Source organism: Geotrypetes seraphini, chromosome 1, assembly GCF_902459505.1.
Source record: "Geotrypetes seraphini chromosome 1, aGeoSer1.1, whole genome shotgun sequence".
Lineage (NCBI taxonomy): Eukaryota > Metazoa > Chordata > Amphibia > Gymnophiona > Dermophiidae > Geotrypetes > Geotrypetes seraphini.
Window position 1 is genome coordinate 159,923,130 of NC_047084.1, and position 576,716 is coordinate 160,499,845.

Consider the following 576,716-nt stretch of genomic DNA (forward strand, 5'->3'; position numbering starts at 1 on the left):
TAATGTGTGTGGAATGGGGGGGGGTAACTAATTTCTTCAGCTAAATAATTCAATCCACTTCAAACAGACATAGGAGAACTCACGCACCATTCACACACCCTCCAACCAAAAACGTCAAAAGAAAAAAACTGTTCGACAACCTCCTAGCCATTCGAGCTGCAACACTTGACCCCCAACTCTACAACCTATTGACCTCGACCACAAACTACAAAACCTTAAAAAAAGAAATAAAAACCCTTCTATTAAAAAAACACATAAAACCAAACTAACATAATCAGAACTGTCCCAAGCATCACCTGCAACTACTCCATATGTACTTCTGATGTCATGACAATTCAGACATAATTTATGTTATGTTATGTTTGGAATAATGGTTACATAAATGAGGTTCAATAAAAGAAAATTTTCTGTGGGAGCATTTGTTGGAACTTCTGTTATCCTGATTTCTTCTATCTGTGGGCTTTCTTTAGCTAACCTACTTATCTGGGGCTTTCCACTTCTGCAGCTGCCCTTTTCACGGTCCACTTTGCGCTTGCACTCTCTGGGGAGGGGGGGTTGGGTCTGGGCTTGGTGGGGTAGGTGTGTCTGGTAGTTTTGTCTGGGTGGTGGCTGGGTGTTTCTTGGGTGCTTGTTGTGCGGATTGGTGTGTCTGGTGAGCGGTCTGGGTGTTGTTGCTTGTGGGGGTTTTTTTCATTATAAAATATGGCTGAGGGTCTAGTCCGGCTTATTATTCTTGTGGGTTCTGGGGTGGGATTTGTTTGCTTGCCCCAAGTTTTGGCCTTTTGTTGTGTATTGCTATGCCTCTCATTGGCAATTTTCTCTTGGGAGAGGCTTGTTCATGCTTGTTGTTGCTGTTACTCTCATTCTGTGTTCTTTTTGATAATGTATAAGTTTCTGTACAGACCATGGTTGCTTGTCTGGACCTTTTGCCATTCTCAATAAAAATACTTTGGAAAAAAAAAAAAAAAAAAAAAGAAAAATTTCACTGCCTGTTTCTATTCTGACCATTTATTCCATTTCATGGTTATTGAAAAAAAAAAAAAAATAATAATTTTACATGAGGGGGGGGGGGGTGTCAAAAAATGATGGGCCCCGGGTGCCACATACCCTAGGTACGCCACTGGTAAAGGAGGGAGAGAATTCCTATGAGCCTTGGAGCTGTTACCACTGTGGTCAGCGCTAAAAATCGAGATGTAGTTTTGTAAAAGGGGGAAGAGAAAGAAAGATGATATAATAAGGAAATATACAGTCGACTCCACCTATGCGCACGGCAGTTAAGTGCACGCTTCGATTATCTGCAGCCTCCCATCATGGTCACGTGTTTTTTTTTTTGCATTAAAGTCAATGGACGTAAACTCTGGATATTTTTTTTTAGGCCGATCCTGTTTTTCCTTTATATGATGATGATTCCTCCACCCCCCCCCTCCCCTCCCCTCCCCCATCAGGTGCACCGAACTTACAAATGCTGGATCTCTCTGGTTTCCCTAGCTTTGGGGAGGAAGAAGCGCTTAAGGAAACGCCCCAAGCGAGGAAGACCATCTGAAAAGCAACTGGGAGGGCGCTAGCCTTTCAGAGAGCAGCCTGAGATGTGTCCCGGGGGGGGGGGGGGGGGGAAGGAAGCACCTGTCTCAGCCCGGGCTCCTCCCCGGCACTGGGGACCGCCGCCGAGCCGTGTCTGCGGGTTGGGCGCGACGAAGGTGCGGTTCGCCGGCTCCCGTGCGGGGTCAAGGTGTACAAGCGGTGGGGAGGGAGGCCCGCCTCGGGTTCCTGTTGCTCCGGTCAGCGTCGCAGCATCTGCCATCTGGTAAAGTGGAGGGCCAGCAGGAGGGACGACACAGGTGCGGGTAGATCTGACTAGGGTGACTCTTTTTTTTTTTTTTTTTGTAATGAATAGTAATGCTAAATAATGAATCGTGCGTTTGCTTTTTGTTGAAGTGACAGATTCTTGCAGCTGTGAGGGGTCTGGGTAAAACCAGGATGTGCAGGATCTCCAGGAAAATGAGCAATCTTTTCTTAAGGCGGTCTGCCCTACATCCTGGAGATCCTGAGAATCCTGCAAATCCTGGTTTTTTACCGGGTTCCAGCTGTGAGAGCTTAGTTGAAGTCAAGACGTTATATAGTGCTATTCACTTTATTTGTAGCTAACCAGAGCTTTCCCCCCTCTATTTTATACCTCTCTCCCCTCCCGCTCAGTCTTTGTAGTAACACCTCAGCAGGTCATATAGCAAGACTCTACAATCGCGGGGATTTTAATCTGTCCACTAGATGTCGCTCTTGCACAATGACGTAAACTCCTCCCCCTCCGAGGGGCCATGAATGCTGCCTTCACAGCATGCTCTCACCCAGGACACCAAAAGATCTGACATAGGTGTTAAAGCCCAGGGCCTCTGCCTAGCAGTGTGCAGCTTTGTTACTAGGCATTTTCTATAAAATATTGACTAAGAATGTCATGCTAATGTTGGCAGATTTCTAGATATATATATATATATATATATATATATATTTTGGGGGGAGGCAAGGAGTTAGAGGTGTGTAGAATGGGTCAATAAGTCAGACAGGATTTGGAGAGTTCTTAACCAAGTGTCCCAAGAATCAACCCTAAGGTAAAAGTGGACAGAGTAACATAAAGACATGATGGCAGATAAAAGCCAAATGGTGCATTTAGTTTGCCCATCTCCAGTAAGAGTTAATCTTTTTCTCTCTCTGAGCATCCCACATGCCTATCCCAGGCCCTCTAGAACCTGAGTCATCCAGTTCCTAATTTTCTGCTTGCAGTTCTGTAAAGGTGGAATTTATACGATGCAGGACTCTTCCTTGTTAATATTTTAATTTAACTGCAAGAAAAGTGATACTGTGAGGCCATCCTTCAGGTGCAGTTCATCCTGATCCCTTTTGGAGGGGAAGTTTTCTCAACTACCTTAAAAACAAATCCAATACCTGACATAGGCAATATATGGATAGAGTCTGCCTTACTTAAAACCAACTCTTGAATTAATCCTTTGTTCCTAATTGAAGAAGAGTGGTTGAGTTTATAGGGATTATTAAATTTGACCATTTGTGCACTGGGCTCAAGTTTTAAAACATATTAATTCAATTATTTCTTCCATATGTGTACTTTGCATAGGGTTACCATATGGCTCCCCAAAAAGGAGGACAGATTGAGATATTCAAATTTTACTACCATTGTGTTCAGTAGAAGTAAAACTTGTATGTCTCTTTCTGTTCTTTTTTTTTTTTTTTTCTGGAGCCATATGGAAACCCTAACTTTGCAAGGACTAAAAATCCTTCCAAAAAGCATGAATGGGAAGGAGGTCTACTCTAGAGTTAAACTGGGAGAGTTTTTCAACTTGCTTGTTCTCTGCACTAAATACAGCTTCTTAGTTAAAATCCCAAATTCTCCTTATAATAACACCCTTTTTTCAGTAATAACTAAAGTTACCAGATTTTTGGCTTGCTGAAGATTGGGGGTTGGGCAGTAGGATAACCATATGATTCCAGAATAAGGAAGATGGACTGAGACATCCGGGTTTTACTTCTATTGAAAGCAATGGGAGTGATTTGGTTGGTTATCAAATTTTTAATAAACTTGTAAACTTGTATTTTTGTTTATCTTTCCATGAAAAATGTTATGTGCAGTCTTATGTCCTGCTGAATCCTCCATAGAGTTCTAGGCGGGTTACATATTAATACAGTACTTCCCCGATATTCGCGGGGGTTCCATTCTAGGAACCCCTGTGAATTAAAAAAAACCACGAATACAGTTTTTTGCCTGTCAAGAGGCAGGAGAGGGGCAGCTGGAGTGCTGGCGAGTGAAGAAAATCACTCGCGGTCTGCTCCAAACGCCTCTTTCTGTTACTAAAGTCAGGCTATACCAATCAGGAGCTGCTTTGATGCGCAGCTCCTGATTGGCGGAGCCCGACTTTAGTACAGGAAGAGGCAGTCAGAGAATACCGCAAATTAGTGAGACTATAACACATACACTTGGTGGCGTAGTGAGAGGTGCGGGGGGTGGTGGTACCCCTCCCCACCCTCATCTCTGCTCCCCCTGCTCCTTCCCTGATCCTGCCTGCCATGTGCGCCCCCTTCCCCTCCCCCCATTCTTCTAGTTGAAATTGTTTTGCGACAGCCAAAAATGTGCTCCTTGCAACCCCATTTGCTCTCCCTTTGATGTCGCTTCCTATACGTGGCACCCGGAAGTGATGTCAGCGGGAGAGCCGATGGGGTCGCGAAGAGCACGTTGACTGCCCTGAACAACTTCAAATAGAGGTACAGGGAAGGATGCGCACACGTGGAACGGGAAGAGGCAGGGGCAGAGAGGAGGAGGGATGTCATCGCCCTCACCAACATGGCGCTCGGGGCGGATCCCCTTTGCCCACCCCTTTACTACGCCACTGTTTATATGGGCTTTTACAAAGCCGCGGTAGAGGTTTCTACCATGGGCTGGTGAGGTAAATGCTCCAATGCTCAGAATTCCTATGAGCATCAGAGCCTTTACCTCATCAGCCCGCAATACAAACCTCTACCGTGGTTTTGTAAAAGGTGGTCTTACAGAACGTAGGGACTGCTAATACCATAGTAGATGACGGCCAATAAAGACACAAATGGTCCATCCAGTCTACCCAACCTGATTCAATTTAAATTTTTTAAATTTTTTCTTCTTAGCTATTTCTGGGCAAAAATCCAAAGCTCTACCTGGTACTGTGTTTGGGTTCCAAATGTCAAAATCTCCATCAAAATCTACTCTAGCCCATCCTCCCAGCCATTGAAGCCCTCTCCAGCCCATCCTCCCCCAAACGGCCATATACAGACTGTGCAAGTCTGCTCAGTACTGGCCTTAGTTCAATATTTACTATTATTTTCTGATTCTAGATCCTCTGTGTTCATCCCACGCTTCTTTGAACTCAGTCACCGTTTTCCTCTCCCACCTCTCTCGAGAGCGCATTCCAGGCATCCACCACCCTCTCATAAAGAAGAATTTCCTTACATTGCTCTTGAATCTACCACCGCTGGCCTCAACCTCAAATTATGTCCTCTGGTTTTACCATTTTCCTTTCTCTGGAAAAGATTTTGTTCTATGTTAATACTCTGCGTAGGGTACTAAATGAGTGCTCGGCAGAACTCGTAGTAAGTACATGGTTGGAGCAAAGAAATGTGAAGAGCGTGTTTTTTGTTTGTTGGGAAAAAAAAGGTCATCGCTTCTTTCACCAGTTCTTCCATCGTCTTCTCTTTCATATTATCATTCTTTGCTTTCTTCTCTCTCCAAAACTTGTACCAGAGTTCTACTTCACTATCAAAATTTTCTATTATAAAAATCACAGAAACACTGCATTTTTTTTTTGCTAAATTCTTTGATTGACATTAGAGAATGACACGGTGACAAAATTCATCACCATTCCCGTCCCTGCGGATAACCGTGGGAAACCATCTTCATGTCATTCTTTAAAGAGAGAGGGAAGAATCAGGGTGTCAGGTCAAAAGCATGCCGGGACAAAGGCGTGCCCAGACAATTGAGCGCAGCGCGGAGGTGCGCACCGCTCTAAATTACTGTTTTTAGGGCTCCGACGGGGGGGCGTGGGGGGAACCCCCCCACTTTACTTAATAGACATCGCGCTGCGTTGTGGGGGGTTGTAACCCCCCACAATTTACTGAAAACTGAACTTTTTCCCTGTTTTTAGGGAAAAAGTTCTGTTTACAGTAAAATGTGGAGGGTTACAACCCCCCATAACGCCAGCGCAATGTCTATTAAGTAAACTGGGGGGGTTCCCCAACAAAACCCCCCATTGGAGCCCCTAAAAACTGTAATTTTGTGCGGCACGCACCTCCGCGCCGTTGTCTATGAACCAAGAATCAGAGTATAATTGGGCACAACCACTGACCCGCAAGCTTTGCTTTGAAGAATGCTGGTGTAGAAGGACCGAGGTTGAAACAGACACTACAGAATGACAGTCTCTGGTATCTAGAGCAGATATTGTGATGTCATAATGCGTCATTCCACCAGTGCGTAAGAGCCAGTCACATCAGTGATGTTACAATGGCTTCATTATCCTTGGCTCACATAAGAATCAGAGTATGAATGGCCACAACCACTGATCCATAAGCTTTGCTTTGAAGAATGCTGGTGTAGAAGGACCGAGGTTGAAACAGACACTACAGAATGACAGTCTCTGGTATCCAGAGCAGATATTGTGATGTCATAATGCCTCATTCCACCAGTGCCTAAGAGCCAATCTCATCAGTGATGTCACAATGGCTTCATTATCCTTGGCTCACATAAGAATCAGAGTATGAATGGCCACAACCACTGACCCTCAAGCTTTGCTTTGAAGAATGCTGAGATTGAGCAGCAACATTCCAGAGCAGATATTGTGATGTCATAATGCCTCATTTCACCAGTGCCTAAGAGCCAATCACATCAGTGATGTCAAAATGGCTTCATTATCCTTGGCTCACATAAGAATCAGAGTATGAATGGCCACAACCACTGACCCGCAAGCTTTGCTTTGAAGAATGCTGGTGTAGAAGGACTGAGGTTGAAATAGACACTAGAAAATGACATGGGATTATTTCCCGCGGTTATCCGCAGGGACGGTGATGAATTTTGTCACCGTGTCGTTCTCTAATTGACATCTTCAACATAACAGCAGGGTGCAAAGAAAATGTGGGTAAATTGCCATTGGGAAATCTTTCCTCCGGTGACGATAACAAAATTATCCATCCATTTGCATCCAGTCAACTGATAGAAACTTGCTTCGTTAGTTTCAGTTAGGTCTAAACAAAATTTAGTATGTTTCAAAACTTTCTAAAAATGATGTTACAGTAGTGTTACCAGACATCTGGATTTCCCGCGACGTGTCCTCTTTGTGGGACGTGTCTGGGGGTCCAGACGGCTTTTCAACACCTGGCACGTTGTCTGGGTTTTGAAAAGCTTCCATCAAATCGCCATCGGGCAGGAGGGCATGCGTGGAATCCACGCGATGGACGTCATGTGTCGCATCCGTGCATGCGCAGAGCAGGCATTGGGGGGGGTAGGGCTGGAGCAGGACTAGGGCAGGATTGGGGGCGGGGATGGGTGGAACTGGGATGGCCTGAGGGCGGGTCTAGAGGGTCCAAATTATCCATTTGGAAAATCTGGTAGCCCTATGTTAGTCACAATTAAAATTCACCTCCAAAATATTTCCTTATATCCATCATTTCACTTGCAACACCAAAAACTAAGTAATTACACTAAATAACTATAAGTCACTTCACAAAGTTGGTTTTAGATTGACTGACTGAAGACTGAAATTGAATAACAAGCAGAGAGCACTAATTTTAAATATGTTTCCAGAGTGTAGAGGCATCCATATCCCCTCACCCCACCCCTACCCCCTCTTACCCCCCTCTCCCTTCTTACCCTTCTTTCTGGTCTGGGTCACTCTCTTCCTCTACCACTTACGGGTACAGCACCCATCTCCATCCCCTCTCCTCCACCCTGTGGATCCACCATCCTTTGTTCCCTCCCTCTCCCCTCCTTTTGCAGGTCTGCCCTCGCTCACTCTACGACCATCCCCCCCCCCCCATGGCAACTTCCTATCGTCTTGCTCCCCCTTCCTCCAATTGATTGCCCTCTCTATGTGGTGCTGGTTTATCTAAACCATGGGCCCTCCCAAAGCAGCAGCAGTGGCTGGCCAGCAGAGGAAATGCTGTAAGCTGGCCGCAAGCATTTAAAATTGTTTTCACTTTTGATTGGTTGGGGGGGGGGTGCAACTACACTGCCCTGCACACCACTGGCTATGCCCATGGGTATAAGTGTAGGTGCAGTTTGCATTTTTACTTTGGGAGCGAAGGGCAAAGTGTAAACGACATGGGGAAAGGAGAACCAATTCAACATTAGCATCCACATTTGATGGGCGGAAGCATGCTGCCTCCCATCCTCACCCCAAATTGTATAACATAGTAACCTAGTAAATGACGGCAGATAAAGACCCGAATGGCCCATCCAGTGTGCCTAAACATACACTCTCTATAATTTAATGCTTTAATTTAAATTGTTCTTTTTCTTAGATATTTTTGGGCCAGAAACCCAGAGCTCTGTCCGGTACTGTGCATTTACTGGAGTCTCCGTCAAAGCTCACTCCAGCTCATCTAAACCATCCCAGCCCATCCTCAATTAAATTGCCATATACAGGACACAGACCGTGCAAGTCTGCCCAGTACTGGTCTTAGTTCTTCATTATAAGAACATAAGAAGTCGCCTCCAGCAGGTCCTGGCACCCACTAAACTGGACTGGACTTTAAAGCTTAGGTTTATCAGTAATATGGAACTGTCTATTGCAAAGCGCCATGGTTACTATGATACTTATACCCGGACTTGGACATTGCTACTTGACAAAGTAGATTCTTTATTTTGAGCTTACTTCTGTGGGGTGGGAGGGAGGGGGGTTGTGGACCGGGGGGGCTCTCCTGCAGAAACAACAGGAGGTCCCTCTTTGCTGGAGGTGGAGCTTGGGGGTGGGGGGAGGTATGTGGAGTTCTGGTTATTGATGGGTATCGGGGGCTTGATTGTTTTGCTGGGTTTTTCTCTGTGCTCTGTAGATTTATTGCTGGGATCCTTTGTATGTTTGTTTGTTTTCACTTGAGCTGTCCCTGATATTCATACTTTGGTTTGTATATTTCAAAATTTTCAATAAACATTTATTAATAAAAAAAAAAAAAAAGTCGCCTCCACTGGGTCAGACCAGAAGTCCATCGTGCCCAGTGGTCCGCTTCCGCGACGGCCCATCAGGCCCATGACCTGTGAAGTGGTTTCTGACTATTTCTATAACCTACCTCTACTTCTATCTGTACCCCTCAATCCCCTTATCCTTTAGGAACCTATCTAGACCCTCCTTGAACCCCTGTAGCATGCTCTGGCCTATCACAACCTCTGGGAGCGCGTTCCATGTGTCCACCACCTTCTGAGTAAAAAAGAACTTCCTGGCATTTGTTCTAAACCTGTCCTTTTTCAATTTCTCCGAGTGCCCCCTTGTACTTGTGGTTCCCCACAGTCTGAAGAATCTGTCCCTGTCTACCTTCTCTATGCCCTTCAGGATTTTGAAGGTTTCTATCATGTCTCCTCTAAGTCTCCGCTTTTCCAGGGAGAATAGCCCCAGCATTTCCAACCTGTCAGCGTATGAGAAGTTTTCCATACCTTTTATCAGTTTTGTCACTCTTCTCTGGACTCCCTCAAGTACTGCCATGTCGTTCTTGAGGTATGGTGACCAGTACTGGACACAGTACTCCAGAAGTGGGCGCACCATTGCCCGATACAGCAGCAAGATGACTTCCTTCGTCCTGGTTGTGATACCCTTTTTAATGATGCCCAACATTCTGTTCGCTTTCTTGGCGGCTGTCGCACACTGTGCTGATGCTTTCAATGTTGTGTCCACCAAGACTCCCAGGTCTCTTTCAAGGTTGCTCACCCCTAGCAATGATCCCCCCATTTTATAGTTGAACATCGGGTCCTTTTTCCCTACATGCATGACCTTGCATTTCTCAATGTTAAAACTGATTTGCCACTTTCTTGCCCACTCTTCCAATCTCGTTAGGTCCCTTTGCAGGTCTTCACAGTCTTCCGTGGTTCTAACTCTGCTGCAGAGTTTGGTGTCGTTCGCAAATTTAATAACCTCATAGTTCATCCCCGTCTCCAAGTCGTTAATAAATACATTGAACAGGAGCGGTCCCAGCACCGACCCCTGTGGAACTCCGCTTGTTACCCATATACCCATATACCATTACATTACATTAATGACTTCTATTCCACCCATACCTTGCAGTTCTGGGCGGATTACAAAAGAAACTAGCTGGACATTTCCAGGAAAATTACAATTTAGGGTTTTGGATTACAAAAAGATGACTGGACAGTTCTAGGAAATTTACGGTTTGGGAAGCTGTTTACATGGTTGAGACTTTGAGGAGAAAGAATTACGGAGAGGGAGAGACTTTGAGGGGGAATTTGTAAGGAAGGAGGAGAACAGGGGATAGAGTTAAGACATATGGATAAAGTTTTTGAATAGCAGAGTTTTAATTTCTTTTTGAAATGATTTGAAGTCGCTCGTTTTTAATAGCAAGTTGGAGATGGTGTGGTCAAGTTTCGCTGCTTGCGTCGCTAGTAGGTTGTCAAACATCTTCTTGCGCTGAGTGCCTTTGAAAGGGGGGGAAGGTAAATGGGGTCTGGGTTCTCCTTTGTCTAGTAGTGAGGTTTTGATTTAGGCGGTTGTTTAGGTATCTATAGAGAAGATTGTTGTATAAAAATTAAAAGGTTTTACAGCGTACTTTTGAAAGATTTGCTTACATGTTGAAGGCAAATAAGGCTTATAAGATTGCTATGTGCATGCATCATATCTTATTCAGTTTTCTTGTTTGGTGCGTGTTTCCACACCAAGTTGGAGATAGTTCTGTGTATGCTCAAATAGGTGTCAGGACAAAGGCGCGCGCAGACAATTGAGCGCAGCGCGGAGGTGCGCGCCGCAGAAAATTACAGTTTTTATGGCTCCGACGGGGGGGGGGGGCATGGGGGGAACCCCCCCACTTTACTTAATAGAGATAGCGCCACGTTGTGGGGGCGGTGTGGGGGGTTGTAACCCCCCACATTTTACTGAAAGCTTCACTTTTTCCCTGTTTTTAGGGAAAAAGTTAAGTTTACAGTCAAATGTGGAGGGTTACAACCCCCCCAAACCTCCCACAACGCCGGCGCGATCTCTATTAAGTAAACTGGGGGGGTTACCCCCGCCCCCCCCCCGTCGGAGCCATAAAAACTGTAATTTTCTCCGCGCTGCGCTCAATTGTCTGCGCGCGCCTTTGTCCTGACACCTATTTGAGCATACACAGAACTATCTCCAACTTGGTGTGGAAACAAAAACCCCCGTCGGAGCCTCTAATAACTGTAATTTTCTTTGGCGCGCGCCTCTGTCTTGCGCTCAGTTGTCGGCGCGCGCCTTTGTCTTTCGCGGGGTTGTCTATGAACCGCTCAAATATGTTTAAATATGTTTATTAAGTTTGCAGAAAAACCAAAGTTCACAAGTACAACCACAGTATAAATTGCAATACAACCAAACCACACCCCACCCTCCCCCCCTCCCTCCCTATGCTCAAATATAAACCTAGAACTTTGGGCCACAAAATGGCCCAAAAGTGGGGGTCTCAGTTTATATTCAAGTCCTCCCCTTCTCAGACCCATCGCAGGCCTCTCCCCTGGAATGGAAGAGCAGCCTAATGGTTAGAGCGGCTGCCTCTGCACCCTGAGGTTCTGAGTTAAATTCCCACCAGAGCTCCTTGTGACTCTGGGTAAATCACTTTAACACAGGGATCTCAAAGTCCCTCCTCGAGGGCCGCAATCCAGTCGGGTTTTCAGGATTTCCCCAATGAATATGCATTGAAAGCTGTGCATGCACATAGATCTCATGCATATTCATTGGGGAAATCCTGAAAACCCGACTGGATTGCGGCCCTCAAGGAGGGACTTTGAGATCCCTGCTTTAACACTTCATTGCCCCAGGTACAAAATAAGTACTGGTCTAAAATACATAAACTGCTTTGATTGTAACCACACACAGAAAACGTAGTATATCAAGTCCCACCCCCTTTACCCTACTTTAAGCCCTGCTGGTCCAGTGGTGAGCCAGGGCAAGAGCGATCCTCCTATGCTCCTGCCCCATGCAATCTCGCCACTCAAAATAGTTAACGCAAGTTCCCATAGTAACCCATCGCCTCAATACTTCCCTATGTCAAACTAACAGAAGGGCTAGTAGCCAAGCTCCTCACCAACTATCTGGAAGACCACAATATACTCCACCCCATGCAATCTGGCTTCAGAACAGCACAGAGACACTATTAGGCTCCCTTGTTGATACAGCTAGACAACACCTCAGCACAGGCAAAAAAATGCTGCTCATACAACTGTATCTGACCACAGCATTTGACCTGGTAGACCATAATATCCTACTGCAAATTTTGGACAATAGGTATCACTGATAAGGTATACTCATGGTTTGAAGGATTCCTAAAATCCAGAACCTACAGAGTAAAGTCGGACAAAGAAAAATCAGAACCCTAGTCCAACCCCTGCGGCGTACCCCAAGGATCCCCACTATCCCCCACTCTCTTCATTCTCTATACTGCCTCCCTTGGCACCTGCCTTGACAAACTAGGCTTAACCTCATATAGCTATGCAGACGACATCACCATTCTCATACCTTTTGATCAATCCAAGCCCTCTATTACAGACATATTACACCGAACACTAGAAACAGTAGTAACATGGATGAAAGATAATAACCTGAAGCTGAACCCAGACAAAACAAAATTCATCCTCCTCGAAAATAATAAAGTCCCAACCATAACCAATTTAGAAATTAACTCAATCAATTACCTCATTCAACCCACCCTAAAACTACTAGGAATGATGATAGATAGATGCTGCACCATGCAACCAGAAATCAATAAAACAATAAGAACATAAGAAATCGTTTGCAATTATGAGAAACCTAAGACAAGTTCGAAAATTCTTCGATAGAACATAATTCCGGCTCTTAGTACAATCCCTAGTCCTAGGTCTTTTAGACTATTGCAACATTCTATACCTCCCCTGCCCAGCAACAATGATAAAACAACTACAAACAATCCAAAACATTGCACTGAGACTTATCTATTCATTGAGAAAACACAACCACATCACAGAGGCATACCTCAACTTACACTGGCTTCCAATTCCGGCAAGAATACTATTCAAATTCTACTGTTTACTATTTAAAACTATAAACGGCGACAGCCCAACCTACCTGAACAACCGCCTCATCCAAACTACATCTACTAGACATAGGAAACCCCCCACTCCATTCACGCACCCTTCAATCAAAGAAGTCAAACGAAAAAAACTATATGATGGCCTCCTAGCCACACAAGTAGCAAAACTCAACAACCAAATTTCCAATCTACTAATTATGACCCCAGACTACAAAACATTCAGAAAAGAAACAGACTACTTTTCAAGAAATTCATGCAAATGACTTACGGTAATACCACTTGCTCCTTCCCACTTCCCAATACCTTCCCAATTCCCCAAAGCAACCTCATCTACTCTTTATCTCCTCTAGAAATTACCACATATCTTCTTGTAAAACGTTTTTTGTAATTCTTTGGTAATCCGCCTTGAACCGCAAGGCAATGGCAGAATAGAAATCTCTAATGTAATGTAATCTAACCTCACAAAACTTCCATGAGTTCAGTTTATATTCAAGTCAACATTTTCCCCCCTTTTTTTGGGGAGGTGAAAAGGGAAGGGTACATCGGTTTATATTTGGATGGGTTATTATTCGAGCACTTGGGTAATTTCCAGATCTGTACAGCTGCTAGAGTGCACGCACATCTCCAGAAAGCAGGCTTCTGAAAGGAAGTTCTTATTAAAGATTTGCAAAGACGTTGACCTTGAAAGTTGGAAGCTTGCTTTGTTGTAAACTGGATTACAAGAAATGGGCAACAGAATGGGGCCCCTGGACGGTCCTGGCATGGAGCTGGCTTCTACCAGAAATTCCTCTTCTGTACTTGGTAACTGAATAATCTCAAATATGTGCTAAAAGCCAAAGTCTATGTGCTATATTCTTATTACTGTCTTATTACTGGTGTTTGTCTCTGGTTCTGTGTGCTTTATGGGAAGAAATCAATTCAAGCTACTCTGTTGATATAACCCATACTGTTTATATGCTGCTTAAACTGTATTAACATGTGTACTTTTCCTCTTTATACTGACTTTGTAAGAAGTGTTCAAATGAAAAGAAACTCTGGAGGCAGGGGAGATTTGGAATTGATACATAGATATAGGATTACCAGATTTCCTCTTTGAAAAAAGGAGGATGCCTGATCTCCCACCCTGTTCTGCCCCAGTCCTGCCCCGATCCACCTCTGGCTCCATCCCATTCCTCCCCCAGCCCCCGCCCCCACATGAACCTCCCCAAGTTCGAAGCCCTTCATGAATAACATGAAGAAAGATTTAGTGACGCTTGAAGAATGGTCTGAAATTTGGTAGCTAAAATGTAATGCTAAGAAATGCAAGGTCATTCATTTGGGCTGCAAAAACCCGAGGGAATGGTACAGTTTAGGGGATGAAGAACTTATGTGCATGACAGAAGAGCAGAACTTGGGTGTGATTGTTTGTGACGATCTTAAGGTGACCAAACAGGTTGAAAAGGTGACGGCAAAAGCTAGAAGGATGCTAGGTTGCAAAGGGAGAGGTATGGCTAGTAGGAAAAAGGAGGTATTGATGCCCCTGTATAAGACTTTGGTGAGACTTCATTTAGAATATTGTGTACAATTCTGGAGGCCACACCTTCAAAAAGATATAAAAAGGATGGTGTTGGTCCAGAGGAAGGCTACTAAAATGGTATGTGGTCTTCATCATAAGGTGTATGGGGAGAGACTTAAAGATCTCAATCTGTATACTTTGGAGGAAGGGCGGGAGAGGGGAGATATGATAGAGACGTTTAAATATCTACATGATGTACATGCTCATGAGTCGAGTCTCTTTCATTTGAAAGGAAACTCTGCAATGAGAGGGCATAGGATGAGGTTAAGAGGTGATAGGCTCCGGAGTAATCTAAGGAAATACTTTTTTTTACAGAAAGGGTAGCAGATGCGTGGAACAGTCTCCCGGAAGAGGTGGTGGAAACAGAAACTGTGTCTGAATTCAAAAAAGCCTAGGATAGGCACGTGGGATGTCATAGAGAGAGGAAGAGATAATGGTTACTGCGGATGGGCATTTGGCCTTTATCTGCTGTCATGTTTCTATGATAACCCTTTGGGTGCTCTTTGGTTGGACTATTTCATACTGTGGGTGGTGGGAGATGGTAGCTGGTGATATTAGTGAACTGAGATAAACGAGGGAGAATCCTTTATTTAAGGAGAAACGTAGACTCTGAGCAAATGCACTTATTCATGAAGGGTCATCCAGTCGCAGTGGCCAGATTTAATAAATGGCGCCTAAAGTTAGACATTTGTTACGATTTGCACTAGGCTAGTATTCCATAAAGGGTGCCCTTTACAGAATAGTAGCTTGGCACGTTTCTTGTGCCTCGTACGCTTGCCAAAAGCTGGTGTAAATGCTTGCAGACAAATGTAGGTAATCCATAACATTGCGCCTAATTTCTGGGCATGCTCCTGACCCATCCATGCCCCTCCCTCGCCCCCTTTTGAATTGTGCCCAATGGAATTTAGGCATCTTATCATGTAGAACAGGGTGTAGGCCAGATCTTCTAATTAGTGCCAGTTAACAGTAATTATTGATAACGCCTAATTGATTAGTTTGTGTGTAGATCTGAGATCCACGTCCAAATTTGAGAGACCTATTCAAGTCTGGGGGACTGTGTACAAATGGTTAAAAAAAAATAAAAATCAACAAACTATTATTAAGGTGGACTTGGGGAAATCCACTGCTTATTCCTAGGATAAGCAGCATAAAATCTGTCTTACTCTTTGGGATCTTGGCAGGTACTTGCGACCAGGGTTGGCTACTGTTGGAAACAGGATACTGGGCCTGATGGACCAGTATGGCAACTTATGCTCTTAAATTCCCTGTGCTCTGTGAGGCACACCACTGATGAAGTGGATCAGTAAATCCCCTTACAGATATGTTAGCCAGCATTTTCAGCATTACTACCTGGACAACCAGCTCCATGGGAAATATGCATAAAGGTAAACAGATAAATTATTTGCTTTGTTTCCTAGCGGAGAGGAGAGACCAGGGTGATATGAAGCAAACATTAAATACTTGAACAATATTAATAAGCAAACAAAATCTCTTTCAAAGACTGGGAGGCTGTAGAATTAAAGGATATGAAATGAAGCAACGTCGAGAAATACTCTTTCACAGAAAGAGTGGGGGGACGCCTGGAACACATTCCCGGTGGAGGTGGTTGAGTCAAAATAGGTGACAGAATTAAAAAAGCTGTGGAATAAACACAAGAGGATCTCCGTCTAGCAAAAGGATAGGATCAAAAGAAAACAAAATCACATAGAGCAGTGGTTCCCAACCCTGTCCTGGAGGACCACCAGCTTTTCAGGCTAGCCCTAATGAATATGCATGAGAGAGATCTGCATATAATGGAGGTGCCAGGTATGCAAATCTGCTCCACGCATATTTATAAGAGCTATCCTGAAAACCCAACTGGTGGTCCTCCAGGACAGGGTTGGGAACCACTGACAAAGAGGAGTATAATCTGCACGGAAAGGTAGGCACAACAGCAGAGAGGAGCAGTGGCTTAGTAAGTGGAGGGGGGCGGAGGGAACAGACCACCCCAAGCGCCGTCTTGGTGGGGGCACCAGCACCTCTCCTCCTCTCTGTTTCTCAGTCCTTTCCCGCCATGTGTGCCTTGCCTTCCCCTCCCCCCCATGCCTCTAAGTCTTCGCCAGCGCAATCTGCTGCTTGCGCTAGCCTTGGCTCTCCCTCTCAAGTCACTTCCTGGTTGTGGGACCAGGAAGTGACATCAGAGAGAGAGCTGAGGTTGGCATGGGTAGTAGGTTGGAGATGCTGGTTGCGCTGGCAAAGAAGCACAACCACTGTGCGCCTGCACAGTGGGGTTTTGGGGAAAGAGCAGGGGGGTGGGGGGTAGAGAAGAGGGCAGGGGGGCACCTCCCATCCTCGCTATGCTACTGCAGAAGAGATCACCTACACTTCCTGCACAGAGTGGCAGGCTTGACTCCAGCCACCTTGCTGGGCTGCATGGATGGATTATGCTGGTCTTTATCAAGCTTCAAGTTTATTCATTATTTATATACTGCCTATCGATGGAGGTTGTTTAAGCAGTTTTACATTCAGGTACTCGAGCATTTGTCCCTCTCTGTCACACCGGGCTCACAATCCACCTAGATTGCTATGGTGGTTATTTTAGAAGCTCTATTCAATCATATCTCCCCTCAGCCGTCTCTTTTCCAAGCTGAAGAGCTCTAATCGTATGAGGAAAGACTAAAATGGTTAGGGCTCTTCAGCTTGGAAAAGAGACTGCTGAGGGGAGGTATAATTGAAGTCTACAAAATACTTAGTGGAGTAGAACGGATACAAGTGGATCGATTTTTTTTCATTCAGTCGGTCAAAAATTACAAAGAATAGGGGATACTCAATGAAGTTATAGGGAAATACTTTTAAAACCAATTGGAGGACATTTTTTTTCACTCAGAGAATAGTTAAGCTCTGGAACGCGTTGCCAGAGGATGTGGTAAGAGCGGATAGTGTAGCTGATTTTAAGAAAGGTTTGGACAAGTTCCTTGAGGAAAAGTCCATAGTCTCTTATTGAGAAAGACACAGGGGAAGTCACTGCTTGCCCTGTATCGGTAGCATGGAATGTTGCTACTCCTTGGGTTTTGGCCAGGTACTAGTGACCTGGATTGGCCACTGTGAGAATGGGCTTCTGGGCCTGATGGACCATTGGTCTGACCATTGGCTATTCTTATGTTCTTATGAGAAATGGACGTCCATGTCTGGCATGCAGACTTGGATGTCTATATTCTGAATTGGATATCCTTTTTAAAATTCCACCACATGTGTTCCGTGGCCAGCTGAACAGTGAACTCCTTGTAGTTTGTGTGATTTGGTTCTTCAGCACTGGGTAGACATTTTGACTCTCAATAAGTACAGCATCCCCTCCCCCCACTTATGAAGCCGCGTTAGCGTATTATATTGCTGGCTATGGCAGTAAAAATTCTGGCGCATAAAGGAATTCTTTGAGCTTCGGAACTTTTACTGCCATGGTCGGTGCTAAAAAAACACTAATGCAGCTTCATAAAAGGGGGGGGTGAGGTTGTTCATTGGTGTTAGAAGCTCCTAGCGATGGAGCAGGAGACACCTTTTTTCAGATGCATTCCTTCCTCAGGCAGTTTTTGCTTTGCTTGATATATAGTATTGACTGGAGATGTAAATTATACTAATGTCTCAAATTAAAAGCTGTTAAGAGGCCAATATTGGATTAAGTGGTTATTGTATGCTGGAATCCTCTTCTTGTGGTCATTAATGCTAGTGCTAAAGTATTTCAAGTGCTTAAGTAGTCTGTTAAGACAGATGACTTGAGACCACAACAAATGCATAAATTGGAGTGATCACCCTACATGGTGCATGGTGGCATTAATAGCAGTTTAGTATCAGAGTGATAAACTAGGCTTCCTGACTAAGGGCTAGATTCACAAAGCAAACCGATCGGGTACTGATCGGTTTGCGACCCCTTTACGACTAAATTTCCCTCTGGCCTGATTCACTTACCTCTCCTGCGATCCGCTTCCAATCCGTGCATGCAAATGAGGGGAAACGCATGCAAAGGTTACAGGATCCGAGGCAACATGGCTTTAAATCGTGCCAAACGAACCTGATTGAATTTTTTGATTGGGTGACCAGAGAGCTGGATCGAGGAACAGAGATTTCGGCAGTTGGAACCCAAGCACAGTACCGGGTAAAGTTTTGGATTCTCGCCCAGAAATAGCTAAGAAGAAAAAAAAAAAAAAATTTAAATTGAATCAGGTTGGGCAGACTGGATGGACCATTCGGGTCTTTATCTGCCGTCATCTACTATACTACAATTTTTTTTTTTTTTTTTTGGGATGCGATTTACCAAAGAAATTTTGTGCTGACCAGTCAAAAACATCTTTCCAACTTTCCTGCTCTCTGCATGCCCTGCTCTGCCCCATCTATCTCCTGACTGCTCGCCCCGAATGCCGCCCTTCTCTGTCCTGCACTACGAGCCCGTGGTTTTAACCTACGGGTTTAAAGCAGGTTAAAACCACAGGCTTGCTGGACTACAATTTAAAAAAAAACTCGCGGCTCACAGGGGTCTTGACTCTTGCGCAGACCATCTACATATGGTCCTCCGAACGCCCTCATTTGAATGTTGTGAATTCGTCAGATCTGCCCGGATCGGGCCCAGTCGGGCAACTTCGTGAATCTAGGCCTAAGAGTCTTTGAATTTATTTTTACTTCTTATATTCATTTTTTTAAACTTTTTTGTTTTTCCACTAATTTTTTTACTTGAAATTGTATGACTCTATATTTTCACATCACTTTAAATTGTTGGTTTTGTGTTTCTTTTGTCCTTTTTAAAAAATTTTTGTGTTTAGTTCTCAAAGTACAAACATGCATTCTCTCTTTTTAGTGGGATTTAGCCATGACCATTAAAAAAAATATCATTTTAGTCCTTGAGTAGTCTTTAATCTTTCTTTCTAATCCCCTGTGAATCCTGCTCTTTTCATCATATGCCATCCCTGGCTGTCACCTTGACTTCCCCTTTGTGCCGATTGCACCGCGGTTTAAAAGTCCAATATGAGTCTACAAATGAATGAAATTTTAACTGCACTGATTTTGTCAAGGCAAGGCATAAAACTGGCAGCTTTGGTTGTAAAGCAAGGATGGTTTAGCTGACCGAATGGAACATTGAAATAAGGCAATGGGCAACCACAGAACAAATCCCCCCGTTTTCTTTATCTTATGTCAAGTTAAGACAAACTTTGCATTCTATAATAGTTGTTGGTTTTTTTTTTTCAGATTTCTATTTTTTTTAAGCATCTTATTTAAAAGAAATTATTGCTGGCTTTTATAAAGTTGTGGTAGAGATTTCTACTGCAGGCCGGCGAGGTAAATGCTCTGACGCTCATGGAATTATTACCAACACTGTGGAACCTTATGCGACTTACTCGCCATAGTCTGCGTATGATCATTTAGCATTTGCAACAATTTGTTGGTGTAGTGGTTAAAGCTACAGCCTTGACAGCCTGGGGTTGTGGGTTCAGGCCCACGCTGCTCCTTGTGACCCTGGGCAAGTCACTTAATCCCCCCATTGCCCCAGGTACATTAGATTGTGAGCCCACCGGGATAGACGGGGAACTAAAACTTGGCCGCCAACTGAACTGCAATCACACACTCAAAGTCGTCCTCTTCCCCATCTTGTTATGAACAATTTAGCTCTTTTGGCTATCAGTTCTTTTGATGCTAGATAAATCTGGTTGGGACCTACCCTAGCACTACAAGGCCAGGGTTTCCTTGTGTTTGAAACTACGTAATTAATATTTTATATTATGTCCGATTTAATATTTAACTTTATAGTTTACATTCTTTTAAATATCATTATGTGTCTCCTGGTACAGTACAGTTAACAAGGATGCACTAATGAAGCCTCCACACTTTAGCCGGCACAAATCCTATTCCCCTGATTCCAGGCAACAGAGGGCTCAGCCCAAGATCAAATCCAGAACACCAAAGGTTTAAGGAGCCCCTCTCTGGGGCTAGGAAAATGCCTACCTTGCCTTGAGATTCTACCATTAACTTCTACAGCCTCAGGACCTGCAGTGCAATTCACAGGCTCCAGGACCTTTTCTACCTGCTCATCTATCCTTTCCTATAATTAATGGATTTCTCTGCACTTGGATTCTTCCTTTATCTCCTGTTATCGCTCAAGAAATTATTACTACCTTACTCTGTTATTAGAACATATTGTAGACCGCTTAGACGGCTTGCACCCCGCCTGGTATATCAAATTCCATTAAAATCTTGAAACTGAACAAAGCTTGAGCAAAATCCAAAGTCTCTTCACTTTCTACAGTACATATGTAGCTACAGGGCAGATAGGTGGAGCCTCAGGTTACCGGAGCTGCGCTGTTTGTCTTGAAGAAGAAGAGGAAATTAGGGCCTAGTCCCTGTACCTAGCTGTGATTAGACAGGGTAAAGCAGCTCATTCCAAAAATTAGATTGCAGAGACATTCTGCAAGAAACAGGCTTGTGTATAGGCCTGCAGTTTTTATGACAAACTCCCTCAAAACTCTACTCCTAGAGGATGGAATGCTTCATATTAGGGTTACTAGATTTCCTCTGAAAAAACAGAAGATACCTGGCCCTGCCCCATTGTGCCTCAGGCCCTACCCTATTCCTCTCCAGCCCCGCCACCCACATAAACCTCCCCAAGCTTGAAGGCCGCCTTTGGAAACCTTCGTAGACGCGCGGACATTAATGCAATGATGTCGCATGCATGGGTGTGTATGACATCATCATGGTGACAGCCGCGCATGCGCAAAGGCTTCAGGATTTCCAAAACCCAGACAAACTGCCGGATTTTGGGAATTCCCCCAGGCGCCTGGACAGTCCACTAAAAAGAGGACATGCCTGGCTTTTCCCAGCCATACGGTAACCCTACTTCATGTAGGGTTTTTAGAGGCTATAATTTAGAGGACTGTCCGGGTGCCCAGATGGATTTCCAAAACCCGGCAGTTTGTCTGGGTTTTGGAAGTCCCTGACCTCAGGGCCGCGTCTGGAGAGCATCTGTGCACGTGCGAACATCACTGCGATGACATCATAGCGTCTACATCTGCACAGACACCCTCCATACGCAGTCCCGATCTCAGAGATGTTTGTGTGGGGGCGGACCTGGAGGCGTGGCTGGGGGGGGCGGGCCAGTTGTCTTTTTTTTTTTTTTAATAGAGGAAATCTGGCAACCTTAGTTTCATACAGTGTAGGATTGGTTTTAAAGGATGGAGAGGCAAACAGGACAGTTGACAGAGGGTTCACTCTCACATGGTCCCCTTAGCAAAGTGAGCTTCAGGGAGCTTGCCGCTAGCTCAGCCACTCCTTGGTTTCTGCCCCAGGTCCTGTTTGTGTAACACTGAGCCTGGCGTAAAGGTATGACTTTAGGACAGTGATAGATTCATAATAGTTAGCAATGTGGACAGTGTTTGTGATTTAATTTCAAATTTGGATACAAACCATAAACTCTCAGAACATTTTTACAGAGTTTGGATGTAGCTCCTTGGCAATGAATTGCAACTGCTCTTATTAATTTTTTGCTCTGACACACTATAATTTTGTTGCGAAACATAGGGACTACTATGATGACATTCCCTTCTCCAAATATTTACTGTCCTTCATTACCAATGCAGAATGGATATCTGCTGTTTGATACTGAAACCAGGCCCAGATTTATGATTTCAGTGGCCATGATAGGCAAGTTTTTGGGGGTCTGGAAAGCAGTAGCTGGGGAGTTGGGCCTCGATGCTGTGGTGGTTACTGTTTGAAGTGGCGCCAGTGGCCTGGTAAAGTAAGTGGGAGAAAGCTCCCTTTTATGACCTGGATACTTGGCACCTTCAACATTTAGCTCCCAAGACAGTTGTTTACGTTGTTTGACCGAAAACTCTTTGAGCTGACATGTTGGGACTGGCTTGGAATTAGGTGAGAATGAAGCTTAAGTGTCATGAAAAACACAGCCTTTTACTTGCCACTTTTAACTCCCAGGTCTAAATAACATTGCCTAACTAGGCCATGTTTCAGCAAACGGCTACTTCAGGGGTGAATGACTACCAGCTGGTTTGAAATCTCAAAAGCCTCACCAAACCGATAAAAACAGTGTTTCACCAGAAAGGTTGTTTGACTTGCCACAAGCTAATCCAGGTTGGAGACACTGCTTTTATTAGTTTGAGGCTTGAGTTTTCACACTAGCTGATAATCATTTTCTCCTGAGGTCATGTTTGGGGAAACATGACCATGTTGGGAGACCTTGTTTGACCTGGGAGTCAAAAAGGGCACATAAAGACTACGAAAGGCTGCTCCTTTTTTTCCATATCGGATTTCATGGACTGTTTGTCCTGTTATTTTCTCGTGAATCATCATGAAAATACTAGTAAGAAAGCCACGAAATGATGGGAAATATCGATGGAAGGATGCAATCCCAGTTTCTCTTGCACTCTCCAATCCTTGCTGTCCTCTCTTTCTAGCCCCTTATTTCCCTGTCCCTGCTCCATAACCCCCAGACAGGCCCACTGGAAGCTCCTACACGTCGCCACCATTTGCTCTGCTCACTTTCCCTCCCTGCATAACTGCTTCTTCAGCTGCTGAGGTCTGAGCTCCCTGTCAGCCACACTGCTCGACTGTTGTGGCACCGTCAAACGCTGATCCTTCCAATGATCCTCCCTAGATACTGGAACCTGTGTTACCTGACAACTGTATCACTTGGGGCCCTGTTTCTAAAATGCCTTAGGCTGTTATATGCATGCTTTGGTGAGTGTTAACAGCTAAAGTGGTATAATTATAGTTAACAGACAGTAAATCATGCTTTAAGGCCATTTTTTTGTAGAACTTGCATTTAAGGTATTCCTGATTTTGGATAATGCACCAGTACACTGTTGGCAAGAACTGGAAAATGCAAAGTGATGCATGTGGGAAAGAGGAACCTGAACTATAGCTATGTGATGCTGGGTTCTGTGTTAGGAGCCACTGCCCAAGAAAAGGATTTAGGTGTCATTGTTGAGGATATAATGAAACCCTCAGCTCAATGTGCGGCAGCTGCTAAGAAAGCAAATAGAATGTTAGGAATTATCAGGAAACGAATGGAAAACAAAGATGTAACGGACTTTGTCAGCTTTGAAAGTATTACAGAAACACAAATAGAAATATGAAAACCATAATACGCTGTGCTCGAAAAATCGGTGAAAGCTTCAAGGACATCACATGTGAAGACATGGAAGAAATTTTAAAAGACAGCGCCATAACCGATTCATATGTAATGCACTTGTTACTACTTGAAAATCAATAAAGATTTATAGAAAAAAAAAAAAAAAGAGAGCGCTCTAGAACCCAGCACAACAAGGCGTTAAAGACAGTGATGATGGAGAAGTGTCAAACATTCCAAAAATCGTGCCTCTTATGTCAGCAAAAATAGCAGGATGGACATCAACACTGGAAAAACTGTTCAGTGACATGGAAGCATGTGATCCCATTCTGGAATGCAGTCTAAAATTAAAATATCTGACAAGCTGTATGTTTGCACCTTCCGCTGAGATACATAAGGACTTGAGAAGGAAAGCCAATCAGATAGTTGTGGGGTTTTTTTTTTTCTTCTTTTTTTCCTAGTAAACAATTCACAAGACTCATGCACCAAAGGTTGATTGATTTATTTATTCCATTTTCTATAACAGAGGTAGGTAATTCCGGTCCTTGAGAGCCACAGGCAGGTCAGGTTTTCAGGATATTCACAATAAATATGCATGAGATAGATTTGCATCTCAAAGAGGCAGTGGAAGCAAATCCATCTCATACATATTTATTGTGGATATCCTGAGAACCTGACCTGCCTGTGGCTTTCAAGGACCGGAATTACCTACCCCTGTTCTATACCATTCTCCCAGGGGAGCTCAGAATGGTTTACATGAATTTGTTCAGGTACTCAAGCATTTTCCCTCTCTGTCCTGGCAGGCTCACAATCTATCTCATGTACCTGGGGCAATGGGGGGATTAAGTGACTTGCCCGGGGTTACAAGGAGCAGCATGGGTTTGAACCCACAACCTCAGGGTGCTGAAGCTGTAGCTTTAACCACTGCGCCACACTGAAGTTGACTTGCCAGCCTCGACTCATGTGCCAGAAGTTGATCAGGCTGAAGTCGACTTAGCCGTATTGACATCTCCATCGTCTACAGATACTGCCATTCTTGAACTGCACACTTGTCCATCTCCAGAGGTTGATGTGTCAGAAGTCGACCTATTAGCCTCAACTCATGCACCAGGTTGATCAGGCTGAGGTTGACCTACTAGCATTGATGTCGTCGTCTTCTAATGCCGTTCTGGAGCTTCAAGCCTCTCCCTCTCCAGAAGTTCACCTTGAGCGATACAGTACAGTATCCTGTACATATGTACTGTGTTTCTGTATAGCTGTTTTTTGTCAAGCAATATAGTGTACCATCTCTTTATATATGTCCATTTTCCAATCTGAGCTGTACCATCTATCAGTACCTCTGAACCATTCTGTTCTAATGGTGAGCATACTAAGGGACCCTTTTAGAAAGCCCAATAGCGTGTCCCAAAGACCATTCAATTCCTATGGGCTTTGGTGCATTTGTCACAGGAGAATCACTACACTGGCTTTGTAAAAGGGGTCCTAATTGTTTATTGCCATGCAATACTGTACATAGATTACTGTATTTATTTTTCAGCACTGTTGTGTGCAATAAGAACACAAGAATTGCCCTACTGGGACAGACTGAAAGTCCATCAAGCTCAGCATCTTGTTTCAAACAGTAGCCAACTCAGGTCTCAAGAACCTAGCTAGATCCCAAGTAGTAAAAACAGATTTTATGTTGCTTATCCTAGGAATAAGCAGTGGATTTCCCCAAGCCATCTCAATAATGGCCTATGGACTTTTTGGGAAATTATCCAAGCCTTTTTAAAACCCCGCCAAGCTAACTGATTTCACCACACTCTCCGGCAATGAATTCCAGAGTTTAATTACATGTTGTGTGAAGAATTATTTTCTCCAGTTTGTTTTAAATCTACTACTTAGTAGCTTCATTGCATGCCCCCTAGTCCTAGTATTTTTGGAAAGAGGAAACAAGTGATTCACATTTACTTTTGTTAACAGAATTGCTGTACTTTTTTTAAAAAATTTTTTAATCAAAGAAGGAAAATGAGAATTAACAACTTACAAATATAATCTAATCACAAATTAACTCTTTTCTAGCCCACATTAATGGTGGAGATATCTAGAAGCAGCAAGTATATACAAGCAACTTAAAAGAAAAAAACAATTAAACACTTTTACCACTAGCAAAAGCTTCTTAAATTCCAATTAACCTTTCATCCTACAAGAAAATTATTTACTCTAAAGCAGGAGCTTTATCAACAAGAAAATTTTCCACATGTATTGGATCCAGAAAAACAGGAATTTTCTTTATATGAAACAAAACTTTTGCAAGGAAATTTAAGGAAGAAAGATCCACCAATCGCCAAAACTTTAGGTTTAAGCGAAAGGAAGCTCTTTCTATGTAATTGGGTTGATCTAGCAACATTGGCAGATATTTAAATTATTTGTCCATAGAATGATATACAGTAAAATCTCAGATTGCAAGTAACTTGGTATGCAAGTGTTTGCAAAACATTTTATTAAATTTTAACTTGATATACAAGCAATGCCTTGCAATACAAGTACATACAGTATGCACACATCACAACTGAGCCGATGGTTCTTCTCTCTCTGACACTGCAAGAGTATAGTGACTGACTGTTCTGTACAAGCAAAGTCTTGCAATACGAGTACATATAGTATACACGCGTCACATCATCACAACTGAGCCGATGGTTCTTCTTTCTCTGACGCTGCGGGAGTGAAGTGACTGTTCTAAATGAGTGAGGTCTTACAATACAAGTACGTATAGTATTTTGTATTAAAGTTTTTGGATTGTGGAATGAATAGTTTGAGTTTCCATTATTTCCTATGGGGGAAATTCGCTTTGATACATGAGTGCTTTGGATTACAAGCATGCTGCTGGAACAAATTATGCTCATAAACCAAGGTTTTACTGTATTTGCCTTTTGATAAAATGTTCTTAACGCCATAATATTTTGTTCTGTTCCTCTATGTTGAATCAATTTTTATTATCAAAATATACAAAATCACAAACCAACAAGCACGAATCACAATTACAAAGAATAATCAGATACAAGAGATCGGATTCAACACCCCTCCCACCCCCCCCCCCACCCCAAACCCCCTGATCTGACAAATAGCAGAACCCTAGTGCAGTAGGCTTGGATGTTCTGTTCCTCTAAAGCACAGGTGTCAAACTCAAGGCCCGTGGGCCAATTCTGGCCCGCCTGGTCATTTTATGCAGCCCATGGTCCAATGCCCCCAGTGCTACCTTGTGGCCGGCTCCCTCCTCCTCACATCCGTAGTGTGCACGGAGCCGAGTGCAGCGGCTCCTCGCGCATCCCACACCTCACCCAGAAGCATTCCCTCTGACGTTGTGACGTCAGAGAGAAGACTTCCGGTTCAGATGCAGGACGCACGATTTGCCGCTGTACGCGGCTCCATGCACACTACGGCTGTGAGGAGGAGGGAGCTGGCCACAAGGTAACACTGGGGGCATCAGACCGTGGGCTGCATAAAACGGCCAGGTTGGAGCCGGCCAGAAGGTTAGACACCTGCCGGAGGGAGGCACAACATGGAGGGACGGATACAACAAAGGTAGGAGGAATGGATTTATTTTCAAGTTAATATTTGAATTGGGTCAATTTTGAGCATTTTAATCTGCTGTCTATCTTTTGCACTGCTCAGGAAGAAATACATTTGTTTCTTTTTCTCTTGGGGTTGTACTGCATGCAGAATCTTGAATCTTAGGGTGGTTTAAAAAAAAAAAAAATATTAGTACTTTTAGTTTTTGTTCCCATATTTGCGTTGGATCTGTGTTCTGGTAGGAATGAATGTTGAGAAGCATACAGTGTGCTTTGTGTAGTTTAATTTTGTGGTTAACCATTACCATTATGTGTTAATAAGATTATATTGGGTGTGTATATATGAAAAATGAATGGAAAAAATGGTGTTATAATTAGTATTATTATGGGGGTGGAGATTGGGCGGGGTCTGGCCTGCGACAGCCTGTGTTTTGGATTTCGGCCCCTTAGCCCTTTCAGGACCAAGGGACATATTTGTCCCATAACTTTAAAATCCTATAAATTTTGATTGGGATAGTCTACAGTTCTAAATTTGATATGTACGGATTCCATATATTACTGCCTTTATGTAAACAAACTGGTTCCGACATTCATTCATTAGCGTCGTTGCCAGATTGACGAGAAGATTCACTTGCCACACTGCCCATAAGCCAGAAGTGTGATTTTTTTTTAAAAAATAATGATATTTCACAAAAAAAAATCAATTTTTTGGCATCTGCAAGCCCTTTTTACCATAAAAATGTCGTCAAAACCACAAAAATTGGCCTACGATCCTTATGGTCCTGAAAGGGTTAATGTGATTGAGTTTGACACCTCTGCTCTAAAGGAAGCTAACCAAGTAGCCCTTTAAAGAATAGTCTCCTGAGCATTGCTGCACTTCTAATGGTGAGAAAACCATAGTGCATTGCATTGGCCAATGAGCAGACTAATTGCTTTCTGTGGTTGTGCAATCCTGCACAGTATAATAATGCATTTATTTTTCAGCACTGTTGTGTACCTTTTTTTGTTTTGTTTTGTTAACAGCATTACTGTACTTTTAATGGTGGGAAAACTTTGGTGCATTGTATTGGTTAATGAGCACACAATTGCTTACTACGGTTGTGCAATACCATAAATTTATTTTCTGGCCCTGCTCCGTGCAAATATTTTATTTTAAGAATGTTACTTTTGTGAGCAATACCACAAATAAAAACTGTGTTCCTACTACAGTTTTTGTCAAACGCTGTCCCATGCAGGAACCTAACCCTATTTTTCCTGTAGGATTCGTTATTCACTTTACGTGGATTTGAGGTGCAAAATGTACTGCTGGAACTTAACCTCTATTTTCCCATAGACGTAAAGTTTCGTTATCCACGAGTTCACGGTTCGCGGACTTTTTTGGGAACCAAACTACCGCGAATAACATGAACGAACTGTGTGATATACTGGGCAGTAGTTTCTATAAATAGAGGGGGGGGTTTAACCAGTGGCGTAGGAAAGGTTAGTGGCGCCTGGGGTTGTGGCTCCTTTCCCCTGCCTCCTTCCCTTTCCCCGGACCGTTTTAACTTCTCCAGCGTGAGCAGCGTGCCCTTGTCGGTGTTGGCTCACACGCTGACGTCACTTCCTAGGTGCGGGTCCTGGAAGTGATGTCGGAGAGCGCTGATGCGGGCAGCAACCTTGCGCTGGGGGAGTAAAAAAGGTACAGGGAAGGCAAAAGGGGGCGCATGTGCAGCAAGTAGAGGATCAGGGTGGGCTGTACAGGGTGAGTGACGCCCAGGGCGGTGGCACCCTGCCCTTTCTCCGTACCATTTTAACTTCTCCGGTGGGAGCAGCGTGTCCACGTCGGTGTTGGCTCAGCCCCTGACGTCACTGCCGAGGCGCGGGTCCCGGAAGGGGATGTCTGAGAGAGTGTCGATGCTGACGAGGGCAGCAACCTCGCCCCGGGGTAGTAAAAATGATACAGAGAAGGCAAGGGGGGGCACACGCATGGCAAGGAGAAGAGCGGGGTGGGCGGGGTGGAGAGGAGGAGGAAGGCACGCCCTTAGCATGACAGCGCCTATAGCGTACTGCCTCGTCCCCTTTCTACGCCACTGGGCTTAGCATCCCTTGACTGTATATGGAGTTAAATTTTTTTTTTTTGTATTGAATGCTGACTTAGTAGTATGTTTATTAAGATTTACTCTACCACTCAAGCTTACAACAGTTCCAAGCGGTTTACAGCATTACAATAAAAACCCTAAGAAAGAGCTCGATAAACTATTAGAAAGACCTCAAACCATTCTTACTAGACATGCACACTAGAAGGAGAGAGAGGAAAAAAACAATTAATCTCAGATAAACTGTGTCTCAAGGAATAACCTGCACCATGCCTCTTACCAAAGAAGGCTACGAAATGTGGTTGATTTGGGGGGACACCTTCTCCAAAAGCCTGTTAGAAGAGAGAAGTCTTGAACAGGGTCTTGAAAGCTTTGAAATGGGGCTCCAACCAAAGCCAATTGGGAAGTGAATTATCGTATGAACAAGGGGCCAGATAGTCTTGGATTTTGTAGGCTCCAATTTTGTTCTCTTAGTTTGAAATCTGTTTTATTGAGAGACAAAGACGTGCATCGCAAATATTCAAGAAACAAACACAACATCTTGTCTCCATTTTCCATAGTAAAGCACTCAAGCAGGACCCCTCTCCCCCCAAACACTCTGAAAGACAAACATTAGATCCAGTCTAGAACCGGATCGTAAAAAGTAGAACAAAGTACTGCTGCTATTGACAATATCTGAAAACTAGAGAGCTAGACCGTACAAAAAAAAAGTAGAAACCTAAAGGAACACTGCGGGCCTTACTCTTATGGCTCCAATTTTGTTCTCTTAACTGATGGTATATAATCGATCTATCTTGTAAAGATCTCAGTGTATGAGAGGGCGTATAGGGGATGGTTGGCGCATGTAACTAACTCGGCATTTGAGAGTAGAATGATTTGTGTGTGACAGAATTTTAAACTGAATCCTATAAGAGATGGGTAACCAATGAAATGGTAAGAAAAAAGGTGTAACGTGGTCATAATTTTTTCTTATGTCCCAGTAATTTCAATGCTGCTGCTACTATTTATTTCTATTGTCCAGCGCTGGACATTAAACATGAAGAGACGGTCCCTGCTCGAAAGAGCTTACAGTCTAATTATGAAAAACAAACAGGACAAAAGGCTGAATCTAGAGATGCTGCTCAGGTAGTGAATTACAAAGGGAACGATGAGGTAGATAGAATAGGGGGCTTTGGAGGGAATTACAAACGGATATGGGTGCTTTTCAAGTGGGTTGGGGCTAGGACTTAAACGCAGCTTCAAAAAGTGGGCTTTCAGCATGAGTTTGAATACTGCTAGTGATGGGGCCTGACGTACCGAGTCAGGCAGTTTGTTCCAGGCATACGATGCAGCAAGGTAGAAGGGACGGAGTTGGCAGAAGAGGAGAAGGGTATAGACAAGAGAGACTTACATGATGAGGCTCTAACCAAAGACAATTGGGAAGTTAATTCTATAGACAAGGGGCCAGATAAGTCTTGGATTTTGTAGGCTCCAATTTTGTTCTCTTAGGGCTCCTTTTACGTGCACTGTCCAAAAATCTACCACCTGCTTAAAAGAAGGCAGTAGCGGCTAGTACAGTGCAGCATTTTAGCTCACGCTAAAAGGCCCTAGCACGCCTTTGTAAAAGGAGCCCTTGGTTTGAGATCTGTTTTATTGGGAGACCAAGAAAATACATAGCAAATAAGATATGGAAACCGCATAGTTGTATGCGGTATATAAATTTTTTTATAAATAAATAAATGATGTATTTTACTCTTGCCTCCTCCTTGATCTGCTTGTTTGTTTGTCCATGTCTTACCTATTGAACCTGCATAGATAGATAGATAGATAGATAGATAGATATAGATATAGATAAGGGATCTCAAAGTCCAGTTGGGTTTTCAGGATTTCCCCAATGAATATGCATTGAAAGCAGTGCATGCACCTAGATCTCATGCATATTCATTGGGGAAATCCTAAAAACCCGACTGGATTGCGGCCCTCAAGGAGGGACTTTGTGACTCCTGATATATATAGATATAATTTTTTAAAATCTTGTTTTAATATTTTTTTAGCATCTAGTTGATAGATGGTATATCAAGTGTTGAAGAAACTAGAGAGGAGAGGTATTGAGGAGCTGCAGAGTGAATACACTTTGAAGGTCAATAACAGGGGTTTGAACTATACACGGAAACAAACAGGGAGCCAGTGAAGTGATTTGAGGAGCGGGGTAATGTGAGCAAAACGACGCTGGCAGGATATGAGGCGTGCACAGGGCCAGATTAATGAATAGGCCCAGTAGGCATGTGCCTAGGGCCCAAAACTGTGGAGGATGACTCGCCTTGCCATTTTTGTTTTTAACAGCAACGGCCCCCTCCCGGCATCAACGGTAACGACCTCCCCCCGCATCAACAGCAAACGGCCCCCCTCTGCATCAACGGCAACATGCCCCCCTCCTGCATCAATGGCAATGGGCCCCCCTCGCATCAACGGCAACGCGGCCAGCTCTGTTACAGGAAGGTCCCGCGATGACTGTGTCTGCCGGTCCATCCCCCTCTGATGTCACTTACTTGCTCCGGAAGAAGTGACGTCGGAGGGGGATGGACCTTCCTGCATTGCTGTTGATGCAGGAGGGGGGGGGGGCATTGCCGTTGATGTGGGGGGGACGTTGCCATTGATGTGGGGGGGGGGGGGTTGCTGTCAGCTTTTTTAATTCTGCTTTCGGGCTGCCTTTTGCAAAGGAGCTCAGAGGGCAGAGCCGGCAGCTGCAATGTTTGGAGGGGAAGAGAGAAAGGAGCATGGAAGGGTGGTGGAGGGAGAGAAAAGGGGAGGGGATACTGTAACAGCAGTATAGTTTATTGATCTGAAGAAAAGAGGTTTTAACCTCTGAAAGCTAAGTGAGAAATGTATTAGTCCAATAAAATGACGGGCACTAAATTTTCTTCCCGCCATGCCCCATGCCTCCTACCCAAATGCAAATTATAAATGGATGGGTTTCCCAAAGCCCTGCCAGCTGAAGATCTCGTACTCTAGGAAGGAAGGGGGAATTTGTCCAGAGATGTTTGGAGGAAGCATAGAAGAAAAACTGTCCACTGGCACTGGTGTGGTAATCTTTTTGTTTTGAATTTATGGAAATAAAGAAGTAAATAAGAAAATGGGTAAATACATGGGGTGGGGCAGGGGGGCCCAGTGTACTTGTGTGCCTAGGGGCCCTCGACAAATTAATCCTGCCCTGAACGTGCAGCAGCTTTCTGAACAGATTGAAGGAGAGAGATGGCTTAGTGGTGTTTTGCAAAGCTTGTGTAGTCTGAGATTATCCTTTGAGATGCCTGCCTATGCTGCATTAGTATCCTGGGAGTCAGAAAATGGGTGAGAGTCTAGAACTTGAAATGGTAACCGGTTCTCTTGTTTTATATTGGTCAGCCCTTGCCAGACAGTAATGTCTGATAAGACATTTTCAGTTATTAAAGGAGATGAACAGAATATTAATGTAAGGTACAGAGCCTGGCCAGAGAGACACTCTCTCTGCTAAGTGTGACGCTTCCAGCACATCCATCCATTTCTGGTTAAACCCAGTCTAATAAGGGCTTATTACTTCCCTGGCCTGTTGTAACATGAAACATATTTTATGGTCAGAGTATATTTTATTACACAATTAAAGATGTTCTTTCCCTTTCATTAAAATCCTTGGCATGCCGAGCAGTGTATTTAGGTGATGGGGGTCAGACTGAGGCATGAGCAGAATTGCAATGATATTGAATAAAGTGATGGGATTATTAGAAAATTAGGATTCACGGTTAACCTTTATTGCACTGCTAATAAAAATGATTTTATCAAATTGGAAGGCTTGGAGCTACTCTCTTTCTCCCAGGAAACAACTTTTCTTTTTCGCCTCATCATAAATATTGAAAGGCCAACAGCTGGCAAATAGCGCTGATTCTTCATCTCGCTGGATATAACCAATAATCAAATGGAGTGCATTACAGTGTAGTGGAGCCTGTTTAATCTTCCTGACCACGTACGAGTATGCTATTGACCTGTTTTCACTTTCTTTGTTACCCCCACTACCGACCCAGGGTTGAAGGGATATTCCTCTTCTGAGTCTAAAGGCCTCGGTACTGCTTTTCAGTCAGAATAGATTGTGGCTTTTCATCTCTTAGGTGCCGCTTATATAATCTCGCCTAGCAGCACCTAAGTAGACGTAGGTGCTGTCAGGCACCAGTACATTAGGGTGTCAGGTCAAAAGCGCACCGGGACAAAGGCGCGCCCAGACAATTGAGCGCAGCACGCGCTGCTCTAAATTACTGTTTTTAGTGCTCCGACGGGGGGGGGGGCGTGGGGGGAACCCCCCCACTTTGCTTCATAGACATCACGCCTCATTGTGGGGGGTGTGGGGGGTTGTTTTTTTTAGGGAAAAAATTCAGTTTACAGTAAAATGTGGAGGGTTACAACCCCCCAAACCCCCCATAACGCCGGCGCGATGTCTATTAAGTAAACTGGGGGGGTTCCCCAACAAAACCCCCCGTCGGAGCACCTAAAAACTGTAATTTAGAGCGGCGCGCGCTTTTGTCTTTCGTGCTGTTGTCTATAAACCGTACATTAGGCCAGATTATATCTGGCCTAATTTACTGGTGCCTATCTTGCAAGCCTAGCGGTACCTGAGTTTACCATACCTATTCTCCGACTCTCATCGTGCCTGCTTTTCAGGTAGTCAACACTAGTCGCCCTAAGAGTTCCACGTGGGACTATTTATTTATTTATTTATTTTGATTTATATCGGGTCCTCCCAGAAAGCTCAGGACATATTACGTAACTGGAAAAACTTTCAAACGCTCAGCTTCCAATTTTGGTGGCAATCGGTTTGTACCATTTATAAATATGAAGCCAGTATCATTCAAAGTATGTTATGTAATTCTGTCTTTGGTAAAATTTGGGAACCCATCAAACACTATGTAACTGCCTGATCATTTGTTTTACTGTATGTTGTAATTCTCTTTTATACCTATGTGAGAGTATGGGGTGGGTGGGAGGGGTTTAGGAAATATCACTGTTGTAGATTACATTTATATACAGTTTTGTATTCTCCTATGTTTAGAGGGTTGATTATGTAATATTTTGTATTCTTAAAATTCAATAAAAATGTTGAACTTAAAGAAAGCTCAGAATAGATTACATGAGAACATACATAATTTCATCAAACAGAGGGAGGAACAATCTACAAACATTCTGGGATGCACTGGGAGTGGCCTAAGATTCCGATTGGCCAGATCTCTTAGGCCACTCCCATGGGGGGGACAGGTTGTTGCTAAACTTATCGTAACAGGGAGATCCCTTGCCACAATAAGCTCAGCGGCAACCTGATTCTCTAACTGGCGCCTGTGACATGTACGCCTGTTAGAGAATCGGGTTATTATGCGGGCTTAGATGTCTGTCCTTGAGGACAGATGCGATTCTCTATAGGACGCCTATGTGCGATGCTCAAAAGCCGCTTAGCCGGCTTCTGAGACTGGGCGTCCTATACAGAATCCCTAGGTGCCTACTTTTTATAGATATAACAACACTAAAGAATTGGCTAACAAACCTTGTCCTTGGAACAAAAAAGTCTAAAGAAGTGAAACAGATCTATGAATTTCTAAATGATGGACATCAGTATGAGCCCTTGATAGATCAACGAAAACCTCTGGCTCAGGCAATATCTCAAAAGGTGACCAGCACCAGACCATAGTCTAAATGAGAATAGCCTCATACATCATATAGTCCATACAAAATTAATAAATGTGTAAATCAAGTAACACTCCCAAAACAAACACAATAGACTTTTGCACCAAGGAAAAGGGGTTGTAAAGGCTAAATATATACATACATACCCAGAGACTACAACTTATACAAAATGCAGCAGTCAGGTTGATCTTCGGGTTGAAGAAGTCCGATCACATAACCCCTTCCTACCGACTCCTGCACTGGCTGCCAATGGAGGCTCGCACGAAGTTCAAGCTAGGATGTCTCTGCTTTAAGGTATTATCAGGTCTAGCCCCTAAATATATAATAGACCTCTTCTCATTCCCAACTAACAGACATGAGAGAAGCACACACCTGAAATTTGTTTCCCCACCGGCTAGAGGATGCAGATATAAGAGACATCATCAACAACTTTTATCGTACCAAGCAGCCTTATGGGGCAAAGACCTAGGAAAACTAATCACACACTCAAACAACTATAGCGAATTTAGGAGACACCTAAAAACATACCTGTTCTTGAATTACATAGGTAACGAACAAGGACAATAGCCCCCTTCGTAATTCCACCCATATCTGATCTTGCAAACTGTTAACCTCTAATCTCTAAACTATGAATGTCCCAATCAATTAATGAAACTTTTCTAACTCATTGTAAATAGCACGGAACTTCCCGGTCCGGCAGTATATAAACTGTTGTTATTATTAATGTTGTTAATATCAGATGGTCACTGTTATACTCTGTAATTCACTGACTGTACAGTTTCACCTCACTGTAAACCGCCTAGAAGTCGCAAGATTGTTGGCGGTATATAATAATAAAGCTATTATTATTATTATTATTATTAAAGAACCACCCAATGAACAAAAACCCACTTAATAAATATAGAAATAAATAAATGACAGAATAAATAGATTGTACTATAAAAATAGTAAACCGTGCAGTAGACAAAAACAGTACCTATGTATAAAGTGCAGGTGGTGAAAGGTAAATACTTAATAAATAGTAAAAGAAATGCAAAGTGCGCAGTGCTTACTAGTAATTCATAAAATACAAATATATATATATATATGTGAATGAAATATGACAAAACAAAAAAAATAAATATAAAGTGCTAATGCAAGTCCCTATTAACAGTCCAAAACATATGCCATTTTTTGTATGTAAAGTGCAAATGCAAATCCTCAATAAATGTTCGTAAGGGAAAAAGAGAATTATCAGAAATCTCTAGCACCAAATATAAAAGAGATTTTTGTTACTAACATTCCTAAGACTTTAAAGTGCCACAGTCACACCAATCACACAAACACGCCAAACAATAAATAATGACTATATGATATATGAGGCTATTCTCATTTAGACTATGGTCTGGTGCTGGTCACCTTTTGAGATATTGCCTGAGCCAGAGGTTTTCGTTGATCTATCAAGGGTTCATACTGATGTCCATCATTTAGAAATTCATAGATCTGTTTCACTTCTTTAGACTTTTTTGTTCCAAGGACAAGGTGTGTTAGCCAATTCTTTAGTGTTGTTATATCTTGGTTATTATTGGCTATTATTTAATTAGGGTTATATTATTGTACTTTTTATAGAATCATGTTTTTGGAGTTAGCCACCTAACTTTCAATTAAGTCCAGTTAAAGCCAATTATGATGTAAATGCCACTTCTCAGTACCAATTAAGCCTATTAATCAAGTTAGGCACCTACATTGGCTAGGCTTGCTGATGTAGGTGTCTAATTTTAGGTGGACTATACAGAATCTGCCAGTATATGCTCATGCAATAACTGCGTTATTCAATTAGCACACACTAAACATAATGCACTAGCTGGAGAAAAACAGGAATGCCCGCTCTTTGCCCATCAAGGTTAACAAAACCCGAGTTTATATAGAACAGTAAAACCAATAATAAATGAGTTCTATAAAGGAAGTATTCACGAACTATTAGTGATAGGAAGACCTCTGTGTAGGATTATGTAGTCAAGTAAACGAATGAACATTCAATACTATAATCCGTGTGTCGCCTAGACCACACATCTCACCATCATAGAATCTTCCATGTGTGTACAAATTGGTGCCACACTAATACAATGAAAGAAACACCAAAGCTGTGTAAACCATCATAGTGTTACACTAGCATAGTTTGTGAAACTAAAGTATAACCGCACAGTCCAAAACTGATATGAGAAAGACAAACATCTCAACGGGAGATCTGAAGATCCATGCAGCTCCCAAGCAGTATCGGCACTAAATTCCAAAGGCGTGGTGATAACTTGCTGCTTGAAAATGAAATCGCCATGACATGCAGCCTCCCAAAAATGTTTAAAAAAAAAAAATTGGTAATGTGTAGGTTACTGTACATAAACGGGAAGCTGTCATAAAAGGCTTATGCGTAGATTTGGTAAATGGCGCCCAGTTTTGAACACAAGACATTTTTTTACAAGGTTGTGAAATATATTCTGGAGGTTTCTCTTTTTTTTTTTTTTTTTTTTTACTGGTGATTTAATTACTGTACTTGCTATGAGTTTTTATAACAATGTGAGTGAGATACTGTACTGTGGTTTTTCTCCACATGTTTTTTTACTTTGATTCTTTATTGGCTGCTCAAATTTTCCAGGTTTCAGAAATGGCGGGATTGAGGATTTTCTATTTATCTTCAGGTAATTTAGGGGCTCCTTGTACTAAGCTGTGATAGTGGTTTTAGCGTGCGCGTAGCGCGCGCTGAATTGCCATGCGCGCTAGACGTTAATGCCAGCATTGAGCTGGCGTTAGTTCTAGCTGCGTAGCACGGGTTTAGCGCGCACTAAAATCCTGCGTGCTCTAAAAACGCTGTTGCAGCTTAGTAAAAGGAGCCCTAGATGCTACTTGGAATGACTCAGTGGGGATATTTTGCATAAATGATGACTCACCTTCATGAATTTTTGAATATCGGCACTACAAGGGCCTGATTCTATAACCAGCACTGCTCCGTGTGGTTGTCAGTCAACCGATAATCAACCAACCACTAGGTGTCCTTTATAAAATCACTAGGCACCCCAGAGGTAGGTGTCGGTATGTTTAGTTGCGCATGGATTTTAGTTTTGCATTGGTAGGCGTCTGCGATTAGTAACATAACATAGTAACATAGTAGATGACGGCAGATAAAGACCCGAATGGTCCATCCAGTCTGCCCAACCTGATTCAATTTAAATTTTTTTAAATTTTTTTTCTTCTTAGCTATTTCTGGGCAAGAATACAAAGCTCTACCCGGTACTGTGCTTGGGTCCCCACTGCTGAAATCTCTGTCAAAACTGACTCCAGCCCATCTACACCCTCCCAGCCATTGAAGCCCTCCCCAGCCCATCCTCCCCCAAACGGCCATATACAGACCGTGCAAGTCTGCCTAGTTCTGGCTTTAGTTCAATATTTAATATTATTTTCTGATTCTAGATCCTTTGTGTTCATCCCACACTTCTTTGAACTCAGTCACCGTTTTCCTCTCCACCACCTCTCTCGGGATCGCATTGCAGGCATCCAACTACCCTCTCCGTAAAGTAGAATTTCCTAACATTGCCCCTGAATCTACCACCCCTCAACCTCAAATTATGTCCTCTGGTTTTACCATTTTCCTTTCTCTGGAAAAGATTATGTTCTACGTTAATACCCTTCAAGTATTTGAACGTCTGAATAAAATCTTTTAGGATGCCAAGCAGCACTTAGCTTAGGCGGCATTTATAGAATCAGACCCTAAGTGAATTCTAATGTGTAGAAAACCCAGAACCTTTGATTTTCTATAAATAATGAGTACTGCTTTTAGAAATGAGGCAGAATGCAAAATGAAGAATTAATGTTCTAAGCCTATGGATGGCTTTGGAGATTGATGAAAAGCCTTGTTCTATGTTTGTTACGAGGGGTGTGCTGAAAAGTTCTCAGCCCAACCAATTCCCTAAATTGAGCATTATTTTGCCACTGTAGCTGAAAAAGAGTGTTATTTTATTTTGCAAAGTGCCAGTTTGCAGAATTGTAATGTTATGTTTTGACGTTGTTTCAGATCATTGATTGAACTGTCGATGAAAAGTGTGAAATTTTTCAAGTGTGGAACTCCAAGCCATCGTGAAGTTCCTATTCCTGCAGAAGAAAACTCCAAATGAAATCCATGAATGTGTGCTGCGAACACTGAGTGACAAATGCCCACATACTCCACAGTGAAGAAGTTGTATGCAAACTTTCAGCATGGAGACTGAAGATGCAGCAAGGTCTGGGAGGCCTCAAACGGTGCCAACTGATGAAATTTTGACCATATCCATGATTTTGGCAGATTGCCGAATATTGGCTAAATACAATTGCTGATACACTACAGATGTTATTAACATAAGTTATTATTATTAACATAAGAATTGCCATCTCCGGATCAGACTCTTGGTCCATCAAGTCCGGTGATCCGCACACGCGGAGGCCCCGCCAGGTATATCCTGGCATAATTTTAGTCCCCATATCACTGTATACTTCTCAAGGGAGATGTGCATCTAATTTACCCTTACTCGTATCACTCTATGCCACTCTTAAGGAGATGTGCATCTAGTTTACCCTTAAATCCTAGAACGGTGGATTCTGCAATTACTTCCTCTGGGAGAGCATTCCAGGTGTCCACCACTCGCTGCGTGAAACAGAACTTCATGATATGTTCATGGAACGTGTTGGACAGCTAGATATGCAGAAACTGTCAGTCAAATGGGTGCCCAAATGTTTGAATGCTGACATGAAACGACATTGAGTGGCCAAGTTGATTTTGCAGCATTTTCAGTGAGCTGGTGCCAACTGTTTGGAACAACTAGTTACTATTGATGAAATATGGTTACAGCGCTATGATCCTGACACGACAGTCCATGCAATGGCGCCACTCAGGTTCTCCAAGGCCAAGGAAATTCAAGACCCAAAAGTCAGCAGGAAAGGTCATGGCCACAGTGTTTTGGAGTCAGAAAGATGTTGTAATGACTGACTGTCTTCCAAGGGACCAAACAGTTAATGCAGAATACTACTGTAACTTGCTGTGCCGATTAAAGGAAGCATTGCAAGATAAAAGGAAAGGGAAGCTGCCAAAAGGAGTTCTGCTTTTTGCAAGCCAATTCACCTGCTCACAAGGCTGGCAAATTGATGAATGTTTTGACGCAATTGGGGTTTCAGTGGGTTTTACTGTGGCTACAGATTTTGTTGTGCGAGTGTGTCTGTTTGTGTTATTATTGCTTTATTATATATGTGTTTTTTTTGTAATCTGCCTTGGATAATGGCAGACTAGAAATAATTGAAATTGACTATCCACCCTACTCACCAGATCGGTTCATAGACAACGGCATGAAAGACAAAAGCGCGCACCAACAATTGAGCACAGCGCGGAGGTGTGCGCCGCACAAAATTACAGTTTATAGGGACTCCGACGGGGGGTTTTGTTGGGGAACCCCCCCAGTTTACTTAATAGACATCGCGCCGGCGTTATGGGAGGTTTGGGGGGTTGTAACCCTCCACATTTTACTGTAAACTGAACTTTTTCCCTAAAAACAGGGAAAAAGTTAAGTTTTCAGTAAAATGTGGGGGGGGTTACAACCCCCCACACCCCCACAACACGGCGCGATGTCTATTAAGTAAAGTGGGGGGGTTCCCCCCCACACTCCCCCGTCGGAGCCCTAAAAACAGTAATTTAGAGCAGCGCGCGCCTCCGCGCTGCGCTCAATTGTCTGGGCGCGCCTTTGTCCCAGCGCGCTTTTGACCTGACATCTTGCTCCATCTTACTATTTACTGCTTCCAAACCTTAAAAAGAGTTTGAAAGGGCGACAATGTGCAAGTGATTCGGAGGTGATTGCAGCAGCGGAGCAGTATTTCAGCGACGAGACAAGAGTATTTTATGGAAGGGTTACGGAAACTTCAGACATGATGGGCCAAGTGTGTTGAACTTTTGGGCGAATATGCAGAATAATTTGTAAGTTTCATGGCTCCGTGTCATTCCTTTCTTGGTTGGGCCGAGAACTTTTCAGTACCCCCTCATATGAGGGTCCCTTAAGTAACATTTATTTTGGATTTATTTGTAAGCCTCACATTGCATTCCATCTTTAAACTCAATTACCGGTAGATACACTTGGCTTTGCAATGCTTGTGTTGGTAGATCTTAGTTGTTCTGGTGTGACTAAAGCTGAAATGACTAAAACTATAATACAAAGGGGGAAGCCTTAAGATATTCCCTACCAGTTTGTCACATTATTAATGTCTGAATTGTGGGTTGCTCATATTACCAGTTTTCCCTCTGCAGATCTTAAACATTGGCTCTTCCACCAACATGCATGTCAATATCCTTGATGGCCATTCTCGTGTGTCTGGAGCTTAAGGGCTTTCCTTTCCATATTTTAATATCTCTCTTGCATGTAACATAGTAAATGATGGCAGATAGAGACCTGAATGGTCCATTCAGTGCGGCCAACAGTCACATGCATTATTAATTCACAAATAAATTGTCTGTCTTTGACATTTCTGGGTTCTAGAAGTCTACCCAGTATTGTCCTTAGGTTCCATCTGCTGGAGTTAACCATTGAAGCCAACGCCAGTGTGTCCTAACCATGTTATCCTTTGCAGGCCACAGACTATAAAAGTCTGCCCGGTACGGTCCTCATGTTCCAGATTTACTAAAGTTTATCAAAGCCCCCTCGATCCCTTCCACCGAATTGCCATATAAGAATTGCCGCTGCTGGGTCAGACCAGTGGTCCATCCTGACCAGCAGTTCACTCACGCAGCGGCCCCTAGGTCAAGACCAGTGCTCCAAATGAGTCCACTCTCACCAGTTTAGCATGAATTTGTCCAACTTTGTCTTGAACCCGGGAGGGTGTTTTCCCCTATAACAGACTCCGGAAAAGCATTCCAGTTTTCTACCACTCTCTGGGTGAAGAAGAATTTCCTTACGTTTGTACGGAATCTATACAAGACAACAGACCATGCAAGACTGCCCAGTACTGGTCTTAGTTTTTCACAGCCGGAATCGCTATCTAAGCGCCATTTGACACATCAAACACACATACAGCCATTTAGGTATTTTGTTTTTTAATACCATTTGTTTTCTAATTAGAGATCCTCTGTGTTCATCCCCAGGGTTTTTTTTTAATTTTGTCATCCAATTTTGCCTCTACCACATCTCTTGGGTGGTATTCCAGACATCAACCACCCTCTTCATTTTCAGTTAGGTGTCGCTAAACGCGATTCTGTAATGAGCACCTAAGTGTGATCAGCATTAAATATGCCCAATACAGAATCTGACCTTTAGCCTCCTCAAGCAGGGCATTTTAGCTTTTGCTTTAAGCTTTGGACCCATCTGAGCTCTTTACCTGCAGAAGTGTAACTGAAAGTTTTCTAGCCATTCATATGCGACTCATTAAGCTCCTGATAAAAAGCCGGTGTGGTTCAGATTGTTCCCTGGTGCACACTTGTATCTTGCTTATCTAACAGAGATTTATATGCACAGCTTGAATAGGTAGAAAGTCAAGAATGTTTTTATTTGCAAATATGACCTTTTAAAGTAATCATAAAAGCCACAATTCAGTGCCACTCGTGAATTTCATGCTAATGACCAGGATGTTCTCAAAGGCTGATGAATACATTACGGCAGAGGAGCAAAGTGAAAGAAATGCCTCAAACGGCTTTGGCCTTTCTCTCCGTTTGTCTCCCACTAGTAACTCATGTTCTGAAACAATCCCCCTTCAACAGGACAGATTAGCTGCTGTAGGTGCCCCAAGGCTTCTCGTGCTCCCTCTCTCCTTCAAGCCTTCATCATTGCTCACAAGACCAGCATTGCTCGTATCTTCGCAGCACGGGGAAACATAAGAAAACAATGAAGTGCCAACTGTTGACCTCTTGTTGCCCATCAAATCAGCAAGGTTCTATGTTTGCTAATTTTTTTGGGGGGGTAGAGGTTAAGGCAGGGGTGGGAAACTCCGTTCCTCGAGGGCCAGAATCCAGTCGGCCAATGAATATGCATGATCTATTTGCATGCACTGCTTTCAATGCATATTCATTGGGGAAATCCTGAATCCCCCACTGGATTCTGTCCCTCGAGGACCGGAGTTGCCCATCCCTGGGTTAGGGTAGGACATGACAATATCCAAGAAGACTGAGAGAACATGATGGAAATTGAAAAGAGTATGAAGGGGGAAGTGGAAAGGTGAAATAGAAGGTGGGGAATGAGGTAATGGAATAGAAGGGTAGAATTAGGGGGGAGGGGAAGGTGATGGGATGCTAAAAGAGGAAGATGGTGGGGTAGATTGAGAATGGAAATAGGACTCTGTGACGGGCCTTGTTTCTCTAACTTGTAGAAAGGCCCTTAAAATCCCCCACATTCTGACTGCCAAAGAAGTACAGGGACCTGCATAAGGCCAAGATTTTCCAGCAAGATCCTAAAACTTTGGCCTGTGTTTCTTTTATTTCAATTTTAGTTTTAAAAGCCCTGTTTGAATAGTAAATTTAAAACAAATGGGCGAAAATATTTCTACCTTGGCTTGATAAACTGTTGGCGATTCTGGTGACTTAAAATGGCATCCGATACATTTTTGAAATGTCATATTTGAACGATGATGCTTTTGCTGTTTTGAAAAACATGTTAAGCAAAGAGATGCCTAATAATGGTTGCAATGATGAGCCTATGTACTTTTGAGCAATGAAAAAAAACCTGTCATTTACATTTTTGTGGGTTGGGTACACCCAAGTGATGAAACAGATCACGATTCCTTCATTTGGACCTATGTTTATTAACGTTGACTGCTGCCAAGTGAATAACGAACCAAATGCTTTTACAAAAAACAAACGTAAAAACACTTCAACATAAACCATTTGGCACAGGCTACATTTCTTTCCTTGTGACACCCAAAATACCAAGCAGAAATAACAGAAATTGGGTTTCAGATTATTCTCTGCACACCTTCCTAGGATTGCCTCACTTTCTTCCTGGACTTTAAGTTTCTTTTGGATTGGTGGTAGGTTTCTGACTCCCTAAGGACACCCTGTTTAACCTTTTCACCAATGCTTGATCTCTGTGCTCTTTTTTTTTTCTCTCTTTTTGAACTCCTCAGGTAGAGCATCAGATGGGTCACTGCCTCCTTGAACTTCTAAGATGACTAAAATGCCAGATGGGTAGCTTTTAGCCTAGTTTCTCCTTGGTTTCTGCTGTACCTGTGATTCCTGTTCCACACCTGTTCCAGTGCAATAGGTGAGACATTCTAGACCAGGGATCTCAAAGTCCCTCCTTGAGGGCCACAATCCAGTCGGGTTTTCAGGATTTTCCCAATGAATATGCATGAGATCTATGTGCATGCACTGCTTTCAATGCATATTCATTGGGGAAATCCTGAAAACCCGACTGGATTGCAGCCCTCAAGGAGGGACTTTGAGATCCCTGTTCTAGACCATCTGTCGCCCACACAGTCGCTGGATTTCCAGGGAGTGCTGTTCAATATGGCGGCAGACCATGTATACCTGCCCGAGGCTCGGAGACAGAAGCTGTGTTTGCAGGTTTCAGAGTTCTTAAAAAAACAAAACAAAAATCCAAAAGTCGGCACTTTCGGCTAATGACTACCTACAGGTTCTGGGCTCCACGGTGGCCCGCCGGAGGTGGTTCCTTGAGCGAGGGCGCCTCAGGCGCTTCAGGTGATTGTGAGGTGCTGAGATCAGCCCCGCATCGACTTCATGACCAAGGCCAGGATAAAAAAAAAGAGCACCATGCTTCTTCAGCTGCAGGTTTGAGCCCTGAAGCGAGGGGCTTGAGTACAGCCATGGCCTCCAGGCGTTCTTTGTTACATATTTCCGCCTGGCCTGAGGTCCTTCGGTGGCTTGAGAGTCATCCAGATCACGTCCTTCTAGTGGCTCCAGACTGGCCTCGAGCACTGTGGTGTACGACTTTCATGTGTTTGCGGGTTCGGTGCAGTTTGTACTTGAGTATCTACCCGGTCCTTCTCGCTCGGGCCCGGTTGTCATGGAAGTTCTGGGTTGCTTTGCTCTTCCGGCTTGGCTCTTGAGTGCACGGCCTTAGATCATACAGGCTATTAGTAGCTTGTGTTTGATCCACTGCTCAAATCTAAGAAGTCGTCCTAGGTGGCTGCCTAAGCTAAGACATGGGATCCTTTTCTCCTTTGAGGTGACCAGGCCCTTGTTCGGCTCCAGGATCATGGGTCCTTCCCTTTCTCAGAGGTGGTCTGGATAAAGTCCTCACGATGGCATCTCTGTGTGCCCTGGGGACTGGTCTGTCCTATTTTCCATCTCGGGATAGTCGATTCTAGTTAACTTCACATCCGGTTCTTGCTCATTTTTTTGAAGGGGGCTCTTCGGTCCGGCTGCCCGTTCAGCATATGTTCCCAGTCTTGTCTTGGCAGGATCCCTTTTTTCGCATTTTGGAGACACGAGTTTCTCTACGGACAGTTCCTTCCTTTTTGCAGATGGTGGTTTCAGCTTTCCATGTCAATCAGGAAGTGTGTTTGCCTGTTTTTCAGGCGATGAGTTTCAAACATCAGGATTGTCTTCTGAGGAAGCTAGGCATGCGCAGGATGCTTCTGCGTTCTCTGGAGGGCTTTAACAAGTTTCGTCTTTTTGGCCCTCTGTTTGTTCTGCCTCGTTCTTTGAAGCGAGGTATTTCTGCTTTTAAGGCCACGATCTCCAGGTGGCTCTGTAGATCCATTTCATACACCTTCATTCTTGCAGGGAAAGAGTCCCCTGTTTCTATTCGGGCGCCTTCTACCAGGCTTCTTCGTGATCCGAAGCTAGAACTTGTCCTCCTGAGGAGTTTTGCAGGGCGGCGACGTGGCTGTCTCTTCACACTTTTGCCAGATTCTATGGAGTGGATGGTGCTGCCTGTCAGAACTCGGCTTTTGGGTTCTTGGTCTTAAAGGCCAGCGCATCAAGCCCACCTTGACTAGTTGGAGGACTGCTTTTGTACGTCCCTATGGTCTAGAATGTCTCATCTATTGCACTGAAAAATGAGATTTCCGTATTTCCCCATATATAGGCTGCGGCCTATATACAAACCCATGTATGGGGTGCAGCCTAGTTATATGGGGAGGCCTATGTACGGACTTTACATCATCCCCCCACCCCCAGTACCTTTATCAGAGCACCCTGGACAGCAGACGGCGAATCTCCAGCAGTGCAGGGCAGCCACGATCTCTTCGACATCTGGCCTGCTCCTGCACCGCTTGCTGAGTGACTGATGATGTTAAAAGGCAGGGGAGGTACCAGAAGATAAGCCACGGCTAATACCATAGGGTGGCTTATCTTCCAGTTTTTAAACATTGGCCACTATTTTCTGCAGCTTATGCAGAGGGGTGGCCTATATGTGGGGAAATACGGTATGTACTTACCCTGGTAAGCACTTTTCCAATGAGACATTCTAGACACCCGCCCTGTCCTTGCTGTGCCTGCTTGCAGATTTCAGAGTTCAGGTCAGATGTCTGTCTCCTTAAGCTTCTCCTATCTGTTTTGTGGAGACCGGACAGCCCTTTGGGGCTAGGGAGAGTTTTGTGAATATGTTCTAATCTAATCTAATCTTTGATTTATATACCGGGTCATCTCCCAGTTGAACTCGACTCGGTTCACATATAATTAAGACTAGAGTACATAGCAGAAAACATAGGAGAAGGAAGAACTAATTAAAAACTAAAGTACATAAGAAAAGCATTAGAAAAATAACTATAATATTATCATTTCATTGAGGCTGTAGTTAAACCATTTAAAAATTGTGAGAACAACAAAGTTTTCAGGAATTTACGAAATAATTGCAGCTGGTCTAAAAGCCTAATGGAGTCAGGAAGTTCATTCCAAATATCTACAAACTTGAAAACAAAAGATCGACTGAGCTTCCCAGCAGATTTAATTCCCATAAAGGAAGGGAAGGCTAACTTAATATATCTTTGTGTGTTTCTCAAATGGCAAAGTCTAAGGGTATTCCAACAAAAGAGGACAACAGGATCAAATATTCCATAGAGAAGCTTGAAGATTATGCAAGCGCGTTTGAACTGGACCCTAAAGCGAACTGGGAGCCAGTGAAGCTTTATCAACAAAGGGGAAACATGATCATACTTTCGTTTCCCAAAAATGAGCTTAGCTGCAGTATTCTGTATTAAGTAAAGTCGTTTTAGACTGCTCTGCTTAATGCCCAGGTAAACTGAGTTACAATAATCTAGCTGAGAAAGCACAGTGGATTGTACCAATACTGAGAAATGTTCTTGATGAAATAGTGGTGATCTGACCTTCCTCCGAAACATGTGCATGTCGGGTCGTTGAGTCATTGGGTATACATATGAGACTTTGAATGAATAAAGGCATTTGTATCAGATGAGTTGAAGGACACTTTTTTTGGTGCTCACCATTCTGATTGGGACAATTCCACTCTGTTTTTGTGATCTGACCTTCCTCAATATGTGCAGACTAAAAAAATCACTTTTTTGTCAAGGAATTTATCTGTTCATGAAATGTAAGTGATGAGTCCAAGATGACACCCAGGACTCTAGATGAAAAATCTATATGTAATGCGATACCTGTTTTTAAAGTAACAGAGGAAAGGAGGTTTTCTAATTTTGGCCCAATCCAAAGCATGTTATGGGAGTAGTTCCCGAGCTCCTTTGAAGCCTATGTTGACATTTAATAGTACTGTTTGTTTTAAGCAGAACACTTGTGTAGCCTGTTGTTGTGGTCTTCGTGATAAGGCATATGGGGACAGACTTAAAGATCTCAATTTGTATACTTTGGAGGAAAGGCGGGAGAGGGGAGATATGATAAGAGATGTTTAAATATCTACGTAATGTAAATGCACATGAATAGAGTCTCTTTCATTTGAAAGGAAACTCTGTAATGAGAGGGCATAGGATGAAGTTAAGAGGTGATAGGCTCCAGAGTAATCATTCAGGGGGCTTCCCTCCCCCCCTCATAGTAAGTCTGCTTGGGTACAAACTGCTTGTTTGGGATGGTAAGGAAATTGAAATTCAATCATACCTCATCATTTCCTTTCCTGTATTTGGTCTGTACCATCCTAAGACTCTCCCTCGGAAGATTGCAGTTGCAAGAAATCTTGGGGATCTCTTTATCTTAAGTTGTGGTCTTTAATAACAAGACTCGTTATAGCTGCTGTTTGGGACATGGGTATGTGTTATATGACTTACCACTGCTTTGGCAAAAGCATCATACAGTAAAACCTTGGATTGCAAGTAACTTGGTATGTGAGCATTTTGCAAGACGAATAAAATGTTTTTATTAAATTTTAGCTTGATAAACGAGCAAGGTCTTGTAATAAGAGTACGTTCAGTATACGCGCATGACAACTGAGACGATGGTTCTTCTTTCTCTGATGCTGCGGGAGTGTAGTGACTGTTCTAAACGTGCGAGGTCATAGTGAAAGTCGTCCTACACAATAAACCTCATCCTCCCATCTCTCTCGTCTCCTTCACACCAGCCACGACTCTTTTCAAAAGTACAGTGCAGGTTAAGATATTTTTACTTTATATAGTACAGTATTTTGTATTAAGTTTTTGGATTGTGGAATGAATCGTTTGAGTTTCCATTATTTCTTATAGGGAAATTTGCTTTGATGTACGAGTGTTTTGGATTACAAGCATGTTTCCGGAATGAATTATGCTCGCAAACCAAGGTTTTACTGTATTATAATTGTACTAGTTGTTTAGCCCGTTACATTAACGAGTGCTAGCAGCCCTTCTCCCTTATTTTTACCTCTTCCCTGTCCAGCAACACCTCCCCCCCTTTCCCTGCTCCCCCCCATATAGCAGTAGCCCTTCTCCTTTTATCTCCCCCTGTCCAGCAGTACCCCTCCCATTCCCTCCTCCCCCTGTCCAGCAGTACCCCTCCCATTCCCTCCTCCCCCTGTCCAGCAGTAGCTCTTCTCCTTTATGTCCTGCTCCCCCCCCCTGTCCAGCAGTAGCCCCAGGGAAAGAGTGAGGATCACAGGACCAAAGCTTTTACTCCAATCCTCTTGATGCCTGACATCCAAGTAGGGGAAATCCACTCTCCCCACCTCCTTGCTCCTGTTGCACTTCCTCCTTGGCTATACACACGCGCGCACACACACTTACATACAGCTCTCCGGCTCCTCGCGCCCCTCCTCCACCTTCCACTTCTTCGGCGGGGGCCAACATTTTCTTTATTTTGTTTTTTTTTTCGCGTGTTCCTCCATCACGGAAAAACAGCACTACCAGCCAACTTAGCCCCTTGCCGCCCCCTTCCCACGGTCCCAACAAACGTCCTTACTCCAGCAGGGGCCGCAGCACTCTAAACACGCTGCTTCGCGGCCTGCTACTGCCCTGATTTGCTCTGCCCGTGTCGGGCAGAGCAAATCAGGGCAGTAGCAGGGTGCCAAGCAGCGTGTTTAGAGCGCTGCGGACCCTGCTGGAGTAAGGACGTTTGTTGGACCCTGCTGGAGTAAGGACGTTTGCTGGGACCGCAGGGCGGGAAGAGAAGAGGTGCGGCGGCAAGGAACTAAGGGAGCCGAAGGTAGGGTTGGATGGGAGGCTGAACAGGGGTTCGGGTGTGCCGGGGAGAGGAATGAAGACGACGCCGACGACCGGAGAGAGAGAGAGCCGCTGCAGCGTCTCTGAAATTGAAAAAAACTTTGGTCTTGACTTTTTTTTTTTTTTTTTATTATTATTTATTTATAAATTTCAAATTTCAAATTCAAGATTAATCTTGTACAGAAAGTGATTATATCAAATGAGCAAAGAAATAAACCTCATAATTTACATGGAGAAAAAAAAAAAAAATTTTTTTTGTATAATCTCTCAAGTCCACAATTATGATCCATGATGTATATTAAACAGAACTAAAAGAAACCTATTCATTAAAGATAAGCTGTACATGGTATACTGATATTCAGGCGTCTAATTTATTGAAGCCCTCATTCTTACCCCTTCTCCAGGCGGGACAAGGTGAGGAAGGCCGTTAGCTGGTTTGGCTCAAAGAAAACATATTTCTGAGAATTGTAATGAACTATACACTTGCAGGGATGACGAAGATAAAAAGTTCCCCCTAGAGCCAAAACACCAGGTTTTAATAATAGAAACTCCTTTCTACGTCTTTGTGTATCTCTTGCCAAGTCTGGGAACATCTGTATTTTTAGATCAAGAAACTTTTTCTCTTTATTTTTAAAGAATAGTCTCAGAAGCCAATTCTTATCCATCGTAATAGCCAAGGTCACAATCAATGTAGCAGGTGTTGCAACTTCTTTATCAGATAATTCAAGCAAAGCTGATACATCAATTGGTCCCTTCATTTTTTCTTCTTGAAGATCTTGAATTTTATTAGGTAGATAATAGACCTGGGTGAAAACTTTTTTTTTATTTTTTTATTTTTTTTTAGTTGAAAGACATGGCGGTGGCTCCTCCCATGATCCCCACCTGCGTTGGAAGTCCGACGCAGGCGGGGATCTTGAGAGTCGCCACCGCCGCATCTTTCAAAGAACCGTAAGCTGCACATGCGCACTTCCTATGTGTTGCTACAGCTCACGGAAAACTGGCGCACACTTAGGAAGTGCGCATGCGCGGTTTACCATTTTATTATATTAGATTATTTGGGAATGTTCTTCAATGCCGTCTTAGAATCTATTACAAACGAAGAAGAAAAAATTCTATATAAGCTACTCTTCTCTTTTTACCAACCCCATGGTAATGAAGAATTTTATAACCTGAAGGACAAAGTTCTAATAAAAAGGGAGGAATCAAAATCTAGAAGCCAAGTCTCTGCAATGTAAGCATAGCCAACTTGGGTATCCCTAACTCAGATCATTAAATATGGATCTAACATTAAATTAAAAATGGGGAACAGGTAGATAAGCTTCATTGTGGAAGGGTTCACTACTAATCGTTTGTATTAGACATCCACACCTTTATCCATACCCTCATCACCTCGCGCTTAGACTACTGCAACTCGCTACTCTCAGGCCTTCGGCTTTGCCATCTTACTCCCCTCCATCCAGAATTCATCTGCACGACTAATATTCCATGAGAACCACTAAACTCACGTTGCCCCTCTCTTACAGTCATTTCATTGGCTTCCCATCTGCTTCCAAATAAAATAAAACTCCTCTGACTTACCTACAAATGTACTCACTCAGCTGTCCCTTACTATCTCTCTTCACTTATCTCCCCCTAAGTTCCCCCCGTGAGCTCTACTTAGCTGGTAAGTTCCTCCTATCTGTGCCCTTCTCTCCCTCTGTCAATTCCAAACTCTGTCCCTTCTACCTTGCTGTGCCGTATGCTTGGAGCAGCTGCCTGAATCCCTATGGCCGTCTCCGTCTTTGGCCCAGATGCCTAAGACCCCAGTGGCACGATACCATGACATGGCATGTACCATGACTGGAGGTGGGTGCTAGATAAGGTTACCATATTTTGAGGTGCAAAAACCCAGACTCATGGCCCTGCCCAGGTCTGCCCCCAGCCCTGTCCCCAGAAAGCCTCGTTTCTTCTTCCTTGACCTCCGGGCCACGTCTGGAGGGCATCAAGCATGCGTAGATGCATGTGACATCATCCACATAGGTTCAGAGGCCCTACAGATGTAGCTGGAGCTTGTCGGGCTTTCCAAAACCCGACAAACTGACAGGTCTGGGTTTTCCGGACATCTGGTAACCTTAGTGCTAGAGCACCTCCAATATTCTTTCCATCACTGCCTAGACGTCGGAGCTGGAATCTACAGGGAAAATAGGAAATAAGGCTATGTCTCCCTATCCGCCTTCGCATATAGTTCGGTCTCTTATTGCTGACCTACAGGTGTGTTCATTCTGCTGCCCCTCAATATCTCTCCTCTCTTCACTCTCTTTTTACATCTCCCAGAGAACTCCATTCTTCAGATAAGCCACTCTTAGTTGTACCCTTCTCCTCCACTGCCAGTTCCTTTCATCTAGCTGCCCCTTATGCCTTGAATAAATTACCCGAGTTTGTCCGCCAAACCCCTTCCCTTCCCTTGTTTAAAAGCAGACTTAAAACCCACCTTTTTAATATAGCCTTCAATTCATAACCCTACTCCCCACTGCCCACCAGCCCAGCCAGCAGATTAACCATTCCCCTGTTTGTCTGTCTCGTCTGTTTAGATTGTAAACTCTTTCAAGCAGGGACTTTGTTTAGCGCTGCATAGGTCTGGTAGCGCTCTAGAAATAATTAATAGTAGAGTTAAATCTACAAACATTAGCGAGTCTTATCTGTAGCGAAGAGTGAGACGTGTGAATCAGTAAAGAGATGGGTGAGCCAAACGTGCATCAAACAGCTGGCTAGGGAAAAGTACATTGAAACTTGCTGGAGATTGGAGGGTAATAGAATGCTGGGTCAAGGTAAAATGAAAAAGAAGCCAACTACTCCCAGCCTCCAAATATTAAACATCAAAGTATATCTATGGGGAGGGGGGGACCAGGAGGAGTGAAGGAGAAGAAATTAGGGGAAACAAAAAAATTGGGGGAATAGGCTGAAGAAACATAAGACTAGTCTTACTGGGTCAGACCAATGGTCCATCAAGCCTAGTAGCCCGTTCTCACGGTGGCCAATCCAGGTCACTAGTACCTGGCCAAAACCCAAGGAGTGGCAACATTCCAGCATCTCAAAGAATAGCAAGATTGCGGAACCCCAATGAGAGCAACATTCCAGAGCTGAGATTGTGATGTCATAATGCCTCAGTCCACAGTGCCTCAGAGCCAACCTCATCAGTGATGTTACAATGGCTTAATTGTCCTATACTTAGCTCATGTAAGAACATCAGACTAGCCATATTGAGTCAGACCAATGGTCCATCAAGCCCAGTAGCCCATTGTCACAATGGCCAATCCAGGTCACTAGTACCTGGCCAAAACCCAAAGAGTAGCAACATTCCATTCAGAATCGTAAAGAATAGCAAGATTCCAGAATCCCAAACAGTAGCAATATTCCATGCTACCGATCCAGGGCAAGCAGTGGCTTCCCCCCATGTCTTTCTCAATAACAGACTATGGACTTTTCCTCCAGGAGCTTGTCCAAACCTTTCTTAAAGCCAGCTATGCTATCTGCTCTTACCACAGCCTCTGGCAACGTGTTCCAGAACTTAACTATTCTCTGAGTGAAAAGAGAGGGACTGGTTGGAGAAAAGTGCTATGAATGACGAGAGAGTGAGAAAAAAAAAAGTATGATGCTGAGAAGGGGGAGGACCTTTGATATGCCCACTTTACCTACCCTGCTCTTGACATTTAAATACAGGTTGGTCACTAGTTACCAGATGTATTTTTGCTTTTTCTTTGCTGGATAAGGGAAAATTGATGGAGTTATGAGCTGAACACACCAATCATTTTCAAAAGTGGGCTCCTATGTTTCCAGTTATAATAATAATAGTAATAATCAGTTTATATACCGCAAGGTTGTAAAGTTTTATGCGGTTTACAATAGTTAAAAAACAACAACAATAAAAGAAGTTAAAGAGAACTAAAAAAGTTAAAAGCCAATAATTATAGACACTAAGGGCTCCTTTTACTAAGCTGCGTTAGGGCTTTAACGTGCAGAATAGCGCACGCTACAATGCCTCGCGCACTAGACGCTAATGCCAGCATTGAGCTGGCGTTAGTTCTAGCTCCGTAGCGTGCGCTAATCTGCTGCATGCGCTAAAAACGCTAGTGCACCTTAGTAAAAGGAGCCCCAAAATGATCAAAATAGTGCATGATAAGATTTTTACAAATCAGATATGTTTTTAGATGTCTCCTAAATTCCCCATAAGTGTCAGTAAGCAAAAGCAATTGTCCTAAATCCTTACCCCATAACGCTGCTTGATATGAAAAAAGATTTTGATGATGTTTTTTTTAAGTTTACATCCTCTAACAGGCGGAAAAACAAAATTCAGATGCAAAACACGGCAATCCGACTGATCTTCGGACTAAAAAAATGGGAACTCTTAACTCCCTACTACCACAAACTTCACTGGCTACCCCTGGAAGCAAGAGTGCAATTCAAGTTCGCCTGTTTCTGTTTCAAATCCATCCTTGGCTCGGCCCCCCTTTACTTGATACCCCATTTTATCCTAGACCGCCCATCCAAACTCACGCGTAGAACCCACCTGTTTAGCTATCCTACCCTAAAGGCCTGCCGTTACAAAAGATATCTAAATAGAACTCTTGCCTTCCAAGTAGGTCAGCTCAATAACTGGCTGGCCCACATCATCTCACGCACTTCATCCTACTTAAACTTCAGGAAACTACTAAAAACTAATCTTTTCACCTGATTCACACCCTAAGACCCCTATGCCCTACCCTGGCCCCTTCTATCTCACCATGTCCCGTTCCCCATTAAACTGTGCTGTCTGCACCCCCTGTTTTTTTACCTACATGCCCACTTCCACTGTTATACCTACATTCTTGGATTGATCCTTTACGCAGATTGTCTTGACCTTCTTCCCTGTACCATTTTTTGCCCTGATTGTACCTATTTTCGCTGATTGTACCATTTTTCGCCGATTGTTCCTATTTTCTCTGTTTGTACCATTTTTTCTCTGCCACCTATTTTCTCTGATTGTACCTTTGTACCATTTTCGCTGATTGTCCAGTCCTTCTTCGTTGTAAACCGCCTCGAACTACTATGGCTTTGGCGGTATATAAGAAATAAAATTATTATTATTATTATTATGTCTGTTGGTTGCAAAAGAGAAAAGCTTAATTATAGATTTGGGAGCTAAACCAAACAAAGCCTTAAAACAGAAGCAACCAAACTTAAACTTCACCCGCGCCTATTTCAAATTTGCCTGTCCTCTTCCTGCAGATATGCCCTGTTGGTTCTTTGAGTTTGTCTGGCTGTCAGGACTTATTGCTTAACTCTGACTGTAACTGCTTTTTGCTGCCCTAGACTGCTTCCTAGTTTTGCCTATTAGCCCTGGTCTTGCCTAATGATTAGGCCACCGAGACCCTAAAATAATATGCTTAATCTAGCCAGCAGGTGTCAACATTATTCATTGGCTAGGACGTCCTACCCTAGGGTTACCCGACGTCTGGATCTACCCGGACACATCTGGGCGTTCAGATGGCTTTTCAAAACCCGACACTTTGCCCGGTTTTTGAAGAGCTTCCAGCTCGGGACCGCGTCGGGGGAGGGGCATCGGCGCATGCTCGGATGTCACGTGCATTCGTGTGATGTCATCGTGTCCCACCTGCGTGTGCGCAGATGCCCTCCCGACGCGGCTCCGAGCAGGAGAACAGGTTGAGGGGGGCGAGGCTGGGGCATGACTTGGGCAGAACAGGGCGGGGCTGGGTGGACCTGGGGGAGGGGGCCATGGATCTGGATTTTACAGTGGTAAAAATCTGGTAACCCTACCCCCCTCTGCAGCGTCCCGTCCCTGGCCAACCCAGGGGACAGAGAGAAATCTGATCTGGGCATTGAAGCCAGAATCGCCGCGTGGTCACTGAGCCACTAGGCCAGCCTCCGTTTTACATTATTAACCGGATCCCTTCAGCTGCTTGTTTTTACTTCCTATTCATTATACTACCTCTGCACTCTTTACCCAGTAATAAATAGAAATTCCCGAGTGGTTTGACAAGTGCTGTCATGAGGGATTCATATGACTTGTGTTTTTGTTGGTCACACCTTCCTGGCAGCGGCAGTGGAAGGTGAAACCTGAGACCAGGTGTGCTGGAGAATCTTCCAAACTCAGTCCACCTGAATAATTAAACAAATATTCTTCACTGTTTTCGTCAGAAGCACCTCCCTTACCCATAGTAATCACACAGGTTCTGCGTAGTGCTGTTATGCAGGTTTTGAATTGTCTACTCTGGGTTTGACTTCAGCAATGGCTCTCGTACGAGCCGTAGCCTTGCGAACATGACTCTGTAAACCAAGGATTGACTACTAAAGCATTACAGATTTCTGTTGCTGAAGACAGATGGAAATTCCTGGGGAGAGCTAATCCTTACAAGACAAAACAGATTAAAGACAGCAGTACTGTTCTACGGGTTTTTCTTCTTTGGAGGACTTCGCGGCCCAGGTATTCACCGAGTCACACATGTAATAGCATGGTAAATGTTTTCCCAGTATTGTATGAAGCTGGTGCGGTGTCGGTGAACCTGTGCACCCAAGCGTGTCTGCTGGCCCTGGAGAGGCACCAGCTCCCTCCCTCTCGCGTGCCTGGCAGTGCCAACATTTTCCTACTGCTTTCGAATATTGTGGCCGTTTTCACTGAGAAAATCTGAGAAGTTTTTTTTTTTTTTAAAAGTCAAAGTCTCTGGAAATATCAGATTTAAGTTTGATTGCACATGCTGCGGATCATTTGTTAGTCATTAATTCACAACGTCCCAAGACGTACTGTAATTCTAATTTGTTTGCTTTTCCATCCTAAAGGGTTGTTTATACAAGAGCTATTTTCAACGACTCCTGTCTTTTCAGGCAGCTTCTGGTGATAAAGAGTTTGCAAATCTGTTAAGTTAGCTCTGTCTCTTAGCAGCAGTTCAGGAAATTATTGAAAACCTACTTAAGAAAGTTTTGTAATTTCTAGGTCGTTTGTTTTTATTGTCACTGTTTGAATTTTCTTTTGTAAACTGCATAGAACTCCGAAGGTACGTCGGTATATAAATACATTTTTGTTATGCTATGTACTTGGGAACTGGGTTGGCCACAGCTGGAGACAGGATACTGGGCTTGATGGACCTTTGGTCTGTCCCAGTATTTATTTAATTTATTTATTTATTCAATTTTCTATACCGTTCTCCCAGGGGAGCTCAGAAAGGTTTACATTAATTTATCCAGGTACTCAAGCATTTTTTTCCCTGTCTGTCCTGGTGGGCTCCCTATCTAATGTACCTGGGGCAATGGGGGGATTAAGTGACTTGCCCAGGGTCACAAGGAGCAGTGTGGATTTGAACCCACAACCTCAGGGTGCTGAGGCTGTAACTTTAACCACTGTGCCACACTCTCCCCTGGCAATTCTTATGTTCATACATTTTTTTTTTTTTTGGGGGGGGTTTCTCTATACATCCATGCCTAAATAAACTTTGGTGTACTGTACTTATGTATGAAATTAGGATTTTGGGTAATGTAGCCACACAAAGGGCAAGAGTAATGGGGATACAAATAGCAACCCTGTTCATTGTCTTCTCTGGTGGCCATAGCACAGTGAGATGGGTGGGGACACTAGGGAGCATGTCATATAGGAAGCGATTCCAGCTCGGGACAACCCTGACTTGATTTATCAGTTAAGACTAGTTACATTCAGGTACAGTAGACATTTTAGCAAACTACTTTGAAAGTCTAGTTCTGCAACATTCCTGTTTTAGGCTTGTTTGGATGTATAATGGGTTAGCCTGTAAAGAGGGGGTCCTTTTGCAACATCTCAAGAAGCCTGGAGCTTTCATTTATTCTGTGGGCAGAGGAAATGAACGGGGATTGTTTTTCGTGTACGGAAATTGTATTTCATGTGTAGTGACTTGTGCATAGTTGGGTCAACAGTTCATTTTGAGGTCTAATATATTCCGAGTAGCTTACTAAGGTTTAATTAATTAATCGGCTCGATAATAAGATGCAGACAGTAGTCTAGCAGCGAGATGGGTGCTATCCATTCTTTTGCACCGAGTGTCACATGTAGGATTTTCTCCCGGTTGGCGAGAAGTTATATATGTGTGTGTTCGCTGTAAAGAGCTTCTAGCTCTCAGAGAACGAATACGTTCCCTTTAGGTTAGAGTAGCAGACTTGGAGGAGCTGAGGGTTTTTGCATCTCAAAATATGGTAACCCTATCTAGCACCCGCCTCCAGTCATGGTACATGGTCTTATTGTGCCACTCGGCCTTAAGCGTCTGGGCCAATCAGTTGGTCAGCTCATGTTTTAGAGCACTGTACCAAAGCAGATGATGGCAGAGAAAAAGCAACATGGCTCTCCGAGTCTGCCTAGGAAGGTTGTTGAGGTTGTACTTGTCACACCGTGCAGACTACTTTTCCCCTGCTTCTGCTGTTGGCATTGTGTCTGCCGCACAGGACAATCGGAACAGAACCTAACTACACCTCATTTCAGAAGAAACTAAAAACCCTTTTCTTTGATACCTGAACTAGAGGTCTGCACGGGAACGGGGACGCGGGAATCCCGTGAGACCTGCGGGGGTCCCGCGGGAATCCCCTCTGGCCCATGGACTCCCACGGGGTCCACCCTCTGGCCCACAGGACTCCCACGGGGATGGAAGGCTTTGGAAGCAGGGTTCGTCCATATAATATAATGGACACGTCAGCCTTAGTAAAAGAGGGGGTTTGTAAGTTAATTACCTGAACAGAAAACCAAAAAAGGGTTCCACCAAAGAGATTCCACAAGGAAAACAGCAGCGCAAACACAAAAGAAACTGTGGAATTGATGATCCTGTCAGAAGTAATTGCTGCTTTTTATGGGGACGGGCGTGGATGGAGTTAATTCCTTGCGGGGATGGGTGAGGACGGAGAGGATCCTGACAGGGACAGGTGGGGACGGAGAGGATCCTGGCGGGGACGGGCGGGGACGGGTGGGATTTCTGTCCCCGTGCAACTCTCTAACCTGAACTCTGCATGAAACTAAGTCCACTTCTCTTGCTACAATCCCTCCATCTCTCTGCTTTCAGAATATTCACTCTGTTATGACTAGGTCTTTCCTAATCTCAATATCCCACTAAAATTCCTCCTACCACCCTCCCTGACCCTCCCATGTTCTAATGTTCTTTCTTTTTCCTCTCTGTAAGTTGCCTTGAGCCTATATAGGTAGTGTGTGATGCACAAATAACAGATTAGATTAGATTAGATTTACTTTCCTCATGTTTGCGTTGTCGGGGTTGTGCTTGCCACACAGCGCAGGTTGCACTGTTGGTGTTTTAACTTAATACATTCAGTTTACTTGGCTATTGCGTAAAATAGTTTTTTTTTGTGTGTGTGTTTGTGTTAAAGAGATTCAGACACTGATACACAGATACTGGCAGTTGCTACCTAGATCTGCTATAAGTATCCTATCTGTGGATATTTGGTGGCACTATCTGGATAGTGCTGTTGAAAACCTTGAAAGGCAAGAAAAACAGCAAAGGCGACCCGAGGTGCTCAATCGCTTTATTATCGATCAGGACTCGACACGTACGTGTTTCGGCCACAATGGCCTGCTTCAGGAGCCCTAAATCTTGACATTACAAAATAAATAATGTCACCTATATTAGTGGTTTCTGTTTCTTATGGCATCAGCGGCAGATGCACTCTTGTGGCACAGAGACATACTTCATTATTATTATCTTATCCGACACGATAGATCATAAGCTTCTTCTGTCTCGTCTGAGTGAAATCGGTATTAAAAGCCAGGTCTTGGACTGGTTTTTATCTTTTTTTTTTTACAGATCGTTCTTCCAAGGTAATGTTTAATTCTATATCGTCTGACTCATTTACAACTGAATATGGGATTCCTCAGGGTTCTATTTTATCTCCCTTTTCAATATTTTTCTGGCCCCTTTTAATATTAGGGAAATCTATCGGGTTGACAATGTTTGCTTTGCTTTGTAAAAGGAGTCCTAAATGTTAAATTTGATGGATATTGATTATTTCTATAATTTGTTTCAATTGTAATTCTATTTCTTTGTCAAGATATATGCTTGTAAAAATTGAAAATTTTGAATTAAAAAAAAAGAAAAAGAAAATTCTTAATGAAAAACATGCCATTATCTACCCATCCCTCCCTTCCTCCCAAACCCCCACTCACTCACCCTCCCTCCCTCTCATATGTCTGCCAGGTCAATCATTCCATCACACACATTGTTTTATGAAACCCTCTAAAGGGCTCCAAACAACCTTAAATGATGCCATATTCCCTGATCTTTCAGCTAAATCAGCTTCATATTTATAGAAAAGGCACACCCCCCCCTTGTCTATGAAACCGTGTGGGCCATTCAGCGCAGCTCTCTGCGCTAAAAACCGCTAGCGCGGTTTCGAAGAAGGAGGGGGACAGTTTCCCACCCAAAATGATGAAAATTCAACAATGTGAAATCCTTCCAGTTCTTAACTATTGACCGTAGTGCCACTCCAGAGAGTATCGTGAACAATTTATTTTGATTTACTATATCCAATAGGTTGTTGAAGTAGCAGGTGCTCCACAAGTCGCCATGCCATACAAGCTTCCAAAATATTTTGGATTTCATTCCATACCTCCTGCCAGAATGTTTGAACCAGTGGGCAGTAAAACAAAAGATGATCAAGTGTGCCCACTTCTTTCTTGTAGCTCCAACATGCATTGGACCTCTCTGGACCTTGAAAATTATACTCTATCTTATATGTATTTACAGACTATAAAGCACTAAAGTGGAGTTCATTCAGGCATCCTGGAGTAGTTCCAGGACTGGTATGCGCTTCCCACTTGCTAAAAAATTAGATTGTATATTTTAGTGCCGGGGGTTGTGTGTGTGTGTTTGGAGGCAAAGAGTAGGTGTGCCCTGTGCCAATTGGTTAGCTACATAATGGGTAGAGGTAAGGGCTCACATGGTAATGGCCATGTGCTAATGGGGAAATTAGCGTGTGGCCATTAATAGAAAAAATAGGAAATGTGGCCATTTTATGGCAGCTCAAAAAGTGGCCTCAGCCTTTGGGAAACCCCTGCACTAGCTAAAGATAGGGTTACCAGATTTCCTCATTAAAAATAGGACATGTGACCCTGCCTCGTCTTGCCCCCCAGTCCTGCCTCCATTCTGCTCCCCAGGAGAGGTGGTGACTGTGTCTGAGTTCAAGAGGGCCTGGGATAGGCACGTGGGATCTCTCAGAGAGAGAAAAATAATGGTTACTGTGGATGGGCAGCCTCACAATACAGGTGCAAAGAGCCTTAGGCTATAGGAAGAGGAAATGCAAAAATAGAGAATGACACAGTGCCAAAATTCATCACCGTCCCCGCGGATAACCGCGGGAAACCATCTTCATGTCATTCTTTAAGGAGAGAGGGAAGAATCAGACTATGAATGGCCACAACCACTGACCCGCAAGCTTTGCTTTGAAGAATGCTAGTGTAGAAGGACTGAGGTTGAAATAGACACTAGAAAATGACATGGGATTATTTCCCGCGGTTATCCGCGGGGACGGGGACGGTGATGAATTTTGTCACCGTGTCATTCTCTAATGCAAATGTTAAGAACTTTAGGCAATAGGGAGAGGAGGAGATAATGGTTACTGCAGATGGGCAGACTAGATGGGCCATTTGGCCTTTATCTGCCAACATGTTTCTATGTACTATGATCTCAGGGCTGCATCTGGTAGGCCTTCAAGCATGCATGGATGCGATGTGATGACACCGTATACATGTGATGTCATCACATCACATCTGGAAATGCTCAGAGGCCATTGTAGAGAATGACATGGGGACAGAATTTGTCCCCGTCCCTGTGGTTAACCATGGGTACCCATCCCTGGCATTCTTTATTAAGGAGATAGAGGGAAGAATCAGAGCATGAATGGGCACAGCCACTGACCCTCAAGCCTTGCATTGATAACTGCTAGTGTAGAAGGACTGAAATTGAGATAGACACTAAAGAATGACATGGGGAGGTTACCCGCGGTTAACGATGGGGACAGGGACAGATTCTGTCCCCGTGTCATTCTCTACAACATGGCCCCGAGTTTGGGGCCTTCCAAAACTCGGACAAACTGCTGGGTTTTGGAAATCTGTCTGGACACCCGAACAGTCCTCTAAAAAGAGGACATGACCGAGTTTTCCTGGACATCTGGTAACCCTAGCTAAAGGGTGTCCCTTAATTTTACTTCTGAACTGCTCTTGCCTCTTCTCCAATAGCAACCAGCGTTTCACAGACTATACTGTCGCTGCTGCTTCAGGAAGATATCAAGACTTTCTACTGATGTATTGCCTTCTAGACCCTGAAAAGTTCGCATTTTTCTTTCCTTATTTTTTTGAATAGGTGATGCATATACAATAGAGCAGTGATGGTGAACCTTTTAGAGACCGACTGCCCAAATTGCGACCCAAAACCCACTTATTTATTGCAAAGTGCCAACACAGCAATTTAACCTGAATACTGAGGTTTTAGTTTAGAAAAAACAACTCGTACAGAGTTGCAAAAACTAAGATACTGGGAATGATATTTCCTCAATTTCCCTTCAAGAAACTCTTTTCCAATGAACCGACACCCAAGCCTCTTCCAGAGCTCAAAAGGAGACCCAGAAAGGCCTGCTGGGAAAGCTGGATTGCCCGCCAGTTCTGCAAAGGGGGAGGGCCCTTTCTGTACTAGTTGCTGTTTTCTCGCACTGGTTGTTATACGCCAGTGGTCTCAAACTTGCGGCCCAGGGGCAACATGCGGCCCGCCAGGTACTATTTTAAGGCCCTCGGTATGTTTATCATAATCACAAAAGTAAAATAAAAGTTTCTTGATCATATGTCTCTTTAGATATAAATGACAATATTATTATTAAGACTTAACCAAAAGGAAAGATTTATAAACTATAAAGAGTTTTACCTCATGCAAAATTGTCATTTCTTTAATAAGATATTAACTATTTTTTCTGAGGCCCTCCAAGTACCGACAAATCCAAAATGTGGCCCTGCAAAGGGTTTGAGTTTGAGACCACTGTTGTACGCTGCATTGTCTTGCTCCAAGTTGACTTAAAGTTATAAAAAAAAGAATCTCTTTTCTTTCAGTTTCACCAAGTTTGGCAACACTATTGTGGTTGGTGTCAAAGTGTCATCTGACACTTGATGTGTGACACACAACACTTTCATTACACAGAATATATAACACTTTCCCATTCAATCACTCCAAATGATTCTTCTGTCCAGGCCTTTTGGAATGATCTTCCACTACCTGTTCTTGCTTCTTTTTTTTTTTTGCTGTATTCATTTTGGGTTATTCAAGACTTGGAGTCTACAAAAACACAAAATTTTTAAAAAATGAAGCACCCAATACAAATCTCTCTCTCTATCAAAAATAGCTAACACTATTAGTTAACACTAAAGAAATGGATATTCCCTGAATCAATAATCTGCTCCCCTCTCTTATGCCACGCTGTGAGCTATGCTCCCCTCTGACCTAGCTCCTCTCCAACCCCACCATGGGAATCACTTTTGCCACAGACTCAACAGGCTGCTGTGTGCGCCGCACCCTCACGCCACATGTGAGCCGCCCGCCTTACCCCTGTCGAGAGGGAGAAAGCACTCCCACTGGGCTGCTGGGCAGAGGGGCGGGTGATGTGAGAAATGTCCTCGGGCACATTTGGAGAGGGGCAGGGGAGCAGCCCAGCCCCACATCCCTCTGGCTTTCTAGTAATGAACTCTGGCGAACTCTGTGCTGGGGCGATGAGTGCGCCCTCTGGCACGTGTGCCATAGGTTCACCATCAATGCAATAGAGTACAGTGGTGCCTCGCATAACGGCCGCCTCGCACAGCGAACGCTGCGCACAACGAACTTTATGTCTTGATTCGTACAACGGACTTCGTTTCACACAACGAAGTCGCCCGAGCTGCATACTTCCGGGGTTCCTGCGGGGTTGGATCGCAGCGGGGTTGGTCGAGCCGCGAGGGTAGTCTCCTTCTCCTTACCTGCCCTGTCGCAGCCGCACACAGCCGAACGGAAATCTTCCCGATGTCAGCGCTGACGTCGGAGGGAGGGCTTAAGCAAAGCCCTCCCTTCCTCCGACGTCAGCGCTGACATCAGGAAGACTTCCGGTCGGCTGTGTGCGGCTGCGGCAGGGCAGGTAGGAAGAAGGCAATGGCGAACGAAAGAGGGGGGAGGGGGCGGTCCGCCCCGAAGAATGTGCACAGCTGGTCAGGTCCCCCGATCGACCGACAACAGGCCCGGCCGACAAACCTCCCTGCCCTGTAGCCGCGAATCTAAATTACCTCTTACAGCAGCTTCAATAATCCAGCTGCTGTAAGAAGGTAATTTAGATTCGCGGCTACAGGACAGGGAGATTTGTCCGACCGGGCCTGTTCTGTTGTCGGTCGGGTGCAAAAGCGCCACAAAGGTGGAGGCAGGGAGGGAGGAAAGGTGGAGTGGAGAAGAAAAGACGCTTAAGGGGGGAGTAGGCCGCTGAAAGCACATGTTGGAGCAGGGGATGAGAGGGAGGGAGAGAAGGGGAAATATTGGACAAGGGCAGAAGGGATGCTAAATCATAGGGTGACAGGCAGAGAGAACAACAGGAAAAAGAGTGGAAGCAATCTTGAACCCTGAGGGTGAGGGCAGAGAGAGGTGGTGAGATGATTGATCATGGGGAGAGGGACAAAAGGGAATAGAGATGGGATAGGAAGATAGTGGAAGTAAAAGGACAGGGAGATGTATGTTTTTAGATGTATCTAAATAAAAATAATAACAAAAAATTTATCTTTTTTTATGTCATCTTAGCATATTTTATGCTACAGAACGAATTATTTTTTTTAACATGTATTGTTATGGGAAAACGCGTTTCACATAACGAACTTTTCGCATAACAAACTTGCTCCTGGAACCAATTAAGTTTGTTGTGTGAGGCACCACTGTATAATTTTCAAGGGGTTTGGTTGTATCCAGGACTCTCGTCCTGAGTGGAATTACATATTGAGCAATATATACGGCGCTAGGGGAATTTGAAAACTGCTGAAACGTTATCTGTTCTACAAAATGAAATATGGGTAAAGAATGAGGGACTATGTTTGTGGCTATGTGAAGATGTGCCTCAAATATTGAGGCCTAATCACCGTTTTATGCTTTTTTAGATTGTACTTCTGTATGGTTTTATGTTTGTAATGACATTTATTATGTTTGTTCATTTGTACTTATTGCTGGACTATAAAGCTGGCTTAGGAAAAATGTCATGACATATAATTTTTTAAAAAAATTTTGAAATAGGGTGATTTTCTAAATGGTGCATGCTATTATTGAAAAACAAAAACTGAGATGATATTAAAATGCATATGCTCAGAATTTGGTTAATTCAGTCCTCTGTTGCCAGTGGAGCGGTCTGCATTTTGCTCGAGAACTGTAGGAATTATGGGGTGTATCCACTAAAGGGATCTTTTCCCTTTTTGCATTGGACTATATGTACATTAAGACAGTACTCTGTAAATCGAGAAAGTGCAGGGAAAACGGTAGCTAATTTAGGTGATTGCTGAGATGGGAGGAAATCCATTATAAATGATAAATATCAATACACTTCTCCCTCCGTATTCGCGGTGGATGCGTCTGGCAATAGGCATGAATATAAAAAACACTGCAAATAACTTTTTTATATGTTATTCGCGGTTTTTGGAAAGTGACATCGATTTTACTATTGAAACCGTGAATAACGATTTCAGGCAAGCAAGCAGCGATTTCATGCATGCTGGGAAGAAGCCTTTCTCTCTAGGGATGCTGGGAAGCAGCGTTTTTCTCAGTACACATTGGGAAACATGGAAGCAGCGAATTTGTGTGAGAAAGCATGGCAGCAGCGATTTTCAAAGTTACAGTACAGTAATGGTAAGTGATTAAACTTTTTTATCGGTACTGTCCAGTAAAGTAAAAGGAAAAAACTTTAGTGATGATGTTTTTTTAGGGGGTGGAGTCAGCGGCCGAAAAATCACAAATAAGTGAAACCGCGAATACGGAGGGAGAAGTGTAAATACTGCAGGGGCATTGGTTTCCAAGCACAGTCATTGTTGTTGAGAGAGTTTCTGGAGAAGGTTCTAGCCCCATAACATAGGCTGGTGCCTGCTGGCATTATAGGCCATCCAGCTGCCTTTTATACATCCACAGCGCACTTTTGAACTTATGCAGTTTCTTTTATCATCCAGCTGCTGTCGTGGCTGTTTGTTTTGAGATTATTCTGAAATGTTCCTGTTTTCCGCAAGTGTTTTGACTTTGATTCAGACTTTCGTTTATAATGTGCACTTTTTGTATGAGCGAGAGAACTTCTTAAGGAATGTAAATTGGTTATATGCACGTTAATTTGTAGGCATACGCATGTAACAATTAAGTTTGCATGCACTAAAATTTTTAAGGCTCCCCCAATGAGCCAAATGCATACGGAATCAATGTACATTGCCATCCGCTAGTGCAAACCGGCTTGTTTAATTTTTTTTTTTTTTTTTTTAAACCAGCAAAACAAATGCTCTGCCGTTTTAAATCTGAGAACTGGTGTCAGCTGGGAATCTGCATCCATGCATAAACATGCACACAAACCATTGGGAAATTTGATTTTCCATTCTGCATTAATATTAGCTGACAATTGTTTCTTTCCATTTTAACATACTTTATTGTAGAAACACAAAGAAAAGTTCCACCTGAAATTCCTTTCCATTTTTACTGATAATTGAGCTATTTTTTTTTTCAGTATTGTGTGCCCCATGTGAGGTTGCCATCACTGAAGAGACAGTTCCTTCTTCTTATTTATATTATTTATTGCAAATGTTGCCTTTTCACCCTTTATTTTCTATCCTTTGCTGATGGGTATTTCCCTAAAGGGGCTTTCTTCTATTAAGAATATGGATATCGCTGAAGGAGAGAGAGAAGAGAAATGACATTTATCTGCACCTATCTGTACTTTGGTCTGCCACTTGCAAACCTTCTTTTCCCCCTTAACACCACGAAATAGCAGAACACAGCTACTAAGTGTCAGTAAAGGACCCCGAGCTCTACCTGGTCTGCCTGCAGTGCATTCCTGTTTTCATGCACTAGCTAGATAGCCGAGTTCTATAGGAAATCACAAGACGTTCTTTTTTTAATCTATGTGGAGCTTGACTTTTATTGCTTGTACGATTTACGCTGGATTTGTGGCTCTTGAGGGTACGCATAAAGCACCACTGTAAAACCTTCCAGAGGGGCGACCGTGTTAATCTTAATAGCAGAAATGACACAGAGGCTTGTGGAGTCTTATAGCTAGCAAATTTATCGAGGCATAAGTTTTCCAGAATAAGAGATGCCTTTGACGAAGCGGACTCCTGTCTTCAAAAGCCTGTATCTCAATAATTATACTAGGCTCTAAGGTCTCTTTGTCATGCTATTTTGGAAAAGGTACAGAAGGCTGTTAAAGCAGTGGGAAGTGGGGTTTTTTGTTGTTTTTTTTTTGGCCGACTCCTTGGGCTTCCAGTTAAGGTATATATAGCCTCGTCGTTTATAAGCCCTTCCGAAGGCCGCAATCTTGCCAGGTTTTCAGGATTTCCCCAATGAATATGCATGAGATCTATTTGCATACACTGCTTTCATTGTATGCTAATAGATCTTATGCATTTTCATTGGGGAAATCCTGAAAACCCGACTGGATTGTGGCCCTCGAGGACTGATTTTGACACCTGTGCCTCAGGAGATTCCCTCATTCTATTATTACAGGGGTAGGCAATTCGGGTCTTCGTGAGCCACAGGCAGATCAGGTTTTCAGGATATCCACAATAAATATGCATCTCATGGAGGCAATGAATGCAAATTCATCTCATACATATGCATTGTGGATATCCTGAAAACCTGACCTGCCTGTGGCTCTCGAGGACCAGAATTGCCTACCCCTGTATTATCTTCTTGTCCCAGTAGCTCAGTTATAGAAACAGTCCTTAGTGAGGGTGCCACAAACTGCAGCTCTCGTACTGTGTACCCTGAATCAGGCCTCCAGATGCTGTGGTTCAGTAATGATCTACTGCGGGGTTAGCTGTTTTTACAAATTATTTTAATCAACAAGACTCATTTTCCATGCCAGAGGCTGCCTCCGTAGCATTCCTGCCCTCAAGACCTGACAGAGCAACACTGCCACTGGACTTGGGATTTTAGGATCGACAGAAGCTAGTGCGATGCGGCCTTCTGCTGAGGCATCTCGCCCATGGCAAAGGCTGTGCTAACTCTAGTTTATATGGAAACCAAGTGCTGTGAGATTTCCCGAGAGGCTTGGCTTGGTGATGCCTCTCTAGGCTCAGTGGGGCACATTAGTTTGTTGCTGAGTCAGGGCAGTTGCCTGTGAGAACCAGCTGGGGCTCCTCCTTAGCCGAAGGCTTTTGAGGCCTAGTTACACCGACAGGGTTTGGCAGAGTTGTTTCACACAGGCGTTGGCTTCTTTGCTATTTTTGGTCTTTTTCCACCCATGCAAGAGAGAACACCTGCAGAAAGCAGCAAAAATCTGAGAGTACGGAGAATTTGTTGTTGGTTGTTTGTTTTTTTTAAAAACAGATTTGCAGTGAGAGAACTTGTCTCCAGCAGTGCACTGTTCTGTTTAAGCTCGTTTTAACACTGATGCCGATTATTTCGCCCCCTTCTGCTTTCACATTTAGACAGTTTTGTGCTGAGCTTGCCTCATGCTGCCTCCTGCACGTCATGACTTTATTCTGAACAAAGACCAGCCACTGGGTTTCTAAAGTTTCTGGTATGTACTGATTCCATGGCAGCAGAACAGCATAACAGGTCTGTCCTTTTATTTTTCAAAATAATTTCCTCCCTCCTCTGTTTTGTTTATTGTTAAACCGTTCAAGTGAAGTATGAGAGCAACATGTTTTGGCCCTTAATGTACTCGCTGTACGTTCAAAAGACATTATTACACGGTGCATTTGGAAAATGGAATCCTGTGTTCCTGATTAATGTTAATGTTAACCTGCTACTAGAAATATTTTTGTTTTAATCCTATAGAAAAACTCGATTTCAGATCCAGATGTACTAGCCAATGGCAATTTTATTTATTTTTTTTTTTTGGGGGGAGGGGCATAGAAAGAGCTTTTAAAAGTGGCAGTAACCTAGGGAGTTGAGATTAGAGTTGCACGGGGACAGAAATCCCACCCATCCCCGCCAGGATCCTCTCCGTCCCCACCTGTCCCCGTCAGGACCTTCTCCGTCCCCACCCATCCCCGCAAGGAATTACCTCCATCCCCGCCCGTCCCCATAAAAAGCAGCAATTACTTCTGACAGGATCATCAATTCCACAGTTTCTTTTGTGTTTGCGCTGCTGTTTTCCTTGTGGAATCTCTTTGGTGGAACCCTTTTTTGGTTTTCTGTTCAGGTAATTAACTTATAAACCCCCTCTTTTACTAAGGCTGACGTGTCCATTATATTATATGGACGAACCCTGCTTCCAAAGCCTTCCATCCCTATGGGAGTCCCGTTGGCTAGAGGGGGGTCCCAGTGGGAGTCCCGTGGGTTAGGGGGGGATTCCTGCGGGACTTCTGCGGGACCCGCGGGATTCCCGCGATCCCCGTTCTGTGCAAACCTCTAGTCGAGATTCCTCACTCTCTCGCTTTCATGTCTTCTCAAGCCACAAACATACGTAGAACTCATCATGCAGTTAAATAGGCCACAGCTGCAGTCTCACATTGGGCTCCTTTTACTAAGGTGCGCTAGCGTTTTTAGCGTGCGCTGAAGATTAGCGCCTGCAAACCCTGCGCTAAACGAAAAATACTAACGCTCTATGGAGGCATTAGCGTCTAGCGCATGCGGCATTGTAGTTGTAATTTGAGGTTGAGGGGTGGTAGATTCAGGGGCAATGTTAGGAAATTCTACTTTACGGAGAGGGTGGTGGATGCCTGGAAGGCGCTCCCGAGAGAGGTGGAGGAGAGGAAAACGGTGACTGAGTTCAAAGACGCGTGGGATGAACACAGAGGATCTTGAATCAAAAAAATAATAGTAAATATTGAAGAACTAAGGCCAGTACTGGGCAGACTTGCACGGAATGTGTCTGTATATGGCCGTTTGGGGGAGGATGGGCTGGGGAGGGCTTCAATGGCTGGGAGGGTGTAGATGGACTGGAGTAGGTTTTGACGGAGATTTTGGCAGTTGGAACCCAAGCACAGTACCGGGCAGAGCTTTGGATTCTTACCCAGAAATAGCTAAGAAGAAAAAAAAAATTTAAAAATTTAAATTGAATCAGGTTGGGCAGACTGGATGGACCATTCGGGTCTTTATCTGCCGTCATCTACTATGTTGCTAGCGCACCTTAGTAAAAGGAGCCCATTGTGTCAATATTGCTATTACTTAAGATCCTAAACATGGTCATACTGGGTCAATCTGAAGGTTGATCAAGCCCAGCATCCTGTTTCCAATAGTTGTCAACCCAGGTCACAAATAACTAACAAAATCCTAACAGTGTAAAGACAGATTTTTTTGCTGTTTAGCCTAGGAATAAGCAGTGGATTTTCTGAAGTCCATTTTAATTATGGCTTATTTTGACTTTTCTTGTAGGAACTTGTCCAAATCTGTTTTTAAGCCTTCTAAACTAAACTGCTTTAACACGTTCTCTGGCAATGAATTCTAGAGTTTAAATATATACCACGGGAAGAAATATTTTCTCCAATTTGTTCTTATGTTCTCTTAAATTTACTACTTAGTAACTTCATTATGTGTCCCCTAGTTCAGGGGTGTCAAAGTCCCTCCTCGAGGGCCGCAATCCAGTCGGGTTTTCAGGATTTCCCCAATGAATATGCATGAGATCTATTTGCATGCACTGCTTTCATTGTATGCTAATAGATCTCATGCATATTTATTGGGGAAATCCTGAAAACCCAACTGGATTGCGGCCCTTAAGGAGGGACTTTGACACCCCTGCCCTAGTTCGTGTATTTTTTTTATTTTATTTTATTTTATATTTATAATTTTTGTACAACCAATAAAAATGGTACAGAGAAATCCTGAAATACATATATTAAGTCAATACAGACTGAAAACAATATACAAAGCAATATACTCATTATTATAGTCCTCAAATGGGGAGGAAGGCAGGACATAAAAGGAAACCCCCTGGGGAGAAGGGATACACTTAACAAAAACATAAAGAAAAGAGCAGTACTTAGATATTAACCTACTATTAAACTAAATTCCGCACTAAATCACTTGATTCATTCTGGCTGCAATGGAATCCCTTTACTCTCTAGGAAAAAACCTAATTGGGCAGGCTCAAAAAATATATATTTATTCCCTTGATAGGTAATAAAGCATTTACAAGGAAATCTTAACTGAAAAGTTGCCCCCATTGAAATAACTTTAGGACGATATTGCAAAAATTCTTTCCTCCTGGATTGTGTCCATTTCGAGACTCTCGGCGAGAGGGAGAATTAGAAGGGCTTGAGCATGCGCAGATGCATGCTCAAAGCCGGCAGAGACTGGGAAGAAGAAGATCTTCAAGCGGCACCGGCACTTGTGGGCTGCGTGCCGGTGCCAAAGGGGGGGTGAGTTAAAGTTGGTCGGGCAGGGGGTTCCTGTTCTCGCGGGGGGGGTGGGGGGTGGCGCCGATTCGAACCGGGGGGGGGGGGGCCTTTGCGAGCGGGGGGGAGCGGTTCTCGTGCCGGTGTCAGACGGGGGGGGGGGTGAGTTAAAGTTGGTCGGGCGAGGGGTGCCTGTTCTCACGGGGGGTGCCGGATCACGCGGGGGGGACGACTTTGCGAGCGGGGGGGGAGGGGGGGAACGTATCAAAGCGAGTTTCCTTTATTTCCTATGGGGAAAGTCGCTTTGATAAACGAGCATTTTGGATTATGAGCATGCTCCTGGAACGGATTATGCTCGTAATCCAAGGTACCACTGTACTATGTTTCCATAATCTAATTTACATACAAACAAACCATGTAACAAACATGTGCATTAACAGTTTCCTCAAAATATGGATGCAATGAGTGAAGCAACTGCAGCAAATAAAAACCCGACTGCATCGCTGCAGCAACCTGAGCATCAAACCTTGGTACAGAATGTATCACCACACCCAAATACCTAAAAGATTCCACAGGGATAAAACATCTATTCAATGGAGTGGTGGCAAGAGAAGGACAAGGAAGATGCCCTTGAAGCGGTCCAGAGGAGGGCGACGAAAATGATAGGAGGTTTGCGCCAGAAGACTTATGAGGAGAGACTGGAAGCCCTGAATATGTATACCCTATGATTCAGATGTTCAAATACTGAACTTGAAAGGTATTAACGTAGAAGAAAATCTTTTCCAGAGAAAGGGAAAATGGTAAAACCAGAGGACATAATTTGAGGTTGAGGGGTGGGAGACTCAAGAGCAATGTAAGGAAATTCTTCTTTACGGAGAGGGTGGTGGATGCCTGGAATGCGCTCCCGAAAGAGGTAGTGGAGAGGAAAATGGTGACAGAATTCAAAGAAGCGTGGAATTCCTCAAACCCTAATACCACCAGATCCTCCCACAAATTAAAACTATCCTTCCCCTCGCTAAAAGGCATTTCCCACACAGGAAAGCTAGGGACCTCCCTCCACTTCAAAATCACTGAGCTCTGGAACAACCTTACCTCCCCTCTTCGGAACTTGAGCTCTCTCCAAGTTTTCCGCAAACATCTGAAAACCTGGCTTTTCTCAAAAAATGTAAGTCTCCCTCCAACTTAGGAATCAAGGAAACTCTTCTATCTTGGCATCCCAAGTCCTCTAAATTTTCTTCACACTTCTACCTCTAACCCTCTGTTGTAGTTCCTTCCTATTTCTCCTACTGTAAACCACGTCGAGCTCTACGGACGTGGAGATGATGCGGTATACAAACCTAAGGATTAGATTAGATTAGATTAGAAGATCTAGACACTGCACAACAAAGTTTTTGCTTCCTGAACACTGCTGGGTGTTTCTTATAGAATTTTGGGTGCTGATCATGAATATTACATCAAAAATTACCCATCACGTACCATTTCAGAGAAATCTTCAATTTTGTCGTGATTTTTTCTTATATTTGGATGCAAACAATTTTTTCTCCCATAAGTGCCTTATCAACAACGGTTTGTGCCGCCTGGGTATGTCCATGCATAAAATCTAGCCAGGTTGGAAGCTGTTTTATGGAAGATGACATCCTGGGCATGTCTGGGCAGGTCTGAACGAGCTTGCGCTGTCTCACCATGCTATAATGGTGGCTTCCATACACCGATCCTGCTCATTTGGTTAATATAGATAGTCCGTGTGTGTATATAGTATCAGTATAGTAAAGTATAGTAGTATAGTAGCTGTAGCAATATAACAGTAAGTAAGCTTGATGCTATAGACGTTTTGGTGTCGGGCAATATGTCTCGTCGGTGTCGTAACAGCCGCGACACATTCTGCTATATCTGTGGGGAATATACACTTACGCCTCAGAGACGTTCGATGACTGCCCTTGTAAAGAAAGCCTATCATCTGTATTTTGGCTGCAAAATAGGTGATCAAGACAAGCAATGGGCGCCTCACATTTGCTGTGCGACATGTGCTGTTAGTCTGAGAGCCTGGCTCAGAGGTACTCGAAAGACGATGCCATTTGCTGTTCCGATGATATGGCGAGAACAGAAAGACCATGTGACGGACTGTTATTTCTGTTTGACTAATGTGTCTGGTTTCTCTGCCAAAAACAAGAAGTCAATTGAATATCCTAATCTGCCTTCAGCAATGAGACCCATGCCACATGATGACAGTCTTCCAGTTCCGAAACCACCAGAGGATTGGACCTTAGACGAACCAGATGAAGAAACTGCAGTGCAGGGTTCTAACAGTGACATTGACCCGGATTTTGAACCATCCTCATCAGGCGATCCACATCTGATAACACAGTCCGAATTGAACGATTTGGTCAGAGATTTGGGTCTGTCAAAAGCAAAAGCTGAGCTGCTAGGTTCGAGACTGCAGGAATGGTGTTTGCTATCACCAGGTACGAAAATTTCTGTGTTTCGAGACCGGCATCATGATATAACCAAATTTTTTGCACAAGTCGACAGTCTCTGTTTCTGTTGTGACATTGAAGGATTGTTCTCGGTCTTTGGTTGTGATCACAACCCGGAAGAGTGGCGTCTTTTCATTGATTCGTCAATGTTAAGCCTGAAAGCTGTTCTGTTGCACAATGGCAACGTTTATCCTTCAGTACCTGTTGGCTATGCAGCACATATGAAAGAAACATATGAGAATATGGAAATGTTACTAAAGTATGTCCAGTATACCAGGTATAACTGGAATATCTGTGGAGACCTCAAAGTCGTTGCTCTGTTACTAGGACTGCAGCTTGGCTATACAAAGTACTGCTGTTTCATCTGCGAATGGGACAGCCGAGACAGAGAGTCGCACTATTCTAGAAAGAACTGGCCACTCCGTAAAAAGTTAGTTCCAGGACAGAAAAATGTAGCACATGAATCGCTTGTTGACCCGACAAAGATATTTTTGCCTCCTCTTCACATTAAACTGGGACTCATGAAGAATTTTGTGAAAGCAATGAACAAGGAAGGGGAAGGTTTTCGTTATTTAAGACAGATGTTCCCAAGAATAACTGATGCCAAGATCAAAGAGGGTATTTTTGTTGGCCCCCAGATCAGACATGTTATGAGTGACAAGCGATTTGAAGATCTGTTAGTTGGGCCGGAAAAAATTGGCTGGAAAGCCTTGAAAGACGTTGTTGACAATTTTCTGGGCAATTACAGAGCCCCAAACTACATTCAGCTGGTAGACAAACTTCTCAAAGCATACAAGAGAATGAAGTGCAATATGTCACTCAAGATTCATTTCCTCCATTCACACTTGGACTTCTTCCCCGCAAATCTCGGTGCTGTGAGTGACGAGCACGGTGAAAGGTTTCATCAAGACATAGCTACGATGGAGAAACGATACCAGGGCAATTGGAATCCGTCAATGCTTGCCGACTATTGTTGGATGCTACAACGTGATGCACCAGACACTGAATATAAAAGAAACTCGGGAGCAAAACACTTTTAATTCTGTTTCATTTAGTCGCTTGTGCGAAACGTAAACTTGACTATATATTTTATTGTCAGTAAACATAAAAATGTCTATTTCTCATAGTTCTTACGTGATGCAGTAAAACCAAAACCATATTTGAGCATACCAAGTTGGTACCTGTCATAATCACCAAAAACTTTTCAGGAATCAAGACTTAACCAAAAAATTGTTGTGCAGTGGAATCGGAAAATAATAGTAAATATTGATCTAAGGCCAATACTGGGCAGACTTGCATGGAATGTGTCTGTATATGGCTGATTGGGGGAGGGCTTCAATGGCTGGGAGGGTGTAGATGGACTGGAGTGAGATTTGACGGAGACTTCGACAGTTGGAACCCAAGCACAGTACTGGGTAGACCTTTGGATTCTTGTCCAGAAATAGGTAAGAAGAAAAAAATTTAAATCGAATCAGGTTGGGCAGACTGGATAGACCATTCGGGTCTTTATCTGCCATCATCTACTATGTTACTATATGTTACTATTTGCCCTATTAACCAGCAGACTGAAGTCTTCTACCGTGGTTCATTGTGTATGGCGGTGAAGCTATTTTTGTTACGCTGACAAAGATGGACATAAGCAATCTTCCTGTACCAGTGGAGTTTTTTGTACAGGAGTTTCCTCGGACCATGTTGGGTCCTATTTTGAACTAATAAAAATTATTTTGGAAAATTCCATCTATTTGTGTAAAGTTTGTGTTCAGTGTAATCTTGGTTGGCTATTTTGTTCCGCTCTTTCGTCTTGGTTACTTACTCATTAACATTTCCATTATTACTTTCACGCCAGGGATAATAATTGGACACTTGCCATTCTGGGCATCTATGGTAGCAGAGGCCTGTACTGGCTTCATCATGTTCCCACTGGTGTGGGGTATATGGTCCCACTGCTTCGTTTCTCACTCTGATCCTCCTTTGTGCGCTGCATATGAACTGGTTCTCTCCATTGCTTGCTTGTTTGCTTGCTGTACTGGGTGACCCTGCTGAACTCTCGGGGTGCCACTTGATAGGTATTTCATGGGAGCCGAGATTATCTGGTGGTTGGGACGAGGCATATCCAGTTCAAAGATTGGAACCTGATGTGGACATCTCCCGACTCAGCCGCTTAGGGCTCCTTTTACGAAGGTGCGTTTGGGGACTTAACGCGCGGAATAACTTGCGCGCTAGCCGCTACCGCCTCCTCTTGAGCAGGCAGTAAAAAACGCTAGCGTACCTTCGTAAAAGGAGCCCTTAGCGTCTTGTTGAAAATTTCTGCTGTTTCCAGTAACCTTGCATTTCCTGTGGGTCTCCTTTCTTTTTCTGCCTTGTTGGGACCTCATGAAGTGTCTAGAGCAGGAGCACTGCCTGACTAAGAAATGTCTGTTCATGGCTCACTTTTGGTCTTCTGCAACGATGGCACTTACGTTACTGCTCTGACAACTTCGCAGTAATACAGTTTTATTTTTAGTTCAATATTTTTTATTAAGCTTTATGAAAAGATACAGTCCAAATATACATTCAGATATATGTACGACACCGGGATCTCGAAACTAATAACACTTAGTGTAACACAGCAGTAACTACAATCAACTGTAATTAGGTTTGAAATCTTCTAAGAGATCCAAAGTACTTGGACTGCTTATAAGAAAACAGTAAAGAAAGAAAGAAGGAGAGAAAAGAGAAAGGAAAGAGAAGAAGAGAAAGAGAAAGAGAAAGAGAGAAAGACAGGAGTGTCTATGAAACAGAACTAACATAGGAGTCTAAGAATTTCCAAGGCGAGTTGCATAGTGTCATGTTCATGGATAGTTGAGCAATATTTTTCTTCTCATAAGCATATGATTCAAATTTATGATACATGCACAAAGATTTCCACCAAAAAGTATAATCCAATGATGAAGAGGATTTCCAATTCTTTAATATATGCATAAGGGCAGTCACAAACATAGTGTCAATAAGTTTAGGAGGACAATTCGAAATACAGTTTTTGAATACTAATTTGTGACCAGGATGATTGGTGTGCCATGGAATTACTTCCCCTTGCTTTCGCTGCTGTTGCTGATCCTTGCTCTTTTGCAGCTGGGTACCCCATAAGCTGTGGATCAGACCACAGCTGCCAAAAAAGCAAATTGAAAGTTAGAGATTGTTTGAGAAGGAAGAGAGAGCAAACCTGCAAATACATACCATGATTGTGTTCAATTCTGGAGACCACACTACCGGAAAGATGTGTTGAGAATTGAGTCGGTTCAGCGAATGGCTACCAGGATGGTCTTGGGGCTCAGGGATCTCACGTATGAAGAAAGGTTAAAAAAACTGCAGATGTACTCACTGGAGGAGCGAAGAGAGAGGGGGGACATGATTGAGACCTTTAAGTATATCACGGGGCGTATAGAGGTGAAAGATGATATCTTCAGTCTTACAGGGCCCTCGGTAACCAGAGGACACTCGCTGAAAATCAGGGGAGGGAAATTTCAAGGTGATACTAGGAAGTACTTCTTCACCGAAAGGGTGGTCGATCATTGGAACGAGCTGCCTCAGCAGGTGATTGAGGCCAAGAGCGTGTCAGATTTTAAGAGAAAATGGGATATTCATGTGGGATCTATAGGGGAGTAAGAATCAGAGAGTGGGTCATTGGTATGGGCAGACTCGATGGGCTATGGCCCTTTTCTGCCGTCAATTTCTATGTTTCTATGATGTCTCTTAACAGAATTAGAAAATGTAAAGAGAAACTCAGCAGAAATGATAAAGGAGCCCTTGCCCCTAGTATAGGATTGGATTGGATGGATCCACCTCCTTCGGGAAGAAGGCTAAACTGATTTTTGTTTAACCTTTTAAACATTAAAACAAGAGGATGCTACTTGAAACTTTAGCAACCCGTAGATGGAGAACAAATTGTTTTTTGTGTTTTTTAAAAAAAATTATTTATTTATCATTTTATAATTATTTATCAAGTATAAACTTGTACAGAAAGTAAAATTTAAGTTGAGGATATATAACCATATACATCATATATATCATTTTTAAATCAAGAATATAAAAAAATAATACATATCCATATTTTCCAATTAGAATCAAGAACTACATTAAATTACTTAAATTTTAAACTCAAGTCGATGGAGAACAAATTGTTAAACATTTTTTTTCCCATGCAGTATATGTGGATGTGATCAAGGCAACTAGCATAGCAGGGTTCAAAAAACAAGTTAACATACTTGGACAGGTTCTTGGAGCAAAAGCCCATAAAATATGACTAACCAGGTAGACTTTAGAGAGCCATTGTTTATCCCTGGAAATGAACTATGAGAAATAGATATACCTTATGGGATGTTAAGAACATAAGAACTGCCATACTGGGACAGACTGAATGTTCATCAAGCCCTGTTTCCAACAGTGGCCAATCCAGGTCCTAAGTACCTGGTAAGATCCCAAGGAGTAAAACATTTTATGCTGCTTATCCTAGGAATAAGCAGCGGATTTTTCCAAGCCATCTCAATAATGGCTTATGGCCTTTTCTTTTAGGAAATTATCCAAGCCTTTTTTAAACCCTGCTAAGATAACTGATTTCACAACATTCTCCAGCAATGAATTTCAAAGTTTAATTACACATTGTGTGAAGAAATATTTTCTCCGGTTTGTTTTAAATCTATTACTTAGTAGTTTCAACACATGTCTCCTAGTCCTAGTCCACTCGGTATTTTATAGGCCTCTATCATATCTCCTCTGAGCCATCTCTTCTCCAAGCTGAAGAGCCCTAGCCACTTTAACCTTTCCTCATAGGGAAGTTTATCATTTTCGTTGCCCTTCTCTGTACCTTTTCTAATTCCGCTATATCTTTTTTGAGATACGGCGACCAGAATTGCACACGGCACAAAGAATTGCGCACAGTATTTGAGGTGTGGCCGTACCATGGATCGATACAAGGGCATTATAACATTTTCATCTTTGTTTCCATTCCTTTCCTGATAATTCCTAACATTCTATTTGCTTTCTTAGCCACCGCCGCACATTGAGCCGAGATCCTTTTCCTGGGCGGAGACTCTTAATGTGGAACCCAGCATCATGTAGCTATAGTTCGGGTTCCTCTTTCCCACATGCATTACTTTTCACTTGCTCACATTAAACAGCCACTGTCAGACAGGATGCTGGGCTCAGTGGAGGTTGGTCTGAGTCAGCATAATTTTTATTATGTGTATGTATCGCCAGATCCAGGGATATATTGGAATTGAAAAGTCAGTATGTAAAGTAGCCAGTCCCTCCACCTTCTCTTCATTTTTTTTTTTTTTTGTGCTTGTTCAAACAGATAGAAAAGGCAAAAGAAAGCAATTTTCTCTGAATCAAAATTTCAGTGGTCACAATGCCATGCTTGCGATGTGAAGCCTCGTAGCTGCAGCTGATAAACTCATACCATGTCCAGTACTGAAATTTCACGGTCATAATGGTTCCACTTTCACCATTAAATGATGGTGGTCGTGAACACTGTCACCTGCTTCTTGATGTCCTGATCTCAGACTGTTTGTGGTACTGCTGTACATAGAATACATTTTTCCTGTTGAAGGAAAAATATTCCCTGCGGTATACAATTTTCGACATGGGCACAAAAATATGTGCTTGTTTTTGTCAATCCTTCTTCCACCCTTGCTGGCAGCGTTAAGAGTCCAGATGGGCCTTGTTGTTTTATTTTGGAGCAATTCCTTGTCAGGGGTCTGAAATATGCTTGGCTAACGAATAAGGGCAGAGCCAACGCACGTCAAAAAATGCAGTAGGCTGTGGCAGGTAGGTGCTGTGGCCACACTCTGTATTTAAGCTGTAGTCATCTGTAAACTTTTAAGGCAAATTAATAGTACAAAATACATATTGCTTTCACACTTTTACCAAATCAACCTTCTGAAATATTCAGGGAAGATATTAAAACAACAACAGATTAAGGAATAGAGATCAAGAAGATGGTAATTACATATGGTATGCTTTTCACTTTGAGTTTCATCCTAGTTGAGGTGTGACCTATTAGAAATTAGCAGCATGTTTTATATATTTTTGGTTTAATTGTTTGTGATCTTATTACGTTTCTACTTTCTTTGGTCATTGTTTTAATGTGTCTGTCTTGTTGTACCTCACTGAGGGGCCCTTTTTCTAAGCTGCAGTAAAAAGTGGTCTTAGCATGCCAGTATCTGGACCTTTCCAGCACCCTAAGGCCATTTTTACCATGGTTGTAAAAATGGCTTTTTTCCCCTCTAATTTTTGCATTAATGGCTATGCACTAATGATGCCAATAGCACTCAGCCAGTTTTTCAAATTACCACATGACCATGTAGGGCCAGATTCTGTAAACTGCACCTAGTGGAGCGTTTGTCAATCAAACAATAGGCACTATTTATAGAATCTCTCCTAGCCATCCCTAGGCGTACTTAGGCGTCATTAGGCATCCTGGAGGCAGGCGCTGGTATAGTAGGCCAGGTTTTAGCAGGCCTAATTTACTGGCGCCTAATTCAGACACCTAGCAATGCCTTAGGATTAGGAGAGAGTGGCACAGTGGTTGGAGCTACAACGTCAGCACCCTGAGGTTGTGGGTTCAAATCCAACACTGCTCCTTGTGACCCTGGGCAATTCACTTTAATCTTCTACTGCCCCAGGTACAATAGATAGACTGTGAGCCCACTGAAACAGATAGGGAAAATGACGTGCATCCCGTTCTGAGCTCCTTTGGGAGGAGGGGCTAAAAAAAAATTGAATAAATAACCATGTCTATTCTCTACCCTAACCATACCTACTTTTCAGTTAGGCATTGTTAGGTGGCTCCACTTAGCCATCGCCAGGTGCCACATGGAATTCCTCATTGAACTTTACATTTTTTCTAAATTAATTATTCAATTAACTTCAGTGGCACGGTCAATTACCAGGCCATTTAAGCTAATTGATGTAATTTAGGTTAGGCATGGATTTTAGTTAGGCGTTGCTGTCATGTTACACCTCTTTTGATCAACGCTCACTGGCTGCCTATAGATCATCGAATTTCCTATAAAATAATGTTACTGACATACAAAACCATAACTTCAAGCCAACCAGGCTACTTATCCCCCATACTCCCCATCGTACATTACGCTCTTCTAATCAAAACTTGCTATCCATCCCCTCTTTAAGATACATTAACGCTATGCGTACTAGCATTTTTTCTGTCATGGCCCCTACTATGTGGAATTCAGCACCAAGTTATATAAGAGAAATTACATCCCTTGATAAATTTAAAAGTAACTTGAAGGCCTTTCTTTTCAAAGACGGCAACGGAAATCTGTTCCTTACCATATTTTAATCATTTTAGCATATTTTACAAAATTTTAGACTACTTATTTTATTGTTCCCCTTCCTTTTGTTTTGATCCTCCCCCCTCTTTCTTTTATACAAATTGTATTTCTGCCCTTTTCCATCCTGTATCGGTAAGTTAATATTTGTCAGTGCGTTCAGTGTTTGTAGCATTATTTGTAATTTGTTTTTAACATACGCTCTTTTTATACTTTGTTTTTGTATTATGTAAAACCGCTTTGAATTTTGTTAAGGCGGTACATCAAATTTTAAAATAAACCTGAATAAGCCTTAATAAACCTGAAACCTGAATAAACCTAACTAGGACATTGTTTACAGAATCTGGCCCTGATTCTATAAATGGCGCCTAACTGCTAGATGCTGTTAAGTGGCATCGTCCATCGTCCGCCAGGTGCCATTTATAGAATCAGGCCTAGTGGCACCTGAGCACTTCGAATCCTTAGACACACTGGCATTTAGGCCAGGGTTTTCTTGGCCTAATTGAGTGTGCCTAAGTCTACATTGAATCCACCCACAATCATCCCCTAACCACACCTACTTGCTGGTAGGTGATTCGATGTAGACGCCTACCTCAAAATGGTAGGCACCCACCACTAATTGAATCTTTTTAATTGGGTTTTTTTTTTGTTTGTTTGTTTTTTTCAACGGCGCATTTAATTAACAGTGCCAATTAAGCCAATTAAGTTAGGTGCCTAGATTGGCTAAGCATGCCGATCTAGGGCCTAGCTTCATGCGCTGTTTATAGAAACCGGGCCTTACTGCCACCCGCTTCGTAGGCAGTATGGACTCGCGCAGTATCCCTGTGCTAACTAGTTAGTGCATAGTAATGTAGATAATGCAGGAAGGCCCACTCTCTGCCCCCTCAAAAAAAGGGGTAGTTTGCTGTTAATGCATGCACATTTCAAAATTAATGCAGGATACTTGAGTATGTCCCATGGAACTCCATTTTTGGCTGTGTTAGGCATGCTAGTGCCTAATTCAGCTTAGTAAAAGGACTCCTTAGTTAGTTGGGCTTAATAGTAAAAGCCAAGTATAAAGTGGATCATTTGTTACCATTTGCTGTACATAACTTTTTTTTTCTTTGTAGATAGTCTCTCTATATCCCAGTTAATATGGGCTTGACGTGTTTTCCTTTTTGGTTCATTATTGTACATGTAAGATATTAAAAAGGAAATGAGAAAAATTCTTATATAAATGTTGTTTCCCCCCACCTTCAGAGTACAAACAGATAGGGACTTGCTTGTTTGCAAAGTGTTTGCCGTGCATAGTCACTTGAAATTTGGGGGTATGGATTGACTTTGGTGGTATTAATTCAACTGCAGTGGATTTATACTGCTGATATGACCGATTGATAAAGTTATGGTCTTTTGATACACAGATTAACTTATTCTTTATACCTGCTTGAAAATGAAGAAAAAACTTGGGAAAACACAATTGTTTCTTTTTGGGGTGTGGAGAGTATGATGGACAAAATTAAACAAGTGGTTTATCAGATTTCTTTGTTAGACCGACTAGGCCTTCATCACACAGCAGAATGTGGAAACTTCAAGCTCCAGGAGTGTCCCTGGGAGTAGAGTGTATTGTGAATGATGCACTTAGCCCATCCCTACAGGGAGCTATTTTTCTGAAGACATTTATATATTGTGGCTCTGTGAGTGGGAAAGAAGGTAGCCTCCTCTCCCCCCCCCCCAACCAAAACCTAAAACCTACATAGTCCATCCTTATATATCTCCCTCAACCCATTCACTTGCACTCACCTGCCACCCACAACACAACATACTTGTACACAAATCCACAGTTAACACACTCCAATATCTACACACTCATCACATATCCGCACACACCTCTTCACCATATTTCTTTCCAATAAAGAGCTACACATATGCTCTTCATATTCACACCTGCCACTACACACAACAACCACCCCCGCAGTTATTTGCACTCACTATGTATTTCTTTACCCACACATGTCCAATCCCACACACTCCCACATACGTCCTATCCACACAAATGTCACACACATACATGCATACCTCCTACAAACATTCCTACTGTGTTTCCCCGAAAAATAAGACTGGAAGCTGGGCAAAGAGTTCTGTTGCATGAGGGATGGAAGGAAGGGAAGGATGGAAGCTGGGCAAAGGGTTCTGCACAGGGGGATGGGAGGGAGGGAAGGATGGAAGCTGGGCAAAGGGTTGTGCTGCACAGGGGGATGGGAGGGATGGAGAGATAGAAAGATGCTGCAGAGGGAAGGCACAAGGGGATGGGTGAGAGGGGAGGAAAGATGTTGCACATGTGGGGGAAAGCAAAGAGGAAGAATTGGGGTGAAGGAGAGGAAGGGAGAGATGATCGTGTACATGAAAAATATAAGCCCTACCAGAAAATAAGACCTAGTGCCTTTTTTAGGCTCCAATGAATATAAGACACTGTCTTATTTTCAGGGAAACACGGTACATAATCACCTCCCCCCCACACATCCACAGCCTACACCCCCACATCCCTCCACTCACTTTTAAAGGCTCATTTCTTAATTTGTGCTTTCCCTGGAATGTTGCACTGAGATTAGAGGAATTCAAATTTCATTAGGAAGTGTTTGCTTGGGTTCATAGTGCGAGAGTTTTGATGAATGTGTTCTGTGTTTAATATTGTCTATGTTTGGATTTCCCTTCCTTATATATGAGAGGATTTTCTTTCCTACTTATAAATTTGCTTTAATGAAAACTTCTCAGACCTAAGCTGCAGATTGGGTGGTATAGCAATTTTTATAAACCATAACCTGTTCCTCTACTTGCCATACTAATATGTGGTTGTTTAAATGTCATGATAGAATAGTTTTATGAATTTTTATTCATTGTGAATTTGCTGTTTGCAGCTTTACTGAAAAAGGTTGTATGTAAGATTGTTAAATTTATCTACCTCTGCACACATCATACCTCACAATTTACACACATCTAGTTATAGGCCCATATACATCCCCTAGTGCCCAAGAAAAGGATCTGCGTGTCATCGTAGACAATACGATGAAATCTTCCGCCCAATGTGTGGCAGTGGCCAAGAAAGCAAATAGGATGCTAGGAATTACCGTATTTTCACGTAGATAACGCGCACCCGTGTAAAACGCGCACACGGGTATAGCGCGCGGGAAACCGAAAATATGTAAAAAAAAATTTGTATACTGCGCACACCCGTATACCACGCATGCTGCCCCGACTCTCCCGTCGCCGCCCGACTCTCCTTACGCCCGCCCCGACTCTCCTCTGACCACCCCGACTCTCCTTTCGCCCGCCCCAACTCTCCTCTCCCCCTTAAAGTCCTGTCCCCACCTTGAAAGCCTGATGCCCCCCCCCGACGTCCGATTCACCTCCCCGCAGGACTGCTCGCACCCCCACCCCGAAGGACCGCTCGCATGCACCCGCACCCCCACCCCGAAGGACCGCTCGCACGCACTCCCACCCGCACCCGCACCCCGAAGGACCGCTCGCACCCCCACAGCCTCCCGACCCCCCCACCATCATGTAGAAGCTCCTACCATTGTCCTGCTGCTTCCTCTTGGTGGTCCCGGCCCTTCTGTGAGCCCTGCATCTGCGCTGCTTCCTCTTCCGGCGGTCCCGTCCTTTCTCTGACGTCAGAGAAAGGGCAGGACCGCCGGAAGAGGAAGCAGCGCAGATGCAGGGCTCACAGAAGGGCCGGGACCGCCAAGAGGAAGCAGCAGGACAACGGTAGGAGCTTCTACATGATGGGGGGGTCGGGAGGCTGTGGGGGTGCGAGCGGTCCTTCGGGGTGGGGGTGCGAGCGGTCCTGCGGGGGGGGAACTATGTAAAAAAAATTTGTACAACGCGCAAGGTTATGCACGGTTTGTAAAATCGTGTATAACGCGCGCGTTATATGCGTGAAAATACGGTATTTAAAAAATTTATGGTTAACAAGACTAAGAATGTCATAATGCCCCTGTATTGTTCCATGGTGTGACCTCATCTGGAGCATTGTGTTCATTTTTGGTCTCCTTATCTCAAGAAAGATATAGTGGCACTAGAAAAGGTTCAAAGAAGAGCGACCAAAATGGTAAAGGGGATGGAACTCCTCTCATATGAGGAAAGACTAAAACGGTTAGGGCTCTTCAACTTGGAAAAGAGAAGGCTGAGGGTGAGATATGACTGAAGTCTACAAAATCCTGACTGGAGTAGAACGGGTACAAGTGGATCGATTTTTCATTCTTTCAAAAATTACAAAGACTAGGGGACACTCGATGACGTTACAGGGAAATACTTTTAAAACCAATAGGAGGACGGCTGGGGAGGACTTCGATGGTTGGGATGGTTAAGATGGGCTAGAGTGAGCTTTGACGGAGACTCCAGTAGATAACCTAAGCACACTATCTGGGAGGACTCTGGGTTTCTGGCCCAGAAATATCTAAGAAAAAGGACCATTTAAATTAAATTTATAGCGCATGTTCGGTTGGGCAGACTGCATGGACCATTTGGGTCTTTATCTACCGTCATTTGCTATGTTACTATCTTCATTTCCTCCCAGGGTCTGAGCATTCTGCCTCTTCAGTGCATGAAGGACTGACTCTGATACTATGTGTTACAGGTCACCATTGGGCAGTCACTAGTAGCCAGTGATTTCATATGCTACTAGTCTTTAAGCCCGTTAAATTAACGGGTGCTAGAATAGATGTCTGTCTGTCTTTCTTTCTGTCTGTCTCTCTGGCCCCCTGTCTGTCATTTTTTTCTTTCTCTCTCTCTCCTTGTGTTTGTCGTGGGGAGGGGGGAGGTTTCTTTCTCTCTCTCTCTCCTTAGATACTGGCTGGCTGTTTGTCTTTCTGTCTGTCTCCTTGGCCCCCTGTTTGTTTGTCATTCTTTCTTTCTCTCTCTCTCCTTGGCCGCTGGCTGTCTGACTTTTTTTCTTTGTGTCTCTCTCCTTGCATGCTGTCTGTCTGTGTTTATTCTATCTGTCTCCCTAGCCCCCTGTCTTTCTTTCTGTGTCTCTCTGTCTTTCTCCCTGGCCCCCCTATTGTCTCTCTGGCCCCCTGTCTGTTTGTCTTTCTTTATGTCTGTCTCTCTCCCTGGCCCCCTGTCTTTCTTTCTGTATGTCTCTCTGTCTTTCTCTCTGGCCCCCTGCCTACCTATATTTATCTGTTGTTCCATGCCTGACTGTCTCTTCGTGGCCCCCTTCTGTCTCCCTACCTCCTCCCAAAAGCAAGCCTGTTACATTAACGGGTGCTAGAATATGTCTGTGTCTTTCTTTCTTTCTGTCTCTCTCCCTCCCGCTATCTGTCTTTCTATCTGTCTCTCTCCCTGCCCCCTATGCAGCAGCATTTCTCTCCCCCCCACTTCCTTGTGCACAGCATTCCTTCCCCCTCCATGTGCAGCAGCGTTTCCCTCTGCAACTTAAGTGCAAAAGTCTTCCCCTATAATCAGGGCTGCCATTAATCTACAGGGTTTTGGCCGGGAGAGGGAAGAAACGCATGCACGTGTACCTGTTGCCAGCTCCACAGCTTTATCATCCTGCAACCCAGACACAAACACTTCCACCAAGCCCCACACTCCATTGTCTTCCGCAGCCTGAAGGAGAGGGAGGAGTCACGTCTTGGAGGCATACTGGAAAGCGCAGCAGCAATGGGTTGACAGTCAAACTTTATTGAAGAACCCTATAGCTAATTTTATTGCTCTTTTTCCATCTCTTCCCTTCTTTCTTTTCCTTATACCAGTCAGACAATTGCCTTTGGACCTTCCTCAGTTCCTGCCTTGGTTTCCCTCCCAGCATGTACCACTTACCGCTCCCCTTTCTGCTGTCTCCCTCCACATAGCTTCTGAATCGGCTCCCTATTTATTCTTGGCACCTAATTAATCCTTAAGAAACAGAAGGCCTGGTGGGATAAAACAGCAAGACAGGCTTGTTGCTCAAGCACCACCTGCATGGCTGTTTTGCTACCTCGAGTATTAAAAAGCGCACGGGAAAGGATAAATACAAAGGTACAGACCCGTAGGGCACTGGGGGCTAGGGAGAAAGCAAAAGAGATGGCAAGGGCACAGCCGAAAATGGAAAAACGGCACTACCATTTGAAGTTTATTTTTAAAGTTTAAAGTTGCTGCTGCGGCGGCTCCTCTCACGATCGGAAGCCTTCTCCGACGCAGGTGCGGCTCATGAGAGGAGCCGCAGCGACTATAAACTTTTAAAATAAACTTCAAATGGTAGTGCCGTTTTTCATCGATGGAGGTCTGCGCGAGCAGGGAGGCGGTGTGGGGCTGTTTATTTTTAATTTTGAAGGTGGCGCGAGCTGGAGCAAGTCCGTCCTGGGCCCGCGTCTGCCCTCCGCCGACAGCCAGCTCCATCGAAGCCCTCCTGCTGCTGGCGGGGACCGCCGGGGCCTGGGTGCGTCGGGGTAGGATCTGTAGCGTGGTTTAAAAATTCAGTTTTTATCCCAGGACAAGCAGGCAGCATATTCTTAACGTATGGGTGACGTCACCGACGGAGCCCCGGTACGGACCTTTTTAACTAGAAAGTTCTAGTTGGCCGCACCGCGCATGCGCTGGTGCCTTCCCGCCTGACGGAGGAGTGCGTGGTCTCCAGTTTCTTCGTTTCCGCGGAGCGAAGAAGACGCATGTGCTTTCAACGGCCGTTGAAAACTCTATTTTTGCCTTCCCGCTCGCGATTTTTTGATCCCTTTTTGTTATATATTTTATCTTTTGACTTTGCCTTCCTTTTCAAAAAAAAAAAAAAAAAAACTCGTGTCTTTTCTTTGCTTTTTTGCAGCCGGCCCCGGCGGGGCCTGTTGTAATCATACAAGCCTCCGGGTTTGATTTCGCGGAGGCCGTGTTTCCCTTCATGCCCCCGCAACCGGGCTTCAAGAAGTGCCAGCGGTGTGCACGCCCGATCTCTCTGACTGACCCACACAATTGGTGCCTTCAGTGTTTGGGTCCAGAGCATCGGGCTGACACCTGCACCCGCTGTGCAACTCTCAAGAAACGCACACTTAAGAACCGGCAAATACAGCAAAATATTCTTTTCGGTACCGGTTCTACCATGGAGCAGGCCCCGACGTCGACGGCACCGCCTAAATCGGCACCGGCCACATCGACACCGCCTGATCCTCCTTCGGGGTCGATAGCGCCAGGTAAGCCGGCTAAGAAGCCTTCCACTTCCCTTGAGCGACCTCCTGTTACAGCGGTGACACCGGTTCTTCCGACGTCCCGCCGATCCCGTAAACGCTCCGCTCCGATCACGGTGAGTGCCTCGTCATCGGCCTCCTCATCGCCGGAGCGTCGAGCAGCACCTATGGTACCGAAGAAATCTAAAGCGGTACCGGTGCCCCCATTGGAGGACCGGATCTCGGCCATCCTCCAGGACAAACTTCAGGAGCAGCTACAGAAGCAACTCCAACAGCTCCTTCCAACCATACTGGCACCGCTCCTTCCGGTACCAGTCCAGACCGAGCCCGGTACCGCCCCACCGGTATCCACCCCTTCGGTACCGCTGAACACATCCATGCCGGTCTTATCTGCTCAACCTGTACTTCAGACTTACTCGGCAGAGGACCCCACCCAGGCCCCAGATCGACGCCGGTCATCTCGGGACCGGGATGGGCACCATTCCTCCAAGGACAGGGATCGACGCCGGTCTTCATCCCCCGGCACCGTATCCATGCGATCTGGCAAGTCCCTTTCTAAAACACGCCATACTGAGCCGGCTGTCAGGGACCCAGACCTGTGGGAGCAATCCCCCCTCGGTACCGAAGAGGATGCCTCTTCTACCGATGAGGAACCCTCTATGGCTGAAACCACTTCCAAGCCCGAGCAATCCTCCTTCACGAAATTCCTTCGGGAGATGTCTGCGGCTCTCTCCATCCCACTTGAGTCCGACTCCAAGAAGTCACAGGCATTTTTAGAAGCCTTGGACTTCGACCAACCTCCCAAGGAATTTCTTAAACTCCCCGTACATGATATCCTACGGGAAACATTTTATAAAAATTTGGAAACCCCACTGACTGTCCCAGGTGCCCCTAAAAAACTGGACAGTTTATACCGGGTCATCCCGATCCCGGGATTTGATAAAACCCAATTGCCCCATGAGAGCCTCCTCGTAGAGTCCACTCTAAAGAAATCTCAGGGATCTAGTGTGTATGCCTCCACCCCTCCTGGCAGAGAGGGAAAAACTATGGACAAATTTGGAAAGCGCCTGTACCAGAATGCCATGCTGGCTAACAGGGCCAACAATTACTCGTTTCATTTTTCATTTTATATGAAACACCTGGTCCAACAACTTTCTGCTTTGGAAAAGTATGTACCCGAGCGTAAAATCCCACTTTTTCAACAGCAGATTTCCAGCCTCCTTCAGCTCAGAAAATTTATGGTGCGCTCGATTTACGACTCCTTCGAGCTTACTTCACGAGCCTCTGCACTAGCTGTAGCCATGCGGCGCCTAGCCTGGTTGAGGGTGTCTGACCTTGATGTGAACCACCAGGACCGTCTCGCCAACGCGCCCTGCCTTGGTGATGAACTTTTTGGGGAATCTCTGGATACCACAACACAAAAACTTTCAGCTCATGAGACCAGATGGGACACCCTCATTAAGCCGAAAAAGAAGACTCCACCGGCACGACCATACAGGCCTCAGTCCTCTTATCAACGTCGATTCTCTGCCAGGCCGCTGAATCCTCCTCAGCAACAATCCCGCCGGCCTCGCCAACAACAACAACACACTCAGGCTCGTTCTCAGTCCCACCAGGCGACCAAGCCTCTCCCTTCGACTAAAAACCCTCAGCCCTTTTGACTCCTTTCTCCAGGGAATAGCCAGTCTCCAACCTTCCATGCCTCTTCCTCAGCCTATCGGAGGCCGCCTCACCATCTTCCTCCACCGCTGGGAGGCCATCACGTCAGACCTGTGGGTTCTCAACATCATCCGTCACGGATACTCACTAAGGTTCCAAACTCTACCCATAGATCATCCTCCCGTAGAGTCTGCTTCTCACTCCTCCCAAATTCCTCTCCTCCTTCGGGAGGTCCAATCCCTTCTCCTCCTCAATGCCATCGAAGAAGTTCCACAAGACCAGAGGGGTCAGGGTTTCTACTCCCGCTACTTCCTGGTTCCCAAGAAAACGGGAGATCTTCGTCCTATCCTCGACCTCAGGAACCTCAACAAGTGTTTGGTCAAGGAGAAGTTCAGAATGCTCTCCCTTGCCACACTTTATCCTCTTCTCTCTCAACACGACTGGCTATGCTCCCTGGACCTCAAGGAGGCCTACACCCACATTCCAATCCATCAGGCTTCACGTCGCTACCTCCGATTCCAGGTTCAGAATCACCACTATCAATACAAGGTGCTGCCCTTTGGTCTCGCATCATCGCCCAGGGTGTTCACCAAGTGCCTGATTGTGGTAGCGGCCTTTCTCAGGTCCCACAACCTACAAGTGTTCCCCTACTTGGACGATTGGTTGGTGAAAGCAACAACCGCTCCACTTGTGCTGCAATCCACTCACCACACCATCTCTTTCCTCCATCTCCTGGGGTTCGAGATCAATTATCCCAAGTCGCATCTGCTTCCCACGCAGCGCCTTCAGTTCATCGGAGCTCTTCTCGATACCAACTCCATGAGAGCGTTCCTGCCTGCCGACCGGCACCGGACACTACTTCACCTCTGTCGACAGGTACTCCTCCAACCATCCATCCCTGCTCGCAAGATGATGATTCTTCTGGGTCACATGGCCTCGACGGTCCATGTGGTTCCTCTGGCGCGACTCCATCTGAGAATACCACAATGGACCCTCGCCAACCAATGGTCACAGACCAGGGATCCTCTTTCTCATCCCATCTCTGTAACATCATCTCTTCAGCAATCTCTTCAATGGTGGTTGAACTCCTCAAATCTTTCCAGGGGCCTCCTTCTTCATCCGCCCCCTCATTCCATGATCATCACAACAGATGCCTCCCCCTATGCATGGGGAGCTCACATGGGGGATCTACGCACCCAGGGACTCTGGACCCCTCAGGAGCGTCAACATCACATCAATTTCCTGGAACTCAGAGCCATGTTTTATGCTCTCAAGGCCTTCCAGCACCTTCTCTATCCTCAGGTTCTTCTCCTATGCACGGACAACCAAGTCGCCATGTACTACATCAACAAGCAAGGAGGCACCGGATCTCGTCCCCTTTGTCAGGAGGCCCTCAGAATTTGGACCTGGGCCACAGCCCACAATCTGTATCTCAAAGCCGTCTATATCCAGGGCGAACAGAACTCCCTGGCCGACCGGCTCAGCCGCATCCTTCAACCTCACGAGTGGACCCTGGATCCTCCCACTCTCCACTCCATCTTTGCTCGATGGGGCACTCCACAGGTGGACCTCTTTGCAGCTCCTCACAACCATCAGCTGCCCCAGTTCTGCTCCAGACTCTTCTCTCCACATCGTCTGGCCCCGGATGCTTTCCTACTCGACTGGACGGATCGGTTCCTCTATGCCTTCCCTCCACTTCCTCTGATGTTGCGGACCCTGTTCAAGCTCCGCAAGGACAGGGCCACCATGATTCTCATCGCTCCTCGGTGGCCCAGACAACACTGGTTCCCCCTCCTGCTTCAACTCAGCTCCAGGGAGCCCATTCCTCTTCCTGTATTTCCTTCTCTGCTTACGCAGCAACATCAGTCTCTGCTACATCCCAATCTGTCTTCCCTCCACCTGACAGCTTGGTTTCTCTCGGGCTGACCTCTCCAGCAAACCTGTCTCAGCCGGTCCGTCGCATTTTGGATGCCTCCAGGAAACCCTCCACACTCCAATGTTACCACCAGAAGTGGACCCGGTTCTCCGCTTGGTGTCTCCTTCATCATCACAATCCCACCTCCCTAGCGGTGGAAACTATACTGGACTATTTGCTCTCTCTCTCCGACGCTGGCCTCAAGTCGACCTCAATCAGAGTGCACCTCTGTGCCATCACTGCGTTTCATGAGCCTATTCTTGGAAAACCCCTCACAGCTCATCCTCTGGTTTCCCGGTTCATGAGAGGCCTTTTCAATATCAAACCACCTCTTCAGCCTCCCCCCGTCGTCTGGGACCTCAATGTGGTTTTGTCAGCCCTCATGAAACCTCCTTTTGAGCCTCTTGCTACTACCTCGCTCAAACTTCTCACATGGAAGGTGCTTTTCCTCATTGCCGTCACCTCTGCCAGGAGGGTTAGTGAGCTACACGCACTGGTCGCTGATCCACCGTTCACTGTTTTTCACCATGACAAGGTGGTTCTGCGTACCCATCCTAAATTCCTTCCTAAGGTGGTTTCAGCCTTTCACCTCAACCAGTCCATCGTACTGCCTGTCTTCTTCCCTAAACCACATTCTCATCCTGGGGAACAGGCTCTTCACACGCTGGATTGTAAGCGTGCCCTGGCGTACTACCTTGACCGTACCAGGGCTCACCGCTCCTCTCCTCAACTCTTTCTGACCTTCGATCCTAACCGTCTGGGTCACCCTGTATCTAAACGGACGCTGTCCAATTGGCTTGCTGCCTGTATTGCGTTCTGTTATGCTCGGGCTGGCCTGTCGCTGGAAGGAGCTGTCACGGCCCACGGGGTCCGAGCTATGGCTGCTTCTGTGGCTTTCCTCCGCTCTACGCCTATTGAGGAAATCTGCAAGGCGGCCACTTGGTCTTCAGTTCACACATTCACTACTCACTACTGCCTAGATGCCTTCTCCAGGCGGGATGGACACTTCGGCCAATCTGTGTTACAAAATTTATTTTCCTAATGGCCAACCATCCCCCCTCCCTCTCTGTTAGCTTGGAGGTCACCCATACGTTAAGAATATGCTGCCTGCTTGTCCTGGGATAAAGCACAGTTACTTACCGTAACAGGTGTTATCCAGGGACAGCAGGCAGATATTCTTACGACCCACCCACCTCCCCGGGTTGGCTTCTTAGCTGGCTTATCTTAACTGGAGACCACGCACTCCTCCGTCGGGCGGGAAGGCACCAGCGCATGCGCGGTGCGGCCAACTAGAACTTTCTAGTTAAAAAGGTCCGTACCGGGGCTCCGTCGGTGACGTCACCCATACGTTAAGAATATCTGCCTGCTGTCCCTGGATAACACCTGTTACGGTAAGTAACTGTGCTTTCAGGTAATTGCAAGTGTTCCCGATCCCCTTCTAACAATTTCATTTTTTATTTCAAAGCCGATGCCGCAACTCCTTTCTCAATCCCCGCCTGGTGCGGTTCGAGAGAGGAGCCGTGGCGGCGGCTTAAGCATAAGCCCGATCTGACTTGAGTATATCTTGAGGACTGAGTCAGAACCCTGCACCATGTAGCTTCATCCTGGGCCGCGACGAAGAGGACAGGGGGTGCTAGTGGCTGGCAGCTGCCGCTCCGCACCGCCTTTCGCCTCAAGCCGCCGCGGCCTCCTCCTTGCAGCCGCCGCTCCGCACTGCCTTTGCACCGCCTTGCCGCGGCAGCGTGTAAAGAAACTTTGGCCGGTAGGGCCGTATTGTGAGGTGGAGAGCAGGGAAGCTTGTCTGGCGCGCATGCGCACTCGTGCCGCCACGACAGATCAGGGAACACGTGGCGCGAGTGCGCATGCGTGCTTAGCGTTTTATTATATATGATGTAAACTGGCATTGGTCCTCTATTTATTCACAGTGCAACAATACACCCATGAAATACCACAGTATAACTGCCTCTCTTTTCCCGTCCTATATGTCTTTTAGCCGTTTTTTTATAGGTGTTAGGTACCACACTGGAACACATTGGTGAGGAAAAACCATATGCACACACAGATTGCAATTTGTGTAATCTGTCTCTGGCCATGTTGCGTTTGGGAATTCATAGGGATTGCTGCCAGGTTCCAGGAAGGCTCTGTTGCTTCTCTGCTTCTCGGCCTGTTCGCTGTCATTTATTCTTTGTCACTGGTGTACCCCAGTTATTGGTTACCTGTGGAAACTCAGATTAGATTTAAAGTGTGTATACTGGTGTTTAAGATCTATTGTGGATTAGCACCTCAGTCTTTGATAAATTTTCTTTTGCCGTCTGTTACAATATCAAACTACAATTTTAGAAACCATATGAAACTAAACTATTCACTGGTTAAAGACATTAAATGCACAAAGATGTTTACAGCATCTTTTTCATATCAACCGGCTGTTCTGTGGAATAGAAGTGAGGCAGGTCTCTAATAATCTTTAGAAAGATGATTAAATGCATTTTTTAAAAGATTTCCTAGGTGTCAGGTCAAAAGCGCACCTGGACAAAGGCGCGCGCAGACAATTGAGCGCAGTGCGGAGGTGCGCGACGAAGAAAATGACTGTTTATAGGGGCTCCGACGGGGGGGGCGTGGGGGGGAACCCCCCACTTTACTTAATATAGATCGCGCCGTGTTGTGGGGGCGTTGTGGAGGGCTTGGGGGGTTGTAACCCCCCACATTTTACTGAAAACTTCACTTTTTCCCTGTTTTTAGAAGTTTCCAGTAAAATGTGGGGGGTTACAACCCCCCCAAACCCCCCACAACGCCGCCGCGATCTGTATTAAGTAAAGTGGGGGGGCTCCCCAACAAAACCCCCCGTCGTAGCCCCTAAAAACAGTAATTTTCTTTGGCGCGCACCTCCGTCTTGCGCTCAGTTGTCGGCGCATGCCTTTGTCTTCCACGATTATGTCTATGAACCGATTTCCTATTGTAGGGATTTCTTGAAGGGTTTGCTTGCCTTCTAAATTCTGCTGTAACCACATAATAACTTGTGGCTGTCCTGGTTATTAACAGTTTCTTATACTTGTTATCCACATTGAGCTGTATAGGTACCAAGCGGAAAATAAGAACTGAATTGATATTGTATTGTATTGTGTTCATTGTAGTTGCTGAAGCTTATGTGCTTCCCAGATATTTTAAATTAATCCAGAAAAGAGGTGTCACATACAGCTGGTTTGTTAATCTTTACAATTACCTACTTCTGGGTCATTGTTGTTTTTTTTTTTTTAAACACTGGACATGGTTTTAAAATACAGACAGTCTCTGAGTTATAGACATCCGACTTAAGTATGACTCGTACTTAAGAACGCGGTTGCGGCTTCATGTGATTTCACTAAGCAGTATTTCCAGTGGCTTAGACTCCTACACTTCTCCTGTAGCAAATTTAGGAATGATGCATGACCCACATTAAGAAAAGTGTATGGTTGTGTATGCTGTACCATAGATAGAACACTGGTAGGAACAGTTGGCCCTTTTTTTTCCCCCACTCAGAGAATAGTTAAGCTCTGGAACGCATTGCCAGAGTTTGTGGTAAATGCGGATAGTGTAGCTGGTTTTAAGAAAGGTTTGAGCAAGTTCCTGGAGGAAAAGTCCATAGTCTGTTATTGAGAGAGACATGGGGAAGCCACTGCTTGCGCTGGATCACTAGGAGGGAATGTTGCTACTCTGGGTTTTGGCCAGGTACTAGTGACGTTGATTGGCCACCGTGAGAATGGGCTACTGGGCTTTATGGATCATTGGTCTGACCCAGTAAGACTATTCTTATGTTTTGTCGGCTGGGAGCAGAGGTAAGCAGCAAGAATCTTAAAATCTACAAGTTCTAAGTTGCATACAATCCAAATTAAGAACAGCTTTAAAACGTAACTTGTTCTTAACCCAGGAACTGCCTGTATACTGCATATGTTGTGTTCCTATCTGTGTAGCAAGCAACATGAATAAACGTAGGACTTCTGACCCCCAGTGGCTGTGTGGACTGTAGCAATGTTCAGCCACTATTCATATAGCTATGTTTGTGTGTGTGGGGGGAGGGATGGAGGGGGGTATTTAGACACCTTTTTTGATGACCTAGGTTAAACTGAATTACTAAAAATGCTTCTGAGTTCCTCTGGGAGAATGGTATAAAAAATTGAATGAATGACTAAATAAATATAGGTAGCAGCTGACCATCACCAGCTATCTTTAGAGTTAGGTGGAATACACACATTCTGTCTGTATGAATTTTCAGTAGCACTACCCAGAGTGGAAGAATAGCTTAGTGGTTAGAGTAGCAGATTGTGAAACAGTGAGAGTAGGGTTCAACCCCTCATGGTCCCAGGGCAAGCCACTTAGCCCTCCATTGCCTTAGGTATAGATTTAGACGATAAGCCCTCCAGGTTTAAGGAGTAATTCTTGATTACAAACTTTCCTTCCATGACCACATTAGTAGCGTCATTAAGTCTTCATTTTTTAGACTTAGACAAATACGCTCTATCTCACAATTATTCAATACTGACTCTTTGAAATTCTCATTCATTCATTCATTATTCATTCATTATTCATTCATTCTCTCGTTATATCGAAATTAGATTATTGCAATGCATTGTTTAAGGGTATTGCACAAAAGGAAATCAAACGTTTACAGATCATACAAAATACAGCTATCAGACTTATCACAAAAGCTAAAAATTTGATCATATAACTCCTCTTCTTAAGGAAGCCCATTGGCTCCCAGTGGCCCACAGAATAATTTACAAACTTTGCTTACTCACATTTAAATCCCTTCTATTTAAAACTCCGGCTTTTATTCATAAATTATTAATCCCTTATTCCTCTAACAGAACTTTAAGATCAGATGAACAGCACTTATTAACAATTCCCTCGCTAAAAATAATCAATACGCGTCGACAGTATATCTTTTCAGTCACAGCGCCCCAAACCTGGAATTCTCTCCCCAATTATCTACGTGAAGAACTTAACTTGGAAAAATTTAAAAGTAAACTAAAAACTTTTTTATTTAATGACGCCTTTATTATTTAATACTATTTGGTCTCATTTAAAATATTTTTACAAGTCTTGGAACCAATTCTTTTCTCTTTTCTATAACATTTTTTCAATTATCCCCCCACTTATCTCACCCATATGTGTTTTCCTTTATTTGTTTCCCACTCTGCTCAAATATATTGTAATTTCTCCCCCTACTTATCCTAATGTTTCCAGTTTATCTCGTAACTGTCCATGTCTTGTTTGTTTTTAATTATTTTTAAAACCTCTTTTATATTGTAATTTTAATCATGTGTTAATCACTTTGAAACTGATAAAGCGATCAATCAAATATATATTAAACTTGAAACTTGAAACACCTAAGTTACGTGAATGTAACTCACCTTGAGCTAACATAGGAAAGACACGAGGTAAATACCAAGAGGCCATATTACTAAACATTTAGGCCCGGATTCTGTTAACAGTGCCTACATCGGCCAGTGCCTCCATAAACAGCGCTGGATGTGTGTCGATCACGTGTAGGCGATGTTAAGAGAATTGCAGCTTATGTCTAACATAGGCGCTGGTGAGGAACCCCAGGGTTTTGCAGGCCTACATTATCGGCGCCTGTGTTTGATGAGAATTACATGTACAGAGGCTCCTAGTGGCATCTTAAGGTAATTTCTGGTGTAAACCATGCCTACTTTGAGCTTAGGCACCTCTGTAGACGTGATTATGGCATCCTTTTTGTAGACGCCTACATATTTTTAATGACTTTCTAATTGGTTTTAAATGGTATGGCCAATTACTGCACTGATTTATCAGTTAAAACGATTAAATTAGGCAATGGTAGGGTAGGCGCTGTGTGCCCTTAGGGCCAAATTCTATAAATGGCGTTCTGATTGTAGGCGGCCAACTATAGCCTAACTAGCCAATCGGGACACACGTAAAAAAAAAAAAACCAACATCCCGAGGCAGGCCGCCTATATTGTAGGCACCTCCAGGAGCCTAGGGAGGCATGTAGGCCTGCCTAAGCTCCCCTAAGGCTAGGCGTGGGTGTGCCTTCATCCAGAAGCAGCCTTAGGTGGGCTTAGGCAGCCAGCCCTACATGCCTCCCTAGGCCCGCAGTAGGTGCCTACATTTCAAGCAGATATGGCCGCTGAACTTATCGCAGCAAGGGATCTCCCTGCTGTGATAAGTTTAGTGGCCGTGGCAACCCATTCCCCCCCACTGCGAAGACTATAGGCAAGAGGGATGCCCAGTCCCTCTTACCGGAACCCCTCAAACAAATTAGCTTTAAACATTAATAAGACCAAAACTATGCTATTTAATTGGAAAAAAGACATTACGCTTTCTAAACCGATTATTCTCAACAACATCCCACTCAACTTAGTATCCACGGTCAAAATCCTCGGGGTCCTTCTAGATAATTTGACTTATCACGAACATATCTCTCTCATCGTTAAAAATTGTTTCTTTAAATTACGACAGATTAGATCAATCGCCAAATTTCTAAGTTTATCCTCATTAAAGATTCTAATTCACTCCTTTGTAATATCAAAAATCGACTATTGTAATGCCCTATTTATTAACATTACACAAAAAGAAAAAAGGAGATTACAGATAATACAGAATACGGCTATCAAATTAATTTACAATTCAAAAAAATTTGACCACGTCTCCCCATTACCTATTGACACTCACTGGTTACCAATTGGTCACAGGATTTTGTTTAAAATAATGCTTCTCATTTTCAAGACCTTAGCATCCAGGGAACCACAATTTATTTCTAGATCACTAATCCCATATAAAACTCAACGCTCATTACGATCATCTGATCAAAACTTACTTACAGTACCGTCTCTGAAAGTCATAGGGACACGAAGATCCGACATGTTCACAGTAATGGGACCACAATGGTGGAACGCCCTCCCTTAGTATATTAGAATCGAACATGATATTGCAACATTTAAAAAAACTTTTAAAAACGTACTTATTTAAAGATGCTTTTTATTCTTGAAATTTTTATCTGCTTTAGGAATGCCCTTTTAAACTGTGCTTTGTTAACTCTAAACCTTACCTCCTGTTTTTTCCCTTTTTACTACATTGTAACATTTAAAATCTTTTAATAACTTATTCATTCATAGATGCTTTTACTCCTGAAATTGTTATCTGCTTTAGGGATACCCCTTAAATTGTGCATTGGCAATTTTAAACCTTACCTCTTGTTCTTCCCTTTTTATTAAACCCAACATTGTAATCTTTTAATTTTTTCCTTACCCCTTATGTATGTTTTTAATGTAAGTTATATTGTTATAAGTTAGATATTTGTTATATAATAGTTTCTCTGTTTTCTTTAATTAGACTATGTACATTGCCTAGCAATTTTAATAGGCGATTCATCAAATGTATAAATAAACTTGAAACTTGAAACTCCCGAAAATCACCGGTTGGAGGGATGCCCAATCCCTCCTGCCAGAACCCCCCGAACATTGCTGGCAGAAGGGATGCCCAGTTCCTTCTGACGGAACCTCCCCTGAACATTGCCAGCATCCTCCCTAGCCCTCCTGAAACACTCTCTACCTTTATAATGATTGCCATCCAGAGGCATCCTTCTTGTCTCCAGCTGGCTAGCTCACCTTTGCACAAATGGCGGGCCTGCCCCTTTCTGGTGCATCATGGGAAGCACTGGGGAGGAGCCTTAGACCCTGATTGGCCCAGGCGCTTTCGGCCCCTCCCATAGGAGGGGGCCTTAGGCACCTGGGTCAACTGGAATCTTAGGCTCCTCTCGCAGTTCATTGTGAGATGCACTGGGATTCCTATTGGCTAGATCCCTCAGGCCACTCCCGATCCCGATGCCTAGGATTCCGATTGGCTAGATCCCTCAGGCCACTCCCGATTGGCTTGTTAAACAAAACATGGCCAAATTTACATGCACTAGTTTAATCGTCATATAGAGAATCTGAGGCAAATTTGTTAGCCCATGCACTAATGGGCTAACAGAGTTACTATGGGAGCACTTAGGGCCTGATTCTATAAATGACATCTAACTCCTAGGCGCTATTCAGTGTGGTTGTCAATCACCCACTAGGCGCCATTTATAGAATTGCACCTAAGCATTCTTAGCATGAGTAAATGTAAAATCCCTAGGCGTATTCCATTTAGGCCAGGATTTTCTAGACCTAAATGAGTGTGCCTAAGGTGATAGCCTACTTGCGCCTAACTCATTCCATGCTCAAACTCTGCCCTGAAACTGCCCCTAACTATACCTACTTGCCGGTAGGCACCTTGGTGTAGACCCCTACATCAAAGTGGTAGGCACCCATCGGCAAATTATTTTTTTAAAATAATTTCTGAATTTGTTTTTAATAATGCTTTCAATTATCAGTGCTGATTAAGTGTGTGTAGATCCCCTCTTTTTGTGGATGTGTGGCGATGAGACTGCATGCAGATAACGGTTGGTATGGGTGGGTTTCCTGTATACCATGTGTCCCAAACAGAAGGCACAGCAATGGCCTCCCCCCTCTCCCTGGTATAAAGACACACTGAAGACCTCGGCATACCCTGAAGAAAGCCACAGCATGATGGCTGAAACGTTGGTTCTTTCTACACAGACGCGGCAAGCCAGGAAACCTGCTACTAACTGTCTAGTGTTCTCTTAGGCTTCCGTGGCTGGCATGATTGTTGCTGTTTTTCAGGTCTAACCTTGTCTGGTAGGTAGAACCAACGTTTCAGCCATCATGCAAGTCATCAGCCACAGGCTTTTAACAGGTTGAGAACCAAGGGAGCCAGGTTCAAACTTCAAATCCTTCCAAAGTTGGTCTAAGAAAAGGTTTAGTGAGATTTTCAGGATTTTTTCCCACTACTGGTTTTTAGGATTTGTGTTAAAGGCTGAACTATTAATCTTAGCACATAAAAACCATTTTATTGATGGAAATGGAGTTGATATGCTTTGTGTCCCTACTGGAGCCTAAATACATTTCAGTGGGTGGGCTAGGCCACCCTAGTAGAGCGAGAGAGGTCTCCAAAGAGTGCTCATTTACTTAGTTTAATTATTTATCAATTTAATAACATTTGATATTCAGCTTTTTGTACGTGTATGAAAGTGATAACATTAGTACCGTATATCACAAACATTACATTAGTATATCACAAATATATTAAAACATTAAAAAAAGAAATACCCAATAGAAATTATTCTAATCTAATCTAATTCTTAGTCTTATATACTGAATCATCTCCTAAAAATAGGAGCTCGATTCGGTTTACATAATTAGATCACAAAGAAAGATCCATTAAAATTCATTGGAGCTATTGCCTAAAAGGCGATGAAATAGTGGTTTTTAAGGTTTCGCGAAAGATCTGAAGAGATAAACACAATATAATTATTCTGCAGTCGCACAGCACTTACATGGCCATGCCCCATCAGGCCATCTTTTTTCCATCTACACCAAATCATCTTATTCCTACCTTGCTCTTGAAAGGCGTCTTCAACCTTAGTAGATAAGGACTTACTAGATAAGGACAGGTTGTTCACCCTCTCCAAGGTAGGGAAAACGAGAGGGCACTCTCTAAAGTTTTAAGGGGATAGATTCCGTACAAAAATAAGGAAGTTCTTCTTCACCCAGAGAGTGGTGGAAAACTGGAACGCTCTTCCGGAGTCTGTCATAAGGGGAAAACATCCTCCAGGGATTCAAGACAAAGTTAGACAAGTTCCTGCTGAACAAGAACGTACGCTGATAGGGCTAGCCTCAGTTAGGGCACTGGTCTTTGACCGGAGGGCCGCCGCGTGAGTGGACTGCTGGGCATGCTGGACCACTGGTCTGACCCAGCAACAGCAATTCTTATGTTCTTAATTCTGTCCAGTCTGCATTTTCAAGCTCTACAGCTCTCTGTCCCATTGTCCTACTATACCTCAAAGACTTGCCTAGCTCAGTATTTGGTGCAGTGATTAAAGCTACAGCCTCAACACCCTGAGGTTGTGGGTTCAAACCCACGCTGCTCCTTGTGACCCTGGGCAAGTCACTTAATTCCCCCATTGCCCCAAGTACATTAGATAGATTGTGAGCCCACCGGGACAGGCAGGGAAAAATGCTTGAGTACCTGAATAAATTAATGTAAACCGTTCTGAGCTTCCTTGGGAGAACGGTATAGAAAATTGAATGAATAAATAATTTTGCAGGTTCAAGTCAAGGACAAGGTGTGGGTGTGTGAAAGGAAAACCGGTGAGATGTTGATGATGAGGGTTTTATATGTTCATCTTCTTGCAGTGGAAGCATTCCAACTAGGAATAGTCCAATGTGGTCCTTTTCTGCTATGCTTTACTATATTACTATGGGCTAGATTCACTAAAGGCACAGATCGGATCCGATCCGTGTCTGGGGGGGGGGGGGGTTGATTCACAAATTGCCCTCATGCAAATGAGGGAAATCGGATTCATGGCCCCTACTGCCTGCCTGGATCACTCTGGAGCGATCCCAACGCATCCGCAGACCATTTGTAGATGGTCTGCGCATGAGTTGGCCCTCCGAGCCCAGAAGATAATTTTTATTTTTAACTGTTTAACTTTTTTGCAAGCCTGTGGTTTTAACCTGTTTTAAGCCCGCGGATTAAAACCACGGGCTTGCACCGCAGGGAAGGGTAGTAGAGTCGGGGCTACGGGAGTTCGGGGCAGGCGGGAGAGTCGGGGCTGCAGGAGTTCGGGGCAGGCGGGAGAGTCGGGGCTGCAGGAGTTAGGAGCAGGCGGGAGAGTTGGGGCTGCAGGAGTTAGGGGCAGGCAGGAGATGGGGCTGAAAGCAGGAGTTCAGGGCAGAGAGCAGAAAAACAGGGCCGAGAGCAGGGCGGCAGAAGGCAGGGCAGTCGGAAAGGACCTGAGCAACTGGTCCTCAGCGGTCGCTTGTTTGCGATTGGGCAGCCCAGTCGGTGTTGCAGGGTTTTTGTTTGTAAGTCGCTGCCTGCCATCATTTGAATGTCATTCCCCCTCATTTGTATGCGCAGATTGGAGGATGATTGGGACACAGGTTAGTGAATCAGGTCGGAGGGAAATCGGGTGGCAAACTGATCGGTGGCAAATCATTAAAGAAGTTTAGCAAATGGCTCAGTGAAAGCAGAAAGGTTACTCTGCCTTGTCCCAGTATCCCCAAGTCACTTGATTGTCTAGTCCCCCTGCCTTGTGCAGTGCTGAGACAGTTTGCAAATTCATATTTTAGCAGAATTTATACTGAATTAAATATTTCCTGTTAACTGTTGTTCAGTCTCTCACATCAGCCTTTAAGAATTTTGGCCCATTTTTCCAAACAGAACTGTTTTCGTGCTGCGGAATTCGAGGGCTTCCTTTACACGAACAACTTGCTTCAAGTCTTGCCCCAACATTTCGATTAGAATTTGTCAGGCTGGTCCAAAACACAGAATCTCCTTCTTCCATCATTCAGGAGTGCAATTGCTTGAATATTTAGGGTTGTTATCTTGCTGCCTGACCCCCTTTTTGGCTCAGAATCAGCTCATGGACAGATGGCCCCGACATTCTCCCTTACAATGTTATGACATTAAGCAGAATTCATGGTTCCGTTAATGAAGGCAAGCTGTTCAGATCCTAATGTAACAAAGCAGCTCCATACCATGATACTTCTACCAACATGCCTGACAGTTGGGATGAAATTCTTAGTTTAGTTTAGTGTTTGGTTTTCGCCAAACAAAATGTTTGTTGTTGTGACTGAAAAGTCATTTTGTAACTCGTCTATCCAGAGAAAGTTATTCCCGAGAGGGGAGACATGATTGAGACATTTAAGTATATCACTGGCCGTATCGAGGTAGAAGATGATATTTTCTTTCTCAAAGGCCCCTCGGCCACAAGAGGGCATCCGCTGAAAATCAGGGGCGGGAAATTTCATGGTGACACCAGGAAGTACTTCTTCACAGAAAGAGTGGTTGACCACTGGAACGGGCTCCCAGTGCAGGTGATCGTGGCCAGCAGTGTGCAGGATTTTAAGAAAAAGTGGGATGCCCACGTCGGATCTCTACGAGAGTAGGGTAGAGGTGATGCCATCAGAGCATGACCCCTAGGAGGGTAGTTAGGGGAGGGTTAATGGAGTGGGCCCTTTTCTGCTGTCATTTTCTATGTTTCTATGAGCTGTGGATCATCCAGCTAATTACTGTCAAAGTTGAGGTGGGCAACAATGTTCTTCTTAGAGAGTAGTGATTTTCTTCCTAGCTTTCTCCCAGCTGCAGCAGGAAAGGCCCACATAACTTACCTTGATACTCACCTAGTCCCGATTGAGCCCATCAATTGCATATTTGGAGTAAGCTGTTCCTTTGCAACAGCTGGCTTTCCTTGTGGAATCTGTTTCTGATCCCAGCTAGTTAAATGCCCCTGAAGCAGCCTTGTTTGGAAAAACACATTGGGCACTGTTGCTGGGAGCATCTTGAACAAATCTGATATTATCTCCAGATTGTCTGCCGATTGTTTTGTTCCACATTGGATTCTTTGGTGGATCCAAGTTTCTAAGTTTATTAAAATTTTGATAAAACACTAATTGTAAATTCTAAGCGTTTTACAACAAAAAAGGGGGAAACATTTATCAGAGTAATTAAAAAATAAGGTGTCATCACCCAGTTTATAACCTATGCTTCCTTGGAAGCTCTTGTATTTGTCTTGGTGTTATTCTGTTTTCTAAAAACCATTAAAATTTTATTGAACTGAAAAAAAAAAAATATAACAGGACAAAACTTGATAAACGTAAATAACAAGAGGAAAGTGGAGAGAACTACAATTTTAAAAGAAAAAGAGACACAGAGGGTCAAAAACAGAAGGGGAGGTAAGAGATCAGATTACTAATCGACCAAGGCAAATACTGTGCCAGATCAGCATTCGTATGCATCTTTGAAAAGGAAACATTTTAAACTTCCCTTAAATTTATCTAGGTTTTATTCAGCCCTAATATGAGATGGTAAAGAATTCCAGATTGTGGGAGCTGTAATTGCGAATGAAGAGGCCCGAAAAATACTAATGATTTTTAGAGAAGGTATGTGAAGAAGATGTTGAGTAGAGGATCTTGCCTTGTGGCTTTCTCACCCCAAATATTTGTAATCCTGTTCAGACGGCTGAGTATCACCTACTCATAAGAACATAAGAAGAGCCTTACTGGGTCGGACCAATGGTCCATCAAGCCCAGTAGCCCGTTCTCACGGTGGCCCATCCAGGTCACTAGTACCTGGCCAAAGCCCAAGGTGTAGCAATATTCCATGCTACCGATACAGGGCAAGCAGTGACTTCCCCCATGTCTTTCTCAATAACAGACTATGGACTTTTCCTCCAGGAACTTGTTGAAACCTTTCTTAAAACTAGCTACACTATCCACTCTTACCACATCCTCTGGCAACGTGTTCTAGAGCTTAACTATTCTTCGAGTGAAAAAAAAAAAATTCCTCCAGTTGGTTTTAAAAGTATTTCCCTGTAACTTCGAGTGTCCCCTAGTCTTTGCAATTTTTGACGGAGTGAAAAATCGATCCACTTGTACCCGTTCTACTCCACTCAGAGAACAGTTAAGTTCTGGAATGCATTGCCAGAGGTTATGGATGAGGTCGCATCATGGAGCGATAAAGGGGCATTATAACATTCTTAGTCTTGTTAACCATCCCTTTTTAAATAATTCCTAGCATCCTATTTTCTTTTTTGGCCACTGCTGTACATTGGGCGGAAGATTTCATTGTATTGTCTACGATGACACCCAGATCTTTTTCTTGGGCGCTAATCCCCAAGATGGACCCTAGCATCCGGTATCTTTGATTCAGGTTATTCTTCCCAATTCTTTGCATCTGTCCGCATTAAATTTCATCTCCCATTTGGAAGCCCAGTCTTCCAGTTTCCTAAGGTCCACCTGCAATTATTCACAATCTGCTTGCGTTTTAACAACTTTGAACAGTTTAGTGTCATCTGCAAATTTAATCACCTCACTCGTCGTTTCAATTTCCAGATCATTTATAAATAAGTTAAATAGCACTGGTCCCAGTATAGATCCCTAGGGCACACTACATCAACTGGCTCACCTTTATCCACATGTTTATTCATAGCTTAAAAGAAGTCAAGCAAATTGGTGAGACAAGATCTCCCTTAGTTAAACCCAAGCTGACTCTGTCCCATTAAATTATGTTTGTCTACATGTTCTAGAATTTTATTTTTTATAATTGTTTCCACCATTTTGCCCAGCACTGAAGTCAGGCTTACTGGTCTGTAATTTCCCAGACAGTCCAGGTGATTTATTACTTTTTAACATGTCAATTTGGCTGCGTCAGGTGTCTCACTTTTGTTACCTGATGCTGCTTATTCTGGGGAAATAGGGATTTCCCTGTTGGGTAACAGCTGCATAAATTCCGGAGTAATAATAAGCAGGTGGAAGGGGCTTGAAGGGCTTTGGAAGTTGGTTGAGAGAATACTGTAGCCCAGATGATCCGGCAGTGCAGCCAAGTCTTTTCGCTTTGCTTTTTTTGCTTAGTCTTTTGACGCAATATCATTGCTATGTTTAAATTTTGATGAGTGAGAGTGGAAACTGTAGCCCCAAGTGAAACTATTTTGAGATTGAAGGCATATGAAGACTATTTATATACTGATATTATGTGGAGAAATTTGATAACAATTGAAAAAATAAAATCTGGCATTTAAACTTGAGAGTGAAAAAGAATAAGTAATAATTCAAGTAGACTCCGCCTTCTAGTTTAGAACACTTCAATTTACACAATGCTATGTGAGGTTGTTTGTTTTGCCAGAGGAATGACGAGAAAAGGTGTTCAATTCTTGAGTATATAGAATGGGGGAAGAGGCAAGGGAGCATGCTTAGTATGTAATTGATCTTGGGCGTGATCATCATTTTTATGGTAGAAAGTCTGCCCCATCAGGATAAATTCAAAGGGGACCATCTGGAAGTGCAAGAACGAATAATAGAAAAGATAAAGATAAAGTATTCTAAACTAGAAGGCGGAGTCAACTTTCCCAGTTTTCGGGAATATCACTATGCTTTCTTGTTATCTCAAGGTTCCATTTGGCTGACTCATTGCTCCTCAAACACAATACCCGTATGGCTGTCATTAGAACACTCGACTGTAGACCCCTACATCCTCCAGCATGCTCCTGCCATTCCTCTTCTTCCACTAGTCAAACAAAATCCAATTTTGCTTAACACATGGCAGGCGCTTCATCGCATAGACTCCCTTTCAGAGAAAAAACTGGGTGAATCGATACTAGCATCGATTTGGCACAATCCCAAACTAAAGATTGATAATGCAGTTGTGGCCTGGAAAACCTGGCATCGTCAGGGAATTTGGAATTTATCACATCTTATTATAAACGACAATTGGATTACCTTCTCCGATATTATGGCAAAATTTAATATCCCCACTTCTTAATACTTTAGATGGGTACAATTACACCATTGTCTTGCTGCGAAAGTTTCTTCTCCTTCTTCTCTTCATACTAACTCTGACTTACACTCCAAGATTTTTGCCTTTTCAGCCTCCAGGGGGTCAATCTTCCAATTGGTATAAACTTATTCAATCTAAATGTTTTCCTGCACTCCCAATTTCCAAAACCAAATGGAATCAGATGTTGAAGTCTCCTATCACTGATGGAGTCTGGACTACTATGTGGACCAAACTCTTTAAATCCCTTCATTCTGCCTCTCATAGACAAACAGCAATCTTCCTTTACCATCGAGCCTTCTGGACTCCCACTAAAACAGCTAAAGTCATGAGATCCTCGGACAATCTATGCTGGACCTGCAAGTCCTTTGAAGGATCCTTACGTCATATGCTATATGATTGCCCCCATTTGCAGATCTTCTGGACATCTATCTGGCAGATGATTACCAAAATTTTTGCTCTTAATGACCCCTTATCTTTTGATATCATAATTCAGGGATCCCTAGCTCTTTCCACACCTCTCTCTATGTATCATGACCGCCTTCTAACCCTTTTGTTTCTTGCTTTTCAAATAATAATACAAAATTGGAAAGACTTCACAAAAATTGACTTCAACCAATGGTGGAATTCTGTATGTCTCCATAATAAATACAAACGCCACATGGCGGATCGTTGTAACGCTTCGCTTTCCTATACTAATGCTAGACTTTTGTGGTATGGACCTTTGACTGTACACTTACTTAATCTTTTTGTCTTACTCATATTTTGTCTTACTTTATTATGAGCACTAATTTGGTTGCTGTATTTACCGATTTGATAACTATATGATTGATTTCGTATGACTATAATCAGACATGTTTATTTCTGACATTGTACGCACATGTCACACGTCATTTCATATTTCTTATCTCTTTTATATTCACGCTCATTATTGATAGCTGATGTATTCCTATATACCTGTTGTATCGTATTATTGATTATTTTTTGTAACCCACTCTCCATTGTTATGCAATGTGATATACTTGCTGGTGTCCTTCTCTTTCGATTTCTTCCGTAGTTTTTCGGAAGCTTATCTTACTTTTCTGTAACTCTATTGTTTATAAAACCAATAAAAATTACTGGAACTAAAAAAAAAAAAAAAAAAAATTCAAGTAGAGTTTTTTTAGACCCATGAAGACAAACTGAAGTCTCTTTCTCCACTTTGTATTTTTGTCTTATGCTTTTTCTCTTGGTATTGAACCTCCTAATTTACTAATCAGTTTTGGAAGTCTTGGGCCCCTTTCTAGTAAGGATTGAGGGCTCCAGAGTCCTTATCACATAGCCTGAGAACATATAGATTTATTGAATTTAAGGTAATTGAAATCACCCATTATTATACTGTTGCCCATTTTGCCAGCTTTCCTAATCTCTGAAAACCCTACCTTTTATATTCCTTCCCTTCACACATGGAATTTCTATCCATATGAATTCCACACTGCTATCTAAGTCATGCAGAATGTTTACTTTATTTGATTCAATTCCCTCTTTAACATATAGCACAACTCCCCTCCAATTTGATCTACTCTATCCTTGCGATATAATTTGTCCTCCTTCCTTTGTGGAGATTTCTTTTATTAATGCTTCTTGCTGGGTTCATGTAGCTTAGTTACCTGGTTTTAATCACATGAGGTTATATATTAATGTTATTATACAACAGGATGATGAAAGCATAAATCCTATTGCTTAAGATATGCTTAAGAAATTTATACATTCCATAATGTAGTTTTGTGCAGGATACAGTATATTTGAATACGGACTTATCTTTTAGTCAGGACCAGTGCTAGGAGGGTAAAAACACGGTAAGTACCCTGAGCACACATGCTGTAGACTAGAGCAGTATTTCTCAACTCAGTCCTGGAGTACCCCCTTGCCAGTAAAGTTTTCAGGATATCCACATTGAATTCGCATAAACTTGATTTGCATACATTGCCTCCATTATATGCAAATGTCTTTCATGCACATTCATTGTGGATATCCTGAAAACCTGACTGGCAATGGGGTACTCCAGGACTGAGTTGAGAAACACTGCTTTAGAGGGCCCCAAATCTAAGCAGAGGTGAAGGTGGCATATATCCTACTGGCAGACTTTGGGGCTTAGTTTCACATTTCTGCCCTGGGTCCAATGTTCCCTCTAGAAACTGTGGGCTAGATTCTCAAAGCTTTAACACCGTCGCGAAACTATTTTCCGGCAGTTTAGCCTTTAAGCAGTTTAACGATGGATTATCAAAAGGGATTATCTCCCTCTTTAGCGAGGATTCTAGCAGTCTCCAACATTGACATGCAAATGGGCTCTTCAACATTGAAATGAGCCGTCCGGTAGATTCTTAAAAAATGCCGAGCCATTTTAAAAAAGTGGCATTGGCTTTTGGTGGCTAAAAAAGCGACTGGTCCAGGGATGTCAGTCAGTGTCAAGACTGCTAGAAACAAACTTGTCACCACTTATCTGACCCCCCCCTGAAGTGGGAGAGATGCCCACACTCTCCTGCTGCACTAACAGTCTTGCCGTGACTAACCCGACCCGACTCCCCCTGCAGCGTGAGAGATGCCCACTCTGTCCATCTGGCCAGTAACCCTCCCCCCGCCGCTGCCTGCACCCCCCTTACCTCCAAGTTGAAGAATGAGAGGGACACGGACCCACTCCTGCCAGCTGCCTGTGTTGTCTAAGGGAATTCCCCTCCCCGGTGCATCTTGGGATGCACCAGGGAGGGGCTGAGGCTCTGATTGACCCAGGTTGCAGAAGTCCACTGACATCCCATCACTCATCGGATAACATACAAAATACTACTTCTTACTTTTAAGGCAAGATCTGAACATACACTGGTATTCATCAATTGACTGCTACTACCATATTCCTCCTCAAGATCACTTCATTCAGCCCAACCAATAAAATCTTCTTTCAGTCCCCTCTATTTGTCATATATTTTAGGACACCACCTGGAAAACAGAAAGAAAGACTAGGTTTTCACCTTTGATAATCTTCTTTCTGTTAGTCCTTGTTCCTCCCTCTCTGTGTAAGCTCAGTTCTGAATCACGTATTTTTTTGGCCTCGGTTATTCTCCTTACAGGTTTTAGGATCTTCCAGGCAATAGACAGATCCTGTGAGGAATTTGCTCTTCTGTGAGCATGCATATTATCGATGGCTAAGCTACTTCATGTGGGTGCTTGTTGCACACAGCATTGTTTCTCAGTGTTTTTCTGTCTTGTCTTTTGTCTGTATATTACTTGTTTTCACATTTTGCAGAGCAGCCAAGAACAGGAATTGTTTTTTATCGGGGAGGTTCCCTCGTGCCCTCTTATTTTGTCATGGATTTGTTCTGATATGTTGCTTGGCTTTGGGCCTGAATTGTGGGAGCTCTAAGTCTCTCACTAAGGTAGGAGGAGCACATGCTCAGAAAAGTGTTTGGATTTCTGCAACTCCCGGATTGCGGGAAGGGATTGAACACCTAGAGTATGGAATCCTCCAGGGACTAACAGAAAGAATGTTATCAAAGGTGAAAACCTAATCTTTCATCCTATCCAGGTTGTGCCCTGTGTTCCATCCAATGTGTTTCTTCTTTCCTTCCCCCTCCTTCTGTCCAACCACTGCCCTCCTTCTCCCTCCCCCCTTCCATCCAGCATCCGTCTTGTATCTATCCTCCTATTTCTCCACTGCCACTACGGCAGCAGCAGCAGTGGCAAAATAATCTACAACCACCACGGAGCCAAATTCTCCATTTGTATGGCTGCTGACTCTACGCTGGAACAGGAAATGATGTCAGAGAGGGTGGAACCATCAGCCACACACAAGGAGAGTCCAGCCCCATGGTGGTTGTAGCTAGAGAGTTGCGCGGGGACAGAAAACCCACCTGTCCCTGCCAGAATCTCACCCGTCCCCGCCTGTCCCCATCAGAATCCCCTCCATCCCCGCCCGTCCCCTGTAAAACTTATCTGTCCCATAAAAAGCAGCAAACTCTGTCTGTAACTCAAGGACTGCCTGTATACACAGTCACCCCCCCCCCACACACACAACATACTAGGCTGCACTTGGTACAAAAACCTGCACCACCCTCCTTAAAGGAACATTTAGTTATTGGGAGGTGGATAATGTGAAGGGATACAAGGACAGCTGTACCAATGTACTGTGAAGAAGAATGAGAGCATCAGTTTATAATCCAATATTAATCTGGGCAGGAAACACAAGGCTATGTGTGTTCTGTTAGTGGACTTGTTCCACATGCTCGAGAACAAGATACAGAGGTAATCTGAAACGGGACTTTCCATCTTGAGATATGGAGTGAGTATCGTCTCCTCCGTGAAGGATTAGTAATTGCAGTGACTAAATAGAAAGCACCTGACAATACGGAGAGCAAGCGGTAAGAAAAAAAAGCATTTTCCTTGGTCCCCCCACATTCTTTATCGAATGGTCTATAATTATGTTGGTGCAATTATTATTTCACAAAATATTCAAATGATGCAACCTTGCCAAAAGGGTGTAAACAAAAACAAATGACAACAGATGCCAAAGGCAAAAAAAAAAAAAAAAAAAAAGCTTTTGCAGGCTTCTTAGTCAACTTCTTTAAGAGTTTTAACAATATGGCCAAATAGTGTCAAGACAGATGAAAGAGTAGCCTAATAGTGCAGAGGCCTGAGATCCAGGGGAACTAGGTTTGATTCCCACTACATCTCCTTGTGACTCTGGGAAAGTCACTTAACTCTCCACTGTCCCAGATACAAATAAGTACTAACTGCTTTGATTGTAACCACAAAAATGTGGTATAAATCCCATTCCCATACAAGTAGCAAAAATTGCAAATAAGGAAGCACTCCACAGATTCATACATAGCATTACTGAATGGAGGGTAATGGATGCCTGGAATGCGCTCCCGAGAGAGGTGGTGGAGAGTAAAACTGTGACTGAGTTCAAAGAAGCGTGGGATGAACACAGAAGATTTAGAATCAGAAAATAATATTAAATATTGAACTAGGCCAGTTACTGGGCAGACTTGCACGGTCTGTGTCTGTGTATGGCCGTTTGGTGGAGGATGGGCTGGGGAGGGCTTCAATGGCTGGGAGGGTTTAGATGGGCTGGAGTAAGTTTTAACAGAGATTTCGGCAGTTGGAACCCAAGCACAGTACCGGGTAAAGCTTTGGATTCTTGCCTTGAAATAGCTATGAAGAAAAAAAAAAAAATTTAAATTGAATCAGGTTGGGCAGACTGGATGGACCATTCAGGTCTTTATCTGCCATCATCTACTATGTTACCATGTTACTATGATCAACCAGTCATTGCCATCATTAAAATAATAATAATAACATCCTAACGGTGACTGTTAGCCTAATAACTGCCCACTTTTCCATGCTAAGTGAAAATAATAGATCATACAAGGCACCACATGACAGCAGGTGGGGGCCCCCAAGCGTCCCTCAAACCTCAGTCAAACTCCAGGATCGCCCCTCATCTCTATCCCTTCCTCGCCCTACTCACCTTGCCCTTTAGGCCCAATACGTAAATGACGCTAGAAGACATGATGCTGGCTCCAGCCGCTGACACAACACGTCCTACACTTCCTTCTCTTACCACCACGTCCGTTACTTCACCATAGTGATCTGTACAATCCGGAAGACGGGCGAACTTCTGTGAGGGCTGCGTCAGTGTTCGGACTGTGGGCATGCTGAAACTTGCTAGTACCTTTATGGCTTTCCACTTTTGAGTAGCTTCTCAGCAGTTTATGGGCTTCGGGAAGTTTTGTTTGCACCTTCAGAGCGCGTGCAGAGATAGTGGACTCCCTCTGAACCTTCCTAGCACGTCACACCGCCCGACCCATCAGCAGCAACACGGTGAGCTCAGCACGTAGGCACACTGAGCTCACTGCTCAGTATGGCTGTTCGCGCCGGACCCAGACCGTTTTTATCTTGAAAATTTCAACTGGATCGACAGGTAGGCCTCAGAATGGGAACCCCGGTTCCATCCCTGTGGGAGTCCCATGGGCCTGGGAGGGGTCCCCGTGGGAGTCCTGAGGGCCTGGGAGGGGTCCCCACGGGATTCCCGCGATCCCCGTTCCCGTGCAGACTTCTAGTTGTAGCTTGATTTGCCGCTTCTGCTGCCGGTTCTAGAGAAGCAGCAGCAGTGCAGAAATGGCAGCGGGAGGGAGGTGGAGAAGAGCCCGGTGTCCCTGGCTGTGCAGTCGCGCAACTTAAAGGAAGCATTGCTAGGGTCTCAGCATGTCTAATCCCGGCCCTGCTTTTAACGAGCCTTTCTTACCCAGCTTAGGGAGTCAAGGTCTATGGCTAGGAGTTTGTGATACTGTCTTCCCAGTACTCCTCTTCCTCAACAAACTGATATACATTAATGCTCAAATGTACATGAATGCACCCCCCCCTACCTACCCACACACAAATGCACACTCTCTTTCCGTTAACTGACAATGAGCTTCTCGCATTGGCTTGTACACATTTAGGTTTGGATTTAATTGCTTGCCTTTCCACATCTATGTTCAAACAATACAATTCAGCTTGAATAGGTGGGCTGCTTGTAATCTGAGGCCCCGGATGGCAAAGTGATTTGCCCAAGGTCACCTAGGGAGAAGCAAGATTTAAATCCTGGCCTCCTGCTTTAACCACTGTGTTACTGAATTCATTCAGATGTGGCAGGATTTGAATCAATGGTGAGCTGTGGTTGGCATACTGAAACTATTCTGTAGAAGGCAGGTGTAGGATTTTATACTTGGGACCACGTGAGAGAGCCACAGCTGCTCATGCCAACGGCCCACCTGGCTGCCCCTGTTTGTACTGTAGTTGTATTTATGCCCTTAGAATCTGTAGAAAAAGTGGTAATTGATTTAAAAAAAACCCCAATAGATCGGGGAGTAGAGAACTGGTTTCAACCTATTATGATGCTTTTATTGTTTTGGCTGTTACTGCTCTTATACATTTCTGTGGGATCTAACTTTAAGATGGATAATGGAGATTAATTTCTCATATCTGTGTGCCCAAGAGGAGCATTCTCTTTCTCAGAAGTGACTGTATTTGGACATGTACTGCATTAACACTGCCAAGTGGTTCTGATTCTTCCTAGTTAGTATTCTTAGCTTTGTTTTGTTTTGTTTTTTTAAATATTCTCTTCTAGCAAATATCTTGTTATTATAAAAGTGCTTCATTTAAAATGAAGATTGTCCTTTTATTCAGGAGAGTTGCACAGGAGACAGAAATTTCACCCATACCCATCCCTATCTGCTGAGATCCATTCCATCCCCACAATTAATCCCCCATCCTCGCCCATACCCAGAAAAGCCTCTTGAGGTTTTTTTCGTGTGGTATTCACTATTCAATCATTTAGTGTTCCAAGGCTCAGTCTGGTGTTCTGGCAGCCTCTCTGGGTGTTCCAAGCCTCAGTCTGGTGTTCTGGCAGCCTCTCTGGGTGTTCCAAGCCTCAGTCTGGTGTTCTGGCAGCCTCTCTGGGTGTTCCAAGGCTCAGTCTGGTGTTCTGGCAGCCTCTCTGGGTGTTCCAAGCCTCAGTCTGGTGTTCTGGCAGCCTCTCTGGGTGTTCCAAGGCTCAGTCTGGTGTTCTGGCAGCCTCTCTGGGTGTTCCAAGGCTCAGTCTGGTGTTCTGGCAGCCTCTCCGGGTGTTCCAAGCTTCATTCTGGTTCTCTAATTGCCTCTATCAGTATATTTCAAGCCTTATTCTAGTGTCGCCAGAGATTTTGCCTGCACTCTCAACGGAATCCCCTGGAAACTTCTTCCATCCTTGAGGGAATCCTGCAGCAACTTCTTCCATTCCTGCACGAATCCTGCAATCCCCATTCCTGTGCAGCTCTCTACTTCGTTCGCAGGACACATACAGCCAGGGCAGTGATATTCCAAGCCAGGCTGCTCTTTCATAGTGACTCCTCTTAGTTCAGGAGGATCTGCTCTGAGGCATGAGATGTTAATTCAGTTTCCTTGCCAATTTTTATTTTATCTTCTGAGAGGGCCTACCCGATATGGTTGAAAATCTTGAACCGAGTTGGAGAAAGCATGCTTTTGCATAGCTGAACCTGTAATAGAAAAACTGAAATTATTTAACAGGCTTCAGTACAGCAGAAAGATAATTTCCGCTACATTATGCAGAAAAAAGAAAAAATTCAAGGGCAAAGGGTTGTGACTTTGGTGCCAGCTCTGTGGGTGTGTGAGCAGCCCCCAAAATAAGCAAACCTTCACTCTGGTTCAGATAATGATAATTTGTGTGGACAAGTTGTTTTTTTCTGGATGTTGATATGAAGTTGGAGAGAGAGGGAAGCTCGGAGGCTGAGATAGTTGTAGATGCCAGGAATAGCCTACAGCAGAGGTAGTAGCAACCAGGATCCAACCTAGGTAGGGACAAATACAGAACACACTGTGCCAGGCTTGTTGCAAGAGAAAGGCAAGCAGAGAGATCTCTTGTGCCACCAAGCCAGAGTTGGGGATTTTGTCTGTGAACATGCATGCCTAAATATTAATGGAATTCTAAAAGGTATGGGATGAACACAGGAGATTCCTAATTAGAAAGAGGATGGTATAAAAACAGAACTTAAATAACTGCATGCCTGCTGCTGAGTAGTGCTGAGCATGACAGGGTGACAAAATTCATCACCGTTTCAGTCCCTGTGGATAACCGTGGGAAACCATCCCAATGTCATTCTTTAAGGAGAGAGGGAAGAATCAGTGTATGAATGGGTACAGCTTATGACCCTCAAGCCTTGCATTGAAGAATGCTGGTATAGAAGGACTGAGGTTGAGATAGACACTAGAGAATGATAGTCTCTGGTATCCAGAGCAGATATTGTGATGTCATAATGTCTCATTTCACCAAAGAGCCAAGCTTATCAGTGATGTCACAATGGCTTCATTATCCTATACTTGGCTCACATAAGAATCAGAGTATGAATGGGCTCAGCCACTGACCCTCAAGCCTTACATTGAAGAATGCTGGTGTAGAAGGACCAAGGTTGAGATACACTAAAGAATGACACGGGATTGTTTCACACGGTTATTCGCAGGGACAGTAATGAATTTTGTCACTGTCATTCTCTAATGGTGAATTTAGCTGTGCCAGGCAATCTTCTATGGTCTGTGAGCTGTATTTGGCAAGATAGATTAGAATATGCGGAGAAGGTTTTGAAAGCAACTCCAGTAGTTGGAACATGATGACAGTGTCAGACAGACATCTGTAGCCTATCCTGATTCATCTTGCAATATATGGGACAGATTTTTATGGCAACTCCAATAGCTGGTACACAATAAAAGTGGAATGAAACAAAAATTAGCTTTGTCAATTCAGTTGCACTGATAGATCATAAATGGATGAAGGCAAAACCTCAGACCGTATTGCTATGTCTCATAACAGCCTAAATCCCCTAGTGCGTAACTCAAAAGGGAGTCGAGCTTCCTTTGGTTGATGACCCGGTATATAAAGCTAAGTTTTAGTTTAGTTTAGTCTATAAATGAGGGAATATGACTAGATTGAACTTTGAAAGCAAAAAGAAGAGTTTTGAAAGTAATCCTATGGGAAATAGGTAACCAGTGAGCTTTTTTTTTTGTCTGTCTATTTCAGTGTGTAGGGTAGGTAAACGTGCAAATTAATGAATTAATGAGCTGTCACAGTCAATTAGTGATGTTAATTGCCACCAATTTGGATTTGTGTCCTCATCTGCCTACTGTTCCATAACACTGCATAACGAAATTGTCTCAGGTGTGACCCCAAAGGGGGCGTGGCCATGGGAGGAGCATGGAAAGATCAGGAGCATACACAGGCGCAGTGTTTAAACGGAATGCTGGGGTTACACGTCCATGGGTTCACAGTGCGGGGAAGGGCAAGAGAGTCAGGGGCAGGAGAGATTTGGGGCAGAGCAGAGTGACGATTTGGGGCAGCAGGCAGGAAAGATTTGGAGTAGAGCAGGGCGGCGATTCGGAGCGGCAGGCAGGAGAGATTCGGGGCAGGGAGATAAATATTTGGGGCAGCAGAGAGCAGGGCGGCAATGGAGCTGGAGAGTCGGAAAGGACGTTTGCGACTGGTCCCCAGCAGTCACTTCTTGTGTTGATCGGCCAGCCCAGTCGGTTTGCTAGATTTCTTCAGTGAATCGGGTCCCTGCCTATTTTGCATGCCGTTCCCCTCATTTGCATGTGTGGATCAGAATCGGATCGGCAGAGAGGTAAATGAATCGGGCCGGAGTAAAATCGGGTCATAAAGAGGTCGCAAACTGATCAGTACATGATGGGTTTGCTTAGTGAATCTAGCCCTATCTCAAGAAGACATCTTGAGTGTTTGGAAAGCCATTGACAGATGACACCAAAGTGTATGTGTTTAGCTATTAGCGAAGTATGTTAAATTCCTGTTATTTCCACAGTATAGTGCTGATATTGAAGGCTCATTTAATAAAATAGTGCTAGATTTTTTTCATAAAATGCCTTTTTATCAATGCATCATTGCTGATTGTGAAAACATAAGTTATAGCTATAATACCAAGAAATTTGCTCCATTAAGCAAAAATAATAGCTTTATGGAATCAGTGGCTTTGAGGGACCCCAGGTGGGCTTTAAAAATTATTTTCTCATCAAGCACAATCAAATTCATGGGAAAAACTTCAATTCACACAATTTTTCCAAAAGTTAATTTTTGTTGAACAACCCTAGCCAGGCAAGACTCAGATTAGGCCAGACATTGAACATTGGTCCACAGCAGTAGCATAGCCACAGTTGGGCCTGAACCTACCCACTTTAGGCTCGGACTCACCCAAAATTCTTAAACCCGTGTTCGAGCTGGTGGGGATCTTCAAGCCCCACCAGTTGCTAGGGTCCTCTGGCAGCAAGAACTCCTCCTTCTCCCCCTTGTTCCAGCCCACGGCTCTGTCCAAGCACTGACATTATGCTGCCCGCCCCCCCCTGCTGTAAACGCTAAGTTTCGTGCATGCACAAAAACTGGGGCAGGGAGACCGGGGCAGCGGCAGTGCATGGACAGAGCCGCAGGCTAGAACAAGTGGAAGAGGGAGGAGTTCTTGCTGCCAGAGGATTCTTGAAGCTGGTGGGGCTTGGGGATCCCTACCAGCTCAGATATTTTTTAACGCTTTGAGTTGGGTCTGGGGGGAGGGGAGTTGGAGACTAGAGAATGACACTGTGACAAAATTTATCACCGTCCCCGTCCCCGCGGATAACCGTGGGAAACCATCTTCATGTCATTCTTTAAAGAGAGAGGGAAGAATCAGAGTATGAATGGCCACAACCACTGACCCGCAAGCTTTGCTTTGAAGAATGCTGGTGTAGAAGGACTGAGGTTGAAATAGACACTAGAAAATGACATGGGATTATTTCCCGTGGTTATCCACGGGGACGGGAACGGTGATGAATTTTGTCACCGTGTCATTCTCTAGTGGAGACCGCATGGGCCCACCCAGTATGCCTAGTGGCCCACCCAAAATTTGAGGTCTGGCTATGCCTCAGGTCCACCATTCAACTTGTAACGCTCAGTGTTTATAGAAACACTGACTGCCGGAGATTGAATATTGTCCCCCTATGCTGTAGATAGAGCTTTTCTGCCTTTATCTGATGAAAACATGCTGAAGTGATTAAACATGAGAGAGTGTGTACTCTGGTTCCCTGTGTTAGCCTCGAGAGCAGGAGAAAGTAGGAAGAGGTCCGATGATGCAGCTGAACTGAAAGCTTGGCAACCTTAACTTCCTCACAATAAAGGGACCATAGTTAGAATTAATGTGCATTTTGCTTACATAGGGCAGAAAAGCGCAACCACCCCATCTGCACAAGTATTTTCTGTACGTTTTCCACTCTTACTAAAAGCTCTAGCCGACAGTATGTGTTGGACAAAGCATTTTATAAACAGCCACACTAGAATGGTTAATGATGAGAGGAAATTTAACTGATTATTTTATCATGAACGTGAAGCTTTTTTTTTTTTTTTGTGCTTTACATAGAGAGTCACAAGGAGCTGTAGTGGAAAACGAACTCATACCCTCGGGGTGCTGAGGCAGCTGCTGTAACCTTTAGGCCACTCCTCCACTCAGTTCATTAAATGGTTGGTTATCACTTACAATTGGTGACTCTTTCATTGGGATCCAATTAGCTGTATTGGGATCCCAGGGCCTTGAGATGTTCCTGAACCAGAGGAGTTGTGGCCAGAGCACTTTGTTAGTATTCACAATGATAATCTAGTTCAACCTTTACCCACTTGTGACTAGAAGAAATACAGAGGGTTTTCAATCCTCACATATCCAGCACAGGTCAACAACTTTCTAGGTTCTAGGTTCTGCAACTTGAAACTCATTCTCTATACCTGCTGGTTTGGGAGACATAGTAAAAAGTGTGTTACTTTTGGGACCTGTATTGATAAGGCTGACCCTAGCTAATAAAGGTGCAAGGCTAGGAGGTACAAAACCTATGACATGGGTTCAAGGGGTAGTCTCTGCTTTATAGTTAGAGGAGAATTTTGCTGTCAGCAGAGCTTTCAACTGATTATATTGGACACTCATTTTGTCACCAGTTTCTTTCAGTTTGCGCCCTCTCTAGAAAGTGTCAGAATGTTCACCTGTAGAACACCAGTCTGCCTGCCTACAAATAAAGCCAGCCAGAGGGATCTATGAATATGATCAAACATTACAAAAATCAGATTCTCAAGGGTCCTACACATGAATACTTGAAGTACTGAATCAGGTACTCATAGGATGTGTGGAAGATTATTGAAGGATCCATGTGGAAAACCCATCATCAATCGGTTATGAAGTTTGATCTAAATTTTTGACTATTTGCAATTCTTCCTATGTAGTTTACATTACTTTTTGTCCATGCCCTTGTTTGTATGTTGGGAGGGCCAAACAATTGATAACTATAGATTAAATGAAGATGAGTCAGCTGTGCCATTGGTTGGTCAGCAGATTGATGCTAAACATGAGATACCTTGGATACACAGGGAAATACTTTTAAAACCAATAGGAGGAAATATTTTTTCACTCAGAGAATAGTTAAACTCTGAAACACGTTGCCAGAGGATGTGGTAAGAGCGGTAAGGTTTGGACAAGTTCCTGGAGAAAAAGTCCATAGTCTGTTATTGAGAAAGACATGGGGAAAGCCACTGCTTGCCCTGGATCAGTAGCATGGAATATTGCTACATCCTGGGTTTTGGCCAGGTACTAGTGACCTGGATTGGCCACCGTGAGAATGGGCTACTGGGCTTGATGGACCATTGGTCTGACCCCGTAAGGCTATTCTTATGTTCTTACCTGCAACCTGTGGGGTTCTTTTAATAAGCCACAGTAAACAGTGGCGTAGTAAAGGGGAGGGGGAGGCGGTCTGCCCTGTGCGCTATGTTGATGAGGACGCCAGCACCCCTCCTCCTATGTCCTACCTCTTCCCATTCCTCCCCTCCACGGGCACGCCCCCTTCCCCCAGCTCTACTTGAAGTTGTTGTTCACAGTGGTCAACAACGTGCTCTTTGCGACCCTGTCGGCTCTCCCGCTGATGTCCCTTCTGGGCGCCACGCTTAGGAAGCGACATCAGAGGGAGAGCCGATGGGGTCGCAAGGAGCACGTTGAGCGCCTTGAGCAACAACTTCAAACCAATGATAGAAGGGAATGGGGGAATGCCACTGCCCCTGGCGCCTCTTGCCCTCGCTCCGCCACTGGCGATAAGCAATAATACATCCTTATCACAGGTTAAAAAGGCACTACTGCAGAATGCAATCAGGTGTCCCATGGTCGTTTTGGGATTAATGTGTGCGTGGGGGTGTATTTGAGGGGGAGGGGGTAGAGAATAGGCGTTCCCCCTGCACTAATCAGCTCAGCTACATCGCCATGTGCTAACTGATTAGCATCTGGTTAGTGCAGGAGCCTTTATTGCTTAGAGAATAGGTGGCGGGAAGGGCTCATATGCTAATTTGGAAATTAGCACATGGCCAATAGTTCATAAAATTGAAAAATGTGGCCTTTTGACAGCTGCACTAAAAATGGTCTCTGTGCACGGGAAACCCACCTGCTAATAATAGCTTAGACTGTTTATTTATTTTTAAAATATCTATACCGTTTTTTTACAAAATGTTACATACATAAAATATTATAAAAGATAGAACAAAATAAGAACAAAAACAGACAGATTCAATCCTTACATAAGGTCAGTTGCTCAAAGAAATGCATCTATAAATAGTTGTACTTTTTAAACATTTTCCTGAATCAATTCCTGTCTCTACATTTTTGAATTTGACCAACGAGGCTATTCCACAACATAAGAACATAAGAAGTGCCATCTCCGGAACAGACCCTAGGTCCATCAAGTCCGGCGATCCGCACACGCGGAGGCTCCGCCAGGTGAACCCTGGCATAGTTATTAGTCCCCATACTCTAAGCTTCTCATAAGAGATGCACATCTAGCTTGACCTTACCTATGTTCTATGTTATCTTAAGCCACTCATAAGGAGATGTACATCTAACTTACCTTTAAATCCTGAAACGGTGGATTCCGCAATTATCTCCTCTGGGAGAGCATTCCAGGTGTCCACCACTCGTTGCGCGTCCACCACAACTTAGCTCATGCCCATGTGAAAGTCATTTCAAAAGGAAAAGATCCAAAAAGATGAATGCCACATGGCATGGCATTCGTTTCCACATATTTAGGATTAGCCTTCGTTTTCAGCAATGCCAGATTAGTTTTTAGCGTAGCTTATTAAAAAAAAAAAAAAAAAAAAAAGCCCTTTGTGTATGCCTCGTTTTGTGAGGTCCTGCAGCCAGCTGATAATCCACACTACCACATACTGGTTAGCCCTGAACAAGTGATGTGACCTCCTAGATTTTTCTCTTAAATGATGAAAATATAATGATCTTCTGTTTTATTTGTTAGGTTTGTGGTCTTCTTATTTATTTGTGGTCCTCTTTTTGTCACTTTGATTATTTTTATGTTTCCTACCTGCATATTGATGGTTTCCCTTATATACCCCTTTAAGTATGCTAATGGTGAGTGGTTAATAAATGGAAATAAATAGAAATTAACATCAACAAGGTTGTGGACAATGCCTTTTTCCTGGACTAATTTACTCTTCCTTTTATCAAGCTGCTAGGCGTTTCTAGCGCGGGCGGGCGAGGTAAGTGCTCCGATGCTCATAAGAATTCTATGAGCATTGGAGCATTTACCACGCCGGCTTGTGCTGAAAACCTCTAGCGCAGCGTGATAAAATGGGCTTTTAATATTCATCAAAATTTGTTGTTAACCCACTGATCCTTTTTTGGTTGACCTTTACTTTTTATGTATTTTCCACTAGAGCTAATTCTAAAGCAAATGCTAAAAGAAAATTTATTATGCTGCTTATTCACTGGATGATTTTTATTTTTTTTTTTTTCAAGCTTTAAATCTTTTTTTCTAAAATCAATTTTACAGGATTCTACAAGTGGCAGAACGTGAAGAGACCTTCCAGTGTCTTTTAGAGTGAACCATGAATCCAGATGACTGGATATTCAGTATATAAAGTAAACTGAACATGACTTAATGGGACAGACCCCTGAGAGAATTATGACATCACTGGTTGGCAGGACCCAGCAAACTATGAGCCTCCAGGGAGTTGATCCAGAGACATGCACAATCGTGTTCAAAAACCACTGGGCTCAGGTAATGGATCTAACCTTTCATTAATATAGTTGATCAGCTTTGTTGCTGTAATCTAAATGACCACAAAAGGTTTTGATTTCACCAAATGGCTTTGTCCTTTAGTTGAGTTTAAACAAAATGTATTAAATGAGCTGTTTCGTCTTGCAAAAAAAAAAAAAAAGGATAGCCCTAACATCTGGCCAGGTGCTAGTGTTGTGGAAAAGCAGACTACCTACAATTGCTGTCACCCGCCATCAAGAACAATGAGGCTGTTTCTAGGGAATGTCTGCAGAGCACAAGCTGCATGTGCCTAGCAGCTGAATTGTAGAGTTTCCAAGTCACTTGCTGGTAGCATCACCCAAGAATACATTGAATGCTCGTACTGCTCCTTAGAACATAAGAATAGCCCATACTGGGTTAGACCAACGGTGCATCTAATCCCGTATGCTATTTCCACAGTTATCAATCCAGGTCACAGGTAACTGACATAAACCCAAACAGCAGCAACATCCTAGGACAAGCAGTGACTTCCCCCATGTCTGTCTCAATAGCAGACTATGGCCATTTCCTCCAGGAACTTTTCCCCCAAACCTTTTTTTTTTAAACCCAGCTGTGCTAACCACTGTTAACCCCATCCTCAAGCAATGAGTTCCAGAGCTCAACTATCCTTTGAGTGGAAAAATCGTTCCTACTAGTTGTTTTAAAGATATTTCCATACAACTTCATTGAGAGTCCCTTAGCCTTTGTAAGAATAAAAAAATCGATTCACTTTTTCTACACCACTCCAGGATTTTGTAGATCTCCCCAATGCCATTTCTTTTCCAAGCTGAAGAGCCTTAACCTCTTTAGCCTTTCCTCATTTGGGAGGAGCTCCATCCCTTTTTATCATTTTGGTCACTGTTCTTTGAACTTTTTCTAATTCCACTATATCGTTTTTTTGAGATATGGTGGCCAGAATTGAATGCAATACTCAAGGTGAGGTTGCACCATGGAGTGATACAGAGCCATTATAATATTCTTGGTCTTATTTACCATCCCTTTCCTAATAATTCCTAGCATCCTGTTTGTTTGGTTTTTTTTGGCCATCACTGCACATTGGATGGAAGATATCAGCCTATTGTCTACAATGATACTTACCAGGGTGGTTTGAAAAGTTTGGTAAAAAGAAAAAAAATTTTTTTTTTTTTTAAAAACAGTTATATTTGAAGCGGAACTTAACCAAGATGGCGGCTGGTAGCTTGCTCTGAGACTCCTGAGCCTATCACCCCTTAACTTCATCCTATGCCCTCTCATTTCAGAGCTTCCTTGAAAGAGACTCGATTCATGCGCATTTATGTCACATAGGTATTTAAACTTCTCCATCATATCTCCCTTCTCCCGCATTTCCTCCAAAGTATACATATTGAGATCTTTAAGTCTGTCCCCATACGCCTTATGATGAAGACCACGCACATTTTAGCAGCCTTCCTCTGGACCGACTCCATCCTTTTTATATTTTTTTGAAGGTGCGGTCTCCAGAATTGTACACAATATTCTAAATGAGGTCTCACCAGAGTCGTAGGGGCATCAATACCTCCTTTTTCCTACTGGCCATACCTCTCCCTATGCACCCTAGCATCCATCTAGCTTTCACCATCACCTATTCAACCTGTTTGGCCATCTTAAGATCATCACATACAGTCACACCCGAGTCCCGCTCTTCTGTTGTGCACATAAATTCTTCACCCCCTAAACTGTACCCTTCCTTTGGGTTTTTACAGCCCAAATTCATGACCTTGTGTTTCTTAGCGTTACATTTTAGCTGCCAAATTTCAGACCATTCTTCAAGCTTTGCTAGGTCGTTCTTCATGTTATTCACACCATCCGGGGTGTGTACTCTATTGTAGATTTTGGTATTATCCACAAAGAGGAGAATCTTACCTGACAGTCTTTCAGCGATATTGCTGGTAAAAAGAATAAAAAGAACAGGCCCAAGAACAGAACTTTGAGGCACACCACCTCTTCAGAGCGATCTCCATTGACTACTACCCTCTGTCACCTTCCACTCAACCAGTTCCTGACCCAGCCCATCACTGTCTTAATATTAAACCACACCATGCAGTGATCACTGGTTGGTAAATGACCACTCACTATAACATCAGAAACGTTTTCCCTGTTTTGTAAGCACTAAGGGCCTGATTCTCCAAAGTGCATCCCGATTTTAGGCAGCTGTAGGCGTCCTACAGCTGTCTAATCAGCCAATCGGGATGCACGTTTTTTAAAAAAAATGCTCCCCAGGCAGGCCGCCTATATTGAAGGCGCCTCCGGGAGCCTAGGGAGACCCGCAAGACGCCTAAGCTCGCCTAAGGGCCTTAGGCGAACCTAGGCAGCCCTACGCGTCTCCCTAGTAGAGGAAGAGACGCTTAAAATGTAGGCCAGCAAAATGCTGGTCTACATTGTAAGTAGACGCGGCCGCTATACTTATGGCAGCAAGGGATCTCCCTGCTGCAATAAGTATAGCGGTCACGGCCGCCTGTCCCATCGCCGACAGGAGGATGCCCAGTCCTCCTGCCGGAACCCCCCTGGAACCCCTCTCCCCCCAAACTGGTAATCGCGGGCAGGAGGATGCCCAATCCTCCTGCTGGAAAGCCCGACGACCCCCCCCCCAAAACTAACCTCCCTCCCCCAACTAACCTTTACATGTTGATCGGCTGGATGGGTCTTGCTGCCATCCAGCCGACGGGCCCGCCTCGTGGAAATGAGATGGGCCCTCCCATTCCTGGCCCATCCCTGCTAAATCTAAGGCCTGATTGGCCCAGGCTAGGCACCAGGGCCAATCAGGCCTTAGGATTAGTGGGGATGGGCGGACCCGCTATGCCTAAGGCCTGATTGGTCCAGGCTTCTAGAGCCTGGGCCAATCAGGTCTTAGATTTAGCGGGGATGGGCCGGGAAGGGGCGGGCCCATCTCATTTCCACGAGGCGGGCCCGTCGGCTGGACGGCAGCAAGACCCGTCCAGCCGACCAACATGTAACGGTTAGTTGGGGGAGGGAGGTTAGTTTTGGAGGAGGGGGTCGTCGGGCTTTCCGGCAGGAGGATTGGGCATCCTCCTGCCGGCGATTACCAGTTTGGGGGGAGGGGGGTTCCAGGGGGGTTCTGGCAGGAGGATTGGGCATCCTCCTGTCGGCGATGGGACAGGCGGCTGCAACCGCGGCCACTATACATATTGCAGCAGGGAGATCCCTTGCTGCCATAAGTATAGCGGCTGCATCTAATTTAACCCGATTCTCTAACCGGCGTCTGTACCATGGACGCCGGTTACAGAATCGGGGTTTAGTGTAGGACCGATTCTGTATAGGACACCTCTCCTGGGCGTCCTATACAGAATCGGGGCCTAAGTCTAGAATATTTATTTTGTGCCCAGGGCAATGGAGGGGTAAGTGACTTGCCCAGACTCAAAAAGAACTGTGGTGGGAATTGCCTGGTTCTCATGAATTTCATCCCACTGTGGTAACCACTAGACTAGTCCTCCACTCCTTAAAAGAATTCTAAAATTGTATTGAGAGTCTCTTCTCCCTCGGGCCAGCTCATAAAAATGACATCGCTATACCAGTAGTATTTAAAGGGTATAGTATGATATGTATTTAAAAATGTCTCTTCCAATTCTACCATGAAAAGGTTGGCATATTGTAGTGGAGAATTCAGGAAGGGTAATCTCTTTCTATTTTCCATGTCGGGAGATAATATGGGAACACATGGATGGCGCCAATTGTCATAAAATCAAGCACAACTGAAATTACTTGCAGAGAGTCTGTCGCAAGGTTCCTGCCGCCTGACACAATATGGATAAACAAAATGCAATCATAGAAAGATGCTGCGATAAAAAATGCAATCGCTGCTCGGTGGAGCCATGTTTCAAAAGTGAAAGTGAATGTGGGCTCAAACGCGTTTTGTTTATCCATATTGTGTCAGGCGGCAGGAACTTTGCAAGACTCTCTGCAAGTAATTTCAGGTTTGTTTGATTTTATGACAATTGGCGTCATCTACTGGGCTACTTTTTAGAACCCCTGAGGAAGGCCTCTGTGGCCGAAACACGGACCGTGTTGGGGTCCAGCACATGTTTTATTACAAGAGACTTTTACCTGCATGCCACACTTTGTTTTATTCATGTGTATATTTGTTTTAACCAAAATTTAAAATAAACATTTGTCCACACAATGGTTTGACCTGTGTCCCTTCCCCACTTCCTTCTTTTTTCTCAAAGGGGTTGTGTTTTTTCCTTTGTATTGTATGGGAGATAATATGGAACAGCAGGAACCCAGTGGCTGCAGGAACTGGGAAGAAGTACTTGAAACATAGGAAGTGGAGAAGCAACAGTTGCTCAGTAGTAGGGGTATGTGTGCTACTTGAAATGCAGTAGCCGATAGCAGTGGTGTAGCGAGGGTGAGTGGTGCCCCTCCCCTTTTCTCTGCCCCCACCACCTCCACGTGCTCCCTCTTGTTGTGCGTGCCGCTTCCCTTTCCCCATACCTCTGTAACATTCCAAGCGCGAGCAGCAACCCCCAAGCTGCTGTTGTGCCAGCGTCAGCTCTTCCTCTGATGTCACTTCCTGGATCCACACCCAGGAAGTGACATCAGAGGAAGAGTTGATGCTGGTGTTACAGCAGCTCCCTCTGGGGCCCTACTGGGATTGTTACTCACACTAGAAACATTACAGAGATACGGGGGAAGGGAAGAGGTACGCTCGTGCGGCAGCGTGGGGCGGTGAAGGAGCGGAGCGCAGAAAAGGAGGATGGGTGCCTACGACCTCACCAAGACAGTGCCTAGAGCAGACTGCCCCCCCTTACTACGCCTCTAGCTGATAGAGACATTTAAATGCCTCTGTGGCATGAAGGTAGAGGATGCAAGTCTCTTTCAATTGAAAAGAAGCTTTGGAATGAGGTGAAAGGGGATGGATTTGGGAGTAATCATTTTGGAAAGGGCGGTAGATGCATGGAATGGACTTTGGTGGGGGCAGGGGGGGTTAAAGAAGATGAGGACTGTATCTGACTTCAAGAAAGTGTGGGACCAGCACAGAGGATCTCTAAGCGAGACGAAGGGATAGTAGATGGTATGGATGGGCAGGCTGGTTAGGCCATGTGGTCCTTATCTGCCTTCATTTTCTCTGTTTCTGTGTAACCTGGAGGTCTCGCACTCCTTACAGAGATCCCACCCTGAAGGAAGACCGAGGCATCCACTTCTGAGACTGAGTACGTAAAGGGTAATTCTCTATAGACCATCTAAAATTAGGCACTGCAACGATGTGCTAAGTGCAAATTGCTGTATAGAATATTAGCAAACATTCATAGTTGTGAGTCTAGTTGTAGGCATGAGTGTTCGTGCTAACTCAATGGCTGATGTAAATCAGCAGTGGCTGCCTTTCTCCCCTCTCTCCCACACCTGGATCTGGCATCTGCTCCTACTCACCGGCCCACAGCCCGGCAACTCCTTCCTCTTTCTAAACCTCCCCCTTCCCCAACCTTATCACCTTTCCAGGCAGAAGCTGCAACACACATTCGCTTCCTGTGCTGACCCCGCAGACCTCCCTCTGCCACACCCTGCCTCACTGATGTCATGTCCTGTTTTTTCTCTAGCGGGGCCTGCGGGGTCAGCACAAGTATCAAATGCCTAGAGCAGGGGTAGGCTATTCCAGTCCTCGAGAGCCGGAGCCAGGTCAGGTTTTCAGGATATCCACAATAAATATGCATGAGATAGATTTGCATCTCAAGGAGGCAGTGCATGCAAATCCATCTCATACATATTCATTGTGGATATCCTGAAAACCTGACCTGGCTCCGGCTCTCGAGGACCGGAATTGCCTACCCCTGGCCTAGAGGAACTGAGGTACACTGCCTAGGAACTGAGGTATACTGAGAGGGCAGTTGCTAGACCGCGGAGGAGGGTGGTAGCAAATGTCAGATCAAGGGGCAAAAGGAGAGGGAGCGAGATGCAGGATAAACTGCTAGTATTTCTATAACCTGTGCGTACAAGTACTGGGCATATCCTTGACCAACTACACTAGCCCCCACTGCAGCCTAAAGATGACTCTGTGTAGAGGTGAGAGACTCTAGTTATACCTGTCTCCATGAGTTATCCAAAGAGAAGCTTTCTCAGTGATCACCAGTGACGTCATGTTCCAAAAGCCAGTGTAATGTACACCTTTTACTCCACCATTCTTCCAGTGCTGAGCCACTGTTAATGTCTCGTTGCCATTTCTTTGTTAGCTTTCCAACTTAGTAATCGAGTAAGAAAGAAAAATATTTGTTTCTTAAGCCAGATGCTTTCTTTGGCCCACTTTCAAAATTTTTTGCCAAGTTAAACTCGGCAGAACGCTGTAATATATATTTTTTTTAACCGTCACTGTCTGTACTGGATAAGCAACGCTCTGATTTAAATCCAGTTTAAGTCGGACAGAGGCACTGCAAGTGAAGTGAAACCTTAGCATGAGATGCCCTCTCCCCAAGTTTGTTTTCCTTTGCAGTACTTCCTTGGTATTCAAACGTGCTAGTATGGGAGAAAGGGAATTCCTAGCCCTCTTTGATCCTTCTGTAAACATTTTGCAGTGAAGACAGAGGCAGTGGTACCAACATATTCTTTGTAAAATTCAGATTTGCATCCAAGCCCAGGGAGTTTCTGGAAAGTAGCCCTTCTTGATTTCCCATCATGCCCCAGAAAAGGCAAGCAGTAGAAGAAAAGGCCTTCTAAACTTTCAGCTTTGCTGAGTTGTCTTTCGATGGTTGTAAAGTACTGTTCAGTATACACCTCTTTAAAAAGAAGGCTACAAAGGTATTTCCCTATTTTGACTTTTCTTCATACCTGGCTGCTTTGGATTGGCTCAAATTCAGGAAGTAAGAGGTCAGAGGGTCTCAGGGAAGAATAGGATAACAGTTTATTACTATTACTACTAATTACTTCTAGAGCACTGCCAGACGTACGCAGTGTTGTACAGAGCCACAAAGGAGACAGTCCTTGCTTGCAAGAGCTTGCAATCTAAACAGACAAGACACAAACAGGGCAATGGTGTTTTTTTATAATCTTTATTAATTTTTCAAAAATAATACAAAGTGCCAGAAATTATACAGACATTAATAATCAAATCAAGCACTTATATTCAATCAATAACAAAGCAGAAGAAAAATATCCCCCCTCCCATCCAATACATTTAATCAAAGAATAAACCATTGACCAAATTTGTAAAATTATAATAATGTATATTTATCTTATCTTTCCTTTTGTTCATTTACCTTTACATATCCATGGGAGGTGGGGGTTTGCAGGAAGGGGAATAAATGTTGATGGGGACATTTGGGTAACTTTGTTCTTTATTTATGCTATATATTATGCTATATTATGTTATTATTATATTATATGTAGGATAACTGAAAATCTTGAATGATAAATATGTTACCTGTACAGATATTAGTGTAATGTATGTAATACCTACTGTTTGTTCATTTGTATGACACTGTTTTAGATTAAAAATCAATAAAGAATTAAAAAAAAAAAAATAAACCAACAAGATAGCCCCCCCACCCTGACCTGAATGGAAATAAACAAATATTAAAAACAAAATATACCTATAATGAAGTTAAAGGATGTCAATGGACCCCAAACCAGTTTGAATAAATTGCTATGCCCCAACATATCAGCATTCATCTTCTCATATCTGTAGCATAAACATAAACTTGCCCACCAAAAGGAAAATTAAGGCGATCACAATTTTTCCAATTGCGAGTTACCATTTGCATGGCTATCCCTGTCATAATTAGGAAAAGCCTGCATTCATAGCGGTCCATGGGGGGGCTTAATATGCAGTAATGTTCCACATATGACTACCTCATATGTCAATGGAAATGTCAATTGTCAAAGGCAATGGTTGATCTGCTGGCTAGGTTGGTGAGCAGAGGGCTGGGTAGGATTATGGATTGAAGGCTAAATCAAGGTGGGTTTTCAGTCTGCTATTAAACAAGGTAAGGAAGGGGTGTGATGGATGAACTCAAGTAGTTTATTCCAGGCATACTGAGCAGCTAGATCACAGGTGTCAAACTCAAGGCCTGCGGGCCAAATCCAGCCTGCCTGGTCGTTTTATGCAGCCCGTGGTCTGATGCCCTCAGTTTTACCTTGTGGCCGGCTCCCTCCTCCTCACAGCCGTAATGTGCACGGAGCCGCGTGCAGCGGCTCCTCACGCGTCCCACTCCTCATCCAGAAGCATTCCCTCTGAAGTTGTGACATCGGAGAGAAGGCTTCCGGTTCAGGTGCAGGACGCACAAGGAGCCGCTGCATGTGGCTCCATGCACACTACGGCTTTGAGGAGGAGGGAGCCAGCCACAAGATGACACCAGGGGGCATCGGACCACGGGTCGCATTTAAAATGGCCAGGTTGGAGCCAGCCAGAAGGTTAGACACCCGCCAGAGGGAGGCACAGCATGGAGGGAGGGAGACAACAAAGGTAGGGGGAATGGTTTTATTTTCAAGTTTGAATTGTCAGTTTTGAGCAAATACATTTGTTTCTTTTTCTCTGGGGGTTGTACTGCATGCAGAATCTTGAATCTTAGGGTGTTTTTTTAAATATACTGTTTTAGTGCTTTTAGTTTTTGGTCCCATATTTGTATAGGAGTTATCTGTGTTCTGGTAGGAATGAATGCTGAGAAGCATACAGTGTGTTTGGTGTAGTTTAATTTTGTGGTTAACCATTACCATTATGTGTTAATAAGATTATATTGTGTGTGTATATATGAAAAATGAATGGAAAAAATGGTGTTATAATTAGTATTATTATGGGGGTGGGGTCTGGGGTGGAGATTGGGCGGGGTCTGGCCCGCGACTTAGCCTGTGTTTTGGATTTCGGTCCCTTAATGTGATTGAGTTTGACACCCCTGAGCTAGATGAAAGGAATGAAGCCTGGAATTGGCAGAACAAGTAGAATAAGGTATAATGAACTTTTCTGCAAACATGACTTACAGTAGTGTGTGTGTGTGTTTTTTTATTTTTTTATTTTTTTTATTTATAAGTTTTCACATTAATTAACAAGCATATCATCTTGTACAGAAAGTGTAATTAAGATAACATAGTATTGAAATTACCATCCAAAAAATAATTCAAATTATAATAGGAAATTATTTCTCTACTTAATCACACACTAGTCCTCAATTTATTAGGATCCATGATTAGGAAATAGGAGTGATTGAACCATCTAATAATTAACAAGAAAGCTCACTATCTGATGCTGAAACAGAGCTAAATTATTACTCGGACTTAGATATTATTCCATTAAATACTTGTACATATGTAAGAACTTAAATTTGTACATGTGTAAGAACTTAAATTTAATTCATTTATTTATTTTAGTATTTATACACCGCTTATAGCCTAAGCAGGTTACATTTGGGTACTCAGTGTAATGCTTTCTAATTTTACCTTATTTTTTGTAACTTTGCTGTTGCTTCTTGGCGTGTTACAAAATTTACATGTATCTCATGGGCCTTAGAAGTACCTTAGAAATGCTCCTCAATCGGCAAACCTTTTGTAAAATACTCATGCCGATTTCAATCACAAAATGTGTGTCACAATCTCCTGTGGCAGTGGCGGACTGAGAAGGTTCTGTGTCCCTGAGCAGTGAAGCTGTTGGGCCCTAAGGCTCCTGGGCTGCCCCTGCCCCCTCACCTCTACACCCCCCAGTCCATTATTTTACTCTTTTCCCTCTCTCTGATCTCTCCCAATACTTCACCCGGGAACTCCATTCATTGGGTAAGTCTCTCTTATCTGTACCCTTTTCTTCTACTGCCAACTCCCGACTCCATACCTTCTACTTTGCTGTGCCATATGCCTGAATGCCAGGCTTTGTCTCTGGCGGTATTCAAATCTGTACTAAAAACCCATGATTTCTTAAATTTAAACACAGTCTTTCTCTCCACCACCTCTACCGGGAGACTATTCCACGAATCTCCCACCCTTTCTGTAAAAAAGTATTTCCTTAGATTACTCCTGAGACTACTCTACCGGGAGGCTATTCCACGAATCTCCCACCCTTTCTGTAAAAAAATATTTCCTTAGATTACTCCTGAGACTACTCTACCGGGAGGCTATTCCACGAATCTCCCGCCCTTTCTGTAAAAAAGTATTTCCTTAGATTACTCCTGAGACTACTCTACCGGGAGGCTATTCCACGAATCTCCCGCCCTTTCTGTAAAAAAGTATTTCCTTAGATTACTCCTGAGACTACTCTACCGGGAGGCTATTCCACGAATCTCCCACCCTTTCTGTAAAAAAATATTTCCTTAGATTACTCCTGAGACTACTCTACCGGGAGGCTATTCCACGAATCTCCCGCCCTTTCTGTAAAAAAGTATTTCCTTAGATTACTCCTGAGACTACTCTACCGGGAGGCTATTCCACGAATCTCCCACCCTTTCTGTAAAAAAGTATTTCCTTAGATTACTCCTGAGATTACTCTACCGGGAGGCTATGCCACGAATCTCCCGTCCTTTCTGTAAAAAAGTATTTCCTTAGATTACTCCTGAGACTACTCTACCAGGAGGCTATGCCATGAATCACCCGCCCTTTCTTTAAAAAAGTATTTCCTTAGATTACTCCTGAGACTATCACCTCTTTACTTCAACCCATGTCCTCTCACTCTGGAGTTTCCTTTCAACTGAAAGAAACTCGCCTCATACCTCTTTATACCACATAGACATTTAAATACCTATCATATCTCTTCTCTCCCGCCTTTCCTCCAAAGTATACATATTGAGATCTTTAAGTCTGCCCCCACACGCCTTATGACAAAGCCGTTTATAGCAGGGGTGCCCAATGCGTCGATCGCGATCGACCGGTAGCTCAGGAAGGCAACGTGAGTCGATCACAGAGCCCATCCCGGGCTCTGTGATAGACTCGTGTTGCCGTCCCGATCTACCGGGCCTATCAGCCTTCCTCTTCCCGACGTCAAAGACGCCGACACCGGGCATTAGGCTGTTTTTGTCATTTCGGGGGGGGGGGGGGGGGGGGGCGTGGCGGCGGCGGCAGCAACAGCCTGAAAAAGAAATCATCCTGGCCCGGGTCGGTGTCATACTCCGGAACTTCTACCTCTTCCAGCAGCCCTCTCCCTTCTACCTGCTTCCGGCCAGACCCCCCTGCTCCGCGGCTCTCTTCGGCAACTCAGCAGCAGCGATCGACACAAGCTTCAGACGTCGGGGCCTACCCTCTGCGAGTCCCGCTTGTTTCAACTTCCTTTTTCTACAAAGGCGGGACTCATAGAGGGAAGGTCTCGATGTCGGCAGCTTGTCTTGATCACCGCTGATGACGAGTTGCTTAAGAGAGCCGCGGAGCAGGGTTTTTTTGCCAGGTGCAGGTAGAAGGAAGAGGGCCAGATGCAGGACTCGTGGGTGAGGAAGCAAAAGAGAGAGAGAAAGAGAGAGGGGAGGGAAACAAAAAGAAATATTTCATGCTGGGCCGGAGTGGAGGGAGGGTGGAAAGATTCTGGCTACAGGGTGCATTAACAAAGGGAAAGCTGAAAATGGAGATAGTGACACAAAGAAGAGAAAGAGTAAGCAGGACCTACTGAATAAGGATAGAGATACAGAGGGGACATGAAGAGGAGGTGAAATAGAGACATAGAAGTAATGCTGAAAAAGTGTGTGGGGGGGGGAGATAAAGACATTGAAAGGGCAAATGGTGAACATGGGGTAAAGACAAGGACAGAGACAAATGAAGATTCTGAAAAAGTGGTGCGATAGGGATATAGGTGAGATGGATACAAAGAAGGGTGATGCTGGAAAATAGGTGGAATGGTAATTCTGACAGACACAGAAGGGAAATGCTGGATCAAGGAGAGATGGGGCTCAGGCTGGATGGAATGAGGAAAAATGCCTTGTTGGCCCGGAACTTCCTCTCCTATGTCAGAATTGACATCAGGGAGCGGAATGCTGGTCAGCGCAACGCTTCTGCAGGGAAAGCTTGGGACAGCGGTGGCTTGGGGGCTGTTCCCCGATGGCGGTGGCAGCAAACCGAGTGGCTTGGGGGAGGGCACGGAGAAAGAAAGAAAGGGGGCAGACAGGGAGACAGAAAGAAGGGGGAACAGGGAGACAGAAAGAAAAAGTTGGGGGAGAGAATGAGGTCTGGAGGAGAGGAAACATACAGGAGGCTGAAAGAAAGGAAGAAAGATTGGATGCACAGTCAGAAGAAGAAAGTGCAACCAGAGACTCATGAAATCACCAAACAGCAAAGGTAGGAAAAATGATTTTATTTTCAATTTAGTGATCAAAATGTGTCGGTTTTGAGAATTTATATCTGCTGTCTATATTTTGCACTATGGCTCCCTTTTACTAAACCGCAATAGCGTTTTTTTAGCGCAAGGAGCCTATGAGCATTGAGAGCAGCACGAGGCATTCAGCGTAACTCCCTGTGCTAAAACCTACTATTGTGGTTTAGTAAAAAGGGAGGGGGTGTATTTGTCTATTTTTGTATTTTGTTACTGAGGTGACATTGCATAGAGTCATCTGCCGTGACCTCTTTGAAAAAACCCGGAATATGAATAATTAACATTTTCTCTGCCTTTCAGTGTGCTTTGTGGTTTTTTTTTAATTTTATTGTTGGTAGATCATTTTGACTTAGTCATTATAAAAGTAGCTCGCAAGCCCATAAAGTGTGGGCACCCCTGGTTTATAGAATCACAGCTTCAGGAAAGGTAGGCGCCAGAAATGTAGCTCAAAGTTTTCAAGGCCTACATTTCCGGTGCCTACTTTCACATGAATCTTGCCTACAGATGCACTTTTCTAACGCTACTTCCAGCATTAACCATACCTATAGTGGGCTCAGACATTGTAAAGCGCCTCCACAGTCGCGATGCAGGCTCCATTTTTTAAGGCGCTGGTAGGCGCCTACATTTTTTGTCTAAACTGTCTTTTAAATTTTTTAACAGCATTTTCAACTTAAAGTTTGTCTTTTGCAGTCCCACTTGGGGGTGGGTGGCCCGCCCAGGTGGACACGCATTCTTCCAGGTTGGGGGGCGGGATTTCTATGTGTGTGTGTGTGTTTTTGGGGGGTGAGCTTTGGTTTCAGCTGAATTCGAGCATTGATTTTCAGCCACAGATTAGGCTTTGGCTGAATCCAAAAACTCTGGATTCAGTCGTCCTCTAAGTTCAGGTTTCTGGCATTTTCTCTGTTCTACTTTTTGGTCACTTAAAACATGGCATTCTTTAACTAGACAATGCATTCACTTCTAGGAGCATTATTGCAATAGGAATAAATCTAACAGCGCTGTCTTCAAGCACTTCAAATTAATGAAGTCTAGCTGGATCACTCCTAGGCATTGAAGGAATCAGGCTGAAAGACTTGGAGCCCTGAGTGCTGGTGTTTGATATTACTTTTATTTCAAAAGCTTTCACTTCTCAGCGTGCACAAAACAAGTAAGAACAAATTCGCTTAAACATGTTCCAGAACACCTGGGGGGGGGCTTCATTTTGCAAGCATTCCTCTTGTCACGTATGAAGAAAATCCTCTGGTCTTTATTATATTATTGGAATTTATTAATGGCCTTTATGAAGAGATTTAACCGAGGTATTGTGTGGCTTGGCATAAAAGTTACAAGTCTGTTAACAGCTTAATAATAAAATGATCAAATATAAGCACAAATACAATGAGGTAAGCTTGGAGATAATCAGATTGAATCCAAATAATAGGAATAACATGATAACAGTGACAGAAATCTATACATTAAAACAGCACAGAATATTCACATAACAGAGGTGCGCTAGCAGTTTTAGCGTGCGCTTAGCGTGCACTAGATGCTAACGCCTCCATAGAGCTGTCGTTAGTATTTTCCATGTGCACGGGGGTTAGCGCGCGACATTGTTGCGTGCACTAAAAACACTAACGCACCTTCGTAAAAGGAGCCCCAAGACTTTGCACGGTATATTAATTTAAAAATCTGTATGACTTGTACTATAACCAAACTAATCTGGAATAGCAGAAAACGAGAAATGTTTCATCTTTTTCGAAAGATTTGATAAGGTAGTGCATTACCGCAGACTGATGGGTAATTCATTCCATAGAGTGGTAAATAGAAAAGAGCAAGAACGGAGGACTTGACTCCTTGACTGAACACCCTTAAATGGTGGAAAAGACGGCCTATAAGCAGTAGATCTGCGGCCTTTGTTGTGGCAGACCTAAAGACAGTGGTACAACTGAGTCACCTAATTGTCCATGAACGGGAACATTTGAACTTGACTCTTGACTGAATAGGAAGACAATTTCAATTTATTATTTCTAGTCTGCCTTTGTCCAAGGCGGATTACAAAAATGCATACATAATTTATTTATTTATTTAGATTTTTATCCCGTCCTCCCAGTAGCTCAGAACGGTCTACAAGTAAACATACACAATGGAAGTAATTAGACAAATAAGATGTACAATAGGTTTAAATGTTTGGACATACAAGACTGTGCAGTAGTTAAATACAGGGGGTATACAGCAAATTAAGAGTAGAGTTTAAGTATAAGCAGTTTAGTTTAGATAAGTCGTTTAGTTTAGTATAAGTAGATTAGTTTAGTACAAGTTATTTGAGTTTAGATACAATTTATCAGAGTACAGACTAAGAGAGGACTATACTGAAATTTAGGGAGAAGTTAGACAGGGGAGAGAAGAAAGAGGTGGGGTTTAAGGGGGGGTGTAGAACATAAGAATAGCCATACTGGGTCAGACTAATGGTCCATCAAGCCCAGTAGCCCGTTCTCACGGTGGCCAATCCAGCATCTCAAAGAAAAGCAAGATTCCGGAACCCCAATGAGAGCAACATTCCAGAGCTGAGATTGTGATGTCATAATGCCTCAGTCCACAGTGCATCAGAGCCAAATTCATCAGTGATGTTACAATGGCTTAATTGTCCTATACTTAGCTCACGTAAGAACATAAGAATAGCCTTACTTGGTCAGACTAATGGTCCATCAAGCTCAATAGCCTGTTCTCACGGTGGCCAATCCAGGTCCCTAGTACCTGGCCAAAACCCAAGGAGTAGCAAAATTCCTTGCTATCGATCCAGGGCAAGCAGTGACTTCCCCCATGTCTTTCTCAATAACATGGAAATTGTCCAAACCTTTCTTAAAACCAACTTTCTCACTGTGCTTGTTGCAAGACAAGTGTAGCACAAGAAGCACTTTTTTTTCAGTTCATAAAACTTTTATTTACTTTTTGTAAATGTTAACAAAAAGTAGAAAAAGAACATGGTAATCAGGAACATCAGGAGGCGGCAATCATAAACCATCCTCAAGTAATACAAACATGAAACCTGTGGAGAGATACAAAAAAGGGAGGTAAAAAATAATAATAATAGCTGGCCAAGTATATCTGCAAAACAAGGTCCTTGTAAGTTATTATGACCAATGGAGGTAGGAATCCTATATAGTGGCATAGAGAAAAATGAGATAGTTTGTGATCAGTATATAGAAAGATAACAAATAATTGTATTGTCATCGCCTGGAAATGACCAGCCATCTTCTAATGTAATCCGCTTAGAACCGCAAGGCACAAGCGGAATAGAAATCACTAATGTAATGTAATGTAATGTAAGTAAAGCCTTGGATTGCAAGTAACTTGGTTTGCAAGTGTTTTGCAAGACAAGCAAAACATTTTATTAAATTTTAACTTGATATACAAGCAATGTCTTGCAATACAAGTACATACAGTATACAGGCATCAAAGCTGAGCTGATGGTTCTTCTCTCTTTGACGCTGCAAGAGTGTAGTGACTGTTCTAAATGAGCGAAGTCTTGTAATATGAGTACATACAGTATACACGTGTCACATCATCACAACTGAGCCGATGGTTCTTCTCTTTCTGACGCTGTGGGAGTGTAGTGACTGTTCTAAATGAGCGAGGTCTTGCAATACAAGTACGTATAGTATTTTGTATTAAAGCTTTTGGGTGGGGTAACGAATCGTCTGAGTTTCCATTATTTTTTACAGGGAATTTGCTTTGATATAAGAGTGTTTTGGATTACAAGCATGCTTTCGGAACAAATTATACCAAGGTTTTACTGTATATGATATTAAAAGCTTTGGAATGTCAATCTTGCAAAATCGAGGCCCAAATCTTAGTGACTATGTTGTGTCTATTGGAAAAAATAGCAGCCTAGGATTCGTCCTGGACCTGTTGGGCCGCCGCGTGAGCGGACTGCTGGGCATGATGGACCTCAGGTCTTACCCAGCAGAGGCATTGCTTATGTTCTTATGTTCTTATGTACAAGTGCATTAGAAGAACAGTTCTCCACCAAAATGTGATATTTAACAGGTCTGCCGATTTCCAGTTGTGTAATATTTGGAGTATACGAGCTATTAAGATATTAAAGAGAGATTTATGCCAGTTATCCAGTACATTAGGTAATTCGAATGATCAAAATATGATAAAATTAGGAGAAATTTCTTGAGTATCAGGACTGTTTCTCCTTACACAGATACTTGGATTAATTACGGACAGCACAGACTGTTGATCACATGCTGAACTGATCTTTCTGCATACATAATAAAACATTAATAATATAAACAGACACACTCACAAAACAGAATTTGCGGTCATGCTAAAACCCATATTTCGTATTACAGAAAAGATTTTTTTTAACATTCGCTTAAATTCGGACAAGTTTGTTAGACGCCTTAAATACACTGGCAGCTTATTCCACTCTGATGGTCCTGCACATAAGAACACATTGTCCCTTATGGACTCATAATGCAAACTTTTCTGAGACGGAACAACCAAGCCTGACTGTGTAGAAGATCTCAAATCTCTGGTAGGTACATAAAGTGTCAAGCAGTCCTGTAAATACTTTGGCTTAGGTAAATTAGCAATAGTAATTTGTACTTCACTCGGAACTCTACAGTTAACCAATACATCGATATAAAAAAATGTCTAGTATCATATTTAAACTTGCCAATTCCACACAAAAGATGTTTGATGGAATTCTTCTCCACCTGCAAGGTGCGCCTACATGTTGATGGTATCCCCAATACAGTATTACAATAATCCAATCCTGCATGCACTACAGTCTGGACAACTTTCTTTAAATCACATCTGGACAAATATCCCCAAAGCTTACTCAACAAACAATTTAAAGCAAGTCTTTCTGATTACATTCTGTACATGGGAACAAAAACTGAGCTGAGAATCCAACAAGACACCCAGATAGGATATTCACCCGACTATTCGACAATATTCACCCAACTATTAAACATATTGTCAAAGGAACAGCATTAACCTGCTCCCTTGACATCAACATAATTCTAGTCTTAGCAACATTCAACATTAATTTGTCATCAGTCATCTAATGTAGTGATCTCAAGAGGGGCGGGACATGTTCAACTACTATTACTATTTAAACACTTCTATAGCGCTGAAGGGAATACGCAACACTGTACATTTTGACATTAAATAGACAGCCCCTGCTCAGAAGAGCTTACAATCTAACTTGGATAGACAGACATGACATAGAGGGTTGAGGATGCAGAACCCAAAGTGAGAAGAGTTAGGAGTTGAAAGCGTCTAAATATTTCCTTTTTCAACAGCATAGCAGTTTATTAAATGAACCGCTTTTAAGAAGCGATCCCCTTTCCTGGTGTTCTATTCCGCCCCCCCTACACTTAATTAATTTGTTTTTAACGATGTAATTATTAACTTTCCTCCCTCTTTACCCTCCAACTCATGTTTGTATTCGTAATCTGTCTATTTAATGTTCACATTCTCCTCCCACCCCCCTTCTAAAATTTTATTTTGACATTTCTTAGCTTTGTAAACCGGCCAGGTGCACGTCGATGGTCGGTATATTAAAATTTAATTAAACTTGAAACTTAGGGGTCCTTTTATCAAGGCGCGGTAGGGGGGTTTAACACGCGGAATACCGCGCGTTAAACCACCTGCCGTGCTAGTTACTAACGCCGCCTTTGCTGCGTTAGTTTTTTGGCTTTCCGCGGGGGTTAGCGCGTGCTGAAATGTCTAACCCCCGTAACGCGCCTTGATAAAAGGAGCCCTTAGACTTGAACATTGCCAGAGATGGAACCCATCGTAGGGATTCAGGCAGTTTGTTAAAAAAAAAAAAAATAAAATCAGCCTAGCTGCAGTATTCCGTAGCAGTTGTAGACATTTTAAATTACCTTTACTAATACCACAATAAACTGAATTACAATAGTCCAACTGAGTTAATACAGTTGACTGAACAATCGTGGCAAAATGATGTTGAGAAAATATACCTTAATAGGCAGCATGGAAGAACACTCATACAACGCAATACAAGTGAGACCTCTTAATAGCACTCATTAAAACATTCAAATAAGATAGATGTGGTGTTCATAATCTCAGTATGATATAATGAAAGATCTTAATAGACACTTGAGGGGGCAAGTACAGTTGAGACATATCAAAACATAGAAAGATGGTTAGAACAAAGTTGTAGGGATTAATACATGAGGGAGCTAAACTGAAAGCAAATTATATATACAGTTTAATAAGGTATGTGGAACCGGTGTGTGGCAAGCTAGTCTAGATGCTGAGTGAAAAATAACAAGAGCCATGTTTTTCTGAAGAGACAGAAATGTTTAAAATATTCTTACATAGAAACAGAAACATGATGGCAGATAAAGGCCAAATGGCCCATCTAGTCCGCCCATCCGCAGTAACCATTATTTTTCAGGCAGCAGGCATGTATCACACAGGGCTGGCATGGGGTGAGGGGGGGAGCAAATAGGGCAATTAGCAACTGCCCTGGGCCCCACAGCTCCAGAGGACCTCCAAGGGCCGGGATATACGTCCTTTCTTACCTTTATATTTATTGTGGATATCCTGAAAACCTTACCTGCCTGTGGCTTTCAAGGACCGGAATTGCCTACCCCTGGCATAGGGTGACATCCTACACACATTGTGACTTAGATCAGTTCCTTATCTCTTGTTTAACTGTACATAGAACTTGCCTTGAGTTTAGCCACCCATCTGTTCATCCCAATGGACTCTGTACCACCCATTTTTATTTAATTTAATTATTATTCAATTTTCTATTTTGTCCCCATTTATATATCTGCACTTGACCCTTCAACTATATGATAAGCTGCATTGTAGAAAAGCATTTGCGTCATTTATAGGTTATTTGAATGTTCTAACGCAGGGGTAGGGAATTCCAGTCCTCAAGAGCCATATTCCAGTCAGGTTTTCCCCAATGAATATGCATGAGATCTATTTGCATGCACGGCTTTCAATGCATATTCATTGGGGAAATCCTGAAAACCCGACTGGAATACGGCTCTCGAGGACCGGAGTTCCCTACCCCTGTTCTAAGGTGTTTCATAAGCATTATGCTGACCTTGTATTAAGTATGTATATTTTTGATACTATTTCATGGTAGTCCTATTATTAGGATTCAGTTTGCTGATTTTGAGTTTACCTCCATTCATTGAATTTACTATTGTTATTGTTAACAAAATTGTAAGTTTTATGTTGAACTTTGCCAAATAACAGAACGCCCAAGGTTTCCACAGAAATAGAGGTTGCTCCCAAAAAGGCGAAGGCTGTGGAATGCAAAGTTTTTGAGATGATCTCAGTCAGGGGTAGGCAATTCCGGTCCTCGAGAGCCGGAGCCAGGTCAGGTTTTCAGGATCTCCACCTTGAATATGTATGAGATGGATTTGCATGCACTGCCTCCTTGAGATGCAAATCTATCTCATGCATATTCATTGTGGAGATCCTGAAAACCTGACCTGGCCCTGGCTCTCAAGGTCCGGAATTGCCTACCCCTGCTATAGTGGAATATCAAGTATTTTAATAAACATAGATTATTCAAGTACCCATGTGGATTAAGGCCTCCTCTATTGTAATGCGGTGAACCGCGCTGAATGGTCCGCGCTGCTCCCGACGCTTCAAGAATTCCTATGAGCGTCAGGAGCAGCTCGGGCCAATCATCGTGGCTCTCTCTGCTAAAAACTACTAGCGCATTTTGATAGACGAGGCCCTTAATGTATTCACCCAAACTCTAGCCTTATTTACATTTACTGGCAAAGGGTGGAATTAGAAAAGGTACAGAGAAGGTGGCAAAAAATGATAAAGGGGCTGGAAAAACTTCTCGGTGAGGAAAGGATAAAGCGGCCCAATTTTTTCAGCTAGAGAAGAGGTGGCTAAGGGGAGGTAAACATCTGAAAACCTGGTTATTCTCAAAAATCTAACTCCTCCTCCCTCTCTGGTTATTCTAGTCCTCTAAATTTTCTCTTCATTTTGCCTCTTCCCTCCACTGGAGTTCCTTTCTACCCTAACTCGTGTTAACCGTGTCGAGCTTTACGAATGTAGAGATGATGCGGTATACAAACCTAAGGTTTAGATTAGATTAGATTAGATAATGATAGAGGCCTATAAAATACTGAGTGGGGTGGAAATAATAGCTGTAAATTGCTTGTTTAGTGTTTCCAACAATATGAAGGGGCATACAGTGAAGCTAGTAGTAAATTTCAAACAAATCAAAGAAAGTATTTCTTCCCTTAGAGCAGGGGGTGTCAAAGTCCCTCCTCGAGGGCCGCAATCCAGTCGGGTTTTCAGGATTTCCCCAATGAATATGCATGAGATCTATTAGCATACAATGAAAGCAGTGCATGCAAATAGATCTCATGCATATTCATTGGGGATATCCTGAAAACCTGACTGGATTGCGGCCCTCGAGGAGGGACTTTGACACCCCTGACTTAGAGCCTGATTCTTTTTTTGGATGCTGACATCAGCGGCTGCCTAAGAAGCAGTCGCTGATTGCATGTCAATCACGTGTTGGCATCCAAAAAGTGAATAATGCTTACAGTACCAGTCAGACACCCGAAATGTAGGCCAGCATTTTGCAAGCCTACATGTAAGGCATCTGTCTCGGGTCGACGTAGATGCATAGTGACGCTTAAGCCCACGCTTAAGTGACGCTTAAGCCCACGTAGACACACTCCAGAGGCCTACAATGTGAGTGTCCTGCCTCTGAGGTTTTTTTTTTTTTTAATTGGCTGCCAAACAGCAGTAGGACACATGTTTTAGAACAGTGATCTTCAACCGCCGGACTGTAGAAATTTCCTGCCAGTCCACTGGGCCGGCATTTGCATTGGGCCCCAGACAGTGCTCTTTAACTGCCGGTCCACGGTGCAGTTGATGCGGCGTTGTCTTCGGGCCGGCTCCCTCTTCCTCAGTGCTGCAGTGCACAGAGGCCCCTATGTGCGTCCTGCGCCTGAACCAGAAGCCTTCTGTTTGACGTCGCAACGTCAGAGGGAAGGCTTCCAGATGAGGCGCGGGACGCACGAGGAGCCACTTCCCACGGCTTTGTGTGCTGCAGTACTGAGGAAGAGGGAGCCGGCCCAAAGATAACACATAAGAACATAAGAACATAAGAAGTTGCCTCCGCTGAGGCAGGTCAGAGGTCCATCTCGCCCAGCGGTCCGCTCCCGCGGCGGCCCATCAGGCCCATTGCCTGATCAGTGGTCCCTGGCTATTCCTATAACTTGCCTCTCACTCCTATCCCTGTACCTACCTCTACTCTTATCTGTACCCCTCAATCCCTTTGTCTCCTAGGAACCTATCCAAACCTTCTTTGAAGCCCTGCAACGTGCTCCTGCCTATCACAGCCTCCGGAAGCGCGTTCTATGTATCCACCACTCTCTGAGTGAAAAAGAACTTCCTAGCGTTTGTTCTAAACCTGTCCCTTTCAATTTCTCCGAGTGCCCCCTTGTACTTGTGGTTCCCCATAATTTGAAAAATCTGTCCCTGTCTACTTTTTCTATGCCCTTCATGATCTTGAAGGTTTCTATCATGTCTCCTCTAAGTCTCCTCTTCTCCAGGGAGAAGAGCCCCAGCTCTTTCAGCTTGTCAATATATGAGAGGTTTTCCATACCCTTTATTAGCTTTGTTGCTCTTCTCTGGACTCCCTCAAGTACTGCCATGTCCTTCTTGAGGTTCGGCGACCAGTACTGGACACAGTACTCCAGATGCAGGCGCACCATTGCACGATACAGTGGCAGGATGACTTCCTTCGTCCTGGTCGTGATACCTTTCTTAATGATGCCCAACATTTTGTTTGCTGCCGGGGGGCAGGCCAGAAGGCAAGACACAGCGTGGAGGGAGGAAGACAACAACGGTAGAGGGAATTATTTTATTTTTTAATTTAGTGATTGATTTACATCTGCTGTATGTTCAGGAAGAAATGCATTTGTTTCTTTTCCTCATAAGAGCTGCCATCTCTGGATTAGACCTTCGGTCCATCAAGTCCGGTGATCCGCACACGCGGAGGCCCAGCCAGGTATATACCTGGCGTAATTTTAGTCACCCATATCCCTCTATGCCTCTCGTAAGGAGATGTGCATCTATTTTGCTTTTAAATCTTAGATCGGTGGATTCCGCAATAACCTCCTCTGGGAGAGCATTCCAGGTGTCCCCCACTCGTTGCGTGAAGCAGAACTTCCTGATATTTGTCCTGGACTTGTCCCCCCCCTTAGCTTCAGTCCATGTCCTCTTGTCCGTGTCACATTGGACATTGTAAATAATGTTTTTTCCTGCTCTATTTTGTCGATTCCTTTCAGTATTTTGAAAGTCTCGATCATATCCCCTCGCAGTCTCCTTTTCTCAAGGGAGAACAATCCCAGTCTCTTAAGTGGTTCCTCGTATTCCAAGTTCTCCATACCTTTTATTAGCTTTGTTGCTCGTCTCTGCACACTCTCCAGCAGTTTTATATCCTTATTTAGGTTGGGAGACCAATGTTGGACACAGTATTCCAAGTGTGGCCTGCATACAGAGTCTTGCATCTTAGGGTTTGTTTGTATATATTAGTATTTGGTCCCGTATTTGCATGGGACCATCTGTGTTCTTTGTGTAGTTTAATTTTGTGGTTAACCATTATGTGTTGTTAATACGATTCTATTGTGTGTGTGTGTGTGTGTGTGTATATATATATATATATATATATATATGAAAAGTGAATGGGAAAAATGGTGTTACAATTAATATTATTATGGGGGCGGGGTCTGGGGCAGAGATTGGGTAGAGATGGGCGGGGTCTGGCCCATGACTTATCCCAGTGTTCTTAAACTATCGGTCCGCGGGCCGGTGCCGGTCCACAAAATAATTATTTTATTTACGCTTGTCCATAGGTGTCAAAAGGTTGAAGAACACTGTTTTAGAGAATCAGGCTCGTAATGTGTAATTGAACTCTCTAACTTGTTGCCAGAGAATGTGGTAACAGCAGTCAGTAGGGTTTAAAAAAAGGTTTGGATAATTTCTGAAAAGTCCATAAACTTATTAAGATAGACTTAATAAAATAAATCTAGTTTTAGATTCAAAGGTTCCATTATCGTATGAGGCTATAATTTGTGGAACAATTTTACATGTGAAAAATAAATATAAGAATCACCTATTTATGATTCTAACAGGTATAGCCATTCAATTGATTACAAGTAATTGGAAGAACCATGATAGAATAAATTATACCTTTTGGTGGGTGAATGTATGCACTATATATAGATATGAACGAATTAAACGCAGAGTGTAGGGGTTTTAGTGAGGTATTTAATAAAATTTGGAGCCCATTGACTAAATTTGTTAAAATATAATAATGTATTTTCATCATATTTCCTTTGGTTTATTTATCTTTACACACATCCATTGGGGGTGGGGGTTTGAAGGGAGGGGAGTAAATATTGATAGTGATATTTGGGTAACTTTATTTTTTATTTGTATTGTATATTAGGTTATACTGTGCTATTATTATATACAAAAAAAAAAGAAATTAATTTATTGAATGATATTTATGTTACCTGTACAGATATTAGTGTAATGTGTGTAATACCTACTATTCTTTCTTTTGTATGACACTTTTTTTTTTTTTAATTAAAAATCAATAAAGAATTACAAAACAACAACAAAAAAATATAGACGGGAAATCCACTGCTTTTTTTTGTAGGATAAGCAGCATAAAATTAGTTATATTCTCTTTGGCAGGCTTTCAAGTTTCAAGTTTATTAGGATTTTATATACCGCCTATCAAGGTTATCTAAGCGGTTTTTACACTCAGGTACTCAAGCATTTTTCCCTCTCTGTCCCGGTGGGCTCACAAACTATCTAACGTACCTGGGGCTATGGAGGATTAAGTGACTTGCCCAGGGTCACAAGGAGCAGTGCGGGGTTTGAACCCACAACCCCAGGGTGCTGAGGCTGTAGATCCAACCACTGCGCCACACACTCACAAAACTACGCTGCTGAATAGTGCGCACTAAATTCTGAGCCACTCATAGGAATAGAATAGGCAGCTTGGCGTTTTAACGTGCGCTGCAGTACAGCTTTGTCAGAGGACCCAGTGGTATATTACCAGGTACTTGTTGGTTTGGTTTATTTATATCCCACCCTTACCCAGGGCGGGTTACAAAATTACATAAAATGAACAGACAATACAAAAAAAATAAAAAATACAAACAATAAAATAAATAGGCAATCGGCACCATAATATCATCATCTCTTCCTTATTATCACCACCAGTCTCATACCCTGCATTTCATCTGGCAAAAAAAGATGCCGTTTAAGCAATCTTTTAAAATTCTGTATAGCCTATTGCCGACGAATGTACTCATGGAGATTGTTCCGTTCAATAGGCCCTATACAACGGAATATACTATCCCTAGACATTGTTAGCCTCAGCTCTTTTACAGATGGAATTTGCGCTCCAGTTGCTCTTCAGATCGAAGTGGACGAGACGGAACACGTGGCAGAATGCTCTCAACAAGATGTTTAGAAGGCAAGTTGTGCAAGCACATATAGACTGTTAGTAGTATCTTAAAGCGAATCCAGTCCATCGACTTCAACCGATACAAGCTCGCATAAGATTCTGTCACGTGTTCTCGTCTCTCCAACCTAAACAAAGTTCTGATCACTGAATTTTGGTCCTCACTAGCACGGAAACAGAATGGACCTTCGGTCTGTCCCAGTATGACAATGCTTATGTTCTTATGGCATTTACTTTTAGTTGGTATTTTATAGAGGCCATTCATGCACAAATAAAGTTATTAATGGCTCCTTTTACAAAGCCTTGTTAGACATTTTTATGGCCGGCTGTGGCGATATTAACTCAGATGCTCATGGAGTTCCTTTGAGCACAGGAGCTAATACCATCGCGGCCAGCGATAAAAACCCTAAAGTGGCTTTGTAAAAGGGGAGGGGGGGCGGGGGCGGAATTAACCCAAAAACGAAAAGGAGAAATCTGTTCCAAGTAGATCGCAGACAAACAGCAGAAAAAAGTAGGACATGTAGATAACTAGAATTCTATGTTATCTTTAGGCGTTTATAAAATTAACTCCAGAATGGAGGGAAAAAAAAAACCCTCAGTAGATTAACCTTTTCAGGACCAAGGGACATATTTGTCCCATAACTTTAAAATCCTATAAATTTTGATTGGGATAGTCTACAGTTCTAAATTTGATATGTACGGATTCCATATGATACTGCCTTTATGTAAACAAACTGGTTCCGACATTCATTCATTAGCGTCGTTACCAGATTGACGAGAAGATTCACTTGCCACACTGTCCATAAGCCAGAAGTTTGATTTTTTTAAAATAAAAATAATGATATTTCACAAAAAAAATCAATTTTTTGGCATCTGCAAGCCCTTTTTACCATAAAAATGTCATCAAAACCACAAAAATTGGCCTACGATCCTTATGGTCCTGAAAGGGTTAAGTCCTTAATCTTCCTCTGTTCCCATTTGCCAGTTTGAAGCATGTCGTTTTCAGGACTTCTACCTCAAAAGATTGCACCGGACTCGCAGTGCAAAAATGTTCAGGTTCTAAAAACTGTATAACGCATTAGGATCTCGTTTGAATGAAAGACACTATGTGAATTCAGATTAATGTTAAAATACAAAGACATCACAGCTACCCTAGAATTTATAAGCCTTTCCCTGAGCGATGCCCTGATATAAATCTGTCTTATCTTACAACATAAACAGAGGCGACAGAAATTTCATTAAAGTTCCATAACCTTATGCGTGTGTGAGAGAGATTTATAATAGTCTTGTGAATTATTACACCGCAGTTATCATTATAAATAACACACATTATCGCTTTTAATGTACTAAAGTTTATAGAAATCATTTGATATATACTGTGTATTTTAACCATTCTGCTTATTTCATTTTATCATGGAAGGACTCCTTTATAAGGCTTAAAAGCATTTTTTTTAAAATGGAATACATTTAATGACATTGATGGTCTGCATGTGCTCTTTGCCTAGGTTATAAAAATTTTGGAGAAGCATGATCCTTTTAAGAACACCCAAGCAAAGCATGGTGTGATCCCTCCAGATGAGGCCAGCACGGTTCAGAATTATGTGGAGCACATGCTTTTCCTTTTAATTGAAGAGGAGGCCAAAGATGCCGCGATGGGGCCGATCTTGGAATTTGTTGTATCGGAGAACGTCATGGAAAAACTTTTCCTCTGGAGCCTGAGGCGAGAGTTCACCGATGAGACAAAAATGGAGCAGCTGAAGATGTACGAGATGCTGGTTACTCAGTCCCATCAGCATCTGCTACACCACAAACCCATCCTGAAACCACTGATGATGCTGCTGAGTTCCTGTTCGGGCACCACTACTCCCTCTGTAGAAACATGCTTGGTAGTTCTGCTGAATCAGCTGTGTTCCATCCTTGCCACAGATTCCTCCATCTTAGAACTCTTCTTTCATGCTAGTGAGGACCAAGGAGCTGCCAACTTCCTCATTTTCTCTCTCTTGATTCCTTTCATCCATCGAGAGGGGACTGTAGGCCAACAAGCCAGAGATGCTCTGCTCTTTATTATGTCATTGTCTGCTGAGAACAATGTTGTTGCAAATCACATAGTAGAAAGCACCTATTTTTGTCCGGTAAGTATTTTTATGTGATGTGTGTGATGTTTCCAATTTCCTAATTTTTTAGATCACAATATTCAGCTCATGTTGGTGAGTGGCTTCTAAATTGGGGATGAACTAAGCCTAGACATTCAGGGCACACAGGATATTACCGCATGCTACACAGCTAGATCTAACGCCAGCTCAATGCTGGCGTTAGTGGCTAGCGTGCGGGGCAATGTAGCGCGCGCTATTCTGCATGTTAATGCCTTAACGCAGCTTCGTAAAAGGAGCCCTCAATGCTGAGGCATTTGCACATTGAAGTAGTAAAAGGGGGGGGGGACAGAGTGCCTTTGGTGCCGATTTGGTGGGGGTGCTGCCTTCTTTTCTCTTCCCTGGTGATGGGAGGGGCCTCTGAAGTGCACTCTCCTCCCTCCCTCTTCAAACTTTCACCAGCAGCGAGCAGGTTGCCCTACCTGCTGCTTGCGCAAGCCCCTTCCTTCCCTCTGACTTAATTTTCTGTTCGTGGGACCAGGAAGTAACATCAGAAGGAAAGCTCAGCCAGCGTGAGCAGTGGGTAGAAGAGCCTGCTGGCTGCCAGGGAAGATTTGAGAAGGAGGGGTGCGATGATGCCAGGACAGCAGGGAAGAGCACATGGGAGGGGATGTATGGTACAGTGATGCTGGGTACCAAATTACCTCATTATACCACTGCATTTGCAGCTCCTGACTCTGAATATACAGATATATATTCCAGTGCCTCTAATGTTATCTGTTCACTGGCCGAGATTCAGACTAGTGCCTGACTAACTTGATGCATAAAGTTAGGATAAGCTTCCTACTGTCCTAACTATATCAGCATACTTAGCCAGTTAGGACACAGAATAGGGTCCCTAATTGGCTAAGTTGTGGCTCTGCCCAAACTCCATCCCTAACCCAGCCGATTCTGGGATGGCCGGTTAGCGGAGATATTCAGCGGCAATAGCTGATTAAGTGCCAAAGAATATAATTGGCCAGCCAGCTCAGCTGGGCCCCGTTGAATTTCCAGCTTCACCACTGACCACAGGAGGTAGCCAGGCTGCCTCCCGTGGTCAGAATATCTGACCCATGGAGAGTATTGCGCATCCCTAGAACTCCCTTTGAACCGCAGTTTTATTGCCGAAGAGCGGTGCAGATTCATACTTACGTTACAGTCCGATAGAGAATATAGTTTTACAAAATTTGTGGAGCAAATGGTTTCTCATGTCTGAAATATTAATTTTCTGTAGTTCCATAAAATACTTTGTTTCTTTACCGTCGTCTTCTCCCCAGAAAGGGACCCAAAGTAGTTTATATCTTTGATTATAAAGCAATAGAGTAATACTTTCCATGTTCCCAACCCTCATTAGTCCATGGGGCATACCCAGCCAGGTTTTCAGAATTCCCATTTATTTATTTTAAAAAATTTCTTCCCCGCTTACCACCTAAGCAGGTCACAATAGAAAACACACATATTCATGGCATTTTCAAAGATCTCAAGCCAAAAAATTGACCCTGGTTGCTCCACAAATAAAAATCCAGCATAAACAAAAGACTCTATGGAGAGTTGATGTTCAAGAGGTTGGCTTTATTTAGAAGTAGTACTTGATAATCCATATAAAAATATCAAGGACCTGATACACTAGGAACTCCAGACCCAACAATGTATCAGGTCCTTGATATTTTTATATGGATTATCAAGTACTACTTCTAAATAAAGCCTACCTACATCAACTCTCCATAGAGTCTTTTGTTTATACTCAAAACATCCTACAACATATACATCTTATCCTATATTTTCATGAAATACATCTGCATACAGTGGAGGTAATGCATGCCCTTTGGGGGTGCCCTTTTACTAAAGTTTAGCATGCACTAGTGGCCATTGGATGGATGGATCATGCCACTGACTCATGTGAGGAATCCACCCTGTGATGCTTCATGGCAGAGTACAGAAGTGGTTTGCCATTGCCTTCTCCTACAGAGTATAGGGCTCTACTATGTTGCTGCTGCCCAACATGAGGCCCCTTAGTCTACAGCACCTGTTATTCCCAGGTGGTCTCTCATCCAGGCCTGAGCCTGCTTAGCTTCTGATAGCAAGAGCGGGCCTATTCAGGGCTGTAGGCCTAGTGGATGCCACGTGGCCCGTAGGTGTACGAGTGCCGTTTTTAACGCATTCTAATGTCTGTTAACGCACCTAAACTCTAGTAAAAGGGACCCCCCCTAAGGTTCTTGGTTCCAGGACACTAGCACTTACGCCAACAGAGCTGGAGGCTCAAATGATTGAGAGAGAAAAAAAGAAAAAGCTAATGCTTGCTATCACATTCATGAAAAAACAACAACATGTCAAATGGTATTCTTTCCCTATGTGAAAGATGGATCACCTGCTTCCATGCCCATTACAAGAAATAATGCTCACAAAATACACATAAAGAACACTGATTTGCACAGTGTGCTACAAAAATACTAATTAAAATATATCTTTTTATTCTCATGGTACCCATAATGGGGAAAAAAATTATATTTTGCAATAATTTCTTTCCACAGCTCTTAAAATATGGCCAGGAGAGAGCACTTTACAAAGTAATAAAACACATTAGCTCTCTGTTCTTGAGGGTTGTTTTTTTTTTTTGGTTTATTTGTTTGTAAAGTTTTATAAGCTCTGCCTGCCAAGGCAAAATAAATATTTATCCAACTTTGCTTTGGTCTCATTGATTCTCCTCCTGGGTAATTTAGCCCTTAATTTCTTTCTTTTGTCCCATTTGATTCCCCCCCCCCCCTCTGCTAGGACTCAATGTGCATGAAGAGAGTTCTAAAGGCAGAAAATTATTCGCTGGGCAAGGTGAAGGAAAGTAATTGCATTCTGTGTTTAAAGTCAAATCTTTTGTAACGTGTGCCCGCTCTGAGTCAGCCGAGCGGTTCGGGGAAAACTAGAAAAGGCGCATGTCATTTCTCTTTGTAAGAGGGCGAGAGAGAGAAGGCTCGTACTTGCTGCCCAAGCTATGTGGTAGGTAAATCCAAGGGATCGTGAAGTATCCTGGCGCCAGCAGGGCTCTTCAGCTTGGAAAAGAGACGGCTGAGGGGAGATATGATCGAAGTTTACAAAATCCTGATTGGTGTAGAACGGGTACAAGTAGATCATTTTTTTTTTTTTTTAATCAATAAATGTTTATTGAAAAAAGTTTTGTGGAAAATATACAAACCAGAATATAAATATCAGGGACATCAACAGATAGGAGAGCAAGCATATAAAAAGCTCCCAAGTCACAGAATGCTCCCCCAGCAGTACAAACAGTAGAAATTGCTCCCAACAAAACCCAAACAGCCCCCAGTACTTATCATCAATCAGAGCTCCACAATACCCCCCCCCCCCCAATCTTACCAACTGTATTACCCTCAGAGAGGGACTCCCTGTGGTTTCTTCAGGGAAGTCCCCCTGTACACAATCCCTCCCCCCCCCCCCAGAAAAAAGCTCAGTGTAAAGATTTGATTTTTTCTAATATTCTTGTCCAAGTCCTGGTGTAAGTATAATAATACCCATGTCGCTTTGCAATAGATAATTCCATTTGAAAAATAAACTGAAGCTTCAAAGTCCAATCCAAATGATTAGGTGCCAGTCCCTGTTTCCAATGAGCAGCAATCAAACATTTTGCTGCCGCCAAACCCCAACGTCGGAGCTTTGTCTGCCAAGAATACAGACTAACATTATAAAGGCCTAATAAACATCCCTGTGGAGAAAAAGGCAAGGAAATCTGTAACAATTGTGATAAACATCCCACAACAGTCCTCCAAAAGGGCTTTAAAACTGGACAATCCCACCATATATGTAAAAAGGTCCCCCTATCCACCCCACATCTCCAACATAAGGCAGATACTATAGGAAACATACGATGGAGACGGGCAAGTGTGTAATACCAGCGCATGGTTACTTTATAGGTATTTTCCTTAATAAGTGCACAAGAAGAGGCTTTTCCCACTTCGATATGTATTCTAAACCACTCCTCAACAGAAAAGGTACAGTGCAAGTCTACCTCCCAAGCCCGTTGATAGAGAGCCGGAAAGGAAAAGGAGCCCCGAATATATTGGTAAAGAACAGAAATAGGTTTAGGTAAGTTCCGAAGAGTGACCCACAAGTGAGCGAAGGGGTCTAGAGATTGAATGGGTCCCCTATCCCACTTTTGAGAGTGAAGGAAATGACGTATCTGAGAATAAGCCAAAAAGTCTCCCCTGGGCAAATCAGCACTAATCTGGAAGGTTTCAAAAGACACCAGGACCCCCTTCTGAAGCACATCTCGAAAGGTAGACAACCCCAACCGTTCCCACCGCACAAACACAGAACTCTCCCCACCCGCCGGGAACATAGGCTCACCGCGCACCGCACCAAGAATCGAGGGGCCTACCCCAGCCCCCCAACGCCGTTTAGTAACCCCCCACACTCTCAGAAGATGTTCCAAAAACGGATTTCCTGGGACCGCCAGTCGCTCAAGATCAATAGAGGAGGACCAAAGCCAGCGTTTCAAACATGGGCGTCCCACAAAATGTTGTTCAATACGCACTGCCAACTTAAAATCAGCAATCTCCCAATCCAATAATAGCCGCAGCTGTGCAGCCCGGTAGTACCACAATAAATTAGGTACCGCGCGCCCCCCTCTATCCCTAGCTGCCTACAAAGCAGCTCTGGAGATACGAGGAGATTTCCCCTGCCAAATAAAGCGAAAAAACAAAGCATGTAATTGCTTCAACACCAAATGTGGGACTGCGACCGGCAACGTTTGAAAGAGAAAGAGCAACCGGGGTAGGACATTCATTTTCAACACTGCTATGCGACCCCACCAAGACAACCAAAACCCATTCCAGCGTTGAATATCAGTTCTAATTTGTTGAATAATTCTAGCATAGTTAGCTGTATACAATTGAGATAGATCGGTTGGTAAACGAATTCCCAGATAGCGAATAACCCCCGGAGCCCAGCGAAAAGGAAACCGGACAGCTCAGCGACGTTGATCCTCCTCCCCCAGGGTTACATTCAACAATTCAGATTTATCCATGTTCACCGTGAACCCCGAAAGCTGCCCATATTTTAAAAAGAGATCAACTAAAATCGGTAACGAGACCTCCGGGTCCCGAACATACAATAACACATCATCAGCAAAGAGTGCAATACGATGTTCAATATCTCCCACTCGTAACCCCATTAAGTCACCATGTTCCCGAATACGAATGGCCAGAGGTTCCATAGAAAGGGCAAACAACAGAGGAGATAAAGGGCACCCCTGTCGAGTACCTCTCGCAATGGAAAAAAAGTCGCTATAAATCCCATTAATACACACAGTAGCTTTTGGAGCTGCATAAAAGGCCTGTACCCATGCCAAAAAGAAAACTCCCAAACCCATCTTCGACATCACCTGCCATAAAAAGGTCCAATCAACCTGATCGAAAGCCTTCTCGGCATCAATCGACAGAAAAGCTACTTTAGCAGATGTCCGCTGAGCAGCCCACATAAGGTGTAAAGTGCGTCTAATATTATCACCTACCCGTCTATTATGCACAAATCCAGATTGATCCAAGTGTACCAAAGACGGCAGTACCTTCCCCAACCGAAGGGCCAACACTTTAGCAAGGATTTTTGCATCAGTATTTAGTAACGAAATCGGTCGGTAAGACCCGCAGCCCATCGGATCTTTGTTTGGTTTAAGCAGGACCGAAATCCCAGCCTCCCCCATGGTGGATGGCAACGAAGAGCCATCCCTCACCCCATTCGCAACCCGAACCAGCAACGGAGCCAGGACCTCCCGAAAAAGTTTATAAAACTGATTAGAATAGCCATCCAAGCCCGGCGATTTCCCTAACTTCAACTCAGCAATGACTCCCAAGACCTCCCCTAACTCTATAGGCTCATTAAGCAATTCCCTATCCTCATCCGAAAGTCGAGGAAGCCGCATCTGTGAAAGGTATTTTTCAATAGCAGCCGGATCTCGCCCCTGTGAGGGTCTGTATAAATCAGAATAAAAATTAAGAAAATCTGATCTAATATCTGAGTCAGTCCGATGCACCGTCCCTCCTGCATCCCGTATCTGAGTAATAGCCGCTCTCGCCTGTTTCAGCTTAATCAACCGAGCTAAGCGAGATCCAGGTGTATTATTATATTCATAGACCGATTGCCGCAAACGTGTCCTCAAAAACTCATATTCCTCCATCTGCAGTAGGGAGAGCTCCGCCCGTGCCTTAACTAATTGTTCATATATTAAGGGGTCCTGGTGTCTCTGGTGCAGCCTCCCCAACCGTTCCAATTGTTCCCTTAACCTCAGGTTGCGCTGAGCCCGGAAGCGCTTACGACGAGCACCCCATTTGATAAAGATACCCCGTATTACCACCTTCAGAGCATCCCACAATATCGCATCAGTAACCGTAGCATTATCATTAATCTGAAGGTAGTGGTCCACAGTGTCATACACCTCCCGGACCACAGCTGGATCTTTCAATAGAGATTCATTAAGTCTCCAGAAACGGCATCCCTCCCCTGTCCAGTACCCCACACTAGTTACCCACACAGGCGCATGATCAGAAATTTGAATAGTTCCAATTTCCGCCTGGCGAATCCCTCCCCACGAATTGCGGTGGACCAACAACCCGTCTATGCGTGCGTATGATTTATGTGCATGTGAGTAGTGGGTATAAGTTCGTTGTGTAGGATGCAACAACCTCCAGCTATCCACCAAGCCCAGAGAAGAGAATAGGGACAGTAAAGCCCGTCTAGCAGCCCTGGACGGAGACCTAGTCCCACCCCCAGAATGATCCAGAGTAACATCAGGTGTAACATTAAAATCCCCACCGAGATACACCAACCCCTTTGCAAAACCAACCAGTTCTTCTTTGATAGACCCAAAATAACTAGCTTGACCCTTATTGGGGCCGTACAAATTGATAAGGGTAATTGTGCAACCCTGCAACGTAGCCACGAGAGCCAAACATCTCCCTGCACCGTCCCGATATACATGATCGACCACCAACCCCAAGCCCTTTCGTACCAAAATGGCCAAACCCCCCACCCTCCTCCCTGGGGTCGACCCCTGGTGGGTCCAAATCTGATCATAATAGCGTGATTTTAAAACCCCCACATCTCGAGGCCTCAAATGTGTTTCCTGAAGTAAACAAACATCCCATTGCATGCGATTCAATTCCTTAGTCACAATACTACGCTTCCCAGGACTATTAAGTCCATTAACATTCCACGAACCTATAGTAAACAGCTTCTCCTCTACCCTCCCCCTCCCCCCCTCCCACCTGAACCCCCCCAACCCCTCCCCCCGCCCCCCACCCCTACGCTGCATCTAACCCTGTAGGTTAGGATTCGCCAGCTGACAGAAAGTGCAATCCCTCCCAAAGGCATGTATCCCACTTTCAGAAGCATTGAAACCCCCAAAGCGTAAAACCACATACTTATATTCCAAACGCCACCCTCCCCCCCCCCACCTACATTCAAGTCTCAAGCATTCCCCACACTCACCAAGCCCCTTTCAACCCAGCCAAATACCCCCCCTGTCTCCCAACATCAAACAATTATGAACCAGTACAACACTTCCTGGAATAAAATACAGTGCGTTAGAGAAAGTCATACAACGTTGAGAGCGCAGGAAGCCCCCAAAATCTCCAACACCACCGAACATATGTATGCAGGCTCCACGAAAGCCAAGGGATCAACTCCCTCCCTGCAAAAGCAGGGCAATGTCCAAGCTCTGTCAGGATGGAGGTTTCGCTGGTTTCTTCCCGGACCGCAATGCCGTGCTCCATGAGGCACCCTGTGTTGATGTAGATGCTACTGCAGGGGGCCGATCTTCCACTTGCGATGTCCCGCATCCCAAGGCTCGCATCTCCGCCCAGGCTTCCGACACTGTACTCACCCTCCGGGATGCCCCATTAACAGTCATCCACATCCCAAAGGGGAAAAGCCAGCGGTATTTATGGCCCCCAGTGCGCAGGGCAGAGGTGACATCTTTGAATGCCCTGCGCTTCTGCAATGTAGACCACGCTAGGTCTTGGAATACACCCACCGCCATATCCTTCCACCGGAGTGTGGCCTGTCGCCGGCCAGCCAGCAAGATCCGTTCCTTCAATGTGAATTCTCCAAAGCACGCAATGATATCACGCGTGTTCTGAGCTCGTGCAGCTCCCAGACTGCGGTGGGCCCGCACCAGAATCATATTATCAGGCAGGTCAGCCCCATCAGCTCTCAACAAATGCTCACAGAAGTCCCGTACCACCGCCTTGCAATCCTTGTACTCCTCCGTTTCAGGGATGCCCTTAAAGCGCAGGTTGCAGCGCCGAGACCTATTTTCCAGATCTTCAACTTGAGTCTGGAGGTCCCGCAGTTCAGAGGACAGGCGAGCCGAATCTTCTGTGGTAGTTGTCACCACCGTATTTAGGGTAGCCACGTGGTCTTCTGTTGCTGTAACTCTAGCTCCCAGCTCGCCGACCTCTGCCCGCAGCTCCGCTATCGCCGCTCTCACGTCACTCCGCACCCCATTAATATCTGCCTTGAGCTGCTTAAACCAGTCTGTTATAGACTTCTGGGGCGCATCACCGACCTCCCTCCTCTGATCGGGGATACCCTCATCTTCCGACTCCGATTGAGTCGCTGGTCCGGTCGCCATTTTTTTTTTCTCTCTTTCCCCCATGCTGCCCGCCGCCTCCGGAGCCGATTTCTCCGGCGGATCGCCGAAGAACTTAAATTTTTCCAGGCGCTTTCGAGTGGCCATAGAAAAGGGAGCCTGTGCAGGCGAAGGTTGTGGCAAAAAAGCGCACTTTGGAAGCGCCAAGCGCTATTATGCACAGAAGCCCGACGGAGCTCCTGTTTCACTCAGCCATTTGCGAGATGACGTCACTTCCGTCTCCTCCAAGTAGATCATTTTTTTTACGCATCAAGATTTACGAAGACTAGGGGACACTTGATGAAGTTATAGTGTAATCCGCTTAGAACTGCAAGGTACAGGCGGAATAGAAGTCTCTAATTTAATGTAATGTAATACTTTTAAAACCAATAGGAGGAAATATTTTTTCACTCAGAGAATAGTTAAGCTCTGGAATGCGTTGCTAGAGGTTGTGGTGAGAGCGGTTAATGTAGCTGACTTTAAAAAGGGTTTGGACAAGTTCCTGGAGGAAAAGTCCATAGTCTATTGTTGAGCCAGACATGGGTCAGTGGCATGGAATGCTGCTACTATTTGGGTTTTTGCCAGGCACTCGTGACTTGGATTTGCTTCCGTGAAGACGGGATATTGGGCTAGATGGTCTGTTTTTGATCAGTTTCTCTAACTGAGGGGTCCTTTTACTAAGCTGTGGTATCAAACGTCCATAGCGTGCCTTTATGTGAATCTTTTCCATGCACTCTAGCCATGAAACCCCCACTTTTTAAATTTATGTCATTAATGGCTGTGCATTAATGTTGCCGCTGGTGTGTGGCCATTCTTAAAAATTACCTCAGGAACACTTACCTCCACCTATTTTGTAGGTTGTAAGGGCTCCAGCATTATCTGTGCGTTACAGTAATGTAGATGTGCCAACTGGTTAAAGCAGGAGTGCCAACTCTCCACCTTGACACGCCCCCTAAACCCCCCCCCAATAATTACTATGCGGTTAGTGTGCATACATCCCAAAACTATTAACATAGTAACATAGTAAATGAAGGCAGATAAAGACCTGAATGATCCATCCAGTCTGCCCATTAGTTATACTCATTACAAATACATGATTAAATTAACTTGTCTCATTTTTTTTATATTTTTGGGTCATAGACTATAAAGTCCACCTGGTATTGTCCTAGGTTCCAAATGCTGAAGTTGCCATCTAATCAAGCCATTGTGACATCACTGCTGAGGTTGGCTCTTAGGCATTGGTGGAATGAGGCATTATGACATCACAATCTCAGCTCTGGAATGTTGCTACTCTTTGGGTTTCTGCCAGGTAACATAGTAAATGACGGCAGATAAAGTCCTGAACGGTCCATCCAGTCTGCCCATTAGTTACACCCATTACAAATATATGATTAAATTAACTTGACTCTTCTTTGATATTTCTGAGTCATAGACTGTAAAGTCCACCTGGAATTGTCCTAGGTTCCAAATGCTGAAGTTGCAGTCCAAGCTCACTCCAGCCTATCCAACCATCCTGTTTGCATCAAGTCTGGCTAGTAACATCCTCATGTTCTAAAGTAGTGGAGTTCCCATTGATGCCATTCCCAGCACAATCCTATGCCATTATTTAAGTTATTTATATACTGCCTATCAATGGAGGTTGTCTAAGCCAGTGTTCTTCAATTGCTGGTTTGCAGAAAATTCCTACCAGTCTGTGCAGGGCTGGTGAGATCGACATGCTGAAAATTCCTGCCAGTCCGTGCAGGGCCAGCGAGATCATGGGAAGCCTCCGACAGTGGCTTTCTCACCTCCCAGCAGCTCTTGGTACTTGCCAGTGCAGCGATTCACTTCAGCAGCCTTGGGGCTTTTGCTGAGTCGCGGCCCACCTCTGATGATGCAACTTCCTCTTTCTTCAGAGGCGGTACAACCCATCAAAGGACCCAAGGCTGCCTTAGTGAATCGTTGCGTTGGCAAGTACCAAGAGCTGCTGGGAGGGGAGAAAGCCACCATTGAAAGCTGGGTAGCTGCTGGACAAGGGAAAATAAAGAGACAGCTGCTACTGGACCTGGAGGGAGGAAGAAGGAGATATGCTGCTGGGAGGGGAGGAGGGGAAGGGAAGAGAGTTACTGCTGGACAGGGGGAGAAGGGAAGGAAGAAGGAAAAAAGGAAGGAAACAGCTGGCAGGGAGATTAGAGGAGAGGAAGGGGTCAGGATGGAATGGAGAGATCAGATGAGGGAAAGGGAGAGACAGGAACGAGAAAGTAGAGAGATTGATGCTGGGAAGGGGAGGTCAGTAGAGAAATAAGCAGAGAGGGACAAAGATGCAAGATCTGGTGTAGAAAAGATAAAAATGAAGAGAGCAGTGAAGCTGGAATGAATCATATAAAAAGGAGAGATGGGGCACAGGCTGGATGGAAAGGGGAGAGGGGCATAAAAAGAAGACAGATACCATATGGAAGGGGGAGAGGGCAGACAGTGGAAGGAAGGGGCAGATGCTGGATTGAAAAGACAGAGAGGGCAGACGCTGGAAGGAAGAGAGTGAAAAGAAGATGAAAGCAGAAACCAGAGACAACAAAAGGTATAAACAAATAATTTTATTTCTATTTTGTGATTAGAATACATCAGATTTGAAATATATATCCTGCTAGAGCTGTTGTTAGACATAACTGGGGACTATAAGGCCCAGGCAGTGCTTCTTTAGCTTCCAGCTGGCTTAGGGCTCTCTCTGACTAGGGGGCAGTTTCCCTAGTTGTACTCCCCTAACACTATTCCTGTCATATGTGACTGCAGTATTCTGTTAGCATGATATTTCTGTGTAGCATTCTGTAATAATTTGGCTTATTCAGTTTTCTTGATAGTAGAGGGGATATATGTGAATGGGAGGGGGGAGACAGGGTTTTGTTGTTCCTTGCTCTGTATTATTTGTATTTATAAAATGACAATTGTACAGAATATTGTTTCTTTTTATACTTTAATAAAATGCATTCAATATAAAATCATAACTGAGGCTTGTGCAAATGGGATCAGATGGTTTGCGGGGACCGAGCTCGCGGAGATGGGGTGGAAACGGGGTTTTAAAATTTCAGTCTTAGTAGTTTGCCGGTCCACAAAATAATTCTTTTATTTCCGCCGGTCCATAGGTGTAAAAAGGTTGAAGAACACTGGTCTAAACAGTTTACATTCAGGTATTCAAACATTTTTCCCTATCTATTTTGGTGGGCTCACAATCTATCTAATGTGCCTGGGGCAATGGAGGATTTAGGGTCGCAAGGAGCAGTGTGGGGCTTGAACCCATTAACAACTAGGCCACTCCTTCCTCTAATGTGCAGCACTTTAGCAAATTCCATGTTAGACCATTTTTCCTTAGACCTAATGACAGTATTATTTGACAAATTTATCTCTTAATCTTTTATCTTTAATATAATTAATTTTACTCCATTAATTTAAATTTAACTGCCTTATTCGACAGATACATCACCTAAACAGAATCTTCACCGAACACTTTTTTCTTTTCTCGTTCCCAATATGCCCCCTCTGAAATCCTAATCAAACCGTATTTTGTAATTCGGAACATTTCTTCTAATATGTCCCCTCTGAAAATTCTTAAATTGTATATTGTAATTTTTGTAATTCGCGACCTTTTCCTAACAGGTCCTCTCGGAAATTTCTTAGCAAACTGTATATTTTATATTTTTGCTTTCTTAAAGTTTCTGTACTCTGTATTTCCTTTCACTATCTGCATAGTGTAACTCGCTGAATGTCCAGCTCTCTTGAATGTAAGTCGCAAGATTGTGGCGGTATAGAAGAATAAAGTTATTATTATTATTATTATTCCTGTTCTTACTATTTTGTATTTCACTGATTGTCCAGTTTTTCTTTTTTGGATACCACCTAGAATTCTTTTGATTAAGGTGGTATAGAAAAATAAAGTTATGTTATGTTATATGTAATGCAGCTTAGAAGAAGGACCTCTGAGTGAGCAGTTAGGTCAGGGTTGTGTGATGAAGGCAGTATACTTTGATTTCAGGAAAGCTTTTAGTGTTGTCCCATATAGGAGGCTTATCTATGTATCGGGTAACCTGGGACTAGTTCACCGGACTTGTACCGGATGTAGTATTGAACAACTAAAAAAAGAAGAAATTGTTTGTGAGATGCCACCAGCTCCTAAGGCCATACATCGACAGATTAGATGTAGTCTAGAAAAGGAGACCTACCAAAATGGTGCAAACTCCGAGCTGAGACTTAAGGACCTACGTATGTATACTAGAGAAGAGAGGCAGGAAGTAGAATGAATGTGGTGGGGCATTTTCGATAGGATGTCTACTACAAGTCCAACTTTGGACGTTTTGAGAAAACGTTCAAAACTTGGGTGGAGAAAATATCGTATTTTTTTTAACCCGCAAGATGTCTACATTTTTTTTTTTCCTTCCTAAAATGGTCCAGCTAGATGTTTTGTCCAGCTAGAAGTCTAATTTTTTTTGCCATTATTGAAAAAAAAAAAAAAAGGACACATTTAAAAATGTCCAAAGCAAGCCATTTGCATGTAAGAGGGGCTAACAGTTTTAATGGACTGGCCACACAGACATGCCAGAAGAATAGTGGGGCACTGCTGAGAACTTCACATTAAGGGTACCAGGCACACATCTTACCATAACACCTGTACATTATACGGTGAGTCCTCCAAAACTCCCCCAAAACCTATTGTACCCACTTGTCTACCTCCCCAATAGCCCTTATGCCTGCAGGTGTCACCTGTATGGCAGTACAGTGGGTTTTTGGTGGGCTCACACTTTTCGCCACAAGCGTATTAGTTAGGGTGGCGTATAAACCTGGTTTCCCCTTCTCTGCCGTCCACTGCTCTGCCCACCAGGCTACTCCAGAGACCAGCTTGCAGTTCTACTAGGACTGGCCATAGGGATAGATATGTACTGTTTCACGCAGATATTTGAGGGGTGGGAGGAGGTCAGTGACCACTGGGGGAATGTATGGGGGCCATATTTTCATCCCTCCGATGGTAATCTAGTCAGTTTGGGGACCTTTTTGGCCCAAAAAACAGGTCTAGCCTAAAACATATAAACAGTGTCCTAAATGTTTGATTATCACTATAAAGCATCTAAATGCTAAGTCCACTCTAATTCTGCCCAAAAAGTCTCCATAATGCCCCCTTAAGATTTAGACGCACTGGAGACAAAATGATAAGAAAGACCTAAGAACATAAGAACTGCCGCTGCTGGGTCAGACCAGTGATCCATCGTGCCCAGCAGTCCGCTCACACGGTGGCCCTCTAGTCATAGACCAGTGCCCTAACTGAAACTAGCCTTACCTGCGTACGTTATGGTTCAGCAGGAACTTGTCTAACTTAGTCTTGAATCCCTGGAGGGTGTTTTCCCCTATAACAGCCTACGGAAGAGCGTTCCAGTTTTCTACCACTCTCTGGGTGAAGAAGAACTTCCTTACGTTTGTACGGAATCTATCCCCTTTTAACTTTAGAGAGTGCCCTCTCGTTCTCCCTACCTTGGAGAGGGTGAACAACCTATCTTTATCTACTAAGTCATTCCCTTCATTATCTTGAATGTTTCGATCATGTCCCCTCTCAGTCTCCTCTTTTCAAGGGAGAAGAGGCCCAGTTTCTCTAATCTCTCGCTGTACGGCAACTTCTCCAGCCCCTTAACCATTTTAGTTGCTCTTCTCTGAATCCTTTCGAGTAGTACTGTGTCGTTCTTCATGTACGGCAACCAGTGCTGGACGCAGTATTCCAGGTGAGGACATACCATGGCCCATTACAGAGGCATGATAACCTTCTCCGATCTGTTCGTGATCCCCTTCTTAATCATTCCTAGCATTCTGTTTGCCCATTTCGCTGCCGTCGGTTTCGAAAATGCCTGCTTGGATGTCTTGACTAATAAAACATTCAAGTGCCATCTTTTGGAAGCCTATCTTTTTTGCAAATGAGCCCCATAGCATATAAAACGCTAAACTGTGAAAAGGAGGTTCTGGAACATGAGGATAGACCCAGGAGTAACATCATAAAATAGTTACTCTCACACACGCACACACAAAAAAGCCCTTCCAGAAACAAATATGCAGTAGGTGAAAAACAACAGAGAAAATGAAAAAAATCCATGGGATAAGCAGAATATTTACTTTGGTTCCCTGTGGAAGCAGGTCATCCATTTGATCTCTAATCCTATCAGCTTCCTTTTTTTTTTTCTCCTCTGCCATGTTTGTTACTTATGGAACACCACAAGCTTGTTTATAAGTCATAAGAGTTCTTTGTTTTTCTTTGTGCTCTCGACTTTTATGTTGAAAATAATGTTGATCCTCAAGGCTATTTTAGTTGTTTCTCATAACGTTATAACACTTGCTAGCTCTTGGCTTTTATAGTACACAAAATCTTGCCAAGCTTTCCGCAAACAGTAGTAGGAAGGGGTTCTGTTTCCATGCAAAATCTTTTTGATATTTGCTGTCTGCACAATTACCTCCACCAGCAAGTGGTCAGAGACAGTCTGTTGCTTTATGCTCAACCTCTTCAAAACAGTAAATAGCACAGTAGAAATCAGAATGCGATCTAAGGCCCGGATTCTGCAAAGTATGTGCTGATTGTAGGCAGCTGTGGGCGTCCTACAGCTGTCTAATCAGCCAATTGGGATGCATGTTTTAAAGAAAAATGCTCCCCAGGTAGGCCTACAATATTGTAGGCGCTTCCGGGAGCCTATTGAGGCCTGCAAGACCGCCTAAGCTCACCTAAGGCTAGGCGGTAGCCTTAGGCAAACCTAGGCGGCCCTACGTGTCTCCCTAGTAGAGCGGGAGACACTTACAATGTAAGTAGAATCAACCGCTATACTTATCATGGCAAGGGATCTCCCTACTGTGATAGGTATAGCTGCTGTGGCTGCCTGTCCCCCATCCTCGATGATCGCCGGCAGGAGGGTGTCCAACCCCTCCTGCTGGAAGGCTGCCCACCCCCCCGATCACTGGTGGCAGGAGGGTGCCTAACCCCTTCTGCCGGAAGAAGACCCCCACCCCACACGATCGCCGGCAGGAGAGTGCCCAACCCCTCCTGCCGTAGGATGCCCCTCCGGACCCTCCCCACTAATCTATCAACCCCCCCACTAACCTTTCAACGTTGGCCGGCCGGGTCTTCCTACCGTCCATCCAGCAGGCCTGCCTCTGCGAAATGAACTGGGCCCGCCCCTTTCCAGCCCATCCCCAATAAGCCCAAGGCCTGATTGGCCCAGGCTCCTAGAGCACGGGCCAATCGGGCCTTAGTCTTATCGGGGATGGGCCGGAACAATAAGCCTAAGGCCTGATTGGCCCAGGCTCCTAGAACCCGAGCCAATCAGGCCATAGGCTTATCGGGAATGGGCCGGAAAGGGGAAGGCCCGCCTTATTTCGCCAAGGCGGGCTTGGCGGCCGGCCACTAGGAAGATCCATCCGGCCGGCCAATGTTGAAAGGTTAGTGGGGGGAGGGGGTCTTCTTCCGGCAGGAGGGGTTGGGCACCCTCCTGCCGGCGATCGTTGGGGGGGTCAAGCCAGGCAGCTGCGGCTGCTATACCTATTGCGGCAGGGAGATCCCTTGCCGCGATAAGTGTAGCGGCCGCATCTACACTAACCCGGTTCTATAACCGGCATCTGTAATATGGACGTCGGTTACAGAATTGGGTTTATTTTAGGCGGGCGTAGGCCCGATTCTTTATAGGACGCCCCCCTCCCAGGCATCCTATACAGAATCCAGGCCTAAGTGTCCAGGTAATCCAAAATGTTTAGGTTAGGGAGACGTGAGCATGTGTCGGAATGCTATGTGTGCTTGTATTGGTTGAGGCTGATGGATAGTATTCGTTTTAAGCTCATGCTAAATGTCTATATGTGTTTGCACAATCTGGCTCCTAAACATCTCGTTGAGGGCACGTCCACTTTGATCTGCAGAACAATTGGAGCTATAAACCCCATCTGTGAAGCAGTTGAAACTGACAGTGTCTAGAGACCGTATATTCCATTGTATAGGGCCTAGGGGATGGAATAATCTTCCAGAGCATATTCAACGGCAGCAGAATATACAGAATGTAAAAAATCTGCTGAAGCGGCACCTTTTTATGCCAGGCAAAATATAGGGTTTGAGATTATGGTATTAATGAAAAGGAGAAGATGATGAGAAGGTTCTGGTCACCTATTTCTTATGGTTTGCATTACTTGTTTGGTATTGTGTGAGTATGTACTGTTGGTGATGTATGTACGAGTTTTTGATGTAATGTTATTGTTCTGTATGTAAGCTTGCAACCCGCCTTGGGTAAGGGCGGGATATAAATGAATAAACAAAGAAACAAATATACCCCTGGACATTTTAAAAAATATGTGACGTCTGATTCCGTGGGAGGCAAAGTGTGCCATGCGCCTATTAGACCTAATTGTTTGATCCAAAAATCTGCTCCATCTCGTCATATTCTAATAGGATGATTTTGCCGATTGACAGTCAGTTTTGGGGTCCAATGTATTATTAAAGCCTTCCCCCACTGTTGGCCAATATACTAAGCCACCAACACCACTAATTGGGAGGAAAGGGGATAGATTCCGTACAAACGGAAGGAAGTTCTTCTTCACCCAGAGAGTGGTAGAAAGCTGGAACGCTCTTCCAGAGGCTGTTATAGGGGAAAACACCCTCCAGGGATTCAAGACAAAGTTAAACAAGTTTCTGCTGAACAAGGACGTACGCTGATAGGGCTAGTCTCAGGGTGCTGGTCTTAGACCAGAGGGCTGCCGCGTGAGCTGACTGCTGGGCACAATGGACCACTGGTCTGACTCAGGAGTAGCAATTCTTAGGTTCTCTCAATACCCTCTGGTCATGCCCTTCAACTATAGAACGCCAGGCAACGAGCCTATTCCCATTTCATATCAAGCTGCTGGAATCAATTACTCCCACAGATCAGGTCCCTTGACGGGCTCCTAAACTTTAGGAAAGCAATAAAAACCTACCTCTTCACCTAATCCCCTTACCTGATACCGTATGGGAAAAAATAAAGTATACTAAATGTATATTGAACTAAATCCTCAGTATAGGTCAAATTAAGTTTCAAGTTTATTGATTTTTGATATCCCGATCATAAAACAAATATCTGACCGGTTAACAATATAAAAAAAATTTAAGATAGGAGAGAAGAACTGGTTAATGGTGTGTTTGAGAAATTTGCGAAAACATATTAGACATGTACTGACAAACATGATAGTGAGGAGAGATGGGAAGGAAGGGAAAAGTTACGTAATATTGGAGGAAATGAGATAGAAGGAAGGGATAAAACATGAGGGACAAGGGTGCATGGTATAAAAGATATGCGCAGAAATAAAGAAGAGCTTTTGGGACAATGATGAGTAAGTAAGTGGATATAAGCGATTAGGGATTGTTAAAAGCATCCTTGAATAGGAAAGTTTTTAGATTAGTTTTGAATTTAAGTAAATGAGTTTCATCCCGAAGAGATTGAGGGAGAGAGTTCCATAAAGTAGGAGCTGTTATAGCGAAATTGGTTTTCCTTGTATAAAAAGATTCTTTTAGGGAAGGGATGAACATATTGCAATGTAAGAACGACAAATTGTAATCCGTTGTGATTGTATATTATGTATGTCAGTGGTTCCCAAACCTGTCCTGGGGGACCCCCCAGCCAGCCAAGTTTTCAAGATATCCCTAATGAATATGCATGAGAGAGATTTGCATACCTGTCACTTCCATTATATGCAAATCTCTCTCGTGCATATTCATTAGGGATATCTTGGAAACCTGACTGGCTGGGGGTCCCCCAGGACAGGTTTGGGAACCACTGATGTATGTTAACCTGTAACCCGTTCTGAGCTCGTTGGGGAGAACGGGATAGAAAATGAATTAAATATACCCCTTTGTATAAAGGGCACCCTCTTTAGAATACCATTAAGCAGTGATTTTTTTTTGGGGGGGGAGGCACAAAACTGAGCACCATTCACCATTCACCTATTCCATGGACAAGACACCTAACACCCCTCTCCAATGAACAACAATCTCCTCCTCCCCCCTTCCACCTCCTTTCCCAACCTACCCACCCCCTCCCCCCCTAACCTACCCCCCTCTCTTCTCCTAACTTCATTCTACCTCCTTGCTCCAAATATTGTTCAATTGTTTTCGAACCACGTATTATTTATTGCTTGCCTCTAATATTGTTCAATTGTTTTTAAACCACTTGTAATTTTTTGTTAATCTAATGTAAACCGCCTAGAACTCCTTGGGTATGGCGGTATACAAAATAAAGTTATTATTATTAAGTTTACGAATATTGGGCTCCATCTTGTTGATATGTGCATTAAAGCACATGGCGATGGCAAAGTCTCTTTTGCAGAATGAAAAAAACTGAATGAGCCTCTCTGTCTTGCATCCAACTGTAGGTGCTAGCCACGGGACTGAGCGGTTTGTATTCTTCTTTGCCCACCAAGCTGGAAGATAAGGGAGAAGAGTGGCATTGCCTGCTGAAGGAGGACTGGCTCCAGATCCCAGCACTCATCCAGTTCATGAATTCACTTGAGTTCTGCAATGCAGTTATACAGGTAAATGCTGACTCGCTTTGCCCCTCGTTTTGGATGATATGGCACTTCTCCATAATATACGGCCTGGAGGTCAAAGACTTTCTTTCTGTATAGACAGGGCAGTAGCAAAGCGAGATGACAATGAAGCTGAGTATGAAAAAGGAGTCACTGTATTGTCATTCCTCTAAGTGATTCTCAACCCTGTCCTGGGGACCCCCCAAAAACCAAAAAAACAAAAGGAATTGACCCCAAAATATCCACAAAGAAGAAAATCCAGAGAAAACAAAAAAAAAACTCTGTGGCGTGACGATGTTCCTAAATGGACTTTATTTGAAAGTGTCAAAGTTCCAAAGGTACACTGAAATCATCCAAGTTCCAAGTTTCCAAGTTTATTAGTTTTTAATATACCGACCATCAAACAAATGTCTGGCCGGTTAACAATAAAATTTAAAAAGATAGATTAAAAATAATAATAGGTATATAAAAATAAATAAAGTGAACATAGATGACAAAGACTAGACAAACTAGAAGGTGAGGGTAAAAGGGAAGGAAGGGGAAAAGTTACATAATTTAGATTAGAAGGAGAAAGTGGGGTGGGGCTAGAACGTAAGGGGTAAGGGCGCTTTGTTAAAGCAAATACTTGCTTGAAGAAAAAAGGAAGTAATAAAAGAAAAAAGAGAGAAGAGAGAAAAAAAAAAATAAAAAATGGAGATCTAAGTACAGTCGAATGCGTCCCGAAATAAAAAAGTCTTTAGACTAGTCTTGAATTTGACTAATTGTTGTTCGTCGCGGAGTTGTTGTGGCAGAGAGTTCCATAATGTAGGGGCAGTTACTGCAAAGTTTGTTTTCCGGGTGTAATAGAAGTCTTTTAGGGAAGGAATGAAGAGGAGTTTTTGGTCTGTTGATCTTAGCGTGCGAGGGGAACATTGTGGTATGAGGAGTTTATCAAGAAATGAGGGTTGGTGAGAGAGTTTGATTTTAAAGGAGAGTAAGATGATTTTATAGGTGATGCGGTGGGTGATAGGGAGCCAGTGAGCCTCTTTTAGAAGAGGAGTGACATGCTCGAATTTACCTATTTTGTAAATAAGTTTTATTGCAGTATTTTGTATTAATTGTAGACGTCGTAATTCTTTTTGGGGGAGACCGTTGAGAAAAGAATTACAATAATCTAAATGAGAAATAACTAAGGAATGAATAAAAATATTAATTGAGTCGGTATCCAGGATAGAAATTAGTGATCGAATGATGCGAAGTTTAAAGAAGCAGATTTTTACGACCGAACTAATATGGTCATGGAAAGTAAGATCTCTATCAAAGATGACACCTAGTAATTTTATTTTAGTTTCCAATTGTAGTGGAATAGATTTAATAGAAAGTGTTCCCAATAAAGATTCTGATGTTTTGATTGGAAGTAAGAGCCCACGGGATTTATCAATATTGAGTGAGAGTTTGTTTGAATAAAGCCAGTCATTTATGATGTCCAATTTATTGTTTATGTCTTTTACGTCTGAGATGTTTGTTGTATTGATTGGGTGAAGAAGTTGTATATCGTCTGCATAGGCAAAGATTGTAAATCCAATAGATTGTGCTAGTGTGAGAAGAGGAGATAGAAAAATATTAAATAGTAATGGAGATAGAATTGAACCTTGTGGGACTCCGAAGGTTTGTAATATGGTTGAAGAAGTTTCATTTTTTACATGGACTTTAGAGCTATGTTCGTGAAAGTAGGATATAAACCAAGAAAGAGCAGAACCTGTAATACCGCAGTCTTTTAGTCTGGTAATAAGAAGAGAGTGGTCAATAGTGTCGAAGGCTGCAGACAGGTCGAGAGAAATTAGAATAACAGATTTTTGGTGGTCATGGTAGTATTGTATAGTTGAGATAAGGCCTAGTAGTGATAATTCTGTAGAATGTGAAGAGCGAAAGCCAGTTTGGCATGGATGTAAAGCATGGGTTTTCTCAAAGAATTCTGTTAGTTGGGAATGAATGATTTTTTGCCTTGGTAAGAGTTTCTATTTTCTTCTCCTTTTGGTACAGTAGGCTGATTTGAAATACACACCCTTGTTTCAGAGCTGCGGGATCGCATAGGTAAAACTGTGGTCTCATTTATGACACACTCTTACAATGACACAGCATGGCTGAAGATCCTGGAATCCTCTATAATAAAACCCTTACCCGCGCATGCGCAGTTGAAACGGCGTGATCCCTGCCACCGTGATTCGTGCTTCCGTGCTGTGTTTCACTTGCGGCGGCTTGAGGCGCGTGCGGCGGTGAGAGCTATGGCAGGAGGGTGTCCAAGGTGCTGCAAGGTGTCCAGCTGCTACTGCTGCACAGGGAAGTAGAGGGGGAGAGGGAAAAGGGGCTGATTTGGGGGGAGGGGTGTGCTGGGGGGCAGGCAGCAATCTTGGTTTGCTCGGGGGGCCAGAGAGAGATAGGCAGGGGGCTAGGGAGAGAGACAGACAGAAAGAATGACAAACAGACAGGGGGCCAGAGAGACAGACAGACAGACAGCCAGCGGCCAAGGAGCGACAAAGAAAGACAGACAGCAGCTAAGGAGACAGAGAGATAGAAAGAAAGACAGACAGACACATCTATTCTAGCACCCGTTAATGTAACGGGCTTAAAGAATACGGTGTGTTATCTAACTAGCACGATTTGTCAGTCCTTGCTGCATCTTTGTTTAAAAAGAAATACTGCTCTGTATAGATTATATGTAGGATCAAGTTGGCAGCCTGTTGCCCTTTCTAGGAACTCTTCCAAGAGAGATTATTTTAGGCATATTGTTAATAGGAGTGTGCACAGCCAAAAAGACAACACCCCCCCCCAACAAACAAACAAACAAAAAAAGTTTAGCACATGCTCTTTTAAAAGTAATTTTTTTTTGTGAGATTTGGGCATTTTTTCATGTTCTTTGACATATTCATATTATTTGTGCATAAGAACCTAAAGATGCATGTAAGTATACCTGCGTAGAAGTGATTTTCACACACTTCAAATTTTTAGGTGCCTAAATGAGTGCTCACGAATAAATAATAAATAATGATTTCATCTAGAATGGAAGAGGTCATCGCTTTGTCATAATCTTACTGATTGTGACGTCCTTACTATAAAGTCAAAATAAACGTAAGGGAAATTGCCAAAAATGCAATATAATGAAAATAGAGATCAAAGTGCTTCAAACAAAAATAATAAAGATCTCTAAAGCAAACTCTAAAGACGGTCTTAAACCTTAGAAATCACATTATGTGAGAGTTAACCTACACTCAGAATTGTGTAATAACGCTAAGGACCCAAATCCCTATAGCGAGACCCACCATCCAATCACTGTGCATGAAAAATGTATAAGTTAAAGAAATTGTAATTCATATAAATTTAATGAAAAATGTGCAAAAGTTAAACTTAGCTCATAGGGCCACGTTTTGTAACCTTTTTCAAGGAACCCACAGAGAGATATTTCTGAAAACCATTTAGATTGGAGATGAAGGTCTGAATTCCACCGAATTTATAATCTGCCAAAACAATTTGTGAAAAAGATATGAATACACTACTTATAATATCTCATAACACAAAAGAATTAAAAGATTTCCGGTATACTAGTAAAAGGTACCTTGTCATATGGGCAGTCTGAAAAAATGAAGGCGATGCATGCTTATTCTTTCTCCATAACTTTTCAACTGACAAAAACTGCCGACACTAATTTTGAACAAGTGATGATGTCATCCCACTGTACGTACAACGGAGACGTAAGAGCAGCTGTAGCCAACCAAAAACTTTAGACAACAAGAGGGAAACTACAAAAAAGCCTGCCACTCGATCTCGCTGTTGAGTCCACTGGGTGCAGGGTTTTGAGTTTAAAAATAAGTTTTTGCTCTTGAATCCATAGGGTACGTGCTAAATCTCCGCCCCTATTCAGGACGGGTGTTTCCAGTATAGAAAAACAGAGATCATTCACAATGTGATTTTTATCTGTCCAATGCTGGACTAACTGAACTTCCAGTTTGACAGTACGTATTTTGCTAAGATGTAATGTAATGTAATTTATTTCTTATATACCGCTACATCCGTTAGGTTCTAAGCGGTTTACAGAAAATATACATTAAGATTAGAAATAAGAAAGGTACTTGAAAAATTCCCTTACTGTCCCGAAGGCTCACAATCTAACTAAAGTACCTGGAGGGTAATAGAGAAGTGAAAAGTAGAGTTAGAGGAAAAATAAAAATAAAATAAACATTTTAACAAGACAGCATTGATCTAAATACTTTGGAAGGTAGAAGAGAGGAGAGAAAGGAATAGAAGCAGAAGGGGGAGCCGTTGAACAGTAGAATTCTGGAGAAATTTAAATGATAGAAATAGAACAAAACAAAGACAAAAAGCAAAACAATAGATAAGATTAAAGATAAATCTTAAGCTGGAAAGAAAAATAAAATAAAACTTTGTCTTCAATCCACGGTTTCAGCGTCAGTGATGAAGTGGAGCAAGTAAGTTTAGGAGGAGCGATTGACGTTTCCAGAAAGGGCTTCTTCAGGGAAGAGACTTGGCAGACAGTCCCAGGATGCCTATGTCTCCTCCCCTGCGATGTTCTGCTTTTCTTAGCTTTATGCTCCTGGTTGTCTGCCCTATGAGCTAAGTTTAATTTTTGCACATTTTTCATTAAATTTGTATGAATTACAGCGTTTCATACACAATGATTGGATGGTGGGTCTCACTATAGGGACTTGGGTCCTTGGCATGATTACACAATTCTGAGTGTAGGTTAACTCTCACATAATGTGATTTCTAAAGTTTAAGACCATCTTTAGAGTTTGCTTTAGAGGTCCTTACTATAAAATCATGTCCCACAGCACTTCTGTGTTATTGCATATTTACATATTATTGCATGGCTGCTGGTTATAATGTCTAATCCAGACAATGGTTTGACATAAAATTCTAATAGAAACCAATACAAAAGAAAGCAGAAAAATACTGTAACAACTAAACACTTCTATTTCATCTAAACACACTAATTCAGGGCCACTATAGCAAGTGCCCAGAGAAGCAGAGCAACCAATAAAATGGAAAAATGAGGAAAAAGCCTCATATCCCAACCTCCATCCAACAGAGTCAGGTGACAGGTATAGCAGGGTAAAAAAAAAAACGACCCAACTTCATAGGCATTGAAAAAACCTTCCTCATATACAAATTAAATCTGTGCTCTCTGCAATGCAAGTAAATCCACTTAAATTTCAAAAATTAACAAATAAAAAGCTTATCTGCATTAGAAAAGGTCTTGATTGACTCTTTAATATCTGTTAGTATTGAACAAGCATTACAAAATTAGAAATCTGCTTCCCTTCTTGACTATATCTTTTGGTGGAATTCTATTTGTTTAGATGAGAAAATTGAACAACATGCCATGGAAAAACTTTACCCTCTTTCATCTCGCTCAAAAAGTTGTATGTGGTTACCCATTGACAGTTACCTGGAAAATTCTTCGGTATTTCAATAAGTTCATGTTGTAATGTAAACTGTTTATATTGACCTGACAATTATGCTAATTTGTATGTGACTTTCCTGAATGTTATGTGTTAATACTGTTTATTGTCAAACATTTAAAATATGATAAAAATAAAAAATGGAACTGAAAAAAAGAAAAGGTCTTTCACTCCGATGATGGCCAGCGTTTCATATTCATGACTGCTTCAGGGTGTGAACACACTGCACAGACCTAGCAACAAAAACCATAATAACGTCAGAAAACATGCATACATGTGGTAAAAGGTTGTACTTTTTGGTCACTATGAATACTCTTAGGAGATACCTTGTGGTACCCATGGAAAAGGACTTTCATAAAATTACTCCATAGTATATGATAGATGCTAGAGCAAAAGGTGCTGGGAATGCAGTAGTGCCCCTTGGCTTCAAGTACATTGATGTCCCTTAAACATAGGCCAAAAGTGGCCTTGAAGTTACTGGAACTGAGTGGTGGTCACTTTTCTGTCTTTGTTCATTAGTTTTTATAATAAAATAAACTAACATTCTATAATCCTGGGAGTCCAACTACTTTCAATAGTGGGTGGCCCTATAACTATAAATTAAAAAATTAAGTACCCAACACTAGTCTTCCTCTTATACAACAGCCTCATGTAGAAATTGACCTCTGTGGCACTCTTTTCACATGAACCACTCAATCTGCGGTTTGCCTGTCTCTTCAAGGGGCAACTTAAACTTTCAAATGTCTGCATACATACATTTACTAATTTGTGTTTAATTTTTCAAAAGAATATTTTTACTTAGCTTAGAATAGTAGAAGGGACCCGCTGCCAGCATGGTCCATGTTTCATCATTGGCTCCTTTCTTCTACTGGTTATGCCTCTCTCTCTATACAGCCTAGCATCCTTCTGGCTACAACCACTGTCTTTTCAAACTGTTTCGTCACCTTCAAATCCTCAGACACTATCATTCCAAGGTCCCTCTTTCCGTCAATGCATATCAGCCTCTCGCCTCCCAGCATATACATCTCCTTCAGATTTCTCCTCCACAAATGCATCATTCTGTCCTTCTTTGCACTGAATTTTAGTTGCCAGACATTAGACCATATTTCCCACTTTTACAGTTCCTTTTTCATGTTTTCCACGCCCTCCATGGTGTCCACTCTGTTATAAATCTTGGTATCATCCGCAAAAAAAGGCAATGTCGCTCACAAACATGTTGAACAGAATTGGTCCCAATACTGATCTCTGAGGGGTTCCACTACTTACCTTTCCCCGAACGAATTCTATTAACCATCACCCTCTGTTGTCTGTCCGTCAACCAGTTTCTAATCCAGTTCACCATTTAGGGTCATAAATTCAGCCACTCAAATGTATTCAAGAGCCTCCTATGAGGAATTGTGTCAAAGACTTTGCTTAAATTTAAGTAAATTACATCTAGTGTATCTCTTCAATCCAATTCTCTGGTCACCTAGTCAAAGAATTCAATCGGATTTCTTTGGCACGATTTACCTTTAGTAAAATCATGTTGTCTTGGGTCTTGTAATCTATTAGATTCTAGGAAATTCACCATCGTTTCCTTCTGCTATGCTTCCATTATTTTTCTTATAACCAAAGTGAGGCTTACTGGCCTATAATTTCCTGCTTCATCTCTGTGACCACTTTTGTGAAGAAGGTCCACATCCATTTTTCTCCAATCCCATAGAACCTCTCCTGTCTCCAGGGATTTATTGAACAAATCTTTAAGTGGACCCACCAGAACCTCTCGGCGCTCCCTCAGTATCCTGGGATGGATCTCGTCTGGTCCTATGGTTTTGTCCACTCTCAATTTTTCTTTTAATTATTTATTTATCATTTTAATACATCCTAAAATACAAGATGTTTAAAGGAAATACAGAAAATATAATACTCTCTTAGTCATAATACAAACCAAGAACTGAAATTTAAACATCCATAATAAATCAACTAATACAGTCCACAACCTGAGAGAAGGAGACAAGATGAAAATAAAAACCCCTCGGGAAAGGGGAAATATACAACGAAATAAAGATATTAAGAAATAGAGCAGCTAGTTCTTATCCTATCCAAAATAGTAATACCGCATAATTAACCTGTATCATTCGGGCTGTGTAGAGATTCCTTTACCTTCAAGGAAAAAACCTAATTGGGCAGGTTCAAAGAAAATATATTTACTCCCCTGATAGGAGACAAAACACTTACAAGGAAATCGCAACTGAAAACTTGCCCCCAAAGCAATCACCTTTGATCTATATAACAAAAATTATTTCCTCCTAGATTGCGTCCACCTTGAAACATCAGGAAATATGCTTACCCTTTCCCCCAAATAGGTAATCTGCTTTAAATTGAAATATAATTTCAGCAACATCTCTTTATCTTGAAGAAATACCAACGAGACAAATAAAGTTGCTCTTCCTAAAATTTCAATATCTGAAGACTGCAGTATAGCGGAAATATCTAATTGAGCATTTTCCTCTTCTAAAGCTTTTTCTTTCTGCATTTGTTTTAAATAATAAGTTCTTTGTATCGGGGGAAGGCTTGCTTCTGGTACGTTTAGAACATTCAACATAAAGTTTTTAAACAGTTCTTGAGGTGACATAAACTTGGCAACTGGAAAATTAAGAATCCTCAAGTTCAAATTCTTCTGCTGGTTTTCCAAGTTTTCAATCTTTCTCAAAATCATCATTTTATCTGTTGTTTGTTTGGTAATTAAGTTCTTAGTCTCTGTTGTTACTTTTTCTAAGTTTTTTAAGTCCACTTGGTGTTGCTGGGTAATAGACTCTAAAGAGCTTATCCTGGAAGTAGAATTCTGAGTTATAGTAACAAAGTTAGAACATACCAGGTGAAGATTCTCAATCGCAGACCAAATAGAGTCCAGGGTAACAGCCTGTGGTTTCACCAACGGTCCAAGGAGGGAGATACCAGCCATCTTTGGTACGGCTCCTGCTCCAGGAATGAAATTCTGGGCTCCTGCAACCTCCCCACCGCTGTCTACCGATGGCTCCTCTCCCCCAGAACGCTGCTTCTCCAACATCGAGGTCAGCGTGTCTGTTGTATGTTTCACTTCCGGGTTCGCTTCGGAGAGAGAGCAAGCCTCCCCCCACACACCGGGGGAGCCCTCTAGCCAAGTCTGCTGCTGTGAAGATTCTCCAGGATTGGGAGGGGTGTGCGGTCCTCGTGGGCTCAGCGAGAGAGACATCTCGCTGCCCAAGCTGTGGAGTTCCCGCTCCCCAGCAACGGAGACACCCGATATGGAAGGAGGGACTGTAAAAGCTGTTATTACAGTCTGCCTCGGCGTCGAGGAGCCCGAGGTAGGTAGAGGGATACCCCTCGTTTTTCCTCTTCGTTTAGGCATGGAAATAGCGTTTTTAAGAATGAAATAAAGAAAATTTTCCCCTAGAAGAGAGAAGTGCTCCTCTCAGCGTCCTGCTCCAAACGCCATCTTGTCTCCACTCTCAATTTTTCAAGTTGTTCATAAACACTTTCTTCCATGAATGGCATGGCATGGCATCCACTCCATTCTCATATATAACTTTGCCAGCCAATTTCAGTTCTTCTCTAGGATTTTCTTCCTTAAACACAGAAGTATTTGTATAGCACAGGGGTAGGCAATTCCAGTCCTTGAAAGCTGGAACCAGGTCAGGTTTTCAGGATATCCACAAAAAATATGCATGAGATAGATTTGCATCTCAAGGAGGCAGTGCGTGCAAATCCATCTCATACATATTGATGGTGGAGATCTTGAAAACCTGACCTGGCTCTGGCTCTCGAGGACCTGAATTGCCTACTCCTGGTGTAGCACATTTGCTTTATCCTCATCATTCTCCACATAGCAATTCATAGCTTCTTTCAGTCTCTTACAATTTGTGCGCATTTAATCTAAATTCTATGACTTTTTTTTTTTCAAAATACTTCTGGCAGTAGCATAGCCATGGTGGGCACAGGCCGATCCACTTTGGCTCAAGCCTATCCAACTGCAGCGCATCCTTTCTGTGGCTCATAGGAGTCCCCAAACCCTGCCAGATGAAGACTCCTGGCATCGCTCTCTTTCTTCCTCTGCTGGTAATCTGGCATCTCTCCTGATCTTTCAACCCATCCTCCTCTCAGTGAATCTTTAAACTTCTCTTAATTTTCAGAAGTCTCCAGTAGTGAGCAGTGACTCGTAGCCTCGTACATGTTTTTCATGCTGGTTCCAGAGCCTTCCCTTTTCTGTGTAGGCAGGCCCGCATCAGAGGGAAGGCCCTGGAATCAGCAGAAACAGTGAGTTGCTTCTCATTGCAGGCAACCTCTCAAAAGTGAAGGAGGGGTTGAGATTCTGGGAAAGATGTCAGATCACCACTAGGGAATAGAAGGAAAAGATGATAGATTGCAAGTTGGGGTACAGGAAGAATTGTGTGCCCACCCACTTTGAGCTCAGGCCCATCCAAAATTGGCTATCTGCCTATGTCATTGACTCCTGGTGGGGGCTATATTGGCTTAGCTAGGTCACTGCAAGACCTGGCTCTAAAGCAGTTTTGATCTGTGAAACTCTGCAAGTGCGACGGCAAATCCATTATACTTAATCTAGACTGATGTAAGCAATGACTGTTGTCCAGTAATACCTCATAATAGTGATAAGTTTGGTTTATTATTGCGTTCTTACACTGTTTATTTTGGGCCAAGTCCAAACTAAAAAGTGAGAGCATCTTTATGAAAGAGCCTGAGTCGAAGATTTTAGGGCTGCTTTTACTAAGCTGCGCTAGCGGTTTTAGCACGCGCTAGATGCTAACACCACCATTGAGCTGGCATTAGTTTTTACATGTAGCACGGGGAGCAGCGTAGCACTAAAAATGCTAGCACATCTTAGTAAAAGAAGCCCTTAGTTGTTGGGAGTCAGGATTTTCTGCTCCCTAAAGTTCCATGCACAGCCTTGTGAGGCATTTAAATCTGGGCCTACTGTGGCTTGTACTTTGCTTGAACTCTGTATGTAACTTGACCTGTATATTAACTGGATCCTTACATTTTAGGTAGCGCATCCTCTGATCCGTAACCAGCTTGTCAATTACATTTACAATGGGTTCCTGGTTCCAGTCATGGCTCCTGCACTCCATAAGGTCAGTGGTTTACTGTGGGAATCCTGATGTTAACCGTGCATACTATTTATTCATCAGAGGAAGATATTCTAATTGTCTCCTTATGTTGGGAGAGAGCCTTTGAGAAGATGATTTTAAGGTGGCCAAAACAGGTTGAAAAGGTGATGGTGAAAGTTAGAAGGATGTGTAATGGCCAGTAGGAAAAAGGAGGTATTGATGCCCCTGTATAAGACTCTGGTGAGACCTCATTTAGAATATTGCGTACAATTCTGCAGACCGCACCTTCAAAAAGATATAAACAGGATGGAGCAGGTCCAGAGGAAGGCTACTAAAATGGTCAGTGGTTTACATTATAAGGCGAACAGGGACAGACTAAAAGATCTCAGTTTGTATACTTTGGAGGAAAGGCGGGAGAGGGGAGATATGTTAGAGACGTTTAAATACCTACGTGGCGTAAATGCGCATGAGTTGAGTTTCATTTGAAAGGAAGCTCCGGAATGAAAGGACATAGGAAGAAGTTAAGAGGTGATAGGCTCAGGAGTAATCTAAGGAAATACTTTTTTACCGAAAGGGTGGTAGATACATGGAATAGTCTCCTGGTAGAGATGGTGGAGAGAAAGATTGCGTCTGAATTCAAGAAAATTTGGGACAGGTACATGGGATCTCTTAGAGAGAGGAGGAGATAATGGATGCTGCAGATGGGCAAACTGGATGGGCCATTTGGCCTTTTATCTACCATCATGTATTAAAAAAAAACTTAACCTATCAAATAGTATGATATGCATATTTACATTAAAGGTAGACGATAGCAATGTTTATGCTTTAACCTAGATTGGTATCCAAAGAGTTCTGCAGATATCTTTCAATTTATTTGTTTCTACACTGTTTACAAAAAACCCCCTAAATGGTTTACATCTATTAACTTTAAACAATTTTTTTATTGATGAAAGCAGTAAACAAGACAATTAGTCGAGCTAAGGAATAATACATTTCAAGCAAATCCAAAACCCATATGACATCAGAATACAAGAAATCAACAGTCGCTATCCATCAACAGATTTTTAACAATGAAATCAACAATTCCATACCCCTCCCCAAAATTCCCCCCTGTGTACTATATTCTAACATCTTTTAGTAGTAACTACACCGGAAAGTACACAATATGCAGTGGTCCATATGGTTTACATCAATTAAAACAGGGGGACCCAAATGGAAGTTCTGGGCCAGCCAATCGCTGCCTAGCTGGCCTGTAACTTCCTCTCTGACATCAGAATTGATGTCAGAGGTGAAGGCTTGTGGGGCCAGCGCTTGTATGTGCCAGGCCTGGCTCGGGGAAGCAGGGAGAAACCAGTGTGGGAGAGAGAAAGAAAGACAGGCAGGCAGGGGGAAAGAGAAATAAAGAGAGACAGAAAGAAAAGTGTTGGGGGGGGGGGGCAGAAAGAAAGACAAAAGAAAGAAATATTGGATTTACTGTCAGAAGAAGGAAGTACAACCCGAGACTTACAAAATCACCAGACAAAAAGGTAGGAAAAATTATTTTATTTTCAATTTAGTGATCAAAATATATCCTTTTTGGAGAATTTATATCTGCTGTCTATATTTTGCAATATGGCCCCCTTTTACTAAACCGCAATAGTGGTTTTTAGTACAGGGAGCCTATGAGCATCGAGAGCAGCGCGGGGCATTTAGCGCAGCTCCCTGTGCTAAAAACTGCTATTGCAGTTTAGTAAAAAGGGAGGGGGGTATATTTGTCTATTTTTGTATAGTTGTTACTGAGGTGACATTGCATAAAATCATCTGCCATGACCTCTGAAACCCCCTTGAATATAAATGATAATTAACATTTTCTCTGCTTACAGTGTGCGTTGTGTTTTTTAAAAATTTTATTGTTGGTAGATCATTTTGACTTGGTCATTTTAAAAGTAGCTCCCAAGCCAAAAAAGTGTGGGCACCCCTGAATTGAAACATACATAAGATAAAACCAAACCACATCATAAAATATACATAACTAGTCTTTAAGCCCGTTATGTCTTTAAAAAAGTGTGGGCACCCCTGAATTGAAACATACATAAGATAAAACCAAACCACATCATAAAATATACATAACTAGTCTTTAAGCCTGACCCAGTATGACTCTTATGTCCTTACTAGTGAGATATGAGAATAATTTTTTTCCATATACTGCCATTGAAGGAGCCTTCTGTCTGGGGCCAGACACAGCTACACTAACATTCATATCTAGCGCCCAGAACTACAATTGCAGTTGATGTAAACAGATCCTTTGCTTCTTGCTAAGAACATAAGAATAGCCTTACTGGGTCAGACCAGTGGTCCATCAAGCTAATATGTTACCATCTTAACTAGTCACTAGGGAGCAGGGCATCCAAGCTTAATGCCACAGGAGCCGGCTAGCATGACCAAACTCCAATCTCAGTAGGATATCTGGCACGAAGAACTGAATCATTAGTCTGGGTTGAGGGTCGACAGATAGAAATACCTTCAGTTTTATCTTTCTGTTCACCATGGAGAAGGACACGTTATGAGAGAGAGAGAGAAAAAAAAAAAAGATATATGAAATATCTCAGGGCAGAATAGAACTCAGAAAATCGCATCTGAGCTCACAACAGCTTCCTTGCCCCTTTCCCCCTGCAATAACTTACTTATTTGTGACAACTGGTAATTTTAGAATCCACAGTGGGTAGAACAGACCGGTCTTTTTCTCTCTTGTCATTGAACTATTTTTCTTTCTTTGCAGTGTATTGAACTCGGCACTTCCTGCTGTGTCTTTTCCTTCATGAATGTAGCCCATAATTTTAAATAATTTTTTCATGAACTTAATTTCAATTCCAAATAGATAATACTGCAAGAAATTCGACTTTGTATTATTTTATTTCCTAAGGCATTGTCACATGGCAGAGGGGGCACCGGGGAGGGAGGATATGCTGTCTTTTGTATTACAAAAGAAAGTAGAAACGTATAAGGAAATGGAAGAAAGATAATGTGTGAGGAGAATGGGATAAGAAGCAAAGGAAACTGTGGCGTAGAAGGTGTTAAGGGTAGACAATGGAAGTGAAGACATTTTTTAAAGTTATTTTATTTATTCAATTTTATATACTATTCTCCCAGGGAGCTCAGAATGGTTTACATGAATTTATTCAGGTCCTCAAGCATTTTTCCTTGGTTGTCCCGGCAGGCTCACAATCTATCTAATGTACCTGGGCAATTGGGGGGGGGGGAGGGAGAGGAGGTTAAGTGACTTGCCCAGGGTCACAAGGAGCAGCAGGGGTTTGAATCCACAACCTCAGGGTGCTGAGGCCGTAGCTTTAACCGCTGCGCCACACTCTCCCCTAAGAAGAGATGGAAGCAAAGAGGAAAAAGAGAGAAAAATACAGATGTTCCAAGGAAACCTAGAAACCTAGAAATAGACGGCAGATAAGGGCCGCGGCCCACCAAGTCTGCCCACCCCAATAACCCTCCCCTACCTTTCTCTGTGAAGAGATCCCACGTGGCGATCCCATTTTGACTTAAAATCAAGGCACGCTCCTGGCCTCGACCACTTGCAGTGGAAGATCATTCCAGCGATCAACCACCCTCTCGGTGAAGAAGTATTTCCTGGTGTCACCGTGTAGTTTCCCGCCCCTGATTTTCCACGGATGCCCTCTTGTTGCCGTGGGGCCTTTGAAAAAGAAGATGTCCTCTTCCACCTGGAAGCAAAGTACAGTGACAGGAGATTGAAGGGAGATGTGAAAAGCAAAATATAATAGGAGTTGAGAATAGTAAGAGTAAGATAGAGAACAACCAGAAAGAAGATTAAATTCAGAGCAAGACTGTCATGTATAGATAAACTATTTTTTCTGTGTTTGAATTCATACTTACCATGTGGAAAGCTACCAGTAGCATTGTCATGTTTTGTACTGATAACATCTGATCAAACTAAACTGGACAGGCACTGTGAATATACAGAAGATAGATCTGCATACGCTGGGGTATGTCTACCAAATTTTGCTAGTAAGTGGGCTTAGGTGAACCCATTTCTAGAGTATTTTCAGGGTTTTATTTCTTCAGGGCATGCACTAATGGAGTGGAGGAGTGATTAGAACTGTTACCTCAGCATCCTGAGATTGTGGGTTTGATCCCAGCACTGCTCTTTGTGACTTTGGGCGAGTCACTTAACCCCCCAATGCGCCAGGTATCACAGTTAGATTGTGAGCCAACTAGGACAGATAGGGAAAATGCTTAGAGTACCTGACTACTATTCATTGTAAACTGCCCTGGGGGACTTGCAATTCATAAATGTTCACATTAGCACGTGTAGCCTGAAAACAATTGGTGCAGGAGGCGGTAAGTGCTCCCGCATTATGGATATACTAACAAGTTAGCCAGCACAAACAGTTAGCTGAATGAATGGTGCCTCTCTGCCTGTGACGTGCATAATCCCCTGGATTCTACATGTGGTGTCCACATTTTGGTGCCCAACTTTGGCTGAGGCTGTAGCTTTAACCACTGAAAAACAGACCAGAGCACGTTTGGGAACCACTGGCATAAATCACAAATCTAAGGGTCTAGAGCAACGGTTATTCAAATGGGAATGGGCATATACATTTACAGACAAAATAAATTCAGATGGTATTTGTTGGCAGTCGTATCACAGAAAATTTGTATTAGTAAAATGGAGTGTATTTGTATGTTTACTGCATGTACTTGTCATGTGCTTGGATACAGGTGACCGTGGAGGAGGTGATGACGACGACTGCATACCTGGATTTATTTCTGCGCAGCATCTCGGAGCCAGCTCTCCTCAAAATCTTCCTTCGATTCATCCTACTGCATCGGCATGAGAATGTGTATATCTTGGACACCCTTGTTAGTCGGATCAATACCCCTTTTCGGGTAAGGCAGATGGGAGAGGGAGATAAGTGCGTATGATTTGCATAGGAATGAGTTGGTGAACCAGTAAGACAGAGAGAGAAGAAGGGGCTCCTAGGTGGCATGCATGTTCCTCTTTCCAGGTGCTGTGGCTCATGATAAAATTTGACATTAAAACAAAATGTAACAAGAAATTTTTTTGGGGGGGGCAAAACAAAAGCACGCTTCTTGAGCGTGTGTATTATAGGCTTATCTCATGGGTTTGCAGCAGCATCTTTCTCTTTGCTCCCCTCCCCTTACACTATAGGTCAATCATCTATCATGTCCCTTCCCCCCCCCCCCGCTTTCCCCCACAGAGTCTAGCTGCTCTCCTTTCTGCCTGCCCTCCTCTCCCTTGTTTGCAGAGCCTTCCATCTGCCATGTCCTGCCCACATGTAAACAGGAAGTTATGTCAGAGGAGGTGGGACAAGGTAGAGAGAAGACTCCAGTGCCAGCCTAAGCAGCCTTTTATTACTACCACTGCTGGTCTAGTGGAGAGGCTGAGGGAGAAAGAAAGAGAGATGCTGGAATCAGGTGTGTGTTGGTGGGGGGGGGGGGAGCAGAAAGAAGATATGTTGCACCTATGAAGAGGAGAGGGAGAGGTGCTAGATCATTTGGGAAGGGAGGAAAAAGTGCTGGATTCTTGTGGGATGGAAGGCAGGGAAGGGGAGAAAGATATGCTGGTTCTATTGCAAGGAAGCTGGACTTGCAATAGGGATGGGGGACAGAGATATGCTAGACCCCAGGGGGGGAGGGGGACAGGAGAGATGCTGGACTTGTAGTGGGGTGGATGGGACAGGAGAGATATCAGATTATGGTGGGGCCTAGGGAGAGAGAAGAGAGAATAAGAGAAAGACATTCTGAACTGCGGGGGTTGGAGTGAACAGTGGAAGAGAGATGCTGAGCCTGGGGAGAGGGAAGGGAAGAGAGATGGAGAGAAATGTTTGCATGTGGAAAATGGGGGAGGAGGGGGAAAGAGAGAAGGAAAATGCTGGATGGGGACAGGAGTGGAGAGGAGAAAGACAAAGATGCTGGACCACATGGGAGTTGGGGGAAGGATAGGAAAGTTCCTGGACCATATTGGGCAGGGAGAGCAGAGAAGGGGAGAAGCTGGACATTGGGAGAACCTAGACACAGGGACACAGAAGGTTAATTATGGATGGTGAGAGAGTAAGGAGACAGATGGAACGATGATGGATATCTGGAAGGTTATGAACATGGAAGGCAGCATAAGGATAGGGGAACAGGGGTGATGCAGGATCCTGAAGTGGGATAAGGACACAAAGGGATAATATTAGACATGGAGAATAAAGAAGCAAGGACAATGCTGAACAAAGGAAGTCAGAGACATAGATTTAGGGGGGAATAGGGATACAGAAAAGCAATGCTAAACACAGGGGGAGGGATATGAACACAGAAAAGAAGATGCTGGGCGTGGATAAAGAATAAATGTCAATGAACAGGAGACACTGGCAAGAGTTAAGAGAAGACAGCAGAAATAAGAGAATGGGTCCAATACAATTAAAATAACCAAACAACAAAAGTAGGAAAAATATTTTCTATTTAGTGATTAGAATATGTCACAAAGGATGTATATAGTCACAAGTGTCCCACAAGATAAAAACCTGGTTCCTGGCTCCCAATGCATAGATAACTTCCATCTCTCTGCTCTAGTGTTAGCCATCATAGACGCACAGCGATGCTACCACTTCAGGTGGGCACGTTTTGCCCTCTGGTGTCACCTAAAGGAATTATATCCAGACACCTGCCCTTTGTCATCAGTGCTGTTTTACGTTCTCCATCTGTGCTACACTGGTCTAAAAACCACTTCAGTGTGTGTCCATCTTAGTGCTATCGGTGCCTTTCATGCACCTTTGAACAACAAATCTCTGGCTACACATTCATTGGTATCTCAGTTAATGAAAGGGCTCGTGAATTCAAAGCCTCCAATCAAAGCCTAACCTCCTCCAGTTGCTTAGGACCTAAACATTGTTCTCACCACTTTGATGAAGCCTAACGTTCTCCAGTTGCTTAGGACCTAAATGTTGTTCTAACCACATTGATGAAGCCTAACCTCCTCCAGTTGCTTAGGACCTAAATGTTGTTCTCACCACTTTGATGAAGCCTAACGTTCTCCAGTTGCTTAGGACCTAAACGTTGTTCTCGCCACTTTGATGAAGCCTAACCTCCTCCAGTTGCTTAGGACCTAAACATTGTTCTCACCACTTTGATGAAGCCTAATCTCCTCCAGTTGCTTAGGACCTAAACGTTGTTCTCACCACTTTGATGAAGCCTAACGTTCTCCAGTTGCTTAGGACCTAAACGTTGTTCTAACCACATTGATGAAGCCTAACCTCCTCCAGTTGCTTAGGACCTAAACGTTGTTCTCACCTCTTTGATGAAGCTTAACCTCCTCCAGTTGCTTAGGACCTAAACGTTGTTCTCACCACTTTGATGAAGCCTAACGTTCTCCAGTTGCTTAGGACCTAAACGTTGTTCTAACCACATTGATGAAGCCTAACCTCCTCCAGTTGCTTAGGACCTAAATGTTGTTCTAACCACATTGATGAAGCCTAACGTTCTCCAGTTGCTTAGGACCTAAACGTTGTTCTCACCTCTTTGATGAAGCTTAACCTCCTCCAGTTGCTTAGGATCTAAACGTTGTTCTCACCACTTTGATGAAACCTCCATTTGAGCCTCTTGTGACCTTAACTTGGAAAATAGTCTTCTTAATTTGTATCACTTCTGCACACCGAGTTAGTGAACTGCAAGCACTAGTTATCTGATTCACCTTACACAGCTTTCTATCATGATAGAGTTGTTCTTCGCACTCATCCAATATTCCTTCCAAAGTTAGTCTCAGAATTTCATCTCAACCAGTCTATTGTTCTACCTGTCTTCTTCCCAAGACCACATTCTGATCCTGGGGAAGTTGCACTTCACACATTGGACTGTAAGCTTGCCTTAGCCTATTATCTGGATCGGACCAAACCTCACAGAACTTCCTGTCCTTCGATCCCAACAGTCTAGGAGCTCTGTAACCAAGAGAACAGTCTCTAACTGGTTAGCAGATTGCATCTCATTCTTCTATGCTCGGGCTGGGCTGCCACTGGAGGGCTGTGCAACAGCACACAAAGTAAGAGCCTTTCCACTCCCATTGAGGACATTCGTACAGCAGCCACTTGGTCCTCAATACATGCCTTCACATCCCATTACTGTCATTCCAGATGGTACAGTCGGTTCGGACAAGCAGTTCTGCAAAGTTTATTTTTCTAATTAGATGCCACCTTCTCTCCATCCCTTACGTATCAGCTAGGGAGTCCCACATGTTAGCCAGGGACAGCAGGCAGGTTCCTGCCTGCTGTCCCTGGCTAACACTTGTTACAGGTAAGTAACTGTGCTGTACTTCATTTTCCTCCTCAGCCACTGATGCTGCCCCCTCCCCCCCCTTGCAACAGCTGGCCTATGAACACACCCTGCCAGGACAGGGCAGCAGCGTCAGAAGAGGGAGGTGGAGGAAGAGGAGGGAAGTGTTGGTAGGTTAACTTATGGGCTGGTGATATTACAGTGCTGGGTGTTTGGTGCCCTAGGCCATCGCCTCACCTGGTCCTTTGGTTAAGCTGGCCCTGCAGCCTTCTCACCCTGACATAAAGGAGGCAAGAGCCTGCTGCTCACTGAAACCATGCTGAATATCAACTCTGTAGCCTTCTTATTACATTAGCATAGTTAGTATTTCTTCTGTTATTTCATACTTATAAATGTTTGTTTTGTGCATTGTGTTTTGTACAGGTTTAAATCGCACACTCTGTGAGGCAATAATGCCAATATTTTTGCAGAGGTCAATGAATATTAATCTGCATAAAAATGTCATTTGATTGACGCCTTCTTTTAGTGTGGATACTATATGCACCTGCAGATGAAAAGTACACATGATCATTGTTCCCTCTAAGCCAGTGGTCTCAAACTCAAACCCTTTGCAGGGCCACATTTTGGATTTGTAGGTACTTGGAGGGCCGCAGAAAAAAAATAGTTAATGTCTTATTAAAGAAATAACAATTTTGTATGAGGTAAAACTCTTTATAGTTCATAAATCTTTCCATTTGGCTAAGTCTTAATAATAATATTGTAATTTAAAGCTAAAGTCACAAGTCACAAGTGGATGATGTCACTGAAGAGCCGTTTAGAGAGTTCTGGAAAGGGGGGATGGGACTGCTTTCTCTGTGTGGTCACAATCAAAGCAGTTTACATAATCTTCGAAAGGTACTTAAAGAGACATATGATGAAAATACTGTTTTATTTTACATTTGTGAGTATGATAAACATACCGAGGGCCTCAAAATAGTACCTGGCGGGCCGCTTGTGGCCCCCGGGCCGCATGTTTGAGACCACTGCTCTAAGCTAACCGAGAGTCCTTCACCTTCAGTCTCACCGGTGGGAGGTGCTCTTTCATTATGACATTTTCAGTAGTGAGGGGAAGGCAATCTTTGCAGGACTCCAGGGAACCTGCCTATCTCTAGCGATTGGAAACACAATATTGAAGCACCCACCAACCCCCAGCAGCAATGCAGTTGGAGGACTCCTGCTCAGTGCACATGATCATTTCATTTTCAAATCAATGCTTGTACTGTACTGTGTGGGAACATAAACACACGTCTCATTTATGTTGCCCAAATTTTCAACAGAAAACTCTGCAGGGAGGTTCCCTATGAAAATTCTCTTGGCATAGGGTTACCAGATTTGTTCTGCCCCAGCCCCCCCCCCTCGCCCCCACAAACCTCTTCTATTCTCCTTCCCCAAGTGTAGGCCGTGTCTGGAATGCCTCCAAGGATGCGATTTGAAGGTGTTACACGAATGCGCGCATGTGTGTGATGTCATCATGTTGCATGCACTCCAGATGCGGCCCCAAGCATGGGATCTTCCAAAACCTGGACAAACTGCTGGATTTTGAAGATTCATCCGGACACCCAGACAGTCCCCTAATAAAAGGACATGTCTGGGATTTCCTAGACATCTGGTAACCCTATCTTGGCAAGCCTGCAAGCTACCTGGGGGATGGGAAGTTTATTGCATAGTGTCCAGCCTAGGCCACAGTATAAAAACTGGAATTGAACTAACCATTCTGCATCCTGAATCTGACTGTGTGCTTGTCTCCAGCTCTGCGTTGTCTCCTTGGCGTTATTCAGAACTCTTATACATTTACATTGCGAGGATGTGATGCTGCAGCTTGTTTTGAGGTAACCATGGTTTATTTTTCCATATTTTATGGGCAATCTCTTGAGCCATTGGAGCTGTAAAAGGGAAACGCTGTCTGTGTCTGCACTGGACTTTCAAAACAGTAGTACCTCCTACTAGGTGTAAAAACTAGGGCTGCAGATTTAACACATTAATAATGCAATTAGTGCATTACATTCTTAACACCTGCTAAAATATTTAATCACAATTAACATAGCAGGCTGGCTCTTCTGGACCCAGAAACTAATCTAACTCAATGAGTAGTTGGTTGAATGCTCATCAGCTATGATTTGGTGCAACACCATGCAGAATCATGCATTTGGGGTATAGAAATCCAATAGGGTGACTACATGATGTGGGGGAGGGGTGAGATATTGATATGATCAGCCATGCTTCTACTTAATTGCAAATGGAGGTTTGCAGCTGCACAATGGTGACCTCATTGTGAGATCATCAAGGTGTACCTGCAAGGTAGAATGCCACAGTTAAAATATGTGCTGGGGAGCTGGTTGGGATTTGAACTTATGACCTCTGGAAGAGGAGCACATGCTGCGCCTTGTGACCCTGGGCAAGTCACCTAATCCCCCATTGCCCCAGGTACATTAGATAGAGTATGAGCCTGCCAGGACAGAGAGAGAAAATACTTGAGTACCTGAATGTAAACCACTTAGACTATAAGTGGTATATAAATATTACAAAAAAATAAAATAAATTATGCAGCTGCAAACCTCCATTTGCAATGAAGTAGAAGCCATGCTAATGCCTGTATGTGGTTTTTTCTGAGTTTAAGCTTTTGCAAATGAAGTTATGTGTGCAATCTATATATTTTTTGTCATGTATTTTCTTTGCTTTCAAGAATGAGCTGATTGGAGCACTTTTTAGTCAGAAAAAAGGGTAGCTTTTTAGCAAGAAAACTAAAGCTATGTTTTTCATGTGCTGTGCTTCAGTTAATGGATCTTTTCCTCTAATTAGCAAATAACATTGCTGTTTGTCCACAAAAATAGATTTTGCATGCAATATATCTGTTTTGATGTGCCCCATTTATGTGGTGCCTTATTAAATGTATTTTGAGCTTAATAAAGCAAAAATAAAAACCCAGAGAGCTATTTAGCAGATCGCATTAAGGACATCCAAACTGTGCCTAAGTTCCGGAAGAACGTCCAAAGAGTGCCTAAGTTCTGTCCATAGAACTCAGGTCTATCTGAAGCTAAAAAGTAGACCTGGTTTTCATTTGCCTACAATATAGGCATGATATGGATGCCCTAGGTCGCTCAGTGTTATGTAAATAAATCAAAGGATGCCCAAATTGAGTCATTGCCCAAACCTGCCCATTCCATGCCCATGTCTATTGAGTTAGGTGCGTTTTAAACATGGGCATCCATGAAATTGTGTCTGCATCTATAAAGTGGCGTCTACGTCCTTTGGACGCCTAAGTACCAATTATCACTTGTAAGACCCTTTATTGGTTCATTAACTACTTAGATTGGACACCTAAAGCACGCCTAACTTTAGGCATGACTTAGGTGCCTTTTATAGAATCAGGGCCTCAGTGTGTGTATGTGTGTGTGTGTGGTCATGGACCTGATGGGCCGCTGCGGGACCGGACTGCTGGGCGCGATGGACCTCTGGTCTGATCCAGCGGAGGCAACTTCTTATGATCTTAACTCTGGAATCCATTGCTGGAGAATGTGGTGAAAGCAGTTAGCTTAGCAGGGTTTAAAGCAGTTTCCTTAGCAGAAAGCAGTTAGCTTAGTAGGGTTTAAAAAAAGGGATAACTTCCTAAAAGAGAAGTCCATAAGCCACTATTAAGATGGATGTGTGGAAATCCACTGCTGATTCCTATGATATGCAGCATAAAATATGTTTTAGTCTTTGGAATCTTGCCAGATACTTGTGGAAACATGATACTGGACTTGATGAACCTGCAGTCTATCCCAGTATGGCAGCTCTTATGCTCTTCTTTTATGTTTGGAACTGCACCAAACATGTAAATGACTTTTCTTTTATAATTTTCAGTGTGATTATATGTATAATATTGTAGCCTTTATTTTAGAAGCAGCCATCATCTCTCCTTTCCATTTTCCAACCCATTAATGGGTGGTGGGAGTGGGGGGGGGTCTCTTAAATATACTCTTTCCCTTCCCCAGTACCTCTTAAATGCCTCTATTCATGACTGGTTGTGAGCAAAGACTCCTACTCACTGCTCATGCCAGCTCTTAGCCCTCCCTCTGATATAACTTTCTGTTCGCAGGATCAGGTGGTTACCTCAGAAGAAAGGTGCAAGCTGGTGTAAGAAGCAAGTAGGAGACCCTGCTTGATGTTGGGAAAGGACAGAAACATTTGAGAAGTACAGGGGGAGTGCATTTAAGACAGGGGTGTCAAACTCAATCACATTAATGGGCCGAAATCCAAAACACAGGCAAAGTCGCGGGCCTGACTCTGTCCAATCTCCGCCCCAGACCTCGACCCCTAATAATACTAATTATAACACCACTAATGTTTAATCCCGTTACATTAACGGGTGCTAGAATATATGTTTATCTGTCTTCCTTTCTTTCTGTCTCTCTCCCTCCTGCTGTCTTTCTTTCTATCTCTCTCTGGCCCACTGTTTGTCTGTCTTTCTTTCTGTCTCTCTCCCTGCCCACTGTCTTTCTGTGTGTCTGTCTTTCATTCTCGTGCGCTGCCTGCCTTTTTTTTCTGTCTCTCTCCATGGCCCCCCTTCTGTCTCCCCCTCAAAGCAAACCAAGATTGCTACCTGACCCCCTTTCTTTCTCTCCCCCTCCACTTCCCTGTACAGCAGCAGCATTCCCCCCTTCCCTGTGCAGCAGCAGCATTCCCCCCTCCTCTTCCCTGTGGAGCAGCAGCAGCATTTCTCCCCCTTCCCTGTAGAGCAGCAGCATTTCCCCCCTTTCCTGTGCAGCAGTAGCATTCCCCCCCTTCCCTGTGCAGCAGGGTAGCAGCATTTGTCTTCCTCATTCCTGGCCGTCTCCCTTGCCGAAGTTATTTTTGAGTTCAAAGCCGCCGCTGCATCTCCTCTCACAATTCGCGCCTGTGTCGGAAGCCTTCTCTCTGACGTGACGTCAGGGAGGCTTCCGACACAGGTGCAGCTCATGAGAGGAGCCACGGCAACGGACTGAAGAATAACTTCAGTAAGAGAGCCGCAGCCAGACCTGGGGGACCTGTGTTAGATGGAGTGAAAGCAGGAGGGGGGGAGTCGCTGTCGTGGTCACCGCCTCCATGTTAAGGTGCCTCCGCATGTGCAGTAGAAGGAGCCAGCGTACCACCGCTGGCTCCTTCTATTGCGCATGTCTGACACGGAGGCATGGAGTCAGGGATCACGACGTTATAAGTGCGCATGGGCGCTTAGGGTTTTATTATAGAGGATTTTTTCCATTCATTTTTCATATAAACACACAATATAATCTTATTAACATATAATGGTAATGGTTAACTACAAAATTAAACTACACAAAACACACTGTATTCTTCTCAACATTCATTCCTACCAGAACACAGATAACCCCTATGCAAATATGGGACCAAAAACTAAAAGTACTAATACAGTATATTTAAAAAAACACCCTAAGATTCAAGATTCTGCATGCAGTACAACCCCCAGAGAAAAAGAAACAAATGTATTTGTTCCTGAGCAGTGCTAAAGAAAGACAGCAGATTAAAATGCTCAAAACTGACACAATTCAAACTTGAAAATAAAACCATTCCCCCTACCTTTGTTGTCTCCCTCCCTCCATGCTGTGCCTCCCTCCGGCGGGTGTCTAACCTTCTGGCCAGCTCTAACCTGGCCGTTTTATGCGGTCCAATGTCCCCAGTGTTACCAGGTGGCCGATTCCTTCCTCCTCACAGCCGTCAGAGAGAATGCTTCTGGATGAGGTGTGGGACGCACAAGGAGCCGCTGCACACGGCTCCATGCACACTACGGCTGTGAGGAGGAGGGAGCCGGCCACAAGGTAACACTGGGGGCATCGTACCACGGGCCACATAAAACGACCCGGCGGGCTGGAAATGGCCCATGGGCCTTGAGTTGGACACTTGTGATTTAAGGGAACCCCATTACGAGGGAGGATGCCGGCCACCATCTTCCTTATACCTTGGGCGCATTTTCCCTTATTATACTACTGAGTAATTTCATTACTTCTGCTTCTCATCTTTCGTATTTTCAGCTTACATGGATTCTTCATGAAAAGGTTTGCTTTTTTTTTTTTTTTTAAACCCATTCAAATGCAGCTTGATCTGAAACGAGTCCATTTCCTAGTGCTCGTCCTAGGCACCTTTTTAAACAGACAAAACACGGACAGCATGAAGGGAAAAGGACAGGATTATTTTTCTTCCTGTACTATGGTTTCTTGTTAATTCAATTTACCTTAAAAGGAGAGATACTACAGTATTTCATCCATCTCGCTGCAATCTTCAAATCAGCAGTGACTGGGATGGCAAGCCTAAGCAAGCCAAGCAAAGTAAAATACCAGAAGGAACTTTTAAGTTAAATTAAAATCAAGATTATGGTGGTAGGTTTTTTGTTGTGGGTTTTTTTTTGTTTTTTTTACCTGAATGTAGAGCCAGAACTTTGGCACAGAAATGGAACCGTTGCTCTGAGTACTGTATTGTTTAAACTTTAGGGTGTTTCCAATGCTGCTCTGTGGGAATGAAAGGGAAGGGTGGTGTACACTTGCATTTCATGCAATATTGTTCTGGTGCAGTGGCAGAGCCGGAGAGGGGGGGGGGGAGAGGGCTGGACTTCCACACTTTGGGCTCCCCCCTTTCCCCCCCAAAAGAAATATGCTGATGATATCAAGCTATTCAAATTTGTTGAATTGCAGGAGGACCTCAGGAAATTGGAAGACTGAGAATCCAAATGGCAGATTGAATTTAATGTGGCCCAGTGCAAAATGATCCAGATCATGGTTACTTGTGATGCAATGCTCCATATTAGGAGTCGCCACCCAAAAGACATTGTAGGTGTCAACATGGGGACAGTGTGTTGAAATCTTCTGCTCAGTGTGTGGTGGCAGCCAAAAAAGTCAAGGGAATGTTAGAAATTATTAGGAAAGTATGACAGTGTGTTGACATTCAGTGCTATTTAACTGGCCAGAAACAGTCTTCTCAATTCATCGTCTGTATCCTGTTTTGACTGCATTCTGTGTGTGTTATAAAGCAGTTTTCGGTATGTTACCAGACTATCTTGTTCTTCATTTTCTCTCTTGTCACTCTAACAAGAGTATACGTAGGATTAACCTGTTGAACTATCCCTCTATTAAATCCTGTCACTATAAGAAGTTTCGCTTTCCAGGCCGCTAAATTGAATACGGGGCTTGGAAAAACTATGTTAGAGGCTATCTCTTATTTTGATTTTAAGAAAACTGTTAAAGACCCATCTGTTGGAACGCCTTGATACGTTCCGTGTTTTTATTAAAAAATCTCATATTTTAACTGATCTATTCCAATTTTATTTGCTTATTTTACCTCTTATGTTATTTCTGTTCACACTGTATGTATTAACTTTCCTTGTTGTAAACCGCTTCAAACTTTTTGGTATAGCGGTATATAAAAAATAAATTATTATCTATATATATAAAATCGGAGGTATGTATGTGTGTATGTATGTATGTGTGTGTGTGTGTATGTGCCGCGATCACGCAAAAACGGCTTGACCGATTTGAATAAAACTTGGTATGCAGATCCCTCACTACCTGGGATGATATGTTCTGGGGGTCTCGCGGCCCACCTGCACACGTGGGCGGAGCTACAAACAGATAATCAGATTTCACCCATTCATGTCAATGGAAAAAATGTAAAGAGCTGCCATTCTCACAGTACTTCAAAAACGGCTTGACCGATTTGAACGAAACTTGGTATGCAGATCCCTCACTACCTGGGGTGATATGTTCTGGGGGTCTCGCGGCCCACCTGCACACGTGGGCGGAGCTACAAACAGAAAATCTGATTTCACCCATTCAAGTCAATGGAAAATATGTAAAAAGCTGTGGGACCGATTTGAACGAAACTTGATATGCAGATCCCTCACTACCTGGGGTGATATGTTCTGGGGGTCTCACGGCCCACCTGCACACGTGGGCGGAGCTACAAACTGAAAATCAGATTTCACCCATTCATGTCAATGGAAAAAATGTAAAAAGCTGCCATTCTCACAGTAATTCACAAACGGCTTGACCGATTTGAACGAAACTTGGTATGCAGATCCCTGACTACCTGGGGTGGTATGTTCTGGGGGTCTCGCGGCCCTCCTGCACACGTGGGCGGAGCTACAAATAGAAAATCAGATTTCACCCATTCATGTCAATGGAAAAAATGTAAAAAGCTGCCATTCTCACTGTGACCAATTTGGACGAAACTTGGTATGCAGATCCCTCACTACCTGGGGTGATATGTTCTGGGGGTCTCACGGCCCACAACTCTATGTTGCTTGCTCAAGGGTGGGTTCACCCAAGAATTTATTTGTTCTTGCTCCAGGAGGTGAAACTAAAATTGTTGTTTATAATCACGTTTTGCGTTAGTTGTATTGTATTCATTTTGTCAAATATTTCACATTATAATTTGAATATTGTACTTTTTATTAAGCTGTAAAACAATAATTTCATTCACCACTATAAAGTATCTTTATTTCAATCCGTTTACTGTGTTATTGCTATTATTAAATACCCGTGCAACGCCGGGGCATCAGCTAGTTATTAATATTAACCTGTAATCTGTTCTGAGCTCATTGGGGAGAAAGGGGATAGAAAAACAATTCAATAAATAGACTTTTTGTAGCCCCTTGAACAAGGGTCTGCCTGAGAGCCCCCTGCAAAACGAATCTGTTAAAGTTTTTTTTTTTTTTGCTTCCTTTTATAAATATGAGAATCACTTGGTAAAAGTGGAAGAACTAGCGAAAGAAGAAACTGCTTAGAAGCCTCTGCAATGAGTGGTATATCAAATATTAATAAAAGTTGAAGAAATATTCTTCTTATTTGCAGCTACTGTGGTGCTTCCTTGGGCCTTTATTTATAGACGTACATATGTTATCGGGAAGCGAGATAATTGAAATGAGGGAACAGGGCTGAAATAAAAGATGCCCACCTTTTTTCTTTGTGAAAATGTAGAAAACTACGAGCAAATACGAGTAGACGTTGAGGCTGTTTCCCCTCCATTTTGATGGACCTCCTCGCTAAGCTCACACTTCCATATTTGCAGGAGAAGTGCTAATGTTTCCTAATCAGTTAGTTTATATATGAATTAGATTTATAAGAAGGATTTTAATCAGTTTGCCTATTTTAGCCACCATTTAAAGCAGGGGTGTCCAACCTGCGGCCCCGTGAAGGATTTTGTGCGGCCCCGGTCGAGGGTGATGCAGTGTTTTCCTCTGCTGCCCCCGGGTGTTTACCGTCTTGCCGGCTCCCTCCTCCGTCTTGCTGCAGCGTTTGCGCATTGGTGCGGCCCCAGAAACATTTTTTTCGACCAGTGCGGCCCAGGGAAGCCAAAAGGTTGGATACCCCTGATTTAAAGGGTCCGAAACAAAGGGTAAACAGGAACAAACAACAGTGGAGAAATTTAGTGATGCTGGTGTGCAACTTTATTCTGTAATCGTGGAAATCTGTGCGATGGCTCGACATGCACATGTTTTGGCCAATATGACCTGCCTCAGGAGCCTACAAACGTACATGCCACACATATAATGTTATAAACAATATGGCACGATCATAAAACAATTTGTTAGTCAAAAGTAAAATAAGATGATGCAACTATTAACAACAATAAAAATGACAACACAGAGAGCTCCTTTTACTAAGCTGCGATAGCGTTTTTAGCACATGCAGAATTTTAGCGTGCGCTAAACCCACGCTACGTGGCTAGAACTAACGCCACCTCAATGCGGGCGTTAGCGCCTAGCGCGCAGAGCAATTTAGCGCGCGCTAAAACCGCTAGCGCAGCTATGTAAAAGGAGCCCATAGCGGCATCAACCATAGAATAATTGATGAGTGTTAAGAAATAGCCGCGCTGAAGAGAAGCAGCATATAATTTAATATTTAGCGGGAGGTGCCCCTGAGTTTTCCCCTGACGAAGGACACGAAACGGGGCTCTGTAGGGCGATCAGCCGGCACTCCCTGGAAACAGAGAGTGGTTGACCATTGGAACAAGCTCCCAGAGCAGGTGATCGTGACCAACAGCGTGCCTGATTTCAAGAATAAGTGGGATGCCCATGTCGGATCTCTACGAGGGAAGTGTAAAGGTATCGCCACCTGAGTGTGATCTCTAGGAGGGTAGTTAGGGAGGGTTAATAGAGTGGGCAGACTTGATGGGCTATAGCCCTTTTCTTCCGTCATTTTCTATGTTTCTATGTTTCTATTAAACATAAGAACATAAGAAGCGCCATCTTCGGATCAGACCTTCGGTCCATCAAGTCCGGCGATCCGCACACGCGGAGGCCCTGCTAGGTATACACCTGGCTTATTTTATAGCCAACCATATCTTTATATGCCTCTCTCAAGGAGATATGCATCTAGTTTGCTTTTGAAGCCTAGGACTGTCTATTCCGCAATAATCTCCCCTGGGAGAGTATTCCAGATGTCAACCACTCTGGAACCACAGAAGCAGAACTTCCTGATATTAGTCCTGAACTTGCCCCCCCTTAGCTTCATTTCATGTCCTCTTGTCCGTGTCAAATTGGACAATATAAATAATCTTCTCTGCTCTATTTTGTCGATTCCTTTCAGTATTTTGAAGGTCTCGATCATATCCCCACGCAGTCTCCTTTTCTCAAGGGAGAACAATCCCAGTGTTTTAAGTCGATCCTCATATTCCAGTTTCTCCATACCCTTCACTAGTTTAGTTGCTCGTCTCTGCACCCTCTGCAGCAGTTTTATATCCTTCTTTAGGTAGGGAGACCAATGTTGGACGCAGTATTCCAAGTGGGGTCTGACCATTGCCCTATAAAGCGGCATTATAACTTTCTCCGATCTACTCGAGATTCCTTTCTTTATCATGCCCAACATTCTATTTGCCTTATTTGCCGCTGCCGCGCATTGTGCCGACGGCTTCAGGGTCCTATCTATCAGTACACCCAGATCCCTTTCTTGATTGGTTAAAAAAAGAGGAATTTATTACAATTGATGGATGTTAGCGGTTTTGACTGAGATAAGTTCTTCTTTTTTTTAGTAGCCATATTTAAATGTTGTAAGACTGATATATCGTTATTTGGCACTGGAGGAACGACTACAAAATGATTTGACATTTTTTAGTGTTTTTTGATTTCTTGAACCAGATTATTGTAGCACTGGGTATTTTGGGCAACTTTGCATGTTTTAGATATTAAATACTACCGGCACTCTTATATACATTTTGCTCACTTCTAATACAACCAATTGTAATAAATTCCTCTTTTTTTAACCAAACAAGTTTACTAAAAGCAGCACAGTTTAAGTGTTCCCACAGATTTGGGAACACCAAATAATGTCCTTATGTTCCTATGAGAGAGAAAGCTAGTTACCAGGGTATAAGTAGCAGGCTTTGCTTGGTTCCCAGCACACCTAATCAGTCTGCTTTACAGGAAATCAGTAATGGATATGCCCAAGCTATTTGCATCTTCGGGCAACCTGGGGGTGCAGACATCTCATACTTGGTCCCTTAGATAGCCTAAAAACCAGACTGGCTAAGTGTTCTTCCAGCACTGGGTCGGAAAAGAGCAGTTTATCCCACACACCATGTTTCACTTAATTACTAGTGAAAAATGTAAAATCCCATTCCAAGTCCCTAATTACACATATAATTATAAATTAGAGCACTAAAAGAGAAATAATAATGATTAGATTTATAATAAGCTATATAATTCCAATTACTCATAATTTCTGTATATGCAAAATCATGCACACTGCCTTTCGCTATTGTGCAGCCTAGTTATAGGCATGTAATATCTTTTTTTTTTTAACCCAAGAGCATGCCGTTAATCATAGCAGTTTATTGAGACCATTTCTATTGTAACATCTGTGTATTTTCCTCCTTAAGGACAAATACATCTCCCTGCCTTGGATTACAAAAGAGAATCCTGAAAAGAAATAATAATCACCCTTCACACTCTAGAATTGTGGTTTATTTTTATTGCCATAAATGCAAATATCTTTTCACTGTTGTTCCACTGAACAATGCAAATAGCTCTTCCTTGTTGGTCAACCCAACAGATGGAGGATGTGCTAAGGGAGCAATTCTATAAGCGGGCACCTTCTTTAGGTGCCCCAGTGCTTTGCAGCGAGGGCTATTCTACAGTGGCACCTGGGTTCATCTTACATCTGCACACCCCCAGTTACACCATTCACAGACCTGGTGGAACCATGAACATCTAAATGCAGCAAGTGTGGGTGGAGCTTATAGTATAAGTGCTAGTAGGCTTATGCAGCACTGTACACATTGTAGCAGCTTCCTGTCCCTAGTTTTTTGGACCTGGGTCAATGAAGGGTTAAGTGACTTGCCCAAGGTTACAAGGAGTTTTCCAGGATCAAAACCCGCCACACTAACCATTAGGCTACTTCTTCACGCCGTGGAGCGGTGAATGGTAGCACGGGGCGGTGAACAAGTAGTGAACACGCGTTCAATCCGGCAGCCCACTCTCTCCCGCCGGCCGTCCATGCATCTCCCTCCCTCCTTTTCCCTTACCTTTTCTTCTTGAAACTGACGATTTCTATAAGGTTACGAGCTGTATTACAGCTGGAGCCTTGAAGTCGCGTCGCGTTGCCTGCTGGAAAAAGTCTCCTCTGACGCAACTTCCTGTTTCCGGTTGCATCGGAGGAGACTTTTCTAGCAGGCAACCTGACGCGACTTCAAGGTAGAGAGCTGAACGGGGACGACGGGAATCCCGCGGGATCCGTGGGGATCCCACGGGTTTCCCCTTCGGGTCACAGGGATCCCGTGGGGATGCTTCCTAGGGTCGCGGGGATCCCGTGGGGATGCCCCCTAGGGTCGCGGGGATCCCTTGGGGACGCCTCCGAGGATCGCGGGGTTCCTGCAGGGCTGGATGTACTCAGCCGCGAGGCTCGTCTCCCTACCTGCCCTGCCGCAGCACACAGCCGAACGGAAGTCTTCCCGACGTCAGCGCTGACATCGGGAAGACTTCCGGTTGGCTGTGTGTTGCAGCAGGGAAGGTAGGGAAAAGGCAGTGGCGTACCAAGGGGGAGGGGGCGGGGAGGGTGGTCTGCCCCGGGTGCAGCACAGCCGGCCAGGTCCCCTTACCTTTGTGGCGCTTCTCCTGACCGACCGACCGACAACAGTCCCGGTCTGACAAACCTCCCTGCCCTGTAGCCGCGAATCTAAATTACTTTCTTACAGCAGCTTCAATACTCCAGCTGCTGTAAGAAGGTAATTTAGATTCGCGGCTACAGGGCAGGGAGGTTTGTCGGACCGGGCCTGTTCTGTTGTCAGTCGGGTGGGGAAGTGCCTCAAAGGTAAGGGGCAGGGAGGGAGAAAGGGAGGAAAGGTGGAGTGGAGAGGAAAAGATGCTTAAGGTAAAACTGATGGGGGAGAAGGACGCTGAAAGCACATGGGGAAGACAAAGGGGTGGAGAAGGACGCTGAAAGGACATGGGGAAGACGGGGGGGGAGAGATGGACGCTGAAAGGACATGGGGAAGACGGGGGAGAAGGACGCTGAAAGGACATGGGGAAGACGGGGAGAAGAACGCTGAAAGGACATGGGGAAGACAGAGGGGGGGAGAAGACACTGAAAGCACATGGGGAAGACAGAGGGGGGAGAAGGACACTGAAAGCACATCGGGAAGACAGAGGGGGGAGAAGGACACTGACAGGACATGGGGAAGATGGGGGGGAGAGAAGGACGCTGAAAGGAAATGGGGAAGAGAGAGTGGGAAGAAGACGCTGGCAGGGAAGAAGACAGAGATGCCAGACTATGGGGGGAGCAGAGGGAAGAAGATGGGCGCCAGACCAATTTGGAAGGGGTGAGAAAGGGGGAGGCACAGTAACAGAGAAAATGGAAGACGCAGAGAGAAGAGAGACAGTGGATGGAAGGAATTGAATGAGAACATGAGGAAAGCAGAAACCAGGCAACAAAGGTAGGAAAAAAATTCTATTTCTTTTTTTTTTTTTTTTTGCTTTAGGATAAAGTAGTATATTAGTTGTATTGATAAAAATTTATAAACATTAGAGGCTCTGGTAGAAACCCATTTACAAAGTATGTATTCTTCCCAATTAATATTTCCAAATTAATAAAGTCTTTTTGCTTATTTGTAAATGGGTTTCTACCAGAGCCTTTAATTCAGTAGCATAATTAAATGAAATAACTATTTCTGTAGTTTATAGGGACAGGTGGGACTTTGGTGGGGACGGGTGGGATTTCTGTCCCCGCGCAACTCTCTACTTCAAGGCTCCGGCTGTAATACAGCTCGTAGCCTTATAGAAATTGCCAGTTTCAAGAATAAAAGGTAAGGGAAAAGGAGGGAGGTAAGGAAATGCATGGCTGGCTGGCGGGAGGGACCGCGTGAAGGGTGCTGGGGATGGGGGAGATGGAGAGAAAAAGACGCTGAAAACAGGGACGGTGACGGGGCGGTGAAAGAGACAGCGGGGATGGTGATGGGGCGGTGAAGGGGACGGCAGAGACAGGGACGGGGCGGTGAAAGGACCAGCGAGGACGGGGCGGTGCAGAGGATGGTGGTCCGGTGATGGGGACAGAATTTTCCCCCGTGTCATTCTCTAGTTAGGACCCAAAGTGGTGACCTGGATTAGAAATTGATTGACTGACAGATGACAGAGGGTGGTGATGAATGGAATTTGCTCGGAAGAAAAAAAGGTGAGTAGTGGCTTGCCTCAGAGATTGGTACTGGGGCTCATTTTGTTTAATATATTTGTGAGTGACATTTCTGATACTTTAGAAGGTAAAGTGTGTCTTTCTGCAGGTGACACCAAGATTAGCAACAGAGTGGACACGCCAGAGAGTAGAAAATATGAGAAGAGATCTTCAAATGTTAGAAGAATGGTCTGATGTTTGGCAGTTAAAATTTAATGTGAAGAAGTGCAGTGTGATGCATTTGAGGAGTTAAAATCCAAAGGAGCTGATAAGCATGGTCTGGTAGAGGGACCTTGGCGTGATAGTGTTTGAGGATCTCAAGGCTACAAAACAATGTGACAAAGCAATGGCCGTAGCCAGAAGGATGCTGGGCTGCATAGAAAGAGGAATTTCCAGCAGAAAAAGGGAGGGGCTGATGCCTCTGTACAAGCCATTGGTGAGGCCCCACCTGGAAAATTGTGTTCACTTCTGGAGGCCATATCTTGCTAAGGATGTAAGAAGACTTGAAGCGGTCCAGAGGAAGATGATGAAAATGATAACTGGATTGTTCCAAGAGACGTATGAGAAGAGGCTTGAATACTGGAATATGTATACCCTAGAGGAAAGAAGGGATAGAGGAGATACGATTCAAGCATTTAAACACTCCAGAGATGGAGAAACAGTAACACTAGAGGGCATGAGATTGCAGGAGGGGGTAGACTCAGGAAGAGAGGGTGGTGGATGTCTGGAATGCCCTCCCTGGAGAGGTGGTAGAGGCAAAAACAGTGACTGAGTTCAAAAATGCATGGGATGGACACAAAGGATCCTTGAATAAAAAGAGGACAGTAACGAGACAAAACTCTACAGAATTAGAGCTAGAACTTCATTATGTTGAGCAGGAGTCTTGCTTAAACGGTGAATCCCAGCGGTGAAGCCGATGCCGGATGGCCATCTGTGGTCTGGATCCAGTATGTGGCAAGGCGGATCTGGATAGGCTGGAGTTAGCTTGGATGGCGACTCCAACGTTGGTGCAAATGCAGGTAGGACTTGTACAGCCTGTGTCCCGTGTGAGTGCAGTAATATGGATCAGGAGCAAGAACGCACATTTATACCACATTCATAGAGTCGGAGCACAGGTCTCGCCTATCTTAGGGGCGAGGGGAAATACATCTTACAGTGGAACTTTGCAAGTAAAATGAATAATTACTGGATTGTTGGTTTAACATTGCCTGAGAAATGTGAATGTGAATGTTGGGCAGACTGGATGGACCACACAGGTCTTTAGCTGCCATTATTTATTATGTTACTACTGTATGTTACATTTATATGATATGCAGCATTTATCCTAATGCGTGACCGCTGTTCCAGGTACTTGATCCCCTGCAATCACATGATGTTAAGTCAGCGGTCTGCGGTCAGAGAGAGGGATTGTTACTCCGTGTCTGCTAAAAAGCTTCTGGCCTTGACACCGGTATGCTGCTCCAGTGAAATTACTCTGACTCTCGGAAGCCAGGAGAGAGATTACATCCTGTGGTCAGCAATTACTAACGACGCAGGTACAAGCAGACTCCTTTTCCTACAAAGAAGAGTATGGGCATCTTTAGTTCTGTTCGTAGAATTCTTTTATGATGCGACATGTGCTTTGTAATATACCATACTAGAGAAATTTCCTCAAACCTAGAGTGGCCAGATACAAAGTCTTTTTCCCCCTTGGGCTTTGCACTGGAGAATGACATGGGGACAAAATTTTTGCCGTCCCTGCAGGAATTCAATTTCCTCATCCCGTCCCCGTGAGTTTTGTTGCTGTCCCATTCCTGTAAGCTCTGCTTTAGCCGCACAAGCCTCAAACACTTATGATTTTAGCTTAGGCATTGGTGGAATGAGGCATTATGACATCACAATTAGAGAATGACACGGTGGCTGTTACCCGCGGCTAACCCTCCGAAATGGTGGAGGGGAAAAAAGCGCTCACTGCGGGCATGGGGACAAGGCCATCCACCGCCCCATGGAGCAGTGAATGGCCTTGTCCCCGCAGTTAAAGGAGGAAACATGCGGGGTCACCTCCCTCCTTCCTACCTACCAAATCTATCTCCCTCCCTCCCTCCCCCTTACCTTCGTGGCGCGTTAGTAAAGTAACTCGCTAAAGCCGGCCAAGCCTGCCTGCAGTTGCATGTGTGTAGGCGGAAGCTTCCGGTTGCATCACAGGAGAAGCTTCCGCCCACACACATGCGACTGCAGGCAGGCTCAGCCGGCTTCAGCGAGTTACTTTACTAATGCACTACGAAGGTAAGGGGAAGGGAGGGAGATTCTCGGGCCGCGCAAGGGTTGCTGAAGGGCATTGAGGTGGCGAGAGGGAAGGGTTGTGGTGGTGGTGGGAGGAAGATTCTGAAGAGGAAGATAGAGCGGGGAGAAGACGTTGAAGGGAAATGGGGAAGTCAGAGGGGAAAGAAGATGCTGAAGGGAAATAGGGAACAGAGAGTGGGGAGAAGACGCTGGAAGGGAAGAAGACAGAGATGCCAGACTATGGAGGCAGCGGAGGGAAGAAGATGGGTGCTAGACCAATTGGGGGGGGGGTGAAGGGAGAGGCACAGTAACAGCAAATGGAAGTCGCAGAGAGAAGACATACAGTGGATGGAAGGAATTGAATGAGAAGATGTGGAAAGCAGAAACCAGACAACAAAGGTAGAAAAAAAAATTATATTTATTTCCTTTTTTTTGCTTTAGGAGAAAGAAGTATATTAGTTGTGTTGGTAAAAATTATAAACAAAGCCCTGCCAGCTGAACATCTCTTTCTCTAGTTCAACAGCCAGAGCTTTGATTTATAAGTAAGGAATAAGCTAAATATTGCAGTATTGAGGCTTGTATGGATGCTGCGGGGATAATAGTCTCGGAGGACAGGGACGGGGCGGGGACAGTGGTCGGGGGATGGGACTGTGGTCACGGGAACGGGGACAAATTTTTTCCCCGTGTCATTCTCTAATCACAGTCTCAGCTCTAGAATGTTGCTACTTATGATTTTAAAGTGTTTGAGGCTTGTGCAGATGAGGACGTAGCTTGCAGGAAGAGGGCAGGAACAGGAAAAGAACTCACTGGGATGGGACAGGAAAATGATTTCCTGCAGGGACGAGGAAATATTTGTCCCCCATGTCATTCTCTGCTTGCACCACTTCTCAATGGGAGGTCTGTGCATATAGCATTAGCTAGTGAAAATTTTTATATTCATAGCTATAAATATTTAGCTACATTTTCAGTAAACTATGTACTTTTCAGCCTTCAGACAGCAACATGCAGATAGAGCAAAACCCCCAAACTCGGTAACCTTGCATGGCCGAGTTATAAATTACTGTCAGGTTTGTAACTTAATGTAATAATTAGTTGCTAATTAGCATTAATGTCTAATTGGCTATAATTGGTTTTAATTATCCATTAATGAATAACTGCCCTAAATTGATATTTAGGGCATGCAAGCGACCCAGATAAAATACAAAAGAACTGCCCCCCTAAAAAACAAACCCAAATCCTGCTGTAAAATGGCTGCATTTCCTATTTTTCTTATTAATGGCCATACACTAATTTCCCTGATACTAATTCCATGATACTATCTGGAATGGCACTACAGTCAATAGTTAAGAACTGGAAGGATGTCACATTGTTAAATTTTCTTTTTCTGGTGGGAAACAGTGCCTCTTTTATAAATATGAAACTAATTTAGCTGAAAGATCGGGGAATATGGCATCATTTAAGGATGTTTGGAGCCCTTTAGAGGGCTTCGTTAAGCAATGTGTGTGATGGAATGATTGACCTGCCAGACATATAGGCGGTAGGGTGGGGGTTTGGGGTCTGGGAGGGAGAGATGGGAAGATAATGACATGTTTTTCGTTAAGAATTTTCTAATGTAATTTTACTTATGTTTATAATGTATTTGTGTGTTGTATTTTTTGTAAGATGTTAAAACTTAAAAGATTGAACTAAAAAAAAATAGCCCCCTAGAGCCAGTCCTGGCAATGCACAAATTCACATGCAGAAATTTGCACTTGCTCCAAATAAGGTCTATGTGTATGCGTGTACTTGGGTATTTATCAAATATGCATATTTATTGCAATTCTGCTATCCAAGCTATACCTCCAGGAATGCCAATGTGCAATGCATTATCATGTAAGTACATGTTTATATTTTCATTTATTTATCTATTTGATTTATATCTGGGCTATGTCTGTCCAGATGAAGCTAAATGTAGCTAAACCTAAACTTCTGTGGTTAGGCCCAAAATTGGATCATCTTCCTTCCACTGTACTTTTGGATTCTGGAGCCTCCCTACAAATTGAGTTCTCTTCTAAGATTTTGGGAATATTTTTTGATTCTTCTCTTACTTTTAAGTATCAAATAAACTCTCTGGTTAAGAAATGTTTTTTCAGCTTACGAATGTTGAGGAAGGTCAGATCTCTTTTCCATCAACTTCATTTTTCTGTTTTGGTCCAATCCCGGTTAGATTATTGTAACGCCATTTATCTTGGCATCACTAAGAACTGCCTTCAAAGACTACAATTGATTCAGAATACCACCATGAAGTTGATCTATGGAAAGAGCAAATTCGACCATGTGACTCCTTTGCTTTTCTCTCTCCATTGGCTCCCGGTTTATTTTAGAATTCATTTTAAGTGTTTATGTATTGTTTTTAAGATTTTACATGGTATCTTTGCTCCTCTTGTTCCTCTGCTATGGAATGTTTATAGATTTTCATATGCGAGAGGCATATTCATCGATTTAAACTTTCTCTTCCTTCTAGGAAAGGAATTCAAGGAGTTAAGAATTTTAGCAGCTCTCTGGCGTTTAAATGTCCCCAATTATGAAATGAACTTCCCTTAATTTTGAAATGTCCCAGTTCCTTCCAACTCTTCCGTAAACTTCTAAAACTTTTTTTATTCGCTAAACATTTTGAAAACTAACTCTCTTGTATTTCAGTTGACTTTATTTTTTTAAATTTATTGTTAACCGCATCGAGCTTCCTTTGGTTGAAGGCCCAGTATATTAGGTTAAGGTTTAGTTTAGTTTTAGTTTATTCAGTAAGATTCAAGGTGGCTGCATAGTTTTATAAGGAGCCTTTTTCACATGTACAGCTGTTGAACAACCTTTATAAATTACCCCCATAGTCTGTATTTTGAAGATTTGCTGTTGTGAAGTCATTTACACAGCAAAATGGTGATATAAAAGCTGATTGTGCCTTTTCTGCAAAAGACATTGCAAATTATTTTGAAAAGAATATTGACAGTATGATTTCGCCTCCTTCCTCGCCAGCGTTGGACCATGATTTGGCTAAAAAACAGTGCGACAAGGCAGTGGCTGCTGCCAGAAGGATTCTGGGCTGTATAAAGAGAGGCGTAGTCAGTAGAAGAAAGAAGGTGTTGATGCCCCTGTACAGGTCATTGGTGAGGCCCCACTTGGAGTATTGTGTTCAGTTTTGGAGACCGTATCTGGCGAAAGACGTAAGAAGACTTGAGGCGGTCCAGAGGAGGGCGACGAAAATGATAGGAGGCTTGCACCAGAAGACATATGAGGAGAGACTGGAAGCCCTGAATATGTATACCCTAGAGGAAAGGAGAGACAGGGGAGATATGATTCAGACGTTCAAATACTTAAAGGGTATTAACGTAGAACAAAATCTTTTCCAGAGAAAGGAAAATGGTAAAACCAGAGGACATAATTTGAGGTTGAGGGGTGGTAGATTCAGGGGCAATGTTAGGAAATTCTACTTTACGGAGAGGGTGGTGGATGCCTGGAATGCGCTCCCGAGAGAGGTGGTGGAGAGTAAAACTGTGACTGAGTTCAAAGAAGCGTGGGATGAACACAGAAGATTTAGAATCAGAAAATAATATTAAAGATTGAACTAGGCCAGTTACTGGGCAGACTTGTACGGTCTGTGTCTGTGTATGGCCGTTTGGAGGAGGATGGGCAGGGGAGGGCTTCAGTGGCTGGGAGGGTGTAGATGGGCTGGAGTGGGTCTTGGCGGAGATTTCGGCGTTTGGAACCCAGGCACAGTGCCGGGTAAAGCTTTGGATTCCCGCCCAGAAATAGCTAGGAAGAGGAAAAAAAAAAAAAAAATTTTTTGGATTGAGTCAGGTTGGGCAGACTGGATGGACCATTCGGGTCTTTATCTGCCGTCATCTACTATGTTACTATGTTACTATGTTACTATAGCCCTGCTGAATGTACCTGGGAGTCTTTTTTTCCAGGGTTGGTGGAGAGGAGATAAAGCTCGTGCTTAAGGAGATGTCAACTTATCGGGGCGTTTCAGGATGTGTGTAGTCCGTATGTGTTGCAAAAAAATGGAGACTTTTGTAGTTCCTGTATTAAAAGTGTTAGTGGATTCAGTGCTTGACCAGGGAGTGTTACCTGATGATTTGAGGGTTGCCACCATGCGCCCAGCTTTTAAAAATCCTGTGTTGGGATTTTCCGTACTAACTAATCCTAGGCCTATTTCTACACTACCTATGCTAGCTAAAGTGGTAGAATCATTTGTTTATCACCAGTTGAAAGATTATTTATCTTCACACTCACTACTTGGTTCATTTCAGTATGGATTCTGTAGAGCCCACAGCACGGAGACACTGATAGCTGCAACTCTTGATGAGGTGCGTAAGGGGCTTGATAGCCACAAAAGTTCACATTTGGATATAAATTACAGAGACAGTTTAATTTGCCCTAACAATCTGATGATCTCTTTTGGACTTATCTGCACTCTTGATACGATGAATCATCACATTGCTGTAGCACTTCTGTGCTTGTGAGCTGGGTGGAAAGTGTTTGCCTGGTTTAGTTCTTTTTTTACAGAACTGTAAGCAGGTTGTTAGGTTTAATCAGAGGATCTCTTCAAGTCGGCAACTGAGGACGGGAGTTCCTCACTTTCAGTGTTTCATTCAATTTATATCTTCAGTCGCTGTGCAAGGTTATGTGTTCTCTGGGAGTATCATACCACAGCGGTTCCCAATTCTGTCCTGGAGGACCACCAGGCCAATCGGGTTTTCAGGCTAGCCCTAATGAAAATGCTTGAGAGAGATTTGCATTAGAGAATGACACGGGGAAAAAATCTGTCCCCGTCACCGCCCCGTCCCCGGCCCACCATCCTCTGCACCGCCCCGTCACCGCCATTCCATTCACCGCCCCGTCACCGTCACTGCCATCCCTTTCACCGCCCCGTCACCGCCACTGCCATCTCATTCACCGCCCCGTCACCGTCCCCGCAGCATCCATATAAGCCTTAGTACTCTAATATTTAGCGTATTCCACCCTCCCTCCACCTCACCTTATATTCGTTCCGAGTTTGCCGGCTTCCTTTTTCCCTAGCCGCACGCGTTCAAAAAGCCGTGCATTTAGCCAGCTCCCTCCCTCCACCTCACCTTAAATTTCGAGTTTTCCGGCTTCCTTTTTTCCGAGCCGCACGTGTTCAAAAATCCGTGCACGCGCGGCTGCGCGAGTCAATCAAACTTCTCCTCTCCTGCAACTTCCTGTTTCCGGTTGCGTCAGAGGAGAAGATTGATTGACTCGCGCAGCCGCGCGTGCACGGATTTTTGAACACGTGCGGCTCGGAAAAAAGGAAGCCGGAAAACTCGAAATTTAAGGTGAGGTGGAGGGAGGGAGCTGGCTAAATGCTAGGGGTGGGCGGGCGGTGGCTGCGGGGACCGCACGATCCTTGATACCTCACTGCGGAGACAAGACCATTCACCGCCCCGCGGGCGGTGAATGGCCTTGTCCCCGTCGCCGCAGCGACTGCTAGTTTTCTTCCCCATTTTCGGCGGGTGACCCGCGGCTAAAATGCGGTGGCCGCGGGTAAACCGCCACCGTGTCATTCTCTAATTTGCATATAATGGAAGTGACAGGCATGCAAATCTGCTCCATGCATATTCATTAGGGCTAGCCTGAAAACCCGATTGGCCTGGTGATCCTTCAGGACAGGGTTGGGAACCACTGTCATACCACATTTACACTTCCTACATCTATCCCAGATGGGATTTACAGGCTAAACCCAAGAATAGCCTTGCTAGGTCAGCCCAATGGTCCATCAAGCCCAGTAGCCTGTTCTCACGGTGGCCAATCCAGGTCACTAGTACCTGGCCAGAACCCAAAGAGTAGCAACATTCCAGCATCTCAAAGAATAGCAAGATGAGATGCCAGTTATAGACTTGCCCTTTATACTTCCTGGAAGTTTGTTATTGACTTATACTTGAAAGGGAAGACGGTGATGCTTCTGGTCAGTGTAGTGGCATGCAATCTAGATCTCGGCAAAGCACTATAAAAAGATAGTTCCTGTCTACTGAAAACTAAAAATGTTAGGACTCTTCAGCTTGGAAAAAAAGATGGCTGAGAGGAGATATAATTGAAGTGTACAAAATCTTGAGTGGAGTAGAACGGGTATAAGTTGATCAATTTTTCACTTTGTCAAAAAGTACAAAGACTAGGGGACACTCGATGAAGTTACAGGGAAAACCAATAAGAGGAAAATTTTTTCACTCAGAGAATAGTTAAGCTCTGGAACGCATTGCCAGAGCGGATAACGTAGCTGATTTTAAGAAAGGTTTGGACAATTTCCTGGAGGAAAAGTCCGTAGTCTGTTACTGAGAACGACATGTGGGAAACCACTGCTTGCCCTGGATCGGTAGCATGGAATATTGCTACTCTTTGGGTTTTAGCCAGGTACTAGTGACCTGGATTGGCCACTGTGAGAACTGGCTAATGGGCTTGATGCACCATTGATCTGACCCAGTAAGGCTATTATGTTCTTACGTACTGCATATCTGGGAACTGCATTTCATGACATGTGTTGTGGTTTCCAAATTTTATTGACTAGCATCTAGGGCAGAGGTGGCAACTTTTTTTAAAACAAATTGCCAGTTTATCCTAAAAATTTGATGCAAGGTTTACAAAGAGCCACAATGGGTAGAGAATGGGTAGAGAAGGGAGTTTGAGGTATTCCAGGCCTCTCACTCTCGCTTCTTTCCCCAAGGTCTAGCTTCTCTCCCCTCTTTCTTCTCTCTAACCATTCACACCTCTCTTCCCTCCCTTGCCTGTCCTCCTCCTTCCAACCCATAGCCAAGGTTCTCTCTTCTCTCCAGGCCCCGACACTTTAATTTGCTTCCCAACCCCACGACCCCCCCCCCCCCCCCCCAGGTTTACCGAGGTACCTGGTGGTCCAGCGGAGTCTTCGTGGCAGGAGCGCAGCCCTCTCACTCCTGCCTCCACATGGCTGCCTTCTAATATGGCTGCTGTGACCGTTCACGACTGCATGCAGCATTTCCTGTAGTACCCGTGAACTGCTGTCTTAGAAGGTAGCCGTGAGGAGGCATAAGCGAGAGGGCTATGCTACTGCCATGAAGCCCCCCGCTAGATCACCAGGTACCTCGGTAGGCCCGGGGGTGGGGGGGGGGGAATCACGGGGTTGGAAGGGAGATTAAAGGGTTGGGGTCTGGAAAGTCGCAGCCATATGGCAGAAAAGCCGCAGGTTGCCAACCCCTGATCTAGGGTATACTTTTACCCTGACTTTCACTAACATTGTGCAATAAAGTTTTAGATATTATGTATTTTCTGTTTATATAATAGCAACTTCTACCTTAAAGCCAAACCTGATTTCTTTCTTTCTTTTTCTAATGCTTATATTGGGCATCTGCTTAGCCCCAATTCAGATAATTGTAGGAAAAACATACTATTTTTTCCCTTTCATGCAGGTTTGAAACAACTTCATTTTCCATGCTGAACCTAGGGTAAGGAATAATAAATGTATTTTATTTTAGGTTACCATGAGCAGTCGGCAGAAGTGCCTGAGGATATATCTGGTGTTGCCTATGGAAAAGCTGTGGGTGCCAGTTACCTTCAATATCTCTGGGAAGCTCAGTCTAGCATCACTGTCTGTATGAAGGACTGTCAAGTCTGGTCTTCACCTTATGATGGGCAAAACCCTGACCCAGACTCTTCTCTTCAAGAGCTATCGGAGGAAGAGAGTAAAAAGGCAGACTTTGTCATGTTCAGGATCCAACAGAGGTCTCAAGTGCATTCAGATTCTTCCCAGGGGACTCCACCGGTACCAAAGAGCCAACTGGAATTGGAGTGGGATGATAGCTATGATACTGGAATCTCTTCTTCAGACACAAGCCTACAACAGCCTCCAAATGAAGCGGGGAACGTAGTTACCCCACAGCCAGTGCAGCCGCCAAAACATATTCAAGAAATGAAAAAGCACGCAATCATGTGTGTCAAGGGGTCCTACATCGAAGATTCAGATTTTCAGGACGATGCAATAGTTTATAGATTGTATGCTCTAAAGGATGCCCAGGACTGTAACGAAGAAAAAGAAGAAAGTGGAACACTGTCCGCAGAAACGAATAGCACCACTCAGAAAATTCATACAGTCAATGGTCTCGTTAAAAATACCCAGCCAGACTCTGAAACGGAAGAACGAAACAGAAAGAAATCAAGTTCGAATCCAGATGCAATTCAAAACCAGAAAAACGTCAAAAAAGCTAAAATGGATCCCCTTGTCAGTCTGGAGCTAAAGATTTGTCCTGAAGCAGATCACAATTCCAATTTTGGGCCCCTGAGCCCTGACAGTGAGGATCTTATTGATCGATATGAGGAAATCATTAAAGTGTTAGACTCCAAATCTGAGGCCTTAGGAGACGAGCAGACTCTCACTTCTTTTCCCTCTCCTGATCCTCTGTCTCCAATGGACAATGATGAGGATGACTTTGAAAACTTTTCAACTGAAACCCCTTCTGTGGAAAGTATCCCTTCACCCTTTGGGACGAAAGATCCTATGGCCCTCGCAAATCATCCTGCTAGAAACCTGGTTGCCCCCTTCACAGGTAAGAGTTTTCATGACACTTTACTTTATAAAAAGGTTCTTTCTTGTGATATTGGTTATTGGACAAATTAGGCACACATTGAATGAAATGAATTTTTTTATTTTTTTTTGCATAGATGTCTAACACAAAGTAGAATCCTTATAGGACTTTGAGTAAATTGCAATAAGGAGAGAAACCAGACTTAAGACATAATGATAAGTTTGCTGGGAACATTATGAAGAAAAAGTGCTATATTGCTTATACTTTTCTTACTTTAAAAGGTTAATTTTATAACAGGGTGGGTGGGTAGGGAAAGTCTGTTTTATAAGGTTCATAGACAACGGCGGGAAAGACAAAAGCGCGCGCCGACAATTGAGCGCAGTGCGCGCCGCTGCGCCGCTCTAAATTACAGTTTTTAGGGGCTCCGACGGGGGGTTTTGTTGGGGAACCCCCCCAGTTTACTTAATAGACATCGTGCCGGCGTTATGGGTGGTTTGGGAGGTTGTAACCCTCCACATTTTACTGTAAACTGAACTTTTTCCCTAAAAACAGGGAAAAAGTGAAGTTTTCAGTAAAATGTGGGGGGGTTCAATGCCCCCCACCCCCCACAACGCCCCCACAACGCGGCGCGATGTCTATTAAGTAAAGGGGGGATTCCCCCCCCCCCATGTCCCCCCATCGGAGCACTAAAAACAGTAATTTAGAGCGGTGCGGTGGCGCGTGCTGCGCTCAATTGTCTGGGCGCGCCTTTGTCCCGGCGCGCTTTTGACCTGACACCGTTTTATAAAGGTAATGTACCAGGGGATGCTGAAAAGTTCTCAGCCCAGCCAAGAAGAGAATGACATAGATATGATTCAATCAATGATCTGAAACAATGTCAAAACATAGAATTTTGTTTCTGCAAATTGGCATTTAATGAAAACAGATAACGCTCTTTTCAGCTACAGTGGTAAAATAATGTTCCGAACATAGGAAGTTGGTTGGTTGGGCTGAGAACTTTTCAGCACCCCCTCATATGCACCTATATGCCTTTACTAATTAACTCACATCCGCTCCATGGCGGGTATAATTGTGTGCATGTATGTATTGTATCAGTAGAAATAGGTGTTTATGTTCCTATGTATAAAATATACACAAAAGTGTTAGTTCTATCCCTGCTTTACCTGTTTTCTATCTCTGAGAATGCCTATGTATAGGGTTACCATATGGCTCCAGAAAAAGGAGGACAGATTGAGACATTCGGGTTTTACTTCCATTGCTTTCATGATCTGTCCTCCTTACTTCCATTGCTGGAATGCGCTCCCGAGAGAGGTGGTGGAGAGGAATACAGTGACTGAGTTCAAAGAAGCGTGGGATCAACACAGAGGATCTAGAATCAGAAAATAATATTAAATATTGAACTAAGGCCAGTACTGGGCAGACTTGCATGGTCTGTGTCTGTATATGGCCGTTTGGGGGAGGATGGGCTGTAGAGGGCTTCAATGGCTGGGAGGGTGTAGATGGGCTGGAGTAGGTTTTAACGGAGATTTCGGCAGTTGGAACCCAAGCACAGTACCGGGCAGAGCTTTGGATTCTTGCCCAGAAATAGCTAAGAAGAAAAAATTAAAAAAATTTAAATTGAATCAGGTTGGGCAGACTGGATGGACCATTCGGGTCTTTATCTGCCATCATGTACTATGTTACTATGTAAGTAAATCCCGGATGTCTCAAACTGTCCTCCTTTTTCTGGACAATAATTCCACGCAAGCTGAATATCAAAAAGACATAGAACCACTACATAGATATTCATATACTAAACCTCATTACCAGAGACTTCAATCTAGCAGGTATACAAAATATCCGGAGAAAAGACCTCAGTGTTCCAAGAGGCAAACTTGGGGAATTTCTATGGCAATTATAAAATTGTCATAGGAAACACAACCTTGGTCTGAAAAACTCCGTTCAAATAAATTATTCTCAACAATACTTATTTCCAAAAATTGTTAGGTAAAAAACCTGCACTTATCTTTAATAATATCTTTTTGTCCTCTGGTATGGGCAAGATCACCGCAACGTAGTGAAGAAAATCATTCGGTGCTGTTGCATTCAGTCTAACATAGCACTGAAGATAACCAGAAAATTTCCAACAGGCCCTGTTTCATGACTGTGCTGCATCAGGGCAATTTCTAAAAAATACAAAACCAGATCAGTTACATACTAGTACATACAGTGCTTCTCAAAAAAACAGCCTTTCCAGTTTAGTTTTACCTCTGAAAGAATGAGCCGCTGCTTCAATGATCCTCTCTAAGAAAATGGCGACCCGGCGTCTGACTCTGCCTTTAAAGGGGCGTGCTGACATTTTGTTAAGCCAGTCATTGCCTGGACAGGGGAACCTTAGCCAATCAGTTAACGTTCCTACAAGAAGAACTAAAAAAAAAGGCTCACTACTCAATTCGGGCATTTAAACCAGTCGGAATGCAGGTTTGTAATCTAAAAATCCATTTCTGTTCTTGCATCCGTAACAAAGATTTAAAGTCCCCTCCTTTTGCTGATGGAAAGAGCTTATCAATAATCCAGCAACGCATGTCTTCAAATGAATGGTGTAAATCTATACAATGTTGCACCATAGGTGCCTCTATCCGACTACAGGACAGGCATGAACGGTGTTCAATCATTCTAATTTTAAAGGGTCTTGAAGTCTGTCCTATGTATAATAAGTTACAGGGACATAATATTGCATAAATAACCCCACTGGTTTCACATGACGTGCGAAAATTTAAAGTATATTCTTTATTATCTGACGGATTAAAGAATGATTGACAATCCAAGGAAACAGGACAAATAGAACAGTGTCCACATTTATAATGACCCACCTCCTCACTCTGTAAAGTTCTTACACTATCCATTGTGATAGCACCTCTGCTAGTTGGACAGATTATTTTTTGTAAATTTTTATTTCTAGAATATGCTGTAGTCAACTGTACATCCCTGAAGCATGAATGAATAGATAAACAGTTCCAATGATTTTTCAAAATTTTCCCCCCAAAACGTGCTTGTTGTGAATATCTTAGTACACAAACTAATTGATCTACTTCTGGTTCACGCTCAGTATATTGTAACAGCAGGTCCCGTCGATTATGTAAAGCTCGTATATAGGACCTCTTGATGCATGCCTCCGGGTAACCTCTCTCCGACAGCTTCTCGCCCAGAATTCTGGCTTGGATCTTATATTCTTCTTTTGTCGAGCATAGCCGACGATACCGGAGAAATTGTGAATTAGGTAAACTCGGTTCATAGACAAAACCGCGGAAGACAAAGGTGCACGCCAACAACTGAGAGCAAGACGGAGGTGCGCGCTGAAGAAAATGACAGTTTTAAGGGGCTCCAACGGGGGGTTTTGTTGGGGAGCCCCCCCCCACTTTACTTAATACAGATCGCGGCGGCGTTGTGAGTGGTTTGGGGGGTTGTAACCCCCCTCATTATACTGTAAACTTAACTTTTTCCCTGTTTTTAGGGAAAAAGTGAAGTTTTCATTAAAATGTGGGGGGGATACAACCCCCCCAAACCCCCCACAACGCCCCCACAACGTGGCGCGATCTGTATAAAGTAAAGTGGGGGGGGGTTCCCCCCCACACACCCCCGTCGGAGCCCCTAAAAACAGTTATTTTCTTCGGTGCGCACCTCCGCGCTGTGCTCAGTTGTCGGTGCGCGCCTTTGTCTTCCGCGGTTTTGACCTGACACCGGTAAACTCTCTTTCAAATGTAAAGGGTGGGAGCTAGAAAAATCCTAAAAGGTATTTCTATCTGTATCCTTGCGAAAGACTGAAGTTAAAAAAAACATCATCTTGGATTGTAATCAATACGTCTAAAAAAGCAATTTGTTGAATACCCGAGGACATTTCAAAACGTATGGTAGGTAAACGGATATTCAAAAAAACAACAAATGATTGCAGATCACACATGGAACCTTCCCATAGTAGAAAAATATCATCAATATACCTGCACCACAATTTCACTTGTGAAAACCATCCTGATGTGTACACAAAATGTTCTTCAAAATATGCCATAAAAAGATTGGCTAGAGATGGTGCACACGTCGCACCCATAGCCGTGCCCGACAATTTCTGGTAAAACATCCCTTGAAACATGAAATAATTTTTCTCTAGGGATATAGTTAATAGTTTTATCAAAAATTCTGAGGGTACTTGATGTGGATGTTCTCGTTGATTTAGATATTCTTCTATAATTACTAGGGCTGAATCTTGTGGGATATTTGTGTACAATGATTGCACGTCAAGTCACCAGAATCGTGTTTCCAGTAGGGTGATGTAACGTCAATAAATGTAAATATGTAGTATCTTGGATAAATGATTTTGTTAAAGGCACCAATGGCTTTAAAAAAACATCTATATATTGGTTCACTCTTTCCAATAGAGAGCCACAAGAAGAAACCATCAGCCGTCCTGGTGGTGCTATTAAGCTCTTATGAATCTTGGGTAAGATATAGAAAAAAGGAATATTTGGATATTGAGGACATAAGAACTGAAACTCATTTTGTGTCACAAATCCTTGTTTCTTACCCCAGGCAGTAAAGACAGCAATTTCTTTTTTTCAAAGCATCTGTCGGGACTTCATCTAGTAGAAGGTATACAGATCTATCATTTAATTGACGCAACATTTCAGTTGTACATTTTTGAGGATCTAATATCACCACCGCCCCACCTTTATCCGCGCGTCTAATAATAATGTCTTTATGACACTGTAATGTTTTTATAGCTTCACGTTCTTGTTTAGTCGTATTCCAGGAGTAAAAGAATGTCTCAGCTTCCCGGCTTTCAACATCTTTCAAAACTAAATCTTTATATAATTGAAGTGCTGGATCTTAGGATGCAAAAAGCTCCCGGCCTTTACAATGATGATGAAAATTTTGTGAACCAATATATAGATGTTTTTTTAAAACCATTGATGCCTTTAACAAAATCATGTATCCAAGATACTACACATTTTTTACGTTTATTGACGTTACATCAACCTACTGGAAACACGATTCTGGTGACTTGATGGACCTTTGGTCTAACTCCTCGTCCCCCAGGCCCATTATCTCTCTCTCTTTCTTGGGGTCCATTCTCTTCCTCTTTCTCTCTGTCCCTCTTTTCCATTATCCAGCACCTCCCCCTCATTCCCCTCCACCCCCATGAGTAGTGACACAAATTTGGTAAGGAGCGGCACCAAGCTTCTGGCACTCATTGCCTTATAGCTTCCATCAGTGGCCCCTCCAGTTCTACTCACGGGTCTGCAGCTCACACCTCCCCCCACCTGGGATTCATCATTTGCTCCCCCCAACCCCCCCACTCCAGTCTACTTTAAAGGTGGTTTCCTGGAAGTAGCAATGTTGCACATATGCTGTCTGTGGCCTTCTCTGAAGTAGAAGAGAGCAGAAAAGATTTTTGGAAGAGACAGAAGAAGCAGGGATGTGATTAATGCTTTTAATCATGATTAATAATTAATGCATTAATCACAGAGTTAACTGTGATTAAAATGCAGCCCTAGTAAGTAACAGTTTTGAGCTGTATGAATGGGCTACAATCCACTCCCAAGTACACCAAGCATGCATAAACTGGTGCTGTAATTGGCTCTTATAAACAGAAAAATGAAGGCAGATCAAGTTTCAAGTTTTATTTTGGTTTGATGAATCGCTTATTTACTAAGCGAGATAAAGACCATTAGGCCTATCTAGTCTGCCTAACCATGCCATCTACTATCTCTTCCTCTCTTAGAGATCCATTGTACTAGTCCCAAGCATTTTTGAATTCAAATACAGTTTCAGACAAATTCTATAAACAGCATCCAGATTATAGGCAGCAGTAGGCGTCCTACTGCTGTCTAACCAGCCAATCAGAACACATGTTTAAAAAAAAAAAAAAAAAATCAGAGGCAGGCCGCATACACTGCAGCCGTCTGTTGCGGGTGCAGGGAGGTGTCTAGGGACGTTTAAGCTCACCCAAAGGTAAGCGTGGAGGTGGTTTCGCCCGGAAGTGGCCTTGGATGAGCTTAAGCGGCCCGAGAGATCTCCCTGGGGCCGCGATAGAGGCCTGAAATTTAGGCCATTGAAATGCTGACCTATATTTCAAATTGATGCAGCCGCTAAACTGATTGCAGCAAGGAAATCTCCCTGCCGCGATCAGCTGAGTGGCCGTGGCAGGGAACCATCGAACCCCACTGCAAGTCAGCCAGTAAGAGGGATGCCCAATCCCTCCTGCCGCCATCCCTGAAACAACCTCCGGCAGGACAGATGCACACTCCTTCCTGCCGGCACCCTCCCAACATCCCCGGCAGAAGGGATGTCCATTTCCTCCTGCCGGCATCCTCCCAAACCCCTTGCTCCAACACACCCCATGGGCAGGGCCTTAGGGATCTGGCCAATCGGAGTCTTAGGCCACTCACAATGCATCCCAGAATGCACTGGGAAGGAGACCTAAGACTCTAGTTGGCCCAGGTGCCTATGGCCCCTATTATGGGAGGGGCCTTAGGTGCCTGAGCCAATCCGGACCTTAGGCCCCTCCTCAGTGCATCCCAGAATGCACTGGGAAGGGAAAGGCCCACCATTCTGGAGAGGTGGGCCTGCCAGCCATAGAGAGCAGGCGTCCCTCTGGCTAGCTTTGCTATAAAAGGTTTGGAGGGGGTCTGGGTGGGCCTTGGGGAGTGGGGGGGGGGTCATATGTTCGGGGTTGCCGGCAGGAGGGAGTGAGCATCCCTCCAGCTGGGGTTTGTTTGGAGGGTGGCAGCAGGAGGGATTAGGCATGTCTCTTGAAAGAGATTGTTTTGGGGGTGCTGGCAGGAGGGAGTGGGCATCCCTCTTGCTAGGGATGCTTGTGGGGGCAGGGTTTCCCTGTTGCAGCCACTGAGCTGATCATGGCAGGGGGATTCCCTTACTGCGATCTGCTCAGTAGCAATGCGATTCTCTAACCGGCCCCTGCGACATGGGTGCCGGTTACAGAATTGGGCAGGTTAGGCGGGGTGGCCATTCTGTATGGGATGCTGGTGTGCAATTCTCAACTGCCGAGTAGGTGACAGCAGAGACCATCATCCTATACAGAATCGGGCCATTTTTGTCTACACTACTTTCACTGGGAGAACGTTCCATGTATTCACCACCACCACTACCTTTCGCCTCCTAGTGGTCACAGATCCAGCAACTTTGGGGTCTTCAAGCTTTGGTCTTTTCTCTCCCTGCTCTCATTTCTTCCACTTCCAGGGCTCCATACCGGTTCTTCAGTTCAAGGGTAGGCCGAGTCATAGTATTGATATGCAGGGTCTCGTAATCTGAGTCCAGCTGACCTCCATCAACATGGCCTCTTCTTCCCTATTGCTGAACATCTGTAATAACGGACAGCCCTTTAGCAATATTGCTTACAAAAATGTTAAAAAAGAACAGGTCCAAGAACTAAACCTTGGTAACACCACTGGTAACTTTCCTTAAAGTGAGCTCCGAAGAAATAAATCATTTTTCATACCTTTGTTGCCTGGTGATTTTAAAGACGGAACAAAATGATTAGAAAAATAAAATTACCAAGCAAGAATTTATTTTAATTTTAGCAATTAAAACATGTCAGTTCTAACAATCTACTTCTGCAGTCTATATTTGCCACTGTATGAGTATAGAAGGAAATGTGAGGGGGAACGCTTTATGTGATTAAAAATTTAAATCATAATTAATCGATGTGTAGCCCTAATAAATATTTATTGGATAAATGCTGGAAACCCCCACTTCCTATAGTACTCTTGCACTCTTTCCCTGGCTTGTCTTGTATTCTCACTTAGGGCTCCTGTTACAAAGCCGCGCTAGCGGAGTTAACGTGTGCGACTTTTCATCACGCGCTAACCCCCGCACTGGCTGAAAAACTACCGCCTGCTCACGAGGAGGCGGTAGCGGCTAGCGCGTCTGGCGGTTTAGCGCACGCTATTACGCACGTTAAACCACTAGCGCGGCTTTGTAAAAGGAGCCCTTAGTTTTTGGGTCTTTTTTTTTGTTGTTGTTGATGTTTCTTTAGTGACACAAATGTACATGTTTTCTACTGTAATCGTATCTATGCCCCCAAAACACTGCTATTTTTTTGTACCCTCAATAAACCTTAAATAGTTGGAAAAATAAACTTCTAAATTTAGAACTTATAAAAACCTAGGAATAGAAGCTGTACCTATAGCAAAATGGATCATGTCATCAGTAGATGAGATCACGGCAACAGGGCTCTCAGACGTCCATTATAACTTATGCCAAGTCATGGCAGTCACCATAGGGAGTAAAAATTCAAAGATCTTGCTTCAGCCCACTTGTGTGGACTTACTGGAAACCCATGCAGAGCACTGAAACACAGGATACTGTGGGGACTGCTGCCATTGTTTTCATGCTGTGGATAAGTAGATGAGAGAGGTGTCCCTGTTTTGTTTTGCATCATCATTTGGGTAATATGAATTTTTAAGTAGTAAAATCTGTTTTACTACTTGGGATCTAGCTAGGTACTTGGGACCTGGGTTGGCCACTGTGGGAAACAGGATACTAGGCTTGATGGACCTTCAGTATGGCAATTCATATGTTTCTATGTGAGTCAAGTATAGGACAATCAAGCCATTGCACAATCACTGATGAGTTTGGCTCTTAGGCACTGGTGGAATAAGGCATTATGACATCACAATCTGAGCTCTAGAATGTTGCTACTCTTTGGGGTTCCGTCAGGTACTTACTTGGGAGCTGGGCATGATGGACCTTCGGTCTTTCCCAGTATGGCAGCTCTTATGCATTTATGTGAACCAAGTATAGAACAGTCAAGCCATTGTGACATCACTGATGAGTTTGGCTCTTAGGCACTAGTGGAATGAGGCATTATGACATCACAATCTCAGCTCTGGAATGTTGCTACTCTTTGGGTTTCTGCCAGGTGCTTGGGACCTGGGTTGGCCACTGTTGGAAACAGGATACTGGGCTTGATGGACCCTTGTTCTGTCCAAGTATGGCAATTCTTATGTTCTTAAAAAGCAGTAGCATATACAGTATGTTGAATAGCTACAGTGAAGCCATCCGTACCTGACATATCACTATGGTAGATTTAATGCTGACAATCTTGATTGCCTGGTGAACACTAGTTTCATCTGACCTCACTATCGTTATTTCATTTCACCATTTGATTTTGTTTGCTTGAAAAGGGACCTGAAATAATGCACAGTAATAAGCATTGCCACACACTAAGCTTGATGTATAAATGAGTTGATCTAGCCCAATAGGTATTGGCATTATCATTTTTCCTGCTTTGCCTTCCCCTGCAGGACCATTTATCAGCGTAGTGCTCTCAAAGCTGGAGAACATGCTCGGGAATTCACTGCATGTCAACCTGTTACTTATTGGAATTATCACACAGCTTGCCAGCTACCCACAACCCCTTCTCCGCAGCTTTCTACTCAACACGAACATAGTCTTCCAGCCAAGCATACGCTCACTCTATCAGGTGGGTATCTCTCTATAGTTCTTTTCCTGCACTGCTTAAAGAGAAGGCTGTTATTGCATGATTAAACAATCTAAGGGGCAATTCTATTAAGCAGTGGTCCCCAGCCCTGTACTGGAGGACCACCAGGCCAATTGGGTTTTCAGGCTAGCCCTAATGAATATGCACAGAGAAGGTTTGCATGCCTGTCACTTCCATTATATGCAAATCTCTCTCGTGCATATTCATTAGGGCTAGCCTGAAAACCCGACTGGCCTGGTGGTCCTCCAGGACAGGGTTGGGGACCACTGCTGTAAAGGATACTGAAAGTTAGGTGCCTAAAATCTAGGCGCTAAGCTAGTATTCTATAATGGCAAATTTGTGTGTCTAATGCATTACAGAATACAAGTATAGGTCAGCAGTTAGGTGCCACCACTTACAGTTGCTGTAAGACAAGTATAAATGGGCATGCTCAGATGCAGAAGTTAGGTTGGCGCAGAGGAATGCAAGTATCGATCATAAGTTAGGCACCGTTTTAGAATCGTGCCTAAAGCAGTCTTAGGTTCCGATAGACATTGAATTCATAAGTGCCCTTAATGCCAGAGTTGTCTTGGCCTAAATGAATGTACCTAAATAAAGTTATGCCCAAGGTCCGCCCACAATCTGCCCCCTAACCACACCTACTTTCTGGAAGGTGCCTTGGGGTAGATGCCTACCTTGAAGTGGTAGGCACCTACCATCTAATTAATTGAGTTTCAATTAATCTAATCTAATCTTCTATTTGTGCGTTGCTCATACCTATACAGGCTCAAGGCGACTTTAAAGGGAGGGGAGAGGATGGGGAGGGAGGGGGGAGAGGAGGGAGAGGTGGATAGGTAGGAGGGAGGGGAGAGAAAAGAGGGGGGGAGAGGAAGTGGGAGGAGAAGAGAGGGTAAAGGAGATTAAGTGTCGAACAGATGGCGTTTCAGTTTTCATCAGTAGATGATGTGGCAAGGTTCAGTTCTGGTCATTTTCTGTAAGGCCATTCCAAGTTTTTACTTCTAGAAAGATAAGCATGGAGTGGAAATCATCAGCGCTGATTAAGGCCTTTTAAATAAGTTAGGCAGTTAGATTGTCTAGGTGCCTAGTTTCAAGTTTATTATCACATTTGATTAATCGCTTAATCCGAATTCTAAGCGATGTACAAATTAATAAAAATTACAGAGTAAGGGAAGACAGACTTAAATGATAGGTACCAAAACGACTAAAACATAATATAAAATTAAATTACACATACAAGTAGAAACATTAGGAAACTTGGGAATGAATTACAATTTGATTATAAAATAGTACAATTAAGGTTAAGAACAATGGGGAAGGGAATAACAAAAGTCAAAATGGTCTAGGTTAAAAACAGAGCCAAAAGCAATTCAATTAATCGTTGAATGCATCTTTAAAAAGAAGACTCTTTAATTTGCTCTTAAATTTTTCAAGATTCTTTTCCTCTCTTAAATAAATTGGAAGGGCATTCCAAGACTGGGGAGCCGTTACAGAAAAAATAGACTGCCGCCGCGTACTGATAATTTTAAGAGAAGGAATGACCAATAAATGTTGGTCGTTTGAAAGTAAAAGTCTAGATGAGGTATATGGGATTAAAACTCTATAGATAAAAGCTGGGGTTTTAAATATCAAAGAGTTAAAAGTGAGCAGGCATAGTTTATACATAATACGGTGAGCAACTGGAAGCCAATGAGCTTTTTTTAGTAAGGGAGAGACATGATCAAATTTTTTGGCTTTCATAATAAGTTTGATTGAGGCATTCTGAATAATTTGTAAACGTCTAATTTCTTTTTGCACCAGACCTTTGAAAAGGGCATTACAGTAGTCGATTTTAGAGATAACCAGAGAATGAATTAGAATATTCAGAGATTTCGAGCATAGGAATTTAGAAATTGAACGTATTTGATGGAGTCTATAGAAAATTGCTTTGACAACATGACTGATATGGTCGTGATATGATAGTTTATCGTCAAAGATAATCCCGAGAATCTTGATTTTGTGAATCAACTTCAAGGGGATTCCCTTAATGGTGATTGGGAAAGAGAGTTTATGACAGTCTTTCCAGGGAAAAAGCATGATATTTGTTTTATTAATGTTAAGGGCTAATCTATTTGAGTCAAGCCTAGACATTTTTTTTTATAGAATCAGGGTTAAAATGCACACTTAAATAGTCAGAATGTCCACGGTCCACCCTTGCCCCTCCCACTAGAACACTTAAGAGTCCGATATTCAGCTGGCAACGACCAGTGTTTTGCTAACCACTGCCAGCGTTAAGCTCGAAAATTCAATATTGGCCCATATCCAGGCTCCGGTATTAAATTTCCGGGTATAGGGCGCCGGCTAAAATCAGTTAAGTGCAATATTCTGCATTTAACCAGCCATGAAGAACTACTTAAAGATAGGACTGTGTTTTATGTGGTCCTATGTATACTGTTATTTATTTATTTTTTCCATTTGTGTGTCACACATACCTATACAAGCTCTTGGCGACATTACAGAGGAAGGGGTTAGAAGAGGGTAGGGACGACAATGGAGGGCAGGAAGATACTGGAGGCGAAGAGGATACAAGTGATTAGGTGGTTATTGTAACCAGTTAAGTGCCAGGACCAAGAACCCAGGACCTAGCCCAAGAACCCAGCTTTTTTTTGGGGGGTGGGGGGTTACTTTTTGTTTGATGCAGTGTGACTAGTTGAGCAGGCTGTCGTCTACTCAACAAATCAAACTGCATCAAGCAAAAAGTAGACAAAAAAAAAAAGCTGGGGCTTTAGAGCTGGGGATTCACTGAATTTCCCGAATGCCCTCACCACACACCACTGTCGTCATATACTATTGTATCGTTGTGCTTGAAACAAGTTCTAACCCAATAATCAAATGTACCAAAAATGTTAATACATCGATGAAATCAATAAAATATAGTAAGTTTCAAGTTTATTAGGATTTTATATACTGCCTATCAAGGTTATCTAAGCGGGTTTTTTACACTCAGGTACTCAAGCATTTTCCCTATCTGTCCCGGTGGGCTCACAATCTATATAATGTACCTGGGGCTATGGAGGACTGAATGATTTGCCCAGGATCACAAGGAGCAGCGCAGGGTTTGAACCCACAACCCTGGGTGCTGAAGCTGTAGATCCAACCACTGCACCACACACTCCTCCTAGTAGATAATGGCGCACTCCTAAAATTGAGTGGAAAACTGTAGCAGATGCACAGAGTATGAGATAAAGAACACTTCTGTATGTCTTCATATTTAATGATATTCTGAATTATGGTAATTATTTGAAAAGCTGCCAGTCCACTGCTCTAGCCAGAACTTCATTATTCAGGGACAGATACCCACTGCTGGACTAGCTCTGGAGATAGTTACATCATAGAGGAAAATTTGCAAAGCTTTTTGTCCACCTGAAAATTACCCTTGTTTATCCAGTTAACAAGTAGGTACAGGTTTTATAGTACAAATATATTTCTCCACAATAAATTGAAATGGTCACATTGATGTGTCTAGGTTGAGGAAGGGGGTGGGGGTGGTACTTGCAGTTGAGAATTTCTTGGCTATTCACTCAAATGGGAGATACACAGGGCCTAATTCTCTTTAGGACACCGATCTCGGCGGCCGCTGATTGTGCGTCAGTCACGCATCATCAGCGTCCTTGAGAAAATCGCATCTAGTTCTCACACAGACGCCTTAAATGTAGGCCAGCGTTTTAAAGGCTTACATTTAAGGCATCTGTCTCATGCCTATGGAGACGTAATCCTCAAGGCCGCTTCCAGGGGAAACCACACAATGCCTTGGGTGTCTGTAAGTGGCTTTACGTGTCTCCGTAGATAGAAACATGATGGCAGATAAAGGCCAAATGGCCCATCTAGTCTGCCCATCTGCAGTAACCATTATCTCTTTCTCTTTCTGAAAGATCCCATGTGCCTAACTCAGGCCCTTTTGAATTCAGACACAGTCTCTATCTCCACCACCTCTTCTGGGAGACTGTTCCATGCATCTACCACCCTTTCTGTAAAAAAGTATTTCCTTAGATTACACCGGAGCCTATCACCTCTTAACTTCATCCTATACCCTCTCATTGCAGAGTTTCCTTTCAAATGAAAGAGACTCGACTCATGCGCATTTACATTACGTATGTATTTAAACGTCTCTATCATATCTCCCCTCTCCAGCCTTTCCTCCAAAGTATACAGATTGAGATATTTAAGTCTCTCCCCATACACCTTATGATGAAGACCACATACCATTTTAGTAGCCTTCTTCTGGACTCCATCCTTTTTATATCTTTTTAAAGGTACGGCCTCCAGAATTGTACACAATATTCTAAATGAGGTCTCATCAGAGTCTTATACAGGGGCATCAATACCTCTTTTTTTCCTACTGGCCATACCTCTCCCTATACAACCTAGCATCCTTCTACCTTTCGCCGTCACCTTTTCAACCTGTTTGGCCTCTTTAAGATCATCACATACAATCACACCGAAGTCCCTGAATTCCTTCAGCACCCTAGGATGTACACCATCCGGCCCCATTGCTTTGTCTACCTTTATTTTAGCTAGTTCCTCATGAACACAACCCTGTGAAAATCGATCAGGGTCTATTTCTCCTCCATCCCTATTCATGTTTGTCTTCTGCGGTCCTGCTCCCGGCGCTTCAGCTGTGAACACATATGCCTACATGGGGGAAGGACGCATGTAGGCGTATGTGTTCACGGCTGAAGCGCCGGGAGTGGGACCGCAGAAGACAAACGTGAATAGGTGTCCTTCCCCCATCTGCATTTTTTTAAAAGAAAACTTGCATCTTGATTGGCTGTGAGATGGCAATAGGACTCCACCACCGCCTACAATCGGGACACCCATTTGCGGAATCAGGCTGAACGTGCCTAAGTATTTATCATATGTGCACTTCACATTTGCTGATTGCCAAAAGGAATGATGTATGTCTTTTCCATTTATTTATTTGACAATCGTATTTTCTGCAAATCCAAAAATAATTTGGTTCATTGTGGATAACAGAACGTAAAGCATTCAAAATGTGGGCGATTCAGAATTTTCTGTGTTGAGTGTAGGCACTAAGAAAATAAAAAGTCACAAACTCTTTGTTTTTGAATTTATTGGCTGCATTTTCTTTTTTGTATGTCATTGCTTTGATATTTATTTACTGTCAGCTAATGAAGTGCCTTTGGACCTTAAGAGGCCGCTCCTTGTTATGAAATGCAGAATACGACTGTTTTGTTTCACTGCACTAAACACTAACTCTGCCATGAAGAGATAATCCCCTATAACAACCATAAGATACAGTATATAAAAAAAGAGAAACCCGTGAGATGTAGTTAAATAGATGTTGTTGTAAAGCATTTTTCCATCTGACCAGTTCTGTGACTTTATGGAGAGGGGAGATTTCCTAGGGCTCTCCTTTGTCTCCTATCGTATTTAACATCTACCGTATTTTCACGCATATAACGCGCGCGTTATACACAATTTTTACAAACCGTGCATAACCTTGCGCGTTATACGCGTGTGCGCGTTTTACAACTTTTTTTTCTTACATAGTTCCCCCCCACCCGACGGCCGATTCACCCCCCCGCAGGACCGCTCGCACCCCCACCCCGAAGGACCGCTCGCACGCACTCACACCCGCACCCCCACCCCATAAGGACCGCTCACACGCACCCCCACCCCGAAGGACCGCTCGCCACCCCCACAGCTTCCCGACCCCCCCCATCATATAGAAGCTCCTACCGTTGTCCTGCTGCTTCTTCTTGGCGGTCCCGGCCCTTCTGTGAGCCCTGCATCTGCGCTGCTTCCTCTTCCAGCGGTCCTGCGGGGGGGTGAATCGGACGTCGGGGGGGGCATCAGGCTTTCAGGGTGGGGACAGGACTTCAAGGGGGAGAGGAGAGTCGGGGCGGGCGAAAGGAGAATCGGGGCGGGCGAAAGGAGAGTCGGGCGGCGACGGGAGAGTCGGGATGGCATGCGCGGTATACGGGTGTGCGCGGTATATAAAAATTTATTTACATAAATTACAGTTTCCCGCGCACTATACCCGTGTGCGCGTTTTACATGGGTGCGCAGTATATGAGTGAAAATACGGTATATGACTACAATAAGAAAACTTAAGCTTGCGAATTTAGAATCAATCCATTTATACATTTATTTATTTATTTTTTTTAAATACAAGAGAGTATAAAACTTAAACATCAATGAAATTCACAGTGCTACAATGCAGGAATCAATGCAGAACATAGAGGTACAATATTTGTTGATATGCTTACATTCCATGCAAGAGAATACAGAGAATTAATATAAATTGAGATATCAGCATGAAACACGGCTGGGCAGTGATTCCAAGTAGATCTGCAACGGCGACCAGTGTTTATTGAAAAAGACTGTGGTTCCAAATTTTTTTGCAGGTGATATTTTTATATTATTGGAAGTGGATCCAACATTGATCGATTTGTCTGCCAATATAAAATCATGTTTTTCTAGGCTTCAAAGTTGGGCTGCCTCTGTTTGGATGAATCTTTAAGGCAACAAAAACTAAGCTATTGTGGCTTGGCCCTAAAATAGATCTTTTTGCCTTCCTTGGTGACCTTATCGACGGAAGATTCTTTAAATATCGAGTATTCTTCTAAGATATTAGGCTTCTTGTTGGATTTCTCACTTTCCCTTCACTATCAGGTTAACAGTCTTTCTAAGAAATGCTTCTTTAGTCTTTGTATGTTAAGGAAAGTTTGTCATCTGTTTTATGAACAACATTTTGCTATTCTGGTACAAGCCATTATATTAGCTCAATTAGATTATTGGAACTCTTTATTCATGTTTAAGTAAGAAAAATTTAGAAAGGTTACAATTAAATCAGATCGAGGCAGGCAAATTGATTTATGGTAAGAAGAAATATGACCATGTGTCTCCTCTCTTAAAAGCTCTTCACTGTCTTCTAGTTCATTTCGGAATTCAATTTAAATGTGCGAGCATAACTTTTAAAATCTTACATGAAATTTTTAAGCCTTTAGTCTCAATTTCTTTGAATTCATTACGATCTATAAAGTCTAAAACTTCTCAGATGTATAAATTATCTTTTCCATCTCTTGAATAAAATCCCCGGGTTATATTTCTTGAAACTATGTATATATTTTCACATCTATTTGGAATGAATTTCCTGTTGGGATTATAATTCTTTCATCTCTTCCAACTTTCAAGAAAATCTTTAAAAACACGCTTTTTCAGTTATTTTTATTGAGATTTGGGTTTTGTTATAATGTCTTTATTATTTTTGTAAACAATGTCTGACTTTTCCATTTCATTAAGGGCTTCCTTTACGAAGCCGCGTTAGCGGTTTTCGCGAGCGCTAAACCTGTGCTATGCGGCTAGAACTAACGCCAGCTCAATGCTGGCGTTAGCATGGCCGGCAGTTTAGCGCATGCTATTACGTGCGTTAAACCGCTAACGCGGTTTCATAAAAAGGAACCCTAAGTATCTTATGTAAACTGAGTCGAGCTTTTATTTTTAAAAGATGACCTGGTATATAAATTTAAGGATTAGATTAGAGGTCATTTTTATTAATGTGCAGAGTATAAAAGGTGCACTCTGAGTCACAGGCTGTGCACAGAAGACGTGGGTATGGTTTTAAGATCTGAGGAAACAGCAAGAGGCTACAGGAATGAAAAATGAGGATCTTCTGTGCACTGTTACAGAGACTGACAGAGTTCCAACAGGGATTCAATAGTTTAGGAGGCGTTTGTCTTGAAAATACAAAACTTGTATTCCACAAATTACCTTCACGGTCTGATGTGGATCATAAAAGAATGAACTAAATACGTAGAGGATTAGCCTAATGGTTAGCGCAGGGCGCAGAGCATCAAGGGCACAGAGTTTAAATCCCACTGCAATTTACATAAGAACATAAGGGTAGCCATACAGGGGCAGACCACTGGTCCATCAAGCCCAGTATCCTGTTTCTAACAATGGCCAACCCAGGTCACAAATACCTGGCAAGATCCCAAGGAGAAAAAACAGATTTTATGCTTCTCATCTTAATAATGGCTTATGGACTTTTGTTTTAGGAAATTATCCCAACCTTTTTTAAACCGCGCTTAGCTAACTGCTAAGCTTCTTGTGACCTTGGGCAATTCGATTGACCCTCAGTTTCCTCGGGTATAAAAATTTAGATTGTGAGCACATTAGGGACAGAGAAAGTACCTGCATATATATAATAAATGTAAACCACTTTGGTTGTTCCACAGAAAAGCAATATATCACATGCGTGATCCTTGCATTTCTAGAAGGTACAGTACTTATGATAAAATTAATTGAAATATAGGATTGAAAGCCCAGAAATTTCTTGAATAAATATGTCTTCTTAACTTCTGGAAAAAAAAAAAATCATATAATCTAAATGGGACCTAATTTCGAGTGATAGACCGTTCCAAACCAATGCTGTTTGATAGGCAAAAGATTGAATTAATACTTTTTTTTATATCTTATCCCTATAAGGACAGGAGAGAAACATCAAATATCTTCCTGACCACTGCTGTCTGGAATATGCTGGAAATGCTATTAAATGACCCATATATAAAGGAGCATGACCCTGTGATATCTTCAAAATGAAATAGCTAAGTTTAAACACTGTGCGCCAGTCATTTGGCAGCCAAGCAGCTTTGTCAACAATGGAGAGAACTCTCTCAAAAGTGCTGACATGACCCAAAAACCTAGCCAGCATTTTAAGACAAGAAGACCTGCTGGGATTCAACCAGGGTAGCACCCGGTATGAAGAGGCTGGACTCTAGAGCAGTGTTTTTCAACCTTTTTACACCTATGGACCGGCAGAAATAAAAAAATTATTCTGTGGACCGGCATCGGTCCGTGGACCGACGGTTGAAGAACACTGGGCTAAGCCATGGGCCAGACCCCGCCCATCTCTACCTAATCTCCACCCCAGACCCTGCCCCCATAATAGTACTAATTGCACCTTGCACGTCCCATGTCTCTAAACTAAACTAAACCTTAGGTTTGTATACCGCGCCATCTCCACAAGCGTAGAGCTTGGCACGGTTTACAGGGTTAGGTTGAAAAGGAGCTACAATGAAGGGTTATAAGAAAGGAGCTAGGAAGATAAAGAGGGACAGGGAACCAAAAAGCGGGAAGTGTTAGATTTTTGAAAAGAGCCTCTGATGTTGAAGGCTTCCGGTTCAGGCGCAGGATGCCCGTAGGAGCCACTGCCCGTGGCTTTGTGCACTGAATCAGTGAGGAAGAGGGAGCTGGTTCAAAGATAATGCCCATCGATCGCACCGTGGACTGGCGGTTGAAGAACACTGTTTTGGGCCTGATGCACGTGCTGGACCTGTGGACTGGCAGGAAATTTTTGTGGACCGGCACTGGTCCATGGACCGGTGGTTGAAGAACACTGCTCTAGAGAGATTGAGGCCTGGAAGGGAAGCTCCAGGGAGTCCAGGCACTACTGCACCTACGCTGGAAGCTTGAAAAATGACCTGTTCTGCCTTTCAACTGTGCATCTCTCTGAAAAATTGGACTGTATAAAACTAGCAGACTGATTTTTGTATGTGTTGTATTTTTCCACTGTTAGGTTTTTGTGTTTTTTTTCTCCAGATTTTTTTTTCTCCTTCATAAGAACATAAGCAGTGCCTCTGCTGGGTCAGACCAGAGGTCCATCGTGCCCAGCAGTCCGCACACGCGGCAGCCCATCAGGTCCAGGACCTGTATAGTAATCCTCTATCTATCCCTTCTATCTCCTTTTCCTTCAGGAAATTATCTAATCCCTTCTTGAACCCCAAAACCGTAATCTGTCCTATCACACCCTCTGGAAGCGCATTCCAGGTGTCCACCACCCGTTGGGTGAAGAAGAACTTCCTAGCATTGGTTCTGAATCTGTCCCCTCTTAATTTTTCTGAATGCCCTCTCGTTCTTATAGTTCTTGAAAGTTTGAAGAATCTGTCCCTCTCCACTTTCTCTATGCCCTTCATGATCTTGTAAGTGTCTATCATGTCCCCTCTAAGCCTCCGCTTCTCCAGGGAAAAGAGCCCCAGTTTCTCTAATCTTTCAGCATATGAAAGGTTTTCCATACCTTTTATCAATCGCGTCGCTCTTTTCTGGACCCTCTCGAGTATCGCCATATCCTTCTTAAGGTACGGTGACCAATATTGGACGCAGTACTCCAGATGTGGGCGCACTTTCGCCCGATACAACGGCAGGATAACTTCTTTCATTCTGGTTGTAATACCTTTCTTGATAATACCAAGCATTCTATTCGCCCTCATAGAAGCCGCTGCGCACTGTGCCAACGGCTTCATTGTCCTGTCCACCATCACCCCCAAGTCCTTTTCAGTAAAGATTTTCTGGTTTGGAATATTTCCCTCTCATCAAGATAGTAGGGGGAACCGATATAGTCCGGGGTTTGGCATATAAAACTCAGCATAGCTCTCGATCAAAATGCTATTAAACAACTTGTTGCTCTGAAGAAGCCCTTAGTAAATCTACAAGGGCGAAACGGAGATCTTCCGTCGTGTCGGGTGTGGGCGTTTGCTCGCTTTTGAATTTAAGCTAAGTACCACACGTTTACAGCATACTTAGTAAAATGATAATGGAATATTATATAGAATCTAGTATTTAAATCAAATTAAAGTATCATTTTTACAAATTTCAAAAATAGGCTCATAGAGAAAATAAAACTATAATCGATGATAGCCCATGTAACGGTCTAACAACCTTGATTAGTTCGGGTGTTTGACTGTGGGCTCTTGAGAAATTGAGTCTTTGTCTCTAGAATTGAGCCAGGGTGACTTCTTAGTTTCATTGTTGGCCCAGTACGGTGTTGGTGTTGGAATAAAACTCAGCATACAGAATCATTTTTGTGAAGAGACTGAGAGATCGATCACCTAGGGCCTCCCCAGCATACCTGTCACACATGCCAAAATTCATATTCTAGACACTACAATGAATTCTGAGCACTCGGCGGCCTCAAGGTGGATCCTAGCTATTTCAGGGAGAATCCAGAAAAAAGGGGTTCTACGTTTTATAAATCAGTAGGTTTTGTGGGTTAGAAGTAGAGTGACAATAATGCTTAAGGGCTCCTTTTACTAAGCCGCGTTAGGGCTTTAACGCGTGGAATAGCACGCGCTACATTGCCGCACGCGCTAGACCTTAACGCCAGCATTGAGCTGATGTTAGTTCTAGAAGCATAGCGCATAGTAATTTCCTGCGTGCGCTAAAAACGCTAGCGCACTTTAGTAAAAGGAGCCTTAAGTGACTTTTCATCCTGGTCTGTGCAGTCTGATTATATAATACTTATTTTTTTTTAAGTTACAGGGAACATTTTTACCAAGTGAAAAAATAATAGGCAATGGATTACACAATTTATGATGAATATTAACACTGAATGGAAAAACTGGCTTCTACAATTTAGTGACGATATTACCAGTGCAATAAAAACATCAGAGCAGCAAACATAGTCATTAATATGAATATAACTACTGTCAACTGAGGTTTTAACTTTGTTCGAGTCAGAAACTGGACTATAAACTCCCTTCACAGAAGACAACCATTGAGTCTTTGCTTCCATATCAAAGAAAAGATCACTCTGGAAGGATCTACCATTTCCTATCCTGCCATGAACTTTGACATGATATTTATTAGGGATTTTATTGCTATAGGTCTCTGGTTTAGCTCATTTGAAAGTGATGGTTCTAGACTTAAAAAAACTTTTTTTTTCCCCAAATGGGGGATAACATCAAGGAGTTGTCTGGATGGGGATCATCTGGAAGTAGGAAAGCAGTGGGTAAAACTGAAAGGAGCTATTGTAAGGGCAACAAACTATTTTGTAAGGAAAGTAAGCATAATGAAAAGGAAAAAAATAGCTTTGGTTCTTTTGAAAAGTTTAGGAAAAAAGGGGTTAGCTTTTATAAACTACAAAAGATTGTAGCAAGAGGAAGACAGGCAAAAATATCTGGAAAAGTTAAGAGAAGCTGGTAAAGTAGTCAGGAAAGCTAAAATGCAAATGGAAGAAAAAATAGCCAACATGGTAAAAAACAAGGGGGACAAGACATTTTTTTTAGATATGTTAGTGATATGTTAGTGATATGTTAGTGATATGTTAGTAGGAAGTACAAAAGTGGCATTGTGAGACCCAAAGGTGAAGGGGAGGAATTTGTAGAAGCTGATAAATATAAGGCTGAATTGCTTAACAAATATGTCTGTTCACAGCTGACAACCTAACTTTGTTCACACACCAATATAGTGAAAAACACCCAGTAATACACACTCAGGTAATTCTTATACTTAATGAATATTGAGAGTTCAGATTCCACCAATTCAAACGAACTGGAATGGAGTGGTGCTCTTCATAATTCCCTTTTATAATTTTTGTTTCTAGTTTATAACTTAATTTTCTTTATAACTTATGTTCCCCTTCTCAAGGACTAAAAAGATAAGTTAAATTTTAAACTACATAAGTTATAAAGAAAATTAAGTTATAAACTAGAAACAAAAATTATAAAAGGGAATTATGAAGAGCACCACTCCATTCCAGTTTGTTTGAATTGGTGGAATCTGAACTCCCAATATTCATTAAAGTATAAAAATTCCCTGAATGTGTATTACTGGGTGTTGTTCACAGCTGAAGCACTAGGAACAGAACTGCGGAAGCCAAAAGCAAATAGGGGTGGAGGTGTGGTAGATCCTGATCAATTTTCACAGGATTGTGTTTGTGAGGAGCTAACTAAACTAAAAGTGAAAAATGCGCTGGGACAGATGGTACTGAGGGTACTGAAGGAACTTAGGAAAGTTCTGGTGGCTCCATTGGCTGACCTTTTCAATGCTGTTCTAGAGTTGGAACTAGTATTGGAAGACTAGAGAAGGGTGGATGTAGTCCTTTTCCACAAAAGTGGAAAGAAGAGGTAGGGAACTACAGGCCAGTTAAGTCTGACTTCTGTGCTAAGTAAATTAAGGAAAAGCTTTTAAGACATAAAATAGTGAAGTTTCTGGAATCCAATGGATTACAGGACCTGAGGCAACATGGATTCACTAGATTCACTAAAATTCAGTGGTCGAATACAGCGGCAGCAAGCTTAACAAAGGGATCAGAGCCTTGAAAAACCCCTTAGGGTGAAACATGTTGGCGGTAAAATCCCTGAAAGCAAGACCACAATTTTAAGCTAAGTACTTTAACCATATTTACATAAAAGGTGGAAAAAAATTTTTAAATTTATAAATCTATAGTTATAAGTTTTAAGATCCGGTGAGGAAGTAGTACATAAAGCCTGGTACAATGTGTTTACTTGAGTTCTAGGTGGTATTTCTGAGGATCTGTAAATAAATATTTGATGCGAAGAGTGGTTGGAGGTGTTCTAGAAATCATACATGTCTGGTTTTAATTCTTCACTAGAGTCAGGTCTTGTCAGACAAATCTGATCAATTTCATTGGGTGACCAGAGAGTTGGATAGAGGGAGAGCACTGTATGTGGTTGTATTTACATTGCTGTAAAGCTTTTGACATCAATACTCCTCCTCTAGGCATATAAAGTGAAAGCCAACACTTGAAATACAGGGAGAAAGAGGAGGAATCTTTCTCCCTATATTTCAAAAGGAGTATTGATGACACACTCTTATGAGACTGTGAATTGTGAGAAAGTGGAGTTTTTTTGAATCAGTGAAGCCAAACGGAGGTTTTTTTTTCTCCACTCCTTTTTTTCTGGGCTTCTTCTCTGTTGTCACTTTTGGAATGGATTTGTGCCCTACTTGCCATACACTGAATTCAGGGGGGTTCCCTTAGATAGTGTTTATAGAATATGATGGTGTGGCATTGATTGATTTAACATACTCTGTCCTTTTGCTATTGGTTGAATATCAACCCCAAAAGAGTTTTGAATCTGTTAACCACTCAGTGATTTTGTGATGGGCATATAGAAAAGTTATTAAATGAACTCAAAGCTTTTCAAAGACACAAAATGTATGATACCAACCAAAGATGATCTGCTGTGCTGAAGATATACTTTACACCAAAACTTATTATACCCACCTGTACACCACAATGATAGCCCTTATGCCTGCTCCTAGCTCCTCTCACCTTGGGTTCTGCATCCCCAACCCTATATGTCATGTCTGTCTGTCCAAGTTAGATTGTAAGCTCTTCTGAGCAGGGACTGTCTATTAAATGCCAAACAACATCAATGCAGGTGCCATAAGGCGGTAAAAGGGGCCAAAAGAGACTACGAGGAAAAAATAGCTCAGGAGGCGAAGAACTTCAAGCTGTTTTTTCGATATATTAAGAGGAAATGACCCGTGAAGGAAGCGGTGGGACCGTTGGATGATCATGGAATAAAGGGAGCGCTAAAAGAGGACAAAGCAATTGCCAACAAACTGAACACATTTTTTGCGTCTGTATTTACCGAAGAAGATGTACACAGCATACCAGAACCCATCAGGCTATATGCTGGAAATGAAGATGGAAAGCTGACAGGATTGACGGTCAGTCTAGAGGAGGTGTGTAGGCAGATAGATAGGCTTAAGAGCAATAAATCCCCGGGACTGGATGGCATCCATCCGAGGGTCATCAAGGAACTGAAAGGTACCATAGCAGAACTGCTTCAACTCATAGCCAATCTGTCGATCAAATCGGGAAAGATTCCGGAAGACTGGAAGGTGGCAAATGTTACGCCGATCTTCAAGAAAGGTTCAAGGGGAGATCCCGGAAACTACAGACCTGCGAGTCTGACCTCGGTACTGGGAAAGATGGTAGAGTCACTGATAAAGGATAGCATCATTAATCACGTTGACGGACACGGGCTGATGAGGACCAGACAGCACGGTTTTAGCAAAGGCAGATTGTGTTTGACGAACTTGCTGCACTTCTTTGAGGGAGTAAAAAGACAGACAAGGGCGATCTGGTCAACATTGTATATCTGAATTTTCAGAAAGCATTCGACAAGGTTCCGCATGAACGACTACTTCGGAAAATTGCGAGCCATAGAATTGAGGATGAAATACGTGGATTAAAAACTGGCTGGAGCATAGGAAACAGAGAGTGGGGGTAAATGGACAATACTCGGACTGGAAGAGCGGCCCCAGTGGGGTGCCACAGGGCTCGGTGCTTGGACCCATGCTCTTTAACATCTTTATAAACAATCTGGACATAGGTACGACAAGCAAGGTAATTAAATTTGCGGACGATACGAAGTTATTCAGAGTAGTGAAGACGCAGGGGGATTGAGAAGATCTGCAACATGACATAATCAGGCTTGAGGAATGGCCATCAACATGGCAGATGAGGTTCAACGTGGACAACTGTAAAGTGATGCATGTTGGTAACAAAAATCTCATGCATGAATACAGGATGTACGGGACGATACTTGGAGAGACCTCCCAGGAAAGGGACTTGGGAGTTCTGATCGACAAGTCGATGAAGCCGTCCACGCAATATGCAGCGGCGGCAAAAAGGGCAAACAGAATGCTAGGAATGATAAAGAAGGGGATCACGAACAGATCCGAGAAGGTTATCATGCCGTTGTACTGGGCCATGGTGCGCCCTCACCTGGAGTACTGCGTCCAGCACTGGTCGCCTTACATGAAGAAGGACACAGTACTACTCGAAAGGGTCCAGAGAAGAGCGACTAAGATGGTTAATGGGTTGGAGGAGCTTAGATTAGAGAAACTGGGCCTCTTCTCCCTCGAACAGAGGAGATTGAGAGGGGACATGATCGAAACATTCAAGGCACTGAAGGGGATAGACTTAGTAGATAAGGACAGATTGTTCACCCTCTCCAAGGTAGGGAGAACGAGAGGGCACTCTCTAAAGTTAAAAGGGGATAGATTCTGTACGAACGTAAGGAAGTTCTTCTTCACCCAGAGAGTGGTAGAAAACTGGAATGCTCTTCTGGAGTCTGTCATAGGGGAAAACACCCTCCAGGGATTCAAGACAAAGTTAGACAAGTTCCTGCTGAACAAGAATGGGCGCTGGTAGGGTTAATCTTGGTTAGGGTGCTGGTCTATGACCAGAGGGCCCACCGCGTGAGCGGACTGCTGGGCATGATGGACCACTGGTCTGACTCAGCAGTGGCAATTCTTAGGTTCTTAAATTGTATAATGCTGCAAATGCCTTTCAGCGCTATATAACTGATAAATGGTAGTAGTAATATATTGCTGCAGTAAATCTGGGTTTGACGCACAGCTTAGCAAAAGAAACTCCATGAGAGCAGATAGGACTACAAACCCACTTTTCTGGGTATTATGCCTTGAATTTGTGGCTTTCCAAGCGCTGTTTTGTAAATTATAATAATCTACAAAATTATATTTTTAAAAACATTTTTCATTTATTAGGTGCTGGCATCTGTGAAGAACAAAATTGAAGAGTTTGCATCCAGTGAGGAAGACTTTGCTGATCTTCTTGTACAAGGCCAGCAGTACTTACTTTCCCGAGTAAACATGTCTGATGCCCGGCCAGAATTATTAACCAAAGGTAAATATTAACTGTACTGAAGATAGAGGGCATTCAGTAAATACAGGCGAGCACCTGGAACTTGAACTACTTTTCCCAGAACAATGTTGCTAATCGATCATAATTAACGTGGTAACATAAACGTAGGGCTCCTTTTACTAAGGTGGGCCAGCGGTTTTCGCACAGGCTTAGCGCGTGCTACAATGCCCCGCGTGCTAGCCGCTAACGCCTCCATAGAGCCATTAGTATTTTTCATTTAGCGCGTGGTTTGCGCACGCTAATCTTTAGCGCGCACTAAGAACGCTAGCGCACCTTAGTAAAAGGAGCCCTTAGTGTGTGGAACTTTTATTAAAACAATCGTGAATTTCAAGACCTGTTTTAAACAGATGAAGCTAAGGCCCTTCTTTTGTGTTGGTAAAAGTAGCCAATTTTCAACAATTGACTGCAGAAATGTACACATTTAGACAAGATTTTTCAAATAAAAATACAAAGGAAAACCACCTAATGAGATGCACCAAGAGGAATACAGAATCAGTTTGGTTAATGTGTTGGGTAGGGTTGGAGGGGGGGTCCAGCAGGAGGGACAAGGAATCCTATCGCATTCAGGGAGGGGGTGTCCGGCAGGAGGGACTGGGCCTCCCTCCTGCCGGTAAAGATCTGCCAGTTCCGGGAGGGAGGGGGGTTCCGGCAGGAGAGATTGGGTATCCTGCCGCAATGTGTTGGGGTGGGGGGTTGTAGCAGGTGGTGGCAGGAGAGCTTGGGCATCTCTCCTGCTGCGATCGTTACGGATGCAGGGGGACGGGTTGCCTGGGCCGCTGAGCTGATCGCAGCAGCTGCGATCAGCTCAGCAGCCCGATCCGGAACTCGTACCTTTTTTGACTTGGTCTAAGTCAAAACGTATAAGTTCTGTCTTGCAACCTGTCAAACTTTTTGATTATGGCTGCCGGAAGACTAAGTCTAGGTCGGCCCACATCCCGCCCACCTCCCACTCTATTTACTCCTCCAAAAACGCCCCTTTTCACTCTGGGCATACAGCAGCACTGAAAAGGCCTAAGCTGGTTTTGAATACATCTAAAACCAGTTTTGATTATCGGTGCTTGGACAACCTGTCTTATTGTTAGTTCAAATACCGACTTAGGCCGTTTTTTGGACTTTAAAAAAAAAAAAAATTATTATGAGCCCCTTATCTTGCATCCAACGGTGGCCTGTTCATTTCACTCAATGGCTTCCCTCAAGGGATATATTAAGTGGTTAGGGTGGCTTATGGGCCTGGGTCCTCCTCTCTTTGGTTCACTAGCTCACCCCCCAGACTACTTAAGCCACCTCTATGCAGCTCTAATAGGCTTTCCTATGCCAGGTGTTGATGTTCTGGCGGCAGGTATGTACATTTTTTATTCCGATTTGTGTAGCGGTGGGGGGGGGGGGGAATCAGTGATCACTGGGGGAGTGTGTGGGGATCTGTACTTTGTGTCTGCAGTGGTTATCTGGTCACTTTGGATACCTTCTGTGCACTTAGACCTGTTTTTAGATCACCTAAGTCACAACGTATAAGTTCCGTCTAGGCCAGGGGTCTCAAAGTTCCTCCTTGAGGGCCGCAATCCAGTTGGGTTTTCAGGATTTCCCCAATGAATATGCATGAGATCTATTTGCATGCACTGCTTTCAATGCATATTCATTGGGGAAAACCCGACTAGATTGTGGCCTTCAAGGAGGGACTTTGAGATCCCTAGTCTAGGCAGTCTCGTTAAACTTGTAGTACGACTAAGTCTAGGTCAGCTCACGTCCTGCCCAAATCCCACCCTCATCACTCCTCCTTTCAGCTCTGGGCGTACAGTGGCACTGAAAAGGCCTAAGCTGTATTTAGATAAGTCTAAAACCTGTTTTGATTATCGGCACTTGGATGACCTGACTTTAAGGTCGTCCAATTGCCGATTTAGGTGGGATTTTAGACGTATTTCTGGTTTTGATTATGAGCCCCATAGGATTTAAATTAGAAGAAAAATATAAAAGAAATAAAAATAAAAAGGTTTTGGTGAAAGCACAAAGATAATGAGGTTTGTTTTTTTTGACCAATGATAGTACCCTTGGCCCTATTGAATGTGTCTTTAAAATATTAAGACACTGAGGTATTTGAGATTTTTTTCCTCATTATCATTATTAATTTGATGTCACTGATAAATATTACACTGTGTTCAGTTTTTTTGTTAGATACCACGCAATCTTGTCAATATTTGATTAAACCAGTAATCCAACAACGTTGCAAACTGACATTTTGCTTGCTATCAACCTTAAGGTGTCTTCCCTCCCCTTCTGGTATGAATGTGACACTCGATGAAGTTACAGGGAAATACTTTTAAAACCAATAGGAGGAAATTTATTTTTCAGTCAGAGAATAGTTAAGCTCTGGAACGTGTTGCCAGTGGATGTGGTAAGAGCGGATAGCGTAGCTGGTTTTAAGAAAGGTTTGGACAAGTTCCTGAAGGAAAAGTCCATAGTCTGTTATTGAGAAAGACATGGGGGAAGCCACTGCTTGCCCTGTATTGGTGAAAAAAGCAAAAACCTCCCAAACCCCAAGAACTGGAACCAGACAAGGGGGAGAGACAAGAGCGGGAACGGCAGAGCTACACAACACAATCTACAAATAATTATTATGTATGCACGGGAGAGCCCTCAGTCACACAGCCACCCACTGGAAACTCCCAGAGGTACAGGCTGTCACTTGGCTTACACCCAGAAGAGTGTTAACTGTGAAACATCCCCGGGCTCTACTCCGTGTTTTTTTTGTGATAAAGTGCACCCAACAGTGCTAAGTGTGAAAAAAGATATAAATTAAAAAAAAACACACACACTCTACCATTCACGACAATAGTCTCTATCCCTTGTCCGAGGGGCCAAAGTATCAAACGTCCATGTCCAACAAAGCAAAAAATACCAGCAGGAAGTACTTAGCTTCTCCGTGGAAACAAACAGCCAGCAGAGGTCTTGGTTCGTCCAACAGGATTCCGTTTCGGGGGTGCACACCCCCTTCTTCAGGAACGGCTAGACTGCGCTGTGACCCTCCAAATTATCCGGCACAGCTTGAGCTACTCCTTGGGTTTTAGCCAGGTACTAGTGACCTGGATTGGCCACCGTGAGAACGGGCTACTGGGCTTGATGGACCATTGGTCTGATCCAGTAAGGCAATTCTTATGTTCTTGTTCTCGATCCATGTCAGCTGTTTGTATGTCTGCCTGCCTTGATTTGAGTTTTAGCTCAGTGAGTCAAGGACTGGCTCTGGTCTCTATTGCTACTGTGACATGCATGCCTAGTACCGTGTTAGAAGTGATGAGTAGCACATAAGAACATAAGAATAGCCTTACTGGGTCAAGCCCAGTAACCCGTTCTCACGGTGGCCAATCCAGGTCACTAGTACCTGGCCAAAACCCAAAGAGTAGCAACATTCCATGCTACCGATCCAGGGCAAGCAGAGGCTTCCCCCATGTCTTAATAACAGACTATGGACTTTTCCTCCAGGAATTTGTCCAAACCTTTCTTAAAACCAGCTACGCTATCCGCTTTTACCACAACCTCTGGCAACGCGTCCCAGAGCTTAACTATTCTCCGAGTGAAAAAATATTTCCTCCTATTGGTTTTAAAAGTATTTCCCTGCAGTTTCAATGTGTCCCCTAATTACATGGAGCATAGGTGAAATTCTTTTATTGCACGTTAACTTCCCGTGTTCTTGTGTGTTTCAGAGAGAGTCCAGGAGTGTGGCGTTCCAGGCACTGGGCAAAAGAAGTTGGGGACGGCCGAGTCCCCCCTGGCGAGCAGATCAGGGAGAGCCCTTCCCACCGTGTCCTTGCCACTGAGAAATGCTGTCTTGGCTGCTGTACTTTTCCCCGAATTTTTAAAAGAACTGGCTGCGCTGGCACAGGAACATTCCATTTTATGCTGCAAACTGCTTAGTTCTTTTGATGAATCGCGTTGCTAGCGCACTTAATAAGGAGAGGCTCCTGCCCGGTTCAACCCTACGGAACTGGCTGGTAGTGGTAATTCTGTGGCACTTACCTGGGTGCTGCCACTGAACATTAGCTGAAACTGACCACTGAGAAACCGGCTAGGTTAGGGGTGGTCCAGAGGTGGAGTTTGGGCACAGTCATTACTTAGCCAGTTAGTAGGGGATATTTAAGTCTGCTAACTGACTAGGTAAGCGGATAATATTAGGACAACAGACAAAGCAATCCTAGCTTTAGCCGCCGAGTTATCCGGGCACCGGTCTGAATATCAGCCTGTGCTGAATTATATTCCGGATGGCTGCACGGATATTCAGTGCCAGAGGCTGGACACATCCCTGCATTGAATAGCTGGGTTTAATTCTGCCCCTGGCTGTGAGTGGCTTACAAGATGCCTATCTCCTGAATATCAGGCCCAACACTTTTTAAAATAATTTGAAGAGCTTTTTTTTTTTAACTGAAAACCAAGAGCCTGTGTGTGTTTGCTCCCATATGATAGGTGTTTCTGCCTGCACACTGGCACCGACTTTTGCGTTTCCTGCAATACTTGATGGAACAGATCTGTTTGGTTAAAATTGATTTCCAGTCAAATGGCACAAGACACGATCGTTTGGTAAAATAAATACTCCAAATGGATCTTCTCCCCCCCTGTCTTCCCTAAATACCACTTTTACACCAGTATCGGTGATCATTTTTATTTTTTGTGGTAGGTATTTCTCCAGTTTCTAGCTTTGCAATTTTTTTAAACAATCCTAAGAGAATGTTCTGTTAGATGTACATATAACATAGTAAATGACGGCAGCGAAAGACCCGAATGGTCCATCCAGTCTGCCCAACCATACATGCTCCATAAATTAATCATTTAATTTAAATGGTTCTTTTTCTTAGATATTTTTGGGCCAGAAACCCAGAGTCCTGCCTGATAGTGTGCTTAGGTTCCATCTACTGGAATCTCTGTCAAAGCTCAATCCAGCCCATCTTAACCATCCCAGCCATCGAAGCCCTCCCCAGCCCGTCCTCAACTGAATGTCCATATACGGGATACAGACTGTGCAAGTCTGCCCAGTACTGGCCTTAGTTTGCATTCTATGGTACTTCCCCCCACCCTTCCCCCCATCATGGCAGAGAAGATCACTAACTGTTTGGGGTGATTTTTCTGTTCGGGAACAACACGGCCTTCTTACTAAACTATGTTATTTTCTTAACACACGCTTAATGCAGGAAAAAGGCTTACTGCAAAACAAAGCGTTTTGTGGTAAAATGACTGTCGGCGTGCACTAATTGTGTGCCACTTATATTTTTGCTCATTTTTTCAGGAGGGGGGCATGCCATGAGCAGGGAAGCCTTATTCAACTATCACGTTCACACTGGCGCACGCTAACGAGCCAACACAGAGTTAAGGTGGGAGCAAGCGGTGCCTCCGAAATACGAGGCGGTAAAGGCTCCCACATTTACTTTTTTACCAGTACAGCACATTAATGCAAACATTAGCAGGACCAGAGAAAAAAAAAGTAGTTTAAAAAGCCTCCAAATTATAATTTCGGCACAAGCAGCCATCAACTTACTGCCCGCTTCACACTCTCTCTGATGTCACATCCGGGACCCACACCTAGGAAGTGACATCAGAGACACGGGCAATAAGTTGGTGGCTGCTGGCACCGAAGTTAAAAAGGTATGGGGAAGGGGGCGTGCGAGCGGCAGGGTGGGGGAGGGGTGCCAGCGCCCCAGGTGCCATTCACCCTCGCTCCACCACTGGCTTCTATGTTAAAAACATACTAAGGCAGGATTGTAGTACAGTTTGGTAAAAGAGCCCCCAAAATCTCCATCATGTGCAAGGTGAGGGGAAGGAGAATAGCCAGAGGTGAACATCCCTCCTGCATCTTACCAAAACTACCTGTAGCACAAATATCGTCCTTACTTTGTAGAGATGTCTGCTAAAGGAAACGGAGCTATGAAAAAGACTGTCACAGATATAGACTCTTCCTTCCATGTGCAAGAAACCAAGGAAGGGGAATGAATGAACACAGCCGGAGCACACAATTGTGATCTATGTTGTCAGCATTGCCTAATAATGAAGAAGCCGTAAGTGCTCTTGGGAGGTGTAGCTTTTACCCACCTCCCCCAAGACATTTTTTTTAAAAACAAGAATAACATCTATGCAATTTTCTGCAACCAAAAGAAGCACTTCAGGGAGGCCTTCAATCATAAAGCCTTGTGAACAGTGAAACTTGAGACCTCCACAGCAAAATGAGCTTTTTAGCAGAAACCAAGTGTCTGCTGACACTGAGGTATAGGCCGAGTTTCCCTACACACATACACAACATGCGCTGCACAAGTGCACACATGTCGATGTGTCTTTTTTTTACATCAATATTTTATACTTTCTCAATAAGGTATTCCAAATGTATTTTTGTAGTTTTTAAGAAAGAACGATGGGGATGTGTTTTCTTCTCTTGTGAATGCATTTATGAGAACTTGTAGGCCTTATCTTGGCTAAGGGTGACTTGCTCTTACTTTGAAAATATGTATTATTTATTGTTTAGCAAGGAAGTTGTTCGTATTGTGTAAGATAGCACTTAAAATATGTAATGTTTATTATGTGTGTATATTGGAATTGGGAAGAAGAGGGGAAGAAAGACCAGGCTGCAGCCTTTTCACTGGTGACTAGCTTCTGATGAAATTTCTATGTAGATTGGCTCTCGGTAGACTCTAAGGCCCCAATGCTCTAAAATCGCTGTTAAAAATCTCTTGGGTTGCAATAGTACCAGTACATTTAATGATTTCAGAATAGGCCCGGGAGCCTTAGGCCCCTCCTGTGGGCAGGGCCTTAGGCACATGGACCCAACCCGGCCCATGTGCTTAAGGCCCCGCCCAAAGGAGGAGCCTAAGGACCAGGCGCCTCAGGGCCCACCTGTGGGCGGGGTTTGAGCTGCCTGGGCCAGTCGCGCCCCATTCCTGCACTGGCTGGCCTGCCGGACAGACGGGCTTGGCATCCGTCCGTCCGTGCAACATTTTTTGAGGTACGGGGAAGGGGGGTCGTGGGGTTGGCGGGGGGGGGGCGGTCGGGGGTTCAGGGGGTGGTCGTTGGGGGGGTTGCGTCAGCAGCTTTCAACGTTTGCACATAAAGACATTACTTTAATATACGCTCTCGAGATGCAGTTTTAACACATGCATGCTTTTTCATTTGCTAATTTGAAATTTTTTTCCATTGGTGAATGCAATTAGTTTTCAACGAATGTGTATAAGACATGCCTGCAATACATGTGTTCGATAAGTGGTTTTTAACACACACATGCTTTTTCTTTTGCTATTTTGAGATTTTTTTTTCCATTGGTGAATATAGGATAAATTTACTGAGAAATCTGACAGTGACATCTGCCAGGTTTTGGAATTTTTAAAATTTTTATTTCCATGTCATGCAATTGTTGGCCCCAGCCCCACTTTTAACAGTACCGGCACCCAGCCGGTAATTTTCGGGCATTAAAAGTCAGTGCTTCAGTCTGTGCCTCACCAGGCAATGTCAGAGCATCACCCAGAGTGCTTGTTTTAATATTATTGACCTCGTTGTACTATATTTGCATAGAAGAGTCAGAGGCTGCTACGTTGCAGGGAAAAGACCGTGGTAAGCCATTATATGCGTCAGTAGGGAAAATACTTTGATGCTAAACCGGTTAGAACTGGTTTAACCTCCATTATTAAATGCACAGTAGGTTTAGAACATCGGGGCCTAAGTGTGATTAATTATGGTAATACTGAGATATGGGTAAGCAACTGCATACCTGATCACTTCTCTGCATTAATGTGAACCATTGTTTCTTCAGTGTGATGGATTACAAACGTGCAGACCAAGAAATGAAAGAGTATAGCCTGAGCTATGGCCTTTAATGGGTGGGGAGATTGTTCCAGCATCTTGTCCCCTCAACATTATGGCACAGAAAATGTACTTAATCTGAATCCAAAGCCAAAGTTAAAACACCGATTGCTTTTCATAAACCAGGCTGTATATAGGAAACCTCATGCACTGTGATGCATTTTTAACCTGTACTGTTTTTAAAAAAATTTAAATTATTACAGTCGTACCATATTCGGTTAAAATATTTTTAATAAAGCACGGCACCAGCATCACAATTTGCCTTACCAAAAAAGGTTTACACTGTGTTTTCCATTTCCAAAAGTCATAGGGAATAGTGAGTGCTCAAGCTTTGCATATAGGACGAGGCATGGAGTGTTCATGGTGTCTTTCCACCTGCAGTTCTGTGAGAGAATCTCAGGATTGACTTTTGCGTGCTCTCTCTGCCTTCTAGTCCAGTGCTGAGCACTTTGCAAAGGATTCTGTATGCTCCAGTACACTCAAGGATAAATTTACTCCAGTGCCTTCGCCCCACATTGGTTTCCTTCCTGGTGACACCCATGGGGCTAGTATCTCTCCTTTATTCCCCACCCTTCTAGTCAGGTCTCTCTCTTCCTCCTTCTTCCATTGTGATCCTGTATACTGAACCTTGGTTGTCAGCAGCAGCACCATAAAGAACAGGCGGCTGTTGTCCTATCCCTATGTCTTCCCTATGCTGTGTCCCGTCCACAGGAAGTTGCATCAGAGGAGGTGGGCCACAGCACAGGGAAGATGCAGGGGTGGGTCAAAAGCCACATGTTCATGCTGCTGCCGCCAGCAGCAACTAAATTAAAGTGTACAGAGCCACAGTGGAAAAGGGAGGGAGACAGAACAGATTGGGGTGGGGAGAGACACTATATCGAGTGAGCAAAGGAGAGATGCAAGACATGGGGGGGAGAGAATGTTTAATCTTTACACCAGGTGAGGCACTGGTGATGATGTCAGAGGCTGGGGATTTGGACCCCCTTTATTAGATGGCAGTCTGAGCCAGCGCCCCCCCACCTGCAATGCTTAAGCTGGGCCTGAGGACACTGGCCATTTTTATATTGGTCACGTGAACACAGTAGCAGTCACCGAAAAGACTCGTTGTGCACACCTTTTTTTGTTGTTACAATTGAAAATGCTGGCCCAATATTCAGCCACTAAGCCTGGAAATTCAATTCTGGGCCATGTCTGAGCTTCAGCATTGGATTTCCGGGTTTGTGGAGCCAGCCAACGTAAAGCTGGCTACTTAGGTATAATATCGGCACATAACCAGCTCAGGGGCACTGCATAAATACAGAACCGACTTTTATGCCGTCTTGTGTATTTGTTTAACCTGGCCGCTGAATATTGTCACTGACTGGCCAAGTGCTGACGCCATCCCCGGAATGCACCCCAAATAGCAGGTTTTGCATTAGGCACAAACTGGTCATTCAGCAAACTAGCGATTAGCCCAGAACAGGAGCTGTTTCTGGCTGCTTAAATCATTTTGAATATTGACCCAAGTCTTTCAAATAAAACTGCTCTTCGTTCTTTCCAAAGATACTTTTCTTATGTGGAAGTATCGCTAAAGCAGGGTAAGTAAGGCATTAGTGCAGGCAGCAATAGACGTGTAATGAAGGGATGAGTGGTGCCCCTCAACCGCCCTCTTCTCCACCTCCCTGCTCTTTACAACACCCCCCTCCACGCCCTCCTTCCCTTCCCCCGTACCTTTTTAATTTTCCCTGCAGTGAGCAGCATTACGAGCTTGCCCACATCGTGTTGGCTATCCCTCTGATATAACTTCCTAGGTATGGGGCCCAGAAGGGATGTCGGAGAGGCGACACCGATGCGGGTAGCAAGTTCATAGTGCTGCTCGCGCAGGGAAAATGAAAGAAATACGAGGGAAGGGGCATACGCGTGTGACGGGGGAATCAGGAAGGAGTGGGGGGGCAGAGAGGAGGTTGGGTGCCTGCACCCCTTAGAAAGCACGCCCAGGGCGGACTGCCCCCCCCTTGATATGCCACTGGTGAAAGGTGGGAGGTATTGAGTGGGGTGTGGGCAGGGCTGTGGATGGAGTTTGAGCAGGGTTGTGTCCTTTTTTTTGTCTTCACAGATATGTTAACACTCTCCCTTCCCTACGCTGCAGCTTGTGATCTTCAGACTGCTGGTGGTCAGACATTGCAGCAGAGGAAAAGCTGCCCACAGCCCAAAGATTATAAGCTGTAGTGTGGGGGAGAGAGGTTTCTCACTGGGGGGAAGGGAGGTGGAGTGGCGGACTGGCAGGTCATTGGCGTCTTCCTCTGTAGCACCCCTGGCACTCACAGTTTGGGAAACACCATCTTAGGGGCTGATGCAGAAGGGTGCAGCTAACGAGAGCTGAATGTGCATGTTAGTAGGTGAATGATACAGAAAGAAGTTCAGCACCTGAATTTTAACTTACATAGTAGATGGCGCACAGCAAGTTTAAAATGTATGGCGACAAGCGTTGTAGCTACTCTAGCAATGTAGAGAAGCCCCTCAGGCGGGGCCACTAGACTGCAAGGGATTTTCAATGTGTAAAATGATCATTGCTCATGCACTGACAAGAAGGGGGTCATTTTTTTCCCTGAGCTATGTCAGACCCGTGCTCTCTGGGGACACCCTGAGCCATTGGGTAGTGACACGATGTTTGCTATTGGCGTGGTCCCTTTAGAATTAGGGTGTCCTTTCAAGTTGGCCACCACTAGGCCAATGCCTAACTAAGCTTACTCCCAAGGGCTTTGAAGAAAACACATTTGTCAGAATGGCCTTGGTGCAAAACATAAACTTTTATTTGGCCACCAGCAGTAGAATCACTGTGCCACTCCCTGATAGCATGAACATAATACAAAACCAAAAAGAAAAAGTTCATTTCACTCACTATCACTCAGGAATCAGCTCTGAGCTTGCTTGGCATATCATACAGTCATTTAGCTTTTCTTAAGGCTTAGAGGTGAAACAGTTGGCAAAAATAACTTTTCACTGTAGAACTACAGAGGAGACATTCATATACATGCATAAGAGACATTCTGTGCTTTGCACTCACTTTCTCCAGCTGGGCTGGACTTTCCACACAGAAAGGGAGCAGGCTTTACGCTGAGAGGATTAATCTCCTTTTCCTAAGAGGCATGCAGGCTAATTCAATTACCTAGTTGCTATGGCAGTCAATTCACAGCTGGGCTCTTGCAAGGAGTCCTGAAACCAGGAACCTCTTGGTTTAACCTGGCTAGAATTACAGCCTAGCGTTTGGTTCGGCTGTGCACATTTCCTGAAGAGGAGATTACTGTGTCTTTCACAAAGTAGTCCAGCAAACTAGCATGTGAAAACTGCAGTACAGGATTACGTTCCTTGATAACTCCCACAGTCATTAGCTTAATGAGAAAACAGAAAAACACAGCCAGAAAGAAAACCCTTTTCACAGACCTTTTCCCAGTGTGTTCAGCTCTCCATTTCCTCTGGCCAACTCTCCTCCACAGCACTACTCTCTTCCACCACCATTGGCTCTGGGGGAAGGAATTCTGTGGCCAAATTACCAGTCTGCTCTTCAGTCATCGCCCAGTCCGTGCTGATGAACTGCCCTGCAGGGTCTGAGGCAAGCTCAGCCCCGTCCTGCACTTCCTGCCTCTGCTCTCATCCTGCTCTTTCTGCCCAGCCTCTTTCTGCTCCACCTCCGCCTTGCTCTCTGACAAGCCTGGCTTTAAGCTGAGGGAAAGAACCACTCCCCCTTGGCTTTGGATAGGGGAAGGGAATTCCTTCCTCAGCCTGTGCCGTTTCTCTGAGGGGAAACTGCTTGTGAGCTTTCTGCCTTATATCTTTTTTCAAAGGGCTAAGGCCCTCTTTTACTAAGCCGCAGTATGCTCTGACACTCCTAGGAATTCAGTGAGCATCAGAGCAGTTAGCGGCTTAGTAAAAAGGGGGATGGGGGATAAGGTAGGTAATATTTCAATGTGCCTAATTTTACTTGCTTGCTTGTTACAGCTGCCAGAGCTGTCCATCTCCCTTGTTTCCCTGTTCATAATTTGGATGTTTCCTATTCTAAAATACATGCGAGATGAACATCAATTTGTGATGTTCTGAGTTGGACGCCCTTTCTAAAATGCTGCTCCACATGTAACCTGCAATTTGGCATAACTAAAAACCCTAAACTGGAAGACTGCAAAATTTATTTATTTATTTGTTTAAATCTTTATTGATTTTCAAACTTTGATAGTGCAAATACAATTGGTAAATCATAAATACTGCATAGAACGCACTAATAACTATACAATTATTACAGTAAACAATCACTTACTCCCATCCTCATCTTAATTATTAATACAATAATACATATGATGTGATTTCAATATTATAATTAAGTAATTTAACTCCTCAACTTACATTTCCTTCCCTGGATGTGTAAAGAATCTAATGAAAAGGGAAGAAACATGACCCTTACTGTAATGCAACAAAAGTAGTCAATGGACTCCAAACGTTCCGCCATCATTCTTTCATACACACATTTACCCACCAAAAAGTATAATTAATCCTGTCATGGTTCTTCCAATTATGTGTGATCAGTTGAACAGCTATTCCTGTCACGATCAGGAAAAGGCGACTTTTATATTTGTCTAAAGTAGGCTTAACATGTAGTAACGTACCACAAATTACAGCCTCATAGGATAAGGGGATAGATGACCCAAGAATGAGATTTATTTGTCCCCAAATTGACTTCCAGAAACCAAGTATCAGTGGACAAAAATATAACAGATGATCCAAAGTCTCTATATTAATATGACATTGGCATTGTCAAAATTTATTTATTTAATTCATTTTCTATCTCGTTTCCCCTAAGGCAAATACTGACTATAATTAAGGAAGAAACTAAGGATTTTAACACTGATGTTGTTATCCATCTGGGAACAAATGACCTGGCCAACAACTCCACACTTGCAGCACAGAAAGCTTTTCGGGAGCTTGGTGAGGGCGTGAAACCTTTTGTAAAGACTTTAGCTTTTTCTGAAATACTGCCTGCATATGGAAAGGGAGAGCAAAGAGTGAAAAACACAGAGGACTTTAATAGATGGCTCAGAGCCTGGTGTCATCAAGAAGGCTTCAGGTACATAGGAGGATGGGGAAATACATGGAAGGACAAGAAGCTATATTGCACTGATGGGCTACATATTACTACAGCAGGAAAAAGAAACCTTGCAGAGAAATTTAGACAATATTTTTCTAGGCATTTAAACTAGAAGGTGGGGGTGGTGTATGTACGAAGGACAATTATAGAGACCACCCCCGGCAAAAGAAAAGATGTGATAGTAGTAAAGGCTGCAACATAAGCAATATCAGCAACTCATTTCTTAGTATTGCAACGGAAAGTGAAACGACACAAAAATCCATACGAAAAAGGAGATTATCGCTGAAAAATAGCTGGAAAGCGATGACCACAAATGCTCGCAGTCTAAGCAACAAAGTTCATGATCTGCAAGCCCTGATATTAGAGGCAGATCTAGATATTGTTGCTATCACAGAGACATGGTTCAGTGAATCACATGGATGGGATGCAAACATACCGGGATATAATCTTTTTAGGAAGGACAGAGATGGTCATAAAGGTGGAGGAGTAGCTCTCTATGTAAAGATCAATATCCAAGCGACCGAAATGCAAGGGACCTGGGGAGAGGAAGAAGCGATATGGATTGCTCTGAAAAGAGAAGATGGAACTTCTATCTACGTGGGTGTAGTCTACAGACCTCCGACTCAATCGCAGCAAATTGATAAGGATCTGATTGTGGATATCCAAAAGGTTGGAAGGAAAGAGGAGGTTCTGCTGTTGGGAGATTTCAACCTGCCGGATGCGGACTGGAATGTTCCGTCTGCGGAATCGGAAAGAAGTAGGGAGATTGTGGATGCCTTTCAAGAGGCTCTGCTCAGACAAATGATGATGGAACCCACAAGGGAAAAAGCGATATTGGATCTGGTCCTCACAAATGGAGAGAGTATCTCTAATGTTCGAGTGGGTGCTCACCTGGGTAGTAGAGATCATCAAACGGTTTGGTTTGATATAACGGCTAAAGTGGAGAGCGGCCGCACGATACTTAAAGTCCTAGATTTCAAACGTACGGACTTTAATGCAATGGGAAAGTACCTGAAGAAAGAGCTGTTAGGATGGGAGGACATAAGAGAAGTGGAAAGACAGTGGTCTAAGCTGAAAGGAACGATAAAAATGGCTACGGACCTTTATGTGAAGAAAATCAATAAAAACAAGAGAAAAAGGAAGCCGATATGGTTCTCCAACCTAGTGGCTGAGAAAATAAAGGCGAAAGAGTTGGCGTTCATGCAATATAAAATAACCCAAGAAGAGGAGAGCAGAAAGGACTACAGGGTGAAACTGAAAGAAGCCAAGAGAGAGATACGTTTGGCGAAGGCACAGGCGGAAGAACAAATGGCTAAAAATGTAAAAAAGGGAGATAAAAATTTTTTCAGATATATTAGTGAAAGGAGGAAGATAAAAAATGGAATTGCTAGGCTAAAAGATGCTGGGAACAAATATGTGGAGAGTGATGAGGAGAAAGCAAATGTGCTAAACAAATACTTCTGTTCTGTGTTCACAGAAGAAAATCCTGGAGAAGGACCGAGATTGTCCGGCAAAGTTACACGAGAAAATGGAGTAGATTCTGCGCCGTTCACGGAGGAGGGTGTTTATGAGCAACTTGAAAAACTGAAGGTGGACAAAGCGATGGGACCAGACGGGATCCATCCCAGGATACTAAGGGAGCTCAGAGAGGTTCTGGCGAGTCCTATTAAAGACTTGTTCAACAAATCTCTGGAGACGGGAATGATTCCTGGGGATTGGAGGAGAGCGGATGTGGTCCCTATTCATAAAAGTGGTCACAGGGATGAAGCAGGAAACTACAGGCTGGTGAGCCTCACTTCAGTTGTTGGAAAAATAATGGAAGTGTTGCTGAAAGAAAGGATAGTGTATTTCCTTGAATCTAAGGGGTTACAGGATCCGAGGCAACATGGCTTTACAAAAGGTAAATCGTGCCAAACGAACCTGATTGAATTTTTTGATTGGGTGACCAGAGAGCTGGATCGAGGACATATGCTAGATGTAATTTACTTGGATTTCAGCAAAGCCTTTGATACAGTTCCTCATAGGAGGCTGTTGAACAAACTTGAAGGGCTGAAGTTAGGACCCAAAGTGGTGAACTGGGTCAGAAACTGGCTGTCGGACAGACGCCAGAGGGTGGTGGTTAATGGAAGTCGCTCGAAGGAAGGAAAGGTGACTAGTGGAGTCCCTCAGGGTTCGGTGCTGGGGCCAATCCTGTTCAATATGTATGTGAGTGACATTGCTGAAGGGTTAGAAGGAAAAGTGTGCCTTTTTGCAGATGATACCAAGATTTGTAACAGAGTAAACACCAAAGAAGGAGTGGAGAATATGAAAAAGGATCTGCAAAAGTTAGAGGAATGGTCTAATGCCTGGCAACTAAAATTCAATGCAAAGAAATGCAGAGTAATGCATTTGGGGATTAATAATAGGAAGGAACCGTATATGCTGGGAGGAGAGAAGCTGATATGCACGGACAGGTGATAGTGTCCGAAGATCTACCGTATTTTCGCGGATATAACGCGCGCGTTATACGTGATTTTACGTACCGCGCATACCCCTCGCGCGTTATATGCCTGAGCGCGGTATACAAAAGTTTTTAAACATAGTTCCCACCCCGCCCGACGCCCGATTCACCCCCCCCAGCAGGACCGCTCGCACCCCCACCCCGAACGACCGCTCGCACGCGCTCCCACCCGCACCCGCATCCACGATCGGAGCAAGAGGGAGCCCAAGCCCTCTTGCCCGGCCGACTCCCCGACGTCCGATACATCCCCCCCCCGGCAGGACCACTCGCACCCTCACCCCGAAGGACCGCCGACTCCCCAACAATATCGGGCCAGGAGGGAGCCCAAACCCTCCTGGCCACGGCGACCCCCTAACCCCACCCCGCACTACATTACGGGCAGGAGGGATCCCAGGCCCTCCTGCCCTCGACGCAAACCCCCTCCCCCCAACGACCGCCCCCCCCCAAGAACCTCCGCCCGTCCCTCAGCCGACCCGCGACCCCCCTGGCCGACCCCCACGACACCCCCACCCGCCTTCCCCGTACTTTGTGTAGTTGGGCCAGAAGGGAGCCCAAACCCTCCTGGCCACGGCGACCCCCTAACCCCACCCCGCACTACATTACGGGCAGGAGGGATCCCAGGCCCTCCTGCCCTCGACGCAAACCCCCCTCCCTCCAACGACCGTCCCCCCCCAAGAACCTCTGACCGACCCGCGACCCCCCTGGCCGACCCCCCCACCCCCCTTCCCCGTACCTTTGGAAGTTGGCCGGACAGACGGGAGCCAAACCCGCCTGTCCGGCAGGCAGCCAACGAAGGAATGAGGCCGGATTGGCCCATCCGTCCTAAAGCTCCGCCTACTGGTGGGGCCTAAGGCGCGTGGGCCAATCAGAATAGGCCCTGGAGCCTTAGGTCCCACCTGGGGGCGCGGCCTGAGACACATGGGCCAAACCCGACCATGTGTCTCAGGCCGCGCCCCCAGGTGGGACCTAAGGCTCCAGGGCCTATTCTGATTGGCCCACGCGCCTTAGGCCCCACCAGTAGGCGGAGCTTTAGGACGGATGGGCCAATCCGGCCTCATTCCTTCGTTGGCTGCCTGCCGGACAGGCGGGTTTGGCTCCCGTCTGTCCGGCCAACTTCCAAAGGTACGGGGAAGGGGGGTGGGGGGGTCGGCCAGGGGGGTCGCGGGTCGGTCGGAGGTTCTTGGGGGGGGCGGTCGTTGGAGGGGGGGGTTTGCGTCGGGGGCGGGGGGGCCTGGGATCCCTCCTGCCCGTAATGTAGTGCGGGGTGGGGTTAGGGGGTCGCCGTGGCCAGGAGGGTTTGGGCTCCCTTCTGGCCCAACTACACAAAGTACGGGGAAGGCGGGTGGGGGTGTCGTGGGGGTCGGCCAGGGGGGTCGCGGGTCGGCTGGGGGACGGGCGGAGGTTCTTGGGGGGGGGGCGGGCGTTGGGGGGAGGGGGTTTGCGTCGAGGGCAGGAGGGCCTGGGATCCCTCCTGCCCGTAATGTAGTGCGGGGTGGGGTTAGGGGGTCGCCGTGGCCAGGAGGATTTGGGCTCCCTCCTGGCCCAATATAGTCGGGGAGTCGGCGGTCCTTCGGGGTGGGGGTGCGAGTGGTCCTGCCGAGGGGGGAGAAGAATCGGACGTCGAGGGGGGGCATCAGGCTTTCAGGATGGGGACAGGACTTCAAGGGGGGACAGGCAGACCTTCAAGGGGGGACAGGCAGACCTTCAAGGGGGGACAGGACTTCAAGGGGGACAGGCACGGAGAGGCGGGGCAGTGCACCGAAAGTCAGGGCGGGTGAACGGTGAGTCGGGGCAACCAGAGGAGAGTCGGGGCAGTGCACCGAAAGTCAGGGTGAGTCGGGGCAACCAGATGAGAGTCGGGGAGGGCGAAAGGAGAGTCAGGGTGGCCAGAGGAGAGTCGGGCAGCATGCGCGTTATATGCCTGAGCGCGGTATAGAAAAGTTTTTGTACATATCATCGTGATTTCTGCGCGCTATACCCCTGTGCGCGTTTTACAATGGTGCGCGTTATATCCGCGAAAATACGGTAAAGGCAAAAAACAGTGTGACAAGGCAGTGGCTGCTGCCAGAAGGATTCTGGGCTGTATAAAGAGAGGCGTAGTCAGTAGAAGGAAGAAGGTGTTGATGCCCCTGTACAGGTCATTGGTGAGGCCCCACTTGGAGTATTGTGTTCAGTTTTGGAGACCGTATCTGGCGAAAGACGTAAGAAGACTTGAGGCGGTCCAGAGGAGGGCGACGAAAATGATAGGAGGCTTGCGCCAGAAGACGTATGAGGAGAGACTGGAAGCCCTGAATATGTATACCCTAGAGGAAAGGAGAGACAGGGGAGATATGATTCAGACGTTCAAATACTTAAAGGGTATTAACGTAGAACAAAATCTTTTCCAGAGAAAGGAAAATGGTAAAACCAGAGGACATAATTTGAGGTTGAGGGGTGGTAGATTCAGGGGCAATGTTAGGAAATTCTACTTTACGGAGAGGGTGGTGGATGCCTGGAATACGCTCCCGAGAGAGGTGGTGGAGAGTAAAACTGTGACTGAGTTCAAAGAAGCGTGGGATGAACACAGAAGATTTAGAATCAGAAAATAATATTAAAGATTGAACTAGGCCAGTTACTGGGCAGACTTGTACGGTCTGTGTCTGTGTATGGCCGTTTGGTGGAGGATGGGCAGGGGAGGGCTTCAATGGCTGGGAGGGTGTAGATGGGCTGGAGTAAGTCTTAACAGAGATTTCGGCAGTTGGAACCCAAGCACAGTACCGGGTAAAGCTTTGGATTCTTGCCCAGAAATAGCTAAGAAGAAAAAATTAAAAAAAAAAAAAAAAATTTAAATTGAATCAGGTTGGGCAGACTGGATGGACCATCCGGGTCTTTATCTGCCGTCATCTACTATGTTACTATGTTACTATGTATATGTTACTAAGGAGCTCAGAATGGGTTACAGGTTAAACATACATCAGATACAGTTAACAGATTATAATATGGCAATTACAGTACAATTTTGCGATACAAGGTTGTGTCCTAATTCAATACATATTAAGGGGCTCATAATCGAAAGAGAAAAACATCCAAAAACCGGCCTAAGTCGGCACTTGGACGAACATTTCTCAAAAATGTCCAAGCGCCGAAAATAAAAACGGGTTTTGGATGTATTTCTAAACGACCTAGGCCTTCATAGTGCCGCTCAACATCCAAAGCTAACACAGGGCGTTTTGGGAGGCGTGTCGAGGGCTGGAGTTGGGCGGCACGTGGGCTGGCTTAGACTTACTCGTACAGCATGTATAACTGAAAGTTATACAGCCCAGGATCGACGGAACTTGGACGTTGTGACTTAGACATCCCTTTTGATTATACCCCTCCACGGGTCTAATACCAATCAACTGAGTTCACAGGTTACAATTTGCCATAGTTATCCTTAACAGTGCAAAGTTTTTTTTTCAATACACATTTTTATTCTAACTAGACACACATTAGGAATCTAATACATAATGTACAATTACAGGTTACATTTGCCATAGTTACCGTGGAAGATGTTTCAAATACACTTAGGGCTCCTTTTATCAAGCCGCGCTAGCGGGGTTAACGTGCGTGCCGTTTCATCACGCGTTAACCCCCGCGCTGGCCTAAAAATGACCACCTGCCCAAGGGAGGAGTTAGCAGCTAGCGCGGCCGGTGGTTTAGCACGCGGTATTACGCATATTAAACCACTAGCGCGGCTTGATAAAAGGAGCCCTTAGAATGGTATCTAGTGATCACAGCAGATAGATATTTAGGTGTCACACCGTACGAGGCTAGCAAAAAGGATGCAAATTTACATGCAGATTGTTGCTTCATTGGAAACCAACTGAGATGAAAAAGTGTTCTACTAAGATGTTCATGGCAGAAAAAAGGATACACAATAGTATTTTGGGTATCCAGAAGAATCCTTGTAGATGACAACAGAAACCCATTATAAAAATTACAGTAATCAACAAAAATATAAAGACTTCAATGCTGACTGGAAATTTTCCCTAATAATTGGTCTATACCACAAGTCTATAAAATGAAACGCAAATTTCCAGCAATTAAAAGAGTTTGATACAATAAGCAGCCAGAACTGTTCTTTCCTTTTCAGGGCACCAGGATTTGGAATAATCTTCCGAAGCAGATTAGAAAATTATCTTCTTACCCCCACTTTTTTGAAAAGCTTTAAAAAACATATCTGTTTCAAAATTATTATTTTAATTACATAATGTTATTATCAAATGAACGCTTAGTGAATCTGTACTTCCCTCTGTTGTTCGGGTTTAATTGCTGTGAACTGCTTAGAATTTTAAATAAAATAAGCAGAATATAAGTCTATATAGTATTTTCCAAGTCCTCATCTGTGAAGAACATTTTCAGGGGCACTTTTTAACAAAAGTGGTACAAAGTGGACTTAACGTGCCCTTATACGGGTTATTCCTGTGCACTTAGGCTATTTTTACCACTGGGGGAAAGTGGCTGAAATTTCTATTTTTTGGTAGTAATGGCCATGCACTAGTTTTCCCAAAAAGCTGAAGCCAGAAAGGCGCTAAAGCTCTCAATCTTCCAGTGAACTGTTGAGAAACCATTTTTGTTTAAGCAGGGAAAAATCCCCAGACAGGCAAGACCAAACACATGGCGAAGACCAGGCTCATTGAACACCGTAGCTGTATTAATAGTTTCTAAGTTTTTGTTAAAATTTGATATACCACTTATAATAGCTGTCTAAGCGGTGTACAAGGTTACAATATAAAAAGTTTAAAATTTCGGGGGATAAAAACATACCTGTCACCACTATTATATGCAAATCTGCCTCATGCTTGGAGCTTGTTGGTGCTGTGGAAGTAAAGGACTTTGGGCTAGATTCACAAAGCAAACCGATCGTGTACTGATTGGTTTGCGACCCCTTTACTATCAAATTTCCATCCAGCCTGATTCACTTACCTCTCCTGCTTCGAATATGTGCATGCAAAGTAGGCTGGGACGCGATTCACACCACCAAATTTCCGATCCGACTGGGCTGGCCGATCACCTGAAGAAGCGACTGCTGGGGACCGGTCGAAAACATCTTTCCGACTGGAAGCCCTGCTCTCTGCCCTGCAATCTCTCCTGCCTGCTCGCCCCGAATGCTGACCTGCTCTGCCTCGATCTTTCCTGAATCTCTCCTGCCGCATCGCTGTTCTCCTGCCCTTCTTTGAAGCTTTCCTGCCCTTCCCCGCCCAGTGAGCCCATGGTTTTAACCTGCGGGTTTAAAGCTAAAAACTAACAAAAAAGGTTTTCAAGTAAAAAAAAAAAAAAGGTTGCGTCTCAGACGGGCATGTGCAGATGGTCTGCACATGCGCGGGGATCGCTATAGAGCAATCCGTGCAGGCAGATGGGGGCGTTCCTCCAATCGCCCCAACTGCATATTTTTCGTTCCTGAATTCATTGGACCTGCCTGATCAGATCGGGCCCGATCGGGCAGGTTATTGAATCCAAGCCTTTGATATTTGGTAATTAGTAGTAGTAGCATTAGGGGTGCATTTGGGGGTGGCAAGTAGGTGTGCTTAGTACTAATTGGTTAGCTATATCGCTGCATGCTAACTGATTAGCATGTGAGCCTTTACTGCCTACAAAATAGGTGTAGTTAAGGACTCATGTGCTAATGGCCATATGCTAATGGAAAAATAGCATGGAACATAATTAATAATAATAAATTAATTTTTATATGCCTAAAAGTAAGAGAGTCATAAATATGTTACAGATGTTTCCTATGTGGTATACCAAATATCAATACACTCTCAAAATCCTCACAGTGACTACTTTATTTTAGCTAGCCTTTGGTCCTTAAAATGATGATTCACTTTTGTTTTATCTATTATGTCAAGTCACGGCTGCAGCATGGGAATGTCACCTTGAAGCAAAAGCCCCCAGTGAGAATGGCTCTGAGAAAGGAAATATATTTTCACAATAATAGCTAATAAATAGATGGGTTGTGATGATAATAAAAGGGACACATCTTTATTTTCACAACTAGTAGTAAAATATGAGGATAACAAGTGTGGAACTCAGGGGTAAGATGAAAATGTTACTCCACCAAATACCTGATGGACAAGAGGCTCCAAATAGGTAGCAGAGGAGAAAATAGAGTTCACGAAGAATTGAATGTAATGCAATGTAATGTAATTTATTTCTTATATACCGCTACATCCGTTAGGTTCTAAGCGGTTTGAAGATGAATAATCTTGGAGGTCCTTTTACTAAGGCGTGTTAACGATTAGCGCGTGCCAATGCTAAGGCACCCATAGAATATAACGGGCGCCTTAGTATTTAGCGTGCGCTAATCGTTAGCACGCCTTAGTAAATGGACCCCTTGGGTTGCTACTTAGCCCAGCCATTGCAATGACAGTTCTCAATCAGGGACCACAGAAAAGTTTAAATTTCCCTGTCTAGTCCAGCATTCCACTATGAGTATGTACAGAGCAGATTACAGAAACACTAGCTACCTCCACAACTTGATAAGCAAAAACTCGAATGCTGGTCACTAAAAACAAACAAACCCCAAAAGCCGTATGCCAGTGGCTGAGCGTACAGCTTCTAACACAAACCTAATGGGAAAGCTTTGCCCTCCAATGCAGTAACTGACATGCAAATTATTATCGTATTAAAAAGTGTGTGCTGTCAGAGAAAACAGCTATTCTGTGTACTTCAGAAGAGCAAAAAAAAAACAACCAAAAAAATCCCTTCCTGTCACAGTGCATGAGCAGTGAATGGCTCAAACACTGAAAGAAAGGATAAAAATAGCTATTTTGGTGACATCATTCAATTGGTAACGATTTATCAGTACACAGTATTCTGTTTTGCATATTTGCAATTCATTACTTGTGGTTTATAGAAGCACTGGACCCTGGAAAAAGGTCTTTTGTGACTGAAACACGGCCCGTGTCGGGTTTATACCACAATCCATTCACTGTGTATTTTTATGTTGGTTTTTCTGGACTGCGCTGTGTACACTAAGGGCTCCTTTTATCAAGGTGCGCTACGGGGATTAGCGCGTCGGACATTTCATCACGCACTAACCCCCGCAGCAAGCCAAGATATTAACGCCTTGTCAATGAGGCGCTAGCGGCTAGTGTGGCAGGCGGTTTAACGCGTGGTATTCTGTGCGTTAAACCCCTACTACACCTTGATAAAAGGAGCCCCATGATTGGTTGAATATAAGACTTGAAAAAAAATTTCATCATCAGTTCTACAGTTATTTTTCTTTTTGCTTTTCTGCTTTTTGTGTGGAACCTTTTTGGTGGATTCTTTGCTTGTCTTCTGGTCTGAAAGAAAGCGTGACAAAAAAAAAGCCCACTGCCACATGAGAGGTTGCCACCACATCTCCAATAAACTCAGCAATCACCTGTCTTCCTGAGACAATCCCTGACCCCCACACCTCCCCAAGGTGACTGCTAATCCTTCAATTCCCCTGCTCCCTCCCAATATTCCATTGGTGTTTTTTTTTAAGCCCCCACCCACAATTACCTGCCCTGAACCCCCCCAAATATCATTGGTATTTATTGGACTCTTACCCTTCATGAACTCTGGGTCCCCTACCCAAATATCCCTGGTGTCTAGTGAATCCCCCAGCCCTCCTCTTGCCCTTCCTTTGTGAAGCCATCATCCAAAATGGCAGCATCTTGACCTCACCATGCAAGGTCAGTCTCCCTCAGATCAGGAAACAACAGTAATACAAGCAAGAACTTGGATAAAAAAACACACGAAACAAAAGCTTATCAGCAGCAACTGTAATAATCCCATCTCTTACAGACATCAAATCAGTGCTCCTTTCTCAAAGAAAAATGTGTGTTACCTAGAAATCTGAAGAAGATGACTTGAAGGTCAAAAGCTGTCATGCCATATAGCTCACGAGTGACTATATGATGATAAATAGTAATAAATAAATTATATTTTTCATCTTACGACAAAATCCCTTCAGATTCATATAAAATCAACGCAAGGCAATAAATCATTGAAAAAGGCAGCTGAAGTAAAGAGCAATACCAACATATCGTTCAGGCAAGCAACTTTCTGCCACCAGAATTTCTAATAAATCAAGTGAGGCTATGTTGAATGCACTATATTAACCTTGCAGTTCATTTTTCTAAAATAAAGTTGTACCTCCACCAACAATAGAGAGCTAACAGTAAAGGACATCACCGTGGTTTTATTGTACATGGTCTCTAGAATAAGCTCTGCGATTGTCTACTGTAACCTATTTGTTGTCAGGACTAGTCTGTCTTCAAACGATTGTGAATGTCAATTTGTAACCCGTTCTGAGCTTCTGGGAGAATGGGATAGAAATCAAAATAATTAACATAGTAACATAGTAGATGACGGCAGATAAAGACCCGAATGGTCCATCCAGTCTGCCCAACCTGATTCAATTTAAATTTTTTTTTTTTCTTCTTAGCTATTTCTGGGCGAGAATCCAAAGCTTTACCCGGTACTGTGCTTGGGTTCCAACTGCCGAAATCTCTGTTAAGACTTACTCCAGCCCATCTACACCCTCCCAGCCATTGAAGCCCTCCCCTGCCCATCCTCCTCCAAACGGCCATACACAGACACAGACCGTACAAGTCTGCCCAGTAACTGGCCTAGTTCAATCTTTAATATTATTTTCTGATTCTAAATCTTCTGTGTTCATCCCACGCTTCTTTGAACTCAGTCACAGTTTTACTCTCCACCACCTCTCTTGGGAGCGCATTCCAGGCATCCACCACCCTCTCCGTAAAGTAGAATTTCCTAACATTGCCCCTGAATCTACCACCCCTCAACCTCAAATTATGTCCTCTGGTTTTACCATTTTCCTTTCTCTGGAAAAGATTTTGTTCTACGTTAATACCCTTTAAGTATTTGAACGTCTGAATCATATCTCCCCTGTCTCTCCTTTCCTCTAGGGTATACATATTCAGGGCTTCCAGTCTCTCCTCATACGTCTTCTGGCGCAAGCCTCCTATCATTTTCGTCGCCCTCCTTTGGACCGCCTCAAGTCTTCTTACATCTTTCGCCAGATATGGTTAAACATTTTAGTGCCTAACTGTGGATAACCAGCTATCTCCCACTGATTATCTGCGGTTACCGCTAAGCTGTTATATCATGTGACATAATTGGCCGTCAATATTTAGCACAAACTGGCTATATTTAGAGGGGGAATTCAAAGGGTGCTAAGTGCTTGCAATCACGTTAGCATGCGCACCCACATTAGCATATTCTAACCGCTATAGGTACCCATTATATTCCTATGGGCATCTGTAGTGGTTAGCGCATGTTAACGTGCTTAGCACCCTTTGATAAATTCTCCTATTAGAGGCTAAAATAGGCACAGAAATAGGCCTATCTTTTTAACTGCCAAGTACTTAACTGGTTAACACTGGTTACCAATGGAGGGGGAGATTAGGAATAGTGGTGTCACATAACATATTCTCATTAACATCACTAATCCTAATCTCCCCCTCTATTGTTCTACGCTTGGGAGGGGGGGGGATCCTCCTGTTTTAGTTACCAGCTTTTGAGGTGTTTTAGGGCCCTCTAATTTCAACACCCCAATGAAAAGGTTTTGGTTCCACCAAGTTATTTATTTTGAAAATCTAGAGCTCTTTTTGAATATGGACCCGAACTGCAAATCTTGGGACATGACCATCAGATATGTAAAAATGTACCCTCTCTCCTGCATAACCACAATGGCCTCCTAATGCCGCCGAATCAGTATTATCGGACTGTTCCTTATCCTCACTGAGATTGATAACTTCTTATAACTTCTTAGCACTCAATATTATCTTTCCCCACTTGATTATTGGACAGGGTTTTCCCCAAATCTGTTTCCCACTCTGTCATTTCTGGAAATTTAACAAATACATTCTGCTTCATCTCATTAAATAATGCTGATATTACCCCTGTGCCTCTTCTTCTCCACCCAAAGTCTTTCAGCCGCTAACATTTTCTCTGAACTACCATCAACTTTTCTTCTCTTATAATTCTTTCTATAAATTTTCAAATGTACATATCACTTCTTCCTGCACAAACTAATGAAAACCTCACAGTCCCCTTTCCCTTTTACCAGTATTGCAAACCCCTCCCCTTATTTCTGGCTTGAATTTTAATGAAGGATCTAAAAAAAAAAAAAATTTCTACACTTTCATATTTTTGCGGGAAATTGTTGGGGTGGGAGAAGTAATAAGAGGATGTGTTGTAAAAATGTCATGTGACTAGTTAGTCAGGCAACAGGGTGATTATGTGGAAAAGTGATAATTTGCTTTTGAGATATTTAATAGTGTTAAAAAAAATTTAAAGTACAGAATGTTTTTTGAAGATTATAGTAAAGGGGCGTTGCTAAGGAGATACCTCACCTTTCCCCATAAGTTCAATATATGCCTCGTAAAAGGGCTTTCAAAGTTCCTCTCAATTGCCTTTCCTTCCTACTGGGAATGTAACTTAGAAGTGTATCTCCTGCATATTTTGCTCTATCTGCACAAACTACTTACTTTACTGTTCTCTGATATTCTTAAGTACAACTCCTCTTTTTCCTGCACTCCCTTCTTAATACTGCCTTCAGCCCTTCCTAGGCTAAACAGCATAAAAAGCACAGTTACTTACCGTAACAGTTGTTATCTAGGGACAGCAGGCAGATATTCTCACATGTGGGTGACGTTATCCATGGAGCCCAGTATGGACAGTGTCAAAAGTACATTGCCACTAAGTTTTTAGAAACTTTATGACTGCCCACATTGCGCAGGCGCAGGTGCCTTCCTGACATCGGCTCACGGTATCTCAGTTCCATAAACAAGCTTAAGAAGTCAACCAAAGGAGAAATGTGAGAATATCTACCTGCTGTCTTCGGATAACACCTGTTACGGTAACTATGCTTTATCCTTGGACAGGCAGGCAACATATTCTCACATGTAAGACTCCCTAGCTTACTGTAATGGGAATGAGGGAGAGTTGGCCATTAAGAAAATAAATTCTATAATACTGCTTGGCCAGAATAACATCTCGTCTGGAATAGGATTCTAGACAGTAGTGAGATATGAATGTGTGAACTGAGGACCAAGTAGCTGCTTTGCAAATATCTTCAAAAGGAGTAGAACACAAAAAGGCCACTGATGCTGCCATAGCTCGGACCTTGTGGGCTGTAACATGTCTCCAAGCTGCAGCCCAGCCTGAGCATAGCAGAAGGAAATACAGGCCGCTAACCATGTGGAAATAGATCGTTTGATGACAGGGAGGCCCAATCTATTAGGATCAAATGAGATGAACAGTTAAAGTGAAGACCTGCTTCGCTTAGTCCTTTGAATGTAGTAAGCCTTCATTTAAGGAAAGGTAAAAGGTCAAAAATGGAAAAAGCACAAACAACATCAAAGCAGGTGCCATAAGGCGGTAAGAGGGGCCAAAAGAGACTACAAGGAAAAAATAGCCAAGGAGGCAAAAAAAACTTCAAGCCGTTCTTTCGATATATTAAGGGGAAACGACCTGCGAAGAAAGTGGTGGGGCTGTTGGATGACCATGGAATAAAGGGGGTGATAAAAGAGGACAAAGCCATCGCCGACAAACTGAACACATTTTTTTGCATCTGTATTTACTGAAGAGGATATACACAACATACCGGAAGCCAATAGGCTATACGCAGGAAACGAAAATGGGAAACTGACAGAGTTGAGGGTCAGTCTAGAAGAGGTATGCAGGCAGATTGATAGACTTAAAAATGATAAGTCCCCGGGACCGGATGGCATCCATCTGAGGGTAATCAAGGAACTGAAAGAGGTAATAGATGAGCTGCTTCAACTAATAGCCAATCTGTTGATCAAATCAGGAGGGATTCCGGAAGACTGGAAAGTGGCAAATGTTCCGCCGATCTTCAAGAAAGGTTCGAGGGGAGATCTGGGAAATTACAAACTGGTGAGTCTTGCCTCGGTACCGGGAAAGATGGTAGAGGCGCTGATAAAGGACTGCATCATTGATCACCTTGACGGACACAAACTGATGAGGACCAGCCAGCATGACTTCAGCAAAGGAAGATCTTGCTTGACGAACTTGCTGCACTTCTTCAAGGGAGTAAACAGGCAGATAGACAAGGGAGACCTGGTCGACATTGTATATCTGGATTTTCAGAAGGTGTTTGACAAGGTCCCACATGAACGACTACTTCAAAAAATTGCGAGTCATACAATAGAGGGTGAAATGGTTGGCGGATAGGAAACATAGATTGGGGTAAATGGACAATACTCGGACTGGAAAAGAGTCAGGAGTGGAGTGCCACAGGGTTTGGTGCTCGGACCTGTGCTCTTCAACATATTTATAAACGACCTGGAAATTGGTACGACGAACGAGGTGATTAAATTTAGACGATACGAAGTTATTCAGAGTAGTGAAGACACAGAAGGATTGCGAAGACCTGCAATGTGACAAACACGCTCAAGAAATGGGCTGCGACATAGAAAATGAGGATTAACGTGGATAAGTGTAAGGTGATGTATGTCGGTAACAAAATCTTATACACGAATAAAGGATGTCCAGTGTGGTACTCAGAGAGACCCCCCAGGAAAGACTTGGGAGTACTGGTCAACAAGTCAATGAAGCTGTCTGCGCAATGTGTGGCGGTGGCGAAAAGGGTGAATAGAATGCTAGAAATGATTAAGAAGGGACAAACAGATCGGAGAAGGTTATCATGCCACTGTAACTGGCCATGGTACGTCCCCACCTGGAATACTGCGTCCAGCACTAATCGCCGTACATGAAAAAGGACATGGTACTACTTGAGAGGGTCCAGAGAAGAGCGACTACAGTAAAATGGTTAAGGGGCTGGAGGAGCTGCCATACAGTGAGAGATTAGAGAAACTGGTCTTCTCCCTTGAAAAGAGGAGACTGAGAGGGGACATGATCAAAACATTCAAGATATTGAAGGGAATAGACTTGGTGGATAAATACAGGTTGTTCACCCTCTCCAAGGTAGAGAGAACGAGAGGGCACTCTATAAAGTTAAAAGGGGATACATTCTGTACAAACGGAAGGAAGTTCTTCTTCACCCAGAGAGTGGTAGAAAACTGGAACGCTCTTCCGGAGGCTGTTATAGGGGAAAACACCCTCCAGGGATTCAAGACAAAGTTAGACAAGTTCCTGCTGAACTGGAACGTACGCAGGTAAGGGTAGTCTCAGTTAGGGCACTGGTCTTTGACTTAAGGGCCACCGTGGGTGCGGACTGCTGGGCACGATGGACCACTGGTCTGACCCAGCAGTGGCAATTCTTATGTTCTTATGCTTATAGTCAAAAGTGTGTAGAGCTGCTTCTCCAGGCTATGGGAAAAAACTGGAAGCATAATGGATTGATTCAGGTGAAATTCCGTGACTACTTTTGGGAGGAATTTAGGATGGGTCCTGAGACCCACCTTGTCATGATGAAATACTGTTTAAGCTGGGTCGCAAACTAGTGCTTGAAGTTCACTCACTCGATGAGCGGAAGTGATAGGCATCAAAAAGACCACTTTCTAAATGAGAAATTTAAGATAAGTAGTATGGCAGCTTCATCAGACTGGTTCAGACTACATTAAGATCCCAGACAACTGAAGGTGGTTTGAGCGGAGGTTTGGAGTTGAAAAGTCCTTTCATAAACCAGGAAACAAGCGGATGAGTAGCCAGAGGTTTATTGTTGACAGGTGCATGGAAAGCACTAATAGCACTGAGGTGAATTCTGGCCAAAATTTTTTTAAGTCCAGAATTGTATAAATGGAGAAGACAATCCAACACTTAAGAAAGAGAAGGGGAAGAAACATCCAGGTCATGGAGATTACACTCCGAATTGAAGTGTATCCACTTATGCTGATAGCATTTCTGAGTAGACAGCTTTCTGGAAGCAGCTATAATGGCTTGTACTGAGTCAGAAAGATTAGAATCTGCTGAAATCAGACCAAGAGGTACCAAGCTGTTAGGTGCAGAGATTGCTGACTGGGATATAAAAGAGATCCTTGACTCTGAGTGAGTAGAGATGGAAAGATATGCAAAGGAATTGGATCCTTGGCACTCAGCTGAAGTTAAAGGGAAAACCAAGGTTGTCTGGGCCACTGAGGAGCTATCAGGATCATGGAGGCTGACTTGCACTTGAGCTTGACTAAGGTCTTGAGAATCAGAGGGATTGGTAGAAATGTATAGAGAAACTTGTTTGTCCAATTCAGAAGAAATGCATCTGCTTCGAGACGATTAGGCGAGTATTGTCTGGAGCAGTATTGAGGCAATTTGTGGTTGTGGGGAGAATCCCCCAAAGAGAGATGTGGCATAAGATTGTGAAACTGAGAGACCACTTGTGTGGTTGGAGAAATTTGCTGAGCTTGTTGGTGAGGGCATTCTGCTTACCTTACACATATAAGGCTTTGAGAAAAATGTTGCAAGGAATTGCTCAATTCCAAATGTGCTTGGCTTCTTGGCACAGGGGAAGAGAACCCTCATGCTTGTTGATTTAGTACATCACTATTTGATTGTATGCTCGAACAAGGAGGACTTGGTTGTAAAGATGCTCTTGAAGGGTTTTTAGGGCATTGCAAATTGCCCGCAGCTCTAACAGGTTGATGTGAAATGTCTTTTCTTCAGCAGACCACAGACTTTGTGTCTTGAGGCCATCTGGTGGGCTCCACAAGCATACATGGATGCATCCGTAGTGAGCACTTTCTGATGTGGACAGATGTGAAATAGCAAACCTTTGGAGAGATTTGACGGATTCATTCACCACTGGAGAGACTGGCAAAGAGACGAGGTCACCATGATCCATCGGGATAAAGGATTGAGGTCTCGAGACCATTGAGATACAAGGATTCACTGAACTGATCTGAGATGAAGTCATGTGAAGGGGTTGACATGAACAGTGAATGCCATGTGACCTATGAGTCATTGTCCAGGAAAAGGATCTAGGTGTCATTGTTGAAGATACGTTGAAACCCTCAGCTCAATGTATGGCAGTGGCTAAGAAAGCAAATAGAATATTAGGAATTATCAAAGATGAAAATGTTATAATGCCCTTGTATTGCTCTAGGGCAGTGGTTCCCAAACCTGTCCTGGAGGACCCCCGGGCCAGTCGGGTTTTCAAGATAGCCCTAATGAATATGCATGGAGCAGATCTGCATTCCTGGCATCTCCACTACATGCAAATCTCTGTCATGCATATTCATTAGGGCTATCTTGAAATCCCGACTGGCCTGGGGGGTCCTCCAGGACAGGTTTGGGAACCACTGCTCTATGGTATGGCTGCAACTTAAATACTGTGTGCATTTCTGGTCGCTGTATCTCAAAAAAGATATAGCAGAATTAGAAAAGGTACAGAGATGGTCAACAAAAATGATAAAAGGAATGGAATGACTTCCCTATGAGGAAAGGCTAAAGCGGCTAGGGCTCTTCAGCTTGGAGAAGAGACAGCTCAGGGGTGATATGATAGAGGTCTATAAAATACTGAGTGGAGTGGAAAGGATAGATGTGAATCGCTTGTTCACGCTTTCGAAAAATACTAGGACTAGGGGGCATGCGATGAAGCTACTAAGTAGTAGATTTAAAACAAACTGGAGAAAATATTTCTTCATACAACGTGTAATTAAACTCTGGAATTCATTACTTGAGAATATGGTGAAATCAGTTTGCTTAGCAGGGTTTAAAAAAGGTTTGGATAATTTCCTAAAAGAGAAGTCCATAGGCCATTATTGAGAAGGCTTGGGTAAAACCACTGCAAATTCCTAGGATAAGCAGCATAAAATCTGTTTTACTACTTGGTATCTAGCTAGGTGCTTGGGACCTGGGTTAGCCACTGTTGTAAACAGGATACTGGGCTTGATGGACCTTGGGCTTGATTGGGGGGGGAGGGGAAATTATCTCTCACTAGCTTGCATTGCTTATTTTTTATTCTTTGTACTAGAGATGCTATTTATAATTATGAACAGTTGGAATAAAGCATTGAACTAAAAAAAAGATAAACCAGTCCTAATATCGCTTGAGATCTTTGCACTGATGAAATAAATTATAACATTTAGTGTGCACAGAAAGAAGTGTGTTTGGGCTCCATTTACAAAGCTGCAGTAGAGGTTTCTATTGGATGCCAGTGAGGTAAATGCTCCGACACTCATAGGAATTCTATGAGCGTCAGAACTTTTATCTCATCGGCATCTGGTAGAAACCTCTACCGCAGTTTTATAGAAGCCCGTGTTCATTTTCCTAAAAATGTAAGAGAAACCATTATGGCCAATACTTCATTTTTATTGTATATATAAAACAAAACAATGTACATCAGAAATTCATACAAATTTATTAGAATAAACTATTTTGTATAATTTTCTGTTTTAACACTTTACAAAATTAATATTTAAATAAAATTTCAATACAAAGAGCCCGATTCTATAAACGGCACCTAGATTAGGCACCCTGACTGGGGATGCCTAGCGAAGTTCCACACAGAACTCAAAATTAATTAATTAACTTAACTGGCGTGGTAATTGACCATGGGGCAGGACAATGCACTTTCCACTGGAGCCAGCAGGATAAAATTTGTGATGTTTATTTCAGTTCAAACATGAAATAGTGAAGACCTGACACAGTACTGTGTTTCGGTGTACCAATTCGCCTGCATCAGAGGTCACAACTGAGCATTGTTGAAAATAACATCATTCTTTGAAATAAAGGTAAAACATCAATCTGGTGAGTGATTTCCAGTTCTGTGACTGCTCTCGCAGACTGAGGAGTCCAGGACTTCTTAAAGAAGTCTCAGGGGAGCAGCATGATACACATTATGGGGACCAGATTGATGTTTTACTTTTATTTCAAAGAGTGATGTTATTTTCAACGATGCTCAGTTTACAGTGACCCCTCATGCAGGCGGATTGGTACGCCAAAACATAGTACTGTGTCGGGTCTTCACTATTTTCATGTTTGAACTGAAATAAACATCATTGATAAAGATCTGAATGCGGATATCCAAAAGGTTAAGATGGGATGGAGTGAGCTTTGATTGAGACTCCAGTAGATGGAACCTAAGCACACTACCGGGCAGGGCTCTAGGTTTCTGGCCCAGAAATATCTAAGAAAAAGGACCTTTTAAACTAAATTAATTTATGGAGCATGTATGGTTGGGCAGGCCGGATGGACCACTTGGGTCTTGATCTGCCGTCATTTACTATGTTACTATGTATCACTGATTTTATCCTGCTGGCTCCGGTGGAAAGTTCATTGTCCTGTCCCACTGTTTTCTTTATTTGCATTGTCCTGTAGGACACTTTGTGGCCTGTGGTAATTGACCATGCCATTAAAAGCTCCTAAAAAGAAATAAAAATTAAGAGTTCTGCATGGAACTCAAGAGTGGAACCTACTGACACCTAAGTTGAGGCACCTACAGGTACATAACGACACTTGCCTCAAAAGAGGGCATGGTTAGGGGCACAGAATAGGTGTGGTATGACTTAGGCATCACTAGGCGCCTGTGTTAAGACACTGATAAATTAGGCCAGAAAAATACTGGCCTAATATACGGGCGTCTAACATTAGAATGCCTAGTGATGCCTTGGTTGAGCTAGGTGCCGGTAGGAATGATTCTGTAAATGGGGCATAGCGGTCGATTAACAACAGTGCCGAGCGGTGCCTAGGAGATAGGCACTGTTTACAGAATCAGCCCCCAAAAGTCTAATTTAGCATAAGTCATCTAGGATTTATGGACTGTCATCTAGGATAGGAAACGGTCATCCAAGTCAGGATATCCAAAATTTGCACTCTGTTTCACAAAAGGCTTGCTGAACATGGAAGCTTCTGTAAAATACTTGAAAGGGTCAAGGGAAAAATATACCTATCTAGCGGCACACAATGCAAACAATCATTTTACGAGAAAAAACATGATCAAAAAAGAGCAGCACCACACAAAGCCTTGTACGTGTGAGCAGCAAATTTTACTATACACCTGTGAGAGTCGCAAACAAAAATGGCTGCTGCAAGTTCCCGCTGCAGTCTTGCAAGACTGCAGGAACTCGTGAGACTTCAGCAGGAATTTGCGATAGCCCTTTTTGATTGTGGCTCTCATAGGGCAGAAGTGTAGGAAGATTGCTCCTGCCCCACTTCATCACTAGACCACCAGGGCTTTAAAGGTAAGATTTAGAGGCGTCAGGGAAGTGGTATGGTTTAGAGTCGGCCGGGACAGGGTGCCTGAAGGATCGCTCCTGTCTTGGCTCACCTCTGTACCGCCAGGGCTTTAGGAAGGTCTGCGGGAGGCCTCCCGAAGGTTTTAGCATAGGGTGCAAAGACCAGAGGACTTGAATATAAACAGAGACCCTCATTTTTGGGCTATTTGTTTGGCCCCAAAATCTCAATTTTATATTCGAGTATATACGGTAGCTTTATGAATTTACCCAGGAAACCACAATTAAATCAGATTAATTTTCCCATTGTGTGCCAGCTTAGGTTCACTCAGTGAAGATATCGGAAATGAAGAGAGAAAGCAAAATGCACTCAGGTTTCATGGCTCTTATGTTCCATCTCTCAATCCATAGTATTGTCTGGGCACTTAGCAGCATCAGGAAAGCTTCTCTTCTAATATGGTCTTGACCATCACGGGATCTGTTCGCCCTTTTGTTTCTCTTTGGACCTGCCCAATAAGTTTATTTAGGATTTTTTTGTTGCCTTTCTTTATTCCTTCAACCTACAGTCAAAAAAACAAACAAACCAGTTTATGTTAATATGGAACCACAAAAATCTAAAATCAGTCGATTGATGATGACTGAATTATGTATAAATGGAATTTCAGCTTGATTAAGAAAATTCCCCTTGCTCTTTCCTCTCATTTATAACGCGTGCTCCAACTGATAAGCAGTTCAGGTGGATCTGGATTTTGCTTTTGCACTTTCTTCCTAACTAAAAAGATGCCAGAGCCATCCTTATAGGGTGGGGTAATCACTGATGAACCTGTTCCCACAGCCACACCCTGCAAACTGGTCTTAGAGTATATGAAAAGACAACATTGCAAATATTACACCTGTCCTTAGAACACACCCCTTGGGAAAAGAGAACAAATCCCTTCCCATAAACTGCATGTTCACAAAATGCCTCACCTTGGTTGAATGTGCAAAAAAAAACCAAAAAAAAAAACCCACATGTTAGAGATAGAAATGTACAAACAAAGGTGAACTGGAAGCCCCAAGAATCTGAATTCTGCCTGCAGTATAGCACTGGAGACACAAAAACAGAAATACGGTTCCTCCTATATTGTGTAAACTGCCAAGAGATCAGAGAGGCTGCACATTCAGATTCCCATAGTTGCTGCATTCAAATCACCAAGCCAGAGCTAAATTCTTGTTTTGTAGCTTTGCTGATTGGACAGCTCAATCTATGTCTCCCACCTTTTGCAGGGGCTAAGATATGTGCTGCCTGTGCATACATCTTCACATTCTCTTATGGACCATGGATGTGGGAATAGACTGAAAACAGTGGGGTCGATATTCAAAGCAATTTAGCCAGCTAGAAATGCCTCTTGGCTGGTTAAATTGCTTATGTGGGGCTATCCGCAGATATTAAGCAGCATTTAACTGGTCAGTGCCGATGAATAGCACCACTGACCACTAAACTCAAAACCAGCAGGGACCGAGTCATAAGAACACTAGTGTTTTAGCCCGTTACATTAACGGGTGCTAGAGTAGATGTCTCTCTGTCTGTTTTGTTTTTTTTAATTTGTCTCTCTCTCCTTGGACGCTGTTATTCTTTCTGTCTGTGTCTTTCCCTGGCCCCCTGTCTGTCTATCTTTATTTCTAACTCTATCCTCTTCCCTCAATCCTGCATGTGGCCTTTTTCCTTTCTCCTCCCCACTTCCTTCCAACGTCTGCTCCCTCTGTCCTCCACACTTCCATTCGGTGTGTCTCCCTCTCTCTACCCCTTCCATCTACTGTTCACCCTCTGTCTTGCCCCTCTCTTCTCTTTCCATCCAGTGTCCGCCCTCTCTCTCTCTGTTCCATATGGCCTCTCTCCATCTCCTCCTTCCTTTTCCCTTGGTCTGGCATACCTTCCTCCTTCCATCCAAGCCATTCTCTCCCCCTCTGCTCCCTTTCCTCATTTAACTACTTCATTGGGCAGCAGCAGCATTCACAATTCATTGCTGTTGCTGGCTTCAGGTCTTTCTCTCTGGCCGGTCCTGTCTTCATGAAAACAGGAAGTAGGCAGGATCGGCCAGAGAGGAAGGCCTGAAGCCAGTAACAGCAGTGAACTGTAAACACTGCTGCTGCCTGAAGCACCCGAGGCAGACGCTTCTCTCCCCTCCCAGCCCAACCCCCGCTGATTCTATGACCCTCCCAGCAAGATGACTTTAATATCAAACCTCCCTCCAGCGTTGGCAGCCGCAGCACAACAGGCTGCTTCACGGCTTTCTTCTGCCGTTGAGTCCCTCTGTCGCGTCATTGATGACATCATCATCAGTGACGCGGCAGAGGGACTCAACTGCAGGAGAAAGCCCAAAGCAGCCTATTTAGCGTGCTGCGGCTGCCAACGCTGGAGGGAGGTTTATGCCGGAATGTGCAGAACCGGTATGTCCCTCCCCCTCCAGTACGTGTGCAGCACTTTGCGCGGCGCATCCTCCCACGATCCTGGGTCGGCCACAGCGCTCCAGTGTGGGCCCTAACCGTGCATCCGCTCTCCTGCCTGCCACGGACCTACGGATCACGGAAGCACACAGGCAGGAGTGCGCATGCGCGGCTAGCGTTTTATTATATAGGATAAGCCTTGCAATATTGGGACAGACCAAAGGTCCATTAAGCCCTGTATACTGTTTCCAATGGTGGCCAATCTAGGTCACAAGTAAAAGAATAAAACAGATTTTATGCTGCTTATCCAAGAAAAGAAAAGTAAATTTTCCAAAGTCCATCAGCAATTATGCAGTTAAGTGTTGATATTTAGCATTTAACTCCCTAAGCTAAGCAGCCATTTCAAACCAGTCAGTCCTATCTTTATATGGTGCCACTTAGGAGCCCGTCTACTAAGTTTCGGTAAGCTCTAACGCATGCTTACCACAGCAAACAGTACTTACCACGGGACATGCATGGGCATCCTTTGGTAATTTTGGGATGTGCGTGTAGTTCCAATAAATAAACTTATTTAGCGCAGGGTGTGGGCTGGGAGCGGAGATTGCATTACCATGCAATAACCGATTAGTGAGATGTTAGTGTGTGAGCCCTGACAGCCTACAAAATAGTTTAGTTTGTCAAAATATATACTGCCTTTCAAACCATAATCAATTAGAAAAGAACCACAACAATGCACCACATCTTAGTAAAAGGGCTCCTTAGGCAGTTAAGGACTGAATATTACAGTTAACCACATAAGAGACAGCTGGCTACGCATAATCAGATATACAGTGCCATGGCTAGTGTCTGGATGTGGCCTGATCTTGACTGGAAATAATGCTAGTGATGGCTAAAAAAATACTCCTTGCTGCCAGCTGGGGGTACTTTTTTTGGGGGGGCATTCTATAAATAGTGCCTAGGGTAGGTGCCCCTAATTACAGACGCCTATCAATGCCTAACTAAAATCTGGTGCGCAATTTAATTGTTATTTTAATGGGTTAAATGGTGTTAGTAATTGACCACGCCATTAATAACCCATTAAAAAAACAATTTATTGTTAATTTGTTTGGATATATTGTTACACTTATTGTAAATCTGAAAATGAATAAAGAATTAAAAAAAAAAACAACAATAATTTTTTGAATTGCGCGCGGATATCTGATTGGCGCCTTGTGACACCTAAGTTGAGGTGCCCTCTGAAACCTAATAATGCCTACCTGAAAATTAGGTGTCATTAGGGGTGGAGAATAGGCGTGGTTGACTAGGCGTTGTTAGGTGTTGGTAAATTAGTCAGTGCCTACCTCTAGGATGTCTAGGTGCTACTAGGTATAATTCTATAAGCAGCACCTAATGGTTCATTGACAACTACGCCTACTGACGCCTACAAATTAGACGTGGCTAGGCACCATTTATAGAATCAGGCCCTCTGTGTGTTTGGGGTGTCCAGAGCCTGAGCTTTTTCCCGAGGTGGTGGACAGGAAAATGGTGATGGAATTCAAAAAAGCATGGGATAAACACAGAGGATCTCTAATTAGAAAACAAATGGTATAAATTAAAGAACTAAGGCAGGTATCAGTCAGACTTGTACGGTTTGTGTCCCACATATGGTGACTGGGTGAAGGATGGGCTGGGGAGGGCATCAATGGGAACCCCACTAATTTGGAACATGAAGACGTTACTGGCCAGACTTACATAAGAACATAAGAACTGCCATCTCCGGATCAGACCCATGGTCCATCGAGTCCGGCGATCCGCACACGCGGAGGCCCAGTCAGGTATACACCTGATGTAGTTTTAGTCACCCATATCCCTCTATGCCTCTCGTAAGGAGATGTGCATCTAATTTGCCTTTGAATCCTAGCACAGTGGATTCCTTAATAACCTCCTTTGGGAGAGCATTCCAGGCGTCTACCACTCGCTGTGTAAAGCAGAACTTCCTGGCATTTGTCCTGGACTTGTCCCCCCTTAGCTTCAAACCATGTCCTCTTGTCCGTGTCGTGTTTGACAATGTAAATAATTTATTTTCCTGCTCTATTTTATCGATGCCTTTCAGCATTTTGAACGTCTCGATCATGTCCCCTCGCAGCCTCCTTTTCTCAAGGGAGAACAGTCCCAGTTTCTTGAGTCGTTCCTCATATTCCAAGTTCTCCATACCTCTTATTAGCTTCGTTGCTCGTCTCTGTACCCTCTCCAGCAGTTTTATATTCTTCTTTAGGTGGGGAGACCAATGTTGGACACAGTATTCCAAGTGTGGTCTGACCATTGCTCTATAAAGCGGCATTATGACTTTTTCCGATCTACTCGTGATTCCTTTCTTTATCATGCCTAACATTCTGTTTGCTTTCTTTGCCGCTGCCGCGCATTGTGCCGACGGCTTCAGGGTCCTATCTATCAGTACACCCAGGTCCTTTTCTTGTTCGCTCTTACCCAGAGTTGCGCCTGACATTCTATACTCGTGTTCCTTATTCTTGCTACCTAAATGCATTACTTTGCATTTCTCCACGTTGAACTTCATCTGTCATTGCTCTGCCCATTTCTCTAACTGATACAAGTCGCTCTGGAGTTCCTCGCTATCCTCCTGCGATCTGATTGCCCGGCATAGCTTTGTGTCATCTGCAAACTTAATGATCTCACTGGATACTCCTTCTTCCAGGTCATTTATGTAAATATTAAATAGGATCGGCCCAAGAACCGAGCCCTGGGGCACACCACTAGTCACTTTCTCCCAGTCTGAGAACTTCCCATTTATGCCCACTCTCTGCTTTCTGTTTTCCAGCCATTTGCCTATCCACCTGTGTATATCTCCCTCTATTCCATGGCTTTGTAGTTTCCTGAGAAGTCTTTCATGTGGAACTTTGTCGAACGCCTTCTGGAAGTCCAAATATATTATGTCCACCAGCATTCCACTATCAATTTGCATGTTCACGGTCTCAAAAAATTGAAGTAAATTCGTTAAACATGATTTCCCTTTCCTGAACCCATGTTGACTGGGTTTCATCAAGTCGTGTGTATCTAGGTGCCGGACTATGCTATCCTTGATCAGTGCTTCAACCATCTTTCCAGGGACAGACGTAAGGCTCACAGGTCTGTAGTTGCCCGGTTCCCCTCTCGATCCTTTTTTGAAAATTGGCGTGACATTCGCTATCTTCCAGTCTTCTGGTATCTGTCCAGTTCTGATTGTCAGATTGGCAAGTTTTTGCAATAGCTCTCCGATTTCAATCTTCAATTCCTTTAAAACTCTCGGGTGAATTCCATCTGGTCCAGGGGATTTGTCACTTTTAAGTTTGTCGATCTGGTAGTATATCTGGTCCAACTCCACTTCAACTGTGGTGAGGCTGTCTTCTATTACTCCACTAAACACTTTCACTGCTTCTGGTATTTTTGCGGTATCCTCCTCCGTAAAGACGGACGCAAAGAAGGAATTTAGTTTGTCTGCAATTTGTTTATCCTCTTTGATGTACCCTTTTCTTCCCTGGTCGTCCAGGGGTCCCACCGCCTCTTTTGTGGGTTTTTTCCCTTTCACGTATCTAAAGAAGGGTTTGAAGTTTTTGGCCTCTTGCGCTATTTTTTCCTCATAGTCCTTTTTGGCCTCCCTCACAGCCTTGTGACATTTCTTCTGATCATCTTTATGTTTTTTCCATGCTTCGGTTGTTTTCATGTGTTTCCATTTTTTGAAAGAGTCCTTCTTTTCTTTTATGGCTTCCCTCACCTGTCTGGTAAGCCATGCCGGTTCTCCCTTACCTTTTGTTCTCCCCTCTTTGGAGATCCTCGGAATGTGGAGATTTTGTGCTTCTGTGATAGTATTTTTCAGTAGGGACCATGCCTGGTCTACCGTTTCAAGTTTGTCCACCTTTTTCTTGAGTCGTTTTTTCACCATGGTTCTCATGTGATCGTATTTGCCCTTTTTAAAGTTTAAGGTTTTGGTTAAGGTTTTGGCATGTTTTATATTTCCGATGTCAAGCTTAAAGCTGATCACATTGTGATCGCTCATCCCCAGTGGTACCGTAACTTCTACTTCTTTTGTCGGACCCGTGAGGCCATTTAGTACCAAGTCCAGGGTGGCGTTGCCTCTTGTCGGCTCTTTTACCATTTGTTCCAGGAAGCAATCCCCTAGCGCCTCCAGGAACTTGGCCTCCTTGCCGCAGTTGGAGGTTCCTAGTTTCCAGTCTATCCTCGGGAAATTGAAGTCTCCCAATATTATTACATTGCCCGTCTTGCATTCTTGTTTGATTTCCTCTATCATTTCTGAGTCAGTTTCCTCCGCCTGTCCTGGGGGACGATAGTAAAGGCCAATTTTTGTGTCTGCGCTATTTTGGCCAAGAATCTTGATCCAGAGGGACTCTAGCTTCTCTTTTATTTCCGTCGTAGCCACTTCAACAAATTCTACTCCTTTACAGAAGATATCCTGCAAACAACAGAATGGTTGGATAGGCTGGAGTGAGCTTAGATGGCAACTTCAGCAGTTGGAACCTAGGACAATACCAGGTGGACTTTAGTCTATGGCCCAGAAATATCAAAGGTGAGACCGTCATTTACTATGTAAGTTAATTTATTCATGTATTTTATAATGAGAATAACTAATGGGCAGACTGGATGGACTGATCAGGTCCTTTATCTTTTGTAATTTACTATGTTACTATTATTGTTTGGGGACCATGGACCAATTTTAGCAGGCAATGGAAAAGGTGCTGGTACTCAGTATCACTAAGACACTGCAAGCATTTTGCTGTCCCTACAGTTTAAGTTTATTATTTATATACCGCTTATACAGTATATCCCCAAGGAGGATCCTTAGCGGTTTACACTGAATTTTTATTTTTTTACTTTTTACCCCTATTCTTTTTATTTTATTAATTGAATTTCCCTGAATTCTATTATTTAACGGTTCCTCCCTTCTATTCCTTTTTACATATCCCTTTAATTCATTTAGATATCATTTACATAGATGGTGCTCCTATCTGTAAAGTTAGAAATTTCTATGCAATATTCTACATGCTTCTCTCCTCTCCACTCCTTCCTGCCTGCCATAGTCTGTTATTGAAAAAGACGGGGGGGGAGGGGGTGAAGAGGAGCCACTGCTTGCCCTGTATCGGTAGCATGGAATATTGCTACTCCTTGGGTTTGGGCCAGGTACTAATGACCTGGATTGGCCACCGTGAGAACGGGCTACTGGGCTTGATGGGCCATTGGTCTGACCCAGTAAAGCTATTCTTATGTTCTCCCTACCCTCTTCTAACCCCTTCCTCTGTATTGCACAAATGGAAGAAATAAAATAAATAAATATAGTACTCCCCCAATATTCGCACGAATATAACCACGAATACGGTTTTTAGCAGGGGAGACAGGAGAGGGCTTCCAGAAAGCCAGGAGAGGGCAGCTGGAGCGCTGGCAAGTGAAGGAAATCACTCGCGCTATGCTCCGATTGTCTCTTCCTGTACTAAAGTCGGGCCTCATCAATCGGGAGCTGCGTGTCAAAGCACTCCGGCTGCCCTCTTCTACCCAGTCATTTGTGGTCAGAAAATACCGCGAATGACCGGGACCGTGAATCGCGAATTCGTGGGGCAGCACTGTAGTCAGGTACTCTAAGTGCTTTCCTTCTGTCCCAGCAGGCTCACAATCTACCTATTGTATCTGGGGCAATGGAAGGTTGAGAGACTTGCACGTGGTCTTAGGAAGTGGTACTGGGATTGAACCTGCAATCTCAGGGTGCTAAAGCAGCCGTTCTAACCATTCGAGAATGGACTTCGAAATATTTGTGTAAGTGTTTTCTTTTTTTTCCTATACATCCCTTTTTAAAAAGCTTTTCATGTGCAATGCCATACGGAGTTTCAGCTGAATGCTTTTTATTAAAATACAAATGTGCAAATTCCCTCCAGCACTCTAGTCTTTAATGTGTCTAGAGGAAAGTTGCACAGACATGTTCTTATAGTTAGAGACTGCATTCCCTGAACAAAGTTCAACTCAAAGGGGTTTCCATTAAAAACACATTAACAGTAGAACATGTTGGGTCAGACCAAGGTCCATTAAGCATAGCATTGTGTTTCTTACAGTGCTCAGTTGGGATCACAGGTTACCCAGCACATCCCCAAAAGTAGATTCTCATAGTTCATTTCCAAGGATGAACTATGGCTCTCACATATCTACCTAATAATTTTTATGGACTTTTTCCTCTAAGAACTTGTCTAATCTTCTTTTGAATCCTGTAATGTTGGTTGCTTTGACCATATCTTCTGGCCACAGAGACTACAAATTAATTATACATTCCATATATAACACATCATAACACATGAATAAAAATACAATCAAACAAAATCCATCATTCTTTTCCTCCACAAGTATCCCCTCAGTTCAAGTCTCACAGCCCCCAGTTGTATTTATCTTCCTCCCAGTCCCAACTCGTAAAGTTCCAGCATGTTTCCCCTCCTTGCTCATACAATCCTAAGGCTGCATTTCCTCCTTCTCTCTCCTACTTTAACCCCAGTCAAGGATGAGTCTTTCCTTCTGTAATCATTTATTTATTTACTAGTGTTTAAGCCCGTTACATTAATGGGTGCTAGAGTAGAGGTCTGTCTGTCTGTTTTTTTGTCTCTCTCTCCTTGGACGCTGTCTGTATTTATTTTTGTCTGTCTCCCTGGCTGCCTGTATTTCTCTGTTGTGCCATGCCTGCCTGTCTCTCTGTGGCCCCCTTCTGTTTCCCCCCTCCCAGAGCAAAGCATGATTGCTGTCTGCCCCCCAGCACACCCCTCCCCAAAAGCAGCCACTTTTCCCTCTCCCCCTCCACTTACCAGCATGGGATACATGATTGCTGTCTGCCTCCCAGCACACCTCTCCCCTCAAAGCAGCCCCCTTTCCCTCTCCCCCTGCCCCCTGTTGTGCCATGCCTGCCTGTTCCTGGCCCCCTTCTGTTCCCCCCCTCCCAGAGCAAAGCATTATTGCTGTCTGCCCCCCAGCACACTCCTCCCCCCAAAGCAGCCCCCTTTCCCTCTCCCCCTGTTGTGCCATACCTGCCTGCTCCGTGGCCCCTTCAGTTACCCCCTCCCAAAACAAAGCATGATTGCTGTCTGCCCCCCAGCACACCCCTGACAAACCGAGTGTTCTTTCAATCAGTGCTCTCACACTGTGGCCCTTTAGAAGCATCTCGTCTAGATCACCACATCCAGATTTCAAAGGGGCATAGCTTGAGCATGGATATAGAATGGGTTAGGAAGAGGGTGCTGAAAATGTAGAGGTATATTCCTAATTTTATAACATGTGTTGACAAACATTTTGGATGTCAGCCTTTACAACTGCCCTGCAGCATGCAAAAGTGCCAGCTTGAAGGGACAGGAGCAAAAGCCAACACTTCCTTTGACAACAGCATGCATCTGCCCCCCCCCTCCGCCGTGAAAGTAACCTCTCCCTCAGACATGAAGACCCCCTGCAACAGTAAACAATCCTCATCCCCTGTTCTTATCCTAATCTCTAATTGGGCTCCCTGGTAATCTAATAGAAGCAGGAGCGATCCCAAGTCATTCCTGCTTAGTTCAGGGTCCAGGTTCAAAATGGCACCCAAGACCCCTAACAGAAGTCTCATGCTGCTACCATTAGGATCCAGTCTGCCAAATAAGGGCATTTTTGCTCTTATTTGGCTGCTTACCCCTAGTAGAAGCAGCACAAGACTAAGTGCCATTTTGAATCCAGGCCTGAACCGAGCAGGAGCAGTTAGGGATCACTACAGCACTATCACCATTATTACTGGTAAGAATCAGTAATGGGATCAGGGGCAAGAGGCAGGGTGCTGCTGTGAGGAGTTTTCATGTTAGAGGGTGGAATGGAAGGAGATGAAAAGGTGAGAGAAGTGGAACATTTTTTTTGCCATAAGAACATAAGAATTGCCGCTGCTGGGTCAGACCAGTGGTCCATCACGCCCAGTAGTCCGCTCACGCAGTGGCACTCTGGTCAAAGACCAACACCCTAACTGAGACTAGCCCTATCAGCGTAAGTCCTTGTTCAGCAGCTTTTTAAAATCATTGCCCCCTCTGGAGATGCCACAAATATTCATGCCATCATTTACAAGTATTTTACAAAAGCTTCCACATTTCACAAGAGCAAAATTATGCATGTCCTGACCTAGATGTCTTAATTCCCTCTCCACATTCTATCTAAAATGGGCCTTCATGTGTTCCTAAGCTTAGACCTTTTTTTTATCCCAGTTTTATCACAGATAGAAGGGGAATTTATAATCAAATTAATGGAGCAGAAGTATATAGGAGATTTGTCCACAGCTGAATCAAAAGGTTGGATAAGTTCCTACTGGAACAGAACATACGCAAGTAAGGCTAGACTCAAATAGGGCACTGGTCTTTTGACCTAAGGGCCGCCACGTGAGCGGACTGCTGGCATGATGGACCACTTGTCTGACTCAGCAGCGGCAAATCTTATGTTCTTAAGTGCATTGTATATGCATGCCTGCTCATGAAGGAGAAAAGCTAGAGTTACCGCCCCAAATTGAAACCGAAATAGAGGAAAGGGTTCTTAAAAATATTTGAAACTTGCCAGACAGAATCTTTTGATATAAGCAAATCAATGCCACTGCAAGATAGCATTATAATAATGCATTCTATGTATAAATGATATTTAAAATTAAACTCCAGGCACCTTGTGAATGCGATTTCATGTTATTGAAAAAAAGCCAAGTTACCTACTGCTATTAGTTGACCCCAGAACTTTACATTTTTCACTGGTTATTATTACCTCTGTATTTCTGAAGGTAGTGTCACAGCAAGAACATTTTCTCCCTTCCCCAGTATCTAGATAATTCCCTAGCCGGCTATATTGTTGTAAAATGTGCTTCATAAGCTTCTCCCTGAGAAAGCTCAGGAGGGACTAGATGTTAATAGAGAGCAAAGAGCTAAAAGCAGCCACAAAAAAATAGATTTCTTTTGTTAATTCTGAAGGACACAGAGTATGAATATACATAGGTCGACTGATTTGGTAAACGTGTGCATATAAGTAGGATGATCCATGTGCCAGTAACATAAGTAGGATGACTGATTATGGCATAATTGTAACATCAACACAGAGCTCCGTGTATTTCAGTATAGAGCCCATGTATTATAACACCTCGCAGAAGCTCTTTGCAACTCTGTATGGTAACATCTCTACAGAAGCTCTCGATAAACCATCATCACAGAAAACATATATTCAGCTATCTGGATTTAATTCAGCTGTAGCGGCGTTTTAAAAAATGCTAACTGTTCCAGCTGAATACTGATCCATGAATTTAGTAACAGACATAGTAACATAGTAGATGACAGCAGATAAAGACCTGAATGGTCCATCTAGTCTGCCCAACCTGATTCAATTAAAATTTAAAAAAAAAAAAAAAATTTCTTCTTAGCTATTTCTGGGCAAGAATCCAAAGTTCTACCCGGTACTGTGCTTGGGCTCCAACTGCTGAAGTCTCCACGTCACAGATTAGCTAGAGAACATCACATAAATAAAGTCATGATGCCACTGCATCTGCTTGCTCTGGGAATTTGTATCCTTTATACCTCTTTTTGATGTTGATCTATCACATTCTGACAGATTTGTTCCACTTGTTTTCTGTCCTGAATCAATCCAAAGTTCTTTTCCTCTACTATTTGGGTTGCTGACTTCCCTTCATCTTTCCAAAGTTCCTCGAATACCTGAATCCCAAAACAAAATAAAAGGATTATTAAAGATCACATTCTATTTAGCAGTGGAGGAGTTATCTAGTGGCTAGAGCTAAAGGAAGGAGAAGCAGAGGAATCGGAATTTAAATCCTTGTGACTTTGGGAAAGCCACTTATCCTTCCATTGCCTCAGGTACAAATTTAGATTGTAGATACCTGCAGAGATAGGGGAATACAGCACCTGAATATAAATTGATTTAAACTCTGACTGAAAGATATGAACTAGATCTAAATTTTGATCAAGCCAGGGTGTCCCAGATGACAGGACATTCCAAAAATGTCGTTGCCATCGTGAATAAACAGTCTGTATGGACTAATAAAGAGCCAGGAACACAAAATATTTGAATTTACAGACTTATGACTTATTTACATTAGGTTTACAATAGCCGTAAATGATAACGGTGAATAATACAAAACTTTGCTAAAATAATTCTGATTGGAACCAGCATAACGTAAAATTTATTATGAAAGGAAAAGGTTAATACTGGTGTTCACGCTGCAACTACAAAAACTTTTGAATTTTAATTCTGGTATATTTTTACAATGCTTGTGTCTGGTGCTAATGTGCTGAGCTGGAAACACCCCATTCTCCTCAGCTTTCAATTGTTCTAGATCTTGTAACAATCAATCTGATCAAGCTTCTGAAAGAAGATAGGTTTATACCGTTTCCATATAATCTATTCCTAACCAAGCAAGTGTTCCAAAAGATCCAGGAATCAAATACTGTTTTGGAAGAATATCTATTCCTAGGACGGTTCTTGAAATAGCAGTGAAGAGTGGGCAGGAAAATCTCATGGCTATTCAGTCTTTTATGATGAGAGTTGACTCTTAAATGGCAAAGAAGCATTTATTAGAAAGAAAATGTCCTACCCATGAGCTACGATGGTAATTCTAAAACAGAGGAAATGAAAAGCTATCATTTTTAACCTTTTCTCCACTTACATGTTTCCACTGCAAGAGAAGAATTTCTTGCCATTAAAATTCACTGCTGGGTTGACCTAGTGGCCTGGCTTATTGAAAATGCAGTGTCGCCTGTGAAAGATCTGCATTCAATTCCTGAGTTGGTTTATGCATCCTAGGTCAGCCAGAGATTTTGCGGAGACAATATTCAAAGATTATAGAGAACGGGGCTCTCAGACCCCAAACCCATGGAATGGTGGGTATTTTAAGTTAGAATATTTTAGATGACTGGAATAAAATAGTTCAATTATTATTTCTGAGCTTTATAGGGCTCTTCTTAGAGTGGAGACACCGAGGGAGAAATAGTGAAATGTGCCACTCTGTGAGCAGATGACATGTAAAAGCCCTGTAAGCTAAGTATCATCATTGTTACCATTGGTTTTATATAGACACTTGTTTAAAGAGTTATATATTTTCAAATAAAAGGGGATTTTATGAGCAATGATCTGAACCCAGAAAGTTTCTCCCACAGTAAGGTTCTGAGGTCCTTCCCCCTAAATACTATAAAAATGCCTTGGTGTGTTTTGTTTTCACATGGGGATGACACTGTTGTATGCAGGATGGGGCTCTTAAACATTTCCATATCTAGATGCCCTGATCTGTGGCACCAGATCAAGTTTACCTACTACTGCTGTAAAGGCTGGCCTAAGTAAATCAGGAAAGGATATGAAAAAAGAGCAGAGGGGAAGGGAACTCCTGCAGCTCAAAACAGGCCAATTCCAAATGAGCTGGAAGCCCAATGATGCAAAGTAACGCTGCCAGGCAAAACCCCCAACAAACAAAACCAAAACCTTCCCTGGTCATGCAGTCTAAAATCTGTAATAATGCCTTATTGCCAGAGAAAGAGTCCAGGACTGTTAAAGCTCTTGTTACTACCCTTTTTTTTTATAATGTACAAGGGGGGGTGCATGGGATAAGGGTAGGAAATTTTTTTTAAAATATAAAAAGATTGATAATCTTTTATCAATCAAGATGACATAGTTATGCCTATGTGACTTTATAAAATACACATCCAGAACTACCTCCCGTTGTGCACAATTACTCATGTTCAAATTTATACCTGCTCCACGGATGGAAATGGGTGTATGCACTCTATACAAGAACATGTGTATTATATAAAATACTACACTGTACTGGAAAGTACCCATTGAAAGCTGATATTTTGTAAAATATGCATGTACATTGCAACTCTGACCCTGTTCGGCTTAAATTATGCTCTGGGAATGCCATGCAACTTTGCATGTAGAAAATACTTTCTAAAACTACCTCATGTAGTCCACATTGTCTTCTGTACCGCACAGACGAGTAACAGAAGTACGATGTAGTTAATAATGGTGGGAAAATATGTTATATTCAGTGCAGTGGGACTACAGAAAGCATTACAAATCTCCTAAGCTGGCTGTGGGAATCCAGTTGTTGTTCAGAACTGAGTACTCTGCAACCATCAGCTCAGATATTAAAAAGCAGTCTACTATCCTGCTGAGGTGAATGTCACTTTGATGTGTTTTATGGTGCAAGTCTAGGTTTATTAGCATTCATGCATGACCTACCTACCAAGGCTAATGCATTGATTGTAATGAGTAAGTTATAGATTTATGGAAACAAATTTAAAACCTGGATATTTAGAGGAGACACACATCAAAGATGCTTACCTGTAGCAGGTGTTCTCCAAGGACAACAGGCATATATTCTCAAGTGGGTGATGTCATCCTCAGAACCCAGTAAGGATACTGCCATGTGCACTGTCACTTTAAATCTTTAGGCAGTGCCCATACCACGCACTTGTCAGTGTCTTTCCACCAGAAGTTGGCTCATGGGATTATCAATTCAGTAAAAAAAAAAAATAGCGAAGAAGCCAACTAGGGGAGGTGAGAATATATGCTTGTTGTCCTCAGAGAACACCAGCTACAGGTAAGCATCTTTGCTTTCTCCGAGGACAAGCAGGCATAACATTCTCACATGTGGACTCCCAAGCTGTCAGAATCATGTTTCTGGAAGAGGTTAAACATTGAATATACAGGAGCCTGGTGAAGCCTATATGGTTGGAGGGTAAGATGACTTAAGTAGAGAATAGATGCTGCAGAACTGTTTGCCCAAACTGACTAATTCTTCGAGTTGTGCTCTAAACAGTAGTGAGAAATAAATGTATGGATTGAGGACTAAATAGCCGCTTTGCAGATTTTTTTTCAATAGATGCAGAGTGAAAATAAGCCACTGAGGCCATAACCCATACACTGTGGACTGTCATATGACCTAGCATCAACCCAAGCTGAGTATATGAAAAGGAGATAGAATCCACTAGCCAAGTGGAGATAGTTCTTTTGGATACAGCAAATCCTAGCCTAATAGGATCAAAGGCAACAGAGTTAGGAAGACTGTATGTAGCTTAGTGTGGTCCAGGTAGTATGCCAGAGCATGTTTGCAGTCTAAAGTGTGAAAGGCTGCTTCTCCAGGATGAGAATGTGGCTTTGGAAATAAAACAGGAAAAATGGTGGGCTGGTTTAGGTAGAATTCTAAAATTACTTTAGGGAGGAATTTTAGATGCGTTTGAAGGACTACCCTGTCATGACAGAACCTTGGATAGGGAGGATTTGATACAAGGAATTGAAGTTCACTCATCTGGCATGCACACTTGAGGGCAATGAGGAAATCTGAGAGAGCAAGATGTAAGCAGCTCAAATGGAAATTTCCTAAGAGCAGAGAGAACTATGTTAAGAACCCAAGTGACAGGAGGAGGTTTGATAGGTGGTTTTGTATGGAATAGGCCTTTCATGAAATGGGATGTACAGAAAATGGCTTGTTGTCCAGGTGGGAATGAAATGCCCTGAGATGAACTCTAACCAATCTGTTTTTTAGACAAGAATTACAGAAGTAGAAAAGGTAGTTGAGGATGGATAGAAGTGAACATGAGATGAGCTCAAGAATGTAATGCACACCAGGAAGAGAAGCATGCCAACTTGAAGCAATAACAGCGCTGAGAGGAATGTTTCCTAGATGTTTCAATGACAGTGATTACTGCAGTCGAAAGGCAGAAAGCATTTATCTGTTTGTTGATTGTAAGTTCTTAACTAGTTTGTAAGCTCTTTCAAGCAGGGACTATTTCATGTTGCACTATCCTGTCCAGAATGACACCCCTTATTGCACTAGAAATAGTAGTTATGTACTCTGGATGCAGAAATACAAGTTAGCAATATATAACAGGAGGGGGGAAACCAAGATACTGATATACCAAACAGAAGGAAGATATAATATCAATAATCTAAAAATATTAAAATAATATAATAAGGGAATGGAGCTGGGCCATGCTGGGATAGATATTAGCAGTAGAAAAGGTAAGATGATAATAGCTCTGTACAGTTCACTGATGAGATCTCAACTGGAAAAATTGGTCAATTTATGAAAATCACATCTCCAAAGGATCCAGAAAATGGTAAAATTAAAAAGAGCTCAGAGTCACAAGTCCTATGAAGCGAGATGTATGTATACATTAGAAAATGGAGCAGAGAGAAAAATAATATGACAGAAACTTTCAATCACCTCAAAGGCATAAATAATGTACAATAAGCTTTTCCAGTGGAAGGAATGGAATTCTAAAAGGCGGCCATGATTTGTGATTCAAAGAAAATAACGTAAGGAAATATTTCTTCACAGAAAAGATGATGGATGCATGGAACAGCCTTTAAGTGGAGGCTGTGGAGGCTAAATCATTAATCAAAGTCCAAAAAATTAGGGAATAAGTACAGGGAGTCCAAAGTGGTAAGGATATAAAGGCAAAGAGAGTAGATAAGCTCTGTTGCATCAGTTAAGACTAGTTGGACCTTGAGTCCTTATCTTCCATCTCATTTTTCTAAAAAGATATGGCTACATGCACAACATATACAGTGGTGTATCAAGAGTGAGAGGTGCCTGGGGTGGTGGCCCTCTTCTCTGCCCCCTACCTCCGCCCCCTCCTTCCCCACCCCTCCTGCTGCATGAACGCCACTTCCCATCACGCCAGGGTCAGCTCTTCCTCTGACGTCACTTCCTAGGTGCAACAGCAGCGTGGGGGTTGCTGCTCGTGCTAGGAAGGGAAGTTGCGCGCATGTGCTGCAGTGGGGGGGGGGGGGAGAGGAGGACAGGTGCCTGTACCCTTACCAAGATGGAGGCCCAGGGTGGACCCCCCCCCGTTCCCCCTTTACTGTGCCACTGAACATATGTTATTATTGCTTTTAGAGACATTTAATAAAATTTGTATTAGGAAATTTAAGGGGGTTATTTAGTTTAGATGTTAGGACTTGTTTGTGTATCTTTTATGAATGTTATTCTATAACCCGTATAAGTTTTGGATATGCGGGATATAAAAGTTTTAAATAAATAAATATGAGTAGACTTGATGGAAACGAAGAAGGAATGAGAAGCAAGGATTTCATTAAGAAGATTGGGGACTCCTGTAGGAGAGAATCAAGAACATGAAGAGATCAAGGAAAATGAAATGAACAGAGGGGTTTAATCTGCTTGGAGTGGCAAGTACAATCCTAAACATAAGAACACAAGAATTGCCATACTGGGACAGACTGAAGGTCCTTCAAGCCCAGTATCCTGTTTCCAACAGTGGCCAACCCAGGCAAGATCCCAAGTAGTAAAACAGAGGCATAAAAAAGATAATTGACATGTTCTGCACAGAGTGGCAGGTATGTCTCTAGTCACTTTGCTGGACAGACTGGATGGACTGCGCTGGTCTTTAAATGCCATCTGTTACTATGTCTTCTACAATCTACCATCTGTATTTCATAAAGTAGTTTGAATGATGCTTAAAACACCCTGTTCTTATCTCCACATCACTTAAAGCAAGCTTAAAAGTTAATATCCACAGGTTGCACTCTGTTTCACACAGTACCTTGTTACTTGGTATAGTATGGATGTTGACAGCCACATGTTCTCTGTCACTATCTGCTGGCTTTGGATTTACTGAACTGTATATGCATTCTGCTGTTTATATTGTTCCTACCAAACCTATAATGTGTTTACCGGGGCGCTGAAGCAATCACTTATGTCCGTGTCACTTTCTGCATTATTTCCCAACATAGTTCTGAGACTCTGCTGCCTTAGTGCACCTATAAGTATATCATCAATCAGAGACTCCACAACTAAAAAATGTTCTCGTTATCGAAAGACCAAAATCACTTGAGTGGTATCCATATTTCCCCTACTCTGACGGTAAGACTTATCTGAAAAAAATGGAGTTTTATATTTCTCTTGCGAGTAAACAGATGTAGCAGGACGGATGGATTGATGGATCTCTCAATTCTGGCTTATAATGGTTTCAATATTCACCATTTCATCGTGCTATGGGTAGTTTATACAGATACTTATCTGTAGTCTTTCTCTTGCATGCTCTTTTTTTCTGTCCTGTAGCTATCACAGATCCCTAAGAAGTGTGCTGGATGGTAACAGCAACTAAACGCAAAATCTTTTAAAAGCATCATTTGATAAAATATTGATAACTGAAAAATGAAAAACTTACAAATTTATATACAGTAAAAACCTTGGTTTGCAAGCATAATTCATTCCAGATGCATGCTTGTAATCCAAAGCCCTCATATATCAAAGCAAATTTCCCCATAGGAAATAATGGAAACTCAGATGATTTGTTCCATAACACAAAAGCTTTTATACAAAATACTATATGTACTCGTATTGCAAGACTTTGCTCGTTTAGAACAGTCACTACACTCCTGCAGCATCAGAGAGAGAAGAACCATCGGCTCAGTTGTGATGATGTGACGCGTGTATACTGTATGTACAGTGCTCCCCCGGTCATTCGCAGCCCTCTCCCTTCTACCTGCTTCCGGCCACATCCCCTGCTCTGAAGCTCTCTTCGGCAACTCAGCAGCAGCGATCGACACAAGCTTCTGACGTCGGGGCCTACCCTCTGCGAGTCCTGCTTGTTTCAACTTCCTTTTTCCACAAAGGCGGGACTCGTAGAGGGAAGGCCTCGATGTCGGCAGCTTGTCTTGATCACCGCTGCTGACGAGTTGCTTAAGAGAGCCGCGGAGCAGGGAGATTTTGCCAGGTGCAGGGCCGGAGTGGAGGGAGGGTAGAAAGATTCTGGCTACAGGGTGCATTAACAAAGGAAAAGGGGGGAAAGCTGAAAATGGAGATAGTCACACAAAGAAGAGAAAGAGTAAGCAGGACCTACTGAATAAGGATAGAGATAACAGAGGGGACATGAAGAGGAGGTGAAATAGAGACATAGAAGTAATGCTGAAAAAGTGTGTGTGTGTGGGGGGGGAGATAAAGACATTGAAAGGGCAAATGGTGAACATGGGGTAAAGACAAGGACAGAGACAAATGAAGATTCTGAAAAAGTGGTGAGATAGGGATATAGGTGAGATGGACACAAAGAAGGGTGATGCTGGAAAATAGGTGGAATGGTAATTCTGACAGACACCGAAGGGAAATGCTGGATCAAGGAGAGATGGGGCTCAGGCTGGATGGAATGAGGAGAAATGCCTTGTTGGCCTGGAACTTCCTCTCCTACGTCAGAATTGACGTCAGGGAGCGGAATGCTGGTCAGCGTGACGCTTCTGCAGGGAAAGCTTGGGACGGCGGTGGCTTGGGGGCTGTTCCCCGATGGCGGTGGCAGCAAACCGAGTGGCTTGGGGGAGGGCACAGAGAAAGAAAGAAAGGGGGCAGACAGGGAGACAGAAAGAAAAAGTTGGGGGAGAGAATGAGGTCTGGAGGAGAGGAAACATACAGGAGGCTGAAAGAAAGGAAGAAAGATTGGATGCACAGTCAGAAGAAGAAAGTGCAACCAGAGACTCATGAAATCACCAAACAGCAAAGGTAGGAAAAATGATTTTATTTTCAATTTAGTGATCAAAATGTGTTGGTTTTGAGAATTTATATCTGCTGTCTATATTTTGCACTATGGCTCCCTTTTACTAAACCGCAATAGCGTTTTTTAGCGCAGGGAGCCTATGAGCATTGAGAGCAGCACGAGGCATTCAGCGTAACTCCCTGTGCTAAAACCTACTATTGTGGTTTAGTAAAAAGGGAGGGGGTGTATTTGTCTATTTTTGTATTTTGTTACTGAGGTGACATTGCATAGAGTCATCTGCCGTGACCTCTTTGAAAAAACCCGGAATATGAATAATTAACATTTTCTCTGCCTTTCAGTGTGCTTTGTGTTTTTTTTTATTTTATTGTTGGTAGATCATTTTGACTTAGTCATTATAAAAGTAGCTCGCAAGACCATAAAGTGTGGGCACCCCTGGTCTAGAACCTGGTACAAAGGGTTATAGAATTTACAAACAAGGACTAGAGCAACAGTGCTCTTCTAGATTAACTGAGAACAAAGATTATCAAGTTAGCTAAGCTGAATTAATTACAGTCTTATGAGAATAGGAACTGCACTTTTTTTGAACGCCTTTTTACTATTACTTTTTTCACTATGTCACATATGCAATGATTGGGTGGTGGGTCTTGCTATATGAACTTTGTGTCTTTGGCGGGGCTACATATCTCTGAGCACATGTTACAATCGAATTAGTTACTTAAAAGAATCTTTGAAATATAGATAACATTTTTCTATATTTAGAACATAATCCATAAACTGGGGATTCGCGTCAGCACCCACTCCCTGAGCATGATGTAACTTTGAGTAGCAAGCACGTGCAATGTACAACGCTGCTGTTGCCGCCTTCAACCCCCAACGCCACAACCTAAATTGCTTCTTCAGGACAAAATCCAGACTATAGTCTATGCATCCTTCAACACCACTCCTCCTTAACCGAGGAGGGAAGTATGCTTGGTAACCAATGCCAACAGTGAAAAGAGGCACTGGAGATGTCAAATCCAACTAGTTCAAAAATATGTCAAAAACACATACTGTATAATTAGTTTAGCAGAAGGGTTTCATTCATATCACATTCAAGACACAACGGACAAAAAATGATAAATACAAAGACGGAGAAAAACACTCCTCATATACAGGCAGCCGGGACTATGAAATGCCCTCAGCCACCTGTATCATCACTGGTTTGAAAAAAACTCCGTACATAAATATATAAATATGAAGAAGGACACGGTACTACTCGAAAGGGTCCAGAGAAGAGTGACTAAGAAGGAGAGGTTGGAGGAGCTGCCGTATAGCGAAAGATTAGAGAAACTGGGCCTCTTCTCCCTCGAAGAGGAGATTGAGAGGGTACACGATCAAAACATTCAAAGTACTGAAGGGGATAGACTTAGTAGATAAGGACAGGTTGTTCACCCTCTCCAAGGCAGGGAGAACGAGAGGGCATTCTCTAAAATTGAAAGGGGATAGATTCCGTACGAACATAAGGGAGTTCTTCTTCACCCAGAGAGTGGTAGAAAACTGGAATGCTCTTCCGGAGTCTGTCATAGGGGAAAACACCCTCCAGGGATTCAAGACAAAGTTAGACAAGTTCCTGTTGAACAAGAACGTGCGCAGGTAGGGCTGGTCTCAGTTAGGGTGCTGGTCTTTGACCGGAGGGCCGCCGTGTGAGCAGACTGCTGGGCATGATGGACCACTGGTCTGACCCAGCAGCGGTAATTCTTATGTTATCCTTTCATTCACTTCAAAAACTCATTTTTCAAAATTCATTTTGTCTCGTACATCAAAATATATAGGTAGAAATACAATCTTCTAAAACTGGTTGCAATGGCAATAGCCTGGTATAAATATAAGTAATTCTTAATATCATGAAGACCAAAGAATGTGAAACTTGAAAAACTTATCTCAAATTACAGCAGCAATCATTCTTTCATCCAATATTCCATTTCCTGACAGAAAGCACTTCTGTTTCGCCTCAAAAGGCTACTTCAGGAGAAAAAGATTCTATAATCATATGAAAAAAGTTTTTTCAAACGCTCCCACATAGCAAACTAGTAGAGCTGGCTCCTCACAAAATGGCTGCGGGACTGAGAGACGCACCCACCTCATTCAAAAACAAAGAAAGAGCCGGGCGTCATGATGTCATCACCAACGTGATGCGTGATTCGCTAAACATCAGCCTGTAAGGAGAAAGAAACTTCTTTTATTCATGCTTAAAAACTTCAAAAGATGGAATTGTGACAGAAAAAGAACAGCACCCCCAAACTGAAAACGATTCGTACAGGCTACAATGTCTTCAAAATAAATATGGTAAACACTCCCATTCTAATTTAGATGAAATTTAGAAGTGTTTAATAGAACGGTTGCCATTCATAAGTGGTATTCAACCCCAAAGGGTCTAAGGTTTACAAGCGATGAATCCATTGCTGCTCCTTTTGCCATAGTAATCTTCTAGTATCTCCTCTTCTCAAAGATGGAGCCAATTTCTCAATCACCCAGCCTTTCAAGTTGCTAAAATTATGTTGAAATTCTGCACAATGAGCTGTCATTGGAGCTGGCATTTTGCGGGTATTCAAACAACTTTTATGTTCTGTCAGTCTAATAGAAAAGGTCTCAGATGTTTGACCTATGTATAAAAGTTCACAAGGGCACTGAATTGCATAAATAATATTGAGAGATTGACAATTGGAAGTGTGCCTTAAAGTATAATTTTTTCCATTGGTAGGGTTAATAAATCTAGAGACAGTAGCCATTATATTACAATTAGAGCAATGTCCGCAAGAACTATGACCAAGTATTGTACCATCTTCATTGTTTTTAAATATTTCTTTCACTTAAATTTTTATTTCTTGACTGAGAAAAAATAAATTTTTTGTTTACAAAAAAAGGAAGAGTTTTGAGAAGTGGTAAATGTTTTTTTAATAACTCTGTGTGATATCTGAGTTTATTTCACTACACAGGGAATCATTTCTGTTTCTTCTTGAGGTCTTCTATAATCCAGGAAGTGATTCCCTGGGATTATTTAGTGCTCATTTTTTAGCTTTTTTAACTATGGAATGTGGATAATTCCTCAATAGCAATCTCTGTTCTAAAATTTTGGCTTCTTGAATATATGTTTCTCTAGAGTTGCATACACATCGATACCTCAAAAATTGAGCAAAACGGATGCTAGTTTTCAAATAAGCTGGATGCATTCTGTCAAATCTAAGCAAGGTGTTCCTGTCTGTATTTTTCTGATAATAGTTGTAAGTTGTAGTTGTAAGTTTTTCTTCTCTCCATTGAACAAGAACATCCAGAAAACTGATTTCAGTAGTACTGTATAACATAGTGAACTTAATAGAAGGATGACATTATCTCCAAAAGCGCTGTGGGCTTAAACAGCCTATGCACAATTGGGTCCTTTCCAAGATCCAGGGTTGCCATCTGATCAGGACCTGGTCCTCCCAGGTGCGATGCAGAATCGCCTACTACTGAGTACCCAGACTGGAAAAGTAAAGGCATAGGTACAGAATCCACTGCATCCCAGTCCTCTTCTGCCTGAACCCCCCTCTCTTGTGCATGACTCTGCTGTGAGGCAACTGCGTTCTTAGGTGGGGGAACCCTGGCACTACCATCGCCATGACCCCTGAGGGGTCCATGCGACCACTGTAATTCAAGTACGCTTCGTACATCATACTAATAAATTCTGAAGCACCCTGACCTGGACACTCAGAGGGTTCCTTTCTGGGATTTAACACTAGATGCACGGTTGTGCTTCGCTGGGGATGTGCTTTCACCATTTCCCAGCTCCAGCCGGGATTTTTTTTGTTTATTTATTCAATTTTCTATACCGTTCTCCCAAGGGAGCTCAGAACAGTTTACATGAATTTATTCAGGTACTCGAGCATTTTTCCCTGTCTGTTCCAGTGATTTCACAATCTATCTAATGTACCTGGGGCAATGGGGAGATTAAGTGACTTGCCCAGGGTCACAAGGAGCAGTGTGGGTTTGAACCCACAACCCCAGGGTGCTGAGGCTGTAGCTTTAACCACTGCGCCACACTCTCGTCTTTTGACCTGGAACTCGAGCCAGCTAAGACCCCATGCCTCCAGAGGGACTAGAGGTAGCTAAGCCAGTGGGTCCCCCCCTCAAGTGCCACATGGCAAGCAGGACACGGACGGTCCTTGTCAACTATCCAGTGCAAATCTGGCATTAATCCTGGGTATCCTGGCCTGAGGAATCCATCTATAACAATTCTGAGCAAAACTGAGGTGTTTTGAGGCAGAGGCTTTTATTCTAAAATCAGGATATCAAACGTGACTGCCGCGACAGCAATTTTAGCACCACAAATAGTCGGGAGCTAAATAAGGAATGAAAAAAACTCGGGGAATAAGATTTTAGAAGTGGGGACCCTGTCCCTAGCCCCAGAAACCCTCAAAAACTACTTTTTGAGAATCCCCAATTTGTCTCATGGGTTATTGCAGCCTGTACTTACTGCTATGCAGGTGATGGGAGCTGCCTGGACTGAAACTGAAGCCAGAGAAATGGGAGGACTTCTGCCTCAGATAAGCCTGGAAAAACCAGACAGCTTGCTTCTGCGGACTGCCCTTCAGTTGACTGGGGGTATAAAAATGCGAAACAATGCAATAAAAGATGTGTACACAACGAGCGTAGTCTATAAATCCCCAGTCGATTTATAGAATATGCTCGTTGTGTACACATCTTTTATGGCATTGTTTCCACATTTTTATACTTGTGGCTCGTTGTTATGACTGAAACAGGGCCCGAGTCGGGTCTATGCCACATTTGTGTTGCATTTTTTTGTGCTATTGTACATTTTATTGTGTATACTTCTGCACCACTTATGAATAAATTAAATTACAAGATCGTCAGTTCCACGTTTTTTTTGCCTTCTACTCTGTGAGTCATCATGACCTTAACCCAGACACTTACAGCAAAGGACAGAATGAGCAGTGATGGACATATGTGCACCATGGACAAAACTTGAGTGTGATGGCTTGCTTTTGCAGATATAAGGAAAACAGATGAAACAAAATTAAAGAAATAAAATTTTCCTCTAAATACAGATCAGCCGATATTCACAGTGATTTATCCGGGTGCTGAACAGTTAAAAATCGCTTGAATTTATTTATTTAACAATTTATATCCCGCTTATCCTACAATTTTAGGTTAGCTAAGCTGCTAATTTTCAATAGTATTTAACGGGCTAAGTGCTGCTGAAATTCATTTAGTGCCTAACTCAAACCCAGCTATGTAGGGGGCATTCTTGGGGTGGAGTCAGAACTTGGCCACCTAAATGCTGATATTCAGCTCTTAAGCAGCCAGATAAATGGGTACCGCAGAAAAGTCTGTCCTATCTTTATGTGCTAACCCATGGCTGCTTAAATGCTGAATATAAACTTAAACACCGTTATGTTAGCTGGTTCAAAAACAACTGGATATTCAAAGCTGAAGTCCGGACAAGGCCCAGCTTTGAATATCTGGGAATAACTCTTTTGACGGTGAGCAAAACACTCACTGCCTCTGCCTGAATATTGACTCCAGACAGACCAGGAAAAATTGGCCAGGTAGTCTGCAAGCCATGGTCATCATGTCAGGAAATAAAACAAGGCCCAACTTTGCAAGGATGTCAAAAAGAAAATAGAACACAGTGTAAAAAAAACTATCTGGAAAAGTCACTGTTTTTTTAATGACCAAAAGCCAGTAAGAAAGAAAACCCTCTTCCGAAGCTCTGTAGGGCTACAATGGCAAACCCTTATCAAAACAATTGTGATGGAAAAAAAAAAAGGAACTGAGGGGGAACCATGGCAATATGGGAACAAGCATACATGAGCAATGAAAGTCTTATGTTCTTCCAGAAAGCTTTGGATGAATCCGTTTGGTGCCAAGTGGGATCACATGAGCTACGTATGCAGCAAAGGTGAACTTTTTTTTTTTTTTTAAAGTAGATATCACAACTACCCAAACAGAAGAAATACCATACTGGGTCAGACCAAAGGTCCAACAAGCCCTGCCTGCATCTTGTTTCCAACAGTGGCCAATACAAGTCATGAGTATCTCCTGGACCCCAAAGAGCAGATACATTCCTTGTTGTTTTATACTCAAGGATAACCAGTGACATTCCCAAGTCTATCTGGCTAATAATAGTGTATGGAATTGTCCTCCAGGATCTTACTTAATCAGGCCAATGTTATCAAACCCAAACCTGCATAAAAGCATGCACAAAAGTTATAATATTTATGCTTCAAAATGTGTTTAATGTAAAGAGGCAGCATCAGGTAATGGAGAATAAGGAAAATAAACAACAAAAAGCACTTTAAAGTCTCTACTGGGATTCTCTCTTATTACAGGTATCCCAATTTCCTATGGTATATGTATACAGTACTTATTTTATATAGGTACAGTTGACACAAAGAGAGATATCCATACAAACATATATTCCACATGGATATTATGTACCCTGAGAAAGAGGAAACAGCAACTGAAGATTGGGCCAATATTTTATTACCTACTGAGTGGAAAACATGGCCTGATTCATCATCTCTTAACAGCTCTGAATGCTATTGTTGCATTCTGTGATTCTTATCTGCAAGGTAAGGGCTGCTGGTACATTAAGGTGTTGTAAATATGTAGAAATTTACGAGTGGAAACACTTCATTGCAGACCACCAATCACTCAACAGGATCCTAGAACCAAGATTTAGTAAACAGGCTCATAAAGAGAATTCTCACCTGTTTAGCTGCAGAAGAAGAAATGATTCCTTTCTCCAGAAGGTTGAGAAGTTCAGCAAGGGAGGAAGGACTGATTCGACTGTAGGGAAAGAGATTGCTTTCAAATGCACAAGGAAAAAAATTATATAATTCTGTGACAGAGTAGCTAATTTCATTTTTGTTCAAAAGAAAAAGAAAACTTTTACTGAAATGACGACAAGTCAATTGCAGTCTGTCAATTTCACACCACACTGTAATTTGTTGTCAGTTGTGGTAAAGCTCATGAATAAGGTTTTCTGTTCTTATCACCATGAAAATGATTGCTTTTTCACTTCTCATTTTCCTACCTTTATTACAAACACAGGCACAACCAGAATGGGTCATACTGACCTGTTTGGAACTCAAATGCAGTCTGAGTGATTTGAGATAGAGAAACTTCTGTGTCATTTTAGTTTGCCTAGTGCAGAGACATAGCATAGAAGTTACTTGGGTGCCAGAAAACAAATTCAAAATGGAGCTGATATTTGCTGACTCAGCTTTCAAGTGAAGCCAATGACATCTTGTACACTTGCTTCAGGAAGATAAGCCTTGGCCCAAACTGTATAGCGGAAGCCCTACGAGATCAGGTGGGTCTTAGAAAACTGACTATAAACTCTGGTGACATAGTGATCCATACTGATTCTTGGTACTTTTCTGATATATGTCCTTAATCAGCTGTTTATCGAGATATGGAAACACATTTATGTATTTATTTAAGAAATTTATGGGATCAATAAAGCCTTTTATCAGGTCAGGAGAGGCTCCTCCCTGGTTTAACTGTTTATTATGCTATATGCTGACATTTAGTGGTAATTAACTGGATAGTACCACTGAATATCAGCTCTAACCAACAAACTCATAGCCGATAATTTTGTGGGTGGTCCGAGGGCAGAGTTAGTGCTTATAGTTAACCAGACAAATAAAACTGCAAAAAAAACCCAACACAGTCCCATCTTTGTCTATGGGGGTGGCCTAAGAAATCTAGCCAATCGGAATCTTAGGCCACTCCTAGTGCATCTCAGAATGCATTGTGAGAGAGGCCTAAGACTCCAGTTGGCCCAGTTGCCTAAGACCCCTCTTATGGGAGGGGACTTAGGCGCCTGGGCCAATCAGGACCATAGGCCCCCGGTGCATCCTAGGATGCACCAGGAAGGGGAAGGACCGTTAAGTGTCTTGTCATTCTAATTGAACATTTTTTGAAAACAATTAGACTGTGATATACAGCACTCAAAGGTATTTGAAGGTACTTTAAGCATATGCGATAATTGGGTGGTGAGGCGATATTCTTGGGGTAAATATCCCTTGTTTTTGCCTCTATGTCTCTAAGCATATTCAGCCTTTGAATTATGTATATGAAAAGTCTAATGCTTATGTGCACAAGGTTATTCTTGATATTCAACCGGTTTGGTACACCCTCAATCACAAATAGTGATTAATTTTTTCTCCATTGATATTTTGGCAGGAGGGAGTGGGCATCTCTTTTGCTGGCCATAAAAGAAAGGTACGTGAGGTGGCAGGGGGATTTTGGGGGATGATGGGGCAAACGGCAGGAGGGAGTGATTATCCCTCCTGCCTGGGTAAGTCTCGGGGGGTGGCGTCAGGAGGGAGTGGGCATCCCTCCTGCCTCAGGATGTCTCGGGGGGTGGTGGCAGGAGGAATTGGGCACTCCTCCTGCAATGGACATTGGGGGGGGGGCTTCAGGGGTACTGGCAGGAGGGAGTGGGTATCCCTCCTGCCGGCCAACTTTGCGTGGAAAGACGGATTGCCTACTGCGGCCACTAAACTGATCGCCGCAGGGAGATTCCCTTGCAGCGATCAGCTCAGCAGCAATACGATTCTCTAACCGGTGCCTGTGACATGGACACCAGTTAGAGAATCGGGGTGGTTAGGCGGGGTTGGGCGTCTGACAATCAGGACAGATGCGATTCTATGTAGGATACCCATGCGCGATTCTCAAAAGTCACTTAGGCGGTTGCTGAGACTGGGGAGGTCTTATACAGAATCCGGCCCTGAATGTCCAGGCATAGTGTTGGCAGTGGCCAAAAAAATACTGGCTGCCAGCGTAGGAATATTTAGCACTATATCTAATCTATACTTGTTTACCATTATTTACCACATTCAATCTAAAATTTTTGGCAGAAAACAAAGTAAACATATATAAGTAAAAGTGAAATTTATTCTTATCTGTTAATTTCCTTTCATTGAGTCCCAGTAGACCAGTCCAAACCTGTGGGTTATATCCTCTGACCATTGAATGGAGGCAGAGAGATACAGTTTCCAGTGGTATCACTGGTATAGTAGGTACAGCCTGGAGCTAGTCAGTATAAGTCTAACTAATCCTATGAACACAGTTAAAACTCTCGGGGTCCTCATAAACCTCTTCAAATAACTGCTGCTACTACTAAAATTTATTATTTCTATAGTGCTACCAGACACATGTAGTGCTGTACATTAAACATGCAAAATACAGTCCCTGCTTGAAAGAACAAGAGTTTTTAAATTCTACTGTCTACTATTTAAATCCATAAATGTTGACAGCCCAGCCTACTTGAACAAACTACTACAACCAGACACAGGAGAACCCAGACACCATTCACATACCCTCCAAACAGAGACGTCAAATGGAAAAAACTGTACGATGGCCTTCTAGATACACAGGCAGCAAAACTAGACCACTAACTCTCTAATCTACTAATCGCGACCCCAGACTACAAAACTTTCAAAAAAGAAATAAAAACCTTGCTAGTCAAGAAATCCATGAAGTCTAACTAACACCGAATGAAACATTTCAATCCTCTGAAGCAACCTGCTCTACTCTGTAACACCTCTGGACACGTCCAGAAATCCTCTTCTGTAATCTGCCTTGAACCGCAAGGTAATGGCGGAATAAAAATAACTAATGTAATGTAATTATGACAGACAAACAGAACAAAAAGGGTGAATCTATACATACTGCTCAGGTAGGGTTTTAAGGAGGGAATGATAGTGGCGTAGTAAGGGAGGAGCGGGGGAAGATCTGCCCCGGCACTGTCTTGGTGGAGGTGCTGGTATCTCTCCTCCTCTTCGCCCCTCCATGCTGCGTGTGCCTTCATTTCCCCCCCACCTCTAGCTCTTTGCTGGCACGAGCAGCAACTCCAACCTGCTGCTCATGCCAGTGTCCGCTCTCCCTCTGATGTCACTTCCTGGTCCTGCGCCTAGGAAGTGACATCAGAAAGCGAGCCCATGCCAGTGCTAGCAGCAAGTTAGTAATACTGCTTGCGCTGGGAAGTTAAAGAGGTACTGCAACTGAATCTTCAAGAGTTTTTAAAAATATCACAGCAATACTGTTCATATAAATAAATACGTTGACAAATAACTGTGTCTTCAAAAGTTTCTTAAAAGTATCCCTGGGTTTATATAATCTTAACTGACCTGTCAATGAGTTCCAAAATGTCACCATTATTATTGAAAACACAGAATTCCCAACCCTGGTATGTTTCACATTTCTTTCTTTCATCAATGCGACTCCCGCTCCTGATGTTATATCCCCCTCCCCTTCCCTGTTCTTTTACTTTGTTTTTAATGATGTATTTATTGACTCCCCCTTCCCCTCTTTACCCTCAAGTCTAAGTTTTTATCTGTAAATTGACCTAAATGTTCACTCTTCCCCCTCTTATAATTATTACGCATATATATATATATATATATTTTTTTTAACCTTTCAATTTTTTAGCATTGTAAACCGGCTAGATGCACGTCGATGGTCGGTATATTAAAACTAATAAAACTTGAAACAATCTCATATCCTGTGCTGATCTTGGACAGTACAACTCCCATAAAGCCAATGTAGCTGCTTCAGAATTGGCGTAATATGGGCTATCGGTGAAGCAATCTTGCAGCAGAATTCATCAAAACCTGCAATGCCCAACTTTTTGTTTTCACCACTCCTAAATAAAGCACATTACAATAATCTAACCTTCCTAATATTAATGCTTGCACCTCCGTACAAAAATCATAAGGCATTAATATTGACTTCAACCTGTACAACATGCGCAACTGCGCATATCCCAACTGTACAGTTTTCAATATTCCTATTCCTAAACTTTTGCACCTAACAAGTCATAAAGTAGCATACAGTATATGACTGGTTATATTGCAGTCCAAGTACAAAACTAAAATACTTAGGGCCCTTTTACTAAGAGTGCCTTTTATCAAGCCGCGCTATCGGTTTAATGTGCGTAAACCGCCGGCCACGCTAGCCGCTAATGCCTGTCTTTAGCAGGCGGTAGTTTTTTGGCCAGCGTGGGGGTTAACGCGATTAAAATTCGTATGCGCTAACCCCGTTAGCGTGGCATGATAAAAGGAGCCCTAAGTGTGGCAATATTAATACTACTATTTATTATTTCTCTAGCGCTACCAGATGAATGTAGCTCTGCACATTAAAGACAGGAAGAGCTTATAATCTAATTCTGACAGACAAACAGGGTGAATATGTGTAGCTACCTGACCTTAATGTCCTTAATCTGCAAATATAAAATGGCGTCTAGTAATGGCATAACCTGCATTTTTATATAGGCCCCACATTAAATTGCCCATTACCATGTGGTATCTCTTAGCATTTAACACAAGAGCACTTAGCATCCTCTATTTAGGAAGTAAAAAGTACCCCAAAGACAGTTTGAAAATTTGGACCATAAAGCTAACTTCTTTATTGATTTTCAAACTTTGATAGTGCAATACAATTGGTAAATCATAAATACTGCATAGAACACACTAATAATTACATTAAATAATCATTTACTCCCATCCTCATCTTAATTATTATTACAATAATACATATGATGTGATTTCAATATTATAATTAAGTAATTTAATTCCTCAAAGTACATTTCCCTCCCCCTACCCACCCTCCCTGGATGTGTAAAGAAATCTAATGTAAAAGAAAGAAACATGACCCTTACTGTAATGCAACAAAAGTAGTCAATGGACTCCATACATCATTAAAGGACTTACTAGTACCCAAACGTTCTGCCATCATTCTTTCATACTTATATGTCAATGGTCTCAAACTCAAACCCTTTGCAGGGCCCCATTTTGGATTTGTAGGTACTTGGAGGGCCTCAGAAAAAAATAGTTAATGTCTTATTAAAGAAATGGCAATTTTGCATGAGGTAAAACTCTTTATAGTTTATAAATCTTTCCTTTTGGCTAAGTCTTAATAATAATAATAATAATAATAAAATTGTAATTTATACCTAAAGAAACATATGATCAAGAAACTATTTTATTTTATTTTTGTGATTATGATAAACTTACCGAGGGCCTCAAAATAGTACCTGGCGGACCGCATGTGGCCCCCGGGCCACCAGTTTGAGACCACTGTTATATGTGGTACACACATTTACCCACCAAAAAGTGTAATTAATCCTGTCATGGTTCTTCCAATTATGTGTGATCAGCTGAACAGCTATTCCTGTCATGATCAGGAAAGGCGACTTTTATATTTGTCTAAAGTAGGCTTAACATTTAGTAACATACCACAAATTACAGCTTCATAGGTTAAGGGAATAGATGACTCAAGAATAAGATTTATTTGTCCCCAAATTGACTTCCAGAAATTAAGTATTAATGGACAAAAATATAACAGATGATCCAAAGTCCCTATATTAATATGACAATGCCAGCATCTACTGGCAAGCAAGGGCATGGCTAAGACTAATGGCATAATGGATTGGCATTTGGTCCTCATGTTTCAGCCAGCTGTTAACCTTCTGCCGCCGCCACTCGCTCTCAGAAGCATCATCGCTGCAATTCTCAATATGTGGCCAAATAGCAACAGCATCAAGAATAAACAGGTGGCTCCTCTCTATACTACAGTGCTGTCAAGTCAATGTCATATTTAATTAACAGATAAACTACAATGATGAATCTCTAAGAATACATGTACAGTGATTCTTTTTCTGCTGTTTGTTCTCCTTCCATGCAAGACCTCTTTTTATAAATTTCTATTCTGTAGCATGAGACATTTTCCCAGATTAAATACCCTTTCTGACTCACCTAGCCTGGTTCATAGACAGTAACGCAGAAGACAAAGGCATGCGCCGACAACTGAGCGCAAGATGGAGGTGCACGCCGAAGAAAAAGACTGTTTTTAGGGGCTGCGATGGGGGGTTTTGTTGGGGAGCCCCCCCACTTTACTTAATACAGATCGCGGCGGCGTTGTGGGGGGTTTGGAGGGTTGTAACCCCCATTTTAGTGAAAACGTAATTTTTTCCCTAAAAACAGGGAAAAAGTTAAGTTTTCAGTAAAATGTGGGGGGTTACAACCCCCCAAACCCCCACAACGCGGCGTGATCTGTATAAAGTAAAGTGGGGGGGGGGTTCCCCCCACACACACCCCGTCGTAGCCCCTAAAACAGTCTTTTTCTTTCGTGCGCGCCTCCGCGCTGCGCTCAGTTGTCTGCTCGCGCCTTTGTCCCAGCGCGCTTTTGACCTGACACCACCTAGCCTTGGTGCATGGGCCCTGGCTGAGGACCGTCGTTGTAAACACAGAGCTAGGTGAGTTGGGAAGATCCCCAAATAGTTGCACTGGATTCAGGACCTGGTACAGATTGAGCTAGAAGCCCAAAGGAAAATAGAAAACTGCTGTCTGTTTTTCCCCAGCTCCCACCAGAAGAAGACGACTGCCCTTGAGAAGCAAGTTGGTTAGTGGCAACCTATTCGCATTTCTCATGCTTGTTTTCTAATAAGCTCCCTTTATTGGGCCTGTCCAGAACACTTGCCATGCAATCTTTTTCATTATTGGAAAATAACAACGTAAGCCGTACCTCTGATGAACTGCGAGGTTCCCTTGTTTTAAATGACCCAGCAGATCATTTATAACCCAACCAATCACTTTTCTGGGGTCTGTCTGGGTCATCTTCACCACATTCTGAAAAAAGTCCTTCAATCCATCCTCATTCTGATTGAGAGAGAAAAAAGAAAAAAACAAATAAACAACAACCCAGAGAGAGTGAGAGAAAGGCAAAAGAAAAATAGAGTCACTGGCGGTGAACTAAGATGAAATGCTTTAGTTACATTAGGATTTGTCCATTTATCAAGAGTCCTTGTACGGCTGCAAACACCCTAAGTGAATTCCACATCCACCAATTCTGAAAGCCTTGGAAGGCTTCCAGGGATTCATGTAAGATAATGAAGAGAACAACTCTTCAGTACGGAAACTTCTTAAAAGAAGATATCAAATGTAACAACTACTGGTTTCCTAGTACTTTCATAAGCATCCCAGAACCCACTCCCCACCCTTAAAAAAAAATCAACGTTTGCATCACAAAATGGGAGCTATTATACTGCAGTAACTCTACAGAGCTGCCAAGTGGCAGAGTTCCAGAAGGAAGATTTTAGCTAGTCCTGTATTTCTGAGAACCCTATTCTGATGCACTAGGAGACTTGCAGCACAGGATTAATATACATATTAATATTCATATACATGGATTAATATTCATAAGGACCATAGCACTTAACTTTGACAGCCAGGCACCTAAAATTTTTAATTAAAAAATCTGCTTACTCTAAAAGGGCAATTCTTTAACCCAGGCACTCTATTTACCTGCATGTTGCATGGTAATCCTCAGACTCAATTTATTGAGTTAAAATGTGCACCCAACTAACTTGGCTAACAAGCCAATTACTGCTATTAATTGGGCGTTAATTAGCACCAATTTGAATTTGCATGCACACCTTGCTACTTTATGACGATGTGTGCCCAAATCCCATAGCGTGCAAACCAAAGGGGGCAAGGCCATGTGAGGTGCATGGGCTGGTTAGAGACCTTCTTGAAATTTGTGTGCAATGTTATGGAATACTAGGGATGCGAGCCCAAATTGTGCCTCAGGAATTACACCTGGTATAAGCCCTGGCACCCAAAATTAGTACTCAATGCTATTCTATAATGGGCTATAATGTGCTAGCAGGATGCCAAAGTATTATTCTGCAAATACCCACTTCACTTAATGCATATTTGCAAAGAGGTCATATTACATAGTAGATGACGACAGATAAAGACCCAAATGGTCCATCCAGTCTGCCCAACCTGATTCAATCTAAAAATTTGTTGTTGGGTTGTTTTTTTTCTTCTCCTTAGCTATTTCTGGGCAAGAATCTAAAGCTCTGCTCAGTACTGTTCTTAGGTTCCAACTATTGAAGTCTCCGTCAAAGCTCACTCCAGTCTATCTATACCCTCCCAGCCATTGAAGCCCTACCTAGCCCATCCTCCCCCAAACGGCCATATACAGATATAGATCATGCAAGTCTGCCCAGTACTGGCCTTAGTTCTTCAATATTCACTATTATTTTCCTTTCTCTGGAAAATATTTTGTTCTACGTTAATACCTTTCAAGTATTTGAACATCTGAATCATATCTCTCCTTTCCCTCCTTTCCTCTAAGGTATACATATTCAGGGCTTCCAGTCTCTCCTCATATGTCTTTTGGCGCAAACCTCCTATCATTTTCGTTGCTTTCCTCTGGACTGCTTCAAGCCTTTTTGTGTCCTTCGCAAGATACAGTCTCCAAAACTGAACACAATACTCCAAGTGGGGCCTCACCAACGACCTGTACAGGGGCATCAACACCTTCGTTCTTCTACTGGTTACACCTCTCTTTATACATCCCAGCATCCTTCTGGCAGCAGCCACCGCCTTATCGCACTGTTTTTACGCCTTTAGATCTTCAGACACTATCACCCCAAGGTCCCTCTCCCCATCCATGCATATCAGCCTCTCCCCTCCCCTCCCAGCATGTTTATGCCGCTGTAACTTTTTACATTCAGTGGGATATCAAATTTTTAACATAAGAATTGCCATACTGGGACAGACTGAAGGTCCATCAAGCCCATGATCCTGTTTCCAACAGTGGTCAACCAAGGTCCCAAGTACCTAGCTAGATCCGAAATAGTAAAACAGATTTTATACTGCTTATCCTAAGAATAAGCTGTGGATTTCCCTAAGCCATCTCAATAATAGCCTATGGACTTCTAATTTTGTATATTATCCAAGCCTTTTTTAAACCCTGCTACGCTAACTGATTTCACCACATTATCCAGCAGCAAATTCTAGAGTTTAATTACACATTGTGTGAAGAAATATTTTCTCTGGTTTGTTTTAAATCTACTACTAAATAGCTTTATCGCATGTCCACTAGTCCTAGTATTTCTGGAAAGAGTGAACATAAACATATATATATGAGGTTAAGTTAGGAGAATGAGCAGATATATTACAGAATACTGCAAGTTATGTGATGTATTTAGGTGCCTACACTTATACCAGCTCTAGGGCTGGTGCAATTGTAGACACCTAAATGTTAGGTCTGCTGATATCAGGTTATGCTGGTAATCTATAATGGAACTAAGGAGCCTAAGTTCTGTTATAGAATAGACATCTACCAAGCAACACTGGGATGCCAAAATGAAGGTGCTCATTTATAAAATTGCTTCTTTAGTGCCTTTTGAGGAGGAAGGAGAAAGAAATTTGGTGCCTATCATCAGTTTCAAAACCAGAACTGGCCAATAAATCCCTTCTGTAACTGAATAATTTGGCAGCTGTGCAAGAACTGAACGAGGCAATAATTATATATTAAATTCCTGTCATATGTTTCTATATTTACATCCCTTATGTAACAGGGTATAAACCTGTTACACTGGATTACAGCCTTTTTTCTGTAATGCAGACTAGGGGCTAGATTCACTAAGGACACTGATCGTGTCCCGACCACTTTGCGACCCTGACCCGATTCACTAACCTTACTCCCGATCCGATCCATGCATGCAAATGAGGGGGAATGGCATACAAATGTAGGAAGGCAGCGATTCACTAAAAAATTTCATGAACACCGGCTGGGTTGGCCGATCAAAAAATAAGCAACTGCTGAGGACCAGTTGCTCAGGTCCTTTCCGACTAACCTGCTCTCTGCCCCGACTTTCCTCTTGCCGCCCTGCTCTCTGCTTGACTCTCCTCTTGCCGCCCTGCTCTCTGCCCCAACTCACTAACCTGCTCTCTGCCCCGAGTCTCCTCTTGCCGCCCTGCTCTCTGCCCCGACTCTCCTGTCCTTCCCCACAGTGTGAGCCTGTGGTTTTAAGTACAGTGGTGTGACAAATCTAGCTCTCTTTCTAGCTTTGGCACAGGGTTAGATAGAAAGAGCAGTAAACCCCTATGCAGGAGAGCTGACCAGGTTGGCCCTGCCGATTATGAAAGTGCTGATTTCCCTTGTACTAACTTTGATGAGCCAGACAGTGACTGCCAGGGAGAGTTCAGTCCAGTTGTAGGTTACTCTCCCAAGCCTGCTATTAGATCTCAAAGGAACTCAGGAGCTAGGAAACTACAGCTCCCAGAAGGCCAGTCATAGCAGGAAGTTGTCACATAGGTAGACACAGCTGCAGAGAGAGTTTTCTCCCTTCCCCCTCTTCAGAGCAGGGAGGGGTGAATTAGAGGCTGTTAAAACAAGGCAGCTGAGACCCAGAGAGGGAGAGGAGCAAAGGGGGCTGCAAGGAGAGCTTCAGAGGCAGCAAGGCTTGCCTCTCCAGCTGAATTCTGACGAGCTGGGCAAGAATTGGGACATGGTGGACATTTCAGACAAGCCTGAGACTACAGCTGAGAGGCAGCTAGAAGGCTGGGAACCCATGGACATTAGTGGGCCGGTTATTCCTGGATGGAGACTGGATGCAATGGACACAATAAGAGCAAGGTTGGAAGTGTTTTTGCTATTTTTGTTTCTTACCTTTTTGTCTGAAAGTTTTGGGACTAAGTTTGTTTGTATGCTGAATTGTTTGAGCTTCCCAGAATTAGCCTCTGAATTACTCAAGAACCTGAACTGTTGTCTTGGACTGTGTAACATTCCAAACTACCCAGCCTTTGTGTTCTTCCCTCTCAGCTCAGCTGGAGGCTAATTAGTTGGAGATAAGATACTGAAGGAAGTAAGACACAGAGGAGCTCCATGTGAATGAGTTACCTATCTGCAGGTATTCTGTGGGAGAGCTTCAAGGTTAGCAGTTTTCCTTTTTGGTTTTGTAAAACTTTATTTTTCATACTGCAAGAGTTTTGTTTGCTCCTCTCTCCTGCTCTTTCCTGGTGAGGGGATATTGCTGGGACTATCCTAATCTCAGAGGGCTGGTGAAGAGGACTGAGGTAGAAAGACTAAAGTCCTGCCAAAGTCTTGTATGATTTCTGTGTTTTAAATTGGAGCCAGGCTGTTGTTTATGAAACCAGTGTGGCCAGGTTGGCCCAGAGCTCTATGTTTTGGTTCTTATACAAAATGTATTGAAAAGTACTGCAAACTGCTAATAATACAGGCAGTTTAACCAGAGGTCAAAAATAAAAGTACACCTTTACTTTTGGACATTCCTGGGAGTGTGCGTTTTCCCTTGCCTGTCTTCACTGTGAACATTGGACCTAAATGTTTTCACTCTAGGTGGTTGCCTAGATAGCCTGAAGGACTCCCTGGTTGAAGGGAACGCGCTGGGAGCAGTTACAGTCGCGGGGAACCCAGCTTGCTGCGGTGATCAGGAGCCCGTGGGTTGCGACAGTGGGTTAAAACCACGGGCTTGCGAAGTTAAAAAAAAAAAAGTTTCAATCTCTGTAAGCATGCACAGACCATTTACAGACAAAGAAGATGGTCTACGCATGCATTGGGATCACTCTTCAGTAATCCTTGCGGTCAGTTGGGGGCATGACTCCGATCACCCTGACTTGCATGAGGACGCTTCGTGAATCAGCCCTCTGGCTACGGATCGGTGGCCTTAGTGAATCTAGCCCTATGTCTTCCATTGAGGAACCAAGAGTTTGCAAAGCTTTTAAAGAAAACCCTAACACTAAAAGGCAGTGAAATGCTAATTAAGGGTTCAAAGCAAGGGGAGTACAATTCCACGCAGTTAGCTATGCCATTTTATTTATTTAAAAAAGTTATATCCTACCCATCAACAAATTTAGGCGGTTTATAAAGTCACATAAATACTAAAATAAGACAAACTAGCAATAACAAAGCATATCATAAGCTGAAATATCTAATTACAGAACTATGAAATCAAGAAGAAGCTTGTTGAAATAACAAAATTTTTAGCTGTTTATGAAAAATGAGCAGAGATTCATCAAAATGTAAAGTTGATAGTAACAAATTCTATAATGAATATGAAAATGAATTCCTATTTTCTTCCAAACTGGGAACTTCAAAATTAACATTTGTGTTTGTAATTGCACTATGTAATATTCTGTAAGGTAGCATATGAGTAAGGCCCATTCTGTATCATTCCTCCTTAAAACTTCAGTTGTTTTTTTAGTAAGGAATTGGAATGTGTAGCACAGTTACTCACCTGTAACAGGTGTTATTCGAGGACAGCAGGTAGATAATCTCATATGCGGGTAACATCATCCACGGAGCTTGATAAGGACAGTACAAAAGTGTAATGTCACTTTAAACTTCAAGACTGCCCATACTGCGCATGCGCTAGTGCCTTCCCGCCCGACGCTGGATTGCGGGACCAACAGTTCAGTAAAAAGCTAAGAAGCCAACTAGGGGGAGGTGGGAAGGCTGTGAGAATATCTGCCTGCTGTCCTCGGATAACACCTGTTACAGGTAAGTAACTGTGCTTTATCCCAGAATAAGCAGAGAGCATATTGTGACATGAGGGACTCTTTAGCTGAAACCAAATGGGTTGGAGGGAAGTTGGCTTTATATAGAGAATACAGAACGGCTGTCTAGGCAATCTCATCAAGCACTCCTCATCCTACCTTAACTTCACAAAACTAGTTAAAACCAACCTGTTCAACCGATTTGTAACCAAGAACTCTTAAAAAGCCTCACCCCTGTACTCTACTTACTTGCACTTGACGTCCCTACAATGTGACTCTCACTCTCTCTCTCTTCCTCCCTACAAATATTCATGTATTCAAAGACATCATTGTTATTCTAAGACTTCATTGTAGTCAAGGACTTCATTGTTATTTCTTCACTGACTGTCCAGCTGTTCTTGTTGTAAACCACCTCGAACTACTTTGGCTTTGGTGGTATATAAAAAATAAAATTATTATTATTATTTTGCAGACCTCCTTGGCTGAAACACCAATTATGTAGATCAGTAACTGAAATGGCTCTGCTTAAAGCCACTGGAGGAGGAGAAGACTGCCAACGCAAGATTGAAGGTCAAGTAAATTTCAACTTGAAAAGGGCTTGATGCTCCTGGCCTGAAAACAGGCTATGTAGAGTTAGAAGGCCCAAAAATGAAAACTGGGAAAATTGAAATTTTTTACAAAAGGGACGTAGATAAAATAAAATAAAGTAAGATCCAAGATGGCGCCTGAATAGGAGGACTGCTTGGACCATTTTGTCCAAACCACCAAAGTCTAAGTACGGTATATTGGCTAGTTTTCTCTTACCTGCATTATGGGTAAGAGGAAGGGAATGGCTAAAGTTCGAATCCCAGCGACTACCCAAGTACCGCTGACTAGACAGATGACTCTGGATGATTTTTGGATGCTGGTCAGACCCATGCCTTCTGCCTCTTCTGCTTTGACGCAGCAGGCCTTGGAAAGCAGTGACAGTGGAAATGGAATCTCGCTAAGTTCTGAGAGTTGCACGGTGACTCCACAGCCTGGACATGCTCCACTGGAGAGTGAGCAACAATGAAAGAGTGCGGGAGAAGCCTCATCCTCTTCCTTTCTGGGAACACAACTCCATTGGATTTTTCCCCTTTAGGAGGATTAACAATGAAGATTTCTATTCCACAAGGTACTGTACCATCTGTAATAGGGGAGAAAGTCCTTCCTGATAGCTCTGAAGTGGTGAGAATGGATAAACCAGCCGTGGTAACCTTAGATCAGGGGTGTCCAATGTCGGTCCTCGAGGGCCACAATCCAGTCGGGTTTTCAGGATTTCCCCAATGAATATGTATGAGATCTATTAGCATACAATGAAAGCAGTGCATGCAAATAGATCTCATGCATATTCATTGGGGAAATCCTGAAAACCCGACTGGATTGCGGCCCTCGAGGACCGACATTGGACACCCCTGCCTTAGATGTTCTTTGGGAGGCCATACAGAACTTGAATTCCTCTTTTTTACAGAATGTGGATAAGATGGAAGGTGAATTTAAAAGATTTTCAGAAAAAAATTGCATCTTAGTCTCAGGAGATGATTCAACAGTTGGAGAAAGTAACTTCCCTTGAACAGAAATGTGAAGTACAGAGTTTAGGATTAAAAAATAAGAATTTGGTTCATAGGAAGCTGGAGTATTCGGAAAACTAGTTAAGGAGAAATAATCTATGTTTTTTTGAATTTTCTTAAGTCCCCATTGGTATCTTCAGTGGACTTAGTAAAAAGATATTTTAAGGAGATTCTCAAGATTCCAGAAGAAGCTTTTCCTCTAATTGTATTGGGCAGACTTGCACGGTCTGTGTCTGTGTATGGCCGTTTGGTGAGGGATGGGCTGGGGAGGGCTTCAGTGGCTGGGAGGGTGTAGATGGGCTGGAGTAGATTTCAGCAGTTGGAACCCAAGCACAATACCGGGTAGAGCTTTGGATTCTTTTTGTTTTATAAATCTTTATTCATTTTCTTATGTTACAACAAGTGTTTCAAATAAATTCATTATAAACTTGAATAATCACACTTGATTAACTTACAGATTAATATCAAATTTAAAATTTCTTTAGAAAATCAATATTTTATAAAGTTATAATATTATGTAAGAAATCTAAATTAATATAATTATTATTGAATATAATAATCTCCCCTCCCTCTCTCCCTCCCTATCAATATTGAATGAGAAATCTTTATTCATTTTCATATGTTACATCAACAATATAAATTCATACTAATATTTCAGAAAACTAAATTTATATAATTCTTAGTTAATATAATAATATCCCATCCCCTCCCCCCTCCCTTCTATTCAGTAATACATGAATACAATTTTTAAATGTTATTTTATCCATATTTCATATTATAAATCTAGTATTAATATATTATATAATATTTAGAGATATGATCTCTTTTTCTTCTAATCAAATTCTATACATGGGAAAATTAATCATTCTTTACAATATTCAGTTAATGGTCTCCATATTTTTTGAAATTTATCTACATGTCCTTTGGATTCTTGCCCAGAAATAGCTAAGAAAAAAATTAAAAAATTTAAATTGAATCAGGTTGGGCAGACCGGATGGACCATTCAGGTCTTTATTTGCTGTCATCTACTATGTTACTATGTTAATATTTGGATAGGAAGAATACTGGGGAGTCTGAGAACTCTAGAAGAAATGACTAAGTAGCAGATTTAACTGGTTTCCTTGAATCTTCTTTGGGGATAATAACGCAAAGGCTGACTCTAATTGTTACATTTGCCCTTGAACTGCATTGCAATAATATTTTACGCTTATACTTTCGCAATATAAATCAGCAGTTTATGGGATCATCTATGCATATATTTCCTGATTTTTCATGAGATAAACAGAAAAGGCGACAAGCATTCTTGGCTTTTAGGCCAAGAGTGGTTAATCTGGGTGCCAATTTTGTCTTGAAATTTCCTTGTTTGTGTGATTCTTTCAGATGGGATTTCTTATAATTTCTTTGACCCTAAACAGCTATTGGAGTTCATTGTGGCTAGAGAGGAATTAAAGTTACTGTATAATCCTTCTGAATTAGACAACCACTGTAAGTAAGTAGGCTGAGGTAGGGATATGGGAGGAAAGTCTTCCTGAGAATTATTGTTTTTCTTTATTCTTATATTTTTATTGTTGGATCCATATTTCCTAAAAATTGTGGACTGATTATCTAGATGTTTTTTTTTTCTTTGAATAATTTACAATAATTGTTTTCTGATATTTCTGTATCATGGATTTTTTGAACTGCGTGCAAAATTTATATCAATAAAAAGAAAGTGAAAAAAAAGAAAGAAAGTAAAATAAAATAAAGACAAAAACAATAATCGGGAAGGCACAAAAAATGAGTTTGATGGGCTTTTGGACTGACTAAAAGAACACAGCTTCTCATCTTCTCGGAAAACTGAGAACTGATGATCACACAAGCTGATGTTGGGCAGGAAGGTACCGGTGCATGCACAGTAGGGGCAGTCTCGAGACTTTCAAGAGGTTTAAAGTGACAGTCCACTTTTGCACCCACATGTGATAATATAGAAACATGATGGCAGATAAAGGCCAAATGGCCCATCCAGTCTGCCCATCCGCAGTAACCATTACCTCTTTCTCTCTCTGGCAAGATGTAACAGAACAGATTGAAAAAAATAAAGATGAACAAATCACCAGAAACAAATGGTGGGGAAATGAGGCCCGTGGTGGACTAACTTTTACGGTCGCTGTCCTGTATATGGCAAAGCAGATTAGGACTGGAGTGGGTTTCATGGCAACTCCAGTAGTTGAGAAGTAGGACCAGTGCTGGGCAGACTGTTTATGGTCTGAGCCACAAAAACGGCAAGGACGGATCAGAATCAAATACACATATTTTATACCACATTTATATAATATGTTTTGAGTGCAGGTCCTGTATATCTCAGTGGGGCAGGGGAAGACAATGTAAATTGGAACTTTACAAATAAAATGTTATAATACTTTATTTGGTTCAACGATGATTTGATAATGAATGTGACTACTGGGCAAACTGCATGAACCATGCAAGTCTTTATCTGTTGTCATTTACTATATTACTATATTATGTTAACAAATCTTCTGCCAAAAGAGGAAATGTTGGAGGCATTGGAGACAGATCCCTTGGGATTATTCAGAAGAATATATTACCAGCACATACTATTATTTTTGTCATGGTATATGACAGTTTCTCCCATTAGGGTTAATATTTCATGAAGACTACAGCAGAGCATGATGGAGAAAGAGAACTGGAGGACGTTGCTCAGCTCCATTAATTCAGGAGTGACAGGCTGTATAAAGATCACAGAAGTCAGATAACTCTCTTCCTCTTTTACCCATCCGCTCTTATCAGTTAATATGCTTTCCTAGTTAAGGAGTGTTACACAGGACAGAATGGAACTTCTATAATGCTATACTGACACACATACACACACATATTTGAGGGGTGTGCACAGCTGTGACAGAGTGGCTGAACAATGAGCTGGAGCAGCCACTGAGAAAAGTGTTTGCTCTGCCAGCCTTCAAAATAAATGTGACTGCTGGACTGGGGGGAAACTGGTTTGTAAGGGGCGAGTGGGCATAATTTCTGAAACCAGGGAGAGGAAGAGAGATGGTGTGGAGAATGAAAGAGAGTATTGAGCATTGTGTCCAGAACGGGATAGGAATGAGCCCTGGCCGCTCCTGTCTTGGTGGCACCATTTCCAGTAATGCCGCCACCTGCACCCTAACCACAGCCTTGCACTATCGCTAGGGTGTAGGTTGTACCATTTTTGAAAATGGAGCTGTCAGAACAGGAGCATCTGAGGATCAATCCTACTATCACTGGACACCAAACTATACCTGTAGGTGACAAGAAAAATCATGAAAGATCCAGATACATCTGAAAATTTTGCTTAAATGGATAAGGGTGCACGGGACAAGAAAAGGTCTGAGAATTTGCATTCAGATGCTGGGTAGCTATGCCAGGAGTGGGGGTGGGAGATGGATACAGCCCTCACATTAGGCCCTCAGTAAACTGGTACTGGTGATGGGAGTACGTATTTGCAGTTTTTTTAGGCACACAGCTACAAAAGATAGTGGCCCAAATTGGGTCCAATATTACACATTGTTGATGTGGCTAGGAACAAACAATTTTCCCGAAAATTGCAATTCAAAATAAATTACTGTGAGATTCACTAATCTGTGAATCCCTCACTAATTTTTCTGCATGCAAATACATTATATTTCTATATCGTAGTACACTTCCCCCTCCCCATTCGCGGTTTCTGCACTCGCGGTTTCACATAATCGCAATTTTTTTCTGGGGAAGGGAAAATAAAAAAAAACATATTTTTGACCTCCCTGCCGCCTTCCCGGCCTTACCTGGTGGTCTAGCGGGCTTTCAGGGCAGGAGCGATCTTCCTACGCTCCTGCCCCGTTCAGATTGCCATGAGGAAATGGCTGCTGTGAGTTCACGTAGTCTCTCACAGGCTATTTCTCTACAGACTTTATTAAATGGGCCTAAACATTAGACTCTGGAAACTACAGGAATGATATATACTAGTTAAACTGAAAAGGATTTAAGCCTGTTATTGCATGATGGCTTTCTAATTGGAAAACAAAACTGAATAGCAATGTCTGAAACAAAATAATAGATAAGACAGCGAGAAAGGAAAGAACATAAAGGAACAAATATGCATCACTATCTTCAACTCTGCTATTATTGTTATATTTTAGGGTTACTCTTAGACTGCCAGTGAAGGGTAAGACGTGCACCACAATTCCACAAAGCACACCACCACTCTCAAAGAGGAGAAAGAAATGAAATTAATGCCTCTCTCACCAGGATATTAGCAGAAATAAAATGCAGAGCAGAACAATCAAAATTCCATTAGGGCCTCCTAACACAGCTTGTTTAGAAGCAATAAATTTATTAAAGAATGGAAAATTAAGGACTACTTTGGGGAAGGAGAAAAAATATCAGAAAAGTAAAAAGCCCATCAGTCTCCAGAGGAAAAAAAAGTGAGGCTGGCACAGTTTCTAATAAGCAAACACTGATGCCTCTTCAAGTGCTCATTAAAATATATTAACTCAAGAGGAACAAATGAACTTGGTGCTCAGTTTAGCTGCAGTCAGTATATTTATTAGGGTTACACTTTTTTAATGCTGTTTTATTTTTAACTAGACAGTCTGGTGGCTCAGTGAGAATGCTGTGTGCTGCTATGCAGAGGAACCTGAATTCAATTCCTAGGTCTGGGGACTGTGTGGAAGCTGTGCTCACAGCCCCATGAAAGAGAAAGGTCATGGACATTGTGCAAAGGTGATATCTAGTGGCCAGATTCAGGATCAATGACTCTAGAACTCTGGAAGGTCCCGTAATTCAGTGGTTCTCAAACCTGTTCTGGGGGACCAACAGCTAATCAGGTTTTCAGGATATCCCTAATGAATATGTATGAAAGTGATTTGCATATAAGCATCACAATCTTTAAGACATTGACAGGAGCTGCCCCGGTTTATATGGTTAACTATATAGTTGAATGAACTTAACAGAGGTGAAAGATAGAGGTTAACAATTCAAGGGAACTGTTATTGAAAAGAAAGAGTTATATGGGTCAGTTGTCTAGATACTTCAGGAAAAGATATGTTTTTAGGCGTTTCCTAAATTCCCCATAAGTGGAAGGCATGAGCAATTGCTCTAGATCTTTACCCCATAATGCTGCTTGGTGTGAGAGAAGATATTGGTGGTGTCTTTTGAGTTTACATCCTCTAACTGGGGGGGAAACAAAGTTCAGGTGTGTGCTTCTCTTATGTCTGTTGGCTGAGAAGGAAAAAAGGTCAGTTATGTATTTAGGGGCTAAGGCCATATAATGCTTTAAAGCAGAAAGAGGCAAACTTAAACTTTACGCGTGCCTCCATCGGTAGCCAGTGCAGCTGTCAGTAGTAAGGTGTCACGTGGTCGAACTTCCTCAGCCCGAAAATCAGTTTGACCTCTGTATTTTGTATTAGTTGTAATCGTCGCATATTCTTTTGGGAAATTGCTAAATAGGCGATGTTACAGTAATCAAGTTGACTCAGAACAAGGGATTGTACTAGAATTCTAAATGCTGACATATCAAAATATGCTCTAATGGATCGAAGTTTCCATAAAGTGAAGAAACCCTTACTGATCAAGGAGTCCACTTGGTCTTTCATGGTTAGGCACTGATCTAGTGTTACACCCAGTGCCTTCATAGCAGTCTGAATAGGATAACTAATTTTGTTGATGCATAGTGGTGTTTTGGTGTCAAGCAGATGTGGTGAGGCTACAAAAAATTTTGTTTTTTCTGAATTAAGTTTCAGTTTGAATTCAGTCATCCATTGCTCCATCAAATTTAGTGCTTCTGATGCTTTGGGAGTAACTTCCGAGAGAGAATTAGCAAATGGGATGATGATCGTAAAGTCATCTGCATAACTGAATAATTTTATCCCCAGTTGGGTCAATTGAGTGCCTAGTGAGGACATGTAGATATTGTGACCAGCCAGGTAGTCTCCCTGTCAAGGTCCCAGCTAAGGTAAAAATAAAACCCCGGAAGAAAGATTCCAGGATCTCCCAAGAGTGTATGTTAAGGGATAATGTCACTGTCCACCAGGAGGAGCCAAACTTAGCTGAGGATGAAATGAGTGAATTGTGTGTAAGTCACCACCGGGGGAGCTCTAGAGGTCCCTGGGCTTCTGCTGACTCACCTAGACCAGGGCACGCCCCTAAGGTAGATAAGCCAGCAGTGGCATTCAGACCAGCAAGCCGGTTAGGGAGAAAGCTTAAGCTTTGTCTCCCTAGGGATCCTACCGAGCCAAACAGGGGCGACTGGCCCCAACCTATGGAGTTGTCTGAGGTTGAACAGACAGAGGATTCGTCTCACCTGGATGAAGAATCTATGGACTTCCAGGAGAGTTGTGCTGGCTTTGAAGATAATTTGCCTGAACCAATGCAGGTGAACTTGACTGTGAGCCACAAGCAGTGAGTGTGTTTTGGGAACTGTTTGTGTGCTGTGTTTTCTTTTGAATGCTGATTTTTGGTATGAAAGCTTAGAGAGAGTATTTGGGGAGAGGCTTTGCTTCCATCCGGGAGGGAATTTGAATGCCTACTTGTAGGTCTGTATTTGTGCAAAGCCTGATACTCTCTCTTGTTCCTGGCTGCCATGTACTGATGGCCAGAGGCTTTCTTATCTTTTTTTTTTTTCTTCTTCAATGAACTGAAAATTAAGGTAAAACTGAATGCTGAACTGTTTTGTTTGGATCAAGTGAAATATCTGCTTTGCAGCAGGCAGAGTAAGCGCTGCAGTGAGTTAAGGTCTCAGAAATTGCTGAGACTTAAAGAAGCAGCAGAAAGCAAAAATTAAGAGCTAATTTGGACTGTTTTATTTTCTTTGCCTTTTTGGCAGTTTTTGGTTTTTGTTACTTGAATGCTGTATGGAATCCTGACTGTTGTGCCTAAGTTGTGGAAGGCATTACTTACCTGTTTTGAAGACTTAAGTAAAGAAAACTATTTAGTTAACATATCCAATTGTTGGGACTTTATTGTGAGTTTTTTTTTTTGATATAAGTTTCAGGACTGCTGGAAACCCAATCCTGCAGTCTGACTCCAGGCCGGGTCACACGTAGGGTACTGTTTGTTGTGGTCTTCAGGATTTCTTCCAAACCCTATCCTGGGCTGTACTGGAGGCCACATAATTGAAAAGCAATGGGGATAGTGGTGACCTTGTGGTACGCCAGATGGATTGCTCCAGGTGTCGGAGAGATCATAATTGAAACGTACTTGGTAAGTACGGAACATAGGGAAGCCTCGAAACCAGTTCAGTACCTCTTCCCTAATACCAATAGCATCCAGGCATTGTAGCATTTTCCCATGGTCCACTAGGTCAAAAGTAGAGCTCATGTCAAACTGCATGATCAGGGCATTAAGGCCCTTGCTGAACAAGAGGCATAGATTATCTAAGATAGCTGCAATTACTGTCTCAGTACTGAACAGAGGTCTGAAACTGGATTGAGTTTCTGTAAGAGAAAGAACTTATCAAGATATTCCATCAGTTGGGTATGTACTAATTCCTCCATGATTTTTACAATAAGTGGAATGGATGCAATTGGTCTATAATTGGTTACCAGTTCTGATGATCCTTTGTTATTTTTTGGAATTGGGGTTATTATTATGTGACCGTTATTCGCGAGGAACTTTCCATTTTTTAGGTTGTGGGTTAAGTAATGCAGCAGAGATAGTTTAAAGTCTGGTGGAGCCGTTTTCATAATTTCTGGGGGACATGAGTCCAGAGGGCAGTAAGATTTAGAGTATTTGTTATATAGTTTGATATAATTATTCCATTCTGGATCATGAAAGGAACTCCAGATCATGTCTACTGGTATTTCGTTTCCTTGTATGTTAGCTATTTGGTGATCATTAGTGTCATTAGTTGAACAGTTGTTTCTTAGGTTTTTGATTTTTGAATCAAAGTGCTGTGCTAAATCATTTGCTGAAGGTAGATTAATAGTGTGTACGAGTTAAGTGTGGCAAGTGGTGTCAAACAAATTCGTAACCAAGTTGAACAGCTCCTTTGTATTGATTCCTTTTGAACTAGTGCTAGGTAAGTCGATTTTGGAAGAGCAGAATGCTTTACGTTTGTCTTTTATCAGTTGTTTGTAGATTTTTATGTTAGATCTCCGGAGATCAACTAACTAAAGATTGCATATTAGGTACTATGGCAGAATCCTTGACGATAGTTTTGCCGAAGCCAAATAAAGACCCTATGTTGGTGTCAAACTACATGCCTATTTCTTTGGTAAATGTAGATGGTAAACTTTTGGCAAAATTATTGGCTCTGCACTTAGTTAAGGCTCTCCCTTACTTGATTAGAATGCATCAAACAGGGTTTGTTGCTCAAAGACATTCTTCTAATAATACTAGATTGGCGTTACATATGTTAAATTTGTCAAAAAATATGGAAGAATCGACCTTCTCTGTATCTTTAGATGCAGAAAAGGCATTTGATCGAGTGGAATGGACATTTATATATCAAGCTATGGAAAGGTTTGGTATTGGTTCTGGATTTATTCGGATGATTCAAACCTTGTATAGCTCCCCCTTTGCCAGATTATATATTAATAATAGCTTTTCAGAACGTTTTCGTCTGGAGAGGGGAGTTAGGCAAGGATGTCCATTATCTCCTTTACTGTTTGATATTGTTTTGGAACCCTTATTATTAGCTATTCAACAGGTAGAAGAGATTCAGGGTATTCCTTATGCAGGTTGGGAATATAAAGTCTCTGCTTATGCAGATATTTTGCTTCATTTGAGAAATCCAGAGAATACCATTCCACATTTACTGGAGTTGACTGATAAATTTAGGAAGTTTTCAGGATATAAGATAAATTGGAGTAAATCAGAGGTTCTTCCTTAAAATGTTAACTGTTCCAAAGGTTTATTTGACACGCTCCCTTTCCTTTGGAAGGAAGGTGGTATAAAATATTTAGGAATTTGGATACATAAGACATTGGAAGAAACGATAAAAGTAAATGAAAAGGCTATATTATTAAAGATATTGGAAAAGTGTGAGCATTGGAACCCACTGCATTTATCTTGGTGGGGTAGAGTGCAGACAGTAAAAATGATGATTTTGCCTGTAGTTTGTTATCAAATGGGTATGATACCGGTTTATTTTCAGGGGTCTTTTTATAAAAAATTGAATAGTATTCTTATCAAATTTATTTGGATGGGTAAAAAAGCCAGAATTGCTTTAGTATCTTTGCAAAAACCGATTGCAGAGGGTGGGATAAATTTTCCCAATTTTTATAGGTATCATCAGGCCTATATAATGCGCCAGGGAATGTATTGGATCCTCCCCGAGCTCATGGAACATCTTCCAGATTGGTTATACCTAGAATTGAAAATTATGTCCCCAATGAGATTATCCTATATATTGAGTATCAGAATACCAAGATATGCTAAAGAAAACATAATTTTATTGTATACATGGAAAACAATTAAATTTATTGATAAACTTACAGATATTCCTATAATCAAATCTACTTTACAGTTCTTATGGTTAAACTCCAAGATTCAAATAGGCGGTGCTGGGATTGCCTGGAAGAATTGGATGCAGGCAGGTATTCGGCCATTAGAAGATGTTATATCTAATGGAAAACTGCTTAAATTTTCACGGCTGCAACAATCATTTGGCATTTTAAAATCTTAACAATATAGATCATTGCAGTTGAAGCAGGCCATTCAGAGTGGGTTCCCTGAATGGAAAAATTTAAAAACTTATTTCAGCTTGCAGATCCTCTGCTACCAGACAGATCTAATAGGACATCAGGCCCAGTGGTACAAATTGATTTTTGAATTATTGAATAAAAAGCCAAAATAGTCTTAGAGACATTTGGAACATAGAGATAAAGCAGTATATTTCTGCATCTCGATGGACACAAATTTGGTCTTGGAGGCTAAGATGTACAGCGTCAGCATCTATGAGACAAACATGGTTATTTTTGTTACATAGGAATTTTTGGACCCCAGTTCGATTACAAAAACTTGATAGTTCAAAATTTAATAGATGCTGGCATTGTCATATCAATATAGGGACGTTGGGTCATCTGTTGCATTTTTGTCCAATGATACTTAGTTTCTGGAGGTCAATTTGGGGACAAATCAACCTTATATTAGAATCTTATATTCCATTATCATATGAAGCTATAATTTGTGGGACGTTGTTGCAGATAAAGCCTGTGTTGGATAAATACAAAAGCCGTCTTCTATTGATCTTGACAGCAATAGCAGTCCAAATAATCACTAAAAATTGGAAATGTCATGACAGACTTAATTACTTATTCTGGTGGGCGAGTGTGTGTAATACATATAAGTATGAAAGAATAAACGCAGAATGCTTAGGTTTTAGTAATGTATTTAATAAAATATGGAGCCCATTGACTGCATTTGTTAACAAACAATAAGAATAAGGGGAGGGTGGGATATTTTGATATTTTGAGGAATTAAACTATATAAGTATAATATTGGTAATAATTAATGAGTTAACATGTTATAATAAGAGAAAGAGGGGGAAAATGATTTATTTCTTTTTTAATTGTATGTTAAGGTGCATTTTATTCAAACTTTTAATGTTATATTATCTGTAATGCACTGCCAATGTTTGGAAATTCAATAAAGATCTATTTTAAAAAAAAGGTATTAGCAGAATATAAGTCCCAGATAATAAGTAAGCAAGCTAAAAAAAACAAAAACCAACAAACCTTCTGATAACAGGTATTTTATATTCCACTCAAAAATTACATTACATTACATTACATTAGGGATTTCTATTCCGCCATTACCTTGCGGTTCAAGGCGGATTACAAAAGGTTAGTTTAAAAAAAAAAAGAAACAGAGTAACAAACTGTAAGACATTTTTGTAATCAATTTAACTTGTAAATTTGGTCATCCTGATGATGGCCAGCGCTTTGCGGTAGCAAATACTGCGGCCTCAGGGATACATATTGAAACACAACAACAATTCTGTGTTCACAGGAATGGAATTCACACAAGAAAACACAAAAGTACGTAAAGGGCTGCTGTTTTCGGTGCAGCATCAACGGCTGGATCCAAAGGGGCACTATATTGTAGCCCATGTGACTGTAGATAGAAGGGACCTGATTTTTGTAATGTATATGCTCTTAACACCTATGACAAACCCTTTGTTTCCTCTCTTCTCGCACGGTTCAGCCATCATCTAGATATCCCTCTACTGATCTGAGGGGACTTTAATGGTATTCATGATCCTCAGATTGATAAATCTCATCCTCCCCCTAATGCTTGGGTTCAGTCTACCAGAGGCGTTCCACTGTTCTGTTCGACCCTTGATGTGTTGGATGTTTGGAGAATTTTACATCCTGGCTACCGGGACTATACGCATTTATCACGGGCGCATGCCTCCTTGTCTATTATTGGTTAGTATCTCGCTCTCTTTTCTCTCTAGTGGAATCTGTGGTGATTGGCTCTTTTGATGTCTCCGATTACGCTCTGACTTTGCTAACGCTTCAGGTTGCCTCAACGCCGTCTCATCCCTTTCATTGGCAGTTCCCGCTTTATCTTTATAACAATCCCAAATTCTTTGAGCATTTGAGCTCTAAATGGGAAGCATATCAGTCTAATAATGTAGATCATCGGTCTACTCCTATTTTGTTTTGGGAGGCTGCCAAGGTGGTTCTGCAAGGGGAAATATGTCATATACTTGTCACTTGTGACTCATGATCATGAAATTTTGCGTTGAGAGGCTCAGCTCTGTAGGTGCCGCCAACAATTTGGACAACATCCAACTCCCGATTCTCGTTTTCAGTTGATAGCAGCCCAATATGCCTTACAAGAATTGCTTCATGACCAGACTAAGAAATCTTTGGCCTTTTATAAGTACCAATTTCATCATTTTGGGAACCAGAGGGGCAGATTTTTGGCTCGGGCGGTACACTCTTCTAAGGGGCAATCTAAGATATTGCAAATGGGTGTTCAGGATGGTAGGCTGGTCTAGACAGATGACGAAATTAATGCGGTTTTTGCCGATTACTACAAAACCTTTTATGCCTCTCCAGAGGACTTCTTGGACAGTTCTGTGTACTTGAATAGTCTTGATTTGCTTACTTTGCCTGATCACTTTGTGGGTCCACTTCAGGCACCCATTACCGCCAATGAGATTGCAGTCACCATACAGGAGAGCCCCTTGTTGAAAGCGCCAGGCACTGATGGGTTCTGCATGGAATTTTATAAGTTATTGCAGGAGTCTGTGTCCCTGATCTTGGCAGCTACCTTTAATGACTTTGTTTACCAGGAGCATCTGCCTGACTCTCTCACTACTGCACGCACTGTGGTCCTGTTGAAACCCAATAAAGATCCTACACATTCTTCTTCTTATTGCTCTATTTTTCTTTTAAACGTGGAGGTAAAGCTCTTTGCTAAGGTCTTGGCCAACAGACTGGCGCGGTGCTTGCCTTCCCTGCTAGCTTTTCCACAGGTGGGCTTTGTGCGAGGTCGCACTAGTGCTCGCAATCTCAGGTCTATTCTTGCTACCATGAAATTTGTGGAATGCCTTCATATTCCATCTCTCCTGATCAGCTTTGATGCTGGAAAGGCTCGACCGGATGTCCTGGTCATTTCTCTTTACGGTGCTCGATCGCTATGGTTTGAGTGGATTTTTTTGAGCTGCCGTTCAGACTTTGTATATTTCACCCAAAGCTATGGTGTGGGCTAACGGGCATTATTCTTCTTTTGACATTTTTTAGTGCACTCGCCAAGGCTTTCCCCTGTCACCGCTGCTATTTGCGTTGACTTTAGACCCTTTACTTAGAGACATCCTTGATAATTTGGCTATTCACGGTATACGAGTGGGAGAGCAGCAGTTTAAGATTTCGGCCTAAGCAGATGATCTTCTGGTCCATCTTTCCAGGCCAGTTACGTCCTTGTCTAATTTGATGGAGACTTTTCAGGAATACGGGGCCTACTCTGGCTTTAGGCTGAATCTTGACAAGTCTTTAGCACTCCTTACATCCCCACAGCTGCGGGAGACCTGGCCGGGTCCTTTTCTCCTGCAGTGGACCTCCTCATCCTTTGACTATCTTGGTGTTTTTCTTTCCAAGCTCCACCTCTACTTTATATCGTACAAATGTGGACCAACTGTTTCAGATAATGGAGGATTGTCTAACGCGGTGGTCTTACCTTCCTTTATCTTTATATGGGAGAGTTCAATTGATTGGTATGACTTTGCCGCTCTGGCTTCTGAAAAAGGATATTCGCCATCTCAATTCTTTACTCTCTCAGTTTTGTTGGAAAGGGTAGAAACCATGGTTGGCCTTGCAGTATATGGTGGGGCCCTGGGGATGGAGTGGCCTTGGATTACCGGACTTTTGTTGTTATAATTTGGCCTGCTTAATGCGTTACTTGGGAGATTGGTTCTCTGACAGGCAGGACTTTACCCCTAAACGATTGGAATTGGCCTTGTTTGCTCCCTGGCATATTCTTTCACTGCTTCAGGTGTCTCAGCTGCATCTCCCGGCCTTCCTAAAGCGTCGTTTACTTTTGGACTCCTTGAGATGGATTTGGTGGTTTTTGATAACTGCTTGGCACGGGAACCCTAGGGTTACTAGATTTCTGCCTCTTTCTGGTAATTTGCACTTTTCGCCAGGGTCTGATAGTGCTAGTTTTCGGCATATGCACTCTAGAGGACTGACTTTGCTTATGCATGTCTTGCATGAGGATGTGTCCATGCGGTCACGGGTGGATCTCCAGCATGATGGTCAGCTGGGTACGGGCGACTTTCTGGCATTTTACCAATTGCTTTTGATATCGATGCTAGGATCGTGGGCCTTATCGCGCCTTACTTGGCTGATGGGTTTACAATTTCAGGATTATATAATGATTTGCAACGTTTAGGTGCTCCTGCAGACCGGGAAGCTTTGATGCTTTGATGCTTTGATGCTCGCTGGTTACGGGATTTGGGCCTCCCTGTGGATTCATTTGATCTCGTTGCTCTGATTTGAAGAATTCCTAGCATCTCTGTGAGTGCTGAGCTCCGTGAATGTCAATTTCGGGTTATCCATCGAGGCTATCTTACGCACAGTCAACTCCATTATGCCGGTTATGCTGAATCCCCCCTTTGTCAGAAGTGCGCTTTACAGCCACATTCCTTCTTTCATGCTTTTTGGGGATGTCCTAGAGTTAAGTCATTTTGGAGCCGGTTCTTGCTGTATGTGGAAACCCTCTTTGCTCATCCAATGCCGCTGTTGGTGGCAGGTTTTCTGTTAGATAAATATGAAGCCTTTCGGCTTCCACAACGGGGTCACCGTCAGTTTATTTGGAAGTTTGGGGCCCTGGGAAAGAGAGTGATCCTTGCAGCTTGGGTTGATCCTGCTCCACCATGTTATTGGGCTGGCAGAACCGCTTGCATGCACTTATGTTACTGGAACGTAGGGAGGCTCGTCTTAGTGCTAAACGTAAATGACATTTTCTTATTATTTGGGATCCTTATGTTCAATCCTTGTCTCCTTGAGCTCGCAGTGTCATTTTGAATTCCCTTTAAATTGATGATATTGGGAGGCGCCGCAATGCGGTGCCGAAGGTGCGAGTGTGCAGGTTTTCCCCTTCCCTATTTTGGGGGGTTTCCCCTCTTCCTCTTCTACTTTCTCTTTCTCCTTTTTTCTCTTCTCCTTCTCTCTTCTTTGTGGTTGGGGGTGAGGGCTGGGGGACGGGGTATCATCTGTTGTGATGAGAAGTGGCAGATGGAGCTGCAAGCAGTCAACACATGGATGTGGCGCTGGTGTGAGGAAGAAGGATTCCACTTTGTGCACAACTGGTTGACGTTCTGGAGGAAGAGCAAGCTATTCAGGATGGATGGACTCCACCTCGGCGGAGACGGAATAAGGCAACTTGCGGGCAACATCAAGAGAGAAATTGAGAAGTTTTTAAACTAGGAATAAGGGGAAAGCAGACAGTTGACCAAGAGTCGATGATTCGGGAACCGGTATACCCAGAGGATACCATGCAGGAAGATAGCAGGAAAGACTCACCGGATCATAGGCTGGACAGAAATCCTGACGGATCAAAAGAGACACAAGAGGTTAAGGAACTGCAAGAAAATAACAGGCTACAAACTCAAGTGTATGTACACGAACGCAAGGAGCCTAAAGAATAAGATGGGCGAATTAGAAGCTATGGCATAAAAAGATAACCTTGACATCATCTGCATCACAGAAACATGGTGGAACGAGGAAAACGTCTGGGACACTGTGCTACCAGGATACAAGCTATACCACAGAGATAGAGTGGATCAAAAAGGTGGGGGCATTACCCTATACGTCAAAGAGGGAATTGAGTCTACCAGAGAGAACATGAAGAATAAGTTAGAGTCTCTATGGGTCACAATTCCGGGAACAAATGGAATGGAAACAAAGATAGGCATCTACTACCGACCCCCAGGGCAGTCCAAGGAAATTGATGGAGAAATGATTGATGAGATTAAACACAACCGCAAGGGAGACAATGTAGTTATCATGGGTGACCTCAATTATCCGGGGATAGACTGGAACCTAGGCACCTCTGGCAGTGGTAAGGAGACCAAGTTCCTGGATGCTGTAACTGATTGCTTCCTGGAACAACTTGTCAAGGAAAATAAGAGAGGAAATGCAAATCTGGACTTAAATCTAAATGGACTACGAGATCCAGCGCAAGGTGTAGAAGTAGAGGGGACACTGGGAACCAGTGATCACAATATGATCCACTTTGACCTGGATTCAGGGTAGCATCCAATGGCAGGAGGGAGTGGGCATCCCTCCTGCTGATTTTTACAGGAGGGGGCTTTTTCTTATTTTTAATGAGACAGATATTGTGCATGTGTAACACATGCACAACATCCATGTCCATTAAAAAAAAAAAAAAAAAAGGTTTCCTGCCCTGAACAGCTGCGTGGCTTGAGGCCGGTTTGGGGCTTCCCCTGCCAGCTCTGTGGATGTGTGAAAGTCACTCTCACAGTGATTCATCTGTGGGATCAGATAGAGATTGCGATGAACCTCTGCTCAAATCATTTGAATGCAAACTTTTTTGTACATCAATAGCTCTTTTGGAATCAGCCAAAAATCGGATCGGAGCAGGCCCAGTTCTTTTTAACATATTTGCAAGCAATATTGAGGAAAGGCAGTCAGATAAGGTTTGCCTCTTTGGGATGTGGATAACAAGAAGAGAAATGTGGTGAAATATGGACTAGAATTTGGTAGCTAAGATGAAATACTGTATACCACCTTGAGTGAATCTCTTCATAAAGGCAGTTAATAAATCCCAATAAATAAATGCTAAAAAAATGTACGGTCATGCACTTGGGCTGCAAAAATCCAAGGAAAAGGTACAGTATAGTGAGAGTATCTGGCCAAGTAGGTAGAAAAGCTGATGGATGCTTGGGTACATATAGCGAGAAATGATCAACAGATCTCAATATTCTATCATTCATCAGGACCCCTGAGGAAGACGAAGATCTGCTGAAAACGGCCCATGTAGGGTCTGGATTTTACTAACATTTCTGGCAGCAATTAGTGTATTGTAAACTTTGTTTCTGTATTAATGGTATTTTTATATCAATGTTTTTATGACAATTTTATCACAACAAATTTTTGTATTAGATGTCTCCTGTCTACCCAGGGACTATTGTTCCACTTTTGTTGTGTTGGATTTATCAGGACTATTATAGAACATACGTCTCCTTCTTGTTTGCTTTGTGTTTGCTCATCTAGCTATGTGGGTGCAGCAGTGAACATTAACCATAGCTGCATAACTTACTACTACTACTTATCATTTCTATAGTGCTGATAGATGTACACAGCATTGTACATTAAACATGAAAGTGACAGTCCCTGCTCAGTAGAGCTTACAAACAGGACAAATGAGGGATTAGGGTTTACTTATGGTGGGAGTAATTAACTTTGCCAGCGACAGCTAATATTTATTAAAATGCTCACTGCCACCAGCTGAATATTAACCCTTAGGTTTTATAAACTATAAATTAGGTGTTTATTTTCTAGCTAATTATGAGGTTTTTGTGGGTGTTTATTGTTTTTTTGTGCACCAGAGGTACTATTGCTGGAACTTTTTCTGGTGAAAAAGTTATGTACTGTACCTTTGTGTCACTTAGGAGCTGTCAGAATGAAAAAGCACAAAAACTGAGTGGAAGATACAAGCGAAGGTCAGATGAAGGGAAGAGAGAGTACTAGGGAAGTGGTGCTTTTCTGGTGTTTATACAATAAAAAAATCTATTTTAAATTTCTGCATTGGGGTATTTTATTTGCGTTTATCAGTTAAAAACATAAAATTAGGAAGCACATCTTATCTTGTAAGATATGATGAGGCTCATTTTTAAACCTCTGAGGGCTCCTTTTACTAAGGTGCGCTAGAGTTTTTAGCGCATGCAAACTAACGCCAGCTCAATGCTGGCGTGAAGGTCTAGTGCACGCGGCAAAGTAGCGTGCGCTATTCCGTGCGCTAAAGCCCTAACGCGGCTTAGTAAAAGGAGCCCTTAAACACACAAAGTACCATAGGTTTCTATGGTACTTTGTGTGTCTAAGTACTTTGAAAATGAGCCCCAATAAGTGATACAAAAACATTCTAAGAAACTGCCTTCTGCAGTAATGTGGTGATTTCCCTTGCCCTGAATATTTTTGTCTATCTCATGACATACCAGAAGAGTGAATCCGTGTTCAGGCAAAATTCTGTACTGTTCCACCAGCCTCTTCCTGCTGATACTGGGGAGCTCTGGTAGCCTCTCCCGGATTAAGTCGATGTTTACCACTTGCTGAGGATTCACATGGGCTGGTAAGGACTTGGCATCAAAGAGAATCAAAGGTGGAAGGTTTGGCTCTGGCATGAACCTGCCAAGAATGAAAATGCTTCACATTACTTCTACATTTTTCTTATCATGATTTTATTTCTGGTTTTGTTTATCTCGCCCCTTTAAATCTGACACCATATGATAATCTTTTCCAACTTGAAAACAAAGGGCTTTAAAACAAGCCCGATGCCACTGCAGCAAATTTATGCTTTCAGCCATTGCACATGTCCAGACACTGAAAGGCTCAATTTATTTCGCTTGAACAGTTTATTGCAGAGCTGCACCCACTTGCACTGTGCTTCAGTCCTTTCAACGATACCCCTGTGTTCTGCACAGCCATTACTTTCTGCCACTGATTATTTGACCGTTGTCCTCTAAACACCAAGCAGAGTCTATGGTTATGACAGAAAACTGACAGTAAAAGTGTCATTTATAAATTTTGGCTCCATTTACAACCACGCTGTGCAAAGAGACAGACATTCTGGTAGCCAAGTTTGGAGAACCTTGTGTGTTAGAGAAAACCATTCAGTGAGAAACTTTACACAGATGGCCCAATGTATGAAAATTTAAACAAGATGTAAATGCAAATGTGTAGAGAACTAGGCCTAATCAACTCTTTAATAAGCACATTACTCTTTCCCACAGAGGCTTAGGCTTGACAGCAACCTCGAGCTAGCCAGCCTGAGAGGTGTTACAAACAATGTCCTTAGCTAGTGGAAACAGTGAAGAAACTCGCTATGACCTACTGACCTCCCCTCAGAACAGCAAGATGGGTTCACTGTGTTTTGAAGCCACATGAGGTTAATACACAGATCACAGATGTGTGCTTTCAAGTTCTTTGGACACGGGCACAAGAAGCAGTGCTTACCGCTGAACCGTGGAACAAATTTATCTGGCAGGCTTCCCCTGATTATTATGAAAGTTAGGCGAACATAAAATTTGTATGCCATTTGCTATCTGAATGACGCCGTGCTAGGAGACTGTTTCCTGGAACAATTGATGGGAGAGCCGACAAGAGGAAACGTCACCTTGGACTTGGTCCTAAACGACATTATGGGCCGGCAAAGGAAGTAGAAGTCATGGTCCCGCTGGGGACGAGCGATCACAACATAATCAACTTCAAACTCGATGTCGGGAAGGGGAAAAGTACCAAAACCTCAACCACAACTTTAAACTTTAAAAAGGGAAGATATGATAGCCTGAAGTATAGCCGTTGTATAGGGCCATGGTGAGACCTCATCTGGAGTACTGTGTGCAATTCTGGAGGCCACATTACAGTAAAGATGTGCGCAGAATTGAATCGGTTCAACGGACGGCCACCAGGATGATCTCGGGGCTCAAGGGTCTCTTGTACGAAGAGAGACTGAACAAATTGCAGCTCTACACTCTTGAGGAACGTAGGGAGAGGGGAGACATGATCGAAACATTTAAGTACCTCACGGGACGTGTCGAAGTGGAAGATGATATTTTCTTTCTCAAGGGACCCTCGGCCACAAGAGGGCATCCGCTCAAACTCAGGGGCGGAAAATTTCATGGCGACACCAGAAAGTATTTCTTCACAGACAGAGTGGTTGATCATTGGAACAAGCTTCCAGTGCAGGTGATCGAGGCAGACAGCGTGCCAGACTTTAAGAATAAATGGGATACCCATGTGGGATCCCTACGAGGGTCAAAATAAGGAAATTGGGTCATTAGGGCATAGACAGGGGGTGGGTAAGCAGAGTGGGCAGACTTTATGGGCTGTAGCCCTTTTCTGCCGTCATCTTCTATGTTTCTATGGTGAAACAACGGATCAAGAAAAAAAATGGGCAAAGTCAAAATGGTAGAACAGGCATGGTCCCTTCTGAAAAATACTATCACAGAAGCATAAAGCCTCTACATTCCACGGATGTCCAAAGCAAAGAAAACCAAAGGCAAAAGAGAGCCGGCGTGGCTTACTAAAGAGGTGAAGGAAGCCATAAAGGAAAAGAATGACTCCTTTAAAGCATAGAAATGCATGAAAACAACCGAAACTTGGAACAAACACAAGGATGATCAGAAGAAGTGTCACAGGGCGGTGAGGGATGCCAAAAAGGGCTATGAGGAGAAAATAGCGCAGGAGGCCAAAAACTTCAAGCCCCTTTTCAGGTACGTGAAAGGGAGAAAACACGCAAAAGAGGCAGTGGGACTGCTGGACGACCAGGGAAGGAAAGGGTGCATCAAGGAAGACAAACAAATCACAAACAGACTAAATTCCTTCTTTGTGTCTGTCTTTACAAAGGAAGACACTGCAACAATTCCAGAAGCAGTGAAAGCTTTCAAAGGAGTAACAGAAGACAGCCTTACCACAGTAGAAGTGGACTTGGACCAGATCTACCGCCAGATCGACAAACTCAAAAGTGACAAATCTCCTAAGGAGTGAGAGGGAGATATCCTGCATATGGTGGAGGGGAGGGAGATATGCATGGAGAAGAGAGAGGAAGAAATGTTGGACATAGGGTAGAGGGCAGGTAAAATGCGTCCAGCATTGGTCTCCATACCTAAAGAAGGATATAAAACTGCTGGAGAGGGTGCAGAGATGAGCAACAAAGCTGGTGAAAGGTATGGAGAACCTGGATTTTGAGGAATGACTTAAGAGACTTTTCTCCTTGAGAAAAGGAGACCGCGAGGGGATATGATTGAGACTTTCAAAATACTGAAAGGAATCGACAAAATAGAGCAAGAAAAAACATTATTTACAATGTCCAATGTGACACGGACAAGAGGACATGGACTGAAGCTAAGGGGGAGGACAAGTTCAGAACAAATATCATGAAGTTCTGCTTCACACAACGAGTGGTGGACATCTGGAATGCTCTTCCAGAAGAGGTAATTGCGGAATCCACCGTTCTAGGATTTAAGGGTAAGTTAGATGTGCATCTCCTTATGAGTGGCATAGAATGACATGGGTAAGGGTAAGCTAGATGCACTTCTCTTTACGAGAAGCTTAGAGTGATATGGGGACTAAAACTATGCCAGGGTACACCTGGCGGGGCCTCCGTGTGTGCGGATCGCTGGACTTGATGGACCTAGGGTCTGTTCCAGAGATGGCACTTCTTATGTTCTTATGTTATGTTCTAAGTTTGTGTGCTGCTCTACAGCATGGTTTTCTGCATCTGCCTCAGCATTGGTAGCACACATTCACTAGAACTTCAAAACTGAAATACATAGATATGCTTACAGTGATTTTATGTCTTGTTTTGTCCCTCAGTTTTCTCTACCTTGCTGCCTCCCTTCTCAGAGCAGGGGCAGCTGAATACCTTTTTTTTGGGGTGGGAGGGGAGGACAAGAAAGCCAACCACTGTCCTCCACCCCAAGTCTTATAATTGTTGATCCTGTATGGGGTCCGAACGAGCATTCTCAGGTGGCCCAAGACATGCACGCTTAGTTTTGTATATTGCTGATGATGGCTGCCATAGTGATAGAAGCCATCTTATGTATCTCAATGGGCCTGAAAGTGTCACCTTTTCAGCATGATCACGAGACACATAACACCAGGGAATTCAAACTCAAGAACTTCTATTCTGTAGCTCACAGCATGAGCTATGGGAACAGGTACCATCTCATTTACCCGATGTATTCTAAGCAGCCCTACTATCTTAATTATTTTCATACGAACCGTCTCTTTTGTAAGCAGAGTGCTGTCTATTAGACAACCATGTGTACACCTCCTACCAGTGGCCAGTCTCCAATCCTTTCCTTGGTGAATACCAATCAAAAAGATTTGTTCACTGCATCAGCTTTTCCTCATTACATGTTATTTTTTTCATCTTTCAATCTTAAGGGTAGAGCTAGGGGTGGCTTCATATGGGCAGTGGTCCTGCTCACTTTGTAGTCAAGCCAATCAGCTGCAATAGTACAGCCAATGAGAGGAAATCTGTCAACATTCACACTGTCTAGAACTTACTAGTGCTGCCTGATTCACTCGTGAATCGATTCACTTTCTAAAAAAAAACAAACAACCCCCAACGGACTCACCAATTCAGTGAGTCCTGACTCCTGACATACTTCTGGGCATCCTAAAGTGGCAGCAGCTGTGGTGGTGACCAGCTTGGCAGAAGCAGTGTGGTGAATAGGCTTTTTCTGACCTACACAGTGAACGGCTTCTCCTGGCCTGCCTGATAATGCAGTAGAGTGAAGCCATGGCAGGCAGGCCACGAGAAGTATTTTCACCATGCTGCTTCTGCCAAGCCAGTCACCGCCACCATTGCTGCTACTTTAAGAGGCCTGAAGAGGGGTGGGGGTGGGGGAGGTCAGTCAGGAGGTGCTGCATAGAGGTTGAGATGGAGGGATGAAAAGCTGCAGCACAGGGGGATAGGAAGGAGGAAAGCTGCTGCACATGGGGAAGAGAGAGGAGAGGAAGGGATAGATGCTGCAGAGGTAGAAAGGAGTGAGAGATTAGAGAATGACACGGTAACAAAATTCATCACCGTTCCCGTCCCCGCGGATAACCGTGGGAAACCATCTTCATGTCATTCTTTAAGGAGAGAGGGAAGAATCAGAGTATGAATGGCCACAACCACTGACCTGCAAGCTTTGCTTTGAAGAATGCTGGTGTAGAAGGATTGAGATTGAATAGACACTAGAAAATGACATGAGATTATTTCCTGCGGTTATCCGCGGGGACGGGAACAGTGATGAATTTTGTCACTGTGTCATTCTCTAGGAGATATCCTGCATATGGTGGAGGGGAGGGAGACATGCATGGAGAAGAGAGAGGAAGAAATGTTGGACATAGGGTAGAGGGCAGGTAAAATGGGAAGAAAGAAATGGTGCACATGATAATGGAGGGAAGGAAGAGAGAGATGCTGCATGGAGGGGAATGGAGGGCACAAGGCAGAAAGAGAGAGATATGGTAGACAGTAGGAAAGAAACAGAAATGTTGGATATGGCAGTGGAAGGGAAGGTACAGAGATGGAAGATGTATGGTGAACACCAAAAAAGAAAAAAATATCAAATGAGCAGGAGACCCTGGCAAGTGAGTTAACAGAAGACAAATAGAAACTAGAGCCTAGGACCAACATGATTTGAATAATAAAATGACCAGACAACAAAAGGTAGAAAAAATAATTTAATTTTTTTGTGATTACAATGTGTCGGATTTGAAATGTATATCCCGCTAGAGCTGGTGTTGATCCTTGCCCAGCCTGAAATTAAGGCTACTGGAAATGTTTAGTGGGGATATTAAATTGTAAACATTATTAGTACCTCACTATACCTTAAATAGGCTGCAGTGAAATCACCGTATAAAAAGATCCAATATCAGGCCTTTTTCAAATATCCAGTTAGTAAGTTAATACAAAAGGGAGTCTTTCAATAATTAAAGACCGTTTGTAAGCATGCAGAGATTTACATACCTGTAATCCTGCTTTCCTTCTTTATCTCTCATTGAGGTGGTATACCTAAACATATAAACACAGTTTATCACATATCTCTTCCATTTTTCAAGTTCTGCAATTCTGCTGTTGCTACTGTAATTATCAGGTATGACACTGCTCCTGCTTCTGAGACTGCTGACTATATACTCTTGCAGTGAGAGAAATAGCATCAATTGCTTTCAAGGCAAACAATACACATTTTGATGTGACTATGTTGTGTGACTGAAACTTAACTATGTGATCTGCCCGAGACACCACTTTAAACCTTATGGCAAGATGGACTACTAAGAGAACCTCGCACAGATACAATCAATTGGTTCCAGCCACTTTTAAGTATGGAAAGCTGCACTCCTACAAAATCTATAGCTGTGTTTTCCTAAATTGGTTTCTTTAATGGATACAAGATTAAGACCGAGATGTCATTAAAAAAGTAATTTTATTTCGGCGTTTTTCTACCTACAGAATACATTTTTTTTTTCCTCCTTGAGGTTTACTGAGTGCCTTCACGTCGTGAACCCATTGTATAAAATCCATACTGAATCTCAAAAAGGTGACAGGGGAGAGGGGAGGAAAGGAAGACTACCGGTTGCACGTTACCCATGATAGATGGGTGCCTATCTGCAACTTTACACACTAGAGTTAAGTACACTTACAATTATGCCTTTTAACTGTTAATTCCTGTCAATGGTTCTAAATGGATTTGAAACAATAAGACTAGGAATTTACAGATTAATACAAGATAAAATACATACTAATAGCAAACCTAATGTTGTCTTAGAAGAAGATATTTTTGAAACAGGACAGTCTTTATAGCTTTTTTAAAGATAGCATAGCTTGATAAGAATCTTATCTCACTAGGTAGAGAGGACCAAGCACTAGCAGCTTGATAAGAAAATAAAGAGGAAAACACTTTCACTGATGGAATACCTCTAGGATTTGGAAAGGTTATAACCACAGAATTGTGTGTTAGGCGATATTGGATGATTGCTGGCCTACAGATAAGTTGAAGCATATAAGCACTTTTTATCACTTACCTCTCCCCCCCCTTTTTTTTTAACCAGTTCTGCAATTCTGCTATTGCTACTGTACGAGAATTATCAGGTACTACATTGCTCCTGCTTCTGAGACCGCTGATCCCATAACTCTTGCAGTGAGAGAAACAGCATCAAATGCTCTGAAAGCAAACAATACACTTTTGATGCGAATATGTTGTATGACTGAAACTTAACTACGTGGTCTGCCTGAGACATCACTTTAAACCTTATGGCAAGATGGCTACAAAGAGAACCTAGTACAGATACAATCAATTGGTTCCAGCTGCTTTTAAGTATGGAAAGCTGCTTATTCTAGGAAAAAGCTGTGAATTTCCCCAAGTCCATCTTAATAATGGCTTATGGATTTTAAACCCTGTTAAGCTAACTGCTTTCAACACATCCTCTGGCAATTAATTCCAGAGTTTAATTACACACTGAGTGAAGAAATATTTTCTCCAGTTTGTTTTAAATTTACTATTTACTAGCTTCATCACATGCCCCCTAGTCCTGGTATTTTTGGAAAGAGCAAACAAATGATTCACATCTACCCTTTCCACTCCACTCGGTATTTTATAGACCTCTATCATATCTCCCCCTAAGCCATATCTTCTCCAAGTTGAAGAGCCACTTTAGTCTTTCTTCATAGGGAAGTCGTCCCATCTCCTTTAACGCCTTTCTCTATACCTTTTCTAATTCTGTTATATCTTTTTCTGAGATATGACGACCAGAATTGCATACAGTATACGAAGTGTGGCCGTACCATAGAGCGATACAAAGACATTATAACATTTTCCTCTTTGTTTTTAATTCCTTTCCTGATAATTCTTAACATTCTATTTGCTTTCTTAACTGTCGCCACACACTGAGCTCAAGGGTTTCAACATATCCTCAACGATGACACTTAGAGCAAGATTCTCAAAACTTTAGCCATCGCTAAACTGTTTTCCGGCAGTTTAGCCTGTACGCATTTTAGCGGTGGATTATCAAAACATATTCTCTCTGTCTTTAGCGAGGTTTATAGCAGTCTCCGACAACGGCATGAAAATATGCTCTTTAACATGGAAATGAGCTCTCTGGTGGATTCCTAAAAATCGCTGGCGACAAAAAGCAGCGACTGGTCCGGGGGTGCCGTTAAGAGTGCCAGCACTTGTATTTTGACTGTGGCTAATGAAAAAAAAAGTATATCTATATATTTTTAGAGGAGGGTAGTATAATCATGCTTCTTTTGAATTTTTGGGAGAGACAAGCATATTTCATGCGCTTGTTAAAAGCCAACGTTTCCTCTTGAAAGCATGTATGATACCCTTGTCTTATGTGTTTATGGCTGTGGGTCTTGATTAAATTTTACATTAAAAACAAATTACAAGATTTACCTAAATTATAGTATGTTTTTTTTGGAAAGAAAGGCATGCTTTATGCGCGATTGATAAAAGTCGACATTGCTTCTCTCCCTCCTCTTCCTTCCATTCGTCCAATAGTGCAGCAGGAGAGTGGGGTTTTTTTTGTTTATTTTACAGCGTTTTTCTGCGCATGTGCCTATCAGCGATGGGCACATGCAAATGTAGGAAATCTTCACTGCTGTCCGCTGATCTTATTTGCATGCGCAATTTTTAAAGAATGTCTCAGGTTTTTAGATTCAGTATCAAAACGGCTGCATTATCAGACCGTCGCTTTTTAGTGGCGATCACAGAGACATGGTTCACAGAGAACCATGACTGGGATGTAGTTATACTAGGCTATAATCTGTTCAGGAAAGACAGGTTAGGAAGAAAAGGAGGCGTGGCATTATATTTAAAGAACATTTAAAGCCACACAATTGCAGGATCTGCAGGGCAAGAAAGAGGCACTGTGGATCAATTTAGAAAGAGGGAATGGTGAATATATTTACATTAGTGTGATATGCAGGCCTCCTTCACAGATGGAAGAAGTAGACAGAGATTTAATAGTAGACATTCAGAATATATCTAAGAAAGGGGAAGTCTTGCTAATAGGTGATTTTAACAAGCCGGATGCTGATTGGGGCATCCCTATTGCAGGGTCTTCTAGAAGTGGGAAAATTCTGGATTCTCTACAAGAAGAACTGTTCCAGCAGTTGGTAATGGAACCCACACGGGATGGGGTCATACTGGACTTAGTGCTTACAAACAGGGAAAGTGTTTCTGATGTTACAATGGGTGATCATCTGGCATCCAGTGATCACTGCATGGTACAGTTTAATATTAAGACGGGTTCAGAGAAGGGCTCATTCAAAAGCAAAAGTTCTAGACTTTAAAAAAACTAACTCTGTTCGGATGGGGGTCTACGTCAAGGAATTATTGTCTGGATGGGAACGTCTGGAAGGAGTGGAAATGCGGTAGGCAAAACTGAAAGGAGTGATTGTAAGGGCGACAAATCTTTTTGTGAGGCAAGTAAGTAAAAGTAAGAGGTAAAGAAGGCCACTTTGGTTCTCAAAAGTAGTAGCTGAGAAGGTAAGGAATAAGAGGTTAGCTTTCATAAACTACAAAAGATCGCAAAATGAGGAAAACAGGCAAAAATATCTGGAAAAGTTAAGAGAGGCTGGTTTTGTAATCAGGAAAGCAAAGATGCAAATGAAAGAAAAAATAGCTGACATGATAAAACGGGACAACAAGACATTGTTTAGATATATTAGTGATAGGAAGAAGTGCAAAAGTGGCATTGTGAGACTCAAAGGTGAAGGGGAGGAATATGTACAAGCTGATAAAGAAAAGGCCGCATTGCTTAACAGATATTTCTGTTCTGTGTTCACGACTGAAGCACTGGGAGCAGGACCGCAGAAGACAAATGTGAATAGGGATGGAGGAGTAATAGACCCTGATAGATTTTCAGAGGATTGTGTTCATGAGGAGCTAGCTAAAATAAAGGTAGACAAAGCAATGGGGCCGGATGGAGTACATCATGGGGTGCTGAAGGAACTTGGGGAAGTTCTGGCAGCTCTGCTGACTGACCTTTTCAACGAGTCTCTAGAGTCAGGAGTGGTACCGAAGGACTGGTGAAGGGCGGATGTAGTCCCTCTCCACAAAAGTGGAAGTAAGGAAGAAGTAGGGAATTACAGGCCAGTAAGTCTGACTTCTGTGAATGGAAACACTTTTAAAACAGAGAATGGTCAAGTTTCTGGAATCTTGTGGATTACAGGACCGGAGACAACATGGATTCACTAGAGGTAGGTCTTGTCAGACAAATCTGATCAATTTCTTTGACTGGGTAACCAGAGAATTGGATAGAGGATGTGCACTAGGTGTGGTGTATTTAGATTTTAGCAAAGCCTTTGACAGTGTTCCACACAGACGTCTAAAAAATAAACTGAGTGCCCTCGGGCTGGGTCAAGAATTGGTTAAGTGGAAGGCAACAGAGGGTGGTGATCAATGGAGATCGCTCTGAGGAAAGGGATGTTACCAGTGGTGTGCCTCAAGGTTCTGTTCTTGGGGCTGTTCTTTTTAACATTTTTATAAATGATTATTGCTGAAGGGTTGTCAGGTAAGATTTGCCTCTTTGCGAATGATACCAAAATCTGCAATAGACACGCCGGAATAACATGAAGAAAGACCTGGCGAAGCATGAAGAACGGTCTGAAATTTGACAGCTAAAATTTAATGCTAAGAAATGCAAGGTCATGCATTTGAGCTGCAAAAACTGAGGGAACAGTACAGATTAGGGAGTGAAGAGCTTATATGCACGACAGAAGAGCGGGACTTGGATGTGATTGTATGTGATGATCTTAAGGTGGCCAAACAGGTTGAAAAGGTGACGGTGAAAGCTAGAAGGATGCTAGGTTGCATAGGGAAAGATATGGTCAGTAGGAAAAAGGAGGTATTGATGCCTCTGTACAAGACTCTGATGAGACCTCATTTAGAATATTGTGTACAATTCTGGAGGCCGTACCTTTAAAAAGATATAAAAAGGATGGAGTCGGTCCAGAGGAAGGCTACAAAAATGGTATGTGGTCTTCATCATAAGGTGTATGGGGAGAGACTTAAAAGATCTCAATCTGTATACTTTGGAGGAAAGGCGGGAGAGGGGAGATATGATAGAGACGTTTAAAAACATATGTAATGTAAATGCGCATGAGTCGAGTCTCTTTAATTTGAAAGGAAATTCTGCAATGAGAGGGTATAGGATGAAGTTAAGTGGTGAATGGCTCCGGAGTAATCTAAGGAAATACTTTTTTACAGAAAGGGTAGTAGATGCATGGAACCAGAAGAGGTGGTGGAGACAGAGACTGTCTGAATTCAAAAGGGCGTGGGATAGGCACGTGGGATCTCTCGGCGAGAGAAAGAGATAATGGTTACTGCGGATGGGCAGACTAGATGGGCCATTTCATGTTTCTATGTTAAATATATGTAGACAGTAGATATACAGTATGTCCTAATTTTGGGCCCTCCCTAGTCCTGTCCAAAACACACCCATAACATGCCCCCTTGCTGTTTGAACTGCAGTATAGAACATCCATAGGGTGTCTATGTTAACTGTTCTACCAAGGTAAGGAATATTATAACAGCAGTGGAGTGTTTCAAGCATGTGGATATATTTGCCGTTCACAAGCTCTCCCACAAATGCCACCAAACTTGATCTATGATGTCAAACATGACTAGCTGGGGTAAGTAACTCATGCTATCCCTTGGCACCTCTTTGAACCTGCTCACTTAAATTATTTCCACATCAGGAAACCTGTGCTCAATAGGAAGTACTCGTAAATTCATAGGTACCTGACAGAATAATAAAAAATCTCTTTGATATAAAGAGCTACTGCAAGACTATGTAATGAAGTCTTTGCCTCTCGCTTGTTGTACACTGCTTTCCATAATTAGAGGCTGCAACTAGAAAGAGGATCATGTAATATAATCTTACCCAAGTTTGAAATCAAAGGCTCTTGTTTCATTCAGAACTTTTCCTCCATTTTCAAGGACTTCAGTTTGTCTTTTAATTTCATAGTCTAGAAGAAATAGAGCAAACATTATGTTTTGGTTAAACTAGAACTGTGCCTTTTAGAGCACTGGTTTTTTTTTTCTGTTGGAGAATCAATCAATGCTTTTCTCTGCTGGACAGAAATTGTAAGACACATGTTTGTTAACTCTGAATAGTTTCACAAGTGAAAACGTGCTGTTAGTAAGTATTGGGGGGGGGGGGGGGAACTACAATCATTCAGACATAACTTCCAACACTGAAATTCTCGTACGTACATAAACAGTGGAGAAAAACCGACCTCAATACAATGACTGCTGGGCCTCAAGGCACCCAAAGTAGTCTGTATCATCACTGGTCTGTGAAAACACCCCACACATGAAAATTGTTAGTCATGCACTCTCATAGTCCTTTAAATATATTTGTGCTTCAAATTTTTAATAAATATGATTGACAAACTCTCTGGCTCCACCCCAATAAACTTAGATAAGAGTGGCTACAACTGGGTAAGTTATCATTAAATCAATACATAGTAACATAGTAGATGACGGCAGATAAAGACCCGAATGGTCCATCCAGTCTGCCCAACCTGATTCAATTTAAATTTTTTAATTATTTCTTCTTAGCTATTTCTGGGCAAGAATCCAAAGCTTTACCCGGTACTGTGCTTGGGTTCCAATGATAAATCAACGATTTCATAACTTATCCAGTTGCCATTGTATCATTCCTTCTACAAGAATCTCCCCAACCCCGAGATGTCCTGTCTGTCTGTCCAAATTAGACTGTACCCTCTTCTGAGAGTGTGGCGCAGTGGTTAGAGCTACAGCCTCAGGACTCTGAGGTTGTGGGTTCAAATCCTGTGCTGCTCCCTGTGACCCTGGGCAAGTCACTTAATCCTCCACTGTCCCAGGCACATTAGATAGATTGTGAGCACACCGGGACAGATAGGGAAAATGCTTGAAGTACCTGTGTGTAAACCGCTTTGAGTGTGGTTGTAAAAACTACACAAAGACAGTGTACAAGTCCCCATCTCTTTCCTTTTCTATTGAATGTTAAATGTACAGAGCTGTGTATACCTTTCAGCGCGATAGAAATGATAAGTAGTAGTAATTTTAGTTGGTGTAACTTCTTGCATCCAAAGTTGAGCACAGACCCTGGCACTATGCGCTATTCTATGATGGACACCAATCCTGGAATGCTGAGTGCCATTTACTGAATCCAATCCTAAGTCCCTTAACCTTCATTATTTTGGCACTGCGGTCTTTTTACTATTCACAAGTGCTTCATTAGCATCACAGCCACTCTTAGGGGGTGACAATCAGTGCTTGTCTAGGGATACAATGCAATCCCTAGTAATAATTATTATAAGTTCATCCCTTTTCTTCCCAAGCTTCTCTGCATGAGACTTATACGAGGGTTGATTCATAAGTCATGCAAACTATTTTTTTCTCTCTCAAAAATGCACCCCACTGGAAATCTAATATATACAGTGTGTGACATGTATTTCTTAATGTTGCTACCAGATAAGAGATGAGTGCAGGAGTATCTGGTAGGGGAGAAGCAAAAAACATAACATTTGAAATCATAGTTTTATTATGGCATACAGTGTACAACATGAACAACAAAGTACAAGTTCAAACGGTTTAACTGTTAACATCCTTCAAAGTAGTCTCAAATGCAGCTGATGGCATTCACCGCCTTCCCCATCAATGGCAACGAACCATGGACAACCTGGGAAACAGTGATTTCAAATGTCATTTTTTTTGCTTCTCCCCTACCTGAGACCGCTGCACTCATCTCTTATCTGGTGGCAACATTCAGTACATGTCACATACTTTCAAATGAATATACAGTAAAACCCTGGATGCAAGTAACTTGGTTTGCAATTTTAACTTGATATACAAGCAATGTCTTGCAATACAAGTACACACAGTATACACTGTCACAAGCCTGATCCCAGTACTGGCCTGGTGCCAATGGAAAACCTCAGAAACCGCCCGGTGAAATTAGTCAGGGCTGATCACTATGTGCCTGCAAGCCAGGAACAAGATCAGGAAGCGCAGGCTGTGTTCAAGCAGGGCTTAGCCCATAATCCTGTGAAAACTGGTATTGCCCCTTTAAATCTATCGTTTTGGAAAGGGCTAGCCAAACAGGGCAGAAGGCAGCCTCAGCAGAAGAAAGCCCTTCCCCCGAGTAGGGCGTGGCGTGGCACAGCAGCACTGGAACAGTTAGAAAGCTGTCTGTCTCGGAGAGGAAGGCAGTCCAGGGAAGTTCCCATGTGGAAGGAACCTCCACCAGCCCAGGAACCCACAGATGTGGAAATGATACACCCAGAGGCAGAGGAACAAACACAGGAGAACCAGGTATTAGAAGACATGGACTGGAGTACTCTGCCAGAGCTTGCTTTTCCAGAAGCCATGGAAGTGAGCTGATCTGACTGTGTGTTTGCCTTGCAAAGTTGTTTTTTGGGGTTTTTGTGTGTTGGCTGTCCTGCTACTGGGACAATGCTTAAGAGCAGTTAGGCAACATTGGTAATGAACTTTTGAGTGGGTGAAAACCCTGAAGGTTGGGTGTCGGTTTTACCAGACATCCATGTAGGGAGTTTTGTGGGTTATATTTTTGTTCTTTGACTTTCCAAAGAGCTGAATTGGCAAATCCAGTAACCTTCCGCTCTTTAATGCTTGGAGAGAAGGGAGAAGACCTGCAACATTGCACAATGCTGAGTTTTGTGTTTGGACTGAAGACTGCCTGGGACTAAATTGTACTTTGTGCTGTTACTACAAAGTAGGACTTACCTGGGACATAAGTTAAGCACTTGATGAATGAATAACTTGACCATTAATTTTTTTCATCAAAACGGGACATTTATTAATATTCAGTCCTGCCCCCAATCCCGCCGTAGCCCCGCCCCCAATTTCTTCCATTCATTTTTCATGTACACACAATATCTTATTTCATAACCATAAAATTAAAAAAACAACACAAAGCACCCTATATGCAGAGAAAATGTTAATTATCATTTATATTTGGGGGGTTTTCAAAGATGTCACCTCAGTAACTATAGAAAAATAGACTGTTGTTGGATATTTAAAGGAGGAGAGGAGAAGATGGATTAGATAATATAAGATATAGGAAAATGATACTTTTTATTAAATATATGACTATGATAGAATTTTCTTGAATGAAATAAAATGTATGGGGAATGAATTAGAGATTGGTGAAATGATAAAAATGCATTAATGGAATGTTAAGAAATAAATATGGTTATGTGACTAAAGGTTAAATAATAGATAGAGAAATTAATTACTTTAAAATGGAAAAAGAAGAGAGATATAATTAGATATATTGTGGAGAGGTAGTGAGTTTGTCTCAATAAAGGATAAAGGGGTTATTAATAAATATTGGTTGCCTGGGGGGGAGGGGGGAAGTTGGGATTACTGTCCAATGTGTGTCCTTAAGCAGTCATTATATTGGGGGGGGGGGAAGAAGGTGGGTATTAAAGATATTACTAGGATGATTAAGGAAAAGATTAATAAGGGATTGGGTAATTTGGAGGTAAGAATGTGTGCCATGGGGAGAAGTTTTTTAGATCTTAGTTATGGAAGAAGGGAAGAGGAAGATTATGATAAGGAGTATAAAATATATTATGTCTTTTAAGATATTTTCTATTAATGTCAATGGCCTGAATCATGTAATCAAAAGGAAAAAGGTATTATCATTTTTAAAGAAGCAAAACGCGGATGTTTATTGTCTGCAGGAGACCCATCTTAATATAAAGGAATCACAGAAACTAACGGGTGGGTGGGTGAAAGAATGTTTTTTTTGCTCCAGCAGAGGGTAAAAAAGCAGGAGTAGCAGTTCTTATAAATAAAAAGTGTATGGCCAATTTTAAGATAATAAATTTGGACCCATATGGAAGATGGCTACATGTTGATATAAGTATGGGAAATAATGCCCTGACGTTGTTCAATATATATGCCCCTAATTCGAATCAATCAGAATTCTTTAAAAAATTGCAGAGTATGTTGTTACCACTGGCTGCTTCTAATTTAGTGGTGGCTGGAGATTTTAATGCTGTAATGGATCCATTAATGGATAAAAAACCAGGTAAAAGTATAAAATCTTTAGGTTTAGATAATTTGGTTCAATCATGTGATTTGAAGGATATATGGAGTATTCTTCATTTTAAAGATCAGGAATTTTCATTTTGTTCACAGGTTCATAAATCATTTTCAAGAATAGATTATATTTTTATTTCATCACATAAGGTGCAGCAAGTGATTAAGGCTTCCATTGATCCCATTATCATTTCGGATCATGCGGGAGTATGGATAGATTTACAATTAGATCAATTAGAAAATAGAAGACCTCTTTGGAGATTTGATAATGCATTGCTTGTGGATGAAAAATTTTTGGAAAATTTTAAAACACAAATTAGTGATTTCTTTCAAATTAATTTAGTGGAAGATACATCTATTGAAAATGTATGGGACGCTTTTAAAGCGACTATGAGAGGTCATATTATATCATATTCGGCTTTTGTTAGGAAACAGATTAAAAAACAGTATATAGAGTTAGAAAAAGAAATTAAAATACTAGAAACTAAATTGGTAAGCAAATGGGAACATGATGTATTACAAGCTCTTTTGAAAGCAAAAGGTAAATATAACGAATTAGCTTCAAAAATGATAAGAAGAGACTTGTTTTCCAAACAGACAATGTATTATGGAAATTCTAATAAGGCGGGAAGATTATTGGCAAATTATCTTAAAGCAAAAAAAAGAAGAACTAACATTAATGGGATAAAAGATGATAATGGTATAATAACCAATCAAACGGATATAATTTTAAAGCAATTTCTAAAATTTTATAAGGACCTGTATTCTTCCAAGCCTTATTTGGAGAGGCAAAAAGATGGTAAAATTTTTTTAGATTTAATTATTGGACCTAAGGTTCCTGATCATATAAAACGGAGTTTAGATGAACCTATATCATTAAAAGAATTAGAAACAGCGTTGAGATCTCTTAGAGTTGGATCCGCTCCAGGTGGTGATGGTTATACAGTAGAATTTTATAAAACATTTCAAAATGTCCTTTCCCCATATTTACTAAATTTATATCAGACACAACTTATAAAAGGTGATATTAAAGGTACTATGGCTGAATCAATAATAATTGTTTTGCCTAAGCCAAATAAAGATCCTACTTTGGTTTCAAACTACAGGCCTATATCTTTAATAAATGTGGATAATAAATTTTTGGCGAAAATTTTGGCTTTGAGATTAGCCAAAGCTCTCCCACATATTATAGACATGCATCAGACGGGTTTCGTTGCTAAAAGACATTCCTCTAATAACTCTAGATTATTGTTTTATATGTTAAATTTATCAAAAAAAATGGATGAACCGGCTTTTACAGTTTCCTTGGATGCAGAAAAAGCGTTTGATAGGGTAGAATGGAATTTTATGTATCAGGCTTTAGAATGGTTTGGTATAGGTTCTGGATTTATACAAATGGTAAAAACATTGTATAGCTTCCCGATTGCAAGATTAAATATTAATAATATGATATCTGATGGTTTTCAATTGCAGAGGGGAGTTAGACAAGGTTGTCCTTTATCTCCTTTGTTATTTGATGTTGTATTAGAACCCTTATTGTTAGCAATACAGCAAGCAAGGGGGATACAGGGTATTCCATATTCTGATATGGAATATAAAATTTCGGCTTATGCGGATGATATTTTACTTTATTTGAGGAATCCAGAGTCTACCTTATCTTGTCTATTGGAATTAATTGATATGTTTGGCAAATTTTCAGGTTATAAAATTAATTGGAGTAAGTCTGAACTTATACCTTTAAATGTTCATTGTGTAAAAGGATTATTTGACGCTTTTCCGTTCATATGGAAAGAAGAAGGATTTAAATATCTTGGCATTCAAGTTAAAAATACAATTGAAGATACAGTAAAAGAAAATGAAAAATTTGTATTGAAAAGAGTTACAGAGTTATGTGAGCAATGGAATCCGTTACATCTTTCTTGGTGGGGGAGAGTTCAAACTATTAAAATGATGATCTTGCCTGCAGTTTGCTACCAAATGAGTATGATACCTATTTATTTTCAGGGGTCCTTTTATAAAAAGTTTAATAGCATTTTAACGAAATTTCTTTGGCTTGGTAAAACGCATAGAATAGCTTTGGTATCTTTGCAAAAATCAATTAAGGAGGGAGGGGTAAATTTTCCAAATTTTTATAGGTACCATCAAGCCTATATTTTACATCAGGGTATGTATTGGATCCTCCCAGAACTGATAGATAATGCACCGGATTGGTTATATTTGGAATGGCGCCTTATGTTTCCCCTAAATTTAGTTCATCTTCCAAGTATCAACATGCCTAGAAGATACAGAGAAAATAAGATATTAATGGATACTTGGAAAACGTTGAGGTTTATTAGTAAATTAACACCTGTCCCAATAAACAAGTCAACTAATCAGTCTTTATGGATAAACTCCAAGATTAAAATTGGCGGAGCTCAAATCCTTTGGAAGGACTGGATTATTGCAGGCATTAGATCTCTGAATGATGTTATTTCGGAAGGTAAACTGCTGGAATTTTCACAATTGCAACATAGATTTGGTCTTAGTAAAAAACAAAGTTTTAAATGGTTGCAATTGAAGCAGGCCATTCAGGTTGGGTTCCCTGAATGGAAAACATTGAATAATCAATATAGTTTAGAGTTCTTATGCTTCCAAGCAGACTTCCTAGGGCATCAAGCCGCATTGTGGTATAAATTAATATCTGGATATTTGAATAAAAAACAAAAAAATGGTCTAAGAGACATTTGGAGCATTGAGATTAAGCATCAAATTACTGCATCTCAATGGCCACTAATTTGGTCTTGGAGAATGAGATGTACATTGTCAGCATCTATGAGACAAACTTGGTTCTTTTTATTACATAGAGCTTTTTGGACCCCTACACGTTTGCAAAAATTAGATAGTTCTAAGTCCAATAAATGCTGGCACTGTAATCTGGAACCTGGGATGTTGGATCATTTACTATATCATTGTCCCTACATTAAAAGTTTTTGGAATGCAATTTAGCCACAAATTAATAAATTGATGGAAAATCATGTAGCAATATCATATGATACAGTGTTATTTGGAATGATGATGAGAAAAAAAAGTCAAATTTCACCAGAAAATAACAAGCTTTTACTAGTCATGACAGGGGTTGCCATTCAGCATATAACCAATAACTGGAAGAATCATAGTAACCTTAATTATACATTTTGGTGGAATACAATTTGTCATATATTCAAAATGGAAAGAGTAATAGCAATACAAAGAGGGACATATCCTAAATTTATAAAAATATGGGGGCCATTGACAAAGTATTGTACTGAATGAATAGTAGGATTTATCTTCTTCTTTTCTTCTTTTATCTTGTCTTCTTTATGGCACACATGGAGGGGGGGTAGTGAAAATAATTTTACATAACATGTTATAATATGGTATACAATATGTATAAGGTGATTGGAAAGTACTTGAAGGGTGGGGGGTGGGAGAGGGGATAAAAAAAATTTGTTCAGAATATTATGTAATAGATATAAAAGTGATATTGTGTATTCATTAGTTGTAACTCAATATTTTGTACACTTCATGTAAAATATGAAAATGAATAAAGAATTATAAAAAAAAAAATTAATATGAAAAGTAATGTGGAGAATAAGTATTCCATAAAAAAGATGTCCTAGTATCTTGATTATTACATAATCCGATATGTTACCATATTTGGACAGACAATGTTTATCAAGCCCAGTACCCTGTTTCCAAAAGTAGCCAACCCAGATCACAAATACCTGGCAAGATCCCAAAAAAGTAAAACAAATTTTATGCTGCTTATCCTAGGAATAAGGAGTGGATTTCTCCAGGTCTATCTTAATAGTGGCTTAGGACTTTTAGGAAATTTTTAAACTTTGCTAAGCTAACTGCTTTTACCATATTCTCTGGCAATAAATTCCAGAGTTCAATTACACACTGAGTGAAGATATATTTTCTCTGGTTTGTTTTAAATCTACTTCTTAGTAGCTTCATTGCATGCCTCCTAATCCTAATATTTTGGGAAAAAGTAAATAAAGTGATTCACATCTTCCTATTCCACTCCATTCTGAATTTTATAGACTATCATATATCCCCTGAGCCTTCTCTCTTCCAGGCTGAAGAGCCCTAGACACTTTAGCCTTTCCTTATAAAGAACATAAGAATAGCCTTATTGGGTCAGACCAATGGTCCATCAAGCCCAGTAGCCCGTTCTCACAGTGGCTAATCCAGGTCATAAGTACATGGCCAAAATCCAAAGAGTAGCAACATTCCAGGCTACCGATTGAGGGCAAGCAGTCGTCCCATCCCCTTTATCATTTTCTTTGCCCTTCTCTGTACTTTTTCTAACTCGGTTATATCTTTTTTGAGATGTGGAGACCAAAATTACGCAGTATTCAAGGTGCGGCCGCACCATGGAGCAATACAAGAATATTATTTTTCATTTTTGTTTTTCATTCCTTTACTGATAATTCCTAACATTCTATTTGCTTTCTTTGCCGCCACAGCACATTGAGCTGAGAGTATCAACATATCTTCAGTGATGACAGCAAGATCCTTTTCCTGGGCGGTGATTCCTAACATGGAACCCTGCATAACATAGCTATAGTTTGGGCTCCTCTTTCCAACATGCATCACTATGCACTTGCTCACACTGAACATCATTTGCCATTTTGCTGCCCAGTCTCACAAGTCTTCTTGCAAATTTTCACAATTCTCTTGCAATTTAACAACTTTGTGCCTTCATTAAATTTAATTATCTCACTTGTTATTCCCATCTCTAGATCACTGATAAATATGATAAAACGCAGCAGTCCCAGCACAGAACCCTGGGGAGCCCCACTATATAAACTTCCATTGAGATTGTAAACGATTAGCCAGATCAGGATATTGCATAACTTTGCTATCGGAGGTTTTATGCCGATGAAGTGATTTACCCTCTCTAGTTAGGGGAGGTTTTTCCTAATCCCTAATGAGGTTCTGAGGCTTTTCCTCTATTATAATTCTGCTTTCAGCTTTCTTTTAGTTCTCCTTCAGTTCTCCTCCAGTATACACATAGCTATTTTTGGTACTTTGAATGTAAGTTGTGGGGGGTTGTGACAGTTATTTTTCAACCCCACTATTTACCCTTCCCCATTGAGAATATTGACCATTTATTTCTACTCTCCGTTTCCTATCTTTTAACCTGTTCTTAATCCATAATAGCACATTTCCTCCAATCCCATGACTTTCTAATTTCCTCAGAGGTCTTTCATGAGGTACTTTGTCAAATGCCTTCTGAAAATCCAAATATACAATATCAACTGGTTCACCTTTATCCACATGTTTATTCACCCCTGTATTAGATTGGTTGAGGCAAGATTTCCTTTGACTAAAACCACATTGGCCTTGTCTCATTAATCCATGCTTATGCATATGCTCTGTAATTTTGTTCTTTATAATAGTCTCTACCATTTTGACCAGCATCAATGTCGGCCTCACTAGTCTATAATTTGCCAAATCACCACTGGAACCCTCTTTAAAAATTTGCGACACTCCAGTATACCATACTGGATTTTAAAGATTAATTACAAATTACTAACAGATAGCTGTCAGACTGTGATATTCCAACTAGAGAATGACACGGTGACAAAATTCATCACCGTTCCCGTCCCCGCGGATAACTGCAGGAAACCATCTTCATGTCATTCTTTAAGGAGAGAGGGAAGAATCAGAGTATGAATGGCCACAACCACTGACCCACAAGCTTTGCTTTGAAGAATGCTGGTGTAGGACTGAGGTTGAGATAGATACTACAGAATGACAGTCTCTGGTATCCAGAGCAGATATTGTGATGTCATAATGCCTCGTTCCACCAGTGCCTAAGAGCCAATCACATCAGTGATGTCACAATAGCTTCATTATCCTTGGCTCACATAAGAATCAGAGTATGAATGGCCACAACCACTGACCCACAAGCTTTGCTTTGAAGAATGCTGGTGTAGAAGGACCGAGGTTGAAATAGACACTAGAAAATGACATGGGATTATTTCCTGCGGTTATCCGTGGGGACGGGAACGGTGATGAATTTTGTCACCGTGTCATTCTCTAATTCCAACATCTAAAAGTTAGAACAGCATTTTATAAAAACTGAGGATGAATTAAGGTTTGAAGGCTATGAGGCTCTTTTACTAAGCCATATTAAGCAGCTGGCAAGGGTAGAAGTCAGTATGAACCCATCAGTGTGCTATAAAAATCTGTATAACCTGCTTAACATGGATAGGAGCAGGAACCAGGAGTGACAAGGGCAAGTCAAAGGAGAGGCAAATTCCAACATTTAGCACCAGTTGGTGTTGCGCACTAGCTTTGTCAGAACTTCCAATAGTGTGGCCAGATTTAGCATCACCTGAAAGAAAGATGACTGCTCGGGATCATGGTGGGCTTTTTAAATCTTGCCACAGTCCCATTAGGGGAGGGGGAGGTCCACTGCCAATTGTGTATCACACTACCATCAAGGTGACCCCCCCAGGAGGTTTCCAAGGGGGAGTTCGGGGAGGGTCAGGGTGGGGATTAGGAGTGGGTTGTGACTGTTGTGGGGGATCAGGAGGCGGGAGATGTTAGGAGGGGAAATTGGAAGGCGAGGTGATGATGGGGGATTGGCTGCTGTGGGGGTGATGTCAGAAGGGAAATCAGATGTACTGTGATGATGGGGGTGGAGAATGGATCTGTGGCAAGGGCAAAAACTTGCTACACTTTAGCAAAAGGCCATGTGTTTTTCAAGCTGCTTGATTTTAAAGTGTTTCCCCCTTTTTTATGGTCCACCACTAAAAATATTCATGTGAAAGCTTTGTAGTTAGTGAAAGGGAAGTTTTTTTCTTTTTTTGCTTTAATATATATAATTTCCCTTTTATTTGGGCATATGTTTTCATCAACTGCTGTCTTAATTCTTGAGGTAATTAAAGGTGTCAGAATTTAGAAATAATTCAGAGTGAAGAAATAGCAGTAAAATGAGGCGCAATCACAGAAAATATTTTGAAGACGTGAAGAATAATCTTTACCTATGGCTTTTGCCAGGAATCGAGCACTGTTGATGTTCTTTACTTCGGCTCGTACTCCATAAGGCTCACCAGGGCGATGGACAGATACGTTTGCATCAACCCTCAGTTGTCCCTCTGGAAGCAGAAAAGTTGTAATCAGTGAGGATTTCCCCTTTCTCTTTTTGAATCTTCATAAAGCTCTTACAAATGATAAAATTCTGAATCAAACATTTAAGAGCTAAGTTTCAATAGTGATGTCTAAGACTAAGGGCTCCTTTTACGAAGGCGTGTTAAGGCCTTAAAGCGCGGAATAGCGCGCGCTAAATCGCCTTTTGAGCAGGTGGTACATTTTTGGCTAGCGCACGCTATAGCACGCGTTAATCCAGTGCGTGCGCTAAAACGCTTAGCGCACCTTCATAAAAGGAGCCTTAATTTCCACCTACCAACAGAATACAAAGTTCTTTTACTGACGATACTAATGTCAGGGCTTGCAGGCCCAAGGCCTGACCACTGTAAAGTACAATCATACATATTATCCCTCCCCTGACTTAATCCCATTCATGTTTTTACGCATGCATTGTGAAACAGCATGTTTATTTTTACCCACACAAAGGACAGACATGTTCTTATGCAGATAAGCAGGCATCTACCTGTAAGAAAAACTTCAAATTTTGCTTCCTTAATGTCTAACATTTAGGGCCTAATTCTATAAATGGTGTTTACCAGTAGGCACCTAGATCGGGAAGAATGGACCCAACTGTAAATCACACCAATAGACCTTTATGCCTGCAGGTGTAACATATCTAGGTACAGCAGGGATTCAGGTGGCTTTTGGAAGGCTCACAAATTCCACTATAACTGTAGTAGTTAAGAGTGAGATATAGGTCTGAGTCCCAATCTCTATAGTTGACTACCACGGCCACTAGGCTACTCCAGAGTCCTGCTTGCTGTTCTACTAGGGCTGGCCATAACATCTGAAGCTATCATATTGATATGTATTGTTTCACCTCTTTAGGGGGTGGGAGGGGGTCAGTAACCACTGGGGGAGTGTGAGAATTCTTGCTTACATCCCTTCAGTGATTATCTGGTCAGTTTGGGCCCCTTTTTGGCACTTATTTTTTTATTAAAAAAGGTCTAGCCCCAGACGTCCAAATTGTGCCCATGACGTATTTTTACATGTTCAATTATGGCAGAAAAACTTTCAATCAATCAAAAAGCCAATATCACACTCTCACTGTATTGTATTATATTCTTGTATTGTTTACTTCAATTCTTCTATAGATCTCTTAGCCATTCAGTAAACACTATTTAAATGTAACATCTTGACATGCAGTTCTCATGTGACCTCAGTGGCTACACTTGGACTTCATATTTCATGGAAAGCCCAAGCTATACCGTAGTCAGCCTCATCGGTCACTCTTCTATCATATCTTTATTTTTATAATTATTTTAAATAATTTATGGTATAGAAACCTTAAATAACTTATCTCAAAGTTGATACACTGAATGGAGCCCAACCCCTCCTGCCCCAACGCAGCCCCGCACCCGCCCGATCCAATATGGGCAGGAGGGAGCCCAACCCCTCCTGCCTGGTGACCCCCCCTGCGACAAGATCCAGGCAGGAGGGAGCACAACTCCTCCTGCCCCGATGACCTCTACCCTCCACCCCCCCCAAAAAAGGGGCAGGAGGGATCCCAGACTCTCCTGCCCTGATGCAACCCCCCCCATGACCGCCCCCTGAACCGGATGGACGGGTCCCAAACTCATCTGTCCAGCAGGCTCGCAGAATGGCAGGCTTTAGGGCCTGATTGGCAGGTTGGGCTCCCTCCTGCCCGGATCTTGTCGAGGGGGGGGAGGGTTGCCGGACAGGAGGGGATGGGTTCCCTCCTGCCCGGATCTTGTCGCAGGGGAGGGGTGAGGGGTAGCTGGGCAGGACAGGTTGGGCTCCCTCCTGCCCATATTAGATCGGGCGGATGCGGGGCTGCTTCGGGGCAGGAGGGGTTGGGCTCTATCCTGCCCAATCCGATCGGGGCAGGAGAGGGTGGATCGCAGCAGGAGAGATTGGCTCTCTCTCCTGCTGCGATAGCGATCCAAAGTGCCGCGGTTGGCAACACTTCAGGATCATTATCGCGGTAGGGGAGATGAGCCATCTCTCCTACCGTGAGCGTTGTGGTAGGTGGTAGGCAGGATTTCCAGGGACGCTGAGCTGATCGCGGCAGCCATAATCAGCTCAGTGGCCCCTTTTTCGGCACTTATACCTGTTTTGACTTAGTCTAAGTCAAAACGTATAAGTGCCGACTAGGCAACCTGTCAAAAGTTTTGGTTATACCTGTTGTACGACTAAGTGTAGGTTGGCCCACCTCCCGCCCTTTCCCCTCCTCTTTTCGCTCTATGCGTTTAGAGGCAGGGGAAAGGCCTAAGCTGGTTTTAGATACGTCTAAAACCAGCTTTGGTTATGGGTACTTGTACAATCAGGCTTTTTGATCGTTCAAGTACCCATTTAGGCCACTTTGCAGCCTTTTTTTTTTTGATTATGAGCCCCAAAGCCTCTAATATGTCCCCTTGATATTCAGACTAACTACTGATCAAAAGCATAGATATCCGTCTAGAATATAGGTTTCAAAAATAGCAAATTGTAAGGGTTTGGTGAGAAAAACATCCATCTGCCCCTTTATGCTACTTTTTGGACATTTTTCCTTTTTGAAAATGAGCCCCAAAGTTACTTAACCATTTTGCAGTCTGAATATCACCCCTAATCAATGAACTGCTAAATATGTTCAGAAAAGCATTTCATCTTAGGCGATTTTCTGAGTCAACTGGACATGTGCCTTTGAAAAGGAAATATAGACGAAAATTTAGTTCTTGATAAATGGGTTTATATATAGCTGAGGGAAGAGAAAAGTGCATTCTGATTGAGCCATTTGAGAGAAAAGGAAATGAACTCCGTTCCTTTCTTCTCCAGCAACAGTAAAACCTCTTTGGTGCGTCTACCCAATAACTAAAAAATAGATGCTAAAGAAAAGAATTATGATCCACCTACAGCACCATCATTCCTTTGGAACAAAATGGGAAAATAAATTTCTGCAGCTAGGCTTTCCAGCTGCTAATGTCCTCTACAGAAATCAATTGGCACAGGGACTCTCTCGCTCTGCACTCTGCCATACTCCGAATATTTATTTGACATCTTATGGAGTCAATCACAAGAGCAGCTGAAGATCACATATCAAAAGACCAAAATGCTAGCATTAGCTACACAATGTATTATATCAATACACTGTACACATGTTCATTTATAAGGGAACTTTTTTATTAAATAAATAAAAAAAATCAAAATAAACATATAAAACATTACTACTGTAATATAGTAAGGAAAATAACCCACCAGATGCATGAAATAACAGAAAATGCTTTTTGTGGGGGAGGAATGCAGAGTAAAGATATCTTCACACTTTTTGCTATTTGACATAGATTATCTTTGTTAATTTCTTTAAATATGACTCATAAATTTAATATTTTTCATAGTAACATAAGGGTCTGTTTACTAAGCTGTGGTAAAGAGGACCTCTCATCTGGAATAAACTGCCAACATAACTAAGTCAACCCAATTCCGGAAGAAACTAAAGACATATCACTTCTCTCTATAGCCGCTTTCTTATCCTTCACCCTTCCTTCTAAAACCAACTCTCCTTCTAATCTTCGGTTTATATACTGGGTCATCTCCAAGCAGAGCTCGACTTGGTTAACAAAAATCAGAAGACCAGAATATACAAAGAGATAAGAGAAAGGGTGAGTAATAGAATTGAACCTGGCCTAACGCAAAATGGGCCCTGCAATGCTTAACTTAACTAGGTCTTATGGGCAAACCATTTAAATATTGTGAGAATAACAAAGTAACTTCAAGAACTTGATGTAAATCTTATTGTAAACCGCATAGATTCCTTGCAGAAAATTGCAGTATATAAGATTGTAAAATGTGGCCTTAACATGGGTTTCCCCCACATGCTAAGGTCATTTTTAGTGCAGCAGTAACTTGGCAGAGTTTCAAATTTCTGTATTACCGTATTTTCGCGGATATAACGCGCACCATTGTAAAACGCGCACAGGGGTATAGCGCGTAGAAATCACGATGATATGTACAAAAACTTTTCTATACCGCGCTCAGGCATATAACGCGCATGCTGCCCGACTCTCCTCTGGCCACCCCGACTCTCCTTTCGCTCTCCCCGACTCTCCTCTGGCCACCCCGACTCTCCTTTCGCCCTCCCCGACTCTCATCTGGTTGCCCCGACTCACCCTGACTTTCGGTGCACTGCCCCGACTCTCCTCTGGTTGCCCCGACTCACCGTTCACCCGCCCTGACTTTCGGTGCACTGCCCCGCCTCTCCGTGCCTGTCCCCCTTGAAGTCCTGTCCCCCCTTGAAGGTCTGCCTGTCCCCCCTTGAAGTCCTGTCCCCCTTGAAGGTCTGCCTGTCCCCCCTTGAAGATCTGCCTGTCCCCCCTTGAAGTCCTGTCCCCATCCTGAAAGCCTGATGCCCCCCCTCGACGTCCGATTCTTCTCCCCCCTCGGCAGGACCACTCGCACCCCCCCCCCGAAGGACCGCCGACTCCCCGACAATATTGGGCCAGGAGGGAGCCCAAATCCTCCTGGCCACGGCGACCCCCTAACCCCACCCCGCACTACATTACGGGCAGGAGGGATCCCAGGCCCTCCTGCCCTCGACGCAAACCACCTCCCCCCAACGACCGCCCCCCCACCCAAGAACCTCCGCCCGTCCCCCAGCCGACCCGCGACCCCCCTGGCCGACCCCCACCCGCCTGCCCCGTACTTTGTGTAGTTGGGCCAGAAGGGAGCCCAAACCCTCCTGGCCACGGCGACCCCCTAACCCCACCCCGCACTACATTACGGGCAGGAGGGATCCCAGGCCCTCCTGCCCTCGACGCAAACCCCCCTCCCTCCAACGACCGCCCCCCCCCCAGAACCTCCGACCGACCCGCGACCCCCCTGGCCGACCCCCCCACCCCCCTTCCCCGTACCTTTGGAAGTTGGCCGGACAGACGGGAGCCAAACCCGCCTGTCCGGCAGGCAGCCAACGAAGGAATGAGGCCGGATTGGCCCATCCGTCCTAAAGCTCCGCCTACTGGTGGGGCCTAAGGCGCGTGGGCCAATCAGAATAGGCCCTGGAGCCTTAGGTCCCACCTGGGGGCGCGGCCTGAGACACATGGTCGGGTTTGGCCCATGTGCCTCAGGCCGCGCCCCCAGGTGGGACCTAAGGCTCCAGGGCCTATTCTGATTGGCCCACGCGCCTTAGGCCCCACCAGTAGGCGGAGCTTTAGGACGGATGGGCCAATCCGGCCTCATTCCTTCGTTGGCTGCCTGCCGGACAGGCGGGTTTGGCTCCCGTCTGTCCGGCCAACTTCCAAAGGTACGGGGAAGGGGGGTGGGGGGGTCGGCCAGGGGGGTCGCGGGTCGGTCGGAGGTTCTTGGGGGGGGGCGGTCGTTGGAGGGAGGGGGGTTTGCGTCGAGGGCAGGAGGGCCTGGGATCCCTCCTGCCCGTAATGTAGTGCGGGGGGGGGTTAGGGGGTCGCCGTGGCCAGGAGGGTTTGGGCTCCCTTCTGGCCCAACTACACAAAGTACAGGGAAAGTGGGTGGGGGTGTCGTGGGGGTCGGCCAGGGGGGTCGCGGGTCGGCTGGGGGACGGGCGGAGGTTCTTGGGGGGGGCGGTCGTTGGGGGGAGGGGGTTTGCGTCGAGGGCAGGAGGGCCTGGGATCCCTCCTGCCCGTAATGTAGTGCGGGGTGGGGTTAGGGGGTCGCCGTGGCCAGGAGGGTTTGGGCTCCCTCCTGGCCCGATATTGTTGGGGAGTCGGCGGTCCTTCGGGGTGAGGGTGCGAGTGGTCCTGCCGGGGGGGGGGGGGTGTATCGGACGTCGGGGGGGCGGCCGGGCAAGAGGGCTTGGGCTCCCTCTTGCTCCGATCGTGGATGCGGGTGCGGGTGGGAGCGCGTGCGAGCGGTCGTTCGGGGTGGGGGTGCGAGCGGTCCTGCTGGGGGGGTGAATCGGGCGTCGGGCGGGGTGGGAACTATGTTTAAAAACTTTTGTATACCGCGCTCAGGCATATAACGCGCGAGGGGTATGCGCGGTACGTAAAATCACGTATAACGCGCGCGTTATATCCGCGAAAATACGGTAATAGCCATGAACTAATGTTGCCACTAGCTCACAGCCATTAAGAGAAATTACCATGTGAAGCACTTACCGCCACCTATTTTGTAAACAGTAAGGCCTATGTGGTGATTCTGTGCTAACCAGTTAACTCATAGTAATGTAGCTTAGAGAATGATAGTTTCTAAGTTAATTCTGTACTTGATATACCGTCTATCAAAGTGTACCTAGAAGGTTTACAATACTAAAATTTAAAAGAAAATATGGATAAAATTAAAGAAAAAGCGGAACATTTCATAATTAAAATATGTATGACAGACGAGACATGCACATATTGACACAGAGGGCTCCGGGGTTAGGAAGGTGCAAAGTACATCGAGATAAAAAGTAAATCATAGAGGGAGGTATGAGGGCATGGAGAGAACAGAGGTCGGGGGATGACACTTTTTAAAAGCGGTTCTTATTCATTACTGTGCTTGAGTGTGTTGGCTGAGTATATGGTCCTTTCTCATGTCAGGTATGCGTCCCTAAATAAGAAAGTTTTTAGTTTGCTCTTAAATTTATCCAGGGATTCTTCGAGTCTGATGTCCAATGGGAGAGCATTCCATAGGGTGGAGGCTGGGACGGAGAATATAGTATTGTGTGTAGTGTCATAGAATAGCTCCCTTATGGATGGCATAGTTACCGTATTTTCACGCATATAACGCGCGCGTTATACGCGTTTTTACCTACCACGCATACCCCTCGCGCGTTATACGCATGAGCGCGGTATACAAAAGTTTTTCTACATAGTTCCCACCCCGCCCGACGCCCGATTCACCCCCCCCAGCAGGACCGCTCACACCCCCACCCCGAATGACCGCTCGCACGCGCTCCCACCCGCACCCGCATCCACGATCGGAGCAAGAGGGAGCCCAAGCCCTCTTGCCCGGCTGACTCCCCGACAATATCGGGCCAGGAGGGAGCCCAAACCCTCCTGGCCACGGCGACCCCCTACCCCCCCCCCCGCACTACATTACGGGCAGGAGGGATCCCAGGCCCTCCTGCCCTCGACGCAAACCCCCCTCCCTCCAACGACCGCCCCCCCCCAAGACCCTCCGCCCGCCCCCCCAGCCGACCCGCGACCCCCCTGGCCGACCCCCACGACACCCCCACCCCCCTTCCCCGTACCTTTGTGTAGTTGGGACAGACGGGAGCCAAAACCGCCTGTCCGGCAGGCAGCCAACGACGGAATGAGGCTGGATTGGCCCATCCGTCCCAAAGCTCCGCCTACTGGTGGGGCCTAAGGCGCGTGGGCCAATCAGAATAAAGCCCTGGAGCCTTAGGTCCCACCTGGGGGCGCGGCCTGAGGCACATGGGCCCAACCCGACCATGTGCCTCAGGCCGCGCCCCCAGGTGGGACCTAAGGCTCCAGGGCCTATTCTGATTGGCCCACGCGCCTTAGGCCCCACCAGTAGGCGGAGCCTTTGGGACGGATGGGCCAATCCGGCCTCATTCCGTCGTTGGCTGCCTGCCGGACAGGCGGTTTTGGCTCCCGTCTGTCCCAACTACACAAAGGTACGGGGAAGGGGGGTGGGGGTGTCCGTGGGGGTCGGCCAGGGGGGGTCGCGGGTCGGCTGGGGGGGCGGTCGGAGGTTCTTGGGGGGGGCGGTCCGTTTGGAGGGAGGGGGGTTTGCGTCGAGGGCAGGAGGGCCTGGATCCCTCCTGCCCGTAAATGTAGTGCGGGGTGGGGGTAGGGGGTCGCCGTGGCCAGGAGGGTTTGGGCTCCCTCCTGGCCCGATATTGTCGGGGAGTCGGCCGGGCAGAGGGCTTGGGCTCCCTCTTGCTCCGATAGTGGATGCGGGTGCGGGTGGGAGCGCGTGCGAGCGGTCGTTCGGGGTGGGGGTGCGAGCGGTCCTGCCGGGGGGGGGGCAGGGCAGGGGCGGGTAAACGGAGAGTCGGGACAGCGCACGGAGAGTCGGGGAGGGCGAGAGGAGAGTCGGGGCGGGCGAAAGGACAGTCGGGCAGCATGCGCGTTATACCCGTGAGCGCGGTATACAAAAGTTTTATACATAAAATCGTGGTTTCTAGCGCGCTATACCCGTGTGCGCGTTATACACGGGTGCGCGGTATCTGCGTGAAAATACGGTAATAAATTCTGGTTGTTAGATCGTAATGCTCGCAGCGAGACATAAGAGATAAGATATTTGTCTAGAAAGGCTGGGGAGTGGATATGTTTTATTTTGAAGGCAAGTAGGAATATTTTATATGTTGTTCAATGTGATATGGGTAGCCAATGGGCTTTGCGGAGTAAAAGAGTGACATAATCGTATTTCCTTGCCTTGTGTATGAGTTTAATGGCTGTATTTTGAATGAGATGCAGTCTGCGAGTTTCTTTTTGTGTTATGCCGGATATAAAGAATTGCAGTAGTCGATATGAGAGATGACGAATGAGTGAATCAGAATCTGAACAGAAGTGTTTAAGGAGAGATGTTATCGAATACATTAATCAGAGTTTGTAGAAGTATCGTTGGGTTACTGCCAGTGTTCCCGCTAAGCTGCGTTGGCCTGCGCTCGCGCACAAAATATTACATCGCAGCGCAAAGTTTCTCTTCACAGCGCACACACGCGTCGGTAAGGTAAGGGGACGCATTGGGGGGATTGCACTTCCCCACAATTGCCATGCTTCGGTTCCTCTTCTTCCTTCCTTCCTTTCCCCCCCCCCCCCCGCGGGACCCTGCGGCACCATCAACTCTTACTCCCTCTAATGTCGGCCCTGCAGCTCCAGACTTCCTCGCACCTTCTCCCCTCCCCCTTTGGATCGCTATTATTTTAAATGTTATAGCCGCGGAGCTGTATCCATCAGTGGAGATGTCTAACCTCGGCCTGCCCCGGAACTCTTACTGCAGCAGACGCCCTCGTCTAGGCAGGAACAGGAAGTCACTGTTGCAGTAAGAGTTCCGGGGCAGGCCGAGGTTAGACATCTCCACTGATGGATACAGCTCCGCGGCTATAACATTTAAAATAATAGCGATCCAAAGGGGGAGGGGAGAAGGTGCGAGGAAGTCTGGAGCTGCAGGGCCGACATTAGAGGGAGTAAGAGTTGATGGTGCCGCAGGGTCCCGCGGGGGGGGGGGGGGAGGAAGGAAGGAAGAAGAGGAACCGAAGCATGGCAATTGTGGGGAAGTGCAGAGCTGCAGGGAAGAGTGTTGCGGTACCCAGCTGGAGGGAGAAGGAAGATGAGGGAGGGAATTAAAGGAGATGCCAGGGCTTGGAGCGTAGGAGGAAGGTATGCCAGTCTAAGGGAAAGGAAGGGGGAGATGTGAGAGCATGGAGGGGGAGCGAAAGATGGAAGGAAAGGAAAGGAGAGAGATGCCAGAGAATCAGGGAAGGGGAGATACCAGACTATGAGGAGAGGTGTGGGAGAGGGAAGGCGAGGAGAGAGATGCCAGACCAATGGGGTGAAAGGAGAGATGGAAGGGGGAGGCATACAGTTTCTGGAAGGGGCATAGAAGGAGAGAAGATGCCATATAGGGGAAGAGAGACGGCAGACAGTGGATGGAAGGAAGAGAGTTACAAGAAGATGAGGAAAGGAGAAACCACAGAAGACAAAGGTAGAAAAAAATTTCTATTTATTTATTGCTTTAGGAGACATGTGTCACTGTTTCTGTGAAGCATTGTATGCAGAGTCCAGCTTCTTGCTGGTTCAATTTAACCTTTGTCTATGTATTTTTATTTTATCCCCCCTTTTACAAAACTGTGAAGCGTTTTTAGCACCAGCCTTGGTGGTAGCAGCTCTGATGCTCAGAATTTTATGAGCATCAGAGCTGTTACCTCCGTAGCTAAAATCCACACTACAGTTTTGTAAAAGAGGGAGGGGTTAGTTTGTGATTACATATTCCTTACTAGGCGAAGGTGTTTTCTGTGTTCTGTGTGTTCGAAAGACATGGTTTTCTGTTAGGATTGACGGTGTAGGATTGATCTGTGCTGGTCTGGCTTGTTTAGTTTTACATATGGGTGTATTGATGTACTGCTCACTGCAATATGTAAGATGCTGCCTTTTCCTAGGTACTCATGTGTGACGTGTGGTTTGTTACTAAAAAATCATGTTTTTCTTACAGATGGGGGGGGGGTGCCCAAAAATATGATGGGCCCCGGATGTTACATATGCTAGGTACGCCACTGTATGTAAAGATACCAGAAAGCTGGCGTAGCAAAAACTTCTAAGTTTTGAGTATTTAACCCTCCCACAATCTCACGGGCACTCGGTTCAAGTTTATTGAGATTTTGATTTAAACGCAATATCAAATATTTTCAATGCGTATAACAAAAATAAATTTGGGGAAATAAATAAAACCATTTGAACCAGTGTTCCCGCTAAGCTGCGCTGGCGTGCGCTGGCGCACAAAATATTACATCGCAGCGCACACGTTCTCGTCACAGCGCACGATCGGAAGAGGCGTACGGCAGATGGCAGGGCGGCGAGAGGAGAATCGGGCGAGTTGGCTCATAACTTGCTGGCGCCCGATATTTTTGGCTCACGGTGAAAAAAGTTTGCTCACAACACCCGCCCGCTTAGAGGGAACACTGGTTACTGCACTTATTTGGTCATAGTAATTGAAGTCTTTGTCAAGGATGACCCCCAAGAGTTTGATTTTGTTTTCAATCTGTATGGGACAAGAATCTATGCTTATTGGTCTGCTTAGGTTTTCTTTAATCGGAGGCCGTCAAAAAAGAATACCTCTTGATTTCGCTATGTTCAGTGATAGTTTATTATGGCAGCCAAGTACTGATTTTGTCTAATTTGGTGTTTATTTCCTGGATTTCATCTGTGATTGTAGGGTTAATGGGGTGGAGTAGTTGTACGTTGCCTGCATATGTGTAGACGGTGAAACCAATAGATTGTGCCAGGGTAAGTAGAGGAAGATGTTAAAGAGCGCGGGGGGGGGGGGGGGGGTGGATACGGGGGACAGTTTAGAACCCTGTGGGACTCCATATTTTTGTGAGATTGCAACTGAAGTTGAATTGTTGAAATTTACTTTGAAATTTCATCAGTGAAATAGGAAGAGAACCAGTGTAGTACAGAGCCGGAGACTCCATTATTTTGACAGAATTCATCACCATTCCCGTCCCTGTGGTGTAACTCCTACTCTCTGCCCCCCAGACATTCCCCCCTCCAACAAAAATTGTAAAATATTTTCTTAGTACACAGCGCACGTTGATTTGGAACTTATTGCAGGATTCCTGAGCATGTCCTGCAGTAAGTGTATACCAGCACTTACCGTGGTTTAATAGGAGGCCCCATAGTAAATGATGGAAGATAAAGACCAACATTGCCCATCCTCTATTCCCAGTAAGGCCACCCAGTGCTCCCAATCTTCATTGTCTACATCATTTTCCTCTGAAACCGAGATCCATAATTCTATCTAATCTGCTTTACATAACAGAAAGGGAAAGGGATTGGGACTTGCATACTGTCTTTTTGTGGTTAAACAATCACACTCAAAGCGGTTTACATACAGGAACTTCAAGCATTTTCCCTACCTGTCCCGGTGGGCTCACAATCTATCTAATGTACCTGGAGCAGTGGAAGATTGATTAAGTGACTTGCCCAAGGTCACAAGGAGTAGCGTGGGCTTTGAACTCACAACCTCAGGGTGCTGAGACAATATCAGAAGTGAGCCAAATAAAGAATAATGAAGCCACTGCGACATCACTGATAAGGCATTATGACATCAGGGAAAGGGATTGGGATTTCTATACTGCCTTTTTGTAGTTTTGCAACTACTCTCAAAGTGGTTTACATACAGATACTTCAAGCAGATACCTGTCCCAGTGGGCTCACAATCCATCTAATGTAACTGGAGCAGTTGGAGGATTAAGTGACTTGCCCAGGGTCACAGGGAGCAGTGCGGCAGAACTTTGTGTGTAATTTTTTATTTTAATGTATTTTTTTCAAGGAACCAGAGAGCAATCCGTTTTCATTATTGGAAGCTTGTTGTTTCTTTGAAACTGCTTCCTTAAACTGGTCATTAACCTCCTCTCCTCTCCTCTCCCTGAGTTTGCCAGCATTGATTTTAAATACCAGTTTCCTGAGTTCAGTGAAAACAACAGTCTGGTTAATCATGTCTAGACAATGCTTTCTCATAGCTCCTCTATTAAAGAGAGCAAAACCAATTAATGTTAAGGTGCACAGATAAGGCATCAATCAGCTCCTATTTGTCTGCCTTCATCTGTTTTTGGATGAGTGTTACTTTTTTCTAATCCAAGTTAGAGAAGGGTTTAATCAATGGACCTGATTTTTTTTTTTAAGTGTATGGTTAATAACAGGCTGTTTAACTCACTAAATGGACAGAAAATAACTGTATGAGCTACTCCGTTGTTTAGGGAAAGGGGAAGTGCAAAGCCAGCATTTATCTTTTAGCACAATATTTAACCACTAAATTTATTAATTATCTGTTTATTTTAGACCTGCAGAACTATAGATCTAAAGTTAAATGCTGACTGTCACTGGCTAAGTTAGACCCTGATTCTCAATACTGGGCCATGTCAAGGCACAAGCTCTGAATATATGGGTTTGACCGGACTGCTAGTGATCGCCTGAACTTCTGGCTAATAGTCAATCAGGAACCGCATAAGATACTTACGCAGGTCTGGGCTTAAACATCGGCTGGGAATTACATAAGTGCCTGTAAAATTTTTATCCTGATTCTTCCCACCAATACGGTTTCTCACCCTTGCGACCAGGATTCCTCCCCGATCAAGCAAGCCTACTCCAGACAAGACACTTTCCCTACAGGACCTACCTATATCCCTAGTGGTCCACTGGTGAGTATCCCAGGCAGGAGTGACCCTTTTCATTCCTGTCCTAGTGGCTTCCTGCTCTAGCGGTTCTTGCTAAAGAGGAATTCTTGTTTGGGGGAGGGAGGGAGGGTGCATTTCAAACTCAGAAGCCAGTCGATATTCAGTGCCGGCAGCTGCATAGCTACGTGATGAAAAAGTTAGGACTGCTATTTATGTTTATTAAAATTCTTTATACAAGCAATCCCCAGGTTAAGTACGTCCGACTTATGTCAGACTCGTACTTACGAACCAGGGTCCTGCTTCTCCCTTCCTGTGCCAACGTACCCTTCTTCCTCCCTTCCGTGTCCCAACTCTCTCCTCGTTGCCTTTCCCTCCTTCTGTTCTGTGTCCAAAATTCATGCCTCCCTCCCATGGGTTTTTACCTCCTCTGGTCGGCTCATTCTTCCCAGCTGCACTTCTTTTCACAAAGCCATGAGCAGTGGCTCCTTCATGCTGCCTGCGGCTGATCTGGAAGCCTTCCCTCTGATGTCAGAGGGAAGGCTTCTGGGTCAGCTGCAGGCAGCATGTAGGAACCACGGATTTGTGAAGAGAAGTGTGGCTGGGAAGAAGGGATTATATAAAAGTTGTCAAATATTGCTGCATGCCAAAGGCTGACCATTCAATGTCTCATCTGTTCACTGTCAAACAATTTGTGCATGATTTACTTAATCAAACACTTATTGTGTGGACTTTCAGATAGCAATCAGGCACACAAGGCTGGTTGCTGAAACTCTGTGTCGGTCCAATCTTTATTAATTTTTTATTCTTTATATTTATTTTTGTTTTTCTTATATTATTAAAAGTAAAGGAAACCTCACGTAACTTATAGTGAAATGCTCCTATATTGGACCGACGCAGAGTTTCAGCAACCAGCCTTGTGTGCCTGATTGCTATCTGAAAGTCCACACAATAAGTGTTTGATTAAGTAAATCATGCACAAATTGTTTGACAGTGAATAGATGAGACATTGAATAGTCAGCCTTTGGCATGCAGCAATATCTGACAACTTTTATATAATTTATTGATGACACAGCAGCACCACTTTTTTCTGGGAGGAAGGGAGCCAGTAAAAATGATACTGAAGTTCACGAGAGGAAATCAAAGCAACATGCAACAAAGGACTGAAGCAGGAAAAATGAGTCCTGAAGTAGCTAAATTTTAAAACATATACACTTCTCCCTCCGTATTCACAGTTTCAACACTCGTGGTTTTGCTTATTCGTGGTTTTTCGCATGCTGACTCCGCCCCCCCCAATTATGTCATGAGTAAAGCTCCTTTTCTTTTACTGTACCGATAAAAAAGTTTAGCTCTTACCAACATTCACTCTGAAAATCGCTGCTTCCATGCTTTCGCCCACAAAATCACTGGTTCAAATCTTTCATCCTGAAAATCGCTGCTTCCCAGTGTGCATAGAGAAAAACACTGCTTCCCAGCATGCATGGAGAAAATTGCTATTACCCTGAAAATCGCTGGGAATCGCTGCTTGCCTGCAATAAGCCCAAAAAGCTTTGGGAGTTGCTGCTTGCCTGCTATAAGGCTTAAAATCGTTGGGAATCGCTGCATGCCTGCTATAAGGCTTAAAATCGCTGGGAATCGCTGCTTGCCTGCAATAAGCCCAAAAAGCTTTGGGAGTTGCTGCTTGCCTGCTATAAGGCTTAAAATCGCTGGGAATCGCTGCTTGCCTGCAATAAGCCCAAAAAGCTTTGGGAGTTGCTGCTTGCCTGCTATAAGGCTTAAAATCGCTGGGAATCGCTGCTTGCCTGCAATAAGCCCAAAAAGCTTTGGGAGTTGCTGCTTGCCTGCTATAAGGCTTAAAATCGCTGGGAATCGCTGCTTGCCTGCAATAAGCCCAAAAAGCTTTGGGAGTTGCTGCTTGCCTGCTATAAGGCTTAAAATCGCTGGGAATCGCTGCTTGCCTGCTATAAGGCTTAAAATCGCTGGGAATCGCTGCTTGCCTGCAATAAGCCCAAAAAGCTTTGGGAGTTGCTGCTTGCCTGCTATAAGGTTAAAATAGCTGGGAATCGCTGCTTGCCTGCCATAAGTCCTAAAAGCTTTGGGAATCACTGCTTGCCTGCTATAAGGCTTAAAATCGCTGGGAATCGCTGCTTGCCTGCAATAAGCCCAAAAAGCTTTGGGAGTTGCTGCTTGCCTGCTATAAGGTTAAAATCGCTGGGAATCGCTGCTTGCCTGCCATAAGTCCTAAAAGCTTTGGGAATCACTGCTTGCCTACTATAAGGCTTAAAATCACTGGGAATCACTGTTTGCCTGCCATAAGCCCTAAAAGCTTTGGGAATCACTGCTTACCTGCTATAAGGCTTAAAATTGCTGGGAATCGCTGCTTGCCTGCCATAAGCCCTAAAATAGCTGAGATATTGCCTCTCCTTCAGGAACAGGTCAGGTCTCCTATCTTGGATACAACGCACAAGAGTTCAAGTGCTACAGAAAGTGCTCCCAAAAGGGAAAAAAAAGTGAAAATTTTACAAGAAAAGGTAGAATTATTGGATATGTTTCAGAGACTAAAGTCATCCTCCGCTGTTGCTCGACATTGTGGCATTAATGTGTCAACCGTTAGGTACATAAAAAAGAATGAAAAACAAATCAGTGAAGCTTTTGTGGCAGCTGCGCCAGCAGATGCGAAAACATTACATGTTGTGCGAGATGCCAATCTCTCTCGTATGGACACTGCAACATTTCTGTGGGTGCAGGATTGCTACAAAAAGAGAATACCGATAGACTCTGTCTGATGATAAGAGGAAAGGCAAAGTCTTTGTATGATAACTTGAAGAGCAGGGAAGGTGGAATGTCGCAATCCACCAACGTTCTGGCCAGTAAAGGGTGGTTTGATAAATTCCGTCACAGGTACGGCCTGCGTAATGTGAGAGTGACAGGAGAAGCAGCATCTGCCAACCAAGAGGCAGCTAGAGAGTTCCCTGCTACCTTTAAGGAAATTATTGAAGAGAAGGGATATGAACCTGAGCAGGCATTCAATGCTGATGAAACCACTCTGTTTTGGAAGAAAATGCCACAGAGGACTTTCATTAGCAAAGAGGCTAAGTGAACACCAGGTTTCAAGGCTGCAAGGGATAGATTAAACTTGCTGCTTTGTGCAAATGCAGTAGGCCATAAGATAAAGCCAACACTGATTTATAAAGCCGCAAACCCCCCGAGCCTTGAAGGGAAAAGATAAGTTCCAGCTGCCTGTTTACTGGATGAACAACAAGAAGGCTTGGACAACCAGAGCTCTGTTCCTAGAGTGGTTTCATCAGTGTTTTGTGCCAGAAGTAAGAAAATACCTGGCCAATAAAGGAATGAAATTCAAGGTTCTGTTGGTATTGGACAATGCCCTTGGACACCCAATATTGGCCGCCGTACCTTAAGAAGGATATGGCGTTACTCGAGAGGGTTCAGAGGAGAGCGACACGTCTGATAAAAGGGATGGAACCTTTCATACGCTGAGAGATTGAAGAAACTGGGTCTCTTTTCCCTGGAGAAGAGGAGACTTAGAGGGCATATGATAGATACTTATAAGATCATGAGGGGCATAGAGAGAGTAGGGATGAAGGCCCCAACATGGAGAACATCACGAAAAATTGGAAGGAATTCACTATTGCCGATGCCATCAATATTATTGAAAGAGCGGTGAAAGCTGTCAAGCCAGTCAGTGAACTTGTGCTGCAAGAATCTTTGGTCTGATGTGTAAAAAGGGATAACACTGTCAATATCACAGAGTCAGGCCAAGAAATTATGGAAGACATCACTGACTTGGCAAAGTAGGTGGGTGGGAAAGGCTTTGAAGATATGGATATGGAGGATATTCAAGACTTAATAGACACCAGAGCAAATGAACTAACAGAAGATGATCTCATTGACCTGACTGTTCCTGAAGGAGAGGCAATACCAGATGAAGAGGAGGAAGGAGTAGAAGAAGTGCTAGAAGACAAGTTTACACTGGATAATATTGCAGAGGGCATATGCAGGTTCAACAGTGCGATTGACTTTTTCTATGACATCGACCCATCCATTGTACGTGTGCTAAAGATGAGGGAGTTAGAAAAAGCAGCGATTTCTAAATACAAAAATATATATATAAAGAAATGATGAAGCAGAAGAGCCAGACAGAAATCACAATCTATTTTCAAAAGATACCCAGAGTGACTGCCTCTCCATCCACTGCCTCACAATCCACCTCTTCCACCCATGAGGAGGCATCCCCTTCGTCTCTTCGTCTTCCTCCTACTGAAGACCCACTTCCACTACCTGAGGAGACCCTGGGTGCTCATTTATCCTCTTCGTCTCCTCCTCCTGCACTACTTGTACAGGATGATGAGGATGAAGACACTGCCTGAGTACAGGTATTACAGTATTGAACTTTTTTTTCTACCCTGAGATTATTACTGTACATACACTACTGTGTTGTTGTGTAATAAATATTGCTATTCCCCCCTAAATTGCGAATTTCAATAGTAATAATAGTGGCTGTTTCCCCAAACCGCGAATAACTGTTGAAACGTTATTCGCGATTTCAATAGTAAAAACGCTGACTTTTACAAAAAAACACGAACATATAAAAAGTTATTTGTGGGTTTTCCATCTTCGTGGCTGTGTTCCGCCCACATTCACCGCGAATAAGGAGGGAGACGTGTACTCTGCCCAACACAGGGCTATTATAAACAAATGTTACATCTCTCTGTGACTACCTACAGGTAACAGTCATCGTGTCATTCTCTAGTATAGAGTTACAGTGGGATTTGAACTTATGTTCCTTGGTTTACAGTCCATTGCACTGACCACTTGTCTACTCCTCTGACCTATCTTAAATAAGTATGCTGTACTTCATTTTCTATAATCCACTATCTTCCTTTGTTCATTTTTATATACTAGTCTTTTAGCCCGTTACATTAACGGGTGTTAGAATATATGTCTGTCTGTCTTTCTGTCTCTCTCCCTCCCGCTGTCTGACTTTCTTTCTGTCTGTCTCTCTCCCTGGCCCCCTTTGTCTGTCTGTCTTTCTGTCTCTCTCCCTGCCCATGTGTCTTTCTTCCTTTCTTTCTGTCTCCCTTCCGCTGTCTATCTTTCTTTCTCCCTCCCGCTGTGTGTCTGTCTTTCTTTCTATCTGTCTCTCTCCCTGCCTCCTATGCAGAAGTAGCATTTCTCTACCCCCCACTTCCATGTGCAGTAGCCACAGCAGCATTCCCTCCCCCTACATTTCCCTGTGCAGTAGCATTTTCCTCCCCCCCACCCCATGTGCATCAGCAGCATTTCCCTCCTCCCCCCCACTTCCCTGCACTACCTCTTTCCATCTCTCCCTCCCCTCCATGGGCAATATCTCTTCCCTTCCCTCTATCTATGGACCACCACTTCTTCCTTTCTCTCTTTCCACCGCTGTCACAATTTATGTCCTCCCTTCCATCCATGGTCACCATCTACTTTCATTGTTTTTATATCCTCTCCCTCTCAAAAATCCTGCCAAGTCCACACCTATTCCAGCATTTTTTCATGCACTTGACTCTTCATCTTCACCCCATCCGCTTACTCTGTCTCTCCTACCTGGCCTTCAAATGCCTGCTTCTCTGCACTGCTTGGTGGTTAAATTGTACTGTCTCGGTTTAGTTTTCAGCCCATGGCACAGCGGAGCATTTGGAGTTGGGCTTCATCCATTCTCGGCTGCCTTTGGACAGCGTGCTCTGCGCGACGCTCCCAGTTGGCCTTCTATTGGTCACGGCTGCTGCCTGTTTTTTTCAAGCCTTCCACATGCCTGTATTAAAGTGCGCATGCGGAGGCAAGGCACTAAGAGTTTTTTTTTTTTGTAACTGTTTATTTATGACAAGAGAAAAACATCACAGCAAAACATCAGGAATATCCAACTACAATACAGGCAGGCAATCTGCAGATCAACAAATCTCCGGATGTCACCCCCCCACCCCCTCCCCCCCTCCCCCCCTAGTGACAGCCCCCTGCTCCCCCCAAAAACCCAAGAACACCACCAATAGGCACAATTACACCCCAACGTGAGGAAAAGTAGAAAAATCAGAAAAGAAGTGGACCTAAGGTCACAGACCCCCAGTAAGAACCCCAAGAAGACACACCCCCACAAAACCCCTCCGGCCGAAGCCAATAACTCAGCTGACAACAGAACTATTCATCCCCAAACCTTCCATTGCCAGGTATCTCCCCCAAATATCGTGATATTGCTGCCATTTTCTAGTCAACAGGGCCGAGAGCCGATATTTCTCACACACCCATCCCAATTTCTCTCGCACCAGAGCCAAAGTAGGTGAAGCAGTACTGCGCCAGTGTTGAGCCACAGTCAGCCTAGCCGCTGTAAAAGCCAAGCGCACCAATCTATCCTGGGTGTCATCTACCCCTCCAGAGGGAAACCCCAACAAGGCCACCTCAGCTCTTTTCGCGAGAGGCACTTGAAGGAGAGCCCCCACATACTTAAACACCTGGCTCCAGAAGTCTTGAATGGAGGGGCAACTCCACCACATATGAAAGAATGTTCCCCGCTGCCCACATCCCCTCCAACAGAAGGCTGTGCCCGTAGCGGACATCTTGCTCAGAGTCACTGGGGTGAGATACCAGCGCACCAGCATTTTAAGCGCATTCTCCACCAACATAGGGGCTACAGCTAAATGATGTATCCTATACGAAATAGTTTCCCACAGAGATGCCTCAAACACCTGCCCCAAGTCCCCTTCCCAAGCCAGTAAATACGCAGGCTTCCGGCCTTTATCCTGATGCACCCATTTATACAGCAGCGAAATGCAACCTCTACGCACTGGGGACCCCAAAAGCTGCTCAAAGTCAGAACAGCTATAAGCTGCAACATCTGCCCTTTTAGCCTTCTGCAAATAACTTTTCACTTGTAGATACGGGAAGAGGTCCTTAGAATCAAGCTGATAAAGCTTTTGGATCTCTGGAAAAGCACGAATGGACTCTCCCTCTATAAATTGGCCAAAGTACTGCAACCCTTTCCTTGCCCACCGCACAAATATCCCCCCATCTCTGCCCGGTACGAAATCAGAGGCAGTGCACAATGGTAAATGATGCAACCCCTTACTACGACCCAAGAGTTTGCCAGCCTCTCCCTTCCACACCCTCATTGTCCAATTAGTAAACGGGTTAGAAATGCTTCCCAACTCCCGTGCCCCCAAGTCCCCCCACATAAGCGACCCTAGGGTACGAGCCCCACCCGAGCCACTCAAAACTCCCTGCTCTACCTGCACCCACAACTTCAAAGATGGCGCATGCCACTCCACTCCCGCTCGGAGTTGAGCCGCGCGGTAGTAATGCTCCAAATGGGGGAGTCCCAGACCCCCTTCCGCTTTAAACTTGAACATGGCCCATTGAGCCACCCTGGGTCGTCTACCTCCCCACACGAATCGTAAAAGGTTCCGCTGCCATCGGAGAAGATACTGTCTAGGGACCTCAATAGGCAAAACCTGAAAAAAATACAAGAACTTCGGCAGTACCAACATCCTAATAACCTCCATGCGCCCCATCCAAGACACATATAATGAGGCCCACCGATCCATATCCCTAGCTAGGGATGCTACCAAAGGAATATAGTTAAGCTGAAATAGGGATGTCCAATCCACCCCCAACTGAATACCCAGATATCGTATAGGGCCCTTAACCCATCGAAAGGGCACCACCCTCTGAATACACGGAATATCCACTACCGGGACCGATATATTAAGTATCTCCGTTTTTGTCATATTGGCTTTAAAGCCTGATAAAGCCCCATAGTCTGTCATAAGATCCTGAAGGGATCTAAGGGACTCCGCCGAGCCCTCCACAATTGCTAAAATATCGTCAGCAAATAAGGACAATTTATGCTCACCCCCTTGAACCCGTACGCCCTTCACCCCAGAGGCTAGTCGGATCTTTTGCGCAAGAGGCTCAATCACCAAAGCAAAAAGCAAAGGTGAGAGCGGACAACCCTGTCTCGTTCCCCGCCTGAGCTCAAAAGGAGCAGAGTATACCCCATTAATTTTCACACACGCCAGAGGTCCGTTATACAAAGACAGAATCCAAGACACATATCTGGCCCCCAGACCTACATGGTGAAGAACTGCCTCCATAAAACGCCAATCCACGCGGTCAAAGGCCTTCTCGGCATCCACCGCCACTGCTACCCAAGGACCTCCACTGCGTCGGGCCTGCCAAATCAAATTCAAGACTTTGCGGATTCCATCTGCCGCCTGCCTTCCCCCTATGAATCCCACCTGATCTGGGTGAATAAGTGTCGGCATGTGAGGGGATAAATGATCAGCCAGCACTCGAGCCAGAATTTTGGTATCAATACCCAACAGTGAGATAGGCCTGTAGCTCCCACACTGAGTGGCATCCTTCCCTGGCTTTGGTAAAATCGTGATCCCAGCCAGCCGCATATAAAAGGGCAATTGGGCTCCCTCTCTCAGATTATTGTATAAACGCACCAACAATGGAGCCACCAATGTAGACATCTTCTTGTAAAACAACCCCGTGAACCCATCTAAGCCCGGTGATTTCCCCGGTCTCAATTGTCTAATCACAGTATGTACCTCCTCCAGCGTAATGTCCTCATCCAGCCCCTGCGCTTCACAGGCCGTAAGGGATGCCAAGCCCAAATCCTGAAGATACTTCCCAATTTCTTCCCCCGACCCCTGACTCTCTGGCGTATAAAGCTGCTGATAGAATTCACGAAATCGTGCATGAATAGCCCCCTCAGCTGTCAATGTTTGTCCCGAGCCATCCTTAATAGCCATAATATTAGACTGCGTCTGCTGCAGGCGCAGACGATGAGCCAGCAATTTCCCCGCTCTATTACCAGATTCAAAGAACCTTAAACGAAGACGTTCAAGATTGAATTGAATCTCCTCATCCTCCATCTTCCCCAATTCCGCCCAAACTTCCCTTATCCGAAGCCCAAGGGGAGCTCCCCCCTGGCCCCTCTTATGTTGATCTACCAGTTGACGTAAAGTCTCTCTCAGACTCCGTTCCTTTTGCAATTGAAGCCTCTTTTTATGAGCGGCCATAGAAATAAGCTCCCCCCGCAGTACGGCCTTCAAACTTTCCCATATTGTTATCGGAGAGTAGGAATCAACATTATTATGCTCCAAAAAGTCCTCAATAACCTGTTCCACCTTGCGGACCATCTGCGGATCTTTCAATAAACTATCATTCAATCTCCAGTAGTGATCCCCTACTCTCGAAGCTCCCCATCGCACATCCATCCAAATGGGAGCATGATCTGACCAGCCAATGTCCCCAATGGAGGACCCCAGTAGTCTACCCCCCCATCCCTTATCCAGATATAGCATGTCAATTCTAGTATAGACCCCATGAACATGGGAGTAGTATGTATAATCTTTATCCAGGCAATGCTGAGATCTCCACCCATCTACAATATTGAGTACGTCAACCAAATGTCTAAGGCGTTTCCTATCGGACTTAAGCCGGTCCCCTCCAACCCCCGTAGAGTCCCACCTGGGATTCATAACTAAATTAAAATCCCCTCCCACAATCACCGACCCCTTCTTAACCTGCAGTACCTTGGCCAATACCTCATCGAAAAAAGAACCCTGTTTAGAATTCGGGGCATATAAATTCACCAGGGTGACTATCTCCCCATTTATCTGCCCCACCCAAATCACCCAGCGCCCCCGCTCATCCCTCCATTCCCGTTCAGGCACGATCTTAAGACGTTTAGCAAACAAAATGCCCACCCCTGCCTTTTTCCTTTCTGTCCTATTAGAGGCCCAGACCCTTCCCGGATATTCTCTATATTGTACCAGCTTCTCCCCAGGACGCACAAAATGCGTTTCCTGAATGAAGCTGATATCAATACGCAGCCTTTTCAACTCCTTCAACAAAAGCTGGCGTTTACGTGGCATATTGAGGCCCTTAACATTGAAACTGCCCAATCTCAAAGAATCAGGTCCCATGACCCAAGAATCCTGCCCCACACCCTGCACCCCTCTTCCCCTTCCCCCCACTCCAGATCCAAAAGCCCATGCTGTCACCTACCCATCCCCCTATCCCCACCCCCCACCAGCCCCACCCCCCTCCCAACCCTACCCATATCCACCTGCTCCTCAGCCCTTCCATGACTCCGGGTGACCCCCCCCAGCTCATGAACCCCTCATCCATTCCCCCTCCCCTCCCCAGCCCCCCAACAAGCATTCATCATCAGTCTCACTCCCATAGGCACCCTCTCTCACTCACCCCCATGAAGAAAACCCCTCATATCCAACCCCCCACACAGTCCCAGCCACACATCTGCCCAGTCAAGGCATTGACAGTCCCAATTGTCCAAGTGCAGCCAAGCAGGATCCGCCATTGTTCACTCGCCACTGCTCACTCGCCAGTGCCATTGGAAGGTCCCGTTCCGCCTCTTCCACATGGTTCCTCCACCGCTCGACCACCAGCACCCGGCTTTCGGGACCTGGTCACACGCTCTCTCCAGCGAAATTTCTCTGACTGCTGGGTCCCTTGCCGGTCCGACATCAGGACCTCTCCAGTAAGGATCCCCTCCTTCCGCAACAGTTTGCCAGCCTCCGCTACAGTGGTCACTTTCTTATGGACACCGTTAATAGTGAGAAGGAGCCCAAAGGGGAACAGCCATCTATATCTGAGGTTGTTCTGCTTCAGGATCATCACGATCGGGCGAAACTCTCTCCTGCGTTGCAAAGTAATAGCAGAAAGGTCCTGAAACACCTCCATTTTATGGGTCTTCCACTCAAACGACCCCAGATCACGGGCCTTGCGCACCATCCGCTCCTTGTCTGCATAATTGTGGAGACATGCAATAATGTCCCTTGGATAGTCATCTCGCTTGGGTCCCAGTGTGCGATGAGCCCGGTCCACTTTCAAGACCCCACTGGGCTCTCCGCCGTCGTCAGCCAGGGAGAAGAGAGAGTGATATATCTCCTGCACCACCTTCACCGCATCTGCATAATTCGCCGATTCTGGTACACCGCGGATGCGGACATTATTCCGGCGGGACCGGTTTTCCAAATCCTCCACCCGGTGGTAACAGTCCTGCCAGTCCTTTTGGGCTGCCTCAAATGCCCCACTCAAATTTTGTACCACCTCCTCCTGCTCCCCCATTCTCCTTTCAGTCTCCTCCACTCTCCCCATGAGGTCTGCTATGTCCCTCTTGATTTCTTTCACTGCATCCCGGATTTTCCCTTTGACTCCAGCAACTTCCTGCTTAATGTCGCAGACCCATTGCTGGAGGTCTGCTTTAGTCACAGCTGCGGAAGATGAATCCATTCTCCGCAGTCTCGGAGAAGACCCCCTCTCCGACTCTTCATCGGACCCGCTCTCCCCGGACTCACGCTGGGACGCGCACGAGGCTCCGCGCGACTGGCGCAGGCCGCTCTTTTCTGGCGCCTTCTCGTGCGGTCTCCCTTCGTCGGGTTTCTTTTTAGACGGCATATTCTGAAGCCGCTCCGCTGCACTCGCACTGCTCACCGGGTACCCCGCTCGCTACAGCGGCTTGCCTGCTCCTGATCGGGGGAACGTTCGCTCGAGGATCAGAGCTCCGGCTCTAACCCGCCATTCAGGGTGGTGACGTCACCGGAAGTCTCAGGCACTAAGAGTTTTAGGCAGAGACTGAAACTTCCAGCCGGGTCCAGGCCGAGGAATGGCCGGACGGGCACTTTAGGCCACCCCTAGTCGAGGATCGGGCTACCCCTCAGCATGACCACTGCGCCTTGAGGTCCCGCTGTCTACATTGGCGTCGAAGTGCTGATTGCCCTGAGCGTTGGGCTACAGACCTGGCCCGGGGAGACCGGAGGAGCGGAGTGGGCTTGTGGAGGCGATCGGCGGCTGGCTGCGGTCCTGGCTGGAGTCTTGATAACGTAGTAAGCACGCATGCGCACTCTCGCCGGCACATCCCGACAGATCAGATCTCAGGGAACAGGCGGCGAGAATGCGCATGCGCGCTTAGCATATTATTATTATAGATTTACAATGTTACTTGCCATTTGATGTCGCTTCCTTTTCATGTATTAACAATTATATTTCATCCAATCTAAAAAGTCTAAATGGATCAGAAAATAATACAGTACTCCTAAAATACACAAACACAATAAATCATGAAATCATATACAAATAAAGCCTGTACTGTCAAACAAAATGAACTCATCTAGAACCAATCAGAGCCAGAAGCTTCAACATATGAATTTGGCAAGATATAAATAGAAATAAAATAAAACATAAAAAAGTCAATTCATTATTAAATAGTTGAAAGATGCTTTGGCATGTGGCAGAGAAGATAGCACCTTTGTGTTTTTTTCCATACAATACCTATAGCTTATGTGAAAAAGTGCTGTAGCCTTCCGTACCTGACATGTTGGCTTGACTTGTCCCGAGGGCCTGAAGAATCAACTGAAGCTCTCGCACCGCTGCAGCTGCCTCTTCCCCACAGCACATATCGGGCTCCATCACAAGTTCCATGAGACCAATGCCTATCAAGCAAGACATGTTAGTCCCCATCGCATTTCTATAGATTTCTGATTTATTGAGGCAAAAGAAAAGTAGTTTCTGAAACAATTTGGAAATATGAAAGAATGTTTGCTAAATTTCAATTTACTTAGAAAGCAGGTATGACTTTCTGATGGTCATCACCCAGTAGCTGCTATCTCCAACCATAAGAGGCTTAAAAGACAGAAGCCTTGTAATAACACATGAGGGAGAAACAAGTCCATTGGTTCTATAAAAAGAAGAAAATGACAGGCATATAGCGCTGGCCTGACAAATACGTATGCTCTCATGATACCATGTTTTAATTTTGGCCAAGTATGGTGCAGAAGAAATTGGAATGCTTCTGCAAACAGTGATCTTCTAATGAAAACTGTGCTTAACCTCTTCCCCCAATCTGCTTAAGTGGGACACAAGCGTCCTCTGAGGCACAAGCAGATCTCTGAGGCACATAGAGGAAAACTTGCCCACAATATTTCAATAACCTGTAAGGGCGGTCCATCACTGGATTTGCACCATGTGGCCCCCACAAACACTTACTTCTTTCAGGGTGTCTCCCCACTTTACTTTCTGCATTCATATGTACTCTTATTCAACGGAGAAAATTGTCTCTGAGGTGAAGGAATTCTCCTTCAAGAACTTGGCACAGAAGTTTCTCAAAGAGGCAGAGACAGATATGGAATAATCCACTTTTCTCTACTGAACTTAAGTGCTTAACACTTACTGGTTTTAGGTAGTCTTTCTGCCTTTGAAATTGTACAGCATTAAATAAACACTGTAAGGCTTCACGTGCTTCCTCTGTCTGTATCTGTGATCTCTGGGTGGAGGAGTAGCCTAATGATTAGTGTGGTTAGTGGAGTGGACTGAGAACCTGGGGAACTGAGTTTGAGTCAAAAATTATATATACAGGAAATAATAATTTTATTTTTATATACCGCCAAAGCCATAGTAGTTCGAGGCGATTTACAATAATCAATGGACATTTTTAAAGTAGGTTTTTCTGATTGGTGGTGGAATACTAAAATTCCTGCAAAAGAAGAGCTGAACAATCAGCGAAAATAATTACAATGGAGAAGAGAAGACTTAGAGGGGATATGATAGAGACTTATAAGATCATGAAGGGCATAGAGAGAGTGGAGAGGGACAGATTCTTCAAACTCTCGAATAATAAAAGAACAAGAGGGCACTCGGAAAAGTTGATAGGAGACAGATTCAAAACAAATACTAGGAAGTTCTTTTTTACCCAACGTGTGGTGGATACCTGGAATGCGCTTCCAGAGGACGTGATTGGGCAGAGTACGGTACTGGGCTTCAAGAAAGGATTAGACAAATTCCTACTGGAAAAGAAGATAGAGGGGTATAGATAGAAGATTACTGCACAGGTCCTGGACCTGCTGGGCCACCGCGTGAGCGGACTGCTGGGCACGATGGACCTCGGGTCTGACCCAGCAGAGGCATTTCTTATGTTCTTATGAGTCGTCGAATGCATGAAGAGAGGGAGGGAGAATACTTGTAGGAAGGGAGAAAGACAGAGTAATAGTCACAATGAAGGGACATCGAGTACATATAAGTAGAATATAGGGATAAGGCTTTAAGAGTTCTTGGTTACAAATCGGTTAAACGGGTTTGTTTTAACTAGTTTTCTAAAGCTAAGATAGGATGAGGAGTGCTTAATGAGAGAAGATCAAATTCTTTCCCAAAATACCTCTCCTTTGTATTTTATAAATATAAACTTTATCAGGGAGAAATGGTGGCAAAATATTTTCTTCCCCACCCTGTCTTTGGTGTGTTTTAGTGTATATAGTATTTCAAAAGGGGAAGGAGCCTCAGATCCCCGTGCATTGTGAAGTATGTTAACTGAACAACTGCACTAGAAAGGGAAAACTCCTCACTGGCTCCTCCCCCCTCCTTTATGCTTCATTACAAGATAAACAGTTCTAGCAATGATTCAGGCCGTTCGGGGTTTCTAACATTCAATATTTAACACTCACTATGGTGAGCCGGCAGCGTAAAACCAGCTGTCAGCGTGACACTAGCTGTAATGTCAGATACTATTTAAGCAGGCAGTTCGTAGCGGTGGCCATCTTTGCCTATGAGCATGAGAAATAATGCCAAGGTAAGCTGGAAGACTGGAGGTGGTAGTATTTTCTTTTCCTTACTTTGCTCTGATCCTACTGTTTCTGGTTTTCTTTTACAGCAGTCCAATGCCCTGGTGCAGCCATATAACGAAACAGCAGCTAGCTTCCGTCGACAATAAGTGGAACGGCAAAGACAGTGGGAGAATTAACACACTGCCTGCAGTTCTTTCCATTATCCTTTTGTCATTGACTGCAGAAGTTTTGAAGAAGAAAGACATACTAATACATTAACATACTAAAGTACATTGAACAACGATATTAGGCAGGAAGGGGGTGGAGCTAGTGAGGAGTTTTCCCTTTCTAGTGCGGTTGTTCAGTTAACATACTTCACAATGAAAGGGGATCTGAGGCTCCTTCCCCTTTTGAAATACTATATACACTAAAACACACCAAAGACAAAGGGTGGGGAACAAAATATTTTGCCATGATTTCTCCCTGATAAAGTTTATATTTATAAAATACAAAGGAGAGGTATTTTGGAAAAAACTGAGTTCGAACCCACTGAAACTCCTTCAGACCCTGAGCAAGTCATTTACCCCTCCATTGTCCCAGGCACAAAATAAAGTACCAGTATATAATATGTAAACTTCAATTCAAGACTAGTCTGTTTTTCAGATTCTGGGGCAAACCTAGACCCTTCAGTTTCTCCTTTGTGATCCACTTGTACACAGACTCTTCCCAATAGAAATAGTCATATATAGGGTTACCAGACATCTGGATTTACCCAGATATGTCCTCTTTTTAGAGGGCATGTCTGATCATCTGGATGGCTTTTCAAAACCTGGCGAATGCCCTCCCGACCGACGAGAACAGGCTGGGGGGGACGGGGCTAGGGGCAAGGCTGGGGTGTGGTGTGAGTGTAACGGGGTGGGGATGAGTGGAACTGGGCAGACCTGGATGCGGATCTATGGGTCTGGATTTTATGTAAGTAAAATCTGGTAACCCTAGTACAATCGCTCATATCCTTGACGACTGTCCTGCTCTCTGCTGCCCTGAAATCTCAGCCCTGCAGCCCTGAAACCTTAAAACATCTTCCTTGTGCAAAAAAGCACCCTGCTCTCCGCCTCCCTGCGAGCCCGTGTTTTTAACCCGCGGGTTAGAAGCGGGGCTGCACTACGGCACTGTTGTTTTTCTTCCAGTCTGATTTTGATTAATTGTTCCAGTATGATTTGTTCGCCAATCTGATTTTTGGGCTAGGTGGTTCATGGGGCCAGTAAGTGCTGCCACCCCCCCCCCCCTCTTTTTGTTTTGACCTCGAGCTGAGCGAGCTTTGCAAATGTATGCGTGGATCGCATCTCCAGCAAGAGAGGATGGTCTGTGCATGCATCTGGATTGCTTGTGGGCGTGTGTCCGATCAGATCATTTGCCTGGGGATCTTTTGTGAATCAGTCGCCCAGCCAGACTCGGCTACGGATCGCCCAAAAAAATGTTAATGAATCTAGGCCTTGGTATGGTCCTGAATGCAGGAGTATAAAAAAGGCTAGCGAGGGTCCTGCAAGTAACCTTACAAACTGATATGACCAGAAGTACATCCCAGGCTAAAAGGGCACATTTTGAAGTGCCACTTTGTTTCTAGATGATCCAGAACCTTTAGCTTTGTTTGTTTATGCTACTCAGCTGGGTGCACATCACCAATGAAATTTTGGACTGAAATATCAAATTAACACCATTTAACAACTATTCAACAGAATTCCTGTCTGTTAATGCACCATCTGCATGCACAATCAAGTGAAAATGATAGAATTGTGCTTATTTTGAAAAGGTATTTAAACTCCAATAGTTAACTCTTCAAAGAAGCTAGTTTAAAATAATTTCAGAACCAGATGCAACATTTGTGATTTTTTTGTGATCTCTTTCCAAGTTTATTATTTCTTTGATATACCAGCTATCAAAAAAGTATCTAAAGGGTTTACAATCAATAAAAGCATTTAAACAAAAACGTAGTACAAGTAATTAAAATGTATAAAATAGGAGGGGGCTATGGGACCATGAGGGATTAACATGACAAGAAGGAAGGAACAAGAGGTGGTAAAAAAATACATCGAGATAAAAAAATTTAAATATTGGAGGGGGAAGGGAGGAGACAAAAGGGCAGGTATTGCTTTGAGAAAAGCATTTGGTGAAAAGAGCCTGAACTGAGTCTTAGCCAACGAAGGAAACAGAGGCTCTAGTATTAAGAATTGTACTGGAAGGCCTCTCACAACAATGGAAATATCATTACATTCACTGAATATATGTGCAGTAAAGCAGCAGGGCCATCAAAAGAGGTGGATGAGATAAGCCACTGCCCAGGACTTTTGGGGAGGGGGGGTGGCGGGAAATTGGGGAAAAGGAGAGATTGGCCTTTAGGCTCCTTGCCACCACCGTAGTGATACAATCAGTATTCAATATTCAATGATTATAACAGTTAGACTAGAGCAGGGGTAGACAATTACCCCTGGATTTGCATGCACTGTCTCCTTGAGATGCAAATCTATCTTATGCATATTTATTGTGGATATCCTGAAAACATGACCTGGCTCCGGCTCTCGAGGACCGGAATTGCCTACCCCTGGACTAGAGGAAAACAATATTGATATCCAATCACCTTCAATGTTTATATTACTAGGAGAATTCTAGGAAAGATTTTTTGGATCATCAGAGAGAACTGATATTAGTTCAATATTTGTATAACCAATGTCTTTTGCCCTAAATCATTATCAGTCCAGAAAAGGCCATTTAAGTCTCCTGTTATCACTGAAAAAGTCACTTTGAGGGGCATTTTTGAAAGCACATCCAAGTCAGAATAGAGAGGTTCACAGTTATATTCAAACCAGGCAAGCAATTTTTCTTAAAAAAGAGTTCAAGTGGGATTTGATCTGCATGCTGCTCTGTTCAGAGTATTCATATCTATTTCCAGTTTCAATTGAGGAAAAGGGGAGGAGGAGAGGGAAGGGGGGACAATAACAACCACAGGGAATTAAGGAGGTGTCCTGCCTTAATCCACAACTGCTTCATCGGGAGCTACTTACTTCCCGAATGCTTTTCACCTGTGCTGTCTATCACCATTCATGCATGCACCCTAAAGCAGTCAAGCATGAATGGTGATGGGCAGTAAGTAGCTCCTGATGAAGCAGTTGAGAAACAGACGCTCCACTGAGCGTTGCTATCTTCCTGAGTCACAGCTGACATTTAAGATAAGTTTAAATTGATTTTTGCTCTAATGAATCGTGAAAGAAGATTACGAATATGTATGAATAAGTAATGTAACAAAGAAATCAATGGACATTTTTAAAATAGGTTTTTCTGATTGGTGATGGGGGTACTAAAATTCCCACAAAGAGTTACATAGTAGAAAATGAAATGGGGACACATTTTTCCCTGTCCCCGAAGGAATTCAATTTCTCCATCCCGCTCCTGTGAGTTTTATCGCTGTCCCTGCCCCATTCCAGTAAGCTCTGCCTTAACTGCCTCAAACACTTATGATTTTAAAGTGTTTGAGGCTTGTACAGATGAGGACGGAGCTTAGGCATTGATGGAATGAGGCATTATGACATCACAATCTGAGCTCTACAACATTGCTGCTTATGATTTTAAAGTGTTTGAGGCTTGTGCAGACGAGGACGGAGCTTAGGCATTGGTGGAATGAGGCATTATGACATCACAATCTGAGCTCTACAACATTGCTGCTTATGATTTTAAAGTGTTTGAGGCTTGTGCAGATGAGGACGGAGCTTAGGCATTGGTGGAATGAGGCATTATGACATCACAATCTGAGCTCTAGAATGTTGCTACTTATGATTTTAAAGTGTTTGAGGCTTGTGCAGAGGATGATGGAGCTTAGGCATTGGTGGAATGAGGCATTATGACATCACAATCTGAGCTCTAGAATGTTGCTACTTATGATTTTAAAGTGTTTGAGGCTTGTGCAGATGAGGATGGAGCTTGCAGGAATGGGGCAGGGACAGAAAAAGAACTCACCAGGATTGGAAAATGAGTTCCCGCGGGGGAAGGGGAAAAATTGGTCCCCGTGTCATTCTCTATTACATAGATAACCCGTCAATCACTAGGGGGCATCAAGAGTGCCACTCTACACTTGGAAGCCCAGATGATTTTCAATAGATGGAGGCCCATCTTCTGACGATCTCGGCAGCACATGTGGCAGGAGTAGAAGACCCTGGATCCTGGGGCGTGGTCTCTGTCTCAGGAAGGTTAAGTGATTTGCCCAGGGTCACAGGGAGTGGCACTGAGATTGAGCACCCTCAGGGTGCTGAGGCAGTAACTCTAACCACTAGGCCACGACTCCACTCTATAAAAGGGATAAGCCTTTCCTTTATAGAATAGGTGCCTAAATGAGGTGTAGAATTGCCCCCTAAGGGTGGCTGTGCCAACATCTAATAAAAACACCTAGCATAGGTATACATTGGCATTAGGGCTGAGGAGTAAGTACATCAAGCCTCCTACTGATATTATTTAAATTATTTTGTTCTGGATTAAAAGAACTGGTAAAAATAACCTTAGAGCCAGGATAGTGTATATGTAAATATAAAATGATAAATTTACTATATATTATAACAAGATTCAACAAATCCCAGGCACCAGGTTGCTATGGTGCTTAGAAATTATGCCCTAGTGCCAGAGATCTCTTGCCACAGTGGTTCAGCTCACTGTTGTAAGCCTGAGCCGTGTGGTGCAGGAAGCTCGTTTACTCTCAAGCCTGATTTCAAGCCTGATATATGTAGACCTGGCTGCACAGTTTTATAAAAGCTGTATACCGTGTGTAAAATAGGCAGAAAATACTTTATAAAATTACCACTTAAGAGGACAACTTTCAAAGTAATCTGCATTGGTAGAAAGTACTACACTGCCTCCCTCAATACAGCTAACAGTTTGTATGCTCCTCCAAAAAAAGATGAGGACTTTTACATACTTTTTTTTTAAAAAGCAGACATTTTTAAACATGTTTGCAACTGCAGAAACAGCGGGCACAAGTGACTGTATGTGTTTCAGACCCACAGCAAGACCTAAAATTTAAAAAGTTCTCTGGGGGAGCAGCGGTCGGTGGACCTGGGCATTCCAGTTTCAGATACTCTGCTACAAACTGCTCTTAAAACATCGCCGCAGCATTGGACCTGCATTCCTTTGTTTGAATTACAATATAAACTGAAATTGCGTTTATATATCTTTCCATCCAGAGCATATCAGGCAAAGCACGGACTCTTGCTGTCCTAAATGTCATCGAATGCCTACAATGCTGGGTCACATGTTTTATTTTTGCCCAAAGGTTTTGCGCTTTTGGAAGCTCTTACATTCACATATTTCTATTCTATGAAGGACTAAATGCACTCCCCATTCCAGACTTCTTTTCACATTTTCTGGATTGACACATCCGATTCCTACAGGAATGAGGAGCTTCATGCGACGTGCTCTCTTATTTGCCAAGAAATTGATATTGTTACACTGGCTGGACTCCATCCCTCCCACAGTCTCATGCTTCATCAATTGAAAATGGAACGCATGGATGTGTCCGATATGGATTCTGTAAAGGGACAAGGAAAGAAAGAACGAAGCCTCGAGGCAAAAGCAGAACAAGCAAAAAAGAGGCAATGGAGATGTCACATCCAACCTGCAGGGACAGTTATTTTAGTAAAAGTTTATAACAAAGCTCAGTGATGAATCCTTAAAATGCTAAAACAAGCAAAGTCCCGACTAGGATCCAAGTTTTGGTGACTCCGTCACCTTCCTCAGGGAACAATGATAAACTCATAGGATGCTGCAAACAAAGCGTATGAACGTGTCGATGTCTCTCACTTTTGGCGCTTCTTTTCTAAAGGAGAGACACCGACGCGTTCATACGCATTGCTTGCAGCATCCTACGAGTTTACAGGAGTCAACTAACCCAGAAGATGAGGTTAGAAAGATTGTAGCAAATGATAAGACTCTAAAGACCAAAACACAGGGAAAGGAAATGAAGACAACAAAATACCAGGATCTAAATTGCATATATACTAATGCAAGGAGCCTAAGAAACAAAATGGGGGAATCAGAAGCCATGGCCAATGCAGAGGACATAGACATCTTGGAATCTCTGAAACATGGTGGCATGAGGAAAGCAAATGGGATACAAGCTCTATCGCCAGGATAGGTCAGGACAGAAAGGAGGTGGAATAGCACTATACATAAAAGAAAGCATACAATCGACAAGAATGGACACAGCAGAGACGACCAACAAGCTGGAATCGCTATGGGTTAAAATACCAGGAAGGAAAGGGCCTGAAATAAAGATGGGCCTATACTATCGGCCACCTGGGCAAACCGGAGATATCGATGAAGAAATGGAAGCCGAGATGAAGCAAGAATGCAAAAGCGGTAACACGGTTATTATGGGAGACTTCAACTACCCCGGGATAGACTGGAGTCTTGGAAGCTCAAGATGTGCTAGGGAGACAGAATTCCTGGAGGCTACACAAGATTGCTTCATGGAGCAGCTTGTTAGAGAACCGACGAGAGGAAATGCCACTCTGGATCTAATCCTAAATGGGTTAAGGGGACCTGCAAAGGAAGTGGAAGTAGTGGGACCGTTGGGAGACAGGGATCATAATATGATTAAGTTCAAGGTTGAGGTAGGTATACCGTAAGGAAAGAGAACCATAGCGACAAATTTCATCTTCAGGAAAGGAAACTACGAAGCAATGAGGGGAATGCTAAGGAAGAAACTTAGAAACATTTCCAAAAAATGGCAAACGGTAGAACATGCCTGGTCTTTTTTCAAGGACACGGTGAACGAGGCGCAAAATCTGTATATCCCCAGATTCAGAGAGGGGTGCAAAAAGAGTCGCACAAAAGACCCGGCGTGGATAACTAAAATAGTGAAGGAAGCGATAGGCAATAAGAAAAATTCATTCAGAAAATGGAAAAAAGACAAAACCGAGGGGAACTGGAAAGAGCACAGGAAGTATCAAAAAGAATGTCACCGTATGGTTCGAAAAGCCAAAAGAGATTATGAAGAGAAGCTAGCCAGGGAAGCACGAAATTTCAAACAGTTCTTTAGGTATATTAAAGGGAACCAGCCAGCTAGGAATGAGGTGGGACCGCTGGACGACGGTGACAGGAAGGGAATGGTGAAGGAGGAGAAAGAGGTCGCGGAAAGACTTAACATGTTCTTTTCGTCTGTATTTACAAACGAAGACACAACCAATATACCGGAATCTGAGCAATTCTTCAATGGAAATCAAGCAGAAAAATTAGCATCCATGGAAGTGAGCCTTGAAGATGTGCGCAGGCAGATAGAAAAACTAAAAACTGACAAATCCCCGGGTCCGGACGGAATCCATCCAAGGGTTCTGAAGGAATTAAAGGAGGAGATAGCGGAACTACTACAGCAAATTTGCAATCTATCTCTGAAAACAGGCATGATCCCGGAGGATTGGAAATAGCCAATGTTACGCCCATCTTTAAAAAGGGATCAAGAGGAGTCCCGGGAAACTACAGACCGGTGAGTCTGACCTCGGTTCCGGGGAAAATGGCGGAAGCACTGATAAAAGAAAACATCGATGAACATTTTGAAAGAAACAAACTTCTGATAACCAGCCAACATGGTTTCAGCAGGGGGAGATCGTGCCTGACTAACTTATTGCACTTCTTCGAAGGAATTAACAAACGGATGGACAAAGAAGACCCTATAGACATCATATAACTAGATTTCCCAAAAAGCCTTTGACAAGGTTCCTCATGAACGTCTACTCCAGAAACTGAAGAACCATGGGGTGGACGGAGACATACATAGATGGATCAGAAACTGGTTGGTGGGTAGGAAACAGAGGGTAGGGGTGAAGGGCCACTACTCTGACTGGAGGAGGGTCACGAGTGGTGTTCCGCAGGGCTCGGTGCTTGGGCTGCTATTTAATATATTCATAAATGATCTAGAAACAGGGACGAAGTGTGAGATAATAAAATTTGCGGACGATATCAAACTATTTAGTGGAGCTCTGACTAAAGAGGACTGCGAAGAATTGCAAAGGGACTTGAACAAACTAGGGGAAAGGGCAACGAGATGGCAGATGAAATTCAACGTTAAGAAATGTAAAGTACTGCATGTGGGAAGCAGAAACCTGAGGTACAACTATACGATGGGAGGGATGTTATTGAATGAGAGTACCCAAGAAAGGGACTTGGGGATAATGGTGGACATGACAATGAAGCCGACGGCACAGTGCGCAGCGGCCGCTAAGAGAGTAAATAGAATGCTAGGTATAATCAAGAAGGGTATTACTACCAGAACGAAAGAAGTTATCCTGCTGTTGTATCGGGCGATGGTGCGTCTGCATCTGGAGTACTGCACCCAATATTGGTCGCCGTACCTTAAGAAGGATATGGAGATACTCGAGAGGATTCAGAGCAGAGAGACACGTCTGATAAAAGGGATGGAAAACCTTTCATATGCTGAGAGATTGGAGAAACTGGGTCTCTTTTCCCTGGAGAAGAGGAGATTTAGAGGGGATATGATAGAGACTTACAAGATCATGAAGGGCATAGAGAGTGTAGAGAGGGACAGATTCTTCAAACTTTCAAAAAATAAAAACAAGAGGGCATTTGGAAAAGTTGAATGGGGACAGATTAAAAACGAATGCTAGGAAGTTCTTCTTTACCCAACGTGTGGTGGACACCTGGAATGCGCTTCCAGAGGACGTAATAGTGCACAGTACGGTACTGGGGTTTAAGAAAGGATTGGACAATTTCCTGCTGGAAAAGGAGATAGAAGGGTATAGATAGAGGATTACTGCACGACCGGGCTGCTGGGCGCGATGGACCTCAGGTCTGACCCAGCGGAGGCATTGCTTTTTCTTATGTTATCATTGTTCCCTGAGGAAGGCGACAGAGTCGCCGAAACTTGGATCCTAGTCGGGAGTTTGCTTTTTTTAGCTTTTTAAGGATTCATTACTGAACTTTGTTATAAAGTATTAATAAAATAACTGTTCTTTTATGTACTTGTGAAAATGTTGATAAGACTGTCAAGTGATTTGTATGAGTTCTCTTATATAATATTATACACTTGTTGTATGAACTGAAAATGAATAAAGATTTAAGAAAAATAAAATAAAATAATTATCCCTACAGGTGGGATCTGACATCTCCATTGCCTCTTTTTGCTTGTTCTGTAAAGGAACGCCAGTTTCAGACTGTCTGGGAGCCTTATTGGTCTTCTTTAACAACATATGCCCGTAGTCATGTACTGAATCTTTAATTAATTAATTATTTATTTAAGCCTTTATATACCACTTATAGTCTAAGTGGTTTACATTCAGGTACTCAAGCATTTTTTCCGATCTGTCCTGGCAGGCTCACACTCTATCTAATGTATCTGGGGCAATGGGGGATGAAATGACTTGCCCAGGGTCACAAGGAGCAGGGCGAGATTTGAACCCACAACCTCAGGGTGCTGAGACTATGGCTCTAACCACTGCATCGCACACTCATTTGTTTTTGTTTGCTATTGTAGCCCTATGTCTCATCTCCTTCTTCTCAAATTTCAACCCCTCCCCCTTTTTTGTGTTTTGTGGTGTGAGAGTTGATTTGGGGGCGGGTGGGGGGGGGGATTTGGTGTTCTACTACAATTTGTTCAAACAGATTACTTGACTGTTTGATTTGTGCTGCTTGTTTTGCTCTGTTTGATCAATGAAAGATATTTAAAATAAAATTTAAAAAGTGCAATTTTGCCTTGAAAATCAGTGCAAACACAAGTAGTAAGTATGCCATGTGGGCAGTTTGAAAACTACCCCATTACTAGCAACAGACTGCAATGAGAAGACTACATGGAAGAAATGACACGCATTGTTGCTCACCAGCCCTGTTCAAGTCAATGAGCGTCTGATTCCTGTTGTCATCATGGAGGCTCTTTCCACTGTCCTGCTCCAGCTGGATCTGCTTGATCCTCGCAGTTCTGGTTGCTAACTGGTCACCCTTTTTGCCCACTTGCAGCTGGTATGTCAGAATCCCATTAACAGCAATGGGAAGTCTTTGCTGAGTGATCTGGTAACCAGCCTGCAGAGAAAATGCACTTTTTAAATTCAGACAGACAGGCTGAATTTACAGTAATGCACCATTTCATGGCTTCCACCTGATAGATATTAAAAGCTTTCAACTAATTCAAAATGTTGCTGTCACTTCTGAAGGGTGTTAAAAAAAAAAAAGTCAGTGTAACATCCTTTCTTAAAGGAAAACATTGCCTCCCAATAAGTACAAGAATTCCATTCAAGATGCCTTACCAACACACCAGATACATAGAAACATGATGGCAGATAAAGGCCAAATGGCCCATCTAGTCTGCTACATAAACTATACAGCTATTTCACTGTTCCTATCAAGTCATTTGTTAGTTCAAGCTTTTTTAAGATAATATTCTACTTTTTGAGTTAATATTTTACTTTCTGAATATCATCTTTTTTGCAGGTTATTAGATTTGTGATGTTTAATTGAAGTAATGTAGTAAATGAGCAGTTGAGATGGATATAAAACTGCTGGAGAGGGTGCAGAGACGAGCAACAAAACTAGTAAAAGGTATGGAGAAACTGGAATACGAGGATCCACTTAAAAGACTGGGATTGTTCTCCCTTGAGAAAAGGAGACTGCAAGGGGATATGATCGAGACCTTCAAAATACTGAAAGGAATCGACAAAATAGAGCAGAAAAAACTATTTACATTGTCCAATTTGACACGGACAAGAGGACACGGAATGAAGCTAAGGGGGGACAAGTTCAGGACAAATATCAGGAAGTTCTGCTTCACTCAGAGAGTGGTTGACACCTGGAATGCTCTCCCAGAAGAGGTTATTGCGGAATCGACCATCCTAGGATTCAAAAGCAACTAGATGCACATCTCCTTATGAGAGGCATAGAAGGATATAGGTGACTAAAAATTACGCCAGGTGTACATCTAGTCCGGCCTCCGCGTGTGCGGATTGCCGGACTAGATGGAATGAAGGTCTGATCCGGAGATGGCGCTGCTTATGTTCTTATGAGATGGTATAATCTTATGATTTTTGATGATGTAGACTAGAGGATCTTTATGTTGTGCAAGTCCTAAAATATGTATGTAATACTGTGAGCTGCCTTGGATAAAGGCGGATTAAAAATGTTTTAAATAAAATAAATCCTTCACATGCCTTCCAGAATGCTATGATCAGCCCAATAAAACCTTGCACGTCCCTCTTTTCATTATATTCAATTAGACCAACCCTGTCCTGGAGGACCACCAGCCAGTCAAGTTTTCAGAATAACCCTAATGAATATGCATCGGGCAGATTTGCATGCCTGTCACCTCCATTATGTGCAAATCTCTCTCATGCATATTCATTAGGGCTATCCCAAAAACCTGACTGGTTGGTGGTCCTCCAGGACAGGGTAAGGAATCATCACTACATTTTTAGTGTTGTTTACTATTTTGTAATTGATATACCACCTTTCAGGAAATAAATCAAAGCAGTTTACAATCTCAATAAAACATTAGGTGGAAAAGAGCTACAGTATACTAGGAGAAATCAAAGACAATGAAAAAAAAAGCAATGTCTCCAGCTGGCCACATTAGGGGATTCCAGAAAACAAGAAGAAAAAGTGATGAGCTTTCAGATGTCCGAAATCAGAGATAAGAAAGTTCTGCTCCAAGACCTATAGGCAAAGAATTCCAGATGAAGGTGCAGTAAAGAATATCAAGCATCTAGTACATTCAATATGACAATAATGGATGGAGGGATTTCCTGTTTTATTCTTCGCTAGGAAGATAGCCTTTTTAAGGGGATTTAAAAAAAGAACGCGACAGTCCTTCAGTGGAAGCCCCTTTTCCCAGAAGCCATGAAGTAAAAACACCCCCAGGGAGGAATCAGTTCCCATAAGCTCATTAGGCAAACATCCATATCTCAGTTCAGCAAAAGGACCCCAGGCAAAATAACCTTTTCAGAAAACACAGACGCGACCTTCTCTGCTCCCTGCCCAAGATATTGCTCAGTATAACACCCAGAATCTAATGGTGCAGTAAATCAAACACACACAGTGTCAGAGGGATTTTCAATAAATGTCATCCTTTCTGCCTGAGAACGCTGTTCAAGGCGACAAGCTCTCTGACAGCACAGCTTCCTTATCTCCATCAATCTGTCCTTCTCCACTGAGACAAACAAGGCTATTAGCTCCCCACCGCGTCTTATGCTCCCTATACCCCTGTATATGAGGCAGCAAGGATGTGCTTATGAGTAAAAAATCCTTTAGTTCTGGCACTTCAGGTCCAGGATATTTTCCAGAATACAGTAAGAGAGAGAAAGAGAAGATTATTTTCAAAAAGCAGAAGAATATTTTGCTTTTCTAGGGAAGGAGATTAATTACTTCCTACAATCACAACCTGCCACAGCTAGGGCTATAGAGCTTTCATTCTCCGCTAGTCATGGCTACTCTTACTGCTCGTTCTCTGCTATAACCTTATAAAATTATATAGTGTCAAATCTCACTCTTAAAGTTGAGGGGTCCCTTAACTCATAGTATTAAACACAGTGTATCATTATATTAATCTCTTATGGGCTCCTTTTACTAAGGTACGCTAGTGGTTTTAGCTACATTGCCCCGTGCGCTAAACGCTAACGCCTCCATAGAGCTTGTCAGTATTTTTCATTTAGCGCGGGGTTTGCGCGCGCTAATCTTCAGTGCGCGCTATAAACACTAGCGCACCTTAATAAAAGGAGCCCTTTATGTCTTTGTGTTTATATTTATATCTGGGGGAAAAAAAAGCCTCAGAGACGAGCCATATGCACAGCAAATTCTTTAGAACACACTGTTTTGGCATATTACATTAAATCTGCTGCTCTTCGCAATCGTTGGCAAAAAAAACACCCAGCTGTAATATACTTATTTTATTTTAATTTTTTTGTATGTTTTTCTTTTACTTTAACCACGTTCGGGATAACCCACAACTCAAAAGTATCAGCAGATTATTGTACATGAAAAAAGAACATAGGAAGAGAGTAGCTTCACTTATCCTTTATATTTTGGACATCTCACAGCTCTTTCTCTTGTGTCATACGCTCCATGCCGCTCTGAAAAAAGCCACGTTCGGGATAACCCACAACTCAAAAGTACCAGCAGATTATTGCACATAAGAAGAAAGTAGCTTCACTTATCTTTTATATTTTGGACATCTCACAGCTCTTTCTCTTGTGTCATACGCTCCATGCCGCTCTGAAAAAGCCACGTTCGGGATAACCCACAACTCAAAAGTACCAGCAGATTATTGCACATAAGAAGAAAGTAGCTTCACTTATCTTTTATATTTTGGACATCTCACAGCTCACTCTCTCTCTCGTGTCATACGTTCCATGCTGCTCTGAAAAAGCCGACGCGGCCAGTGTTTCGCAGACTTGTCTTACTATGTCCGCTTCCTCATGCCATAGTATCTGTGGCACGTTTTACTTGCAGTATTATTTTCTCCTGCCGGTAATTTCAGACCTGAAAGTAGGCTTTCAAAGATCTGAAGTAGGCTTTCAAAGATCTTCTGAATGATTGATATGTAGAAGAAATTATTAACAGTTCACTTATATTTTTACCCCATATACCAGCCTGATAAGATAAAGTTCTATCCAGGAATCTTTTATAAACACATCCCTTCAACGTAGGAAATGAGAACAGAGAAGTTCCACGTGTATGTTGTAAATTAGTGGAAAATACAAAATGTTTAGAGGGTGCAAAACCTTGCAAACATCTTATAACATAAACATGTAAACTTGAATATTATCCTGGCTTCCACTGGTAACCACTGGTGTAATTTTTTATAGTATGGGGTAATGTGCTCAGATTGTTTCAGACCAAAAATTAGACAAACCGCTGTTTTGAATAATTCTTAATCTCTTGATGGTTTTTTTTTTTTTTTTTTTTTGGGGGGGGTGTTAAATAAAATCCCAAGTAAATAACATTACAATAATCCAAAGTACTTAATACAAGAGATTGAACTAGTAACCTGAATGCTGTAAAATCAAAAAATGATCTAAAAGAACGCAATTTCCAGAAAATGAATACCCAAGGTGAAATCTAGCACTATGATTCTTCATTTGCAAGTATCCACACTACTTAATTATGGTTTAGTTACTTGGCTGGGGGGTTATGCACTGTCTATTAAATGTCAAAATGTACAGCACTGCGTATGCCTTTCGGCGCTATAGAAGTGATAAATAGTAGTAGTAGGGCTCCATCTGGAAATCTGCACTCACAGGCCCTGAATCTGGCCATTGGAGGGCACCATAGCACAAAGACCATGGTTCCCTCCCCAAAGGAACTATGAAAACTGATTCCATGTCCTAGGAAGCTGAGGAACTTAGCCGGAAATCAAGCCTCGAATGCAGGGCACAACATTCCCACTGACTCATCGGAACAGCCTGTCCACCAGGAGCAGCCATGTTAGGAAGTCTCACATGTGACTAATATTTATTTAAAAAATTTATATTCTGCTTAAAACCTAAGTGGATCACAATAGTCACATACATAAAATCAAATTATATAAAACAATATGCTTTTAGGTGCCTAACTTAAGTTGAAAACACTATTTAAAAACAAAGGATTTTTAAACAAAAACTGTAGGTGCCTACTGACGCCCTTAAAATCAGCACCTGGCAAATGCCGGAAGTGGGATTTAGACATCGTAAAGCGCCTCCATAGGTACGATTCATGTGAAAGTTAGGCGCCGGAAAAGTAAGCCTTGAAAACCTTGGCCTACATTTCCAATGCCTACCTTTCCTGAAGCCATGATTCCAAAAACAGCACCGTCGCATGATCAGCGGCCGTTTTTAAGGCGGCTGCTGCTGATGGTGCTGTTAATAGAATCCGAGTCTTAGTACCTCGATGGCTCAACTGATTGCATGATGTTTTAGGAGACCTCAAAATCAGTCTGTACCAACTAGAACCAATAGGTGTGATATAATTTGATTCTCTTGCTAATACAATGCTACTCAAACCTGAAGGGAAGCAGCTCAATGAACAGAACAACACAAGACAGTAAGTACTCTGTCCTTTATGCAATTATCCTTGGGGTCTAAACTAAACTAAACTAAACTAAACTAAACCTTAGGTTTGTATACCGCGTCATCTCCGCAAGCGCAGAGCTCGTTATGGGGTACCACCCTATTCTCATGGAGGAGTGTGTCGGCCGACACGATGGTCAGGGTTTTCCCGGCCAGGAATACGGGATCTGCCTCCCCCAAAAGTTTGAAGGGGTCGAGGTGAGCTGATGCGGCACCAAGTTGAGGTCCCATCCGGGCGGTGGTGGTCTGACCGGTGGGTGCAGATTGGACAGTCCCTTCATGAAATTTCGTGATTACTGGATGCCTCTACACTGGTTTGTTGTCTAGGCCAGCGTGGTATGCCGCGATTGCACTTAGGTGGACCTTGATGTAAGTGGGTCTACAGGTTGTCCAAAGTTCGATGGGAAATCCAGATGCATGCATAAACTAATTCATCAATTGGGTGCTATTAACCAATTTTTGCTGTTAATTGGCACTTACTTGGTACTAATTTGGATTTATGTGTTCATCTGCCTACACGTTGTTCTTTAAAGATGGATGCCCAAAGTGTCTCACATGCAACCCAAAAGGGGTTATGGCCATGAGAGGGGCATAGGCAGGTTGGGGCATTCCACATATTTAGGCAGTGTTATAGGATGCTAGGGTTATGCGCCCAAATTGCATGCCAGGATTCACACCAAGTTTCAACTGGTATAAGTCTCAAACCCAAAGTTAGACATGGGAATCTGCTCTAAGCACTCAACCTGGAACACAATAGTGCTTAGTACAGATTTTTTTTCCGGTGCCTAAATCTGAGCGCCATTTACTGAATTTGGTCCTTAGGGTGCTAATCAGGGCACAAACACAGCTTACTTTTAAAACTCAAATTCACACAAAGCTTGTAATTTATGAAATTCTCTGGTTTTAAAAAATAATAAATTTACTTAATGGTTCCAATACTGAATTTCGTTTCGACACAATATGTTGACCTGGGGGATTGTTGATGCTTTTATAGATTGTGGGAACAAAGTAAATTGGAACGTTCGGATGAGATTTGCACAAAAACATTAATTCCCTAGTTAAAATTTTTTTTTTAAAAACTTTCCACACCACTTCCTTGATAGTATTTTAAAAATGACCAGTGGGGTCAGCTTCCACATGGTGATTAGTTTGTAGATTAGCTAATTGTTTTTTTGCCTCAATCGGAGAATGACATGGAACTCATTTTCCCGTCCCGGTGAGTTCCTTTCCTGTCCCTGCCCCATTCCTGCAAGTTCCGTCCTCATCTGCACGAGCCTCAAATGCTTTAAAATCATAAGTGTTCGAGGCTTATGCGGTTAAGGCAGAGCATGCAGGAATGGGACGGGGACAGCGACAAAACTCACGGGGACAGGACAGGGAAATTGAGTTCCTGCGGGGATGGTGAAAAATTTGTCCCCGTGCCATTCTCTAAATTAGTGTTTTTCAACCTTTTTACACCTATAGACTGGCAGAAATAAAAGAATTATTCTGTGGACCGGCGGTTGAAGAACACGGGGCTAAGTCGTGGGCCAGCACCACACATCTCTACCTAATCTCTACCCCAGACCCCGCCCCCACAATAGTACTAATTGCACCTTGCACGTCCCGTGCCTCATCTGGAAGCCTTCCCTCTGACGTTGCAACATCAGAGAGAAGGCTTTCGGTTCAGGCGCAGGATGCCCGTAGGAGCTTTGTGCACTGAATCAGTTAGGAAGAGGGAGCTGGCTCGAAGATAACGCTGCATCGATCGCACCGTGGACTGGCGGTTGAAGAACACTATTTTGGGCCTGATGCATTGTGCTGGCCCTGTGGACCGGCAGGAAATTTCTGTGGACCGGTGGTTGAAGAACACTGCTCTAAATCATATATCATTATACTGGCTAGACCATAGTATTTATTACTGATTTTTAAACATTAGGGTGTCTTATCAGTACATGAATGCTTTTTGGAATGACCAATAATAGCTTACTGCAGAGGTGACAACTGGAAAAATGTTGACTTACAGATGTATCAATTCTGCCCATGTCTCAAATTCCATTTCTGGTCACATTAAATGTGGTAATTACCAATAGTGTGACAGCACTATAGAGGAAGGATTTCACATCAAGACCAGATACCACTTATTGAATGCAATTTATGTGATCCACTGCCCATGTGATCTCCTATATATTGGCAGGACATCAAGACCCATAATGGTGAAATTGATGAAACATAAATCCAAAATTCTAAGGGAGGTTAAAATTCCTCTGATGACTCTCCTAGTGACACACTGGATGGTGAAAAAACATCTAATGACAGATATATGCTGGAGAATTTCAGATAAAAGTGAGTTGTGGTGGGAGGGTGGCGATTCCGAGTGGTTTCTGAATTACAAGGGGCAGAGATGGATTTCTGCTTTAAATACAATAGCGTCGGCAGGACTTAACCTAGAGATTGACTGGTCTTCCCTGGCATGAAGCACTTCTTTCTATTAATTTTGCTTGAGAAATGTATTTGAAAAATTGCAGCGGGTGCTAATTTCTTCAAGGAACCTTACATTGGAATAAAAGTGATTTTCCTTGACGCAAAAGCAGTGGAGCTGCAAAACACTGACAATGTTGGAACAGCTGAATTCTTATCATGATTTCTTGAATTATTCTAAATTGACCTCGGGTGGTTAATTGATTTGACACTGGGTGTTTGATTGTGAACAACTGAAATTTGTCACCCTGATCTTTTGAATCTTTTCAAACTTGTGATCGGGTATTTTGCCTGTGATATTATGATTAATTAAGAATTTTGAGAATATGAAAGTTACATTATGTTTGAAGTACTTTGAGAATATATATATATATAAAGAAGTACCATGTTTCCCAAAAATAAGACAGTGTCTTATATTCATTTGGGGCCCAAAAAAGGCACTAAGTCTTATTTTCGGATAGGGCTTATTTTTTTCATATACATGATCATCTCTCCCTTCCTCTCCTTCACCCCAATTCTTCCTCTTTCCTGTCCCCCACATGTGCAATATCTTTCCTCCCCTCTCACCCCTTGTGCCATCCCTGTGCAGCATCATCTTTCTATCCCTCCATCCCTCGTGCAGCAGAACCCTTGCTCAGCTTCTCTCCCTCCCTCCCTCCCATCCCTTGTGCAGCAGAACCCTTGTCCAGCTTCCCTCCCTCCCATTCCTTGTGCAGAACCCTTGCCCAGCTTCCATCCTTCCCTCCCTCCCATCCCTTGTGCAAGAGAACCCTTGAGCACCCATCACCGCCGCGCAGCTGAACTGCCGAACCCCCCGCTGACTCTCCATCCATCCTTCCCTCCCAACCAATCCTCACCGACCATGTCCATAAATATCTTCTGGCAGAGGAGCGTAGGCTAGCAGCATTCACAGGCTGCTTCATGGCCTTCTCGCTGGGGCCTTCTGTGTACTGATGATGGGTTGGGAGGGAAGGATGGAGGGTTAGCGGGGTTCAGCTGCGCTGCGGGGGGCAGGGCGGGGGGAAGCGCGGTTGCCTAAGGGCTTATTTTCAGAGTAGGTCTTATTTTGGGGGAAACACGGTAGCTACTCAGATTATAAGAATATTAAAGAACATAAAATTACAAAAGTAGAAAAATATTTGAGCTTTGGAAAAATCGTATGACTGTTCTTGAAAACTTGAGTGCCTGCTGATTCTCAGATAAGTGTTAACTTCAACTTTACATTGATATTTTGAACACAGGAGACAAGGAAAGTGTCATGATGGTCTCCTTGACAACTGCTTAGTGGCTCGCTTGCAGGAGTTTTGGAACTGAACACTTCACACTAATTTTCACTAATAGATTGTGTATACCAGTTTGGCCACAGTAGTATGAAACTTGATATATGAAAAGTAATACGTCCTACAGTTCTTATATATTGTTCTTGAAGACTCCCACAAATTGCTGAGGCTTTTCCTACTCTCTGGATGCCCCCCCGAGCCCCTGAAAGTTTGCCGGCAGGAAAGATCTCTCCTGCTGACCCCCCCCCAAAAGTTCACTGGCAAGAGTCCCTTCTGCTGGACACCCCCCCAAAGATAGCCCACCTGGTCCCCCCCAAGCCCATCCCAATCGGGCCCCCTCCCCTGGCAGGTGCGTTCGTTGCAGGGGGGGGGTTTCGGTGGGTGCAGGCAGGAGGGACTGGGCATCCCTTCTGCCGTGATCGTGGGGGGGGGAACGGTTCCACGATTCTCTAACCAGCAGTTATGACAGATGCCACTTAGAGAATCGAAGGACTGGTCCCTCCCACACCTAAAAGGTCTTATTTGGGACTTGGGCACATTTTTGTTCGGGAATTGGGCTTAAAGATAGATGTAGTGGCGGTCTGGGCGATTAAACACCTGAACGTAAGGTAGGCCATTCTCGAAAAAAACAAAAAACAAAAACAAAACCCCATATTTTGGACGTTTTTTTCAGAGAATGGACATTTCCCTGCTGCCTACTTTGGGCGCCTAGTGCCTTAGGCCAAAAAGGGACTTAAGATGTTTTTTTTAGATTATGCCCCTCCCCGACTAACCATGATTAGCAATTTCTTAATACCCTAGTCACACTGCTGGCACCATATTCACATCTTACTTTTATGTTGGGGGAAAATTTCAATTGGGTCATTGATCCGATGGTGTAAAAATCTCACCCCTCGCCCACAGAGCGCATGAGTGCTCGCCGTGGGCTGCCTGTGTTGTGTGGAGCATTGGATCTCATTGACGTGTGGCGAGTGCTACATCCTGGCGAAAAGGACTTCATCCATCTTTCTCAGGCTCATGGCACGATGTCTAGATTTCCAGGTCTTTTTTCTCTGCAGTACACTCGGCGGAGATTGGATCATTTTATGCATCGGATCATGCCATGATTCTTCTTATGCTTGAGATGGATCCAACTGTGCAGCGGTCTTTTCGATGGCAGTTTCCACTTTATTTATATTCGGATCCTCAATTTAAGGAATTTTTGTTGCAAAAATGGGCGGATTATCAGTTGCATAATGCACCTCACTGGGACTCCCCTATCCTGCATTGGGAAGCGGCAAAAACGGTATTGTGGAGCGAGATTCTGGCATACTCGAGTCACTGGAAAAAAAATGCGAGATGCCGAGATCCTCCGGTTGGAGGTTCGACTTCGGGATGTTCGTAAAAGTTATGGTAGGTGTCCAACCTCCCAGAATAGAGCTCAGCTGGTGGCCACTCAGACTGCTATACAGGCACTACTTCATGATTGGGCACGTAAATCTTTGGCTTATTACAAGTATAAATTTCATCTGTTCAGGAATTCCCAAGGTCGCTTGTTAGCTAATGCAGTCAAGCAAACGAGAGGACCGAGTCATATTCTGCAACTGCATTCTACTCAGGGAGCGAAGGTCCGCTCTGATACAGCTATTAATGCGGTCTTTTATGATTACTATCGAGCGCTGTATTCAGAGCCATCTGATTTGATGGATGGAGGGGTGTATTTGGATGATCTTTCTTTGCTCCAGATAACTGAGCAGGATCGGACTCAGTTGATGGCTTTCATCTAGAATTTTACAAATTGCTCCAGGAGTCCATAGCTCCTGTTTTGTCCCGTACTTTTAACTATTTTGTGTCATCTGGGGAACTCCTGGATTCTCTTAATGTTGCCAAAATCATTGTATTACTGAAACCACATAAAGATCCAGACCATTTGGCTTTCTATCGCCCAATCTCTCTGCTCAATGTAGAGACCAAACTGTTTGCAAAAATTTTGGCCAACCGTCTAGCTGGCAGCTTGCCAGCATTATTGGCTTCTCCTCAGGCTGGGTTTGTGCGAGGGAGACATGCCACCAAAAATCTTCGTATGATCTTAGCCTCCCTGGAACTTGTTGAACGGCAGGAGCTCCCTTCTTTACTTATCAGTTTTGACGCTGAAAAAGCATTTGATCAGGTTTCCTGGGATTTTTTGTTTTCGGTTTTGGACTGGTATGGTCTTACTGGCTTTTTTCAATCGGCAATTCGGGTGTTATATCGAGCGCCTCAGGCTTTGGTTTTCCCTCAGTTCTTCGCTTTTCCCGATAGCACGTGGCACTCGACAGGGTTGTCCCTTGTCCCCTCTTTTATTTGTGTTAACTTTAGATCCTTTGCTTCGAGATGTTCTTGCTAATTCAGATATTCAGGGTATTTCGATCGGTGCTTTGGAATTTAAAATTTCTGCTCTTGCGGATGATCTTTTGGTTCACTTGTGGAATCTGGAGGCCTCCCTGACTAGTCTCATGGAAGCGTTTCAGGAATAAGGTGATTATTCAGGGTTTCACCTGAATTTGGATAAATCAATGGCATTAGCTAACATGCTGGGGGTATAGAGCGATTGATTGGGTGGGTTCTTTCCCGCTTAAATGGGCCTCTGACTTTTTCCGTTTGGGTATCCAGCTTACAGCCTCTGTCTCTACTTTATATAAACGGAATACAGACGCCTTGTTTCGATATACGGAGGCGTGTTTGTCTCACTGGGCCCCCTTGTCTATATCACTTCATGGCCGTATCCAGCTTCTTGCCATGCTTTATTTCCCAAATGACTTTACACTTTGCAGCTGTTACCACTTTGGTTGAACACAAGGGATATCCGTCGGTTGCACTCGATGTTCTCGCGATTCTATTGGAATAAGAAAAAGCCGCGGTTAGCGTTTAAATATTTGATGGAGAATTGGTCGAGGGGGAGGATTAGGTATTCCCGATTTTCGCCTCTACAATTTGGCTTGTGTGTTGCGTTCTTTGGGCGAATGATTTTCCGATCGTCAAGATTTTACCCCCCAAGGCTCTCGAAATGGCTCTTTGGGCCCCCTGGAGTATATTATCTCTTCTTCAGGTGCCGTTTACTGCATTGCCTTCTTCGGCGAAGTCTAGCCTATTGTTGCAGTCTCTTCGAAAGGCCTGGGTGGAGCTGGTGACTTTGTGGCGGGGTAATAGTTGATCCACAGGTATTTTACTCATTCTGGGGAATATACACTTTTTACCAGGGACGGAGAATGTTAGTTTTCGCAGATTGTCTCTTGCGGTTGTTCGGACGGTTTCCCAGGTTGTTCAGGAAGATGGTACATTATTTTCTTGGGGTTATTTTTGTCAAACTTACCATTTTCAACTGGGGGATTTTTTGGCCTATAAGTGACTGCAACATTATGTTCGCTCTTTGGATCATCAGGATCTGTTGTTTCCCATTGACAAGAAACTTAGGGAATTTGTGGAACCTTTCTTTTCGGGTGTCGGGTTTGTATAAATCTCTTCAACGTTTGGTCCCTGGGGTGGACCGTGACACTTTATGTGCTTATTGGAGGGTGGAGGTTGGTATCGCGGTCACTCCCCTGGATTTCGGGCTATAGTGAGTCTTCTGGTTGTCAGAAATGCCGTTTGGGCACCCATTCTTTTATTCATGCTTTTAGGACATGTCCCAAAATTCGGATCTTCTGGAGAAAGATTACTGAGTATGTTGCCAGCATTTTGAACCGGCGTATCCCCTTATCTGCTGCAGGGCTATTATTGGATAAATACAAGGCTTTTTGTCTTCCTCAACATGGGCAGAGACTGTTTATGAGGAAAGTGGGAGTGTTGGGGAAAAAAGAAGTGCTTTCCGTGTGGGTTGGAGATTCCCTTCCTTCCTTTTGGTCCTGGCACAATCGTCTTCATTCACTTTTATTATTGGAACATAGATGGGCACGTACTACCTCTAGGCAGACAAAGTTGCTTCTATCCATCTGGCTCCCCTACATTCAATCTCTGAGTCCCCGGGCTCGAAGTGATATCCTTAATGTCCTTTGATTTGTTACATTGGGGGTTGGTTGGGGAGGTTCATAGGGGGTGCACGGGAGATGCAGATTCCTTTCCCTTTTCATTCTTTTTCTTCTGGTTCCTTTTGGGGTTTTCTTATTTTCTTGTTCTCGTTCTTGGGGGGGAGGGTTCTTCTCTTTATCATTTTGAACCATAGTATTCCCAGCTCACTACAATTTGAGGCTGGGTGTCCAGTTTTCGAGCCTGCCCGCTGGCTTTTCCAGGACTCATAAGAATCCAGGGTCTTGGAACCTATCTTTCATTTCTTTACTTATGGCTGAGTGGGTGGGGCCTGGGTTCAGCTGCAGTAGCAAATGCACTTGTTGTATTGGTTCTCTATGCTACTACCCAGATGACTGGATACTGGTTATATACCGCTTTTTCTAGTTAGTTTTGTAGATGTTTTTGGGGGGTATTTTCTGATTATAGCCAAGGCTTTGGTTTGCTTTGGTCTGTTGCCTTTAGCCTTGTATTACTGGGAAGGGGGGTTGGGGGTGGGGGGGGAAGAAAAACTGGATGACGAGTTTTGTATTATGTCAATTGTTGTTCTTTTGCTGTTTTCTGCTGTCATCAATAAAACAAATTGTTTCCATAGATTATGCCCCTCCATGTGCACCCTTGCCACATTTATGCAACGGCTGGTGTAAGATGCTAGTTTAACCTCTTTTTTTTTTCTTACTTTTATTTACTTTCCTTACAAAATGCTTACAATAGCTCCTTTTAGTTTTGCCCACTGCTTTCCTACTTCTTCCAGATGTTCCCATCTAGACAGTTCCTTGATGTAATCCCCCATCTGAACAAAGTTAGTTTTTTTAAAAGTCTAGAACCTTTAAGTTTCAAGTTTATTCAAATTTGATATATTGCACATCAGACTGGGGGGGTGGGGGGGGATCAAAATTGCTTGCAGTATCTCCCAGAGGCCTTTAACTCTCTGGGTAGGCTCTGAATCCTCAGTTAGGCTAACTTCCAGCTTAAGCCCAGAACAACACAATGTTATGCTGAGATAAGGCAACTACTAAACTTCAGTTTGTTAATAATAATACTATTTATTAGTTAATATTATGCCATCAGCATACACATCTCTGTACAAGATCATTTACATGTTTACAGTGTCCCTCCTGCAAAAAACTTACAATCTAAATTCAAGTACAGTGATTTGCTCATGGTCGGACAATGAGAAGCAAACAAACTGCTTAGGTTACTCTATATCACCCAAATGCTAAGCTACCAGGGACAGCTAGGTTCAGGAGGTTTTGTCCTACTGCATTCTGAGATCTAACAGATGCTGGGTGCCCAGAGAACAGGCTCTCGTGATATGGCATCAGGGAGATGCCCTTTAAGTGTTAACCAGCAGGCCGTCCAGTATGCCATAAACACAGGAACTGGATTAAGCAAGGCCCTGATGGATTCAGTTCCATTATGGTAAAAGTGAAGTCATGCCTGAACTCAGCAAGCAGGGCTGTGTTCTCATTTTAGCGGGATCCAGGGCACCTTTTCATTAGGCTTCACTAGACCTTCAAGTAGGGAAATGGACAGTAATTTAAAAAGCAGACCAGTACATGTCTAGTCTTCTCGATAACTTCAACAAACCCTAACTCAACTTGATCTAGCAACTTTGTCTGCCTAACTCTTTATGTAATCCATTCTGAATCTGTAAGGAATAGAGTGGAATATAAATCACCTTAGCACAGCATACCGTACATGCCCAATACTAGCTTATTCAAGCTTTCAGGCTCACTCACCGGCAGATCTGCATAGAAATAGTGCTTCCTGTCAAACAAGGACTTCCTGTTTATGTTGCAGTTCAGAGCCAGGCCTGTCATTACAGCTGCTTCCACACAGCGCCGGTTCAGGACCTGAAAGAAAAGTAGGCATGAGTTGCCCCAGACATGCCATCTATAATCAGCGTTTCTGCTACTCAAAGCCTATTTCTTTCATGGTATATTAGCATTTCTGTGTGCCGCTAGCCAGGATTCATCATCAGATAATCAAGAGCAACATGCAGAAGATGATGATCCTTATTTTAAAAAAGCTTCAATAATTTAATGAGGCTATGTACGCGTGTACACATAGAATGCCCTCAAGATTGTGTAGTCCTTTTTAATATGCTGATAATTTCACATTTCAATGTTTATGCCAGAGGGATCTGTGGATATAGCCGACATGCACCATTGACCTCCTGTACCTACAAGAGTAAGGGAATGAAACACAAAACAAGAGATTCCAGCAGCCCTATAAAAACTGAATGGAGGATTAAAGCAGCAGTAAAGCCAGGGTTCAAATCCTGTTTCTTCCACCAACGTTCCTTGTGACTCTTGGCACTTCATGTTCTGGTGCTAAGGTTCAAACAGGACCTCATTTAAATGTTAATGTGATTTAACCCATACCCTACTGTTGTCAGTGGGACCTTCATACAAACCTTTTCTGTATGTAACAGCTTTCATAAAACTATTGTTGGTGGTACAAACATAAAACTATGCAACGTGGCAAGAAGGTGTTTTCTGGCAGAATCAAAAAGTCCGCACTTACTTAATATGCTAATATTTATGGCTACTTCCAAGCAACTTCAATCTAGCTGCAATTTCTACCACTTTACCCCAAATATTTTATAAAGGTATAAATGTACTTATGTGTCTTTATAAAACAGGCTAAAAAGAAAAAGCACCTGCTCCGATACCGGTACTATAACAGAGTACCTAGGATAAGGGATTAAGCAGGCTCCTGTTTTAAGCCTATTGTATAAGAGTGCATACCTACAGTCAAGTGAAAAAATTAGGATACCCCATGAAATATTCAATTCTTTATTAAGAAATGTTCACATATCGATGTCAAATCTTTTTTTTTTTAATCTCTGGAAAAGAAAGTGATGTAATTGCAGGTAAAGAACAAATATTTCCCTTGATTTACTCTTGGAACAAAAGATATCCACAAAAATGTGTATTCTGAGGAATAAATTAGGACACCCCCCACATATCCTCCCACTTAAAGTGGTTCAAATCATACATAGGTGTATCACATCAGGTGCACATGATTAGAACATTGTTATTCAGCATTTTGAAGGTTTGCCCTACTTAAACATCAGACATTTAGTTTGGTGTGCTCATGACTGCTGCGGTGAGAGTGAACACCATGGTTGAGAGACATGGAAAACTATAGGTACAAGCATTTTAAAAAAAAGGAAGATTGAGGACTACCGGTAAATGGTGAGAAGGAGAACTGAAATCTAAATGGACAAAGATGCAGAAAAATAAATGGAAAAAAGCTAACATTGAAAGACTGAATGTGCAAGATAGATGTAGGAGAGAAAATATGTAGTATGACTTCTCAGGGGAATGGAGGAGGTTTTTTTTTTAACCTATAAAGACTGTGGTTTTTTTCTTCATTTCATTTTTTTGTTACTTTTTGCTTTATTTTGTTTGTTATTTGGGAGTTTCGTTTCATCCATGTTTTGCAGAGATGCAGAGGTTGTTTGCTTATGAATGAAATAATAATTTGTGTTATATGTTTTCAGAGTGGAGAAATCTAGGGATGAGCAAAGGATAAGCATGGGATATATTCTATGTACCCTATTATGATGGAGGCACAAGAGTTTGTATATCCCACCTCGCAGGTCTTTCCCAGAAGTCATACTACATGCTTGTCTGAGGGGGTAATGTATGTGGTTCAGTGCCCTTGTTCACTTGTATATGTGGAGCAGACATCATGAGCGTTGAAGACATGTTTGTTTGAACATCACTCATGTAAACTGGAAAAAACATGTAAACTGGAAAAACGTTGGTGTCTCACTGCTTGGATTGTCATCATGATTTTGCATCACTTAGATGTGCTGTCTTGGAGTGTTACAATATGAAATCACAAGAGATGAGATCAAAATCACCATACAAAAAAATGGAGGAAAAAGCCTTAGAAGTCCATATGTGTGCAAATCAGAATTCAATTGTTCACATAAAAAAACTGACCTAATTCTCTTTCATTGGCAAAAACCTCCATAGAAATCATAATTCATTTAAAAAACCACCACCAACAACAGACTTACTGATTCAGGCTGCACAACCGTGGGGTCAGGACCAACACCAACTACCTCCCGTACCACTCTCCCACTTTCTGCCACTGCTATCCCGAAGCAGGAGCAACAGCAGCAGCTGGCCTGCCCTCTCCAACATAATTTCTTCTTCTGGCAGCCGTGGATATATGGATAGGTCCCAAAGCTAGTCTGTTTCAGTTTGCCACTGCTGCTCAGGAAAGCAGCAGCAGTGGTGAGGGTGCTAGGAGGCAATTGCTGGTGGAGTGGGGGAGCGAGAGGGGCACATGATGGTAGAAGATGGGTGAAGGAGAGAGAAGGGGTAGACACTGGTGGAAGTGGGGTGGGAGGGGAGAGAGAGGGTTAGAAGCTGGTGGAAATGGTTTGGAGTGTGTGTGTGTGGGGGGGGGAGAGGGCAGATTCTGTACAGAAGTGGGAAGATGCTGGATGGAAGGTGAGGGGAAATAAGCAGGATAGAATGAGGGAGACAGAAGCCTGGATGGAAGAAGAAGGTGACAGAAAGGAGATAATGGAAGGAGGAAGTGAAAAGGAAGAAAGGGGCAGACTATATGGAAGGAGGAAGAGATAGAGGATGGAGATACCGGTGGAAGGGGAAGCACAGTGTGGAGATGCTGGGTGGAAAGGGGGAGAGAGGAGGCAGATGCTGGATGAAAGAGAGACGAGAAATGAGCAGATATTAGAAGGGATAGACAGAAAGGAGGGAGATAATGATGGAAGGGAAAAAAATGGCAGATATGGGGGCAAACACTGTAAAGAAGGGGGAGAGAAAGAGAGCAGAATTAGAAGTAAAATAGGAGAGGCAGGGTGAGGGAAAGAGATGGAAAGCTGCTAGTAGACTGTAATAAAGAGGGAACTTGAAGTCTAGATAGTAAGAATGAGTTAAATCTGGACACAGAGGAGGGCAAAATAAACGGAAGCTGAAAGGAAAAGGAGGAGAGGGAAATCCTTGTAAGAGACTTAAGACAGAGGAAAGTAGAAACCAGAGAAGAAAATGGTCAGAAAACAAAGGTAGAAAAAATTTTTATTTTTAATTCAGGATAACGTAGTATGGTACCCGTGTTTATAAAGGTTAATAAATATAGGCCCCCTTTTATAAAGCTGCGTTAAGCTTTTTTTTTTTTTTAAATCACTGACCGTGGCAGCATTAACTCCGATGCTCTTAGGAATTCTATGAGCGTCAGAGCTTTTACTACCACAGCCGGCAATAAAAAAGTCTAACATGGCTTCATAAAGGGGGGGGGGGGGAATAAGTAGAAAACAGATTTAAGATGATATATTTTCACTGGACTAATTTTAATATGTTTTTGACCAACAATCAGAGCCCAAAACCTTCTTTCTCAGGTCAGGTCAGCTTATTTTCCATTTTTAATTTGTATTTGTAATTCCTGATTTGTAATGTACAGTGCATATAATACCATCAGGGGTAACGGAGAATTTTTGATCACATCAACTCAGTCCTTTGATCGCAAAAAAAAACTATGGGCTCCTTTTACATAGGCGCGCTAGCGGTTTAACGTGCGCAATAGCACGCTCTAAACCGCTAGCCGTGCTAGCCGCTACCACCTCCTTTTAAGCAGGCGGTAGTTTTTGGCCAGTGCAGGGGTTAGCGCATGATGAAAAGTCGCACTCGTTAACCCCACTAGCGTGCCTTTGTAAAAGGAGCCCTATGTCATAGAAAGTTAATTGATTAGTTTTGAATTTTTAAAAAATGGATTGAATTGGCAAAATCAAGGAAAAATTATGTCTTACCTATTAATTTTCTTTCCTTTAGACGCAGCAGATGAATCCAGAGACTAGTGGGATAGCACACATCGACCAGCAGGTGGAGATAGAGAACTGATTAACAGGTGGTCATCTTGGATGGAACCTCTCCTTCAACTTCAGTATTGCTCTTTGCCCAAGCATCCGGAATCATAAAATGTCTCAGAATGTAAAAAACTTCTTTCCCATAACAAATTTCCAAGATAGTAATGCAGAACACAACCACCAACCATAACAAAACCTCTGAAACATGCAAAAGAAAACCCAACAGACAATACGCAGAAAGAGCGGGGCTCTGGATTCATCTGCTGCATCTAAAGGAAAGAAAATTAACAGGTAAGACATAATTTTTCCTTTCTTATCAACGGCAGCAGATGAATCCAAATACTAGTGGGAAGTAGCAAAGCAATCCTCAAAAGCCACCCCGCAAGGACCGAACACCGAAAGCAGACTCTGCACGCACTGCCACATCCAACCTGTAATGTTTAGAAAAGGTATTCTTAGAAGACCAAGTAGCCGCACGACAAATCTCCTCCAAAGAAAACCCTCAAAACTCAGCCCAGGAAGTAGCAATCGCTCTAGTGGAATGAGCACGAAGGCCCTCCGGTAAGCGCTTCCCCGCTACCAAATAAGTGGAAGCAATAGTTTCCCTGATCCACCTAGCAATCGAAGCTTTGGATGCCGCCATACCCTTGCTGCGTCCTGCAAACAGCACAAAGAGGTGATCTGAACGTCGAAAGTCGTTAGTAACCTGCAAATAGTGGAGAAGAATCCTACGCACATGCAGGAAACGAAGCGAAGAGAAGTGCGCTCCCCAATCCTGCTTCCAAAAAGCAGGAAGGAAAAGAGACTGGTTGACAAAGAAGGAAGAGGCAACCTTCGGAAGAAACGAAAGAACAGTCCGAATCGAGACCCCTGAATCCGAAATGCGTAAAAAAGGGTCTCTACAGGACAACGCCTGTAACTCAAAAACCCGCCGGGCTGAAGCCATAGCTACAAGAAACACTGCTTTCAACGTGACATCTTTTAGAGTCGCAGTGGACACAGGCTCAAACGGAGCCTTCTGCAAGCCTCCGAGGACTACCCTAAGGCTCCACTCCGGACAGAGCTTCTGAACAGGTAGACGAACGACATCAGGCTGATTCGCAAGGGAAGAACCAGACATGCGGCCTCTATAACAAGCAATCGCCGCCACTTGAACTTTAAGAGAATTATAAGCCAAGCCCTTGGCAACTCCATCTTGCAGAAAAGATAGAATGTTAGCTAAAGAAGCATTGAAAGGAGAAATATCCTGAGCATCGCACCAAGATTCAAACACTCTCCAGACTAGCATAAGACGCAGAAGTAGATCTCTTTTTTGCTTGGAGAAGAGTGGAAATAACATGCTCAGAATATCCCTTATGTCTCAAGGCGTGACCTTTCAATAGCCAGGCTGTAAGACCAAAGTGGGATGGATTTTCCATGTTGATCGGACCCTGATGAAGTAAATCTGGAGTTACTAGAAACCGTACCTGTTCGCCCGTCGAGAGGCTCATCAAATCGGCATACCATGGTCGGCATGGCCAGTCCGGAGTTACCAATATCACCGAGCCCTGAAAGCGAGCCACCTGATGGAGCACACAACCTATCAAGGGCCAAGGAGGAAACACATAAAGAAGACGACCGCGAGGCCAAGACAGAGCCAACGCGTCCACACCCTCCGACTCCCGCTCCCTGTGTCTGCTGAAGAACCGAGGAAGCTTTGCATTTCGAGGCGATGCCATGAGGTCTATTTCCGGAACGCCCCATCGCTGCACCAGCAGCTGGAATGCTTGAGTGGAGAGTTCCCATTCTCCTGGATCTAGAAGATTTCTGCTGAGAAAGTCCGCCTGAACATTTGTCTGTCCTGTAATGTGAGCTGCCGAGAGAAGAGGAAGATGAACTTCCGCCCATTGAAGCAGAACCATTGCCTCACTTGCCAATTGAGAACTGTGGGTACCCCCCTGTCTGATTATATATGCCACTGCCGTGACACTGGTTGGCCGATTCTGAATCAAGGCCTGAAACGCCAGTAGCGCCAGCCGAATCGCCCACAACTCCAGAAGGTTGATGGAGCACTGAACCTTGTCCTGAGACCAGACCCCCTGCGCTGAGGACTGAAGGCACTGAGCCCCCCAACCCAACAGACTGGCATCCGTAGAAATTATGACCAAGTCTGGCGACTCCAGCGGCATACCCTTGAACTGATTGGTCCCGCAGATTCACCAATGCATGCTAAGTAACGCTTGAGGAGTCCAGCGAAGACGACAATTGTAATCCTGAGACACAGGGGACCACCGGGAGAGAAGATATTGTTGCAGTGGTCTCATGTGAAAGCGAGCCCAAGGCACTACCTCCAGAGCTGCCACCATCGAGCCGAGAACTTGCACATAATCCCATACTCTGAGCGGGTGACTGCAGAAGGAGACACACCCGACACTGAACTTCTCTCCCCGAGCTCTGGGTAGAAAGACTTTCCCCACCTTTGTATCAAACAAGACCCCCAGATGTTCCAATGACTGGGAGGGGACAAGTGAGCTCTATGGAAAGTTGACTACCCATCCTAAAGACTGAAGAAATGAAATCACTCTTTGGGTCACTGTCAGACTCTCCTGCCACGAAGAAGCCCGAATTAACCAGTCATCCAGGTAAGGATGAACACGAATGCCCTCCTTGCGAAGAAACGCCGCCACCACTACCATCACCTTCGAAAATGTCCTGGGAGCTGTGGCAAGGCCAAATAGCATTGCTCGAAACTGGAAATGCTGGCCAAGAACAGCAAAGTGAAGAAACCGCTGATGTGGGGGCCAAATGGGAATGTGTAAGTAAGCCTCTTTGAGATCTAACGCTGTAAGGAATTCTCCAGGCTGAACCGCTGCAATAACTGATCTTATGGTTTCCATGCAGAAATGTCTGACGCTGAGAAACTGATTGACCCACTTGAGATCGAGCACCGGTCTGACCCAACCTTCCTTTTTTGGCACTACAAAGTAAATGGAATATCTGCCCTGGCCCCTTTCTTCTGGAGGGACTGGAATTACCGCCCCTAGGTCTAGAAGAATCTGAAGGGTGAATCGCACTGATTCTCTCTTGGCCGCCCCCGAACACGGGGATAACAAGAAAGAATCTGCGATGGGAGAAGAAAATTCTAATTTGTAACCGTCTCAAATAATGTCCAATACCCATTGATCGGACGTGATCCTCGCCCACTCCGCCAAAAAGAAGGACAGCCAACCCCCCTATGGGAATGGCAGAGAGGGCCGAGTCCTCGTCACTGAGAATTATGCAAGGCTGGGGTACGGGCTGGTTGAGCGGTTGGGGATTTCGCAGGACGAAAGGAATTCTTTTGTGGAAACCTCGGCTTGGAAATAAAAGAGGACCCGTAAGATGCCGGAAAGAACGGTTTCCCAGGTCTGTATCTTCTAACAACCCTGAAGTGGGGCTTGGGATTCATAGGCTTTAAATGCCCCTTAGGCCTATCTTCTGGTAATCTCTGTGTCTTGGAATCACCGAAATCTTTGACCAACCTGTTTAAATCCTCACCAAACCCTTAAAAGGAAGCCTCACGAGCCTAAGTTTAGAGGCCACATCCGCAGCCCAATGATGTAGCCACAAGGATCTGCGAGAAACAACCAAAAGAGATATTTGTTTTGCAGAAGCACGAATAATATCATACAAAGCATCCGCTAAATAAGCTAAACCGGATTCCATATCCGGAAAGTCAGAGGGAACAGTCAGCCCTGACTCCAACTTGGCATCCGCCATTCGCTGTGCCCATTGCAAACAAGCCCTTGCCGCATAGGAACTACACACAGCAGCCTGCAAGGTAAGTGCCGCTACATAAGAACATAAGAAGTTGCCTCCACTGGGTCAGACCAGAGGTCCATCGTGCCCAGCGGTCCGCTCCCGCGGTGGCCCATCAGGTCCATGATCTGTGAAGTGGTCCCTGACTATTCCTATAACCTACCTATACTTCTATCTGTAACCCTCAAATCTGTAACATCAAAGGAAAGTTTCAGCGTAGACTCCAGTTTCCTATCCTGGGACTCTTTGAGTGCAACACCTCCCTCAACCGGCAAAGTAGTCTTCTTGGTAACTGCGGCCACCAAAGCGTCTACCTTTGGGAGCTTAAATTTCTCCAGCTCCTCCTGTGCGACCGGATATAACTGTCGCATAGCCTTCGCCACACGGAGACCTGCCTCAGGAGAGTCCCATTGGGTGGAAATAAGTTCTGTCATAGCTTCGTGGACCGGAAACATCTTAGGCGGTTTCTTCGTGCCCACCATAAGAGGGTTAGCCGATCCAGAGGCCTGCGGATCCGCTGGAGATATATTCAAACCCTGCAATGCCTTAGAAATAAAGTGTGACAATTCCTCCTTATGGAAAAGACGGAGCACCGTGGGATCATCCACCTCCCTACTTAGTGCCTCCTTGAACTCAAAATCTGCGGTATCCCTATCAGCCAGAGATTCAGGAGGAGGCAGGGATAAAGTGGAATCCAAAGGATCGTCCCCTCCATCCATAGGATGCGACGTTTCGCGGCTAGCAAACCCTGCTGCGATGGAGCAACAGAGAGTTGAGGCATAGCAGTTAAATTACCTGCCCCCCTGAAGTGCAGGCTGGGCGCTCTGCAACAGGAAGGCTTGATGCAAAAGCATCACAAATTCGGGGGAAAACGGCAAATGCTGAGTAGGAGCAGTCACAGCAGACAAAGCCCTTGTTGCGTCAACCGGCTGGAGCCCCGCTGCGAGAGCCTGATTCCGCCCTGCAGAAGTGTCTGACCGCTGCCCATCCGTCACAGCAGACTCCTGCTCCGCCGCTAAATCCGACCCCTCGCTGATGCGCGAAACCACCGACGGAAGAGAAAGTTCCCCCTTCTGCCCCCTTACAACTGCCGAGGAGGCCGCATCCGCCGATAACGCCGGGGAAAACAAACTTGCGTCTTTCGGGCAGGAAAGTGCCGACTGAACCGGCGCCATATTTATCTCCTCCCCCGCCACGTACGCGCACCCTGTAGAGCACAAACCCGATGGCCTTCTCCGCTTCCCACAGCGGGAACACCGTTTAACAGTGTCTGCTGCCATAATGCACCACCAAAATGAAAAATAAAACGGCTCACCCGCCGCACACCAGAACCGTCGGCCAATGAACACCAAAAACCAAAGAACAGCACCAAGGAACAAGAGGCTTACCCCGACAAAACTGCTGCACACAGGAAGTTTTGCAGAGAGTAGTAGTTGTAGCCTGCATACAAAGTAAAACACAGCCACAGTAAATTGAAAGCTCCCCCTTTTTTTTTGTAAGGGAAAGAAGAAATACAGTGAGTGAATCCCCCTCATTGGCTCTGAGGGGAGGGTGAGGCAGGGAACTGGGGGGGGGCCCAGATGTAACCTCTAAAGACGGCACCGTTCAGCCGAACACCCCTTTCTCATTGAAGAGGATTCTAAACAGGAGATCAAACGACCATAAATAGCCAGAATTCAGGAGCTATTAGGATAGCTGGGAGATAGAGCATACTGAAGTTGAAGGAGAGGTTGCATCCAAGACGACCACCTGTTAATCAGTTCTCTATCTCCACCTGCTGGTCGATGTGTGCTATCCCACTAGTCTCTGGATTCATCTGCTGCTGTTGATAAGGAAATCAAAAATTTTTTTCCTGAATTGGACAGCACTAGTATATATACATACAAACCGTACTTACATGCACACACGCCACACATATGCAGCATACATTAGCCTAATTTCTGAATTTTGGTCCTTAAGGGCCACAAACAGGTCTTGTTTTTAGGGTAACCAGACTATACAAATTAGCCCTATTCTTAGATTACATGCATGCAAATATACCCAATCAATGCTTAGTGCAGATATTCTGAAAACCAGAAAGTTTGTGGCCTTTGCTTTAGCATAACTGAAAGCTTGCACAGAAAAAAGAAAGTCCCAAAGTAAATACGTGGTGTTCCACATACACACAGTCAGCTTTAGAATTCTGTCCCATGCATCTGCAGGCACTTCTAGGCATTTTAAGGGCAGTGCTGCTTTCTTCAAGGTTGTGCAAGGTCTGGCTTTAGCAGATAACCTCTATTACAATGCAGCCAGCTTTATGTTTACGTAAGGTTAATTAAAACTCAGTGAGACTGGATTTGTTCACAAATGGTAACTGCTTTTAGCTATGCCAGAAGTATCTCAAACACTTTTGTTGAAGAAATCCAGCCAAAGTGAATACTAAAAAGATTTCGTATGTGTTGCAATATACTTTCCCCCACCCCCCTAATATACACAGCTTATTTTCTCCTAGACTCAACTGCATGCTCTCAGGGTTGTAGCAAGGGCAGTGCAAGTTGTGTGGCCGGACCCAAAAGTTATGGAGGAGCACAAAACTATTCCATTGCTCTTAGAATGACACTGTGCTCAAAACTCTAGTCTGCACTCTTGCTTCCGCTCCCAGGCCTACCAAACCCATATCCTCTCATTGGTGCAGGATAGCTGTGCTCTTGTTACATTACATTAGTGACTTTTATTCCGCCATTACCTTGCGGTTCAAGGTGGATTATATAAGAGGTTATCTGAACATTTCCAGAAGACATACAGAGTTGAATAGGTTACTTCAGTGCTTCCTGCGGTGTTAATTTGTTTTGATGGATTTCTTGAATAGCAGGGTTTTTATTTCTTTTCTGAAGGTTTTGTAGTCTGGTGTCGTGGTCAGTAGATTGGATAGTTGGCGGTCTAGTTTCGCTGCCTGCGTGGCCAGCAGGCCATCGTACATTTTTTTGCGTTTGACGTCTCTGATTGGGGGGTGCATGAATGGTGTCTGGGTTCTCCTTTGCCTGGCTGTGGTTGTTCGGATAAGGCGGTTGTTCATATAAGCTGGGCTATCTCCATTTAAATTTATGGCTTGTTCCCTCTAGTGCTCATAAAAAGGGTGAAACGCAAACCTGGACTGTATCACTCTCCCTCCCGCTTTCTGACCGACACCTGGCTGCACAGTTGTTGTACATCATGAGGCTGGGAGTCATTAACAAACAGTTGGACTGGACTACTGTTCTTGTGCTAACAATTGCTCATTTGGATGCCAACTGAGCATTCGTTATAAATTGTTGCTACTTGTTTTTAAAACACTGGCTGGCAGGAAATCTCCAGTTTTGTTAGACTCCCTTTGTATTTATCGACAAACATAGAACTGACATTCCTTGAACGGTAATGTCCTGGTTGGTCCCAATCTGTTCATGAAATTCACCGCGAGGAATACAGGAAATCTATATTCTATATTGTTATGGAACAAATTACCTGAGCAACTGCGAGGGCTTGTTGATGTTCACTGTTTCAAGATTCTGTTGAAAACGTTTTTGCTTAGGGAGGTATATCAGTGCTGATTTTCTAGGTTTTTTTTAAGGGCTCCTTTTATGAAGCAGCGTTAGCTATCCCCTGCGCTAGCCGAAAAACTATCGCCTGCTCAAGAGGAGGCGGTAGCGGCTAGCGCGTCTGGCAAATTAGCGCACGTTAAACCGCTAACGCGGCTTTGTAAAAGAAGCCCTAATTGTTTTAAAGTTTATTAAGTAATTCCAGTTTTAATGTATTTGTTATAAATTGTGTTATGTTTGTTGGAATCCACCTAGAAATGTTGATAGAGTGGAATATAATTTTTTAAAAATCATTCAATCCCCTTTTAGCGTTTTACCCCGATGCAGCCTTAGGGCAAAACAAGGTCAACAATTAATACCCTTCTTTTTACAAAACCGTAGCGCAGTTTTTAGCGCCGGCTATGGTGGTAACAGCTCCGATGATCCTAGGGATTCTATGAGCATCTGAGCTGTTACCGCCACAGCCGGCGCTAAAAACTGCGCTACGGTTTTGTAAAAAGGGGGGCAAATTGTTTGCATTTACATTTGTTGGCCTGCTGTTCATTTGTTGCTGTACTACTTGTCTGCAGACTAGCGCCTCAATGTGTGTATCCATCGCTTACGTACACACCTTCATACTTTATTTGGAGCAAGTGTAAATTTGTGCTTGGGTGCCTATGTTGCTTTCATGAAATATCATTAAGATCAATTTTCCCCGGTTAAATGTCTGAGAATGAATATCACACGAGCAAGCAAGTTTTCGTGCATCGGCCCGCAGGAGTGGAACCGGGTCCCTACGTATATACGGCAGCAGAGCAAACGGTGTTTTTTAAGAAGTTAATGAAGAGACGCCTGTTTTGTAATATAAAATGTGAGAAAATGAGATTCTACACAAGTAAATGCACTGGTGGTCGCTTATTTGTTTGTGTTTTAAATGTGTATTATTTGTATTATGTATGTTATATTGTGAGCCGCTCTGTAAAAAGCGGGTTATAAATAAATAAAACAAACAAACACCAGCGTCCAAAAAGAAGTGAACTAAAAAAAAAACCCCAGTCTTTAATAGCACTTCGACACCTTAACTTTGCACTTATCTTCAAAACATTTCAAGCCATAGCTCTATGTCAGCAGCAAAGCATACACGCCTCTCGATTTTTTTTCAAATTTGGTGTAAAATAAGTTACATTTAGTATTTGGAAAACTCAAGAGCTACGGCTCAAGATGTGATTGCATTGGAGGTTTGATATTTTACAACTATTTCCAGTGGAATAAAGTTGAAGATAAGTGCAAAGTTAAGATGCTGAAGTAATGTAAAGACTGGACTTGGACTTTATAAAATAGGCATAAAACAGAGGTCTTTTCAGAACTCGAACAAACACATATCATAAAATTACCCCCTCAGCTTGGTAAACTGGCATGTTGAAAACTGCCTTGCTCAGAGCGGCCAAAAGTTTTGTGCAGGGTTCACAGCCTGTGACTTAACAGTGGCGCTAAACAGAAGCATTCCTGAAAGGTGTGTTTATGTTGAAAGAAAAAAATACTCCCCCTTTCCTCCTATAAAAAAAGTCAAAGTCCTCGGAGACTCTGTTGTCCATGTACTCGCATAAGGGAGTTTTCAAAAGAAAATCCATGTGCTGTGCATAGTTTCTTTTGAAAACTCCAAACTAGGTCCATGGGTGAGAGACTAACCACAGATGACGATGCACCTAGGTGAGCAGCTGAAAAACAGCCTCCTTAGTGGCTATATGGAAAATGCTCAGCACATCTGGCTCCAAATGACCGATGGTTCAAATTTTACTTACTGGTAAGGTTCCGGGAAGTGATGCATCAAAAAAGGAAACCAAAGAATTAGGGGGTGCTGCAAACTGAACACGGGCGCCAGAGAACAGCTTGGAGCTGGAATAGATCTGTGCATGGATTTCAAGGCCCACCACTCCTACCCACTGGTCTGCCCTGAAAGAGGTGAAAAAAGGACAAGAAGATACTCGTAAAAAAAAATTCTACATTTGTTCATATTTTCAGCAAAGATGACAAATTATCTAGCAGTTAATAAATACAAATTGGAAGATTATTTTCTGTAATTTTGATAATGAATTCTCTTTAGTATTATGCATATAGAGCTTAGGAAACAGCATTTCTCCAACATGCCAACTAAGAACTTGATGGACTCCCTCTAAGTAGTGTCTCTAAATGGATTTATATATGGCGTCTAAAATTGTGCATGCAAATTTGGGACCACACACAATTTAATTGAGTAACGTGCCAATTACTGACAACAACTGGGCGTTAGCAATCAATTACTGGCATTGTCAACAATTTGGATTTACGCGTGCATCTTGCTGTGCACTATTCTATAATGATGCAACTGAAAAGGGGGCACAGCCGTGGGAGAAGCATGGGCGGGTCACGGGTGTTCACTAAAGATATGCACAGTATTATAGAATTTGGGGAATCTGAGCCTAATTGAGGCATGAGGATTTACACCAGGTTTTAGTTGATATGAATCCTTGTGCCTAGGGTCCGGCCCTGTGCGCTAGTCTATGAATGGCATGCAACTCAAGAGTACTATTTATAAAATGGGACACAGTGCTTATTTTTTTTTCTGTGCCAAAATCTGGATGCCATTTATAGAATCTGGCCCATTGTGATCAGAATAAACCATCTCAATTGCTCTTCTTTAATATTTGCATTGCTTTATAGTTTCCTTTTGGAATGTAAAAGGTCTAATATGCAGGAAGTATATCAAGACACACTTGTATTTTTCTTTTTAATTAAGCTGTTAGTTCCCAATATAATTGGGGCTATTTCTACATTTTTATTTGGTGTGTGTGAGATTGCATCTCATGAATGATGATAAATCCTCTGGGATACAGTCTCCATCCTATATAATAAAACTCTAGCCGCGCATACGCACTCCTACCTGCGTGTTCCATTTTCCCTGTTCCGTGAGATGTAGGTCCGTGGTGGCAGGAGTGCGCATGCGTGGGTCCCCAGCCTTATAGCACCTAACTACACTCGCCGGCAGGACTGGCCGCCAGCGCTGGACTTCCTGCTCTGGTAAAAGTAAGTTCTTCGCCTTGCCACCCCCTTCCCTTCCATTCCTGCGGTCCCGACTCCAAACCTGCCAACTCCAGCAATGTCTGCATCACTCTACACACGCTGCTTCAGGGCTGTAGGAAAGGGAAGGGAGGGCGGCGGCAAGGTACTAAGAGAGCCGACCAGACTTCTAGCACCCGTTAATGTAACGGGCTAAAATACTAGTACAACATATTACTCTAATTACAGAATAGTTAGCTATCTCCCCCCCCCCTTTTACAAAAGAGCAGAAAAAAAGGAGACAACAGTTTTTGATTTTGAGGCCAGCAGTAACTGAGATAGGAGGCGTTTTCCATTTAAGATTTCCTTGCAAGTGTGTGATTAGATATCAGTTTTTAAAGTATGTTTTCCTAGAACCATCACAGTTATCCAGTTTCTTATCTCTTAAATGCCTTGGGAGCAAAGTGAAATAACAAAACATCATATCTGAATGAGTAAGAATCCCACCCAGCAGTAGACTGTAGATTTCTTGATAGGTTTATTAACCTTTGTTTTTCTTTTTATCACTCTAAATTAATCTTGGATCTTTATATTGAGGACTTGAGATAAATTAAGTATTTTTTTTCCTTATTGTTAAACCATTGTTTGATCTTATTTAAGTATACTGCCTTAATCTACCTTTCTGTACAAGTGTTTAATGCTTGATATGTATTTGTGAAAATTATAAATAAAAAAAAATTAAATTAAATAAATAAACTTTCAACCATCTTATCCACATATACCATACAGGATTTTCTGCAACCTAAATAAACAAACAGCTTATAGAGTTTCCAGGAACTGAAACATATGAAACTTAATGCAACCTCTACATATAGACGTCAACGAACAACTGAGCTTTTAATAATTTCTTAAACTTGGGGCAGTCTGTGCAAAGCCTTAATTGTCCAACCAGAGCGTTCCATAAATTCACTCCAGCTACCGAAAACATTTTTGATTTCATGGCCACATAACCTATTCCCCCTTTCCATGGTAGCTATTAATTTCAAAGCTCCCACTGATCTCAAAGCTGTTCCAGAATGGTAAACCTCCTTCCACAATGATAGAAACCAGACAGGGGCAATCCCATATAACACCTGGTGCACTAATGATAACACCTTGTATTGCACTCGTTGTTTTATGGGTAGCCAATGTAATTGTCCTAAAATTGGAGTAATGCGAGCCTTTCTTGGGGTGCCACAGATCAATCTAGCTGCTGAATTCAGTTAAAAACCTCTTCTGCGCTTTTGCAAAAGGGGGGTATATTTGCCACCCACTATACTTCATGCACAGTGTTGGAGTACGTGCAAAAGGAACTGATTTTTGTTTTTCTCTGTAAGATGATGGAACTTTTATTGATCACTTTTTGTTAATAAATTGTTGGGTTTTTTCTAATGCTGTGGTCTCTATCACGTAAGGATTTTAGAATTTTGACTTTCATTTTGGATTAATCATTTTTCTAAATTCAAGTTTAAGGTGAGTTAAATAAAGATGTAGTGATAAGATGTTTAGTACAATTTACAGATTTAAGAATCTGAAAATAACTGCATCACAAATGCTTTTGCTACAGCTCCTGGTACCCGACTGAAACCACCACCCGATTTCACAGACACCTCAGCTGGGATGTAGATTGGTAGTGGCCTGGAGATGGCATATAAGGGAAAATGTCTGCTGCTCACATTATTCAGACTAGGGGACAGAGATGTTATAGCAGTGGAAAGCACCAAGATGCCCAAAACATGATGAGCCTGATTTTAATAAACCAAAATGTGTCAAACCAAGAGCCTGAACACAGGCCTGCTTAGCTAAAAGTACGAGACAAACAAAAACCGAGATATGCCAATGGCAGCATAAGCCCAGACAAACCTCTCAGAAACAGAATCAACATTAAAGTGAGTCCAGACAAGCCAATTCCAAAACAGAACCACAAGAACCCAGCAGCTTAACCACAAGCTACACAGAATTTACACAGGAAGAATAAGGATGTGTACATCAATAGACTTTAACAGCTTAGGAAAGAGAGAGCCAGATAACAATGCACGCACAGAAGAGGATATGACCACAACAGGTCTGTCATAGATGGGAAAGCGTTTACACGGCAGAACCAAAGGCCAGATAAGAATGTTTCAGTGATGAGGGGCTATCATTAGAAGCAAGTATCATATGACCCCTGTCCATCATCCATAAAACAATTGCAACAAAGAAGCAGATCTCTATCTCATCACGATTCCATGATGACCAATACTAAAAGATTTCACAAAGTCTGTGATGCTGAGCTTTTTGGTGACATTTTTCCAATCAGGAAACCAGGCATAAGGTGTAAGGAGATACAAGGGGTTAGTTACCAATGGCAATAGAGAATATCAGGAGAATTCTATAAATGGTGCTTAAAATTGAGTGTGCAAATTTGGGCACACACCCAAATTTAACTTTGGCATGCACAATTTAATTGTATAATGAGCTTATTAGCACAAATAACTGGGTGATAATCAATTGTTGCACTAATTGGCAACAATTTTGATTTACGCAGATATCTAACCAGATTTCTATATTTATTTATTCAATTTTCTATGCCTTTCTCCCAGGGGAGCTCAGAAAGATTTACATGAATTTATTCAGGTACTATAAAGATGTGCCTATCAGTATTTTAGCATGCAAGTGAAAGGGGGCATTGCCTCAGAGTTGCATGGGTAGGTCAGGGGGGCATTCACTAAAGATATTTGCAGTATTGGAGAATGCAAGGGATTAGCACCTAATTTAGAAGCGGGTATTTACACTTAGGCCTCCTTTTACGAAACTGCGATAGCAATTTCTAGAGTGGGGAGCCGCGCTGAATGGCCCACACTGTTCCTGATGCTCATTGAGTTCCTATGAGCGTCGGGAGCAGCGCGGGCCATTCAACGCGGCTCTCTGCACTAGAAACTGCTATCACAGTTTCGTAAAAGAGAGGATACGTTTCAATTGGTCTTGAATCCCAATGCTAAATGCTATTCTATAAAGGGTGTCCAGCTCAGAGTGCACACAAAAGGGGAAAAAGACTGGGACTTTTATGTGATCATCCAGCTTAATTCCAAGTACACAGGCCATTTCCCCCTTTTGTGTGCACCTGATTGGCAGTTCTTTCATTTCTAAACCTAGCTAATATCGAGTGAAGTCTTTTTTAAATGCCTATGATATTATTGAAGGCAGCTTGATGCTATTGTTTGAACTGTGCTGCGGCTTTTTTCTCCCCTCACTCTATGCGGTTTGGAATGAGACTCCTTTCAGTGACCACGGTACAGCTTTGATGATTTAATTGTTTTGCATTAGTTTTGTACATACCATGATTAGTAATGAACCCCACTCCTAAGCAAGGGTATGTGGTGTACAATCTAAATCTTTCAAATTTATTGCTAACATTTCACCACAGTGCTTTCATCGTGCCAAGGAGAGCTTCTTTCTGGAGTTCATAGAATAAAGTGGGCCACATTTATGAAACTCCATCTGCAGAAGGTTATGTCACGGGCCACGCTTATCATCGACTACTGTCTGGGTTAAGAACATAAGAACATAAGAAGGTGCCTCCGCTGGGACAGACCAGAGGTCCATCCTGCCCAGCGGTCCGCTCACACGGCGGCCCACCAGGCCTATCGCCTGAACAGTGGTCCCAGACTAATTTTGTAACTTACCTCTAGTCCTCTAATCCTATCCTTATAACCTACCTCTACTCCTATCTGTACCCCTCAATCCCTTTGTCCTCTAGGTACCTATCCAAACCTTCCTTGAAGCCCTGTAGTGTGCTCCTGCTTATCACTTCTTCTGGTAGCGCGTTCCATATATCCACCACCTTCTGTGTGAAAAAGAACTTCCTGGCGTTTGTTCTAAACCTATCCCCTTTCAATTTCTCCGAGTGCCCCCTTGTACTTGTAGTTCCCCATAATTTGAAAAATCTGTCCCTATCTACTTTTTCTACACCCTTCATGATTTTGAAGGTTTCTATCATGTCCCCTCTAAGTCTCCGCTTTTCCAGGGAGAAAAGCCCCAGCCTTTTCAGTCTGTCAGTATATGAGAGGTCCTCCATACCCTTTATCAGCTTGGTTGCTCTTCTCTGGACTCTCTCAAGTACCGCCATGTCTTTCTTGAGGTACGGCGACCAGTACTGGACACAGTACTCCAGGTGCAGGCGCACCATTGCACGATACAGTGGCAGGATGACTTCCTTTGTCCTGGTCATGATACCCTTCTTAATGATACCCAACATTTTGTTTGCTTTTTTTGAGGCTGCCGCACACTGGGTTGGGGTATGACTGGAACATTTATCCCATTTTTGTTGCTCCTAGGACTATTAAAGATTGTAAGGTGACAGAAACGGTAAAAGGGATGGGACAACTTCCTTATGATCCCTATGAGAAAAGGCTAAAGCAGTCAAGGCTCTTCTGCCTGGAGAAGAGACACCTCAAGGGAGATATGATAGAGGTCTATAAGATACTGAGTGGAGCGGATGGATGGGAGTCATTCATTAACTCTTTCTAAAAATATTAGGACTAGGGGGCATGTATTGAAGCTACTAAGTAGTAGATTTAAAACAATCTGGAGAAAATATTTCTTCACACAACGTAATTAAACTCTGGAATTCTTTGCCAGAGAATCTGGTGAAAGCAGCTTAGCAGGGATTTTTAAAAAAAGGCTTGGATAACTTCCTAAAAGAGAAGTCCATAAGATGGATGCGGGGAAATCCACCGCTTATTCCTAGGATAAAACATGTTTTACTCTTTGGAATCTTGCCAAGTACTTGTGTCGTGGGTTGGCCACTACAGGATACTGGGCTTGATGGACTTGCGGTCTGTCCCAGTATGGCAGCTCTTACATTCGTATGCTCTTAAGGCAGCATTAGGGCCCCCTGACCACAGGTGATGGTGCTGCTGCTGCAACATGTCAGACCTAGTTCTGCATATGCCATTACTGCAGTGTGCCACGCTTTAAGACTTATCAACTGCTTCACTTTCTCTCCTGCTTCTTTGAGATACAGCATCTGCAGTATGATGATATGTCATTTCACTGCCTGATGCCCTGTTTTCTGCTTCTCTGAGCAGAAGAATGAGCATGTTGCATAAAAAGCACAATGCAGACATAAAGCCATATACTTTGTCTCCAAGCAATTGTTGATCGTGAAACTCATCAAGATTTTTAAAAACTTTTTCAAAGCTACTCATCGAGAACTCAAGACTTCTCAATGAGCTGTGACTTGCTGAAATCTGATAAGGAATATAAAAGGAAATGAATGACAGAAGACAGAACAGATTATTATAAATGATACTGTGCTGCTACACAGTGGCAGTCAGGCTCTGATAAAAATCCATTATTGCAATGATACATTTCACTAAAAAGAGATCTTAAAACAGCCAAGCCTGTATGAACTGTGAAATGAGTTCACACTGAGATTTTCTCTTTATATATGCCCCTGAATATAACTGAAGTAGCAGATCCAAAATGCTGAGAAAGGCTGATTTTTCTTGGATCCATAAGCAGTCAGCTAAAGTTGCATGTCTGAACTCCTGTAACTAAAAAAAAAAAATTTCACATAAAAGGATGGGCTTTGGATGGTTGTATTATAAATTGTTTGCTCCAACTGAATTCATTTAAACCTCATTTTTTTGTGACTCGGTCAACTTTTCCTATAAACAGATACATACAGAATGCTTTACAAAACTTTAAAAAAAGCATTCTCATTAATTTTGAGAAAGGGAAACATATCTTAAGCTTTTGCAACATTTGATACCAAATTTATACTGTATATTATGCACTGCTGGAAATCACATGATGCTGTGAACAAGGCAGTTTGGTCTCTATCTCACTCCTGAGTCCCCTGCTCTATCCTGTTGAATCTGCCAGTCTCACTAGTGATCGGGGCAAAGCACGACTACACCCCGATAAATTTTTTACTTTATGGACAAATTTGCAAAAAAAAAAAAAAAAAAAAAAATCCGGGGGAAACGGTATGATTGCTAAACCAAGACCAAGGCGTCAAAAGAGAACATGATGGAAGGGGCTCCGAAGTCGATCTTAATGATAGCGGAAGCATATATTGTCCAGCTTACAATGGCTATGGTTCCAGCCCTGGAACAGCAACTTGAAAAAATTTCAGGCAAGAATCAGTCTCTGGAAACTTTAATGACTGAGGCAACACAACCACTTAGGAACAGAGAGTGTCATATCTGGAAAATATTATGACACTTATAAGAAAAGCCCTGCTGGCTTAGCTCTACAGACCGAGAGGCTGAACAACCTAGAAAATAGGTCACGATGCAATAACTTACGCTTTGTAGGTTCTCCAGAAACAGTGCCTAATCAATGGCAGCTATAAATTCTGGAGAGCTGGCTACTATGGGAACTGCCTATAAAAGAGCATTCAATCTTTTCAACATTGAGCGTGTACACAGAATTAGACGGAAGCACTGCTCAAAGTACACCATAACGGCATCTAGAAGAGTTTTAATACATCTGGAGCAGCACAGAACTTTCTCAACACTAGTTTGGCTACTGCAGCGGCAGATGGTTGAAAAATTAAACAGTTTTAAGAAAGGTTTGGACAACCCTTGCCCATGCTCTCGTCACCTCGCGCTTAGACTACTGCAACGTACTTCTCTCGGGCCTCCCGCATGCCCACCTCTCGCCTCTTCAATCCGTTCAAAATGCTGCTGCACAACTCATATTTCGTGAGAGCTGCTATTCTCACATTAACCCCTCTCCTCAAGTTGCTTCATTAGCTCCCCATCCATCTCCGAATACAGTTTAAACTCCTCTTGCTGACTTACAAATGCGTTTGCTCTGAAGCCCCCATATCTCTCTTCACTTATATCCCCCCTATGCTCCTCCCCATGATCTCCGTTCTTTGGACAAGCTCCTCTTATCTGTACCCTTCTCTTCTACTGCCAACCCCAGATTCCGTCCCTTCTTTCTTGCGGTGCCATATGCGTGGCTACTTGAATCAATACGTCGTGCTCCCTCCCTGGCAGCATTCAAAGCCAAGCTAAAATCCCAATATTTGGAATCTGTTTTCAACTTCTAACTCCCACTCACTGCTGTCATTTCCTCTACCATAATCTCCCCAACCCTGAAATGTCCTGTCTAAATTAGATTGTAAGCTCTTCTGAAGCGATCGTCTATTGTATGTAAAAATGTACAGCGCTGCGTACCCCTTTCAGCGCTTTAGAAATAATAAATAGTAGTAGTAGTAGTAATTTCCTGGAGGAAAAGTCCATAGTCTGTTATTGAGAAAGACATGGGGGAAGCCACTGCTTGCCCTGGATTGGTAGCATGGAATGTTGCTACTCCTTGGGTTTTGGCCAGGTACTAAGGACCTGGATTGGCCACCGTGAGAATGGGCTACTGGGCTTGATGGACCATTGGTCTGACCCAGTAAGGCTATTCTTATGTTCTTACATGAGCCAAGTATGGGACAATTAAGTCACTGTAACATCACTGAGGTTGTCTCTGAAGCACTGTGGAATGAGGCATTATGACATCACAATCTCAGCTCTAGAATGTTGCTCTCATTGGGTTCCATAATCTTGCTATTCTTTGAGATGCTGGAATGTTGCTACTCCTTGCTGAACCAGAATGTATGCAGGTAAGGCTAGCCTCAATTAGGGCACTGGTCTTTGACCTAAGGGCCGCCGCGTGAGCGGACTGCTGGGCACGATGGACCACTGGTCTGACCCAACAGCGGCAATTCTTATGTTCTTAAGCAACAAGAAGTTAACACAAGAAATCACACAGGTTTTTTTTTTCTACACTAACATTTTGTTGATCTGTATATGACAGATGAAGGAGGGTCTCCATTGGGCAAAGCAGAATATTTACAATAGTCTGGAATACCAAAATTTTTGTCTGAAGAGATAGCCCAGTTGGGCCATTCTTAACTTATTATAATACAATAGTGCTATAGAGGCATTTTTTAGATTATGCGAATGATGCGCTCATTGCTTTGATTCCCAAACATGGAAAATCCCCCAATGCCTGGCATCTTATTGTCCACTAGCATTGCTGATGATTTGCTGTTAGGGAAGCTATGCCTCCTTTGATAAAGATTTTAGATTCTTATGGAGAATTTTCGGGCTTTCATATTAACTATCAGAAATCCATGGCACTGCCACTTATAAAATAAACGTCCTGCACTTTCAACTGCAGGAATAAGTGAAGTAGATGAGCTAGATGTTATCAGGTTTAATATAAACACGCAATAGTAAAATCAAGCAAGAGAACAACTGCAACAGATAATATCAAACAGTCTCTTGTTGGTGCTGATCTTTAAAACAGTCTTTTATGTTTGTCAAACCAGTTTAGAGATGAAATAAACCAAAAGCTGGCAAATTCTGTAGAGATAGTATGGAACCGTAGGGTGATCAGGACCCTACATGGCCAGTGTTTTGGCGTATAAAAATGCCTTCTTCAAGGATCCATGGCTGCTAGACCATTCACAGCACACATAGGATTTTGAAGGATGCCAACAGTAAAATGGGATTAGGCCATATAATGCACATAGAATATGAACACTACAAATATAAACTGGTTGATCTAGATTAAGGTTTTCCACGAACGCCAACGCAACTGGGTGAGGCAATTCCCATTTCAATGGGCTGGAGATAGCTGGAGTCTTGATACCAGCAGACCTCTAAGATCAATTTGGCTTCCTTACAGAAGGACAAATAGCAAAAATTGACCCCATGGTAAAATTTACTTTTGTTGTTGATAGGAAAGGTTCACCTATATATGATGTTAGTGCTGAAATGGCTATCTATTTCAGATGCTCCCAGTTTTTCAGAAAGTACAGGATGAGAAGCTTCATAAGGCCCTCCAGAGGATTTTATGGAAAGGGAAGTGCCCCAGACTGTCTAAAATGCATCACTAAGCCCAGAGACAAGGAAGGTCTGGGGGTACTTAGATAATTGATGATTGACAGTCATATGAGACATATTAATGACTGGTTCATGTGCATACAAGAGTTCTCTCTGATGTCTTTTGAACTAAGTTTGTTTACACACTGCCATTTTAGTGTAGTGGTATGTGCACAGTCGGGGGCGCTGCCATTTCCAATTAAAACACATATATTACTACCCCCTTTGAAAGCGACCTGGAGATGGGTCTCCTCCTTCATTTTCTCCATATTTATTGATATGTAAAAATCCAGCTTTTCCACCAGGCACAGACAGCAAAACATTTCTGGCTTGGCATGGAAAAGGGAGTCACTATTTACATCATGTATTGAATGATGGCAACACAGTAAAATCCTTTCTAAAAATAGTTTTTTTACAGAAAGGGTGGTAGATGCGTGGAATAGTCTCCTGGCAGAGGTGGTGGAGACAGTCTGAATTCAAGAAAGCATGGGACAGGCACATGGGATCTCTTAGGGAGAGGAGGAGATAGTGAATGCTGTAGATGGGCAAGTGGGTGGGCCATTTGGCCTTTATCTGCCATCCATCTTTCTATGTTTCACTTTGCATACAGGCAGCTTCATCATTATTAGTATAATATGCCCAGAGCTTCTTTGACAGATTATGTGCGAGTTCTTTTTTTTTTTTTTTTTTATATTTTAAACATATTATCAAGAATAAACTTCTTGTACAGAGTATGATTAAGTCAACATGTTATAAAAACAAAAGAAGTAACATTTATATAACAAAATTACAATTTTACTCAATCAAATTAAAGTCCCAAAATTAAGATCCAGGATGTTCATGAGTGAGAATTTAAAAGAAAAAAGAAGAATTCAAGTTACAAATTAGGCGGTCAGATGAGAATGGACCAAGAGTAAATTTATGCATTAAGATTTTCTTTTTCCCCTTCAAGGCGCCTCTTGGAGAGAAATCCTGTCAACCGAGAGGGTTCAAAGAAAATATAATTGCAAGATTTATACTTTACAATACATTTGCAAGGATATCGTAAAAGAAATGATGCCCCTATTGCAGCGAACCCCAGACTTAAGAAGCAAAAATTCCTTCCTTCGTTTCTGAGTTTCCCTTGTCACGTTCGGAAATATTTGAACTTTATATCCAAGAAATTCTTTATGTCTATTCTTAAAATAAAGCTGTAAAATCCAGTTTTTATCTGGTGATAATACCACCGTAGCTAATAGGGTAGCTGGAATAGCTACCTCCCTCATTGAAGATTACAATAATGATGTTATATCCATCTGTTCACCCTGGTCTTGTTGTTCTATTAGATGTTGGAGAAGTTCTAACCACAGCATACACTTTTGGATTTCAACTCAAAGTGCCCCTCAAATTTCATCACATGGAATTGCGTGAGACAACAGAGGAGATATCATACATTAATTTGGTGGAACAATGGGTGGAGGATCTGCATGAAGAGTTCACGGAAGATAGCTTTTGAGGATTCTTAAAAAATGATGGGACTATTTTGTACAGCATCATTTAAAGAGCTTAATTACAAATTCTCATTGTGTCTTTACATCTTTCCAGACTGGAGTGACCATTATGTAATCAGTTGGAATATAAATTGGAGGTTCAATCTGATAATAATTTTGGGTTAGAAGGGTTAAAAAAAAATACAGACCACTACATTCTCTTGAATTAAATGAAATTTCACCTTTCTTTCTTAAGTTCCCCCCCCCTGGATTTTAAGGAGGCCCCATTAATGGAGCAGGCAGAAACTTGGAATCAGGTGTTAGATGAAATAGCATCAGGTGTCAGATGAAAAAACAAAGATAAAAAATAATAAAAGGTTTCATGAGGGTTTGCTGTTACTTAGGAGGCAGTTAAGAAGGGCAGAAAGAGTCTGGAAAAAGAGAACAAGTTCAGCTAGGGGGGTGTTGTAAGAATATTCAAAATATTTATAATAGGGAAATAAAGAAAGCGAAGAGAGATTATTTTCTACAAAAAATTAGTAATGCGAGGGTTCCAACAAAGCAACTATTTTCTATTGCTGCAACTCTAAAAAATGGGGTCACACATAAAAGGATTGAAATAATGCCAGAAGCAAAGGAATCAGTGGAGCTACTGAGGATTGATTCAGAAGAAAAAAGTATATCTCTAGGAAAATCAAGTTGGTCAGTTTTCCAATTATCATCTTTAACTAAACTGGAAAAATTATTTAGTAAAATGCATGTCACTTTTTATGATTTAGATCCAGTACCTTCAAAATGGCTCTCAAGTTCTAGACATGGTCTAAAGGCCTTAGCTTTAATAATGATACAGAATAGTCTAAATAGTGGAGAGTTAACTGCATGTTTGAAACCAATTTTGAAGAAGAAAGATTTGGATATGTTGAATCCAGCTAGCTATTGACCAGTTTCTAAACTCTGCTTTTTAGCAAAACTAACAGAGAGGATAGTTCTGGAACAGCTGGTGTCTTACATCGGATCAACAAATATACGTGACCCAAAGCAAGCGGGGTTTCGGTCAATGCATAGTAGGACACAGTGTTAGTAGGCTTTCTTAGTGAGGTTCATTCTATCTTGGATGGGGGAATTTTGCAAAGGTAGTTTCATTAGACCTGAGTTCAGTGTTTGATCTAGTGGACCACGGTATTTTATTAAATTTTTTACAAGAGATTGGTTTAACAGGAGTAGTTTGGGACTGGTTTTCAGCATTTCTCCAAGGTTGTACTTTTAGAGTAGTCACTGAGGGATCAATATCTTAGGATAGAGCGTTAGATTGTGGGGTACCGCAAGGATCAGTCCTATCGCCAGTTTTATTTAATATTTTCCTGAGCCCTTTGGCAAGACGAATCCAGGAATTAGGGATTACCATATTTTTGCTCCATAAGACGCACCTGACCATAAGACGCAGCCAAGCTTTAGAGGAAAACAAGAAAAACCCCATTCTGAATCAAATTCTCCCTTCCAGGCTCTGCACCCTGTTCCCCCCTCCCTGCCAGGCTCTGTACCCTGTCCCTCTTCTGGTGGTAGGCAGAGACAGGGCACAGGGCAGGCAGGCCTAAAGGCCTAGTGACAGGCAGGGCCCCCCACCCCGAAGCAAGCAGATAGGAAGGGCCCCCCAATGTGCACAATCTTTCTTCTCTTCTTTATCATCCATGTGTACCATCTCTGTATCTTTATTCCTCCCCTTTCCAGCATTATTCCATATCCCTGTCCCTATGCTCCCTCCTTCTTCAGCATTTCTTTGCTCTCTTTCCCTCCAGTCAAGCTTCATTTCCTTCCTCTTGTACTCCTCATCCCCACCCCCCACCCCGAGGCAGGCAGGGCATCCCACTCCCTGAGGCAAGCAGGCAGGGACCCCCATGCCCCCTTCGAACTCTCCCAGTACCTTATTTTCCTCCTGGAACCTTGGTTAGACATGTCCCGCAAGAGGCGAGGGCGAACATGAAGGGAGTCAGAGTAACAGCGGTGGAGGTGGCTGAGGCCCAGATGTGACAACCAGCGCTGCCATGGGGAAAGGGAGGGAGGAGAGCAGGAGGCCGGAACTAGCCACTTCCATAGCCACTCGCTCTCGTCAGGGTCGCGCCACCATGCTGGGACTCTCAGCAGCTTCCGGTTCCGATAGCTACTGCTCAGGCCCGGGCCGCGGGGAAGCTACTGCTCCTGTAGAGATGTGGCTTCTCTAGCGGCAGAGCGGTGCACAAGGTCGGCTGATGCATCTGCCTCCTCTTCCCTTCTCTAACAGCAGAGTGGCGCACAAGGCTGCCTGCCTGGTCCCACGCTGCTTCCCACGAGAATGAAAGCGGCCGGGACCAGGCAGGCAGCCTTGTGCACCGTTCTGCAGCTAGAAAAGGGAAGAGGAGGCAGCCGTGTCAGCTGACCAGGCAGACAGCCTTGTGCGCCGTTCTGCTGCTAGAGAGGCAGCCGCATCCAGCGAGGGAGGGCACCAGAATTAAATAAGGTAACCAGGGAATGGGGGTGGTAGTTTGGGTATTCGCTCCATAAGACGCATCCTTATTTCCACCAATTTTTTGGAGAGAAAAAAGTGCGTCTTATGGAGCAAAAAATACGGTAGTACATATATTTATGCAGATGATATCCTACTAGTCTATAGACTATCACCTGCTACGTTAGATCTAGGTCCTCTTTTGGCTAGCTTAAATAGAACAGAAGAATGGTTGAGTGATCATAAATTGGTTTTAATAATAATAATAACAACTTTATTCTTTTATACCGCCATAACCAAAAGTTCTAGGTGGTTTACACTAAAAAGAGCTAGACCATAGTATGTTGTATCTCTGGAGATAAAGCAACACCTCAACTAAATTTTTTCACTAAATAATTGCAGTATAAGACTAGTAGATAGTTTCAGATATTTGGGGGTTATAAATCGATTGTCATTTATATTTTCAGGAACAGGCATCAAGCACGGTTGCAAAAGGTTTTGTAGATAGTGCCAATATGTACTTTATGATGTTTTAGGAATCTATGTTGTGTTATGGTGTCTTAATAAAAAGATTTACCGGTAAATCTACATACACTGCCACAAACGGGACAAAGCAATAGAACTTAAGAAGTGATTCAGTCAAGGTCCTGGGCCAAATCTTTGCTAGGATGATGCTTCAAATAATGGAAACTACTGTGAGAATGATATATTCAGCTAGGAAATTCAATCATGTCTCCCCATTATTAACTGAATTATATACTGGTTTGCCAATACAGGCATGTATCGTGTTTAAAGGCTGTTTGTTTATGCATAGTATTTTGTTTGGTTCCGTTCCATCTTTCCACACATTCTACAAATTGTAAAACTATAAAATCTAGACAGCCAAATTGACTGAACTATCCATCTGTTAAAAATTTAAAATATAAGCATCTGTTTTCATCCACATTTTCCTATCAAGCTGTAAAGTTATGGAATACATTGCCCTTTTTCTCAGAATAGAACCTAAATTATTCTGTTCTTCTGTTATATGTTAAAAAAATATTTTAACTAAAAAACAGTATTTTTATTTTTAGGATAAATGGGAGGGGACTTGTATACCACTTTTTCTGTGTGTGGTTAAAATCAAAGCAGCTTACATATTTTAGACAGGTACTTATTTTGTACCTGGAGCAATGAAGTGTCAGGTGACTTGCCCAGGATCACAAGAAGCTGAAGTGGGAATCAAACTCACAACCTCAGGGTGCTGAGGCAGCTGTTCTAACTACTAGGCCACTCCTCCACTCCACTTTTAACGTCTTTGTTTATATAATTCTTCATCCTGTATATTGTAGGTTCCCAGAAATGGCTGTTTAAATTCTTTTGTTAAACTGTACTGAACTCAAATAATTTTATTATTTGGCTGATGCATTATAGAAATTAAAAAAATGAAATGAAATATCCAACAAATCTCCTTTTACTTTCAGTAGCTGTACTCACCCTATGCATCTGCTCAGAAGGAGAATTTCTTGCTTCCGATAACAAAAATTTTGATGATTTCAACACAATGTTGTTTTCCACATTCACTCTCTACATGCGATAAATTGGTCATCCCGGACCCCTGAGAAAGGAGTGTTTCTCCGAAACACGGACCATGTTGGGTCCGTATTCCATGTATATGAGAGCCATTTTTTAAGGATCACAATTTTGTATGCTCTTTAAATAAAGATTTCTGCACCTTGTACATTCCATTCTGCAGTTTCTTTCTTGTTTTTGGCATTACAGTAGTACCTTGGATTACGAGTATAATCCGTTCCAGGACCATGCTCGTAATCCAAAATGCTCGTTTATCAAAGCGAGTTTCCCCATAGGAAATAATGGAAACTCGCTTTGATGCGTTCCCCCCCCCCGAGAACCGGCATTGCTCCCCTCGAAGGTCCCCCCCTGCGATCAGGCACCCCCCCTACGATCCGGCACCTCCCTGCCTCGGACCGGCACCCCCCTGCCACGATCCGACATCCCCCCCGACAGAACGTGAACTCGCAGGCCTTGAGCATGCTCAGATGCTCAAGGCCCAGCAGAAGAGGGCTGATCTTCAAGAGTGCCCAGATGAGGGTAAGAAGCGGAGGGGGGGTGCCCAATTGTGTCAGGGGGGGGTCGGATCGTGTCGGGGGGATGCCCAATCATGGCGGGAGGGGTTGGATCGTGGCGGGGGGGTGCCTAATCGTGTCGGAGGGGGGGTCGGATCGTGGCGGAGGGAGGTGCCGGTTCGAGGCAGGGGGGGTGCCGGATCGCAGGGGGATGCTCGTAAATCGAGCCATGCTCGGTTTCCGAGGCACCAATTTTGCAAATGTTTTGCTCGTCTTGCAAAACACTCGCAAACCGGTGCACTCGTAAACCGAGGTACCACTGTATAGAAATAACAAATCTCAAAACTCCAACTGCCTGGAAGACCTTATCCCTAATCACTTATGTTCAACTTGCTCTCACTTTTCTCTTCCTTCCTTACAGGACATCCTTCACATTATGCAATCACTGAATCCTAAAGGATCAAGCAGTGATACTTTCCCCCCACGTCTCTTGAAACAACACTTTTCCATTTTTGGCCCTTTTATCCTTAAATTATGAACAATGCTACATGCCTGAAGCCTGGAAACATTCTATAATTCATCCTGCGATAAAGAATAATAAAGAAAGTAATCAAGACTGTTCTAACTACAGACCAATTTCTACCTTACCATTTCTGGCAAAAGTAATGGAACAACTCATATTTAACCAAATTTCAGACTATTTTGACAAAACTCAAGCCCTCCACCAAAATCAAACTGGTTTTCGGAAAAATCATTCCACAGAACATGCACTCATAGGTCTAACCACATCAGTATAATATTTCTTGGATCAGTATAAGTCAGTCAATACCTATATACGTTAAAATAATAGAAGGTCTAGTTGCACAATACCTCACCAACTACCTGGAAGACCATAACCTACTTCACCCCTCACAATCAGGATTTCGAACCAACCACAGCACAGAAATACTACTTGTAACACTACTAGACACAGCTCGACAGCAAATTAGCAAAGGCAAAAAGATGATGCTAATCCAACTTGACCTCTCTGCAGCATTTGACCTGGCCGACCACTCCATACTGCTACAGATACTTGACGCCATTGGGATCTCAGGCAAGGTCTACAATTGGTTCCAAGGATTCCTCAAATCAAGAACCTACAGGGTAAAGTCCAATAATATCAAATCAGAACCATGGTCCAACCCATGCGGAGTTCCACAAGGATCACCTCTATCACCTACGCTCTTCAACCTCTTTATTTCCTCCCTTGGAGCCACTTTAGATAACTTAAATGTTACATCCTTCAGCTACGCAGACGACATCACCATACTCCTCTCCTTCGACCCATTAGAGCCCACCACTACAGCAAAACTGGAAATAACCCTAGATGCAGCATGGATGGTAGACCACAAACTGAAACTAAACTCAGATAAAACAAAATTCCTTCTGCTCGAAAAGGCCAAAACTCCCACCATTACAGAACTGAAAATTAAAAACACCAAATACCCATTACAGCCCGAACTCAAACTCCTAGGAGTAACGATAGACAGATGCTGCACAATGCAGTCCCAAATCAATAAAACATCCCAGAAAGCTTTTTTAATTATGAGAAATCTACGTAAAATAAGAAAATTCTTCGACCCAGTACAATTCAGGCTAATTGTCCAATCCCTAGTCTTAGGTCTACTGGACTATTGCAATTCCCTCTATCTACCTTGTCTTGCCAACATGATAAAACAACTTCAGACTATACAAAACATTGCCCTCACACTGATTTACTCCCTGAGAAAATATGATCATATTACAACTGCCTTCCTAGACTCTCACTAGCTACCTATGCAAACACAAATTCAATTTAAATTCTACTGTCTATTATTCAAAGCATTAAACGGCTCCGCCCCCCCCTATCTAAACAACCGCCTAAATCAGATCCTCACCTCAAAACAAAGAAGAACTCCGAACCCTTTTGTCTTCCCTCAACTCAAGGGCACCCAGCGCAAAAAGATGTTTGATAACTTCTGGCGACGCAAGCAGCAAAACTTAACCACTCCATTTCCAACCTGTTGACGGCAATGGGCGACTTCAAAACTTTTCGAAAATAAATCAAAACCCTACTTTTCAAAAAATTTATCCAGATATCTTAACCCAACCCTTCCCCCTCCTCCTAGATAAATTCTCCCCCAAAACCTCCACTTAAATAATCTCTTCCTCCCCAAAACACCAACCAAGTATTCAGATCCCTGAAATTTAACTTAATCTTATTTGTACTCTAACTATAATCTATTTGTTATATCACATAGTAACGTACAGTCAATTTAATATCCAATTTGCAAGTACTTAAATAATAATAATAAAATAACAATAAAGCAATAGCCTGTAATGGTGGGAGGGGAGGTTATCTTCATTAGAATTGCTGTCACCTATTCTTTATCAAGGCGTTTAAGAGACAGAAATCCAGTCAGCTGGAATGGATCATAAAAAACATATTTGAAGGATTTATATCTGATTATGTACTTGCAGGGATATCGTAAGAAGAAAACTCCTCCTATAGCTGTCACTGCGGGTCTCATCAGCAGAAACTCTCGCCTTCTTCTCTGGGTGTCTTTAGAGACATCAGGAAAGCACAGTTACTTACCGTAACAGGTGTTATCCAGGGACAGCAGGCAGAAATTCTCTACATGTGGGTGACGTCACCGACGGAGCCCCCTAGCGGACGTTTTCGCAAGCAGACTTGCTTGAAGACCTTCAAGCTTGCGATTGGCCCACGCATGCATGCCTGCCCCTCCTTCCCGGTCTAGGGCATGCGTCTCCTCAGCGTGTCCTCAGTTCAGATAGCTAGCAAAGAAGCCAACCACGGGGAGGTGGGTGGGTTGCGAGAATATCTGCCTGCAGTTCCTGGATAACACCTGTTACGGTAAGTAACTGTGCTTTATCCCAGGACAAGCAGGCAGCATATTCTCTACATGTGGGAGACCTCCAAACTAACCAGAATGGGATGGAGGGAGAGTTGGAAATTTAGGAGAACATATTTTGCAAAATGACTGGCCAAAATGGCCATCACGCATGGAAAAAGCATCCAGACAGTAGTGCGAGGTAAACGTATGAACCGAGGACCAAGTGGCAGCCTTACAGATTTCCTCAAGTGGAGTCGAGCGGAGGAAAGCAATAGACGCCGCCATCGCTCTGACCTTGTGGCCAGTGATTCGACCCGGGAGGGAGAGACCAGCCTGAGCGTAACAAAAAGAGATACAAGCGGCCAACCAGTTAGAAATGGTCCGCTTAGAAACCAGGGCTGTGGAGTCGGTAGATAAATGTTCCGACTCCGACTCCTCAGTTTTTTGTACTTCAGACTCCGACTCCGACTCCAGGTACCCGAAATTTCCTCCGACTCCGACTCCACAGCACTGGTTAATTTTCAGATCGTTAAAATGGAATGTCAAGTTGAGAGAAATGAGCATTTTCGACACCACCTTCTTTTTGCTTTTAATCAAGGTTCTAAGGCCGCAGAAGCTGCTCGTAACATTCGTGCTGTGTATATAGTGGGTGCTATAGCAGAAAGAATCACTCGTGATTGGTATGCCAAGTTCAAAAATGGAGTCGGTAGATAAATGTTCCGACTCCTCAGTTTTTTGTACTTCTGACTCCGACTCCAGGTACCCGAAATTTCCTCCGACTCCGACTCCTCGACTCCGACTCCACAGCCCTGTTAGAAACAGAACGACCCAAGCGATTAGGATCGAAGGAAATGAACAGCTGGGGAGCAGTATGATGAGGAGCGGTGCGCTTCAAGTAGAAGGCCAGTGCACGCTTACAATCAAGAGAATGCAGAGCCACTTCTCCAGGGTGAGAATGGGGCTTCGGAAAAAACACAGGGAGATGTGAAACTCAGAAACAACCTTAGGCAAGAACTTAGGATGGGTATGGAGAACCACCTTATCATGATGGAAGACAGTGAAAGGAGGGTCCGCTACCAAGGCTTGAAGCTCACTGACCCGATGGTCAGAAGTGAGAGCAATAAGAAACACAACCTTCCAAGTAAGATACTTCGAGTGAGCCCATGCTAGCGGCTCGAACAGGGGTTTCATTAAGCGAGCAAGGACCACGTTAAGATCCCAAATCACAGGAGGAGGCTTAAGGGCAGATGAAGTGTGGAGAAGGCCTTTCATGAAGCGGGAAAACAGAAATAGGCTTCCCGTCAATCGGCTGATGAAAAGCAACAATGGCACTAAGGTGGACTCAAACCGAGGAGGACTTGAGTTCAGCGCCAGATAAGTGTAACAGATAGTCCAGGACAGCAGATAAGGAGGCAGACAGTGGTTCCTGCTGTCGAGTAGCACACCAGGAAAAAAAACGGGGCCACTTTTAATGATAACATTTGTGAGTGGACTCCTTCCAAGACGCCTCCAGGACATCCAGCACAGGCTGGGAGAACTGGAATGAGGGCATCAAGTCTTAAGGAACCAAGCCGTTAAGTGTAGAGACTGTAGGTTGGGATGAAGTAGAGAACCCCGACGCTGCGTAAGCAGTGAAGGAAAAACAGGCAGAAGAAGAGGCTCTCCGGAACTGAGTTGTAACAGGAGGGAGAACCACGGCTGTCGGGGCCACCGAGGAGCTATCAGAATCATGGTGGCACTCGTGGACTTGAGCCTGATGAGAGTCTTCAGAATCAGAGGGAATGGAGGAAAGCATACAGAAACAGGTTCGTCCAATCCAGCAGGAAAGCATCCGCCTCGAGTTTGAGTGGGGTGTAGACCCTGGAGCAGAAGCGGGGTAACTTGTGATTGTGGGGGGACACAAACAGATCAACACCCGGAGTCCCCCAATGAGCAAATACCTGACACAGGGTCAAGGAATGGATGGACCATTCGTGAGGCTGCAGAAGACGACTCAACGTGTCCGCCAGACAATTGTGCTGGCCCTGAATGTAGACCGCTCGAAGGAATATGTTGCAGCAGATGGCTCAATCCCAGAGCCGCATCGCCTCCTGGCACAGGGACAGGGACCCCGTTCGTTGATATAATACATGGCGACCTGGTTGTCCGTGTGGACCAGCACCACTCGGTCGCGAAGCAGGTGACAAAAAGCCTTCAGGGCAAGGAAGATCGCTCGAAGCTCCAGCAGATTGATGTGACAAAGTCGGTCGGCACTGGACCAAAGATCCTGAGTGCGAAGACCGTCCAGATGAGCCCCCTAAGCATAGGCCGATGAGTCCATAGTCAGGACCTTCTGCGGAGGAGGAGCATGAAACAGAAAACCTCTGGAAAGATTGGAAGAGAGCATCCACTAACAGAGAGACTGCCTCAACAAAGGAGTCACGTCCATTGTGACGCTAGAGTCCATTGAGGAATACGGAAGTGAAGTCTGGCAAAAGGAGTCACGTGAACCGTGGAGGCCATGTGACCTAGGAGGACCATCATGAGCCGAGCCGTGGCCGCGGACAGATGGGCTACCCTACAGCATAAGCGAAAAAGGGCCTCCTGTTGACGCAAGAAGGAGCGGAGACGAGTCGTGTCCAGGACCGCTCTGATAAATTCCAGAGACTGGGACGGGCAGAACTGAGACTTGGGGAAGTTCACCCCGAAGCCGAGGCTCTGAAGGAGCAAGATGGTTTGATTCGTCGCTCGCAGAACTTCGTGGCGAGATGACGCTTTGATCAACCAGTCGTCGAGGTAGGGAAACACCTGCAGGCCGCGGAGACGCAGGGCTGCAGCAACCACCACTAGACATTTTGTGAAGACCCTCGGAGAGGCCGCCAGGCCAAAGGGAAGAACACGATACTGGAGATGGAGATCCCCCACTCGGAATCTCAGATACCGGCGAGAGGCCGGGTGTATCAGAATGTGCATGTATGCCTCCTTGAGGTCCAGTGAGCACAGCCAGTCCACCTCGTTCAAGTAGGAAGGGTGAGTATTCTGAACTGTTCCCTGACCAGAAACTTGTTCAGAGCACGGAGGTCCAGGACAGGACGCAGATCTCCCGTCTTCTTGAGTACCAGGAATATGATGTTTGCATTTGTTCAATGCTTTTTATGGTAGCTTCCCTGCACGCAAGCTGCAAATGACTTATGAGGGCTGCCACAGAATGATGGTAGGTCATGTGAGGTGTGGGTTGCCAGTGTTAACTAAGTAACACTGCTTGCAAACCATTTCACAAGCAATGTTATTCCAGTGGCCTGGGAGCATTGAGCCACAAAACTTAAAGGCTTGGGAGAACAGTGTCAAGCAGAGACAGAGGCAGCCCCAGGATGGATGTGGCTTCAACTATTGGCTCAATACAGCAATGAAAACAAAGATAAATCCAACGAATCTGCAGTGAACAAGTAGAACCAAAAACAAAAACAGACTTCAGAGAGGAATGTACAAGTTGCAGGAATTTTATTAAAAATCGATAAAATATTTTCCAAAAGATGGCTCTTGTGTGCATGGGGACTGGACCCAACACAGTCCGTGTTTCGGAGAAACACTCCTTCCTCAGGGGTCCAAGTTGTCCTATGCTTCACTAGTTGAGAACCATATGGATTACAACAGCTAGAGAAATGGGCAGAGCAATGGCAGATGAAGTTCAACGTGGAGAAATGCAAAGTAATGCATTTAGGTAGTAAGAATAAGGAACACGAGTATAGAATGTCAGGAGCAACTCTGGGTAAGAGCGAACAAGAAAAGGACCTGGGTGTACTGATAGATAGGACCCTGAAGCCGTCGGCACAATGTGCGGCAGCGGCAAAGAAAGCAAACAGAATGTTGGGCATGATAAAGAAAGGAATCACGAGTAGATCGGAGAAAGTCATAATGCCGCTTTATAGAGCAATGGTCAGACCACACTTGGAATACTGTGTACAACATTGGTCTCCCAACCTAAAGAAGGATATAAAACTGCTGGAGAGGGTGCAGAGACGAGCAACGAAACTAATAAGAGGTATGGAGAAATTGGAATATGAGGAACGACTCAAGAAACTAGGATTGTTCTCCCTTGAGAAGAGGAGGCTGCGAGGGGACATGATAGAGACGTTCAAAATACTGAAAGACATCGATAAAATAGAGCAGAAAAAAAATTATTTACATTGTCCAATGTGACACGGACAAGAGGACATGGTTTGAAGCTAAGGGGTGACAAGTCCAGGACAAATGTCAGGAAGTTCTGCTTTACGCAGCGAGTGGTGGACGCATGGAATGCTCTTCCACAGGAGGTTATTAAGGAATCCACTGTGCTAGGATTCAAAGGCAAATTAGATGCACATCTCCTTATGAGAGGCATAGAGAGATATGGGTGATTAGAACAATCAGGTGTATACCTGACTGGGCCTCCGCGTGTGCGGATCGCCGGACTCGATGGACCATGGGTCTGATCCGGAGATGGCAATTCTTATGTTCTTATGTTCTAACAGTGTTGGATAAAATCCGTGAATGCTCCTGGGTGCCTAACAGACACAGATCAACCTAGCTGGTGCCTTTGACAGGCCCCTGGCCATGACCCCTAATCAGATACATGCTATAAAAGTTGCCCATAGATCTTTAGAGAATAACACACAACAAGATGCACGTGCAACTGCCAATCAAAACCAAATAACTGCAGTAATTGTTAGCACTGAATTATTTACTATTTAAAGGTCTGCTAATCAATTCAGTTGTGTGCACATCTTGGCACATGCCCAAAATTTCAGCACACAACTTTTGGTGCAATATATAGAATTCAAGGGTTAATGACCAAGGCAACTGGCTTGCAAATCTCCCTATGCCTTCTGAGGCCAATTGTAATGATGGGCTGCACCTTATCATTGCAGGAAAAAGAATCCTAGCTGAGAAATTCAGGCAATATGTTTCTAAGCATTTAAACTAGAAGGTGGGGGGTGGCGTATGTATGGAGATTACTTCCGGTGACCACCCCCAGCAAAAGACAAGATTTGATGATGATAAAGATAGCAATGAAAATAACATTAGCAAGTCACTTCCTAGTGATGCAACAGGAAATGAGCTGAAATTAAAAACTATACAAAATAGGAGATTGCTGCGGAATAGTAGCTGGAAAGCAATGACCGCAAATGCTCACAGTCTAAGCAACAAAAATCAGGATCTGCAAGCCCCGATGTTAGAGGCAGACTTGGATATTGTTGCTATCACAGAGACATGATTCACTGATTCCCATGGATGGGACACCAACATACCAGGCTATAATCTTTTTAGAAAGGACAGAGATGGCTGAAAAGGTGGACGAGTAGCTCTCTGTGTAAAGACAGATATCTAAGCGATTGAAATGCAGGGGAAAGAAAGAAGCGATATGGATTGTTTTGAAAAGAGAAAACAGAACTTCTATCCACTTGGGTGTTGTCTACAGATCTCTGACTCAATTGCAGCAAATTGACAAAGATCTGATTACGGATATTCAAAAGTTGGGAAAGAAAGGAGAGGTGCTGTTGCTGGGAGATTTCAACCTGCTGGATGCAGAGTGGAAAGTTCCATCTGCGGAATTGGAAAGAAGTAGAGAGATTGTGGATGCCTTTCAAGGGGCTCCTTTCAGACAAATGGTGATGGAACCACGAGGGAAAAAGCGATACTGGATCTGGTGCACACAAATGGTGAAGACGTCTCTAATGTCTGAGTGGGCGCTCACCTGGTAAGTAGTGATCATCATAGTTTGGTTCGATATAACAGCCAAAGAGGAGGATGGCCACACAAAACTTAAAGTCCTGGATTTTAAACATGCGGACTTTAGTAGCATGGGAGAGTACCTGAAGAAAGAGCTGATTGGATGAGAAGATATAAGGAAAGTGGAAAAAACAGAGCTACTGACCTTTATGTGAAAAAAAATACAAATAAGAGAAAAAGGAAACCGGTATGGTTCTCCAAACTAGTGGCGGAAAAAATAAAGGCAAAAGAATTGGCATTCGTGAAATTTAAAAAAACTCAAGAAGAGGAGTACAGAAAGGAATATCAGATGAAACTGAAGGAAGTCAAGAAAGAGATACATCTGGCAAAAGCGCGAGCAGAAAAGCAAATGGTATAAATATAAGAAAGGGAGACACAGATTTTTTCAGGTATATTAGTGAAAGGAGGAAGACAAAAAATAGAATTACAAGACTGAAAGAAGGTACGAACTGCTATGTGGAGAGTGATGAGGAAAAAGCAAATGTGCTAAACAAATACTTCTGTTTGGTGTTCACAGAAGAAAAACATGGAGAAGGACTGCAATTGGTCAGCAAAGTTACACCTGAGAATGGAATGGATGCTGCACCATTCACAGAGGAAAGTGTTTATGAACAACTTGAAAAACTGAAGGTGCACAAAGCTATGGGACCAGACGGGATCCATCCCAGGATATTGAGGGAGCTCTGAGAGGTTCTAGCGGGTCCTCGTAAAGATTTGTTCAATAAATCTTTAGAGACGGGAGAGGTTCCGCGGGACTGGAGAAGAGCGGATGTGGTCCCTCTTCATAAAAGTGGTTGTAGAGATGAAGCGGGAAACTACAGGCCGGTAAGCCTCACTTCAGTTATTGGAAAAATAATGGAAACGTTGATGAAGGAAAGGATAGTGAAATTCTTAGAATCTAATGGATTACAAGATCCAAGGCAACATGGGTTTACTAAAGGTAAATTGTGCCAAATGAATCTGATTGAATTCTTTGACTGGGTGACCAGACTTGGATCAAGGACGTGCACTAGATGTAATTTACTTAAGATTTCAGCAAAGCCTTTGATACGGTTCCTCATAGAAAGCTCTTAAACAAACTCCATGGGCTGAAGTTAAGGTCCAGAGTGGTGAACTGAATTAGAAACTGGTTGATGGACAGATGCCAGAGGGTAGTGGTAAATGGAATTTGCTCAGAGGAGGGTCAGGTGAGTAGCAGAGTGCTTCAAGGATCGGTGCTGGGACCGATTCTGTTCAATATGTTTGTGAGCAACACTGATGAAGGGTTAGAAGGTAAGGTTGGCCTTTTTCGGATGATACCAAGATTTGTAACAGAGTGGACACCCTGGAGGGAGTAGAATGGTCTAGCAACTAAAATTCAATGCGAAGAAGTGCAGAGTGATGCATTTGGGAGGTAGAAATCCAAGGGAATCATATGTGGTGAGAGGTTGATAAGCACAAATAGAGAGAGGGACCTTGAGGTGATTGTGTCTGAGGATCTAAAGGTATCTAAACAGTGTGATAAGGTGGTGGCTGTAGCCAGAAGGATGCTAGGCTGTATAGAAAGCGAAGTAACCAGCAGAAGAAGGGTGTTGAGGTTGCACTTGGAGTACTGTGTTCAGTTTTGGAGGCTGTATCTGGTGAAGGATATAGAAAGACTTGAAGCGGTCCAGAGGAAGAAAAAATGGTAAAACTAGAGGGCATAATTTTTTGATTTTATACTTTCTCTCGTCTGTTGTCTCTCATTTTTTCTCTGTTTGTCCCTGTCTCGCTCCTTTTTTTTCTCTCGCCATCTCGATGTTGCTTATTTCCTCTGTCCTGTTCCCTTTCTGCAGCTTCTGCTTGTATCTACACGTCTCTTTTTTTCTGTCATCTTTGTCTCCCATTTTCTCTTGCTGTCTCTTTTTGACTTCCCTCTGTTCTTTAGTCTGTTTATGTTTATTACAAGGTTTGGTATACTCTGTACTTCATAACATGTCAGAGCAGTTTACCTAGGGTTACTAGATTTCGCTGTCCTTGTCCAATCCATCATCCTCTCCAAACTTGACTATTGTAATGCCATTTACCTATGCTTAACAAAAAAAGCCTCCAAAGACTCCAGCTTATTCAGAACACGGCAGCCAAGCTGATTTTTGCAAAACGTAAATCTGACCACGTCTCCTCACTCCTGGCCAATCTTCATTGGCTCCCAGTGATTTCCAGAGTCCAATTCAAATGCTCTTGCCTGGCTTTTAAGATTATTCACAGCATCCTTCCTTCCCTAATCCCACTTTCTTTCAACTCCTTGTGCCCTGACTCCACCAGGACCGCCCCAAAATTAAAACTATCCTTCCCCTCCCTACATGGTATTCTCCACGCAGGTAAACTGGGAAAATCACTTCTTTTCAAAATCACAGGTCTCTGGAATGACCTTACTATCCCGCTGCGGAACCTGAGCTCCCTCCATTTATTCCTCAAGCAGCTAAAAACCTGGCTCTTCTCTAACATGTAATTTCTTTTCCCTTACTTTTCCACTCGATTTATAAACTTATGTATACCTTTTCCTACCCTTTCTCATTTTTAAGTTCTTGTAAACTGTGCCGAGCTCTACTTCCATGGAGATGATGCGGTATATAAACTTAAGGTTTAGTTTAGTTTACCTGGAAAAAGAGGCCACATGGCTCCACCTCATTCTTCCCCAGCCACACCCTGCCCCATTCTGCTCCCCAACCCCAGCCCTATTCAAACCTCATCTCTTTGGGCCAAGTCTGGATGCGCAGATACAATCCAGACATGGCCCCGATCTCTACAGCTTTTTAAAACCCAAAGTGCTGGATTTTGAAAGTCGTCTGGACACCTGGACTGTCCTCTAAAAAGAGAACATGTCTGGTTAAATCTGGACGTCTGGTAACCCTAAGCTTGTTCAAAGAATATGAGTGCAGGAGATACTTAGGGGCAGATATTCTGCTGGCAGTGGTGAGTGGGTTTTTTTTAGCTGCATTATTTCAGGCCCCGGTATTGAAAATCTGGATTTTTGCTGCCAGCTCTCTAGACTACTGCAATGTCATCTACTTAAGCCTATCAAAACAAAGTCTTCAAAGACTCCAGCTACTCCACAATACTGCAGCCAAGTTGATCTTTGCAAAACGCAACTCCGACCATGTCTCCCCACTCCTAGCCAAACTTCACTGGCTCCCAGTGATTTCCAGAACCCTTTCAAATGCTCCTGCCTGGCTTTTAAGATCATTCACGGCATCCTTCCTCCCTTAATCCCATTATCTTATAACTCCTCGAGTCCTGACTCTACCAGACTCGCCCAAAGGTATAAATTATCCTTCCCCTCTCTACACGGTATTCGCTATGCAGGCAAACTGGGAAAATCCCTTCTCTTCAGAATCACAGGTCTTTGGAACGACCTTACTACCCGCTGCGGAACCTGGGCTCCCTCCAATTATTCCGCAAGCAACTGAAAACCTGGCTTTTCACTAAAATGTAATTCTATCCCCTCTTACTCTTCTCTCCTATATATAAGTTCATGTAAACCTTTTTTTTTCCTTCTCTTCCTATATTTTAAGTTCTTGTAAACCGTGCCGAGCTCCACATCTGTGGAGATGATGCGGTATATAAACTTAAGGTTTAGTTTAGTTTAGGAAGACTTAGGAACAATGTTAGGAAATTCTTCTTCGTGGAGAGGGTGGTAGATGCCTGGAATGTCCTCCCGAGGGAAGTGGTAGAGAGGAAAATGGTGATGGAATTTAAAAAAGTGTGGGATAAAAATAGAGGATCTCTAATTAGAAAATGAAGAATGTAAATTAAAGAACTAAGGTCGGTATTGGACAGATTTGCACGATGTGTATCCCATATATGGTGATTCGGTGTAGGGTGGGCTGGGGTGGGACATGAGGAGGTTACTGGCCAGACTTGATAGAACATGATAGAAGTTCTACAAACAACGGGATGGTTGGATAGGCTGGAGTGAGCTTGGATGGCAACTTCAGCATTTGGAACCTAGGACAATACCAGACTTTACAGTCTACGGCCCAGAAATATCAAAGAAGAGACGAGTTAATTTAATCATGTATTTTTTTAAATGGGTATAACTTATGGACTGACTGAATGGACCGTTCAGGTATTTATCTGCCGTCATTTACTATGTTACAATTACCCACTTTTATTGATCCCAACTCTTGTTTTACACAGTCTGTCTAAACACACATTATTAATAAAAAGGCCCCCATGATTAATGTTAATCCAGATAAATAAATAAAACAGGAAAATTGGCCTTTAGGATTCTGGTATGTAAGGAATTTTCCTAAATTTCAGGATTAGTTATGAGCGCTTAATTAACAAGGCCATTTTTTAATTACTTTTCTTAATTGTCACCCTCCCCCTTTTACTAAGCCATGGTAGAGGTTTCTGCCGCAGCTGGGAGCGCTAAATGCTCCAATTGAATTCTATTAGTATCAGAGCATTTAGCACCCTGGACCGCGGTAGAAACCTCTACCGTGGCTTAGGCCTCCTTTTATGAAGCCACGTTAGGGTTTTATTGATGACCACTGCAGTAAAAGCTCTGATGCTTACAGGAATTCTATGAGTGTCAGAGTTTTTAACCGCAGCTGCCAGCAATAACTCCCCCCTCCCCCAACTTGTCTTGATAAAAGGGGCGTGTGTTTGTTTTGGTTGTAATTTTATAATTGTATTTTATATTATGGAGAGAAAAAAAACAGAAAAGAAGGTACCAAGCCTCCAAGTATAACAGAAACACAAAAGAAGAGGGACAGGAGATGTCAAAACCAACCTCCAGTTACATATGGTGATTAGTCCAAAGTCCAAAGTTCAAAAACAAGGGACCATATTGTATGTCAAAGGGACCATATTTATATTGTATGTCAAGGACTTGTTTTTGAACTTTGGACTAATCACCATTAAAGTATATGTAACTGGAGGTTGGTTTTGACATCTTCTGTGCCTCTTATTTTATATTATGAACCAGTGAAGACCAGATAAACTGTAAGCTGTAAAACCAGGGCAACAACTGCTCTTTCTGCCAACAGAAAGGAACGTAAATAATGCTTATAGGCTGTGATACCTGTTATGGGGACTAAGGTTAATTAAGAATACTACTAACATGACAGAAGTACTTTTAATAAAAGGAATCGTAAAGAAGTCAAGATACTACTGCCATTAATAAACCCAAGACACTGACCCTTATCTGCTACTACCAAGCTCAGATGTATCGAAAACCAGCTCTGGCTCGTGCACAACAGAGGCGCGCGCGCGCGCACGACAAGACTTAAAAGGCGGTCACGAACTAGGGCGCTCGGCTAGCGGGCAAGCGCGCAAAGCCGCCTACCCTTTGGGCTGGCTCTGTGGGGGTGACGCGATGGCCGCGTGCTGCTGCACTCCCCTCCTCAAAAGGCTTAGAGCAGGAACGGAGACACGGCAGCGAGAACGTCCCATGGTAAATAAGGGAAGCCGCTTCAGATAACGTTCCGAAAACCCAGAGCAGGCCATAGTCGTCGGCGTTCTGATTCCAGGACGGCGTCCCCTGGCTACCCGCTTCCGAGTGCCTTATGGGGAATGAAGTCCGGCGTGCGGCTTCCCGTCTACGAATTGGCGCTGGAAACGCCGGAAGGGGAACCGCATAGCCATAAAAGGCGCCGCCTGACCCGCTTCCGATAGCCCTGAATGACGTATTTGACGTCAAGCGCCGCCTCCTAGTGTACAGTAGTGTGTTTAACAGGGTTGTAAAGGCTATAACCAACTATGTAGAAATAGGAAGTTTGAGTATTCAGTTAAACTGGCATAACAATTTTTTTTTTAAATCAGATCTGGGGAAAGCAAAGGACTTAATAATTGACCTAAAAAAGTTAGAAGGGAAATTCAATTGAAGAAAAGTCCTCTTTGAACGAATACACTTGCTATCAGAACCTAGTCCTGGTTCTGACTGAGCTAGAGTAACCTGCTGAGAGGAAAATAATTTCACAACTTTTAATAGAGAAAAATTTACAATCTGTGAGCCCCCCTCCCTCTCCCCCAATCCTTGATCCTACCCTTTGCTCGTTCATTTTTGTACTCCCCGTGGACCCTTACACAGGGATGGTTCAGGGTTCCGTCACTGTTGAATACAGCAGCAAAGCTATATAAAGTCCCTGTCTCCTCCCTTGCTGTCACAACAATCATCATTGCACATATCAGGGTTGCCAGATGGCAAAAAAAATTTCCAGCCCAACTCGTGGCAAAAAGTAGCCCAACTTGTGTCAGAGTAGCCCAAAAAGTAGCCAAAACAATTGCTGCTGGAAATGCTATGGGTTAAAATACCTGGAAGGAAAGGGCCTGAAATAAAGATGGGTCTATACTATCGTCCACCCGGGCAAACCAGAGATATAGATGAAGAAATGGAAGACGAGATGAAGCGTGAATGCAAAAGTGGTAACACGGTTATTATGGGAGACTTCAACTATCCTGGGATAGACTGGAGTCTTGGAAGCTCAAAATGCGCTAGGGAGACAGAATTCCTAGAGGCTATACAAGATTGCTTCATGGAGCAGCTTGTAAGAGAACCGACGAGAGGAAATGCCACTCTGGATCTAATCCTAAATGGGTTAAAGGGACCTGCAAAGGAAGTGGAAATAGTAGGACCGTTGGGAAACAGCGATCATAATATGATCAAGTTCAAGGTCGAAGTAGGAATACCGAAAGGAAATAGAACCATTGTGAAAACTTTCAACTTCAGGAAAGGAAACTATGAAGCAATGAGGATAATGGTAAGGAAGAAACTTAGGAACACTTCCAAGAAATGGCAAACGGTAGAACATGCCTGGTCTTTTTTCAAGGACACAGTGAGCGAGGCGCAAAATCTGTATATCCCCAGATTCAGAAAGGGGTGCAAAAAGAGTCAAACAAAAGACCCGGCATGGATAACTAAAATAGTGAAGGAAGCGATAGGCAATAAGAAATATTCATTCAGGAAATGGAAAAAGGACAAAACTGAGGACAACTGGAAAGAGCACAGGAAGTATCAAAAAGAATGTCACTGTGTGGTTCGAAAAGCCAAAAGAGAGTATGAAGAGAGGCTAGCCAGGGAAGCTCGAAATTTCAAACCTTTCTTTAGATATGTTAGAGGGAAGCAGCCAGCCAGGGAAGAGGTGGGACCGCTGGACGATGGAGACAGGAAGGGAGTGGTGAAGGAAGAGAAAGAAGTAGTAGAAAGACTTAACATGTTCTTTTCGTCTGTGTTTACAAATGAAGACACATCCAACATACCGGAACCTGAACAAATCTTCAAGGGAGATCAAGCAGAAAAATTAACATCCATGGAAGTGAGCCTGGAAGACGTACGCAGGCAGCTAGAAAAACTAAAAACTGACAAATCCCCGGGTCCGGACGGAATCCATCCAAGGGTTCTGAAGGAACTAAAGGAGGAGATAGCGGAACTACTGCAGCAAATTTGCAATCTATCCCTGAAAACAGGCGTGATCCCAGAGGACTGGAAGATAGCCAATGTTACGCCCATCTTTAAAAAGGGATCAAGAGGTGACCCGGGCAACTACAGACCGGTGAGTCTGACCTCAGTTCCAGGTAAAATGGTGGAAGCACTTATAAAAGACAACATTGATGAACATTTTGAAAGAAACAAACTTCTGACAACCAGTCAACATGGTTTCAGCAAGGGGAGATCGTGCCTAACTAACTTATTGCACTTCTTCGAAGGAATTAACAAACGGATGGACAGAGGTGACCCCATAGACATCATATATCTAGACTTCCAAAAAGCCTTTGACAAAGTACCCCACGAACGCCTACTTCGAAAACTGAAGAACCATGGGGTGGAAGGAGATGTACATAGATGGATCAGAAACTGGTTAGCGGGTAGGAAACAGAGGGTGGGAGTGAAGGGCCACTACTCGGACTGGAGGAGGGTCACGAGTGGTGTCCCGCAGGGCTCGGTGCTTGGGCCGTTGCTATTTAATATATTCATAAATGATCTAGAAACAGGGACGAAGTGTGAGATAATTAAATTTGCGGACGACACAAAACTATTTAGTGGAGCTCGGACTAAAGAGGACTGCGAAGAATTGCAAAGAGACTTGAACAAACTAGGGGAATGGGCGACAAGATGGCAGATGAAGTTCAACGTTGAGAAATGTAAAGTACTACATGTGGGTAGCAGAAACCCAAGGTGCAGCTATACGATGGGAGGGATATTATTGAAGGAGAGTACCCAAGAAAGGGACTTGGGGGTAATGGTGGACATGACAATGAAGCCGACGGCACAGTGCGCAGCGGCCGCTAAGAAGGCGAATAGAATGCTAGGCATAATCAAGAAGGGTATTACAACCAGAACAAAAGAAGTTATCCTGCCGTTGTATCGGGCGATGGTGCGTCCTCATCTGGAGTACTGCGTCCAATATTGGTCGCCGTACCTTAAGAAAGATATGGCGTTACTCGAGAGGGTTCAGAGAAGAGCGACACGTCTAATAAAAGGGATAGAAAACCTTTCATACGCTGAGAGATTAGAAAAACTGGGACTCTTTTCCCTGGAGAAGAGGAGACTTAGAGGGGATATGATAGAGACTTACAAGATCATGAAGGGCATAGAGAGAGTGGAGAGGGACAGATTCTTCAAACTTTCGAATAATAAAAGAACAAGAGGGCACTCGGAAAAGTTGAAAGGGGACAGATTCAGAACGAATGCTAGGAAGTTCTTCTTTACCCAACGTGTGGTGGACACCTGGAATGCGCTTCCAGAGGACGTAATAGGGCAGAGTACGGTACTGGGGTTCAAGAAAGGATTGGACAATTTCCTGTTGGAAAAGGGGATAGAGGGGTATAGATAGAGGATTACAGTTCAGGTCCTGGACCTGATGGGCCACCGCGTGTGCGGACTGCTGGGCACGATGGACCTCTGGTCTGACCCAGCGGAGGCACTGCTTATGTTCTTATGTTCATCTAATTTATCATACAAATACAAACTGTTTATTTATACACTGCACATATCCCAAACAGTCCATAATGGTGTACAAAAGACCAAAACTCAAATACAAAATATTCAGGAAAAACACAAAAACATGCACTTAACATAATAGTTCTTCCCAAAATTAAAAGCTCTTCAAACCTCTGGACACAACGGGTCATATTCTATATAGGATGCCCAGTCTCAGAAGCCACCTAAGCGGCTTTAGAGAAATCACATAAGGGCGTCCTATATAGAATCGTGTCTCCTCACAGAAAGACACCTAAGTTGCCTAACCACCACGATAGGTTCAAGCCCACAGTGCTCCTTGTGACCCTGGGCAAGTCACTTAATCCCCCATTGCAGCACTTACATTAGATTGTGAGCCCACTGGGACAGACAGAAAATGCTTGAGTACCTGAATAAATTCATGTAAACCATTCTGAGCTCCCCCTGGGAGAACAGTACAGAAAATTGAATAAATAAATAGTGTGAAGATTTTCAGCCTCTGATAAGCAGAGCTGCTATTATGATGTCATAATGCCGCATTCCACCAGTGCCTAAGAGCCAACCTCATCAGTGATGTCACAATGGCTTGATTGTCCTATACTTGGCTCACTTTTACTACTAAAGTGGTGCAGGGTTAGAGGGTTCAAACCCACGCTGTTCCTTGTGACCCTGGGCAAGTCACTTAATCCCCCCCATTGCCTCAAATATATTAGACAGATTGTGAGCCCGCTGGGACAGACATGGAAAAATGCTTGAGTACCTGATTAATTCATGTGAACCGATTTGAGCTCCCCTGAGAGAACAGTATAAAAAAATAAATAGATACTAAAAAATTAGCCAAATGTATTCCCCTTCTGATGATGGTCCACCCCCTTAAAAAAAAGGTTTGGATAAATGTCAGGAGAAAGTCCATAGTCTGTTATTGAGAAAGACATAACGGAAGCCACTGCTTGCCCTGGATTGGTAGCATGGAATGTTGCTACTCCTTGGATTTTATCCAAGTTCTAGGGACCTGGATTGGCCACTGTGAGAACGGGCTACTGGACCATTGGTCTGTCCCAGTAAGGCTATTCTTATGTTAAAATGACTCTGAGTAGATGGTGGCAGGAGCAGAGCTTAAAAGTAGTTAGTGGTGTCATCCAGCTATTACACACTAAAGGAAAACACATACTGCATTTTACTCTATATTTTGAATTTTAGAGCAGTGTTCTTCAACCTTTTGACACCTATGGACCAGCGGAAATAAAATAATTATTTTGTGGACCAGCAGTTGAAGAACATTGGGCTAAGTCGTGCCCATCTCCACCCAATCTCCACCCCAGACCCCGCCCCCATAATAGTACTAATTGTAACACCATTTTTTCCATTCATTTTTCATATATATATATATACACACACACACACACACACAATATAATCGTTATTACCAATACATAATGGTTAACCATAAAATTAAAATACACAAAGCACACTGTATGCTTTTCAACATTCATTCCTACCAGAAAACAGAAACCCCATGCAAATGCAGGACCAAAACCTAAAAGTACTAATATTTACAAACAAACCCTAAGATGCAAGACTCTGTAAGCAGTACAACCCCAGAGGAAAAGAAACAAATGCATTTCTTCCTGAACAGACAGCAGATGTAAATCAATCACTAAATAAAAAAATAAAAGCATTCCCCCTATCATTGTTGTCTCTCTCCCTCCATGCTGTGCCTTGCCTTCTGGCCTGCCCCCTGGTGTTATCTTTGGGCCGTTCCACGGTGCAATCAACACAGCATCTTCGGGAAGGCTCCCTGAGTGCTTCATTGCACAAAGCTGTGGGCAGCGGTTCCTCACACACGTCCCGCGCCTCATCTGGAAGCCTTCCCTCTGATGTTGCGATGTCAGAGAGAAGGCTTCCGGTTCAGGCACAGGAATCTTGCATAGGAGCCTTTTCCCACGGCTTTGTGCACTGCAGCACTCAGGGAGCCGGCCCGAAGATGCCACGTTGATCGCACCATGGACGGGCCCGATGGACGTGCCGGCCCTGTGGACTGGCAGAAAATTTCTGCGGACCATCACCGGTCCATGGTCTGGTGGTTGAAGAACACTTTTAGAGGATTTAAAACATGTTATAATCCACTCTGTACAAAATACTGTTTTTTGAAATGATATACTTTATAGGCAGAAAATGAGTACAAAAATATATTAAAACTGGCTGAAAGAGGAGGATTACTGACTGGAAAGGGATGGAAGGATGCGGACTAAGGGTCTATGGAGGAGAACACAGACAGTGACCAGGATTTTTTGTGTCTGGTGATGTTGAGAGTGCTTAGTAACCAGAGTCATGGGGCTCCAGACCTGCCCTGCCTAATAATGCTTTAGTATGAGGGGGCAGTGAAGCGGCACAGAGTACAAATTGAATTAACTGAAGAGACCCCTTTCTCAGGTTAGAGCAGAATAAGCTGTATGAAAGGAAACTAAGGCCCTGATTCATTAAAGTCAGGGATCGTCGCTAAACAATGATCACTGCTAACTGACCCGATTCACAAAACGGCCCACCGCATGTTTTCCCCCTCGATCATCCTTGTTTCAATCCGGCCATGCAAATTAGTAAAACCCCATGCAAAATAGCCAAGCGATTGATTCACTTACATTGCTTGGCTATTTTCGATCCTAAAAATCTAACTGCTATGTCTGCCGGGTTTAAAAAAAAAAAAAATTTAATGGCACAGATATTTTGCGTGTATTACACACGCAAAATATCTGTCCCTAAAAAAATCCCCAACCACCGCTGATGGCCCTCCACAACGACCTGCTGACAATCGTGCACCCCCTCCCCTGACAATTGCCATGACACGACATGCTCCCCCTAACCCTCCCCCCCACGTGAATATGGCAGGAGGGATGCCCACTCCTTCCTGCTATCCGCCTCCCCGCCGAACTGATATGACAGGAGGGATGCCCACTCCCTCCTGCTGTCAAACCCTCCTCCCCGCCGTCAGGTTTGGTTGTCCCTCCCTGCCTTCCTCCCCTGCTGCCGCCCCCTGTACCTTTAAGTCGGGAGTAGGAGGGGTGCTCAGTCCCTCCTTCAGCAGCCATCAGCAATGCGGCCCCTCCCCAGTGCATCAAGTGATGTACGGGGAGGGTCCTAAGGCCCTGATTGGCTCAGGCTCCTTGGGCTCTTCCCTTGGGAGAGGCCTGAGGTGTCTCAGCCAATTAGGGATTTCCTTATGCCAGGAGGGAATGGGCATCCCTCCTGCAATATTCATGCGGGGGTGGGGGGAAGCTTCTGATGGCAGGAGGAGTGGACATCCCTCCTGCCATTTTTTTGGTTTGGGGAGAGGGTACTTTGGGGGGCTTTTTTCATTTTTTTTTATTGGGCAGATATTTTGCATGTGTAATACATGCAAAACATGCAAAATATCTGTGCCATTAAAAAAAGAATTAAAAAAAACAAACAAACCCCGGAAGAAGCCCTGCCCGCAGTGACAGGAGGCTGCTTCTCCTGTCTACTGTCAGGGTTTTGCCCATGTCTCATCGGTGAGTTTCAGTGCAAATGATTTGCACCTCCAAGCAAATCATTTGCATGCAAACTTGATAGTGATCAATCGCTGTTTGAAAATCGGCCAACAGCGATTAAGTCGCTATCTTTAGTGAATCTGGGCTTAACAGAATCCAAAATCAAAGACACAGAAATAAGCAGACACACTAGAAATAATGCCTAGATATTAGCTCAGTCCTGACACATTAAGTCAAAAATTACACTGCTCAACCCCTGATGATCTTGTAAGAACTATCCAGAAAAGTGGTGATGGAATAGTACAAATCAATCAGGGATTACTTCACAGAATTAAGTCTCAATGCATAATATACGTGAAGGGGCATGATCAAAAGAAATGTCTAAGTCCGTTTTTGGCCTAAGTTGCTAGTCGCCCAAAGTTGGCTAAGAAAAATGTTAATTCCCATATAATACGTTCAATTTTATTTTTTCCAAAAATAGTCTAACTGTACATCCAGCCGTTTGATTCCCTAGACCGCTAAGTCATCTGTCTTTATACTCCATTCTCATCCCAAAATTCATCCAAGTTAAATATGTCTACAAGTACTTTTGGGCGTGGGAGGGGCCAGCAAAGTGACATGGCAACACAGTAATGGGACACCTTACAGAGCACTGCTGCGAACTTCACAAAAAGGGTGCCACATAAACATCTTACCATAACTCCATTATAGGTCATAGTAAGCCCCCCAAATATTCCAAAAACCTACCAGACACACCTGTCTACAACCCCAATAGTCCTTATGGCTGCAGGAATATGGGAGTACAGTAGGGTTTGGGGGGTGCACATGTTCTACCATGAATGCAGAGGTTAAAGTGGCTTATGGGCCTGGCTCCTCCTCTCTATGGTTCACTAGCTCACCCCCAGACTACTTAAGCTACCTCTGTAGTGCTCTACTAGGCTTTGCTATGCCAGGTGCTGATGTTCTGGAGGCAGGTATGTACATTTTTATTCTGATTTTTATGGTGTTGAGGGGGGGGGGGAGGTCAGTGATCACTGGGGCAGTGTGTGGGGGGCCAGTACTATGTGTCTGCAGTGCTTATCTGGTCACATTGGATACCTTTTTGCCACTTAGAGCTGTTTTCATGGCCTAAGTCACAACATACAACTTCTGTCCAGGCAACCTCGTTAAAGTTTTGGTTATACTTGCAGTACGACTATGTTTAGATCAGCCCATGTCACGCCTAAATCCCGTCCTCATCACTCCTCCTAAAATGCCCCTTTTAGCTCTGGTAGTACAGCAGCACTGACAAAGCCTAAGTCGTTTTTAGATACGTCTAAAACCCATTTAGATTAATGGTACTTGGACGACTTAGCTTTTAGATCATCCAAGTACCAATTTAGGCTGGTTTTTAGACGTATTTATTTTTGGATTATGAGCCCCTTAACATTTTAAAAGATAAGAACTGCTATATTTGGAAAGATGAAAACATAAGAACATAGGAATTGCCACACTGGGACAGACCAAAAGTCTATCAAGCTCAGTATCCAGCTTCCAAATTCCAATAGTGACCAATCCAGGTCACAAATACCTGGCAAGATCCCAAAAAGAGTAAAACAGATTTTTTTTTTTTTTTTTTTTTGCTGCTTATATGCATAAATTTTAATTAGTGTCAATTAGTGCTGATAATTGCTTGTTAGTAGCCAATAATTGGCACCGATTGGCATGTTCAACAATTAAGTTGCACGCACAATTTGGCTGCACTGCCAAATTTACATCAACAATTTTAGTTGCCATATCCAGGGAAATGTTCTTGTGCTATTCCAGAACTCAGGTTTTAACACATAACTGAATTAATTCCTACTTAATTCAAATTGCTAGATAAAGTAAGGAACAATTAAATTGCAACTTTTGTTCCTTCATTTCTTTATTTAGTTTTGCCAGAAATGATACTGCATTTTCAGTATCTTAAAATACATTTATCTTTATTGTTATTAAAATACAACATACGATAGCAGTGATCAGATGAGTCTGTTTTAATTGTTGAAGCATGGCTAAATCTGGTTTATATTTCCTTGGCTTCACAGAGCTTAAAAAAAAGCATCAAGAAGTCTTGGTGATAGTATAAAGTCACAAAATTCAAAAAAGAAGCCTGTGGAGTCTTAAATTGCAGATTTTCAGCTGGGCTGAGCAGCACTAATCTTTATCAAATAAACTCTAAATGAAAGGTATTAAAATAAAATTAGCTCCCAAGAAAATATTCCTTCAAAAGCTACTCAACATTTGCTGATGTATTTAAAATGATGCTGCATGGGTGGGTATAGGACTATAAGGGTAAAGATCTTCCAACGGGATGAAACCCCCTGGGCCATATACTTTTTTACGGAGCCTTCCTCTCCCTCTGACCAAGCTTGGCCCTCTGGAGTGCCCTTTAGCTCTGCGATGACCCTCTGTTATCTCTCATGTTCTTTCTAAAATTTATCCACAGTTTCCTTTCATCTGCCGTCATGATAACAGATAAAGACCTGCATGGTCTATCCAGTGTGCCCAAAAGTTACATTCATTATCAAGGCAATGTTGAACCAACAGGCCAATATATTATTACATTTTATATTGTCTTCCCCTCCCTCCAAGATATACAGGACCTGTACTCACATGATATGAATCTATCTATCTATCTATCTATCTATCTTTCTATCTATCTATAATCAAATGTATCTGTGTGCGTGTATATATGTATGTTCTAGCATAACTCTGAAACGCATGGACAAATTTCAACCAAACTTGGTATACATATGACTTACTATCTGGGAAAAAAACCTGGGGGGTGGGTGGGTGGGAAGGGAGTGATATGTAAAAATTATCAAAAACGACAGATATTAGTGTCTAACCCATAGTTTTCGGGCTCCCTGAGATTAATACTGACACTCCAATGATGTTTAAGTCCAAGTTCAGCCCCATACAGAGGGCAATTCTTGCTGCTAAAAATGAAGATGTCCACGAAATAAACAATCAAATACTTTCCGTTTTACCAGACGGAATCACTGAATACAAGTCTATCGATACTAGAAGATTGGGATAAATAAATAAATTGGGATAAATAAATATCCGGGCAACGCCTGGTGATCAGCTAGTGTTATATAAAATACACATACATGCTCCTTATCCATCCTTGCCAGTTTCAGGGCTCAGACCGTAAAAAAGTCTGCTCTGCCCTGGCCCTGCTTCCCAGCTACCAAGGTACATCAAAACGTATTCCAGCCCATCCTTATCTATTTTGCCATATATGGGAAATGGACTGTAGAAGTTTATCTGGCATCGTTTTCACTTTCCCAATTTAATTCATGATTAAATTGTCTTTCTTTGATATATCTAGAACATAGACATAGAAGTCTGCCCGGTACAGTCCTTAGGTTCCAACTACTGGAGTTGCTGTCGAAGCCCACTAAAGCCTATCCAAACCATCTTTTTTATTTGCAAGACACAGACCATAAAACACTGCCCTGCACTGTCTTCATCTTCCCAAATTACTAGAGTTTCTATCAGAGCCCTCTCCAATCCATCCTAAGCTAAATTGCCATATACAGGACACAGAACTTGCCCAGTACTGGTCTTTTTTCTTCACAGCCAGAGTCACCATCTAAGCACCATCCAACACATCAAATACACATGCAACCATTTAAGTTTTGTCTTTTATACCATTCACTAGTCTTTAAGCCCGCTACATTAACAGGTGCTAGAATATGTGTGTGTCTGTCTGTCTTTCTTTTTCTCTCCTTGGCCACTTTCTGTCTCTCTCTTTCCTTGGCTGTCCACCATCACCCCTTGCCTGCTCCCCCTGTCCAGCAGTAGCCCTTCTCCCTTCCTTTTACCTCCCCCCTGACCAGCAGCACCCCTTCCCTGTTCCCCCTATGCAGGAGGAGCCCTTCTTCCTTCTTTTTAAGTCTCCCCCTGTCCAGCAGCACCCATTCATTCTCCCCCTGTCCAGCAGTAAGTCTTCTCCCTTCCTTTTACCTCCCTCCCCCCCTCGTTTAACAGCAACTCTTCCCTGCTTCCCCTATCCAACAGTAGGCCTCCCTTCCTGTTATCTCCTCCCCGTCTAACAGCACCTCTCCATGCTCCCTTCCTGTTACCTCCCCCCCTGTCCAGCAACACCTCTTCACTGCTCCTCCTGTACTGCAGCACCCCCTTATCTGCTCCCCATGTCCAGTCCAGCAATCTCCAGCCATCGGGCTGGCTCCTGCAGGGAGTCTAGTTCCTGCCCTGTCCCTGCTGGGTGTGCGAGCCTGCTCCACCCCCTCCCGACCTGCCGGGAGTATTTGAATTCGACCCGATGGTTCCTGTTGAGGGAAGCACTCAGCGGCAAATTCCAGCCATCAGGCCGGCTCATGCAGGGAGTCTCATTCCTGCCCTGTCCCCGCCGGATGTGCGAGCCTGCTCCGCTCCCTCCCAACCTACCGGGAGCAGTTGAATTGAACCCAACGCTTCCTGTTGAGGGAACCTCTCATTACCGGACTCAGCAATGGGAGGGTTGGATGGGAGGGTCAACAGGGGTTCAGGTGCGCCGAAGATGGGTGCGCCGGGGGGGGGGGGGGAAAGCGACGGCCCGCGAAGAAAGTAGCAGCTGGATTTTTATTTTTTTTTGCGCTTCTCTTCCCGCCCCTTGAGGTGTTGCCATGGCTCCTCTCGATCCCCGCCAGCGTCGGAAGCCTTCTCTGATGCTGGTGCGGCTCGTGAGAGGAGCCAACAGGAGAGCAAGATGTCCAGCGCTGGGGTCCAGTCCTTCCGGCGAGTGTAGGTAAGTGCTGGGGATTCGCGCATGCGCACTCCTGCGGCCACAGACCTACTGATCATGGAAGCACGCCGATAGGAGTGCGCATGCGTGGCTAGCTTTTTATTATATAGGGTTTTCTAATTACAGATCCTCTGGGGCTCATTTTCAAAAATTAAAGACGTGCATAAACCAGCACTTGGATGTTTTCATCATCAAAATGTCCAAGTGTCAATTTTTGAAGCTAGGCTTTTAGATGTCTTGCAGGTCATTTACCCTCTAGAATGTCTAAATGTTAAGGGGGGGGGGGGTGTTAAAGGCTGTTTTGGGTGGGATTTGGACGGACAACACTTGGATGTCTTGCAGGGATAATCAAACATTTTCCAAGATGTCCAGGATGCCATTTAGGCATCTGGAGATAAACCTGTTATAAAAGTGTCTAAGGGCCACAAAGGTACCCAAACTGACCAGATGACCAGTGGAGGGATGAAATCATGGTCTCCCCATGCTCCCCCAGTAGTCACTGACCCCCCCTCCCATTCCCCAAAGATGTGAGAGAAACTGTACATACCAGCCTCTATGACAGCTGCAGATATTATGGGACATCATAGTAGAGCAGTAAACTGGTGTCTGGAGTAGGCTGATGGGAAATGTAGTGAACCATAGAGAGGGGGATCCTGGCCTATATTCTACATTTATGGTGGAAAGAGTGAGCCCACCAAAACCCACCCAAACCTTACGGTATTGCCATATAGGTGCCATCTGCAGCCATAAGGGCTATCGAGGTGTTAGACAGGTGGGTACAGTAGGTTTTGGGGGAGGTTTGGAGGGCTCGCCATGCACTATAAGGGGGTTATGGTGACACATACCTGGTACCCTTTATATGAAGTTCACAGCAGTGCCCCTTAAGGTGCCTCACTACTCTGTTGGCATGTCTGTGTGGCCAGACCATTAAAATGCTGTCCCCTCCCACATCCAAATGGGCTTGTTTTGGATGCTTTGCATTTGGATATTTTGATTTTCAAAAATGGCCGAAAAAGATAGACATCCTAAGGGCCAGGTTGTCATGACGTAACTTCAGAGAAGAAGGGAAGTAGATGTGCACAGTATTAGAGCAGCTCTGGGTTCAATTCACTTACAGGCTATGGCAGTGGCGGGAGAGAAGGCAGTGAGGGAGTCGAAGGCATCACCTCACCACACAGTCGGGGCCCCCTGCCCTGTTTGCTGCTCCCTAACGCCGGCCGGGTAAGGGGAAGAGATGCCTGGTCAGTCTGTTTGCCTTCCTAATGCCGGTGGGCCCCCCTGATGTTTTTGGGCCCGAGGCACTTGCCTACTAGGCCTACCCTTTAATCCGGCCCTGGCTGAGGAATGGGACTTTAAGTACATTTATTTACACCCTGGTTATGTAAAGAAAACATTTTCAAAATAAAATTAGCTTCAGAAATGGATGCTTAGAAAGCCAGTTTATCTTTAATGTGGAACATAAATGTTTAGGTTCTCTTAGAACAGCTGTTATCTGTACGATCTATCCCGATAGTCCATCAGTTATATTCATACAGCTTTGCTAGGGGCCATAGCCTCTCTGACATCATGAATGGCCTTACCATGATCGGTGTCATTGAGATCATGGCTAACAAGTACAAATATTTATCACATTAATATCTGAGTGCTGTTATCTCTGATTTATGCAACTTTTTTTAAATCATTACCCTTCTTAGCTGTTTCATTTATTCAGGCCCTTTATGACAGTAAAATAATTGAATTGACCCCTGTGGCCAAAGTTGATTTCATCTTTTGCATTTCATATTTGTTTAGCAGTTAGTCTGACGTTTCTAATGTAGATTATGATTTTATCAGCTCTTGCTGAGCCTGCGCTGCTGTTGTTGGATAGGATACACCAGATCTGTTTAAGATGCATCTTGCAAACCTATGGCACACATGCGGTGAGAATAGTTTCTATATCCACGTTAGATACAAAACTATTTTAAATATCTGCAGAATTTTTGGACTAGTCTCAGTTTTATAAATATAAATACTCTCTGCTTGCCCCTCTTAGAAAAGGCATATAAAGGAGTTTACAATGAAGCTGGGACTCCTGGCTACTACTATAAGAATTTAGCTGATATGGTACAAGAAATTGGCATTTCTTGAAGTACAGAAGTCTTATTGTCCTTAATATGTTCTTCAAGTCAAATGCACGCATTGCTTCTTCCTTAGTAATATACATACTTGAATATAAACCCACCCAAATATAAAACAAGATAATATTCTCCCCCTCCCCTTATTGGTATAGATCTGATTTATATTGCTTACAATGTAAGCATTTGTGGTCATTGCTTTCCGGCTACCATTCCATGGCAATATCAGATCAGGCTCTAGAAGTTCCACCATGTTGCTCAAAGCCAGAAACAAGCAGCGATTGGCTGGCCTGGAACTAGCTCTCTGACGTCAAAATTGAAGTGGGGGGGAGGAAGGCTTGTGCAGTCACTGCACGCACCTTGCTTGTTGCTGCGTCGGGGAAGCAGGGAGAAATCCACGGTGGTGGCTGGGGGGGAGCAAGTAGAAAGAAAGAAAGGGGGTACAGAGAAAGAAATAAAGGAGAGGGGGCAGGGAGTGAGGAAGAAAAAGATTAAATTTGGGGGAGGGCATGGAATGTGTTGGGTGGCACGGGGCAGACAGGAGAGAGGAAGAAAAAGTTGGACTCATGGAGGGACAGAGAGAGATGTTGGTTGAGGAATGGAATGTCTTTAGGAGAGGAAGCATGCAGTAGGCAGAAAGAAGGGAAGAAATGTTGGATGCACAGTCAGAAGGAACTGCAACCAGAGACTCATGAAATCACCAGACAACAAAAGTAGGAAAAATTATTTTATTTTCAATTTAGTGATCAAAATGTGTCAATTTTGAGAATTTATATCTGCTGTCTATATTTTGCATTATATTTATCTATTTTTCTATAGTTGTTACCGAGGTGACATTACATATTTTAAAGTCATCTGTCTTGACCTCTTTGAACCCCCCCTCCGAATATAAATGATAATTAATATTTTCTGTGTGTACAGTGTGCTTTGTGTTTTTAAGATTTTTATTGTTAGTAGATCATTTTGACTTGGTCATTTTAAAAGTAGCTCGCAAGCCAAAAAAGTGTGGGCACCCCTGTTCTAGGGTATACATATTTAGGTATTTGAGCCTCTTCTCACACATTTCAGTGCAATCCCAATATCATTTTCAGCACCTTCCTTTGGATGACTTCAAGACTTCTCACAACCTTAGCAAGATACAGCCTCCAAAACTGAACATAATATTCCAAGTGGGGCCTCCCCAGTGACTTGTGCAGGGGCACTAGCACATCCATTTTTCTGCTGGTGATTCCTCTGTTTATGTAGCCCAGTATTCTTCTGGCTGCAACCACTACTTTATCACATTGTTTTGCAGCCTTGAGATCTTCAGACACTATCATTCCAAGGTCCTTCTCCCAGTTGGTGCAAATCAGCTTCTCATCCCCTAACATATAACGTCCCCTAACATATAGAGACGTTCAAATATGTTACTGGCCGTATTGAGGTGGAAGAAGATATCTTTTTCCTTACAGGACCTACGGTAACAAGAGGGCATCCGTTAAAAATCAAGGGTGGGAGATTTCATGGTGATATTAGGAAGTATTTCTTCACTGAAAGGGTGGTTGATCATTGGAATGATCTTCCATTTCAGGTAGTTGAGGCCAGCAACGTGCTCGATTTTAAGAAAAGATGGGATAAACATGTGGGTTCACTTCGAGGAAGTGCTTAAGGGGGAGGGTTCTTGAGTGGGCAGACTGGTTGGGCCGATGGCCCTTTTCTGCCATCATATTCTATGTTTCTATGTTTAGCTTCTTTGGATTATAGAATATAAGACTATCTTTACTGAGTCAGACCAATGGTCCATATAGCCTAGTGGCCCATCTTCACGGTGGCCATTACAGGTCATTAGTACCTGGCAAAACCCCACATAATAGCAACATTCCATGCTACTGATCCAGGGCAAGCAGTGGCTTCCTCCATGTCTGTCTCAATAACAGTCTATGGACTTTTTCTCCAGGAAATTATCAAAACCTTTCTTAAAGCCAGCTACGTTAACCACTCTTATCACAACCTCTGGCAACGCATTCCAGAGTTTAACTATTCTCTGAGTTAAAAAATGTTTCCTCCTAATGGTTTTCAAAGTATTTCCATGTAACTTCATTGAGTGCCTTCTAGTCTTTGTAATTTTTGACGGCCTAAAAAAAAATTGATCCACTTGTACTTGTTCTACACCACTCAGGATTTTGTAGTCTTAAATCATATCTCCTCCTCAGTGTTAGCTCAAGGGGAGTTCCATTCAGGTAGATTAGGTACATTTCCATGTCCCCAGAGGACATAGTCTATGCTTATACCTGAGGAAATAGAGGGCTAGGTGACTTGCACATAGCCATAAGAAGTGTAAGTGGGATTAAAACCCTGGGCTCTGGTTCACAGCCTGCTACTTCTCCATTCCACTATCTTACGTAACCAAAATGACCCTCCCACCTTTCCAATGCCATCACTCACCTTAATCTTCCGGGAGTCTGTTATAGGGGAAAACACCCTCCAGGGTTTCAAGACAAAGTTGGACAAGTTCCTGCTAAACTGGAATGTACGTAGGTGAGGCTGGACTCACTTAGAGCACCGGTCTTTGACTTGAGGGCCGCCGCGTGAGCGGACTGCTGGGCAGGATGGACCACTGGTCTGACCCAGCAGCGGAAATTCTTACGTTTATCAAGTTTATCAAGTTTATTAACAGAATTTGATTTATCGCCTATTGTAATCACTAAGCGATGTACATCACAATATATAATAAGGTAAAAAGAGGTTCACAAATTAACAACAAACATTTGACTAAAACAAACATATAGTTGGGATGGAAAAAATTAAAAGTTACAATTTTCGTTTAAAATAGAAAAGTGGGAAAAAACAATAGGTAAGGGTTCTTATGTTCTTATGTTCTTATGTTTCTGGGCTTGAAGGAGGACAGTGATAGCAATACACATCAGTGATAGTGCAAAAACCCGTTTACTGTGAATAAACCAGGCGCCAATTGTGCTATAAAGAGCATTATGATGTTTAAACTTCCATAGTTAACACTTTCATCTACTAGAAAAATTTTTGATGAATGTGTACTAATATATAATCTGTAATGTATTATCAGACATATATGTTTGGATGGTACATGCTATCAACAAATTGGTAAAGAGGAAAAAGCCTCACATCCCTCCCTTTGCCTCCCAAAGAATGGACAAACGGTTATAGGGTATGTTTGACCTCATCGGCATAAAAAAAAACCTCCTTTACCATTTAAGATGGCTCTGTGCGGTGCAAACAATTGCAACAGGATCAAGGTGAAAGTGTACTTATCTCAAAACAGATGATCAGCACACCAGCAGTGGCCAGCGTTTCACAATTCTTGCTGTCTCAGGGTATATTGCTGCCGATCAATCCTGTATTGTGGGAACATCAAACTGACATCTCCCTGCACTACACATCAGGCCCCCATCGTCCTCATCTCTTGCCCAGCACATGCACAGAAGTGTGGCATTTGGATGCTGGACAGCAGAAGAGGACATGACTGAGGTTACCAGATTTTACTATAGTAAAATCCGGACCCCTAGACCTGCCTAGTTCCATCCATCCCCGCCCCAGTACCGCCCCCAACCCTGCCTCCAACCCCACCCCCAGTTGTCTGCTCTTGTTGGGGAGGAGGAAATCCGCCCTGGTCTCCACTATACTATCTTTACAAATGATCACTGACAGCAGTAGCAGCATCTCTAACCTGGTGCTCGCACTATCTTCAGCTCTCCCTCTGACATCACTTCCTGGTTGTGGAAATTTGTTGACATTTCTTATTTTGTTGCAGAAGACACAAGGTTACCAGATTTTTCATATGGAAAATCTTGACCCCCCCTAGATCCACCCCCCCAGGCCCGCACCATCCCCGTCCCCCGCTGCCTGCTCTCATCGGGCAGGACATCCGCGCATGCTGCCCGATGCGATGTGGAGAAAAACTTTTCAAAACTCGGACAAAGTGCCGGGTTATGAAAAGCTGTCTGGACCCCTGGACATATTCTCAAAAGGAGGACATGTCCAGGGAATATTTATAGTACAGTATTTATATACCACTTATAGAATATGGGATTTACATTCAGGTACTCAAGCATTTTTCCTTAACTGTCCTGATGGGCTCACATTATATCTAATGTACCACATTAATCAGAAGTACATATATAAGGGCTTCACAGTCTTGGTTTATCAGTCTTTCTAGAAGATTCTGCACCTGATTCCAGGACAGTATGAACTGTATATTATTTTTCTTATGGAGATATCTAGGCATTTCTACAGCTATTAGTAACTGGCTAGCAATCTAACAAAAGGAACTGGTAAATAAGGAATGACCTCCTATACTTCTCCCCATTCCTGTTGTATTTGCTTTATTTGTTTCTTTTCTCAATAAGATTGTATTTCTCCTTTTATTATCCTTTTGTACCAGTCAGTTATGTCCTTTTGCTATCTGTAGTGTCTAATTTTTGTTTTTAACTGTACCAATTATTGGATTGCAACTCGCTTAGCAAACCAAGATAAGCGATTTTATCAAATTTTATTAAACTTGAAACTTAAACTTGAAAATGTCTGGTAGCCCTAAGACAGAGATCTCAAAGTCCCTCCTTGAGGGCCGCAATCCAGTTGGGTTTTCAGGATTTCCCCAATGAATATGCATTGAAAGCAGTGCATGCACATAGATCTCATGCATAGTCATTGGGGAAGTCCTGAAAACCCGACTGGATTGCGACCCTCAAGGAGGGATTTTGAGATCCCTGCTATATAGCATTCTGTCTCTATGGTTGTTGTGACCGTTGAAGATTCAATGTTAGAAGGATGCAGGAGAGGTTTGTGTTTATTATTTGCTGGCACTGTGGAGAGGGGAAATCCAGATCACTGCAGCAGTTGGCTGGAGGGCATGTGCAGTTATCTATGTCTATAATCACGATCCTACAGTTCTCTCTGTGCATTAATGTTTGCTAGAGTACCTTTCATTCGATATTTTTTTTTTCTGATTTATGTCTGTGGTTAAATTTGCTTCACAGAGTGCTGTGGGTATGTGTTCACTTGTTAGAAGAAAAATCTTTTATCATGGTTAAGCAGAAATTGCTCACAAATTGTAATTTTAAAGGAAATTCACTCAAATAATTTTTAACATAAGAACATAAGCATTGCCTCTGCCGGGTCAGACCTTGGGTCCATCGTGCCCAGCAGTCCGCTCCCACGGCGGCCCCACAGGTCCATGACCTGCAAGTGATCCTTCACCTAAATCATTTATTCTCTATTCATTTACTATCCTGTATAGTTACCCTCTATCTGTACCCTTCAATCCCCTTCTCCTTCAGGAAGTCATCCAATCCCTTTTTGAAGCCCAATATTGTACTCTGTCCTATCACCTCTTCTGGGAGCGCATTCCAGGTGTCCACCACCCTCTGAATGAAGAAGAACTTCCTAGCATTTGTTTTGAATCTGTCTCCTTTCAATTTTTCTGAATGCCCTCTTGTTTTTGTTGTCCCCGCTAGTCTGAAGAATCTGTCCCTCTCCACCTTCTCTATGCCTTTCATGATTTTATAAGTCTCTATCATGTCGCCTCTAAGTCTCCGCTTTTCCAGGGTAAAGAGCCTCAGCTTCTCCAGCCTTTCAGCATATGAAAGGTTATTCATGCCCTTTATCATCCTTGTCGCTCTTCTCTGGACCCTCTCGAGTATCGCCATATCCTTCTTAAGGTACGGCGACCAGTATTGGACGCAGTACTCCAGATGCGGGCGCACCATCGCTCGATACAGTGGTAGAATAACTTCCTTTTTTCTGGTAGTGATAACCCTTTTTTGATAATGCCCAACATTCTGTTCAAAAAGGGTAGCAACACCCTTTTCTGTATCTTTGCCTACGTATCTTCAGCTTTCTATTTTTTGTTTTTGTCGGCTTCCAATAATTTCCTTCTTTGCAATATTCATAATCCATATTATTAGGGTTACCAGATTTTACTTTAATAAAATCCAGACCCCTAGACCCGCTCCCCAGGCCCGCCCAGTTTCACCCATCCATGCCTTGTTATGCCCCAGTACCACCCCCCACTGCCTACTCTTGTCGGGCAGGAGCGCATGCGCGAATGCCCTCCTGCTCGAAGCGATTTCGAGGAAGCTTTTCAAAACCCGGACAAAGTACTGGGTTTTGAAAAGCCGTACGGACCCCTGGACAGGTCCTCAAAAAGGAGTACATGTTCATGGAAATCCGTACGTCTGGTAACCCTACACATTACTCCATAGCCTTCCATTGTGCTGAACCTGCTCACACCTCTGTTCCCATGTCCTGCCACATCCTCTTATACTCATTGCTTTTCTTAAGCATCCTTTATAACATAGTAACATAGTAGACGACGGCAGATAAAGACCCGAATGGTCCATCCAGTCTGCCCAACCTGATTCAATTTAAATTTTTTTATTTTTTCTTCTTAGCTATTTCTGGGCAAGAATCCAAAGCTTTACCCGGTACTGTGCTTGGGTTCCAACTGCCGAAATCTCTGTTAAGACTTACTCCAGCCCATCTACACCCTCCCAGCCACTGAAGCCCTCCCCAGCCCATCCCCCACCAAACGACCATACACAGACACAGACTGTGCAAGTCTGCCCAGTACTGGCCTTAGTTCAATATTTAATCTTATTTTCTGATTCTAAATCTTCTGTGTTCATCCCACGCTTCTTTGAACTCAGTCACAGTTTTACTCTCCACCACCTCTCTCGGGAGCGCATTCCAGGCATCCACTACCCTCTCCGTAAAGTAGAATTTCCTAACATTGCCCCTGAATTTACCACCCCTCAACCTCAAATTATGTCCTCTGGTTTTACCATTTAATTTATCATTGTCTCTCTTTCTTGTGAAGAGCTTAAGGCCCTACAAAGACCAATGGCACATTGCCTCATTTTAACTATAGGTGTATTATCTATGCTGCCAGTCAGAGAACTAAGCTAACTCTCCAGATCTAAAGTAAATGAATGGCAACGACCTAGTGCCCACTTCCTGTATCTCTGTAATATCAGGTGGCTAATCAGCACTTCCTTGGTTAAGAGAATAATTCAGCATTTTAAATCCCATGTAAATGCCTCTTCCTAAAACCACTCCCAGTTTCCTCCTAAACAGTGTTTCTCTCTTTCTCTTTCCATATAGATGCTCCCTTCAGGGTGGCTCTGACCCCGTTTCGATCTCTTCCTCAGGGAATCCGAAATAAAGTTAACTGTCACTTGAGATTGTGAATGGCAGCGAGCTTATGCTGCCAAGCAATGCTCCCAGTATACTTTCTTCTCCAGTGTGCAATATCTGTCATACACACTGTAAAGTTTTTGAAGAGTTGTTGATAATTTGAAAAGCTCAGCGTCTCGCATTGGTGTGTCCTCTTCAAAAACTTTACAGTGTGTATGACAGAAATTGCACACTGGAGATGGAAGTGCTTGGCAGCATAATAAGCTCGCTCTCCTTCACAATCTCAAGTGACAGAGTTAACTTTATTTCGGGTTCCCTGAGGAACAGATCGAAACGGGGCCATGTCAGGACCCCCCCCCCAAACCTTTCTTTCTGAGATAAGTGGAAAGCATATATCTATAATAATAAAATGCTAAGCGTGCATGCGCACTCGCGCCGCGTGTTCTCTGATCCCTGATCTGTCGGGATGTGGCGGCACGAGTTTGCATGCGCACCAGACAAGCCTCCCTGCTCTCCACCTCGCGCAATATGGCCCTACCAGCCGAAGTTTCTTTAGACGCTGCAGCGGCTCCTCTCATCCGCCCAGGCCCCGCTCCCTCTCGCGGCGCTGGCGGCGGCTGCCGGGAAGAGGGCTCCGAGCCGCTGAAGACTGTCCCTGATCAGCTTAGCTGAAACGGTCCCTGACTCACAGACTGAGCTGCCGCACTTGGCTTTATTATTATGTTGAAGAGGGGAATATCCTGCATATAAAAAAGAGAAATATAAAAACATTAAGGGCTCCTGTTACGAAGTCACACTAGGGCCTTAACATGCAGAATAGCGCGCGTGCTATCTGCTACCGCCTCCTCTTGAGCAGGTGGTAGTTTTTGAGCTAATCCGGTGATTGCGCTAAAAACGCTAGCGCAGCTTCGTAAAAGGAGCCCTAAACTCGTGAAGGGGCATAATTTAAAAAACCGTCTAAGTCCCCTTTTGGCCTAAGGTCCTAAATGTTAAAAGTAGAAGCAGGGATAATGTTCATTATCAAAAAAAACATCCAAAAGGAGGTTTTTAAAAAAAAATAATGGCCTGCCTCTATGTTCAGCTGTTTAAACGCCCAGACCACCACTATGTCTAAATTTATACCATACTAGCTGATGCCCCGGCGTTGCACGGGTATTTAATTATAGCAATAACACTGTAAATGGATTCAAATAAAGATACTTTATAGTGGTGAATGAAAGTATTTTTTACAGCTTAATAAAAAGTACAATATTCAAATTATAAAGTGAAATATTTGACAAAATGAATACAATACAACTAACGCAAAACGTGATTATAAACAACAATTTTAGTTTCACCTCCTGGAGCAAGAACATATAAATTCTTGGGTGAACCCACCTTTGAGCAAGCAAAATAGAATTGTGGGCCGTGAGACCCCCAGAACATATCACCCCAGGTAGTGAGGGATCTGCATACCAAGTTTCGTTCAAATCGGTCAAGCCGGTTTTGAATTACTGTGAGAATGGCAGCTTTTTACATTTTTTCCATTGACATGAATGGGTGAAATCTGATTTTCTGTTTGTAGCTCCGCCCACGTGTGCAGGTTGGCCGCGAGACCCCCAGAACATATCACCCCAGGTAGTGAGGGATCTGCATACCAAGTTTCGTCCAAATTGGTCACAGTGAGAATGGCAGCTTTTTACATTTTTTCCATTGACATGAATGGGTGAAATCTGATATTCTGTTTGTAGCTCCGCCCACGTGTGCAGGAGGGCCGCGAGACCCCCAGAACATATCAACCCAGAGAGTGAGGGATCTGCATACCAAGTTTCGTTCAAATCGGTCAAGCCGTTTGTGAATTACTGTGAGAATGGCAGCTTTTTACATTTTTTCCATTGACATGAATGGGTGAAATCTGATTTTCTGTTTGTAGCTCTGCCCACGTGTGCAGGGGGGCCGCGGGACCCCCAGAACATATCACCCCAGGTAGTGAGGGATCTGCATACCAAGTTTTGTTCAAATCGGTCAAGCCGTTTGTGAATTACTGTGAGAATGGCAGCTTTTTACATTTTTTCCATTGACATTATTATTATTATTAGGTCCTTATATCCCGCCATACCCAAAGAGTTCTAGGCGGTTTACATCCGTTACATTAGGATCCGGTCTGAACCCGGATTTACAAAAATTTTGTCGGAATTGCAGGTAGCGCGGAAGGAGGAAAGTAGTTTTAGCACAGGTTTATCATAGTTGGGTTAGAAGATAAAATGGAGGGAGTGGGAAACCAGAAGAGGGGGGGGAGAGGGAGGTGGGGGTGGGGGGGGTTGGAGTGTATGCGGGGAGTAAGGACTAAGGGTCTTGTTCGCGGAAGAGGTGTGTTTTGAGAAGTTTTCTGAAGTCTAGGTAGGTCGGGGCCTCTAGCATCATTTGGGCTAGCCAAGGGTTCAGCTTGGCCGCCTGGAAGGCGAAGGTTTTGTCGATGAATCTTTTGAGCTGGCATGATTTTATGGAGGGGAAGGTAAACAACTGGATTCTGCGGGATTTCTTGTTGGTGCAATACATATTGAAATGTGGGGAGAAGTATTTTGGTGAGAGACCAAATACTGTCTTGTAACAGATGCAGGCGAACTTGAAGAGGACTCGGGATTTGAAGGGTAGCCAGTGCAGTTGGTGGTAGAAGGGGGTGATGTGTTCCCATTTGTTCAGGCCGAAAATGAGGCGGACAGCTGTGTTTTGAATCAGTTTTAGTCTTCTGGTGATTTTCTTTGTGGAGCTTAGGTAAATGATATTGCAATAATCCAGTATGCTGAGGATAGAGGATTGAACTAATAGTCGAAATGCAGTGTCATCGAAGTATTTCTTTATGGTACGGAGTTTCCAGAGTGCTGAAAGGCCTTTCTTGACAGTGAGGTCGGTGTGATTTTCTAGGGACATGAATGGGTGAAATCTGATTTTCTGTTTGTAGCAGGGGGGCCGGGAGACACCCAGAACATATCACCCCAGGTAGTGAGGGATCTGCATACCAAGTTTCGTTCAAATCGGTCAAGCCGTTTTTTAATTACTGTGAGAATGGCAGCGTTTTACATTTTTTCCATTGACATAAATGGGTGAAATTCGATTTTCTGTTTGTAGCTCCGCCCACGTGTGCAGGTGGGCCGCGAGACCCCCAGAACATATCACCACAGGTAGTGAGGGATCTGCATACCAATTTTTGTTCAAATCGGTCAAGCCGTTTTTGAATTACTGTGAGAATGGCAGCTTTTTACATTTTTTCCATTGACATGAATGGGTGAAATCTGATTTTATGTTTGTAGCTCCGCCCACGTGTGCAGGTGGGCCGCGAGACCCCCAGAACATATCATCCCAGGTAGTGAGGGATCTGCATACCAAGTTTCGTTCAAATCGGTCAAGCCGTTTTTGCGTGATCGCGGCACATACACACACACATACATACCTCCGATTTTATATATATAGATAATCAACCTAAGTCCCAAACACCCAAAACCAGGGCTTTTAGGCGAAGGAGGGACCAGTCCTTCGCCTAAAAGCTGGATTCTGTAACCGATGTCTGTCAAAAAGAACACCGGTTACAGAATCCCCCCACCCACCCTGACAACAATCAGACCAGGAGGGAGCCCAAGCCCTTCTGGCCCGGTGAAGGCCGACACCCCAACTCTGACAGCGATCGGGCAAGGAGGGAGCTCAAGCCCTCCTGGCCTGGCAAAAGCCGACACCCCCACCCTGACAGCGATTGGGCCAGGAGGGAGCCCAAGCCCTTGTGTGGGGTAGATTCACAAAGGTCTAGTTTGATGCTACGGAGGGGCAGACTGGATAAGCCATTTGGCCTTTATCTATTGTCATGTTTCTAAGGGTGAGAATTCATGGTCTGAAGGTCACATTAGACCCCAAAGGAGATCCAAAAAGTCAATGTCATGACATATTATTATAGCCAAGGGATGGAGGGTAACTGCCAAAAGGAAACAAAAATGCTTTTGCTTACCATCCAGTTAAATGGACCTGAGCAGGATTGATGAATGGGATTCAGGTATTTATGCATAGGTAATCAATGACATTATATACCTTAATTAAAGCTTCACAAAATATAAAAACATAACACACATAAACAAACCCTATTATATTCATTCAGTAATAACAACTTATTTGGAAATAAACATAACTTAGCCAATGTACAGAACTTCAAATTTACTTTCTAAATGCAAAAATAGGAGTAGTATTATTTATTTTTAGTATTTATATACCACTTATAGCCTAAGGGGCTCATATTTGAAAGAGAAAAACGTCCAAAATCCGGCCTAAGTCGGCACTTGGACGATCATAAAGGAAAGACGTCCAAGTGCCGATAATCAAACCGGGTTTTGGACGTATTTCTAAATGACCTAGGCCTTCATAGTGCCGCTGAATGACTATAGCTGAACGGGGTGTTTCAGGAGGAGTGTCGAGGGCGGGATTTGGGCAGGCTTAGACTTAGTCATACAGCATGTATAACTGAAAGTTTTACAACAGAGCCTAGACGGAACTTGGACGTTGTGACTTAGACCAATTAAAACATGGTCCAAGTCACAAAAACCCACCTAAAGTTACCAGATAAGCACTGCAAACACATAAAGACCCCCACACACTACCCCAGTGATCACCGACCCCCCCCACAACCCCATAAAAATCGTAATCACACCTGTAAAATTCAGCCTCCAGAACATCATCACTTGGCAGCCTGGCATAGGAAAGCCTAGTTGTCTTGCACAGAGGCAGCTTAAGTCATCTTGGGGATGGGTTAGGGACCCATGGAGAGGAGGCCCCATGCCCATAAGCCCCTGTAATCACTGCATTGATGCTGAAACATGTGCACTCCCCTATACACCCCAAAACCCTTTTGTACTGGCATATAAGTGGCTCCTGCAGCCATAAGGGCTATTAGGGTGGTAGATAAGTGGGTCTAGGGGATTATGGAGGTGGTTTGGGGGTTCACCATGACCTATAAGGGAGATGTAGTGAGATGATGACATGGCACCCTTTTTGTGACGTTCACAGCAGTGCCCTGAAAGGTACCCCACTATTTAGGTGCCATGTCTGGGTGTTAAGTCCATCACTTTGCAGACCCCTCCCACGTCCAATAGGGCTTGTTCAAGGCGTTTTTGACTTGGACGAAAAGTTGGACGAAAATGTGGTATAAAGATGGACGATTTAGCGACTTGGACGATCAGATCGGCAGGATGTATACTTAGACGATTTTCGAAAGGGAAAAAAATTTGGACGTATTTTTCAAAAATGTGTCCCAAGCTGTTTTTTTTACTTTGGATGACTTGCGACTTAGATGAAAACGGACTTAGACATTCCTTTTGATTATGCCCCTCCACGTGGTTTACATTCAGGTACTCAAGCATTTTTCCCTATCTGTCCCAGTGGACTCACACTCTGTCTAATGTACCTGGGGTAGTGTGGGATTAAACGACTTGCCCAGTCAACAATGCCCACTGCGAAGACCAAAGAAAGCTCTTTAGAACATAAAGGATCAACAGATCCATCAAGTAATCTTGAGAGGCATTTATAATTATCTAAGTCTAATATGGGACATTTTGTGAAAATATCCAAACATCGAGTGACAGAGCAATTTTTGAACCAAGAAAACATCTATTTTGTTTTGAAAAATGTTATTTCCTAGATGTTTTTGTGCTCAGTGAGTTTTTCTTTAGGTACTATTTTTGAAAATAAATCATAGGGGAAAAATGCCATTGGGATTTGCTCTCAGGGTTTCCGCAGCTGGCATTGTGCTTGTTGCAGATGTCCGGGTCTCATCACATCTTTGTCGACGTTTCAGCCACCATGCTGTGGCTTTCTTCAGGGTGTGCTCTGATGTCTGCAGTGTGACTTTATAAATAGTAGTTTTACTGACCCGATTGGGAACAGGACAGTCCACTGTCGGTTTCTACCTGACAAAGACGCAGCGATACCCGGCAAGTTAGCTGGTGCCTCTCTTCCTTGCCGGCGCCTCTCCTGCTCTTTGCACCTCCCCACTAGTGTAGTAATATAAGGGGTTAACAAGCTCAGGGCCCCATCTGTGTGACATAATCGCGTCGACGTCTGTGCATGTGTGGAGACCCTCCAGTTGCGGCCTCAAGTTTAGTGTGCCGCGGCTTGGAAAAGTTTGTGAGACATCGACTTTATAGAATAAGATCAATAGTAACTTGTGATGTAGCTTGTATAACTTGATAGACCATTGACAGCTCTTTATAATTCCTGTATGGTGATCTGTTGCTTGTAACCCATCTAGAACTTCATTTTGAGAGGATCTGGCAGGATTTAAGATTAAAAATAACATAGCATACCATAAATTCTGTATCGGTTGGGTACCATCTGAATACCATTAGCAATTGCAACCAGCACCATTTCTGTTCCTTTTCTCTCTCAGGAACATGATTGCAAAGGACAAATGACCTCATTTTCTTCACAAAGATCAAGCAGGTGTTGAAACATAAAATTTCTCAATTTTCCTCTAAAGGGCAAGTTGCAAATTTTGGTATTGGCCTATATGCCTGAGGATCATCTGCATAATTCGAATGATCAAGTTTCAAGTTTATTATAGATTTGCGATGTACCACCCATTGGTGAACCCTCTGAGCAGTTTACATCTTTCTATAATATAAAATAGAAAGGAATTTACAATATCAAAGACAGCCCAACACACACAAGCAGGGCCGGATTTTCCTATAGGCTAACTAGGCTTCAGCCTAGGGCCTCAAGATCCGTGTCACATTTTTTATAAAGGTTAGTACCAATAACAACATGTTTCATTTAACATATTGATATATATCACAGTAATGATGTATTTTATTATCTCTCATGTAATTTACAAACTTAAAAATGGGAGGTGAAAGGGCCTCAGAAGTGGAATAGCCTAGGGCCTCTTTTCATCTAAATCCGGCCCTCCACACAAGCCTATACAGTATGAGACAAAATTAGAAAATCACAAACAACCACACTCTCAAAAAATTTGCAGCACAGTAAACACACACACCACGTGAATGCTAAGGCGTGATCCACAAATAGTCTCCCAAGAACCTGAATAGAAACAAAATGGGGATTGGCAAGCACTAACCAAACGGCTTAATATTGTGAAAATTATCATGAGGTAGGAAAAAGCCTCATATCCCCTCCTCAAAAAACTCAGAGCTTCACTAAGAGATTGGTTACCTGTACGTCCTGAGGCAGCTTTCTTGAAGCGAAACGCTGGCCATCGTCGACGGGTGGTAGATCTCTTCCCGACACAATCAGTATTGCTCTGATGAAGCATTACTGCTTAATCATGTCTGTAGTTTCTCAATGCAGCATAAACAACTTAGGGATTCTATTGCATTGCACAAGGCTTTTATATAGTGAAACATTATAGAGGAGGTTTTTTATGCCAGTGATTATATTAACCCCCATAAAGCCTCCTATTTATCTACAATTTTAACATATTGTTGGGTTGGAGGAGGGGATATGAGGCTTTTTCCTACCTCATGATAATTTTCACAATATTAAGCCGTTTGGTTAGTGCTTGCCAATCCCCATTTTGTTTCTATTCAGGTTCTTGGGAGACTATTTGTGGATCACGCCTTAGCATTCACGTGGTGTGTGTGTTTACTGTGCTGCAAATTTTTTGAGAGTGTGGTTGTTTGCAATATCAAAGACAGTCAACTAGCAAAGGAAAAATGTGTTAAAGTTTAATAGTCCTCTCCGCCAGCTTACAATGCCAACGGACTGAGAAACCAATGGAGGAATTGACAAATTATAATGAGAAAGTATCTTAGAAAGTTTCAAGTTTTATTAAAAATTTGATACAATGCTTATAAAATTTCTAAGCGATTTCCATAATAAAAAAGGGGGTAAAAGAACACTTATTTATATAAAAATTTATATGCCGCATATAACTTTTCAACATTACTTACTTGAGGCTCAAGGAAGGAGGGGTAGAATTACAAATTATTATAGTAAAGAGAAACCAAAAAAGGCTAAAACAATAGGGCTTAGGGCTCCTTTTACTAAGCTGCGCTAGCGGTTTTAGAGCGCGCTAAATTTCCCCGCGCGCTAGATGCTAACGCCAGCATTGAGCTGGCGTTACTTTTTAATGTGTAGCGCGGGGTTAGTGTGCGCGGACATGCAGTGCGCGCTAAAAACGCTAGCGCACCTTAGTAAAAGGAGCCCTTAGGGTTGAAAGCTGCCGATTGGAACCCAAGATGCAAGTTTCAACATTGTGACTTTCCCCCTCTTTTTTGCTAAGGTGCGTTACGCGTTTTAGCGCGCACTAAATATACATGCACGCTAAACGCTAACGCGCCCATTATAAGTCTATGGATGCGTTAGCGTTTAGCGTGCACTAAAACGACTAGCGCACCTTAGTAAAAGGGGGGGGGGGGCCTTTGTGTGGAATAAAGTTTAGGAGACAAAGGCATCTCTGAAAATCTTACATAATACAGTGGTGCCTCACACAACGAACTTAATTCGTTCCAGGAGCAAGTTTGTTATGCGAAAAGTTCGTTATGTGAAACGCGTTTTCCCATAACAATACATGTTAAAAAAAATAATTCGTTCTGCAGCATAAAATATGCTAAGATGACATAAAAAAAGATAAATTTGTCAAAATGGTGAAAATGGTGGTCTTGCTGAGGCCAAACTCTTTGACGAGGTCACACTCCCACATTCACTCCTAATTATTTCCCGTTTCATTTCAACAGAAATCACCTTCCTGCTTTTTTTAGAAGCCATGATATATAAAAAATATTGAGTTTATCTTAAAAGGACGACTGTATACAGTGAGAGAGGGCAGTTAAGCGCAGTGACTAACGACTGCCTGCAGTGCCTGCGCGGAAGGATGCAATACATCGGCAGCTCGGGCGACTTCGTTGTGTGAAACGAAGTTCGTTGTGTGAAACGAAGTTCGTTGTGTGAAGTTCGTTGTGTGAAACGAAGTTCGTTGTGTGAATCAAGACATGAAGTTCGTTGTGTGCAGCGTTCGTTGTGCGAGGCGTTCGTTATGCGAGGCACCACTGTACTACTGCCAAATTAAAGCAAAGAAAAGGAAAGATCATATCACTCCATTATCCATCCATTTTCACTGGCTTTCAATCACTTATTGAATTTGGTTCAAAATTCTCATTTCAACTCATACGGTTTACTATTCTGGTTAACCTTTATATTTAAAAAAATATAAGAATTCAATGATATACCAACCTAATTATAAATCATAAATCAAAAAAAAATAAAAATAAAAATTATCTATAAATGAGTGCTCAGTGTGTAATCTTATTCAAACACGACAGTGTTATAGAATAAAGATATTATAACGTTCCATCATCGCACCCACCTGCCTACCTACCTTATCCCTAATCAATGAAAAACCTAGTGTTAGTATGTTCAACAACTAAACCACAATAAATGAAACAAAAGATGGTACTTAGCTTCACCTAATGATTGGCAATGTCCAGGTGCAAGAGGTTAAAGAGTCTCTTTTATATCCACTGTCGTTAGTTTGAAATCAAATTCAAAAAATTCAGGTGTTATTGTGATAATAGATCCTAAAAACAAATTCCAGCATGTGAAGAAAAAATGATAACCAAATCCTCAATGTGAAATGTTGAATACTCGGTTTACCCCATGACTTCCTTTATATTTAGCATCTTTGATCATTCCTTACATGCCAACTCATTCATTATGCTCTATTGCAGTGTTCTTCAACCACCGGTCCATGGACCAGTGCCGGTCCACAGAAATTTCCTGCCGGTCCACAGGGCCGGCACGTGCATCAGGCCCAAAACAGTGTTCTTCAACCGCCGGTCCACGGTGCGATCGATGCGGCGTTATTTTCGAGCCAGCTCCCTCTTCCTAACTGATTCAGTGCACAAAGCCATGGGCAGTGGCTCCTACGGGCATCCTGCGCCTGAACCGGAAGCTTTCTCTCTGTCGTTGCAACATCAGAGGGAAGACTTCCAGGTGAGGCAAGGGACGTGTAAGGTGCAATTAGTACTATTATGGGGGCGGGGTCTGGGGTGGACATTGGGTAGAGATGGGCGGGGTCTGGCTCACGACTTAGCCCAGTGTTCTTCAACCGCCAGTCCACGGACCGATGCCGGTCCACGGACCAATGCCGGTCCACAGAATAATTTTTTTGTTTCTGCCGGTCCATAGGTGTAAAAAGGTTGAAAAACACTGCTCTATTGACTCTAACTAGTTAGTCCTCCCTAGTCTGAAACTTGTATATCACGAAGGCACCTGTCATTCAGCATTTTTCTTTTTGTTCCCAAAGCTTTAAAATGATCTCCTACCTCAAGTATGTTAAAAAAATGTCATTTACTAAGGGCCTGTTTTACAAAGCCGCGCAGTAACGGCCCCGAAGCCCATAGAGATTGAAAGGGCTTTGGGGCTTTTGCCATGCGGCTTTGTAAAACAGGCCCTAAGTTTAAAACTTTTGAAAATCATTATTTCACTTTGGTACCTTCTATGATGGCTGAATAGCTAAATATACAGCCAGGCATTCACTTTATTTATTTAGGGCTCCTTTTACTAAACCATGGAAGAGCTTCTTTCCGAGGGCCGGTGAGCTAAATGCTCCAATGCTAAACCAATTCCTATGCGTGTCGGAGCATTTACCTCGCCGGCCCGCTTTAAGAAGCTCTTCCGCGGTTTAGTAAAACCCAGCATTAATTTGATATGAGTGATCTTGAGTGGATGCTGTTTTCTTTCCTGTCTGATGAATGGAGTTCTTTTATATTGTTGTTTTTAGACTATTAGATTGTACTTGGCAGTACAGGCAGTATAAAAATTTTAATAAAAAGTTTACCCCACCCCCCCTTTTACCAAGCCACATGAGACTTTTTTTATTGCCAGCCGTGGTGGTATTAGCTCCAATACTCTTAGAAATTCTATGAGTGTCGGAGCTGATACCGCTGCAGCTGGCAATAAAAAAAAGCTTAACCCAGCTTTGTAAAGGGAGGGGGGGGAAGGTAATAAATGATAAACAGTAAACAATCTTTAAAAAAAAAATGTTTATCAGTTTAAAATTTTTGTAAGGAGTGTTCCAATCTTAAACTGGAAGGAAGAGTGTTCCATAATTGAATAGAGCCCACCAGGACAGATAGGGAAAAATGCTTGAGTACCTGAATGTAAACCGCTTAGGTTATAAGTGGTATATAAATGCTAAATAAAATAAACAATCTACAATCCCCTGGAAGGGTACGCAGTGAAAACAGCAAACTCGAAATCCACAGGAAAGGACCAAAGTTCCACAACTCAAATAAAAGTATCCGAAGTCACACAAAGTGGAACAAGTTCCTGGAATCTCTGGCAATTAGATTATAATCTGAAATGTTTATTAAAATCAAATTAGCATCAAGTACATCAGTCTGTGTCGAGCAATGGTCACAAAATATCTATGTACTAACAAACTGGAAACTTGACCCTACAAGGGCCGTGATTCAGGTGATTCAACAATACAATGCCTTCCTCAGGGATCCTGTCCCATTTAATCCTTTTGAATGGTACCGTCGAGACTAAAACATGAGTTGATATGCCAAAGAATTTTCATTGTCGTTGCAAACGAGTAACCTCGAGCACGTGATCAGATGGTGTCTAAACAAATATGCCTGAAAGAAGGAATTGTTAGGCAATTCTTTTAAGAAGATCGTTATGACCTAGAAAGAGTGATGAGTAGACCAGATATGTAGGTGAGGAAAGAGACTGCTTGGACTTACACCTGCTCTGACCTGTGGGTGGCTCAGTGGTTAGAGCTACAGCCACAGCTTCTTGAGGTTGTGGGTTCAAATCCCATGCTGTTCCTTGTGACCCAGAGCAAGTCACTTAGTCCCCCATTGTCCCAGGTACATGAGATAGAGTATGAGCCCACTGAGACAGAGAGGGAAAAATGCTTGAGTACCTGAATGTAAACCACTTAGGTTATAAGTGGTTTATAAATGCTAATAAATGGTTTTTAGAGACCGATCCAGGGCAAGCAGTGGCTTCCCCCATATCTTAATAACTGACTATAGACTTTTCCTCCAGGAATTTGTCCAAACCTTTCTTAAAAATAGCTATGGTAACCACTTTTACCATAACCTCTGGCAACACGTTCCATAGCTTAACTATTCTCTGAGTGAAAAAATATTTTTAAAAGTATTTCCCTGTAACTTCGTTGAGTGTCCCCTAGTCTTTGTAATTTTTGATGGAGTGAAAAATCGATCCACTTGTACCCGTTCTACTCCACTCAGGAGTCTAGACATACACTGCCTCCTATAGATACTGAATACCTATTTTGGGCTCTTCTGACTAAGGATTTGAGTTCCAAAACATGACAGTTGGCGGCCAAATATCTCCTTTTAGTAGATATTGGGCAAAACCAAAAAGCTGGGGGTGAATTGACACCTAAACTATTATCATTAAAAAATGCAGCCCCGTTATTGTCTTTAACTTTCTTACCCCTGCATATTCTCATTCCTGTCATTTGTGGGGATCCTTTACTGCTCCCTTCTACATGCACAGTTGGTATTTAAAGGAAACCATCTGGAAGACCTTTAACGGGATAGAACATGAAGTCAAGTGTGAGATGAGAAGGTCAGGGCTTCGAAGAATTAAAGCTGGAGTTTGGATATTAAAGTGCGCAATTAACATTTACCAAAGAGTCATAGATTTCTTTGCATGAATTCCTTTAACCAAGCAGCGTGCTGTCCATTTCAAGGCATTAGGTTCTGAAAAAGCACAACTTTCACCCAAGGCTTTAATTTTCTAAAACATCTGGAAGAAAAAAAAATCCCTATTCATCCCTCCCCTCTAAAAACGAACTTCTGCAGCAATTGTGGTTTTTTAATTTAGGATAGGGGAAGGGAACAAATTTCACTGTGAATTTTGCCAATATGTTTGCTTGCACAAAGCTTTGCTATTGATTTTTTTTTTTTCCTTCCCAGAGTTGGCAGGATATTAATGTCTTGGGCAAAAGATGTAAGCAGGCTGTCTGTGCTTTCTAGTATAATTTTTTTTACTAGCTCCTTAGAGCTAAAACCCCTCAATTCACCTGTCGGTTGCTCAGAGCTCCCTCCCATCCACCTTCTGTACTACCTCAGCTGGCAGTTCTGGACAGCCAACAAATTGTTGATTTGGGGGACAGATGCCATAAACCAGGTTTACTACAGCTGTTTTTAAATATACAGGAATAGATAAGGGTGCTTTGGGCCTGACAGTACAACTTCTGTGCACATTACCTGTGGCCAAGGAGAAAACGTACTTCTCTCAGGCCTCCCGTGCATCTGTCTCTTACCCCTTCAATCCATTCAAAATGCTGCTGCATGACTCATATTCGGTGAGAGCCGCTATTCTTTTTTTTTTTTTTTTTTTATAATTATTTATTTATTCAATTTTATCAATACAAACAAGCAATACATTACTTGTATTTCAGATTGACAGAAGTTATTAAAAAGAAAACTTATAAACCAATTCCACTTAAATCAGTGTTTTGGTTATTCATTTATACTTCCAATATATTTAGTCCACAAACTTTGAAGGGAGATTTTTAGAAAATAAATTAACAATAGAAACAATCTTTGTCCAACCTAGAAAGCGGCAATTATCTGCGGTGCTACAGCCATTCATGGCAGATTATACATTCTCAGCCATAGGCACTACTTGCTCTTTGGATTCTATAAATCCTACTAGTTGTTTAGGTTCAAAAAACAAGTAATTCTTGTTCTGATAAGACACAAAACATTTTACAGATAATTTCAACAAAAAATTTGCCCCCAAGGCAAGGACTCTTGGCCTTAATGCCAAGAATTCTTTCCTACGCCTCTGGGATCTTAAAGACATATCAGGAAATATTCGAACATTAGAACCTAAAAACTGATCATTAATATGACGAAAATACAAACGCAATATATATTCTCTATCACTTTCCAAAGCAAGAGTTATTAACAGGGTTTTCCTTTCCGTTATAACCTCCAAGGAGTTTTCCAGAAAAGTTGTTAAATTCATATTTTCATTGTTAGTCCCTTGAATCTCATTAGGAGTGGAAACTTCCACAGGTCTCTTGATTTGAAAGTAATTAGCTCTAACAATAGGTGGCAAACTTTCAGTAGGAATAAGCAAAATTTCCTTAAAATACTTTCTTGCCATCTCCATTGGTGAAATTAAGGGACATTTTGGAAAATTTAGGAGTCTCAAGTTATTTTTCCTTAAATGGTTCTCGAAACTTTCCATTTTTCTAGCAATAAATGTTCTTTCTTTTACTAATTCCAAGTCCAATGTTTCCATTCCACAAATTCTTGACTCCTGTTTTTCTATTTTCTCACTTAAATCTTTAAGGGCCAAACCCTGTTGCTCCACTTTAGAGTGGATAGTCCCATAGTCAATATTTAAAGTGGAAAAAGACATTTTGAGGTTAGCGTCCATAACTGAAATGGCCTGCCATAAAGCCTCCATATCTATTACCTTAGGCTTCTCCAACACCCCAAAAGTGATCTTACTTCCTCCCGAAGCTCCTCTCTCCTCTCCTGCAGTGTGGGTAAGCTGTCGGTGTACTACAGCTTCTTCTTCGGCTCCAGATTTACTTGGAGCTACCAGCCCTCCTTCACTGAGGATCAAAGACTCCTCCCGGATCCATGATGCATCAGGAACTCCCGAAACTGCATTGCTTCCAGGTTGTGGGGGTGGCTGCCTCTGTTCCGGGCTTAACATCGCCCGAAGCTGCTGGCTGAGTTCGCCCGACGAATTCGGGCTCACCCCTGAAGTAGCCACCGCTGATTCGCCCGATCGGGCCAAGGCTTCCTCGATTGTGGACTGCACCAAACGCGGTGCCGCTACCGCCGCTGGAGGGTTGCCGCGAAGGGCTCCTTTTCTCTTACCCATATTAAGGTAAGAGAACTGCTAATTCAAAAGAAAAAGCAACGCCGGCCGAGAACAAGAGAGGGAGCCTCGCTCTCAGGCATCCGCTCTCATCGCCATCTTTGAATCTCCCCACTAGAGCCGCTATTCTCACATTACCCCTCTCCTGAAGTCACTTCATTGGATCCCCATCCATTTCTGAATACAGTTCAAACTCCTCTTACTGACTTACAAGTGCATTCACTCTGTAGGCCCCCCCAATATCTCTACTCACTTATTTCCCCCTATGCTTCCTCCCATGAACTCAGCTTGTAGGGTAAGTCCCTCTAATCTGTTCCCTCCTCCTCCACTGCCAACTCCATACTCAGTCCCTTCTTTCTTGCCACACCGTTTGCCTGGAACAGGCTGCCTGAATCAGTAAGTCTTGCTCCATCTCTAGCAGTACAGTGGTTACTCGGTTTACGAGTGCACCGGTTTGTGAGTGTTTTGCAAGACGAGCAAAACATTTGCAAAATCGGTGCCTTGGAAACCGAGCATGGCTCGATTTACGAGCCCCCCCCCTGCAATCCGGCACCCCCCCTGCGATCCGGCACCCCCCTGCCTCGAACCGGCACCCCCCGCCACGATCCAACCCCCCCGCCACGATTGGACACTCCTCTGCCACGATCCGACCCCCCGCCACGATTGGGCACCCCCCCGCCACGATCTGACACCCCCCCGCTGCTTCTTACCCTCGTCTGCTGGGCTTTGAGCATCTGAGCATGCTCAAGGCCTGCGAGTTCACGTTCTGAACGTGAACGTGAACTCGCAGGCCTTGAGCATGCTCAGATGCTCAAGGTCCAGCAGACGAGGAGTCCGATCTTCTAGAGTGCCCAGATGAGGGTAAGAAGTGGCAGGGGGGGGTGCCCAATTGTGTCGGGGGGATGTCGGATCGTGTCGGGGGGGTGCCCAATCGTGTTGGGGGAGTCAGATCGTGGCGGGGGGGGGGTGCCGGTTCGAGGCAGGGGGGGGCCTGATCGCAGGGGGGGGCCTTCGAGGGGAGCAATGCCGGTTCTCGGGGGGAGGGGGGGAACGCATCAAAGCGAGTTTCCATTATTTCCTTTGGGGAAACTCACTTTGATAAACAAGCATTTTGGATTACGAGCATGCTCCTGGAACGGATTATACTTGGAATCCAAGGTACTACTGTATTCAAATCCAAGCTGAAAGTCCACTTTTTAAAACTGCTTTCATCTCTTAACTCCCACTCACTGCTGTCAGATACCTGTCCTATACCCATTGTATCATTTCCTCTACCAGAACCTCCCCAACCCTGAGATGTCCTATCTGTCTGTCTAAATTAGATTGTAAGCTCTTCTGAGAAGGAACTATCTATTGAATGTTAAATGTACAGCACTATAGAAATGATAAATACTAGTAGCATTTACCGATTTACCGTTCCCCTTAACTGTATCCATGACATCCTGTTTGTCTGTCTTGGCTGTTTAGATTGTAAGCTCTTTCAAGCAGGGACTGTTTTCTTATTCTTTGTGACTGTGCAGCGCTGCGTGCGTCTGGTAGCGCTATAAAAATAATTAATAGTAGTAGTAGTAGGTGCAGGCAGTTGCTTTCGGGAAGTGGCGATGAGTGGGCTCTCGTCTTTCTTGGTTTTCCCACCAAATTAACAGTTTGCTTTAAAAATGCCACAGCTTCCGCTGCCATGTTATAAAAAATTCAGAACCCCCCCCCCCAACAAACATACCATCACAAACAGCAATTTTCTTCTGCAGTTCTGAAATAGTATCGGTTCTGCCTACAACATGACTTTGACGCAGTGTGAAAAAAAAAAATGCACAAATCAATGCTGCAGGATATTTCTCCAATCTTTAAATCTAAGAATGCTAACAATTCAAAACAGCAATTCCTAACAACATGTTCCTTAGCCATAGAGAATGACCCCGTCCCCGCAGGAACTCAATTTCCCTGTCCCGTCTATGCAAGTTTTGTCGCTGCTCCTGCCCCATTCCTGTAAGCTCTGCCTTATTCCCGTAAGCTCTGCCTTAACTGCACAAACCTCGAAAGTGTTTGAAGCATGTGCAGATGAGGACAGAGCTTTCAGGAATTGGGGCAGGGACAGGAAAAGAACTCTCTGTGACGGGATGGGAAAATAGTTCCTGCGGGGACGGGGAAAAATTTGTCCCTGCGTCTTTCTCTCCTTAGCCACAATAGATCATGCTCTTAGGATTAAACAAGAAGAATCAGGAAATCCATTCCAGTATCAGTTGACAGTTTATTTCTACTTGACATACCACTTTTCCACAAGCAGTGTACAATCCACAATAGGGGAGAGTGTGGTGCAGTGGTTAACCCTTTCAGGACCAAGGGACATATTTGTCCCATAACTTTAAAATCCTATAAATTTTGATTGGGATAGTCTACAGTTCTAAATTTGATATGTATGGATTCCATATGATACTACCTTTATGTAAACAAACTGGTTCCGACATTCATTCATTAGCGTCGTTGCTAGATTGACGAGAAGATTCACTTGCCACACTGTCCATAAGCCAGAAGTGTGATTTTTTTAAAATAAAAATAATGATATTTCACAAAAAAAAATCAATTTTTTTGCATCTGCAAGCCCTTTTTACCATAAAAATGTCGTCAAAACCACAAAAATTGGCCTACGATCCTTATGGTCCTGAAAGGGTTAAAGCTACAACCTTAGCACCCTGATGGTTGTGGGTTCAAACCCACACTGCTCCTTGTGATCCTGGGCAAGTCACTTAATCCTCCCCCCCCTCCATTACCCCAGATATATTAGATTATGAGCATACCAGGACAGACAGTGAAAAATGCTTGAGGACCTGAATAAATTCATGTAAACCGTTCTGAGCTCCCCTGGGAGAATGGTATAGATCAGGGGTAGGCAATTCCAGTCCTCAAAAGCCACAGGCAGGTCAAGTTTTCAGGATATGCACAACTGAGATTTGCATCTCAACATAAGATTAGGCTTACTGGGTCAAACCAATGGTCCATCAAGCCCAGTAGCCCGTTCTTACGGCAGCCAATCCAAGTCACTAGTACCTGGCCAATACCCAAGGAGTACCAATATTCCATGCTACCAATCCAGGGCAAGCAGTGGCTTCCCCCATGTCTTTCTCAATAACAGACTATGGACTTTTCCTCCAGGAACTTGTCCACACCTTTCCTAAAACCAGCTATGCTATCTGCTTTTACCACAATCTCTGGCAATGCGCTCCAGAGCTTAACTATTCTCCGAGTGAAAATTTTTTTCCTCCTATTGGTTTTAAAAGTATTTCCCTGTAACTTCATTGAGTGTCCCCTAGTCTTTGTAAGGAGGCAGTGCATGCAAATCCATCTCATACATATTCATTGTGGATATCCTGAAAACCTGACCTGCCTGTGGCTCTCAAGGACCAGAATTGCCTACCCCTGGTATAGATAAATAAATAAACTTCTAGTTCAAAAAAAGGGGGGGAGGGGGAGACCCAGTGTCACTCCAGGCTCACTTTTCAGGCTCACTCCAGGCTCACTTTTCAGAAAGCCCCCTCATGGGAGTTGAATTGACTAACTGCTCCTTCTTTGAATTGGGTTTCTGACTTTGTCCTTTTTCTTGTATCCAGGGCAGTGATGTAGCCACAGGTGGGCCAGGGCCCACCTACTTTGGGCTCAGGCCCACCGAGCAGTGGCATAGCCCTGTTGTGGCTAATTGGGCTCCCTAAACTCCATCAGCTGAAGACTTTTACCATCTATCTTTCTTTTCCCTCCCCCCCCTCTTCCACTGATGATCTGGTATCTCTCATGGTCTCTCAGCCTCCTCCCCTCCCCCCAGTATGCCTTTCAAATTTTCACTTCAGCAGGTTGTGATAAGAGCAGATAGCATAGCTGGCTTTAAGAAAGGTTTGGACAAGTTCCTGGAGGAAAAGTCCATAGTCTGTTATTGAGAAAGACTTGGGGGAATCTACTGCTTGCCCTGGATGGGTAGCATGGAATATTGCTACTCTTTGGGTTTTGGCCAGGTACTAGGGACCTGGATTGGCCACTGTGAGAACGGACTACAGGGCTTGATGGACCCAGTAAGGCTGTTCTTAGGTTGCCGGCAATGAGAAGTCTTACAGCACTTTGACTGTTGAAGGTTTGACTGCATTCTTTGGTAAGAGTGTTTTAACTTATCCTGTCGTTTATGGAGTTCCTTTCCTTTATTTTGTTATCTGATTACTATTGTAAACCACTTAGATCCTGATTGGGTATATACGGTATAGACAGTTTAAATAAAAACATAAACATTGTTAAATTTATAGACTAGTTCTATGTTGCCTTTTTCTCTTATTTGTGAATGAAAGTGGCCCCCTGATCTAACAGCTTTAATAAATGTTATTCTTCGTCACCTGCAACTGCTGTGTGAATCTGTCTTACCTGGCCTCTAGGCCCATCCTTCTTCACATTACCATACAAACAAAATTGGCTGTCTGACTTTGCCATTGACTCAGGAAATGTTCTTTTAGTATTTCCAGGATCTGGCTTCCTAACCATGGGAAACCATCCCCATGTCATTGTTTAAGGAGCGAGGGAAGAATCAGACTATGAATAGGCACAGCCACTGACCCTCAAGCCTTGCATTGAAGAATGCTAGTGTAGAATGACTGAGGTTGAGATAGACACTAGAGCAGAGGTGCCCAAAAGGTCGATTGCGATCGACCAGTAGATCGCAAAGGCAACGCAAGTTGATTGCGGAGTCCATCCCAGGTTCCGCAATAGACTCGCGTTGCCTTTGCATTTTCCCTGTTTCCCCGATGTCTCAAAAGCCAGGTGATTGCAGCCACTGCACAAGCGTCAGGCCCACAAGCCTTCCCCCCCCCCAGCATCAATTCTGGCGTCGGAGAGGAAGTTCTGAGCGCTGGCCAGGAACTTCCTCTCTGATGTCAGAATTGATGTCAGGGAAGGGGGGGGGAGAAGGCTTGTGGGCCCAGCGCACGGTTGGGAGTGAAGTCATGGGAAGGAATAGAGGGGACTATGAAGAAAATTGAAAGGGTTAATAGCTGGGACAGAGAATGTTGCTATGAAGAGCCAGAAGTGTCTGAAAGTTCTAAAGGGAAGAGTGACAGACTGATGGAGAAAGAAACTTGGAGTGGAGCTGTGGCAGTGGAGAAGAAATACGCTGTGAGGGTGACAGGAACTCAGAGAGGGAGTATGCACTGCAATGGGAGAAGGGAACTGAGAGACAAATACATAATTTGGGAAATAAGAGTAAGAGCAGACTAGAGGAAGTGTTTGCTGGGGGCATTTGGCAATGGTGGAGGTGGCTTGTGGGGGCAGGGAGAGAAAAAGAAAGAAAGAAAAATAGAAAGGGGGGCAGGGAGAGAGAAAGAAAGAAGGGGGCAGGGAGAGAGGAAGAAAGAAAGGGGAGGGGCAGGAAGAGAGGAAGAAAAAGTTGGGAGAGGGAATGGAGTGTGTTGGGTGGAAGGGGGCAGGCAGGGAGAGAGGAAGAAAAAGTTGGACTCATGGAGGAACAGAGAGAGATGTTAGTTGGAGAATGGAATGAGGTCTGGAGGAGAGGAAGCATACAGGAGGCAGAAAGAAGGGAAGAAATATTGGATGCACAGTCAGAAGGAAGTACAACCAGAGACTCATGAAATCACTAGACAAAGGTAGGAAAAATGATTTTATTTTCAATTTAGTGATCAAAATGTGTCCATTTTGAGAATTTATATCTGCTGTCTATATTTTGCACTATGGCCCCCTTTTACTAAACCGTGATAGTGGTTTTTAGATCAGGGAGCCTATGCGCGTTGGGAACTCCCTACGCTAAAAAACGCTATCGAGGTTTAGTAAAAGGGAGGGGGTATATTTGTCTATTTTTGTATAGTTGTTACTGAAGTGATATTGCATATTTTAAAGTCATCTGCCTTTACCTCTTTGAAAAAAACCCTGAATATAAATTATAATTAATATTTTCTCTGTGTACAGTGTGCATTATGGGTTTTTTAAATTTTATTGTTGGTAGACCATTTTGACTTGGTCATTTTAAAAGTAGCTCACAAGCCAAAAAAGTGTGGGCACTCTTACACTAGAGAATGACAGTCTCTGGTATCCAGAGCAGATATTGTGATGTCATAATGTCTCATTTCACCAATAAGAGCCAAGCTTATCAGTGATGTCACAATGGCTTCATTATCCTATAACAGTAAAACCTTGGTTTGCGAGCATAATTCACTCCGAAAACATGCTCGTAATCCAAAACACTTGTATATCAAAGCAAATTTCCCCATAAGAAATAATGGAAACTCAGATGATTTGTTCCACAACCCAAAAACTTTAATAGAAAATACTGTATATACTCGTATTGCAAGACCTCGCTCGTTTAGAACAGTCACTTCACTCCCACAGCGTCACAGAGAGAGAGAGAAGAACCTGCTCAGTTGTGATGATGTGCCACATGTATATTGTATGTACTCATATTGCAAGACCTTGCTTGTTTATCAAGTTAAAATTTAATCAAATGTTTTGCTTGTCTTGCAAAATACTTGCATACCAAGTTACTTGCAATCCAAGGTTTTAATATACTTGGCTCACATAAGAATCAGAGTATGAATGGGCTAAGCCACTGACCCTCAAGCCTTGCATTGAAAAATGCTGGTGTAGAAGGACTGAGGTTGAGATAGACACTAAAGAATGACATGGAATGGTTTCCCGCAGTTATACGTGGGGACGGGGATAGGGACAAATTCTGTCCCCATGTCATTCTCTAAGTTCCTGCCTTCTTCCTCTGAAGTTCACCACTGCCTTCTTTTCCATGCTGAAAATCTCAAATAAAAAACCAAATAAATAATCCCATTTCACAGGTCTGATTCTAAAAGGGAGGGGTGAAGCACCATCCCATTCTCTTTCTGGGTGTCATCCCTAAGGACATATTGATCTGTTCCTCTTTTTTTTACTTCTTTGTCTTACCTTTCTTCTTGAGGCTGATCTCTGAATATATGATTTCTCCCCTGCTGTTTCGCTCTTTCATTAACCCAATCACACTGTGTGACCCAAGTTCATAGACCAAATCACACTGACAATAACATGACTTCTGATGTTACTGCAGAAATGTGGCTCTTTCTGTGGCGCTGCGGTCACGTCATGGCAGCAATTGTATTCACTCAGTGAAAGCCCTTGCCAAGTTTCCACTGTTGTAGTGCTACACTGAAAACAGAAGAAGATGGACTGATGAAAACAACAGATGCCTTTTCCAGAAATCTCAGCCTCCTACTGTTAGGGGCTACAGTATTTACTTATATTAATAATTCAATTTGCATTAATAATCTAATGCTCATTTTGCAATAATCATAAAAAGTGCATGGCAGTCCTCCTTTAAATTCCGAGAGCACTAACAATATATAACCCAGTTCCAGAGAAATATGGTTATCTAGCCACAAGAGATTTTAAGGCATTTGCAATATAAATTATATAAATACACAGTACACATGGGGTGAAAATAAATTAGATTAAATATGCGTATTTTCCTCACGTCCTATTTAATCCAAAAACGCACATTATTTCTGGGTTGGCAGGATCATTATACATCGTTTTTATAGGGTACTTGAACCAAAATAATTGAGGGTTCATATCTCACAAAGAAGTAATTTGCACATCTGGTTAAGCACAAACCAACAGTGGCAGAGACTGCTACAATGGACTCTCACCAGCGAAACAATATCAGAAAGGTGAATATAACCTTGACATTATTGTTTAACTTAGGGCTCCTTTTACAAAGGTGCGCTAGTGTTTTTAGCGCACGCACAAGATTAGCGTGCGCTATAGCGCGTGCTAGCTGAAAAATTACCGCCCGCTTAAAAGGCTAGCGCGCAGGGCATTTTAGCGCGCGCATAAGTGCACCTTTGTAAAAAGAGCCCTTAGTCATTTATCTTTCAGAATAAGTTTGTGTATGTACGGGACTATTGCTCAGAAATTACAAAGAGAATTCACCCATTTTGAGGCTGGAAAAGAAACACAGGCAAACAGATACTGTATTTAGCCAGCCTGGTTCATCACAAACTATTGTTCCTTAAAACTAGAGAAGAAGCTATGTAGGAGGCTACAGAGGGAAACTGGGAAAAAAATACAATACAATACAGTGATTTATATACTGTAGTTCTCTGCAAGAAATCAATGTGGTTTACAGTAAGAGTTAGATCAGGTTACTTGTTTACAGTAAGAATTAGATCAACTTATATGTTTAAGTCTGGTCTTGTGGTTGTTTGGTTGAAGAAGAGAAGGGTAGGGGGATGTCTATAGAAAGAAGAAATATGTTTTAATTTTTTTCCAGAAGTCTTAGGTATATTTTTCTGGTGTGTCTTAGTTCCCGATAAGAGATCCTTGGTAGCTTGTTCCAGATAAGAGATCTAATCTAATCTAATCCTTAGGTTTGTATACCGCATCATCTCCACGTTCGTAGAGCTCGACGCGGTTTACAGTAGGAGAAATAGGAAGGAGCTACAACAGAGGGTTAGGGGTAGAAGTGGGAAGAAAATTTAGAGGACTTGGGATGCCAAGAGATAAGTTTCCTCGATTCCTAAGTTGGAGGGAGACTTACATTTTTTTGAGAAAAGCCAGGTTTTCAGATGTTTGCGGAAAACTTGGAGAGAGCTCAAGTTCCGAAGATCCTTGGTATTCAAAAGTGGCCTTAAATATCTTCTTCCACTGAACCTGTTTTGGTGATAGGAGTGATAGTTTGAAGCACTGCAATACTCGTAAGTTGAAGAAGAAATGAGGGACTCCAACTGAGAACCTAACTCACTTTGAAACTGTCTCCCACAATGACATCGTCAAGATACTAGACAGTATTCACCCGTCTGGCTCCAACCTAGACCCCTGTCCACCACACCTCCTTGTGATGGTGAAAGACGCCATTGTAGACTCCATCCTTCCTCTCATCAACACCTCTCTACAAATGGCATAGTGCCCACAAACTGGAAGTCAGCGGTTATCAGACCGATCTTGAAAAAACCCACGCTTGACCCTAACGCGCCCAGCAACTTTAGACATGTCTCCAACCTACCCTTCGTCTCCAAGATCCTGGAAAACAAAACAGTGTAGATGTAGCCCACAAATATCAAATACAGATCCACTCCTTCGTGGATGACATACAACTGTACCTATTGCTAGAAGAAACCCGTGACGCCCAGATTGCAAAACTCCTAAACTGCCTCAGAAATCAGAAACTTTTTTTTACAGAAAGGGTGGTAGATTATTGCAACTCCATCTATTTAAGCCTAACTAAAAAAAAAACTCCATAGACTTCAGCTAATCCAGAACGCCGCGGCCAAGCTTATTTTCGCAAAAGGCAAGTTCGACCACGTCTCCCCACTCCTGTCCAAACTTCACTGGCTCCCAGTTCACTCCAGAGTCCTCTTTAAATGTGCCTGTTTAGCCTTCAAGATCCTACATGGCATCCTCCCTCCCGTTATCCCACTCTTCTGGAATTCCTCTAACCCTAATTCCACTAGATCCTCCCAAAAACTGAAACTATCATTTCCCTCTACTAAAGGTATATCCCGCCTAGGAAAACTAGGAACATCCCTCCCCTTTAGAACCATAGAACTCTGGAATAACCTCACATCCCCGCTCAGAGTTTCAAGTTCCCTCCAATCCTTCCGCAAACACCTGAAAACTTGGCTCTTTTCAAAAATCTAACACTTCTCGCTTTTTGGTTCCCTGTCCCTCTTTATCTTCCTAGCTCCTTTCCTATAACCCTTCATTGTAGCTCCTTTTCAACCTAACCCTGTAAACCGTGCCGAGCTCTACACTTGTGGAGATGGCGCGGTATACAAACCTAAGGTTTAGTTTAGTTTAGAAGCGTACAATAGGCTTCGAGTAGAGGTGGTAGAGACTAAGACTGTGTCTGAATTCAAGAAAGTGTGGGACAGGCATGTGGGATCTCCAAGGAATAGGAGGAGATAGTGGATGCTGTGGATGGGTAAACTGGATGGGCCATTTGGCCTTTATCTGCCATTATATTTCTATATGTCAATATTTTAGTCATTTACATGAGTTCTTGGCCCCTAATTTAGAGTGTCCTCTGTAGAATTACTTCTTATATGTCATCCTCATGGTACATAATAGGAAAAGGAGAATGTTGTGCATAGCCTGGATGCTGAAAAGGTTTTTGACAGGGTGGAGAAAGTTTAATACTTAACCCTGTTGGAGCATTTGATTATAGGGGGCCAATTACTTTGGATGCGTTCAGCTTCTGTATCATGAGCCTAGATGTTATATAGTCATGAATGATGGTAATTCAAGAGAGTTCATACTCTTTAGAGGATAAGACATGGGTGCCCTTTCATCCTTGTTTGCTCTGGTGATGGAATCCTTCTAATATCTGCTTTGTAGTAACATATAATTGAACCTTTGTCCTCTCATGAATGTAGTTCCTTTCTGATCAATTATTGTACACCGTCTTGCTGTTCCTAATGAAAGGCGACATGTGTTTCCTTATTATCGGGAACTTCATTGGTTGCCTGTTGAGGCCCATGTTAAATTTAAGTTTGGTTGCCTTTGCTATAAAGTCTTATTTGATCTATCTCCTAGCTATTTGGTGGATTCATTCGCCATTGCTCATTCAACTCGTATGCGAAAATCTCATGGTCTCTTTAACTTTCCTCCAATAAAAGGTTGTCATTATAAAAAGTTTCATCAACATCTTCTCTCTTTTCAGGCAGCACTTTGGGACAAGGACTTGGGGCCTGTTTTACAAAGCCGCGCTAGCAACCGCAGCGCGATTACGGCCCCAAAGCCCATAGAGATTTAAAGGGCTTCGGGGCTGTTGCTGCGTGGCTTTGTAAAACAGGCCCTTGAAGTCTCTATTACTGAGTTCAGAGCCCTACCACCATTTTCGAAAACAATTGAAGACACATTTGTTTCCTAAATAATGATTATATGGGTTTTTTAACTTTGTTCACCACTTAGAACTTACAAGGTTATGCGGTATAGAAGTTATCTGTTATGTTATGTTATGTTAAATAAAATAAACTATAACCCGCAGAAGCAATAGAGGTAGAGTACAAGATCTTGCTGTATGGAGAAGTTACAATGATTAAAAAAAAAAAAAAAAAATCCTAGCCTCATCCTTGCTAAGAGCTTTTTCTGCTGTTTCTGGGTTTCAAGTTATTGTAGATAAGACAGTCCTGCCCATGTTATTCCCTTTTAAGATGCTAGGTCAGTCTGAGATATTTGGGAGTTTCTATAATATATAAGTGGATCAGGTAGATCTTTGTAACTTAAATTACAAATCAGTGATGTAGAGAATAACTCAAGACCTGAAAGGTTTGCATGAGCTGACACAAAGCTGACTGGATAAGATAGCATTGATTAAGATGATGATCCTGTCCTGGTTTACTCTCTTGTATACCCAGCTGATAGGAAGAGGGCTCAATTGATAGGGCCCTTATCTCCATTTATGTTTATTAGAGTCTTCATATGGATGACTTCCACCCATTTTTATCTCCAGAGTTTAAAGAATAGAGAGCTGGCGGTCAGAGGTTTGCAGTCTTGCTTGAGAAGGTTATATAACACTGTCTATGTAGCACTTAAAGACCAAAATTGGTACTTGTAGGATCTCCTTTTTTCAGTAATAATTTCAGTTAAGATTTTTTCTGCCATAAAGAAATGAGAGAAAAAAAAATAAAAATTTAAACTTAGACAGAGGTTGTATAAACAAGAATCTCAGAGTAGTATATTGCAAAATCGAGTGGATAAACTGGAAACAGACTTGGCTAGAAAAGCTTTCTGATTCTACAATTTAAGGGCATCAAATCTGGCTTCTAAACGGGAAAACTTAAAAAATATATTATGACACAGGAATCTATGCTTGATTCATTAACATAAAAACAAGGGCAGCCTTACTGGGTCAGACCACTGGTCCATCAAGCCCAGTAGCCCTTTCTCATGGTGGCCAACCCAGGTCACTAGTACATGGCCAAAACACAAAGAGTAGCAACATTCCATGCTACCAATCCAGGGAAAGCAGGGGCTTCCCCCATGTCTTTCTCAATAACAGACTATGGACTTTTCCACCAGGAAATTGTCCATACCACACTTACCACAATCTCTGGCAATGCGTTCTAGAGCTGTACTATTCTATGAGTTAAAAAATATTTCTTCCAATTGGTTTTGAAAGTATTTCCCTGTTAACTTCATCGAGTGTCCCCCTAGTCTTTTTGTAATTTTTGACGGAGTGAAAAATTGATTCACTTGTACCCATTCTACTCCACTCAGGGTTTTGAAGACTTCAATCATATATCCCCTCATGTACTAGGAATTTCTGCAGTTGATATTTTTAAGTGATATATGGCAGGTTTCAAAGTTTATTTGCCACCATTTAAAAAACAAACAAACTGGGGAGAAAGGTTTCATAACTTCTTCCCAATTTCTTAGGAAAGTTTAATCTTGTAGCTTTTCTGAAATTTTCTAAAGATGATGCTTCTGATGACTATGATTTTGAACGACGAGCGTGATCGGTTTCTGAAACCTTATTTCAAATGTAGGAATTCCCTTTTTTGTACTCGGAAAGTCAGTGTCTTTTTGAATGTGGCTTAAGTAACTCAGATATGTCATAAGCTATTTCTGTTGATGTATCCCAGAGTTTTGGTTTTGGTTCTGGAAGCATTATTTCTATTGAAATTTCATTGTAAACGTATAATTAAATATCAAAATTAAATATATGCATTCCTTGATCCATCGCAGTTAGTGCTGTTCCTGAATAATTAAGTGAAGGTCAAGTAGATTCTATCCAGATGGAGGGTTCCCTGCAAGCTAACTAGCGTTAACTTGCAGTTGAATATATACTGTGGCGGGGTTGAGTCCCAGCCACGCACACTTGAATCTAGTCCCCACAGAGTGCCAGTGAAGTGTGTAAGTTTAACCAAATAAAATGTCTTCTCTCTCTTTTGCACTTTCAAAAACAAAAAGTTTTATTTTCCTGGCCAATTCCTTAAACAGGACAACTGACTCTAAAATCCATTATCCGGGGTTTCAACTCAGTCCATATTTCACAAATACAGTCCACTTTACCAGTATCCCCCAGTTCAGTATTTCTATTCTTTTCCAAATAAAACAAAACAGGAAATTGGTTTTACAGCTTTTGTCTCTGGGCTGCTGCCTTCTCTCAGTCCAAGCAGCCTTTGTAACTGTCTGGACTCACGTTTACTTCTCTCAGCCCCAAAAGCAACTCCAGGCAGTGCTCCTGCCTGCACTAAACTCAAAGACTGCTCCTATGATCCACAGTCTAATTTCAGGACACTCTCTTGTGCCTAGCTCCAAAGAACACTCTCACCTTACTGCCCTGACTCTCTCTAGCTGGGCCAGTAGGTGTGGGAACAAGCTCAACCCAAATACAGATAAATGGACCCTGTATACCTCCCGTGTTCCCAATTAATCAATATTTCTGGACAAGGACAAACTTTGGCACTTGCAATAGCCCTGATTTTAAACCTGGCTTCCTCTGCACTACTGTTGGGCTTTTCTCCCCCACTGCACCAAAGCTCGTTCAAATACACCTGTCCCCACACACAAACAAACTCTGTTTCAAATCCCTTCAGCTACAGGATCCTTGCTTTACTTTTAACCAGGAAGGCTTCTTATCTAAATAAGGTTTATTTATCCATGCCTTCCACACACATTCCTTCCTCTGGTTCATAATCATGGCATAGTCTACAATATTATTCTAAACTAAACTAAACTAAGCCTTAAGTTTATATACCGCATCATCTCCACGGAAGTGGAGCTCGACACGGTTTACAAAGCTTAAAAATATGGGAGGAGAGAGGAGAAAGATTTACAAGAGCATTTGAAAAGAGGGGATGTAAACAGGAGAAGAGATGTTATATGTTAGAGAAAAGCCAGGTTTTCAGCTGCTTCCGGAATGGTTGGAGGGAGCCTAGGTTCCGCAGCGGGATAGTGAGATCATTCCAAAGGCCCGTGATTTTGGAGAGGAGGGATCTTCCCAGTTTACCTGTGTGGAGGATGCCGTGTAGAGAGGGGAAGGATAGTTTATGTCTGTGGGCTGATCTGGTGGTAGCAGGTGTCGGGGCGAGGAAGGATAGAGGGATTAGGGGCAGAAGGATGCCGTGAATGATCTTGAAAGCCAGACAGGAGCATTTGAAATGAATTCTGGAAAGCACTGGGAGCCAGTGAAGATTGGTAAGTAGTGGGGAGACGTGATCAAATTTGCATTTGGCAAAAATCAGTTTGACTGCAGTATTCTGGATAAGCTGGAGTCTGCGAAGACTTTTTTTTTGTTAGGCATAAATAAATGGCATTACAGTAATTCACAAACTCCTGTTCATTTACCTCCATAGGAGTTACTTCTCTGCCTTGTGGCTCTCTTCCCCCCACTCTGCACAAGCTCTTGTTGCTCATAGCCTGCCTGCTTACAGTTCTCCCCAGAAACCTCTCCCTCCCAAGCTAACCTAGCTTTGGAAAAATGGTTCTTACTTTGCCTGGGAGTTACAGACTGCAGCCTTAAATGAGGCGGTGGCACTGGAAAGGAAACAGCACTTTCCAACGTTCCTGGCAGGCTTCTCAGCTCTGTAGCTCTGCCTTTCCGTTTCTCTTGCTGCTGTGGCTCTTCTTGTTTCTGCCACTCCCCCCCCTCAGTTCTCAGCTGTGGAGGCTTTATTCTTCCTGGGCTCTAGCCCTGTTGGATACATGTCAGCTCTGCTGACTCTACACCTTTCCTTAACCCTGTGTATGTTAGCTTGTAAAGCTGCAGGTTTAAAAGGAGTTTTTATTGCTGTACTTGTGAATAAGGAATAATAGGGTTGATTGTAGAATTCTGAGCGCTTGCTGCACTCTGTCCTATTCTCTGACTCTCTGATATGTGAGCTACCTGCCTGCCAGACCTTACAGTTTGATTTCGTGTCCTAGGAATAGGCACTGGTTTGTCAGGAATAGGGTTTGCAGCAGAGTCTCTGAATGAGACAGGGTCCTGCCTGTCACAATACGTATAATCCTTCTCTAGGTTGAATTTCTTCTTCCTGTATTAGTGTACAGTACTTCTTTATTGTTAGTTTTCTTGTACCACCTAAGTTTTGTGCACTTGAGATAGTTGTTCAGGATATTTGTTTTTTGTTCACTATTTTTACTGTTTCTTCAGCTGATGACGATATATATGACAATTAATTTGTATAGTGCCTTTTACGGAAGAAAACATTTGTGAACAACTTGAAAAACTGAGAGTGGACAAAGCCATGGGGTGGGTCATCTTAAAAATGTGTTGGAGATGGGGGAGGTTCCGTGGGATTGGAAAAAAGTGGATATGGTCCCTCTTCACAAAACTGAAGATAGAGATGGAGCAGGAAGTGATAGGCTGGTAAACCTTACTTTAGTGGTGGAAAAGTAATGGAAGTGCTGCTCAAGGATAGTGAGTTTCTTGGAATTCAACAGGTTACAAGATTCGAGGCAACATGGCTTGACCAAAGGAACATTGTGCCAACTTAATCTAATCAATTTCTTTGGCTGAGCAACTAGAAAATTGCCCACACTGTGCAAATGAAATTGAATGAGTCCAAAACAAGACTTCTTTGGCTCGGTCCAAAACTAGATCACCTACCCACCTCCATCCCACTACCCTCTGGCTCCTCTCTGCAGCTTGAGTTTTCGAGCAAGGTCTTGGGCATCATCATTGATTCTACATTGTTCTTCAATGACCACCTCCAATCCTTGGTAAAAAAATGCTTTTTCAGCCTTCACATGCTGAGGAAAGTTAGATCCTGCTTCCATCAAAACCTCCACAGACTCCAACGGATTCAGAATGCCGCGGCCAAGCTCATCTTCGCTAAAAGTAAATTTGACCATGTCTCCCCGCTCCTGGCCAAGCTCCACTGGCTTCCGATAATCGCCAGGGTCCACTATAAATGCGCCTGTTTAACTTTCAAAATCCTATATGGTATCCTCCCTCCCTTTATCCCTCTTTCTTGGAATTCCTCAAACCCTAATACCACCAGATCTTCCCACAAATTAAAACTATCCTTCCCCTCGCTAAAAGGCATTTCCCACACAGGAAAGCTAGGGACCTCCCTCCACTTCAAAATCACTGAGCTCTGGAACAACCTTACCTCCCCTCTTCGGAACTTGAGCTCTCTCCAAGTTTTCCGCAAACATCTGAAAACCTGGCTTTTCTCAAAAAATGTAAGTCTCCCTCCAACTTAGGAATCAAGGAAACTCTTATATCTTGGCATCCCAAGTCCTCTAAATTTTCTTCACACTTCTACCTCTAACCCTCTGTTGTAGTTCCTTCCTATTTCTCCTACTGTAAACCGCGTCGAGCTCTACGAACGTGGAGATGATGCGGTATACAAACCTAAGGATTAGATTAGATTAGATTAGTGGACATGTGCTAAATGTAGCCTACTTAGATTTCAGTAAAGCCTTTGACCCAGGATGCTCACAAATAAACACAGTAATGTCAGGAAATAATACTATTCATATTATGTACCTTTGTAAACTCTTTAAAGGGGCATTTTCAAAAGACCAAGTCAGAATTGGGATGTCTTGCTCATAACGTCCAAAAATCTCATCCATCTCACAACTATTTTTAAATAGGAAAAAACATGGGGGGTGGGGGTTCTGTTTGAAAATACTGTACATGAGAATATTCCAAATGAACAGCCATTGTCAAAAATAAAATGTCCAAATTATGAAGCTCTGTTATTTTAAATGGCAAGTCCTCCGGAGTCAGGGAAATACCTACTGTACCTGAATGTATACCATCTCAAAAGGCACCACAAGAAAAAGTGGGGAAGGGACTTTGCACATCAGCCTCTAGAACAATTAAAAGTACATCAACCATTTAAACATATACATAAAATCATGTAAGCCCAATAAAGAGTCCTTAGTCCTTTTTATGTAGACCCCAACATGGTCCGTGTTTCGGCTTCTAAAAAAGCCTTTCTCAGGAGTATATGTGTGATATCAAGTAGATGGCGATGGTGTACTGGAACTCTAAAAAAGGAATGCTCTTGGCTTACGCAAAAAAAGTTATTAAAAACAAAGTACTCAGTCCAAAGTCCTGCGAAGCAGTTCACATGCGGGCAGGATTGCAGGTCTCTGTAACATTTAGGTACAGTAGGTGCATCTGCGTTTCTGGAAGGCTCACAATTAAAGGTAACAACAGAGAGTTGAAACAGGATTTGAACGTGGGTCTCCTATTTACAGTCCACTGCATTTACCACTACACGACCCTTCTGACCTGCTTGCTGCTAGGTTCAGAATGCCCATGAAATCTGATGTCGAGGATCCTAGTTTCCCTTTTCGCTGTCACTTTCAGGGGCGAGGGAGGTGAACAGTAGCCAGTGGCTTAGCGAGGGTGAGAGGCACCCTGGGTAGTGGTGCCTCTCTCCTACCCTCTTCTTTGCACCCCCACCTCCAGATGCTCCTTTCCCTGCCTCCTCCTGCTGCGTACACGCCTCTTCCCTTCTCCTGTACCTCTGTAATGTTCCAGGTGTGAGTGGCAACCCCCAAGCTGCAGTGTGGTTTATTCTGGGCACAATACAGAGAAGGAGGGAGGGGCAGATGCTGGTGAATTGTGTGTTGGTTATTTTTTAAAATGTCACCCTTCTCTTTCGTGTGTGAAACACTGACAGGGAGGGTTACATTTGGCAATGAGCCAAGTATCATATATAATAAAATGCTAGAGTGCGCATGCGCTCTCGAAAATTCGTGCGGTGTGGCGCCATGAGGTGTGCTTCTGTGGCAACATTCTAACCTCACGGCGCATGCGGGGGCTGATGGCGCGTGACTGTGCTCTCTCTCTCTCTCTCTCTCCTAACCTCCCGGCTCCAGTGGCGTAGGCAGCACCAGTGGCAGCAGCTGAGTGGTGGACAGCAGCCCTGCTCCGGCCGTTGACCCTTCACAAACCTCCCAGCTCCAGCGGCGTAGGCAGCACTATAAACACGTTGCTTCGCGCCCTTCTACTGCCGATTTCCTCTGCCGCGTCTTTGATGACATCATCGGAGACAGACGCGGCAGAGGAAATCAGCAGTAGAAGGCCGCGAAGCAGCATGTTTAAAGTGCTGCCTACGCGGCTGGAGCCCGGAGGTTTGTCGGCGGTGGGAGGGTCAGGAGCAGGCCAGATCGGGCAGTAAAAGAAGGGGGAGGGTCCGAATGGAGCAGGGAAGAGAAGGGGTGGGGGAAAATGCTGCTACTGCTTCTGCACAGGAAAGGGGGGATAGGAGGGAAATGCTATTGCTGCTGCATAGGGAAGTGGGATGGAAATGCTGCTGCACAGGGAAATGGGGAAAAATGACAGACAGACAGCGGGAGGGAGGGAGAAAGAAAGAAAGACACAGGGGCAGGGAGAGGAACAGAAAGACAGACAGAGAAAGGGGGCCAGAGAGAGAGTCAGCGGGAGAGGGAAAGGAGGCTGCTTTAGGGGGAGGGGTGTGCTTGGGGCAAACAGCTTTGCTCTGGGGGGAAGACAGAAGGGGCCATGGAGACACAGGGAGAGGGAAAGGGGGCTGCTTTGGGTGGAGGGGTGTGCTGGGGGAGACAGAAGGGGCCATGGAGAGATAGGGAAAGGGGGCTGCTTTGGGGAGAGGTGTGCTGGGGACAGGACAGCTTTGCTCTGGGGTGGGAAGACAGAAGAGCGCCATGGAGAGACATTTGGGGGGAGGTGGGTGCTGGTGGCAGACAGCTTTGCTCGGGGGGGGGAGGGGGAGACAGAAGGATACAGACAGTGGCCAAGGAGAGAGAGATAAAGAAACACTGACAGACAGACATCTATTCTAGCACCTGTTAATGTAACGGGCTTAAAGACTAGTAGAATAATAAAGCCATTAGGACCTCACTAATGAGTTTGACTCTTAGACATTGGTGGAATGAGGCATTATGATGTCACAATCATAAGAACATAAGAATTGCCACTGCTGGGTCAGACCAGTGGTCCATCATGCTCAGCTGGTCAAAGACCAGTACCCTAACTGAGACCAGTCCTACCTGCGTACGTTCCAAGTTTAGCAGGAACTTGCCCAACTTTGTCCTGAATCCCTGGAGGGTGTTTTCCCCTATAACAGACTCTGGAAGAGCGTTCCAGTTTTCTACCACTCTCTGGGTGAAGAAGAACTCATCAGTAATTTGCATGCTCATTAATTACAGCATGCGGCCGTATTTTTGAATCGTTAATTCTGTAGTAGAAACAGCACAGTTTTCTGCATCAACGACTATCGGTTCAGGGATCTTCAGGTTTACATCTCCCAGTATTACTATGAGGTCTCATAGTCTCTCTTGAGCTCCCTCTTGTGATAAATTGCTGCATAATCAGTAACTTACTGCTCAGTATGTCACACTTTACAGATGAAAGGCCCTGTATCTGATAATGAGGGGGGGGGGGAGAAACCCAAAACCCAATGTCTCAAAATCTTTACTTATAAGATCCTTATTGGAGTGATTCAGAAATGTTTATCTACTGAAGTGTTATTCTGCTTTAGATTTCTGTTTTAGATTTGGCTCATTCTATTTGTAGTTGTTGCTCAAGGAGGGGGGGGGGGTTTACACTCAGGCACAGTAGGTATTTTGTTGTGCCTGGAGAGTTCACAATCTTAAGTATGTAGCTGAGGGAAATGAGAGTTAAGTGACTTGGTCGAGGTCACAAGGAGCTACAGTGGAATCTGAACTGTGTTTTCTTGGCTCATGCCTGCTTTTCTATTCATTAGGCAATTCCTCCTCATTGAACACGTAGAAATAGGAAAAAAAAGGCAGCATCTGGAAAGCTATTTATACTAATTCCCACAGTATGGGAAATGAAGTTCTGGATCTAGAGACTGTAATTAAAGGCTGACTTGACTTTAGTGATTGTCACAGAGACGTGATTAACGGAGAACTGACTGGGATATGGTTGCACCAGGCTATTACCTATTCAGGAAACACAGGAGAGGAAGAAAAGGAGGATGGTGTTGTATGTATAACATAATACTAAGCAACACGATTGCATGACTTGTGAGATGTATAAAATGATACTAAAAAAACAAAATTGCATGACTGTGGGATGCACAGTGAGTTAATCTGAAAAAAGAGACTTGAATATCTTTTTAAATTGGTGTAACATACAGATCTCCCTCACAGTCATAAGAAATAGAGGTTTATTTTTGTTCATATGATTTCCTTGAATTTTAAACTTAAATTGTCATAAACACTTTATCAAATATAGGCCCTCTTTTACTAAGCCATGGCACAGGTTTTTACCGTGGCCCGGGGCACTAAATGTGTCAATGCGCATTTTTTAATGTCAAAAATAGAAATGCAAAACACTCCAAAAAAGCCCCACCATAGATCAAATGCCAGAGTAATACCATTAGTTATTGCAATAAAAGCATTTATACATGATCATTTCCATCCTGACCATTTGTCTCCACCGCTCAAATAATACTTTTTCAAATGCCATCATTGGTCACAGCAGATAAAATCATAGAACTGGGGGACTTAACTTGTAAATAAGGGAAGTAGGAAGTGGGTCCACTCGAGTTCCTTCCAATGCAAACTCAAAATAAAAGAACCTTTTACTAAAGAGAAGACAGCCAAATCCTTCTATGTTTATCACTCAAGAAAAAGCTAATGTTATCTTCTCACTTCCCAAAGAATAATTGAGATGATAAAAGAGTAAACTTTTAGCAAGATTGCAGGGAACTGTTACATACTTTTCAAACAATTACTATAGCTAGTATAACAGCAAATACAGGCCCCTTTTATCAAGCTGCATTTGGGGTTTTTTTTTTCGCTGGCCAGTGCAGTAAAAGCTCCACCACTCATAAAATTCTATGAGCGTTGGAGCTTTTACCACAGTGGCTGGTGATAAAAAACAAAAACCCTAATGCGGCTTGATAAAAGGGGGTCATAGTGATTTTCTCTTGTACTCCTCCCTCTTCCTCTCTTAGGAGAGTATGGCGTAGTGGTTAGAGCTCCAAAAACCAGACCTGCTCTCTATTCTCCAGACACCTGAAGGTAGAAAGATTTTTTTGTTGCTTTATTTAGAATCAAGTAGTATTGTAACTGTATTGATAAAAGTTTATAAATAGGAAATGGAAATAAGGCAATTTTTTGGACTAAATCCCTTTCCTCAGGACAGGATACCATAACTGCAGTATACTGTACTGTTCTGAAGAAAGATTTGGCCTCTGAAAGCTAATTGAAAAATGAATTAGTCCAATAAAATGGTATTTTCTTATTTCTCATTATTTGTTTTATTTTTATTTGTTAATTTGTAAAGTGGTGATTGTTATGTATCAGTTTTTTCAAATTTACATCTACTGTCTTTATATTTTGCACAGTATTAGGGGACATGTGACACTGTTTTTGTGGTGTTCTGGTGTTGCATTGTATGCAGAGTCTGGTTTCTTGGCGGTTCAGTTTAACTTTTGTCTACATATTTCTATTTTTAGTTTGTGATTATTCCATATTGGGCAAGGGTGTATCTCTGTTCTGTGTGTATGAAAAGGACATAATTTTCAGTTGGCATTGACTACAGGATCAATTGACTGTGCGGGATCTGGCTTGTTTAGTTTTACAATGTATGTGTTGGTGTTCTAGTGCTCACTGCAGTGTTTAAGATGCTGCCTTTTCCTAGGTACACTCTTGTTGTGCGATATGTGGATTGTTACTAAAAATAATATTTTTGATATAGATGGGGGGTGTGTCAAAAAATGATAGGCCCCGGGTGTCACATATGCTAGGTACGCCACTGCTCCTGGCACAAGGAGCCCCATTGCACAAGACTCCCTAGCACTTACTGGGCTATTCCTGGTGTCTAGTAGAGGAGCTATCTCCAGTTTCTTCTGTCCCTTAGGCTGCCAACATCAAAATGATGCCATTTGACTCCTAATAGTAGTCTCACTCTTCTCTTGCTAGGGGTCAAGTTGCCATATTAGAGCTTGACGTTACTGACAAAGAGAATCTATTGATAGACTGATATGTGTATTATCTTACACTTCCGGGATTTCTTAATAAACAGATTTACTTTTTAAACCCTGCTAAGCTACTGCTGTTTTCAACAAATTCCAGAGTTTAATTAAACATTGAATGAAGAAATATTTACTCCAGTTTGTTTTTAAATCTACTACTTAAAAGCTGCATTGCTTGCTCCCTGGTCCTAGTAATTTTGGAAAGAGTAAACAAGTGATTCATGTCTACCTGTTCTGCTTCACTCAGTATTTTATAGACTTTATGCTGTTAAGTACCAACTCCACCCCTGGACTGCCCACAAATTAGCCAGTTTCGACTCAGGCACTAACTGGGAATTTTCAGCAACACTAAACTAGTCAAGTGCCATTGAATATTCACAATTATCCCTGGACATGCAATTTAAACAGTCAGAAGCCCCTTTGAACATCTGGTCATATTTAGTGGTACTTATCCAAGTACAAGCAGCTCATACCTGTAAAAGTGCTGCTCACTGGGGCCATACTTGCATTTTCAGCAGAATTATCTTCTCTGACTGTCTCAGAACTATCCGGGTAGTGTCAAACTGTAGCTGGAAGGTATCTGAGTGCTGCTGATATTCAGCACTGAAGTCTGGCAGTACCTGGATAATTTCTGGAAGTCACTCTCTACCCAGACATTTATTTATTTATACAATTTTCTATACCGTTTTCCCAGGAGAGCTCAGAATGATTTACATGAATTTATTCAGGTAATCAAGCATTTGTCCATGTCTGTCCTGGCAGGCTCACAATCTAACTAATGTACCTGGGGCAATGGGGGGATTAAGTGACTTGCCCAGGGTCACAAGGAGCAGCATTGGTTTGAACCCCAGGGTTAATGTGAATGGGCAGACTAGATGGGCCATTTGGCCTTTATCTGCCGTCATGTTTCTATGTTTCTACTAATATCTATGTAATTCAGTAATGAAGAAGATTTCCAATGAGCCTGAAGCCCATTGACCATGTGTTCGATGCAATATCTTGCACAAAAAAATGTAAATCATCTATGAGCAGTTGAAGCCAAGTGGTCTTGTGCTGCCACATTTGGGGAGTTGTACAACTACTAAGAACATAAAAGCAGCATAAAATATGTTTTACTCTTTTGGGATCTTTGTGACCTGAATTAGCCACTCTTGGAAATAGGATACTGGGCTTGATGAACCTTCAATCTGTCCCAGTGTCCCATTATGGCAACACTTATGTTCTTAGTAGTTGTATAACTCCCCAAATGTGGCAGCACAAAACCACTTGGCTTCAGCTGCTCACAGATGACTTATACTTTTTGTGTGCAAGATATTGCATCGAACACATGGTCAATGAGCTTCAGGCTCATTGGAATTCTTCATTACTGAATTACATAGATTTTAGTAAAAACATAGAAACATGACGGCAGATAAAGGTCAAATGGTCTATCTAGTCTGCCCATCTACAGTAACCATTATCTCTTCCTCTCCCTATTGGTTAAGGCTCTTAACATTTGCATCTCCTCTTCCTATAGGCTGAGGCTCTGTGCACCTGCATTGTGAGGTCATAGAGCTGCCCATCTACAGTAACCATTATCTCTTTCTCTCTGAGAGATCCCACGTGCCTATCCCAGGCCCTCTTGAATTCAGACACAGTCTCTGTTTCCACCACCTCTTCTGGGAGACTGTTCCATGCATCTACCACCCTTTCCATGGAATAGTCTTCCAGAAGAGGTGGTGGAAACAGAGACTGTGTCTGAATTTAAGAGGGCTTGGGATAGGCACGTGGGATCTCTGAGAGAGAAAGAGATAATGGTTACTGTAGATGGGCAGACTAGATGGGCCATTTGGCCTTTATCTGCCCTCATGTTTCTATGTTTTTACTAAAATCTCTGTAATTCAGTAATGAAGAATTCCAATGAGCCTCAAGTCCATTGACCATTTGTTCGATGCAATATCTTGCACAAAAAAATGTAAATCATTTGTGAGCAGCTGAAGCCAAGTGGTCTTGTGCTGCCACATGCGTGGAGAAGTGGTTTCCTGCTTTGAACACTGGGAGGAACAGGTGTCCTCTATTTTCTTTACATATTCATCTGAATAGGAGAAAAGGGGCCTGCTGTTTTTTTTAAATCACATTATTTTTAATTGGGGGCGGGGGTGGGGGACTTCCTCAGGTTTCTGCTTGGATTATATTTCCATGACAGCATGATGCCTTGGAACAGCAATATCTCTCCTGAGCTGTCAGTGCTGCAGACTTTTTTTTTTTTTTTGCTTTGATTAGAGACATAGCTAAAAAAAAAATTTGCATAATCATCTGACAGGCTTTGGGAAAAAAAAACCAGTCATAAGACTGATAACAATGTCCTAGGTAAGAAGGCTATAATATTTCAGCCAGGAATAGAGCATTCTGAAAGCCTACTCCAGGGTTCCTTTTGATGTGAGCTGCTGTAAACCGCCACAGATTGATCTGCCCTGAGGGGAATGAGTACTGCTCTTACGGGTATAGCCAGGTTTGCCAACTGGCTGGTTTTTATCTGGCGTGACTGGCTGTGGGCACAAGTTCAAAGCCAGCAATGTTAAAGCTGGTTTTGAAGTAACTGTAACTGTTCACCGGTTATGTTAAAGCTCATAGCTGAGGATGGTGGGGAGCAGCAGGACTGAAGCAGCTTCAGTGGGAGACAGGAAGAAGCAAGAATTACTCCTTCCCTGCAGGGTTCCTTTCCCTCTGTTGCTGTGAGGACAGAAGAGGCTGCAGGGGGGGGGGGGGGGGGGGTGTCACATTCTGTAGATTATGCTCTTCTTTTGTGGCCCTGAGAAAAAAAGGTTAGGGCAGGTAGAGACAACCACAAATTGATCTGTTCTCTTTCAATACTTATATTCTACACTGTGCTCACAAAGAAGACTAGGTATCCATCCCCTTCATTGGAATGGTGAGCTTGCCCCTTCCTGGTGCATCTTTGGGGGGGGGGGTGTCCAGCAGGAGGGGCTGGGCATCCCTTCTGCCAGCAATCATTTGGGGGTTCGGGGGGTGTCCTGCAGGAGAGATTGGGCATCTCTCCTGCTATCAATCATTTGGGGGTTCAGGGGGGTGTCCGTCAGGAGAGATTGGGCATCTATCCTGCTGGTGATCATTTGGGAGGGGAGGGGGGTCCGGCAGGAGAAATTGGGCATCTCTCCTGCTGGTGATCATTTGGGGATTTGGGGGATGTCCGTCAGGAGAGTTTGGGCATCTCTCCTGCTAGTGATCAATCGGGGGTTCGGGTAGGGTGTCCGATAGGTAGTCTTCGTGGGAGAGGTGGGGTGAAGACGGGTTGCCTGGGTTACTAAACTTATCGCGGCAGCAGTGATCAGCTCAGCAGCAATCTGATCGGAACTTATACCTGTTTTGACTTAGTCTATGTCAAAACGTATAAGTTATGTCCAGGCAACCTTGTCAAACTTTCAATTATCGCTGCAGTTTGGTCGTCCCACCTCCTGCCCTCAAAAAACGCCCCTTTTCACTCTGGACGCACAGCGGCAGTCAGGCCTAAAATGCCTCTAAATACGTCTAAAAACCCATTTCAATTATTGGCACTTGGATGACCTGTCTTTTAGGTCATCCAAGTGCTGACTTAGGTGGGTTTTTAGACATATTTTCGTTTTGATTATGAGCCCCTTATTGTCACTGGCTAAATTAGCCCCCGATTTTCAGTGCAATGTCCGGGTTCTGGATCTGAATATTGGGGGCTAAATGTGGGTTGGCTGGTGCTGAAGCATATGTGGGCCAAGATGAAATTCAGCTGAGGCTTGCGAGTTATGTGGGCCCTAGATGACTATCAGGCTGGCACCCATATCATTTTTTTAAACATATGAGCATAGGAGCCCTTTCCTACCTCCTGGCAAAGCTCCCTCCCTCTCAGCTCACAGGCATCAAGCAGTCCCCCCCCCCCTTCTCTCCTGAAATGCCCCGCAACCATCTAATTATCCAGGTATGTCACTCCAGGCCTACCTGTATCCCTGGTGATCCAGTGGTAGTCACTGGGGACAGGAATGCATTCTCTTCTCTAATGTCCCTTGTGGCACTCTTCCAAAATGGATGCCATGACCTACTGTGAGCTACTACAAGAGGTTGTGCCAAAGGGGAAGGAGCAAGGGGGCTGCACGCCTATCCACAACAACCACCGGTGGACTGCCAGGGACTCAGGTAGGCCCCAGGGGCCTAGCTGGATGGCTGGGGGAGGGCAGACTGCTTGATCCTCACAGGGAGGAAGCAAAAAAGGACTCTGGGGCTCTAATTTAAAATAAAAAATTATGCAGATGCCTATTCAATATTCAGAAGCTGCTGAGCCATGTGGGTGCTGGCAAATTTAGGACAGCATTTGAGCTGTCCTAAATTAGGCTGCCTAGCTATGTGGCTGCTGGCACTGAATAATGCCGGCACCTGCATGACCCCAGGACCCTTCCTAATGCCAACCCCTGTCCCACCCCTGACCTGCTCTTTTTTGTGAGCATCCAGAGGTGGTGGTATTTAGCAGTACTGCCCAGTTTAGTACCTTGAATATCGGGGGTCTGGGAGCTCTAGGGGGAGAGTGTGGTACAGTGGTTAAAGCTAGTTTAGTTTTTTAATTTTATTAGGATTTTATATACCGCCCATCAAGGTTATCTAAGCGGTTTTACAATCAGGTACTCAAACATTTTCCCTATCTGTCCCTGTGGGCTCACAATCTATCTAACGTACCTGGGACTATGGAGGATTAAGTGACTTGCCCAGGGTCACAAGGAGCAGCGCAGGGTTTGAACCCACAACCCCAGGGTGCTGAGGCTGTAGCTAGAGCCTCTGCACCCTGAGGTTGTGGGTTCAAACCCCGCTGCTTCTTCTGACCCTGGTCACTTAATCCCCCCTTGCCCCAGGTACATTAGATAGATTGTAGCCCACTGGGACAGACAGGGGAAAATGCTTGGGTACCTGAATAAATTCATGTAAAACCATTTTGAGCTCCCCTGGGAGAACAGTATAGAAAACTGAATAAATAAATAAATTTAAGCAGGCAGGGCCTAAGACAAAGCACCAAGGAATAAACACAGCTGCCTGTAGAAAATCCATCACACGCTCACTAGGAATCTCTGGTTTATACAGAGTTAGGCAGAATCATTGCATCATTCCACGACAGAATACTGTAGCAGAATGTTTTACACCTTCTCATACAAAAGATGGTATCATCCTGCTGCCAAGAAGCATATTGGACTAAGATCCTGAAGAGTTTCTTACATATATAGTCCTGAAGCTGTTTGCAGGAGCCCCAGAGAGAGCAGATTGTGTCCGGGAGCTTTGAAAGAGCTCCCGAAGTCACCCATGGAGCTGCATAACGGAGCAGAAGCATTGAAGACAGCTCTTGTTATTAGTGAGGGTAAATATAGGTAATTGGTTTTAGCCAGAGGATTTGCAGCATCATAAGAGCACCGAGTGGAAACAGGATGACTTGGGAAGCTAAGTAAAGATTCTAATAGTGACATCTGGGGGGAAAATCAGTTGGGGGATGGGGACTTTGCAAGTCACTGCGTTAACAGAAGACTGCTCTAATATGAAGGAATCTATCTGACAGTAATAAGAGGCATTTTAAAATCTGCTTTTGTAGCTCCTTAACCCTTTCAGGACCAAGGGACATATTTGTCCCATAACTTTAAAATCCTATAAATTTTGATTGGGATAGTCTACAGTTCTAAATTTGATATGTACGGATTCCATATGATACTGGCTTTATGTAAACAAACTGGTTCCGACATTCATTCATTAGCGTCGTTGCCAGATTGACGAGAAGATTCACTTGCCACACTGTCCATAAGCCAGAAGTGTGATTTTTTTAAAAAAAAAAAATGATATTTCACACAAAAAATCAATTTTTTGGCATCTGCAAGCCCTTTTTACCATAAAAATGTCGTCAAAACCACAAAAATTGGCCTACGATCCTTATGGTCCTGAAAGGGTTAAAAAAGAATTCATGGTGAAACAGCAGTGAGCTGTCCAGTGCTGAAAATTATACTGAAGCTTGGTTCAGTGAAAGAGTCTGGGTGTCTGTTTTGTTTTTTTTAAGTTTAAAGTTTAAAGGTATTTAGAAGGAAAGGCAGTTGAAAATGCACGTGGGGAAGAAAGACCCAAGAGCAGGACACGGTGTGAGAAGCCTCTGCATTACAGGCATTTACCTTCTCTATTTAGCGTACATTACCTGTCTTCAGTAGCGGTTTTTGTGATGAAAATGCCCAAACGCCGAGGAAGACAAAGGAGTGATCTTCCTACCTCCTCTGCTTCGACGACAATGCGCCAGACAGACCACCTTCGCTGTCCCTTTTGGGTCAGGCAGATCCGCGCTCCGAGGAGGGCTGACCTCGGAAATGGACAGCAATGTTTCGCTGAGCCCTATTGGGCCTGTTGCTCCTCCTTGCCCCGGGATGAATACAGGGTTTCCTATGGTCCACCAGGAAGCGTTGGTGTTTGCATCTCCAATGGGCCCGCTGATTTCACCTCTGAACCCGGAGGCAATTCGATCCTTGCCGGCTTGTTCTCAAGTGGCAACAGAAGGAGGAAGCATTCGTGAGAGACGAGTGGGGAAAATGGAGTGCAGGAACTGGCAGACCAACAACAAGCAGGTTTAAATCCTCCAGTCCTCCCTCTGAAACCTCTGGTAAAACCTGCGATTGTTGATATGGATGCATTGTGGGGAGCCATGGAAAGGTATGCACCCATTTTATCACTACAACGCAGAAAACTGAGGTGCAAATACACAATTGTGAAGAAAAAATTCAACACCAGTTGGCTAGACTAGACCAAGTTGAGAGTTTGGTCTCGGATTTAAAAGTTTCCTCTAATTCTCAGTTAAAGGACAGAAATGTATTGATTAGGAAAATTGAAAATTTAGAAAATGCAAACAGAAATTTAAACTTAAGATTACTCAATTTTCCAGTCTCTAGAATGCAATCACTTAAGGAACTTTTCCAGCTTTTTCTGGTTTCGATATTAAAATATCCTGAGACTAATATGCCTCCATTACATAAAATTTATTACCTAAATTTACAGAAAAAAGAAGAAAACGATAATTTAGTGCCACAACCCGAAGATGTGGATCTTACTGGGTTGTTAGAAACCTCACAAATCCAAGTTTCCGCAAGGGCTACATTATTGGTGCCCTCTGTCTTCATGCAAGATAAAGAAGCTATCCTGCGTCTTTTCTATAAGACTGAGAATGCTGAATTTCAAGGTCACAATATTGCTATTGCTATTTTTCCAGACGTTTCAAAGTAGGCACAGTCTAGGCGGAAGAAATTTCTGACTTATCGTCAATCAGTCTTATCTTTGGGAGCTACCTTTCAGCTTCGCTTTCCCTGTAAATGTTGCATTACTTATCAGGATAATAGATACATTTTCTATGATCCAGATCAATTGCAATACTTCTTGGAAGGCAAGGCAGTTATAAGAACTCCAGAATCATCCAGCACACCCGCAACTCAGGCTATTAATTAATTAACCCAAAAGATCTCTGTATTTCTTGTTATAATTATTCTTAACTTCTCTTGATTGAGTATGGCTTTTTCTCCTCAATTGTGGACTATGTTCATGGTATTAGTAGAGGAGAGTGGGATAGTTTTTTTCCCTATCTCATCAGTTTTCTTTGGAGTTTTGTATTTAGTTATTATTTTATTTCCTTTGTCAAAGTATTTTGGTCTTTGTTGTGAAAAATCAAATAAACAATAAAAAAAAATGCATGTGGAATGATAGCTTTCTTTAACTGTAAACTAAAGCAGTCACCATACTTTTTACTGCTTTGGGAATGTCTGAATGAGGGACTACCACAAAAAAAATAAAATAAATAAAATAGCTGTGTCAAACTTGAAACAAAACTGAATTATGAAGAAACGCACATAAATAAATTGACTTATTTGAATTTCCAATTTTGTCTTAGAAATCCTGTCACTGCAATAGATGTATTAAACTGGCTCTTGTACAACCCTCCATTCCCAATTAGCTAACAATTTATGCCAAAGAGAACTTGCTAGTTTCTTGTCTCTGAAGTATTTGAAGAAACAAATATGAAAAGGAGGTTAAATTTAAAAGAATTGGCTGTCTATATCTGGCAAGTCAGAAACAAGACATTTTATTCAACATAACCACAATATCATGTTTCCCCAAAAATAAGACAGTGTCTTATATTAATTTTGGGCCCAAAAAATGCATTAGGTCTTATTTTCGGGTAAGGCTTATTTTTTTTCATGTACATGATCATCTCTCCCTTCTTCTTTCCTTTCTCTCCCCACATGTGCAGCATCTTTCCTCCCCTCTCATCCACCCCCTTGTGCCTTCCCTCCACAGCATCTTTCTATCCCTCCCTACCATCCCCAACCCTTGCCCAGCTTCTATCCTTCCCTCCCTCCCATCCCTCGTGCGGCAAACCTTTGAGCACCCTATCCGTACTGCGCCACGCAACTGAACCCCTGCTGACCCTCCATCCTTCCCTCCAATCCGAACCCCGCCGACTGCGAGCCATACCTCCCTCCAGAGCAGCATTGGGCTGGCATCACTCTAAACAGGCTTCGCGGTCTCCTCTGTCGGGGAATGCCCACTGCCACATCACTGATGATGTCGTCAGTAATGCAGCACACAGAAGGCCCCGACTAAAGAAGGCTGCAAAGCCTGTTTAGAGTGATGCCAGCCCAATGCTGCTCTGGAAGGAGGTATGTATGGCTTGTGGTTGGCGGGGTTTGGATGGGAGGGAAGGATGGAAGGTCAGCGGGGGTTTGGCTGCACGGTAGGGGGGGCGGGGTGGACGCACTGCTGCCAGCAACTAGGGCTTATTTTCGGGGGTAGGGCTTATATTAAGAGGCTACTCAATAGAGGCTGACCGAATTTTGGTTTTGGTTAAGGAGTTGAAACTGGCCCATTTTCTGTCTGGTTTTGGTTTCAGCTACGGGCATAGTAACATAGTAACATAGTAGATGACGGCAGATAAAGACCCGAATGGTCCATCCAGTCTGCCCAACCTGATTCAATTTAAATTTTTTTTTTTTTCTTCTTAGCTATTTCTGGGCGAGAATCCAAAGCTTTACCCGGTACTATGCTTGGGTTCCAACTGCCGAAATCTCTGTTAAGACTTACTCCAGCCCATCTACACCCTCCCAGCCATTGAAGCCCTCCCCTGCCCATCCTCCTCCAAACGGCCATGCACAGACACAGACCGTACAAGTCTGCCCAGTAACTGGCCTAGTTCAATCTTTAATATTATTTTCTGATTCTAAATCATGATTTTGGTTTTAGCTGAAACTGAACACATGTTTTTGGTGGAAACTGAAAATAAGGGATAAGGGATAGGAACTTGTATACCGCCTTTTTATAGCTATACAATCACATTCAAAGCAGTTTACATGCAGGTACTCAAGCATTTCCCCTATCTGTCCCAGTGGGCTCACTATCTATCTTATGCTTTATCTGGTTTGTCTCCCTCCTTCCATCCTGAACAGAAATTGCCTCTCCCTCTCTGCCCACTAGTATGTGCCCCCTTCTAGCCCATCTTACAGTCTCGGGTAGTCTAGGGTTGTAGTCAGGGCAGGAATGATCCCTTGTGGCTTCTGCTCATGTTGGCTTTACTTTCAAAATGGCTACCTTGACCTCTAGCGGCAATCTCGTGGACTGCCACAAAAGATCACAGCAGCCATTTTGAAAGTAGTGCTGACATGGACAAGAGCAACTGACTATTCTACTAGACTACACAGGATTGTAAGGTAGTATGGTGGGGGGAGGGGGAGCTACTCCTTGCAATGTGATTGCAAGTAATGCAGTTATGATCTTGCATAGTAATTTATATGGTAAATAGAGGGCTCCAAATAAATGATTTTGATGCAAAGTTTAGCAAGAATTTAAGGGCTTCTTTTACGAAGTCGCATTAGTGGTTTAATGCACTTAATAGCGCGTGCTAAACTGCCGGCCACGCTAGAGGCTAATGCCAGCATTGAGCTGGCGTTAGTTCTAGCCACGTAGCGCGGGTTTAGCTAAAAAGCTGTGTGCGCTAAAACCGCTATTGCGGTTTCATCAAAGGAGCCCTAAGTCTAAATTTGAGATGATAAATTCCTTTAGAAATTAGTCTCTCTGTGGCACAAAGTCAGCTGAGATCCATGTGTGTGGTGGCTATTTTGCTTGGAGGTAAAATATGGTCTTTCATTATTTTAATTATTATATCTATTTGGATGATTCTAAAGAATTTCCAGGCTCTGTTGTATAAGATGAAGATACAGCATTTTAATCAAACAAGCTAGATTCTATGAGAAAGGAACCTGCAGTATTTATTTATTTAAACATGTCTTATATACTGCAAATCTACAAATCTAAGTGGTTTACAACATACATACATAGAATACATACATACATAGAACATACTACTCTTCAAGACATACAGTATTCAAAAAACCTGAACAATGTCTAAAATTTGTGTTTTAATTTATAAAAATGCCTGAGAAAACAGATGTGCTTTTAAACGTTTTCTAAATGAACTCAAGGATTCAATTTTTCTCAATTCCTTTGGAAGGGAGTTCAATAACTAAGGACTCATGACTATAAAAATTGAGTCTCTATACATCTCCAGTCTAATTTGCTTAAAATCTGGAACGTCAAGTGGTGCCTGATTATTTGAAAAAAGGGGGCATGAACCTCTAAGGTTGCAACCAGATAAAGTGGTGGTTGTTCATAAAGAATTTTAAAAATTAGAGTTAAAAATTTTAAATGAAATTGCTTAGGAATTGGCATAATGTGACTTTTAAAGGCTGTATTGTTTGTTCCCCTGATGAGCCAAACATTGGTGAAACAAGGTCGCTTGTTAGGAAGATTGGAGAAGACGTGACAGCATTGGAGCTCAAGTCATCTTTTGTCAGCTAAGTCCTTGAACGTGCCTCCGGGTGACTTTGCCCTTTTCTAAACCTGAGCTGCTCTGAGGGAGTTTCTTTGCCAGTGAAAGTATCAAAAGCAGTTTTGATTTGTACCTTTTGGTTCTATACTGCTACATTAGTCTGAGGCTTTTTCTCCCTCTTTCCAGGTGCATGCTGGGTTTGAAGAGGGGGGTACCTTGGTGCCACGATCACACACCATTTTGAATCATTATATGAACATAATGTGACTATACAAAGCACTTCCTGAGATTAACCCCCCTCCCCCTTTTTACAAAACTGCTCAAGAGTTTTTAGCACCAGCCAGCGTGCTGATTGCTCAGCGCTGCTACAATGCTCATAGGAACTCTATGAACGTCGGAACAGTGCTGCGCATTCAGCGTGCCGGCCAATACTAAAAACTTCTTGCGTGGTTTTGTAAAAGAGGGTTTAATGGGCAGCAGCATTTTGAGCTATTTGTAAAGGTCTTAAATTTTTTTTATTAGGCAAACCAACTAACAATGAGTTACAGTAATCAAACAATATATAAGTATATATATATATATGTGTGTGTGTGTGTGTGTATATATATATATACTTGGGCTGCAAAAGTCCAAGAGATCAATGGTCAGACTGTTTCCATTTTGGTTGTCCTACATGTAAGTTTGTAAGAGCTAGTCCTTATTGTGAGAGTATTTTTTTTATAGTGAGAACAAAGACTATGAATAGATGGGAGATATAAATTTAGATTCCTAAAACAGAAAACCAAATAATGAGCTTAAGGTCTGTTCACTTTTTAACAACGCTGCTGATAAAGGGCAAAGAAATAAATTGTTAGTCATAGATTCATTTCTGTTTGAGTTTATTTTAATATCTCATTAGACACAGTAAGAAATGACAGGTAGTTTCAGTGATCCAATCCAATTATTAACAGTGAGTGTGAATAAACAGTTTTCCTCTTCTATAATTACATCTTCTTTTTCCCTTCCCTGCCCTCTCCCTCCATTCCCTACTCCCTTCTCTTGGCAATCTGGCTGCTACAATGCATAGGGGTATGGGATAAGGTGTCAATGGTCTCAGAAAATGTCAGTGAGTCCTCATTCAGTAATTGTGTAAATTGTGCAGCCCCATAAAAATCAAGAAAAAGCATGGGGCTCTCTGTCCTTGGAGATGTCAGGGATGATGAGGCTATAGGTACAAGGTGCAGTATGGCCAAGAATGTTGGTGGTAATGATAGGGAGGGTAGTGACCTCACAGGCCACCATAGTAGAGAGGCTGCAGATGGTTCTGGTATTAGTTTCAGTGTTTTCAGAGGTACTATGGTGGTGAGGTTGCTGGTATGCAGCTGGCCTAGATTACTCCATCACTCCCTCATCTTTTGTCAAAGAAATGCCATCTTCTGCAATAGGGAATCCAATCAAGTCAAGAGCCTCTATGACAGCTCCATGTCCCATTCTTATGGGGCCTCTCATTTTGTTTCAGAAGGTGGTCACTGCAGTGAACGAGTTGTCTGTACTTCTAGCTGCCTGATGGTCACCCTGTGGATTAGCTCTTGGGGAATCTACATTTGGCTTAGGATGGTCAAGATAGTGTAATTTAATATTTATTTATATATATATATATATATATATACCACTTATATTTTAAGTAGTTTTACATTCAGGCTTTATCATATTTCCCTATCTGTCCCGGTGGGCTCAAACTCTATCTAGTATACCTGGGGCAAAGGGGGAATAAAGTGACTTGCCCAGAGTCACAAGGGATTTGAACCCACAACCTCGGGGTGCTGAGGCTGTAGCTCTAGCCACTGCACCACACACTCCCACAACACTAATGGGGATGGGATGGGATCCTCTGCTATCTCTTCAGCAGTTTCCTCATTAGCCTTACATGATGAGGGACCAGCAGCTTGCACTCTATGGTTCTCCCCCTTGTTATGTTCTACCTCCCTCCAGTTCTCTACAGTAGCTGATCACCTTCTGGCATGTCTTGGCTGCACCTTGGCTGTTCACCAGCAGACAATTCAAAATTAGGAACAAAAAGTCAAATCATAAAACATGCTCATATGCAACCAATTATAGTAAATAAAAATGTGTTCAATATCTATGCAATGGAGGAAAAAACCCCTCAGTGGTTGCAAGCAAACTGCAGTCAATATAATGATGGCAAAACCCAGATTCTCTTATCAATCTGTAAAGAAAAACCTCCAGTTTTATAATTCTTGCAGTTAAAAATGTTTTACCTGCATTGAGCTTAAACAAGATTTCTAATAATTAACGTTTGTAACAAATATATATTAATTTAAAAGACACTTACCTTGCCATTTGGTTGTCTAAAAGGATCGTTGTGAAGTCCTTTGTCACCATGATGGCCCTGCCTGGGATAGGCATGTGGGATCTCTTAGAGAGAGGAAGAGATAATGGTTACTATGGATGGGCAGACTGGATGGGCCATTTGGCCTTTATCTGTCATCATGTTTCTATGTTTCTATCTGGGGACAACTCAAAGCCAACTGGAACTCAAATGAGTTCAACAGCACACCATTCATTCATTCTTATTACTGGCTCATAATAAGCACATATAAATAACAAAGCATTTTTAATCACTCATATAAAACATATAAATGTGTGTTCTAATAGTCAAACTTTATATGTTGCTAACAGTGACTTAGGGCTCCTTTTACTAAGCTGCGGTAGCGTTTTTAGCACGCACTGCAGATTAGCTGCGCTAACCCCCGCACTACGCGGAAAAGCTAATGCCAGCTCAATGGAGGCATTAGCATCGACCACGTGCGGCATTGTAGCGCGCGCTAAAGCACGCGCTAAATCTGCTAGCGCAGCATAGTAAAAGGAGCCCTTAATGCTTAAGGACTGATTGAAAAGTATTGAGACTGCTTCTGTTTTTCTTTCTAAGAGGTAGATGTGGCAATGCTGTGCTGGTTCTCGTAAAGCTCATATGTTTCTGAACCTGCTGTGTCTGTGAGAGTACGCCAGAGCAGTGTGATTGAATTTTGTGTTAAACTTGGAAAGAGTGCTAATGAAACTCTTGAAATGCTACGGCAAACATGCAGAAAGAAGTGCATGTGAAGAAGTTCTCTTCAGATGAAGTGAAAATCACCACAGCTGCAGCGCTAAAAGTGATATCCCAAAACAGTCTACTGCATGTCTTTGAATCATAAGACTATAAGAATAGCCTTACTGGGTCAGACCAATGGTCCATCAAGCCCAGTAGCCCATTCTCACGGTGGCCAATCCAGGTGCCTGACTAAAACCCAAAGAGTAGCAACATTCCACAGAGAATCTCAAAGAACAGCAAGATTCTGGAATCCCAAAGAGTAACAAAAGATTCCGGAACCACAAACAGTAACAGCATTCCATGCTACCAATCCACTACTACTAATTCCATGCTTCCCCCATGTCTTTCTCAATAACAGACTATGGACTTTTCCTCCAGGAACTTGTCCAAACCTTTCTTAAACCCAGCTATGCTATCCGCTCTTACCACATCCTCTGGCAACGCGTTCCAGAGCTTAACTATTCTCTGAGTGAAAAAAAATATTCCCTCCTATTGTTTTTAAAAGTATTTCCCTGTAACTTTATTGAGTGTCCCCTAGCTTTTGTCATTTTTGATGGAGTGAAAAATCGATCCACTTGTACCCATTCTACTCCACTCTGGATTTTGTAGACTTCAATCATATCTCCCCTCAGCCATCTCATTTCCAGGTTGAAGAGACCTAACCTTCATACGAGAGGAGTTTGTTTTTGAAATGCTGCAGAAAATCTATTGAATGTGAAGGACGCTACTTTGAAAAAGAAAAATGTTCAGATCCTGTGGAGTCCAACTGATTCTGAATTAATAAAAACAACAATACCCCAGTCTCATTACTTTTCAATCAGTCCTCGTACATAAATGTTCCACCCATATTGTTCTTTGGAACTTGGTCAATTATTTCCAGTCTATAGTGATACTGATATTCATTCTACTATATAAACTATCAACACTATCAAATCCTTATGTTAGAAGGCATTAAAATCAATTAATTAATGAACTAATGTATAGGCAGTGATTATTGTTAAATGGCTATCTACCATGTGCATGATATATAAAAACACTTGAAATAACACTGGATTTCTAATAGACAGTGCTGTCAAGATAACAGGTGCTAATATCTAATCGTCAAGATAACAGGTGCTAACATCTAAACATCAATCTCTCATTGTAATTTGAAATTCTAATGAACTGATATTGCTATCGTTTAGGCCAGTGGTCTTCATTAATTTTTAAGTTGAAGTCACTTTGGATCCAAATGAGCTGAAGGAGAGCCACCAAATATCTTCCTATGCAAGGCTGCAACACTGCTGACCAGTGTGTGTCAACAATATCTACTCCACATAGAAACATAGAAGATGACGGCAGAAAAGGGCTACGGCCCAACAAGTCTGCCCACTCTAATGACCCACCCCCTAAATCCTTCCCTGAAGTGATCCCACATGCTTATCCCATTTTCTCTTAAAGTCCAGCGTGCTGCTGGCCTGAATTACCTGCAGTGGAAGACTATTCCAATGATCAACCACCCTTTCGGTGAAGAAGTACTTCCTGGTGTCACTATGAAATCTAACAAGCAAAAAACAAAAGGAGTTGACCCCAAAATATCCACAAAGAAGAAAATCCAGAGAAAACCAACAAAACTCTGTGGAGTGACGATGTTCCCAAATGGATTTTATTTGAAAGTATCAAAGTTCCAAAGGTACTCTAAAATCATCCACATATAATAATTCCATCCACATAAGAGCCTTAAAGGACCTACTCCGCTAGGGATACAGGACCCAACACGGTCCACGTTTCGACAAAAAGTCTTCTTCAGGGGTCCCTGGGGGTCCCATAAAGGTGAGTATGTGGGAAACAATTGTGTGGTGAACCGGAAGTGAAAGGCCTTTCCATTGCAAATGCAAGCAGTGTCTCACTTCCGGTTCACCACACAATTATTTCCCACGTACTCACCTTTATAGGACCCCCAGGGACCCCTGAAGAAGACTTTTTGTTGAAACGCGGACCGTGTTGGGTCCTGTATCCCTAGTGGACTAGGTCCTTTAAGGCTCTTATGTGGATGATTTACTTCTATGTGAATGGAATTATTTTATGTGGATGATTTTAGTGTACCTTTGGAACTTTGATACTTTTAAATAAAGTCCATTTGGGAACATTGTCACTCCACAGAGTTTTTTTGGTTGTCACTATGAAATCTCCCACCCCTGAGTTTCAATGGATGTCCTCTTGTCGCCGTAGGTTCTTTAAGAAAAAAGATATCCTCTTCTACCTCAATACGGCCCATGACATATTTGAACGTCTCAATCATGTCTCCCCTCTCTCTACTCTCCTCGAGTGAGTATAACTGCAACTTACCCAGCCTTTCCTCATACGGGAGATCCTTGAGTCCTGAGACCATCCTGGTGGCCATTCACTGAACTGACTCTATTCTCTGCACATCATTTTGATAATGCGGTCTCCAGAATTGTACACAATATTCCAGAAGAGATCTCACCATGGATCTGTACAATGGCATTATAACTTCGGTCTTCCGGCTGATGAAACTTCTTCGGATACAACCCATCATTTGTCTAGCCTTGGATGAAGCTTTCTCCACTTGATTGGCAGACTTCATGTCTTCGCTAATGATTACTCCCAAGTCCCGTTCTGCTGTAGTTCTTGCTAAGGTCTCACCATTTAGGGTGTAAGTTCTGCATGGATTTCTGTTGCCAAGGGGCATGACCTTACACTTTTTGGTATTAAAACTTAGTTGCCAAGTTGAGGACCAATGTTCCAGTAAGAGTAGGTCCTGTGTCATGCAGTCAGGCACAGTGCTTTTGCCTACTGTGTTGCATAGTTTGGCGTCATCGGCAAATAATGCAATTTTCCCTCGAAGCCCTTGGGCCAGGTCCCTTACGAAGATATTAAATAGGATCGGACCCAAGACCGAACCCTGCGGCACTCCACCTGCCTTAAGACTTAAGACTTTATATTGAGGGCATCCTCAAGGAAGCCAGCATTTCCACATGCATTTTTTTTTTTTTTTTGCCTATTGAAAAATCCCTTGTCCTTAAAGCATGTTACTTTTCTTCCCATCTACTTTATTTTTTGTTGAAATATTTATTTATTGAGCTTTAAATATCTGACACAAAATACATCTTGAAATGAAATTCTTTAATAAAAGAGGTAAAAATAAATAAGCTCAAAAAGAACATATAACATTATTAGATGAAACAGAGATTTACATCACAAAAGAGAGGATCCAAGAAATAAAAAATCTGAGAACTTGTCCAAATCTGTATAACAGGAACGACACCACTTATTATACTCAGTTAAAACTTTAACGCTCTATATTACGAGCAGAAGACACAGCTCGTAGACAACCTGTGGGAATTGCTGCAGCTGCTTGCAGAGTGAGATCTCTTAAGGCAATGTATCATAAACTGTGTGCCGCGTCACACTAATGTGCTGTGGCAAGATTCTGGGTTTAACTCACAAAGAATCCACTTGTTGTACCACACTCTGAACTCAAACAAGAAGTATGTCAAGATAGACAGAGTAAACCAATGTTAACCCAAAAAGTGATTGTATTAAGAAATAAATATTCAAAAGTTAATGTTACTACCATCATATATTAGAGATTTAAATATCATCAAATTTATTTATAATAACATCATCAATCATTAAAAAGTAAACATACCAAACACACAGACATACACACAACACAAAAAGCATGATTCTTCCTCTTGATCAAGAAATTCATTGAAACACGGCCTGTGTCGAGAAGGAGGGCACTGGAATATCTTTTGGAGGATTGGATGACCCGTTTGTTCACTTGTTGAATTGCTGATCATCTGCACTCTACTCACTTTGATGTTTTTTGGATCAAATTGCACATGAACTTTTGGATTTTTGCTTTGTGTGTGACTCCGTTTCTGTTGGACGGCCTAGGATTCCACTCGCCCTGGTTTGACTGCTGAGGCGATTTCCATTGAAGTTTGAACTTATTTGAGATAAGTGATTTATGAATTTTATTATTTAATGTATGTAGTGGACTCCGTCGTTTTTTCTAACATTTGCCTTTGTTATATATTGTTTTTTGTTTTTTTGTGTTGTGTGTATGTCTGTGTGTTTAGTATGTTTACTTTTTAATGATTGATGATGTTATAAATAAATTTGATGATATTTAAATTTTAGGATATTTAAATCTCTAATATATGATGGTAGTAACATTAACTTTTGAATATTTATTTCTTAATACAATCACTTTTTGGGTTAACATTGGTTTACTCTGTCTATCTTGACATAATTCTTGTATGAGTTTAGATTGTGGTACAACAAGTGGATTCTTTGTGAGTTAGATTCCTGTATATTTGAATCCCTTATGTGTTGTTGAATCTAATTTCTCTCAGTGTTTCTGTTTGTTAAGATTCTGGATTTGCCACGAGAGGCACGTCTTATAGGCAGTCGGTCGGTGCCTCTCCTCCTCTCTGCACCCTTCCCCTCACTGGCTTAGTAACTTCAAGGTTAGCAAACTGAGGGTTCCATCTGGAGGGCCTCTGCGCATGCACAGATGTCAGTGTGACATTAAACATGCGCATAACGTCATCACATCGACGTCTGTGCATGCCCGGAGCCCTGCAGATGTGGCCCCAAATTTAGTGCGCCAGCGCTTGAAAAAGTTAGCGAGGCACTGCCTTAAGGTAAGCACGAGGGATGTGGGGAAAGAGATGCAGGACCATGGGCTGGGAGGAGGAGTATTAAAATGTTTGGTCAGCGTTAATCGCATTTATAACGCTATAAATGCTCACCACTAGTTTTTACATATTCTCTGAGATAGATTACATCAGTAACAAAAATAGCAAATCAGTACTTATATGTAATCAATCAACAATTTAAGGCAACATACATAAATGTATATCACCATATTACACATAAATAGAACCATAGAAATATGACCTCAGATAAAAGGCCAAATGGCCCATCTAGTCTGCCCATCCGCAGTAACCATTATCTCTTTCTCTCTCTGAGAGATCCCACGTGCCTATCCCAGGCCCTCTTGAATTCAGACCCAGTCTCTTTTTCCACCACCTCTTCCGGGAGACTGTTCCACGCATCTACCACCCTTTCCATAAAAAAGTATTTCCTCAGATTACTCCTGAGCCTATCACCTCTTAACTTCATCCTATGCCCTCTCATTGCAGAGTTTCCTTTCAAATGAAAGAGACTCGATTCATGCGCATTTATATTACCTAGGTATTTAAATGTCTCTATCATATCTCCCCTCTCCCGCCCTTCCTTCAAAGTATACAGATTGAGATCTTTAAGTCTGTCCCCATACACCTTATCACGAAGACCACACATCATTTTAGTAGCCTTCCTCTGGACCGACTCCATCCTTTTTATATCTTTTTGAAGGTGTGGCCTCCAGAATTGTACACAATATTCTAAATGATGTCTCACCAGAGTCTTATACAGTCTTATAAATGAAGATACATCTGTATACATTTTAAAAAATCATACTAACTATAAAAACATAGAAAATATTTATACATATACCCAGAATTAGATTGGATAGGTAACATATGGATCCTTTTACAAAGGGGCACTGCCAAAGAGTACATGATAAATTCTGAGCCACCTATTCTGTTCCTATGGGTGGCTTTGCATTTAGCATGTGCTGCTTGCCAACGCACCTTTGTAAAAGCCCACAATAAGTAAGAACATAAGACTAGCCTTACTGGGTCAGACCAATGGTCCATCAAGCCCAGTAGCCCGTTCTCACGGTGGCCAATCCAGGTCTCTAGTAGCTGGCCAAAACCCAAGGTGTAGCAATATTCCATGCTACCAATCCAGGGCAAGCAGTGGCTTCTCCCATGTCTTTTTCAATAACAGACTATGGGCATTTCCTCCAGGAACTTATCCAAACCTTTCTTAAAACCAGCTACGCTATCCGCTCTTACCACATCCTCTGGCAACGCATTCCAGAGCTTAGCTATTCTCTGAGTGAAAAAAAATTTCATCCAATTGGTTGTAACTTCATCAAGCAGAACAATTCTTATATATAATAATCAGCAACCTACAAATGCAAATATGTGGCCAAACCAATCACTATAATATCAATCTCACTCTTTACTTTTAAATTGATTTATATGTTTATAAAAAGTTGTTAAAAATATTTAATATATATATGGGGCCCACTTTCAAAACAGAAAAAATGTCCAACAAACGGCCCAAAGTGGCAGATACACAATTTTATTGCAAAAACATCCAAATTGCAATTATCAAAACTCAAGGAAGTGTATTGGAGGCATGTTTTGAGTGGGGCCAGGGTGGGTGGCACCCCTAGAAAGGGAACATAAAACAGGCAGAGGTGTTTCCAGCAGGAGGACTTAGGAGAGCTTGGGAGTTCCTCGGAGTGCTCGGAGGTTATGGAACAGGACCCGAATGGCTGGGAAGGAACCTCACCTGAGGAGAGCCTAAACCCAGACGTAGCAATGGACTGGGAGCACAGCACACTAAACATGGTGGAGGCAGAGCTGCTGATGGACACACTTTGGGGAGCAGTAGTCAGGCCAGAGTAAAAGAATCCCTGAAATTATTCCTTTTCAAATTGCAAGGAAAGTTTATGTGCCTTATAAGAACATAAAACCATAAGAATTGCCACTGCTGGGTCAGACCAGTGGTCCATCGTGCCCAACAGTCCGCTCCTGCGGCAACCCTTGGGTCAAAAACCAGTGCCCTAACTGAGACTAGCCTTACCTGTGTACATTCTTGTTAAGCAGGAACTTGTCCAACTTTGTCTTGAATCCCTGGAGGGTGTTTTCCCCTATATCAGCCTCCGGAAGAGCGTTCCAGTTTTCTACCACTCTTTGGGTGAAGAAGAACTTCTTTATGTTTGTATGGAATCTATCCCCTTTTAACTTTAGAGAGTGCCCTCTCGTTCTCTCTAGCTTGGAGAGGGTGAACAATCTGTTTTTATCTACTAAGTCGATTCCCTTCAGTATTTTGAATGTCCCCTCTCAGTTTCCTCTTTTCATGGGAGAAGAGGCCCAGTTTCTGTAATCTTTCACTTGTGTCTTTTAAGCTTATTTCTATATTTAAAAGATTTCTTACCCACTTATACCTAAGCAGCTTAGAACATTACAATCATAATAATAAGATATATATACAAATAACATACAATAATGTCTATCTCCATATAATTAAATTCGTTCATTTAAACACTTCCCTATCCAATAATGTTAATATCGCTATAAAATATTAATTCTTTCTTTTAAATGCCTCTACAAACAGAGTAGTTTTAAGTATTTTCTTAAACTTTTGTAAATGCAGAAATGCGTTCAATGGCCTTGTCAATTTATTCCATAATAACACCTGTTATGGAAATTGCAGATACTCTTGTACTTTCATAATGTACTTGTGAAAACTTATTCAGTGACAATCGTATTGCTCCTTCTGACCTTAAAGATCTAGAGAGCCAATAGAGTGTCATTACTTGTGTTAAGTACCAGGGGATGCCATGATGAATAACTTTAAACACCACAACAAAAAATGTTTTTAAAGAGAATTCAGAATTTAACAGGCAGTCAATGAAGTATTACATTACATTAGAGATTTCTATTCCGCCATTACCTTGCAGTTCAAGGCGGATTAGAAAACAGTAATAGATGGAGGGTTACAAAAGAAGATCTCTGGTTATTTCTAGAGAGGGTAAAGAGGGTCAGGTTTGATGGGGGTCAGGAAGAATATGGGGGGAAGGAAGGTACTCATGGTGTTAAGACTTTTTCAGGGATTTCTTGAAGAGTATAATCTTTATTTCTTTTCTGAATGTCTTGTAGTCTGGGGTTGTTATCAGTAGATTGGAGATTTGGTTGTCTAGTTTTGCTGCTTGGGTGGCTAGGAGGCTGTCATAGTTTTTTTCCGTTTAACTTCATTGATTGGAGGGTGTGTGAATAGGGTGTGAGTTTTCCTATGCCTGGTTGAGGTAGTTTGGATGAGGCGGTTGTTCAGGTAGGTTGGGCTGTTTCCATTTATAGTTTTGAATAGTATACAGTAAAATTTAAATAGTATTCTTTCTGGAATTGGAAGCCAGTGTGAGTTGAGGTATGCCTCTGTAATGTGGTCATGTTTCCTCAGTGAATTCTCAACCAAGGGGTAACATGTTCAGATTTCTTTCTGCCACATGCAAATATCTGTCCCATAAAAAAAGAAAAAAAAGTCCTCCACTGCTGATGAAGGCCCTCTCCAATGACCCTTGACAAATGCAGCACTAAGAATCCCCCCCACGAGCAAAAATTAGCAGGAGGTATGCCCACTCCCTCCTGCCATGCCATCCCCCCTCCACAAGAGAAAATTGGCAGGAGGGCTGCCCACCTCCTCTTGCCAGTGGAGGCCTCCCTGAACCATCCCCTACCCTCCCCCCTTCCTTCCAAGAAAAAAAAAAAGGCAGGAGGGATGCACACTCCCTCCTGCCACCAGATGCTCCCAGATCCCCCCGTACCTTTGGTAGACATTGGGAGCTGGAGGGAAGCAAGGTCCCTCCAGGTCCGAGCCCGCCAATCAAAAATGACAGGCTTTCCCCTCCCCAGTGCACCATGTGATGCGTGGGAAGGAGTCTAAGGCCCTGATTGGCTCAGATGCCTAAGGCCCATCCCAGATTCCTTAGGCTCCCCCTGTGATACACAGGGAGGGGCCTAAGGTTCAGAACTTAAGATCATCATCTGACCTGTACTATTTATTGGATGAAGTGAGAAGTCTGATGCATGAATTATTGTTCTAATTAGCCTCCCTCTCAGATCTGATCCCAGGTATGACCTCCTTACAAACTATTAAAATTTACTTAAAGTAATCCAGCTGATGCTCTTCTGGGCAATTAGGGGTTGCACAAGAATATCTTGTTATGTTGCCTATGCATATATATTATTCTTTATGGTCTTCAGAGGGAGTTTTCTTTGACACAGCATAAGTATTAAGAAGAGCACTAGGTGTAAATTACAGAGACTGAAATCATACCTATTATAACTAGCTTGGGAATGAGGTTCATACTTGTCAAAATTAAATCCAGTTTGAGATATTAGGCTCAATATTCAGATTACAGAAGGCAGCCTGCCTACGTCCCGTGGTCAGTGGTAAGCCCAGATATTCAATGCTGGGTCATTTCTAGTGACCAGCATTTGAATATCCATTTTTTTCTTTAAACTGACTATAACTTAAATGTTTAAGTCAATATTTAGTGCTGACTGGTTAAGTTATAATTGATATCTTTGAAAACTCCCTGAATATAAATGACAATTAACATTTTCTCTGTGTACAGTGTGCTTTGTTTTTTTTTTAAATTTTATGGTTACCATTATGAATTAATAAGATATTTTTACATGAAAAATGAATGGAAGAAATTGGGGGCGGGGCTAGGGTGGGATTGGGGTGGGACTGAAAATTAATAGATGTCCCATTTTGATGATAAAAATAAATGATCACATTAACCATACTATATTATTTCTTATACCCTGCAAATGTCAATTGAGAATCATAGCGGCTTACATAACACTAATAAGGTTAGCAACATAGACATTATGAATCATAGCAAGACTATAATTGAAAACAGATGCGTTTTTAGCACCTTCCTAAATTGAAGATAGGGGGAGGTCTGACGTAAGCAGGTTGGGAGGCCTTGAAACTCGAAGGTGGATTTGAAGAGTGATTTTCTCCAAACTTGACGTGGAGAGGGAAGAGGTAATTTATAGCATTGAGTCATTCTTGAGTTATAGAAAGCGTGTGAAACTTGGAAGGCTGAAGTTAGCCCAGTCGAGCTTTCTCCATATACTACTACTATTTATTATTTTATTTTTATATTTTTTTACATTTTTACAAATATCTCAACAAAGTTCATTGCAGTTTAACATGAAAAGAAGCGGAGACAATATCCAGAATTACAGTCTTAAAATCTACATTGAATTTACTGCTCCCTTATCACATGCTCATTAAACTACTATTTATTATGTCTAAAGCGCTACCAGATGCAAGCAGCGGTGTACAACAAACATGCGCACCTTTTCGTCAATAGCCTGAAAACTTCAACAGCTTGTGTGCAAAGACCTGCCAGCATTCTTCCTGGGCAGTCACACTCCTACAAAACCTCATGAGTATGCTGGTGTATATTATCTAGCTAATTTTAATTTGAATACAATCCAGGAAATGGCTAGAACACTAGGCACAGGGGTTAATATTTAGGTGCTAGGTTGAATGCACAACAGCTATGCACATGCAAATGGGGGTGGGGGGGATTTGAAATGTCTCTTTAAGTGGATTAATATGCTCTTCAAACTGTGTGGTAAGGCTAGGCTAGAAACCACAGCACAGCCTTGAGTTTACTGTTTATTAGGTCCAGGTCGGGCAGTTGGGTCACAAAAAGACATTGAAGATCTCCAGAAGGATCTAAACCAACTGGAGGAATGGGCGGACAAGTGGCAGATGAAGTTTAACATAGACAAATGCAAGGTGATGCACCTGGGCAAGAAAAATAAGGAACATGAATACAAAATGTTAGGTGTAACATTGGCCAAAACTGAACAAGAAAGAAACCTGGGAGTACTGATAGACAGAAACCAGAAGCCGTCGACTCAATGTGCGGCAGCGGCGAAGAAAGCAAACAGAATGTTGGGCATGATAAAGAAGGGGATCACGAGTAGATCGGCGGACGTTATAATGCCGCTTTACAGAGCAATGGTCAGACCACACTTGGAGTACTGTGTCCAACACTGGTCTCCTTACCTAAAAAAGGATATAGCCCTGCTGGAAAGGGTGCAGAGGCGAGCCACGAAACTAGTAAAAGGTATGGAAAATTTGAGCTACAAAGAACGACTAGGAAGACTGGGACTGTTCACCCTCGAGAGGAGGAGACTGCAAGGGGATATGATTGAGACTGTCGGCCAGAAGAAGCCCTTTCTGGATACGTCAATCGCTCCTCCTAAACTTACTTGCTCCACTTCATCACTGACGCTGACCCATTCTGCTTCTATTCCTTTCTCTCCTCTCTTCTACCTTCCAAAGTATTTAGATCAATGCTGTCTTGTTAAAATGTTTATTTTATTTTTATTTTTCCTCTAACTCTACTTTTCACTTCTCTATTACCCTCCAGGTACTTTAGTTAGATTGTGAGCCTTCGGGACAGTAAGGGAATTTTCCAAGTACCTTTCTTATTTCTAATCTTAATGTATATTTTCTGTAAACCGCTTAGAACCTAACGGATGTAGCGGTATATAAGAAATAAATTACATTAAATTACATTACATTACTTTTAAAATACTGAAAGGATTCGACAAAATAGAGCAAGAATCATCGTTGTTCACATTGTCAAATGTTAAACGGACAAGAGGTCATGGACTAAAGCTGAGGGGCAGCAGGCTCAGGACAAATGTCAGGAAGTTCTGTTTCACACAGCGGGTGGTGGACGCTTGGAATGCTCTCCCGGAGGAGGTGGCGACGGAGACTACCATTCTGGGTTTCATGTGTAAGTTGGATGTATACCTCCTTGCAAAACATATTGATGGATACGGGTAACCAGGGTCTCCATCTGGGAGCACCTGGCTTGGCCTCCGCGTGTGCGGGTCGCCGGAATAGATGGACCTAGGGTCTGATCCGGCGTAGGCGTTTCTTATGTTCTTATGTTTATGTTGATTGGAGAAAACATGTGTTCCTACTGCAGTTGACACAAGAGTGGTGCTGAAGGTTCATACCAGAGGAAAGTTCCTCCCAGCTCTTGGCCAGTAAGGGATCCTATATCACCCAGGCATGCTGTGCATGTGTGGTTGGCTTGGGGGAGCAATATAAAGAGGAGAAATGAGAAACAGGGCCTGCTTCAGCTGTAAATATCTAGGTAAAAATGGCATGTGCAGCTGGAAAAGGCAAAGACAGAGTTTCTTTTCTGAAGTGAGAATCAGATTAATAACACTTTCCATTGCATATAATCGTTACTGTGGATTCCCGGCACATAGTTTGCTGTTGGCGTGGCTTAGATGGCTTCATAACAACCTGTCACTACGCCTATCAGCTTTCAGTTGTTCTTTGCATCTGGTCTTGCATGCAGGAAGCCTATGACAGTTCACATAGTTTTGTCTCTTTGCAGCTATTAGCTCGATGCTTTTCACTGCCTGTGTTAACTGGTGTAATTTGCTTCCCAGTTTGAGCAATGCTGCACACTATAGAAAATGTGCAAGATACTGTGTGTATGGGAAGCAGCAGCTGGAACATATAGAGCATGGCTGGCACCTGTTATATGTTGCAGTAAAAAAGATTTAAAAAAATATAGAACTATTTGGCAGACATTAAAATGTCACTAAAAGCAATATGCTGGGAAGAGTTTAATTTATTCTGATTACTCATAGCTCACCTTGAAACTTGCTTACTTTAAAAGGATAATATAGAGAAACCCTGTTTGGTAATTATATTTTGTTATCAGGTTTGAAACAGTACCGTAATAGGCCTATAGAGAGAATATATCACGGTTGTGCATCGAATAAAGGTTCTTGGGTAGCTCTCGTAATTGTAGCTCATCAGGATGAAATCTTGTGCTGCCATGAAATGATGCTAGTCTTGTGAATTAAAAAAACCCACTGACAAGAGCTCCAAGTTTGGTAAAGCAGTCTCTCTCTGAGTTCAATTTCCACTGCAGATTCTTGTGACTCGGGGGAAGATTCTTGTGACTCTATTGCTCTTCTCGTCGCTGGAGCAGAGACTTTGTCAACACCTGGACTCCATATTTGAACATTTTGTCCCCTGTGAGTCATAGCCATATCCTGAATAGACTCCAATTGTATTCTGGTATACCCGTTTGACATCTAACCCCCCCCCCCCATCTGTGTACTGTAGTATTTCTGTTGGTGGGGGAGGGTGGGCAGGGTTCTTTCTGTGGGATAGGGGTGTTGATCATGATCGTGGAGGACATAAGAGTCCAGTCCTCCGCGGTAGCTTGTAAACCTTGTCTCTATCCCCCCTTACTCTTCTCTTCTATATATAAGTTCATGTAAACCTTTTTTTTTCCTTCTCTTCCTTTATTTTAAGTTCTTGTAAACCGTGCCGAGCTCCACAACATCCGTGGAGATGATGCGGTATATAAACTTAAGGTTTAGTTTAGTTTAGACAATGGTTCAGGCTTGATGATGTCAGAGAGGCCTAACCTTCAAGTGCAAATAAGGAAACACCCCTACATTATGCTTTTGTTGTTCCTGCTGTTGTCACTGTTTAATAAAAAGACTTAAATATAAACCCTCTATTGCTCCAAATACAAAGGGAAAGGTGATGGGATTTGATATATTGCCTTTCTTTGGCTACAAACAAAGTAGTTTATATGTACATGGTATATACAAGTGCTTATTTTTTTACCTGGGACAATGGAGGTTTAAGGGCTCCTTTTACGAAGGTGCGCTAGCGTTTATAACGCACGCACCGGATTAGCGCGTGCTATAGCGCACGCTGGTCGAAAAACTACCACCTGCTCAAGAGAAGGCTGTAGCGGCTAGTGTGTGCGGCATTTGAGCGCGCGCTGTTCCACGCGTTAAGGCCCTAATGCGCCTTCGTAAAAGGAGCCCTAAGTGACATACCCAGAGTCACAAGGAGCTGCAGTGGGAATTTAACCCAGTTCCCTAGGTATCAGGTTGCGGTAATAACCACTCGACTGCTATTTGTTTATAATATGTAAGTTACTTTGGTTGTAACCACAGAAAAGCAGTACAGTGTTCCCCCAGTTGTTCGTGGTCGGTGGTTCGCGGTCCTGGTCATTTGCGGTATTTTCCGACTGCGAACCACCGACAAGAAGAGGGCAGCGAGAGAGGCAGGAGAGAGCAGGCGGAGCGCCGCGAGTGCAGGAAATCACTCACGGTTCGCTCCGACCGCCTCTTCCTGCACGAAGTCGGGCCTTATCCAATCAGGAGCTGCTTTGACACGCAGCTCCTGATTGGATAAGGCCCGACTTCGTGCAGGAAGAGGCGGTTGGAGCGTACCGCGAGTGATTTCCTGCACTCGCAGCGCTCCAGCTGCTCTCCTGCTGCCCTCTTCAGGCTCCCCCATGAAAAACCGTATTTGCGTTTTTTTGCGATTCGCGGGGGTTCCTGGAACGGAACCCCCGCGAATCTCAGGGGAGCACTATATATCAATTCCATTTTCTTTTCCCTTTATTTGTTAAATAGCAAGCAGAGTTAGTAGAACTTAGGTCTGGGAGAAATTTTTCAAATTGCCTTGGGAAACAGTCTACGGACACTTTTTTTTTTTTTCACGGGCACTTTTAAAGCATGATTTACAGAGCCCATAAAGGGGTCCTTTTACTAAGGTGTGCTAGTCATTTTAGTGCGCGCTAAAGCTAATGCATCCATAGGATATAATGGATGCATTAGCGTTTAGCGAGCGCTAAAACAGCTAACGCGCCTTAGTAAAAGGACCCCAAAGTGAGTACAGTATGGAAATCCAATAAGCCAAATTCTCCATAAAAATAGCACTTCAGCATAAAAAGGAATTAGTGAATAAGAGAAATTTTTTTTTTTTTTAATATTCTTTATTCATTTTCAAAATTACATTAAATGTAAAATATATTCATTCACAGTAACAATAAATATATCACTTATAAACAATCATTGGTACATTATATAAATTTTATCCCTTCCCCTTTCCCATCCCTCCCATCCATATCTTCCATTATTATATAATATATATAATAAGAAAAATACCCTCCTCCCTATATCCTGAACTGATAATTAAAAGGGAAATAATTTTACTTAATCCTTACAATATTTTGTTAATGGTTTCCACACATCCTGAAATTTATCTCAAATCAAAAAATTCAAGAGCAGCATCGGCATGGCATTGAACATGGGTCAGAAAAAGAGTCCAGCTCTGTTTGTTCAACCCATCTAACTTCTTTTCAAACCCAGGACTAATGCTATTTCTATTTTATATTATTTAAAAAGCATGAGCTTTTTTTTTTTTTTTTTTTTAAATATAACAATGAATTTGAGGTCTGGTTTTAATATTTCTGAATTGTAGATTTCTCAATCTTATTCACCATTTTTCTAGAACTGGTGACCTGGGCTGACCACTGTTGGGAACAGGATATTGGATCTGATGAACTGGGAAGAGAATCAGTTGGACTGCTAGATAACCGAGGGATAATAGGGGCTTTCAGGGAAGACAAGGCCATAGCTAAGAGATTAAATTAATTCTTTGCTTCCGTCTTCATTGAGGAAGATGTAGGGGAGTTACTAGTGCCAGAAATGGTATTCAATTTTGATGAATCAGAGAAACGCAAACAAATCTCGTAATAGGTCAATTTGACAAATTGAACATTAGCAAATCACTTAGACCAGATGGTATACATCCCAGAGTGCTGATAGAATTGAAAAATGAACTTGCAGAGCTATATTTTGTAATTTTTCTCTAAAATCCTGCATAGTACCAGAAGTCTGAAGGGTGGCCAACATGACACCAATTTTTAAAACGGGTTCCAGAGGTGATTCGGAAAATTATAGACTGGTGAGTCTGACTTCGGTGAAAGCATAAAATAGATGTGTGTTTGTGTATGCATATTTTCAGGAGACACTGGAGAAAAAAGCCTCAGAACCCCATCGAGGAGAATGTCCTCAGACTAGATAAGATGCGCAATTCATCAGCAAAAAAAACTCCAGTGCTAAAAGTCCCACCACTATAAACAGTTTATTGTATGTAAGTCAACAGTTAAACAGCCGGCTTTGCTACATCCTGAGCATGTGACTGTGTGGTGTTGTGGCTGAGCATGACTGCGTGCCGTCTCCAGTGAGTGTAATTAAGTAGAAATAAGTATAGCATTTCAGAGGAGATTTTTTCACCCCTTCATTCTCTGTATTTATGCAGCAGGGTCCAAAATCCTGACTAAGCTGAAAGGCGAAATGTTGGCTAGTGTTTTGGGGTTTTTTAAAAAAAATTCTTCATTGATTTTAAAACCTTCAATAATGCAATACAACAAATGCAACGAATAATGACACAAAAAAGCACATTCAACTTTCATATGTACATAATCAACCATTTTCCCCCATCCACCCACCCAATAATCATTCAATAGAACATAAAAGCATATATTACCATAAAAACCTTACCTTATTCTCGGTAATGATATCTTCCCGCCCATCCCAAATGTAAATACTGTATTCAAAAATCAATTTATGACATACATAACCCCCTCCCACCCTACCCTGGATATGTACCAAAATAAACAAAAACTGATTCACAGTCAACACTCAATTATTATCAATTATAATGAGGTAACATAAAATGCCAATGGGCCCCATATCAATTTATGTATATTACCATGCCCCACATTCTCAACATTTATTCTTTCAAGTCTATAATTAGAGCAAAGACTTGCCCACCAGAACGAAAAATTTAAACGATCACAGTTCTTCCAATTTCATCTGGATGGCTATTGTTGATGGGATCAAAGGGTGCCAATCTACAATGTTGAAGTTAAGTTGCTGATTTATTCATAATTATTTATGTCTAACTGTTGATTTATATATACAAAACTGTCTATAGCGAATGGAGTGATTGTGGGACTTATAACACTGGAGTTTTTGTGCTGATGAAATGAACACTGTCTCTAGTCTGAGGACATTCTCCCCGATGGGATTCTGAGGCTTTTTTCTTCAGTTTGTCCTGCAAATATGCATACACAAACACACAGATATTTTATGCTTTCTTATTTGATGTTTTGAACACCACTATTTATTCTTCTCCATTGAGAATATTGACCATTTAAACCTACTCTCTGTTTTCTGTCTTTCAACTATTTCTTAATCTATAAAAGGACATTACCTCCTATCCCATGACTCTCTAATTTCATCAGAAGTCTTTCATGAGGTACTTTGTCAAAACTGGTTTCATGTGAGAAAGATTTTTTTTATCTGAGACTGAGAAAAAAACCAAACTTGGAGTGATTTTAATGTGCCAGATGTTGATTGGGGTATCCCTAGAAGAAGGGAGATTCTCTACAATGAGAGCTGTTCTTGCATTGGGCAATGGAGCCCACATGGAATGGGGCAGTTCTGGACTTAGGGCCAGATTCTATAAACAGCACCTAAACGAGCCTACATTGTAGGTATTGCTCCACATGGTTGTCAATCAACCGCTGGGTTCCTCTTTTAGAATTGTACCTAGGGGCACCTAAGTGGACTTAGGCATCGTTTGGCATCCTAGAGGTCAGCACCAGTATATTATACCTAATTTACCAGTGCCTAACTCGGACACCTAATGATGCCCATTTACCACACCTATTATCCGCCCTTTACCTTGCCTACTTTTCAGATAGGTGTCGTTAGGCATCGGAGGACACCTGAACTTAGGCTTTGCTAGGTGCCTCTCTGAGTTCTGCGTGAAACTCTTAATTGTTAAATTTTTTAAACATTTGTTCAATTAACTTCAATAGCATCGTCAATTACCACGCCATGTAAGCTAATTAAAACAATTTGGGTTCCGTGCGAATATTAGTTAGGCATTGCTAGTGGTGCTTAACAGATGCCGTTTATACAATATGGCCTTTAGTGCTTACGAATGGGGAGATGTTATAGTGGATAATCATTTGACATCCAGCGATCACCCGATGCAGTGGTTCAATATTAAGACAGGTATAGAGAGGGTTCATTTAAAAGTGAAGGTTCTAGACTTCAAAAAAACCTTTGTTCAGATGGGGGATTATATCTAGGAGTTGTCTGGATGGGAACATCTAGAAGAAGTACGTCAATGCCACTGGATTTTCTAAAATTTTATTCACTTGACCCCAAATGGATCTCCAAAATTTAAGTATCAAGGGACAATAGAACAGTAGATGATCCAATGTCCCTACATCGAGATGACAGTGCCAGCATCTGTTAGACTTGGAACTATCTAATTTCTGTAACCGAACAGGGGATCCAAAAAGCTCTATGTAACAAAAAAAACATGTTTGTCTCATAGATGCAGACGCCGTACATCTCATCCTCCAAGTCCAAATTTGTGGCCATTGAGACGCAGAAATCTGCTGCTTTATCTCAATGCTCTAAATGTCACGAAGACCAGTCTTTGGTTTTTTATTCAAAAATTCAGATATCAATTTGTACCACTGGGCAGCCTGATGCCCTAGGAAATCTGTCTGGAAGCATAGGATCGGCAAACTATACTGATTTTTAAGATTTCGCCAATCAGGGAACCCCTTCTGAATGGTTTGCTTCAACTGCAACCACTTATAACTTTGAGACTTAGCAATACCAAATGATTGTTGCAGTCATGAAAAGTCAAGCAGCTTTCCATCTGATACTACATCATCTAGAGTACGTATGCCCGCCTGCATCCAATGCTTCCAGAGGATCTTAAACCCGCCAATTTGAATCTTGGAGTTTAGCCAAAGGGACTGACAGGTGGATTTATGAATCGGAATAGGTGTTAAATTATTAATAAATTTTAATGTCTGCTAAGTATCTAATAAAATTCTATTGTCCATATACATCCTACGTAACTTGATACTTAAAATGTGACACAATCTCAATGAAGACAGGAGTTGCCATTCCAACCATAACCAGTCTGGAAGATTTTCTTTGAGCTCGGGGAGGATCCAATACATACCCTGACGCATTATATAGGCCTGATAGTATCTATAAAAATTAGGAAAATTTACCCCCCTCACCCCCGCCCCGGGAATCATCATGGGTTAAGCCGAGGGAGATCTTGTCTCGCCAATTTTCTTGACTTCTTTGAAAGTGTGAATAAACATTTGGATAAAGGTGAGCCGGTTGATATAGTGTATCTAGATTTTCAGAAAGTTTTTGCTAAAGTTCCTCATAAGAGGCTCCTGAGAAAATTAAGGAGTCATGGGACAGGTTGCAACGTTCAGTTGTGGATTAGGAATTGGTTATCGGATAGAAAACAGAGGATAGGGTTAAATGGTCATTTTTCTCAATGGAGGAGAGTAAACAGTGGAGTGCCGCAGGGGTCTGTACTGGGACTGGTGCTATTTAACTTTTTTATAAATGATCTGGAAACTGGAATGATGAGTGAGGTGATTAAATTTGCAGATGACACAAAACTTTTCAAAGTTGTTAAAATGCATGCGGATTGTGAAAAATTGCAGGCGGACCTCAGGAAATTGGAAAAATGGGCATCGAAATGGCAGATAAAATTTAATGTGGACAAATGCACAAAGGTTTGCAAATTGGGAGAATAACCTGAATCACAGTTACCGGATGCTAAGGTCTACCTTGGGGATTAATGCCCAAGAAAAGGATCTGGGTATCATCGTAGACAATATAATGAAATCTTCCGCCCAATGTGCGACAGTGGCCAAAAAAGCAAATAAAATGCTAGGAATTATTTAAAAAAAGGGATGGTTAACAAGACTAAGAATGTGCGACCTCATCTGGAGTATTGCATTCAATTCTGGTCTCTTTATCTCAAGAAAGATATAGTGGCGCAGAAAAGGTTCAAAGAAGAGCAACCAATATGGTAAAGGGGATGGAACTCCTCTCGTTTAAGGAAAGACTAAAACGGTTAGGGCTCTTCAGCTTGGAAAAGAGATGGCTGAGGGGAGATATGATTGAAGTCTATAAAATCCAGAGTGGAATAGAACAAGTGGATACAAGTGGATCGATTTTTCACTCCGTCAAAAATTACAAAGACTAGGGAACATTCGATGAAGTTACACAGAAATACTTTTAAAACTAATTGGAGGAAATTTTTTTTCACTTAGAGAATAGTTATGCTCTGGAACGCGTTGCCAGCGGATGTGGTAAGAGCGGATAGCGTAGCTGGTTTTAAGAAAGGTTTGGACAAGTTCCTGGAGGAAAAGTCCATAGTCTGTTATTGAGAAAGACACGGGGGAAGCCACTGCTTGCCCTGGATCGGTAGCATGAAATGTTGCTACACCTTGGGTTTTGGCCAGGTACTAGTGACCTGGATTGGCCACCGTGAGAACGGGCTACTGGGCTTGATGGACCATTGGTCTGACCCAGTACGGCTATTCTTATGTTCTTAAAAAATTGGGGGGATCTGGGCTGATTTTATGTGAGAGGATTTACACCAGGTTTCAGTTTGTGTACATCCTCACACCTAACAGTTGGGTTCAGGTCCCGGTGCTATGCACTGTTCTATAAGCAGTTCCCAACTTGAAGTGCAGTTTATAGAATAACGCTCAACATGTACTTTTTCCGGTGTCCAAACTTGGATGCCAGTTACTGAATCTACCTCATAGCGCTGAACGTTTAGCGTGGTGCTAAGACGTCTAGATGGGCAATTTAGGAAAAGAAAAGATTTACGCATGCAACCTTATAGAATAGCGCTTACCAAGATGCACACATAAATCCAATTTGTTGCCAATTAACAGCCATAATTGATTGTTAGCGCCCAATTATTGGCATTAATTGTCTCATTCAGTTAAATTGTGCGCCCAAATTTGCATGCACCATTTTGAGTGGCACATATAGAATGCAGGGGATAGTGGCACCAAACATGTAGTGTTATCCATATAGAACTATACTTATCGCACTGCACTAAACTTGTGTAGCGCTACGCATAGCCTGCCGAGTGCTTTGGATAGCCCTGCATGTTTAAAACACCGTGTACCAGACTTTACAAATGAAGCTCCCACTTAACTGTTCCCCACAGCGGTGCTGCTAGCACAGAATTCTGTAACGTTTTTATGTGTTTTAATTACACATAAGAGAAATCATTCTTTTGGCAGACAAGTGATTCCATGGATATGGTCCATGACAACAGAACTGCATAGCACTGGGTCTTAAATGAAAATAACCCAACTCTGCCCCAGACTACCAATTAAACAGATGCTGATAGAGGACACTAAGCCAGTGACAAGAACAGAGAGGAGAAAATCAGAGGGATGGAAAAAGAGCAGCTATCCAACCATAAGATGATCTCGGCTGTAGAATTAGCCTTGAACAATGTACATTTCTGTTTTAGCTCTGAATGCTTGTCGAGACCTTGGCAGACGATAAAGCCGGTAACCTCCTGCTTCTTTTTCTATCTACAATAACTTCTCACCCTGATGCCTACTGTACTGTGCGCATACATTTATTCAATTTTAGGGAGCACTGCCAAGGAAGGACAATTAGGTATTAATTATGGTATTGTTGACTTAGGCATCGCTAGGCGTCCATGTTAGGCACCAGTAAATTAGGCTAGGTAAAACCTAGCACAATATACCGGCACCTACCTCTAGGATGCCTTGTGATGCCCGAGTCCATTTAAACACCGTTAGGCGTGATTCTATAAGCAGTGCCTAGCAGTTGATTGTCAACTGTGTGGAGCGGTGCCTACAATGTAGGCGCACTTAGCTGCCATTTATATAATCCCATAGGTATTATTTCATTATTTCTGCATTTTTTAAATTATGAAATTCTTGCTATGTTAAAACTGCAAGATAAGGAATATTGAAATGAATTGTGTAATCATGTCATCTCATATCACAACAAATTGAAATGAGTAGCTGAGATCATTAAGGGGTGGACTTTTAGAAGGCTTATCTGGCTAATACTTCGCAGAGTAGCACTTGGTAGCTCTTCAATGAAGGCTCTTGCCAAAGTATTCAAAGGCAAGGAAATGGCACTCCAAGTCAAGACCTGACTTGTCCACGCACTCATTTTCTCAGTGGTTGATCACGGATGCGAAAGCTGGACACTACGGAAACAAGAGAGAAAAAAGGTTGTCTCATTTGAACTTTGGTGCAGGAGAAGGATTTTATGCGTGCTGTGGACCACCAGAAGAGCTAACAAATCGATTCTGGAAAAGATCAAACCGGTTATGTCACTCGAAGCCCAAATGATAAAAGTTACGACTATCTTATTTTGGGCACACCGTCAGAAGAGAAAGATCACTGGAGAAGGACATTATGTTTGAGAAGATTGAAGGAACCAGGCAAAGAGGGTGACCTGCAATCAGATGGCTGGGCATGTTGAAAACAACCATGGGGGATGACGCTGGATGACCTTACCAGACTAGCAGAAAACCAATCTCTTTTTAGATCTGTAATTCATAAAGTCGCTAGGATTTGAGCACAAGTTGATGGCACCTAACTAAATAATCTGGCTAAATTTGGAAGTTAGACACAAGGACATATTATGGCAGAAATCAATCTGGAGGCCCTGACGATGCAGCAGAGATGAAGTCTTTCCTTCCTCACCTCATCCACCCTCAGACTCCCTCTCTGTCCTCACCTTAGGATTGGGCCTTTGGCTCCTGCATAGGGTTACCAGATTGTGCATATGTAAAATCTGGACCCATAGACCTGCCCCCAGTCCTACCCAGTTCCACCCATCCCTGCCTCGCTCCACCTACGCCATGCTCCAGCCTCACCCCTAGCCCCACACCCTTCAGCCCATTCATCAGGAGGGAGGGCATCCATACATGTGCGAATGCCCTTCCCAACGTGATCTGCTTTTCAAAACCCAGACAAAGTGGTGGGTTTTGGAAAGCCATCCGGGTAAATCCAGATGTCTGGTAACCCTACTCCTGCATCTGGTACAGCTCTCAGTTAAGGCCCTATGCACATAGGATCCCTTTTCTGGCCTATTCATTCACTTTCTAAACACATCTCACAATTTAGCATCTCACTAGATTTCTCCTTTTGCCAAAAGCTCAACATTGTGTCGGCTGCTCACTTCTCCTTCACAGCTGATTAGTTTTCCAACCCTGTTTTTTAAAATTATTTATTTATTCATTCAAGGTTTATTAAGTGATTTACCAGGGCCTGCTCAGAGCACCCAGAATATAATTTAAATACATAAAGCAAGAATAGGATTAGTACTTCCCCCCTCCCTCCCCTCTCACACACTTTAAAGGACACTGCCAGTCAAATTTTCAATGAATGGTGTTTGTATGTTGTCTGGTCAATCCACAAAGCCACTGGAGAGACCCGCTAAGACAACTGCGGTCCCTAAAGCAGAGGCAGAAGAAAAGGCTACCACAAAGAAACAAGCACACCACAAAGCACACCACGTGGAGCTGTTCCTGGACACAGGAGTATTGAGTTCAGATCTTTATTACAAATTCCAAACTACATGAATGATCACTAGAGCCTAGACCCAACATGGGCCATGTTTCTGCAAACTACGCCTTCCTCAGGATGGATTTATGAACTTCAATCACTTGAGCCCAAAGGTTTAAATGCCGATTAGATTGGCAATCGCTGACATAAAGGGGTTTTTGAATAATTGAAGTTTATTAGTGAGCCATCCAACCATTGAGCTCCGGGTCATTAATGACGTGGAGTGGGCGGACTATATAGTTTTCCATAGAGATTTTGCCGGCGAATGTTATAACCTGCCATGTTGAAACTTTGAAAATATATTTAAAAAGTAAGTAACTGGGGTTCTCTGTATGAACTATGGGTTTAAGATTAATATTTGAATTTATTAATGATATAAGAAGGTAATTCTAACTTTCCTCTTATCGTATAGATACTGCGCCCTGAAGTAGTTTGCTTTATACGCAAATGAAACATGCATGTCATTCTCCAGAGCCGATGAGGAAGTGCTAGGGGCTGAGTATACTCTTTAACAGTACGTATTGGAAACACAAAAGAGTGCCGCTTCTGATGGCTCTGTGAGGTTAGAAAGACAATAAAAAGAAAGAAAAAAGTAGATGAAGATTAAATGAAGATAAATAATTACAGAGAATCCTATATAATAAAACCCTGGGACGTGCCAGAGTAAATCAGGACAGTAGAAGGACACGAAGCAGCATGTGTAGACGCTGTAGCAGCTGTAGACGCTGCTAGAGTCGACAGGTTTGTCGGGACTGCGGGAAGGGAAGGGGGGGGGGGCAAGGGACTAAGGGAGCCGGCCAGACTTCTAGCAGCCGTTAATGTAACGGGCTAAAATACTAGTAATGTCTATAAAAGATAGAGAATGGATTTAGAAGATTGAGACTGGTCTAAGAGATTGGTTTATGTGTACTACAGGATCTAGACATTGACAGGGTAGACCCTTGTTCCCTTTGAAATAGCCTAGAACCAAACACACAACTCCTTCCAGAGTGCTAGGGAAAGCTCAGGCGAGAGCTGACAGCAGCCATTCAGCAAGTGGTGCTGGCCGCAAGATTCTAGGATGCAGCCAGCAGCTGTCCAGTAGGCAATGTACTGGTAAGATAAGCCACGGGAGAGTGTGGCATAGTGGTTAAAGCTACAGCCTCGGCACCCTGAGGTTGTGGGTTCAAACCCACGCTGCTCCTTGTGACCCTGGGCAAGTCACTTAATCCCCCCGTTGCCTCAGGTACATTAGAAAGATTGTGAGCCCACCGGGACAGAGAGGGAAAAATGCTTGAGTACCTGAATAAATTCATGTAAACCGTTCTGAGCTCCCCTGGGAGAACGGTATAGAAAACTGATTAAATAAATAAAAATAAATAAATAAATAAATAAATAAATACCATGCGGCGGCTTTCTACCAGTTTTAAAACATAGATCGCCGTTTGCTGTGGCCTATACATGGGGCAGCTTATACCTACTGGTATCCCCACCTCTCCGACCTGACTCCCAGGCCTCCCCAGCTGTCTGCAGGATGTACCTTGAAGAGGAATAAACAATGCCTACTAGCTCCTGCCTCAAGCACGGCCATCTTGGACAAAGGCATCCCTGACCCTGCTGGGTGTATCCTGGAATACACTGAGTGTGGACTGTGTACCAGATAAGCAGAAGGAAAATAAAAGAGAAGCATATGGAACCAAAGATCTGTTAATGTTGAAAGCCATCATGGCCTGTGCTAAAAAAATAGAAATCTCAGTATAGTATTGATTAACTGTAAGAGACTTTGATAGCATTTCATATTCCTGGATAATAAAATACCTTGAAATATTCTATATAAAATAGACTCTGGATTAAGAACATAAGAATTGCCATAATGGGACAGACCGAAGGTTCATCAAGCCCAGTATCATGTTTCCAACAGTGGCCAACCCAGGTCCCGAGCACCTAGCTAGATCCCAATTAGTAAAACAGATTTTATCCTACTTATCCTAGGAATAAGCAGTGGTTTCCCCAAGCCATCTCAATAATAGTCTATAGACTTCTCTTTTAGGAAATTATCATTTTTAAACCCTGCTAAGCTAACTGATTTTACCACATTCTCCGGCAATGAATTCCAGTAAAATGTTTTCTCCGGTTTGTTTTAAATCTACTACTTTAGTAGCTTCATTACATGCATCCTAGTCCAAGTATTCTTGGAAAGAGTAAACAAGCAATTCACATCTACCCTTTCCACTCCACTCAGTATTTTATTGCCCTCTATCACATCACCACTGAGCCGTCTCTTCTCCAAGTTGTAGAGCCCTAGCCACTTTAGCCTTTCCTCATCGGGAAGTCATCCCATCCCTTTTATCATTTTTAGCACCCTTCTCTGTACCTTTTCTAATTCTGCTACATCTTTTTTGAGATATGTTGACCAGAATTGCATACAATATTCGAGGTATGGCGGTACCACAGAACGATACAAGTGCATTATAACATTTTCATCTTTGTTTTCCATTCCTTCCCTGCTAATTACTAACATTCTATTTGTTTTCTTAGCTGCTGCCACACATTGAGCTGAGGTTTTCAATGTATCCTCAACAATGACACCTAGATCCTTTTCCTGGGCAGTGACTCCTAATGTGGAATTCTGCATCGCATAGCTATAGTTTGGGTTCCTCTTTCTCACATGCGTCACTTTGCACTTGCTCACATTAAATATCATCTGCCATTTTGATGCCCGGTCTCCCAATCTCCCAAGGTCCTCTTGCAATTTTTCACAATCCTCTTGAGATTTAACAACTTTGAACATCTCTGTGTCATCAGCAAATTTTATTATCTCATTAGTTATTCCCATCTCTAGATTATTGATAAATATATAAAAAAGCAGCGGGAACCCCACTATTTACTTAGTCCAAGTTATTCAGAGGTGTAAATCTACTATGAATAGCTCATAAACTTAATTCCTTTTTGGTTACTATCTAAGGGGCTGAGCCTCAGATCCCCGTGTGTTGTATATGTTTCACAAGCACACTAGAAAGGGAATTAACCTCACTGGCTCATGCTCCCCTCCTGCCCTGTTGTTAATCAAAAACACTTTTAGTTCTCGATCTTTATACTTTGGAGGAAAGGCGGGAGAGGGGGAGATATGATAGAGATGTTTAAATACCTACGTAATGTAAATGCGCATGAGTCGAGTCTCTTTCATTTGAAAGGAAACTCTGCAATGAAAAGGCTTAGGATGAAGTTAAGAGGTGATAGGCTCCGGAGTAATCTAAGAAAATACTTTTTTACAGAAAGGGTGATAGATGCATGGAACAGTCTCCCAGAAGAGGTGGTGGAGACAGAGACTATGTCTGAATTCAAAAGGGCCTGGGATAGGCACGCGGGATCTCTTGGAGAGAGAAAGAGATAATGATTACTGCGGATGGGCAGACTAGATGGGCCATTTGGCCTTTATCTGCCATCATGTTTCTATGACTAATTTCCTCAGAAGTCTTTCATGAGGTACTTTGTCACATGCCTTTTGAAAATCCAAATACACGATAACAACCAGCTCACCCTTATTCATATACATCAAGTTCTCCATGAAAATCTGGCAAACTATGTTGTTTCTGAGGTATAAAGCTGGACAGTTTGTCATTCCTAACATCAAGGTCCAGTGAAGGCTATTTCAGGAAGACTCCCTGTCATCACTCTTGTTTTATTTGGCACTTAATCAATTGAACACTCTTATTAACTCCTTAAGAGATATTAATCCTTAGGTAACACCACACTTACTGTATATAGGTGACTTGAAGCTCTCTAATGTCAGTCACAATTAATTGAACAACTCTGTATAGGTAAAAGCTTCTCAGATGATGTTAGAACAGTGGTCTCAAACTTGCGGCCCGGGGGCCACATGCGGCCCGCCAGGTACTATTTTGAGGCCCTCGGTATGTTTATGATAATCACAAAAGTAAAATAAAACAGTTTCTTGATCACATGTCTCTTTAGCTATAAATTACAATATTATTATTACAACTTAACCAAAAGGAAAGATTTATAAACTATAAAAAGTTTTACCTTATGCAAAATTGTCATTTCTTTAATAAGACATTAACTATTTTTTCTGCGGCCCTCCAAATACCTACAAATCGAAAATGTGGCCCTGCAAAGGGTTTGAGTTTGAGACCACTGTGTTAGAATAACTTCTGGCTTGGATAAATGTGCTAAGGTAACATTTCTTAGAGGAAATTATGAGATAAAGGAATTTGAACAGGAAGTTCTTTTTCTTCTCTCCTTTCTGCCCTTTTCTCATTTTCCTTGATTCTCCCCTTTCTCCTCCCTTCTTCTTTCCCTCTATCCTCCTTCTCTTTCTCCGAGGCAACATAAGTGCTATGTCAAGACTATGTAATAAATAAATAAATAAATGCAAACATACTAGGAGTAGAGGAAGAAGTGACAACCCAGCACAAGTTACTGTGAGAAAAGACCAGCAAAGAATATTACACCAAATTAAAATCAATATTAAAAGATATACTATAATCATGGGAATAGATAAAAGCCATTAATCAGCTGGCAATTCCCATACTGCTGTACAGTTTTGGAATTGTAAACTAGCCTCTTAAAGATCTTGAAAATTGGATGTACAAACAAGAAAACTCTTCTCTGCCCATGAGGTAATTTATAAGAATCAATATATGCCAAGTCTGTAAATTATCTGACCTGAAGGAGAATGAGGCCTCATAGAGATAGGTTTTATCTATTGAGCTACTATCATAGGCCTCCAGGTCTATATAACAGCATCATCAGATCCACATATGCAAAAAGTATAGAAATAAAAGTAAATGGTCAGAATCCATCTCTACAATTAAACATGGACAAGTGAGCGTCCTCCGTTATATATAAGGAAGAAAACAACAGCATTTGCAAAAGAAAACACCCTTCAAAGAATCAGATCAGAAAACAAGGAATAATAGTTAAAGACAAGGAATAGTGTTAAAGACAAAAAAATGGTGGGAAATATGAAATGTTACTTGAGGAGCTATTTGTTGTTGAAAACCAGACATATGGATGGTTAAGGAGAACTGAAACCTAAGGATGTGCGATTTGATATTTGCAACCTCAGACATCAGACCACGTACAATAGTTCCCAGACCAGCCAGCATTACAAAAACACTGATTCTCTAAGAAAGAGCTGAGTAGGGAAAAAGCACAAAGGGCCTTCAAGTTCTAAGTGGGTACTCGGTTTTATTGGAATCGACACGGGACGTTTTCGGCGTATCCACCTGCATCAGGGGTCTACATAAAAACATACAGATAATCATATTAACAGATAGATCTTACAAAAATATAGATAAATATACAGTATTATAAATATTGATTGACAGGTAGATATCACAAATAAATGAATATGAAATATTCTTTCATATTTTCATGGTTTCATTTTTTGTAATACATTCTTGTCAATAAATATTTACATTTTTGGAAGATCTGTCAATATGATTATATGTATGCTTTTATGTAAACCCCTGACATAGGTGGTTATGCTGAAACAAGGGTCCAATAAAATTGAGTTCCCATCCAGGACTTGAAGATCTTTTGTGCTACTATTATTAATTATTGCTACTACTACTACTACTATTAATTATTTCTATAGCGCAACCAGACGCACGCAACGTTGCACAGAGTCACAAAGAATAAGAAAACAATCCTTACTCGAAAGAGCTTACAACCTAAACAGGCAAAACAGACAAACAGGATGTCATGGATACAGTTAAGGGGCACGGTTAATCTGCTGGCTGGGTTGGAGGGCAGAGGGGAGTACAGGACAATCAAGCTATTGTGACATCACTGATGAGGTTGGCTCTTATTGGTGGAATGAGGCATTATGACATCACAATCTCAGCTCTGCTTCCCAAAGGCAAACAGTATTTCATGGATACAGTTAAGGGGGAATGGTTAATCTGCTGGCTAGGTTAGTGGGCAGTGAGGAGTAAGGTTATGGATTGAAGAGGCTAAATCGAAAAGGTGGGTTTTCAGTCTGCTTTTTAACAAGGTAAGGGAAGGGGCTTGGCGGAAAACTCGGGTAATTTATTCCAAGCATAGGGGGCAGCTAGATGAAAGGAACGAAGTCTGGAATTGGCAGTGGAGGAGAAGGGTACAGCTAAGAGTGGCTTATTTGAGGAATGGAGTTCTCTGGGAGGTATATAAGGAGAGAGAAGAGAGGAGAGATATTGAAGAGCAGCTGAGTGAACACACTTGTAGGTCAGCAATAGGAGCTTGAAATATACATGCGATGGTGGACAAGGAGCCATTGAAGTGACTTAAGGAGATGGGGTGGCATGAGCATAGTGAGGTTGGTAGATGAGTCGTGAAGCAGAGTTTTGCACAGATTGCAAGGGGGAGAGGCGTCACCATGGGATACCAGTTAGGAGTAGATTGCAGTAATCTAAGCGTACCAGACGTACATCTTCCTCAGTGAAGACTGAAGCAAATAATTCATTTAATATCTCTGCTGTGGCCTTGTCTTCCCTGACGACCCCTTTTACCCCTCAGTCATCCAGCGGTCCAACTGATTCTTTTCCTGGCTTATTGCTTTTAATATACCTAAAAATGTTTTTTGCTCACGTGTCTTATTTTTTTTTAGTTCAGGTCATTTTTTATTAATATTTTCAAATGTAGGTACAAAAAATACAAAGGTGGCCATCACACAGACATTGTACATCATACAGAATAGATAAGGAGATTAATATAAAATATCCACAAAAACATCAATGCCATAAACAGCTGTATCTAGTGAGAAAAACTTATGCTTGATAGACAGAGTTATCCTGAATTATGTTATTGTCTTTAGAGCAAAAGAGCTCTAAAGCCCTGATTCTATAAAGGGCGCCTAAGTCATGCCTAAAGGTAGGCGTGCTTTAGTGTCCAATCTAAGTAGTTAATGAGCCAATTAAGGGTCTTAACAAGTGATAATTGGTACTTAGGCGTACAAAGGATGCAGATGCCACTTTGTAGACGCAGCCATAATTTCATGGATGCCCATGTTCAAAACCCGCGTCTAACTCAATAGGTGTGGGTGTGGTTTTGGCAGTGACTCAATTTGGGCATCCTTTGATTCATTTACATAACACTGAGCAACCTAGGGCGTCCATATCATGCCTATGTTGTAGGCGAATGAAAACCAGGTCTACTTTTGAGCACAGTTTATTTAGGCTTCAGATAGACCTGAGTTATGCGATCTGCTAAATAGTTCTCTGGGTTTTTATTTTTGCTTTATTAAGCTCAAAATACATTTAATAAATGGGGCATCAAAACAGATATATTGCATGCAAAACCTATTTTTGTGGACAAACAGCAATGTTATTTGCTAATTAGAGGAAAAGATCCATTAACTGAAGCACAGCACATGAAAAACATAGCTTTAGTTTTCTTGCTAAAAAGCTACTCTTTTTTTCTGACTAAACAGTGCTCCAATCAGCTCATTCTTGAAAGCAAAGAAAGCACATGATAAAATATATAGATTGCATATATAACTTCATTTGCAAAAGCTTAAAAACAGAAAAACCAGATACAGACCTTAGCATGACTTCTACTTCATTGCAAATGGAGATTTGCAGCTGCACAATGGTGACCTCATTGTGAGATCATCAAGGTGCACCTACAAGGTAGAATGCCACAATTAATATATGTGCTGGGGAGTTGGTTGGGATTTGAACTTATGACCTCTGCAAGAGGAACACAGGGCTTTTACTTATTGAGCTATAGCAGCTTCCAGGCAGGTGTCTAAATATCCAGTTTCTTAGCAATTCTAAACTCGTATTTAAAAATAAGACAGATATAATTCTGCCAGAGAGTAAAAGAGATTTTCTTATTGTCTTTCCAATCTTTTAAGATCACTTTCAAAGTAATGGCAATTAGGATATCAAATAGTTTACACTGTTCATTAGTTAATCTGTCCATTAAGCATAATGATCTAAATACAATTATTTTAAAGCTAATTTCATAATCCAAGTTTAGAAGTGTTTTAACCCTGTTCCAAACTAAATTTCAATCATTTTACCAAGTTTGGACATAAAAAGAGCACATGATCTTGATTTCCCATACTTGAGTTACAAGACCAACATAGATTTTTATTAACTCTTGTTTTGTCTGATTGGAGTCCAAATAGCTTTATGCATAATGAAAAATACTGACTACAAAATAGGTGCAGATGCCAATGGCCTATTAATTTTAGACCAGAATTACCTCCCATTGGGAGTCATTTAGAGAGATGGAACACTCATTATTCCAAGAGCGTTGTAAAAATAAAGTATGATATTAGGTTTTAGTTATAAGATGTTTGTAAAATTGGAATGCAGATTTGCTATTACTAAGGGCTCTTTTTACTAAGCTGCAGTAGCGTTTGTAGCAGGCGCTGCAGATTAGTGCATGCTAACCCCCGCCCTTCACGGAAAAGCTAACACCAGCTCAATGGAGGCATTAGCATCTAGCGTACTTGGCATTGTAGCGTGTGCTAAAACTGATAGCGCAGCTTAGTAAAAGGAGCCCTATGTTCAGTAGAGAGAATTGTAAGAACTTCTGGAGAAGAATCCTCACACTCATCCAATATCTTGGTAGTGGTAAATGCTGATCTCTTTGGTAAATACCTGAAGGACTCAGAGTTAGGTAATAAAAACAGTAATCTTATCAAATGAAGGGATTGGGTTAATAGAAAGCCCGAGAGCCCCGTCTCAATGGGCGACTTCTAACGCGGAGCTGGGAGGCCCATAAGGTCGACGGTCGGGGTAGGAGGGGTGTTTAGGCTAGTGTATGGAGGGTGGTAGGGACCGCTTTGGTGGGGAGGTCTTTCCCACTGAGGAAAATGACCTCTGATTGGTGGGAGGCTGTGGCCATAGGGAATTGTGGGAGGGAGTTTTTAGGGGGGTTCTTGGAGGACCCTAACAGTTACCTGGTCCTCTGAGGCAGCTTCTAGGCAGCATGTCTGGTGCGGGGTTCATGGCGGCTTCAGACATTCGGCAGTTGGTTGGAGCGGCATCGTAGGGATCTGTTTTCCTCCCAGGGAGGAGGAAGCGATGACTTTCAGTAGATCAGAGTGAGGTAGTTGCTCTGCTATTTAAGATCTTGGAGACTGAGGCTGGCTAAAATAACACTTCAAATTGTCAACATTTTCAGCTGGCTAAATACCTCTGAATAAGCAATAGAATTACTGCAGATCGTACAGACCTAACTACTTTTCGGGGATGGTGGGGGGAAGGGGGGAGAAGGAGGATATAGGGCTGGGCTGGGGGTACTTCAATTAAATTACATATCTCAAACTCTAGGAAAAAAAACAAACAATTGTGACTGTACTTCTGTCATTTGAACATGTGCTTCAGGAAAAGTCAAAGTTAAGAGATCAGTAAATACATAATATTAAGAAAGAAGGAAAACAGTTGAAGCAGTTTCTGATGGCATTAATAATCATGCTTCGCAAGTGCATTCTGCACAATCTCATGAACTGAACTCACTGAACTCCTAATTCCTCATCCATATGCACTGAACTGCCTATTAATGTTTACTGCTGGCGCCTGTCATTTGAAGGAACCTGCGAGCTTGCAGGATTGGAAGGACTTTATACAAAGCCGGATAGAAACTGTAATTTTCATCAAAATATACTTGTGTCTCTTCTGATTAGAAACAACACTTTTTTTTCAGCCCAAAGACGTGCCAAACCTAAATTCCACATCTAAAAACATGCTGAACTGTCAATCTTATTTGATATGCTGCCTAGCATATAATATTATTTCAAGCGCTGTGCAGCTTTCTACATGTCCTGATTGCTTTCAAGCTCTAAATTATTTTTGTACCCACAGCTATTAAACACATAAACCACATATCAGGAGTATTAGTGCAATGTCCAAAAGACCTTCTGGATGTTTTTTGTGATCAACCCACAAATTCCTATTGAAAGTACAAAGATGAATGCTGCTGATAAGATTTTATTGTAAATGCTATCACATTATGTATTATGTTGGGTCCTCTTCTACTTTAGCAATCTTTGACATTTTTTTTCTGATGGTACTTGTCAGCATAGGTATCGCTAGCAATCAGCATTTTTAGTTGGCATAACTTATGTCAGCGAAGGCCTATGGGAAATTATATCAATCTGACTCTGGCATGTGAATGCAGATAGACCCTGAGGGCAGGGAGACTATTTTAAGTAGCCCTGATTGAATCATGATTAGCTAAAAGGTGTTAATGTGTTAATGTCTGATTAAGAGGGTGCTTAGGACAATGGGTCCAGGTGCACAGATAACTAAAATTAATCAGAAACTATTGTCAGAGGCATACTGGAAATTACATTTGACCATAGCCTATTCTTCGGCTGTCTAGCACAAGTTTACTAAGGAGGGGGAGATTTAACTTCTATTGAAGCTCAATAGTTTTCTATATTCAGAATAGGATTCTATAAAAGCAGTTTGTGGTTGAGGATCTTCGGCCTCAAACAAAATTTCTGTGTGCCTTTTCCCACAATTTTGTGCCCAAACTGAAACATCTGCAGCCTTTGAGTGAGTTATACTACAATCATGCTGCTGCACTGGCAGGCAACATTATGTGGCTAACTGCACAGGAATAACCTTGTGAACCAAAGGTTTAGAAGCATTTAGAATTCCTGTACCCAATGCAAGACCAGCCACCTCAACTATTTCTTTGCCTGTATTCTCACTCGTGCTGGCAGTAGTTTCTACAATGTCTTTCATTTGTTCCTTTTGTGGGATAGACACACACTTTGAAGCTTTGTCATTTAGACCCTGAATCTCACAAATTTCCATATTTTTCTGATCTCCAGTAGGAGGCGCTCTATCTGTAAAACTGATTCTGGCCCCTGTATCAATTAAAGTTAATTTATCTTGACCCTCTATGGTAGTATTAACATTGGGGCAGCTGCAAGTGTCCAATATCAAAGGTGCCACATATCTCAAGGTAGCATTAAAAAAAAAAAAAAGTCCTAAAGAAATATGGACCAAGCATAAAATCGTCCGAAAATTAGTGATTTTCGAAACAAAAAAAAAAAAAAAGAGGATTGTTGTGAGAGACAATTTTGAATCTCATTTTTAGAGAGTAAAAGCAGCCTAAATGAAGCAATTGATGAGATTTCTGCACATTCATAATATAAGAAGCTCTGGTATACTCTTTCAAAAACTGATCAGGCAGTATTGACATTAGGCCACTAGAAGGTGCTTCAGCACAGAGGGACTCCATCAATAGGAAGAGTGCATCGGGACCAAAAAGCTGTTTCAAATGAATGGAATTCTTTTGCAGCTGATAAAGTTTTCAACTTCATGTGTCTCATATGCAGTAGTCAGATGGCTTCACTAGATGAAAAAGGAAGCACGAAGGTTCACTCTTGCAAGAATTCCAAAAATGTTTTGTCCCTTACTGCACATGGCAATGAGGACAGCTGACTCATCCTAGATAATGATTCTTGCAGATTGATCAATAGGATGGAAAAGCTACTTTGTGGGAAAACGGTGGCTAAGACAGTGGCTGCCAAACATCTTGTCCAAAATTCATCCAGCGAGGCCAATATTTTAAGTGATTTCTTTAGGTAAAAAAGTGGTTTTCATGAATATTTGCTTGTCTGAAAATTGCCCACTTTTTAAGCAAGTACAAATATGTCCATAACTCAATAACATATATATATATATATATATATATTTTTTTTTTTGGGGGGGGGAAAGGAGGGAATTTCAACAATGCATTTAATTTGCATTTTCAAAAGTATGCACATTAACCCCCCTCTTCTATTAAACTGCGCTAGCAGTTTTTAGCATAAGCCGCACTGAATGGCATAGAGAGCCGCGCTGCTCCTGACACTCATAGGAATTTTATGAGCATCAGGAGCAGCGCGGGCTATTCAGCACGGCTCACTGTGCTAAAAACTTCTAGCGCAGTTTAATCGAAGAGGGGGTAAGGGCAATTCTATAACTAGGTGCCTGGTGGTTATTCATATAACTCGTACTTGCTGTGAAAATTAGCATTTACGTGTATAAGCACCCTAAGTGACATTCCAAAAGGGTATGAGCACTTGCAATGGAATTAACAAAACAAAGAAATCTGATCACTATATCCTGAAAATCCCAAACAAAGTATCCACTGGTTTTAGAGGAAAAAAAAACTTCAGAGACCCCAGTGAGGAAATAATAATATTAAATTTCATTCACACTGCTATAGGGTCCAAGTTCTACTTTACATTGGTCAAAAACCTCCATTCAGTTTAAACACTGACTTTTGTTAACCCAGAAAAAGGATAACTTATCTTTTTCACTTTTTTTTTTTTTTTCTTCTTCTTCTTTCTTCAGGGGATTTGAAAGCTAAACGCAAGGGCGCTGCGATATGATTAAATGCGTTGAATCATGTACATTTGAATCGCTTGAAGCCATAAACAAATGGTGAAATAAGAGTGCCAATTTTCAGTATGTATTTTGGAACCCACTTAAGTTAGGCGGGCTATAAGCTTTTAAAATAAATAAATAAATGAATAAGTTAAACCAACATCACAGATCTAATTTCTGAATTATGTCAGGATTTCAGCTTTGTGTGACTTGTATCTACACGTAAGGGCCTTAAATAACCTTCTGTGCCAGGCCTGCACAACTCCGGTCCTCGAGGGCCGAATCCAGTCGGGTTTTCGGGATTTCCCCAATGAATATGCATTGAAAGCAATGCAAGCAAATAGGTCTCATGCATATTCATTGGGGAAATCCTGAAAACCTGGCCTGGTGAGGGCCGAAGTTGTGCAGGCCTGTTCTATGCTATTAGAGAACACACACACATCATCCAATCGCTCTAAGGAAGTGACATAACATACATAACAGTTTATTTATATAAGGCCTGATTCTTTTTAGGACGCCAATCTCAGCGGACGCTGATTGCATGTCCAACATGCATCGGCATCCTTAAGAGAATTGCGCTACATTGCTGAACAGACACCTTTAATGTAGGCCGGCATGAACAAACAATTATTTAGAGTACTTTTATTTGACTTATATAACTTAAATTGGGAGGATAGGTATGCTGGAGCCAAACCAAACAAAGCTTTAAAGCAAATGCAACCAAATTTAAACAAAATTCTTGCTTCAAATGGCAACCAATGAAGTTGTTGATAAAAAGGACTCACATGGTCCCATTTTTTTACCCGAAATAGAAGCGCACTACCGTATTTTGTATTACTCAAATACGATTTAAAATTTTCATATAAGATGCCAAGTAAATGATATTGCAGCAATCAAGGGCAGATAGAATTGAAGACTGAACTACTAATCTAAAAGATACTAGGTCAAAGGCTAAAGATGCTAAGGCTCTTCAGATGGCCGAGGGGAGATATGATATAGGGGAGATATAAATTACTTGTTTACTTTTTCCAAAAATACAAGAACTTGGGGTCATGCAATAAGGCTAATAACTAGCACATTTTAAATAAATTGGAGAAAATATTTCTTCACATAGGGCTCCTTTTACAAAGGTGCGTTAGGGCCTTAATGCGCAGAATAGCGCGTGCTAAAATGGCCCACGTGCTAGCCGCTTCTGCCTCCTCTTGAGCAGGCGGTAGTTTTCCAGCTATTGCATGCTATAGCACGCACTAAGGAGCCCACAATGTGTAATTAAACTCTGGAATTCATGGCCGGAGAATGTGGTAAAAGAAGTTAGATTAACATGGTTTAAAGAAGGTTTGGACCAGTTCCTAAAAGAGAAGTCCATAAGCCATTATATATTTAGTTATTTATTTAATAAAGAAATAATGGCTTATGGACTTCTCTTTTAAGATGGAAGTGGGAAAGTCCACAGCTTATTTCTAGGATAAGCAGAATAAAATTTGTTTTACTCTTTTGGGGTCTTGCTAGGTACTGTGACCTGGATACAGGATACTGGGCTTGATGGATCTTCACTTTGCCCCAGTATGGATACTCTTATGGTATTATGTTTTTCTGTTTGTTCTCCTCACTAATCTTGTTTTGAGAATCTTCTCTTCTATCTTTGAGTCGCTACAATTTCAGTATTTTTAAAGCAGATTAAATTCTGAAAGTTGTCTAATTGTACTTTGTGGTATGTGTCTTATTAGTGAGGAGTTCGTAGAATAACCTCATCTGTTCATGGCCAAAGCAATACATGGCCTATATAAGAAGAAGACAAGGGCCTAGAAGATGGGAGAACTCCAGAATTTCTAGACTGATGTAGGGAACTAATAAAAACAGTAACCAGTTTCAGGTACAGCCAACAGTGTGCCCCAGAAAATGAAAATGTTTATAGTTTTACAGGTTACTGTCCTCCTAGGCTTAGTACACATAAACCTCCATTTCCAAGAAGTCAAGCTTTTATATCTGCAGCAAAAAAAAAAAAAAAAAAATTAAGAGCCTAAGTAGTAAAGTGTGCAAACTTGAGGGATGTAATAAATGGTTATCACCTAGAGTAAGGTGTTTATTGTATCATAAATATTTTACTATATTTCAGTATATCTGTACTTTAGTATCTGCAGTGGATCTTCATAAATGACTTTCTCCCATTCTGTCTATGAAAAATAAGTCAGACTCAGGAATATTTGTTTAGTTATTTTTTGGTGCCTGCTTGTTTTTAGCTCAGGTAAGCACATGGGGCCCCAAGTCCCCTAGTTACATTGCAGTCACCACCAGTAGTAAAGGCCTCAATTTCTGGTTGCCATAGAAACCCACATGGTCTTTGAAGACAGAAAGTTAATGGCATCTTGTGGGAACATTTACAACCCTGAATCTTTGGAACAAACAGTTTTCCCTCATCTCCAGGAGACCATATGGTTTTTTGACATACAATTTTTGGAGATCAGAGAGAGAAATCTTAGAAATCTGTATTTAATTCTGTAGTTTTGCTTATGAGACTCCTGGAGAATTGAGAAAGCATTTCTATTTGGATTTGGGCTTTACATTTAATTATTTATCTTTCCAAATATGCCAAACATTGCATGCCCATGAGAAGAGTTTTTACATGAGATTGTTTATGTGCATAGATCCTGGCTGAATTAGTGGGATTTTTTAAATTACATTCTTGTCACAAAGCTGAAGTTATTTCAATAGACTCAGAACAGAGGCATTTATTTGCCAGAAGGAAACCTTTAGAAAAGTATTTTGAGATTTGAAATTCATTTAGTCAATTTCTATGGGACATGGAAGTCAAATGACTGAAAATGTAGTCATAAGTAGTAAATTCTTGCTACAATGAAGCCAATGAACATTTTAGGAACTTTTAGTACATGTGCAGTCACACAGAATGTAGAAGTCAAAGGTTTTTTTGAGTTCACATGCTGTATTTTATTTAAGAACTTGAGAAAAATAAAACAATAATAGAAAAAACAAATTACCACATAATATAATAAAACCAGCAAACAATCAGAGTCAACAATTCCTGAAACAAATCAAGGAGGGACTAAATAGTATAAAGGATCAAACTGTCATATATCACGGTACAGTACTGTATATTGCAATTTAAAAAAACAAAAGGGCAGCAACACAATTAGAATATGTAATCATGATCATGGAGACCACCTTTAAATTCCAAGGACCCAAAGTCTGGAACGAACTACCGAGCAGCTTACGACAACTTACCACATACTTCCAATTCAGGAAGGCACTGAAAACGCATCTGTTCTCTTCACTGCACTGACCTGTTATTACGTATTCAAATATGTGGTCTATACCTCTGTATCATTTCTAATATTATGTAAGCCGCAATGATTCCTAGATGACATTTGCGGGATATAAGAATCAGTATGGTATGGTATGTTCTGTCTGATGGGAAACCAATTCCAATCTACAGAAAACTGCCTATTGGTGGATTCTGCAGCTTTGCATTCATAGTTGTGTAGTAGCAAAAGAGAATTCCACCAAAAGATATCTTTCAGATTTCCAGTTTGATTTGTCAATGTGATTACAATATCCAGCAAGCCAACATAGAAATCAGAGTTTATTTTTATTTATTTATTTAAAATTTTCTTATATGCCACCCTCACAGGGGTGCATACAGAAATGGGAATAATAAATGAGGTGATTGAATTTGCAGATGACACAGAACTGTACTATAATGGCACCTTGCACCCATATTTCATAATAGAATACTAGCATAACCATCATTTCCATTTCCATAAACCTGACCTAACAGGAGGCACTTAAATGTGACAGGGATGCACGTAACTCTGTAAGATTCAAATGTAAATAGGAACACCCACCAATGCCCCACCCATGTATACCCCACTGTGTGGGAGTCTGTTGGACACTGCCCTTCCCCTTTAGGATACGCCCTCACAGTATCAGAGCCATCTTAAGATCCGTAGTCCCACCCACGGGGGAAATGACATAGGAGGGGTGGAGCCAGGACAGCAGAAACTAGGAAGTATAAAAGCTAAGGGCACACCCAGGTTAAGAAGGCCCAGATGGAAGCAACGATGCTTTCTGAGTGGCAAGGTTTAAAAAAAAAATAAAAGTTTAGAGAGGTTCCTTAAAAATTAAGTCCATAAACCATTATTAAGATAGACTTAGGGATATCCACTGCTTATTCTTAGGATAAGCTGCATAAAAGATATTTTACTCTTTAAGATCTTGCCAGGTACTTGTGACCTGGGTTGGCTACTGTTGGAAACAGGATAATGGGCTTGATGGACCTTTAGTCTGTCCCAGTATGGCAACGCTTATGTTCTTATGTACTCCAGGACCGACTTGGGAAACACTGATTTAGAGCATTTAAATTTAACAGAGTAATACCATTGCTCTGTGAGCTACACTGGCTCCCTGAAGAGGCCAGAATTAATTTAAAATTATGTTCCTTAATATTCTGAATTTTACAGTGACAGGGTTTGGACTACATGTCAGCACCTGACTCCACACAGTGACTCCTGGATGGAAACTAGCAAATACTGTAAGGGGGAAATTCCCAGGATGCACTGCATGGGGTAAGTCACCTAAAGGATAGAGCAAATCCCAAAAATTGTTAAAAAGGCTTTATTAATGAAATTATCCATACGGCCTAAGGCTGTTCCTTTTATTCATTGATAAAATTTGTTGTCAAAGCAGAAGTAATTCTTAGAACAATTTCTGCTAAGGACATAATGAATTCAGCTGGCATATTTCTCCTATATACTTAGCCAAAATGATTTCATCCTCAAAATTTAATTGTGATAAAAATGTAATTTCTGCAGAATTTTGCTCATATGGTATAGAAGGAACAAATGATCTAAAAAAAATGTTGTCTTTTAAAAAATCATACCAGCCTCCAATTATTGTATTTCTGTCCTATTTACCCAATAGTCTCGTCTGTTTTGAAAGTCATATATTTGCTATATGAACTCTTTGTTCCCCTGTATATTGTTATAAATTATTTTTAGAATTGTACATCGCCCTGAATATATGATAGGGGATTAAACAAATTTTAAATAAAATAAAAATAAATAAACTTCATTGATCTACCTAACTGAAATTGTGTTAAAGCTCTAGAGGTTATTATATTTACACTAGAACTTTGGATAATGAAATCTAGAAATGGTGGAAATAAAATAATTAGATACATAAACTGTTTACAAATCTGTATTGGCCTTTCCTGTTTCTGTATCAAGCTTCAAAATGGTGGAACTCACTAACGACTTGTGTAAGAGAGATAATACATTACAATTTATTTTATAAAATGTAAAAAAAAAAGGGCAATTTACACAATTTTAAATTGTTTTATTAGATGGATCCTAGGTATGCTTAGCTTCTTCTCTCTGTTAACTGCACTGTCCACTGCAATGTAACTTACATCATTATGTAAATGACCCATGTGAGTGGCAGCTTCGAGCTGTTTCCTCTGCAGCATCCTGCCCCTCCTCTGACGTCAGAGGCAGGATCGCGACAGAGGAAACAGCTGCGAAGCAGTTTGAAAAGATTGCTAGTACCACGATCTTCTCTGCAGGCTGCTCCTATAAGATAAACGGTGCGGGGAGGCCATGGTGGAAGTGGGAGGCCAGGGTGGAAGCCAGACGCCAAGCCAGATGCCAGGGGGGGAACCGGACAGCAGCACTTCGTGATTGACCCTCCCCCCTCGCCCTCTAAAGCAGGTGCGGCAGTGGCCGGCCAAAAGAGCAGCACTGCCGCTCCTGCTTTAGGGGCAAGGGGGGAGGGTCAGCCGAATTAGGAAGCTAATTTTTTTTTTGTTTTAAATCGATTCGAATCGATTCACCCGAAGTGAATCAGTGAACCGATTCGAATCGGGCAGCACTACCCCTTACAAAAATACCCACTATGAAACTTAAGTGGGTATTAACAGACCAGAAATGGCCACTGATCAGTTAACTGCTTGGTTGGGGGTTATCCATTAATTTTCAGCGGAAAATGACCAGTTAGCGCCTAACCAGTTATTTTGGAGGTGTTCCGTGAGCGGAGTCAGCAGTTATTTAGCATTTAACTGGCCAGGGGTAACTGCATAAATGGGACTGTAGCATAAGGTGCAATAAATTTTACCCAGACAATCTCAGTACAGAAATTATCTTAGACTCATACCTAGGGGAAACAGCACCTACAATTCCCTGCAGTTCTTCCTATTGCTGTTTCATTGGAAATAAACGATGCAAGAATATGAATTAATCTTTTTATTAGAATAAACAAATCTTAGAAAAATAGCAAGCTGTACAAAAATATGCTAATGATTATAAATATGTATCTAAATGTACTGCATATCAGCACACAATTGGTAAATATGCAATTACTTGTAATCAGAAAATAGAACTAACTACACCACACAGTATATACTTGTTATAAAACTAAGATTACCTGAAAAGATTATAAAGCAGCAACAAAATATATCTTAAGGTAATTACCAAAGTCCCTTTATAACCAACCCTTTGCAAGGCAAGGAAAGTACTGACTAATCCTTGGAACTGAAAGAATTCACAGCTCACTCTCTTGTCAGCTGAAGTCAGCAATGGATGTTGTAGAAATGAAGCCTCTTCAGGGCTATGAGCTCCACAAAAGTTCCTGCAGGTAAAATCCTTTGAGTAGGGACTATCTTCTTCCTGACTCTGTACAGCACTGCGTATGTCTGGTAGCACTATAGGATCAATTAATAGTAATAGTAGTTAAAGTAATAGCAGCCCAAAAGACCCTGGAAATTCAATGGTGGTCACTGCAAATGGCCCAGCATTGAATATCCAGGCTCGTCATTGAGTGCAGGACTTAACCAGGCTGCCTCCTGCTGTCTGAATATCAGCCCCTATGATGCTAAGTTATGCAGTAACTCATAGCCAGTCAAGTACTGAACATCAACTTAACCAGAGAGAGGAGAGACATGACTGAGACGTTCAAATATGTCACGGGCCGTATTGAGGTAGAAGAAAATATCTTTTTTCTTAAAGGACCTACGGCGACAAGAGGGCATCCGTTGAAAATCAGGGGAGGGAGATTTCATAGCGACACTAGGAAGTATTTATTCACCGAAAGAGTCGCTGATCACTGGAATGATCTTCCACTGCAGGTAATGGAAGCCAGCAGCGTGCTAGATTTTAAGAGAAAATGGGATACGCATGTGGGATCACTTCAAGGAAGAAATTAGGAGGGTGGGTCATTAGAGTGGGCAGACTTGTTGGGCCGTGGCCCTTTTCTGCCGTCATTTTCTATGTAACCAGCAATGTGTTAGCTGGTTCTTCAAAAATGGAATAGTCAGTGCTGAAGCCTGGATATCGACTAGCACTGAATATCCAGGAATAATGCTGGATATTTACTTCAGAATAGCGGTTAGGGAGAATATTGGTATTTTGCATATTTGTGCACACATATGTGTATATCCAGTATATCATTATTCTAAACATTTAAGCATGTAATATGCGTGTAACTATAAGCACCTGGTTTATAGAACTGCCCTTTCGTGTGGCTTAACTGAGTTTTTAGGACATACTAAATTTCTAGTGACTTTTTTTTTTTTTTTAGCAAACACATATTTCTACATAAACATTTTGCATTTCATAATTTCTACTTACAACACGATTGTACAGTTATGTTAGAAAGTCATTCTGTGCTGCCATATGTTGCCTAGAGACTAGGAATATTCACCTGGCACTGTGCTACACTTGGTGCAGATATAGTACTTTGCAGATGCATTTTCATTTACTATGTGAAAATGTGCTCTTGTCTCTTCAGTGTTCTTAAGAGAACCAGTTTCAGAGCCATTATAATGGATTAAAATCTTTTAGCTGAGGTAAGGGGCTACTTAAACATTGCATACTCTCATTGCATATCTGTATGTAGCCCTGGTTTCCTGCCCTCGCTATGCTCTCTGGCTAGCTCGTCGGGTTTGGGGGAGGGGGGGGTCGCAATATGTGCAGGGCTCACAATATGAGAAGATCCTTGTCTTACATGCAGCAGCAAAAGGGGGGCAGTCGCAGTCACTCACTGGCTCACACCCAAGCCTGGGCGTAGGCTGGAGCCGGATAACTCCGGCAGGCTGGGGGGGGTCTTCACTCACTCCACTCAAACTTCATGCTTTATCTCCCGAGATAGAATGACAGCTCAGTCTAAGGTATGAGTGAACCAAACAGGAACTTTATTTAAATTTGATTAAACCAGTCTTTCGACTATTTACAGTGGTTCAGTGAACAGACAGCTGTAATATCCTCAGATTTTACCCCTGTCATTTCCAATTCTCTTTGCAGTCTTCACTGTTTACACAGAAACGTTCCGTTCCCTCCCAAATTGCTCAGAGAGTCTTCCTTGGTCTTGGGCTTTGGTGGGAGAAGGAACAACCAAAAGCCTTTACTTTACTCTTCCCCTCTACTTTTATACCCTCCCCCCTCTTCATTCACAGACTGAAGCCTCCATGACCACCTGAAAAATCCTACACACTGTTTTTACAGTGGGGGCATTCTTCAGAGGGCGTCACATGGGTGTAAACAAAACTGGGTTGTTCCACACACACATTGCCTGGGCAGGGAAGGTCGGGGGTGCCCGATGTCGTCAGGAGGGGGGGGGGGAGGTGGGTTGAGGATCGCGGGGCAAGAGGGCTTGGGCTCCCTCTTGCCCCGATGTCGTCGGGGGGTTGGGGATCGCGGGGCAAGAGGGCTTGGGCTCCCTCTTGCCTCGATGTCGTCGGGGGGGGGGGGGGGGGGTTGGGGTTGGGGATCGCGGGGAAAGAGGGCTTGGGCTCCCTCTTGCCCCGATGTCATGGGGGGGGGGGGTGGATTCTGTAACCGGTGTTGTTTTTGACAGACACCGGTTACTGAATCCAGCTTTTAGGCGAAGGACTGGCTCTTCCTTCACCTAAAAGCCCTTGTTTTGGACATTTGGGGCTTAGGCTTTTTTTAGGTTGATTATATGGTATAAGTTTAGACGTAGTGGTGGTCTGGGCGTTTAAACAGCTGAACGTAGAGGCAGGCCATTATCAAAAAAACCCTCCTTTTGGACGTTTTTTTTTTTATAATGGACATTTTCCCTGCTTCTACTTTCAACGTTTAAGGCCTTAGGCCAAAAGGGGACTTAGATTTTTTTTTGATTAGGCCCCTCCACGCATGTTTTAAAAAAGGTATCACAAAGGAAGCATGAGTGTTTGCGAGTACTATTCCCAAAGCAATTTTCAAAGTATAAGCACATTGTAACTGAAAATTTGCGTAAAGTACATGGTGCTTTGCAGCTTTGTGGCTGGTTTTAAAACTCACATTCTTCAAAAAGAGAAAATATACTATTCTAAAAATATTTTTTACCTTAATTAATTAAATAATTAATAGCACTCAGTGAAAGCCAATACGAACTTCAAGGCATAAAAGCAGGGGACTCTACCAGTTCAGGCTTATATGCATCATAGCACTCCTCCCTTCCTACCAATAAGACAGCTAGAGTTCAAAGAAACTAAAGCTCTAAATAAACATTAAAAAAAACCCATTTAAAAAAAAAGGGAGGAGGGGGTACTTATCTCTGCTGGAGTTGTCATAAAGTCCCGGGCTTCTGCTGCAAGTCCAAAAAGTGCTTAGTGATCCCCATCCATTCAAAAAATTCAAAAAACATAAACCAAAAAATGAAAAAGAAAAAGAAATAAAGTCCACATATCATCCAATTTAATCCATCTCCTGATAATCCATCTGAAATATACTGTTTATCCTTCAAAGCTGCCTCAACTGCCTTCATAAATAACATGGTAATGACCAGTCATTACATTTTATTTACTTAAAGTATGGTGCCATAAGTTCAATTAAGTACGGCCTCTTACCACCCAAAATTAATCTTTTGGCCCAGAGCTGCAGGAAAAACAAAGCTGCTTGGGTTTAACACTATAAAATGTACTTAAGGATGGGATACATAAATAAGAACCTGCAGCCTGATAGCCAGAGCCCCCGCCAACACAGATTCATACTTAGGGACCATCCTTCCAGCAGAGATCCCTCTCTTTGTTCTGGAAACTGCAGGGGGTATATACAGGTCACGGTACAGTAATTTAGTGGAGCCACTAGAGGTCTCTGCCATCCAAGTTAGGCAGAATCGTGGGGCTCTACACTTGTTTAGCAAGTACAAAATTGACAGAAAGCCTCAAAAGGTGTTAGGCAAATAGTCACACTTTTGAGAACGAAAGGAGTTTAAATCTCATAATGGCCATGTAAAAAAAAATTTCTTTATTGGGTCCAGGCTTTGGGTGTTAATAATGATGAATTCATACTCTATCTGTGTCAGCGTGACCCAACAGAGATTAATTTAGTTTACTTCATCTAGAACAGAACAGACCCTGAGGGACTTATATATATAATAGTAGGAGAAAAAACAGAAGAAGCAACTTTTACAAACTGTGCAAAAATCAAAGCTATACCGATTGCTGTTAAAACTTGGGAGACAGGGTTAAGATTTCAGCTCCTGGCTAAAGATTGGCTGGTAATCTTTTATAGATTACTAGTATTTTAGCCCGTTACATTAATGGGTGCTAGAATATATGTCTGTCTGTCTTTCTTTCTGTGTCTCTCTCCCTCCCGCTGTTTTTCTTTTTGTCTGTCTCTCTCCCTGACCCCCTTTGTCTGTCTGTCTTTCTGTGTCTCTCTCTGCCCCTGTGCCTTTCTTCTTTTCTTTCTGTCTGCCTTCCTCTCGCTGTCTGGCTTTCTTTCTATCCATCTGTCTCTCCCCCCCCACACTTCCCTGTGCAGCAGCCATAGTAGCATTCCCTCCCCCTCCATGTCTCTGTGCAGTAGCATTCCCTCCCCGCCACTACTTCCCTGTACAGCAGCATTTAGATCCCCACCTTCCCTGTGCAGCAGCCACAGCAGCACCAGCATTCCCTCCCACCCCACACCACTTCCCTGTACAGCAGCAGCGTTTCCCTTACCCCCCCCTTTCCCATCCCTCGGTCTTGACTGCTCCCTTAGTCCCTTGCCGCCCCCACCCTTCCCTTCCCGCAGTCCGACCATCTGCCGATTCTAGCAGCGTGTACAGCACTCTACACATGCTGCTTCGGGGCCTTTTACTTCCTTGATTTACTCTGGCACGTCCCGGATGACATCATCAGAGGCGCGGCAGAGCAAATCAGGGCAATAAAAGGCCCCAAAGCAGCGTGTTTAGAGTGCTGCACACGCTGCTGGAATCAGTTGGTTTTGAGTCAGGACCGCGGCATCCCTTCACGGCTGGAGTGTTTTGGGCTTCCCGCCCCGCGAGGTGTCACCACGGCTCCTCTCGATCCCGCCAGCGTCGGAAGCCTTCTCAGACGCTGGTGCAGCTGGTGAGAGGAGCCGACATGGAGAGCAGGAAGTCCAGCGCTGGCGGCGAGTGGTAGGTGCTGGAAAGGCTGGCGACTCACGCATGCGCACTCCTGCAAGGCCACGGACCTACATCTCACAGATCAGGGAAAACGGAAGCACGCAGTTGAGTGCGCATGCGCGACTAACGTTTTATTATATAGGATAAAAGAAAACCTCTATTAGTGTTGAAATTTTAAAAAAAAGTAGTTTAACAGGCTGTTTAAAATGGGTTGGCGTCTATCGTAGCTTTGTTGGTGGAAATGCTGATTGAGAAATGTCTGGTCGCGTTCCGCTATCTACGTTTTGAACAGAAATAGTATTACATTTTACCGTTTATCTAAATGCTTAAATATGTATCTTATATAATAAAAAGCTAGCTGCGCATACGCACTCATATTGCGTGCTTCCAAGATCTCTGAGATGTAGTTCCGTGGCCGCAGAAGTGCGCATGCGCGGGTCCCCAGCACTTACCTAGAAAGGAATTGCTGCCAGCGTTGGACTCCCTCATGAGCCGCACCAGCGGTGTCGGCTCCTCTCATGAGCCGCACCAGCGTCGGAGAAGGCTTCTGACGCTGGTGGGGATCGTGAGGGGCCACAGCGATACTTGCACGGATTAGGCCAGACCGCGGGCCAGGCAGGGACGCGCCAAAGAGACGCACAGGGCAGGGACGCGCCAGCCGCGAGCCATGCGAGGGAGGGAAACAGACTGAAAAAAAAAGGTAAGAAGTATGGCTTGCCTGCGGGAAACTCCATAAGGGGAAGGGGGAGGGCCCTTTGAGCAGGCTAGACCGCGGGAGGGAAGGAGGAGGGACCAAAAGGAGCAGGCCACATCTGGTAAGAGTAGGGAAGGGAGGTGGGTGAAAATGCTGCTACTGCTGCACAGGGACCTGGAGGGGAAGGGAGAGGGTCAGAAAGGGGGCCAGGCAGAGAGAGAGACAGTGGGAGGGAGAGAGACACAAAGACAGACAGACATATATTCTAGCACCCGTTAATGTAACGGGCTTAATGACTAGTTATTGTATAAATCCTTGAAGTTTTCAGACCTGGATAAAACTAGAATCAACTTAATCACTTATTAACAGAGTTTCCAAGTTTATTAGAGGCTTATTACAAGAGTTAACAGATGTCTGGGAAAACCCTGACATGTCCTCTTTTTAGAGGACTGCCTTTCCAAAACCCGGCATTTGTCTGGGTTTTGGAAAGCCCCGTCAAGCTCCGGCCACATCTAAAGGGCCTATGAGAATGCACGGAGTATGTCACATACATCCACCCATGCTCCAGGCCCTCCAGATGCAGCCAGAGCTCGTCAGGGAAGAGATGAGGCTTTGTTGGGGAGGGGCTGAATAGGGCAGGGCTGGAGGCACTCTCTAAAATTGAAAGGGGATGGATTCCGTACGAACGTAAGGAAGTTCTTCTTCACCCAGAGAGTGGTAGAAAACTGGAACGCTCTTCCGGAGGCTGTTATAGGGGAAAACACCCTCCAGCGATTCAAGACAAAGTTAGACAAGTTCCTTCTGAACCGGAACGTACTCAGGTAGGGATAGTCTCAGTTAGGGCACTGATCTTTGATCAGAGGGCTGCTGCGTGAGCGGACTGCTCAGCATGATGCTCAGGGCCACTGGTCTGACCCAGCAGCGGCAATTCTTATGCTCTTATGGGTGAGGCTGGTGCCGAATAGGGTAGGGCTGGAGGTGGAACGGGGTGGGTCATGTGTCCAGGGTTTTCCGGACTAAAATATGGTAACCCTACTTATATCTCGCTTATTAAATTAATGCTTAAGCATTAATTGAGAAATAATCAGGGGAGGGTGTGAATACAAACCAACAGAATGTGAGGATAGGTTGCAGACTACAGTATTTGATAGGAAAGAGGGTGGGGCACACACGAGGAAGAGAATTGCGTAGTTCATGCTCGTGCCCTCTTAAAGACGTAGAGTATCATTCATAAGCGTCTGTAAATAAGAAAGATTTAAGGTCACTTTAAAATGTTTGACTAGAAGATGAATAACAGAGGTGGGTTGGCAATTTGTTACAGAGTTCTGGGCCCTGGACTGAAAAGAATGATTGACATTTGTCATCATATCTAATTTCCCGGAGTGAAAGGACAATGAACAGGTTTTGCTGGGATGATCCAAGTGTTTGTGTGGGGCAGTCAGGAGTTGGAAATCAAGCTAAGTACACTGGTTCACCAGAATTGCATGTTTTGAATACTAAAAGTAGTATTTTTTAGGTGATGTGATGTGTCAGTGGAAGACTTAAGCAGTAGTGGAGTAACATGGTCAAAGTTTATGTTGCCTGTATTTATCTTAATTGCTGTGTTTTGTAACAGTTGTAATTGCTCAGGGCAGAAATACTTTTTTTTTCTTCTTTTTTTATGGCACAGATGTGCGTGTGTCCCCATAAAAAAAAAAGTTGTGCCAGTCCCCCGATGATGGCTGCCTCCCCGATGGCCCCTGAAAAAAAAAAAGAGAGGTAGGAGGGATGCCCACTCCCTCCTGCCCCAACACAGCCCCTGACAACCCCCAATGATGACCCCCCCTACTCAGCAAGAAAAAAATATCAGCAAGAGGGATACCCACTCCTTCCTGCCTTGGCCACCCCGACCACCCCCACACCCCTGATTGTCCAAAACATGGACCCCCCCACTCCCCCTTTTCCAACTCCTCCCACCACCCCACAAAGTCCCCAAGAGAAGGCCCTGGTGATCTGGGGAGAGTGTCAGCTCAGGTCCCCCCAGCTCAACCCCCCAACCCCCCTCCCCACGTACCTTGTTGTAGAAATCTGGCACTCCCTCTTACCGGCAGGCCTGCCGCTTCAAAATGGTGGGCCTTTCCCTTCTCGGTGCATCCTGGGATGCATTGGGAGGGGCCTATGGTCCTGATTGGCCCAGATACTTAAGGCCTCTCCCATAGAGGGGCTTGGGCATCTGGGGAACTCCAAAGACAGAAACAGCTCCAAAGTCAGAAATGTGTAATAACAGATTTTCATCTGGGAAAAATATAATATAAAAAGGACTTTGTACTGGAAGGCCCACTGAGCCATATTATTTTTAAGACTTTTGCAAAGAACCTCTGTCAAGGAAGAGTATTCAGCAGAACATCTACTAAAGATCATAAATGTTGGGAGAGCACCGAGTAAGTGAATTGCAATGCCTTTCAGTCCAACTTGCTGGTTCCGGCCTTGACTTCACAAATAGTCTCTAAGCATAATTAAAGCAACCCACACTGATGCTCACTTGGCACAATAGGGTTATATATGTATAAAAAGAAATACTGTAATATCACTTTAGTAAAAAAAAAAAAAATTGAACCTAAAGGCATTCGTGTTGACTGACAATTTTTTTTTTTTAACCGTGTCTTCTGCTATGTGCATGGCAAGATTTCATACCCTTTAAGGAGAGGCATGTCATGGTATAGTGCAGATGCCTGCTTCTCACTCCACCCCTCAATGGAATTTAAGTTTGCTAAGTTGAGTTTCATTTGATCCTCTACGCTCTGAAGTATTTCTGAAGTGAAGAGCTGGGATCCACCAATTTATAACTCTTGCTTGGAAGATTCCTGAAGTTGGTTACTCCCTGACAACCCCCCATAGCAGCTAACGCAGCAGCTGATATATGAACCAGGTTGATGACAATGCCATGGCTGAGCTATTTTTTGACTGCAGTGAGAATATGTTTCTTTTGAGATTCACATGCTATTTATTTATTCAATTTTCTATACCGTTCTCCCAGTAGAGCTCAGAACGGTTTACATGAATTTATTCAGGTCCTCAAGCATTTTTCCCTGTCTGTCCTGGTGGGCTCACAATCTGTTTAATGTACCTGGGACAATAGGGGGATTAAGTGACTTGCTCAAGGTCACAAGGAGCAGCATGGATTTGAACTCACAACCTCAGGGTGCTGAGGCTTTAGCTTTAACCAGTGTACAACTCTGTAAATCAAAATGTAGTAGAAGCGAGCCAAGTATAGGACAATGAAGACATTGTGACATCACTGATGAGGTTGGCTTTTAGGCATTGGTGGAATGAAGCATTATGATGTCACAATACCAGCTCTGGCCTGATTCTATTTAACATTTTCGTAAGAGACCTGACTCAGCAGCTTCAAGGTAAACTAACATTATTCGCCAATGACGCCAAACTATGCAACATATTTAAGGTGACCATTTATTTTTTCCATCAAAAGGGGACATCTATTAATTCTCAGTCCCGCCCCCAATCCCACCCTAGCCCCGCCCCAACCCTGCCCTAGCCCTGCCCCAATCCCGCCCCAAATTTCTTCCATTCATTTTTCATTTACACATAATATCTTCATATTAATTCATAATGGTAACCTTAAAATTAAAAAAACTACAAAGCACACTATATGCAGAGAAAATGTTAATTATCATTTATATTTGGGGGGGTTTCAAAGATGCAAAGCAAATGACTTTAAAATATGCAATGTCACCTCAGTAACTATAGAAAAATAGATAAATATAGTGCAAAATATATTCAGCAGATATAAATTCTCAAAACTGACACATTTTGATAACTAAATTGAAAATAAAATCATTTTTCCTACCTTTGCTGTCTGGTGATTTCATGAGTCTCTTGTTGCGTTTCCTTCTGACTGTGCATCCTTTCTTTCTTTCTGCACTCAGACCCAACAATTGTCCCTTTCTATTCCCTCCCACCTTCCTTCCTATGTCCTCAGTGCCTCCTTCCTATGTCCTTAGTGTCCCTTCCTATATCCTTAATTTCCTCGGTTCCTCCTTCCTATGTCCCCATCACTGCCTTCCAGTCTTTGTCTCTACCCCCTCCCCTATGCTCTGGCATCTCTCTCTTCTCCTTTCCTTCCTTCCTTCCCACTCCACCCCATGGTCTGGCAACTCTATCTTCTTCTGATCTCTCTCCTCTCCTTCCAACTCCCCCTCCCCCTCCCACTCCATTATCTGGCATCTCTTCTTCCTTTCTCTCCTTCCTTCCTCCTGGTCTAACATCTGTCTCCTCCCCTTCCCCCACCCCCCATAAACCCAGACATCTCTCCCCCTCCATGGTCTGGTAGCTCCATTCATTTCCCTCCCTCCCATGGTCTTGGCATCTCTTTCCTCTCCTCTCCCTTCCCTGGTCTTCCTTTTCCCCTCTCTCTTCCCAGTTGGGTGCAGCAGCAGCACTTCTCTTTCCCTATCCCCTCCCCAATTGGGTGCAGTAGCAGCTTTTCTTTTCGCCCTCTCCCCTTGGGTGCAGCAGCAGAAGCTTTTCTATTCCCCCCTCCCCCTTGGGTGCAGCAGCAGCATGTTTTCTATTCCCCCCCTCCCCTCCCCCTTGGGTGCAGCAGCATCATTTCTCTTCTCACCCCTCCCATCGGCAGAGTCACAGGCTTCCCTCCATCGCTGACCTATCTTCCATAGGTTAGCGATGGAGGGAAGCTTATAACTTGCTGCTCTTCCTTGCTTCGGGCTTTCCTCGTTGCCAGATCCTGCCTTCGCGGAAACAGAAAGTAGGCAGGAGTCAGACCCGGCAGAGAGGAAGGGCCGAAGCAAGTTGTAAGCTTCCCTCTGTGTCTCAGCTTCCATCCGTCTCTGCCCGTAGTGAACTCCTGCTCTGAGGCTCTAACTTGTGTGTACCGGCTTCCCTTCTCTTCTCCCCCTGGGTAACTTCCGGTTTCAGAGGGAAGAGAAGGGAAGCTGGCACGCACATGTTAGAGCCCAGAGCGTGGGTTCAGTTTGCATGCTGAAGTCAGCCCAGGAAGGAGCATCGGCGGCAGCAGCAGGATTAGCCGGGCGCGGAGAACACTGTAGGAGTTTGGAGTTGGACCGACCATCCCCTTGTCCCCGCGCAAAGCTTTGGGATGCTGTCCCTGAAAATGGGACATTTCGGTGTCCCGAAGTGGTGGCTCGGGACAACGGGACGGTCGGTTCAATAATGGGACTGTCCCATTGAAAACGGGACATATGGTCACCTTAAACATAGTAGGCAAAAGCACATTGTCCGACAGTATGACGCGGGACCTACTCTTACTGGAACATTGGTCCTCGCCTTGGCAACTAAGCTTCAATGCCAAAAAGTGTAAGGTCATGCACCTTGGCAGCAGAAATCCGTGCAGAACTTACACCCTAAATGGTGAGACCTTAGCTAGGACTGCAGCAGAACGAGACTTAGGAGTGATCATTAATGAAGACATGAAAACTGCCAATCAAGTGGAGAAAGCTTCATCCAAGACTAGACAAATGATGGATTGTATCTGTAGAAGTTTCGTCATCCTGAAGCCCGAAGTCATAATGCCGTTGTACAGATCCATGGTGAGACCTCATCTGGAATATTGTGTACAGTTCTGGAGGCCGCATTATCAAAAAGATGTGCTGAGAGCTGAATCGGTTCAGCGAATGGCCACCAGGATGGTCTCAGGACTCAAGGATCTCCTGTATGAAGATAGGCTGAGTAAATTGCAGCTATACTCACTCGAGGAACGTAGAGAGAGGGGAGACATGATTGAGACGTTCAAATATATCACGGGCCGTATCGAGGTGGAAGATGATATCTTTTATCTTAAAGGACCCACGGCCACAAGAGGGCATCCGCTGAAAATCAGGGGCGGGAAATTTCATGGTGACACCAGGAAGTATTTCTTCACCGAAAGGGTGGTTGATTATTGGAATGGTCTTCCACTGCAGGTAATTGAGGCCAGCAGCGTGCCAGATTTTAAGAAAAAATGGGATAGGCATGTGGGATATCTTAGGGGAAGAAGTCAGGGAGGTGGGTCATTAGAGTGGGCAGACTCGATGGGCCGTGGCCCTTTTCTGCCGTCATTTTCTATGTTTCTATTTATTTATTCAATTTTCTATACCATTCTCCCAGTGGAGCTCAGAACGGTTTACATGAATTTATTCAGGTACTCAAGCATTTTTTCCTGTCTGTCCCAGTGGGCTCACAATCTATCTAATGTACCTGGGGCAATGGGGGGATTAAGTGACTTGCACAGGGTTACAAGGAGCAGCGTGGGCTTGAACCCAGAACCGCAGGATGCTGAGGCTGTAGCTTTAACCACTGCATCATACTCTCCACCTTCATCATCCGTGTCTCGTAACTTCAGGGTAAGACCCTCATACATACCCTCATCATCTCTACTCCATGGCCAGCTCCAGACTCCGTCCCTTCTACTTTGCTGCACTGTATGCCTGGAACAAACTGCCTGAATTGGTATGTCAAGTTCCATCCCTGGCAGTATTCAAATCCAGACTCAAAGCCCATTTCATTGAAGCTGCTTTCAAATCCAAAATCCAACATATCTGCTAAGCACGAATCTCTGTCTTATCATTCCCTCTGTAATTCCCCCATCTGAGCATTGTGTATAGATGCACCTTTTTGTCCAGTTTATCTGTCATAACTAGATTGTAAGCTCTTTTGATCATAGACTGTCTTTTCCATGTTTTTGTGTATATTTTTTTAATTTGATTTCTTTTCCATCCTCCCATTAGCTCAGAATGGGTTACAGGCAAACATTCACAGTGGAATACAATTCCAGTTGGCCCGGGCGCCTAAGACCCATCCTGTGGGCGGGCCTTGAGGTGCTTGAACCAATCAGGCCCTAAGGCCCGCCATTCTGAGGATGGAGGGCCTGCCAGCCGGCCAGGCTTGGTACCCATCCATCTATCCAACTTGTTTTAAGGGGGGTTTCGGGGGTGGGGGTGGTGTCACAAGGTCGGTGGGGGATGTCTCACAGGTTGGCGGATGGGTGGTTCGGTGGGCCAATCGGGGGTTCGGGGGGGTGATAGTGTGTGTGTGGGGGGGGTCCGTCGAGGGCAGGAGGGCCTGAGATCCCTCCTGCCCGTATCTTAGTGGTGGTGGGGGGGTAGGGGGTTTCAGGGAGGCAGGAGGGCTTGGGCTCCCTCCTACCCCAGCCGATCGCGGGGCTGTGTCGGGGCAGGAGGGGTTGAGCTCCTTCCTGCCCAATCTTGGGGGGGGGGATCGCGGCAGAGCGATCCGAAGTGCCGCAGCTGACGGCACTTCGGGATCGTTATCGCAACAGGGGAGATGAGCCATCTCTCCTGCTGCGATTGTTGAAGTGGGGGGTGGGTAGGTTGCCAGGCTGCTCAGCGGCCCCTTTTTCGGCACTTATACCTTTTTTGACTTGGTCTAAGTCAAAACGTATAAGTGCTGACTAGGCAACTTGCCTAAACTTTTGATTATACTTGCTGTACGCCTATGTCTAGGTCGGCCCACTCCTGTCTTTTCCCTTCCTCTAAAAACGCCTCTTTTTGTTCAATGCATTTAGAGGCAGGGGAAAGGCCTAAGCTTGTTTTAGATACGTGCTTTAACGAACAGGCTTTTTGATCGTTTAAGTACCCATTTAGGCCACTTTTTAGATGATGTGGTTTTTTGGGGGATTATGAGCCCCTTAGGTTCTGATTCTATAAAGTCTACCTAAAGTTAGGTGCTGATATCGGTAATAGGCTTAATTGGTGCCAAAATTGGTACTCAACATCTCACAGTTGGCTTTAATTAGACTTAATTGAAAGTTTTATAAAATCGGTGCCGATATCGGCGCCTAACTTTAGGCAGACTTTATGGAATCAGGGCCAAACCGTATTCCACTTGACTTCAGATAGTAACACAGTGAGCAAATCAGCTACTGCAATGAGGATCAGGCTATAGCTTTTGAGTCATTAATTCCACACGGAAGAAGTTGCGTAGGGTCAGGGCCGGATTTAGATGAAAAGAGGCCCTAGGCTATTCCACTTATGAGGCCCTTTCACCTCCCATTTTTAAGTTTGTAAATTACATGAGAGATAATAAAATACATCATTACTGTGATATATATCAATATGTTAAATGAAACATGTTATTATTGGTACTAACCTTTATAAAAAATGTGATACGGATAATAAATAAAAAAAAGTCGAGAACATTTATTTGGACATTTATTCTCAGCACCATATATAGTGTTTGTAACAATAACTAATCAAACATAACACACAACATTGCCCTTTCCTATGTCCATAGTGCCCCCAGGGCGTCCTTCCTCACCTCACCCACCCTCCGATGCCCGCCTGCCTCCCATCCCCCTTCCATTGAACACCCCCCATGCCATCCTGCCTGCCTGCCTTTCATTAAACCTCCCCACCCCCCTCCGATGCCAGTCTGGGCTGCCCTGTCCTGACGGATCCACGTTTTGCCTCTCTCCCCGCGGGGCTGGGCTTTGCCCAGCTGTTTCCGGACTAATGTCTTTCCCTCCCCGATCCTCCTCCCAGGGCGAGAAAAAGAAAGGGAGAAGCTGAGTCGGCGCCCCGTTGCGGCCGGAGCCGGTTCCGATCCCGAAGCGTAGAATTTCTCCTTATTTTCGGTTCAGTGTTTTAGTGTTCACTGTTTTTAGAATAGTGTAATTTTAATTTTGCTAACAATTTGAATGTGGGCCCCTCTTAATCTTGAGGCCCTAGGCTGAAGCCTAGTTAGCCTATAGGAAAATCCGGCCCTGCGTAGGGTC

At 43.1% G+C, this 576,716-nt stretch overlaps 2 protein-coding genes across 4 annotated transcripts; one reads left to right on the forward strand and one right to left on the reverse strand.

Annotated features, from left to right (window-relative positions):
• Positions 1 to 1,479: 1,479 nt before the first annotated feature.
• FAM160A1 (family with sequence similarity 160 member A1) lies at positions 1,480 to 243,318 on the forward strand. 2 transcript variants are annotated; one of them, XM_033940663.1, is made up of 12 exons: positions 1,480 to 1,838; positions 122,061 to 122,288; positions 148,543 to 149,169; positions 168,179 to 168,337; positions 178,809 to 178,895; positions 183,597 to 183,764; positions 188,934 to 189,013; positions 203,159 to 203,346; positions 211,573 to 212,640; positions 221,919 to 222,097; positions 238,436 to 238,574; positions 242,288 to 243,318. In XM_033940663.1, the coding sequence occupies exons 2-12, from the start codon at positions 122,169 to 122,171 to the stop codon at positions 242,521 to 242,523; spliced, it is 3,051 nt and encodes a 1,016-aa protein (XP_033796554.1). In that variant the 5' UTR covers positions 1,480 to 1,838; positions 122,061 to 122,168; the 3' UTR covers positions 242,524 to 243,318. The 2 variants fall into 2 exon arrangements, with proteins under 2 accessions (XP_033796554.1, XP_033796563.1); XM_033940672.1 differs by lacking the exon at positions 1,480 to 1,838 and adding an exon at positions 55,459 to 55,711.
• Positions 243,319 to 270,261: 26,943 nt separating this feature from the next.
• Positions 270,262 to 448,952, reverse strand: GATB (glutamyl-tRNA amidotransferase subunit B). Of its 2 annotated transcripts, XM_033940686.1 has the most exons (13): positions 448,720 to 448,947; positions 418,628 to 418,778; positions 405,410 to 405,523; positions 390,697 to 390,895; positions 378,602 to 378,724; positions 353,308 to 353,421; positions 342,117 to 342,201; positions 336,196 to 336,240; positions 330,671 to 330,860; positions 305,649 to 305,782; positions 298,826 to 298,904; positions 284,139 to 284,273; positions 270,262 to 272,699 (listed from the first exon to the last, which is right to left on the reverse strand). In XM_033940686.1, exons 1-13 carry the CDS (start codon positions 448,878 to 448,880, stop codon positions 272,574 to 272,576), a joined length of 1,656 nt encoding a protein of 551 aa, XP_033796577.1. In that variant the 5' UTR covers positions 448,881 to 448,947; the 3' UTR covers positions 270,262 to 272,573. The 2 variants fall into 2 exon arrangements, 1 of the variants encoding a protein (XP_033796577.1); XR_004539110.1 differs by lacking the exon at positions 298,826 to 298,904 and having other exon boundaries at positions 272,564 to 272,699; positions 448,720 to 448,952.
• Between the last annotated feature and the right edge of the window lie 127,764 nt (positions 448,953 to 576,716).

What these genes read in the sequence shown, in the direction of transcription:
- FAM160A1 (XM_033940663.1), top strand. Translation starts at nt 122,169, where the DNA reads ATGGGACAGACCCCTGAGAGAATTATGACATCACTGGTTGGCAGGACC. An exon ending in CCTGGTTGCCCCCTTCACAG is followed by an intron (nt 212,641 to 221,918) that starts GTAAGAGTTTTC and finishes CTTCCCCTGCAG; the next exon opens with GACCATTTATCAGCGTAGTG. An exon ending in GCCAGAATTATTAACCAAAG is followed by an intron (nt 238,575 to 242,287) that starts GTAAATATTAAC and finishes TGTGTGTTTCAG; the next exon opens with AGAGAGTCCAGGAGTGTGGC.
- GATB (XM_033940686.1), bottom strand. Translation starts at nt 448,880, where the DNA reads ATGGCCTGCTCTGGGTTTTCGGAACGTTATCTGAAGCGGCTTCCCTTA. An exon ending in CCACAGAGCCAGCCCAAAGG is followed by an intron (nt 418,779 to 448,719) that starts GTAGGCGGCTTT and finishes CACCTCTTTCAG; the next exon opens with GGCAGACCAGTGGGTAGGAG. An exon ending in CATTGACTTGAACAGGGCTG is followed by an intron (nt 378,725 to 390,696) that starts GTGAGCAACAAT and finishes CTTGCTTGATAG; the next exon opens with GCATTGGTCTCATGGAACTT.